This window comes from Leptonotus elevatus, chromosome 5, assembly GCF_054856555.1.
Source record: "Leptonotus elevatus isolate MCC_2025b chromosome 5, RoL_Lele_1.0, whole genome shotgun sequence".
Taxonomy (NCBI): domain Eukaryota; kingdom Metazoa; phylum Chordata; class Actinopteri; order Syngnathiformes; family Syngnathidae; genus Leptonotus; species Leptonotus elevatus.
Genome location: NC_141243.1, coordinates 2,729,118 through 3,251,761, shown reverse-complemented (window position 1 = coordinate 3,251,761; position 522,644 = coordinate 2,729,118). Strand labels below are relative to the sequence as shown.

The window sequence follows — 522,644 nt, the reverse complement described above, 5'->3', positions numbered from 1 at the left end:
GGCTGCTGATTCAATTAGGCTAACAAGGTCTCATTTGCATATTAAAAGACAGGAGGTTGATCAAACTCTACAGTCAAATAAGTTATATTTTTCTTAATATGATTATCATTAACTATACTGTATATTACCAAATTATTGAAATACAGCTAATAACGTTTTAAAAGGTACATTTTTGGCAATGACAAAGTTTGGCAAGAGAAATGTAGTAGCATCCTCAATTACAAGAAATCTGTTATATTAAGGATAGAAAACGGAAAATTATTGGGGGGGAAATTCATCGTCTTAAGAAGGAAATAATTGGTAATTTGGAAATGACAAGAAAGGCGTAATATTGTAATATACAAAAAAAAGATAACGGTCGACGTCAAGGAAAAAAAGAAAAACATTGTTAGAAAATCAAAAACAAAAAAAAGTCCTGTAATCTTAATTTAAAGTATAAAAGACACTTTTAAAAAATTCGACTAAAGTAGCAGGTCATCAGCATATAAAAAAATAAAAATAAAGAACTTTTGAAAAAAAAGTGGTAATGTTACGAGAATAAAGTCAATGATAATATAATTCGGATGTTACAAAATTACTGGAAAAAGTCAACACAAAAACAAATGCAAATCACGTGAGAAAATACTTGATGTTATCAAAATTATATAGAAAAAAAAGTAACTGTTACATGAACAAGTTTTGAGAAGTTGTAAATGACACGAAAAAAAGATGCATTTTCCAAGAAAAGTTACATCAATCATAAATTAGGCCCAAAAAAAGTAGTTACGTTACAAGAATAAAATCATCTACGCGAAAGAAAAGTCACGAACACAAAAGTAATTAAAATTTGAAAAAGTCGTTACATAAATAGTGCTCGTAAGAAAAATGCTGGGTTACGAAAATAAAGTCGTATATTACGAGAAAAGTTACGAGCACTAGTTGACTGCGAGAAAACAAAATTATAATATTGAAAGAATCAAGTTTACGAGAAAAAGTTGCAAAAATTGTCAAGTAAATGACAAAAGCTGCAACGTTGCGAAAACATCGTAACTTCCGATTAACAAATGAATTGGCATGTTACAAGAATTACAATAGTCACAATGTTAAACAAATTCTGAAATGACAATAAAAAAAAGTGGCGACATTAAAAATCATCAATAAGTTGATAAAAAAAAATTCTTACGAAAACAAAATCATAAACGTATAACGTCGCATTAAGATACATTGTACACCCGAATACACTTAAGCCCACTTCAAGCCCACTTCAAAGTCAAATCAAAAATGCCACCGGCTAGTAAAATGCAGCTTCTACTTCTCGTTCAGCTCCCAAATCCATGAAAATGCATTTTATGCCTTGCGCTGATGTTTGCCTCTGAGGCGCTCTAATGGAGGCTCGCCGCCCCGCTGACTTTTTGCCAACCGGTCATTGTCGGCCCAACGCGCAATGTTGAAAAGCAGCAGCGCAGTGGAAAGAGCAATAAAAGCTGTCGGAATTAGTGGCCCCCATGTGGCGCTGTTGCACCGTCAGATCAATTTGGACTCCTTACAAGACAAGAAAAGAAAAATCTCACACTGTGTTGTGTGTTTCTTTAAAAATGTCATAAACGCACAAAAAAAAAAAAAAACTTTATAGTTATGCTTTCAAATGAACGCCTTTTCACACTGCACTTAGCACCGTTGTGTTAACTAGGGCTGGGTTTTAAAAAATCAAATAATTGATATTGAATCCATTTTCGATTTATAAAACCATGAATTTTTTTTTGTATCTTACGGTTTTCTTGAAATTTACCGTTCACATGAATTTAAAAGTATTTTCTTACATTTATGGAAGACATGCACTTTAAGACAATTCAGAATATTTTTAGCTTATTTTTGTAATGATTGAATTAGAATAATAAACTAAATCATTTCACCAGTTACTGCCTAATTGTTATCATGTCCTTCACATTTAAGAAGAATTGATGTTCCATAATTAATCGATAGCGGATTAAACGGAAGTGAATCGAATGGAATCAGGAAAAATCGAAATCGAATCAAACTCTTGTGTGAATGGAAATCGAATCGATACCCAGCACTCGACCAACCTCGCTGTTACTTCGTGGTCGGCTGCTGCACAAGCGCTTCCAAATACGGGCAGGCTAAACCAGGGGGCGCTGTCGTACTTTTGCGCTTCTCCGTGGCCATAAAACCGAGTGCAGTGTGAAAAGGTCTCATGATAAGTCATAAATGAAAGAGGGTCAAGAACATTGTGTGCAAAACGTATTGTCACAAGAAGAAATTGCTTTCAAGTCTCTCGTGCTGGGGAATATTTTTCTGATGGCTGTGAAGACAAAACAGATGACAAATGTAGCAAACTTAAAAGAGGAGCGCATCCATCACACGCTGGAAATGCTGAGCTTCCATGTGCGAATTGGCGGCTGGGGGCTGTAAAGACATCCGCTCCGGTTCCAAACAAGCCGTTAATTGGATCTAACAGCCGAGATGTTGGCGGGGAGCGGTCGCTTTGTCAGCAGTTCTCCGGGGCTTGAATTGGCACATTTTTGGCACACCTGTTGAGATTTGGCGTCATGGCTTCTGCACTTCAGTTAGTTGTAGCATTGACGCTAAAGTTGAAGTATAGAAAGTCCAGTTAGCCGAATGGTTAACGTGATGGGACGTTAAATCCACGGGTTCGAATACTGCGGACAACTTTTCTGCAACGTTGCATTTTTGGCTGATCAGTTTTACTTCTATTACATAAGTGCTAACATTAATGCTAATGTTAGCATCAAAAAGTTCCTCGTGGGTTGTTGTTGCTGAGTGTTAAGGTGATAGACTTGAAATCCCTGCTGGTCGTGCTAGTACTTTGCTAATGCTAATGCTAATGATGTTCCTCACGTCTCCCCAAGAATTTTCTGGCACTTTCGCTAGTACATTGGTTTGTACTACTTTGCTAATGCTAATGTTGGCATGTTTAGGGCAATGAATTTGAATCCCGCCAACAACATAACTGTGTTGTATTTCACTTCCATACGTTTGTGCATTTATGCTAATGTTAGCATTGAGAGAAGTTTTGCTTATTGGCCGTGGATAGGCTAAATGTTTACGGTGACTAAGAGTAAAAATCATTTGGGTTCTCAGTCTGCATGTTTGAATCCTGCTGACAAAATGTTCCTAACTTTGTGTTTGTAAAGTGTTAGCATTGACACAAATGTTAGCATACCAAAAACAAAAAAATCAGGTTGTCCTGGTTCAAGAGATGGACTTTGAATGAGATGGATTCTCCCCGTGTCTCCCCAGGAATTGTCTGGAACTTCGTCTTTTATTTGTCTTTAGAAACTTTAGTGCTAGCATTGATAGCGATGTTACCAATACGGGTTGTCGTGAGACCAAGTGGCAAAAACAACGGACTGGAAGTTGTGAATCTTTCTGACAACAAAGAGAATTCTCCAGAACTTTGCTTAATGCCCATTACTTGTTTAGAGATACTCTTAACGTTAACAAGTTCTATGCACCTCTTATGACTCATTTTCACAGGAGCGTGTGGACTTACTCCAGCCTTGTGTGCGAGTTTTTTTTTTATTATTTTTTTTACGAGACAAGTCATTAATTTAATGAGAGCAAAATATCCAATATAATCCATTTTAATTTGGACTTTCCAACAAACAAAAAAAAGCCCAGCGAGGCAATCAACATTAAAGCAGCCGTGGCGGCAGGGAGCCCTCGTCTCCGTGTCAGCGTTCCGTGGGAGACTGCTGGATCATCATTACCAGATCAAAATGGAGACCCGGTGGGTTTTGAAGAGGCTTTAGCTGGATACCGCACGATCCCCGAAGAGGAACGAGAAGAAGAGCCTCCGCTTGAATTGTAATTAAGGAAGGAAATCCATCTTTTACACCATTTAGCCTCATTGGGCTCGTGAGTAGGCTGGAGCCTATCCCAGCTGACTATGGACGAGCGGTCGCCAGACCATCGCAGGGCGCGGATAGACAAAAGAAACATTCACAAGCAATGGAAAAATGTCATCAAATAGAGTGTAAATATGGTACAGTAAGTAGCATGTTATATGCATGCCTTCAAATATGATGCAAACATTTGTGGTGCGCACACACAATTAAACACGGTCGCAATAAAAACAGTCAGACCGAGCAGACTGTAATTAGTTATTGTCTTTGTCTATTTAACATTTGTTGTTGCTAATGAGACGTGCAAACTTCTCATTTATGACCGATGATTGTCAAATAATGAAAACGTGTTTGGTTTTGATCACAAGTCTGAAGAATGAACACGCTGTGAATTCCATTACATGCGCCGCGTTCCCAAGTGGAAATGTTTCCTCCTGCTTATTTTCCTTTGCCTCTTGGCTTGTTCCTTTTTTGAATTAGTGGCGGTGATGCTAAAATTAGCATTTAGAGACATAGCGCAGGTTGTCATGACCGACGGGAAGAATTTTGATGAAATGTGACCTAATGGATTGTTGCTATAAGCTCCGTCGGTTCGTTAACAATAGTACCCAAAAAGATACAAGCTATAATGTGACGTTGCAGAAAATTCTTACCTTGTTGGCAGGATTCATGTTACGGTGTGTGACTTTGGGCTACTCTTAGCTTTGATGCTAACGTTAGCATTCAATTATGCTATCAGAGGTTGGTTGAGGTGATGGGACTTGAACTCATGTTTATATTTAGCGTTATTAGCACAGATTGTCATCAATGTTAAAGCCAAAGAAAGTTAACCAAAGACATACGTCATAGAAAAAAAAAGTTTTTTATAAAAGTTAATGTCTATGTGAGCAGGCCACAGAATGAACTTGTGTTTGGCTTCACTTCACCTTCTGCTGGGACTTTTGAGGGACATTTTTTTTTATCAGTGGCAATTTGTTGAAAATGTCTCCCGCTGTTACCACCCTGACAAATAATTGGCAATGCGGTAGAAAGGCGCCATCACCCCATTCAAGAAGTAGCACCTCCGCCTTCAATAATTTGTCCTTTTGAAGTCTGGCCTTGTGTAATTGCTTTGAATTTCCACACAAAACGTAATTGAGAAAAATCCTGAAACCAATCGAGCGCAAAATTAGCAAAAGTAAGACACTGACAATGGAGTTTGTTTTAGGAGAAAAGTATGGACTCAATCAAAAATGTAGAAAGTTCCGTTTCCTGCTCTATGGTTTTTCTCACACTAAATCTCCTGTGGTTTTATCACAATCTGCGATGCATGCATTTGGTTGGGGCTAACATTAGCACAAGCTAAAGGTTCCAGGCAGTTCCGATGCTAGCCATGTAACTCGAATTCCGAATGAAGTCGGATTTCAACGTTAAAGTCGATATTCATATCAAAAATACTGTACAGTAATTTTCAAAACATTTGCGCTACCCGGAACCAATATTTCGTGTTTCCGCACGGACATTCATTGCTAGAGGACGGCAGAGCGGAGCTATTTCAAACACGGAAATATGAGACGCCTGATGGCGAGCCGACCTGCTCGATGGACGTCCGTTGCTGGAGGTAACAACAACACATCTTTAAATAACTTGAAAATGGCGTGATTACTGTGGGAAATTAACGAAAAAGAAGGTGCGATGGACGAGGCACGGGCGCCGTAAATTGGAAACAACGTAGGTCGCGTGCGTCGTAACTCGAGTACTTTGATTGTCGGCAGGATACAAACTTGTGCGGGAAGAATCCAATTGATTTGAAGTCCAACACCTTAACGAACCTCTCGGCCACAAATTATGTGGAGAAAGTTCTAAACTAAAAACAGAAAAAAATATATTATTTGTTGTCAGTTTTCCAACCTGCGCAAGGAAAACCCAAGGTGCTCCATCACCTTAACTATTGGGTCACAAAAACCGTTGTCACTTTGCTAAATGCTAAAAAAAAATAATAATAATAATCTTTTATCAAAGCGAGTTTATAAGTATAAACCGGTTGCGTCATAGTATAAAAAAAACATTGATTTTTCAATTTCTATGAACTATTCTGTATCTGTCATGTTGTCGTTTTCAGGGTCGTGTTGACGAATGCGCAGCTGCATCAACGGTGTGATCAGAAGCCGAACAGCGCAAAGCCAACACGGTCCCGTTTGACAATGGCATCACCTGCTTTTTCTAATCCCGCCTCCCTTTCAGCCATGAAATTCCTGCCGAGCACATCAAGGTCAAAAGATGAAGAGCTCACTCCGCGAGTTCGCCCCGCATCCTCGTTCCGACCTCTCCTCAACCTGATAAAGGCTCGCCAAAAACTTCAGTCCCAGAAAGTATTTCCGCTGTTGGCGGGACTCCAACCTGCGCGATGAAACCAAAAGTTCCAAGCTTCTCTGGACGACGGCTCGAACCTTGGGCTCGGGGGACACTAAAAAACGCTTGATGGCCAAATACATAAGAGGACGTACGAACTAGAATTTTGAATTTGCTAAGTCACTGAGAAATGTAGATAATCTGTTGGATGAGGGGGAAAAAAAACATTTCTAAGAACTCAAGAAAATCAACATTCCAAAGAGATGCAAGAATTTCAAAGTCACATTTTTACAGCGCTTGACAGCGTAATCGATGGATGTAATTTGAGATCAAACCAACGTGCGGTCATCCCTTTTCTCGACCATGCGTTAAACTGATAGTGAACCCCGGAATTTTCCCCACGGAGACAAAAGCATTTTCCCGCGCTTGCTTTTAAGTTGTGCAAGACGAGGGTGCCATCGGAGGGGAGGAGGGGGGGCCGTTGCAAAACCGCATCAGGAGCACCTGGCCTCTTTCGGAGAAAATTCCGGCTGCCATGACCTGCCTTTATTTAATTTTTTTTCCTGCAGCTGACATGTCCGGCGGGGTGCTCAGACGAGGATTAACTTCCGATTGGCGGTTGTGCCAACAGAGGGACCGCTGCTTCAAAAGGCTTGGGGAGACCGCGGGAATTATCTTAGCCAAGCTTGGGCAGGAGGGGAGAAGAATGAGAAAAGCCGTTTTGATGTGCCGGCCCTCCGGTGTTGCGACGGCGTGAAATGCGCGCGAGCGATAGATAGCTCGGGGGGAGGGCGGGGGGAAGACGAAGCTCGCGCCAGATGGCGTTCTGATACGGAATAGTGCAGCCACTGTGTTCCCGTCAACATTCAAGTTCGAAGCGAAGACGAGTGTCGGACAGGTGGCATCCTGCCTGTCGTGGCTCGGCAAAGGTAGAAAATTGAAAATATTTAATTTAGCAGCAGTATAAAAAGGTGCTTGATAGAAAACTAAACAAAATGTTATTGTTAATATTTCACAGTGAACTGACAAGTGCCCTGATTCATTATTTATATGAACCGACTCTGACTTTTGTTTCTCTTGTCCCGCCTCAGGGCATTTGAGGGGAATTTCATTTTGTATTAATTCTTAAATGTGTCTTTTGCTCTCTCTTCCCGTGTCTATGTCCAGGTTTCAATGTTGTTGCTTTTTGCGCCCTCTTTTCTCGTTATCGACCGGTTCCAACAGGTGTTGCTTTTTTTTGGTTTTTGTTATTGCTTTTCATGTCCCCCACCCCCGTTTATCCGTGGGTAAACAAAGACATTCCCTGGGGAGTCCCTTAAGTTTCTATGACCTATAACTGGTCCCTCGCTACTTTGAGGTTCACTTATTGCGGATTTGTATTTGGGTCCAAAATACAATACGGGGTTGTACCTCGTTTTATGACGGATTTTTCCAAGTTTGCTACTATTATCATTGCTTTGATTCCCATGTTTCCTGTTCCTGTTACATCTTCAGAATTATTATTATTATTTTTTATTTTTTTTTTTTAAATAATAACAAATAAAAAGGACAAATGTTTTGGTGCTCCAAATTGATATTTAATTGGCTCTGGGCTCGGCAATACAACCACAAAGACGCTGTGCAAAGAAAGCAAACATTTAAGACGACACTTACGAATGATATCTTGCGAGGAAGGATACTGCGAAATGAGGACTCGTGCTAACGTAAAAACATCGAAACATGACTAGTAAGATTTGTGACAAATCAAATCGCCCCTCAAATCAAAAAATACTGATTCCAATACATTGTGTAAAAAGCTGTAATACTGTTTTTAATGTTGTTTCTCCACCTCAAGTTGAAGCATTAAAAGTGGATTATTGACGCTTAACCGTCAAAGATGGGAAAATAAAACGCTTGTGCAGTCCTTAGTCAGGGGTGCCCAAACTTTTCTCATCAAAGATGACTTCAGCCAGGAATATACATAAGTACAAACTATCTGGGGATTTGAAAAATGTTGAATTACTTTATATCGAACGCATCTAAGTCTAAGTTGGTATTATAAAGTTAACCTTCCATTAATGAGGCACTGCTTGTGGCGGGGAAAGGGTTTGAAACGCTGCTGCATGCTTTGAATGGCACACAACTATCGCCATCTGGTGGACAAATATCTAAATATAGTCATGTTAAAATTAAAAACTATATTATAATGGAGATTTTAAATTATTTTTAATGGGACAATTGAAACATTTTTGCTTTGCCTTTTATGCTCATTAAAAAAAAAAATCTTTACAAGATGGTTTTGATGTTCCTACAGAATTTCTTCAGGAGTCAACCGCGTTTAGCATTTGGCGCTAGCTGCCACCTAGCTGGATCCCTTCCTGCTGATGATCGGAAAACAGCTCCATTCTACATTCTTTCGTCTTGGAAGTACCGCGGACTTTGGACACCCCCGCTCCGGATGAACAACATGAAATCTTGACATTTCATGTTCATTTCTTTTTTTTTTCTCAAAAGTGCGAGCGTTAAGCATTGCGTAACAACGGCAAAAGCGAGTACATGTGTGACATAAACCTCTCAAAATATATATAATATAGATGCAGCTCATCTGGTAACTACAAGGTGAAAAAAAGTTGAAGCTAAGTGGGGTGACTGCGTGAACAAACAGGATGAAATGAAAACAAATTAAGAACCTGGACAACAAGAGGGGAGGAGCTTCTTGGCGTTCACGTGTCCCGGCGTCAACGCTTCCTCACTCGTCATCGCTGATGTCAGATTGTTCCTGCGGAGACGCACAAAGAAGCCGCGAGGGTGTTTGAAAAGTGCGTCTGGTCACATTCATGAGCCAACATGTTAGCGCTTCCATTTATTCACCTCCGTTACGATTAGAAGCCATAAATAAGGACTTTATAAGAAAACAAAACTACTGTACCCAAAACAGCATGTTTGAGAGACATGTAGATGTAGACTCATTCTAGTAAAAACAATAGCCATAGATGCTCCTTTTAAGCAAATATATTGTTTTGATGAAAGAAAATCTCCCCTATCTGTGGTTGTCCCAAAGATAGTGAAATGCAATCTGCCTCTCTACGTTCAAATTTAAGACCCACATTTATTCCTTGGCTTTTATAGTTCAGCGTGAATTGTGTGGTCCTCAGGGTCTTTTTGTGTTTTTGTATTTATTTTTATACTATTATGTTTATTTATTTTTAATGTATTTATTTGCTATTTTACTTATTGTATTTTATAACTGTTTTTTTTTTGTTTTTTTTACACTAGATTTTATGTGTATGATAGTGTGCGGGATCTCAATGTGCAGCACTTGGCAAAATGGCCGCCCCCCTGAGATAGATAAAAACGGCTGGATTTGGCTGCTTAACTTTAATGTATTTATTTGCTATTTTACTTATTGTATTTTATAACTTTTTTTTAAAAAAAAATTTATACTAGATTTTATGTGTATGATAGTGTGCGGGATCTCAATGTGCAGCACTTGGCAAAATGGCCGCCCCCCTGAGATGGATAAAAACGGCTGGATTTGGCTGCTTAACTCATCTTCCACTAACATATTAACCAGAAAACCATTTTTAGACTACATAGAACATATTATTGTCAAAAAAAATTTTTTTTTTGAGTTGACTAAAAATGGCTGCGCCTTCATTAAAAAGCATCAGAACTTAAAAAGTGTGGCATCAAATTGATTTTTGCTTGAGATCTTCCAAGTCATTATTTACGAGCGGTGCTTTGAGCTGCAACCAATCAACCCTGAGACACGCACAGACGGTAAGAAGCTGTCAGTGAGGCTTTAAGTCATTCGTCAACATATGCTGCTGCAATTGCCTCACGTTGCGTTCGGCTCTTCCCGACGCACGGCGGCTTGTGTGACAATATTTGTAGGTAATAAACGTAACCAAAACAACAAGCAGATTGCTGGTGGATTTGAAGCCGTAATGAATAGCAAACACCCGATGGCACTCAAGAGGGCTTTGGAAGAGAACCTTCTCAAGTCATTACACACCTCCACTTGCCATCAACACATTTTGAGCCCCGACGCTTGGATGATGAAATGTTGAAATGTGCTTCCTTTCACATGTCTGATTTCATCAGAGATGGATCAGAGCCACAAACCCCAATTTGAAAGCCGAATCCTGGCTTGAAATCCTAACCTTTTTGGACACGAGCAGTCATTTATCCCCTACCACATTGCCATCTGTTTGGGAAGTGAAGGTTTGACTGTGGCCGTTGTTCTTGAAGTTTTGACTTACATTGCCGTCCTGGTCGTCGTCGCTTTCGTCGTCGCTGACGACGGGCTTGGCCTTGGCTCGGCTCTGCCTCTTCTTGCCTCGCTCTGAGCTCCCGCGCGCCTCCTTGTTCAGCTTAATCTTCACCCACACCGGCTTGGCTGCAACCCACAAATGATGTCTTAAATTGGGGTGGAGTGGTTGTGCATGCGTGAATGTAAAAATAATAATAAAAAATTTATTAGATTGAGAAAACCGGACCACGTTGAAAGCATCACTTGTTTGTTGATGTCATAATCTTGTGTTGGAATGAAGGTCTTGCAAATTGTTTGGCCAACCAATCAGAAGCATCAATCCATTTTTTACACTTAACTGAAAAGCTAACCATTGTTGAAAACCCTACCATAGTTTTGAAACCCTAATTTAAAGGAATACTTGACTCATTGAGACATTTTCAGCAGTAAAAGGTTAATATTTTGTCTATAATTAACGTGGTTATGGTAACTTGTCCAATTAATACCTTTAAAAACAATTTTTTTCCTACTTGCTGTCGACTGAAGATGACATCACCTGTGCTGAGGAAGTAGGTAACGACCAATCATAGTTCAGTTTGCTGACCAAACCCAGAAAACACGTGAGCCATGATGAGCCATTACTTCCTAGAAAATTGTGTTTTTATAGGTATTTAATTGGACATGAAAAATAATGACGTTATCAAATTTATTCTGGACAAAATATAAACTTTTCACTGCTGAAAATGGCTCAATGAGTCAAGTATCCCTTTAAAAACACAAATTTTGACTTGAAACCCTGTTTAGGTTTTTGTTTTGATAGCCAAAACTTTGCTTGAAACCCAAATTTTACAACCATACTTTAAAAATGAAACCCTAACTCACATTTCAAACCCTAATGTGAAACTACAAACATTGTTTAAAACACTTCCAAGACTTGAAACCCTAACCATTGATTAAAAGCCTTACCTTTGCTTGAAACAATTTGAACTCTAACTCTTGTTTAAAACCCTAACTCAAATCCAAAATACTACTTTGAAACCCTTGCACTTATTTTAAAAAAACCTTGCCAGACTTGAAACCCTAACAACCTAACACGTATTTGACAGCCCAAAAATTTAGCCTTTGCTGGAAATCCTCAGCATCGAAGTCTCACCCTGGCTTGAAACCTTAACCTTATTAACCTCCCTAGTAGGAGAGCAGACGCGTTGAAAGCAGACAGCCTCATCCAGACTTTTCTTTTGTTTGTTATGTTTTTTTTGTCCTCAGGCAGTGCCACTCTCAGGGGGAGTCAAATGAAACTCGCCTCACAGGGCGACTGTCTGGCTTTGCAGTGCAGAATTACAATGAGAACACATTGTTTGTGTACGTGTGTAAGTGTGTGTGTGTACTCACCCTCAGCCTCTGACTCTTCCTCCTCATCCTCGTCTTCGTCGTCTTCACTGTCGTCCTCGCTGTCCTCGTCCTTGGCGATCTTCTGCCTGGCGCTCTTGAACACCGACTGCAGCACGATGGAGTCCTCGTAGATCTTTGCGGGACATGTCGGCAAAGGTGTGGCTGCTCAGTATTACGTGACCCGTCTTGCAGCCATATTTTATGATCAGAATCTCAACTGGATGCATTCCCTTCACATCACTTTCTTTAGAAACCAGCTCTTTTCTAAACCCTTTTTAAGAACCCGTTGCCAGGCTTGAGACCCAAATTTGTGGTGCAAGGGATCACAAAAGACACTGATCGGATCGTTTTTCGGATCAGCAAAAAAATTTTTAAAAAATTAAAAATGTCTAATATAGCCGTTGAGGATTTAGGAACACAACTTTTAAGTGCAATATGAGGCAGAAACATTCTTATTTTTACACGATTCATGTGTAAAATAACAGTGTATTAATGGCTTTAAGTTGTCTTTCTATAATTTAAACAGCAAAGTTTGACATTTTGAATTGAATGTTTTTCTTTTTTTAATGGTCAAAAGTGTTTTGTAAAATAAATGAAGACAAAAGTTCTATTTATCCTTGGTCCAGAATATTGAAAAATAATTAAAGTATGCCAGGTACCAGCTGTCAAATTTACTTACCAACCAGCAGCCAGACACTCGTTGGTCATGCTAACAGCTAGCCACTAGCCACATACATCGGAGACTTCCGCCATATCATACAATGACAACGTAATTAATAAGCGGTTTTATAGCGTCCTAAATTAGCAATTGAACATGAGTTCGGGATAGCGTTGTGTTGATGTTGGTTCCAACTACAATGTCAATCAGAGAAACCTTTACAAGGGAAGTCAAGCTAGCCATCACGCCACGACGTGGGCGAACTTCAAAGTAAAAGTCTACCAAGGCTATTTGCATAGTCGACTATGTATTACTGTATTTGGTCAACTTTATTTTGAAGTTAGGTTTAGCGTGTTACATTCAATATGTTTCAGCTTCCTTGACATGTCAGAATGGTATTGACCGTGAATGTGCACTTTGTTTTTGTTTTGTATTCCCCCCCCACAAACCAATTCGCAGATCGGGCGCGATCGAACCGACCACAGATCAATGATGATCCGTTGCACCACCACTAATATGAAATCCTAACCCTCGTTTCAAAACCCTGAAAACTTGAACCATTGCTTGAAACCCTTCTTTGAAAACAGCAACTGTAGTTTCTTTGGAAAATGGTGATTCATTCATTTGTTTCATTTATGAGCAAAACAGCAAAAGGTCAGCAGCGATGACGTACACTAAATGTGTTTCTGGGGATTTAACGCAATTGTATTGTATCGACAGCGAGCTCAATTTCCGCTGACCTGAGATCCTTCCAGGTTGAAGGTCTGCGCGTTGTGACAGAGCAGCATTACGTCCTTTTCCAGGTCGCAGACGCTGCGGTATTTATGGCTCCTGACGCGGTCCTGCGGAGCGAGAATGCGGTGATCGCTTGAGCCCGTAAAAACCCGGAGCCTTGCCGTCGACATACCTTGATCTTCTTGAAGTCCACGGGCTTTCGGATCAGCTCGTAATATTCCGGAAGCTCCTTTCTGGACGGCAGCTGGACAAAGACCTCGCTGAGCTGTCTGCCAGCCCTGAAAAAAAACACAACATCAACTTGAAACAAGTTTCTTTGTTGCTGAAAGTTCATTTACGGGCCCGACCGAATGCCTTTTCACAATAGCAATTATCGGCCAAGAGTTTTGCCGATTAAATCTTACTTTTCTGATGAAACAGTAAATGCTGTTCAGTAGGTATGTGCAGGAAGTAACCTCTCATGTGGCCATAGATTTAAATTCATGTTTAGAGAGCAATTGAAACTCCAATTCTTGTCGTTAACTCTAAACATTACATTTGAAAACGCAACTGTTTGGCACCCTAATTATTTCTCATTTTTAGAGCAAGCGGATAAACAAGTCTTGTTGCGGCGCGGCATAAAGATAAAATGTAAAAATGACAGAAGCTGTCCCTGGCATCAATTTTTTTTTTCTTAACCGCAATTTCCCCAAGTTGACAGCAATTTAAGTTCCTGCCGTCAACTTTGTAAACACACACGAAACTTGACAGCATCATTAACTGCTGCCAAAGTGTTCACACCCCTTGAACCTTTTCTCATTTTGTCAAATTACACAGCTCGCACTGCATGAGGTTGCAACCATCTTCACAGGTAGACTTTCTATTTCTGTGGAAATTGCGTGTGAATGCTGAAGAGGTGATGCCGAACTGAACATGTAGGAAAAATAAATTGTAGTACTAATTCCAAGGTATTGCTACAATTGCTAAAAAATACATCACTGCTCTCTTTTTTTTTTAAATAAACAAATAAAATGGGCCGATCAACGGCTTGTATCTAAAAATGTCCAAGTCGGGTCACTCATTCTCAAGGCAACACAACAAATCTGGAAACATTCTTAATAATATGTCTGTTAACAGAAAGCAAAATCTCTGATAGCATACATTTGTTTAATTTAAAAAATGTGGAAAAGTTCCACGGGTGTCAATACTTTTGCAAGACAGTTGGATGATTTGAATTGACCATATGGTATCCTTTTCTCTCAGGAGAAATTAATAAATGCTTCAAGGCTTGAGGTATCCTGTCCGAAATTGTTTTGTTGTTGTTGTTTTTTTTACATCTTCAGCGCTTGAGCGCTTGCTATGATGCACCTCCAGTCTCGGATCCCCTCGTGTAAAAATGGATGAAAACGTGAGCCTGAGGCTGTTTGATCTTTTTGGTAACTTGATCAAACTATTGATTTGACACCAAGCTGGACTGTGAACGTGCGGGTGAAAAATAAAAAAATTCTGCTGCCGTGTTCAACAAATTCAATCAAAGCAGACATATTATGACAAGCTTTTGTCAAAATAACCTAAAAAAATCAACAACTATTAATCACACCATTTGGCCAACGCAGATTACGCCGTTATGATGGGACAGAGCAAATCTTGAAACTTTGAAATCCAAATTCTTACATGAATCTTTCATCTTTGTTTGAAACGCACACCAAGGCTTGAAACCCTACTTAGAACCCAACCTTTGGAACCCCGCTCTGAAACACTAACCCTTATTTAAAATGCTAATCCCTGTTTGAGACCCTAATCTGTACTCAAAACTCTTATTTATGAAACTCTAAAATCCTTGTTTGAAACCATGAATCAGGTTTGAACGGCTTGAAAGTCTACATTATAGCATAACCCTTTATTTGAAGTCAGGCCTGAAACCCTAACCCTTTATCTGTGTTTGAAACCCTGCTATAAACCCTTGAGGGGGTCTCCTCACCCGTCTCTGTAGTTGATAACTGTGTCGATGATGGTGTTCATCTGCTTGGTGAGTTTGGGGTGGTTGGGCGAGAGCTTTTCGGTGGGCGGGCGGCCTCGCCTCTTCTTGGCCTTGGCGCCCCAATCCTCCCTGGCCGACGGCTCCTTGTCCTGACGGCGCTTGCGTTTACGCTTCTTCAGGCGGATCTCCTCCTCCATTTCCTCCAGGTTGCCGTCCTCGACGGCCTGACGTTAACAAACATAGTGGGGGGGGGGGCGGTCTACAGTAGGAGCTCAAAAGTCCTAAACCTAATTTTAACCCTCGTTTGAAACCATGAACACTTTGCTAAGGAACGCTTGCGCCTTTTACCCGCAGCCACTGTTTCTCAGTCAGCGCGTCGCTGTAGTCCACGTCCCGTCGACAGCGGGACCCTCGGCCGAACAGTTTCTCCTCCTCATCCTCGTACGTCAGTCGCTCCACCTCGGCGTCGTCCTTGATGATCCAGGAGGGCAGCTCGTCCTCCTCCATGAGGCGCGGCTTACGTTTCGGATTCCGGGCCTCCTCCCGCCGCCGGTCCATGTCGAAGCGCTGCAACCGCGTGTCCGGGTTAATGGGAATGCGGCGGCGACACGTCGTTAGGAAAAAGCACATGGCGCTGCCTTTACCATGAACAGCTCAAACTCGTCTTCATTGCGGGCGATCATCTGGTTCAGTGTTTCGTCGTCCGGTACCTCGTTTTCTTCCTACATGTGAAGACAACAGCAGAAAATGGTTCAACTGCAAAGTCCAGTTAAAAACAAACATTCACACTGCAGGCAAATGTGACCCAAATCAGTTTGTTTGTTTTTTGGCCATATGCAACCTGTCTGATGGTTTAATTCCGGTTTTGTTCAAATCACTTTCAAATGTGGTCCTAGATTGGACACGCATCAGATTATTTGCAATGCGTACAAACAAACCGGTGGCATATATCTGACCTATACGTCATCAAAAGCCAAATCTGCAAAGTTGTTTTGACCACCTATGTTGACTTCATACCGTATTTGACTTTTCAATTAATCTCACTTGAGACATAATGCATTAAGTGGGCATATGTGGGGATAGTAGTAATCTGAATTGAGGATTAAGCCCTGCAGAATGAACATGGACAAATATGCATTCATTTATTCATTCAAATATTTAAAAACTATAGTAACTTGTCTATTCATTATTAAAATTGTGAAACATGTTTTTGAAGTATTTTGAGAGCCAAAAAACCATAAAGTAAATTGGCTACTTAAAATTTCTAATAATGAATCAAAAAGTGAAAGAAAAAAAACATCACTTGACTTTTTAGTTAAATTGCCAAAATTACTCTGAAATAATTAGATTGATTGATCAATAAAGTGAACAGCCACCAAGGCCAATTGCAATAGGTTAAAAAAAAATGCAATTTTTTTGCATTTTAATTCAATCCCATTCTTGGCTATTTGGCACACACAAAAACAACAAATTAAAAAGGCATTAAAATGTTATCAAATAATTACCACAGGCAGTATAAATATTGAAAATCAAATGCATTGTAATACTAAAACATCACACCTCGTTCTGCTCTTCGTGTTCGAGGATGGCCTAATTAAAAAGGCATTTAAAATGTTATCAAATAATTACCACAGGCAGTATAAATATTGAAAATCAAATGCATTGTAATACTAAAACATCACACCTCGTTCTGCTCTTCGTGTTCGAGGATGGCCTGCAGGAAGACCCGGCGCTCGTGGCCTGATGACTTCTGGTCAAACATGCCGGCCTGGATCACCTTCTGGTCCACGTTGAGCTTGTACTTGGCGGCCGCCAGGATCTTCTCTTCCACGCTGTTGACGCTGCACAGGCGCAGCACGCGCACCTCGTTCTGCTGGCCGATGCGGTGTGCGCGGTCCTGCGCTTGGAGGTCCTGAAATCAGTCGGTGAGATGCGGCTTTTTTATTTGGTGCTGTGGACTATGACCATGATATAACCCTTGCTCACTTTTCAGTGGACACCGACAGTGCTAATTGTTAATTGGATAGTTTTCAGTATACTTTATATGCGTATTCTGAAAGCTACAATACTGTAATAACGTCACAACAGAGATGGCTGCCATTTTAGTCCCATGTTCAGATGCGCAGTGTCTTTGTAAAAGATCACTTGAAGAACCCCACAAACCTGGTGGGGATTCCAGTCGCTGTCAAAGATGACGACGGTGTCGGCGGCCTGCAGATTGAGTCCGAGGCCGCCAGCCCGGGTGCTGAGCAGGAAGATGAAGTACTGCGATCCCGCCTCATTGAATTTCTTCAGCAGCAACGCTCGGTCATCTGACTTGGTGGATCCTGGAAGGATTCAAGAACTGAAGTTGTCTCAGGGTTGCAATGGAAAAGGCAACATTTGATCCAACCACCCATAAACCTATTCAGGTGGCTGTTCAATTCTCCAGGCATACCCCACATAAATATGCAAATGTTTCTTCCATTTCCAAGTTGAAAAGCTGTTTACCGAGACTTTGAATAAAACTGGTTATCATGACAATACACCTTTACATCCATCTGTACTCTGGAATTTATCAGTTGCCTATATTGTTATGTATAAAACATAACAATCTTCTACCTGGATCAGTTAATCCCTGTTCCAAAATGTATTTAAATGTAATTTCTCTGCTCGCTTTACTTTACAGCACCAGTCACCATTATGGTGCATGCGGGTAGCAGGTAGCCATCGAAGACCACATGAGTAGCAGGCGCAGAAGTGATGGGACATTGGTATTTCTTAGGGTTGTTGTAACAGTCATTTGAAAAAGTAAATATTTAAGAGATTTATACAAATAAAGTGCGGTGTAATTGAGATGTATCTGTTTCCCACATTGTTAAATCATTGTTGATAATTATTGTGTGTAATCAATGACATGATCAATGTCATCAATTAACTCTTTAATTCTCAGCCTTTTTCACTGAAGCGACCTCCTTCGCTCCTGGCTGTTTTACTTGATTTTGACTGATTTCGCAAGGCCCACAGAATATTTTGTTCTATTGCTATAAAACATGGAACCGACTAGAGTCTCTTCTTTCATCAGGAAAAAAAAGTATATTTGTATCTGTTCACGTTTTGCAGCAATTAGCATTAGAATATAGCTAAATTTCATCATAATTCATATTCCTGGTGAAAACACTGTCAAAGAGAGCTTGCTGCAACATGGCTCTGTGGCTGATCTCTTATACTCTGCTACCACTTGCTGGACGTTTTTTGTAATAACTACCATTGCTTTAAGCAACCTCTTCACATACAAAACTGCATCTAAACCTTCTGTATGCTCTGGCATAAAAAACAAAAAAAATGCATAATACATTTTTGGGAGTGAAGGACAAAGTATTTAGAAAAAATGTATTTATATGTTTTTTGGGGTTTGAAAGAGTCATTAACACCTCTTGTGCAATCTTACCATCTAGTCGCAAATACTGAAAGTTGCGGTATCCGAAGTAGTCCTCCATGATGGTCATAAGTGTGGTCATCTGGCAGAAGAGCAGCACTCGGTGGTTGGTGGCCTGCAGCTTGGGCAGGACGCGGTCCAGGAGCTCAAACTTCCCGGACGCTCGGTACAAGTCGGGCCTGCGTTGCAAACAGACGGCACAATTACTGATGAACAATATGATTGTCTGCTGCCCAATCACGCTGAAGTGGGGCGTCCTGCCTCAAACTCAAGTGGGATTCATAACGCCTTGACTTCTCTCTTAGCCCAGTGTGGCACTAATATTACAAATATATGAATATGGGTACTGTTATTTTGTGTACAAGTTGCTGCTTTTGTTGTTGCTTAAAGGATTAAAGCAAAGAAAGCTCTGCTTTGGCCTTGCAGGGTGGGGTGAGCTGCGGAAACAGGATCATTTCAGCGAGACTTGATCCTAGCGGCAGTTTTACAAAAGTATGTTACAGACTTGTTGTAGGGCTACTTTAAATTTGTGAAATAAAATCCACGATATGTCTCCTTTGAGGCTAGCCAGTGCAGAGTAATAATTAGAAAACGCTCATAGCAGAACATGTAAGTACCACACACTTATCATTATGTCTGTTCTCACATCACAACACTTTGAAGCTCAAGCATTGGCCACACATGGAGTAGCTGCACGCCAATAACAGCTATTGGGAACAGACGCCGATTATCTGTGACTCCGTCCTTCTGACAAAAACGTCTCTAATTACTGCCACTGTGCTAATAATGAGCTGTAGACAACGCTTGGCAATTACTGGCACACAATGTTGGCTTCACATCAAATCATTAGCTTTTGTCAATAGTGAATAGGAAAAGGGATAATAGGAAGCTTTTTTTTTCGGTCCAACTTACCCACTGATGATGCCGTTGGGGTAGCCCAAATGCTCAGCAAATGACTCCTGCGGTAGAGAATTAAACAATCAAAGAGCGGATTCACTGTGGATAGTTTAGACTTTATGGGATTGCTTTAAATTAGCACACAAATGGAGCTCACCTCGATATGCTGGAACATGTACGGGTGGTTGCAGATCTTCTTCAGCTGCATGATGGTGTTCATAAGGGTCTTCGCTCCCCCTTTGCCCTGACACCAAGAGATAATACAATGTGACGTTCTACAGCAATAGTGATTTGCTAGTTGAGGTCTCGACGTGTTGGTACCTTCTTGTCTTTCTCCGAGCCATCGGTGAGGAGGATTCCCTTTTGCATGTGCCGGTACAAGACTTTCTGTATGGCGGACATGTCGCATTTGACGACATACTCCACCTGTGCAAAGGATGACAAGTCAAAATCGCCAAATTGGAAGCATGGGATGCCACTTTTGGCCAATTGTGGTAAAAAACACAACATGTGAAACCGCATTAAATGTCCCAAGTATAAATCCAGTGAATCCCAACAAGGTGCAAACTGCAAAATGAGAAAAATAATGTTTGTTTTTTTCCAAGATCATTTTAATTGATTATTTTGGTGTCAAAACCCCACTGCGGTGTTTATAAATTCTCAAACTTGAAAGTTCCCCAATGCTTTTAAAGTGTTCAAGGGCAACAGCTGGCAAAAAAAAGTTTTTCTTTGAACCTGCTAAACATGTCTGGGATGCAGAAAACTACAAAATCAGTTTGATGAAGAATTATTTTGGGTGTCACGGGGTGACTGTGATATGCTGAAAAAGTTCTGAGCGTACGCCTTTAATGACGTCACAGGAGGCACAACAGCTTGAGAGAAACAAAAAAAATAATCAACCATACTAACCAGTTGTGGGAATGCAGGAAACTCAAGGAATTTGGTTTTGTCAATTAATCAGAGTAAGTCAAACTGTGATTTAAAAAAAAAAAAGACTTTAAATTTTGCATAAGCCTTCAATGATTGAAAAGGAAGCACAGTAGCCTCAGAACTTTCCCTCTAAAAGTCTGCTAACCAAGTCTGTTAATGTTGATTAATGTTGATCCAGGTTTTTGAATGAATTGTGTCAGAGACTAATGTGATATTAAGAATGATTTCAAGTTTCTCAGTTTCCTTCCTTTCAAAGGAGCATGAGAAAAGGAACATTTTCAGAACTTTTCATTCATGAATTATTTGCTGTCAGACCCCCACTGTGATATGGCGCAAATGAATCAAACTCATGGGGAATTCATAAACAAACTTTTACGTACACTTACTAGTACTTCAAAGCACCGCTGTATAATAAAGTCACTGGACTTGAGAGATCACAAAAAGGCCTTCAATGGCTACCTGAGAATTACTTTTTAATTTGCTAACCAGTCACACATTAGAAAACTCACCACAAAAATTGTTGTCTTAATTATTTTGGTCAGAATGCAAAAAATAAAAAATAAATAAAGAATCACAGACGAAAAGGAGATGGGGAAAACATCAGAAAATAAGATCCAGAAATGTGGTTGCTAATGTATTATTTTTGTGTCAGAAACCCACTGTGATAAGTAAAAAATATATATCTGACTTGAAATTTTGCATACAGCTTCAATGGCTAAAGGTTCAGCATCTCGAGAAAACTACAGATTAATTTTAGTCTGCTAACAAGGTGCTTTCTTTTGGTGTTACACCCCACTGTGATATACTTGTTATTGTTGCTAAAAGTAGATGCCTTTGCGGGTCTATTACTGACACCGTGAAAAGCAGTGTGGTGAAATCATTTACCAAACGTGAACATTCTCACCTTTTCTGGCAGCTGAGACTCCACTTCCTTCTTCAGGCGACGCAGCAGGAAGGGGCGGAGAACTTTGTGCAGACGTCGAATAATCAAGATGGTCTCCTCCTCATTGAGGTCCACCTGGACAAAGGTTTGTAATGATGATCTTATCTATATGAGCAATCAAGAGTGACCTGGCGGAGGACGTACCCTCTCGCCTGTCATCGCGAAGGGAGCGTTGAACCACTGCTCGAAGGTGCTGCAGCTCTTGAAGATGGTGGGCAGGAGGAAGTTGAGCAGCGCCCACAGCTCGGGCAGCTTGTTCTGCAGTGGCGTGCCGGTGAGCAGCAGCCGGCGCGGCGCCACGTAGTGCGTGTTCAGCACCTGTGTCAGCTTACAGTGATGGTTCTTCATACGGTGACCCTCGTCCACGATCATGTACTTCCAACGGATCTGGAAAGGAGATTCCATTCATTCGTATGGAAACAAATTGTAGGAAAATAATGGAAATCAAAAACCTGTGATATTGTTCCTAGATGCTATCATTAGCACCAATGCTAGCCAAAATTGAATGTGATGTGATGGGAAATTTTACATTGTTAGCAGGATTAAAACTTGCGCAGGAGATTACCCCATGGCCTATTAGTCCATCACCTGAAACACTCGGCTACAACAACCAATTTAAACAGTGATGCAAAGTTATGGAAAACCTTTAAATTACTGGCAGAATTCTAACCTGCTTGATGGAGACTCAATTGGTAGATCTTAACAATATTTTGGAAGATAGATGCTAACATTACATTACACCATCGGCCACGGCAAATTAATTTTTTTCTTATAGCACAAACTGAACCTTACAGATACACCATGCAACATTTCGGGAAATTGTTGTTGTTGGGAGGATTTGAACGTTAGCATCAATATTAGCCCAAATTGAAAAACACATATTTCATGCAAAATTCTGAAAATGTTTATGTTGCTGGCAGCATCATGCACGTATGACTACGGGCTTCTCAGCTTTGGTGCCCCACCTTTACTGAATTCAGTGTAAAAGGCAAACGCTGCTATGATGCAGCAATTTTGCAGGATCTTTCAAATGGGACAGGCTTGAACTTTATGATGAAAACTTTTACATTGTTAGCAAGATACACTTTTATATACACTTTTGAAATGGCAAGGACAGCAATAAAGTTTATAACCCTCCAGAAGTGCATTACTAATGTGAAACTTTTTTTTTTTGAGTTATACTGTTTACAGTGGAGCAAGTACGAGATAGAAAGTCAATACAGTGCTGCATCATTTCAAGGTTGGTGTGACGCATTAGTCCTTTGCGATTACGATGCCATTATCAATAATACCCTTCCCCCACCCAAAAAATGACATTTGGGCTCCACATAACATCTGGCATTTAACAAACACGGCACATTCCAGAGGGGAGTATCGACAAAGCTGTCTGGAAAGCGCCGCCGCCGTTAGCTGAGCAATCTCGAAAATCAGAGGCTAAGGGGGCCTGAATTCATTTTTCAGTGCGGTGCGTTGGTCGACAAATCAATGGCGGCACTTACAGTGCCCGTCTTGTTGGCCTCAGATCCCTCTTAGAGTTCGAGAAAGAAATGATAACACCGTCTTATGTACTTTGAGAGACTCACTCCAATAATCTCCCATGTCCTATTTGCTTGCAAGGGAGCAAACATTAGTGCTTCAAACAGGCAAAAGTTTGGTATGAGTGACTTTTTGCAACTATTGTAGTCATCATTCAGGAACCTTTCATGTCCAGTGCTCCATTTTGAGGGAAAATACGCCTCTGAAGTACAAAGGGACGCTGAAAATGATTACTCTTTCCACTATTTTCTATGGGAACACTAACAATAAAGCTTCATGACATAAGTAAGGTGGAGTTCAAAGACAACATCTTGCCTCACCTTGGCCAGAATGTGCTTGTCCTTGATGATGTATTCATATGTGGTCAGCAAAACATTGAACTTGCCACTGCGGAGCTGAGGCACCAGTCCCCGACGCAGGCCGGGGGTACCCTTTTGTAGAAAAAAAGAAAAGGGTTTTGTTTTGGGTTCTTTTGCCATATATAACGCATTCTCAGAGGCTTTGCTTTTGCTTTTTTTTTTTTTTTACCTTGTAAGCAATTTTGACCACGGACGGGCCCCACTTGTCAAGTTCGTAGATCCAGTTGGATAAAGTCCTAAAAGCGAGAAAATTGATGAGAATTAGAGAAGCTAGCAAGTGTCAGGTTACTAAAAGCATTTCTACCATGCACCCAGTCAAAGTATTGCTTGCTATCAGAGACTTTGGTAAGGTGTTCAAAATTGACTGTCAGGTCAGATGCGTTCAACCAAGAGTTCATTTAGTTCAGTGCATATTAAAAGATTAAATCTGAGCTTTAATCTGCCAAAACAGTAATTACGGAAGACAGCATGATTTTCCGCTGTCTGCACCCCCTGGAGGAATACCATCCAATTTAAGTGAGAGCTAAGTTTGAGACACAAAAGCAAGAAAGGTAGTAGAACGTATAACGTTGGCATTTTGGTCAACGTAAGAACAGCATACAAATATTTCACGAATAACACAAGTAAATTGATTACCTCGCAGCAGATAAAAGTTGTGCCTGTTGAATTTTAACCATGTCAAATTTCTATGTGGTCATCACAGTTACACAGTATGCGAGCATAAGTAGGCTCCTGGCTCATATTTGTATGGTAATTAGACTGAGGCGTGCATCCAAATCAGCACGCTGCTTGTGTGCGAGGGCTGGAGTGCCGTCTGAGGATTTGAAGGGATTAATGGTGAGCAAAACCAGCGAGAGATAAATTGCTGGTTTTGTTAAGTAAGACTGAAAGACTGAGGCGCTTGTTTGTTTTATAAAAGTGTGTTTTAAACTCGCATAGTTTTGCACCGCCTCAGCTCTGACATCGAATATTGGTAATCCGGCAGCCGCGTTCGATCGGCGCGGTGAATACCAATTTATAGCGCTTGTTTCTTTCAAAATATAAACTCATTCATCATGCGGCGCAGAGGCTGCCGCTTATCTGTGTTTGTTTAGTCGGCGCAAGACGCGACTTCAAAAAGTAAGGAAGTAATTATTAGCCGCAATCAGATTTCATGCTACTGGAATTTAAAAAAAATTACAATAAAGTTGGGGGGTGGACTAAAATGTGCAAATAAGAGCAAATAGGACAGGGTTTCTGCAGGTATCAGCAAATTTAATGAAGTTTTTAATGCAACTTAAAACTAATTTAAGGCCAACGTCGTGTCGTAATGCCTATGTATATACGCGCACAATCACACACATATACATAGATATAAGCATATAATGTTTATATATTAGGGCTATCAGATGATTATTTTTTTTTATTGGAATTAATGTCATGACTCGATTAATATCAAATTAATTGCATGTTATGTCTGTTCTAATTGTACAATAAAATATTTTCTTTCAAGTTTTTCATTGTTTTTTAATTAACAAAAGTGGACAAATATAGTTACTAAATACAAAAGTGATTATATCTTTTAGTTCACTGATACAGTAATTTTGTGGCAATTTATTCATTCAAGTTACTTAAAGTGGACAGTATGTAGAAACAGTTAAAAATTAAGTGAAAAACATTCATTCATAGATTTGTGTTGAGGTAAGTTTCTGCTACTAGGTGGCATTAGTGTTTCATGTTGGACGTTGGTGAAAGGAACAGTGAGTTTTTCTTTTTAAAAATTGTATTTGGAACATGAAGCAACTTGTGGACTTCTGGCCATTTTGTTCATTGTAAATTACAACTAGTCACCAGTCCCCACAAATACATACATATATTTTTTAATAACATTTTATTATTGGTAAACTGTGTTATAGTGCTTTCCACGACGTTGTATGTGAAATAAAACATGAACAATATTTTTACATCAATTACATTGACATTTTTAACGCCTTTGATTATCGTATTTGATTGCTTTTTAATGACATAAGGCCTTAATTCTAGGAAAAAAATTATTTAATGACTTTTAATTGTTTTTAATGGCCTGCAGAAACCCTATTTGATTATATATAAAAAAAATTGTGATTGGCATGGTTATAAAATAATCATATCTGCCTATTCAAATAATGTGCCTGCCGTAGACGAGAACTCACACTAGTATAAAAAATACACACTATTCATGTTAGCTAAGTGATTTACATTTGAGCTCACACCCCATTTCGTTGCAAGTAGCCTCAATTTTGGCGAAAGACAGTTTAACTCACCTGATTATGACTTCACTTCTGTAAAATGCATTGTTGATTGAGGCTCGCACTGCACTTCTACATGCCGTGCTATTGGAACTGTTGTACTGAGGGACTTTTCATTTGTACCAAGTTAAACGGCACTTTTAATCAGTGCTGTGTGTCCACATGCATGAGTGACATCAACATAAGCGTTTCTTCTAGCAAGATATGCTAAAGGTTGTTACTACTTGTATTTTGTCTGCTGTGTAAGAAACTGCATGGAGGGGATAAGTACTATCACAATCTACATTCTGAATCATCACCTGCTTGACTTCACTTAACACACCAATGCTGTAACGCAAGTGTGAGAAACACCCTGCACATCAGTCACTTGAGAAAAGCCTTTTGGACAAAATCAGGGCGGAGGAGTACTGACGAGAGCGGCACGATGATGAGATAGGGGCCGTTGAGCCTCTTGTGCTCCATCAGGTACGTGATGAGGGCGATTGTTTGGATGGTCTTGCCCAGGCCCATCTCGTCAGCCAGGATGCCATTCAAGTTGTTGTTGTACAAGGACACCATCCACTCCAGGCCTTGAACCTGAACATGAGACAGGAAAGAAGCAAGAGCACTGATTTACTTGTTAATACTCCCAAGCATCCAAACGACAACAACAAAGCGTGTGTGTTTGGAGGACATTCTGAACATGAAAGCGATAACAGCCTTTAAGGGGAGAGATATCAAAAAGCGGGAAAAGCAAAGTGGAGGCGTGGCCATCTGAATAGTAAATTAGAGCAAATCTGCTCTCTTCCCAGATGACTAACTTGTGCATACTGAATACATAAAACGTATTAGCATATAACAAGAAGAGAAAAACAAAACAAAAAGCCCATTTGCTGAATAATCATGAACACGTGAGGCTCAGAGGATGTGCAGGGTTACTGTCAAAGCCTACAAAATTTGACCTCATTTAAGACAGCAAAACAGGATTAATGGTAATTCTCAACAAATGGTTTTCCAGGTTTTGTGTGAAGTCATTGGACTTTGTGTTCTGAGCAGAAACGACTCTGGTGGTTGTCCACAGGGTTAGGGTTCTTTAAAGTAAGGTCATAAGCTAGAGTTAGGACTTCAAATTGTGGTTTTCAGCCCAAATTAAATGTTTCAAGTAGGGACGAGCCCTTACTGATGCTATCGGTGTTGGGTATACTGTACATCTGTACTCATTTGTAAAATCGATACAACTATCTAGCTATGTCAGCTGTGTGTAGATGCATTCAGTTAAATATGGTTGACAACACTCAAACTCTGCTCAGGCAGCGGAGGCGGCCACTCCCATCCACTAAGCATTGTTGTTTGTGAGCCCCGTATCTCCTACTCCACTCCAGCTGAGCCAGACGTGTTCCTTTCAAGTTCAACTCTACTGCCGCCGCCCCTGCCGCCCTCCATCTGCACTCCCCCCTGCAGGGACTGGATTCCAGGTTGGTCTTTCCAGTTAACGTACACACAAGTTATGATTTGGACTTCAACTCTTGGTACTTGTATAAATGTGGAAATTGTAGTGCAACCCCCGAGCATTGCAGAGCAGCTTCTCTCCATAAAAATAACAATAATAATAATAATAATAATGCATTCGATTTATATAGCGCTTTTTTGGACACTCAAAGACGCTTCACAGTGGTTGCATTATTCGTGTACTCACACATTCACACTCTGGTGGCAGTAAGCTAGTTAAGTAGCCACAGGAGCAGGCAAGGATGATCCTACCCCAGTTGTCCTGCAGAAGTGCCAAATACAGGTCTAGAAAGTAAAAATCCTGCCACAGTTTGGCTTTAGCCTCAGGTGCTAGGTAGCTAGCTAGCACCCATGGTGCTCGTTTACCTGCTCGGGAGCTAGCTAGCTAGGAAGCTCTAGGGACAAAAGCCAAACTGTGGAAGGGTTTTTACTTTCTGGACCTGGATTTGCCACCTCTGTTGTCCTGACACAGTTTTTAGAACTGAGATGTTTTTTTTTTTTTTTTCAGGCTACAAATTAAATGTGCAGCAAGACTGTTGTATGTCAGTAAGTATCTAACTACAGCTATTGTACTGCAGATCTCGCAGGTAGGTCAAGGTCTTCTAGTGCAAAATTGGAATCTGGCTCTGGTGGCTATAGCATATAGGGGATTTCTTTGCATAAGAAAGTTGCTAGACAAAGTAAGCACCAATTTTTCAGGTTGTAGTGGTGGCATTTGGCATTTGACTGAAAGTTGACAGATGAGCAGGGCGTGGTTTCAGCGCTTGCAGCACACTGCGTTCAAGAGCTGAGATAAATTTGATTTGTCATGAATTTGAAGCCTCATTTTATTGTATATACAATTATTATTTTTTAAACATGTAAATGTGAAATTTGACAGGGTTGTTAGCGACACTCAAAGAAATTTAGAAGATATCTGCATTTGTTTTTCCTTTACATGGACTTTTAAAAATGAAAAGTGCTTCATCCATTTGCTCCACTGAAGTCATTAATCTTCTCTTTCGGTAACTAAGAATATTACATGAACTTGTCTCCTTGTCCAAAGATTGATAAATGATGGACTGTAATCCATGTGAAAACATAAAAAAACTAACATTTAGAGTTGAGAATGAAACCAATTTTACTCAAATTGTATGAGTCAATCCAGTAAAGAAATCTGTTTTCTCACATGTCACTTATGATTTATGGCAAGTTCGACTTTCACTTAGATACAGTATGGAGAGAGCCACTCGGGGAAATAAAGATTGTTCAACCTCTCGGTAATTGGATGAGTAGTCTGAAATGCACAAAATGTTCACACGGGATCATTGGTGTTGCATTTTATTAATTTTTCTTCTGCAATGATGTTAGCTGTCAGTCGTGAAGCAGCGTGTGCGCTTTAATTGGTCGGAGGTCTCGCTGTGAGCTGACATTGCTATCTGCCCTTTTGATGATCGGAATTCAACACCCCCCCAACACACACACACACACATACCACCTCACCATCTAATATTCCCCACTATCTCCTCATTGTCTCTGAGGGGCCGCACACTATATTGCAGCCTTCCTTATTGGGTCATGCTTGAATTATTTTGAATATAAAATGCCAAAGCAAGAGCGAGATAAAAAGTTCTCAGTTGAAGCGCCGGTAAACCTTAATATTGGTTATGATAAGAACCTCTATTTGCTCACAAAATGCTGGTCAGTTGCAGATTTGGCTCAGAGTCCTATCAAGGCAACAGTAATGGGAATAACTACGGGAAAAAGAAAGCTTGCAAAATACTGACAACGTTTAGAAACATTTCCGCATACATCTGAGCACCAGCCATCCTCTCCAACTTCATTGAAACCGTAACACTGACTTGAAATTGCACGGCTACCGCTTTTATTTTTCTTCTTGACCATGTACAAGTAATTAAGGTAATTTTCCCCCCTTATCAGATAGTTTTGTCATTATAGTCACAGATAGGGGTGTTCCATATCATACCTTCTACGATATTACCGGTGTATTTTTTGGGTGATAAAAATTTGGAATATTGCGAAATTGACGTGATGACATAATGCGTAACATCATACGTCTTCGTGTCTATTTGGACGTACATGCGTCGCTCGCTGCTGCATAAAAACAATGTCGGAGCGTGTGAGGCTGTGAGCTGCAGTTAGTTCTGTCGGCAAAGTGGGAGTGAGCTACCTTCGTCGTGTGGAGGCGGTTTGGTTACAAGAGATCATATATGATGCAGAAAATTGACCAATCAGAGACGTTCAAGGCAAAGTAACGCTCACAGGAGGGTTGCCAGTTACGGAGAAAATAATGGACTTTCTTGACTCGTGCAATTTGCAACTGACTTTTGAAGGTTTGTGTTTTCTTTGTATTTAGTAAATGTGCTTTATGCGCTTTAAGCAGTTATGTTACAATTAGACCTTGCAAGGTAAACACTACCTGGCCTGTTCTTATTTCCATTTCATGCCATTAATGGTTGCTATATTTGCACTTTGTTTACGTTTCTACTATTCCAAAGCACCAATCACAAATCTATTATTCAGTAATTATTACCAAAATAGTCAAAAATACTGTAACCGCAAATTTTTTTGAAATATCGTCGTGTTTTCCTTAAGTTGTTATGAATCGTCCTCAATATTTAGGGGGACAAAAGCTCAGTTTTCAGTTGTAACGTGGTTGTGGGTTCACACAGACACATTGGCACTGCACACTGTATGCATGTACCTGGTAGTGTTTGAGCGAGCCGTTAATCAGCAGAGACGACTGCTTCTCCACCCTCTCGATGACGGCGTGGGCTACGCCGTAGTAGGATTGTAGGCTGGTCTCGTCTGTCGGCACGCTGTACTCATCATCCACGTCCTGCTTGGCTGATCTGAACATGTGTGCCAACATCAAAATCACGTGCTCCATTCCATGATTATATGCTGCTTGTTAAAAAAGGAAGACAAGGAATACAATACTCGATAATGTGCTTGGCCCCCCCGAGGGGATCTTCTATGGTCTTGTCATTTTCGCCCTTGGCCGCCTCTTCTTCCTCCTTGTGACATAAAACACACTTTGAGGACCTTTGAGAGTATACTTATTTCAAGAAGTAGCTCTGATGTGGAGTACAGAATTAAGAGTGAGCAGATGTGAAATGTGTACGGCTACAGCCCCCTAGTGGATTAGAAGTGTGGGGTTGTAGTGTGAGGATGTGAGATTTTTCTGTGCATGTGAAGATTGGGAAACACTAGCACTAAACTAGCGGGCTGGCCTCTGTGTATGTGTGTGTGTGTGTATGCCAAATACCCTTACATAATAATTGTATTCAATTCATGATTTACTGACCTCCTCCTCAAACTCGGAACCACTCTCCTCGCTGTCCGACCTCGGCGCAACTTCGTACCTGTGGTAAGTACAAAAATCTAACACTTAAATGAACCGTTAACACAGTGTATTATTGAGCACAGACATCCAGAAACTAAAGGCAAAAGTACAGTGAGTCTTCTCACCCGGGGTTCATTTCGAGCCAGGCTTCCAGCTGGCTGGATTTGGGCGCATCAGTACCCTGCAAAACTTTGCCCGTTTCCGTCTGGATGACCTTGACGGGCAGCTCGCTCATCTGGCTGCTCTCGTCCATGGGCTGCAAACAAACCACAATTAGAAACACTATGTCATTTATTTCTTATTCCTATTTTCATAGCTACCTTAAGGACACTTCCTGCAGGACAACCTGGCCAAATCAATCCAATATGATGATTAAGTGCTAATTAAGATGAAATACATTAACGCATAAGCAACCATCGATCGCTTTGCTGCTTCCACGGCTGCCCGCAATAAAAACAGATAATCCATATAGGGAGGAGGGAGGTTCATATTAAAAAATGAAAGGTTCCTATGGACAATGACAATAATTATTCAGATAATGGCCAACATTATCATCAGGTCTACATTTTGAATGAAGTAATTTCTTCATCCTCTGCTCACTGACTCGATTTATGCTGTACACAAATAATAAATCCTAGTTTTAAATGTGTTATTGTGTGCCGTTGGGTCTCAGCAGACTTAAGTGTAAGATAAACAGCCACATTAATTTTAAAAAGAGCTGCTTAGAGAAATGGCCCATGAAAAAGACAAAGTTATTCTGAAAGACACACAAGACACACTTAAATCACTTTTCAGTTTTAAGAAGCTTTGCGAGTTGGCTTGTGCGAGGAACAGAAAGATAGTACAGGGAAAACAAATAATGTACAAGAAAGCTTCAAGAAAATTGGACGCTGAAGCTGTTTAGCCAGTCAAAGCGTTGAGTGGAGAAAGTGGGCGTGTACAAGCGGTGAGGAAATGAGTTGAGGATAAACAGATAACGCAATGCTTTAAAGTGAGGGGGAAAAATAGAAAAAAGTATTAGACGAAGTTGGGGACAGATAATGTGTTTTAAACGATGACTGACTTACCTCTCCATCAGGTCCAATGGCACTTGTGCCTTCGCCACTTTCGACGTCAAACTTCTAGAGATGGACAACATTCATGTCATTGTTTACATTTTGGGAGACAATTTGTCATTTTGAACTCTCTCGGCGTACGCACTGCCTTCTTCTTCTTCTTCCTTCGCTTCTTCTCCTTCGCCGCCTGTGCAGCTTTGTGCTCGTACACCAGGGTGGTGAGGTTGGCCACGTACTCGTCTGTCTGCTGCAGCAGGTAAGCCAAGCGCTTGTCCTTCTTCTGGTCGATCAGTTTTCGATAGCCCTCCTCGTCCTCCGCCTGGAATATATCGACGCAGGGTGTGGCATTATCAATTGCAGAAGAAGCTTGCAATATTATTTGCAGCTTTGCTAAATGTATAAATTTACAGACAGATTATGGTCAGATATTTGCTGTGGAGCCGTCAATTTCAGACAGTGTGAGTTACCAAACCTTTTGTTTTTTAAATTCTTTCATATTTTTTGTTGCTGACAAATTTCTGCTCCACCCTTCAGCCCACAAATCAGTTCTAATATCAAATGTAAGTGTAAATGTGAATTTTTAATTTGGAAGTCGATTTATAATGAGCCCTCTTAGATTTTCGACTTGCCTCCTAAAATTCCAGTTTGGCCACTGTGCTCCTCGTAAAAAAACAAAATTAAAATTAAATAAAAAGTAGCATATATTACGGTAAATTGAGGTTGTTACCATAAGTCGCCTCATTCTCTCCTTCTCAATCCTCTCAGTCTCTTTCTTCTGCTCCCGCTCCGTGTTGGTGTGCCAGGTGGCGATAGCTCGGGTGAGCTTCTGCATTTTCCCCGACATGGATCGGTGGTACTCCTTGAAGTCTTTAGCATGTTGGAGAATACTGTTAAGATACTCCTAGAAAAACAAAACAACAAAAATGCTTGACATATTGTCGCTCCTTAGTTTGTTGCCTTAATTTTGCCACAATAGTTTTCTTTTCTTAACCTGGTGCTTCTGCCGGCGCTTCTTCTCCTGCTCCAGCTTCTGCTGCTTCTCCAGCTTCTCGGTCATGCGTGCCTCCCGCAGCGTCTGCCGCTTGCTGCGGCGGTACGCCTTGGAGTTAAGGGCTGTTTCCAGGGTGGTATCACGCCGCATGCACGCCACCACGTCCTGCCTCAGCTGGGTAGAGGGGCATATGGCAGAACCTCCAAAGTCATCAAATGTTTGAGAGTTACAGCAACATTGGCAGGAATAATTCACTTAAATTTTTTGCAAGATCTGGATCTTCACTGATTCGACACAACAGTTAAGCATGTGTTTTATTTTTTCTAACGCACTCATATTTACCATATCTGCCTGAAGGAAGTAAAATGTAAAACTATTTTTAGCCTTACTTTTTAAGCACCTTTGGACCCCTTGGAAATACAAAAACGTTTTAGCCTTACTTTACTTTTTAAGCATCATTGGGTCCTTTAGAAACATAGAAATGAATAAAAGTTATGATTATTAAGACTTTGTTGAAATTATTGTTTTAAGGCCACTAGGATTAAATTTAAAACCCTCCATTAATATATTACTGAGATTTAGATTTGTTCATTATTCTGGCGCCTTTCAGGCACTTCAGCGAACATTGTGTTCCACGTTGGAGGTTCATTTGTATTGTAATACATATATCAAAATAAATATGATTTAAATACAAAAGGGTGCTTTCTGATATAGTAGAGAGAAAAACAAAATGTGCAAACCTGCCGCTGGAAGTTGAGGAGCCGCAGTGCCTTGAGCTCAACCGTGGCCTTGTTCCTCAGGTCTGGCGGAAGGGAGCCCGGCAGACTCTCCAGCTCTTGGATACGATGCGCGACCCGAGCCTGCAGCCTGGTGGACATCATTATGAAAGTGATAAATATAATCAACCAGTTTAAGGCTACAAATCAGTCATTTTACCTGTACTCCCTCTCCTGTAGGATTCCCACCGGGTCCAGGCCCTGTGGTTTCTGAATGGGCGTGACGCGGTTTTGCTTCTGCTGCATTTGTAGCATGGGGGACACCTGTTGGCCTGCTGGCTGAGGGGCCATGTTGGCACCCGGTTGGGGCCCGGCTGGCATGGAGGCGGCCTGGGGAGGCGCGGGTGACGGGCGACCGCCGCTCACAGGCGGGAGGTGCTTGGGGGCACCGGCTTGATTGTCACTGCCTTGGCCTGGAGATAAGGAAGCTTCGTCATTGGTTGCTTCTAGTTTTTGGTCATTAAAAAAGACATTTTGGAACACAGGTATTGTTGTAACAAAGGACTTTGATTTGAGTTTCATCTGTTTGTGCTGTTTGGCAAGAAGGAGACCAGAGTGGAGATGTAGATGGGCCTAGATTTGCGAACTGACCGTCACCCACCATTGGAGGGGAACTCAAGTCAAAGATTTTAATGGCAACAATATATTGTTCAATGCGCCTCCACTAGTATAAACTCAGCGTTCCGACTAATATAAGAGTTAAGAAGATCAATTGAATCATTTTTATGCGTAGCTCCAACAAGTGCTGTCGGCTGAAATTGACGTTGGGTTTGCATTGTGAACATCTGTTTTCTGGGTTTGATCACCTGATTGTGGAAAAAAATCCTCACTACGTCTCCTAACAGACTCCAACAAAATGTGAAGCTAAGGTGTAAACTACAAGATTAGCTGCTCACATAGCCGGCGACTGGCTAGCTGCCATTTCTTCAACAGAATTTTTTTTCTTGAGAAGTCAGTGATGGCATTGTGGTTTAATCGCCTGACTTCAGTACAAGCAGGGTGGGTTCAACTCAGTACTGATGTGAAATGGAGTGAAAATGGTTTTCTGTATCTGCGTGTGGCCTGTGATTGGCTGGTGTACTTTTTCCCAAATGCACGATGAGTTGCATTTTTATGTATAAAAAGTACTATATAAATAAGGTTTGATTTGATTTGAAAGGCAGTAACTTTTAATTGTCTATAACAGATTTTTGGGTTATAACACTGCCTCTTCCATTTGTACTTATTTGACAGCATGTAAATGTACTTTTCTGTGGTCAGAGACTTTTTAAGAACCACAGAGTGAAGATACGGATAAAAAAAAAAAAGCATTATAGGAACCACTTTGATGAAGTAGAACATAGAATATTTTGTTATTGGGTGGATTAACCAAAAATCATGATTCGCTGTCTCCCAAAAGTTTGAAAGATGTTGCTTTGGAGTTACATCAGCTCAATTTAAAAAGTGAGGGCTTTCTTTCTCATCTTTCGGTCAGAAAGCCAGGAAAAGTGAAGAGATGTGTTGGAGTTTTAAGGTAATTCAAATTTGATTATTCTTTATTACGAGAGACAGCCTTGAGCATGCTTTTCATTCGAGCAGGGAAAATGTTTGTGGGTTCAAAAATGTTTTATTCACTTTTGAGTATTGCAGCCATTTTAAATTGCTCAAAAGATGAGTCATGTTACCAGTAGGGTTGTGGAGGTCGGGTAAAAAAAAAAAAATAAAAAAAAAAAGTGGTACATGTGTTATAATTCTTCATCCTTGGCATATACAACTCTATTGAACTGTGGGAAAAATGCAAAACATGTCTCCTTTTAAGGGCAAATGATGAGTTTCTATAGGAGATATTCTGTTAGGCCACTAAAATGGATGTTATGCTGGGTTCTTGAAAATTGGGAAATGAGACATCACAAAGTACCACAGTTTCACCATCACTGCTCATTGTAATCGAATGAAAGTGTTGCGGAAACCTTCAGACTTTTAAAACTTTACCTAAGTTGAAAGATGAGGACATTAATCTAATTGGAAGTTTAGTCCGCTTGTTGACAGGAAAAGAATGAAATGAAAACGTATTTCAAAGTATTCACTTCAGCTCCCTTTCAAAAAGAAGAGCGTGACGCAAGACTAAACATTGAAGTTTCATCAGCTTCAAATTCTGTTAGTTTTTTTTATGATGTGTGGCATGAAAGCGTGTGTTGTATTTCACTGCAATACGTACTTTTGGGTCTTATGTATTATATATTTATTCTTGCTATAGACGGGTGGGTTTGCTCTGCTGTCAAAAGACAAGCTTGTGTAGATACAAGCTTTTTACCTCTGGATCTGATAGTCTCTTTTGTCTGAACCTGGCCATTTTCATGTGAGCAAAAGTATTGGAACATGTGTTAATGTGTGCTTTTTTCCCCCACACAAATGTTTATTTAAAGAGGAACCCCAACTGTAATGACAAGTTAACTCTATATTACTTATTTGGTTGTTATGGTGTATGAGATTAATTTTTCAAAAATAATTTCTAGTTTAATACATTTTGTAGAAACTTTATTTGGACGTACGCCGCCATTGTTATTTACGTCGCAACGCATTCAGTGACGTAGAATGGCGGCTGGCTCTCTGCCAAGCAATGTGAAACGCTTATAAAGAAAGAAAGATAAGTCTACGTTACATTCCTAAAGGGACAATCAAAAATCAAGAATGCGTCTGGTGAATGACGAGAGGGAGAGGGTGACTCTTCCCGATCGCATTTTGTTTCTTTAGGAACAGGAATTGGCCAATACTATTAGAGAGGAAAATACATGCTGTCTACAGATTAATAGTGCCATACCAAATACATACCATCGGGCCAAGGTTTGGGCCCTGTGCTTTGATTGTGACCTTGCATGGCTGGTGTGGGGCAGGGGCTGGACTGGGCTCCACTCAAAGTTGCCATTGGCATGCCTTTGAACCACAACACATTTTCAGATGTTAAAAAAAAAAAGGGTGCAGACTTTCAAGAAACTAAATTTTTAACAATATTGTCAAAAATAAAATAATTGACTTTAACTTATTTTTATTGAAAGAGTTCGTTATTTTCTTAATAACATGCCTGCCTACCTTGAGGTCTATTGTAAGGACTACCGCTCGCCACCTGTTGCTGCTGCTGCTGCTGCATTGTGGGTAAGCTCCTCTTGCCCTGCACAGCCAGCTGGAGATTCTCAGGCAGCGGCTGTCCACGGCCCAAGACCTTGTAGGCCAGGATCTGAGCCCGGAGCTGCTGCAGCTGGGCCTGACTAAACGTTGATGGCCCCCGGCCCTGCTGGCCCATGCCGGACATGTTAGGTACGACGCCGCTGCCCCCGCCTCCCCCTTGCGGGTCCATGGGCATCATGGGGCCCGGCTGGGAGGAGGGCATGTGGGGCGGCGTGGGTCCTCCGCCCCCTGACATGGGGCTGGACGCGTGCTCGTGTGCACCCATCGGAGATGGATGGGGAGACATGTAGCCTAAAGTAGAAATGAGGGTTCAAGATCAGAGACATCTAAATACCTTTTATTACACTCACAGTTTGTTAATTAAAGATTAAATACCATACTTCCTTAATTAGTGTGGCCCTTAATGTAGCAGACACACTTACCAAATTAAGACAATTAGACCATCATTAGAACTAATTTCAAAAAATTCCCCTCAGCCAGTATTTCAGGAAATATGGTTCAAATAAATTAAACAATGTTGATATGTACCCTGGCTATGCTGGTCCATTGGGCTCTGCGGGGGGCCCATGCCACTGTGGAGTGATCTCATGCCCACGCCTTTCATGTGACCAAAGTGCATCGCGTCTGCCATAGCCTTGTCGTTCATTCCCTCCATGGGCTAAAAAATCAGGAGCAATGATATTAAGACTACAATTAAAGTGTCAACAATAATACAGCAGAACCACTTTTTGGGTGATGCCACTACAGTAGGCAACCAGTGTTGACCATAGGAGAAATATTCCCAAAAAAACTTCTTCTTTTTTTTTTACAATTTTACATGTTAAGAATGTTAAAACTTTACAATATTGAATAAAGGTTTCATTAACTGGAACAAATTCACAAATTTTCCACAAATTGTAATGGGTAAAAAAAATAAAATTAAAAAAAGTTCCTCCAGCAATACACAGGAACAGGTTTTATTGCCCACAAATGCAGTTAAAATTGGATGAATTGTCTCGCGTTTACCTTGTGCATAGAATACATCATCTCTTGCGAGAAGTCACTCTGCGCCTGTCCCTGCATGCCATGGGCCGCATTGGGTGTTCCGGGCCCGGGGCTGGGTCCCATCATGCTGTGAACGGAGCCAGGTGACGGGTCCGGTCCGGGACTGGGGCCCAGGATGGGACCGGGTGAAAGGCCCGCACCCGGGGAAGGGCCAGGATGGGACATACCACCTGACAGGTCTGAAGGGGTGGACATGGACTGGAACCCCAGATAGTAAACAGACCACCTTCAGGGAAGAAAATCGGTTTCAGTGCCACTAAACATTAATTGACAAACTTAAGTCATAAGATAAAATTGTAATCAAGTTTAACTGGATTCAAACTTTTCAATGCTAAAAAAAACCTTAATTACAACATAGCAACTTAAAACACTATTATGACAATAATACTAATAGTGATCAAATACTTATTGACACAATAACCAAATATACAGTACAGGCCAAAAGTTTGGACGCACTTTCTTATTCAGTGCATTTGCTTTATTCTCACGGCTGGTTACTCTGTAGATTCTTGCTGAAGGCATCAAAACTATGTATGAACTGATGTGGAGATATTTACATAACAAAAAAACGGTGAAATAACTGAAAACATGTTTCATATTATAGATTCTTCAAAATAGCCATCCTTTGCTCTGGTTACTTTTTTGCATACTCTTGAGCATTCTTACGTCTGGGAACTCCTTAAAAACTGTTGGAAAACCCTTTCAGGTGGCTACCTTTTGTTGCTCATTAAGAGAATGCCAAAAACGTGCAAAAAAATAATCAGAGAAAATGGTGGCTATTTATTTATGTATTTACTTTATTATTTTCACCTTTTTTTGTTAAGTACATAACCCCAAATGTGTTTGATAGTTGTCATAGTTGTCGTCATAGTTTTGATGCCTTCAGTGAGAATCTACAAGTACATAGTCATGAAAATAAAGCATAGTATTGAATGAGAAAGTATGTCCAAATTTTTGGCCTGTACTGTATGTCAATTGTGAGCCATTTTAAACACTTGTAAGCACTTTATTAGGGTAAGTAAAAAGCTTACGAGCCCTCTATTTGTAGTCATTTAAAAGTAAAACACAAATTAATGAATCAATCTCAATATAGCTTGAACTGGTCGATGACCTGATTATAAAAAATAATTGTAAATCGTTTTTATGTTGAAGTTCCTGTGAGTGCCACTAATAGTGTGTGTTTGCTATGATGGGTCAAATGCAGATTTCAAATGTTGAGGAAAAAAATAGGATGATTCTTCTTTGGATAATGATTTGGTGTTTCATTTAATATAATTAAGTTGAACAGTTAGGGCTTTGGAGAGCTTTTACATGTTAAAGTAAATTTTAATAAAAATGACAGTGGCTACAAATACGCTTGTATTGACTTTGATATACAAAATAAAGGGAATGCTACATTTAAAGCAATGACAAGTTTTTTCATATTGTAAAATGTCTACATTGTATCATGCCCTCTCGAACTGAATGTTGAATCTAACTGAAACGTTCCACTTTAAAATGTATGCGCCTATGTAATAACCATTTTGTATAAATTACAATTTATAGTCGTTCTCCGTTTTGTTAAATAGAAAGTACATTTCTCCTCCATTTTGTGTCAATTAAAACGGACGTTACCCCTCCATTGTGTGTCAATTAAAACTTAGACTTTATGAAAACACATGTAAGCCTATGTTTGAAGAGATCACATTACATCTTGCCCAACTATTTTTTTAAAGAAAAAAAGGATGAGTGTCAATGGAAAGTGAAAGTAACTCCTCTAATCAAAGCTTCTTCTTTAAAAAAAAAAATAATAATAATCATGAACTGCATGTTACTATGATTACTGTACTGCAGTCTATTTGGCACAGAGCGCCAAGTGCCCCACATTCTAGCAAGTAGCAACGTTTTTATAAAACATTACACCCAGCGTTAACCACAACATGATGTAATGTACCAAATCAAAAATGTGTCTTAATAAACGCGAGCGCCGTTAGCGTTTTGCTCCCAAGGTAACACTTGAAGCGGACTGTTGATTGGATCATGGCTTCCCCCCTCCAAAAACACGGTGGCCATGATGGCGGAACGTCACTTGTGGGATCAAAGTCAGCACAGTGACCGGGGCTACAGGTAACCACGCACGGCTTAGTCACATCTAACATGTCGAATATGTTAGTGGACGTCCACCAATGTTGCCTTTTGGGGCCATTTTCTGGCTGACACACACACACACACCCCTCCCACCCCTCGCATGTACGTCTAAGCTAACGCTAAGCTAGGTGGCTAACGTGCTAGCTGGTTCTGATTCTGTGGACTCTCTCTCCCTCTCTCTCCCTCTTCCAAAGCGAGCGGTCCGCGTCAGAAAAGTTTTGACAGCTACAAGCAACGCAACGCGGTTAAAAACACGCCACATACGGTGACAAGGCCCCAGCCCCCACGTTGAGATCATTTACCTCTCGGTCCAAGTGAAAGTGGCACACAGCAGCAGATGAAAATAATCTAATGTTTCTCTAAAATATGACTGCAGTCGTCAAGTTCACTCCCCCTCCGTGCTGTTTTGCTGACATATTTAAAGTTGAGTTCGTTGGTGCCGTCGCCCATTGGCCGGATTCACAGGATGTCCCGCCTCTTTCGCTCGTTCCTTTTGTCTATTTGCTACTTGCCTTGTCGATCATGGTGTTTTCTTTCCTGGCTGTATTTTGGACTGTACTGTACAACTACTGCTGTAACTTTGTGGCGTACTGAGGGAGGAAATACGTTTAAAATAAAAGGGACAAAGACCAGTTTATGTGAAAAACGTTAATAGACGTATATGAAAATAGTGAATTGATTTAACAAGCTTTAGAAAAGGGATACATACTGATTATTTTTTGGGGGCCCCCTTGTGTGAAGTCCTTACGTTGACCACAAGGTGACAGCAACGCCCAACAGTTCCCGCCTCACGGTTGCCCATTCATGGCTATTTTACCTATTGAAATTAATTGAGGGGGGGGGGGGGGGGGGGCACCGTTTAAAAAAAAAAGAAGATTTTTTTTTTTAAGTGAATGAATAAGCTGTTTTTCTCATTTGTAGTCAGTGTATGTACTGCAGTTTCCGTTTGTTGGCTGTGCGCATTTAAGGGGCGTAGCATTGTTGTAATCTGATTTACTGATTTATGTTTATGCCACACTTGTTTGGTAGAATTATGTGAAGCTGCTTTCATGTACGCTTAACGGTCAAAGTGATTAGCAAGTTAACAAATGTAAACCGTCTTTCATATTAGTCCTGGTTCATTTGCCTTTGTTTTTGCATGACCCTAACCCAAAAGCCCAAAACATTTATCTCTAATAAATCTAATATTGTTTATTGTGCACACACACACGCACACGCACACACACACACACACACACACACACACACACACACACACACACATATGGGGGAAGAGGACTTGAAAAAAGAATCACATGTTAAATCGCAATATTGGGGGGGGGGGGGGTAGATCTTTGTTTTAATTTTTTTATCCCTCAGCCTTAGAATGATGGTTTGTATCCAAGATTGATGGAGAGCATTACTTGGTACTTGTTATTAGTTATTACCTCAAAAACTGCGGAATTGTCTGGCTGCACTCTGGCCCGCAATCCTTGGGTTGGACAACAGCACATTCAAAATGCCCCATCCTGACACAGGCCCTCATTTGAATATCTCGACTCAATTAACAAAAGCATTTGATCTTTGAGCTTGACTTCCCCTCTTGGGCCCGACTGCCATTTTCTTATTGGGTCATCCACACAGGAAACGGATGTAAATGCTACCCAAATCAACAAAACCAAGTCACCTTGCGGCCTGCGGACCCACTCAGGTCCAGTGAGCCAGAAAAAGGCTCAGCCGCAATCATTTGGCAGTGAAAGGCCGAGCGGTTGCGGCATGGCAGTCACCTTGAAAAAGACTCCGGTAGACCAGTCAGTGGCGTGACATTTTATTTAAATTTCTAACCTCTTCAAAGGCCGCCACGGTCACAATGGCACCGCTTCATCCTTTAATAATAATCCAATTAATGTCCATACTTAAGTTAAAAGAAATGAAGTGCTTTATCTCTAAATCCTGATCAAATTTCAGACGTGAAGATGTCATTTTAACTGGCATTTTTTAATCTAAATGTTAAAATAAACACTTCCTGATTTGCTTTTAGAATTGCATGGAGGTCTGCACCAAATCCTCTTGGGTCCTTATATGGCCCATGGACTCCCCATTCTCACACACACGCACGCACACACACGCAGATAGTGCATGGTCGTCTGCAGGTGTGCGCAAACAAGGGTGCGGCCCTCATTTATTTAGAGATGAGCCACAATTGGTGGCAAGGCTTTTTTTCTGGCATTTGAATGGCCATTACTTACATTGTGGTGCACTTGTTTTTTATGGCCGGTGGCAGACGGCCAAGTGGATGTTTGCACAGGAGATAGAGGAAGACTTGACAAGGCAGTGAAGCCACAGCTGACATCATTGTTTACGTGTCCACAAGTGTGTGTAAATACTTTTTTTTTTTTTTAAAGAGCTCAGTATTGTTCATTCGGAAATGTCATCATCATTGCTCTTTATTTTTATTTTATTTTTTTTATTATTATTATTATTATTTATATATATATATATATATATATATATATATATATATATATATATATATATATATATAAAAATTGTATGAGTATGTGTATGTGCGTGCGTGCGTGCGTGTATTTGTTAGCTCACCAAAAACCTATTAGAAAAAATCTCAAACCGTTCACCTAAACCGAACACCGCCGTCAGGAGACCCGAGGGGACCAAAGAAAACCAAGGAAGGTGAAATCCAGCACCGACCAGACACCACCCACCGGGCCACCCACCAGAATTCTTCCCCAACCCAAGAAACATCTAAATTCCAACAAATCCAAAAAAAAAAAAAAAATCAGGGAAACCTCAAGAGACCGAAGGAGAGACTGAGGAAAGGAAGTGCAAATTTTTACTCATGTGTATCTCGATGAAAATTGTTGTATTTAAGTGTTCCAAAACTTTCTGGGTAGAACATCCTAGAAAGTTTTCAAAAATTAGCCCTCAACGCCAGTTTCACTAATCAACACAAAATTTGGTGGACATATAGACAAATGAGCAATTTCAAAAGAAGATTTTTTTTGCACCATCTAAATTGGGTTTGTTTGATCATGTAATATCATTTTTCATGTATTTGACTATTATTGTGTAAATGCTGAGAGATGGGTCTTTTCACATCTTCATCCGACTTCAACGGCGCTTTTTTTTCCCCATTAGGTCAAAGAACAGGAAAAGCGTTTGACCTGACACAATTGGTCTTAATGCGCCAAAGCGTGGCTGTGACGCATCTGCTCGGATCCATCACGAGCAACTTTTCTTGGGTGATCCGGGGCTGCGGCGTTCAAAGCGCGGAATCCCAGAGTATGGCGGTAAGTGGAAATAAACCATAAGTCACAACATGCATCAGAGGTGGCGATTGTATTCACACTTTCTCCTAGAACTACAAACAGTACTTGTCAGAAAAAAAGACCGGTAAAAGTACTGATTTGACTCATTTTGACTCAAGTAACAATGAATTTTTACTGATAATTGTAATAAATACCCTTTGGGGTAACATGACACAATGAAAAGAACAACAATTTTGTTTTTCAAACCAAGCGCTAGCTAGCATTGGGCTAGCTAGCATTGGGCTATGCTTTTGTGCTATGTACCCATAGCTTTGCTAATGTTGTAAACAAAACAAAAAAAGCTCATTTATCTTATGAAAACAATAACACAATCCTGCTGACATATTGGCGATGAGCTACTTGTGAAGTCAACTATTTTCTTTTGTTTTTGTTTGAGCAGTTCCTATATGATTAATTGAAAAACTCGATGCGTTGGTTTTGTTCTCAGACCAAAGCCCTGTGTAATATTTACTGTTAAGTAGTGCTTTGCCGCCAACTTGTGGCAGTTATAAAACTTTTTGGAGGGTTTCCATTAGTAGCGGATTTTTACTATTTGCAGCAGGAGAATGTTTTTTTTTTATTTATTATTATTATTTTTTTAATGCTGGCACTAAAGAAATGTTTTCGTCACATTGCGTCTGAAGGTCGTCATCACTAATGCCGCATGGTTCACGTTCCTCCATGTCGCTGAGACTTTTTGTTTTTTAAAACGACTCAAAGACCTCAATCAGTCAATAACGATCACAACCACGTTATTTACCTCTCTCAATTTACATTTAATTTGAATCATGCCATCATCCATTGATGTCGAAACATTTCACAAGCCTATTTTGACAAAGTAAGAGAAAGCAGAAGTCGTCAAAAAAAAAAAGAGTCAAGTAAAGTAAAGTACAAAAACTTTTTTTCTCTCAAATGAACAGTAACAAAGCTCAGTGTGTGCGCTTTGTTACTTCTGACCACTTGCATACCATCGCTGAACTAATTCAACAAGGAACGGAAGGCAAAACACATTTAGTCCACATATGACTTGCAGATGGAGCCGTCGTACCTTTCTTTTACGCCCTCGCTGTGCGGACGAGTCGAAGATGAAGCGCTCTTAACGTCTCACAGATGCCGGATGCGCCTATGCGCAGGCAGGTATCCACTGTGACAAGCCCGAACCACATGCGCTTTAAAAAAGTTGGAAACACACGCAGCCTTGAAAAAAAACATTCACCACTTGTGTGTTTTACGCCATTTGGTCCCATTCCAAGCAAAGACACAACTCAATCACAGAGACGGAACGGAGCACTTGTTTGGCGGACATTTTTGCACCAGGGGCAAGAAGTGCACGGCCCCACCGTATCTAGCAGATCAGAAATCTTGTTAGTTGTTTGAGGAATGTGCGAAACCTTTGATCTGCTGTGGGCACAGTTTACCCCATTGGCCAATGGGGCATTTAAGATTAAGCCCTGTGAATTCTGCCTAGCAACAAGAGACCAGGAAAACACAAAGGGCCTGATTTACTGTACTATGATCCCAAATAGCAGGCGCTAAATTGTGTGGACACTCACTCTAACAGATGACGCATGTTGTTGGCAACAGGGGTAAAGAGTGGTGAAGACTTCAGTATTGGAAAGATTTAGGCCGCTCTGTTGGTTTTTACAATAAAAAATTTGGGAGAGCGCCAAAAGCGCAATTTGAAGTTGGAAATGATGGGATGAAAAGTGTCATTGGAAGAGGCAAACAAACATATTTCTACATTGATCACTGATAATTTTGGGGTAGCCAGTAAGCGCGTTGCATCGAGATACACAGGTATCAGTACCACCTCAAAAATATACGTTCTTTTCAAGTAACACCAAAATGATCACCGTTAAAATACAGGTGATTATTAGGCCCAAGTGGTCATGTACAATGTGATCTAATTTCTAAACACTCTTGGATGTATTCATATACTTATTAAAAGTTACGTAAATATTCTTAAATCTACTGGAATACTCTCTAAAAGTTACTTTAATACTAAAATATACAGAAATACCCCCTAAATGTAATCGAAACACTTCTAGATGTACTCAACTAAATACCACAATTTGCATATACTCATTCCGCTACTGTCTAAATAAAGTGCGTGGGAATTTTGCGTGTTTTAGATCAGCTTCCACATCTGTTTTCATACACAGTCAAGTTGCAAACTTTTCGTAAGTTCGGCCCAAAATGTGAAGTGAAGACACATCTGCGAGATAGCAAAAGGTTTGTTTGACTCATTTGCTTCCCAAAACGTATAAAAACCTTCTATTTTAAATATTGCCATGGTCCCAAAAACGCATTTATACGTTTTGTTTTTTTACTCTTTCTCATACTAGAGCATACGGAAGGCTTTGATGCAGCCTCTGACCTGCAAAGGTCGTTTTAAGCAATGGTAATTATTACAAAAAACGGCCAGCAGTGTATAAGAGATCAACCAGGGCCATGTTACAACAAGCTCTTTTCCCCACTGTTTTAAACAGATTTGTGAATAATGATTAAACGTAGCTATATTCTAATGCTAATTGCTGCAAAACGGAAACAGATACAAATATAAGTTTTTTGCTGATGAAAGAAGAGACTCAAATTTTTCTTTTGCATGTTCCATGTTTTCTTAGCAATAGAACACAATATTCTGTGTGCCTTGCAAAATCAGTCAAAATCCAGTAAAACAGCCGGGAGCGAAGGGGGTTGCTTCAGTGAAAATGGCTGTGAGTAAATGAGAAAGTTGAGCAACTGTACTTATTTTTTTCCCCCCAAGATTAGAGTTTAGGATTAGCGTTTTAGGCTGATAATTATGTGTAATCTTGGTGGTTAGGGCCATTGTTATGGTTGCGGTTGAGGTTAGGGCTGGGGTTGCCATATCAATTATTAACTTGTCCACCAACCTCCAAATTATTACTTTGCGTTCGTGTTTAGGCTGATGGTTTGGGGTTAGTGTTAGCGGTGCCACATAAAGCGCTAACTTTAACACATTAATTATGACTTCACATTTGCACCAACGCCGCAAACCTTACAATTAAAACGTCTTTGTAAATTGTCTCTCATCATGTCAATGATGTTGATACAGTATTGTCTCATGTGCGGCGTGTTAAAAACAATGTCGCCTCACGTGCCGGCGATTAGCTCCGAAATTGTTGCAGATTTCCTGTCGAGAGCCTGCAGGATGCTACGCACATGCTACTTTAAATCAACATGTGCGCTCTTGTGTTGTCCCGACAGTCCATATTTCTCTCAGGCGTAGCATCGCGGCGGCCCGGGGCGGTAATATTAAACAGCACGCTTTAACAATGAATGGCAGAACACCTGCAGCACAGGCAACTACAAAGGCGAGTTTCCTCCTGACAGCGCTTTCTCTCTTCCCCCGGCCTCCCGCCTGACCCCTGTTCCATCTTGGAAAAAGATCTCAGGCAGACGAGTCGGAGAGAGTCGCTTCAGCTAGCAGACAGCGCTCCCGCGGGAACGCTCGGCGACGGGAGGCGTGCCGAGGCGCACCTGCCCCGTAAATCTAGCCAGGGCTTCCCTTTCATGAGAAATGACAAATGGCGGTCTTGGAGGGAGAAATCTAAGGTGACCGCGGCAGATGAGCCGTGAAGTGTGTGACCTCATGTACACGTCTGGATCAGCACACATGAATACAGATGCTTAGTAATGCCACGTTTGGTTGCTACTTTTTTGCAAAAACGTGTACAATTTCCAGAAAGTTTAGGTACATTTTCATAGGGATTTAAAAAAAATATCCTGATTGTATACTTTTCATGGGAATTAGGGTAATTTAATTGAAAGAAATCGTATTCAAGCATATATTGAAACATTTTATTTTTTCATAACGGAGAGTCGTAAAGCATCCATCCACCAAATCGGATGCTTTCAGTAGTTAAATTCAGAAACATACCACCTTAAACACAATGCTCATCAACCGTATTAGCTAGCAAACTAACCTGAATTAAATGCTAGCACAATGATATGCCGTCAAACAAATGAATATATGTGCATAGCACTTTACATAAATGCTATTAACTCATTTGCTCCTAAAAATGTATAAATGTGTTCTATTTTAAATGTTTTAAGTGTCCCAAAGATGTATTTATACGGGGTTTAAAAAAAAAAAAAATATGCTAGAGCATACAGAAGGCTTTGATACAGCCTCTGAACTGCACAGGTGAAGCAATGGTAGTGATTACAAAAACGGCCAGCAGGTGGCAGCAGAGTATAAGAGATCAACAAGTAAAAGTAAACAAGCTCATTTACCCACAGTTCTAAACAAATTTGTAAATAATGACGAAACTTAGCTATATTCTAATGCTAATTGATGCAAAACGGAAATGGATAGAAATGTACTTTTTTCCTGATGAAAGGAGAGACTCGAATCTTTCTTTTGGTAGCTTCCATGTTTTTATAGCAATATAACACAATATTCTGTGGGCTTTGCAAAATCAGTCAAAATCCAGTAAAACAGCCAGGGGCGAAGGGAGTTGCTTCAGTGAAAATGGCTGGGTGTGAATGACTTATGTCATTAGATTCATCTTTTGGCATTTGTACACAATCATAAATGGGGAATACAGGCAAATTGTAACGCAAAGTAGACTACACGCAAGTAGAAGTTACAAGTTGAAACATACTGAACTTTCAGGAGCTGCACAAGGCGCATTCAAAAGCTGGCAAAAATAAATCAATAAATCAATAAATAAGTACAGATGAAATAACTCAAACTCATCAACAACAAAAAGATTCTACCAGATGGGCAAGTTGCTTTAGCCTTAGCACAAAAAAAATGCAATAGTCCAGATTTTCAGTGAATAACACAAAATAGTGTTGTTGTGTAATGTTACTAATTTATGGCACTTAAATGTTTTCGAAACATATAATGTATTGAGAGAGCAAGAACATGGATAACACAAAAATATTGTAAAACAGTGTACCAATCCTTCTGTGTTTACAGTAAACAAATCCCATCTTTTCCAAACTAACAAACTTAACTTACCTCATAATATGCATCAATAATAATTGTGAATTATGTACATTATTATATAAACCTACAACCATCGCTTTCTGTAGGTGTAAAAAAAAAAAAAAAAAACAGGGTTGAAGAAGATTGACATGCAATAAATTTCAACAAAAATTACGTTGTGCTGAAATACTTCCTGTTTTCATTCCTCTTTCAAATGTGTACCGTCTCAAAACAACCAGTGTGCCACCATCTAGTGGTGAGCAGTGGAATTACACCCAACGTAAATGAGATTTAGACTACAGTCTGCAAAACAACGGGAGCGCCAGCAGAAACCTGCAATGGAGAAGCGGGGTGGATTGTAGGCCAATTCACCAATGCCGAGCGGCGACTATGCTGGGGTCGACTGCATTTCTACTTACTTCCCAGCACTGCTTTGAACGCTTGACTTTGTTGCCGAAAGGCGATCGCGTCACTCACTGCTAAGCGTCTCCGCAACAAGTCAATCCACGCACAAAGTAACCATTAGACGCCTTGAAACCTACTGTACTGTTTCCCCACTCGCCCCCGCGCACTCCTTTGTGCTCGGATCACTGCAAACCTCAAAGGGCCCCGGAATTTTACAGCCGGCCAATCCCCTCTAAAAGCATGACACCACTTTAAAGAAATGCTCGCTAAACAAACACTACTTAAACACGCTGCGCCAGACGACAATTGCCCCCACTCTCTCGTAGGGATTGGCTAATCCCTGAAACACGGGCCTGTGACTAATGGCGGAATTTAGCAAGAAATCGGCTCCGGTTTCAGCCGGGCGCTTATCGACCCGAACGACGCGGAAACCTCGGGCCCCGTGATGAATGAGCGGCAGGGATCATGTCGTCTTTCACTGTCGCTTTTGTGCGGGTGATAATGAAACGTGTCAGAGAAGCATGTAACGAGGCCTTTTTTTTTTTTCTCGCAACGACAAAGAAGAAAAACGAAATAAGCCATCCTGTCAGAGACGTGGAGTGTGTACGCTGGCTGTTTTTCTAGCAGGGCGAGGTCGAGCGTCCGTATGAAAGTAGCTTGTGTCGGGGCCTGCGTCAACCTGCTGGGCCGCGGTGTGCTTTGCTAGAAAAACAAGGAATCAATCAGGCTCAGTGCGCGCATCAACAACGCGATGGATACGTGAATTGGTGCACGTTGCTCAAGAAAGTAAAACATCTGTCTCTCTGCTCTTGCTGCAATTCAGTGATCATTGTTTTTGGGAAATAACACAGTTTCCAATAGTACTGTTTATAGATACACACATATGCACACACACGTTTACTAATGGGTTTTATTTTTAAACAAATATTTTTGTATTTTTTCTTATTTTACTACTGTGGTGTTTTTTTTTTCATCTGGTAATTTTGGGTTTTAACTGTATTTTCTATATTTGTATATTTTTTAAAATTGTGTTTTTTTTAATTTGATTTTTTTTTGTCTATTCTTTAATATATATTTTTTAATCTATATATATTTTTGAGTCCCCAGTGTAGAATATCCATATGTCTGCCTTAGCTTGATTTATGCTTGACACATTTACTAAATCAGGCTGACACTAAATTAAATTGTAAAATTAAATCCATCTCCCAGACTATAGGGGGCAGCGTAGGACACCTATGACCTATGAACAACACTTTGTTGTTGTTGTTTTTTTTAACTAACTTTATTGACAACAATAATTTACAGGAACAATACAAAATATTAGAGTGAACAGTTTACATACATATAACACAATGAAAACAAAGAAGCAGGAAGTAGAAATCTCTTAATCGTCCACCATGTTTTTCATTTGGTCGCACATATTTTGATGTTTTTGTTTTTGTGGTATGAAAAATTTGGGCCATTTGGTAAGATGGTGGATGGATGTTAGGGGTGTTGTTGCGCAAATGATGTAATTTCACTGGATGGAACCATATTTAATTACATTGAATTGTATTTAATTACCTGTACATTATTACTGCAACCAACAACCCACCGGCCCGTGGGCCATTCGGTACTGGCAGCTACATCCCAATCAAGAATATCTGCCAGCACCTCGCTTCTCTATTTAGAATGAAGCGAGACAATGAGGATGTCATCACTTCCTTTTTTTTTAGCTCAATCTCAACACGTCGGGTCATGCATGTTGAATCGCTTGGCATGCTGAGGGAAATTTCCTTTAAAAAAAAAAAAAAAAAAGGAAAAAGGAAAGAAATCCGCAGAGGATAAGCCATTAGTGGCAACTCTATCCTGCGTCTTGATTTGTCATTGCTAGTGAAAGGAAATAGTGGCCACTGAGCTCTGTGAAACATGCAAAGCATAACATTTGCTCAGGCCGGCTCTCTTGTGGTTTTCAGGGGAAAGCAAACGATCCCCGAGCCGGCCTCGAAGGGCTCGCGCACGACCTCCCCGTGAACCGCTCGTTAATGATTATATCCTTGATATATGCGGCTGCATATGGTAAATGAGGGCACACTTACGGGGAAACCGCAGGGGCCTTGTTATGCTTTTTGGGCTGTTTTCTTACGGCCTTAAGGATGTCCACCTGTTTCGCGTTAGGTCCCAGCGGAGCGTCGCCGTCAAGTGGGAAAATGTGAAAAAGTAGCACAAAGTCGCTTCCAGTCATTTGGGTTCAAAGGCTCCACCGAGCCTCTTGCTGTGTTCGCTTCTTGGCCATGATATGTTGCCTACTGTATGCTTAATCATAAAAAAAACATGCAATGCAAAATCAAATGTATATATTTTTTTTAAAGGTTGTAAAAAAATGTATACCAGATGTTTTCAATTAAAAAAATCCTTCATTTTGACCCGCTACATCACAGCATTAATAGGCAAATTTTAAAAATGCATTCAGCAGAATCAGGTCAATTAGTGGAGCCCGGAGTTGAAAGCAAACATGGTGCATCAGCATTTAGCTGTTATGCTGCACGTAAATAGAATAAGATAACAGAACTGAAGTTGGCCCCAAGTGTAAATGCTTAATCCAAGTTAAAAACTTTGCTCCCCCTCCATATCTTTGATTAAGGTCTTTTAAGCATGTATTGTGCCATACGTTCTTTTAGTAAATTTAGTCAACTACTTTTTATTTCTGTATTTTGCTTAGAAACCTCTTGCCTTTGAATGCTGTTTTGTATAATGTAAAACACAAGGAGTTACCTTATATACGTGTGCTACAAAAATAAAGCTGCCTTGCTTTACAATTAACATATTTAATGCATATATTTAAATACATATCTATATTGTAAATCCTAAAATATTTACAGTGAGATACAAGTGACCCTACTCAAACAAAAGTTACCTAAATAAAAGTTTTAAAACAGTTATTTAAGATTAGATGCACATATTTATATATATATACATTTATTAGCGCCTTTACTCCCAATTTTTCATGGAAAATATACTGGATGTTTACCAGAATTGTTTTAAAGATTTTTAAGTGTTAAGAGTTAAATAAAAATGTAACATTTCTTTTGCAATGCATTTTAGTGGGTGTTTTTAATTATTATTTTCCTACATTTTACCCCAAGAGACTGGCCCACAATTTAGAGGGACCAGTCCATTAATCCATTTCGAATATAGATAGCAAACTGAAACATCAGTGGCAGAACTACATGTTAGTCGGACTGGGACAGCGTGCCTAAGTCAAAATGCCAGGGCCGATTTTTTTTGTGCCAGTCCAGCCCTTTAGATACTCACTGTCATGAGGGAACGTGAGTGAATGAAGGATGGTGGACCCAAATGCAGGGAAACAGGAATCAAGTGCAATGCGAGGTACTTTTATTAACCATAGGGAGAAAGGTGAGCAGACAACCATGACTGGACGTGACGTGACTGGACTGGTCGCCATGACTGGACGGGATGCGAGTAGACTGGTCGCCATGACTGGGCGGGACACAAGTAGACTGGTTGCCATGACTGGATGGGGCGCGAGTAGACTGGTCGCCATGACTGTAGGGGACGTGAGTAGACTGGTCGCCATGACTGGACGGGACGCGAGTAGACTGGTCGCCATGACTGTACGGGACGCGAGTAGACTGGTCGCCATGACTGTAGGGGACGTGAGTAGACTGGTCGCCATGACTGGACGGGACGCGAGTAGACTGGTCGCCATGACTGGGCGGGACGCGAGTATACTGGTCGCCATGACTGGACAGGACGCGAGTAAACTGGTCGTCATGACTGGACGGGACGCGAGTAAACTGGTCGTCATGACTGGACGGGGCGCGAGTAAACTGGTCGCCATGACTGGACAGGGGGCAAGTAAACTCGTCGCCATGACTGGATGGGGCGCGAGTAGACTGGTCGTCATGACTGGATGGGGCGCGAGTAGACTGGTCGTCATGACTGGACAAAACGCAAGTAGACTGGTCGCCATGACTGGACAGGATGCGAGTAGACTGGTCGCCATGATTAGAACGAGCAGGACGTGACAGGACCTGATTTGCCACTGAATCGAAACATGACACTCACCAACATAAAGTCTCATGGCACTTGCTGAGATCTCGCGAGATTTTGACTTTTAAATGACTTTTGATACATCCCGCCCCCCCTGGAGATTTGAATGTGATCTCCATATTGTCTGACTTTGGGGGCAACTCAATGTAGCGCTTCAGCTGTATCGTATCTCCAGTCGGACGTTGCCAAAAAAAAAAAAAATCCGAATGACTTATTTAGTCAGAAATGCGGGGGCTGCTCCACATGTGCGGACCACGAGGTCCACCCACTGGGGTCCCGCGGTGGATGACACCAAAGAGAACCTGTCATCTCTCCCTGACATTTACCAACACAATTAAACCTCAGCGTTCACGAGGTGTCGTCTCCCCCTTGCACTTGATGGCCTCGCCGGTGCTGGCCGGCATCCAGGGGCCTGTCTACATTTCACTGAGGGACTTCTTTGGGCGCCCAGCAATTTGCCTGAACAAACTTATCCCAGCTGTGCTCTGGAAAAGGCATCAGCGCGACAATTCCAGGCATGTCGGCCCCCTTTTCAAAAGCTGGGAGATGTTTCTCGTCTTATTTGAGTAAAAATAGCAACGCCTCCCGAGGACGGCGTGTGAGCGTCAAGATGAATGGCGCGGTAATTCGAGGCTTTGAATGTAATAAAAACAACAAAAAATCCAGGTTGTCGTAAATAACTTGGCCTCCGCCAGATGGAACAAGTATTTTGTCTTTTGAAGGCGCTCCAGGTTATCGGAATTTTCTTTGAAAGAAAAAGAAAGCCAGTCAGAGCCGCCAAAATATGAAGATGACATCAGGAGGAAGCAAAGAGACAAGGAAGGTGGCAAGGAGGTATTTTCCAAGGGGTAAACTGGACATAAGAAAGATAAGTTGAGGTGCAATAAGATGAAATCGCAATGGCATAATTAAAATATATCCAAAAGAACGAACATTTCAAAAGTATAAAAAATATTTGTATTATGATTTCAAACTTTAAAATGGCTTCTTAAACCTGCCATATGAAGGGATAATACATTTCATTTAAAAAGGCAGTATATACAGTATGCTTTTGATATATTTTAATAATAAATGTGTTAAGTTGGATGATATGATGTAACTGTCATTGCTGTTAATTTTAGATTCACTAGAAGATAAGGATGTTATATTTTGAAATTTGAGGGAGGTTAATATACAGTATTTTTTTTCTATTTAAAAAAACCCCCCATAAAATACAATAATATTATGTATTTAAAAAATGTGCAAAAAATAATAATTTATGATTCAGTTGAAAAGTATTGTACATAATATTTCTTTCTAAAGCCAACATTTATTAAAAATTAAATGCAAACATACAAAAAATTCTTTCACATACCACTAGAGGGAGTGCTACTCATATCACACTTAGGATCACAATTAGAAGGTACCTGGTCAAGTTTTGGTGGCGACAATGATTTCTTGTCCATTATTTCCTATATGGGGGAAACAAAGAGTTTCTTAAATTCTTAGTGATTCTTTGTCGTTTTGAACACGCGTTTGTAAGCTTTCAGGACACAGTTGCTGTTTTTGAGCTATTCACTCGGCGCTTTTGAACTTGGTGGTGCAGGGTGGTCTTGTTAAGTAACGGGTAACCCGGCCGTGCCTAATAATGTGGCAAGTGAGCACCTATTTACATCAAACATTCCACCGTCGTTGCTTGTTTGAGGGCAAACTGTGATGAAAAGAAGAAGGCTTGTTGCATAAACAACACGCAAAGAAATTCGTTTTGTTTCATGACTAAAATACACTTCTGACAACTCCGCTTCATTCAAATAGACGCTGTGCCCATTTCAAATCTTTTGCTAACCAAAACAGCAGCAGGTGAGCAGATTTTCGGAACAATTGAAGCGCAGGGTCTTATCCATAAGTGAAAAATGACTAGCAATAAACAATACTCATACAAAAAAAAGCGTAATCATTTATTTGAAAAATTTCAAGTTTCAACAGCTTGGTCACAATTTTGACAATAATATTATGATTGTATTGTTTTGTTGATATATATATTATATATATGTACATATACACACATACATATATTTATATGATATACAGTAAATATACCTTTATATATGAGGTCTTGTATAGTCAGAATAAAAGTGAAAGAATGAGTCGTTGTGAAATCTGACACATTGTGACAGGATGAGGTTATGAGCAGGTGAAATTCTGTCTGCAAGAACGGAGACATTGCTAGTTCCAACATGCTTTTCATGTTATTGGCAAAGAAAGTTCTCTTTCACAAACGAAACGAAAAACAAATTGCCATTCACTGTCACTAAAATGCATTTGAATCTTTTTGTGCATCTGGGCACAAAAAGTGGATCTTAAATGATGAAAAAAAGATTAATCAATCTGACCCTTAATTAGAGCATACAAAAAAAAATAATTTTAGATCTGTAGCAGCTATGGAAAGTAATATTGAAAATGGTTGTTTTATTTATCGAAGTTCTCGTATCAGCTGGCGCGACAACGGCCAACCGGCAGTCTTGAGGCGACGCGCATCAGCGGCAGTAAGTCACGCCAACGATTCAAATCCCTTCGGGGCGTTATTTTGAAAAGTCATGCAAATCAAGACGGGCCAAAGTGATACTTTGTCCACCTTCGTGTTTTGCGCCACGTATCCCGGTGTAACCTCCTGTGGAACACTTTTTGTGACACTGGATGCCTTTATTGGTTTGGTGTTGAAGCACCGGCATGTACTCGGGTTTTGGGAGTGAAAGGGGGGGCACTTACGGCCCCCCAGGGGGAGGAAGCACTTTGGAGATCATAAAGGTCGGTGGGTGAAATTGTTCCAGCAGCTGCCACTCTGATAGGGTTCGTCATTGAAAAGAACCCAATGTTCATTAGAAGCAATTCATTCTCAATTTCAACTGGGTTTATTCTGTGTGCTAAATTGCTAATATGCTAACATCACCGTCACATATGCGGGTGACGATGTCACAACGTTGTTTCGATTGTATCTGTTTTTTTAACTTAACTTTTGTATTCATCTCAATGAATTATTACATTAAAACGCAAAACATATTTTTAACTGTTTCATACGGAAATTTCCATTTTCAATAACATTAACAGGTTTCATAATGTCACAAGCTACGTTTTAGCTGACAGTTTTGATTGAGGTTTTTTTTCATGTTACAGTTAGTCGGGTTTCTCTTTTTCATATCTTGTCCACATGTCTCCGCCTCTTCTCGTCAGCCCTGTCATCCAATCAGCTCCCTCCAGCCACTCGTGCAATCCAGGTGTGCCTCATTGTCTCGTTAAATTGTTTAAAATTTCATTCCCATGGGTTCTTCTTAAATAAAACGGACAATGATTAGAATAGACAAATTCATTTTACAAGTTCAATCATTTCTTTTGACTAAACAAAATGACGGAAGTGTACTTTGTGTTGCAATCACTTAGTCACAACATACGACAATAAAATACTCTCAAATGGATTGTATTGCACTTTGATGAATTACAACTAAATAAATGAATTATAATCACAAAAACCTTTAAATTGATAATATTGAGTGGTAAAAAATTTAAAATAAACACTCATTTGAAGAATACAAAAGTAACAAAAAATAATACAGGTTAACTCAAACTAAATGGATTTTTTTTACCAAAATAAAACAAATAGTACCAAATTTTAATTAATTTATAAATGATAAAAGTTCATTGAAATTTATTATCGCATTCTAAATGTTAATACAATAATTTTACAAACATGTACATTTTATTCACTTGTTTATTTTGATTCAAAATCAGATCATCTCTTGTACGCTCACTTTTTTCTCACGAGCCTGGCTGGTCATTTGTGGCCCGGGACGACCTTGTCGGTAGAATCAAAACAACATGGCTGCTGCAGGTATCTTGATGATGACTCTCTTCCCTGGGTCGCCATCTTCCCGGGACCGCCATCAAAGCGTGCTCATGGCCTGATAAGATCGCGATCATCCATCAAAATGTTAACACGCTCTCGCTTAAATAAAGCCCCCCAGCACAGAAAAAAAAAAAACATTTCTATCTCCATTGTTCCAATGTGTTCTGCTGGTTTATAACAAGTAAAATACCCACATGCCTTTCACAGCAGTACAAAGATGACTCACTTCTCTGTGTTGCTAACTCTACTAGCATTAAGCTAAAACTGAGATTTCTGTTTCAGGTACGAGTATTAGAGAAAGAGACGTTGTATTAAGTCAAATAGCTGTAGTATCAAGTCAAAGATTTGATGTATTAAGACAAAAAGGTCAAGGTCAAAAAGTCCAAACGAACGGAGTGCAGATGAAAAAAATAATAATAATCCAAAAAGTAACTTGAAGACTTGAGAGTTGATTTATAGCTCGCACCATCCTCATTCTATAGGGGGCGTAAATGAGAGAAAGATGGCGGGCGTTTCGGGCGCACATGTTGTGCCTGCGAGATGGAAGCGTGTGGACGTGGCCCCGCCTCCCCGCTGTGTGATTGACAGCCTGGTATTCGGACATATACGAGAGACGGATACGGTTATTCTTGTGTGTGTTTGCATGTGTGCTGTTGCATGTTGAGACAGCTTGATGCCAGGGAACTACGCTGGAGTGATTTGAGGAGCTTCATCTAGACAAAAGTAGTGCTTTGCCGCCACCTTGTGACATTTTCATGCCAGTGAAATATACTGAAGTGAGTTGAAGAGCTTCAGTTGGACAAACATAGTGCTTTGGCACCATCTTCTTGACATCTTGGTGTCAAGGAACTACAGTATGTATTGACAAAAGTAGTACTTTGCCACCAGCTTGTTGAATTGAGTTGAGGATCTTCATTTATACAAAAGTAGTGCTTTCCCGCCATCATGTGGCATCTTGGTGCTAAGGAGCTATGTTGAAGGAGCTTCATTAAGACAAAACCAGTGCTTTGATGCCATCTTATGTCAAGGAACTAAGTAAAGAGCTTGGTCGGTATCTTGTGGCATCTGTAATGAACTATGTTGAGGTTAGTTGAAAAGCTTCATCTAGTTTTTTTTTGGCCAAATATGCTGCCGGGCTGGATGGAGTTGTGAAGCGAAGTGCCTTTTAGTATCAGGTGCATCATCTTGAGAGGACAGGGAACATTCCAGGATGGCCAAACGGTCAAATTCGCCAACGGACGAGCAGGTGGCCGAGCGTGCGGCGTGCACGCTGTGTACAACTTAAAAGGCTTTGCGTGTAGATTTGAGCGCACCTGACATGAGAGACTCCACATCGCAGCCGGGCGCTCGTTCCTCATCTTTATAAGCAACACGAGACGATCCGCTTTCCTTCAAGCTCACCGGCAGAAGCTTCTGGGAAACTCAATGTTTTTTATGTGAGTTTCAACGTTTGAGTTTTGGGTTAAAATCAAAAGCAAACAATTTGGTGGTATGCACAATAGTGATTATGTTAGCTTTCTAATCAAAACATGTATTACGTTTTATGATGTTTTAACACACTTATTCCAAAACACACAGAAAGCATGATTTAAAAAAATTTGAAGATACATGGGAGGTATCATTCTTTTCCATAAGTATCAGTTCAATTGTTGTTTTTTCATTATTTTGAAACAGACAAAAAAACACACACACACACAAACACCATTTTTTTTCTTTTTTTTTATTAAATGGTTTATTTCAATTAAAACATAATTTAAATATTTTCGGAATAAATTCATGATAAACTAGAAAATGCCATTTCTGGAGAAGGCTGAGAGGCTGAATGAATTATTTTGGCATGAAATGATTTGGAATTATATTGAATAACTGAACATGTTGAAGTGGGAACGGTTTGAATTGTTAAAAACATGGAAACTGAAGGTGAATATGTTAAAAAATTATTAATTTTTGGCGTTTGAAAATGTTGTGAATTTAGTGGAGAGGAATAATAAATAAGATGGCTTTAATGATCTAAACATGTTGCAAGTGGAGTTGGGGCACTTCCTGTTGATTTTGAAGAATTTATGGGTCACTTCCTATTCAAATTGGGGCACTGCCTGCTGATTCTGGGGCACCGACAGGTCACTTAATATTCAAATTGGGTTTAATAACTTAAAAAATGTACTCTCTGATAAGACCTTTTTTGTTGTTGTTGTTTTTTGTGTGTTTTCTTTTTCTTGTGTGTTGTTTGACAGCACCGTTCTGGTTTGTGTGCTCAGTTTGAATTGAATGTTGGAGTTTGAATTAATAAAGAAAGCAACAACAACAAAAAGTTCAAATTGGGGCACTCCCTGTTGATTTTGATACACTTCCGGGTCACTTCCTGTTCATTTGGTGGCACTTCCTGTTGATTTTGAGGACCTTTGCGGGTCACTTCCTGTTGTTTTAGGGGCATTTCCAGGTCACTTCCTGTTACATTTGGGGTACTTCCTGTTACATTAAAAAAAGAGCTGCATCTGGAAACAACGCAAAACATCATATTTATTACTAACAAACCAATTTTAAGGTGCAAATGCTGCCGCGTGACGGACGTAAAAGAATGAAGATGTGTTGGATTTTTTCAAAGGTGGCGAGGGAATCGTCATCCCGCCACAAGGAAAATGTCCAAACTTTACAAGCTTTAACATCCAAATGTGAAAAAGGGAAAGTATGCGTCTAAAAAGGCGGCAGATTTTCCGGCCGGGATGGCAGGTTAGCCACGGTCCAAGCGGCAGGTGACTGGAGGGGGTCATAGGGGGGCCAAGGGGGCAAAACGAGTGGGGGGGCTGCGCTGCCAACAACTGGGAGACATCACAAGTGTTTTCCTTCAAGTCAAGGTGTCGTTTCACACTGTGGAATCTTCTGGCTGACAGCGCACGATTGATTTGCAAGAGGCGGACTGCTACAATGATGCCCCGACACCTGTGTCGCGTTTACGCCCTTTTGCCGCTCATTAGCGCAACATTGGAGCTGCTTCATTTCAGTTGCTTCCCACCTACAGAAAACCAGCTGGCTTTTCATTTTGTTTTGTTTTTAAAACTCACCACCACGCTTAGAGATGCAATGCAGAATTTTCATCTGTAAAGAAAAAAAAAATTCGGTTAGTTTTGGATAAAAAAAATAAAATTAAAATACTAATTGTGGTACTATAACACAATTTTACGCATTTTTTTAAAAAACTTTACTGCAATATTTCAAAAAAAAATTAAATTATATTTTAAATTCTAAATAGACTTTAATTTTAAATTGTAGCGCCCCCACTGTGTTGCCCTCCCGATTAATTTTCCAAGTTTTATCATTGTTTTTCTTTTTGAAGATTTTGGTGTGTGTTTTCTAGCGCCAATTAATTTCAATGGGTATCAATTATATGCAATTATACAAATAGCAGGGGTCTACTGCTTAGTTTTAAGCTGTAATATCACCATTCAACACTAGATGGCCTAGTTGCGCTTGCACCTGGTTCTATACTCCAATGTGAGTAGGCCCTAATAATTTGGGGATTTGGAATGACATGCAAGGATTAACATAGTACCCGAATAATATAAAAATTACGAGTGAGTTGGTCTTCGTGAAAAAGGCACAAAAAAGAGTCCTTGCAGTTAATGTTGGTTTGCTGTTCAGCACTTTTGTGCTATCCTTGAATGGCGAAAAATGTCCTAAAAAAAAAAAAAAAACATTATCAATGGCTGAAACCAATGAAGTCAGTCTAAAAGCAACTTTAATCATAATTGTATTTATTTATTATTTTAAAAACGCATTCTACATTTACTGGTTATGTTAATGGCGGCGTTTCAAGGTTCGGGGACTCTTGAGATCGAACATCTGCCGAGGCCTGAGAACTGGCCTTCATCCACGCAAAACATAAATGTCAGTCGGCAAAAGTCATAAATGATGTGAGTACAGATGTCTTGCGCTGCCGCAACGTTTGCTTTGACACTTCTTTTTCCCGTTTGAGCCCAAAAATTAACAACAACAACAACAAGTTTCTAATGCTAAAAGTAAAGTAAAAGTAAATAATAAAAAAAGGTATGAACTCTGAAATGCACGTTAGTAGAAAAGTGAAATTTTCTTTTTACTATGAATTACATACATTTAACACCACAACAATCGAGGCTATTTGTTAGCCTGACTATGGCAATTTGTATTGTTTGTTAGCATTAAGCTAAACAGACTTTTTGAAGGCAAAATGTACAAAACACAATTCAAGACACTATTTGACAGTTACAGTTTTCAAATATAGTAAAAGGAAAGTGTAGTCAAAAACAGTACTTTAAGTGCATTAATGAGGTATTTGTACTCAATTACTTGGCGCGGCTGCGAGCGGGCGGCAAATGTTTCGCATTAGCCGCGTAAAACGCCTCCTGTTCCCCGAGATTCGCTTTTACAAGCGAGAAACTGGATATTTCATATTTCATTCTGCTTTGTGGATGGCAGTGCACATGCGAGTGGTGAACCCACCCAACCCCCACCCCTTTGATCGCCCCCCCACCTCACCGCGACTAATTGTGGGGCGGAGAACAAATGAAAGGAATATCGGGGGCCATTTCATGGGAATTGGCTGCCCGCCGCTAGCGGAATTAGCTCCCTTTCCGCGCAAACGATAACTTCATGCTGCGACGTTCGGGGGAGGTTAACGGTTTACTTTATCGTCACTGTGACAACGTAAGGTCACGGGGTCCCAAATTGTAGGTTCAGGGGCAGAAAGGGGTCACTTTTTATTGCCTCTTGTGTCTTAAGGGTTTTTTATTGTAAGTTTATGTCATTGTCATGGCTATGCCAAATGTTTTTTTTAGCATATTTTGGTAGCGTGAAGAAATCCCATCATGTCAGTATTAAGATCTGTTTTAGTTTTTTTATTACGGCACTTTTGGCATGGAATTCTACCACATTTTTAAGTGTTCCAAAAAGATTAGTAAATTGTGTTGTATGACATCATTTATGTGTTAAAGTAAAAGTATCTTTTCTTATACTTGCAGCACTTTCAGTGTAAAATTATACAACTATATTACAGAAGCAGCTGAAAAGATGTCTTCAATTTGGTGACATAATTTCCGCAAAACTCTTTCAAGACAATCTTCTTTTTTTTTTTAAGTATTAGTTACAGCATTTTTACCACTTCTCTCTCAACAGTAAATATTCTCCAATTTCTGTAGTCCTCCATGAAAGAAACATTTGGGATGGGAATGATTGCTTGGTATTTTTTGTCTGAATCGTAACTCAAGGATTCCTTTTACGAAAAAAAAATGCCGTTTTCTACTCATTACGCATTAGTAAGAATTGCTCCTAAATGATCAATAATCAGGACACTTTTGTTTGTCTTGGCGCGGTGTCGGGTGGTGAGCGTCAACAAACTTGCCGGGTACAAATGCGCAGGAGTAACGTGCTGTTGTCGTTGTCTTTCTTAGTGTTTAGCGAGACAGGTGTCACACGCTCGTTGACCTCTCAAAGCTGTGTACGCAAAAATAAAGGTGAAAAAACAAAACAAAAGTGCTATCTGTTTAGCAGACGTTGACCACTACTTCCACTTTCACTATTCACACTTGGCATGGATTAAAATGCAGTTGTAGGTTGACTTATTTGAAATACCCCCCCCCCCCCCCAAAACTTTGTTTTTGTTTTTTTACCCCCAAAAACAGCACTGTATTGTAATATAACAATAATTATTATTATTAATATTATTACTAACTAATAAAAGATAATGTAAAGAAATAAACTCAGTTATAAAATATAATTACTGTACAACTGTTATGACTGTTTTGGGTTGCATCATTGGGTTATTGTGTTGTGATGTCAATGTTGTCAGTTGCTTATGCAGTTATTATGTCCCTTGTGATAATGTATGATGGTGACGTATTAGCAACTCTTAGTTTGTCGAGTCATATGCGGTTACTATGCCCCTTATAATGATAATATATGATGATGATGTATTAGCCGCTCTTAGTTTGTCTCGTCTTATGCGGTTACTATGCCCCGTATGGTGCTAATGTATGATGCTGTTGTATTAATTTGTCTAGCCACTCTTATTTTGTCTAGTCTTATGTGGTTACTATGCCGATGATGATGATGACGTATTAGCCACTCTTAGTTTGTCTAGTCTTATGTGGTTACTATGCCCCTTATGATGATGATGATGATGATATTTTAGCCACTCTTAGCTTGTCTAGTGTTGTGCAGTTAGTATGTGCCTCATGATAATAATGTGTTAATTTGGTCAGTTGCTATGTGCCTCTATTAGTTAATCTTAGTTTGTCCTGTCACTCTTATTTTGTCATATTGAACTTTATTCTGTCAAGGGCAAAAATTAACATGTAGTAAAGGAAATTACATTTCCAATAAAACGCATCAACCCACAATGTATTGCTTTTTAAATTACCTTTTTTAATCAAATAGATCTCAATTCTACTGTGACTTCTTTCAGGCCAGCAGGTAAAACTAAGGCCAAATGGGTAAATTGGGTTGACGTGATTTCGTTGGTGTGTTGCGCGTGTGTTTGTACTCCACACACGACTCACTCCTCGCGGTTTCAACGTACAGTCGGGCGACAAATGCTGCTGTCGTGGAAACAATTCAAGCAGCCAAACTGTCTCTGCCTGGCACGCCGCCTTGTAGTCTTGCGCCGTCCCGCCGCCAAACTCTACCTGCCTCCTCTTCAGCCGGTAAGAAATGCAAAAAGCTGGACGATGGACAATATCTTTTATTAAATTCAGCGGTACCATTAAATAAAATGCCTTTCATATGAATTCATGCTTCACTTGACTCTTTTTTGAGTGTAAGCCTAACAAATAAGACCAAAACATGTATGTACAATAAATCTGATATTATAATACAGATTAATGTATTGCTTGCTTTTGTTTGTAACAAGAATAAAATAAATGAAATTAAATCAAAAATTATCTCAGCCATACGACTTGAAATCACCCTCTTGCTTCAATTCAATGGACATTGTGCTGCTCTTTTGGGTGTGTGTGTGTTTGCTGCCACAGGGGGGCAGTGTAATACAGACATACGCATATAATTAAGCCAGTCATGACTGGATCTTCGTAGAGGATAAAACATTTTTTTGTTATGAACTCTTCGGTTGTATTATTGAGCTACCTGGGCGGGTGGAAATATAAAAAATACTTTTAGGCGCCTGATGTCGGAGGTCGAACAGCATATTTTTGTGACACCTCTTAAATTAAAGGCGAACGTGTACGCTTCTCATCTCACAGTCCAAATGCATGTGGAAATGTTTCAGTGCAGTGCCAGGCTTGGCAAAGAGCAAAAGTGTCTCGAGATGATTTATTGACAGAAATGATTCTTCTATACAAAACCCGTTTCATCAGCCAGCATTGGCACTTTTAGTTTTTATTGTTTGCCCTCTTGGCTCAGAAAATTGTAAGCTCCTTTTATGAAAAATTCCACTTTTTTATTTGATGGGGGTTTTTCTCTTCTAATAATTTTATCTTAATATTCGATTTATTTTTTATTTTATTAATATGTTTTTCTTTATTTAATAGTTTATGTAATTCTTTGTTTATTCCGTTTTATTGTAGTTTTTATTTTAGTATTTGATTAGTGTATTTTATCCTTATTTTTATTTCATTAATTTTTTCATGATTTGTGTGAACGTTTTATTCGTTTGTTTTACTATTTTTTTTTGTATGCGAGCTGTTAAATTATTTTTTAGAATATTTTGATTTCATTTTTATTTTAATAATTTGTTGTTCAGGTTTTAATTTAGATTTTTTTTAATGCTGGTATTTATTGTTTAGTTTTAGTTCAACTTTAAATGTTACATTTACTAATTAATTTGCATTTGTGTTTTATTTTTGTTTATTTTTCCTTTACATGACTATTTTTCCTGTATTTTCTCTATTTTATGATATGAACATGAATCTATTTAACATGATATCATCTGATCTTACAATATCATGTTTGAACATATCAATCTCTAAAATATTGATTGTAAATATTACCTCTAATATTGTGCTCGTGAAGCTGGAGGTGGTGCAGGCAGCCAATGGCGTCGCTGGCTGGCATCCCCGATGGGAAGCTGGCAGTGGCGACGCCGTCGAGTCCCGTCAGCGGGTTTGTCCCGGCGCTTAATGGCATGTTATCACAACAAATCACAGTTGTAACAAAAAACACTTTTCCACCCCCCCCCCCCCCCCCCCCCCCATACTCCCTCCGAGGCCACACGCCATTTCCAGGAACAAATAAAGGATTTTGTTTGCATGCTTACAACGAAATCCGGATCTTCTCCTCACCTGGACGAAGTCACCTTTGAGTACTGATAATCTTAGAATAGGACATGGGATTCACTAGTGCCACATAGAATACTGTCATTTGTATGCCTAGCTTTTTTTTTAGCCTCTTATGATTGCTGAGAATGCCAAAATGCAAAAGCATAATTTTGCAATCTCTCTATTGGCAAAGGTTGCATACTTTGAAACCCTACTCTCGTTTTGAAACACAATTTTGAAACCCTAACCCTTTTTTGAAACCTTACTTTGAAACCTGCAGAAACTTTCTTTGAAACCCTATTTGAGACCTTAAACCCATTTTGAAACCCTTTATTGAAATCCTAACTGTAGTTTAAAACCCTAATCTATTTTGAAACCCAACTTTTTTTTTTAAATTCTCAAATATTTTTTCTTGCTGACAAATTTCAGCCCAAAGTAGAATATTCACATTTACAAGCCAATTTACAGTGTGAGCCTCCTTCCAGTCTGTAACAAGCTGCTTCCCATTGGTTCTCTTGGGAGAGGGGGAGGGGCCAGGGTGGGAATTTCTCTTGGTAGGATGTTGTGATCTACTGAACTCATCTTGTTCTCGGATACCCCTCAAGTATCCAGCCGCCCCCCATAGCCCTTCATCCTTCCAAAAGCCCACATGTGCCCAATATATCACCCCCCCCCCTTCTTTTGTTTATTATCTCCTTGGATAAGCATGTGGAATCCCCATCTTCCAGTCTTTTACAAGCTCACAGCAGCCGGTCTGGTAGTGCGCGCGCACGCACACACACATGCACACGCACTCACACACATATGATATCTCCAATGTAACAATCAAAGAGGCACGCGAGATTTTGCGCGTTTCCGCTGGCGCGCAGATGTGCAACTTCAAACGGGCCAACATCTTATTGCCATGTGTCAGCATTGAAAAAGAAGAGCAAAACCCTCCGAAGCCAGCTCGTAAATAAGCGCGCTACACAAAATACATTTTGGCTAAATAGAGTCTTTGCATTTTTGTTGTATTCTTGGACCGGGCTTGAAATGCACAAAACGCCCACAGTGGATCCCACGGGGCATCCTCCGATGGCTTTTGGTGCAGCATGTGCACCGGCAAAACAAATCACAGAAACACTTGTCCCTCTTTTGATTTTCATTTGAACTGCTGGTTGTTTTATTACAAAATCTGGATATTTTATTTCTTAATCATTTCATGTAATCTTATTTTGTATTTCATAGTAATCTATAAGGCAATATTTCCATTTTACTGTTTTCATTTTACATATTGCTGCTAATTTTCTTTCATTATATATATATATATATATATATATATATATATATATATATATATATATATATATATATATATATATATAATGTACACCGTTATTATTATTTATATTTTTAGACTTTTGAGCAGCACTGTATATATATACTGTATATTTAAAAAGAGAGAGAATATATTATATTTATTATTATTTATATTATACTGTATATTTATAATTATTTTCACTTCAGTATTTTTTTTACTGTTGTAGATTTTGATGTGATATTTGATTTGATTCGATTCATAAAGTTTGCCTATAAAGTATACATTACTCATATATTGTAAAGTACACATTACATATTACACTAAATACATGAAAAGGAAACTTTATGAATCAAATCAAATCAAATTGTTTACGATTATTTCATATTATTAGATTTGAATATGCAAATTTTAATCCCAAAAGGAAAATTCCGTTTATCGCAAGCAAATGTTTAGTTTTATTGATGTATAAAAAATAAATTAAATAATGTCTTTATTTCACCCTAACTTCTATTCAGTCATAGATGCTCAAAAGACTTCAAGGGTTTGAATGTTCTGTTTTTGTTTTTTTGTTTCATTTTATCCAAAGTAAAACAGATAGAAAGATGGCATGCAAGCGATCGAAGATGAAGAAAATACATAAAAATAAGAGACATAAAAATTAAATCCATACGTGGAAAAGTTTTTGCCGTGCAGGCCCTTCTCCAAGGTCCGAGCCACTGCCAAGGTCTTCTTCTTCTTCCTTTTTTCTTCTGAAAATGACTTCACAGTCCATGATGATGATGATGATGATGATGATGATGATGATGATTGGCATCATATGTGCAATACGCTTCCTCACGAATAACGTCAAGATCAGGACATTGTTAATTATGAGCTTTATTACTTGCAGACAGGAGACGCAACCTGCGAGACAAAAGATGACTTATTAGAATCATCAATGCAGTCATTCAAAAAGCTGCCACACATGGAAAAGACACACATTAACGCACACACACATGCACTCACTCACACACACTATCGGAACGAGGCCGAGGTCGGTGGGAAAAAGCAAACTGTCGGGCCAAAAGGTTGCAGCCCTGGGACGGCGCGTAGCTTAAATCTTGTGTGACATTTATGTGGGCGCGTGTGAATGCGCTTTTTCCAAAAGTCTTTTCACTCCACTTTCTCCTCTGCCTTTGCTTCAATTTTCCATTTTTTAAAAAGGAAACAAAGCAATAAAAACATATCAGCAACTAGATAACGCTCAGTTGTCTCAGTATATATATATATTTTCAAGCCGTTTTGCTTAAAATGTAGTTTTGTGTCAGCTACGCATTGGTATGTAGCTTAGCAAGTGCTGCTACCGGCACAGGTAGATATGACAGGCCCCTTTTGAGCTACGCCTTCAGCGACTCCAAGCTAGGAAGGTCAAAGTCGTCAGCGCATTTCATGTGTCAAACCAACTCAAACGAAAATGTCCTTGTTTTTGTCTTGATGTGGAAGTAATGTGGACAAAATGTTCATCGCTTGATATAATTTTAAAAAAAAGAGAATCATGATATATTGACAATTGATTCATCTTGTTTGAGACCTAGCTATGTAGCGATATCTATCTTTCTATTAATAGTAGTCTAGCTATCGTCAAAATATGCTAACAATCAGCCTGTCTCTACTGTCGCTGGCTAGGTTGTGGCCTAGCTGTGTAGCTAAATGTAGCAATAGCTTCCTTGCTATACTACATGCTAGCTAGCTAGTTTGCGAGCCAAAATTGATTCATTCATTGTATACCCAATAAGCTAGTTGGAGACCTAGGTATTTAGCAATATCTATGTTTCTATCAAATGTAGTCTAGCTATCTTTAAAATATGCTAACAATCAGCCTATCTTGTGGCCTAGCTGTGTAGCTAAATGTAGCGATAGCTTCCTTGCTATACTACATGTTAGCTTCCTAGCTTGCCAGGTACACAGAGTGTCATTAATTGACAATTATCATATATATATATGTTTTTTTACTTGTTAAGACACTCAAATTAGCCAACGCTAACCTGCGCTAACTCCGTAGCAGACACAAACTTTTTAAATGACAAATTGCGGCGCTATCAAACGTTTATGAGTGCAACTTTCCGTGAGCACAATATGGCGGCCGTGGAGCGCAGCTGGACGTGTCATCAACCAGCAAAGGTTGTGTTGGGTCGGACTGAGCCCTCGTCAGAAACTCATGAGGTCCTTTACAAGGTCCTTGGCCCCCCGAAGACCACCCAGACGCGAGGCTATCAGGTCTTAAGGACCTGGTTCACTTCTTTTTTTTTTCTTTTTCTTTTTTTTATACAGGAGGTGACGCTCCTCAAAGTGCTACGTCTATAGCATGCTCAGTCAAAAAAATCTTGGGCAATGGACACATGATATGAATAATGCAATCATTCCTCTCGCCAGTCCTTTATGATATCTGCCATGTTGCACAATAGAAATAAAACGAATGACTACAAATATGGCACAGCGTCGGGGAAAAAAAAGTCTATGGCACACATGGGCACATCCACGGTCCCATTTATGTGTTATAGGATTCATGTGGTCACTCATCTCGCTAGCTATTCATGATATTCACTACTTTACACAGTTGAAATAAACAGAATCCACAGAGTGTTAAGAATCAAGCAAGGACATATGGGGCCATATGAGGAATGCGATCGCTCCTCTTGACAATTATTTATGATAGCCACCACTGGTAAGAACAGTAGAAATAAGCTTAACCTATGGAAACACTTGTGCTCATTTAGCGCGACGCACGCTTTGCTTTCCTCATCACTTGGTCGGAAGCGTCTGGCCACATCATCGTCATTTATGACATTATTCTTGGCCCGCTCCAATTCATACCACAACATATCCTGATGGGATGTAAAAACGGCTCGAATTAGGCCCATTAAAAGCACTAACGCTAAAAGAATGTGCACTTTTCTTAAATGGAGACTTTTACGATTTCCTTTGATTTTTTTTATTTTATTCCGGTTCGCAACGGACCGTGGTTCCCTGCTCGATACCCGCCTTGCTAAATCTTCTTTTTTTTCCTTTTTTTTTTTACGTTCAAATGCGCCAGGGTCCGCTTACACGTGTCAACGCCGCCGGCCGGGAGTAGCTTCCCCGGCTCGTCAAGATTTTTTTTTTCCCGACAGGTTTAAAGAGCACACATGTTTGTCTGGCTTTCCCATCATGCACCCCATTGCCATGGCAACACACGAATGTTAGAACTTGGTGCAAATCATAAAAGTGACACTGTGTTAGGGATTAGCGTTTGACTGCAGTTCCTCGGTTTGAGGATCTCTGTGAATGTTTTGAACGCCTATTTCCATGCCAAATGGTTTTTTTAAGGTTGTCCTGTATTTTTTTAAATAAATCTAATTTAAATAATCGAATTTACATATATATATTTAATACTTTGAAAAAAATTCAAATGTGGTATATTATAGTGAAATTATTGATTTTATTTTTTATTTTTCATAGATGAACAATCAAATGTCTAAATAAAAGCTTAGCCTCAAGTTTTTTTTGTTTTTTTTTAACAAATTATTGCTTTATTAAAATTTTAACAAACTGGTTAGAATATTTTTAGAGATTTATTTGTCATATATATCAGACAAATGTCATACTTCACCAACCCAATACAAATTAAATTAAACCCATAATTCCTTTAATCAATGAAAACAAATATTTAGATTTTGAAAGAATACATTTTAATAAATTATGAAGTATTTTTTCATTATATAATATAATAATATATATAATATATAATAATATAGTATAGTCAAATAGCATGCTTTACCACAGTTTTGTTTAAAGTTAGAATCAAATTTCTCATTAAATATTTTAATGCACAATATGTTCATGTTTTAATAAGTAATACGTTTCAAAGTACATCATTGAAATGTCTTTTTTTATTTGTCATAATATTACAGTCAAATTTGGCCAAGGTTGGCCTGTATTATTATATATTTTTTAATAAACCTAAGTAAATATACAGGTTTTAAAAATTATAATATCTGTTAACTTCATTGCACACGTCGTCTACTGTGTGCCCTTGAGCAGTGTGCAATCCCGGTGATGATGATGATGATGATGAAGATGATGATGATGTATTGAAAGAGTCCATGACTTCAGAGGTGGTATCCTCCTGTGTCGTGCAGTCCCCCCATAAAACACTTTCATGTCTTTATGGTGGGGTTATTCTACAGGTGGAGTCAAATATATTTGACCCCCAAATGCCCCCCCCCCCCTCGTCCTCAGACAGAGGATGGGGGGGGCTGACTCGCATGCTTTGCTGACATCGACACCTGTCCTCAATAGCAGGATTCTTTGGTTGTGACACCCGCAACTAAATTCTTCTTTCTTTCGATTGTTTTCATAGACAGGCGGAGTTAGAAAGATATTTTTGTGCCGTTGTGGGAGTAAACACAGAAAACATAAAATTTGGTAGACATGTCTATCATAAGTTGTCATTCGAAACATGGCTGCCATTTTACTTCTAATTAGCATAAACATTTGATCAGAATTAATTTTTTTGTCCTTGTAAATTCAAAGTAAAACTATTCTTGGATTAGCATTTATTTGAGTTTGCCTCATCTTTTGGAATTAAAATAAAAAAAGTTTATGTGTGAGTGTGCACACTTCAAACAGGCCAAGGGCCAACTGTGTTAAAACACAGTGTGTTGATGTAACAACACACACATTAGCACAGACGTTGTTGCCAAAACAGGCGCAAAGTTGCACAGTGGCAACAGGTTGTTTTTCAGGCAGCACCAAGGTTAAAACCCGCAGGGCTCGCCAGCAAAAAGCCACATGATTGTCACGTTGAAAATAGTTTTGCTTTCCGATTGCCATGCCCGAAAAGAGAACAGGAAGTCTGCCATTTTGGTTTGAAGCCACCATTTTTGGGTCACCATCTTCATGCCGACATTTCAACACAACACTTTCTTCTTCTTTTTTTATTCTGTCTCTGAAGAAAGTTTCACTTAGGAACATGAAATTTGGTAGACGTGTCGATCATGAGTAAAGACACAAAAAAGTCTCAAAAAGTCCAAAAAGGCACAGGAAGTCTACCAATTTGGTTTAAAGTTGCCATTTTAAAGTCATTTTATGCCACATTTCAAAAGGAAAACTCTAGTCTTTGAAAATTCAGCCCCTCAAGCCACTTTCACTTAGCAACATGGAATTTGGTAGATATATATATCATGAGTAAAGCCACAAAAAAGTCTCAAGAAGTCATGCCCGAAAAGGCACAGGAAGTCTACCAATTTGTTTTAAAGTCGCCATTTCAGAGCCATTTTGCGTCCATGTCAACATTTAAACGCAAAACTCCAGTCTGTGAAAATTCAGCCCCTGAAGTCACTTTCACTTAGCAACACGAAACTCGGCAGACATGTCTATTATAAGTAGAGCCACAAAAAAGTCTCAAGAAGCCATGCCGGAAAAGGCACAGTCTGCCATTTTGGTTTGAAGCAGCCATATTAGGCCATTTTCAGCCAATAATTAAAAATTAACCATTATAGAGATGTATTTATGTATTTATTTATTTATTTTTACAATTGCTACTAACATTTTAAGTGCATATAGTAAACAGATGATTAACACAAAATGGCAAGGACTTTGAGCTTTTGTCATTGAATGTGGGTGGAGTACAATGATGAAGTCTAAAGTTCAGAACGAAATTTCAGCTTTGAAGACTGAATATGAAATTTGATAGGCATCTGTATCATAATAAGCAGGCGCACAATTTTTGGGGTAAAACTACATTTTCGCCATTTCAAGGATTCCTTCAAATGTTAAAACCTCCTAGAGATTTTTTTTTCCCGATTACTACCAGATTTAAACCACATATACTAAACAGACGGGCCACACTAAATTGAAAGAAATTTGAGTTTCATTTCCCTCACTCAAAAATATGAGATCAGTCCAATATCAAATTAAAGTAACTTAAACATAGGTCAATTAAATTAAAATATCCAACCGTGTCCTGAGATAGCAAAAAAAAAGAAAAAAGAAGCTAAATTTAGCTGGTATGTTTGTAGACATTTACATAGACTCTTCCAGGCCTATGCAAACGTTGGCCCCTCAAGTTTTAACTTTAGCAGATTGGCTGTTTACTCTAGTTAGCGTCAGCCAGGTGCAGCGGTCATTTATCAGCGCGTTAGTAAAATTACAGCTCACGCTGCGGCGGTCGGTGCGGTTAGGCAGCGGCAGCTGCGACTTGTCACGTCGTGACGGCCTCTAAAAAAAAAAAAAAAACAGTCGTGAATCATGAGCAAAAGACAACAAACCGGGCAAGAATAACACAGAGTGTGACAATGCGTCGACAATGCAAGGCTATTTTCTTTGGGGGTCACAATGTGACACAAAGCCTTTTTTCCATAGCATTTACATGAAGGTTTAGACTGGCAAATTTGCTACAAAATGGCAGGTGGGCGGGCCACTGAAGAAAATCACACAAAAACACACACAGAATGAGGAGTTGGTTGAGCTGTCAACACTGTTTTAACAACAATGTGTTTTTGCGCATTGTCATGACAGGTCACGTTTCCTTACATAGAATGATGCCAAGTAAAATGGACGCCAGTATCAACGATACTCAGACACGTGCGCAGAAATCTTTGGGTAGTAAACAGATCAAAAGTACAACATTAAAAATAATTTGCAAACAAAGTATGCTAATGCTAACATGCTGAGCTTGCACGGTTTTCAAATGGTTAAATCTAAATGTTAGTTTCATGCTACTCTAGCTAGTAGCGTAACAAATAACTTGTCATATTAATGCTAGCAGAAAATGCTACTTGTCAATGCTAAGTACCATTTGGCCTGCAAATGTGATGGCCTTAAGCCATGCTAGCCTAACATACGCTTAGTTAGCTTAGCTTGTGCTCCTGCTATGTGGTAAAGTTGTTTAGTAGTTTACGATAAAGAGGAAGAAAAGATGCCATTTGAGTTTATCACCTACATTCCTGCTGTTGTTGGCTGCAAAACAGTTGAAGACATTTAAAAGCAAAGTAAAGAAATGCTTAATAAAATTACTAAAAAAGAATGGACAGTGCAAGAAGGCAATTTTGGGAAAAACATTTTTTTTAATGCTTTGAAAGACCTTAAACATAAGTATTACTTTATGATAATGCAATCAATAACCCTATTAACAAAAGCTGTTGAGGAATCCTACAATGGATATAAAAAGTCTACACACCCCTCTTCACATGGCTTGTGTGCACTACTGATTAACAAAGGGCAAAATTAAACAAGTTTAGCGGGAATTGAGGATAGTATTTTCCCAATTTTTTGAATTTTGAATAATGTCAGGCAAAGGCCACTTTTCTGCCGGAGCACCACTAGGGCTCGACTAAAAACAGCCAGTAAGATGAACATTTGACCTCCGTTTTCAAGTTTTCATCTCCTAGCTTGTAATCAGTACGCCAAAAATATCCCTTGGTTTTAAGGAAACGGTTCCGTTCACATTGGGTACAGACAGCAACTAAAAGTCAAAACGTAAAAGTACAAAAACAACAAAACAGCGCGTGACGAGCAAAACGTTTACTGTTTAATCAAATCCCAATTTCCCAAAATAGGTTCCTCCAGGTGTCCGAGCAGACATCCGTCCTGCCGTGGTGGTCACGCCAGCAGCTGGCGGCAGTACGCTACAATCCTCGCCACGATGCCCCACACTCACTACACTATTTTGACTGGAGAAGCTAATGGAGCGTGATGTATTTTGCATTCACAACCAACAGGCATGAAGTTCTCGCCGTGCTTTTTAATGACCACCAGTATCACCGCCACCAGTTTTCAAGACATGAGCCGTCGATCGGTGATTTTTTATTTTTTGATTTTTGCAAGCGAAAACTTGATATAAAAATTTAAGATGGCGGCAATGTCGGATAGTAGTTGTCACTACTCTCAGTAAAACAAAGACGTCTATTTACCACAACCGCAAAGCTAACGTAGTATAGCTCATGCTAATGTAGGCAATTAACTGCCATTGACGGATATAGACGTCAAAAATACATTTGAACTATTTCTATTAGTTTAAAAAATTTTCCACTTTTGCTAACAAGAATATGAAAACCTAAAAAAATATTCTAAATTGAGAACAGCTTAATCGTTAGTTAACTAGTGAAGTCATGTGATTAATTACAATAAAAAAATGTAATCGCCTGACGGGCCTAATTAAAAAAATAAAAATAAGGAACATTTAATCGTAATTGATCGCATGATAATTTAATATCTGTTATAAATGTATAAATTTTCATTAAAAAATTAATGAAATGAAAAAAAATGTTAAACTAATAGAAATACTTTACATTTTTGACGTCTATAGTCGTCAATGGCAGTGAATGAGTTAAAAGCAGATATGCTATTATAGTGATAGTGTAAGCCTAAACTATAGGACCAAAACGTTTATGTATAATAAATTTGATATTGATTATTGTAATGCATATTAATTTATTCCTTGTTGATTTAAAAATACCTGCTAAGAAAACCTCGAAAAAATGATCGCTTTTCAAATCTCAATTTTGGCGGAAGAAAATCGTAATTAGATTATTTTTCTAAACTGCTCAGCCGTAGCAGAGAGAACCACAGTATTGCTACTTTCTCCCACCCTTAAATCGATATCGTGGTCGTATCAATGCTGTGCTGTAATGTAATGCATCTTTAGCAATGGCGCATTAGCATGCGGTCAGGTTGTAGCGAGCGCTTCAGTTGGGTGACATTTAACACGACAAAATCAGCCGCGGCGGCAGCGGCGACGATGTGTCAACGACAAGCACACTTGTGACCTTTTGCCTCGTTTTCTCTTGGAAACAAGAGACGCCAAAGACTAAATTCCCAGGCCACTTTTCCTCGCGTGTGTGTTTGTCTGCCCTGCCGCCATCCCAGCATGAAGGAAAAGTCGGTGACGTCTCGAAATGGCAAACGACACCTGTGTGCATACAAACAAAATGCTACTGTGTGAACGGCAAGTGTAGATAAGGTGAAGGTGTGTGTGTTTGTGTGTGTGTGTGTGTCCAACTCGCTCCCTTGCTGACACGCTCAATCTCACACCCTGTGACGACGCGGTTTTAAGGATCTCAGCAGATCGTTATCAGTGGCCGTTTAGTGCACACAAACGCTGTGGCCTTGTGTGACACACACACACCCACATGGTGTGTTTACACAACAACACGCGTGCTAAAACGGGAATGATCTTGTCTTTGAAAACTTCACGTACAAATGTTGTTTAAATGTCCTCCATTCACAAAGGGCTGGTTGCAAAAGATACGATGTAGTATGCATGCCAGGCCACTAGTTGGCGATGTTATGTACTCCTAAATTAGAAAGAAGAGCCATAATAATTGTGCCACATATGTTATTGTGATTCTTATATACTGCTCAATGGCACACTTGGTAATATGCATTGTCCAGTAACCAGGAGGTTGCGGGTTCCACTTTTCCATCTAAATGAATGGAGGGTACTTTCAAATAACACATTTCCATATAAATTTCAAGTTCAAGTGTTCTTTTTATTCATTTATCTTTCAACTACAATCAATACTTTGTCATTTTCACATAATTTATCTTTCAATTTATTGCATAAGCATTCAGCTTAGCATTCAGCTATTAGCATTCAGCTTAGCATTCAGCTATTAGCATTCAGCTATTAGCATTCAGCTTTCAGCATTCCCACGCAATTTCTGCAGAAATTGCACTTAGTCTCGTTGTAATTAAAGATGATACTATTAAACGCAGAATAGCATAGATCATCTGAGCATGACTTAATTTAGTGTTTGTCAAAAAAAAAATTACTCCAGGAATTCTCATTCAAGGCCACTCCCATTTTTTATTTTTTAACTACCCGAGAGGTTGGGCTATTTTTCTTTCAAATATATTGAATTGATTTCCATATACTTTAATGACCAACATGGGTTGGTTTTATCTTTTACAGTTTTCATCAGGTTTTAATAGGGACTGAGTGATGGCGATGCCGATATTTGGCAGAATAAAATTTTCATAACCAATTAATCAATTGAATAATTAAAAGATATTGAATCAATGAAATTGCTTCATTTTTTGTCAATTAATTGCAATAAATAATAATATATGAATCACAGGCAGAACATTTGACCGTTTTACAATACTTTGTGCTTTAGTTTTGTTTAACTTTAAAACAAAGTGAAACATCTGCCAAAAAAAATTTAAAGATTTTTTTGGGAGGGGGGGTGTTGAATGTCATCATCTTTGTTTTATGTTTCAATGTGTTTAATTAATGTGCAAAGAAATCTGCAAAAACTTCCTATTTTTTCCAATTTTTAAATCTAATATTGGCCAATTAAATCAAATAAATTAATCAGGCAGGCACTAGTTTTTACTCTAAAATATTTCTGACACACACTCTTTTTATAAGTCATTAGAGTTATTTTTATTTTATTTTTCTTGGGGATTAAGTCGTCAAACTTTTTCACCATGCTCGCCCACTTTGACAAAGGCAATGAAGAATAATAATAATCCAATTCCTCGCAATCTAGCAAAAGTAAATTTTTGAAGGAAAACTAGAAATGGCCAAAATGACCCTAAAATGGCAGCTCCAAACCAAAATGGCAGACTATCTGTGTCTGAGTATGGCTTCGTGAGACTTTTTTTTTTTGTGGGTCTACTCATGATACATATGTTTACCAATTTCCATGTTGCTAAGTGAAACTAGCTTCAGGGGCAGAATTTTCAAATATCGAAGTTTCTTATTTAAATACGGAAAATGGACACAATGACAAAATGGCTGCTTCAAATCAAAAATGTCAGACATGGGCATGAACTGTGAGACATTTTAGGCAAAATCTTATCAAGTTTATTGACATGAGGAACTTGTTTAAATACTTTTGACAATTGAGTAAATCCGCGTGCACAAGCAGAAACAATATACACTGTACAAAGATATTATGACATAAAATGTTCTTTTTGGACCCAAACACCATATTTACATACAGTGACTCACCTATTCGCAGTTTGCCATTCTCAAATTTACCTACTTGTGTTTTTTGTGCTCTTTCTATAGAATTACCACAAGATGGCGGTAAAGCCTTGGCTAATAGGAAAGTAGTCATTTGTTTCAAGGGCGTATATTGAACTGATGTCTCGATCAAGAGATCAACTAGCGTATCATGGGAAATTTCCGATTTCACTTCCGTCAAAATATTGTATTTATGACAAATAAGTACAATTAAACGCTCTTCCACTAGATGGCAGAATTAAATATGCACTTGTTTCCAGGTTGTAGCCTTAAAAAAAATGCAAAACGTATGAAGTGGCGTACGAGCGTGTTTTAAATATTTGCAGCAACCCGCGAGGTTTGACTGTTTTTCGTTTTCAATGAAACGCTCGACTCATGGCGGGTCTTTTCAAAATGGCCTCCACAGAGAAGGACAGAGACTCGCCGGCGGCCATCTTGGTCCCTCCCGGCTTGGTCAGAAAGTCTTTGGCGCACCTGTCGGCGATTTTTCCCACCTGCGCGTCCTTCCCGGAGTTTTCCCTGAGCTTGCGCGCCGCCTCCTGCAGGAGCTCCTTACAGTACGGCGCCCCCCGGAGTTCCGCCATCGCCCCGCCGCCGCCGCCGCCGCCCTTGTCGCCCAGCGAGTGCTGGATGAGCGAGTGGAAGGTGGAGTTGACTTTGAGCGAGAACTTGGCGGCATCCTTGGCCGGGAAGGCTTGTCCGAAGCTCCTCTTTGCCGGGTAGAAGGCAGAGTTCTCTCTCGTGGTAGATTTTGCCGCCGCCCTCAGCGGGTCTTGGGGGTCCTGCAGCGAGGCGGCTCGCGAGCCCTCGCCGTCGGCCGCGTCCTGCTCCGCCGGCTGTCTCTCGGCAGGCGCGGTCTTGGGCTCCCACGCCGCGCCGCCGGGCTTCATGTTTTGCACCGCCGTGGCGTTGAAGAGGCACTGGCGGTAGAGCAGGGCGTCGCCCAGGTTGGCGGCACCGCGGGGCCACACCACGAAGCCCCCTCGCGGGTAGTGCCGGTACGCGGCGGCCACGCTCACGTTGGACGAGACCAGCTCCGCGTTGTTGGCGGCCGCCGGGTACGGCATGGGCACGTCCAAACAGGCGGGGCCCAGGCACATGTCCTTTGGCGGGGGCTCGGGCGAGTACGCCGACTTGTAGGCGTTGTAGTCGACGGCGTGGTGCGCCATGTTGTTGGGGAAGAGCAGCGGCGAGGCCGGACCGTTCTCCAGAAGCTCGCGCTCCTTGTACTCGCGCTCCAGCATGATGCTCTCCAGCTCCTTGTCGGCAAATGCTCGCCTCTTGCGCATGCGGTCGCTCAGGGGCGGAGGCAGGGACGGGTTCGAGGCCAGGAAGGGATCCGACGACACCGGGCGGAAACCTGACCATTGGGGGGGGGGGGGGGGACAGGAAACTTTATTTGGGATGCGGCAAGTATATTGATATGTTCATGTGTAAGATCATCACAGTTCTATTTTTGCTTTCAGGCATCAATTCTTGAGACTTTTTTTTGATGTTTTACTCATAAAAGACACGTCTACCAAATGTCATGTTGCTCAGTGAAATGAACTTGTGGAATTGAATTATAGAGTAAATAAATAAATCCAAAATGGCAGCTTCTTGCCAAAATGTCTCTTCCGACTTTGCTTCCTGGGACTTTTTTGTGGGTCTACTAATGATAGAAATGTCCACCAAATTTTTAACAAATTGGCTTTTGTGGCTGGATTTATAAAAAAAAGAAATTCCAGATGGTGCCCCAGAGTCCATTTTTGGCCAAAATGGCAGCTTCAAACCAAAATGTATTTTCCGACATTGCTTCCTGAGACTTTTTCGTTGTTCTACTCATAATAGACACGTCTACCAAATGTCATGTTGCTCAGTGAAATTAACTTGTGGAATTTAATTATAGAGTAAATAAATAAATCCAAAATGGCAGCTTTTTGCCAAAATGTCTTTTCAGACTTTTGTGGGTCATCTAATGATACACATGTCCACCAAATTCTCAAGGAATTGGCTTCTGTGGCTGGATTATCGAGATGGTGCCCCAGAGTCCATTTTTTGGCCAAAATGGCAGCTTCAAACCAAAATGTCTCTTCCGATTTTGCTTCCTGGGACTTTTTTGTGGGTCTGCTAATGATAGAAATGTCCACCAAATTTTTAACAAATTGGCTTTTGTGGCTGGATTTAAAAAAAAAAAAGAAATTCCAGATGGTGCCCCAGAGTCCATTTTTGGCCAAAATGGCAGCTTCAAACCAAAATGTATTTTCCGACATTGCTTCCTGAGACTTTTTTTGTTGTTTTACTCATAATAGACACGTCTACCAAATTTCATGTTGCTCAGTGAAATTAACTTGTGGAATTGAATTATAGAATAAATAAATAAATCCAAACGGTGCTACCGAGTTCTTCTTGCCCAAAATGTCTTCGCTTCCTGAGACTTTTTTTGTGGGTCATCTAATGATAGACACGCCTACCAAAAATCATGTTGTGAAGCTCACTTTGGAGCTGAATTTCTTTTTCATTCCAGGAGGCCACAAAAAACATTAAAAATATATTTATTGAATATCGATGTTGCCACAATCTGTTCACCTGTTGCCCATCAAACATACCCTTTTAAAAAAAAAATAATAATAATCTGCCTCTATTGCCAGTTCCACTTTGGAATTTGGTAGACGTGTCTATCACGCAGACTAGAGACAGCAAAAAAGTCTCAAGAAGTGATGTCCAATAGTGATGCTTTGTAGAGGCCATGTTGGCGATTTTTAGGGTTATTTTCAAATACGAATTTAGAGATTTTGTCCAATTGCTATCAAATTTGAACGATTTGACGATTTGATTTTTAATCTGAACATTTTCTTACACTCAAAAAACTAATGGGTTAAAAAAAATGGAACAAATCAGCTTTTTGGGTTATTTACTTCACAAGTTGTTTTGTGGGTAATTTGTTTGACCCAACTTTTTGGGTGAAGTTGGTCTGTCCATTTTTGACCACATTTTGTTACTTTTAACCCAACAGTTTTTCATGTGTCAGAAAATGTTCAATTGAAAAATAAAAAAGGGTCTAAAAGTGGATGTTTTTGGAAAGCTCATCAAATCGTTATTTCTGACCCAACGTTTCTTAGTGTGTTAAAACAGTTGGGTCAAAAATAACCCAATAAGTCAAAAGAGGCCAACAAGTTCGGGTAAAATGTAATGAATAGTAACCCAATTCTTGAGTTGTTTACATTTTGCCTTAAACAAATAAGTCCAAATGTTGAGTCTTTCCTTTTTTAACCCAATTTGACAACATGCTGCCCATAAATACCGCAACAGATGCATCCAAAGCGCGAAATGACCATTTGTTAAATTAGGACAACAGAAAACTCAACACCCTTTAAAACGAATATTAGATTGTAAATAATGATATATATACAACAGCTGCTTTCATATGAACTCTTTTTAAAGCCCAAAAGAGGATTGTTGAAATCATCGCTTTTGTTTTGTCTTTTACCTTCGAGGATGCTTTTGGCCAGCAGAGTTGATGGACGAACATGTCTCTGATAGATGGGCCTCCTCTCGGCTGGAATTTGTTTCCCAGACAGGCCTTTTTTGTCCTGATGGATAAAAAAAAAAAAAAAAAAAACATGAAGTCATCTGTAAATAAAATACATTTGTCTCAGATCACGTCACAGCTGCCATTAGATATCTTTTCGTCTCACAAACGCGCCTCAATTGAAACCACGTTTCATCGCTGATTCTGAATGCAAAAAAATAAAAATAAAATACAAAAAGTACATGTCGATTTAAACATGTATCATATCTGAAATACTGCCGACATGTCACACGTATCACAATCCTGTTGGAAATAGATTGGCCACGTTAAAACCAAAAAAGACAACATTTTGCTATTGATTTTCTCTAAGGCTCTTATTAAATTCTATCTGATTAACGCTTACTAAATCACATTAAACTAAAATTTCATCAAACAACCACATTTTCACTGTGAAATGAATCCGACAATATGTATGATTTAAAAATAACAACACAATAAAAAAAATAAAAAGCTAAAGGGAAATCCTCAAATATTATATCAATCATATAATAATCAGTCTTATTTTTTTAGGACAAAAAACTTTGAGGCCAAATTTTTTTGCAGGGAATATCAGCAAAATAGAAGAACAGAATAAATTATAATGACATTGTTGCAGTCTATGAGTTTGCCAAACTCTTGAAAATACAGCAAATAAATTGACATATTAAAAAAAATATGCAAAATAAATTGCACTAAATCATGGTGCAAATGTATACACTTTATTTTAGAAGTTTGTCATAATAATAACGTCTACATAAATGTTTAAAGTAAACAATTACACCTAAAATGAGAATCACTTTTTATTCCTACTTAATTAAACAAATGTAAATGTATCATTTTTCAAAACATTTGAGCAACATGATGGATGGATGGATAGATTTTCTAATGCTGAATGAACTATACGCCAACAAATCAGTTACACATTTACCAACGTATCTGTACTTCTACTCGAGTATTTTTTGTCCCGCGCCTCTGATTCGAACAAGCACGGCATCAATTCCGGGTCCGAACGACCGCGAAGGAATTCCCTCGCTGCGCTCACCTCGGTGGCTTGCTGCCTCCGTAGCGCCACCTGCGCCGCCATGACCCGCTGCCTCTCCACCACCAGCAGGCAGTTGGCGCACTGGCAGTCCCTCCAGCGGCAGAAGCGCTTGTGGCCCTTCAGGCAGGACACCACGCCGTGGTTGCGGCACCGCGCGCACTTGGGCGTGCGGCTCAACTTGCGCTGCAGCTCGCCGGAGCGCAGGCCTCCGGGGCCCGGCTTGGGGGCCGGCAGGGCGTCCCCGCCGCCGCCGCCGCCGACCGGCTCGTGCCGGTGCGGGTGCGGGTGCGATTGCGGTTGCTGCAGGTTGTCCTCCTCCGTCCGCTCGCTCGCCTCGTCCGCTTCCGGTTCCACGCTCTCCACGTCGATCTCGAACTCGCAACCTTCGGTCATGTTTGCAAGCGCCCTGAGTAAATCGGAGGGACTTTTTTTTAGTACTTGGTTAATGGATAGTCATTTAAGATTAACGTTTAAAGCACTGACTTGGAACTATATGGTCATATTTATCCATTTGAAGTATAGGCTATATATATATTTATTTCGTCTGGAATTCGCACGTTTTGTTTTTCATTTACTGCACTCATATAGTCTGGATTATAATTCAGCACTTTGACAAATATATATAGTTTTTTATATTTTCATTTTGGTTAACGTTTTTTCTTTTTTTTTGCAGAAATGACAGGAAAATACAATACAATTCAGAATATAGCCTATTTTAACTTCTATTGGCCTGTTTATTAGATAGATAGATAGATAGATAGATAGATAGATAGATAGATAGATAGATAGATAGATAGATAGATAGATAGATAGATAGATAGATAGATAGATAGATAGATAGATAGATAGATAGATAGATAGATAGACAAAGTATATGGCATTATTATTATTTTTCAGTCTGTCTTGTTATGATACATAATATGCACTGGCATCAGTAATAGATATTTAGTCAATTCTCATATTTTTCTTCATTTTGAAAAAAAAAAGTTAAGTCACAAATTATGATGCAGACTTCACGAATAAACTTTTTTTTTTTAAGTGATGTCAAACTTTTTAAACCAGACATGTGAATTATTCATACACAATGTTTAAAATGCACATTTTTAATCAAGACATTAGAGTAAAAACAAAAATATGTTTTTAACTATTCATATCTGCAGGATTCTAATCCAGACTATATGGATAAATAATGAAAAAGTTATTTTAAGAGTTTTTACTATAAAGTCCAGAAAATATTCATAAATGGCCTACACGAAAACTAAAAACTGAGCATCCAAGATAGACTAAAATGTCTTAAATTATTCAAAAAATAATTAAAATATAACAACATTCATACATGCACTGATTACTTTTGACATGGATGATTGATTAGTGGCGATACTGACGTAAAGAATGAAAATAAACGTTTACCTCCACGAGTGGACTTTCCCTCCACTCCAAGTGTTTTCCAGCCTGCTGGAAAGCAGCGATCACTTAATTAGCCGTTAATTGGCTGTCTGGTTGTCTGTCCGTGTGTTGTTTTTTTTCTGTCTGTGTCTGTTTGTGTGTGTGCCGACTGAGCCAAGTTTCCTCGTGCGGCGCCAGCTCACCGCAACTCTTCTCACTAGCCACGCCCCCTCTCCTCTGAGTGGCTGCCTCTTGAACCAAATAGGGAAAAAATCTGACCAATAGGGAGTCTCCTTGTTTCCGGAGACGTCAAATCTGCTCGGTGAACCTCAACTAGTGTTTCCAGTAAACATATTTTATAAATAAAGTTCAGTTGAGATTTTTTTAAATATACATTTTATGTTTTAAAATAACATAATCATAGTTTCTCACTTTCATGTATTTTAATGAATGTATAGTTTTTTTTGTGAATAATAATAATAATGATAACATTACTGTAACAACAAGATTTGCCCATGTTGACTCAAATTTAGCGCTAATTCACATTCGTTTCTACAATGCATTTTATATATATAGTGATGTCATCAAAATGTGTAACGACTGTGTAATATCTAAGATGTATATGTCATTGTTATCTGTATTTATGTATTTTATTTTATTTAAAATATTTTATTCATTTGTTATTTTTTCATTTGTTATTTTGTTGTTTTATCATAAAATAATTTTTGGTGCTTTACTCGGTTGTCTTTTATAGTAATTAATTATCATTGATTTTGTTTATTTCCACTTTAAAAAAAGAAGCACGCATATTATTTTGCATTGTTTTAAGTATGTATATACAATATATATTATTAGCAAATATGTATATTAAATAACCCTGAATTAAAAAAAAAAAAAGTATAATAACAATGTAACAACTGCGTAATAACCCTCAATCTATAAAAACGCTGATGATTACAGCCTGGTGTTCTCTGGGGTCCTAACTCTTCCTCCATGTGTGGAGAAAGGGAGGGTTGAGTGTGTTTTTTTGGGTGGCGGGGAGGATGAAGACCTGCAGGTGCAGCTTGACTCTCCACTTGGTCTCTTAATTTACGACGGGGGTTACAAGTGGCCACCCCACGCTGCAGTTTCCAAGCTAGGAATGCTTTGATCCGATGATTCCAGGCCACGGCTCAAGTCGGAGGGATGAGCTCGTCACCAGAGTCCGGACACCTCCAGGTGTAACGTGTTCTCTGTGGTTCATTAAGGACCCCCGGGGATGATACTTTGAAGGAATTCCTGGCATCTTTTTTTTTTTTGGTACAAAAAAAAAGTTACACCGGGAAATGTGGGACAGCCTGTAGACCATGAAGGTCTTCCAGAGGTCCTCGTGCGGGGTCTCAATTTCGTTGAGAGAGGGAGTCCTGGATTCTCAATAAAACTCCGCCTGTGAGTCCCCCGTGAGGGCAAAGCCACGTTTTGACCGTTTTTATTAGAGAACATGCTACTGATGTGAAGGCCTCTGCCAGGGTTTCATGGACTTTTTCCAGCTACAGGCCCATCTTAAAAATAGAGATCTGTCATGTTTTGGTTATGTGGGGGTTAGGGTTTTTGTTTGTTATGGGTGTTCTTGTGTTCTGTGGTTGGTGTTTTTTTTTGTCTTGTGTTCCTGGTTCCTGGTCCCTTATTATGTCTAACCACGTTCACCTGTGTGTGTCTTCCCTTCCCTTCTCATTAGTGTTGGTGTATTTAGTCTGTTGTGTTTGTCCAGTCGGGGTGGGTGCATAGTCTATATTATGTGTGGAAGTTCGTGCGTAAGTCTTTGTCACCGCCAAGTAGCCTTCGCCAACGCCAAGTCATTGTCACGGCTAGCCAAGTCGTCATTGTTACAGCTAACCAAGTCATCATCGTCACAGCCAAGTCAAGGCAAATCAGGTCCTGTCACGTCACGCTCGTTCCAGTCATGGCGACCAGTCTACTCACGTCCTGCCCAGTCATGACGACTAGTCCACTTACGTCCAGTCGTGGCGACCAGTCCACCCACGTCCTGTCCAGTCGTGGCGACCTGTCTACTCACGTCCTGTCCAGTCGTGGCGATTAGTCTACTCACGTCCCATCCATTTGTGGCGACCAGTCTACTCACGTCCCGTCCAGTCGTGGTGACCAGTCTACTCACGTCCCGTCCAGTCGTGGCGACCAGTCTACTCATGTCCTGTCCAGTCGTGGCGACCTGTCCACTCATGTCCTGTCTAGTCGTGGTGACCTGTCTACTCACGTCCCGTCCATTCATGGCGACCAGTCTACTCACATCTCATCCAATCGTGGCGACCAGTCTACTCACGTCCTGTCCAGTCGTGGCGACCAGTCTACCCGCGCCCCGTCCAGTCGTGGCGACCAGTCTACTCGTGTCCTGTCTAGTCGTGGCGACCTGTCTACTCACGTCCCGTCCAGTCGTGGCGACCTGTCCACTCACGTCCTGTCCAGTCGTGGCGACCAGTCGACTCACATCCTGTCCAGTAATGGTGACAGTCCACTCAAGTCTGCATATCTAAGTCTAAGAAATGGTTCATTGGCGCTTGAAGGAGTTCCAGGTCAGGTTAAAGAAGATTTGGGGATTCTCATGGTGGTTCAAATGAGTCTTTGACGGGTTTATTGACTCTTGTGGTGCAGTGTTGTTGAATGGGTCTTGAACCTTTTCTAAGTTCCGGACGTCTCTGAGAATCGGGAACAGGTCTAAGAAACGTGGTATTTTTGACAATATGAAGTCCCACAAAAGTTTCATTTGCATGTCGGACTGCAAATGTTGCAAATGTTCGTAACCTGTGAAGACACACACCGAGGTGAAATGGCACTTAATCACATGTGGCGTTGCTGATTGAAAGAGCAGCATCTCGTTGGAAGTGTCCCGCTGAGAAGGAGGAGGAGGTGCACAGAGGAGCACTGTTATGCTAATTAGCCTGTGATGGACCCACAACACATGCTCTTAAGGACATAAGCAGACGTCTCAAGTACTTTGACACCTCCACCCTGACCTAGCACCAGTTAAAGCACAACATTCAACAAAAATCAGCTTTGAACACTTCAATCTGTTGTTGATTTTATGTTTGTTGTTTGTTTTATTGTTTGTATTTGTTGTTTATTTTGTGTGTTTAAGAAAACAGTATTCATTCCACTGGGCCCTTCAGCGTTACCTGTTTGTGATGTATTTTTAAATATCCATTCTAGGGGTGGGGGGGTGGGGGGATATAAATAAAAGTTGTATCGTTATAAACTCTCAAAAGATTGAAAAAAAGTTTCATGTTCAGCTTTTGTTGTAAGTGAGCTCTTATAATAATAATGAAAAACGTCAAATGTCATGTTAATGTGTAAGCACTAGATGTCAGACTAAAGCAAGTAAACAACTCATATGTACTGGCTATGGAGTCATTGGACACATGCGGTGTAAACATTTCACCAGCAGATGGCAGCATTTGTCATCTTATTTGAATGGAAGAACACCAGCCATGCTCAATGTCGCCTGACCTGTGGAATGCGTTCAAAATATTCAAATATGACAATCATGAAAAATACACTATATATTAACAATAATAATGACGATGATAATGATACGAATGATAACAATGATATAGTCTTGTATTCTATAAGCCTTTTTTGTTTTTTTAAGATGGCGATGCCTTGTCTGAGCTGTAATGGCGCCGCCTTGTGGACAAGAAGACCACGTCGGCTGGAGGTGAGTCACGTGCCAAAACATTTTATAAAATATTTTATACAATTTTTTATTTATCAGCGCAACCAGGGGTGCCACATAGGACCTCGCACTTCCTAATCAGATGTATGACAAAAGTGCCATTTTAAAAAAGGACAAAATATGTGCGTATGATTGTTTTGATATTGAACAAATGTACAGACGAGGATCTTATATATTAAGACACTGTACCGGGGTATATCACTATTAATCATTGTTTTTGAAGGACACAAATTTAGTTATTCCAGATGAACGGTCAACTGTTTAATTTTTTTTATTTTTTATGGCTCTTTGTTTACTTTTGATCGATGTTGTAGTGGCAACTTAGGTTGCAATCTTTCATGGCTGATAAGCAAAGTAAGCAAATGGGTTTGTGTTTAAATTCGATGAATTTATAATCTGCTTCTGAAAGACTTTTTTTTTTTTTAAATTTACGAATTTGGTCCCGCTTCTTCACCACTATGTCTTCTTCTCTGGTGGAGAAGTACAGTCTCGGACTTGGAGGTGTTCTCATCTGCCATCTAGTGGCGAACATAAATTAAAAATGCTTTGCGACAGTAAACATTTTTAGTAGAGCTGTCAAACGACACCATTTTTTAATCAGATTAATCACATTTTATGTGTTTTGTTTTGACATTTTTTTTAATTGTTTTTATTGTTTTTATTTTTTTTTCCTAAAAGAGCTCAGTATTGTTCATTCGGTAATGAATGAAAAAAAAAACTTTTTTTTTTGTTGACATTTTGTGTTTTGTTTTGACATTTAATGTTATGAGGAAGTCTTCAAAAAATTTTGATGCACCGCACACGCTCATCCTCTTCTTTTTCTAATCAATGAATTACTTGCATAATTTAAAATGGGGACAAAATGACCCCAATATTTTGACATGAGCAAATATTCTAAATGTGATATGCAAACATTTATAAAATGCTTTACTTTAATGCATGTTATGATTTTTATTGCTCAAACAAATCTGTGTTGCCTTAAACGTAGCCATCCGCTGCCGTGCTAAAGGATCATCTATGATCAAAATTAATAGTGCGATTAATCTGCATTAGTTCATGATTAATGCGATATTTTTTGTGATTAATTAATCAATTAACGCTTTTGCTTTGACAGCACTCATTTTTAGTTTTAAAAATCAATTGAGGGCCATTTGTTTTTAATTGTGGGTTTTTAGCTTTGAATTTTGATGTTTAAATAGTGTACAAAATGGAGGTCGTGGCTGTACAAAATGGAGGTCGTAGCTGGGCCGTGCGAAAGCAACATTTGACACAGTTTACATTTCCAGTGTTTTGTTTATTATTCACACGCAACACATGCTCACAATCATGACAACATGCTGACAGGAAGTAGACGTCGAGCTTCGTACATTCACAAATGGCGCTCACTTCATTGTTTGTCGGGTCCAGTCCAAACAAAGCAAAAAGCATTCTAGCCGGACGAGTTCACGATCCGCGAGTCGGCAGAATCCGAGCGTTCCTCATAATCCTCGTCGGGCGAGTACAAACCCGCCTTGGCCCCGCAGACCTCGCCCTCCTGGATGCTGACGCGGGGTTCGTCACTGACTCTGGGGTGGTGCTGGTGTAAGAGCGAGGCCCCCCGGAAGACGGAGCCCCCCGAGGCCGGGCCAAAGGGCGACACGTATTGGGCGGCGGCGGCGGAACGGAGCTGGTACTGCTGCTGCAGGGCCATGGTGTTCCACAGGGTCACGTCGTTGGGCATCAAGGCGCCGCCCGGGCCCCGGGTCAGGGAGTTGCGCAGCACTAGCGGGTAGCGCGGATGCTGCAGCGGGACCCCCAAGGCGCCCACTGAGGGCGACTCGGACGTGAAGCGTAGAGAGTCCGGCACCCTGAAGGCGGAGCCCACTGACCACTTGGCGGAGGACGTCACCGGGTGGTAGGAGCCCAGGCCGTGCTCGAAAGGGTGCCCGCCCGGCGGAAGCACCAGGGGGTCCGGGTGGGAGTCCGGGTGCGGGTGCGCGCCGCCGTCCGGGCCCCGGCTGGACAGCAGCACCTCGATTGCGCCCACCAGGTCACCACCGCAGCCCCGGAGGATGAGATCCAGAACAGGCGCCTTGTGGCCCGGAAAGATCTTCTTGAGGACCTCCAGGGGGGGCCGGTTGGCTCTGAGGTTGAAGGGCAGGTTGACGGAGCCGGCCAGACCCTCGATCAGCACCCCCCGGGCCCCGGGACTGGCGGGGCTCTTCTGAGGACTCTCGGCAGCTTTGGCCTCCTTCTCCCCCGGGTGGCCGTCAGGGGGGTCCGGGGTGTAACAGGAGTTTGGTTTGGAACCTTCTGGGGAGCTCACCTGATCTTGGTCCCGTTCACCGGGGCTTCCCCCGGTCTCGGCACCGGACATGTCCCCACCGCCGTCCTCTGGACCTTCTGCAAAGCAGGAAGCAACACTTTTTTTTTTTTAACAACTCGCATTACAAGCTTTTATAGATGTTGTTGTTGTTGTTGTTTTGTGACATGCACATTTTATGATGAACCCTGTGAAGTCTGCCTAGCAACAAGTGACCACACAATCTTTACCAAAATTGGGTGGGGAGGAAGTAGAATTTTAGGTATACTGCTGATATATGTGTTGCGAATAAGAAATCACAAATTATTGGTTTTGGATGAAAGTTTTCTGCATGGTGAAAACAAATTAGAATTGAATTAATAAAATGCGCATTAGACAATAAAAACGTTTTTTGTATACGACAATGCATTTGTTTTTACATGAACTTATTATGTTGATTTTCGTGTAACAATGTATTTTTAGACATTTTTGACATTAGATGTTTCATATATTTTTGACCTAAGAATGCTATTTATTTTATGTGAATAATAATTGTAATATATTTTCCATATAACGTTCCTTTCACAGAATTGTTTCTACACGCCAACAATATGTTTCTGTGCTTATTTGCATTGACTAAATGTTCTTCTTGAATCCTGGCAGATACATAAAAAAACGTTTAAATCACGTGTCTTAATGGCAATTTATGTTGATATAAGTTTGTCCTCTGCTCAACGTGCCGATTGTGTCAAAACATCAACTGTTGCCGAGCAACATTTTATCTCAAGATGCGAGAAATATGAAAACAACTCTATCGGTTTTTCACTATCTGTTGGATTGCAATCGTTTTGAATCCTCTTCGATGCGCAAAACAACAACAACAAAAACGTCAAGCATTTAACAATTAATATGTATTTTTTTCACGGTATCCGGAGCATCCAAGTACTTTTTTTTTTAACGTTTTGTATACATGTTAATAAAAGAAGTGAGCAATAAAATGTGCAATTGAAATCCTGTAGGACTGAGAGATTTTATTTGTATTTGAAAATGAACATTTCGATAGGCCTTGTGCCTTTTAAAGCCGAGTGTGACATAAAAACAATGAATAAATAAAAACAACAACAACATGACATAGACTCATATAATCCAGGTCACCTTTTATTTCATTTATTTATTTATTTTACATTGTTTAACGTAACGAATAAATTAAGTTAACGTATATAGGCCTATTTCACATTTACGTTTATCCCACAATGGCAATTACAGACAATTTTTGCATGTACCTATGTGTTTTTTTTAAGATGATGAAATACACTAAATGTCCATCCTCACCCTCCTAAAATATATTTTACTTTAACTAATGTAAAATATTTGTTTGGTTACGTTTTTTTTTGTGTGTAGAAAATACATTACAACTTACATATTACAATGACAATTAAATATCGTTTTAAATGATGTGCTTTAGACGTGAAATACAGTTTCGTCTTGTTTGTATGTGTTTAGAATAATATGCATGACATCATCAACGTAATTTGTATATGCTTTTTATAACAAGAAATGCAGAATTTAGTCCACGTTTCTTCAACCAATTTTTAAAACTATTTGTTAATTTTAAAAATGTTACAAGAATCCTAAAATCAATCCGTTTTTGTTTTGTTAGAAGAAACACATTGAAACGTGTTCAAATGCACATCCAAAAGCTATATTTTTCTTTCTTTAATCTAAAATGTCTTTTCAGTGCTCATCGGTATGATGAAAGGCGCCTGCACTAAAAAAAATGACTTGTTACTCAAAAGAAGCAAAAGTGACCTGAATAAATCCGAAAGAAGTCTTTCCAAAGTGTTGACATGCAATTGCGTCCTCACCTCGCCCTTCCTCCGCGCTCCTCCACCTGGCTTCGGGTTCGCCGGTGGCCGCCGCCGCCGCCGCCGCCGCCGCCACCGCCGCCGGCGCCGCCCCCCCCTCGGCGGGCACGACCCTGAGGGCCTCCGGGATGAGGCTGTCCAGGCTCTCGTTGGCCTGCTGCCGGCGCAAGGCCACCTGGGCGGCCATGACGCGCTGCCTCTCGATGATGAGGATGCACTTGTCGCACGCGCAGTCCTTGAAGCGGCAGTACCTCTTGTGGCCCTTGAGCCACGACAGCACGCCGTGGTTGCGGCAGCGCGCGCACTTGGGCGTCCGCTGGAGGGGCGCGCGCGGCGGCTGCGACACCGGCGCGCCCACGTACAAGTACGGAGAGCCGTAGCCGTTCATCGCCCCGCCGGTTGCCCGACTGGATTTGGAAGGTGTCGCTTGCTTGTCACGCGCTCAAGGTGAGAGGGACCAGAGTGAGGGGACCGGGTGGCGCGGTCGTGGTGGGGTGGGGTGGGGTGGGGTTCGGGGGGCGACTGATAACGCACGCCCACTCGGCCACCCGACTGTCAATCAAAACGTGCACGTGACCTTTACGTCTTTTTTTTTTTTTTGAAACACCTCAATGAAAATGTGTTGTTTTTGTCTCGTGTAAACCATTTTTTTAGCACTTTTTTTTTTTTTTGCATTCCCAACTATCCAAAACAGCAACAACTTATTCCAGGAAATGTGCAAAAAAAAAATTTTTTTTTATATGACCCCTATTAGTAAAAAACACACACCAAAAAAGGAATTAGGTCACAAGTGAACATAAAAAAAAAATTCCGTCATAATATTTGATTGTTATTATGTTTGGTTATTTTATGTATATTTCAATTAGTGAGAAATTCAAAAAAAATCTAACCAATTCATTAATTACATTAAATCAATTAATCTATTAAAAAATATAAAATACATATGGTAAGGGGTGGATTAGGGCCTGACCAATATTGTTTTTTGTTTTTTCCCTACGCCAATGCAGATTCCATTATTTGGCAGGATACAATTCCAATAACTGATGAATAAAAAATCTAATAATCATAAAATAACATTTTTTGGTCACTTATGATATGAAATACATGCAGAAAGTTTGACTGTTTTAGGATAGATGTTTAAATGTCATTATCTTTGTCTTATGTTGTAATATGTCAATGCATGTTTTTAAGAAAATCAGCAAAAATTTGCAAAGGTATTTTTGTTCTTTTTAATAATTTTGAAATTATTATAGCCGATGAATCTGTCAGGCCCAATTATTAATATTATTATGTACAGCATTATGAGCTGGTGCGGCCTTTTACATTCCAGTCTATATCTGTTTTTTTTGTTTCCCCCCGCAGGTTGGTTAGTTGAGAATCGTTTCTCATTTACAAAGACGACCTGGCCAAGAAGCAGCAGCATCTGATGTTTTATTTGGTTTGAGAATAGCATCAAATTCCCCATAAGGTAAGGACATTATTTATATATCTTATTTCTTTGTCACGTTAAAATATATAACTGGGAGTATATTAAAAAAAAAAAAAAGTGGAGAGCGTTTTATTATTCATAAAAAAAAAAACCTGTATTAAAAAATCCCCAAACTCCTTTTAATGGGGTTTAATGTGGATGACGTCATGCATTATTCACTCGTAAATTAGAAGAGAGGGGTGAAAAGTTTAAAAATCCTCGACCCCTATCTCTATTAGAAATGTACACATTCTCTCTGGCCTTCCACTGCAGGCCGCCATTAAGCAGGTTGGAAACACTTAAGTTGTCATTCACACCATCTTGCTCCCCAGCAAATAATCGGCTATTAAACTCCACCAAATAAACAAGCAATTCAATTGGAAATCATCTGCAACTTTTACAACTTGTCCGTTTTTCATGCATGGCTGTGAATGGAGAAGTGAGTGGGATCTTAATGGAAGCGGGCAGTTTATTCAAGCACAAAATGGGATGATGCATCGTTGCTGGGCAGCCAATCAAGTGGGGCCATTAAGCTTTTAATTGGAAAATGGCCCAGCACCTTTTCAAGGTGACGAGACGGGTCTGGATGCTCACTTCCGGACTTTCTGACCTGTCAGGCAAGGCGGCCACGCTGGCGCTATAGGAAAAATGTACATATGAGAGGAAGGGATGATTTCATTCTGCATTCAGGAAAACAAAAAGTTCATTCTACTGTTTAATAAAAGGGCTAATATTTACCAAAAACGAATACAATTATTTTTAGTATTTTATAATGTGGTTTAGTATTTATTCAATGTGGATGATTTATTGAACAAATAGATGAAATGTGGATTTCAATATATATATATATATATATATATATATATATATATATATATATATATATATATATATATATATATATATATATATATATATATATATATATATATATATATATATATATATATATCAAACCTTCTATCAATCAATTATTTAAAAAATTATGTGGAAAATATTAAATAGATGTCACACTGCAGTATTAAATGTGGTTGATTCGTTGAAAACATATAATTAAATATTTGGAATATTTTTTTTACCACATATTTTTTTTAAATCTCCAAGGAAATAAAATATATAAGGAAAAAAATATGAATACTGTACCTTTTTTTTTTTACCACTACTGTTAAAAGGAGATGAATTGCTGAAAAAATATGAAAAATAATTTAGAATAATAGATATTATTTGGAATATTTTTGATGTATAGTTTATAAACATTCAAATAAGCCAAATTGAAAAATATAAATAATATTTTCAGTAAAATAAAGAATAATAAAACTTTCGATTTAGTTGACATGTTTTTACAATATTACACTTAAGTTTACTGTCAAGAATAAAATAAAAAAAATTAAGACAATTACATGTGCATTTAAAACATCCACATAACTTTACCTCAGGAACATCCACTTAGCCGAATGCTAACAGACAATGCAAAATGCCATAGACAGGCTAGCAAATAGCATCAGTGTGACGGTTTCATAACCCTCATTTATTTGAACATATTTTAAACTTTGCATTACTTAAAAGGTTGCGTTCCTGGTGGTTTGACCCTGAAACGCGTTCGAGGGCTTTGGGGATCCCAACAAAATGGAGGTGGGCCACGGGAAGAAGATGGCCATCATTAGGAGGAGCTGATTGCGGGGCGGGGCTCGCTGTCACATGGCGACTGATTTAAGGGTCCCCGGGGGAGCAATATTATCCACGCGTCTCAATTGAGTTTGATTACATTCACATTCATGTCTGCAGACTCGCACACATGCAATTGTCGTGATAGGGCAAATACAAAAGTAACTGTATTAGTATTTAGATATTTTTATTTTTATAAGTGGCCATGTTTTTTTCCAACATTTTTTTTGTGACATGGCTAATCATCTAAAACAACAATCGTGTCCTTTTCTGTGGCTCACTGAGCTGAAGTCTCGCCAGATTTCGCAAGATCGAGTCACACCTGACTTTTGAAGGTGAGCCAGCAGGGGGCGTCCTGTTGAGGGTGGGTGGGGGTTTGTTTTCAAAAGCACTGGCAAGACACTTTGTTCTCCCTGTGATAAAATGGCCTCCCTTAACTAAAGTCGTAAAAGCGCCGGCCATAAAAGTCAATCTTGTGTAAAATCCAATTAAGTCATTATCTGACTGATTGTATCTTTAATTGAAAACAGAAGTGACAGTAAATTTGTGTGATATATCAGCATCAATCGATACTAGCGCCGCCGCTGATTTATGGCAGCGCGGCGCTTATAGGTAACTCCACATTCTTCTCTCTAAAACCACTCGGGGATGAAATTAAGAGTAAGTGCGTTTCATAAAAAAAAAAAAAAAAGAAAAAGAAGAAGAAGAAGAACAAGACGCCGGCGTTATTGATTCCAGCAGATGGGGCACGACCCGCTGAGTGTTAGCGCAAAGAAAACACTTCCACTTGGTTTTCTGCCGCCCTCCATCATTTCAAGCCGCAAAACAAACTTGTAGCCACATAAACTCAAGAAAACACTTCCAGGAGGCGCCTTCACATTTTTATGTTTGTAATATTCGGACGAATGTTTGCGAGGGGACCACAACTGCGGAGAAAAGGGTTTATGACTCAAGAGAAAATGTAGCCTCGGGGTACATTTGCCATCATCAGCATTTTGCAAACAGTTGATCTCGCAAATGAGATTTACAATAGCCTTTTTATTTGGCCATTTATGACTGTAACATTTATTTAAATTAGTAGATTAACACCTTAGCTGTTCATAATGGGAACTCCTGCAAGCCCCTGGCTAATAGTTTTCAGACAGGATTCGGGTTCGAAAATTCCCGCCCTGTGTCTACGGATGCGACGTCATATGCGCGTTGTGTACGTTAAGAAGGGAAAATGCGGTTTCATTTTCCGGCCACAGGTGGCAGTAGCGATTCACAATTCAATTGTCTGCGTTTAGTAGCTTGAAGAAGAAGTCATTAGCATTTTTCTATTCATTTTGTTGTTTTTATTTTAAAAAGTAGTGATTGATGTTGGATCAAATTTTCTTGACTCGGCAGTTTGATCAATAAGTCTTTATTAGGGTAAAATAAATCAACATTCATTAATGGAACAACATTTTTTTTTAAAACACACAAACTGAAAGTGGAAACAGCATACCAGAAGAAAACAACAATTCTAGAAAACACAACAACTTGAGTAGAAAGTATAAGAAAATGTACTGAGTGAACACATGAGAAAGAAAAAAATTACGGGGGGAAAAACGGAATTGAACACAACTTATGAAAATAAAAGAAGAAAACCAGGAGAAAACATAAGCAAGAAAAAAATGGCACAAAAAAAAAAACGAAAAAATGAAAGGCAAAAACCTGTAGAAAATAACATGAGAAGATAATTTGTGGAAAGAAAACTACAAATGAGAAGAACACAACCAGAGTTCATGAAAAGCAAAACGGCATCAGAATGAAACAAGAACAGCAAAAGAACACGAAAAGGAAAACAGGAAAGGTGAAGAACATGTGATGCAAACAACTTGAAAAGATAACGCACGAAAAAAAGCACAAGATGAGAAGAAAACCCGAACAACTTGAAGATGAAACAATAAAAGAAAAGACAAAAGCATCTGGTCAAAACATCAAATTCAAAATTTCAACAAAAAAAAAAATCACCAATAGATTTGTTAAAAAAGTGCAGTTTGTTGTCGATTAATACAGAAGAACTCCACTTTGCGATCTGTCAACTCTCGTTTAGAATGATTCAATTACAAAACTTTTTTTTTGTGCTTGTTTAAGGCTTGCAGTGCAAAAACCGAACCTCGCTGTTCAATTGGCCGCGTCTTCGTCAATGACGAGGCGGTCGTGTCCGCCGTGTCCGCCGTCCAGCTCCGGCTTGATGTCGGCGATGGAGCGGAAGGTCACGGAGTCCGGCACGCCGACGACGCTGCTGGCCGACATGGCTGCAAACACGCAAACCGCGTCAAAATGAGCAACCGGCCTTTGTTCATCCTCATCGTCAGCCATCATTCATCAACTTGAGATGCAAAAGAACGAGAAGGTAGCGTGCACAAGAAGAAGCAACAAAAGCGACCGTTTGAGAAGAAAACATGAAAGGCTGTTCTTGGAATATTCTTGCTGTCAAAAATGAAGACCTCATCGGGCACAAGAAGACTCTTGATGCAAAAGCATCAAGGAGATGAATTGCGAATTTGCGACGAGTCGGGCGGGAGACAAAAGAGTGACTAACGTTGTTCAATAAGACTGCTTCAAAATAGGATTAGGGTTCAAAGTAGGGTTTCTAAGTAGGGTTTCTAAGAATGGTTGGGGTTTCAAAATAGGTCAGGGTTTTACAGTAGGGTTTCAAAGTGGGGTAGAGTTTCAAAGTAAGGTTTCAAAGTAGGGATAGAATTCAAATTAGGGTTTAAAAGTAGGGTTTTGTTTAAAAGTAGGGTCTGGGTTTTAGGGTTTCAAAGTAGGGTTTCAAAGTAGGGTTTCAAAGTAGCATTATGGTTCAAAGTAGGGTTTTGAAGTAGGGTTTGGATTTCAAAGTAGGGCTAGGGTTTCAAAACAGGGTTTCAAAGTAAGGTTTAGTTTCAAAGTAGGGATAGAGTTCAAAGTAGGGTTTCAAATTAGGGTTTCAAATTAGGGTTTCAAAATAGGGTTATCATTTTAAAGTTGGGTTAACCTTGTAAAGTAGGGTTTCAAAGTAGGACTCGGGTTCAAAGTAGGGTTTTAAAGAAGGGTTTAGGTTTCAAAATAGATCAGGGTTTTGCAGTAGGGTTTCAAAGTAGGGTTTTGTTTAAAAGTAGGGTCTGGGTTTCAAAGTAGGATTAGGGTTTCTAAGTAGGGTTTCAAAGTAGTATTAGGATTCAAAGTAGGGTTTTGAAGTAGGGTTTGGATTTCAAAGTAGGGCTAGGGTTTGCAGTAGGGTTTCAAAACAGGGTTTCAAAGTCAGGTTTGGTTTCAAAGTTGAGTTTCAAATTAGGGTTTCAAAGTAGTGTTATCATTTTAAAGTTGGGTTATCCTTGTAAAGTAGGGTTTCAAAGTAGGATTAGGGTTCAAAGTAGGGTTTGGGTTTCAAAATAGGTCAGGGTTTTACAGTAGGGTTTCAAAGTAGGGTTAGAATTCAAATTAGGGTTTCAAAGTAGGGTTTTGTTTAAAAGTAGAGTCTGCGTTTCAAAGTAGGATTAGGGTTTCCACGTAGGGTTTCAAAGTAGTATTAGGTTCAAAGTAGGGTTTCTAAGTAGGGTTTGGGTTTTAAAATAGGGCTAGGGTTTTTAGAGTAGAGTTTCAAAGCAGGGTTTTAAAATAGGGTTATCATTTTAAAGTTGGGTTATCCTTGTAAAGTAGGGTTTCAAAGTAGGGGTTCAAAGTAGGGTTTAGGTTTCAAAATGGAGTTTGGGTTATGCAGTAGGGTTTCAAAGTGGGGTTAGAGTTTCAAAATAAGGTTTCAAAGTAGGGTTAGAAATAAAATTAGGGTTTAAAATTAGGGTTTCAGTTATCCTTGTAAAGTAGGGTTTCAAAGTAGGTTCTGTGTTGGGGCTAAAGTTTTAATGTAGGATTTCAAAGTATTGCTTAAAAGTAAGATTAGAGTTTCTACGTAGGGTTTCAAAGTAGGTTTAGGGTTTTACAGTAGGGTTTCTAATTAGGGTTTCCACGTAGGGGCAATCATTTATAGTGTCGGGCTACGAAGCCGTTCGTATCATCATCATGTACTTTAAAACCTCAAATTTGCAATGTGCGATGTTTCACAAGTTTCCGTGCATGTTCGGGCTCACAAGAATGCAATTCATTTGTTGTAATATTAATAAGAACGATTTCTATAGATACTACAGTATTGGGACCTTGCAGTGGTCACTGGTCGAACCCTAACAAAAGCCATCATGGAGTATTTTACGCATTCAATTATAATAAAGATGTGTTTTGTTTTTAATACAAAATAAGGCTGTCCGTAAGTAAATTTCCATTTCGCTGTTACAATATTGAAGGCGTCTCAACATTGACAAGAATGTTCAGAGTGTCCTGGATTCCTGCGATGCAATTGGCTGAAACTCCCTCCCTGCCGTCCTCCTCCCAGTCGTGTTGTGAGGTCATTTCTCTCCTCATTAACTTCCTGATTGGTTCGGGACGCTCACTTTTTTTTTTTTTTTTTTGCCCGTCTGCACTTTGTCACCACTTTCAACCGGGCGCCTCCATCATTAAAAGGGATGTTTGTGTTGCAAGGTGCAGCCTGTGTGCTGCGCTTGTATGCTATTAAAGTCACTGTGTGTGTGTGTGTGCCGTTGTGTGAGAGAGAGTGTGTGTGTGTGTGTGTGTTGGTAATTAAAAGGTGCTGGAGGTGTTAAATGAGGACGCGGTCCACATGTTTGCTGTCAAATTCACTTTCCTGTCACATCTGTTTGAAAAAGGCGAGCGCAACATGATTTTCATTGTCGATTAGCCCCGCGTCGTCGCTACGCAATTATTATTAATTAGTGACGGATAATTGACTATGCTTCTGTCATTATACAATGGGGGGGGGGGGGGAATATCAATTAATTTACTTTAATAACAGTTAATAAGATCATGAAACAACATGAGAGTAAAACACATAAGAATGAAAAGCAACAACGTGAATGAAAACAATATGGACAGAAGATAACTAGAAACTGTGAATGCTGAAATTCAAATGAAAAATTTGGAAACATGGAATGATATTGACTGATATGGAAAGGAATAATTTTGAAAGAGATGGAATGATATTGAATAACATGGTATTCATGAAAAATGTGCAAAATGGTGAAAAATGCGGAATGACATGGAATGATAATGTAAGACAAGGAATGATGAGGAATTATATCGAAAGATGTGAAATGAAAATATGTGGAATGATGTGGAATGATATTTAAGAAAAATGTACAATATGTTGGTGGAAAATGCAGAATGATATTGAAAGACGAGGAATGATGTGGAATTATATTGAATGATGTGACATGATAATATATGAAATGATGCGGAGTGACATTGGTGACAAATGTACAATGAAAGGAAATGATATTGAAAGATGTGGAATGATCGTGAATGATTGATCTGGACTGATAAGGAATTAAATCTGTGAAAAATTGGAATTTTCGGAATGAAAATTGTTCCCAAAAACAATTGACTCAGCTGAACTTTTGAATTTCAAATAGGAAAGATGTGAATCTGTTATGTGTATTTAATATGCATAGGAATGGATGGAATTGTGAAATTGTGGGAAAACTACATTTGTGGAACGAGAAAAGCAATGCACTGGATGGCATTATACTTTTGGAATATGTTGAAATTGGAATGATGTGAATGAATTAGTTGGAATATGTGGGAAAAGGTACACGTAAAAAAAAGTGGAAGGAACATTGAGACATCATCCTAACAAAACCCACCAACAGGGTCAACAAACGTCAAACCAACTTGGGCATACTTCACAAGACTTTTATTTAGTGAACATCAACCTGCCTGTTTAGCTTTTTCTTTGGCTTCCCGTGGCTTTCTGGGAGTCATGTAAGAAGCAAAGGGTGTTGAAAACGGTGTCACAAGAGTGTTGCTGGGAATAAGCAAAAAGTGAACTTTTGCCCCGATGGCCGTCACTCAGCGCTCGAACAATAGAAGGCGCTCTCTTTCTTTTTTGTGAGGCGCCCACAAAAGGGAGGCGTTGGGAACCTCCCACTTGTGCTGGCTAAAGAGACTTTGGGAGTGCATCAAAGTGCAATCGTTGCCTGCCGCGCTGACCAACAAAAGCCCGCATGTGACACCGTCATCTCTCCCGCCGGGTATCATAATCGTCAGAGTCGCCCCGCCGGCATGCACATTGTACGAGCGTCGTAGGGGTGAGATAACGCTTAAGCAAACATGCCGCCGCATTATCGCAACTTTTGACAGCGAACTCTTCTCTCGTGTGTGTAACTCTTTGAATTTGGGAGGAGGGACAGACGAGGACAGAAGGGAGGAAGGAGGTAAGGAAGGAGGGAGGAAAGAGGGAGTGAGGGGAGGAAGAAAGGAAGGACAGAAGAGAGGAAGGAAGGACAGAATAGAGGAAGGAAAGACAGAAGAGAAAAAGGAAGGAAGGATGAACAGAAGAGAGGAAGGAGGTAAGGAAGGAGGGAGTGAGGGGAGGAAGGAAGGAAGGAAGGAAGAAAAGAAGGATGGACAGAGATAAGGAAGGACACATAAGAGGAAGGAAATAAGGACAGAGTAGAGGAAGGAAGGAAGGTAGTAAGGAAGGAAGGACAGAAGAGAAAAAGGAAGGAAAGATGGACAGAAGAGAGGAAGGAAGGACAGAATAGAGGAAGGAAGGAAGGTAGTAAGGAAGGAAAGACAGAAGAGAAAAGGGAAGGAAGGATTAACAGAAGAGAGGAAGGAGGTAAGAAAGGAGGGAGTGAGGGGAGGAAGGAAGGAAGGAAGAAAAGAAGGATGGACAGAAGAGAGAAAGGAAGGAAGGACAGATAAGAGGAAGGAAGTAAGGACAGAGTAGAGGAAGGAAGGAAGGTAGTAAGGAAGGAAGGATGGACAGAAGAGAGGAAGGAAGGAAGGACAGAAGAGAGAAAGGAAGGAAGGACAGAAGAGAGGAAGGAAGGAAGGAAGGAAGGAAGAAAATAAGTTCTGAGCTAGAAAGGAGGAGGAAGGAAGGCAGAAAAGCAGGTTAAAGTGACACAAGGAAATATGTAAGCTGCATGAAAAAAATAGGTGCAATAGAGTAGAGGAAAGAAGTCAGAAAGAAAAACATGCCAGGAGAAAAATCAAAAGGAATGAAGGCAGGAAGGAAAGGTGAGACGGGAAGGAGGTCAGGAAGGAAAAGACGGCAAGTGCGCTGGGAAAAGCTCAGCTTTGATGGGCCACGCTCACGAGCGCCAACACTGCAGGTTAAGGTTGCTGCGCTTCCACTCCAGTCCTGTAGGTGTCGCTCTATAACTTTTGACTGTCAAATTAAATCAAACCAAAGTGAAATGCTAATGCTCAAAACAACACTAACAAGACAACAACATACCAAATGCGACGCAGTCAACGCAGCAAAGTCGCCAGAACCTTTTTGGGGAAAATGTGCGCCATTGAAGTCACACAAACTATAGAAGCAAATGTGTGCAAAAGTGTCGCTGCGGTTCGGGGCCACTCTCACACTTAGCACAAGCCATTATCGCGCCAACAGCAATTCAATCTTCAGAATGAAAAGTAGCCTGTCACATGACAAGGTTAGCTTGGGATGAAATGACTCTCATTAAAACGATACGAGCACAAAATGTCCCTGGTGTGTGTGTGTGTGTGTGTGTGTGTGCGTGTGTGTGCGGTTCGCCATCATCAGCCAGCCCAGCGCAACTTAATGATCCGTAAAACTCAGTCAAAGGGCAGCCAGGCAGACGGCCTTTAAACATGGCGGCTCGCGCCACTCCGAATGATGTCCGCACGGCGAACCTTCACCCCGACCGACTTTTTGACCACAACAACAAGATAAAAACAAAAAACAGATGTGAAAATGAAACGTGCCGTAATTGCGCTAAACGTTTTGAGGATTTCGGACTGGATGAGCATCGGGACCGCCGGGCAGAACTGCTGAGTCTGGACCCGGGGTTGTGTTCGCATATGCGGGCGGCCATTACACGCAGACTGACAGAAGGCATCAGTGTCGGGGTCAGAGGCTAATTAAGCAGCGAGGACCCTTTGCCCCCGTATTGTTAACCAATCTGTCCCTGCTGGAAGACGACTGGCGGGGCGGGGGGGGCGTGGCCATGTCCTCTTCCCTCGAAGTTCAATCTCCATCGGGGCCCGTGCGTGCCCCATCAACTCACAAAATGGCCTGTCCGTCTTGTAAAGCGGAAGGATACGCCTTAATGAGCTGAGGTGGCTGATCAATATTTGGCTCCGATGCTTTCCGGGTTGCGTTTTAAACAAAACATTTATCGAAGGCGGACAGACAGGGCAAGAGAAATGGCAAAAGGACACACACGAGAGACGGAATGAATACGGAGGACGCATGTTGGTGTCAAATCATGTCGATGGCTAAAAACAAACAAAATTCATTTTACTGTCATTGACCCCACCCTGACCCCGACCAAGCAAAACGCCTTTAATATTTTTAGCATAGCAAATGACTGTGGTTACATCATCTTCCCAAAACTTTTTCAAAGATCTTGGAGCCACGAGTGATGCAATACGTAAAAAAACAATGAGCTACCCAAGCAAGTCAATTAAATAAATAAATCTCTTCTTTCTGCTCCAAACAGCGATCCCATTTTAATAAAACAGGCTAACTTCAATGTAGCTAACCTATTATTATTATTATTATTATTATTTTCCCCCCAAAACATCCAGTTTCATCTTGAGGTAACATAATGCTGCACGAATATATATATATATTTTTTTTTTAATTATTAGAAAGTATATGCATTTTATTTCGGTCAGACTGTGGACGAGCACATAAAGCACACGGCGGCCATTTAAAGCATTCCCGCGCCCGCAGGCTGCTGTTAATGGCGCTGTCGTACAAGCCATTACAACGCACAATTACGCTTGTACAAATTTAGCACAGCAGGGTGTGGCAAAGACGACCCCGAAGCCCCCCCCCCGAGGGTACGACCGGCCCCAGCGGGAAGCCCGGATATTTTCTCTGACTCTTACTCACAGCTCACAAAGCAAGTCTGTAACACGCAGAATCAGGGGTGTTGGAAGAGGGGCACAGAGAAGACCAACGTTTGGGACTGGAGAAGGCGTGCTGCAGTAAGCGGACGGTCCCGGTTCGATAAACATCTGAAAGCGCGTTTGCCACTGTGGCTCTCCTTGCCCGCATTGCGAGGGCATTACGGCACCGAAATACAGATGCTGTTGTTTGGGAAAGTGCGGCAACAGGCGAGGCGGCGGCGGCGGCGGCGGCGGCGTACAGTGACGGGGGCCGAATCAATTGAAAATCATCTGCGAAAGATCGTTATGGATTTGTAAGGCTTGGCGGGTCTATCGATTAAGCAAGCCTGTAATTTGCATTTAAATGTTCTCGCGCCCGACACCCGTAATAACCGACGCTTATATCGACGCGCACGTCCACGCTTTGGTTTGAATCTTTGCTTTCAAACTGCGATTGATCCGAAAAGTTTAGCCGGCGAACTTTACAAAGTCTCCACAAGGACGGGGGGCAAGAAGGAACATGAAGCAAGGTGGGTGCGTGTATGTGTGGACAAGCATTCTGTGTGTGTGCGTGTGTGTGTGTGCGTGTGCGTGTGTGTGTGTGTGTGTACATGGAGGTGGAGGGGGGGGGGGGGCGGAGGCTTGATGGACTGCGCTGTCACCTCCCCGCTCGGCGATTTACGACGGCGGGGCTGCTGACGAGCGCGGCGCAGTAAACGGGCGGGCCGGGGGGGGCGCGTATTTCACACGGAGCTGGCTTTTATGAAGAACACCGCCACGGCCCCCCCCCGGCAGCGCCGCCCGGCCCGCCGTGACGGATGGAGAAAGACGCATGACAAGCTTCATCATTGTTTGTAAATCTTAACTGTTCCCGCTCACTAACTCCAGAAGGCAATTTTGCGGAGACAGCGGGGACTGCGGAGAGGGGGGGGCTGGTGGGGGGGGGGGGTTGTCGGCGGGTGGGTTGGGTTATTCTGAGGGAGGCGGGGGGGGGGGGAAGGACAGCGTCGGTGCTCCTGAAGGTTATTTGGATCTCTGTATTTGGCCAAGTGATTAGCCCTCGCCTTCGAAGCCCCGATAAATCAGTCGCGGCGCTGTTCGGCAGCTCGCAAGGTGCCTTCGGGCTTGTTCCCGTTTCTGGCTGGTCCCCGGTTCGGACAGCTTTGTTCAGGACCGAGACACCAAACTACGAGCACACTTCATCTGTCGTCTCGCATTCAAGCGATTTACTGTTCAATCCAGAACAGGATGATGTCGACGGCACTATCGCAGACAGACGCGAGTTCTGGCATTTTTCTCCTCTTGCATCCGAAAGTTTGACGTACCAGATATGATCGGGTCAAACCCTTTATTATCGGGTCTGAATTGCGACTTTGCCGAGATGACCCTGGCGTGTTTAATGGTGCATCTGAGATGTTGAGGTTGTCCAGTTTGGTGACCTCTCAGTATTCTGTCTCTGCAATTTGCAGATGATGAGGTTCTGTTGGCACCACCAAAATCTTGAACCTTTGCCGGGGCGGTTCTTGGCCGAGGGTGAAGCGGTCGCCGTGAGATTCTGCACCGAGGGGAGGAATTCAAGTATCTTGGTTGTCTTGTTTTTCGAGTGAGCGAAAAATGGAGCAAGAGGATTGGTCCGTTGCGATGAGGAAGGAACAGAGCCAAAAAAAAAAAAAAACGGCGCCGGTCCAAACATCAGCCCGTCATTGACGGATGCTCGCTTTCCGGCGTACGCGCCGCATTTCCGACGAGTGCTTTATGACGCGAAGCCTCGTAAAAATACACAGACTGAGAAGTACCGTCTGTACTGACCTGGATCAACGGAACGTAAACCTGCTTAGCCCGGCCGGGTCTGTGTATTTTTTCTAGGCTTTTGTGGGCTCATCGAAAGGTGGACATCCGTCAAAGACGCGGGCCACAATGTAGACAGTTTTGCTCAGCTCTGCAAAAAGAAGTTCTGGATTTATCGGCGTAACCGAATTGTATCCTGAAATTACGGGATACAAGAAGCCAAATTCAGCCGCTGCCCCCCGAAGCCCGAACCCAAACAAGCAGGAAAAAAAAATGGATGGAATTTTTTTTAAGGCCACTTTCTTCAAATTTTATGGTGTTTTTTTATGCTAGGGCATACAGAAGGCTTTGATGCAGCCTCTGACCTGAAGAGGATGCTTAAAGCAATGGTAGTTATTACAAAAAAAGACCAACAGGTGGCAGCAGAGTATAAGAGATCAACCAGGGCCACGTTGCAAAAAAAAAAGCTCTTTTTTTTTAACAGGAATGTGAATAATGATGAAACTTAGCTATATTCTAACGCTAATTGCTGCAAAATGGAAACACATACGAACATTCTTTTTTTTTTCCCTGATGAAAGACGAGACTCTAATCTTTCTTTTGGCAGGTTCCATGTTTTCATAGCAATAGGACATCATATTCTGTGGACCTTGCAAAATCCAGAAAAACATAATGGATGGATGGATTTAGCTTCTTGAACAGAATACCTGCTAAATCGCAGCGTCGCGGCCTTAGCGGAACATTCAAAGAAGATAACTCAACTTGAAACCTCTGCGGCGTTACGGCGCTCCAGAGAGGAGGTTTAAAAAAAAAAAAAAAAAAAAAAAAAGTTTAATTATACCAAAATCAGTCCATGTTGATGCATGCTTATTACTCTGCTGAATGACACATTGGCTGGATAAGATTAGCGAGTCCTCTTGGCCTCGGTTCAAGGCCACACAAGTCCAGGACTTGCTGGCATGAAGCTCAGGCGAGCGTAAGGAATGTGCAGACAACGTCACCTCGGACGAGACCCGTGTTCCCCTGGTTGAATACGCCCACGTGCCGGATGGGGAACAACTGTCCGATAAGCTCGGTGAACCCATGCGCGTCTGACTTTCCTCGCTGGACGTGTGAAAATGAATGAATACAGAAGAAATGCGTTTTCCCAGGGGATTATTCTGGCAGTGTGAGAAAATGATGCAAGAGGGAGAGTCCAGATGGGCTATCAAGCACAAAGAGGGTCACGGACAGTAGGTTCGAATTTGCTACGACAGAAAAGTACAAATTGCCAAAATCACACTAAAACCCGAAACCAAAGCAAAAATGCCAGATCTTGTGTCTTTTCAGACATGAGGCGTTTTTTTGTGTGTCCACTCACGATAAACAACACGGCTACCAAATGTCATGTTTGATGCGACATGTGGAGTTAATGGATATTATTAGTTATCGCAGGTGGACCCAATGTTGTGGCAAGCGTTTCCTGTGAGGTTCGGTGGAAGAAAAAGGTGGGAAAAACTGGGGGGCTGCCACCAAATGTGGGACCACCCGCGGGGGAAGTTGGTTGTGATCTTGTAATGGAGCGTAAAGCCATGGGCAGCGGGGGGGGGGGGGGGGGGGGGTTCAGGTGGGGGACCCTCACAGGAAACAGACAGGTGAAAGTCCAAAACAAATACGAAGGAGATGCGGGGGTCTTAAAGCCGCTGATGCTGCTGCTGGCGTTTCACGACTTGAAACGGGTTCAAGGCAAACCGAGCAACTTGCCGCTTTCGGGGGCAGTCGCGGAACTGTAACAATTTGCATTGGCAGTCGAGTCTCACAGCTCAAGTCAAGTTTCAGTTTTTGCACATCGAAGACCTCTCCTTCATTAAATATGACGCCAGAGGGGCTCAAATTTGTGGACAAATTATGTCGCGGTGTAAAACATTTCTTGTGTATGAAATATTTTTGAGACTATTTTAAGACCTCTCCTTCAGTAAATGTGACGCAATAAGCACTTATAAGGTCACGTTAGACGGGAATTTGAACAGTATTTCATTAAATTAAACCCTCAGAGTAACATTTTAGCATGTGTGCCTTCAAATTATATGTTTATTTTAGACCAAATCATTTAAGACTTTTCTTTGTTTGATACAATGGATCAATTCCACCAAATTTAAGACCTCCTTCATTGAATGTGATGCAGTACAAGTTGCAAAATATGACCCAATTTGAGAACACTGTCTTCAATTAAATTTCCCTTTGAGTAAGACTTTTTTTCTGTATAATGTGAGATATTTTGTAAAAAATGTTTTAATGCCAATTCCATCAAATTTAAGACCTCACTTGTGTTCATTTGTGATGCAATGCAGGTTCAAAATAATAACAATGTCGCTAGTTTAACAAAATCTGAGTACATTTTCCTACTGAATGAAATCTTTTTATGGATGATTTTAAAGGCCACTTTCCTCAATTTTATTCCTCTTCTTTAAGAAATGTGATAAAATACAAGATCATTTGAACACAAGTGAAATACGCAAAAAAAAATTTAAGGCCACTTTCATCAAATTGAAGCTCTCGTTATTAACTAATTTGCTCCCAAAAACATATTAAAATGTATACAGTATTTTAAACATTGCCACAGTCCCAAAAACGTATTTATACGTTCTTTTATGGTGTGTGTTTTTATGCTAGGGCATACAGAAGGCTTTTATGCAGCCTCTGACCTGAAGAGGATGCTTAAAGCAATGGTAGTTATTACAAAAAAAGACCAGCAGGTGGCAGCAGAGTATAAGAGATCAACCAGGGCCATGTTGCAAAAAAAGCTCTTTTTTTTTAACAGGAATGTGAATAATGATGAAACTTAGCTATATTCTAATGCTAATTGCTGCAAAATGGAAACACATACGAACATCCTTTTTTTTTCTGATGAAAGACGAGACTCTAATCTTTCTTTTGGCAGGTTCCATGTTTTCATAGCAATAGGACATCATATTCTGTGGACCTTGCAAAATCCAGAAAAACAGCCGGGAGCGAAGGGGGTTGCTTCAGTGAAAACGGCTGGGAGTGAATGAGTTAAACAAGATGCAAGGTGTGTGTGCGCATGTCACGGGTCACTCACAAGCGGCCATCGCCTCGGAGCAGCTGCTGTCCTCCAGAGTGAAGAAGGAGGAGCCCAAGCCCTGGGGGAGGTAAGTGGCCGCAGAGTAGTAGGGGTGCATGCGGTACTGCGGCGACATGTTGTGGCCTGACACGCGGCCACCGTCGCCGTGGGGCGCCTTTAGACACACACACACACACACACACACTTGTCAGAGAGTCTTCCACAGCGCACGGCAAACTTTTGCAACGAGACGTCGACTCGCCAGCGAAGGCCGCTTTTTCAATTTCACTTTTTATGGAATGTGATTTCTGTCAGCGCCAATAGCAATACGTCAGCCGCCTTGTCCACACCATCAGCTCGCTGACAGCTTTATAAACTGTTATTTAAGCGACACTCAGCTCTTGTATTAGGCTCTGAAAAATACAACACAGATTGGAAGGGAGGCGGGGCGGGGGCGGGCGGGGTGCGGAGGTCGCTTGTCTTTGAGGGACAGCAAACCCAGATGGGCCACAGACAACCACATATTATTAATATTATTATTATTATTTGCATTGACAGTCATTCAAAAGTCCATAACGCTGTCTGTCTGCATGAAACATTTGTACAGGTCAAGACTTTACTGGCCATTTTTCACATTTAAGACCTCGGCTTCCAGTGAGTTTAATGCGATACGCCTTCAAAATGTCAAAATATTTTTCTGGGTATGACATTTTGCAATAATGTCATGAGTATAAAATCATAGTGCCGGTCTGCAAAGACAAATCTAAGACCCTTAAAAAAAAAATTATGACATCTCCTGTCATTGAATGTAATGATGCAACACAGGCTGAAAATATCAACGTTTTTGGAATTCTAACCAAGGAATTTTGAGATGCACGTGTACGGGTTTAAAATTTTCAGAAATGTAAGACCTCTGCTGCATTAGTTGTGATAAGGATTCCAAATATCAACAATTTTTAGAACGAGACCACAATTTTTGAGAAAAATATGCCTTGAAGTGGGAAACTTGTGTAACATCGCAGGTCTGTGCATTTACGAAGCCAAATCTAAGACTTGAAAGCAGCTGAAATTAGAGTCAGCTTCAAAATTAAATATGTTTAGTTTTATTATATCATAAATAATACGATTTATTTTATGCATGTGTAATAATTTTGTGGGTTTGTTTATAGTGGAACCAATTTTCGTCATGTGCCTGTTGTATGGGGACGCTAATGATTGACGCATTGCTACATCATTCCTTCTAAGACTATGGAAAGCGAGCCTGAAGAGCTGCTGTTGTAGCGGTTGGAAGACGCTATTTTACTCCTTTCCTAATACATGCTGCCAATGAGGTAACATATCGACAAGTATTTGCACTCTTTTTGTTAGTATTTACCATGCCTTTTGTAATATCGTTAGCCCGCTAGCACGCTAGCGCTAGCCCGTTAGCATGCTACCATCGTTAGCCTGTTAGCAGGCTTATGTAGTGAATGTTAAAATTACTTTTAGTAATCTTTTTTTTAATCACGTCAGGCGATTACATTTTTTTAAATTGTAATTAATCGCATTACTTCAATATTTAACTCACGATTAATCACAAATGTTATATCTGTTATAAATGTACAATAAAAAAAAATCTTGGTTTTTATACTCTTGTTAACAAAAGTGGAAAAAAATGTTAAACTAATTGAAATAGTTCAAATGAATTTTTGACATCTACAGCCGTTAATGGCATGAATGAGTTAAAAAATATATATATATTGGCTTTTTGTGGCTTTTTTTAAAATTACAAATAGAAGCTAATTTAACAAGAGGGTGTTAAGAGAAGAACGTGAATTGTGTTTTTACACGTAAGACAGTCAAAAATGTCAAACTTGACTTAAACATTAACATTATTAAGTTAGTCTGTGTGTGTGTGTGTGTGTGTGCGCAATTTAGTTTTGGGGTCTTGTACCTCCCTGAGAGGTCTTGGCTTTGTTATCAGGCACCATCTCGCGCCTGCACCCTTATTTGATTTCCCACCAGCCGCCTGCATGGCAGCCAAGCACCAGTGAGTGTGCAGCACAGCACAGTTGTGGGGGGGGGGGGGGGGGGGGGGGGGGGTGTAGATGCCTCACACGATAAACCACTAAATGTTTCCTCTCTAATTCTACTTTTTACAGCAAAACTTAAAGTAGGGTCAGTAAAGCTGTATAATAGATGCAGGTCGACTTTTTAAGGCCTCGCCTTCATTGAAAGTGAAAGGAGCTCCATTTTAAATTAGGATATTGGGAGAAATGTTGCCAGTTTTGAAGTTAACAAATTTATGTAACACTTCCCTTCCTTAATGAATAAATATATAAGTTTGCAGTTTTAAATGAATACTTTTTTTATGTCACTTCAAAATTCAACACCTCTCCCCTTCAGTAACAATAAAAGTGTACAATAAAAAAAAATCACAGATTTCAGGTTTAAGGAATCCAAATAAAGATGTCAGAGACATTTTAAGGGCAATTTGATTAAGTTTAGTACCTCTCCTTCATTAAATATGACCTCTACTACATGCTTATTAGTTTAAAAGATTTTGGCATAATATTTTTAATAATATATGTTATGTTTCTTAAGCTAAATGGAAGACTTTGAAGAAATGACATATTTTAATACCTTTTTAAAGCCACTTAAAAATTAAACACCTCCTCTTCATTAAATGTGACCTCTGACATCAGTCCAATTACAACACAACATCATTTGAAGACCTTTTTCTTTATTTTAAATTTATGGTTTGCATGTTTAAAGAAGCCGGAACACAACTTTTAAAAACATTTTAAATATGTTTAGCACTGCTCCTTTATTAAAAATGACCCAAAGTGAGTGGACCACGTGCTCAATAGTTTTGAGATCCTTTTTTTTTTTTGCAGGTTTAAGGAACCTAAATGTAAGACTAAAGAAATCAAAGATGTTAATACTTTTTTTTTTTTATATAAGCCACTTAAAAATTAAACACCTCTACTTTATGAATCTGACCACTAGCAGTTGTTTGCAGAATTAAAAAGGAAGACAAATCTAGAGGCTACTCTGCTCAAATTTAACGCCGCTCCTTCATTAAATATGACCAAAAAGGAATAATTATGATTATTATTATTATTTTTCTACTGCAGTTTGAAACCTTTTTACAGGGTGGCGTGTTTAAGCAGGCCCAATTTAAGACTTGTGAGACTTTTTTTAAAATGTGAGGCCTCTCCTTCATTAAAAATGATGTTGAATAGATTAATTATTGCAAATGTTTTTATATACTAAAATAAAATCATCATGAAATTATTTGACAGTGATTGAAGCTTGCAGGTAGCACCTTAATAATGGACCTTAACAAAATCAAATACTTCAGAATAATTAAAATCGTGATTATTATCATTCTTTAAGAGCTTTAAACTTTAGTTCTTCATTTTGGACAATCTGCTGTTTTGATGAAGAAGTTATTCAATTGCAAATATGGCTGAATTCCAAGCATGAATATGAAAATATACTGTATACAAGTCTCGTGTGTCTGAGGCACCTTCACTTTGACGCAAACACAATAAAGCGAGCGTCTGAATTTGAATAAGCTCGAGATGACAGCTCGACTAAAAATACCATCAATCACCGAGCGGGATGGCTAAATTATGCTAAGGAGTGCTAACTGATTAGCATTAATGCGCTGGCTTTCCCCCCTCTGCTCGCCGGGGCGGAGCGGTTTGTTCCCGCGCCGACAGACAATACCATTAACCTTTGCAATTCGGGCAGCGCCACTAAGCCGCCTGGCGCGCGGTGACCCCGACGCGCCGTGTTGCTACTCGGGAGAGGGGTGGGCGGGGCTGACAAACATTTATCATGAAAACTAAAAACGCCTCGTTCCAGATCACTCGCGAGTTATGGAGCCCATTTGTTCAACTCGCAAAGCTCATTACGCTCGACACTGTACAGATACGTTGAAGCTAAAGCAAGGGGTGAGCAAAGTACGACTTGCCGGCCGTGTACGTTAATATGAGCACTTATATAAGCAAGAGGCTTGTAATATTTTTTCCCCCTTAAAATTGTTTATTTTGTACAGCAGCGTATTAGGGCCACGTATATTTTTTCTTCAGAGGGGGAGTAAAATTTTGAGAAAAAACTCGCAAATTTGCCACTTTATAAAGTGGCAAATTTACGGGGGAAAAAATCAGAAAATTACGAGAATAAAGTGGCAAATTTACGAGAGAAAAAAAATCTGAAAATTACAAGGAAAAAAAATCTGAAAATTACGAGGAAAAAAAATCTGAAAATTACGAGGAAAAAAAAATCTGAAAATTACGTGAATAAAGTGGCAAATTTACGAGAGAGAAAAAATCAGTAAATTATGAGGGAAAAAAATGAGAAAATTACGAGGGAAAAAAATCTGAAAATTACGAGGAAAAAAAATCTGAAAATTACGAGGAAAAAAAATCTGAAAATTACGAGAAATGCACGTAGCGTATTACTGGATGTTTGTGCCAATACTTTTTGATCAGGTTTTCAAATAAAGAATAAAGTGGCAAATTTACGAGAGAAAAAAATCAGTAAATTACGAGGGAAAAAAATGAGAAAATTACGAGGGAAAAAAATGAGAAAATTACGAGGGAAAAAAATCAGAAAATTACGAGGAAAAAAAATCTGAAAATTACGAGGAAAAAAAATCTGAAAATTACGAGAAATGCACGTAGCGTATTACTGGATGTTGGTGCCAATACTTTTTGATCAGGTTTTCAAATAAGGAAATAATAATGGCTTTAACCATATTATGTTAAGAATTTGCACTTTGAAGCGTTGTGTACGGCCAGCGACAAAGATGCCTCACTTTGTGAAGGTCCACACCCTGAGGAGCAAGCATTTAAGTTCATTTGTTAAAATGTATATTTACTTGTACATTTATGTTTCCAGAATTATTATTTACACATTCATAGATTTTTTTTTTTTTGTACAAGTTTGTACTAGCTGCCGTGAATGATGAGTAAAGTTTAAATTAAGAATGATATATGATATATATATATATATATAATTCTGCAATCACTTTTTTGCTTTGAATTGCGACCCAAACAATTTGGTAGTCACCTGGTATTGCTGGTAGTTGTACAGGTTGTTGTAGTAGGCCGAGTAGCAGGCGGGTTGGTACAGGTTGTGGTAGGAGGCCTCCAACTGCAGCTCCGACTGAACGTCGCCGAGAGGCCTGCTACTTCCGGCCACCGGGCTGGAGCGGCTCAGCGCACCTGACGAACATAACAACACGACTCGTTGGCGAGTGCTTGCTCACAGGCTCCCCCTACAGCTGCCACTTAGAATCGACGGCAACAAGAGATCGGCACGTTTGGAAACGTCAAATGATCTGTCATTTTCCTGCCACTTTCTCATGGATGCAGAATGTTTTGATCCATTGATATGTGCCACCATCTGTTTATAAACAATAAGAAAAAAATCAATAATATTTATTATTACTGTATTTTTTAAATACCAAATATTAATTGGACATTAAATATAGAATATAAAGATGTAAAAATAATCAAACTATACAAAATAATTAAATGACAAAATAATGTATTCATACAAAATAATATTGTATAAAATAATATATTTTAAATATACCAAAATAATAATAAAAAATATTCAACAGTAAATATATATATAAAAAAAAAGTATAAAGTTTAAAAAAATCATTTAAATACAATATAACTAATATCAAACAAAAATACAAAATAACAAATAATCATGAAAATGTCATGAAAATACAACACATGAAACTATTATCACAACATAATATATATGCAAATAAAGATTGCTTGTTAAAGACTATTCTCCACTCCAAGTTTACACTAAAGTCCTGAAAGGTGTTTAATGAACAAGATGCTTAATTATAAATCTATGACTAATATGATACACCAAACAAATGCACAAAATAATACACTAACAAACCAAAAATTTTTAATTAAAGTAGCAGATTGTCCTCTCCATTTGTACCAATTTTTTTTTTAAATCATTGTTATTTAAATATTTGGATGACATTTTAACCCCATAATGTGGACTTGATGAAAGGACAACCTTCCACACGACAAAACTCTTTCCTTTACTTTTTGCATTATTGTCTTTACGGCTATCATTATCATTGCTATCTTAAAAAAAAAAAAATTTAAATAAAAAGAGCAATGATGATGACATTACCGAATGAACAATACTGAGCTCTTTAAAATAAATAAATAAATAAATAAAAATAATAATAATAATAATCATTGCTATCTAAATTATATTCACTTTTTGTCCTGCCAACAGATTGCAGCTGTGCCGCCTTACTCAAAGCACTCCAAGTCAACAGCGCCACCTCAAGGCCATGCGCGTGCTAGCAGGTGGAGCGAGTGACTTTTCTGCAAATCCCCATCACACTTTTTTTTTGCCTTATCGCCAAGGCCACATTGTTCTCTCATCCGACATATGACATCATGCGCCAGCGCCGGCACGTCACTCGTCGAGTCCCCGCGTGCTCGCCTCCTTTTTGTTCCCGCTCCAAGACGGTGGCGGCAGCGGCCTTGACCTGTCACGTCGTGCGCCTCCTAAAAATGCTCTCTCAGATACCAGAGTGAACACTGTATCAGCATGTGCGGATCACACCCTTTCCCAGACGCTTGAACGCCACTTACGCGCTGTATTTATCACGCCGCGTGTAGCGATTACCAACGTACCTCTGCCAAGGACAAGCTGTTTGATAAAGTAGCCAAAAATTGGATAAAACGATGTACTTTAAAACTGCTAACTAGTTGTTAGCGAACAGTTTTCTCAAAAGGGGGAGTCACTTCAAAAAAATTCTTCACAGTAGTATGTTGTATGCGCTCCCACGAATCTAAACACTGTATTCTGATTAATATTGTGTTAGTGGAATATGAGTTGAGAAGCAAAATCCAGCCATTTTTATCCATTTCAGGTGGCGGCCATTTTGCCTTGATGACATCATCGTGCCTAACGTGATGACAGAAACGTGATGTTCATGTTATTTCAACGTGAATTCATCTATTAAATGTGAAGACGACCAGATTTCGTGCAAATTCTACTTGAATTAATCTTGGTCATTTTGTAAACATGGAATTATTCATTACCAATTACATGTTATATTTAAATAAATGGAACGGGAAGATCATGTTTTCTTGAGTGTATAGTGACTATAAATTTCTTCAGCAAGCCACCTGTGACTACTTTTTCTGGTGACAGTCATCAGAGTGAGCAAAATTGTGGCTATCGCTAATGCTAATTCTGTTGAACTACACAAATCAGTTTGGACAAGAGGAAGAAACATAGCTAGTAGGCTACGACCAACCAAAATTGTAGACCCCCACCCCCGGGGGGTGTCACTTGCCTGGGAAACCATATCAATGTTTAATTACCTCATATTAATAAATAAACAGTAGACAACAGATTGATGGAAACTAGTTTTGAAACAAAAAATAATAGTTTGTTTCATTATTGTTCAAGTTAATGTCATAAGGCGTTTGGTAACAAGAAAATGCTTCCAATATATCAACGTTATTAATTAATACATCCAGAGGTGGCAAATCCAGGTCCAGAAAGTAAAAACCCTGCCACAGTTTGGCTTTAGTCATTGATGCTAACTAGCTAGCTAGATAGCTCCCTAGCAGATAAATGAGCACCATGGGAGCTAGCTAGCAAGCACCTGGGGCTAAAGCCAAACTGTGGCAGGGTTTTTACTTTCTGGACCTGGATTTGCCACCTCTGATTACATCTGACAAAAAGGAATTTTGGTAAAGATTTTAGCAAGCAGTCATGTTTGAGATCATGTTTAATTTGTTTTTGCGGCCCAGATCTGGGCCCCCAGGCCACAAGTTGCACACCTGTCCTACAAGCAGTTCAAAAACTCACATTTTCAGAAATTGGTTGATTACCAAAAATGTACATGATTGTTTAATTTTATTTCACGTTCGGGTTACTTGTATGCAAAAATTTAATTTTCCTCAACTTTGTTAAAACTAAAACAGTTGGCATCTTTTTACACTTGAGGCACATTAAAGCTTTTATGACGGTTGCCTCACCTGTGACTGACAACATAGAAGAACAATCGCCAGCCGGGGTCAGAGGTCGTCCTTCGGCATCAAACACGCAGTGGGGGCCGTCTTCACTTTTCACCACGTCCGCATCGCTGGGCAGGTTTACCGGGCTGCAAAAGCCCATTTCCTCGTCCTGAGCTTGCTGCCGCCTCAAAGCAACCTGGAAGGCAACAAAGAATTTCTTTCATAACAGTTGAGGCGAACGGGGTAGATGCAGACGCGTGCGTTTACCTGAGCCGCCATGACCCTCTGCCTCTCGGCTATGAGCTTACACTTGTCGCACTGGCAGTCCTTCCACTTGCAGAAGCGCTTGTGGCCCTTCAGGTGCGACACGTAGCCGTGGTTGCGGCAGCGGGAGCACTTGGGCATCCGCGGGCCGCGCTGCCGCGCCGAGGCCGGCGGGGACGAGGATGAGGGCGGAGGCTGCTCGCCGGGCGGAGCTGCCAGCTTGCTCATGGCTCGCAAAAAATGAATAATCATCATTATGGGTGAGGACTCTTATGGTGGAAGATGAGAGGACACTGGTCCTCCCCCATCCTGCAGGAACTTTTTTTTTTTTTTTTGGGAAACTAGTGTGGGAGTTGATGCCACAAGTGGGAGTAAAGTACAGGAGACTGAGCCCATCGGCCTGCCAGGATTCAAAGCAAAGCATGGAGAAGTATTGATTTCCTATATGGAAAAAGGAAAGGACTGTATGGAAAAATACGGATGCGAGACATCTGTTTCCTCACAAATTATATTAATTCCTAGATTACTCTTTTTTTTTTTACCTACATTTGGTAATAATATGGAAGTTTGACATTTCAAGTTTGCTTCTTTGTTTACTTTAAAGCTAAAACATACAGCTGCAAAACGCCATGTGAATGCACTCACTTTTACACAAAGTATCATATTAAGCATCATACTAGTACTAAACATAAACTAAAATCCTTTTTTTTTTTCAAAGTATCAGTTGAATGTTTGCGTTCTCCGAGTGTCCCTGAACGCACCATCGCCTAGCAACCAAGAAGCACGCTTTGCCACCGTCCACGTTTTTTCCCAAGCTAACTTTGAACTGTTGTTTGTTTGTTTTTGTTTTCTCGCCATGCCTAAAAAGAAGGAGAGGAAAGGAATTGAAGACAAAAGCACAAAGAAAACCCCGACTCAGGTCTCTCCTGCTGGAGACAAAGAGAAGGATTTGTATCTCCTTCAAATCCGCTCGTTGAACGAGGAGCTTGAGAGGTGAGTCGAGTCGATCAGACAGACCGACCGACAAACAGACAGACAGTTAAAAAGAGAGGGAGGAAAAAGCAAGCGAGAGAAAGTTAGAAAGCTAGAGACAAGACAGACTGACAGATAGAAAGAGAGGGAAAAAAGTGATAGCCAGAGCAAAAGAAAGAGAAAGTTAGAGCTATAGGGAGGGAGGGAGGGATGGATGGACAGACGTACGGACGGACGTTTTTTTTTAATGACTGTCAATTGTCGCCCACCCGCGGACTTGTCTCGTGAAGACAGCAGCTGAAATGTGAGCGTCTGGAGAAGGAGAAGACGTCGCTGGCGCGTCGTTGCCTGTACGCGGAGACGGAGAAGAAGGACGCGGTGCAGTACCTGAAGATGGAGCTGCTGGACAAGGAGGACGAGGCGGAGCGGCTGGCGGAGCGGCTGGACCAAAGTCAGCGGGAAGCCCGGGCCGAGCGGGACGTCCTGAGGGGACTGCAGGCCGCAGAGCTTCGGGAGCTTCGGGATCGCGTCCGCCGGCTGGAGGAGGACAACGCCGGCCTGGGTTAGAGTCACAATCGATTCGAATATTTGTCCAATGAAATTGGACTTTTGGCTACTTAAATATTTGACACCTACCCTTAAAAGGTTTGCCTGTAAGATGCCACAGCATGGTGGCCAAACAGGCTTGGTTCATTCAAATTTGGCCTCACAGGGCCAGAGTGCTGGCCCTTGATGACATCAGCATTTTCCCATCCACTGATTGGTTGGTTGGTTAGAGCATGCTGAGTACTGTATTGGTGGGTGACGTAACAGTGGTGCTATGGACTATATGCCACGGAGGAGGCGGGACTTCCGGGTTTTCACCCATCAATTTTCTATCCGTTTCCGGTTTGCGACGCGCGGGCCGCGTCCCAGTACTTGCGCTTCTGCCTTTGTGCCCCTCGGTTGCGCGTTCACGTCGACGGATGCGAGGCTGCGAGTGTCTCAGTGTCCGAATCGTTTCAGATAGATCAGAACAGATCCGTGGCATCTACCCTATTAAGTGGTGTGCTCAGTGAAATCCCCCAGCGAAGAAGAAAATCCCCAAATGTGCAGCGCCACTGATTAATTGACTCTTCTTTGGCGCCTCCTAGTGGCTCGGCTGGCGGCGTTGGAGAGCTTCGAGAAGCAGAAGGAGCAGCTGATGTCAAACATGGCGGCTGCAGAGGAGAAGCTGGTCGACCAGGAGGAGGAGCACGCCGCCGCCATGCACGCCGCAGAGATGAAAGCACTGCTGGAAAAAAGCAGGTGAGGACAAAGACGATTCATCGCCGTTATATTGCAAAAAGAGGCGCCAAGTTTGGCCAATCATGAGAACATATTTTTGCATATTATTGAAACTAATTGTGTTTTTTAAATGAACCCTGAAAAATGGGGGGAAAAAAATCTTCAAACTGGCACTTTAAAGTTGTCTTTTTATCATTAAACACAAAACATTTTACAACAAAAAGAAGAAAAAAAAACATTGTTGTCAAAGACGAAAAGACATGGTTGTTGTTGAAAAGAGGACAAGTTGTCAAATTGTCATGTCTTCCCCGCGGACAGGCTGGAGAAGGAACTGGAGGCGGCTGCGAAGGCAGCGGTGGAGGCGGCGGCGGCGGAGGTGGATCGTCTGGTGGAGCAAAAGCTGCCCGAGGCCAGCAGGCGGGCGGCGCTTGAGAACCAGGAGGGGCGGGCGCGATACGCCCGTCTGTCCGAGAAGGCTCACCAGCTGGCCCGCGAGAACCACGCCCTGCGACAGCATCGGGTCCGCATGGCGGCCGACGTGGCCGTCCTGGAGGAAACCATCGACAAAATGGCGCGACAGAGCTGCCGACGCAAGAAGGTTCGAACAAACGTTTGGGTGATTGAAAACTGCCCAACAAGATGCATTTGATCTTTGTTTCCAGAGGTGGCAAAACCTGAGGCTAAAGCCAAACTGTGGCAGGGTTTTTACTTTCTGGACTTGGATTTGCCACTTCTGTTCGTTTCATTTAAACGCAACGTGATTGACTTTTATTTGACTGTACTGACAACCTCCCACCACTAGGTGGCAGAGCAGCTGCAGGCTGACCTGGCGCAGCGCAGTCGTGACCTGGAACAACTTCGGACCCAACGCGACCAATCAGACGCTGAGCTGAAGGCACTCAGGTCCAAATTTCACCTCATCACCATACATAAAATCCAATTTTGTGATTTTGTCATAAATCTCCTTGGGGGAGGTAACTGATTTCCAATTTACAGCCAACAGGAGAGACAACTGACCACAATCAGTTTTTTTTCATTGCAGAAAAAGCCACGCCACCTCGTGTGTTCGACTGGAGGCGGAGTTACAGGAGGAGAGAAGACGGATTGACCAGATGAGGGACGCCATCGCCGCCCTCGGACCGACGCTCACAGTAATATTTCAAGTTTCACAAGTTAATATCGCAAAACAATGTGCAGGTGTCTCAAACATTTAGTAATGATGCCCTAATGTCATACAAAATCAACCCCAAAAATTAAATTTTGAGTAAAAAGGTTTTGGGGGAGATTGCAATTGAGTACCCTTTTTTTGGCAGCATGTACAATAATGTGGCTACATTTTGGATCATTAAAAAACAATTACTGCAATTCAAACTTTCTTATCATTGGTGAAATTTGTACATTTTTAGATATTGCTAGAAATTTACCATGAATGCTAAGATGGGAATTTTACAATATTTTATTTTGGTCAAATTTTGCTTGAATTAATATTGCTCACATTACTGCAGAAATCTAGACGGCTAAATAAAATAAAATAAATGGTCAGCTTTAGTATGCAGTACGTGTAATAGTACTAGAACATCTGTACTTTACTGCCATTTAAGATGATTTTTGTTTGATTGGTTCATTGTGAACACAGCCACATATGCAGAAGCTGCTGTTGCTCCTGGAAGGCCCCCACGTCCTGCCCTTCAGTGACCCCGCGCCGCCGGCTGTCGAGGGCCCGGCCAAACACAGGTTGGAACTTGTCAAAAGTCAAATTTTCCTTTCGACTTCCTGTTTGTTCATTTGTCACATTTCATTAAACAGGACAGGAAGTGGACACGCCTATCGGACAACTCCTAAAGCCAAACATCTTCCCTCACTCAGGTTAGTGACAACTTTTGCAAGCAATGTTTTGTGCGTCCAAAAAAACAAAAAAGTACTTTGCTGCCATCTTGTGGCATCTTCACGCAATTACAAACCCTTTTGGATGGGTGTTTTAAATTTGCAGCGGGACTGGATCTCTCTTTATCTCACTGGAACACATTTGTTATAAAAATAAAATAATCAGATTTATATATTATTATTTTTTACACTTTAAGCTGCATTAAATGTGGCTTGATGTTTTCACCAATCAGTCACCACCCACCAATATCAACAACATGCAGCTACATAAAATGCTATCAAAATAAATAAATTACCCCCCCCCCCCAAATAGTTTTTCATGACAGTTGCAGTTTTTCTCTAATTTATTTAGAATATGAAATAATTTGACTGATTTCACATTTATTTACGCTCACATTTTTTTGAACAATTTCAAATGAAAATATTTGTGTATAACTGGTATTTATGATACTATTTGAATTACGGTTTGTTTTGCTTCATTTTTTGCTGGTATTTAGCAAACATTTAATATTCCTCAAATATTATTTAAAAATGTATATATGGTCAAATGGAATTGAAGCATTTTATGCTTTAATGTATCAAGAATTGTATAAATTTTAAATGAACATAAATGCTCACAAATTTTTGCTAAATATATATATTTTTTCCCAGCTCAAATTTTACCTACACTCATATGGTGATTATGGATAGAGCAAGCAAGCAAAAAAATATAAAAAATTGGATGAATGCATTGAAGCCAAGTGTTAACTAGCTATCACATTGGGTTTATTGATGAAGAACACAATGATCTGTGCAATTTAATGTTTATTGTTACATGACAACATCATCACGCAAAATGACGCCAATGTCAACGACACAGAGAAAGTGGAACCGACGTAACTATGCCAACGTACAGTATGTACAACGAAACACACAGCCGATGTGCTTTAAAAACTATACTTTGATAAATATATATGACTTCATATTATCTTTATACGCGCTCTTTTTGAAAAATACTGTGGTCTTTCTTTTTAAATAGATAGAAAGGATTGGTAGAAAAATTGCTGATGTCGGACCGGAGATCAGCACTATGTACACCGGACCACAATAACAGACAAGTGGGGGGGAGGGGGGGGGGGGGGAGGCGCGATATACATTTATAAAAGAAAAAAAGATGGCCTTGTTTGCATTCATGTGGGACATCAAAAGTTGTGAGGCACCTGTTGGTTCCGGAAAACAAAAAAGTATGGCCCAAAATGTCCACTTGAGTTCCATCCAATAAGGCAGTCAAGAGTCACTACCGCTAGCCCTCAAGTTGCTAACAGTAGCCCCAGAGCCATTAACAGTAGCTTCAGGGCAGCTAACGTTAGCCTCAGAGCCACTAAAAGTTTTTAACCATAGCTTGAGTTGCTAACATTAACCTCGAAAAAGCTAACAGAAGCATGAGAGTTGCTAACAAACGCCTCAAAATGGCTAAAGGTTAGCCACTCCACAACAAAAGTCGCCAGCGGTAGTCAGAGCATCTGATTAGCTAAAGCTAGCTTCTGAGTCGCTAAAATTAGCCTCAAAGTGGCTAATTGAAGCTAAAGCTAGCCTCTGAGTCGCTAACATTAGCCTCCAAATGGCTAATCGAAGCTAAAGTTAGCCTCTGAGTCGCTAACATTAAACTGCAAGTATCTCTAACGTTAGCCTCCAAGTGTCTAATCGAAGCTAAAGCTAGCCTCTGAGTCGCTAACATTAGCCTCCAAGTGGCTAATCGAAGGCGCCCCTGCGAGTGGGGCTCGGTGACATCTTGCGGCCCAGTCGAGGGGTTCCCTGAAAAGGACAAAGACGTCAAAACTAATAAATTGGCGAATGATTTCATAAAAAGACGCGGTACGTACGGGCGACTGCGCTTTGGAGAAGTTGACGTGCGCGTAAAGCAGGACGGCGATGTCCTTGTGTCCGGCGTCCAGAGCGATGGACAGGGCATTGCTCTCATCCTAAATCAAATCAAATATGAATCAATATTTTGGTTCAATACATTTTGTGCCTCATCCAACCAGGATGATTCAATTGTACAATTGGATTTATTTATTTATTTTTTGCCGCTAAAATTGCGCAAAGGAAACTCACGCTGTCGCTGAGCGTGGCGTCGGTGCCGGGCTGCGCCAGGAGGAGCTTGACGATGTCGGCGTGTCCGTGCTCGCTGGCGCACATGAGCGCCGTGGAGCCCTCGTCGTCCTGCACGTTGACGTCGGCGCCGTGGGCCAGCAGCGCTCGCACCATGTCCATGCGGCCGTGACTCACCGCCAGCATCAGGCCCGTCTGGCCCGCCTGAGGGAAAGACGCAAATCAGCAGCTGCTTCAAAAAGATGAGGAGCTATTTCATATTTTGGAAAATTACATTTACATATTGCCATTATCAGATTTTTAATACGATTTTGTATAGAATATATTTGTAACTTTTTTTTTTTAACTCATCTTTCTATTTCTTTTAAATGTTTTACCTCCTTTGATTTGTACCAATTAAATATATATATATTTTTTAATTTAGATATTTTTTTAATTATGTAAAATGTTATACATTTTCAAACAATTAAATCAGATATTTTTAAATAAAAACCTAAATTGTATTATTTAATTTTGTATTTTAAAATGACATTTAGCATCAATATTTTTAAACCTATTAAATTAAATGTATATAAATTTACATTTTCATTTGTATATTGTCTAAAAGTTTGCACCATTATTAAGTTTGTCATTCATTAATCCCATGTATTATTCAATTAAAGTTTTAGGCAAATTTTTAACAAATTTATCAATTTTATATTTTGAACAAACATGTTACATTAATAATAGATTTTTTTTAAAACAACACTTATATTTTTCTATTAAAATATACACAAGCACATAGTAAAAAATTATTTTTAATGTTACACTATACATTTAACACATTTCTAAAATAAAATGTATTATCAATTTTTAAGCTATTAAATCAGATATTTTTCAATAAAAACTTTCTAACTTTAATTTTGTATTTTAAAATTACATTTAGCATAAATTTAATATTTTTAACATATTGAATCAATTTATTCAAATTAAGATTTTCATTTGTATTTTCTCTAAATAAAATTTGCATCATTATTAAATTTGTCATTAAATAATCCCATTTATTATTCAATTAAAGTTTTAGGCTAATGTTTTTATTTTTTAAATAAATCGTATACATTTTTGAAGTAATTTTGTAACAAACTTATTTTAAAATAACACCGATATATTTTTCTAGAAAAACATCCACATGTCCACAGTAAAAATATGTTTTAATGCTACACTGTATACATTTTTAAATTGAATTTGAAAAATAAATAAATATATATATATTTTTTTAAATAAGATTATCACAATACAATCTTTTGCACATCGGAGAATCACACGATACGATATTGATCATTTGTCATATGAAATTTTGCTTCCATACTGACCTGACTTGCGCGTGCGTTGACGTCGCCCTTTCCAAAGAGCTCGTCCACGACGCGCATGTCTGCGGGCGTCTCCACGGCGGCCAGCGCCGCCAACATGATGGGCGTGTAGCCCGCCTTGTTCTGCTGGTTCACGTTGCACACGTCTGCCACGCACACATTCAAGCAGCTTTGCATCGGGTGAAAACTTAGCAACAAACGACGTCAAGAAATAAAAGTGGTTTGAGAAAGTGCGGATGGAAGAAATAAGCAGGCCGAACTCACCGGCGTCCAGCAGCTTCTTGACGACGGGGAAGTTGGAGTGCGACACGCTGTAGTGCAGCGCCGTGTTGCCGTTGCCGTCGGCCATGTTGACCACGTGGCGCAGGACCTCCGGCGAGATGGCGCCGAATGCCGCCAGGTAGTCTGAAACCGCCGATGCCGACGCCGCTTTCTGGCTGGAGGCGCGGAACCACTCGTGCTGCACCGTGTTGATGCTCGTCCTCTGCGGGAGATTATTATTATTATTTATTTTTTTAAAGACTCAACTCATTCAAACCATTTTCAGTGAAGCAACGCCCTTCGCTCCCGGCTGTTTTACGTGATTTTGACTATAATAACTTGAAACCTACCTAAAGAAAGATTAGAGTCTCTTCTTTCATCAGGAAAATATTATATTTGTATCTGTTTCAATTTTGCAACAATTAGCATTAGAATATAGCTAAGTTACATCAATATTCACTCATATAATGAAACATGTTGAACTGACAAGAATTAGTTTTCACCTAAATAAAAAAAAGTCTATACCGTATTTTCCGCGCTAAACCGACAGTGCGCCTTATAGTCCAATGTGCCTTATATGTGGATCAATATTGCTTAAGTAAGCTCTACCTAGTGGATGCTTAACGCAACCCCAGCCACTACAGTAGCTTCTATTCTATGCGCTTTATAATGAGGTGCGCCTTATATATGGGAACAATTTTGAAATAGGCCATTCATTGAAGGTGCACTTTATAATTCAATGCGCCTTATAGTGCGAAAAATACATTAATTGCTTGAGATTAATTTTACAGCTGGACAATGTATGTCAAAATGTTTGAACATTAAATATAGTGCAGTGAACACTTAACAGTTTGAGTGTTTTCTTTTCTCCCACCCGCGTTTCATTCCTTCCGATTGGAATTTTCGTCAGTGTTGTTTTCATTTTAGTTTTAGTCATTGCCGAAATTGTCTGTCAATTTTAGTTATCGCTTTCGTCTGAATAAATGGCTTATATTTTAGTTTTTTAAATTTGTCTTGAGGAAAAAAAATTCGGGACGAAATTATCACTGGTTGCAACATGGCCCTAGCTGATTTCTTATACTCTGCTGCCACCTGCTGGCCGTTTTTACAATAACTACCCTTGCTTTAAGCCACCTCTTCATGGCAAAAGCTGCATCAAAGCCTTCTTCTGTATGCTCTTGCATTAAAAAACAACAACGTATAAAAAAAAATTTGGGGAGTGAAGGACAAAGTATTGAAGTTTGAATGAGTTCATATGCATAATATATTTCCATAACTTGTTGCTGCCGGCATACGCTTGGCAAAAAAGGCACAGTAGGTGCACCAGATCTCACCAGGTCTTTACTGCTCACGTCGTCGGGCTCGCTGAGGTGAACTTTCAGGACGTTGCACGCCGCCAACATCTTCTCACTGAGCTCGTACCTTAAGACATGTAAAAGGAAAATTGATTTTGGGGCCCTTCATTTCTGTCACTCATATTGATTATTGTTCATTCTTTGTTCAATTGTTTACCGTTTTAACATGATTTATTTTTATTAATTGGCCTATTTTTGCCTCATTTTAAAAGCCTGCTCGAATAATTACACAACACGAGCGTACACTCTGTCTAAATGGACCGATCCACTTTGTGTCAATTTGACCCAACTTTCTGGGTTGTTTATACAAAATGACCCAATTTTTTGACCCAAGTAAAGGATCTGGCCAATATTTAAGAGTTGTTTTACACTGAAAGACCGATTTATTTATTTATTTATTTATTTTACTCAAAGTTGAGTCAAGTCAACCCAAGTTGGGTTATTTTTGACCCAACTGTTCTGAGAGTGTAATGACTCGACTTGAAGAAACTCAAACAATCTTCTGACCTTTCTCTCGTCTCCCGCTCATCCAAACTTCCTTCATCCGTCTTTTCCGCCATGTCGTCGTCGTCGTCACCTTCCTTCTCTTCTTGCTCATTTTGCTCATCGTCAGATCCGGAGGAGCTGCTGTCCTCCGAGCTGGACTCGTCGCTGGAAGTCGTCTCATAGCTGCTCCGCAAGGGGGCGACAAAGACGCACGGGAAAAGAAGGTTGAGGAGGAAGAGGCTTGACCTGGAAGCTTCTTCACCTGACACTCCAAATAGTGAAAATGGGAAACGGTCACGTGGCTGTCACGCACCCTCCGTTGACGCCGACAAACTGCAGGTTCTTCTTGGTGCCGTTGGAGTCGGCTCGGCCGTCTTTTTTCTTCATGATGGACTTGAGCGCGTTGGCACTGCAAGGCTGACCTGAAAGCACATCAGGGAAATAAATCACTGTGCCATCATCGTAAAAAAAAAAAAGAAAAGAGGGAAAAAAAAGATCAATAACCAAATAAAAATGTATTTACATTTTTGGTGTTTGTTTTGGGGTTTTTTTGCTCGTACATTCCAAAAATATTACTGGCCAATAACATGGAAAGTCAAATAATTGTTAAGAATAAAAAAGAATAATTTTAGATGCAAGAAACTGTTTGTGTGTGAATGTGTTTTTTTTATAAGCACAATTCAATGCAAAAATAAATTAATATAAATATTCTTCACATTTTATTTATTTTTTCATTATGCCCCACAAAAAATATTGGTTGGTAACAAGGTTAAATTACAAGCAAGATTATAATACAGATTTTTTTATTTGACAAATTTTAAGTTCATGCAGCATTTTTTTTTTTTTTGCAAAACGCTTATTTTTGGGAGTTTTTATTTATACTTTTGCATTATTTTAGGAGACTGTCACTTAACTCTTTGACTGCCATAAACGTTATAAAACGTTTAGCATAAACCTAGGGAAGGGCGCCGAGGACGTTAAAAGACGTCCCCTATGTTTTTTTTTTTTTTTTTCAAAAACGGGTGCAGGAAAGCCTTGGGCAGCTGTGCTGAAAGAATCAGGCTGATCTGATTAGTCAAAGACTCGTTTTGGCCCCTAGAGGGCAGCGATGACTCTCTTTGCACAAGGTTGGATGGGCCGCCCACCGTGGGCGTCAGTAGAAGACGTGAGGCGGAGCTAGAGTGTTGAGGAGACAATGGCTGATCCAAGCCACAATGGCTTGACCAAGCAACCGGTTACAAGCAGCTCACGCTTGAGCATTTTTTTCAAAGACGGAAAGCATCAATCAATACTAAAAAGCGCATTGATGTCAACGATGATGATGACAACGAGCTCTACGCCAAAGTTGGAAGCTTTGGCCTGTTACTATCACGTAGTAAGCCTCACCGGCTACGCGCGGCTAGCGCGGCTAGCGCTGCTAAGGCCGGAAAACGCGCACAATAGCCGGCCGGGTACTTCTACACAATCGGACATTCGATCGGGCGATGGAGAGTTGGCATCGACCAATGCAGATTGATTATGATGATGAAGATGACAACGAGCTCTACGCCAAAGTTGGAAGCTTTGGCGTGACTGTTATGAACAAGTAGTAAGCCTCATCGGCAAAGCGCGGCTAGCGCGGCTAGCGCTGCTAAGGCCGGAAAACGCGGAGCTGCACAAGCGGACATTCGATCGGACAATGAAGAGTACCCCGAGTCCAATGCATATTCATCGGAGGAGCGGGTACAGTCTGATCACGGAGAAGACACTGTTTCTGGACTACGATGCCACCATGAATGGAGTGGATAAAATGGATCAGAATATCTCCTACCAACCCGGTATAGCAACTGAAGGACACGGGGAAGCGAGACGTAACACCACCGTAACGTAACCGTAGCATGATCCTGATATTAGACGTGATGACACACTGCAGTATATACTTGCTATTCCCCGGAAAAAAACGGCCTGCAAGAAAGTGGCGCACGCGAAGAGGCAATCTGTTGTGCAAATGCTGTTACGTCTCTTTGCACGCAGGAGAGTGTTACAAAAAGAAAAACTGTCGTTGAAACATCCACATATTTGTAAATAGCACCACAGTTGCACACATTTGTAAATAGTTTGCCAAATTGTTGTCAAATTGTTACACTGTTGAATGTAAATAAACGTATTTTGCTATCAAAAAACACTTTTTCATTCTTGGTGGTAGTGTTTTATAGAAGTAAAGCACTATTTAGGTGTTTGTGGCATCATTCATGGACAAAAAGAAGTGTCAAATTCACTAGAATGCATGAAATAATATCGTTTCACTAAAAGCTTGATTTCTCCGTATTTTGGTCCAACACGGGCGAAATTGGGTCAAACTAACCATTTTCTATTGTTGATTACTAAAGAACGGAATAAGGTAGAAACAAACTCTTTTTTTCTGATGAAAGATGAAAGTCCAATCTTTCATTTGGTAGTACGTGTGTTTCCATAGTCCAAACAGAACATTTTCTGTGGACCTTGAAAATCAGTCAAAATGCTTAAATCGGCTGGCACTGGCGGCATCCCTTTTCTGAAAACGTCTGGCAGTCAAAGAGTTAAAGTTTACACGTGCCATTTATTTTTTAGGACAGTCACTTTGAATCAACAAATTAAGAGTATTTTAGGACACTCAATTTATTCGTTTTAGACACGCTTAAATTTGACAATATTTTAAGATAGCTTTTTTTTCAAGAAAATATAACTCACTAAAAAAAAAATTTAATCTTGAGAATTTTAATTAATTTTAATTACGTCAAATTTGGATCATTATTTTTTTAAACAATTATTTTCTATTTTGACTATATTTTAGAACAATTACAATATTATTTACTGACATACTGATTTTTAATTGAGAGTATTTTATGATTCTTATTAAAAATATATTCAAGAGTCCCATCACTTGTTGGTTAGGTGTCGTTGTTTAGGAGACTATTGTTTGGTTGGTTTTGAAGAGTGATGTATGGAAGATGAAGTTTGCCACCATGTAGCGCTGTTGACATTTGCAGGTCCATGCGGCTCTTCTGCTCGGCGGCGCTCATCTGCTGATGATTCGGAATCTGCGTCTTGCTCCCGGCTTTTTCTTCATGCGTCTTCGGCGCACCGTCTGAAAGGCAAGACGGTATGATTGCACAAGTTATAAAGAGGACAGTGGCAGCAGTTTTGACTTACACACTGAATTCTGAAACAAATGATTTTTTATTATCGGCTGTGGCTAACAGCAGCTCCTAGCGAATGTGTTTGCATTTTGCATTGTTTGACTTGTCTTGTAAGTCAGGGTCGTTTTGTTTCTGCATTGTTCCTTGGAAGTGCAAAGTCACGGCGCATTCCAGAAAGAGTGACCCGAGGCGAAGGGGGCTGCACCACAGGACAAAGAATGTGTCCGCCGGCGTGAGAGCGGCTTACGTAACGGCCAGGCGGCCATGAATCAGCACGAGGTGTTCAGTGAAGGGGAGGGCGGCGGTAAAAAAACAAAGAGAGGGTGCGTCTGGCTCCCAAAATGAAATTAACTCATTATTGAATGGCGTCCAAAAGGACACGTCCCAATAGTTGCCCTGCCCAGATCACAATGTTCTATCATCACATTAAGACTTTCTAGACACGTTTCATTTCAGAAAGTAAGATAAAAAAAAAAAAATGAAAAAGTTATTTGTCTTTCTTCTTGTCTAATTGTGACTTTAATTCCATAGACTTGACTTAAAAATAATTATGACTATCACAAATTACAACTTTAATCTCATCGAGTTCAGACGGGTAGAATTACAGCTAAGAATTGTTACTTCTTTAAAGTGGACGAAAGGAACCGGGCTGGCCTGCGAATAGTAAAAAAAATTGCATATAATTGACGCCCATTGAAATGCATTGGGAATTTTTTTTCCGCAGCCCCTCCCCCAAAAAATTCTTCCAAAAACTGAAAAAAACAAAAATGGAAAAAAATAGATAAATACAAATAAAATATTTAATTCATTTATTTATTATTTTAACAAATAAATATTGAAAAAAAATCTATTAACATCCAAAACCATGAGTGAGCAGGGGTCTACTGTATTCTCGTAGAATTATTACCGTAATCTGATTGTCATAATACAACTTTATTCTTGTGATGAGTGTTTTTTTTAATTCTATATACTTCTTACTGTAATATGAGGAATCTGCTATATGCAAAACATCACGTGAGTAATTCTGAAAAAGGAGATAGTAAACTAGCCAAGAAGCACGACTCCAGTTTGATGATACGCTGAAGCCAAACTGGCAAAAAAAATAAAAAATCTTTATGGCTCGTGTCTTTAAACAAAGTGAAATAAATGGACAGTATATTGGGATATATAATAGTTTCTTTAAAATGATTGGTCATTGGTTTAATAGAAATTGTATTGGTTTGATATCTTAAGTAGTCAAGACTTGCCCCGGTATTGGTGTGAAAAATCGTTGGTCCGAAGCGCGTACATTCTTGTGTTTGCACTTCAAACTACGCAGCAGCGAGCGGCGTCAGTCAGCAGTGGAGCCGTAGGTCGTGACGCAACATGTAGGTGAAAGTGTCGAACCTGAGCGGGGGTCGGCGGCGGCGGCGGCGGCGGCGGCGGCCTGCAGCTCCAGCAGGTCCTCAGCACTGGCGCTCTTCATGGAGGAGAGCGTTCTGACCAGCTGGCTGTTGATGGATGCGAACTGCGACTGCGGCTGACCGAAGGCCTCGGCCAGCTCGCTGTAGTTCTCCGCCAGCAGCATTTGTTGCTCCTGCAGCAGCTTCTGCACTCTGTCGATGTAGTGGTCCAGGCCGGCGCCCCCTTGCGGTTGCGGCGTCTCGGCGCTCGCCTCAGCCAGCTGCGAGGGTCCGCACGCTATGTTACGAGTTTTTAAACCGAGCAGGAAGTTCTCGTGAACGCTGACCGATCCCACGCCAGATTCTTTGGTTTTGGCGGCGCAGGATTGGCCGAGGAGCGACTCCGTCCCCACGGCGACGGAGCGAATCTTTGCGGCCGAGTGCGCGTCTCTGATGAGCCCCTCGCCGGCGCCGACGGTTCGGGTTTCAGCGGCGGCGGTATTGGTGAAGGCGTCGGTCAGCGCCGGCGTTTTGGTGTTGGTGGAACTGCTAACCACGTCCGTCTCGGTGTTGGTCTCTCGCGTGGTGGACTCCGGGGCCGCCATGACGCAGAAGTCCACTTTGCCGGCGAGGTCCGGGTCGGTTCCTCGGGACACCGTCGTCGTGACCGGGCCCACGCGGACGTCCACGGTGCAGTCGCCGCTGGCGACCGATCGAGACTCCTTGAGCAACTCCGTCATTGGTTTGCAGAAGGCCGAGCAGTCCAGAGACTCCGCCGTGTTGGTTCCAACCTCGCGGTACTCGTTGAGCTCCGAACTCTGATCCGGTCCGACGGCAACGCTGCAAACGCTCGGGTGACACGAGACTCCGACGGACGAGCGCTGAGCCTCAAAGATGAGCTGCTCGCCGACACCCCGGCTGTGCACCGCGACTTTGGCCTCCACGCAGACGTTGTAGGTCTCGGGCCGGATCATGGATCCCTTATCCGCCTTCTTCTTGTTGGACCCGCCGGCCGCCGCCGCCTGCAGCTCCAGCTTCAGCTTGGTCATCTCCATCTGGTGCGTGGTTTCCTTCAGCTGCACCTCCAAGCGGTAGATTTTGTCTTTCAGCGTCTCGATGGTCTGCTGCTGGAGCTCCAGCTCCGCCTCCGTCTCGCCGGACAGGCCCAGCATGGTCTCGTTGACGCCCACCGAAGCGTCGCGGGCGGCCCGGCGGTCCGTGGCGACGGCCGCGTCCCGGTGGCCGCGTTCACCGGCCGCGTCCCTCAGCTGGATTTGGAGGTTGTTCATGTTTTCGTCGGTCACCACGCCAACGGATTTGTGACGGGTTTGGCTCCGACTGCTTTCAAATCCAACGTTGTCGAGGGTGTTCTTCTCCAGAGCTTGGACCTCGGCAGCCAATCGCCGGAACTCCTGCAGCTGCTGAGCGCTCTGCTGCGGGGCCTCGGGCTCAACGATGTGCAGCACCGTCTCCTTGTGGACGGGACCCGGGTTGTCCATTTGGTCGGCGCTGCCCACACTGTAGGAGCGCTTGCGAAAAGCGGCGGGACCTTTCGACTGGGCGGTCAGCTGTCGCTTCTCCTCCTGAAGAACGGCGATCTTCACCTGCAAGAAGTCTCAATTTCGTCAACGAAAACTAAACAAAAATAATTTCGTCAGCACACATTTGTCACTGGACTAAAACGAGACAAGACTAAAACCTTCATTAATAAACAGCAACTGGGACTAAATCGGTATGCATTTTCGTCGACTTATGAAGACGAGACGAAAATGTAATGGACATTTTACATCATGAACAAAAACGAGACGAATATTATAGGATTTTGTCAAAATCTTGTCTCTGCTAATCTGTTCATTCAATGGCATACGAGCAGTATTCAAAGACAGGCATTACACCGGCAGCAAACATGAACAACATGCATAACGACTGCCAATAATAATAAAAAAAAAAGAAAAGATTTAAGTATTTTGTGTCACGTCATGTGACACTGTCATGTGACACACTGTGACAAATCTGCAGCTGGCAAGTGCAACATGCACAAACAGGAAGTGGATTCACGGTGAAAGGTTAAAATAAAAAGTACATTTTAGATTTAACTTAAAATTAATCCAACGGCTATAACGTTCCAACAATAATGTTAATTTCATCGCTAACTGGCTAACTTACTAGCTCATGGTATGGAGCCATAGTCGACAGTAGACACTGTAATTGTTTTGCGAAGTTGTTTTCCATCAAAAAGATGTGAGAACATTTTATGTAAAATAGTTTGAGATCCGAAATGTTCAACATAATCTGTTGAGAAAAAAAAATATAGGGGTAAAAATGATTGTCCTGACTAAAATGTCGACAGTTTTTGTTGAGTAAAACTAGAAGAATAAAATAATGTTTTCTTGGACTAAAATGCTAGATTTATAGTCGACAAAAAAAAAAAAAGACTCAATAAAAACGGGATGAGGTTGACTGTGATAAAAACTAACAGGCGTGACTGAAATTGGACTAAAACTGAGACTAAATTAAAAAATGGCGGATAAAATGAAAAACTACCTGCAAGATGGGGATGGTCTTCACCTGCCCCTCCAACTCCTTCAGCCTCCGGAGGGCGACCACCATCTGCTCGCGGATCTGCTGGAGGTGCAGCGGGCTGACGTTGGTGACCGGCGTGGTCATGCCGGAGCTCAGCGGACTGTGGCGGATGGAGCTGCCCATGGACGGCGGGTAGTAAAGGTTGTACTCTCCGTTGTGGGGGTGACCGTTGAAGGGCAGCGGCTGCAGGGCGCTCGGCGAGATCTGGCTGGCGACCACGGAGCCCGAGTAGGACGAGAGCGAGCTGTTGGAGCCCGTTCCCCCGAAGCTGGCCAGTCGGCGGCGCGGCGGCGCCGGCTCCATGAACAGACGCTCCTGCTCCAGACGAAGCCGAGTCTCCATGAGGGTCTTCTCCACGTGGGGGTTGTGGCGCGGCGTGAATCTGGGCGAGGGCGGCGGAAGGAGCAGCTTGGGTTCTGCGACGCTGGAGAAGGACTGCTGGGGCGCAGGTTCGCAGGCGACCCGTTGGAGGACGGGCGTCAGCTGGACCTTGGCGTTGACGAAGACCGGCGACTGCTTGTCGTCGCTGTTAGAGGACGAGAGCGAGTCGGTGGACGTCCATTCGGCCCCGCCGCTGCTGGAGCGTGGCGCCGCCGGCCCCGGTTTGGCCCCTTTGGGCTTCCTCTGGACGCTCACTTTCTTGATGGTGTTGCCCCTCTCGATGTCGTCGACATATTTGAGAAAATCCAAGTCCAGCTGGAAACCGTACGGAGTTTCCACAAAGTACGGGTCCACAGAGTCCTTGTCGTTATCCGAGCTTGGACATCTTTGGTCTCGCGCTGGAAAAAGAGAGACAAAAGCGGATTTATGTTTTTTATAACTTTGGTACAAACATTTGTGCTAGGGCCACATTTATTGACCAGGTCATTTGTAGATGACATAAAAAAAATTATAGTAAGGGTACCATGGTATATATGTGAAATAATTCATTTAAATAATCTTTAAAATAAGTGTATTTATTTTATTACGATTAAATATTACAATGAACATTACAATTATGAACATTGAAAAAAATTTTTTTGCTAAATATGCAAAAATTCTTTAATTCCTCTTATATTTTGCCATTTACGATAAATCAACTTAACCAACTATTTAATGAGAGAAATAAAAAAATAAAGCATAAACACATTTAAATGAACACATTTTTGCAGAAAAGTCAATCTAACAAATATTACGATATACAAATTTGTATTTATTTATTTATATTTAAAGTGGGCCATACTTTTCCAACACTACATTTTGAAACTGGCTGTTGCTTGAAAGTGGCCCTGGATCGTTGTCCAGTCTAGGGGATCGTGTCATGGGCAGAGAAAATCAGTATGGGTGTGGCTATAACGTTTAGCAGAACGACTTGCTCACAGAAGCAATTTCAAAAATTGGCTCGAACAAAACATGTACTTGTTTCACTGAATACTTGATAGAAAGGTGCGAATGTGTAGTCGTCTCTTCTGACAATCCATATAATTTGACAACACATGTGCAAACTCGTCTTACACACGCACACAACTGAAAGTGAGTGACAAGCACTATTGCGAGCGGAGTCAAGTCAGCCCAAAACTATGACAAACACGTGAAGCAAACCACACATGAAAATATATTTGATGCAGCATGTCATGCCGTAAAAAAAAAAAAAAAAAACCTGGTTAGACAAGAGATGAAATTGAATGAGATTTCGTCTCACTATTACAACTAAGTTTGCTTTTATCGCAACCTTGGAGATGTGCGTATGCAAATTGCACAAATAAAATAAAAATAGGTACACTTACAGAATCAAACAAGAGCTCAAGCACGCAGAATGCAAAATACATTTAAAAATAGGAAGACAAAAAACAAGAAAAAAAATACTAGCCAAAGCTTGTCAAAAAGTATAGGAAAAGAAATACAAAAACATTAGAAAAAAATATAAATACAATCACACAATATTTAATATTTTTTTAAATTAGAAACCAACAAAATTTAGAAAAAAAATCATTTCTATTTAAAAATACAAAAGAAAAGATAAAAATTACAAAATACCAGAAAAAAAAATATTGGACTACAAAATACAAATCGAAAGTACAAAAACATTAGCCGAAAACTTTTTCAAAGACTCAGCTACGACTCTCGGATGTGTTAAATATGGTAGCAACAATAACTGCAACTCGTGCTTTGTCTGTAAACATCCCTAGAATACACAAACATGACCTGATAAGACCGTGTCAGAGAGAGACACACTTGTGCAAAGTCGATAACTTGAAAAAAATAAAATGCATTTTTGACAAATGACTGAGTCCGGACAGCAAACATGTTTTGCGTCAAGTCATCTTGTTGAAGCAAGTGAGCGCAATCTGCTCAAAGTCCAAACTCCACACACTTGCTTGCTCCCTCCAAAAAAAGAGGCACCCCCCCCCCCCCCTCCTCCCCCCCCTGGCCGCCCTAACTCCGGCTGGTCTAAATGCAGGGTCTTGTTGTGCCTGGTATGCCTGGAACTTAAAGACAGGCTGGAAATAAACACGCTTTCCAACAATACCGACAACCTTTCCCTCCTCTCTGTGGCGTCCGTTTCGAAGAGGATTGAAAGTACAAAGAAAAGCAACTTCCCTTCGCTCGTGGCTCACTCACCTTCCTCAACCACTCGAAAGGTCCTGTAGCTTCTCCCTCCGCTTTGGCTTGCTGGTTTAAGACTGTACAAAGATTACACTGTGCTGTTTCTGGACCGAGGAAAAAAAAAATAAAAAAGGCACCATTGGTATAAACTCTGTACCGCGGCACTATTGGACAGTTGCCTCAGCCAATCGTGCGAAACTCTGAGTGTTGCCTTCTCTCCCCAAGAAGAGAGCTGCTATTCAGCCCAGGGGGCGGTGAACTCACTGCAATAACAGCAGCTATTTATTTTTTTTACCCCAAGACAAACAAATGCAGCTACTGTGCGTGTACAAAGTCCACAACATTAGGTACCACTTGCAGTCCTTGAGCTGTCACAGAGGTAGGAATATGCACAATAAGTGGGCACTGTAAGAAAGTGCTAGAGAACACAATGTGAAATGGAAAAACACACCAATATTAGTTGAATAATGTGAAAAATAAAAAAAAACTGTAGCCAAAAATACTAAATATTAGCGTGGTTTTATCAGTCCATACATAAATATACATACAAAATGTTTAGAAACCTTAAATTAGAAAAACCCAAATATAAATAAAAAAAATTTGAGCAAAATCATTAGAAGCAATACAAAAAAATTGGAATTGGCTGAAAAATAAAAGAATGCAAAAATTTGAGGAAATAAATATACAGAAATAGTGGAAATAAAATACCCCAAATATATAAACTACAAAATTATTGAACTTATAAATTAGGAAAAAATGCTTCTTTTTTTTTTTAATACTGTGGTTGAAAAATATCCAAATTAGAAAAAAGATCTTACAAAATACTAGATGAAAATAAATCAGTATTATAAAATAATACAAAATATGAACTGAAAAATAACAAAATATCAGGAAAAAAATGCAAAAAGGGGAAAAACAGATAAAAATAAGGTTTCTAACATAGCAACTTTAGCGAGCCCTCTCATGGCTACTTCTTAACTCCCATTCACTGCTATTGACGGCTATAATTGTCAAATATGTAAAAAAAAAAAACACATTGTCAAATATATTTTAAGTGGAATATATATGTCAGTGACTGAGTTTAAAAAGTGACTGGCAAAAAAAAAAAAAAAATCTAGCCCTTTTATGCGGCACTATTAGATACTTTGAGTCTCAGTTTAGCAAAAGGGAGAATCACCCCTCCGCATCGGGACGGTGACTCTTTAACTCTAAAGTGGATTATTGCCATTATCGGGCTAATCAATTAATCAAGAAAACAGTCCGACTGAAACAGCAGATGACAAAAGCTCGTCATCATAACAATGCTATCATTGATTAGCCGTCTAAACGTTGCGTGTATCTCTGTGACGACCACTGCACTTTTGAGCCATTCAGCCGAGTTGGGACTAATCATCACAATTCGAACAAGTCCTAAACACATTAGCCACTTTGCCTTCTGTTTAAAAAAAAAAAAAAAGTGAGTTACCCACCATTTAAAATGCCCCAAATTAAGTTGCTTTAGTAGTCTTTTCCTGACATTGTCAGATACACGTTACAGCACAAGCCATGGTGTGCAAGGAGCTTCAAAAGCAGAGATTGTGCACACAATCCCGCCCCCAATCGGTTGTCCAGGTTATAGGTCACTGACAAGTCACACGACTCCAGTCCATCACAAACCAATTGGATCCTCCTCCACCAAGTCTCAATCCAAGTCATCCATGAGTCCATTACTGACCAACAACAATCACTGCAGTGTGTCAGCCAGTGCGAAAGCGGCACAGTCATTGTCTTTCTGCACGGGCACGAGCAGACGAGCGAGAACCCAGTCACCGACGGCGCCGACGTGGTACCGCCGAGACGCCCCGCGACAGCTGAGCCGTGACCTCGGCCACGACACGGCAACAAGTGGGAAGGCCGGCGACGGGGCCGGCGCGCTGCGGTAAGCAGCAGCTGCTGTTGTTGCACTTGTTACAACGCAACGGCAGCGACGTCAGGTAGCAAATTGCTAACCTGCCGATAGCCAGATTGATATTGTGATTCGCTCAAGGGAGTTCTCCGCAATATCAATCCGGTACTGCTCCGCGGTGATTTGTTCGGGAAAGGCGGGGCATTCTGTACAATACTTCCAGCCGATTGGACGATGCAGCATTTTGTGCACGTTTGTCTTGGCCAATCGCGGCCGCGTATGTAAATGTCGTCTTCGTTCTCGTCGAAGGGCGGGGAAGCACGGACATCTTTTACCAGCTAAAAATGCGCCTCTCGCTGTTCAACATTCAACAAGAAAACGCTGAGTAATTCTGCAAGAACAGAATTAATTGCAGCGTCCATTCGTCCAAGTTAGATTTGTTTGTTTGTCTGGCATCCTGGTTTCGTAATAGTCACAGTTGCATATCGAGCCCCAAACACAATGTCGCTCTGTGATTGGTCGAAATCAACGGGCTCGGTACAAGATGTATTCCCGGGAGTTTGTGAACTCACAAATATCGAGAGGATTCATCTTGCAAAGCAAGGTCAGCAAATTGCGGGAAAATTATGCATAAAAAAGAAAATACATATGAACAGAAAAAAAATGTGAACTCTGAAAAATGCAAAAAAATTAATAAAATCAAATTGAAAAAATTGAAAAAAATACAAAACAAAAACAATTTAATGTCAAAGCCAAAGGCCAAGCATGATTGATTGGAATTCGCTGTCAATAATGCAGCAAACGCTAGATAAAATATTTACTTGTACATTTATGTTTCCAGAATTATTATTTACACATTCGTACATTTTGGTATTTTTTTTGTACAAGTATCTAAATTGATTGTTTCACTTGCATTGACCTAAAGTATGCTAGCTTCTGATTGGTTAAAGTATGCTATCTTATGATTGGTTAGTGTTTAGTCAGCTGATAGGGGAACAGGAAGTTTTGTCGCTCTCGCTGCCGTGTATGACGTGTTAAATTTAAATTAAGATTTAATTTGTCTCCATCCTGCCTTTTTATTTTATAAACAGCGTCCCACCACCAACGAATCCTCACATTGGGCTATAGCTATACTACGTGTATTTCTCGTAAATGTCAGTTTTTTTCTCGTAAATTTGCGACTTTATAAAGTAGCAAATTTGCGAGTTTTTTTTCTCGGAATATTGCCCCCACCCTCTTAAAACAAAAAAAATCTATACGTGGTTCTAATACGCCGTCGTAAAATTTCAAACGTGTTGTACAGAAATTCCTTTTTTTTTTGGGACAAAATCATGTCAAACATTAAAGAGTTAAAACACATGGGAAAGGTTTTAAATAAAAGTGACGAAAGACGTCAAATCGCAACAAGGCGTTCCTGTAAAGACATGTGGAGCTCAAACATGATGCAAGTGGGTGGGGCGGGACTCCAGAGTCTACACACACCCTTCCACACACTTGCTTGGTATTTCCTGGCCGCGCTCCACGCTTCATACGTCCAATTATTCTCAAGAACAACGATGTTTGAACGGCTCCCGGCGAGCAACGCGACACATCCGTCCCCGTAAAAAGACAGGAAACCCGAAAAAAAAAAAAAAACAATACAAGCACATTCTTGCCCTTTTCTCCAGCAGGCTGGCAACAGACGGAGCAAATCCAACCGCTGGATTCTCCCTCGGGGCCCCAGACGGACGCGGCGCTGCCAAATCCAACAACTGGATCCGAGGATGTCGACGGCGAGGAAGTGCCAGCGACACTTTTCTCATAAATGGTCAAGGAAAACAAATGGAGTGGCAGCTGGGTCATGCCAGAGAGAAGGCTTAACTGTCAGATTGCATTTGAACGCATCGCACAACAGTCGGCTTGTTTTTAAATTGAGTATTTACACGTTACACACGGAACACATAGCAATGTCTATTTTGTAAACAAACAGTGCAGCGGGCAAATCTTTGGCAGTGTATCAAAACTGATTGACGGAAAACAAAAAAACGACTTAAACCCCAACTTGGGTTACTATGTTACATATTATTGGGTAAGGGACAGGAAGTGTCTTGTGCTCGAGCCAAACATGCCTCTGTAAACAAACTGCGCAGCTGAGCCTTTGGCTAGCAGACGTTAGCAATTAAAAAAAAAAATGTTTTACCAGTATATCAAACTAATTTGAAAGGGAATCAATTGAACGTCATCAGTGCAGCTAAAACAAAAGAATGACTTTAAACCACTGGTCTCAAACTTGTAGCCCGGGGGCCATTTGCGGCCTGCAGCATGATATTTTGCAGCCCATTACATGGCATTGAAATTTACTGTTAGCGTGGCCATCATGTTTTCCCCCCAATCACTTATGAGCTACCATAGCTCAAGCTCTTGACAGCTTTCAGCGAAATGAAATTTTGAAGTGTCACCTAATCCCAGTCAAGGTTATTTTAGTTAACGAAAACACTGAAATTAACATTAACATTTAAAACTAGAAAAATTTCCGCGAATGAACTGAAACTACATTTTATGTTTACAACACTAACAACTAACTAGAATTATAGCGAAAATGTCCCTTCGTTTTAATCGTTGGTAATTCATTTAATACATGAGCCTTGGGGGCTGATTTTAAATGTGATTTTAAGCATATTTATTTCGATATTAACCGGAATAAAGACGTTTGAAAGTGTTTCACACAGAAGTGATGTCATCTAACAGCAGCCAATAGAAAAGCACCTTCAGATGACGTCGCTCCGCCTCCTAGGCGACAAATTTGCCTGCTTGACTTTTGGCTCCAACGGCTCGGCTCGCCTGCTTTTTCATTTAACTCAGACGAAATGCATAGCTCGGTAAGAAAGGTGTTACTTTTTTCATTTTCCCATGGTGTTTATTAAATAACCAACTAAAACTAAACTAAAACTTTGTTTTTTTAAACTAACAGAACTACCCTGAAAACTTTTTTAAAAACGAATTACATTTAAAAACTATAATAAACCAGTCATTTCTTTTTGAAAACCTGCCATGAAGAGAAAGAAAACCAGCCTTTTTTTTTTCTTTTTTTTTTAAATGAAGCATTTGATCAAGTCGACTAGAAACGAGCCAAGCAACTGAAATCATCTGCCCAACATGCTGCACATTCCTGCGGGGATTGGCGAGACAGACCGCCCTCTCCTGTTAGTCCGGCCAGGAATGCGGGGCCGTCTGCAGGTGTCTACCCCCACCCCCCCACCCCCCCCCCACCATCCACCCCACCCTGAGCGCTGACCCTTCATTTTGCACCAAAGCGTGGACAAACAGGAACACAAAGAAACCTAAAGAATTCCTGCCAGTTTGCAAGATTGCTCGGGAAGTTTTTACTTTGGCACGTCACTGACCACAACATTCGATATGGCCGATTTAAAGTGCTGTAGCACACATTCGGTTTATATAAAAGATAAATCGAATAGATTTTCCCCATGCATTCCAATCCCACCTAATAGAGGGTTCTAGCTCCGCCTAGTGGTGAAATTGGTCAATTACAGTTGAATTAAGCCAAATGTCAAGAATTAGGCAGAAGATGCCATTTTGAGATTGTCTATATGGTGTATATGTAAGGATAACAAAACAGATCATGCATCCACATGAGAAAGTACAGATTATTATTATTTTTTTTTAATTAATCTTCATAAACAACAAGCCCAAATGTGATGTGGTGAACGTGATTTACCTGGACCGTTGCCATTCACGTGCACCGTTTGAGCCATGGCCGCCCGCAGAGCGCGCTCAGTCCCACACCAGCACCATTAACAACAACATCAACAACAACATGTATCGACGTCGTGCAAAGGCCATGCATCAAGTCCGGAACGCCATGCAACCTGGAGACAACAACAAAACACAAGCACACACACAAATCCAATTAGTGATGTAGATGAAAGATGTGAGGACGTTGGCGATGCGATTAACACATAATATCAAAGAGCACGCTGTAATAAAGCTAACTGACGTATGTCACTTCTTTATGAAAGGGTGGCGGTAACAACATGATCCCAACGAGGCATCCAATCCAGTCGTTAATGCAGTTCATTGTTAAAACGGTCTCATCTCGAAATGAGCAACCCCCCGTCCGTCCCCCATTGCAGCTTACCTGTCGGTCTCATGCTAACGTCCTCCAACTGTGAGCACCCAAAAAGAGCAACAGACACGCAGACCCCAGCCCGCAATGGAGGGAAGGGTAGGGTTCACATGGCTAAATTTAGACAATGTTGTCAAATGACAAACCAAGCAAAGTGCATACTAAAAAGGGAAATGGGCTTGTTATGATGCCAAGGGGTTGCTGGACTCGTGCTAAGAGGCCTCCAGGTAGCGCTCGCGTTACTTCAGGTATTTTGAAGTACTTCATTTACTGTGGAAAAAGTTTTTATTTAACTTTTGAAAACATGCTACTACCACCCCTGAGAGATCCCGGAACTGTTTGTTCGATTTAAAAAAAAACTAAGATTTGTTTGTTTTTTTAAACGCCAATATTTTACAAACCCTAAAAGTTTTTCAATAAATATATGCTTTAAAATTCCCCCCAGAAATTGAGAGCTAAAGTTAGTATTTTTTTTTAATTTTATGCCAATATTTTCCCCTTTAGTAAAAATGAATATCGGCCTCTAAATATCGGTTATCGGCAGTCTTGACTACTAATAATCGGTATCTGTATCGACCATGAAAACCCCATATCGGTCCATCTCTAAAATACACAAACCATAAGCTTGGTTTGTTGAAGACTAATTAACCTAAATAGAAGAAGACCCCATTAAGTTAATTTCAGACTAGATTCAGATTGTCTACAGTGTTCCTGAAAACATATGCACGTTATGTTTGTTGAAGATTCTAAATTGTCTAACATTTACAAAAATGTGACATTCAGTTTTTTTTAAGTCAATAAAAGGTCAATCATAACCTGGGTTCATTGCAGACTAAATTGTCTTGATTGTTCAGAAAAACACAAGGTTGGTTTTAGATGCTAAATTTTCTTGAACGTTCACAAAATCGTGCGCCCTCTTCAGGGTACATTAATATTTACTACTTGACATCCCAGCACGCTTATTAGCATATTAGCCAAACTCACAGCAGTCAATCTAAAGGCTAAAGCTGCAAGGGGACAACAAAAGTGAGCAAAGATGAGAAGAAAAAAAAACACTCACCATAAGAGAAAAAACTAAAACGATTTGTATGTCGGCTGACAAGCACACACAAAACCAGAATGACTCGTTTGGTTCTCAGATATTACGTAAACATATTACGAGGCACATGTGTGTCCAGGAGTCGTTTTCCTCGCTTCAGTGGCAACCTTGTAAAGTCTGGCAAAATTTGCAGAATATTCAAGCAGCGGGGTCCCTTACCCTCACCCTAATAAAAGTTTTATTGGAGGGACCCGGAGTGAGACTTCCATAATGTTACAGAAATAATTTTTACAGGAGGGCAGAGCTACAGCAAATGCTAATGCTAACAGTGGTTTAAGCATTAAATGTTAACTTTGATTATGTTTGGGGCTTCTTCTTTTTTCCATCTATAATGAGAACCATTACTCCCTTAAACAATATATTGTTATATATATTTGCACATACAAAGACATATAACTATGTAACACTATTTCTTGGGAATTGAAACTAAATTAAATGCCCACCCTGTGTTCAGACGACACAGGTGGACTTTCTTTTGTAAACACTGACCCCTGGGGGCAGGAGCAGGATCTTCACTTGGAAAAAAACGGAAAAATACTGGCAAAGTACAAAGAGCCTAATATTTTCATGTTAACAACATGTTAAAAAGTGAGCTAAATAATTGAAATATCCCTGGTTCAAATCTGACCGAGACATGTCTGCACTTGAGAGTGGACATTCCGGTGACACGCATTTGTTTAGCGACAAGCTGGTGAATGTCACTCAACACCCACTGCGGAAGGCTCGAGGAGCGCCATGCAAATCAAGTGTCCAAGTCACACGCGTCAAACTCGAGGACTGAGGGCCAGATGCGGCCCGGCACCTCATTTTGTGTGGCCCCTAAATGCAAATCATGTGTCAACTTGGTCATGTCTTGACCATGATCCTTGCTAAAATGTGGAGTGGACTGAACCTTCAGATTGTCATGTTTAATAAAAAACGTTGAGATTTTGCAAGATTTTTTATTTTATAGTAAGTTGAACAATAATTGAAAAAAAACTATTATCTTTGATTTCTGATTTCAGAAGTAGTAGTCCATCAATTTGTTGTGTGTACAGCATATGTAATAATATGATGAAATTATTAAACATTTATTTGGTTTCACCGTTATAATGGCCATCTAAGTGGCCCATAACAAAATTAGTTTGACACCCCCAGTCTGATTCATTTTAAATGTTTTTAAAAAATGTATCACACCCTTGTTTCTATGCAAACAAATAATTTAAGAAACGGAGTTGTATGAAAATACGAATTGATTTTATGATTTTAACACAAAGATAATGTTGAAACATTTCCACGCCCTATGAACAAAATCTGAAAAATAAATACATAAAATAAAATAATAATCAGCTGATAAAATAGGTTAAAAAAAAATTTTATGTATTTTTTCTTAATCATCCAATTAATGAATCAGCTACCAGAAATGTTCTAAAAAATAAAATTTTAAAAATCCTAATCAGTCGGGCCCAACTGAAAACACCCCTGTGCGGTCAATAGAAGGCGTCAAGCAGCTCCACGGAAACAAAGTCTCGCCATCCTCATGACACAATCTGACGAACTCAACTTTGAACGCTAACATGCTAATCTGGCCATTCACCGCATCGCTAATACCCGGCCCAAAATCAGGCCCATCTGTTGAGCGTCGTCGTCGTCGTCGGGTGGCGCGACGGCGCTTTAATCACGCCGTGGACAGTGGGGACGCCAGCGGCGGGGGCCCGATTAAATGGCTTGGACGCCATTACTCGCCGGGGATATGGAGCTGGCTAATCTGGAAGCCTGGCCGCTATATCTGGGCTCAAACGATTAAGCTTAGGAGTCCATTTGGCCTCCATTAATAAGACACTGCGCGGCATAAGTGTAAAGCGCAAGGCCAAATGATTCTTATTCAGCCTTCAAATCCTCATTTAGCCCTCATTAATTCCATTTTCATGGAGATGAAGCGCTAGAGTGGCCCCAGAAGAGGGGAAGCGCAGGATGGACCCGGGCTTGTGAAAGGAAAGAAAGAGGTGGGAAGAGGGAGGGCACAGTGTGAGAACTAATCCCATTAAAGTGGAAGCCAGAAGATTTGTTCCATGATAGGCGGGAGGGAGAGGATGGTATCGCACGCCGATCTCGGGTTTGACAGCCCTCGCCATTTCACTCGCAAATCTGAAAGTCTAATGGGGAAGAAGAACATCAAGTGGATATGAAAAGGCCTTGGCGTGTTGAGCCGTGCAATAGATTAACTGAATGTTGAAACAAGCAACAGGAAATTGGATCGTCTGTGACGTACAATGTTCACACCAATAAACTGTGATAACATTTCAGACAGTACCACTGTTTGTAAAAGTTATTAGTGTTAATATGAAAATCATTGTTGAGATTGCCCATATTTCACCCCCCCCCCCACGTCGTTTGTTGTATTACTCTGTCTAATTAATATTTAGTCAAATTCTCATATATATCTGTTCTATTTTTGTTTATCTTTTTTATTTCTATCACATTATTCATATTATTAATCTGAACATTTTCTATTCGTGTGTCTCCTATTTTGCATTATTTCCTAATGCTGTATTTTGTCAATTTTTTGTCACGTAGTTCAGTATTTTTACAGACATTTTCTATTGTAAATAATTTAAAATGTTACCTTCAAACATTTGAGTACGTTTTCCTAATGTTTTATTTTTTCATTTAATTTCATTTAGCATTTTTGATGTGATGTCTATATTATTTTGTGCAATATCTGTACATGTTTTCTATTGTTCTTACCATTTGTGCATTTTGTGGAATTTCAGGGGGTTTTTTTGTGCTTATTTTTCCTCCCCCAATAAATATATATATAATTTTATTTTTATTAGTATTTTTATTTTCCTGACATTTCTTTCAAACATTGGTATTGGTATTAATATTTGTATCTATATTTTTCACCCATTGTGTATTTTTTTCCTAATACTTTTGGATTTATTCACCTCACATTTGTGTATCATTTTGTCAGACTCAGTTTATTTATTACCATTTTCAAAATGGTTTTTTTTTTCAGTTATTTTTGTTTTTTCATATTTGTGTAGGTTGCTACGTTTAAATGGCAGACGTGCAGCTAATGATTTGAAGTGTCCCTTTTCCCATCAGCAAATGCGAGCCATTTCTCTCCATCCATATCATGAGACGAGTGATAAGCATGAGAGTGGCAAAAGATAGCGTAGGCGGAGCGTGGTGCAGGAATGACAACAGAGAGGCCTCTCGGTCCACATGGCCAGCCTGATGAAGTGGCTGGACGGAAGCTTCACATAAGCGCGCGACTCAACGACCACTTCCGCGTCACCCTTTCCTTTATCTTGGCCTGGGCATGCGGTCATAAGGTCAGAGGCTAGCAAAACACTAGCCGGCCCGGACATGTACGACACTGCCACTGCTGTATTGTGTCGGCAGTGCAGAGACTGTGTTGGTGTTGGTGGTGAGGGGACTGTGCTGACATTCCTGTGGAAACACTGCAGCATTATGGAGGAGCCAACACCCCCCCCCAACACCCACCCACCCCTCCCCACACCCACACACACCAACTTCCAGCACGACAAAATAAAAACGATGAGCTCTTAAGGGCTTTTCTGGTAAATTGTGGATAACACCTTTTACAGGGCAGCAACAACAAGTCCAGGTTATTTCGGATTGCCAAAACAATTGGAAAGTCAAATTGACACATTTAAAATATTAACTCATTTACTCGCAGCCATTTTCACAGAATCAAACCCCCTTCGCTCCCGGCTGTTTTACTGGATTTTGACTGATTTTAGCAAGGCCCACAGAATATTGTGTTCTATTGCTATAAAAACATGGTGGAACCTACCAAAAGAAAGATTAGAGTCTCTTCTTTTATCAGGAAAAAAAGTATATTTGTATCTGTTCCTGTTGAAAACACAGGCAAAACGAGCTTTTTTGCAACATGGCCCTGGCTGATCTCTTATACTCTGGTGCCACCTGCTGGCCATTTTTTGTAATAACTACCATTGCTTTAAGCGACCTCTTCAGGTCAGAAGCTGCATCAAAGCTTTTTATTTCCTCTGGAATAAAAAAAACAAACATAACCATATAAATACATTTTTGGGGACCATGGCAAGATCTAAAATAAAACGCTTCTAATACGTTATTGGGAACAAATGAGTTTAGAAAAAAAAATACTTCAAATTTAAATGTATTTAACTTAAAATTGGAATACACAGTCTGCTTTTCTTGTTCTGTTTACTATAAATATAGTTTGCATTTTGTTTTTATATTTCTATTGCGTCCAGTTACAATGCAGGCCAAACTGACTGGTTCCAAAAAGTTGTCCTTATTGGAACCGGCTGCATTTATTATTATGTTGTGAATAGTTGGTTGTAAAGACTGAGATTCACCAAACAAAGACAAGGAAGGCAGCACACCTGCTTCGTCCCAAAACAAATATTGACTGGACCCGGGCCTCACGACTGGCTCGCGGGCCTTGCGCGACCGATGCCTGCTGCCCGATTATGCAAAGCAAGCAGCACAAAGAGCTTCTGACGACAGTCGCCGACGCTCGCGTTCAATTCGCAAATGGACTCGTTCTGTCCTGCGTCAGCTGTGCTACGTCGACGGAAGGGGTCAGGTGAGCCGTGGCCGGCGTTGCCTTGGGGATGAGACCTTCCACTCGCTCGGTGGAAACTGAAACCTGAGAAGGTGCATGTCCATTGTCGCCTCGGCTTGCGAAATTAAAGGTAGAATTCGCCCAGTGACGTTTGCAGAGCCTAATTGAACGCAATATGTACCTCGACTGTACCATATTTAACATCGCGTGCACCTTTACGCAGCACACTTTAACACAGAATGCAAGGAGTCAACCAGAGTACAATTTGACTGTATTGCCCTCGTTATAATTCCACGCTTAAGTGTTATTTCCGCCGCGTCGTGGAACAAACGTGCCAGGCCTCATATTAAAAGTTGCCATGTGGGCCATAATGGACAGCAGCAGATAACATCAACGGTGCGACCGGGGGAGCTCATCTGCACTGTAAACAAAGTGCTGCCGACCACAAGAGGAAATCATTTACTGCTGCTGCTGTTAAACGCCCCCACCCCCTCCCCCGCTACCTTTTCGGGAATGAACGCTTTGCCGACGCAGACGGGGTTTTAAGGAGACGCTTCTGATATGAGGAGCAAGAAAATCCTTTAATTAGGACGCGGTCATTGAGGAGTAACGTTGTGCGGGCAAACCTCAGTACCAGCTGCAAATGGTTGCCAACATATTTTTAGGGTTGTGTCGCTGGTGGTCTTAATACTATGTTAGAGGCGAGGAAATGCTTTATGGTTCACCGATAAACCCCTGATGAAAGTAGCTGTCCACTGGCTTTCCACATCTGATACGCACAAGCACACAAACAGAAAAACAAGACGTACTATACAAGAAGATGGCGAAAAAGGCAGAAGATACTAAGGTTGTGCAATTAATCGAAAATCAATTACAATTATTACATGCCCCCCCCCCCAAAAAAATATACTGATTAGAAATAGTCTAAATTCATATATTTGCACCTTTTTTATTTTAAAATGACAAATTTAATCAATCTTGTTTGGTCCAAAAGGAACTTGCATAATTATAGTGCTCCAAAGAAATGTATTCGTCTTAATATTTTTTACATGTTTAAACATTTTCTTGTTTTGTACCAAAAAAAAAAATGGATTGTCCTAATCGAGATTTCATTTATGACCAAATTAATCGTGATTACTATTTTCTTCATAATCGAGCAGCCTTAGACGATACAGAAGTCCGACTAGTGAATTTAAATTCCATTGCATCCTCATTTCAGATTTTTTGTCTAATATTTTTGTCATCTATTTTTGTATTTTTTTCCCAATATTTGTGAATTTTAAACTTAATATTTTTGTTGATGTTCTTATATTTTGTTTAGTATCTGGTGTCCTGACTTTAGAAGTTCCATTAGTTCCATGACCACACTCAAAAATAAGAAAAGAAAATGAACTTCCATTAATACGTTCCACCAGGGGGCAGTATAATTAACACAAAGATGTGCAAAACTGCTCAGTAAACCTCAGTAAGAGTCATTTTTCACAGAGGATAAAGAATATATGACTGAGTATTGTCATATGGGCGCAAGGTGACAGGTCCGTTTGAAGTCAGCAGGCTGCTCGACTTTACGCACCCCCGTGGGACTCTTGTAACATTCACACCTCCACAACACAAAGTGGGGGAAGCTGACAAAGTGTCATTTGGTGCTTTGGCGTAATTAACAGGTCACGACTTACGAGGGCATATTTGCACACTACAACATCATATTTTCAGAGGGACAGGTACGGACGAGCCCCTGCAAGGGTGCGGATCAGCGAGGCTGGACAAATCCCAAAACAAAACTTCTGGGAGGCATTGAGAAAAAGAAAAATATGATAAATTACATTAAAAGTTTGCAATTGTCTTGATAAATTTCAATAAAATACAGATTTTATATATTAAAAAAAAAAGCATTACAACACACAAAAAAAGATTTCTACTCACTTCAATCAAGTGTTCAAGCTACTTTTGTCCACATATTTCCTTCCCTGTTAGCTCGACATACACGGAGGAAAAAACATCCCAGGGATTAACAAGGAGACGTCACCCGGCGCTGTCTCACACGGTCCGAGCGAGGGCCAATCACAATGCAGCAACACACGCACACATGCACACGCACACATGCACACGCACACACGCAGTAACCTGACAATAGCAGCCTGTGCAGGCCACTGAAACACGAGCAGCCTGGTGTGAGTGGCCGGTCGGGGGGCTTTGAGGGTTCTCTCAGCCGTAAAACGGTGGCAACCCCCGGGAAAGGAGACAAGTCAGACAGTGACGTGTGGAGAACGAGAGGGTTTGGGGTAGGGCAGTAAAGCATGACAACAACTATTGACAAAGAAGTTGGAACAAAGATCCGTTTTTATTTAATTGGGACACGTTGGGAGATATTGTTACACTCCGGTCCTGGAGGTGGCAGTAATGAGCATTACACAGTGGCTGGTTCACGTTATTTTCTAATATCACATTTTTCTAACCGTACTGCTTAAATGTGTTTTCTAATACGTTATTTTTTTATCTAATATTTTGTGATATTTAAGTCTAATATTTTGATTTGTGTTAATTTTCTTGGTTCTGTAAAAAATACATAATATTTGTGCAGTTTTCTAATTGTCCATAATATTTTTTCCATTTTTGTATTTTATTCCCCAATATATTTTTTTCTTGTATATTTTTTATGTACAGTGTATATATATATATATTTGTGTAGTTTGTCATCTAATTTTTGTATTTACGTATTCTTTTTATTGCTTTGCCGCTTATTAAATTGTGTACACCGTATTTTTTTTTTTACCATACACTAAGTTGACAAACTGGTAGCCTAATTAAAACTACTATTTAGTGGCGCACAGAAAAAGAAAGAGGACGGCAAATGCTGACTTTCATGATGTTATTACCCCCCCCAAAAAAAAGGAAAAGAAAAAGTCAAATGAATAACATCTTTGGTCTGGAATGCCTCCACTTGACGGGAAATGTCTGTGCACGCCTGCATAGCTGAGGGTTTTATCAAAAATATCAACGGAAGCCTCTGCCTGCCTTCAAACAACATCAATAAACAAAACAGGACAGAGATCTTCCTCCTCCTCATCCTCGTACGCAAGTAGCGCTGAAAGCTCATGTAGTCCGGTCTGGGGATGTCGCCAGAGGACAAAACTGATCTATCACGATGCCCATTGATGATCCCCGACAAAGCGCATGACAAGGGAGCGAAAAGAAAGGGATTAACATACCAGGAAACAAGACATCATTGTGAAACACACTTTAAGGTTTACTTCAGGGTTAATCCAACCACACGGGGGGGTGGGGGGTGGGGGGTCGGGTTGGGGGGCTCAATCACAAGGTTATTTTTTCCCTTCCCATGTAATTAAATCTGCAAGCACCAACGAACAAGCCCTCACTGCAAAGCTTGGGAATGATCATCAAACTTTGATGGCGATGGAGAAAAAGCTCTGACATTTTGGCCATCTTTGCTTATGCACGGAAAAAAATGGACACCGACAGAAACTAAACTTGTATGCATCATGTTGATAAAGCATCAGATCGACACAAAAACACGTGGTGGTGGACACGTCTCATGGAAAAAGCCTCGACAATCCATGTTCAAAACTTGAACAGGAAGTCAGCCATTTTGGTGTGACGCAGCCATTTTAGGCGACTTAAATTCAGGCTCGTGCTTCTGCAAACTCCTACGGAATTCACTCAAATTAAAAAGGTATCCTTGACAGGTGGGCAAAACTCAATTCTGAAGCTTTTTTTAGCCAAGCCAGCCTAGACAGTGGACACCTCGAAGTGCATTCGCACAGTTACCTCTCTAAACCTTGAGTGCAATCTCCAATTTCTCCAATTAGACTGCACATGCTAGCAACATGCTAAGTGTAACAAAGACATTGAAACTACTTAACTCAATTGTAGTAATTGTCCACAAAATGGCCGGCATAAGGGAAGAGAGCAAACACGATACTGACTTGTTAGCACGAGCATGTAGCCTTACTGTATAAGCCTGAAACATGAGGCAAAAACATTCACTGCCAATCCCTGTGATTTTGCTGATCCTCACAATCCACAAATCGCGCCTCGAACCGGATTTGCAGCGCCGCTGCCAGCCCTTTGAAGAGCGCAACAATGAACTTTCGAAGAAAAGTGCAAGCAAGATGCCTGCCGGCAGCCGCGGGCATGAGAATATCACATGGATGACATTTCAACAAGTGTTCCATTTTAAGTTTATTTTCCATCGCCACACCTTTAGGGCTTTTTATGTGATATTAATCATCTCAATCTCATGCTAACATTATGTAAGGTGTGGTTTTCTACACTGCTGTTATTTCGGGGCCAAACAGTCAATTATAATTCCTGATAATCCAAGCTAAACCATTCCCTTTTCAGCACCATTTTGTTTACGTACCATTTGTAGTCATATAGTACTAGTACCTGCTGTTACCATTGGATCGAACCCACAACCTCCGGGTTGGGGGACAACCACTCTACCACTGAGGCAAGCCACACATTAACAACCCGACTGCTCTTAGGCATGCATAACTAAATGTGTATGTCAGAGTCACATTTAACTCATTCACTCCCAGCTAGGGGTGTGAATTGCCTCGCACCTGGCGATTTGATCCGTATCACGATTCGATTCGATACCAATTAATCTCAATACAAATCTATAAGTTGATTATTGCAACAACAAAAAATACTCAAATTTAGAAAATACTCATCAGTAAACTTGTACATGTACACTGTAAGATTTGTAAGAAAATGCATTTATTTATCTGAAACCTCAGGCTCATAACTGTGAGCTGCTGTATTTAATAAACAATCTGTTGCAAGTTTGAACAGCATTGAAATAAAAATATTAAAGTTTAATGTTTCATTAACATAACATTCTTGCATGCTTAACGTGTGAACCCAATAGAAGAAGTTTTGTTGAATATTGCCATAAAAAAAAATCTTTGATGTTTAAACATCGTTTCGGCCGCATACCGAATCGATTCGAGAATTGCACGCTGTAATATCGCCACATCGATTTTTTTAACACCCCTACCCACAGCCATTTTCACTGAAGCAACCCCCCCCCCCTTCACTTCCGGCTGTTTTACTGGATTTTGACTGATTTTGAAAGGGCCACAGAATAGTGTTTCTATCTGTTTCCCATTTTCAGTAATTAGCATTAGAATATAGCTAAGTTTCAACATTCGCAAATCTGTATAGAACTGTGGGTAAATTAGCTTTTTTCAACATGGCCCTGCTCGATCTCTTTTGCGCTGCTGCCACCTGCTCGCCGTTTTTGTAATAACTACCATTTCCACAACTGTTCTCTGCAGTTGAGAGGCTGCATCAAAGCCTTCTGTATGCTATAGCATAAAAAAAACATAACAAATTGTATAAATATACGTCTTTGGGAAATAGAACGTATTTATACGGTTTTTGGGGAGCAAATGAGTTAACTGTAATTTTTGGCAAACTGTTAAAACCTATTCGATCAATCAATCAATTTTGATTTGTATAGCACTTTTCATACAAAAAAAGAAAAAAAAGCAACTCAAAGTGCTTTACATAGTTTAAAAACAAATCCCCAACCCACCGCCCACAAAACAAAAAGCGCGTAAACAAACATTCAAAACAGATCATATAAGGCCCCCAAGGCTCAGCACAGGGCAACCTAGCAACGAAAACGCTATCTCAGGGAGTATTGACACTTTACGTTCCAAAACAGAAAACTGTTTTAACTGCACGGAATGTGAATCCAACCGCGACCTTCAAGACTAAGCTGCATGCCCGAGACCACGATATCTGATGAAAATCATCATGATATGAAAAGAAAAATTTGAAGCTATTTTAACGGTTCTGAATGAGAATATGAACCCAACCGCGACCTTGAAACCAAGCTCCGAACCCAACCGCGACCTCAGACGCACGCTCGGTACTCAACCACGATTTCCAGCATACCGGTTCACCCCGTTCCAAACTGTATTGTGTTGAGAACTGCCCCGCCCTGGATGTCTTTGGCTAATTACAAGCCAGTCATGGAGGTCCTCGTCCCACAACTGGAATAACCTCACACCCGCCGCCGCACTCTACCGCAGAAACCGGCGAGAATTTTCGAGGAGGAGCCGTCAAAAAAAATGAAAGAAACATTCCAGTGCCGAATACATATGTATAAATTCATCACTTTGAGCTAACGCCGAGCCCACGTGGCATTTATTTTTAGCGTCAAACGTAGCCGCAGATGTGCGGCCAAAAGTCAAATTACAAGTGAGCGGCGGCCACGAAATAAATACAGCTGCGTCGAGGCAAGAAAAGATTTCGATGTTCAGCACACTTTGGGAGCGGAAGTCGTTCTCCCAGAGCAAATACCGGGATGGTGAGAGTATCGGGGCTCAGCTTTAATCATGTGGACAGAGGGATCGTGTCGCTACGGTGATAATTGAGGGACCTTTGCCATGAGTACACAGATGCTGATGTGGACCCCCGACGGGCCCGCCGCTAAGCCGAGTGTACCAAGCGACACCAGGCGGGCCCTTGCTTATGCGACGTATGCACAGCTTGGGTGCTAAGCTCGCTTTGAGACGCGCCTGTGAAGTCAACGGGAGCGCTGCAGTATCACTTCCTATGCGCTTAGTTCACAGCCACGACGGGAACACGCATGGTATAAAAAAAATAAAATAAAAATAAAAATAAAAAAACATGGCTATCGTCTTGGGAAGAATCAATTAATCTTCATTAAGAGTTTGGTTAATTGTGTGGTATTGAGTGCAGATTGGTCTTAGTCTTAGTCTTAAATGTTGATTACAGAAATTGATTTATGGATCATTGTTCACGTAATCGGCCAAGGACGTTGTGTCAAATGTGATTAAAAAAATATATAAATAACCTTGCTCTTCCTTTTAGATAAGTTCAAGCAAATCTTTTAAAAATCTAAGGTTACTTGTGCTTCGGATAGCTTTTAAAAAAACAAAACAAGAAAAGTAGCCGCTACTCCTCCACGTTGAGAGGAACCAGTTGAGGTGGCTGGGGCATCTGGTTTGGATGCCTCCTGGGCGCCTCCCTGGGGAGGTGTTCCGGGCATGTCCTACCGGCAGGAGGCCCCGGGGACGACCCAGGACACGCTGGAGAGACTACGTCTCACGGCTGGCTTGGGAACGCCTTGGGATCCCAATCGGAGGAGCTGGCTGAAGTGGCTGGGGAGAGGGAAGTCTGGGCTTCCCTGCTAAAGCTGCTGCCCCCGCGACCCGACCCCGGATAAGCGGAATTGAAGACGGAACGGAACGGAAAACAAGAAAAGTATAAATACAGATATTTTCAAACCCTGAGAAGTGAGAACAAGAAAATTCTGTAAAATATCCCATAGAAATTTCTTAATAATGTCCAAAATTATTAAGGCTGTTTGTGCTTCTGATTAGCCAATAAAATTCCTCATGGAAAAATTCACAGTGACTTACTTTTGGTTATTTTAGACCCCAAAGTGGTAAATAAATATTTTTTTCCCCCCCCAACAAATAATGAATGCTGTCAAATGCCCAATGGAAAAAGTCCAATAACTTCAGCGTGCTTTAGTGCTTTAGATTAACAGTCACGGTTTCCCAGTAAGCTGTAGCAAATCGTTGTGAAGTGAGCTCAGCTAGTATACAGGGCTCATATCTCAAATTTCTGCTCACAAGTTGGAGCAAAAATGTCACTCAAAAAGTTCACTCCATAGACACACAGTGCTGCTCAGCCTGCGGCGAATGTTTTGGTATTTTTTTTGTAGACTGATCAAACTGTCAATACTGAGGTTGCACTTACATAAAAAAGAAAATATTTAAACCATTTCGCTCTTTAATAAACAGTGGCCAACAGTTATTTTTGCCATAACGTTACACCCCCTATCGGAAAACCCCATCGCTAACCAAAGGAAACGCACCAAAAAAAAAACCTGACATGACGAAGAAAGTCAAAGTGTAATTTACTGTACTGTTGGGATGGAAGGATTCTCCTAAGTGTAGAAAACCAATGGAGGGCAAAGAATTTCATTAAACAAGCATCACAATGCTCCACTTGACAGTTCAATTCAGTGCTTAACTCCGGAAGAAGAGCACAGAAGCCTTGGGGTCTGCTTTAAAAAGAAGGAGAAAAAAAGGGCAGTAGAGTCCATCAGACCCCTAGAGGGAGGATTCAAGCTCTTCAAGGACACAATAGGGACCACCGGCCCCACCATTGTGCTCCAAAAACCCTCAAGTTCCTTTTAGCACACCTTATGCCATTAAAAAGGAAAATACGCAGCAGCATGTCAAAAAAAATTCGAAACAACAACACAAGGCCAGAAACTTGTCACTGAAAATGTTGATACGATACTGAGCACGTTTCCAAATAAAACGCCCAACATCTGAGGAACAGTAAAACTTATTCCAATAAACTGTGTTTTATTTTACTGCCTACTTGGAAAGGCCTGTTTCACATGCAGCTCAAAGTCCAAGCTGCAAACACTTAGCACGTAAACGCACCACCAACATTTCCAAACGTGATCCTGTTTAAACCGCAGCGCTTCATTTGGGATTGTCCGGTCTGCTCTCCGCGTGGGGGACACCTGACTAACTTAAAATACACTTAGAAGAAGTACTCCTGTAAATGTAGCTACCAAAAGCGACACAAATGAACTTTAAAAAAAAAAAAAAAAAAACGGCATGAACGTATCCAGTGAGTTGAGGAGAGGGTGTGCGAGGCTTACCCGTTGCAAGGTGTCCTCGATGTAGGCTGCCTGAGAGGACTTCAACGCAACACCGGCGGTTTCCCCCCCTCAAGAGTCTCGTATGGCTTGAATAAGGGCTCCGCCGGTCTGGTAATGCTTTTAAACACCACAAAGTCGACTTTTAAAACTCCCCCGAAGCGCAAGCGGGAACAGTGTGCGACGTTCAAGACTCCTCTTTGTACTGGTCCGTTTGGCTTGTGTGTGTGCATGTGCGTGAGCGGCAACTTGTGGAGGGACAACGCGCATGCGCTCTGCATGTCCCCATTGAGCTCGGCTCTCCACTAAATGCTATAAGAAGGTCAAATCGCAGGCACAGGTGTAATAACTTACCTATGGCTAAACTCACCAATATTTCAGTGTCATAATTCAGCAGTGCTCTAGCTTTTAAATACTTAACTACAGCAAAGAAAACCACGTCGTTAAATGTTGGGTACCCTTCATCAACCACAGAAGAAGAAAATTAGGAAATGCTGTAAAGTGCCGATTACTCTTAATTACCTTAACCGAGCGAACTTTTTTCAGATAACAATGAAACGGAACTCAATATGAAAAAAAACAATACTGAATAAAATGTGTTTACTTTTTACTTCTCCCAAACCACACTGTTCATTGGCCGCATTCGATTTTCTTCCGCCAAACAATGTAGTTCGGTCAATGGCTTGAGATGGATAACCAGGCGCATTGATATATTAACATCGTGTTGTCGCCAAGTTTTCACTAAATGGCATCGACAAAAACGAGTAACCATCTCGCCGCTTCTGTTCAGATAGCTTAACGCAATTTACTTTCTTCTTTTTTTCTTTTTTTCTTTTTTTTACAAAAAAATACTTATTGTCAGTGAAGTTCCGAAGACGGCTTTGCTGAAGCATAGAACAATCAGAGGTCGCCATCTTGTGGCAGAAGCACAGATCACAAGAAAAGACATGTCCGACGTTTTGTAGTCCTTTGTAGTTTTTGGGATTCTGTCAGAAAGCAGTAGTCTTTAAATGTTGATTTGGACTCTTTTCTGGCAACTGTTCACTCAAATAGAATTTGTTATGAAATATTACATAATATTTTCATACTCAAATAGTATTTATTTTCTTGTACTTGTTTGAGGGAACACTTTGCTCCTTTATCTTTTTTCTTTTTTTTTTGCAGTATATAAATACATATAACTGTTAATAATGCTTCCCTTGTTTGGATTAGATTGCGGGGTTTTTTAAATATATAAATAGAGTTGAATTTGTTATACAATGTAAACACAGCCCCCAGTCGCATCATGTGATAGCACATGCAAGTCTGATGACATTGTAGTGGCCAAACACTTTAAAACACAATATAAATGTTTATTTATGACTCTGTTTCTAGCAGCAGCTTCTAATACACAGACCAGAACTGAAAATAAAGTCATAGATTGAGTTTAAGCCTGTAAAAGAGAAGTGGATTTTGCATCACAGTTGATCCAAAGGTTGAACTGAGGTCTGAGTGTGTGTGTGTACGTGTGTGTGCGTGTGTGTGCGTGCTAACCACTGGGCTGTCTTGCTCCACAAGCAGATACAACAATGCCTTGTTTGACATGTGGAAACTGTTAAGCCGTTCAAATAAACACAATGCAAGGAACACAACGTTCTCACTTTGTTGAAAGGTGAATTAAGCCATGTCAAAAATGGCAGTACTTTTGCAAGAAAAAATGTGTGTGTGTGTGGGGGGGGGGGGGGGTTGTATTAGTTTGGTTACCTCACATTTGACAGTTAAAACAAAACAAACAAATACCCTCCAAAAATCTATATGTAAACAAAACAATATAATATATACATTTATATTGCTTTTCTTCTGTTGTTTTGGAGTTGATCGCGCTGGTGTACCTAATGAAGTGTCCGCACAAGAACGTCAACTTGTGCAATATTTCTCAACGCGTCATTATCAAATGTGCTCATTGCCAAATAAAGTGCACAGTCACAATCCATTGTGGAGCTCACACTCCATCGTATCACCTCAAAAGTTGCAACAAAGCGAACCAGTGTGTTGCCATGGAAGCCACGCCCCTCCTCTCCTCTCTTCTCTCTGATTGGTCCGTCGAGTTTAGCGTCAGGGCTGCATTTAAGTCCCGCGGCACTTCCTCCTCTGGACTGAGAGAAAAGTTTTTTGGGGTTGCCAATCATGTCGGACCAAGCCGCCTTCGACACCAACGTGGTGACCGTGACCCGCTTCGTCATGGAGGAGGGCCGGCGGGCCAAAGGTACCGGGGAGCTAACCCGGCTGCTTAACGCGCTTTGCACGGCCGTCAAGGCCATCTCCAGCGCCGTGCGCAAAGCCGGCATCGCTCACCTGTAAGTACACGCCCCTACGAGCCGAAGACTGTATTTTGCTTAATTATCATTCATTACTGATGAATTCTTGGATTGCATGCAGAACATCCACGTTGGCACAAACCAAGCAGGAGATTCTGGTTTGACTCGAACCAATCAGGAAACGCATACCTGAGGCCACGCCCACTCCTCTTTGTCACAGTTTTCATGGTTAAATCTCGTTTCATACTGATCAGTTAACCATTTAACTGCTTCCAGTGTACAATATTAACTTAGGTGTTTTAGTTTAGTGCTCAAAAACGGACAGATTGTGAATGAGAACTGCTTTTGAGAGCAAAACTGTAAGGAATCAATTGTAAAATGATGAGGAAAAGGACGTTACGGTAAAAATAAGGAATATGACGAACAAAACAGGATAGAATTGTTTGTGAGAAAAATATTACTAACAGTGTATCATTTGCACACAGGTAGCCTATAGCGTAGGTTGCCAAAAGGTACTCAAGTAATGTTACTTGAGAATAATAAGATTCAAGTAAAATGGGGGGGGATGACATCTTGAAGCAAACTGTAGGTCGGTTCGTCCCAGTTTGACCACGTGGTCAGAAATCGGGCCCGATCACATCATTTTCAGATGATCGGTAGATTTGCGAGTGAACATTTTGGGCGTCGACACTCCCTCTCATCCTGCGCGCGCATTTGTTCCCAGCTACGGCATCGCAGGCAGCACCAACGTGACGGGAGACCAGGTGAAGAAGCTGGACATCCTGTCCAACGACATGGTCATCAACATGATCAAGTCGTCCTTCACCTCCTGCGTGCTGGTGTCGGAGGAGAACGACAAAGCCATCATCGTGGATCCCGACACGAGGGTACGACACTGGAAAAACGTCGGATTCGAACCCCTGGAATGAGCTCAAATGTCTTCTCCTCAGGGCAAGTACATCGTGTGTTTCGACCCGCTGGATGGCTCCTCCAACATCGACTGCCTGGTCTCCATCGGAACCATCTTTGCCATCTACAAGAAGGTACTCGCACCCTCTCACCTTTTGAAAATTGTGGGAGAAGAAGCCACGATTACGTGTCAATTTGTGACACACGAGCGTCCACCATTTTGTCTGGCAGGACTCGGATGATGGCGAGCCTTGCGAGAAGGACGCCCTGCAGCCCGGCAGGGACCTGGTGGCAGCGGGATACGCCCTCTACGGCAGCGCCACCATGATGGTGCTCTCCACTGGACACGGGGTCAACTGCTTTATGCTCGACCCGGTCAGTACATTCTCGTGACGCGACTTGAACACAGCGATAGGCACAATCTGCTGTGAAATCAGATTGACACCGTTTTTGTAATGTGGACAAATGTGACTCCGGATTGTTTTGGCTTTGTGTACTGTAAACATGGAGATGACTCAAAAAGATGCATGCACAAATGTGGATTTAATTTGGTGTGGATCCAGATTCAACTCGTTTTGTAACATGAATTGTGATTTGGCTTGGACCAATTCTGTTCTGGATTTATATCACTATTACCTGGACATAACGAAGATAGTTGTGAGCCAATTTGGAACAAATTAGCTGCGGGTTCTTACATTTTTGTAACATGGTGTCACTCCATATTATTGCTTTAGATAGACATATGCTAACTAAAATAGTTGAGAACCGAATTGGATTAAATTTGGTGTAGCTCCAACTTTAGGTTACAAGTTACAGAAATTATAATTAATTATAATAAATTATAATTTCACTGCTGATCAGATTTAAATACTTTTATTTAACATGGACATTTAAAAAAAAAAGTATTTGGATCAGATTTGGCGTCAATCCAGATTATTTTTAATGTGTAAAATGGACAATGGTGTGTATCAAGATTGAAATCACTTTGTAACAAAAATTATGTACGGAATTTGATGATATTTAGTGTGAATATAGATCTAGGTCTATTTGTAACATGCTCCTAACTCAAAAAGTTGTGGGCCAAATTGGAACAAATTGAGTGTGGCTCCATATTATCTTTGGCTCTTGTAAAATGGGCCTAATCCAAAAAGGTATGAAACCGTTTTGGTGCAATATGATGTGAAGCTGGATCGAAATCCCTTTTGCAGCTTGAATATTTGGAAGCTGTTTTGCTGTAACTTCAGATCCAATTCATATCATAGACATCAATAAATAGTTTTGTAGATCCAGATCTAGATCCATAATCTGGCTCTGGATTTGTATTTTATTTTTATTTTTTACATTGGCATTGTTTAGTCGTGGACTGCTTTGGATCAAAGTTGACCCTGATTCAGATCCTTCTTGTCTCACACAAATTACTCAAATAGTTGTTTGTCACTTTGGAGCAATATTATTGCATCTGGGACATAACAGACGTGAATTAAATAGTTATAATATGTCAACTGAATTTGATCATATTAGGTGTATATCTGGATCATTTTTGTATTTTGGACAAGCAGCCAACTAAAAAAATTGTTTACATTTGATGTAGCCGAGAGCCAGATCCGGAAACACGGACATGCGCACAACTCCGGCACAAGAATGTGAACTCCGCCAGAATTACTCAGCAAAAATCATTCCGATTGAATGTAAATACATTCTTTTCTCGCTCTCTGCTCGTCAGGCCATCGGCGAATTCATCCTGGTGGACCGGGACGTGAAGATCAAAAAGCGTGGCACGATCTACAGCGTGAACGAAGGCTACTCCAAATACTTTGAGCCGGCTGTCATAGAGTATTTACAGAATAAGAAGTTTCCTCAGGTAATGTTGACATAACCGCTCAGCAAAGCTCCAGGAAGTCATCTTGTGAAATCTCCGTCTAACCTTCTTCCTTTTTGTTAGCGCTCTGTTCATTTAATCTCAGTCAAGATCCATCATTGTTACACTAGTACAGCATTTATGCTGTGGCGTTTTGAACCTTTACGCACGCAATGGTTTGATTTGAACAGTTGATCCATTCGTCTGTCTTATACTGCCCCCAAGTGGCTCAAGCGGGCACACCAGGAAGAGCAGCATTTAATGCATCGTGACTAGACAAAAACTTTTTTTTTTTAAATTAAATTGCATTTAATCATGTCATTACCGTATGTTTTGATAAAGTACAATATTTTTAGTGCTATTTTCCTCATTAAAAAAACACATTAGAACAATTTGGGGGGAGGCTCGAGCATATTTATGGCATTTCCATTTATTTCAATGGGAAAAGATCATTTGAGGTGTTTTGAGTTACGAGCGTGATCCCAGAACAAATTCAACTCTTATCGTAAGGCACCGCTGTAACTCCAAAGTGACACCTTGATTAGCAAGCGGCTAATGCTAACGCATCTGAACTGCCCGCAGGACGGCAGCCAGCCGTACGGCGCCCGCTACATCGGCTCCATGGTGGCCGACGTGCACCGGACACTCATGTACGGCGGGATCTTTTTGTATCCTGGCAACACAAAGAGCCCCCAGGGAAAGGTGAGTGCTCGCAGTGGCTGTAACGCAACAGGTTTGAGGGGTGAAATATGAAGTCGACTGGGCAAATTTCCGTTTTAAGAAGTAGGAGCAGAATCCGCTTTCACACGGAGAGCCTGCAAAGCTGGTATTAATGGAGTTCATCCCTCAAGTTTCGTCAATGATATTTATACAGCAGAGCGACTTGGATAAAAGGTGGGGAAATGCGTTGACAAAACTGATACAGTTTTCCATTTTCAGGGGTAATACCAGAAGCCTTTTTCACACAGAGATCCTGAGAGACTTTTATATCGTTTCCAGTCAAGGCAGGGCAAAACTGTGACTGCGTGTAATTTCACGCAGTGATGTCAACCTGGCAAATTTCCACCTTCAAGGGTAGAGTCTTCTTCACATAAGAATCATGCAAAATTGACACAAAAGAGCCATTAAATAAGCTTTTACACAGAAACCAGCAAAGGCGGGATATTAATAATGTATTTCAGTTTAAAACAGGAAAATCAATCCTGTACATTTCTACCCTGAGACGTATCTGACGCCTCCTGATGACGCATCAGAGCCCCAACTGTACAGTAGACGTGGCATTTATCTACCTTAGCCTTTTACGCAGAACCCAGCAAAGGCAAGATATCTTTGTATCTGGTGTCAGAAGCCACTTTCCCACAGATACACAGCCAATTTGATGAACGAGAGCCATAATTGAAGTTCTGGCCTTGATCTACCTTAGCCTTGTACGCAGAACCCAGCAAAGGCGGGATACTTCCCGCGACTGTGTGCGGTTTCATACAGTTACGTCGACCCTAAAAAATTTCCGGCTTCAAAAGTAATGTATGAAGTTTGTATTTGTTTTGTTTTAACACAGAGACTTGCCAAATTGACGCATCAGAGCCATAGTAGTGGATCCGGCACATTGGCGCAAACCGTATGCACTTTCACGCAAAGATACGGAATCTCACACTCAGATGATTAGATGCTGTTTGTTGTAATCAAATAAAAATATTTAAATATAGCTACATTGCTTTCAACACAATAAGCTGTCACGCATGGATGCGATGAGCGACGCTATTAACGAGTCACCTTGTTCCCGAAAGCTGCGTCTGCTCTACGAGGGCAACCCCATGGCCTTCATCATCGAGCAGGCAGGGGGCGCCGCCTCCACGGGCTTCGAGGACATCCTGGACATCCGGCCGCAGGGCATCCACCAGAGGGCCCCGGTGGCCATGGGCTCCCTCGACGACGTGGCCGACTACGTGGCCGTCTGCCGCAAGCACGCCGCCAAGGCTAAATGAGCTCGGACCCGCTCGCCGTCCGCTGTTCAAGGAAGCGGAAAGTTTGTGAATTCTCTCAAAATATGTCCGTGTTTTCTTGTATGTATTTGAAGGGCTTTATGAAGAAATACATTCCACAAATAAAAAGTGAAAGTGTAATATTGCTATTGCTGGCATATTGATACTGTCTTGTGACAAATGATTTTATACAAAAACATTTGTTGTCGGTGAATTGATCTTGTATTTGAAGAGATAAAGATGAGATATGTTTGTTACTCATGTATCAGCGCTGTTTTATAACAGCGGTAGCTTTACAATTCGATTTGTTTGACGATTCAGTGGGATTACAATTAAATAACATACGGCTCATTTTGAGACAATATGATTCAATAAGCTACTTATTGTCTTTTTACAGTATGAATATATTTGCCAGTGCTGTTAATGTGACATTTCCTCCAAAGAGAATGTATGCCACAGTTTGGCTTTAGCCATTGAAGCTAGCTAGCTCCCAAGGTGCTCGTTTATCTGCTAGAGAGCTAGCTAGCTAGCTAGCTAGCATCAATGGCTAAAGCCAAACTGTGGCAGCATTTTTACTTTGTGGACCTGGATTTGCCACTTCTGGTATACATATATATTAGGAGTGTGCTTCTCTTGAATAAAAGACTATCCGATATGTATCTTAACACATGGGGTGCGATATGATTCATCAACGGTGCATTTAAAAAAAAAAATTATATATATTTTTTATGTTTTGTAAATCAAAACCAAATTTCTGATTCTTAACACCTAATATTCTCTGATTATTCATGAATAAAACTCATCACAACAAAAACAAACATATACAATATCCAATACGGCACATATTACAATAACGATATATGCTATATCATAATAGAAAACACGATATACATCTCAAAATGGATTTTGTCTCGCCGCTACTTGGCACATGAAAACAACATACGCACGAACGATCAAAGCTCTTTGTGATCTTTCATAATGTGAACAACTGTTTAAACTAGACAAAGTGCAATTTCTGCAGAAATTGCGTGAGAATGCTGAAAAGCTGAATGCCAAAATTTGAATGCAATGTGCTTATGAAGTAAATTGAAAGATCATTTATGTGAAAATTACACATTTTTATTTGTAGTTAAATGACAAATGAATAGAGAGAAAACTGCAATCAGTCTAAGGTGGGATTTAATCATTTCAGAGAAATTATAATCCGTCAATTGGTAAAATTTTACGGCCATGGATATATTTTCAATGTACAGTCAGAGATGGGATTCGAACCTGCAACCTCCTGGTTACGGAACAATGCTTCACCGAGCAGTATATGACAGCTGATAATGATGATCAGTTGTATGTATGGGAGTGGGCGTGGTAAGTGGGACTTAGAAAAAGTTCAATGTCAGTCCCATTGAAAAGGGAAGGAAAAAAAAGAAAAGAAAATGGCGTGAATTTTCGAAGCAAGTAAATCGAAAGTATTATTTGGGAAAAGAGTGTGGAGAATAAAAATCACAATATGCATTCCCACAAAAACATACACACACAATAAATGTTGCAAGCCAGAGACGTGTGACCTTCTCTTAGCACATCCTCCAAGGGTCCGCTCGACTCCAGTTACGTTGACATTTAAGCTCAAAAGGTCAGGCGGCCCCTGTGAACTTTCATGCAAACCCTCACCCTTCCTAAGAAGCTTCTCTCTGTGCTACGCCGAGGCTGCAATTTTGCTGGGTCTCTGTGTTAAAAAAGAAACGGACAATGTTGAAACCCGACGACCGCCTCACTGCCTGACAACTATTTGAAACGTCAGATTTCTTCTAATGTGCTGTATTGCTGTTTGAAAACAAACACAGTAAAATCCTGCTATTGCTGGGTGCTGTGTAAAATTTAAATTTGGAGAAATTCAGGCACTTTGTTATGGTGTTCATGGTTCAGTTAGGCAGAATGTCTTAATGGAGCTCTAGGGGAAGTTGGAAAAGTTCGATGTGAAATTTAACACAGAAAAACAGTGTGATGTATTTGCTGTGTTTTGTGTAAAAGTAAAAAATGAATAAATACCAGATCTTCTATTCCTGCAATTTTGCTGGATGACCTCTCGGTGTGAAAGAAGCTAATTTATATGTGGACAGTCTGCCAGGCTTTGCTGGGTTATGTGTACAATTTTGTATATATGCAGGATCTTCGGTTCCGACATTGGTACTGCAATTTTACTGAAAAAAATAATAAGAAAATAAAATCCACTTTTTGCGAGACAACGGATTTACCAGACAAACTGTTTAACAACACAACTAGCAACAAGTCACTGCAGCTGACACTTGACACCACACATACACACACCCAAATAGACCCCCCTTCCCAGTCTCCCCTCACTTTGCTCGTACCCTTCACCCGAGGCAGCGTTCAAACCCGCACCGGGACGGGAGGCAGCATGTCGGACCAGTCGACCTTCGACACGGACGTGTGGACGCTGACCCGCTTCGTTACGGAGACGGGTCGGCAGGCCAAGGGGGCGACGGGCGAGCTGACGCAGCTGCTCAACGCCATGATGACCGCCATCAAGGCCATCTCCTCGGCCGTGCGTAAGGCCGGCCTGGCTCACTTGTGAGTATCTACCTCGTCATCTCAAACCCACGTTTGCGCCCCGGAATGCCACAGGAAATTAAATGCTGTCTGCTTTTCAGAAAAAGGTTCTAATTGTAGGATTTTTTTTAATGTATTTTTTAAGAGGAAAAAAATATAATTTTAAGAGAAGAAGATTTTTTAAAGTTTTTTTTTTTTACGAACAAAATATTTTTTTCAGGCCGAAAGTTAGGGATTTTTTTTTAGGTTGATGCTGATTTCAATACTTTGCAGAGTAAAAATCAAATACCCTATTAATCAACTGATTAATTTAAAAAAATATATAATGAATACAATTCCTAAACCTTACAACAATAAAGATATGAACTACAGGCACAATATTTGATTGTTACATGACTGGGAAAAAAGTCTGTAAAAATCGGCTAATCTTTAAAAAAAAAAAAACGATTTTTTTTTTTTAGGGTGGTGGGGATGGGGATGTATATCAGTATCTGTCTTATGCTGTTATTTGTTAATGTCTATAATAAGAATAAGAATAATAAAAACAATATAAAAACGCAATCTACAAAAATTGACAAAAGAAGAAGAAGAAGAAGAAAATTGGCTATTTTTGGCAGCATAAAATCCCAATAACCAAATTACCTGTGCAAAACTTTTGTCTAAGTCAGTGTTGTCCAAACTCGGTCCTCGAGGGCCGGATTCCTGCAGGTTTTTGATGTTTTCTCTTCTCCAACACAGCTGAAGCTCATCAGCATAAGCCTGATAACGATCCTGTTGATTGGAACAGGTGCGTTGGAGCAAGGAAACGTCCAAAACCTGCAGGACACCGGCTCTCCAGACCGAGCTTGGACACCCGTTGTCCAAGTGAAGCTCAACTCATTTCAACTGCTAGTTCCTTAACACTAAGTGACCACAAGATGGCGGCAATGCAGTACTTTGAAATACTTTCGTGTTAGCCTGAGCGACTGAGCCCGATAACGTAATAGCAAAAATGTGAGCTTTGTCTGCAAATAACGAACTCTGGCTTCAAAGAAAACTGCAAACATTTGAATTTGTGAATGCCAAACAGCCAACGTGAGGGTTCACTGCATATTCTCCAAAAATAGGACTTTGTTCCCGCAATCATACTAATTATGTTATTGCAATTTTAAGAATGTCTCATTTAAGTGACTTTTGATTTCAGACCTTATCCATTGCGGGGATACGATTGTGTTTGTCACCTTTGTATGCTATGCAATTAACTGACTACTATATTTGCGTCACACGCAGACAGGGCATGGCGGGCTGCGTGAACGTGACGGGGGACGACGTGAAGAAGCTGGACGTGCTGTCTAATGACCTGGTGATCAACATGTTGAAGGCCTCCTACAGCACCTGCTGCATGGTCTCCGAGGAGGACAAGGGTCTCATCGTCACGCCCAAAGACAAGAGGGTCGGTCAGCGTGCGCGCGTGGATGCATGCGCACGCAGGAAATTCGCATCTGTGTGATATACACACCTGCAAGGAGTATATGTATAAATACATTGGCACTTCAACTTGTGCGTTGCAGGGTAAGTACGTGGTGTGTTTTGACCCCCTGGACGGCTCCAGTAACATCGACTGCCTGGCGTCCATCGGCACCATCTTTGCAGTCTATAAACGAGTGAGTCTCTCGGTCACTTGCTCACTTTAACATGTCATTTTATCTTTCTATCAGTCCATCATTCACCTTCAGAGTGTCATCACTCGATCACGGGAAGTAAAAAAAACAACTAAAAAAAACTATATATATATATATATATATATTATTTTTTTTTTTCTTCTCAATATTCGTTCCAAAAACCAAAATGAAGAAAACGGAGAACGACTCGTTTTCTGATTTGGTGCTTAAATGGAAAATGGGGGAAAAAACGGACCACAAGCATTTGGACGTTTCATCCAGTTTGGATATTTTTGCTTGACACAAATTGCGTGACCCGGAAGCGATTTAAAAAAAAATAATCTGACTCGTGGTCGTGCACTGATCTGTATATATTGCTGGATAGCTGATAGGCCAAGACATCTAATCTGTACGTATACGTATAGTATATTATACTGTAGATGGGAGTGGTAAAATGGCCGCCCTGTGGCTTCAACGGCTTGCATGGGGTGTGTATATTGTGTGTAATATTGAGAAGTCATTAATTTGTTTTGTTTTTTGTACTTCCCATTTTGTTTGGAAAAACGACTGAACGAATGATACACGGGTTGAAATGATCAATCCATTTATCAAGCCCTCTATTACGAAATATTTATTTTTATTACGAAACTTTTATTTACATTTGCAGTAGCGTCTTGTGGCCTTTAGAGGGCGTCATCTTGTAGCTGGTAAATGCCATGAGTTGGTTGAATTGTTTAAGATGGCAGAAAATGCCAACTTTTGTATCAAAACAACCCTTTTTTATTGTTATTCTATACAAAAAAAAAATAGTTTTGTATAATAATGATGATGACAATAATAATAATAAAAGTAACAGAGAAAGTTTTATTGACCCTCGTAGCGGGTTGGTCCAATTTTTGACCCAAAAAGGTTACAAGGTTAAAAGGTTGCCTAACATTTTTAAGACGGTATAAATGTATACAAACATACATACTGTCTATATACATACTTAGATTCTCTATTGTCCCCTCAGGTGACGGAAGGCGAGCCCACCGAGGAGGACGCCCTCCAGCCAGGCAGCAACATGGTGTGTGCTGGTTACGCCCTCTACGGCAGCGCCACCTTGGTGGCCCTCAGCACCGGCACCGGCCTCAATTTTTTCATGCTGGATCCAGTGAGTTGAAAAAATAAACCCATAATGACAGCCATCTGAAAAATGTACTTAAGTACAGCAACAAAGTATTTGTCAGTCGTTACTTTTTCATATACATGACTTGAAAGTGACTTTTACTCATTTTTAAATACAAGTAGCCTACAGAGTGTGTGTACTTTTGCCACTTCGCGGGAACATATTTGAATAAATAGGTTTTGTCGCCAGGCCATCGGCGAGTTCATCCTGACCGAGAAGAACGTGAGGATCAAGCCCAGGGGGAAGATCTACAGCTTGAACGAGGGCTACGCCAACTACTTCCACCCGTCCGTCAACCATTACATCGACCACAAGAAGAATCCCGAGGTCAGCTGCATGCATCTGACTGGAATGGGGGGGGGGGGGTCACTTGTTCCTCACACAAACCCAACATCCCCTTCCTGTCTGCGATGCGCACGCTCAGCACTTTTTGGCGCAGGCAGGCAACATGTGATGCAAGGTGCAAGGTCATGTGTTGGTACAGTGATGACTTATAGATTCGATTAGGAATAGATTTTGTTGCGAGCGAGATGCCGCAGACGACAAAACGCAAACTGTAACTTTTTTGGGTCACACAAAGTGAGCCCGTTGGCACTATATTGCCATTTCCTTTTTTGTTTTTTTTTGCTGAGAAATTGATGGGAATTATGTCTATTACTCAAGATTTGATTTGGATTGAATGCATTTCTTATGTGTTAAGTGTTTATTTTTTATGGCTCGTGTTAAGTTTCCTTTTTATTAATTTTTTATTTTAGTTTTTTTCTAGTGTAATTTTATTTATCATTTTTTAAAATTAATTTATTTATTTTTAATTATCAATATATCAATCTATTTGTCAATTATTTCATTTCTTGTATTTACATTTTTTATTTTATTTTTGTTAAAAATATTTCTTTAATCATTATTTTGTATTTGTTTTGAAAATATTAAATATTTAATTTTAAATATTTATAATAAATATTTTTTAATTCAGTTTTATTTGATTAGGATATTTTCGTTCTATTATTTTAATTTTTTTAAATTTCAATTGTTTTATTGTTTTATTTGGTTATATCTCTTCCAACTTGATCAATTCTGCCCAGCAACAGTCTGAACAATTCTGCTGAATTGTTGCTTTGCTGTATAGCGTGCAAACTAGAATTTGTGAGCTTCGATAATCAATCAGTTCAATTGTCCTATTGGAAGTGTTAGAGTAGACAATATTAAGTATTGTACTCTTTGCGTGTTCAATTAACTGAATGGTGAGATTCTGTTGAAGGAGTTCCTTTGCAAAGATTTAATTACCAGAAGCTTCTGGTCCACATTGACAAATCATCCAAGCGATCATCTGTTCTGATGTGGCCCCCTCTCTCCAGCTCACATCGTTATTTATTCACAAAAAGGGTTCAGAAAAAGGTCAGCCCACAACACACCTGGTTACAACTGGATACAAGAGAATCCGTTCCCATGGGTATAAATCAGATTAAAAGAATACAATAATAATAAGCCTGTGCCTCCCTTCCGACCGGCAGAGACCGAAACTCCCATAAAGATAGCAAATGTACAAACCCGTTGCCCTTTCTCTCATGAAAGTAACACAGATAAAAATACAATTCTATTCATTGAGCCATACTGAGTTAACATAATTATAAACGGCTAAAATATAATTTAAAACTAAAAAACAATGTTAATAACTCATCAGAAGCAAAATGTGATTCCAAATACCATTATTAGAGTATTGTAAATGCCTGCAAAGCCATCAATGCGGCCTTTTGAAACCATCTTTTCGTTTTCCATGACGCCTTCATCCCAGTCCCTCTGAGTGTGCGTGCATGTGTTTTCAGGAATTAGTCAACACATTTGGCCTTGGCGTGTGTTTCCTGGGCCGTGAGTCAGCAAGCACATGACTGCAATGCGTCACGCATTGCCTGGAAGGCTCCACAAAGTTTGAAGTCAAAAGAGTTCGTTAGAACCGTTAGCACACACCTGAGCGATGTTTGTTTTTTTATCATTGGTCACGTAGCATTAAACGTTCTGTCAGAAACTTTTCTTTCATTTATCCACGGTTTGCCTTCAAATTGGGCATTATATTTGAAAAACGAATTAAATGTTATGTCGCAGCAGATGGACACAAAATAAACAAGACAATCAAAAAACATCAATGTTGATGGCGTTTCTGTCGAGGGGCTTAAAAGTTGTTTAATTGGCCCATTTAGTGGACTTTGAGTTGTTGACATGAGTTGAGCCCATTGGAATGTCAACACACGTCCTCTTTTCCGACTTATATAGACGAGTGCTGAGTCGACGCTTTAGGAAACACACCTGCCAAAAATGTGATAATTGTAAACAGACCTTCAAAAATGAGCTTTGATTGCCAGTCCCAGCTGAAGTTTACATTAAAAGAGAAGGCAAATCCAGGTCCAGAAAGTAAAAAACCCTGCCACAGTTGAGCTTTGGCCCCTCGTGTTAGCTAGCTAGCTCCCTAGCAGGTAAACAAGCAACCGGGGAGCTAGCTAGGGAGCTAGCAAGCTAGCACCTGGAGCTAAAGCCAAACTGTGGCAGGATTTTTACTTTCTGGACTTGCCACATAATATAATATAATTAATATAATATAATATATAATATAATATAATATAATATAAAGCTTATTAGTACTCTTTGCGTCTTGAAAATAATCAAACTATTGCCCCACTTAGCTTAATGATAACAATGCAAAATGCTGCTGACATTCCAACGGGCTTACATGCTAACGGTTAGCATTGACAGTTGCGAGGCTACAGACATTTGAACAGAAACTCCACTGTTTGTGCAACACATATATATTCCTATTTTTTTTGTAAATTTTTCAACTTTCTAAAGACATTTCCCCCCAAAATTTATTTTATATTTTTATTTAAAATGATTGCCTTTTGTGCCATTTATGTGTCGACCCCCCCCAATGTTTAATTATAATTATTATTTTGCCTATTCAGCTCTTGTCTTCTGTTGAGCAGGACGGCGGTACGCCATACGGCGCGCGCTACGTGGGCTCCATGGTGTCGGACGTCCACCGCACCATCGCCTACGGCGGCATCTTCATGTACCCGGCCAACCAAAAAAGCCCAGAAGGGAAGGTAAGCTTCACCTTCAGAGACGACAGCACCTGCTTTCATGACGCCTATTTCAATTCCTCTTAAATACACAGAAAACCCCGCCATTGTGGAATGGTGCAGTTTTACTTTCTTGATTAAAAATAAAAAAATAAAACGTAAAAGTGAAGAACGCTGCAGTGACATAGCAGATAAAAAGAGAAGCAGGAGAAGTGAAAGTCATAGTGAGATGACAGCTGGGCAGGATGTAAAGGCGGGCGGGGAGGAAGCTGATTGGCTGATAAGAAGAGGGGAAAAACATTCAACTTCACTTTGAGATTCACCTGCAGTTGCAGCCATCGCAAAGATAAGCACAGTTTGACTGTTGCTAACCAAAACAGCAGCACAGTTGATGAGAGATGAAACGGGATGAACATTCCACATTGGTAGAGATTTGCCTATTGATTTTTATTTCTTTATTATTATGAATATTTAAAAAAAAAAAAAAAATTACGACTAAAATAAAAAACAGGTGGTACTTGTGTTTTTGTTTTTTTGCCGTGTCTGTGTAGCTGCGTCTGCTGTACGAGTGCAACCCAATCGCGTTCCTGGTGGAGCAGGCGGGGGGCGTGGCCACCACCGGAACCCAGAGGGTCCTGGACGTGCGGCCCCGGGCCCTCCACCAGCGGGTGCCCTTCGTGGTGGGCTCGCCCGACGACGTCAACGAGTATTTGACGTTCGTCAACAAGTACCAGTAGAGCGCGAGTGTGTCTGCGTGTTTTTTATGTCTTCGGGCTTCCTCACGTTGACCAGTAAAATCCTTTCACTTGTCCGCTTTTTAATAGGAACTCATTTTTCCACAGAGACAAAATTTATTTTGAATTTTAAAATTTTAATTCTAAAACAGGACTTTTTGGTAAAATCTTGTGTTTTATTTATTTATTAATTTATTTATTTATTTTTATCTGAAACAAATATCCTTCATATACTCAAAGTAAAATATTTTGTGTTTTGGGGCAATTTTTTTGTGATTTACCTAAAATATTTTTGGTGGTTTGATTACATTTTTATTTGGCTAAAATATTTTATTTTATCATTTTTAGGTCTTTTTTTATTATTATCCCAAACAGATTTCTACATTTCGATTGCTTTGTATGTCTCGTACGTACGTACATGTTAAGGAATTGACAATAAAGTTGACTTTGACATTTAGTGACTTTTATGTTTTATTCCCAAACAAAGTTGTTGTTTTTTTTGTCTTTACTTGCTTGTTCATTTGTTTCCCATAATAAAAGTAAAAGCAACATTTTGTGATTCTCCAACCCCCCCCCCCCACCCTATTAGAAAAAATGGTTGATAAAAGTATTTATTTATTTATCTATTTTTATTGATTTAATTTTGTGAATTTTTTCTTTTAGTTTTTTTTTCCACCAAGAAAATGTCTGCTATTCTCAGATCCTCCACTAAATAATGTTAAAACAAATAATAATACCGTTCCTGCGGTATTGGTTTTCTGCTCAAGTTTTGTGTGTTTTTGTTCTTTTCAGCAAAAATTGTAAATATTTTGTTTTTAGACAAAGTATATTTTAGGGCATATGTTTGAAACTTTGCCTTTTACCAAAAAAAAAAAACACCTAACGCCTAATTGTTTTTCTATTTATCTTATTTTTATATTCAGAAATAAAGATGATCAACTCTGTAATTTTGTGTAAATATATTATGGATATAATTAATTTGGGGAGTTCTTCTTTACCCCCCCCCCCCCCCCCCTATATACATTTTACTATTTTTTTTCTTCGAATTGTGATTTTATGTTAAAAATAATTAGTTTTTCAGCAAAAAATGTTCCTATTTTTGTTTATGGCCTAAGTTTTAAAGAAAACAGTTATACTGTTCTTTGACTCCATAATATTTTTCATTAGCGTAATCTTGGAAATGTTTCTTTTTTGCTCAAATATTTTTTTCAATTACATTTTTAATTTTGCAAAAAATGTGATTAAAAAAAAAAGAATCTGCCATCTTAAAAAGTGGAGTATGTGCATGTGAATGTAGCCCCATCAAGCCACGCCCCTCACTAACATGCACACGACATGCACCTGTACGCAAACTCATGTTAGCCACGGTGGCTACACTGCTAGCATGGCTTATTTTTAATGTTGGAATGTTGTCAAACATGAAATGTTACCGGCTTTGTGTATTATTAGAAATGTACAACCAATTAAAATAGATGACAACTTACCAGACGACAGGGAGAAGAATGACTTGGGCGTTGGTTTTCCAGGCCCTGTGTTGCAGACGTCCCGCATAGAAAATCACAATTTGTTTGTCTCTAGGGCTGTATGATTCCTTCTCTTCAACTTTTGTTGCTAGCTGGACGGGAGTTTAAGAATCCAGCCAAGAAAACGATAACAGTCGTCGGCAAACTGCATGCACACACTAGGAATTGATTGGTCACGCCTTCTTTGTCTACAATCTGATTGGCTATTTTAAGTCGCACCGTGACAAGTTTAGGAGACCAAAAATGGGGCTGGAGAGGGAAGACTTTTTAAAAGATTCATTTCATATTATTCTACTGTCACATCTATTGTTTTTAAACATTGTAAACTATTTTTAGCCAAACTATTTTTTAAATGTTTGAGAATTTGTTTTTAAAGTTATTTTTAAAATAATTTCCTGTTTTGTTAGCAACATTTTATTAAAAATTTTTTTTTTAATTAATTAATTTTCATTAAAAAGATTCTTGAGGATTTTTGCCAAATTTCTGACAATTTTTTGGGGGGGAGCCTTGTTTTGAGTATTTATTTTGAGTATTGAGTATTTTTTTCTGCTTTTTTGAGTAATATGTGACAGTAGAATAATATGAAGTTAATCTTATATAAAAAAATTAAAAAAAATATTCAGACAACACATTACTCAAAAACAAAGCTTTCTTCAAGTGAATGCAAAATGCTTCCGTAGTACGGTAAAAAAAAAAATGTTTTAATTATTTGGAACAAAGGCTAACAAACAAAAATGTAGTGTTTCACACCTTTAATGGTTGACATTAAACATTAGAAAAACAGACATTTACAAGAACAAACCACTCACTGAGCAGCATATGTACAAAGAATAAAAGACTAGAACAATTCGTTCAATGAAAATTGGCTTAAAACCGGCATCGTTTCCCTAAAAACGCTCATGTCGACTTGAAATCAAAACCGTCCGCTTCCACGTGTTGCAATTTGAAAAAAATATGACTAGGTGGCGCTATGGCAGCGGCCCTCATCAGACCAGCGGGTAGCTGGCGGCGGTGGCGATGCCGCAGTGGTTCTTGCGGTCTTTGGCCATGAGGATGTAACCTTTGTCGCCCCAATTCTCGCTCCAGCTGCAGGATTAGCGCAAACGGGTTAGCGGCGGGCTAGCGAAGCGACGCTAGTAACGTTAGCGCTAATGTTTTCAGCACCCACCTGTTCTTGACGATCCAGTACTTCCTGCCGTCCACATCCTGGCTCTCGAAGCCGTAGCCCACCACCAGCACGCCGTGGTCCAGCTCCTCGCTGCTGCACTCCTTCTCAAAGTAGATGCCTAAATGTCATCCAAAAAAATAATAAAGTTTATGTTTGGCTAACACGTGCCTGTGCTTTTTGGGGGGAAACAAATGTATCTAACAAAATTTGTCTATTTTCATCCGTAATATTTTAGTTTTTCAGGAGGGTGTTCTGTTTCGTCAAAAGTTTTTAGATGTATTTTCGAAGCCAAAATATTTTCCTCAAGAAAATTGTGTTTTTCGTATTATTTTCAGAAAAAAACTGTTTAATTTTGATAATTTTTTGCAGCCAAAATATTTCTATTTTCAGAAAAAATGGTTTAATTAAAAAAATAAAAATTAAAAAAATCGCGGCCAATATATTTTTCTCAATTGTGTTTTTTGTTTTATTATCAGGGAAAAAATAAGTTTCATTTCGATAATTTTTTTCCACAGCCAAAATAGTTGTTTTAGTCTCAGAAAAAAAAAAAGTTAGGTTTAAGGTTTTTCAGCTAAATCTTCCTTTTCTTTAAACATCCCAAACTCAAAAGACCCCAAGTGTGTCCAAATGAGTGAGCCGACCTGACTGGTAGAACTGGAAAGACTCGTGTCCGGCATCGATGGCCACAGAGACGGGCCCCACGGAGGCCACGGCCTTCATGAGCGCGTGCTCCTTGCCGCTGGGCACGTCCATGAAGCCCGTGTCGTTGGCCGAGTTGAACGTGGGGTCGTAGTGGCACGGCTGGTCATCCTGCGGGGTGGAGAGAGAGGGACGCTTGGTTACCGTGGCAACAGCAGCATCTTTACAGCCAAAATATGTTTGTTTGTTTTTCCTGAAAGAAAGAAACAAGTCGTGAAGAGACGTACATTTCCCAGGTAGGGGTAGGCGTCCTCCGAGTCCAGGCCGTCGTTGTCCTTGACATACTGGAAGGCCTGATCCATCAGGCCCCCGTTGCAGCCTTCGTTGCCTTCGGGCCGCGAGCAGTCCACCAAGTTCTGTTCGCTCAGAGAGACCAGCGTGCCTGTCTTGCGGAAGTGCTGACCCTCCAGGGCCCCCGTGGTGCTAAAGGCCCAGCATGAGCCGCACTGACCCTGCGCACACACACACCAATAATGCAAGTCAGAACGGGAGACCAAAAACATCCATCGTTAGCCTGTCTATGGTGTTTGCCATTCTATGTTAGCATTAAGCTATTACATTTGGGCATCCGAGTTGGCTCGCAGTTGAAGGTCCAAAGACGTGTTTGTGTCAGCTGTTCGTGTACATGATATGGTTAAAAGGAGGGCGGGAGGGGGTACGAGTGCACAATGTAGATAAACAAGTCCACCGCTGAGGTCTTATCTTTCACGCCGAGCTAAATATTTACTCCATTACACAGCCAAAGGTAGCCAAATGATTAGAAACAGCTTGTTATGTTAAACATTATTTTACCATTTCTGGTGGTCACAAAGTCACCAAAATAATAAATTGCTCCCAGCAGAAACACAATATTTTTTAACTGACGAATTGTTTCGCAGTGTGATCAATAAAGATTCATACACAATAAAAAAAATGATGTATCATCCTGGCACTATTTTTTTTTTCTAACTTTATTTATTAGATGTTAAAAGAAAAATATTAGAAACAGTTGTAGAACCGAATTTCAAACTTTAAAAATATGTTTTCATTAATATCTAGTCAAATATGTGCAATATTTGTTTTTGTAACCTCATAAGAATAATTGCGTACGTAGTCATTATTAACTTAATTAAATAATAATAATGCCAGTGTGTTTGCAGAAAGTAGTGTTTTTTTCTTGTTTTCTAAAAAGGTCAAATGTGCTATTAGGCTAACAATTAGTAATTAAAAAATATACATATCACTTTAATTGATAAACTGTGATTATCTAAGCACTAAAATGATTATTTGATTTGATTTTAAGAAATATTTTTTTGCAATGCAGCTCAGAATTTTTCAAAGAAAGTTGAAAGGATTCAAATAGATTCTCCCGTTCCATTAAGTCGATTAAAGGCAAAAAAAAAAGGGGGGGGGGGGGGACCCAAAAAATATATACTTTAGAACTTATTGCTAATTTCCCCATGGTCGAAATCTAGCCCTGACCCAAATCACGCCACAACTCAGCACTCCCTAAATGAATTGCGGGCAAGGTCACCTGATCCTTGACGGGGGTGACGTAGCCGTGGTCCCTCCAGTCCACCGAGCGCGGCGCCTCAAGGAAGTTGGGCTCCATGAAGAGCGCCCCTTTCACCTTCTTCTGCATCTTGTTGCCGCGCTTGTAGCCGTTCATGATCTGACGGAACTCCTCGTGAGTCTGAAGACAAGCGCCGGGGTTATTAGCAAGGCGTCCGTCCGCGAGAAGACCCACTTTGGACGGCCGTTGCGTCATCAGCGCACCATGTCTCCAAAATGGTTCATGCCCAGGCTGTAGGTGTGTTTGCCCATGGAGTGCTCCAGGTTGTGCAACTCGATCTTCCTCAGGTTCTTCTCCCACACCATCCTCCTCCAGCCTTCTTCCTTCTACAACATCGTCAGACATGTTTCAACAAAAGCAGAGCAGCGTCAAAACGAAAGCGAAGAACGCAGTTTCTCTGATGCAGAGGAATTGATTGGTGGAAGTTGGGATGGTTTGATAGGTTAAGAAATGTTCGTTTGTTCATTTCCACACTGTACCTGGTGGTACTGCTTGGAGTGCCAGCTCTTCCACAGGTCCCAGTGGTCGTCCAGCTGAGGGTCCAGGCTGGGGGCCGAGGCGGCGGCGCTCAGGCACAAAGCCAACACGATGAGAGGAAACATGCTCGCGGCTACCTGCAAGGAGACGGCAACAACAACATAAACATTCAAACATTCTAATACGCAATTACGTCTACATCTTAACACCTTTTCTTTTGGGGGGGGGGGGGGGGGTTTAAAAAAAAGTGACTTATTTTCTATGTTTTGCTCTACAGCTCTTGGTGAAGTAAGTATACTTAATAAAGTGTCTGCTGAGTGTAACGCGAAACCCACTTTTTAAGCTTCCAGTAAATGCACAACACATTGGAACAACAACAACATTCCTTAGGACACTCATTCACGCTCCACTTCGTCCGTCTCCATTACTGGAATTGAGCAGGAACATGCAAGTTCCTTTTAAAATCTGAAAATATAGTGGAAACGAACTAGGCCAATTGTAGTTCCGGAAACTGGTTTAGTTTTGCCTTTAGTTTCCGGTTTATTTTATTTTTTCCCTTTTTTTTGCTCAGTCACGGGATGTACGAAGGCGAGCCAAGAAAACGTGAGGCGTCCAAACTTGCGGCACAAAAAAGTAAAAAATTAAAACAAAATAATGAAAAATCTGAACGTTATTCGGAATATTTACACGCCATGGTGACGCTCTTTAGCACACATTCAAACGTGACAACAAACTGGCAATTGCCTGTTGTTGTCTTTGTTTTAGCCGAGAGATCAAGAAAAGGCAAGCCAAATTCAAGACGATAACTATAACTATCGAACAATTATAAAAACGTCGATGTATTTATTAGGGAAATTCTGATCAGTAATATCCTTAAATACCTTATTCCTAACGTAGAGCGTCGCCCCTTGCTATTATTTCTGTGCGATAAATCCCCACGGTTTACGTTCCATTAAATTCATGCATCAAGCTGAATTACAGTCACAAATAGTAAGTAACTCTTACAATTTGAATTACAAAATAATCACAAATCATACTCACTGGCAGCCCTTTTCAGACGAAACGTTGCGTGGGAAAAGAGGGAAAATGATCCTACAGCGGTGAAGCCACACAAACTTTATAAAGGCCTTGAGTGGCAGTCGAGTTCCCGCCCTCCGAGCACTCTGATTGGAGCGTTTCTTGTTTGTTCCATTTTGAAGGCCCTCCCTTTGTGTGACGTCACATTGGATGCACGTGATTCCTCATTGGAATGACGCTGAGAGGGGGGAAAGCAACGTTTAACAACGTTTTTCCCTTTAAATCACTTAATTTAATACAGTTTCGTAACAACACGAATGAATTATACTACGGTGTATCTCTTTGGACGTTTCCCAGCGTCTTTTTACTTGACGCCAGCTAACCTAAACGGCACTTAAAAAAAAAAGAAAGGAACGTGCGCTCGTTATCCTCACCGGGAATGCCCGCTAATTTGCCCCGCTAGAGTAAACAGAGATAAATAATAGTCGATAATGAAAATAAAACGAGAAAATGGCATTCAAAGTGTTATCATAAAGTATGAGAAAGCAGGTTAAAGTATGTGGACTTTGAACGCCCGTCACAACAACACTGTTGACGTTTTTCTTGATTACCAATACATTTGGGAAGTCACTGTCTTGACTTTTGTTTTTGTAGATTAGCCACGTTATCTTTAGCTGAAGGATGTAAACGTGGAATGACAGCTAAAGTCCCTCAAATATTTATGATCGTTCATGTTTTCAAAACGTTCATTACCTTAGCATAAGAGAACTTTGTTGGTGATCTGTTATTGTTGATTTTAACAACAAACCCCCCTAAAATTATATTCGCTTTGCATTTTTCCCCCTCATTACACGAGGTAGCAGATGGTCGAGAAATTACTCTATGTTGGGAATGATAAGTTTTACTCTTAATTTGAAGGCTTATTTTTTTTATTTTATTTTTACTAATTATTCTCAGGCAATATCACACAAAATCGTTCTTCAAGGCTTTCTTTTTTGACAAAGAAGCCAGCCAGGAGATATCACGAGAACATTTAGGATTGCGATATAACGCAATACTTTGCAATGTAACGCAATACTATTTGATATAACGCAATAGTGTTCCTCACTCTAGAACTCACCATACAATTTTGTAAAAATTCTTGCTGTATCGTACTCAAGTACAGACTTATTTTGGGCAATTTTTGTCACGCTGCTAGAGTAAAGCTAAACCAGCTGGTTTAAAATGAACAAGAGTCCTTCATTAAAACAACTTTGATTGTTTTGTTAAATTTGCTTCTTTACAATATTATTACGCTACAAAATTAACTAAACTGCAAACAGAAGAAACCAATTTTAAATGAAAAAAAAACAACCTCATGCACGTAATTTTGTGCTTTAAAAAAAAATCATCTGTCGTTCAAATTTCTTACAGTATTGACAAAACTAACATTGCATATTGAAATGAAACAAATCCCTATTTGATATTCTTTTGTACGATGTGTGATTGCAGTGGCACACAAGACAGACGATGATGTCACTCTCTTAAATGACATGCTCCAAATTCAAGTCATAAACCTTGAACAGCAAATCTGTTAAAATGATGTCCCATTCAATCAAGATAAGCTCAGGTCCAAGTTAGTGTTTCAATTTATTTAATTTTGGGAAATAATCACTGGTATCTGAAGGCACCATTTTTTTTAAATGAATGGTTCTGTTATTCCCATTTTAATCTTTGAACGTTAACTACAGAAAGAAGAACAAAGCGAAAATCTTGAAACTTTGATGAACTCAAATCATCAAGTGGAACCAGTTGATTTGTTTGTAGCCTTATTTAAAAAAAATAAAAATACAGTTGTATTCTTTATGCTTTGCTTTTTATGCATCACATCTTTAGTTTTTTACATTAGCAACTTTCATATCGATTGTAAACAAACTAAAAGCTAAACTAGCCCCTAAAAAGTGAACAATAATCTGTCGTTAACATAACTTTGTACTTTTTGGGATGCTCATGCCGCATCATTCTTCAAAAAAGAAGAAGCTTTTGCTGCAAATAAAAGTGTTGAAGTATTGATTCGCGTCACTGGCCACCGCTTGCAGATGTCAGCGTTTTAAATCCACAGCGTGACATGACGACTGGATAAGTTAGCGTGATCGTGTGGTGACTGACTGAGCACTTTTTTTTTTTTTTTAAAGACAGCTACAAGTCCGGACAGTGTGCCCGCGTGCAGAAAGCCGACAACAGGAAAGAGCCCCCCCCCCCAAATTAAGTTGACTGGGCATGTTTTTTTTTTTAGTACATTCCTCACATGAATCAGATGAGCAGGTTATCAGGTTAAAGGTCAGAAGACCACGTCTGCGCACACTTGTGGCACTCAGACCACGACAACAATCAATTTAATCAATAATGTGCTGTTAAGGAGTCAAAATAAAGCTAGTCACTGTGTACTGTATCATTTTGGATACATTTTCATAATTGCGGTGATAATCTAATTTCCTTCATATGATGATTAATTAAAACACTTTTTTATTCTACGGATTTTTACTCAGCATTGTTTTAAATCTTTGCATTACTCAATTACTTATTGTATGCATGGTTGTTTTTAAAGTTCTCTATAAAGAAAGTCGAGTTGAGATTTTTTAATCCATCTACCTCGCCATCTGTCGTTCAGATGTGACTGGAGAACACGTGACTATTGTCTTCTTTAAAAAAAAGAAAAGAAAAAAAGTTTGATTTTGATTCAAATTCAATTTAATAATTACTGCAAATAATAGGCATCAAGATGAACATAAAAAACACAGGAAATATCTATAATTTGCTTTAATTTAATGAAATATTTTATTTATTTATCTATCTTTAAATGCAGCTTTGTTTTCTGACGCTTGATACCTGTTGAACAACAGCGCCATCTGGCAGGTATTCCAATGTAAGTAACTAAAATAATAATAATAATAATCTCCATAAAAAGTGGTTCAAGATTGCAACGCTTAAGTTTCCACTTTCTTCATTTATGTCCTTGAAAGTATCTCAGAAATAACACGAAAACCCAAACATGTACAACAAAAAGTTTCTTTTTTTAATTCTTATTAAAAAAAAATATTACACTATAAAGTACTGAGAACATGCTGAAGGAACAGAACATAAATAGAGCAAACGTAGAAAAAAAGACATAAAAAAAGCTGGTAAATTTTTTTCTTCCTGTTTTGGTCAGAGACAATGATATAATTACTTAGAAAAATAGAAATAAAAACAAAACATATAATTCCCTTTCGGTTCATATTGGGTGTGATATTGGACAAGTAAGGTATGTTTAAAGCCACACTACATTGGCAACATTTACACACAAAAACAATTAACCTCTGTGTGTGTGTTTGTTTTGTTGTACATTCAAGTGGCATAAAAAAGTGACACAAAAGGAAGAGGGGGGAAAAAAAGATTAGGACAAAGTGACGAAAGACAGGAAGTAGTCGACTTTTCAAAAACATGGTCAATATGTAACATTTAGCAGCTTTTGGCCCGTTTACATGGCCCAACGAGGAGACAAAATGGAGGACAAACGCAAAATGGAGGACACTTAAGAGACGGGGTATCGAACGCCGATTCAGAAAAACTTTTACTTTTGCTAGAGGCTGTAGAGATAACGGGCTAACAGCTAGCATTAGCTTTACAGTTGCCGTTTTCCTGAGAGGAGGCGGAGGTGGAGGAGCGTCAAATCAAATCAAATCATATTTCAGGGAATTTTTGTGTTGAGGAGGCTGGAAATTATGCGATAAAGCGGATACTATTAACATGCAAATTTCATAGGCTTTAACAAAATTGTGGCTAATTCCAGAGTTGTTCCCCCAAACCCGCCAATATCTCTGTTGCGCCCCCTGGAGAGTTAAAAACAAATTTAGGTGGACGTCAATCATGACAGAATGCATAAAAACAATCTTCTAAAAAAACAAAAACATGTTGCAAATTGTATAGGAATTTGGCTATTTTGGTTTAAAGCAGCCATTTTGGGGAAATCCCAGTGATTGTACTCTAAATCACACTAGACATTTTTTTTAGCATACATACATGCCCCAAATCCCTCTCCCCAACTTTTTTGCGAGTATGTGTATCCTGATGAAAAAGTAAATCTTTTAGGCGTCCCCAACAACCTGAATGGGTACCGGTAACGCCCTCTGGAAAGTCACAAAATCTCAACCCTGCATACCAGTTTCACTGATCAACACAAAATGTCCAATCTGACCAGATGAGCAAAAAAGTCTCAAGGACCCTGAATTTAACACAAAATGTATTATTATCATTATTTTTTGTCTTTATGTGGTTTTCCAGCCATTCAACATAAAAATTCATTTTGAGCAAACCCTGACGACCCAAACAAATACTTGAATTCCTTTATTTTGACATTTTGAGCTTTTTTGTTTTGTTGTTGTAGTAAGTAATTGTAGCGTTTTGTGCGGACAAGGCACGCTTGCTCTTATTTGTGCTTGGGGGAGGTAGTAGGCCACAAAGGCACTGGGATTAAATGCTGTGTCGGGATTGAGGAAAAGGCGGAGATGAACGCGTGGTGATTACGACATCACTTTGGCTGCGTAAACGGTAGACGAGATGTGCGTTAAATTGTGTACATACAAACACTGGACATAAAATAAAGGCCGTGTTCACATTTGTTGTTGGGTTCACTTAAATCTGTCTTTGCCTTTCACACACAACCTAGCGAAGGTGGGTGTGGCATGGGTGCACAATTTCACACAAACTTGGCGTCATACAATTGCTTTCGACAAAAATCTGAGACGAGACGTAACAGCGGATCCAGCATTTGTCTGTCGGTGTCTTTTACACAGAGCACAGCAAAGGTACGATATCGCCGCAACTGTGCACACTTTCACGCAGCAACACCGCATCCCGCAATCAGATCATGACCACCAAATTACAAGTGTGAACACAGCTTCAAAAGCAGCACAAGGAGGTGAATCAAAACGGAATCTCAAAGCCCCTTCTACACTGTTCGAGGCATCGCGGCTTGTTGGCTTGTGCCTTCAACACATGGCCGTTACTGCTTCATGCAACCAGAAGGGGGCGTGGTCAGCGCGTCTCTTGTCTTAACGTTCAGGTTGTGCTCTCATTATCTTCCTGGATATTTTGTCAGACGCTGTTAAATTCACGGGTGGATTTGAATCACACCAAAACGGTGTCCAGTGTGAAAAGGGCTTCTGAAGCACAGATTTGTGCGGACTCTAGCCCCTTTTGCACTTTTTTTCCCGGTAAATTGGCGCACATCATTTTCTGTGCCTTTCACACATCACTCGCCGACACTGCCGTCTCCGCATGGAACTAGATAATTAGATGCGTGGCGACTTGGGCGTCTGCAACTGGAACTGCGACGATTGCTTTCGACACAAAGGGGGCGGGAGAAATGAATGATGGATGCTTCACACCCCTGTCCTGGCGTTGCAGAATTCTCTGTCGTCCTGTCGCTCTTACAACTCAGATTCGAAATACAACAATCAACTTCTGGGACGTGACAATCGCTTTCGACACAAAAGCAAGTATCAGGTGGCAAACTTGACACTGCCTTTGATATTTTGGTGAAAATTAGTTGACTGGATGGGAATTTGGTATTGGTACCTTACACACAAAGGCATGCTTGATTTCTGGGGCAGTGAGAATTGCTTTTAAAACAAAGTGGCCATGTTGTAAATAGGTCCGCTATCGAATTCCATATTGGTACCTTACATGCAAAACGGCAAGGCAGGCGGCTTAGACAGGCTGTGTGAAAGGGGCTTGGACTTCCTCATCAGCCATTTGACAACATCCACCACGGAAGCAAATCAAAATTTCTCTCGCGCTGAAGTCGGACCCACAATTGGGCGGCGTGTGGCGTGGGGTGGGCTTTTAGCGGGAAATGACAGAGCTGATGGAGTTGTAGGACGTGCCCCCGTTGCAAGTGGCGGCGTAACCGTCGGGATAACCATTAGCGTCGGCGCCCAGCCCCCGCGCGGTGACTTTGAAGACGGGCGAGGCCTTGAGAAGGAAGTCGGCGGCGTCCCTTCGGCCCAGCTCCCGCAGCTTGAGCATGAGGACGCCCACCGTGCTGCCGGGACGCCCGCTCCACTCGTGCAGCAGGGCGGCCGTCGGGCTGGGCGTCCCGCTGGGCGGCGTCCCGTTGCCGCTGTGCTTTGCCACCAGCTCGCTGAGGCCGAGGTTCATAGCCAGAAGGCACCAGTCCTTCCCAAGGGCGTCGGGCGGGTCCAGCATGCGGCACAGCTTGCGGCGGGCCAGGGGCGCCACGTCGGCGATGTGCACGTCGGGGCCCAGGACGCCACGCTGGTACACCTACGTACATAGATACAGTTAATGTATAAAAAGTCTACACACCCCCTTTTCAAATGCCAGATTTTGGCGAGAGATCAAGATAACTTATAACGTATACGAACCCGGAGCCCGTGATAGAGGGGTTTACTGTAGATTAATAGCAGATATGACAAATCCAGGTGTAGCTAGCTAGCTCCCAAGCGGGTAAACAAGCACCCGGGGAGCTAGCTAGCTAGGCTAAAGCCAAACTGTGGCAGGGTTTTTCCTTTCTGGACCTGGATTTGCCACCTCTGATTAATAGAGATAAATATGCGCTATAGATATAGAGATGAACGGACAGACAGACAGATTTTGATTGAAAATGTTTTCGTGTCGCCAATACCTCTGCACAGCCAAAGGCAAGGATGGCGCTGAAGCTCTCTCTGTATCCTCCCATGGTGTTGGTGAGCGAGGTTTCCCTCTGCACCTGCGCCCTCAGGAAGTCCTTGGGCTGGTACACCATGACGGGAGCGTGGCGCTCGCGCAGCTGCTGGGGGCTCAGGTAGTACTTGGCGGTCAGCAGGCCCGGCAGCGTGGAGGCCAGCAGGTTCTCGACGATGCCGCACACGGCGTCCAGCAGGGCGTAGCACTTGGTCCTCTGAGTCTCGTGACCCCGCACCTGGATCTCCACGCCCTGGCCGTGGTTGACCAGCAGCACCATGGCCTCCGTGCGCGACCGGCTCACCTTAAGTTTAGGGGACATTATCATGTCGTTAATCCGTTGCGGTCCACACCCATGACCTGATCCGTCCTGCTCACCTTGGCTCCGTCCGTCCACAGGTGAATGTCGTTCTCTCTTTCTTCCTCGTCGTCCTCTTCATCATCGGGCTTCTGCTGCCGACTCCATCGGCACAGGTTGACCTGCAGCTTGTGGAACAAACCGCAGGGGAAAGCGGCCAGGTGCTCGGCGGGCACCAGCCGGACGCCCCCGTAGATGGCGGCGGCGTCCCCCTCGGCATCGTCCTCGGCCCACGAGCGCCGCAGGCCCCCCGCCTTGATGAGGGCGGGCACGTCCACCATGGCGGGCTCGGTGGTGTCGCGGGCGCACACGTCCATGGCGTCCAGGATCTGCAGCAGCTCCTCCACGTCGCTGTCGGGCGCCAGGGCCTGCACCTCCTCCAGCCTGTAGCGCCCCCTGTAGTGGTGGATGGCCTTGGGCGTCTCCACAGACAGCAGGCGGCCCAAAACGCCGCTGCACAGCCAGCGCGGCTCCAGCAGGACCACGTCCTGCACCGTTTCGCTCTGCATGATGTTGATCTGCGCAATACGGGAAAAAAGGACATTCGAGTCAACCGCAGAAAAATTAGCAGATGTGTTTTTGAAGTTAGTAAGTGGTAAGCTTGCTGTACTGTTTCTCCTCAGGTCTCCAATGTTTTTGTTTTTTTTATTAAATACGGTCTAAAAAAAAAGGTTTACCTTATTTACATTTGTTTATAGTTACTATTACTTAAATGTATTTTTTATTTAAGTTTATTGAGTATTATCTGTTTATTTTATTTAGTTTAATATATTTAATTTCGAGGTGATTTCATTTTGCTCTACAACATTTAGGTTTGTTTAATTTTATTTAAATTTATGGTATGTGATTTTTAAAGTTTAGTTCATTTAAAGTCGATTTCATTTACATTTATTTTGTGCGTCTTAGTTTTTGTTATTTATTTTATTTATTTAAAAAAAAAGTTAATTTCATTTAAGTTTATTGTACTTTATATGTATTTTATTTATGTTAATGTTCTTTATTTAATTTTGATTGAATTACATTTCTTTCATAAATAAATTTTGGTTGATGCTTCATGTTTGTTTAAAGGTTTATCATTAAAATAAAATACATACAAAATATAAATCGTAACATCTATGCTAATTTCTGTTAACTTTCTGTTAGCATTAAGCTAGTGGAATTGCATTAGACACAATTATTTAGTTCAGTGAGTTGGCGCTTAAATATACGATGCTTGATTCTATTTTGGTTGATGCGTCAGTTTTACAGCAAACTTCAACTTGGAATGACAAAGAGCTTGAAGCAAGCACGCTTGGCATCTTATTTGGAGAACTGTTCTAAGGAGAGTCATTTTTTCGTGTCTTTAAATTGATATTTAGCGATAGTCTCCTATTTCTTGACAGTGAGTGTGAGAACAAGTACTAAGGACTACTTTAAAAATAATTGTTTAAATCATATGGGAGGGGTAGAACTTTCTATTAAAAAAAAAAATAATCACATGGTCTCTCTCGCACATGGATTTTGACCTATCGTGGGTGGAAAACGGGCGTTCACAGCAGGCTGAGGATGCGACTAACTGACCTCTCCCATGCTGTGCAGCTGCATCGCCAGACCTCTAAGGTGCTGCTGGCTGACCAGCGGGTTGATGTTCTCCTGGACGTCGCTGACAAACTGCTGCCACGACGTCAGCTGGTTGGGTCCGCTCAACTTACGCCAGGCGGGCAGCACCGCCAGCAGCCGCTCCGACAGCAGCGTCATGGCGCCGCAGCTCTGCGTACAAGTACAAATGTTAACTTTGCGCGCGTGTGTGTGTGTATGGAGGACCAGAACTGCAAAAATAATAAATAAATAAATAAATAAATAAATGACTAAAACGGATAAAAATAAAAAATAAAATTGAAAAAATTAAATGCAAAAAATATATATATAAATGGAAATAAAAACAACAAAATATAAATAAATAAATATTGCAACAGCGGAGCCCAACCCAAGACACGCTTAGGACCGGCCCTACAAAAAAAAAAAATAATTATATCCGTTTTTATTTTCACTTTTAGTCATTTATTTATTTATTTTTAATTTTGGCAGTTTTGGTCCTCCACATGTGTGCGTGCGTGACATATGTGCATGCGCTCACAGAGATGATGTGCAAGCGCAGCTCCTGCAGATGATTCCTCAGCAGCTTCACGTCTTTGGAGTTGGAGGCGCCGGCGTCCATCACAAACAGCTTGTCGCTGATCTGTAGGTCGTTTCCAAACCTCAAATGCAACATGGACAAATATTATTATATTTATTTATTTATTTGTTTGTTTGTCTAATAGCCTGTTGAAAAGGTTTCATGATTGAATTTGAATAAAAAATAAATAACTGTAAATAAAATGATATAAAATAATAAAAATCATGTCAAATAAAAGCACTTTGCTGACCTGCTCCTGACTTCCTTGAGGAGGGCTCTCTCCTTGTTGTAGTTGAACTCTCCGGAGAAACATCTGGGAACGTCGGCCAGGTCCGCGTGCGTGCCCACCAAGACCACCACCAGAGGCTGTTGGACCCTTCCGCCGAACACTGCGAGCAGCGACAGCGTCACTCCACTGAGTCCACGCCCCGGCGGCGGCAAAGCTCGAGAGACTCACGCATGTTGGGGTGCGGCGGCGTGAGGGCCTTGAGCATGTTGAGCCAGTAGCTGACGTGGCTCAGCTGGCTCTCGTACGGCTCTTCCACACTGAAGACCACCACGTGGATGGCCGTGGCGTCGTTGGCCGCAAAGTAGTCGTAGGCGCAGTAGTAGACGGGGTTGCCGGAAAACTCCCACACGCTGAAATCGCCCACGCCTGCAAAAATGGAATTTAGTAAGTAAACACTCGGAAATCCGTGATATACAGAAACTATTAAATTTTATTTTTATTTTTATACATCAGTCACTGTACACTTTAAAACAAAATTTTAATTTAGCAAAACACACTTTTTAAATACATTTTGTGTTTATTATGTTTTATATTATTTATTTATATTATTATGTGTTTGTTTTGAGTATACAAAAAAGTTGCAGGCACTAAATGTCGCAAAAATACTGCACAGTCCTTCTGTGGTTTACACTTAATTTTTAAAAATGGACAAGATGGGCCAAGCAGGTTATTCCTCTTTGTGGTTATTTGTTTAATGTACAGTAATTTCTGGATTATTAGCCGCTACTTTTTCACTTGCATTCGACCCTGCAGCTAATACAAAGGTGCATCTTATCTATCAAATCACAAGGGGGCGCACTATAAAGGAAGCGTAAGAGCGTCAGGCAGAGCAAAACAAACCAAGTGAGCCCAAATACAGTAGGAGAGACAGAACGAGAGCGAGACAATTTGCGCCGTCATTATGGAAAAGAAAGTAGCGGGAACCCGGTGCGGTAACATTAAAACACCTTACGGCTTACAGTCGGGTGCGCCTTATATGTGTAACTAACTCGCGTATTCCCCAAATTTAACTAGCGTGGCTTATAGTCAGGTGCGTCTTATAGACCAGAAATTACTGTATATATAAAATAATTATTATTTCACTTCTGTTATTTATGGCCAGCTTCATTTGATTTGAATGAATTTGATAATTTAAAAAAAGCACAAAATTGTGACTATGTTTTTTAACTGTTTACTTTCTTCACTGTTAACAATAAATCAATTGACCAATTATTGAATGCAATAAAAACTATTAAAAATGAATACATACATGTAAAATACACTATGTAAGTTCATATCAATAATAAATAATTCAAGTCATTTTTTTTATTATTTACAAATAATGTAATAATTTATTATAACTCAAAATGCAAAAAAATTAAACTAATAAATAATAATGATAGATACATACAAACATGTCACATGTACCATGTAAGTAAGTTTTTGTATGAATTGTACGTATTATTTAATCAATAAATAAACAGACAAATTTAAAAGTCTTAAATGTTCATTATTTTATATAAATACGGTCTTTTCTGCATTTTAAATCACTTATTAATTTTTCCAAACTGTACGGTAAAGTTTTGAAAGCCATTAAAAACATCGCTATAAAGCGCAGAACTCCACTATATAGTGGGGTCGCAGTTGAAAACGTAAACACAGAGTGCGCAAGATGCATCTCACCATGGATGTTGGCGTGCTGGATGTCGACAGCCCTGGTTGCCTGCTCGTCGGCGGCGGCGGGGGGGGAAAGGCCGCTGTGCGCGGGCGAGAACACCTCCAGGACGCCTTTGGTCAGGCTGGGCTCAAACATCATGCTGCGACTGCGCACGCTCACGTTCTCGCAGCCCGGGTACAAATTGGAGATACTCACCGACACTGTAACAGAACATTTGGTAGGTATGTCTTTCATAGACCCACAAAAAAAAGTCTCAAGATCTCAAACTGGCCTAAACTCTAAAACGTCACCGTACGGGATGTCCGTAACCTACCGGCAGGCTTGGAGTGGACCGGAGAGTTGGGGTGTCTTGTCCCGTTGGTCATGCGGGTGGTGCGACGTCGGCGGAAGAAGCTGCGCAGGATGCCGCACTTGAGCGACTCCAGTAACGTGCTCTTGCCTGCCCCCTGGTGGCCGAAGAGCTTGAGCTTAATGCGTGGCTGCGCCGTCTGCGTGGGCCGCAGCTGCTGGATGAAGGCCAACTTGTGGTTGTCCTGCAGCACAACGCAAAACATTTTTTTGCTATTAATAGCCACTTTCACACAGAGAGCCGGCAAAAATAAACGTATCGGAGATGTAACAGAACAGTGACAAAAGGTGGAAAATGCTGACTTGGCAGAAGACGTGGCGTCACGACTTTTGTGCTACCTCACAGAGTGGAAAATGCCTGGGTGGAATTTGTCCCGCTTGCACGTAAATGATCAATTCAAGAGCTGACATGTTTTCCTTGCGAGTACAGTAGGTGAGTCATGGAACAAAAGGTGGTCCGTGAATGTCAGTGCTGGTGTGGGTGGCTGAGAGCGCTCTGCAATCCCACCTGAGGACTCCCACTGCCGATACCCTTTCAATGGAACGATAAATGTCAATAATACTCGAGCCCTTTCCTCGCTTTGTTTACCTTTTTAAGCTTCCCCAACAAGGCCACGATACTGTCATGCTGCTGAGCTGAAGCCAAATCCTCAGCGCTTTTCCCATCCTGAAAAACAAACACGAGCACTTGATTTGGACAGTGGTGCCTTGACATAAGCGTGACCTGACTAGTTCATATAACCAAATTGCAGTAATAGCAGTTATTTTTTCTTCCAGAGGATAAAGAATAATATGCAAGAGCATTTAATTATTCTGCCAGTTACTGTGTTGTTGGCAAACTTTTTTTGTTTTTAACAATAAATACATCATTTGTATCCACATAAAAATAATTGTAAAGTTCTGGTGGGAACTTTCACTGGTTCTTGTATCTTAATGCTCGCGATATTACACGAACAGTAATGACCAGAAAACTGCATGTTCTCAGTTGAACTATTTACTGGAAGCCAGAAAGATCGAGTCGACTACACAGCAGTGGAGCCCTTTTCTCTTAGTATGCGGAAGAAGGTCTAATCTATTCAAAATGGTTTCTAGTCTTATACTGGTCTTGGCCGCCCACCTGAAAGTGGTGTCACAGGTTGGGAATTACTGCCACTGCCAAATCAATGCTAATTTTGTTAGTCCGTCCATGGCGTTTTGCCTATGTTAGCATTAAGCTAGCGGGCTTTCATAAATTTTGTGGTTTGGTGAAATACATACGTACTATAATTGTCTTTGGTTTTAACTGGTAGTGGCAGTTAAGTGCAGTAAACTGAAATATTTGCTCACTCTAAACCAAAAATTGGTTGAGCAACAGTTTATATCTCGAAAAAGTCACTGTATTATGATTATTTTTTTTTTTTAAGAAAGCTTACGTTGGTGACGGCGTCCGTGTTGGCTCCGGACAGGCAGAGGTGACGCACCACTTCGAGACCACCGTTGCTGGCAGCCAGGTGGAGGGGGGTCCGGCCGTACTAGTCCATCAACACACAACAACAAAAAAACAGGGAGGACATCGTCAAAAAGACTTCCTACCAGTCATTTGTGTGGAATCTGCGGCCCATTAATTACGAGATTAACGGAAAATGTATGCTTTATTGCATTAATGGGACTTAAATAAAAAACAACATTTTGGGTGCGCATCTCTCGATTTTAGTGCCGCCATTTTGGAATTTTGCGTGGCCAGCAGTATTTTTCAAAAGAGTGGGATTTGAAGAGTATAAATTGAATTTCCAATTATGTGTTCCAATACAGTTGCTGGAACTTCTGAGTGAGTGGAAATGCAGATTGAGTAGCAATCTTGGCAGTTTCTAAATGGTGACATTAACAGGTGAATTTGAATGTGTTAAAATGTAGCTGTATTCATTAGCACGAGCTGCTAACATTAGCACGATATACATGAAAAGAAAAGCCATTAAAATCACTAAAAGGAAGTGCTGCTCACTCCTAAAATAGGCGAGTTATTTTTGTTCTTTGATTGTCAAGACGGGAAAACACACACGCAGCCACGCAGGCAGTGTGAAAGTGAAACGCATCAGCATCATCATGAATCTGAAACAATGAAAACACTCCTCATTCAAGTATTACTGGAAAACTCTCATTGGATTTCTTTAATCCTTTCAATGTGTTTGTTCAGCCCACTCTGCTACACTACTCAGGTTAGACATGAAATACAAAATAAAATACAATGAAATGAAAAAAATAAATAAATACATGAATTAAAATACAATTAGACATTGCAAGCATTCCTGGCAGGCTGGTAGAGATTTTGTTTGTTCAGTCTAGCTTGCAAAGCTACCAATAAATTAAAGTATTTGACACATGAAAAACAACAATTCAATAAATGTTAACAAAAAACATGAAATGCACACGAAAATAAATCAAATGAAAAGCTGTTGTGGTTTTAGTATTGGAGAAAGCCAGGAGAGATTTAGACAAATCCATTAAACCAGGCTGGATTATCACGCCTAAAATCTAAAGAGGTGTTAAGGGTTGATACTACAGTTGTTGGATAATGTTATAATCCTTCCATTATGATATATACCAAAACTAGACACACTAAATCTCAGCTTTCAATATGATTTAACGTATCATAATGCAATGAGTGCTAAAGTTAGCTGCTAGCTAGTTTCACAGGCCGTGCAACCAAAACGTGGTCCAAATTGTTACCTTGTTGGGGATGTCAAGGACAGCTCGGGCGCCGCAGAGTGCCACGACGACAGGCAGGTTCCCGTCCTTGCAGGCGATGTGCAGGGGCGTGTTGCCATGGCGATCTTGCCGGTCCAGCTGACAGTCACGCGCCAGCAGGCAGTGGACCACCTCCAGTTGGCAGCGTCGCACGGCTAAGTGGAGGGCCGTGTGGCCGTCCTGGACGAGGACAAAGGCGGCGGCGAGTTAGGCAATAGAAATAACTAGGGTCCGACTGATGTGTCTGATGCCGATTCAGCTAATTCGCTGGAAAAAATTGCGATAACTGATTAATTGGTCAATTAACTCATTCATTCATATTTTTTTTTCAAACATGTGCATAGGTTATATTTTTATGTTTTATATGATTTTTAATATCTTTGAGTAGATATATTTTTTTTCTTTTTCTTAATATATATGTGTGTTTGAGAAATACAATTCATTCATGCCCAAAAACTTATATTTATACATTTTTTTAAATGTTTTTTTGTATGCTACAGCATACAGAAGGCTTTGATACAGCTTCTGCCATGAGGTCACTTAAAGCAATGGTAGTAATTACAAAAAAACGGCCAGCAGGTGGCACCAGAGTGTAAAAGATCAGTTCGAGCCATAGTGCAACAAGCCCCCCCCCGTTTTAAACAGATATGTGAATAATGATGAAACTTAGCTATATTCTGACTGCAAAATGAAAACGGATAAAAATATACTTTTTTTCCTGATGAAAGAAGAGACTTTAATCTTTCTTTTGGTAGGTTCCGTGTTTTTATAGCAGTAGAACTGAATATTCTGTGGGCCTTGCAAAATCTGTCAAAATCCAGTAAAACAGCCATGAGCGAAGGGAGTTGCTTCAGTGAAAATTACTGGGAATGAATGAGTTAAAAAAAATATCATACATTTTTTTGGTCCTGGTAATTTCAGGCAGAACATTTGGATGTTTTTCAATACTTTGTCCTTTAGTAAATATCAGCATTTAATTGACAAAACTCATCTGTTGTTTTTTGTATACTAGAAAGATTCCAACCTTATCGGTGGTCTCCAGGTCAGCGTTGTGCTCCGCCAGGCACTCCACAATATCCACGAAGCCGCGGGCGGAAGCGGTGAGCAGGGCGCTCTCGCCCTCGCGGTTCTTGGTGTCCACGCGGCAGCCGGCCCGGCACAGTGCCCGCGCCACAGCTGAGTAACCGTGCCAGGCGGCGCAGTGCAGAGCCGTTTCTTGCTCCTGGACGTGGGAGTTGGGTTTTCAAAAATAGTCGCTAAAAGTTGGATTTAGATTTTTTTGTTGCATAAATGAGTTCACCCTGTCGCTGAGGTCCGGGTTGGCCCGGATTCTGCACAGGTAGCTGACAACATCCACGTTGCCGTAGCGGGCCGCCACGTGGAGAGCTGTTTCTCCAGACTGCAACACAACAGGGAATTGACACATCACGTCATATCCTTACATGACAAGTTAAAGCTGCAATATGGAACTTTTTAGTTTCCACTTTAACTTTATAGTAAGCTTTTTAGTTGAGTAAAGTTGAAAAAAAAAACAACGTTGAAATATTGAGAAGAATCTTATTTATTAATAATTAGTGACCTTATCTTGTACATCCAGAGGACATTTGTTGGCGTGAAGGAATTTGAGGGTGTCCACGTGGCCGTGTCTCGCAGCATAGTAGACGGCGTTGGCGCCACTCTAGTGGAACACGGAGAGAAATAAACACATAATGTCATAAATAAAGTAACAAAAAATAAAATAAAAATATATTCAATTGTTAACTAGAAATTATGAATAAATAAAAAAACATAAATCATTGAAAATAATAAAGCAATAAAGAATAAAACAATATCAATTTATAGAAATGTGTTTTATTTTAAAACAACAAAGCAATACATTAATAAAAAAATATTATTATTATTTTCATTTTCAATAATTTTTTTGTATTTTATTATAAAATAAAAAAAAATATTGAAAATAATTGCCAATTTCTATTATTATTGTTAGTTGAATAGATGATGAATACAAATAAATGAGTAAATTGTGGGGGAAGTAAAAACACAAATCAAATTAGGAAATTAATAATACAAAGAAAAATGCATTAAAAACAAAATGTTAGATATAAATAAGAGAATGAACACAAATATAAATAAACGTGTTTTAAGTCTGAATTAGCAGTTAAAACAAACATAAATAAATAAAATAATAATAATTTTAAAAAATTACATATTGGTTGAATAGATACAAAAATTAAAATAGAAATAAACGGTTTAAATAACACAAAAAGTCTAAAATTACTTAAATAACACAATACATATAACTATAATACTACCGGTAGTTCTAAAAATAAATAAATACACATGTAAAATAATAAAACAATCATCAGAAAAAAAGATTTTGCCACAGGTCGAGCATGTCACCTTGTCAGGTGCTTGAATGTGGGCTCCTTTCCTGACGAGCAGCTGGATGATGTCGACGTTGCCGCAGCCGGCGGCGATGAGCAGCGGCGGCGTGCCGTGCTTGTTGCCCTGGTTGACGTCGTAGCTGTTCAACGAGCCCAGCAGGTGGCGCAGGCCCGGGACGTTGTCATCGTTGATGGCGTGGATGATGGCCTTCATCACGAACGAGTCTTCTTCATCCTGCACGCACGCGGCGGGAGAAAACTTAACGCGTCATCGCAAGAAGAGAATGTTAGGAGGAAATTAAAATCATCTTACAGTAAGGTCTTCATAAGAGTTGTCATTTTTCAGGACAATTATTTGAATTTACGAGGCCAATTAATTATTCAGGAAGCTGTTAATGGCTGGCGTGTAGTGGAGTGGCGTTGTGAGGGCGCACGGCTAATAATACTCAAACTGTAATTAAGGCAGGAGCAGTTCATTAAGCTGCCATTTTGCCCGTGTGTGCGTGTGTTACCAATGTGTCGTCACTGCGCGCCACGCTCATGTTGCTTCTGGACAGAAATGACCGCGACAGACGGTTGCACAAGGAGATGAGTCGCACAGATTGCTGCCAAAAAAAAACAAAAAAAAAACAGGATTTACACAACTGGAGACGTCATCATTACAATAACCAAAAAACCGAGGTGGGTCCTGCTGGATTGGTTAGCAATAGAGTTGAAATGTGATGTCTGTACTTACTTTCCATTTTCTTCTGGCAGCAAACTTTTTGAACTTTTCCATGTTGACGGCGGACTCTTTTCTACTCAGCGCTTGTTGTGTGTCTTTGGGCTGGTAAAAAAAAAAAAAAGCAAAAGCATTGATGGTTTGTTTCTTCATTCTATCAGTGGATGGATGGATGGATGATGGATGGATGGATGATGGATGGATGTGGATGGTAGTGTTTTAGAGTTGGCGTGAGTTGTAACCTTTATCCACGGGTGCTGAAGGCTGTCCTGAATGGTCATCCTCTTTCTGGCAGCAAAACACACAACAATAACATTAATGATTGTTATACTATGATTTTTTTCCCCCATAAATTTGATTTTCATCAAATTAGCATTTTTCTTTTGGTGCAAACATAGGGTTCTCAGGATTTTTTCCCCCAACAGCTATACAAAAAATAAATAATCTTATTTTATTTTACATCATGTTTTTTTTTTTTTACAGTAATGAACTATATTCAATGTGATTGTTTTTCTTGTAAAGATGATTTTCTTCTATCAAATTCAATAATTTATTTTGCAAAATTTAAATTGTAATTATTTTTTGTATAAATCTATTTATAAATATTTTTGCATAAATGCAAAATTTTTAATTTTAATATAGTACAGTACAACTTTTTAATTTAACATTTTATCAATCATTCTAATTTTAATGTAATTATATTCATACATTGCATCAGTCATTTGTTTGTAAATTTTTAAAATAAAATAGAAAAACTACAGAGTCATTACATTTGGTTACACTTTCTTTCAATTATGGTGTAAAAAAAGAAGAAGGAATAATACAGAAATAAATGTATTACTCTGAAGGAATGTGTGGGTAGGGCCCATCACGAGTACGTACTTGGGGTCTTTGACGAGGAGTTTGGCGATGAAATCTTTGGCCAGGACGCTGGTGCCGCCGAAGAAGTCGTCGTCAAACGTGTAGTCCACTGCCGACACGTTGGCCAGCGTCTCCTGCTTGTTGTCGCCCAGGAAAGGTGAAGCGCCGCTCAGCCTGGTCAAGCAAGTGGAAAGGGACTGCGTCATCATTTTAACTACACTTATGATTTACAACAAGAACAGTAAATATGAATGGAATATTAGGGGGGAAAAAAATCACAATTTACTCCCAAGGCTTAAAAGTCTTAAAAGTAATTTCGCGAGAGAGAAAAACAGCACAATTTGTATGCCAATAAAAGTAATTCAGCAGGAAAACCGTCACAATTTAGAGTGAAAAAATATATATAATTTATCGCAAAATAAAAATAAAAATCACGATTCAGTGAAAAAATAATTCATAATTTAGTGGGATTTTTTTCTGGTAATTTGACAAATTGTTAAAACACTTAATTTTGTGAAAATAAATAAATAAAAACAGTTGATTTAATGAAGAAAAAGTCATAGTTTGGGATTTTAAAAGTCAGAATTTAATGAGGGAAAAATAAGATTTTTTTTTGTCTTGAGAAAGAAAAAAATGTAACGCTAGGTGGCGGCAATGATCTTTACAGTAAACTTTAACAAAAAAAACAAAAACAAAACAGTGACCAAACCTTTCCATAATTGTAATCGTAACCGTAATTGTAATCTAACACACAAAGCAAAACCACATATATGGGCTCACAAAAGGAGCACTTCTGTCCTTTTATACCTTTAAACAACTGATATTTGAACACATACAATACAGCAACACATATAGATTACAATACAATATACACACACACACAAGTAAATGTTTTTTTATCCTCTATGGAAAAAACAAAAAAATTATTGCATATTACTGAGCCAATTAGTTGTGACTGTCTTTGATGATGTAACTGTGCAAGTCACTATATTAGTAAAACAAAGATGCAATTATATGGAGACTGTTTTCTTGTAATTTAATGACATAAAAGATGTCAAAACTCTAAAAGGTGGCAATCAAGCCTAAAGCCAGAAAGTGAGGCAAAAGTGTGCCTGAAGCCTCTCCAATTCGTCAGTAGCAGACGCCGCCTGCTAGCGCGCCAGCTGCAGCAGACATGGAGACACTCACGCACTTACAGTCAAGCCAACCTCAAATGGGACAATTTATGTTGAAAGAACGAAAAGCGTTGTGGCATCTACACGAGACAAAACCATGACAATATCAGTAAATATACGACACTGAGCTGTTATGGAAATCCCGCTATATTGCAAAAGTCTGTGCTTTATAGCCATCGTTTTTTTTTTTTTACATCTTTTTAAAGTGTTAGTAGAATTCTGAAACAACTTTAGAAGAAAAGTCCTAATTCTATGAGAAAAAAATGTAGCTTGATTAAAGCCATCCAATAAGAATAAAGTTTTACTCTGTGAGAATGAAGTCATAATTGCACTACTTACAAAATGTACGTTATCACACCAACGCTCCTGCAGAGGGAAAGAAGAATTACTTGCTGATGATGTCATCAGTGAACTGCAGATGTTCAATGGCATAATGTGTGTGTTTGCTTGCGTACCACATGTCTGCCTCCAAACCCAGGGGTTCATAATTCACCACCTCAGGAGCTGCAAAGACAATATGCCAACATTATTATTTTTGAACTTAGCCTCTGTAGCCAGTTTCACTCAGCCATTTGAAATTTGCTACACATGTCTATTATGAGCAGACTCACAAAAAAAGTCTCAGGAACCAATGTTTAAAAAGAAACAGGAAGTCTGCCATTTTTGGTTTGAAGCATTCATTTAGAGTATTTGTGTCAATTTCCACTTACAAGTTCAGATCTTGAAACATTTTACTTAACATCATGGATGCATGTGTGTGAGACACTGACCAACAAACTCCGGCGTTCCGAAAATGTTTTTAAAATCGTTTCCAAAATCGATCTTGTGCGCCAGGCCGAAGTCAATGAGTTTGATGCGTGGGTGAGGTACCGAGCGGCTCAGCAGCATGATGTTCTCCGGCTGGAAATGCAACACACACGACATGCTCAGCTTTAGTCACCAAAACAAAAATATATAGAAGCAAATCCTAATTATTATTTTTTAAGATTTGAAGAAGTTGTGATTTCATGAGAAGAAAGTTGTATTTTTATAGTGGCAAAAGTGAGGATTTTATTTATTTTTACTCCAGGTAAGTTACAATATGACAAGGCAGCAAACAAGTAATAATATAGTGTTGTATTATTATGAGAGGGAAAAAAAAGTCACAGATTTGAAAAAATAACCTAGTATTACTATGAGAAAAAACATTGGTACTTTTTATGAGACTCAAGTTGTATAATGAAAAACAGTACTATTTTTTATGGAAAAAAAACTAAACAAAACAAAGTTGTAATTTTTCAAGAAATAAGAAATTATTTTATGACAAAAAAATACTAATTTCATTATAATCAAATAGTATTATTACTATTAGTGCTATTAGATTTTTTAAGGAGACAAAATTCCTTTCCAAGAAGAAAAGTTAAGATTTTATGAAAAAAAAACCACAATTGGAATAATATACCAAAAAAAAGTTATTATACGAGAAGAAATATGTTATTTTACTATATAATGTAGTTTTATGATGGGGGGGCCCGACTGTAAATTTGAAAGAATAGAATAGAATGAGACAGAATGATACTTATAAGACTAAAGTCTAAATTTTATGAGAAAAAAGTTGTAATTTTATGTCATTACTTTACTAGATTTTAATTGTAGTGCTACCTGAAAATGTTGGAATTTATAAGGATAAAACTTGCCATTTGATTCGAATACAGTCATAAACCGCCATAATCTTCAACTAACTCAACTAACTTCTTATTACGTATCATTACCTTACAAAGTCATACATCTGACTACAATTAAGTTGTAACACAGTACGACATGAAAACAATCTTATTAGCATAAAATTATAATATTACCAGAAAGAAACCTGCAAGAATGTCCTCGTGAAAAAAGGGGCGCCATAATATTACAATATTTAGGCTGTGATTTGACCAGAAATAGTGTTACTACAAGCACAAGGTGTTTGGAGTGTGGCGGTGTTACCTTGAGGTCAAAGTGTGCGATATGTTTGGAGTGCAGGTAGAAAACTCCGTCCAAAATCTGTTTAAGGAACTGCGTGGCTTCCTCCTCGCTCAGCGACTCTTTCTCCGCCAGGAAGTCAAAGAGTTCTCCGCCGGCCACGCTAAACAGAAAATGACAAAGCCATCAATCTCTTATTAATGGAGCCCAGCGCAGCTAATCTCATCACGCAGTGCAGTCAAAGTTGCTTTTAAGCAAGCTCTGCCAATTGAACGCATTAATCGGAAAACGGTAAACCGGCTCAAGTCTGCAGCATTTGGGATTGATTAAGGCAACGTGGGCCAAAAAAACAACCAAAATATTTGTAACGTGTTTTTTAATAAGTAAAACAGCTACAGTATATTCATTTATAAAAACCTACAGTACTGTGCCATGGGCCAAGTGTTTGACGCATGGTCTCTCTAACACGGCTCTTTTGAGACATGACCACTTAAATGTGGTCATTTTGATATATGGTCTTTTTGACACAATCATTTTGACACATGGTCAACTTACACAAAACAACAGGAGAAAAACTAAATGTGTTCTTCTCCCACTGGTTACTGAATCAGTGGAGGCTGGTGTTTGTGGATCTCACTCTGCTTCCTCTATCATTCCCTTATTTCCTTTATTCTTTCCCCTGGTCTCTTGAGGTCTCCCTAATCTGTTGGAATTTAGATGTTTCTGGGGTTGGTGAAAGATTCTGGTTTTGTAACTCTGTGGGTGGTAGGTGGTGTCTGGTTGGTGCTGGATTTCACTTGGTTTCATCTTTCTTTCCTTCCTTTGATCCTTCCGCTGGTCCCCTGACAACTTTACGACTAAATTAAAGAGCACAAACTCACATGCACGCACACACACACACAGACAAAAACGAGAGCGATGATGAAATGTTGACTCTGGAAGGCTGCCGAATGAATAATACTGAGCTCTCAAAAAAGAAAAAAATGAATAATACTGAGCTCTCAAAAAAGAAAGAAACTAAACGTGTTAACAATTATTGTTTGCTTAGAAGTGTAACTGAGCCATCGTCATTGAGGAATGTTGTCCGACCGGTGCAGCTGGTAACTGCAGGCCTAAAGTCACCTTGTCATTAGCGGGCCTTTGTTTTGGGTTTGATTTGGTTTTGTTTCTGGGATAACATTTCATGTAAACACAAATGTCCTTGTTTGAATTTGCTCCTATTACATCAGCTAACCACAAGCGTTGTCGACGATTACCAGGGGGGAAAATGGCAGTATGGTACTATTTTAGTTTTGGAAAACAAATTGATTGCTTAGAAATAAAATGTTTCCTGTTAATGTTTATCCTTGTAGAAATGCTTTTTCCTGTTTGCTGAAAAATGACAATTTGTTCTTGTGATATGACATAACATCATTTTCAACAAAATGGTCAACTCACAGCTCCAGGATGACGATGACGTCGGCCTTGTTCTCGAAGACCTCGTGCAGCGTGATGATGTTGGGGTGCTGGATCTCCTTCAGGATGTTGACCTCGCGCTCGATGTCCTCCCGCGTCACGCCGCGCCGGCTGGACTTGCTGCGCCGCTTCTTGATGAACTTGGCGGCGTACTCGCCGCCCGTGCTCCGATGACGACACCGCCGGACCACCGCAAACTGGCCGCTGCCCAAATAGGGAGTCGGGATTTATTTAGCATGTAAAACAACAACACTTCCTCAACTTAACACATAGCAATGATAGAAGACACAAGATGGCTGGACCATATATATATATATATATATATATATATATATATATATATATATATATATATATATATATATATATATATATATATTTTTTTTTAATTCTAGGGTTGGGGGGGACTCTTCCAGAATGTAATAATAAATGGCAAGATTTTTTAGAATTTTTATTACAGCAAGATGATTAGACAGTTGGACTATACCATTTAATTTTCTGGGGCAGGCAATTTAACGCCGTATATACTGGCACGCACGCCACCTGTACACGAGATTTGATGAGCTGCAAGCTCCGATGCTTGAAGCCCAAATACACCAAGTACACGCTGTGCACATTTGCTATAGCTGAAAGAGAAATGACTCATGCGGCAAATAAGCAAATGAGAAAATGGAGGCTAGTAAGAACACGGTGTTCTCTTGGCTGTGGAGTTTAAGAATAATTAATAAATAATCAATCCTGGCAACGCTCAGGGTTAACAACACGCATCGTGATGTACCCATGCTAGTCACGATGCTAGTCACCGCTAATGAACCGAGACAACCGCTGCAGGTAAAGACTAGCAAAAAATGTGTTTTCTACTTGTAGACGTGCGTGTAATGTCAATTTTTGCCTGTAGATGCTGCTGTTATTACCAACATCCGAGACGAACATAAATGATTGCGTCAACGCTGGTGTAAATAGCAACTGCGACAGCGTGTGGCTACACTGTGACATTATTGACATGGTATCTTAGCAACTGAGGGACAAGATGTGTGATATTTGACTGTGGTGTATCAATAATTGATATTGACCCATTGATATTTGGTAGTGGAGCAGGCACAGAAAATAGGATTCTAGGTTAGGATGCCATGATATCCATTGCAATGGCTGTAAGGTATAGCTAGATAATGCTGGGATTAAGGACAAAGATTACACGGATAAATACCTTGATGGCCTTTAATTGACGAGATGTGAATCTCGTGCCCCGGCGGGATTATTTGTGTTTAATCAGGCCCGTTTAGTGTGTTAATGGTGGCACGTTAGAGATGTTTATTAATGCCAAGTATAGTATAGCTCATTTTAACTCATTCACTCCCTGAAGCAACCCCCTTCACTCCCGGGTGTTTTTACTGGATTTTGACTGATTTTGCAAGGCCCACAGAATATTGTGTTCTATTGCTATAAAAACATGGAACCTACCAAAAAAAAGATTAGTCTACTCTCTTCTTTCATCAGGGAAAAAAATGATATTTCTGTTTCCGTTTTGCAGCAATTAGTATTAGAATATAGCTAAGTGTCATCATTCTTCACAAATCTGTTTAAAACTGTGGGGAAAACAGCTTGTTTGCAACATGGCCCTGGTTGATCTCTTATACTCTGCTGCCACCTGCTGGCCGTTCTTGTAATTACTACCATTGCTTCACCCATTCTCTGCAGTTCAGAGGCTGCATCAAAGCCTTATGTATGCTCTAGCATTAAAAAACAACAACATAAAAAAAAACTATAAATACATCTTCGGGACACTTAAAACATTTAAAATAGAACATAGTTGTACATTCTTGGGAGCAAATGAGTTAAAAGGTGAGCATGTAATAGGTTGACTATGTTGCTGCTGTTTCGGTTAGTAACGGGGCCTTTAAGGGCTGTAATGCTGGCCATTTCTGTCGTCCTGACGAAGAAAAAAATAAAGATATGGTAGGGGAAATGCAGTGGATATTAGAGTACTGATACAAGCTATAGTATAGGTCAATACCAGCCTCATTTCGAGGTATCGGGTACTCTCGTGAGGGCTGCTGATACCCAGCTACCGAAACCTAAGGCAAAAAAATCTGACCAGTAGTTGGTGTTAAACCAGGACAGTTTGACACTTAAACAAATAATTATGACCATCAGACAGAAAAAAATATATTTATTCAGATGATTTGTCATTGTGTTAATTGAGATTTATATCAAAAGCACTGGCGATATTAGTACTTGCGTCGGTGAATACTTGTACTGGGATTGGCCCAAAAGAAAAAAGAAAGTGGTCTTGAACAACCGTAGCTTAAACTATTGATAAAGGCAATTGTACAAACTCGGTCCTGAATCTTGAAGAGCCAAGATTCACCGCTAAAACATCCAGCACCATCCTGCAGTGTGAAGTCATGCAACACACTCAACACAAGTCAGCCAGCACCCTGTTCCTTTCCCAGCACCCCTCCTCTCCTCTCCTCTCCTCTCTCGTCTCGTCTCGTCTCGTCTCTCCTCCGGCAAGTAGGCCAAAAAGCGTAAAGTCATAACAAAGGCAGCGAGGACATTTGATCTGGCTTTCTGCTATCTGGCCTCTTGAAAAACAGCCTCCCCGCCTCTGTTTGTTCTCTGTCCGCATGCAAGGGCTCTTCCCTCATTATTTCTGCACCCCCCCCCCCCACACACACACACACACACCCTGTCTAGTGCAAGAGTTGTGCGAGTGTAGAAGGATTCCCCTGCTCGTAAGTAAACATTGTGAAGTGACGTAATGAAAAAAAAACACTTGTTATTATCAATCATAAAAAACAACTCACACATAAACACAAATCACTACACTGTAGCATTAGCACATTTCCTAAACCAAATACAGTAGTGGTACCTCAACTAAAATATTTTGCAGCTGCGATATGAGCTGTCTGTCTGCCGACCGATTTTTGTTGTCTTCAATTGTGAATTAAAAAAAAAAAAATAGCATAAAGCAAAGCATCAGCAAGCGACTGTGATCCAGCTACTGGTTAGCTTCTTGCGAAACAAGGAGAAGTCCCAAAAGTGTCAACTAGGATATCAAGGCTGGTTGGCAGCGCTTTTCAAATGTGACGGTGATGCATTGCAAACTGATGCAGGATGATACATTGAGTGCGATGCCGCAAAAATAAACAACAACAACAAATTGTCAGTTGTCAAAGTCATACTTGAACGTTTTTAGAATTTTTTTTTAGCAACCACATTGGTATATTTGATTGATAACAATTAATTATCAAGGACATTTTTATCTTATTGTCATATATTATATCAACCAAAAATACAACTATGCTTGCAAAAAAAAAAAAAAAGGTGTCTTCTTGTCTTCATATCCAACTTCGGCAACTACGCTATTAGGCTAACAACTTTTTTTTTATATATATTGATAAATGCACTAAATGTCGTGAGTGGTTTTTGCTCTTCAACAATAGACATGAATATTTCACAACAAAGATGTCTGCCAGATCGCTCATCACTACACAACGTGTGCATTAAAAGTTCTGACGATGCGGAAATTGTCTGCCCCGCTCCTTCAGTTAACAAAATGCTCAGCACTCGAACCAGACTCTTCCGCAACGTTTTCACCCTCGTCAGCCACAAGACCAGCGACAACATTCCGCTGACCAGCCACGTGAGATGATTATTTCACTGAACATTAACTTTTTCCTACTGTTTTTTCACCGGCACTTCCTTATCATATCATGACTTAAAGCCAATACCACAGCTGTGTCAATACGAGATAATGCGATTAGATTGCGATTGTTGTTTGCTGTGTCCATTAAGAATATTTTATTAGCCTAACAGCATGATTGCCTAAGTTTAGCCATTTATTTTTAACTGACTGTCACATTATAATAAAAAATGCAGAAGTGAAAATATGCTTAAATGGCTTATTCTCCTAATTGCAATTTTTTTTCTGTATAATTAAAACTTTCAATTATCGTAATAATGTTTTGTATTTTCTTATAACATGGCCACCTTAAACTTGTAGAATTGGGACTTCTCCCTAGTAAAATTGCCAGTTCATTCTTGAACAATTATGATGGTCTCATATTATTTTGACTCTTTTGTTGTAAAATAGACGGCAATTTTCTTGTAAACTTGATTGTTGTGGAATTACAACTTTTCCTCATGCAATAGAACCTTTGTTCATGTTTTTTTTCTAGTCCTCTCCTTATTCCACTAGCACAGCACTTCAAACTTTTTGACAAAATAAGCAGACATTTTTCTTACAAAAGTATTTTTTTGTGCATTTTCATGAAGAATTATGCCTCTATTGTTGTATTCTCTGTTTTGCAAGATTATGACTTTCCTATTGAGTTTTTTTTTTGTTTTGTTTAAAGTATAACTTTTGTCCTGCTCAATCACAACTATATCGCACAAAACTCTTACTTTTGACAAATGCGATTACAATTTTTTTCTTCCAAATTCAGCACGTTGTCTTGCAAAACTAGGACATTTTCTACTCATTAAAATACATTTTTGGGGGGATTTTGGCGCGACTCAAAGGCACATTTTCCCGAGTCTGGTCACCGTCAAATTACGAATTTTCTTCAGCCTCCATCATCCATCTTTACAAGTCTTGCATCCATGAACCAGGAAGTAGCCGACAAACTAACAGATGAACAAATACACAGAAGTATTTGTTCTCTTCTCTTTTTGTCTTGGCCTTGGTGGAGGTCAGCGTTACCCTATCCTACTATGTTTGTAAAGGCAGCTTTAAAGATGTAGCTATTTATTTTATTGGAACTGATCGTGTGGTGGAGACGTAGCTAACGTTAATGTTGTGGCCACGGTGTGCAATTAGCAGCTAGTAAGCGGCGTGGGAGGCCGGCTCTCAGTGTTCCCGACCCACTCGGCTGCGCTGTGTGTGTGTGTTGGCGGACGTGTGTGCGTGAGGGCCACAAAACAGTTACGCAACCGCCGCGCCATTGTGTACTGGCGGAAAGGGGTAACCATGGCAACGGGATTGAGAAGTGAGAAGAGGAACCGCCGGCTGCTCGGAGGAAGGAAGAGGCTGATGGATTACCAACAGAGTGTAAATAAAAAACGTACATCTGTCAGATATCTGGAGGATTTTCTCATGAGCTCATTATTGCTACACAGACAGCACCGGGTTGTTATGACAGTTTTGTGTTGCCTGTTTTATGTCCAGTCACGAGGCTTCGCCACCATGCTCTACCCACACGCAATAACGAAATCTAGACAATTTATGTGTATCTGTCTAGTGCATGTCTTTGAAGGATCCCTGGAAATAGGCACTGAACAAAAACAAACACAAAACAAACTAACAATGAAATGGCAGCTTCAATATAAAATGGCAGACTTGCTGTGTCTTATCAGGCATGGCTTCTTGAGACTTTTTTGCAGGTCTACTAAATTCAACCTTAGTGGAATTAAAAAATTTAAAAAAACATAAAACAATTTTTTTTTGTTTTTCCCAAAAATATTTTTGGGTTGATTAATCGATGGAATAATCGATAGGAGACTCGATTTGAAAAAAAGTCGTTTTGTGACAGGGCATTCCTGTCAATAACAAATCTAACCGCAGTGTTAGGTTTGTGATTGGATGAGCATGCTTGTGTTTACTGAAGTGTATCCTTCAATGTTTTTAAAGTGCCGTCGAGGGCATCGGAGGAATGCCAATCATGTGTCCTTCCACCACTGAGCTTCTTTTTTTTTAAAAAGGCATTTCTAACAATGGCGGTCATTATACTCCGGAGAGACTCGCTCGACCAACTTTACTATTATGATACGCCGCCATCAGCATGCAGAGATCTTCAACACGTTCCTGGAAGCAACGCGAGTTGTTACAGTTATGAGCTGGATGCTGCTTTGTTTTCACGACCTTCCAGCTATCTGTGTTACTTCATGCCGAGCACATCACAGCATAATTGGCATCCTCGAGGACTGACTGGAATGCCTTCAGACACATCAGGGACGCATAACACCAGCAAACGTCACGGCGAGGTCAGCGAGTACACTCAAACTGTCACAATTCTTCACATCTCCACAACACGGAGCCACCGGCGACCTCCATTTTGGGCTTGTTGATTCTGAATTGGACAACTTTACAGGTGCCATTTTAGATTTAATGCAGTCTATGCATTTGGTTGACTTAATGTTGTGTGATTATTCTGACAAACTGCAGAAAGTGCAAGATTGACATGTGAAGAGGAGGTGACGATGGTAATGTTGGGAAGTGAGAGGAAGGCGGCAGGGGGGGGGGGGGGGGGGCACCAGCTGCTCCGTTTATCCATCTATCATCTCCTGTCTTATAAAACTGACATTTGGCTGTATTTTTTGGTGCCTTCATGATCTCATAACATAGTCAGGTGGCTCACAGAGACGCACGCACACACACTAAATGTCATCATGTCAGACACTTGTTAATCTGTAAGTGTGTTCTGGTTAAAAAAAATAATAAAATAAATAAAAACAGCTCGACACTGATTTCTCCAAGTCACCATGAAATTGGATGAACATGTCTGTCATAACCAGACACACACAAAAGTCTAGTAAAAGCCCACGTCCAAAATGGTTTTGGTTTGAATCCGACATTTTTCACTTAGCAGCTCCAGCTGAAAGCTAGAAATAAGTCGACGGAAGCCAGCACCCTTAACAGACACTAGATTGTGATTGTCTCATGTCTGCATTGTATAATGTGATGATAATGTTGAGGATTTGCAAATTTGCCATTTTGGTTTGAAGCGGCTAAAATCACAAACTACTACTGAAAACGGGGACGTGGAAGTCTGTTCATTTACTGATATTTTTTACAAATATTTTCATAGTTTAGCCAGTCAAAACTATGACGCAAAGTGTCTTCAAAGTTTGAAGAAAAAAAAAAACTCTCTGAATGTTCTGAACTCCTGCTTCCACAGCAGAGTGATATGGAGCGAACAAGCGTGGCTGTACAGCATCTCGACTTTCAGCTGCAGACATCACATTCGACTGCAAGACAACAACAAAACATTTTTGTAGAGCACTCTACAGCTTCTAGACGCAATTAATCGACAATCCATAATGTAAAGAATTCTTAACGATCAATTAGTGGACCATGATGCACATCAAGTGAGGACTACAAGGTCATACAAGGTGAAAGACCGCAAACAACACTTTACACACTTGAGCAACTGTCCTAATTGACCACAAAGGGATGTATACAGTACACACACACACGCACACACACACACACACACACACAAAATGACACCCGTTGCCCACTAATACAGTTGGCAGGGATCCAGTCACCCTCCAGAACAAGGCAAATTCAGTATGGAATCCCTCGTTACTATTCCAAATGGTAAAAACACAGTGCTCATACAATCAAAAGAATCAGCATTAAAGCACAGGCAAAATGCTGGATACTATCTTCTCGTTTCAATTTTTTTTTTTAGTATGACTGTACTACAACACAATAATTTTCAATGTAAACTATACTGCCGGCTATCATCTGAATTAAAGCACTTCAACATGCTAGGTGTTCTTTTCTGGTGGTCGAAAACATTCATTACGCTAAATGTCGGTACTTGGTTTAGTAAACAAAGAAACAACTTAGATCATCAATGTGTGCGCAAAACAGAAATAATCTACATCAAAGCACTTGACAATGCTGGATTGCTTGTGGTGGGGCTGATATTCATTATCAAATAAAGTAAAAGCAGTAGTTTTTCATCATCAGCGTGTGTGCAAAAGTGAAATCATCTACATTAAAGCACTTCACAATGATTGGTGCTTGTGGTGCTCTTTTACATTAATTATCCTCAATTGCTAACACTTGGTTCAGTTAAAGTAACAACAGTTGGCTTTGATCTTCAGGACAGTGAAATAAGCAGCATCAAAGCACTTCATGATGCCGGATTCTCTCTATATTTAGGTAGTCTAATACAGTCATTTTGCACAATTGTCGACACTTGGTTCCTTAAAACGAATTAACAGTGATCAGTTTTGGTTTTAGGCATATATGCAAAAGTTAAAGCATTCGCAGTAAAGCTCCTCACAATGCTGGATGCTCTCTTCTGGTACTTGTGGTACAATACTGTCATTATCCTAAACTAAGCTAAGCTTTAAACTCTTGGTTCATTAAAATAACATAACATCTTTGGTTGTGAGTGAAAGGATCTGCATCACAGGATTTAGGACTAGTATTTGGGTAGTCTACTACATTATCTTAAAAGGTACAATGAGTTGTAATTTAAGGAAAATAAAGTTGTCTTTTGGCTCGCTGTCTTTTTTGGTTTTATATTGGCAGCAGTTAGCTTTTTCTTTTCTTCATTTTTTTGCTCATGAGATAATCTGACAAAAATAAAGTGGTCATTTGTCAAAAATCAAATCGCAACTCTTATGTTGTCTTTGTAGCTGGTTAATGGCTGCTCTTGGGGTTGTTGAGTCGTAGATAATAGTGGGGGAGGATGAGTGACAGGTCTGCCATGCAGGATCGGCCCCTCCACCCAGTCGTGCCAGCCGGGTAAAAGGGGGTTGAATGTAGGTCAGTGGGTGCATGCGTGGCATTAGCCATCTTTCGCTCCTGACTTATACACATTAATTTGATATCTATCTTAAAGTTTGTGTCCTCAATAGCAAGACAATTCAGCACACTTGCACTGTGTCTTACAAGTATTTATTTATTTTTTTAAACTACTGGTACCAGTTTTGGCCTTGAAATTAAATTAATAATTAACTACTAGTAGCATTACTCGGCCAACTAGTAGCAATATGTTACGTACTAGGAGCTTCCTGGAAGCTACTAGTAGCATCAAAATGCTTACTGGTAAGCAGTAGCCAAAGTTGTCAAACTAGTTTGTAGAAATCTCATGCAATTGTTGAAAAAAACCCACCATTAATAGTCATATATTGATGTGATGAAGTGTACTACGGTAGTTATGGCCCAACCAATTAATCAGCCGACCGATTTAATGGCCTTAGCTTTTTTTAAATCAGCTGTTTTCCTGCCGCTTTTATTTTAATGTGAGTGTTGGTAGTATAAATAAATAGTTGAATAAATACTAAGCTTTGAAATCAATGAATAATTGTGTTTATTAATGGTGATTTAATATCAAACAAATAACCAGGATTATTATTTTCCCCATAATCGCCAGTCCTAATGTATTATACTGCCCCCGGTGGCCAAGGTGTGCATTTTATTTAATTGTGATTTTAGAGCTTCTTTTTAATTCTAACACTATATAGTAATATTTTTTCATATTATAAAATACATTTTTAATTTTTTTTGTGTGGTTTTTTTTTGGGGGGGGGGGTGATTATTGACATTTCAATTCATGCACCAAAACACCACAATATGCATTTTCCCCCCCCACATTGTTCATTGTGCATGGCTGGTGATAAGAGAGAACAGGTGAATTTTCTTTTTTTTATAAGTGGAAGTGCAACTCACCTGCCGAGCTCGTCTCCAATCTCGTAAAAGTCCTCGACATTCTCCTGCTTGAAAACAGTCATGTTGTGTGTGTGCACTTGGAGGAGTGCTGGGTGTTTCCTGGAGGGGAGAGGGGAGGAGGGAGGCTCGTCACAGCGGCATGCCGCTCAAGGCACGCTCGTAGCCGGCTACCCTTCTCTCCATGCTCGGGCCTGGATTGGAGAGACGGATAAGAAAGAGCGTAAATCAAATTGAGCGGACATGTCAAGATGGTCACGACGGATATGTCACCCTCTTTGATTATTTTATTGCTTGTGGAGGGTGGGTCGGAGCCTGGTGACAAAACGTGTCCGAAAAAGGCGACACATGAGCGGCTACGTCTGGCTCACACCCCGCTTCAGCTTGCGGTAGCTATGGGAGACCCGAGCCGCGGTGTTACCTACCTAGTCTACTCTCCTCTCATCTTTTTTTCCCCTCCAGTCCGCCAGTTAAAGTCCTTATCGTGAAATAACGTCCAAAACCGCACTCATAAATCCTCCATTTTCTTCTTAAATTTAACTCCAAAATGGACGAGCGTTGATCTCGGCTGGCCGAACTCGAAGCAATAAGGTGCACTTCGATAAAGGAGACAGCAATAGTGGGAGAAGGAAAGAGGGAGGGGAGGGGAGGGGAGGGGCGGAATGTCTTACCCGGTAACAGAGTCAAGGCGAAGGTTCGTGGGGCTTTCACCGGGAGCGTGAGCAGCCCGCTCGGTCGTCGGCTCGCGGAGGAGTAGGAGGACGACAAAACGTCGCCGTGGGAGGAAATTGACGCTCACAATGCAAAAGGCAGTCGGCGACTGGTGCTGCTTCAAGTACCGTTGGGGAAATTCACTACCCCATACACACGAGCCTTCGCTAAAAAAAAACGCGCATAATTTACGTTTTACCATGACAATAACTATTTGCAGGTACTATTGTGTGTATAAATAGACAAGTTGTATTTTTCAATATCAAACAATGATTTCAATTGTATTTTTCAACATCAAACAATGATTTCAATGGCGAAGTGGCGTGTTAACGACTTTCTGTGTGACACGAAGGCAGCATTGGTCAGTTTCCAGACTCCCGACAACAGGAAGACAATACAACAACCGGACACTTCATTAGCTACCCCTGATACAGATATAATACAGAAGTATTGAATCATTAAAAAAATACTATATGTTGTTATTATATAGCATGGCTATGCGTGATCATTTGTTACTACATTTGCTTCTTCAATAACTTAAATGTACATTAGCTATAGTTTGAAAGGATTATAGCACCATCTGCCCTCCAGAAAGTCTAATTTCACTTTATTAAAATGACAAAATATGATAAAACACATTTTATTCTTATTCATTTATTATCATTATATTGCAATTCCTGGTATAAAAAAACATACAAACATTTTTTTTAATCCCTCAGAGTCCACAGTAATGCACATATAAAATGATCAAACATTAATGATAGTTGAAGGCACAGATAAATAATACAAAAGTGGTATAAAAGCAGTATTTTATGACTATTGCATATTTCATTGTTGGGTATGTCTGTGAAGAATATGTTATAGTTAGTACATGCATTTTGCATTGTTGCTTCATGCTGATTTTTTAGTATAAGCGAGAATAGCAAATTGATGATTAGTATCAATTAATCGATCAATTAATTGTGTCTACGAGCAATGCAAGGAAATGTAGTAGTGTGCTACTTAGAGACAACCAGATGTGGCGCTGCCGAGTCGCTGTTAACTAATTTGTTGATAAAGAAGAAGTTCACATATTACTTTTGTAAAGATGTAATAAAAAAAAAATTGTAAACTCATAATATATTCATGATGATTTTGTCATTGTATGAACTTTAGTTATTATAAAAAAAAAAAAAAGTATGGCTTTTCTTCTCTAAAATTGGGATTTTATCCTCTTGGTTTATTTGCCAATGACTGATTTTTGGGATCTGGAAATATTACAACAAATTTTTTTACAAATGTAAAATGGCAACCTTACAAAGTTAATTTGAATGTATTTCTTGCAAAATTATGACCCCCCCTCCCCCGCGCATAATATTAAATCTTTATTTTTGCACATTTATGGATCTTTTCCACAATATTATTTATGTTTTGGTAAACGTCTGACTTTCTTCACAAAAAATTCAGACATTTTGTTACTGTAAAATCACAATTTCATTACGGTAAAATTTAAACGTAATTCTTGTAAAATTACAACTTTTTTCTTGTAATATTACTACTTAATTTTGGTATATAATACGAAATAAATTGCTTATGCTTTATTTTCAAATGTCCATTCCTAAAGCTGTTTTCAAAGTCATCACTTCAGGTGCAAACCATGAAAGTATTACTAAATAAAATTCCCTTTTTCGTGGTCACAAAAAATACAATAAAAATTTTTGACCATTCATCAACAGATGAGATATGAGCCATAATGACGACGGGTTTCAAAACGTTACGATCTAAAATGGGCAGGTGCCGCGTGGTTTCAAAATTGTGATCACATGACCACAAAGTCCTCCATTTAATTTTGGTGTGTCTTCTTCACCAGTAACGTACGTATGCATAAACAACATATATGTAGAAAAGTACAAAACGCTTTTAAGGCAACATGGCTTTGCTCTTTTTATCCCCCGTAAGCAGACCTGGGGAAACTTTTCAGTTACACTTAGCGACACGAAATTTGGTAGGCCTATCTATCATGGGTAGACCCGCAAAAAAAAGTCTCAATAACTCAGCCATTTGGTTTTGGAGCTTAGCAGGAAAGATTGGTGACTTGCTGCAAAACACCAAACTCTTGAGCAAATGTCTTGTGTGTGTAGGTTCCCCACCCCTGCCATTAACAATTTGCACTCCCAGGGTTCAAAAAGTTTGTAAACATGAAGACACCTTGTCCTCTTCAAATATTCCTGTTTCCTTTCCCACAAACAAGATCCCTTAGTCCTAAATGTCTTATCTTTGGTGCTCACAAGTGGTCAAAGAGCGGCGTCGCTGATGGTCCTGTACATCTGCAGCGAGGTCACCTCCACATCCTGGGCCTTGACGTACTGCGCGCGCCTGGTCGGGCTGTACCCGGCTGAGCGGCCCATGGGGCTGAAGCCTGCGGTGTTGCGCCCCATGTGGGCGAAACCCGAGGAGCGAGGCGGGGCGGGGCGCCGCAGGAAGGGGCCCGACATCACCAGGTCGCCGTAGCCCTGCGCGTGTGAGAAAGCGTAGCCGGAACGGCGGGAGCTGGTGCGGCGGATTCTGGCTCGGTGAGGAAGTGGGGGAGGTGACGCTTTGGCCTGGCGGACCTTGAACATGACCTGGGAAGAATGTTTGACATGTTAATAACTGGCTTCTGGGAAGTTTTCACATTTTTATCAATTAGAATAAGAGTTCCTCTTAGAAGAAAAAGACCGTTACCGGCGTGGGTTCTTGAGAGTTTTTTGTGTCTTATGTTTCATGTTGCTAAGTGAAATGTTTGGTCAAGATCTGACCTTGTAGAGTTCTGCCTAGCAACAAGTAGAAGTACAGTTTCTATAATACAAAAACAATTTTTTTGTTTATACAACAATTTTTTTTTTTTAACTAATTTATTTGACATGATTTTTTTTTGTCAACCAATTCCATACAACTTTATATTTTACGACAGCATATTAGGGCCACGTATGAACATATTTGTTAGAGGGCGTGGGCAATATTCAGAGAAAAAAACTCGCAAATTTGCGAGTTTATAAAGTGGCAAATTTGCGACTTTAAAAAGTGGCAAATTTGCGACTTTAAAAAGTGGCAGATTTGCGAGAAAAAAAAATACACAAGAAATACACGTAGCGTAGCTATAGTCTAATGTGAGGATTCGTTGTTGGTTAATGGGACACTGTTTATAAAAATGAAAAGGCAGGACGGCGACGTATTCATTCTTAATTTAAACTTTACTCATCATACACGGCAGCTAGAGCGACAACACTTCCTGATCCTCTATCAGCTGACTAACACTACCCAATCAGAAGCTACATTTTGTTTTACCTTGTCATTGATTGTGGGGCGGAGCAGGATGAACAAGAAGCGATATGTGACAACAGGAAGGATGCACAAAATGGAGGTGAGCACGATGGTCAACCAGACGTTGGGCTGGCTCAGGGAGTTCCTCGCTGTGCCTGAACAGATTGGACACAACACATTCATTTACACATATTACACAAGGTTCGCCATGTTAAAGTTGAGTCATGATTCAAACAGTATCATGGAATATTATACGATATTTGTATGATATTTTTTTAATTTCACCAAGAAATTTAGAAGTGGCCGTGTCAATAAATTTTGCCGGTCCGTCATTCGTCAGCGGCCGGGCATCATCGGTCCGTCTCATTATTTCAAACTGCAATCGTCAGTCCATCATTGTTATTTTAACCAGGCTTTTGTTGTCGCTAAATTACACTTTGTCCCTCTTAAAATTACAGTTCATCACTGCTATTTTAGGACCGACAGATCTTCTTCTTCTCTTTCTTCACAGACTATTGACTATGTCACAACCTTTTGCAGCACAAGCAGTGTATCTACTCCGATAAAGAACCACCCCACGAATCGTGAAAAATAAAACAAAGATATTACATAATATTTACAATAAGTGTATTTTTTTTTGGTTTCTTGATTTTATTAAAGAGCTAAATAATTTTTTTAAAATACTATAAAATTGTGTGATGTAACATCACACATTATGAAATATTTGTGGGGGCGTTTCTCAACTACCAAATTTGACAAGATTTTGATAAGATAATTTTCCTCCATATATCTAAATATTAAAAATATGTATTTAAATTTGTGCTTATACTGAACATTATATTTGACAGATCATTATTAGATACATATTGTTTTGAAATATATATATATATATTTTTTTTTATTGTTTTAGTTTTTATTTAAAAGTATGAAAAATAAAACAAAGATATTACATAATATTTACAATAAGTGTTTTTTTTTGGTTTCTTGATCTTATTAAAGAGCTAAATAATAATAAAAAAATATGATAAAATTGTGTGATGTAACATTACACATTATGAAATATTTGTATCTTATTTTTATAAACCAAATTTGATGGGATTTTGATAAGATTTTTTTTCCATATCATCTATATATTAAAAATATGCATTTACATTTGTGTTTATATTGAACATTATATTTGACAGATCATTATTAAATACATACATAATTTCTGTTTTAATTTTTGTTGTTACTTTATCTATTTATTTATTTATTTATTTTTAAGTAATATATTTTTTTTAACTTATATGGACGGTAATCGCTCAAAAACAATCCCGATTGACATAACAAACCAAAAAATGTAAACCAAGTTCGACTCCTTGGAGGAGGTAACCATTCTCGGCGTACCTACGAAGGGGAAGGCTGAGGGCAGCACGAGGAATAGACCGTTGCTGTACATGGTGAAGGTGACGACAAAGTACATGACCAGGCTGCCCACAACAAAGATGGTGTTCACTGCTGTCCAGTAGGACATTTCCAAGCCCAGCTATGCACGCACAAGTAGAAGAAGTACAAAGAGTAAGAAGTGCAATTGCCTAAAGAAAGAGTCTCAAAACGGAAAGACGATACCTGGATGGTGACAGCAAACAGCAGGCAGGTCTGCGTGAGGACGGCGAAGGACTGGTAGTCGGCCACATCCCGGCCGTCGGCGCGCGCTGCCTGACTGACGGCGGCGTACGGGATGAAGAAGAGCACCAGGGAGCTGTAGCAGCTGTGCAAGGCGCACTTGAAGAAGGCCGTCTTGCTGAAGTATAGGTTGAGTTGACCCGGTACATACAGCTGAGGGTGCTGGAAGCTCCATGCGTCGTTCACGTCCTTTATTCACCAAGCGGAAGGCAATTTCAGTCAATTTGTGAGTGGTAGCTCGATTTACGGATGCGGCCCAAACGATTAATCTGCCGACCAATTAAATCAGTCAATATTAAGTATTTTACCTGATCAAAGAGGCTCATTCCCAGCACAGGTAACGCTGTGTACACCAGATTATACAGCGTTATGAACAATTCATCATACACCGTCTGGAAGGGAAAAGTCAAATGTCAATAAAATAAAATGGAAGACAATATGAAATTACAAAAAAACAACAATCTAATAATACATTACATTGCATTTTTTTAAATACTCAAAAACCAGGAAAAATAATGAAAGCAAAAGGCACAATCAAATTTAAAAAATGTAAATTACTTATCAAATTATTAATAATTAAAATTAAAGGTAAATGAAAGAATACAGTAAGTAAAAATATATTGAATAAAAAAATACAAAAAAATACATTAACAAAATTAAACCAGCCAAATACTAATGAGAAAAGCACATTAAATAAAAAATGCAATTGAAAAAAAAGGTTAAAAAATACATTATACTAAAATGACTAAAACATTTAAATGATAAAGCATACAAGCAAGAAAAGCAAATTGGTAATAAAAACATACAATTAAAACGACAAAAGTGCATTCAAATTACAACTCAAAGAATATTAAATTTAAAAAGGTAACTAACCAATATATTACATTTTTTAAAATTACAACGAAAAATTATAACTTCATCAAAACTTCAAAATTCACAAAAATTAACAAGTGAAGTGATTAAAGAAAGCAATCCGGTTCCAAGGTAAAGTAGATTAAAAGCTTAGAGTTAAATGAGCCACCACTCTGGTGGATTACGTTTGAAACCAATCCACCGCCCTCGGTCTCACCTGTGCGGAGAAGCCACAGAAGAAGGCGTACCAGAAGTGGACAAAGGTAAAGGTGAAGTTCTTGTAGAAGAAGTAGCGTAGAAACTTGCACATGCGTAAGTAGGACCAGCGGCCGTGCACCAGCAGGAGGCGCTGCAGGAAGCGAAACTGAGCAAAGGAGTAGTCGCTGGACAGCACCGCCTGCATTCCCTCCTGGCCCGAGATGCCCACGCCGATATGCGCCACTGGGAGGCAACACACACAACAAGTTACTCCTACTTTTGTCCAAAATAAAAAAAATTAATCACAAGGCAGATAAAAGAAAACTTTCCAATTCACTTTACCTTTGATCATGCTGACGTCATTGGCGCCGTCGCCGATGGCCAGCGTGACTGCGCGCTTGTACGTCTTGACCAGCTGCACCACCTGTGCTTTCTGCAGGGGCGTGACGCGGCAGCAGATCACCGCCTTGCACATGCAGGCCGTGCGCAGGAAGTCCCGCTCCATGCTACGGTCCAACGCGTATGCCTGCACAACAAAAAACACCGATGTAATTCTCGACTCGGGCCGATGCTAACATTTTAGCGTTGTGGCTAACTGCATTGTTTTTAACTAGTTGAAAGTTGAAACCATGAAACAAGTTGTCAGAAGAATGTGCTCGACATTGGGTACGTTCAGAAAAGCAATTTTTTTTACATTTATCCAATGAGGTTAACTTAGCCGACAACAGGCTTAGCAACATGCTAATAAAAAAAGGCGCAAAAGTGTATAGGGTGTACCAGACTGTGTCCGTTGATGACTAGGCCATACTCGCCGTTCACCGCTTCATCCGCAATGGCCTCCACACTTTTACCCAGAGTCCTCTCCGGCAAAAAAGCACAATCCTCAGTGGCACCCGGTTTCATGGATGTGCGTGCGTTCCTGCCACACAAAAAAATCATACATTGTTTCAAAGAAAGCAACAATAAAAAAATAGTACCAAAAAAATTAATAAAAATCAGCGATAGCTACCTGAGCTCTTGCCTGACGTCCTCCGGCGAATTGCCAGAAATGACAAAGACGTCGTTCATCTCCTCGCGTAGCAAGTTGCATGAGTAGCCAATGTTTTCCGCTGTTTCTGCAATATAAACAATACCAGTATTTGTTGTGATAAAATTAAAATGATTGCTCAAGTATTCAAGGAAGTAATTAAAGTGGTAAATAACTGCAAAACATACTGTCTTTTTACACATGCACGGTAATTTAAAACATGGCAAAACATGCTAAGCTATTAAAGGTTTTAAAGGTTTAATGACCTCAGACTTATGTACTACATATACATGTATCTATAAATATTCGAAAACATTTATCTAAAATCTAAATAATAATTATCAATAAAGCAAAAAATAATAGAAAAAAGTAAAATAAATAATAACACGATATTACAATACAACAAATACAAAACCATAATTGAATGAATCAATCAATACAAATTAAAATATATATATATATATATCAACTAAAGATGTAATGGAAAAAACATAAATATATAATTAAAAAGTTAAAATAAAACAAAATAAATAAAAATAATAATTTGGGGGAGGGTAATTAAATAATAAAATTATTTAAAAAACATAAATAAATCATATAACAAAATCATTTTAAAATACAAAACAAGATATTTTAATAATGAAATGAATCAAAATAAAAAATAATACACTTAATTTAACTTAACAAACAGTATTAAAAACTAAATACCATCCGCAGACTCACGGTGGCCTATAATGACACCTTTAGGCTACTGTTGAGGGTGCGCAGAGGGTACAGTGCAAGCCAGTTGTTTGTCAATGCTCACATTCCTACCTGTGAGGCACTGCAGACATTTGGTATTTAAATTTATGCAGCTGCTGGATGAGTCAAACAACTCAATTATGCAGACTTCGACAAATTCTCAATTGTGCAAATGTAGGTACACATCTGCTTTGAGGAAGCATTGGATGGAGAGACTCTTAATTAAGATGACCTGATTGTTTTAAAATTGTTGTCCCTTTCTATGGACCCTATTTGTGTCTGCAATAAATAAATAATTGAAATAAATAAATAAAATGCTTATCAAAATAAAATCTACGCTCCTTGGACCTTGTACAGTATTTCTTTTTCCTTGTGAGTGTTTGTCTTGTTTTTTTTATCTCACACTCTATATATTATATTTAATATATACTAAATATAAATTAAAAGTTGATACCTTGCTTGTCGCCAGTAAGAACCCAGAATTTGATGTCAGCTTTGGACAGCTGCTCGATAGTCTGCGGTACTCCGTCCTGCAGCTTGTCCTCTATAGCCGTCGCTCCTAGCAACTGGACACACATGGACAACAGATGACTGGATTGCATTCAACGCCACGTTCAAGAATTGCGTCCCGATGGCCTACCAGCATGTCTGTCTCAATCTCCTCGAATAGTTGCTCCAGTTTCCACTCACGCTCGTCCAGTGCCGTGCTGGCCTCGTGGTGGCGCTGTTGCCACCGGAGGAAAAAGTCCTCGTCCAGGTCTTTGTAGGCCAGCGCCAGGGTCCGCAGGCCTTCCCCTGCAAACTCCTGCAAGGGAACACACAAAAGTCATTCAACACTGAACATTACTATGGAGGACCAAAACTGCCAAGATTAAAAATAAATACATGACTAAAAATGAAAATAAAAACGGTTATAAAAATATAATTCAAAAATTTAAATAAAAAAATTAATATAGATGGGAATAGAATCAACAAAATATATATATCCATAAATAAATAAATAAACGTAAAAATAAATATGAAAATAAACAACATGTTTCAAAAAATAAATGTCGAGATAAATACAAAAATAAATATATAAATTGAATGAAATATCAATCAATAAAAAAAAAAGAAGCTCTGCTCTCATATTTATTTATTTCATGCTGCACACGCTGTGTCAGGACAAAATGTTATTCAAAGGAGGGGGCGGGCCTAAGCATGTCTTGGGTTGGATTTTTTATTTTTGAATCTCTTTTTTTGTTTTTGTATTTATTTTTACTTTTATTCATATATATATGAATAAACATATAACAGGTATATATATTGTTGTTTTTATTTCCATTTATATATATTTTTTTTAATTCTATTTTTTATATCTGTTTTTATTTTCACTTTCAGTCATTTATTTTTTAATTTTGGCAGTTTTGGTCCTCCATACTTTACGTTAGGCACTGGGACTGCACTGACGTTGAGATGCTCCATGGTGACGTCCATCAGTTTGGCGCAGGAGTGGTGAAGCCTCTCGTAGATGATGGTATCCGCTCCTTTGCAGTACAGCGACAGCTTACCCTCGGGGTTCCGAACTGGTTGGAATTTCAAGGAGACAACAGTGAATTTAAGTGAGATTGCACAGCAGGGATTCAATAGTAAAATTAATATGTTTATGTAAAAGTGGCTAATAAGTCTTTGAACTACTGCCTTCCCTCACATATTCCTGTATGAAATATAGATATTTATCATATATGGTATTGTTGTTTACGGTAACAGTCTTCCTGAGACATCACAAAAGTGTGTTTTCCTGAACAGTTTGCATTCAGGCCAAAAGGCTGCAAATCATGTACCTGTAAGTAATTTTTTTGTAGCCTATTGAAGTTGTTTACCAATAACAGACATCCTCTTGCGGACATTGTTGAAATCCAGGATGGCCAAGAGTTCGTAAGTGCGCTGTTCCCCCATTTCCACAATGGAGACGCTGTCGGGTGTCCGCGAGCGGAAGACAAAGCCGAAGTTCCTGGCGGCTGTGACCAGAGCGCCCTCATCAGGAGACTGGGCCTGGTACGAGAGCTCGCCTGCAAGAAGTTATTTGATTAGATTTTTTTTAAAGCAGTAAATTAACCACTCCTGTCTCATGAAGTGACATCACCTTCTTTCTTTTCCTCCGCCATGACGGTGTGGCAGAGGGCGAGCAGTCGGAAGAAGGCGTGCACTTCGGGGGTCTCCAGCTTGACGGCTTCCACCAGGGCGTGATCGTGGAAGGTGAAGCGGGGGTCAGCCAGCGGGTTGAAGGAAAAATTCACTGTCTCAGTGTGCTGCTCAGAGATATGGCAAGTATGAGCGAGACAGTGGAGCTTTTTTTCTCTTCATATTACCTATCAATATCTTTTACACACAGTATTTTTAAAAAAAAAGTATTGTAATTATATGAGTGTTTCAAGAAAATAAAAACACTTGAAATATTAAAATTATGATGCAGTTCCATAATATCATTTGAAGGAGGAAAAGATCTTATTTCCAAATTTGTTGAAATTACACATTATTTCGCAAATATATACAATTGGTCAGTCCTCATGTTGGTCTGCTATTTTTTTTTTTACAAGTTACTGACCTATCTAAAGTGTTTAAAATGGTTCGCTTTGTTTGACAAAACCATGTTAATGTCTAAACAAACATGCTGTGGAAATGGAACAGCTTTGGAAATGTGACGATACTGACGCCCATGATATGTTTGTTTTAATTCTTTGTTTTTGTTACTCATATAAATACAGTTGATATAAAAAAAAAACACTCCCACGTTTAAATACCAAGTTTTTCTGATATAAAAAAATTGACCAAAAAAAATCATTTTATATAACGTTTTCCACCATTAATGTGACCAGTCCAACTGTTTAAAAGTTTGACGGGAAATAATCAACTAATATAACAACTATTTTCAGATTTAACCAATCACATTCCAACTCCTGTAAAAGAGTTAGTCAGCACAAAACTTCCACCATTTCAAGGCCCTTTTGTTTAACTCTAAATAATTTTCAGGTGTTCTAGTAGGCTTTCCAGGATATTTTTTTGCTTTCTAGCAAAAGCCTGGAGATTTAAATATAAGTTTATATAAAAATTAGGAGTATCAGCTGATTTTTTTTCTTTAATCGTAATTAATCACATGACTTCAAAAGTTAACACAATTATTCGCAAATTTTGTATCTGTTTTAAATGTACAATAAAAAAAAAATCAAAGTTTTCATACTCTTGTTAACATAAAAGTGGGAAAAAAAGTTAACCTAATATAAATACGGCTGAATCTTTTAGTCATTGATACAGTAATTCAAACTCACCTCATTAATTTCAAGTCTCTGGCCCATGTAGTCAAAAACATCGCCTGAGAAGAGACACCAGCGCACCACTTGTGTGAATGTCACTACTTAACCCACATGGGCTTTATATAATCAACGGATCTATTTTCCTCACCGTACGTCTTGCCGTTGATGGAGCACTTGTTGAAGGTCATGATGTTTTGTGTCAGCGTGCCCGTCTTATCACTGAACACATACTTGATTTGGCCCAGCTCCTCATTAAGTGTGGTGGTGCGTGCCTCGGCGGGGGTGTCGCTGCGAGAGTGGTACATCTTCCGGTCCCAGTCGATGTAGAAGCTGTTTCCCAGGCGGATGAACTCCACACTAGGGAAAACAGATGAAGGGATGATTTGAATGGGCTAAAATGCAAGGAATGCATTTTAGAAGCTACTTTCAAGAGATTGTAATGTAAATGATTGTTCACCCCAAAATATTTTTACCTCTTCATATCTCACTTTTCATTTTTACAGCGTGAATAAGGACATTTTCTTGGAACGAAAAGACATTTTTTGTGTTAGGACGTGTAGTCAAACATGAGATACACAATCTGTAAAGCAGATAACATCAAAGAGGAAGACAAAATTGAAAATATATTTTTTCTTATTTTATTTTTTTATGCTATAGCATACAGAAGGCAGCCTCTAAACTGAAGAGAAAGCACTTTTTTTCCTGATGAAAGAAGAGAGTAGACTACTATTTATTTTGGTAAGTTCCATGTTTTTATAGCAATAGAACACAATATTCCGTAGGCGTTGCAAAATCAGTCAAAATCCAGTAAAACAGCCGGGAGCGAAGGGGGTTGCTTCAATGAAAATGGCTGGGAGTGAATGAATGAGTACTCTTAGGGTAAGGTATTTTCTGCATTTTCTGCTATTCTTATGCCACTTGAATGAGACAGTGATTCTAAAGCTTTTCAAGAATATGTAAATCGGAGGGGGGAGAAAAAAGTTAATTTTTTGTGATGTACTTTCTGCTGGCAATTTCTATGGGACATACTTAACCCATTTTTAACAGTATTTTTTTCAATTAATTAAAAATAACTTCAAGTCAAGTCACATTTATTTATTTATATGTATCTATATAGCCTTTATTCACAAATATATTATTATTATTATTTTTATTATTATTATTATTATTATTATTATCAAAGGGCTTCAACCAGTTATGTAAAAAAAAGAAGAAAAAAAACAACATAAAAAAGATTAAGAGTCCCGTAAACATAGCCGCTTTGTCTTCACCTGACATAGAGCGAAATGGGCACCACTGTGTTGAGGATGATGACATAGGACCAGAAAGTCAGAAAGGAGGAGAAAGCGGCATCGTGGCCATTCTGCCTGGGCAGGAAGGCGGTGAACGCAGAGCCCTCGCCCAGCTCCCAGAAGTAGTTCCCGATGGCAAGGATGGTACACATGAACGCCAGGAAGCCAAAGATCTGCGCACAGGAACATTGAGGAAGGTGTGAAAACTGCTTCTAGGGTGCATTGGGAGGGGTGGTGTTACAACAAAAGATTCTCCAACTGTGGTATATGTGATGCTGGCCTGCTATATCAGGCTGTGTCAACTGTCAGGGAAGTTAAAAGGGTTGAATGTCTCAAAGGGTTTGGAAAAAGCTGATGTAAGACAGAGATTAACCAAACGGTGTTGTGCGCAAATGCCCGAGGGTCAACATTTGCGGATCATTTTGAGGATTTGTCGTAAAATCAGTTCATTGCTGCTGTTGCAGGCTAAAGTTACACAAAAATGCTCACGCAGAGTACAAGGACGTTCATCAGACGATCCACGCTGGTCCTCTTGAAAGTGCTTTTGCCGCAATTCTGCATCAGCTTGGTTTCAGGGCCTGCAATAAAAACAAGCACAAAAAAAAAAAAAGCTGACTTGAAGTGAGATGATGATGTCATTCTTTCCAACAAGAAGCGTCCCGCCACCTCCAAAGAGCACCAGCCCGAAGCACCACTCGGTGTTCCTCAGGGTGCACCCTCGCAACAGGATCTTTTCGTTGTCCAGAGCATACTTCTGCCCTGCATAGGCCAGCGTCCCTGTGAAGCGGTCCAGCCGGTTGTTGGGGGGTTCGCAGAGGACTTCACCTTTGTGACACATGCAAGAGGTTAGAGATGAATTCCAATGATCTTACCATTTTGTTGGTCCTACCATTAAAGTCTGCCAGCTTTCTGACATCATCGCCAAGGTCCCCGGTCACCGGCAGGGCCTGGCGCACCTTCAAGTTGGTCTCACTTTAGGAAGAGGAGAGAAAAGTTCGGCCTTAACGACAATGACGGGTTGTGGACCAGACCACCAGGACCCAGCCTTACCCATCCAGCTCTGCTGTCTCGATATAGACTAAGTTGAGTGGTTCACTGCTGGACAACAAGAGGAGGTCGGCCTGAGAGACAGTTGGAGTGACATTATAACCACTAAAAAAACATTCCTATCCTTGTTAGCTTAGCTGGCTAAAATTGGGTAACAACATAGCTTTATCCAGACCACCCTTAAATGGTGGCATTTTGCTCCTAAAATTTGATTCAGTGCAATTTTTTTATTTTTTTTTATTTACTTAGACATGTAAATCAAAGCCTCACCGTGACAAACTGGTTGTTTTCCAGCTTGATGATGTCTCCCACTTGCACGTCCATCCACTTCTCGTTGCGCAATCTGGTGGGAGGAAACAGGATGTTAGGCTTGATAGCAAAACAAATGCAGTGTTTGTATTTCAGGAAATAAACCCAGCCCAAATATGGGCGTTGAGTAGCGGTATTGCCGACTGGAAGTTTCCGGAGTGTTTCCTGCTGTAACTTGGTTGGACAGATTAATAATCATTGGCTCACTTAGCCAGTGACTTTGCTTGACCTCATTACACATTATGCTAACTGGTACATCTTCTGTAACTAGTAACTAGGACAGTTAATTTAGAAGTATGACAACTAGCTGCCTAAACAGACTGAAGCGCTAACAGTGTTAGCTTAGCTGGCTAAGCTCGCTAGCCGCACCAAGCCTGCGTTCATAGCATAATGTTAGTTAGTATTTTGGTTACCGAACTACTGACTAATCGTCATGTGGGGCAATGGAGCACTCTACACCGAATTCTGCCTAGCAACAAATGGAAATTTGAATAGTCCCGCCCCCTCAAAATATATTAAAAGTCCTACGTGGACGCAGGAATGTCACTGTTGTTATTAAATCCTGTTGAGCTGTAAATAAATGCAAACAATACTTACTTTCCATCGATGAGGACTTGAACCTTTCTGTTGTTGACGTGATTGTCACTTCGATGGCGATTCTAGAAGCAAACGCATGATAAAATGTTAGATAATTTACCCGTCTTTCCGCATTCTAACCTATTAGTCCTTGATTCTCTGTAGACCTCAACTAATGTTTAACATGACATCAGCTAATTTAGAGTTTGGTTCGTTGTTTCTCGTCTTACTTATTAGCGCTTGTGAACCATTTGACAGCAAAAGGTCATGAGTGCGTCTCGCAAGGGAAGCGGTTGAATTTCCTTAACAGCGTGACATATTTGCTCGTCACAAAAAAAGGGAAACGAGCAGTTTTTTGAGAAATCGGGGGTGATGCAACTGGCAGTTTATAGGAAATGTAGTCAGCTCCCACACGGAGCCACTGATATTACAAGTTTCATCCATATCATGCGTCAAATATAGTTTTCTGATCTACTCAGAATTTTTGTATTTATTGTAATGATTATTTTGTCAGTCAATAACAATCAAATTTTTTTATTTTATTATTACCTATTCTTCTTAGTATTATCGATTCTATTACTCCAATATCAATATTTTTTATTTTATTTGTTTTGTTTACTTATTAAAGTCAAGTGAAGAATGTGATGCGACAGGTAAAGGTTGGCGAAGCACTTACGATGTCATCAGTGGCATCCTTGGCGGCCGTTACGGACAACACCAGCACCAGAGGCACCACGGTGGTGAACCAGGACAGCGACGAAATCTCAGGAATCACCTGATGGAAAACAGAGAAAGTTAATTACCACAGCTAAAAACACTGCAAAGTGGCATACGACAAATAAGTGTTAAGAACCTTACAAAAAAATCAACACGTATAATATGATAATTACGATATTGTGGGGGGGTTGGCAATATAAAGTAGTAGACGATACTGTATCAAAACCTACGATATGGTAAAAAAAAAAAAAAAAAAGCTCATATTGGGGGGAAAAACACAATATTGTGTTTTTGTACCAAAAGTAATGTTTTTTAATCGAAATTTTGGAAAATATTTGCTGGTATGACTGATTAACAGGAGTAATAACCGCCGCAGTGGCCAAAACATCCCTAATTAAAATTAAACTGCACTAATAAAATAACCACCAGAAGGTGCTAGAACTGCACAAATGGAATACATCTCAACTTTAACAGATGTGCGACGATATCGTGGCAATTTTAATAACGCTAATATCGTTACATGCCTACAATCAAATATTATCTGCTAAGAAAATAAGTCTACTACAACCTGGAAAAATGGATGTCATCAAGCATGCATACGTTTGAGACGTGAAAAAAATATCCAGTTAAAGGCTCTGGTGGCTGGAATATATCCCACCACGTCTTGGTGGGGCTTTTCCACACCGCCACAACGAGGCGCTCTAAAGCGGTCACGTTAGCCAGAAGCCCCGATCCACACATGTCAAAATGGACTGTTTATGAGAAAGGAGCTCCCGGCATACCTGGAGCACCAGCAGGAACAGAAAGTAGGCATTAGCAATCCTCTGGAACTGCTCAAAGAGGTTGAGAGGTAGGAAGGTGAAGAAGTTGTACTTGGAGGTCTTGATGGCGTTTGTCTGGTGGGGAGAAGGTACACGGATTTATTTTCTATTGAGCACGTTGGCTGTTATCAGGAATAACTGGCGAGAGAGGTTATATACGACAATGTCGCCACACAAACAAGCATGCTGTGGACTATTTCTAGTCATATTTATTTCTAATGCACAAAAACGTATTTCTCCAAGCTGTTTTATGTGTGTAGAAGCCTATAGCAAATGTTTAACTAGCGTGGAGGCTCAGAGGCAGTGGGAGTGAACCCCACAAGGTCCAGGTGGTTGCGATCAGCAGCTGCACTGGACTGCCAACACAAAGTACACAAACTAGGGCTCACACTTCGCTTTGGAGGGGGGGGGGGGGGGGAGAAAGCCAAATAAAAAGCAAAACACACTTGTTGCTGCTTGTTGGAACAGAAAGATTAACACTCACGGCATACTTAAAGGAAAGATTGTATTCCCGGTCGTTGGCCCTGAGCGTCCTCTCCAGTTCTGACAGCAAAGCAAAAAAATCATTAATGACAATGTTTTTTTTTTCTTTCCATCTGTTCATAACAAAGTCTCCTCAAGCTTGCCTCGCTCTTTCTTCCTGGCACAGCTGAGGCCAAAGAACGACATCTTCTCTTCCTCTCTTCGCTATCTGTCCATCATCATCGTCATCGTGCTCATAGTCATTGCCTGTGAAGAAGCGTCAATGTTAACATTAGCAACAGCAGTTCTGAGATGTCCTGAAGTTGCCCAGGAGATCAAACCTGCACACAAAAGAGGCTTCATACATCTTTTATACCATCCACAGTTGGAGTTTAAAGTCAAATTGAACAAAAATCAAAGAGATTTACACATTAATACCCAACTTTGTCTTCCGTTAGCTTAATGCTAATACACATGCAAAAAAAATAATTGACAGGCTTATGGCTTTCGTCTCAACTTTATTTAAAAAGCACTTCAAAAACATTTAGATTCTTTACATTCTAATTGATTATATTACTATACGTTTTAGAATGTGATATGCTGCCTGGTAATCATCAGAGTTTGTGCGCATGTGTGTGCGTGTGCGTAAGACAAGCACACAGGAACATGCTGAGCAAACACGTCCACATGGAATGTAATTAAGAAACCGTTAAGGAGCAAGGAGGAAGTAAAGCCTGCACGTTTGCTTCTTGCGATTTTAAGCTCGCTGTGTGTGCGCTGCGCTGCGTTTCCCATCACACGGTTTAGTAGAATCAAATTTGGGGTCGGAAACATTTGCATCCGGCACTTGTGGCTTAGATTGACACGAAATCCAGCATGCATGGTTATCATGACAGGATGCGCAAAAATCAAAAACCACGCGAAACGCACACATACTCAAGTCATGTTGTGGGATTTTTTTTTTTCATTTTCCGAGGTCATATCGCAACAAACTCTTTAGGACTTTACTCATTCGTCATCAAATTTGAACCAATTGCTCGACAGATGGGCGCCGCTTCATTTATTAGGAAAGTTGTGAGTTATGATCATTGCAGCACGCAGCAAAGTTTGATGATGGTTCGCCACTGGACACAAAGTGAGACAAATTATTTTCATTTGGGCCCAAATGTATCCAATTGACAATGTTTTTTTGTTTTTGTTTTTAATTCATGAAGGTATCATTTTCAGTGCAATGGTTAGGTTACATCACATAATTACGTCAACGTCACAACATGTTCAAAAGCCTGCATAGAAACCTCGTGCTGTGTTCAAGTGCCAAATTATTCTTGTAAAAATGTGATGATGATTCACAAGCCGTTTTTTGGGGGGCTGCCACCCTACGAGCGTTTGGTCATCAGGGCGATGTCAGCGTAGGCGCTATAAATACACGCCACATGTGTTAGTCCAGGAATGTGCCTTTTGACGGGAACTCCACACACATTTGATGACACGTGGCGGGCCTGACGGTGTGTTTGGGTCCTTTAACAGAACACACTCAAATCTGCCCTACAAACTCCCAAGACAAACAGTCCATTGTTCTCTCACTATACTAACCGCCCAGTTTATTTTCCCGAGTGACGCAAGGGTGATCCACGCTGCCCGACAGGAAGAAGACTTATAAACTTTACTCAGTACACCATCATAAAGGCGGGGGACGTACGCGAGCGACACTGACAAATGATGCAGTATTTTTTTTCTCCCGTGGTTTATTTTACATGCTTTTTTTGTTACGTTTAATCAATTACTGCATCAGTTTTGGTCAGTTTGTTCATCGCTTCCTCATTAAGTGGAATGTTAAGTAGGGTCGTTAATTTGTTTGCTAAATTGTTCTTCAGTTAGTTAAACAGACAGACAGACGGACGGACGGACGGTTAGTTAGTTAGTTAGTCTCCTGGTAGCTTTATTGGTCGGTTTGTTCATTTGTTATTTAAATCATTCTTTTGCCAAATTAGCTAGTTAGTCCAATAATCATCCGTTAGATGTCCGTGGGTTAGCTTTTAAATTACTTTGTCGCTCAGTAGGCAGGTTACTAAATTAGTTTATTCAGTCAGTTAGTTAATCCATTCATCATTCAGTATTACTTTTGGCTGGTTAGTTAGTTAGTTAGTCAGTCTTCAGGTAACTCAATTGGTCGGTTAGTTCATTTGTTAATTAAATCATTATTTTGCCGAGTTAGCTAGTTAGACCAATAATCATCCGGCAGATGTTGGTGGGTTAGCTTTTAAGGTACTTTGTTGATCAGTAGGCAGGTTATTAAATGTGTTTATTCAGTCAGTTAGTTCATTCATTCAGCACTCAGTATTAGTTAGTTATTATGTTATTTATGGGTATTGTGTTGAGATATATTAGAATTGTCGGAAGTTAAATGTGTTAATTTGGTTAGTTACAATAGGTAGCTAATTTCTTCAATGTCTGATAGATCAGTCTGTAGTTTAGATCGTTCATTTGGTTCTTTAGTTATTTATAAATGATGTAGTCTTAGTAAAATGTATAGTTTATTTGGTTATTGTTAGTTCGTCCTTTGAAAAATTTGGATATTTGAACATTTAATGAGCAAACAAGAAAGAAAGAAAAGCTGTAAGACAGATGTGATTGGTGATGCCGGTGCAAAGGTAACAATATCCCAGTGTCACATTCACCTGTGACTGGCTGAAGGGTTCAGAGGTCACACGACATGAATGGCTGTCTTGTCCAACGAATTCATCTCTGGTTTCTATGCTCAACATTGCGTCCATTGTCAGCAAATAGTGCTCACTTTACCACCTTGTGTGTGAATGCACGTGTATGCATAAACCGGTACTGTATATGGACTTTTGTGTATTCGGCTTTTAAAATCAAAAGAGACCATTTACGGTGGTCCCAGAAATAATCCAAGCAAAGTCATGTTCAAAGGAACACAAATATTTTTTGAATGTCATTTTTTCAGTTAGCTTGTTCATAGTTGGTTGCGATTTCACACATTTACTTTCAGTTTTGGGACCTATGAGAACAGAGGAAAAAATACATGTAGACAGTATGATGTGTTCAATTTCAAATAATGTTTTGTTTTACTTTTGTTAACAGTTAAGCCTTGATGGAAGTCTGACATTGTATTTATGTTTATCACCTTTTTTTGTGGGGTGGATGGGTTGATGATGTTCTGTATGAAAAATGTTTTTTTTTTGAAAAAGAAACATTTCCTGTTTTGACAAGATTGTTGATGTGAACTGAGCCTTCCTTTGATGACTCATCTTGAATTAAGAGAAAATGACCATGCCTGTAGTATTCTTCCATTAAACAATGGTCTACTGTGAGAGATAAGGCAGCAACTGGATTTCCTCTGTTGTGTCTAACAGCAAACCGTGTGAGAAGGCCTCCATCGGGAGGGGGAAAAAAAAGTTCCTTTTTTGCGCAGGAGAAAGTTTTTGCTTCCAGGAAAAGTCTCTTTCAATTAAACAAACTCCCGCACTGGATTTTGAGGAATGCTCCAGAATCTTCCCAGGGTTACTTTTGTACCGCGCCCTTTATCAGCAGCTCCTTGTTTTATCAAAGCCGCAAGCTAATAATAACAACAAGTCACCAAACATGGCGTCTGTGAATCATTCCACCTGCTTACTACCAGTTCTGCCAAGAAATAAAGATTTCAAGCACGTCTGCTTCAGCTTTGAGCCCGCATCTGGAAAATGCAATTTTGCCATGCTGCATTCTTGTTTGTTGAATTAATCAGCATAAAGCATACAGTTTGGACTCTCCACAAACTGTTTTGTCTCCTTCAAAGAAAATGTAGGGAATTCGACAACCTAATGTCCATTTTTGTAAACAAAAGACGAAGCTAGACGGTCACAGTATAAACTTTGAGGACTATTTAGAGCAGGGAAACCCAAACATGTTCTACTGAGGGACTCATATAGACAAAAGGAAGGAAATTGGTGGCTACTTTACATTGCGTTTATAAAACATACTAAAACACATTCAATCTGCTGAGAGTCAACATACGCCGAGCAATTTAGCAGTTGAAGACAAATTAACAGTTTTAACACATTTAATGTTGATGTAAAATCAAAGTTAGTCTTAGTACACGATATGTATTTTTGCACTTTTTGACTGACGTCAAAACGACAATGGCAACTCTCGTCCGGAAACTCGGGTGCGCTGATAAGGAAACACGGACAAATGAGCTCTGAATAATTCACCTGACCCCTCGGGCCTCCTCTCATCTTACCCGATTAAACCCCCTGACCTTTTAATTGACCTCCGTGGATGAATAATCACATTCATTGATTGATTGGATATCAAATGAACAAGCTTTATAAAGCTTTTAAAGTCCACGGCTGGCATTTAAGATAAGGCTACGTTAAACAGTATCACGTTATTTAGGACGGAATTATTGACAACTTTTTTCCAAAAATGAAGTTTAATGACTTCTACCACGGATTGTGTCTTTTAATTGCTTCAGTGAGATAGCAGACTTATACCAAAACTATTTAACCCATTTCCTAACCAATTTTAAGTCCATATTTTTTCTGTCTTTCCTGTTTTTTTTTTTGCTTCTGGTAGCTAGCCAAACTACATTAAATCTACCTAGTCAATTTATAATTTAATTTGTTATAGCAATGAAGATAATGTTGAGGCTTGAATTAACCGAATGTACATATTCTTGTAAAAATCGAAGACAAATTATGTTTTTTGAAAAATCAAAGACAATTTTAAGTCTTCAATGAATTTTGAATACATTTGATCAACATTTCAGATAATTTGACAAGCATAATGTACATGCTTTTGTAACACTGAACACTTTTTATGTCTTCTATGAACCCAACATTCAAGTTTTTTTCATCACTGAAGGAAATTTAAGATTCTTCAACGAATATTACATCCTGTACATGTTCTCAAACCCAACAAAGTAAACACAATTTAGAGTATTCAACTCACTGTCAACAACACATATTTTGGTAAAGATTAATGGCAGATTTGAGTCGTTGATGAGTTCCCGTTGACGCTCGGCTAGCTCGTAAACATATAGTCATGTTTCCTGTAAAGGGCAACCTCAGTTTCCTCAAAACGATTATTTGACAACACGTTATCACAAATTCAAGCACTTCCAATGTCCCAACTTAACACGAGCACCGTACAAATGTGTTAAAAACACATTAATACTGTACAAAACTGTACAATTGCCACTGGAATTCTCATTTTGCCAACCATATTAGTCACTAATAGTAAAGCAAATCTTATTTTCGACAAAATTGTCAATCTATATTGAATGTACAGTAACCCTAATTAGCTTATCTTTTTGTCCCACAATTTGGCTGTTTTTAATGCTGGCTTCAGCAACTTTTGTACAGTATTGTACACTGTCAAGATTTTGATTCTCTTTTTTTTTCTGTTAAAATGTGGACTCCGTTTCCTCAAAAAGATCAGTTTACAATATGTTGACACACATTCCAGTACTTTTACCACAATTTTCTTTCTTTCTTTTCTCTCATACAGATGTTGTCAATTGCATTAATCATGTGCAGCACTGAACTACCCAAATGACAACCACACACACACACACCAAACAATTAGGTTTGTGTGTGTAGTGTATGCATAAATGTAATCATGTTTATATACTCTACATGTAGAGTATAGTTATTTGGGGGAATACGTGTAGAAGATTATGCACATCATGCATATTATACTGTACAGTATATTAGCATGCATGTATTAATTCGGACTGCACTTCTTGATGGATATCTGAGGTTAATGATTATAGAGCATAAATTAAGTTTGAACTTCTTACTCCTTCTCGAACAGTGTTTCAGTATAGGATATTCGTATAGCGAATCCTCCATTTGTTTGGTTTTTAATACGTCATGTTCAAAAAAGTTCAATTTAAAACACTTATTTTGAGAAAAATAAAATTGAATAGAAGCCTAATTAGCTTAGCTTTTAGCCTACAACTAGAACATATTGTTACTCCAGTGGCCACCGAGACTGTGGTTTAATACTGTACCCTATCAAAATGGTGACTTTACTGTAAGTCAAATAAAACTAAATACGTTAAAAAAAAAAAAAAAACACCCCAGCACTTTAAACTGTGGCTAAAAATGTTACCGTTTTTACCGTTAAAAGAAAAGAGAAGCTCAGTGAGGCCATGCAACTTCTTTCTTTCTCACAACTTCACTAACTAAACAAGAGTCCAAAAATAAACCTCCGCTCACCGGGAACGAGGGGCGACCTCGAGTCCAGAGCCGAGGAGGCAGCGCTGTTCCTGGGGATGAAAGAACCTCCTCACGTTCGGAGGTAGCACAACGACAGAATAATGTCTTCCTTACTGATACACTCCTTCGTCCACCAGACCACATCCCTCCCTCTTCTCCACAAGTTAAGACCTCCTCTGTTTCCTCTCTGAATCCCCCCCTCTCCGAAACGGTCCAATTCAGTGAAGTCTCGCGAGGTTTCCTCTCGGTGATGATTAATTAGAATGATTAGCCCAACAGTTGTTTTCTTTTATAGATTAAAAAAGCAATTCCTAATTGATTTAAAAAATATATTTTTTTTTTATCAAACATGCAGTCTAATGAGATCAAATATGCAGTATACAAAAGAAATATGCTTAAGCAAACTATCTGGTGGGTAGTTAAATCAGACAGGACTACAATACAGTACAACTTTGTTTTTATTTTGAAATAAAAATGAAAATCCTGTGGTGGAGCACCTTGCTCTTCAACTGAAACAAAAATGTGACATACACATATATATATGATTATTGTTTTTATTTTTTCCTAATTTCATAATAATAGGCCTATGAGAAATCACATTTGTAAAGATTTGTTTAAAATTCCAACTCTTGTCTTATTTACAACCATTTGACCGTGTATGTATGTATGTATGTATGTATGTATGTATGTATGTATGTATGTATGTATGTATGTATGTATGTATGTATGTATGGTGGATGTATGTATGTATGGATGGATGGATGGATGGATGGATGGATGGAAACAGGTGACAGACACAAGCTTAGTGCTGTCAGCTAAGTATTTTTTATTTTTTAATTGGTAATAATTATTTCCGTTGATTATGATTAGCAAATAGGTTGAATTAACAAATGAATCACACCCGCAATAATTTCATGTTAATTTTTAAAGCAAGTTTTTACAGTATACATATCCTTTATAGAACACACACACACACAGCGGCTTGTTTTGTAATGTCAAAATATTATATAAACTTACCTAAAAATCGTGTTATTTGGATTGTAAAACGATTTCAATTCCCCCAAAAAAAGTATAACAAGGCCCTTATGGTGTGACATGATACAGGGGCTGTTAAAACTAAGATTACATTTGGCTCCATCTAGTGGTCAGAAGGGGAATTAAGGACGAGGTGTAAACACAGCATGAAAGACGCGCTCGGCGCATATTGTGCTGGTAGTATTTCCTCTGGTGTCCAAGTGCAAGGCGCCACAATGTTCAGAAAATACTTGTGCGCCCGCACACATTTACTTGCCTCATATTAACTGTACATGGTTGTCTGCTGCACTCTGTTAGTTTCCTTTTTGCGGCATCGCTCTGCAGAACAGTTTTGACACACATAATAATAAGCAAGATGGAATGTGAATTTCGATAAGATGCAAATAATGAAGATCACAGTAAACAATGCACCATGATTTAAAAGTGAGTATGTAACATGACCACAAGAGGGAACTGTGACCTAGTTTAAAATATTTGGCCATCACTGAACCTGCACTCAACTGCCCTTCCGCTTTCTGCAATTTCTGCTATTGTGTTTCGGGTTTGTTAAATTGAATACAAACTATCAATCAAAACTGTGAAGTCATTTAGCGCTTTCAAACAGCCGCAGCTGTCACAAAGCACTTACAGAACACATTACAAAACATTTAACCCTTCAATAACAATAACATATAATAAAATCATAACTCACCAACCAAACTTTTTTTCCGTTCCTACAAACGCCTTGATGTTGGAAGTGGGTAGAGACGAAAGAGGAAAAAAGTTTGTTGATAATGGCCTAAAATTACTTTTAATATGGCGATTTAATGAATATATTTTTTTTTTAAATACATAAAAAATGCAGTTGACAATTGAATTTCCAAAGGAAGTGCGACATTTATGGGAAAAAATGGATATCTTAAAAAATAAAATATCTTAAATGCACTAAAAGTTTGTTGAAGGTGCTGGGCCGTTTAACATGGTGATGTAACGTCATGTGTACGAACTTACAAATGCAATGAATAAAGATTTATTTCATTCAGGCAGTTAAATAATTCTGTCATTCAAATACCTGAAACGCAACGATTGTATATATATATATTTTCCCTTTCATCCAGCAAACTTTGCATTGTGAGGGCGAGCGTGCCTAATACTATTATTCGGAAAAAAACCTGTATTATTGTGATTTTTTTTATAGCAGTGACGTTTATGGGAAATATGGAAATAGTAAAATCACAAAACGATCTTTAATATATAAGCACTAAAAGTTTGTAGATAATGGCGCAGGGGCTGAAATGACATTTAATACGGTCATTTTAGAAAAATCATGAATACAATTTTTTTATGTAGTTTATAATGGTTTTATTTTACAAGGAAGTAAAATGTCGCGATTTACATGAAGGCACGAAGTCAAATCGGTTTGAAAACAAAAACTTCACCAGGAGGGCGGCTGCCGCGGCTCGGTCAAGGTTGTCGTGATGACGTCGAGGCAGCCTATTGGCCGGCTTCAAGATATTTAAATGAGCAAACGATCAGGATGACGTCAGTTCCCCCGCTCCCCCTCCCTCCCCTGACACGGATGACAGTGAGCGAAACAAACATGGCGACGGCGTCGAGCGGACGCGGGTTTCTGAGAACTTTACTGCTCTTTGCCCACCTTGCGGCGAGCGTCCCGGTCGAGGCGGCGCTGGCCGAGCCGCCGGCCGCCACGCGGATCCTCGGCATGCGGCTAGAGCGCAGCGACATGCCGGCCGGGACCACCGAGCGCGGCGTGATCCAGGTAACCGAGGGCAGCGACATCCTGGTCCGGTTCTACGGGCTCCACTTGTTCCCCAACAGCTCGGCGCTTGTCCGCTTCACGGAGCTGTACTCCAGCGAGGAGAAGGACGATGCCCACGGCGCCGTGGCGGTGGCGGTGGCTCTCAACCGGACGTGCCCGGAGGACAGCAAGGACCTGGTAGTGAAGGGCACCATGAACGTGAGTAACCACAACACCGCCGGACTGGCCAGCGTCACCGTCAAGCAGCTCCGCAAGAGCGAAGTGGTCAAGGTGTTCGCCCTGTGCGTGCGAGATCCCGTGGACCCCCCGGACACGTGGTCCCTGCTGGACGAGCGGGACGGCCGGGTGCGGGTGGTGGAGGTCAAGAAGTCCCTGCTCCCCGTGTGGCTTGAGGTGAATCAGAGGTGGTAAAAGTACAGTACAGATACATGTCCAAAAACGAAAACACAAAAGACTGGTAAAAGTACTAATTCAATTATGTAAAAGTTAAAAAGCACCAATTCTGAAATGTACTTGAGTACAAAATCAAGAAGTGCAAATGTGTGTGTGTGTGTGTGTGTGTGTGTGTGTATATACTATATATATATGTATATATATATTTGTTTGCCGTACTTGGCACAATGAAAAAACTTAAAGTGCTCACAATGTCAAGTTTATTTGCGTACATAGTCTTTTTTCACAAAGATCTTACAAAAATAGGTGACATCCCCTGGTCCAGGAAAACTCAGAGAAAACCCATTTAGAAGAAAAAAAACTAAAAAAATCTTGAAAGTTTCACAGAAGAGGGTCCTCTTTGAGGATAACCATAAAATGAATACAGAGTAGACAATATTTATGACATGACAGGATACTGTACAATGTTGGAATTTAATTAACTGAAGCGATGCATGTGGACTTCTCCAGTGAAGAGGTTCTCCTCAGAACCTGATCGGGTCGGGTCGGGTCGATGCAGAATCCTCCACAGTAACGGCTGTGTGGAAGTGGTCCTCTGCAGGTCCTTAGTCGGTCGATGCAGAATCCTTATAGCATCATACAAAAACAAACAATTCTCTTAAATAAGGCCATCTATCTTGTTTCTGTTGCGCCCTCGTTTCACATTGTTCCATGTCGCTATTGTTACTGCTTTTATTTACATCTTTTTTGGGTCGTTTGTGGCGGTTGAAAAAACAACAACAAGCCAACTATGACAAAGAAAGAAGTAGAAAGTATTATTACTCACAAGTTGTGAATATTCAGCTTTTTAGCTCAAATTGACAGGATGAACCTAAAATGCAGTAAAACCTCGACAGCTAAACTTCATTGAGAGCTTCTCTTAACTTTTTGAATGCACTTTCCAACTGATGACGCTTTTAGTTCTTTAGCAAAGTTTGCTGTTCTCCAACAACAACAAATGGTCTTAATTTCCAAGGACGTTCATTTTTATGCCTTTCTGTGAGTCTTCGGTGTATCTGTTGCAACCTGCTGATAACACTCTGTAATGCTCGAAGTCCCGGTGCACACATCAAGACAATCCTGCTCTTTTTGCCGTAGTTTTGCCCCTTCCTGACCAAGGACATCAAATCTTATGTCTTGCATGGTTGTCCTATAAGATTAATTCATCCTTATGTCATGTTAATTGCGGATTAGTCTTGATAATAGGATCCAAAACGAGTCGAGAAATAAATGGAGGTGACTTCAAAAGTTTACAGAAGGTCAAAGTTCAGTTCACCTGTAAATGTTAGTGCAGTTTAAGTTCATTCTGAAATGTCACCCCGGTGTACTTGCTTTCAAAAGTAAGGAGTAAAAGTAAAAAGTCGTCAGAAAATCGAATACTCTTGTAATGTCACTATCAAATATTTTTAGAATCGATTAATCTATCCATTATTCAATCGATTATTCGACTAATTGGATTCATTTTAATTTTGCATGAGAGTGTATTTCAAAAGCATTTTTCCCCCGATTTCTTTGTATTAACCAGTGATTGGTGTTTATTTCGTAATTCTTATTTTTATAGTGATTAAAAAAAACAGGGATTGATGTTTTACTATGTTAGCGGTTCTGTCATTGTTTTCCAAAGTAAAAACAGATGTTTGCAAATGTTTTATTTTAATTAAACACAGTCTTCTTTCATGAAGGACTACAGAAATCACTTTATCAATTACTGTTGATATGCTGAAATCAGAAAATTTAGACAATTTTAAATTAAAAAAATGGCTCCAAATGATTACTTGATTAGTAAAATAGTTGTCAATAAATATGATAATTGATTACTTGTCGATGAATCCTCAAGATAGCTGAAAATGTACTTGACTCATTCAAAGATTAAGATGAAGCAACTCCCTTCGCTCCTGGCTGTTTTACTGGATTTTGACAGATTTTGCAAGGCCCACAGACTATTCAGTTCTACTGCTATAAAAACATGGAACCTACCAAAAGAAAGATTAGAGTCTCTTCTTTCATCAGAAAAAATATATTTCTATCCGTTTCTGTTTGGCAGCAATTAGAATATAGCTAAGTTTCATCATTATTCACAAATCTGTTTAAAACAATGGGAAAAAGAACTTTTTGCAACATGGCCCTGGGTGATCTCTTATGCTCTGCTGCCACCTGCTGGCCGTTTTTTGTAATAATTACCATTGTTGCATGCGTTCTCTTCAGTTCAGAGGCTGCATCAAAGCCTTCTGTATGCTCTAGCATAAAAAAAAAAAAAAGTATAAATAAGTTTTTTTGGGACCACGGTAATATTTAAAATCAAACGTATTTATATTTATAAGTAGAGTAACCGAGTACTTGTTTCCATGCCACCATTGCAGGTGATCCTCATCTCCTTCCTCCTGGTCCTGTCGGGTATGTTCAGCGGTCTGAACCTGGGCCTGATGGCTCTCGACCCCATGGAGCTGCGCATCGTGCAGAGTTGCGGCACGGAAAAGGAGAAGAAGTACGCCCGCAAGATCGAGCCCATCCGCCGCAAGGGCAACTACCTCCTGTGCTCGCTCCTCCTGGGCAACGTTCTGGTCAACACCACGGTCACCATCCTGCTGGACGACCTGACCAATTCGGGCGTGGGCGCGGTGGTGGCCTCCACGGTGGGCATCGTGATCTTCGGCGAGATCGTGCCCCAGGCGCTTTGCTCGCGCCACGGCCTGGCGGTGGGCGCCAACACCATCCTGGTCACCAAGCTGTTCATGCTGCTCACCTTCCCGCTGTCGTGGCCCATTAGCAAGCTGCTGGACTGCGTGCTAGGCCAGGAGATCGGCACGGTGTACAACCGCGAGAAGCTGGTGGAGATGCTGAAGGTGACGGAGCCCTACAACGATTTGGTGAAGGAGGAGCTCAACATGATCCAGGGGGCGCTGGAGCTGCGCACCAAGACGGTGGAGGACGTGATGACGCCGTTGAGCAACTGCTTCATGATCCTCAGCGACGCCGTGCTGGACTTCAACACCATGTCGGAGATCATGGAGAGCGGCTACACGCGCATCCCCGTCTACGAGGGCGAGCGCTCCAACATCGTGGACGTGCTCTTCGTCAAGGACTTGGCCTTCGTCGACCCGGACGACAGCACCACGCTCAAGACCATCACCAAGTTCTACAACCACCCCGTGCACTTTGTCTTCCATGACACCAAGCTGGACTCCATGCTGGAGGAGTTCAAAAAAGGTTGGTGGCAGGAAAATGTCTTACACGGTCAAATGCTGTCTGTGCTCGAGCTAGTGGATAGCGTTAGCCGTCTTTGTGGGTGTTTGGAAACTTGAACTTGCGCGGCCTTTCCAGGTTTTCATAAAATTGCCGACGTGAACCTTGAAGCGCGTGTGATCTCACAAGACGGCCACGTGGATTAAAACACAAGATTACTCCTGCAAAACAGGCCTTGCGACAATGCGCTGTTTCTTTACAAGAGCATGAGAAACAGAGCTTCTTTAGAATTTTATTATTTTCACTGCACACATTAGTCAGAGACGGATGTGGCAAAAGTACTCGCACTAGTGCTGTCACTATCGAATAGTTTTAGAATTGCTTAATCTATCGATTATTTCATCGACTAATCCGATTCATTTTAATTTGGCATTAAAGTGCATTACAAAAGCATTCTTTTCCCTGATTACTGTTTATTAACCGGTGATGTGGTGTTTATTTCGTACTTCCTATTTGTGTAATGATAAAACAAAAAAGGGGGATTGATGTTGTACTATGTTACCGGTTCAGTTGTTGTTTTCCAACGTAAAAACAGATGTTTATAATTGTCTTATTTTGATTAAACACAGAAGATAATCAGTCAACAATTGCTGTTGACATGCTGAAATCAGAGGATTTGGACAATTTTAAATTAAAAAAAATGGCTCCAAACGATTACTTGATAATAAAAATAGTTGTCAATTGACTTGATAATCGATGACTTGTTGATTAAACGATTCATTTTGGCAGCTCTAACTCACACTGTACTTGAAGTACCAATATTTTTGGGAAAAGTAGTGTTGATTCAATTTATGTACATGACATAAGTAAAGGTTAAAAAAAATGATACAGATCGAGGTTTACTTAAAACTGCCTTTTGTAACACTTTGGCCAAAAAGTGATGCTACTAGCTAGCTCCCTAAATGGTGAACAAGTACCATGGGAGCTAGCTAGCTAGCTAGAACCTGGGGCTTTTACTTTCTGGACCTGGATTTGCCACCTCTGAAAATAGATCTCACCTGTAATTTTTTTTTTTTTTTTTTAAACTCCACAACATGGCAACATCAATCAAAATATCAAATGTTGAACTTGTTACCTTAACCTGTCTAATTTTATTTATCAAGTTGTGCCATCATCCACACGAGACTATTTTTACAAAAAAGTTCAGATACATGTTTACAAGTGTAGGGAGTAAAAAGTAGTCACAAAAATACTCAAGTACCGACACCTGAAAAATCTACTAATACACGCACGCACGCACGCACACAAACAAATCGAGGCTTGTTCTCCACTTGTAACGAGGCTTACTCCTTTGACTTCTCTGCTCAGACATGCTCTTCCTCTTTGCCCTCCCTGTCGGACATCTTGTCTCGGGTCTCCGTTAAAAGTGGGGGCTGTGGCGACGTTGGTGGTTCAGAGGAGTCTCTTCCTGTCGTGTGTCACTGTGATTGCTGCTGCTGCTGCTGCTGCTGCTGCTGCTGCTGCTGCTGCTGTTGTTGTTGAGTGTGAAGTGGCGGCGGGCCAACAAAAAGCTCTGCGGTGCATCTCGGGCTGGCGTGGCGGGAGGGATTGTGTATGGACACATGAAATACAAAAAGAAGTCAGAGTGGTGTTGCCGCCCTGAGTTGTGAGTTTCATTCATTGCGCGACCATGCTTTGTAGTCAAAACACTTGTTTGTCAAATCAATTTTCCCCGTTGAAATGGTTGAATTACCATTGATGTATTCTAGCCGCCCAAACTCAAAGTAGTTGAACAGGGGTGTGTAGACTTTTTCTATCCATGCATATGCTCATACATACAGGCATGTGTTCCATCTGATCTATAGGAACAATGAGATTAAAAAAAAAAGCAAAATGTAGTTTTGTATTACATCGAAGGTATGGAGGACCAAAACTAAAAATAATTAAATGACAAAATAAATTTTAAAAAATGACTAAAAGTGAAAATAAAAGCGGATCTAAAAAAATTTGTTAGAAAATATACATACATGGAAATAAAAACAACAAAATATAAAAATGTCCCTAAATTTAATAAAAGTAAAAATAAAAAAGCGAGATTATAAAAATAAATACAAAAATAAACATATAAAAACGCTGTGCTCTCACATTTATTTATCTCATGCTGCATACGCTCTGTCAGGTCGAAATTTTATTCAAATGAGGAGGTGGGCCTAAGCACGTCACAACTTGCGACTTGAGTTGCTAGACAACAAGTCGAGGTGACAGTGGACAAGATAGTCGTCCATTGCTGGAGCTCTCCAATGCAATCCGGCGAGACTTCCTTGTTTGCCGAGTCGCTCAGTCGACTACTGACAGGAAATTATCAAACATGGAGTCAAACCCAAGACAATACTTAGGACCGCCCCCTCATTAGAATAACATTTCGACCTGTCAGAGCATCTGCAGCATGAAATAAATAAATGTGAGAGCAGAGCATTTTTATTTATGGATTTCTATTCTATATATATATATATATATATATATATATATTCTTGTATTTATTTCAACATTCATTTTTATATTTTGAATCTCTTTTTTTTTTTTAAATGTTGTTTTTATTTCCATTTATATTTAATTTTTTGGGGTTTAATTTTTGAATTATATTTTTTATATCAGTTTTCATTTATTTATTTTTTATTTGGTCAGTTTTGGTCCTCTGAAAATTCTTACTTGCCTGTCAAAACGGTCAGTCCGCTCATCCGCTGCGTGATTGACAGGTAGCCCTGCCAGAGTCCCAAGTTCCATGCTCTGTTGCTCGGCATCCGTTACCGCGGTGACTGCGTCCAACGCAAAGGCATCTGCTTAGGAGTTCAGAACTGCCAGGTGACCTTTTTGAGATGGCGACGTCCCGCTATTAGTCGTTATGAAAACTTAATGGCGCCGGTAGGAAGTAGCAGCGGGAGACGCGGAAGCCCAAGCGATGCAACCGCCGAATGGAAGGTCATCCAGTAACGATATGGATGCCAAAAGTGAGCAATCAAATTGATGCCATTCGAGTCTTGAGTTCAATGAGTATCAAAACGTCAGCGTCGCTGATCTGCTTGACGCGTTTCACAAAAAGGTCATTTTCTCCGCTTTTTGGTCAGTAGCCGGTGTTTTTGCAGAAATCAATCAATGTTCAACTGATCATTACTAGATAATTGGGGGGGGGGGAGCTAGGAAAAGAGGAGAGAAAAAACTATTAGTCAAGGTTATTTTGAATAACATCCATGTTTGCTTATTTTCATGCGAAGAGCGTAAAATAAGAAATCGGAATTTCATGAAATAAATTGGCAATTTTATTTTAAGGCCATGTTTCCCAGGACAAAATAAAGTTATTATAAATATGAGTCAGTTTGACCTCAGAGTAGATTAATTTAATTGTATTTCCATTACTTCCCATGGGGGCAAAATTTTGCTGACATGATCACTTTTGGTGGTCTCCAAGCAGATGGTGGTCACCCTTTGCGGCTACGTTGTTTCGATCCCACGGGTCTTTATGGAAAAAGGTTTAAAGGTGTAATTTAAGTCCAGAAACAGCTTGTGGTGGTTATTAAAGCGCCTCAAAGTCAGCGGGTGTCATTGTGAAAACACACACAAAGGCGAGTGAAGCCTTTTGAGGCGAGAGTCAACAGGCTGTCACATGATCTCTCTCAGCCCCGTGACTCGGAAAGTTGAGGCGTATTTGAGCGTTAGGAAACTAAAACATCATTACCAATGCGATAAATGCCATTACGTTTATATAAATGAAATTTTATTGAATCATTATTCCATGACTAACTAAAATGGTCTTTAAAAAATGCAACAAAATTTTAATTATAAAAAATTAACTTACGTTAAATAAATACAATTTTATTATCAAATTAATTGTCTTTAAATATAATAATGAGTCATTAAATACTTTAAATTCCATTAAAAAATTATTCACACTAAATAAATGAAAATACTAATAATAATAATAATAAGTACAAAAAAATTACATCATAAATTAATTACTTGAAGTATTGAAAATTAGTCAATACATTAAATGAATGCATATAATGGCATAAAAATTTATAATTCAATTGAGTTAATTTTTGAAAAAATATATAATAAAAATGATTATGAAAAATTACACAAATTAACAATTAACATGAAATTATATGATATTAATGGACAATTCAACATAATTTTCACATTTTAATTCATTAATTAACTAATTGATTCAGTTATGTAATAGTAATATTCAAAAGGCTTTATTAGCCCTCCAAATAATATTGCCATATATATTTTGTGTGCCTGCGTTATTCAAATAACTCAAGTCGAATGTTTGTCTTTGGCGGGGCTTTTTTTTTGTTCTTTTCTTCAATCATTTCCCAACCGCTCACTTTGTCAAGAGTCCTGACAGCTTGTCCTCTGTCACCTTTGTACCTTGACACCAACACGCACGTGCACGCTGACATCTAATCTCTTAGCAACTTGATGCTAATCGTAGCCAGTGACCTCTGCGGCAGTCTTAAAAAAATAAATAAATAAGTAAACGCTTTTAAAGGGTCTTTTTTTTTTTTCCTTTTTCCTTTTTCTACATGCTGTGAGCCAACTCTGAACTGATGACCTCATACAGGAACACCTGAAACTCAACTCTAGCTTTTTTGTAAAGCAGGCGTGTCGCCTTTTGTGTGCGCTAACTATCAGGGGAGAGAATGTATCCACACGCTAAACCGCTAATTAGCCTTATGTGAAGGAGGAAAAGACGGGAACGCCACGAAGAGTGTGATTTTATGTTTCCCTGTCTTCAAAGGAACATTGCAGAAAGTCATATACAGCTTTCTCTGTGCTGGTTGCTCAGTACAACATGGCTAACGGATGATAAAATGATCATAGAGCAATAAATGTGCAATAATAAACAGGAAATGGAACCTATGGTGATGTAGGAAAGGGTGATCGGTACAAGCATGAGCAGTTCAATTCAATACTACTATAAGATAACCAAGCGGTTGCTAATGTGACTAGCATGATGCTAAAAAGCATAGGCCTATTAGCATTAGCTGAACTACATTGCCCCCCCCCCCCACTTTCACATAACAACATAAACCAGTATACACTGTCTGCGTTAGCTTCTGCCACCTAGCATGACCACAGCGCAGCACACCATTTACATTAGCATTAGCCAGATAGCCACAGCACATATCCAGTTAGTTTGCGTGTGTAATAAATAAGAATGACTACAGAGGCTGTGTCATGTCAGGTGGGCTGTATGTTAGCATCATGCTACGCTAATGCTTGAGCGTGTGGGTGGGTGTCGTCTACGACACACTATATCTGTGCCAGTTGGCCTCTGGTTAGGTGGTGGAAAACACATGGCAATTAAAGTAAGACTGCGACTAGTTTATACATGTTAACTCATGTAAGGGAGGAGAAACGAATATGAAGTTAAAGCATAATGTAATTATAAACCTTTTTCAGGGCTGTCAATGAATCACAAATGTTCGCTTTTTTTGCAACTGTGTGTACACATTCCTAGAACTTGATTACATTTGGAGTTGAGCTTGTGAAATTTGTAGGTATGAATGCATCCACCTGTGTCGTATCATTAGAGGTTCTTGCTTAAGAACAACTTTGCTTGAATACGGAACTGCCGTGTGTGTGTGTGTGTGTGGAATGTCAGAGCCGTGCTGCGGCTCTTGTTTGGCGACAAACCTTGTAGCTTCCTGCCAGAAAGTGAGCCGGCGCAAACGGTGGCTGCATCAGCAGCAGGAGGGTGACTTTGACTTTGTGTACTCAGCTGACACATGCTCACAACGCCAGGCCTGTTCTTGGAGAGCATCTTTGTCTGTGTGCGTGTGTGTGTGTGTGTGTGTGTGTGTGTGTGTGTGTGTGTGTGTGTGTGTGTGTGTGTGTGTGTGTGTGTGTGTGTGTGTGTGTGTGTGTGTGTGTGTGTGTGTGTGTGTGTGTGTGTGTGTGTGTGTGTGTGTGTGTGTGTGTGTGTGTGTGTGTGTGTGTGTGTGTGTGTGTGTGTGTGTGTGTGTGTGTGTGTGTGTGTGTGTGTGTGTGTGTGTGTGTGTGTGTGTGTGTGTGTGTGTGTGTGTGTGTGTGTGTCTCCGTATATGCGTGTAACTGTGTTAATTTGTACATTTGTGTGTATACGTAAGCTCAAGTGACTCTCCAGTCATCTGGGGTAAGAGTTTGTTCCCCGGGGCTCTGCCATTTTTGAAATATTGACTCAACAAATACACCCACACACAGCGAGTTCCTTTTGGATTACACGTTGCCTCTATTTCCGTCTGGACGGCGATCCACAAGGGCTTTTGATCACAAGTGGCAGGCCTATGGCGGAAGGCTAGCACCAGAAGCTAACCTAGTCAGTGGTCCCCAACCTTTTTTTTCTTTTTTTTCACCATTGAACGGTTCATACAAGTCCACAACTTGCGCGGACCGGCAACCCAGTGGGTTTGCGGAGGGGGGGATGCGTGGGATGCGTGGGATGCGTGGAATGCGTGGCTGTACGGCGGCTGATTAATAAAAGGCTACAACAACAAACGTAAATCCACCATGTATTTGTATGTACCTGTACTAGCAGCACAAACACCATAACAAAGGTAACAACAACGCTTTTCATATGGTGAGGTCACTATGGTAATGCTTATTTATGAATGATACGAGCAACACAAAAACTAGAGTATTTTGTAGATATAATGATAAATGTGAAGCCACATTTTTATGTAACTATATTAGCAACATGAAAAAGCTGCCCTGCCAATGGTTCACAGCATTCAAGGTCCAATAGGATATCTTGGCTTTCCATGCAGTGAACATGTCACACATCGGGGAATGTTGTGCACAAGCAAGACACAAGATGCTGCAGCCAAAGTCCTATAATGTGTTGGAAATAATGTACTTGCCGATGCCACTGTTTAAATGCGGTATCTGGGTATCTATTTGAAGGAAAAAAACACTCCTGAAGTCTGCTAACTTCCTGTTAGCATTTGAATGGGATCTTCCCTTCACCTTTAGCATTAGCACTAGGCTAGAGATGTTTTAAAAACGAAGCATGTTTTGTAATCAAATATACATTGGATGTAATTCTTACTGTCGTGTGTTTAGTTTTACTGTTACCTCCAACTGGGGTGTCATTAAACCGCTTAAAGGATGTTTAGGGACAACAGAATAACCAGAATAACATACGCTACACACTTGCTAATTGCTAATGCGACGCAAACACAATGGTGCAGTCAGGGTACTTTCTCTACGTCGGCAACTTCTGTTTTATTCTATGATAACATTTTAAGGGGAAAATAATCAGCCATTTGGCCCCATTGGTTGATTGTTTTGGCCGATGTTTGAAGGGCAATAATCGTCCGATTATAATCGGGGGAGATTTAATCGGTCGGTCCCTAGCCAGAAGAGCATTGCAAGTACCGCTACATTGAAATGAAGCCAGGTATCGGCCCAAAACGATATGGTATCGGTACTCGCACATCCCTACATAAAATCATCGTATTTAAAAAAAATATCTGAATTGTATGTGTAATTTGAGTTATACCCTGCTGTGTGAACGTTGCCTAATTGTGTGTGTAAAATGTGTGCATAAGTAAATAATTGTTCAGTTGTGTGCGTCGGTCAAAGTCTGTATGTAAAGATGGCTTGTACACATTAACCTTGCCTGATGGCTTATTATTAGACATTAGTCACGTGGTAGGAACCCCTATCGATTGTCGATTGATGGATGCCCAGTTTGTGCGTTTTACAGGAAAGCTTCTTTGATGAGTTCTTTATTTTGCATGAATAATTCATTTGAAGAGTAAACGCCGCTGCCAAGGCTTCTATCGAGGCCTGGATCAGGTGGTAAAATGTTTTTTTTGTGTGTGTGTGTGTGTTGCAAATAAAAACATGGATGAATGTAAACATTTAACACGGATAGCGCACTACCTTTTCATATCAAATGACAAGTGCGTCGCAGCCAGCTAGCGTGCTAAGCTAACACAGCCGGCTCATCCTTTTGATCGTTCTTTTGAAGAAAAAAAAAAAAAAAGTCGCAGAAAATCCAAAGTATTTCCGTTCACAAAAAGTTACTTTTTGTATGCCTGCATTAGGCAAGTCCCACCTGGCCATCGTGCAGAAGGTGAACAACGAGGGCGAGGGTGACCCCTTCTATGAGGTTCTGGGCCTGGTCACGCTGGAGGACGTGATTGAGGAGATCATCAAGTCGGAGATTCTGGACGAATCGGACCAGTACAGTGAGTCACCATTCATGTTATCAACATCGTAGCATTTAACCAGTGGCTAATTTTGTGGTCTCGTTTGTTGCCTCAGCTGACAACCGAAACAGGAAGAAGGTGGCGCCCAACAAGAACAAGAGGGACTTCTCAGCCTTCAAGCATGAGGGCGAGTCCAAGGTGAAGATCTCTCCTCAGTTGCTGCTGGCAGCGCACCGCTTCCTGGCTACAGGTGAGAAATATTGAAATAGTCATTTTGGTGCTATGATAAGGATGAACAAAAAAGTATCACTGTATTAAATTTACAGCTCCTCAGTGTCCTTTTTTGAAAAATAGGACGATGTTTATTATTATTATTATATTTAATATATTTATTTTGGGGGCAGGGGGTGGAGTTAAGACAATCCTCAAATAGGGAGGCATGTGTGGCCCCAGGGAATGCTTTTTGTCTTCTTTTTTTCCCCTCCTACTTGAATAAAGTTTCATTGCACTTCCGCTACAGTAGGTGGCAGCGGCGATCTCATTGTCAAGAGTATTCACTCCTCTGCAGAGATATACGGAAGTCGATTAGGGCCAGTGAAGAGAAAAAAAAGGTTGGCAGAATTCTGACTTTAATCTCAGAATTATGACTTTAAAGTGAAAATGCTGATTTAAATCAGAATTCTGAGATTAAAGTGAAAATTCCGAGAATAAAGTCAGAATTGTCACTTGAGATTAAAGTGAGAATTCCGCAGAGCAAAAAGGCATCTGTGTAAATATGCTGGAGTAAACTGAGTTGCTCTCACTCGTATGCCACCTCCTTCTGTTCAGTGCTGTGTGTAACTGCTGTCGACTTCTCATATCCGCTCATGTTGCATCATAGCTGCGCTTTCCAGAGTGCTATTTTGTGTCTCCACTTGTAAAGCCGTTACGACAAACGCATGTTTGCCTTACGTGGTGATGGATTCCTTCACAATTGTGTTTGCAGGGCCGGCCGTTTCTTTGTTTGTGGCTTGGGTGCGGTCCGAGATGCCCTTGTCGCAATCTCATTCCGCTCCCCTCAGTTGTGTTTGCATTGCATGTGATAAGTTAACCATTATGTAATATGACGGTATCATATCGCCTGTGTGGCAGACCAATCACAGTCCGTGTAAGAAAGTCTTACGTTTCCAAAAGTAGACAACTAATGTACAGACACTGAGGAATTGGAGTCAACTCTGTTGCTAACCAAAACAGCAGTACCTGGAATTGTTCAGTGGCTAATTATTCAGCGTTGTCCACTTAAAACAAATGAACGTCTCCATCGAATAGACACCTCATAGTCGAAAATGTAATGATCTTTGTCGCTAACCAAAACAGCAGCTAACCCCACTTTCACGCTGCGTGTGTGCGCAGAGGTGGCCCTGTTCAACCCGACTCAGATATCTGACAAGGTGCTGCTGCGAATCCTGCGCCACCCCGACGTCATCCAGGAGATCAAGTTCAACGAGAGCGACAAGCGCTCACCGCATCACTACGTCTACCAGAGGGGGAAATCTGTCGACTTCTTCATACTCATACTGCAGGTACAACATGCCTACTTCATGTCTTAAGGGTCCGTGTGCCTCGTATGTGCCAAGTTGACATATTTAGTGGTCTGTGGGCCTTCAATGTAACATTTTCATATTTGCCTGCACATTTAATGTGCTAAAGGAGGGTTGCAATCTCGTGACTCAAATCAACTGGGGGTCAGGAAGTAGGGAACTATAAGCGTTGGGTAAGCCTGGACGTAGCCGATACGCTCTAAAAATAGTAAAATATGTCGGGTATAATCCTTACACTCTGAGGAAAAGAGATTTTTCCGAACTTCGTGTGTGGTTGGGTCAATGAACTCGGATCGAAAGAAGCAGTAAATGACTGCCGTCTTGTTTTTGCTCGGGTGAGTAAATGTGATTCAGAATCATTCTCTTTTCAACTCAAATGTACACAAACGTACCACTGCTATCAGGCTACAAGCTAGCTGGCTAACTGTTACGACTGGTCTTAAACGACTTAAACGGTCAAACGGAGACTCATCAGTCATGTATCTACGTCCTGTACTTATGGAGACGTCTTGTGAAGGAACCAATGCTTAAGTATAAGTATATTTTTCCATCGGTATGCTGTGGCCATCTTGGAAGGAGGACCTCAATTTAAGCTAATGTAGCTAGCATTGCTAAAAACAAAGACACAGCCACCTAGCATGGACACACGAGCTATAGAACAAATTCCAGATAGTAATATCACGGTGAGCTATGTTTCCAGTAATATCCCACCGGCCTGTTGAGAGTTTTATTCAGCTCTATAAGTAGTTTAATTACTGTAACCTTACCTTTTACAAAGTGATCACTGCATATACGACCGGCGTCCGATTTCAGACGAAGGTTTGTAATCCAAGTCTACCGTCTTTTTTTTGGTCATTTTTTTATTTTTATTCTCGCTTTTATGGGTTACTACTTTCGGGACGCGAAAGTAGCTTTTATTATTTTTCTCGATTAGACCGGTTGGTACAGCCATAAACGGCACAAAACTCAGGCACTTTCTCAGCTTTTTCATATGGGCAAATTACTTCTTGCCCCCCATCTGGGGTTGGGCCGCTTGTGGTGACGTCACATGAAACCCACCTATATGTACACCATATCTAATGGTCCATGTGCCTCTAAATAACTATTTTAATCATATTTCATGGTTTGTGCCCTATTACTATACCATTTATAACCATATTTAATGACTTTGTGCTCCTCTGATGTGCCATATTTACACCATATTTGATGGTTTGTGTGCCTCTATTATACATACAGAAATGTCTGTATGCCACATGTAATGGTTTGTGCTATGACCCGACCAATATGGATTTTTTTAGGCTGATGTCAAATTTGGATATTTGGCAGAATAAAATTGTGATAATGGATTATATAACTAACTATAAAGTAGTACGGCTGGGTTTTAATTTTTTATTTTTTTATTTTCTGTTCACATGAATTTAAAAGTATTTTCTTACTTTTATGAAAGACCTGACTTATTGCACTTAAAGACCATTCAGAATCTTTTTAATTTACATTTACAATTATTGAATTAGAATTATGAGAATATTTTCATATCATCCTTGCTGAGGTCAATGTTTGTAACACTTAAGTGAGTCTCACACTTTCATTAATAAACAAAATCATTTAACGAGTTACTGCCTCTGCTAAATTTAATTTGGAATTTAATGTTTGCATAGTTTTTATCATGTCCTTGGTATTTAAGAAAAATTGATGTTCCAAAATTAATCACTATAAAATTGAATTGAAATCGTGGAGAAAAACGTTGGGTGTACTGTCCTAAATTGCGAATCTTCACTTTTCTGTTGCATCGACAAAAGAGACAACCTTACTTTGCTTATTGGGAAACATCTGTGGGAATGTTTTCTGTTTGTGTGCATTTTTCCTGTAGTGAGTGATGTGTCCAGTGTGATTCATATAAGACGTTCACTGCTTGCACCATATTTTCCCAGTCATTAGTCTTGTCAGAATTGTCAACATTAAGCAAAGTCTTATATGTCTTATGCTGTGTAAAGTTAAAGCTGTCATATTCTGTTTCTACTGTTTTTGTTGACCTGATAGGAGAGGATTAGGGCCAGTGAAGAGGGGAAAAAAAGTCTGGCAGGATTCTGACTTTATTCTCAGAATTCTGACTTTGAAGTGAGAATTCTCACTTTAATCTCAGAATTGTGACTATTAAGTGAAAATTCTCACTTTAAAGTCAGAATCCTCTTCCGTAGATTCTCATCAGGAGTCGCTATTGACCAACATTTTTTTCAACAGAAGACTTTAGCTTGCCGTTTAGCTGCCATATGCTTGTCACTTGAGACCTAAAGATCCAGTTTTTAAATATGTTTGAGTTTGAGTCTGTTGTTGGTGATGATATAGACTGCTACTGCTAAATGCTTAGCTGCCGTTTTCTTGTCACATGTGAACAAATGGTAGAGTACGTGAGTGAGCTAGTCACAAAGCACAGGTTAGCAACTCCCACACACACACACACACACACACACACACACACACACACACACACACACACACACACACACACACACACACAAATTGTAGTCCGTGATGGATGGTCACTTGACTCACTTTTCTGGTGAGTCATTAAACACTGCTTTTGAACTTTGGCCACCCACAGAAAAAAAGTTGCGGCCCTGCGTGCCGTTTTGAGGCTCGGGTAGGGGGTGATGCGAGAGCTTATGGGACACACCCCCAGGCCAAATATTCCACCTTGTCACATGGTTCATACATTCCCTGGTGGATGGAATGATAATGATTGTCAGTTCAAATTGGGAATGGTACAATGATGAGCACGCCAGGCAACAAGTGGGCGAGCCATATAAAGACCCAGATGCGCAAGGAATGTTACGATCCGCTTGCATTGGGGTCAGGTGGGGCAGTCGCCCAGCAGTGTGTGGCGGGTGTGCCGTTAATGTACTATGTTTACAATACATCATATTTGAAGGTCTGTGCACCTCTAATGCATGTGTACATTATATTTGATAGTATGTGCATCTTAAATGACACCCTGTTGAACCAGGTTTGTGCGCTTCTGCTAATGTACCATATTTACACCATATGTAATGTGCACCTCTAAGGTCCCACGTGTACAAGTGTCCTGTTGTTGTTGCTGCATTTCACACATTCTTCACTGGACTGTGCAGACAAACAAGCCAGAGGCCTCCTTAGCTTCCATCATCAACAACCGATCAGCCACCGACCCCCCCCCCCCCCCCACACACACACACCCACCCCTCACCCCTCAAATAGAATTTGGTCATGTGACTCAGATGTTGCGCGTCAACTTGTGTAGTTTTGACTGCACTGACTCCTGTTGGTCAAACTCTGTCACTACAACACCTGTCACTTTTTTCCTTTGACCCACTTGAATGTTATATATTTTTATGCTGACCCCTGCTGGCCAAACTCTGTAACTACACGAACTCACTTCTTTTTTTTATCCATTCCATCAAAAACTTGAACGCTAGTATATATACAGTGTTCCCTCACATTTCACGGGTGATAAATTCCAAAATTGAAATCAAATAATCAGCCAAGACCATTTTATGTAATAAACAATCTGTTTTTCTGTCTTTATCAGGGCCGAGTGGAGGTGGAGGCGGGTAACGAGAACATGAAATTTGAAACGGGACCCTTCTCCTACTATGGCATCATGGCGCTGAGCGCTCCCATGCTGGGTGAGTAGCGCCAGACACAAACCCCCATCCCGACCCATCCCTCTCTTTCCCCATTTGTACCAGTTCCCTAGTAGGAGCTTGTCCAAGTAACCACCCTGGAATTCGCCATAAAAATGGCTGCTTCAAATCCAATTGGTCAACTTCTTGCTCAGATTCGGGCAGAGGTCAAAACATCTTTATCCACCTTCTTTAACCTTTTTTATTTATTTATGTGTTTATGTTTTTTTTGTTCCATTTATATTACTTTTTGTATTTCATTTTTGAATTATATTGTTTATATTTATTTTTATTTTCATTTATTTATTTATCTATGGCAGTTTTGTTTGTCCATAGCAAAATCTTTTATATTATGTTTTAGTCTGTTATTTGCAATGAATAAATTAACCAATTATTTCTTGAGATAAATAAACAAAATATAATTAACACATTTTGGTATAAAAAAAAAAGACTGATTAATGTAATAAATAAAATACTTTATTTTAAAATAATTTCTTTAGTGATTTGATCTTTGGCTCGGCCTTTAGTGTTACCTCGCTTTAACTTTATTGAATGCCCTCTCCGCCCCTTCTCTCTCTCTTTCTCTCTCTCTCTCTCTCTCTCCGTCTACATTTTCTCTTCCTCCCTCATCATTCCTTCCTGCAGGGTCATCAGGTTTCAAAGTATGAGACATTCTTCCATATCCTAACCACACACAATATGCTCACAGACCCTCAGAGGAGACCCAACCCCACCTTACTTTTTTTTGCATGTGCTCACCTTGTTTGTCTGTTGATGTAATGGCGTCCCCCACACACACCCCGGTCACCCTTTGTACTTTCTCCTCTCAGTGGCCGCCCCCCGTCCTCGCCTCCTCTCCTTTAAGAGGTTTTCTCTGTTTGCTCGGTTGCCAGGTAACCTTCGGCATGTCGGGGTCTCTTTAACACCGAGGGGAGGGGGGATTTATGATAGTATGGTCCTTACATTAGTAGACTGGCTCCTGATTGGGCTGGACGTGTACCCTAGAAAGTACTTGATATCTAGTCAAAGTAGCATTAGCAGCTAATGTAACAGTCTACATTGTTACTCACTGCTTTTTTTTGTCTAACAAGATCCAAATCAAAGTCCTATGTTCACAAAAAAGGCTGGTAGAAAATGGTGATGAGTTATATCAAGCTGATGGCAATAGGAACAAAAACAGGAAGTAGAAAGTAAAGAGAATAAATCCCACATTGCTGAAGCAAGTTTTAGCTATTGTCGGCTAGCTTTTGTCGCTAACGTAGCAGTCTGCCTTCACACACCACTCCTTCCTGACAAAACAAGAAGTAGAAAGCAACTACAAATAACACTAACATTGTTGAGCAAAGTTTCAGCAAAGCCTTCATTTAAAAGCATGTAGCTAGGAGCTACCGTAGCAGTGTTACAGTAACAATCATTGCGCCTAAAGCCCACAACAGCAGCCACAATACAGCCAATTCAAAGTTTTTTGTTTACAAAAAGTCGCTCAATACACGAAAACAGAAAGTGGATACTTGTGTACAGCATTGAAACAAAAACAGGAAATGGAAACCTACCAAAATAAAACCAACATTGCCAAACAAAGAATGAGGAAATGCTACTTTGAAAAAATGGTAACTTAACATCCTGTCAAGGTAATAGTAATGGAACAAATCAAAATCTTTTTTTACAAAAAAGATTTTTGATAACAAACACAAATAACAGGAAACTAGCAATGTCACCCGTGTTCTTAAGAAGGCTAACATGAGGAGCTAACGTAGCAGTTTACATCTTCAAATTCCTAACATCAGTCCTTACTTCACAAAAAGACAACATTGATGTTTTTTTGGGGGGTGGGTTTTAGCCCCTGTGATTCTAGTTTGTAGTACATTATAATACAAAGAGTATTCAACAATGCAGAATTTAACCCACTAACTCACTCAATATTCACTTGATGAACACTTGACATCCAGTAGGAAGCTTTACATGATGATTTTCCCTTTCCGGGACACTGGCCACTATAGTGGACAGCTATTCAAAAGTTCTCCTACATGAGAGAATCTTTAAAAATAAAATAACATTAAAAAAGTCCTGATGTAGATTATCATAATTTGCATGTAAGTGTTACAAAAAGTTCAAAATTAAAAAAAATTGGGGGGGGGGGGGTAAATTTAGATGTTCTATTTTTGTAACTTTTATTCAAAATATTATTTTATGTAAATGTAAAGCAATTCATTCATTTTTTAGGGGAACAATAATATGCAATGCTAAATGTATGATTTCGTTTTTTATTAGGTTTTGTGTTAAATTAATACCTGTTTTTTATTTGTTTATATATTCAATGTAATATTTTATTAATATTTGATTTAAATGTTAAGCAGGTCAAGATGATTTTTTTTTTTATAATAATAAAAAATATGTTATTTTAAATGTATAATTTAGTTATTTGAATAACACAAGTATTTCTTAATATTTCTATATTATAATTTGTTTGTGAATTTCAATAGAAGCAGTACAAGAGGGATTTTTTTTTAATTGTGATTCACCTATTTGCAGATTATTATTTTTTTACAATATTTTGGGGAAACGCTTATTGGTGGTACTTTATATCCAAGCTTATTCAATAATTTTGAGGGTTTCAAAGAATTTTTTTTTTAATTTATTTATTCACTGTAATTATAATGGGCCCTTGGTTTTTCATGGGTTTTGCTATTCATAGGCCGCGTCAGTCCTAAAAAAATTATTACAACATACGTTATTTAGTTAGATTAAAGAAAATAAAAATTGTGTGCTAAATTCCAAATAATTCTGAATAAATCCTTTGACAGCATTTTGACTTTTCCCTTAAGTTCCCTACTGGATGCGAGTAGGTTAACATAAGTCGTAAACAGCTAAGCGCTAACCACTAACTCACAAATGCTAACAGTCTAGGCTTAGTTTAGTTCATCTTATCTTAGCTTCACTGCCCGTAAAGAACCAAACTACAACATGCTAACGTTGAGGTTGCCGTGTGTAGGTAAAACGGTGTCCTATGACTCACTGAGGCCTCCTGCTGGACGACTCACGCTGACTGGTAATAGCTTGCGTGTTTGTGTGAGCCCGTTTGTGCATGACACAGTTTTGGTGTGACCCACTGGATGGTTAGTCATGAAACTGTGTGGGTGCGTGGGGGTGTGGGGGTGTGTGTGTGTGTGTGTGCGTGCTTGTGTTTTGAGGCGAGGTAGAAAATGAGCAAAGGAATTTTTGGGGAGGCCTCCAGGCCATTGTTGTATATGAATTAAAAGGTGGCTACATGGATGTTTGTTTGTGACTAATTGCGTGATTAAACGTCTGCTGGAAAGTTTTTCTTTTGGCTTCATGTCCGCGCGATAAAATGTTTGAAATGTGAAAAAGACTTTTAGACAATATAACCGCAGCGTGAACGGTGTTGCTCAACCTTTGTCGTGTGGCTGAAGTAATCGTCAAAATACATTAAATTAATTATTTAATTAGTAGTTTTCTGTGCATCTTTGGCAATTTTTGTTGTTATATATTTGTGTATTCATGTGTGATTTAAAAAAATATATATATACTTTAGTTATATAAGGAAATATATTTATATTTTTTAAACGACTCTTTTATCCATCTGACTTTTAGAAATTGATATAAAACAAAAATTGATTCACCATTAAGTGGAGGAAAACGGATAGATAATCAATAGAATATGAATCAAAAAGCCTAATGAATAAAAGTACAAATGATCGCATATGAGTTGAAATATGTTAAATAAAAACCGTTTCCAATGGAACGTGTGTGTTGACGTGTGCGTCAGTCAGCCGCTGTTGAGTCGCATGAGCACCGTTGGCATCGTTTGCGTCACAAACGGCCCTTTTTGTGTTTTGCACTTCTTTTTGTCATCATGCGCTTTTTGCACTTTCTTGTCCGTGTGTCAGAAGAGGGGGGGGACTCGAGTCCTCACCTGACCTTAGGCAGGCTTAAGTGGCCCGTTTTAGGATTTGGGACTTGTTTGACTGAAAGCTTATCTCAAGTTTAAGTTTAAACCCCAACTTGAAAGTCTTACCTGATGAAATGTGGTTTGAAACCATCGTCGTGGCTTCAAACGTGTATCGAACCCCCCTTAACTCGGACTCCAAATCCTTGTTTAAAATCCTGAACTGTTTCTTGATGCCTTAACTGTTGTTTGAAACACGGCCTTGGCTTTGAACCCCAATTTAACCTTAAGTCCGGCTTTGTAAACCTTACTTGAAATGTTGTTTAAACCCGTAGCCTGAACTTGAAACTATAATCTTTTCAATCCGCCATTAATAACACAACCCTAAGCCACACTTGAGTTCCTGAATTGAAACCCTATTTACCTTAACCCAAGGTTGAAACGGCGGTTTAAAATATTAACTTCAAACCGTAACCTTGTTTTTAAACCCCACTTTGAAACCCTAATCTCGGCTTGAACGCCTTACTTGAAACCTTAATCGTTGTTTGAAACCCTAACCAGGACTTGAACATTCAACTTCAAACCTTGGCTTGAAATAATAAGTTTAAAAATATTTTAATTAATAATTTGGTAAACGTTCAGTGGTGAGGGAGGGGGGTGGGTGGGTGGGGTTGTGGTGGTGGGGGGGGGGGGGGGACATGCTTTCCAAGTACGGGGCAGTCATTAATCACGCGTAAAAAAAAAAAATTGTGGCATTAAAGGAACTTTAAATTAACTCAAATTGAATGCACTAATTTTGACACCCCTATTAGTTGTTGTTTTTTTTCCCCTCTTTTTTTCTGGGACTTGCTTGGAACTTGACTCAAAATTAATTTGTCCTTATTTAGCCGCTTCGTACATGATCTGTATTTAACGCATTGGCGACCTGTCGCATTGGCAGAGTTCCGCTCACCGTCGCACATCAGCGGCCTGAACCGCACGTCGTCGCTGAGCGGCACCGACCGGGCCGAGTCGCTGTCGGTGAGCGGCAGCAACACTCAGCTCAGCAGCCAGCTCAACTGCTGCACCATCTACACGCCCGATTTCTACGTGCGGGCCCTCACCGACCTGCAGTTCGTCAAGGTGCGTCAGACCCCGTCGAAAAAGTCATTCGAAGGAAATCAAAACAAAAAGCGATCATGAAAACTCCCCAACTCTTCCAGATCACACGCTCGCAGTACCAGAACGGACTGATGGCGTCGCGTCTGGACAGCACGCCGCAGTCGCCCGAGAGCGTCCACCAGTCGCCCGCGGGTCCCGGGATCGACGCCTCCGACGTCACCCTGGCCGAGCTGGACTCCGCGGGCCCCACGGAGAACGGGCCCGACGAGACCACCCTGCTGCTCCTCAACCAGCGGAACTCGCCTCACGACGCCAACCACAATGGGCAGCTGGACAACAGTATCTGATGCCGCCTCCTCCTTTTTCCTTCCCTGCACGCTTGCACGCCGCCGCCGAAGAGACTCAGGGAGACTCACACCGCCACCCTGCAAAAAAAAAAAAAAAATCCAAATCGACCCTTATTCCATAGAGAGATTCAATGTTTGAGTGGTGGACGCGCGACTGCGCGTCACCATGGCGACAATCAGCGCGATGATGAATGTAGCGTTTCAATGGGTGGGTGTGTGTGGGTGTGTCACAGGAACCAAAAATAGGGACATGTCGCTTTAAGAGAACTTAATTTATTTTGTACTGAGAAAGATTGGGGCCACACTGGGGGGGGGGGAGGAAGAAACTTTGGATACGGTGTGAAAGAGACCGAGCTTAATTGCCACTAATAACGAAAATCTACATGTAGTTGATGGTAAATGCTTGTTGATGCCACAAGATGGCGACCAAGTGCTACTGTTCCATTAGACAGGAAGTTAATCTGCCTCTATGCGCGTGGGGGGGCGCATTAGTGTCACATCCCAAAAAGTAATAAGGAAAACTTTTTATTGCAATATGTATAAAATGAGAATATTACGCTTAAAAAAAGTCTTAGGTTGTTCTTTTACTGGAAATGAAATTGCATGATTTTACAAATATTCATATTAAAAAATGTCGTTTACGGAACATGCGCAAAAAGTTATCTACAGAAAATTTGAATATAATGAGAATAAAGTTAGATTTTTTTTTTTTTTTGTGGGAAAAAAATTAGGAGTAGTGAGTACAATACAAATAAAAAGTTTGGAATCCTTCAACCAAAAGTCATGAAAAATAGTATTTCATGCAGCTGCAAGTGGAAAAATCCATATAAAACATTTGTAATGCGTTGAGGATAAAGTTGCAAAAAAAATCTAATTGCACGCAAATATTTTTGGGGGCCAGATATAATTAAAGATTTTTCTTCCAAGATTTTTGTCATAGTATATATATATTTTTAATTCTTGCGATAATACGACCTTTTTCTCACAAGTTCCCAGCTTTGTTCTTGTAATATTTCAAATTAATATTTTTTTTACGAGGATAAAGTTGTTGTTTTTTTTGCCTTAAAATGGCATCTTTTTGGTATAACGCTACAATTTGTTTCCCGTAACGTTATGGCTGCTTTATTCTCACAATATTTCAAAAATAATATTAGAGTTTAATCCTCAGAAGGGAATTTACAAACAATTAGATTTTTTTCCCACCAGGTGTGTGACTATACTAAATTTTGACTTTATTTTTTTTTCTCTCATGCCTCAAGACTTTTTAGTGTCGGTTATTTATACAATTTCGTTGAATTTTTTTTGTCGCCATGTTACCGCTTCATTCTTACAAAATGTCAACTTAATATTAGAACTTAATTTGCGGAATAAGTCAAGTCTTGTAAAATTACAACTTTTTCATTAAACCTTTGTTCCTCTTTTTTTTCTGAAAAAAAAAAAAGTTAAATTGTCAGCAAATAATTAATCACAATCTTCAGACTTTATTCTTGTAGAAGTCCAACTTTTTCTGTCACAATGTTAGAATTCTATATAAATAAACTATTCTCTTTGTTTAAAAAAATAATAATCATACTCTATTCTCATAAAATAAAATTTTTGTCAAATTATTATGATGCCCTAATTAAAGGAAAAAGAAGAAGAAGGATGTTTTGGCTTAATATAACTCATCCTGTAAAATGCCCACTTTTTTTCTTTTTTTTTTAACTCCAAATTTTCCAGTGTGGCCTTAATCATCCTCTGTACTTTTGAAACAGTTCCGTGTATATTTGTTCTTACATGTACTGGGGAAAGGGGGATGTATTTTGTTGGTTTTGCCTCGATGATTGTTGTTGTTGTTGTTGTTTTTTGCGCTTTGTATTGGGTTTAATCATACGTGGGGAAACGTGTAGCACCGTTCAAAGCATGACACACTCCGACGTTGTTTATTTTACTGTAAATTACCATGTGAGCCTCTTAAAGGAACACACACTATTTTTTTTAATGCAGCATTTGTGCTTGTTTTTGTTATTTTTCAACTGTAATTTGTAAAAAGGATACTAATCTGAATAATAGCTTTCCTCGTTGAGACACTGACGGCAGAAGAATGCTGCTGGTCTACTTTACTTTTTTTTCTTTCTTTTTTTTTCACAGGTGAACATAACATGGTTGTGTATGCTCGCACGGCATTGTGGGAGTTTACTGTGAAAGTTTTTGTTGTTTTTAAACGTGACTAATGGTACGTTAAATTCCGGAGGGGGGGGGGGGGGTTAGTGGGAAGAGCAATTCTATTGGTTCCAAAACAGAAGGAAAATGGCTCGAACATTTTTGGAATATAGTCGTAATATTACAATATGTCAAGAAGAAGAAAAACATTGCCAAAAGTTGTGACTTTTTTTCTTGGGCATTTTTTTTTCTCTTTAGTCTTCTAATATTCTAAATTAAGTCTGGTAACTCTTATAAAATTACACTTTTTGGTGTAATATTAAATAATTTTCTTAAACTGTAATTGTGAATTAAAAAAAATAATTCATGTAAAATTAGCAATTTTATTTATGTAAAATTTTAAAATGTTATGTATATAAAATCAAATTACAAATTGTATTCTCATAAAATGATAAATTTTATTCTCTTAAAATGACAAATTTAGTTTTCATAAAATGCTTGCAATATTACGACTTTATTCTCCCAGGCCAAGTCAGAGTCTGTTCAATGTTGGTGAGGATCTGCATAAAAGTGTGCAAATACGTATTTTTTGGGGGTTGCCTCCCAAAATGACGACGGTACCACCTGCCTGTTGCGGACCGCTTGTGTTCATTCACCTTGGTGGTTCTTATGTGAATAGTATATGCCAAAGATTTTGGCGAGTCGCCCCAACGTCCCCCACTGCCGCCTGACATCCCCCACTTGGGGTTACTATGGAAACATTTTACATTTACTAAAACATCCCAATTAATGTATGACCTTGACATGTAATCCCTCCTCAAGTGTCACTTGACACAATTTTTGGGCTTCAGGGGAGCATTTTAAGGCGGCCCGCCATGTAATTCCAAACACATAAAGCTCTTTATGTATAATAAAAAAAAAAAAAGTTTTTAAAAAAGTTTGGTTGCGTCACAATTGTATCATACTTTTTTTTTTCTTTTCATTTTTGTTCCTCATTCGTTTTGGGAACATGAAATTATAGCTTTTTTGTGTTTATTCATGGATGCACTTTAATAAGGAAAGCAGTATTTCCCCAACCACCCAAAAAGATGCCAACAGTTTTAGATTTTTTTCTTTTTTATGTCGCAAAAAGGACTGTTCAAAATGAAACCGCTTTCAGTGACACTGGTCATTTTGTTGCCTTCAGCCTCTCGGGAACTCTGATTTTATTTTGTATTTTGTTGGACGCATGCATGCAATCGATCATTCAATCAGACTGGGCTTTAAGTTTATTCCGCGTGCCTGTCAATCAGTTCACTTTCTTGTTTTTTGTACCTCAAAACACTGTTAATGATCGCTGTTTTGTGCGCGTGCGTGTGTGTGTGTGCGCGCGTCGTTTTCCACACATCTAGGAGCGAGCGACGGAGGGAATGAACCTAAAAAAAGAAAAAAAATCGGTTCTTGCCGCTAACATAAAAACAAATCCCAAATGACAAAAAGGTTGTAAATAGTGTTTTATAATTTCTGTTCTAATGAGTTTTCATGATGAATGTTGTTCTTAATAAACCTGAGATCTATTTCTCTATTCGTGAGTGACCTTTGCTGTCTTATTGTGTGGTTTCAGTTTGTGATTCTCAAAGTGTGGCACTTTTCAATGTTCAAATACGGCATAATTGTACAGTGGATTAAATCGGGGGGGGGGGGGGGGGTTAAGTTTTTCACTGCAGTTTTTGTCATACATATAGTTATCGTATTTTATTCTGTGCATTTAATCCTACTGAATTGCCACTCAAATAAGGCACGTGTCAGCCAAAGTCTATTTGGGAGGCACCATTGGTGACGTCGTCATCCTAACTGATTTTTTGTAATCGGTGTGCGTGGGTTTGAACCAATTATAAAGCTCTTTCATCATCAGCCTTTTTATTATTTACTGCAAGACCGGTTTGACTCCAAAAAATCCCAACTCGTGTAAGAATTTGCAATGTATCCAAAAAGTAAAAACAAAAAGTCCTTTCACTTCCTGGTCCTGGCTCCGCCCCCGCGTGTACGTGCTCTTGCTGCAACACGCCCGACATGGAACGCCAAACAAATTCTCTCGTCAACTTTTATGGCTGAAAGGAAAATTGACTTATTACTTCACTTATTACTCGTACAAACAATACAAGTAAATGTTAAAAATGAGGCCACATTCACACACATGATAAACTGTGATTTGTTGTCTTCTTTATTTAAAAAAAATAATAAAATCTCAGATTGTCCTAAATTTAATCCTATTGAATTGTTTCATGGGTACTTGTGGGGTAAAAATATATAAAGATAATAGTAATAAATGATATATATTGCAATATACCTTGGTTATATATAAGGTAATATAAGGTTGTTTCTTTTTTTCATGATTATATTGCTTTTCCTGAATATTCATACCCAAAAAGATTATAACTATTAATCTTGAAACTTTATATACAAAAACTAAATATTTCTATATAAAAAAAGAATTTACCTGTAAAAGGACTGTGGCTTTTTTTTTTTTTGCTCAAAGAAATAACTTTTATTTTCGAGACAAAATAAAATGTATTCCTGCTACTTTTTATCACAAAATATTAGTGCTGTCAAAGTTGAAGCTTTAAAGCTTTAACTCAGGAATTCAAGCTTTAAAGCTTGAACTTTTGACAGCACTACAAAATAATGAAAACAATTATTTGCATAAAGCAACACTAAGGAGTTTTCAGTTTACGTTGATTATAGCGGCGCCATATGGACAAAAGCGGTATTGTTATGCCTGAAGGAAGACCCCATTTCCCATGAGGACAAGCGCATTGCGTTGTTTTTGAGCTCACGCCAGCGAGTGAAATCCAGGCCAATGTTGATCCTTGACTGTCCTTTTATCCGGGTAGCTTCCATCTTTGTAACGTATGGGAAAAAGGGTGAAGTTGTAGTTTTTTGTGTGGCAGTGTTCCTACCATCCTCCACAAAGTTGCTTAGTGCCAGTAAAAATGATACAGACCCGCTCAGGCCATGGCAAAGGTACCATTCAACTAGTTTTAAGTTGATGTTTCATCTGGAGAATTATGAAAATATTTAGGTTGAAAAGTTCCTTAGTGCTACTATTTTAAGATATATGAGCTGACTATTCTGCAGGTCTCCTTTTTTTGTACTTTTTAAAAAAAAATTTTTTTTTAAGTATACTGTTTCTTAAAATTGTTGTCAAAGATACCATTTAGCATAACCAATCTCTGAGATCGCATCCAGGTAACAGCAGGAAAAAGATCAAATACGTTTTGAAAGAATGTGCAGCGTCACTGTGGCGAAATCATAAACACGGCCGCGCTTAAGCAACGCCAAACAATTGGAATTTTACTTGCATCAAAACAACCTCAACTCTCACGATGAGGAAGTGTGAGAAAACAGTCTGAAAAGTCCTGCTTATTTTTATCACCAACAGAAGAAAAGAAAAGTCAAAATGTTCAAGGGGGAAAATTGTTCTTTTTTTTAAGTCACATTTTTCAAGGGAAAAAGTCAGAAAACGGTTGTGTGTGTTTTTTTAAGGGTAATGTCATAAATATATATATATATATGAAGGTTAAATATTTTTATATCAATTAGAAACTCCAACTTTTCCGGGGGAACAAAATCTACTAATACAATAATAATTTTGTACTCTTCAGAGGAAAAAAATCCAAATATTGGCAAACTTTCCGGGAAAAAAAAAAAGGAAAGAAAACAAACAAAACATAAATAAATAAATCTATATGCAAACAAGTAAATAAATGATATATGCCGTAAACTGTACATACTGTATCATACTGAAATGAAAATTAATTTTGGCTTTGATTTAACCGGTTACATTTTAAAAATGTACCATTCTTGAATCCTATCGAACCCCGTGTATCGATTTAAGAATCAAAACTTAAGTTTAATTCACTTAAAAAATTTTTTTAACTGTCTCTTGTTTTCGTTTTAATGTTAATGTATATCTTACTGCTATTTCCCCTTCCTGAAATTCACTCTTTAAAGTAGTAGTGACAAGTAGTCTCAGGTTTCACCATCCCACACATTTACCTCAACATTACAGCCTTGCGTCACGCCGTTGTCTTGGCATCACGGTCGTCATTATCATGATCATAGACCGTCCCACTTCCTGTGTATCCACGGGGAAATTCCTCAACTTTGTGCTTGAAGGTGCATAAAAGCGCTCAGGTCTCGACAAGCAAGCATAATCACAGCGACAACGCAGCTGAGAGCTCTCCGAAATCAGAGAACTATTACGACGACACACCAAAAGAAGGTAGGTAAAGCACTTTGATTATTTATGAATTTTTTCAATTATGCAGACGCAAGACAAGTCAGCGACATTGAATGTATTGTATCTAACAACATGTCACATCTCTGTGAAAAGATGGCCGCACAGACGAGATGCCCACTGAGCCCGACGCTGCCGGCCGGATTGTGCCTGGAGGTCTCCCGGCACCCGCTGACCATGAGGCAGGTGGTCAACCTGGTGGTCGCCATAGAGAGGTTAAAGGGCAGCCGCAAGGAGATGGCCCTCGGCTGCCAAGTCAGCGGGGAACGTTTCCTCGACATCATGATGGACGACATCATTGAAGGTACGTCTCACATTGAGTGCCTTCGGCGTCTTACTAAAAGTCTGCTAGCTTGATGCTAGCACACGATGCAAAAATAGCATAGGCGGGCTAATGGAACGAGCGTTGACATTGCAGTGGTTAGTGGTTATAAACCTTTAAAAGGGAAATCAAGTCAAAACTGTTCTTTGTAATAATGACTTGTATGCGCCCCCACTCGTCGAAACGAGGTATTCTGATTAATCATGTAGAGTAAAATAAGAGTAGAGTCAAAAGCTTTTCTTGACAATATGTTCTATTGCGCCCGCACGAGGCTAAAATTGGCATTGTGTTTAATATCACGCTTGAGGAACATGAAAAAATCCACCCGTTTTTATCCAACACGGGGCGGCCATTTTGCCTTGGGGTCGACTAAAAATGGCGGATTTTTCTGCTTAATTCATGTTCCACAAGCACGGTGTCGTGTTTAGTTCGGCTTGTGCCGGCGCATGGAACATATTATTGTCAAGAAAAGTTTTTCATTCTACTTCCCCAGATCATATTCCTTAAAATATAAAGTGTGAAAAAAAAAATATGTTGCTTGAAAAAATTCTTTAAAAAATTACTTAAACAACTTGTTTATATAACACTTCATTTTTTAAATATAAATTTGTATTTATTCTTTTTTTTTAAATGCATTACCAATGTTATTATAGTTAACAAAATGTAAGGAAATAACTCAAAGGAAAATAACTGTTTGTTAACGACATGCAACAAAAATTAAAATGCTTGTAAAAAAATAAATAAATAACTGAAACTACAAAAGTAACTCGGCTTTCAATAATTATAGTGAAAATGTCATTTTTCTCAATAGTTACTAAAGAAGGAAGGTCTATCTATATCTATATCAATAAAATCTTGCACCAAAAAAAAATAAAAAATACTAAAGCGAACACGTACAAATTGAACCTGACTGGATTTTTTTTTTAAAGCCAAAAACAAATAAAACTATCAAAATAAATGACTATGATGAAGTCAAACTTTATAGAAAGTTTCCCAGGCTTACAGTACGTGTATTTTGGTTTCAGTGATCAACCTGCCGGAGGGGCGAGCTCCGAGGAATCAGTTCACCCGGACGGGCCAGTACGAGGTTTGCATGACCGACAGCCAGAAGAAAAGTCTGGTGCTGCTCAGGGACAGCATGGAGCTGCACGCCCTCACTCTGCAGGGAGGAAACAGCCATCGCAAAGGTGTGGACGGACGCACGCGCACGCACGCACACGCACACGCACGCGCACGCACGCACACTGTGTCTCCTTTACTCAACGGAATGACAGTTCAGTGACCTTTGCCCGATACTAAATATAACAAACACTAACGTGCGTTGAGGTGGCGCATGATTATGATGCTCTCTAAAAAAAAAAATTTTTTTTCGAAAGAGTAGGTGCGGTAGGAAGATTAACTGATAAATGGAGAGTAATGTCTACTTGGGGAAAAAAAACTAGTAAAGTTTTTTTTTTTTTACTCTTCTTGTAAAATTTACTTAGAAGTAATTAAAACATTGAGGTTTTTTTTTTTCAGGTAAATATCCCTCCCCATTTTTCAGTTATTAAGTTATTTATCCAGGTAGACAGTAGAGTAAAATAAAGAAAAAGAAAAACAAATAAAATGCAATAAATTCAAATAAATACCTAATATGTGATATAGTTACATATTTATATAATATCATAGCATATGATGAGCCTTTTAATTTTTTTCCTGAACTGGATTAATTAACAACAATTAATAAATAAACATTACATTTAAATAATACCTAACTAATCAATTAGTCTTTTTGACTTTAGACTTTTAGACTTAAGACTTTTTTTTACATTAAAAAAAATCTAATTATATAGGTAATTTTATTTTTAATTTATTAATTATTCAGTTTTTTTGGGGCCTTTATTATTTTATAAATTTTTTCAGTTAGTTATATTATTGATTTTTTTTTGGGGGGGGAGGTGCCAGTCATTTTATAGTATACCAAAAAGGATTACAAATAGCGTATGTAATCAAACCACATAAAAGTCTGCTAGCTTAATGTTAACAAACAATATAAAAGTCCATTGAGGGGCTAAAGAAACTAGCATTGAGGTTGCCGTTGTTATAATCCGTAAGGCACCAGATATTTGAACACAGACAGAGCAGCAACATATGTGGAGAGACAATATAACATTCATTGGTGTATATTCTTTATCCTCTGCAAAAAAAACGATCAGTATTACTAATATGCTCTGTTATGCGTTGCAGTGCACCTCAATATGTCCACCTACGTGCACCCGTCCCCCGTCACGGAAGCCCAGCCGGTGGCTCTGGGCATCAAGGGCACCAACCTGTACCTGTCGGTCCACCAGGAGGGCGGCAAGCCCACCTTGCACCTGGAGGAGGTGCAGGACAGGCAGACTCTGATGGGCGTGGCCTCGGAGAGCGACATGACACGCTTCCTCTTCTACAAGAGCGACTCGGGCGTCAGCCTCAGCACCCTGGCGTCGGCGCGCTTCCCCAGTTGGTTCATCAGTACGGCCGAGGACAACGACATGCCCGTGGAGATGTGCCAGCGCACCGCCAACCGACACATCACCTTCCATATGCCGAGGCGAAGCTAGATTCTCGAAAATGGGGAACAAACAGCGAAAGGAAAACGACAGCATCTGTCAGCAGACATGTGCAAAAACATTTTGGGGGGCAGGTAAAGGAAAAACAAAATGTACAGCTAAATAAATAGTCAATTTTTTTCATCCTGCACAAAAGAATAGGTGCTTGAGCAGCATATTTATGTATTTATCTACGTATTTATTTATTTATATATATATATTTAAAATGCATGTGTATTTATGTTATCGCAATTGTTTTGTGGCGTAATAAAATGTGACAGTGAGGATCTTGGTTTTATCTTTTTTTCTTCTTCTTAAAAAGTAGAACTCCAAAAACGTATGTTGTACAATCACTGTTAAAATGGAAATAAATGTCTTGTACATTTGACACACCACAGAAGAGTGGAGACAAACCTGCGTCAACTGATTCGTTTCATTCCCATTTCTTGTTCACTATAAATTGTATTTGATAAATAATATAAACATTGGTTTACTTTAAATAAATGGATAATTTAAAAACTAAATTGTATTTACTATGTATCAGTTAGGGGTTGTTTGTCTCTGTTGGATAAATGGAATTTGTTTCTTTTTTTTGATATGTTCTCGTCAATACCGCCCCAAGATGGCGGCCGTGTGTATGCGTAATCTGTTGTCAAAAAAGACCACAGAAGAAGACAAAGGCGGAAGCGGGCTTCGCTAAAGCGCGAGGCGAAGCTAGTGAAGTCTCCCTGAAAAGCAACATTAAAATGCCCCAAAATGATTTCTTTCGAGCAAGAGAGGAGAACGAACGACAAGGAGAAACCTCTTCCTCCTCTCAAATTGTCCGAGGTTCGTTCACGCGTCGTTTACTGGCATATTTTACAAAGCGCACAGAAAAACGCGTGGACAAATTTCTCATCATTTGACCCTTACGTTAAAGATAATATATCCAAGAAAATAGTTCATATGATATCGTATGTAGACGTGAACATTAGATTTAATATTATCTGTTGGCATCGTGATTTGCAAGATAGACTGAAACTATCAAATGGATTTTAACGGGTAGCATGTGCCTAATTCCATTAAATGTGAGTTTGAATGTGATTGGTCAATTCTGAACACAGCCACAATTCTTGTGCAACCACACGATCTCTTGAAAAGATTTACATTTTTTATTGAGTTGTACGGGTTGCAGACAGGTAAGACTAATGCGCCACATTGTAATTGTTGTGCTAAATTGTACTTGTCAGAGTAATGCGAAATGCCACAATACTTTTACTTTGTTACATTTAGTTACATTTTGCTCTCTACTTTTGTATTTATTCATCTATCATTTCTCGCTCGTTGCTGGTTTGTCAGAGAGACTTGAAAGTTAATCACGCAATGCCGCAAGGTGAACTCCATTATTATTATTATTTACTTGTCTCAGTCAAACTGTTGCTCGTGTCCTGCAGACGTCCAGCAGCTGGTTCGTGAGCCCACCCACATTAAAGAAGAAGAAGAAGAGGAGGAGGATCCACAGCCTTGCCGCGTTAAGGAGGAAGATGAGGATCCAGAGTCGCAGCACGTTAAAAAGGAGCAGACAGACCATGTTAAGGAGGAAGACAAGGGTCCTCAACCATTCTACATTAAAGAGGAAGAGAAGGAGTCTGACATCAGCAAGATGCCAGCGAGCGGTGTCTCTATGGAGAGCGGAGACGAGTGGTCACATCTTCATCCTGGTGGTGGACCCCCACCTCACAACCTCTTAGCTCCACTGTCAGAAAGTGAGGACACAGAAGAAGCTTTGAGGAGCGACACCGACCCTGAAAGTGACGACAAGCGGTCAAAAAGCTCTGAAAAGGAGCTAACTCTGGAGACGTCACAAACGCCTCAAAAACTTTGTACCTGCTCAATTTGTGGTAAAAGCTTTGCCAAAAAGCAACATATGATGACGCACATGAGAACGCACACAGGAGAAAAACCTTTTACCTGCTCAACTTGCGGTAAAACCTTCTCTCAAAAGCCACATCTGGAATCCCACATGCGAACGCACACAGGAGAGAAACCCTTCACTTGCTCCTTTTGTGGTAAAGCATTCTCGCAAAAAGAAAATATGGAATCACACATGAGAATACACACAGGAGAAAAACCTTATAGTTGCTCAACTTGTGATAAAACCTTCTCACAAAAGCCATATTTGGCATCACACATGAGAACACACACGGGAGAGAAACCCTACCCCTGCCCATTTTGTGGCAAAACGTTCTCTCGAAAGGAACATGTGAAATCGCACCTGAAAATGCACACGGGAGAAAAACCCTTTAGTTGCTCACTGTGTGCTAAAATATTCTCTCACAAGTCAAATCTGGTGGCACACATGAGACGGCACACGGGGGAGAAACCCTTGAGTTGCTCAGTTTGTCGTCAAACCTTCTCCCAAAAAGAACATGTGGAAACACACATGAGATCGCACACAGGAGAGAAACCTTTTAGTTGCCTCGAGTGTGGCGAACGCTACACACTGAGGGCCAATTTGAATGTACACATGCAAACACACAACATATAACTACTTACTACTTACTTACGATTTGGATTTTGAGCTATGACTTTATCTGTGACTCTCATTATTATGGCTAAATTTTACACACATTTTTCACGAGTTAATATTAATTTTAAAAAATCATTGTTTTCCGCTGTGAAGTCACATTGAATACATAAAAACAAATCTTAACCAAAAGGCTCTCAAACCTTTAATATCTGTAAACTTCTTTTTTTTATACACTTATTCACCCCAGGTGTGTTTTTGTGTTTTTCGTTTGGTTTTAAGAATTGGTATTGTTATAAAATGTACAAATGTCAAATTAAAAAACAACAACAATTGCAGTTTTCTGACAGCAAATGGTTGCCCCTTTTTTTTGTGGGCAGTTGGACGAGTAACATCACATTTCTCATAATCAATGGAAGGAATGGTACAAATCTCGTCAATATATTCTGACAATGCATTTTTGACAAAAAATTAAGCAAATGGCTGGAAATTACAGAGAAATAAAAGTTACTGTAACAGACTGCTGACTCAGTGTGCAGAAGTCACTCACATTCTTGTAGTAATATGACTTTTCCTCAGTAAAATATTCATTTTTTTAACAGTTTTTTTTTTGCAAGAGATTACATTGTAGTGATAACAGTTTGTTCCTTGTTAAATATAACAATTATGTTCTCTAAAAGGATTGTTTTTCCTCATTCGTTGATTTTGTTGTTGTTGAAAAATAACATTTTCGCATTAAATATTACTTTCCGCATAACGCTTACACCATATGCTTGTTTTGTTACAACCGTTAATTAATTACCGCCACAAGTAGGCGGCCGTACGTCATGGATGCGTCAGCAGCTGTCAAACCACCACCGAAGAAGAAAAAGGCGGAAGTTGTTGACGCCACAGTCAGCAAGGGTGAAGGGACGAAATCACTCCAACGCAAAACATGAATGTGCCTCAAAATGAACTTTGTCGAACAAGGGAGGATATCGAGCAACATCAGACAACACTATTCTCTTCTCAAACTTTGCAAGGTGCGTTCACTCGTCTTCTATTTGCTCATTTATTACATTTTTGCTCGATTATACAGCATACAAATGTTTGTGTTATTGCCAATAAATATAGATTTGATCAGAATTTACCATGTACGTGCTTTTATTTTTTTTATTCACTCTTCGTAGTGAATACCTACCACCGTGTTTTATCCTGATTTTGTAACTTGACCATGGGAATACTACTCATGATTCGTTTCTAAATAATGTTAATAACAGTAAAATAATAATTTGCATATGTGCAGTGAATCCTCACTATACGTGGGGTTGGTTACCGATCAAACCGTGGATAGCAAGCATTTGCAAACACTAGACTCCCCATAATGTTTCTATTTGCTCATAAAAAAAAATCAAAAGTACCCCAAATTATGACCCACAAAGGCCTTTATCATTTCAAACATTACCACTAAAAAGGAATGCCTTACAGGTTAGTCGATTTTGAAATAAAAATATCAAATTCATCAATGACCTCATGAATTGCTTCTGGTTCCTGTTCCAAAATGATGGAATGAACTATGATGTCATTGTCAACTATGTTTTTAAAAATCCCTATGGCGTAAGTGAATGATTCCCATCACGGCAACAGTTTTGGATACAGATCATGGTAGAACTCAGAGGTCAACTGTTTGTGTCGCTTATGTCCCGCAGATCTCCAGCAGCTGATTGGTTGCCGAGAAGAACCCCAACCCCCTCATGTTAAAAATCACACCCACGTTACGGAGGCCGACGATGAAAAGAAACCGCCCGAGTTGTCACAGCTTCGTTTTTGCACACCAAGTGGAGACCGCCTTGGAGGACCCCCAGACAACATCGTAGCTGCACGGTCACATACAGAAGAACATTTGAAGGGCGACACAGACTGCAAAGGTGACGATGGTAAGGAAGGAATTGTTATCTTCATCTGTGCACCACACTGCCTCTTAGAGGCCAAAGCATGTACAGCAGGAATGTATTTTTATGTTGTTGTTTTTTCTTATTCTATTATTATCATCTACAGTGGGGCACACTGATTCACATATATATTTGATTTTTTAATGGAATTTTTTTTTGGGGGGGGGGGGTTGGTTTGATTTTTTTTTAAATAATATTTTTTTTTCTAATGAATTTCAATGGGTGTCAGCCTGTCCGCCACGAATAGTATTATTATGTTCCTTGTTGCTAATTTATTTCCTGCTTGTTCTAAAAGTTTTCGTAGATGCTCCATATACTGTAGTAGAATCATGACAACTTTATCGTGAAAAGCCAACTGCGTGTGCGTTGCTCATGTCTTACAGGCATCCAGCAGCACGGCGGGAACTCCAGTTTGGAACAGGTGGGCTCACACCCACTCAACATTAAAGAGGAAGAGCAGGAGGCCCACATCAGCACGTTTCCGCTGACTGTCGTCGTCGTGAAGAGTGAAGATGATGATGATGATGATGATGATGATGATGATGATGATGAACCACCCGAGTGGTCCCAGCTTTGCTATGCCAGTCCGACACACGACCTCTTAGCCCCACTGTCAGACAGTGACGACACGGAAGAGCCTTTGAGGAGCGACACAGACTGCGAAGGTGACGACAAACCGTCGAAATGCTCTGAAAAGGAAACGACTCTTGGCAACAAGGAAACTTCACACACATGTAAGAAACGCGCCACCTGCTCAGTGTGCGGTAAAGGTTTTGCGAAACAATATTTGATTCGACACATGAGAACGCACACAGGGGAAAAACCATACAGTTGCTCAACTTGTGGCAAAGCCTTCTCTCAAAAGCCGCATCTGGACTCGCACGTGAGAACGCACACAGGAGAAAAACCATTCCCTTGCTCGGTTTGTGGTACGACATTCTCCCGTAAGGAACATCTGGAGTCACACATGAAAATACCAGAGAAAAACCATTTGCTTGTGCAACCTGCGGTAAAAACTTCTCTCAAAAGCCGTATCTGATATCGCATATGAAAACACACACAGGAGAAAAACCTTTCAGTTGCTCGTTGTGTGGCAAAACGTTCTCTCACAAGTCACACGTGGTATCGCACATGAGGACGCACACTGGAGAAAAACCGTTTCAGTGTTCATTGTGCGGTAAACGATTCGCTCACAAGTCGCACGAGATGAAACACGTGAGAACGCACACTGGGGAAAAACCCTTTCGGTGCTCAGTTTGTGGTAAAACATTCTCTCGAAAGGATTACATGAGCTCACACATGAGAGTGCACACAGGAGAGAAACCTTACGGCTGCTCGCTGTGTAATAAAACGTTCTCTCTGAAGTCACACTTGGTAACACACGGGAGAATCCATACAGGAGAAAAACCCTACAGTTGCTCAATTTGTGGTGAAAGCTATGCTCATAAGAACAGTTTGACTGTACACATGCGGACACACAAGAAGGGACAGTAAATATTTTACAAATTTACAGTCTTCCCTCAAGCAGAACATATGTTGCTTTCACTGAATTGTTTACATTTGACATTGTCGTTTTTTTATTTTTTCTTGAATATAAACACAATTTGGATTCTCACCTCTTTGCGGCTTTTTTTCTTGAGTCATTGATCTGAACTAGCTAGTTGCTTAGCTAACTTTTCTCAGACCACGTATGTTTTCCCAAGATCAAGGACTAAGAAACTTGCCAAAATGGAATCCGCAGGTTTCTTGTATCTTTCTTAATGAAACAGCATTTAATTGTTCTTTGGTCAGGGTTACTATACATTGCTGGCTTAGATGGAGGAAAAATATATATTCCTAAGTAAACAAATTTGAAATAATAATTATGCGGTACACTTATGTGTTTGTGTACTGTATCAAAAAAAAACACTACAAATGTACCGGTGGCCTAAACTTGTGAAATCTGTATACAACGCTAAAAAGCAACTTAGCACTTATTTGGTTAGCTGTTTATGAAATTTGTGCTCGTCTGCTAGTTTCGCTCATGTGTACGTTGGCAGATACGACACGCCCCTTTTGCTAAGATAGGATAACAAAAAAAGAGGAAACTCAACCTTTACTTTTTAAACTAAAAGCTATTTTAAAAATAAGTTATCTCATAACAGCACTTGTTTTTTTTTTTGCATTTACAAAAAAAATAAACTTGTGGTTTGTTTTTCACTCAAGTGTTCATTAAAAATGATGCAGTTTAATTTGGTGCTTCTCCCAGAATCGTAAATAATGTGACAACACCGCGGAAAAATCAATATATTAAACTCAAACGAGGTTAATTAGCGAGTGGCAAGTAAACGGTATTAATTATGCTGAATTCATGAATTCAACGAAGGTGGGTTATTGGAATTTTCCATCCACTCAATTTTGTCGAGTCCGACGTCAAAGCGTTCGAGGCCAATGTAAACAAAAAATGGCTGATACCATTAAGTTGTTTGTTGTTCTGGGTAACACAGTCAGTACAAATCACGTTGTGTTACGTGAAGTTACTTATTTACATTAACTAAACTAATGTAACTAAAATAAAATAAAACTCATAATCGTGTAAATTACGTTTTGCTATTCACGGGCGGTGTCTCCATGAGTCACCATTGTCGAGTATGATGATTTCGCAACCTCGCGACTTCCCACTCCCAGCAAAAAAAAAATGCGCTAGAGTAAACTTTTTCCTCTCACTCTCCACCTTCTTTGAATGCAACAATAGAAACAGCCACACCTCGGACTCTATAACTAAAAGGGAGCCGTGAAACGAACATTTTGAAAAAAATAAACATCTTACATGCAGATAAAACGGAAACGGAATCAAAATCGTGTTAAAAGATAGCCTAAATGCACGACGTAGACGGTAGAAGTTGAATCTGTAGGCTGAATAAAGTAACGCTTTTCTGTCAAGGTTTAACTAACGACCCCCTCGCCCACATGCGAATGGTACGGTCCATTAGTCATCGTCACATGACAAGCCGGTAGTGTTCTTATAAGGCGCAATCGTCGAGACATATTGTAGTGTATCTTTTCTGGCTCCTTGTCTTTCTGCAGTCCTTGATAAACGCCAAGATGATGTGCGGAGGGCTTGCAAATGCGATAAATGCCGACGCAGATATTCAGAAAATCTGCGACCAAGTAAGTTACGATTTTTATTGTACATAAAATATGAAAAAGTAACTAAACCAAAGCTGACAAATGACTTTTAGGTGAAGCCTGAAGCGGAGCAAAAAACTGGGAAAACTTACGTCGTTTTCACTGCCAAGAATTACAAATCACAGGTTGTGGCTGGGACCAACTACTTCATCAAGGTAAGCGCATGATAATCAGTCACGTGATTTCGGATTGTTTTGTCATCATTTTTATTATGTCAAAAATAATAATATAGTACTTAACCACCACGATAGAGAAGCATCTTCTACCTGGATTTTTTTTTTTTGTGTGTGCCCTGAATGATTGGTTTACTTGATTTTATTGTAATATTGTAAAACAAGTCTGTCGTATGAGCAAGATTTTCAATTCCAGGTAATTAGAGCTCCGAATGTGGGGGTTCCTGATATTGATACGTCATCATTGCAGTGTCAAAAGCAGAAGCTTTGACATTTGGTATGGGCGTTGATGGCGCCATGGCCAGTCGCAATCTGAGTGTCATTTGGAGAAAGCCGTACCAGAATGTGCAGTTGTTCACAATTGTTAGCGTATCAAGTAGCAGCTGACGTTGGTGTTGTTCTACTTTTGTTGTAGGTGCACGTGGGAGGGGACGACCACGTCCATATTCGCGTCCACCAAAGTCTGCCTCACGCTGGGTCGAAGGTGAAGTTGGCCGACATCAAAGAATCCAAGACTCATGCCGACGCCATTGAGTTCTTCTGAATGAAGACTCCATTGTTAGTCTATACGGCAACTAGTGCATTGCAATTAAATATGAAATCATAATGTGCTTTGTACTGGAGTATATGAACATTTTTTTTTTAAATGAGTTCATTTATTAAAAGAAATGATTGATGTTCTGGTGTTTGATTTGAGAAGCTTGACTCGTACTCTGAAGCAGAGATGGGTGAGTGGTGGGTTACATGCGCCGAGACCACACGCAGAGTCATTGATTTTGGTGTATCATGGTGAAATTCTATGGAATGCTTGTCTTGTTGTCATCTGGAGAGGGTCAACCCAAGTTGCCGGAGGTTTTTATAATATTTTACACAAGTCACAGTCACTCTTTCTGAACAATGAGTCACACAAATGTAATCCACAAGTGAGTTAAGACACACGTTCAGTGAACTACGGGTAACACAAACACACTTAAACGATAATGATTGAAAAAAAAAAACAAGGCACACAAAACGACTATCTCGCGCATCGACTGAGCTAGACTCCATCCGGTAGGTGGCGGTAATGCACCCACATGCTGTTCGCCGATGGCCATACAAAAAAAAAGAAGACAAAACCGGAAGTAGTTTAGAATAATCTAGTTAGCATTGTCGAACGCTGAAACGCCGGCGAGAAACAAAGGGTGACGTTCAAAAGTGTTTTCCGCCGTTGGCTTTTGAACCGTTAACATCAAAATGTTGAAAGAGTTCGTGAGGGAGCGATTGATTGCGGCCGCCGACGAAATCTTCGAGTTGTTTGAAAGAACGATCGCGTCGTACGAGGAGCAACTTTTTCGAGCCAGAGAGGAGAGCGAGCGACAACGACGACAACTGGAAGATGTTTGCAACGCTCAAATTGCGATACGCGGTGAAGGTCAGTTTGCGGTTTACTGAACAAAATGAGACTGAGGTTTTCTTCTGAAAATCGATGTTTAATATTATTGTAAACCAGTTAATCGTTGATGCAGTTATATCATTAACGCCGCTCAAATATGGACATTTCCGAATATTCAATGTGTATACAACTAACATTAAAAAAAAATCACAATGGTACGTTTTATAGTATTGCATGAAAAACGCCATTTCACCATACCAAATTATTTTGGAGTCGAGCTGTTATAACAACAGAGATTCATTACACAGAACCACACGGTTGGAGCATATGAAAGAATCACAATATAATTAACGCAAGCCAAATTATGTTTGTGTTGTTGATGTACTGCAGATGCCGAGAAGGACGATCCACAGTCCACACACTTGAAAGATGTAGACGAACATCCACAGCCCTTCTGTGTTAAGGAGGAAGCGGAGGAGGCTGACGTTAGCAAGTTTCCACTAACTGGCCTCTATGCGGAGAGTGAAAGTAACGAAGACAAACCACCCGAGTTGTCATGGCTTCATCATCGCAGTCCAAGTGGAGACCACTGTGGAGGACCACCTCGAGACGAAGTTGACGACAAACAGCAGAAATGTTCCAGAATGAGAAAAACTCGTGGCGACAAGGAAACTTCAAAAACGCGCGAACAATATTTTATCTGCTCAGTTTGTGGTAAAGGTTTTGCTAAAAAATCGATATTGAATCGACACTTGATAACACACACTGGAGAAAAACCTTTTCCTTGCTCAGTTTGTGGTAAAAGGTTCACTCAAAAGCCAAGCATGATTTCGCACATGAGGATGCACACCGGAGAAAAACCCTTCCGTTGCTCATTTTGCGGTAAAGGGTTTACGCAAAAGCCAAGCATGGTGTCACACTTGAGAATACACACAGGTGAAAAACCCTTCAGTTGTTCAATTTGCGGTGGCAGCTACTCCCGTCGCTCCAGTTTGACTGCACACGTGCGCACACACAACACGGAAAGAGTCAATGTTTTATAATTTGCCAGCCATTTTAGATGATTTTTGACATTCTCAAAACCCAGACGATCCTGTGTTCTGTGATTTTACTGTATATATATACTGACTCACTCAACCAAATGAAAGAATAAACTCTCATTTCGTCCTGATTTCTGTGATATTTTTTCCCCCACTGACTAATTAATGAATTACGAGTGAAATGACGAACGCTATTGTGAACGTAGGATTCTTGGTAAATGCGGCCTGTCAAAATGGATGACCGCATGGGATTGTGGGATATTTTACTATTTTTAACGCAACGGTCATTTACTTATTCACTTACCCCCTACTTATGATATGTATTAATTTATGTCGTGTTATTTTGTTTTTGTCTGTACTGCGCGACTGATTTTGTATTCCAGATAGATAGATCGATAAGATAGCCCATAACGTGTGTATGTTAAACTATTCTTTTTTCCTTGCTACTGGTCACACGTTCATTACAGAACCTCTCTCTCGCGTTCTCCCCCTCAACGAGAGAATAGAACTTGACAGTGTTGCATTACATTCACAGATATGCTTTTTTACGCTCCTCAGCTTGTTCAGGCAAGTGTTTTGTCCTATCGTGGATGCCGTAGTTTAGCAATCAAGCTGCGCATGCGCGGGCAGAAGAACGCGCAATGGGGACCAGTGTTGTCCTACTTTTGTAACTTGTACTGTTTGTTAGGATGGGGAGAAAGTGCAGCGTAGTGGGTTGCTGTAGCAATGTGGGTTTGCATCAATTTCCACTGGATTTAGAGATGAGGCGCCGGTGGCTGCGCGTCGTTGGCCGCGAGGAAAACACTGAACTCCCGCATAGAGCCGGAGTTTGCAAACAACATTTTACGCGTGATTGCTACGCCAACTTCATGGAGTTTGAAATGGGCTATTCTAAGATACTTCATTTGAAGAGCGAAGCAGTCCCCAACCTTGCTCTTCCACGACTGAGCCAAAGCTCACCGATACTGTTGCCTCGCCTTCACCGCGGAGGTTTCGAGCGCCAAATCCAATCTGTAGTGAGTGTTTACTTTTTACAATGGTGTGAAAAAATTAAAATTATATGTACTATCTTTGATGGTTAGTAGCAGGGTATGCAGCGACTACACTTTTCTGTCGTTATGCTACTTGTTTTCGTAAAGAATTTGCAAGCACACTGAATTTTCAATAGTGATTTTTTTTCTTTTGTAACTGACAAATTGACCATTCTGAACATCCGGGTGTTTATGATATTTCCGCAATGCAACCGCTTCGTCTACACGGTGAAAACTAACTACGTATTGTATTGCTTTTGCCTGTGCTGGCTATCACACAAAGAAGTCAGATTGTTATAGTTGTCAAACGACATCACATCACATTTTGAAATAAAAAATAATCCTGACAAATCAAATTACAACCATTCAAAATCCAACTATTTTCAATGAGTGAAGAGCTTCCTTTCACCGAGTTGGCCGCCATTTTGACTTGTGACGTGTTCTCGTCATATAAGGCTGTAGGTATTGTTATGCCACATTTAGGGATGGATGATTAACAAAAAAAAAGAAGTCATTCTGTCCTTAGTAGCACAGTGTAATTTTATAAACATTATTTATTCTTTATATGTTTTCAGCCAAAATCAACCCGAGAAATTGGCTGTCAGACTGAGCGTGTCATCAATAAGCATGCATTTGTCCAGGCTAACCTGAAGCCTTACAGGCGTAGCAAAGGTGATTTCTCTCACTGCAGTCTACAATACACTAGTATTTTATTGCAGATTTGTTCTTTTAAAACAACGTATGTATTTGTATATTATGAACCCTGTTATAAACATTTTTGTCTCGTTACAGCCATCCAGGCCCGAGCCCCGAGCCGAAGTGTGTCTTGTGACACTGGGACTTTGACGGAAAGCCCTCTTCCTGAAAGTCCCAGGGCAAGTTGTACAACACTGAAACGGAAATGGTGCGAAGCGTCTCCTTTGGACCCCAGCTGTCATTTGGATGCCAGCTCTGTGAACTCTACTAGGTAAGAAGTAAACATAGCTTACATTCTTACATTAGTTTTGTCGTAAATGTTTAATGTAAATACAATTTAATTGAACCTTGTGATCGCTCAGATGTGTTTTACTTGTCCAAGTTAGCTGTAACAAGCTTTGCTCTGACCAACTAATCAGAGGATGAAAAAAATATATAACTTAAATCTCGAGCCAGCCAGTGAATATGAAATGTTATTGGTAAAAAAACAAACATGCATTGCTACTTTAGTTTATTCATTTATTTTATAAAAAAATCGGGGGGGGGGGGGGGGGAAATGGTACACGCAGTTGAATTCCTTCTTGGACGAACATAACAGCCTTGTTATGAGTTTTTAATAACAAAACAATTTAGGTTAGCGATAATAATTTTGGTCTGCCATCTCTATTGTTTTGTATTGTGTCGCGCAGATGTCCATCAGCGCAGGGGGAGCTCCAATTTGAACTAGAAGCAACCGCAGATCCCCACATTAAGGAGGAAGACGAGGAAGCTGACGTCGGCAAGATCCCGCTGGCTGTTGTCGAGGCGAAGCATAACGACGACAAAGACGGACCGCGCGAGTCATCGCGGCGTTATCATCACAATCCAAGTGAAGGATTGCCACCAGACAGCCTCTTCGCTCCACTGTCAGACAGTGATGACATGGAAGAACCTTTGGAGTGTGACACATACAGCGGAGATGATGAAAAACAGTAAAAATTATACAACCAAAGTTTAAAGAAAACCAACACAAAAAACACTTCACCAACATGTATAAAACGTGCGGCTTTCTCAGTTTGTCATTAAGATTTTGCTGAACAGCACATGAGGATACACATAAGAATGCACTCGGAAGAAAAACGACCCCCTTGCTCAGTTTGTGCTAAAATGTTCTCCAGTATGGCACTTTGACGACACGTGCACACACAACAATGAAAGAATAGATACATTTAAATGTTTCTATAATAATAGTGGATTGTCCAAACGTGAACATCATCTGTGAAGAGTATAACAACAGGCTAAAACATTGCTGGAAGTTATTTTAGATGGGTGCGCACCTTCGCACTTCCTGTACAGTAGGTGGCGGTATGCACCAAAGAGTTGTAATCCGTTATTAATTAAAAGAAGAAAAAGAATGCCAGCCAATCAGAAAGAGTTGGACCAGTCTCGTACAGCTAATCGCAAATGATTTCCTGAATTTGCTTGACTAATCTTTTCTTACGTGCGCCTTGAACTACCAACAAAAATCAAGATGTTAAAAGAGTTGATAAGGCAGCGACTAATTGCGGCCGCCGACGAAATCTACGGACTATTTGAAAAAACGATCGCCTCGTACAAAGAGCAACTTTGTCGAGCCAGAGAAGAGACGGAGCGACACAGACGACAACTGGAAGCTGCTGGCATCGCTCAAGTTGGGTTTCAAGTCCAAGGTGAATGAGATATACTGTATTATGATCACTTTTGTTAACATGATCTAGTGTAATCTTGATTACTTTGCCACAAAACGTCTTGGTTTTCCTGGTCAGCTAATCGGAAAGTTAGTGAATATTTGGCCGTGATCCCATCCTGTATTGTGTATTATTACAGTATATCGTAACTGTGTTATATCTTCAAATTTGTTTGCAATTACATTTTCATTTTAAGTTCAGTTAAGTTCTATCTATATTTATTTTTGCCATAAATCTAATGTGTGTATCCATCTAAATACAAAGTTAGTTAGTAGTTATGTTATTCATATCATTTATGAGTTATTCATGAATTTTAAAATTCTTGCATTTGCAGGAGCAGGATTTGCCACAGATCTGCAAAGATGTTCAATGCCATGTCGAGCCTCTGGGCATTATCACTGCCCGTGCTGTTCACGCACAGTTATACGGAAGATAGATATGGCGAGGCATTTGGCCATATGTCAATGTCAAAATAAACTCGATGCCCTGGAAGCACCATCCACTGCTCCCACTGACCCACCAGCACTACCTGCTTCTCAGGTGGATGAAGACCACGCCTATGCATGCCCATCAGCGCCAGGTGCAGCAGAAGTATTTTTGAATGACATTTTCATGTATCCGTAAATTCGGTTAATTTTAAATCTACATTTATTTTGCCGTGCATTTTGCAGGAGCAGCTGAATTTGAAATGGAAACGCCTGTGCCGGTTAATGCCACAGATCTACAAAGATGCTCAATGCCATGTCGAGCCCTTGGGCATTACCACTGTCCGTACTGTTCACGCACAGTTATTCGAAGGATCGATATGGCAAGACATTTGGCCTTGTGCTTTTGTCAAAATACACAAGAAGCTGCCTGTCAGCCATCAAGTGGAGTACAAGAGGATGTATTTCTTCAGCGCCTGCCAACACCTCAGCTGTCGAATTTTTTTTAAAGACACTGATTTGCTGTAATGTTCTAATTCTAAATACTCTACATGCACTATGCTTTATTTGCAGGGATACAAACATTACATGTTAAAATTAAAATGTAATTTAAAACAATTTAGATGGGAAATAACTTAGCTTTTGTAGCTACACTCACAATACCTTATGCAGCATGGGCACCTATAGAAAGACTTAAACGTTTGCTGGAAAGAAGCGAAGGATTTATAGATTGAACATGACTGTCAAGTGAGCAACAGACAACACACCATGATTTTTTTTTAAACATTCTAACTTCAAAATTCAATGACTGCTTTTATTTAATGTTGTCAAGTCATCACTATAGAAATCAGGTTTCATCCACTTTATTTCATTGTTCAGACAAACCAACGTTCAGGATTATTATATTTTCAAAGAATAACACTAACGACTTGGAAGATGACAATCTGAAAAGGACACAACTCCTATAAGCAAGAAAATTCAATCTAATGCTTACACGTTATACTTGCTTAGTTTGAGGCAAATGTTTATCTAAATGTTTCACACATAAGAACACATACAGGAGAAAAACATTTAGTTTTTCGGGTTTGTGGTAGAAAATTCTCCCATGGTGGAAAACCGCCGCAAGATGGCGGCCGCCAGATGCAGTGTTGCCGTAAAAGCATTGTCGAAGAAGAAAAAAAGAAAAGAACAACGCATAACAGTCCACATTGGACCACACGGGTCAGTTCTTATTCCTGTGCTCGTTGAACTGCGTACAACGTCAAAAATGTTGAAACGTTTAGTAAGGGAGCGACTGATTGCGGCCGCCGACGAAATCTTCGATTTGTTTGAAAGAACGGTCGCGGCGTATGAGGAGCAACTTTGCCGAGCGAGGCAGGAGACTGAGCGACACCGACTACAAATGGAAGCTGTTTGCAACACTCAAATTGTGCTGCGTATTGATGGTCTGTCCAGACGTTTATTATATTCAATATACCTATTAATGGCATCTTATGGCACTAAAACAGCGAGACAAAAAATGATAGAAGCTTTGGTTGATTTAACTTAAGCATTTTCCCCTTCTAAGAGAGGCGATTTGCGGTCAAACGACAACACATTCGTAACGCTTGAATTCGTAAATATTGTTTAATAGCACTTGAGCTAGAACATTTATTTCAACTCACCGACGGCAGCCAGCCATCTTGATTTTCACAATCGCCAATCAAAACGCTGCCTTGGCGTCACGTGACGTGTCCACTGCGTGTGAAGCAGAAGACAGAAACCTCACAGTTTAGAAATGTACCAGTACCCTAACTCACTTCTCCAATAAATAATTAAAATTACTTTCAAGTACAGTATATGAAGGCAGTGAAAATATTATATATATATATATAAAAAAAATACTGAAGCAGTCTAATAATAATAATAAAAATGTGTATATATATATATATATATATATATATATATATATATATATATATATATATATATATATATATAATTTATACCAAGTATTACCAGCTCAAAAACAACCATAAAAACCGAAGTAGAGGTTGGTTTTATTACATAAAATATTTTTACATTAACAATGCATTTAAATATAAAAAAAAAAAAACCTGTGTTTAAATAATTGAATTCAACAACACAGAAAAGTTTTAAAACATTTCTAAAAAACTCAATTCCATGCAATAAATATAGTCATTAAATAAATAAATGGCTTCAAACTGGCAGAATCACAATATGTGTATAATATATGTGTGAGCCGAACTGTGTTTTGTTGCATGTGTCTTGCAGACATCCAGCAGAATGGGGGGAGCTCCAATTTGGAGCATGCACAGCCCACCCATATTAAGGAGGAAGAGGAAAAGGCTGACGTCAGCGAGTTGCCCCTCGCTGCTCCCTACGCGGAGAGCGAAGATTACGGGAAAGAAACGTCTAAGTCGCTACAGTTTCATCATCACACTCCAAGTGGAGGACCCCCACCGGACGGGCACTTAGCTCCGTTGTCAGACTGTGATGTCACTGAGGAACCTTTGAGGAGCGACGCAGACCGCGAAGGAGACGACAAGCAGTCGAATTGCTCTGAAAAGAAGACAACTTTTGGCAACGAGGAAACTTCAAAAACGTGGAAACAGGGTTTTTCCTGCTCAGTTTGCGGTAGACGTTTGTCAAACATGTCAGTATTGATAAATCACTTGAGAACTCACACTGGAGAAAAACCATTCCGCTGCTCAATTTGTGGAAACAAATTTTCTCAAAAGGCAACCATGGTAGCACACATGAGAACACACACTGGCGAAAAACCTTTTGGTTGTAAAACTTGTGGTAAAGCATTTACTCAAAAGCAACATCTTGTATCACACATGAGAACACACACGGGAGAAAAACCCTTTAGTTGTTCGATCTGTGGTGGAAGATTCAGTCGTAGGACGACTTTGAATTTGCACATGCGCAATCAACACAGAGACAAGAAATGAATGAAAATACTTAATCTGTAAATGGCAGGATAGAACTGGTACAGAGGTAAATCGTGTGGAAAATAAGGAACACACGGGCAAAGAGTTTGATCTACAGTTAAGCCCTTTACAGTTCCGGTATTTTGTGGATTTATTGTGCGGGGTTCAAAATGTTTTGTTCTGGCTCCTGTTTATTTATGGTGTAATTCCACCCCCTGCCACTAGATGGTGGCACACTTAATTTTGACACTAACTTTGACCAAAGAAGACAACAGGAAGTAGTTCAAGCACAGCCTACTTTTTGCTGAAGGTTATTAAATATCAATTCCTCTGTATGCCTGCTTTTTATGCCAACATAAAGTAATTGATTTATAATGTACATCTTTGGGCACGATTCATGATGTGTATTTTATAGTAATTAAGCGGGATTTGTTTACTCTTAGTAGGCTACATAGAGGAATCAGTAAACTGCAATATATTTGTGTTATCCATTGCCCTTACTCTCTCAATAAGTTGAAATGTGTTTGTATCGTAAAAATTTAAAGATTTTTTTTTAAATAAGGTGCCATAAATGCTATAAAAACATGCTTAGTGAGTATTTTTTTATATCATGGATTTCTCATATTATGGAGTAAGTGAAATGGAACAAAGGGCTGAGAATGAGTTATACAAAGGTAAATGGATGAGAGAGTAGTTAAAATGCTGATGAAATCAAATGGGTTTGATCATATAAAGACAGGACATATGACATTATCAAAATATGTAAGTCAGAGTAACGATAAAAGCACAAGCATTACTGATGGAAATTTGTTAGGATTAATACAACATGCAATTAGTGTGTAAAAATATGCCACAAGAGCAAATTATAGAAAAGTATGAGTACATGAATATTGAAAAATAAGATATACCATTGGGGAAAAAATAAGATAAAACATTTATTCATATAGCTATTTTATCTATGAAGGGGAGTGGGCCAAATCTAGCAATAAAGAAGAAACATTTGATAGGATTTTAGTTCCGACGTCTGCATTTTTTCCCCACAGTACTCGTCTTGAGCCGTCGTCAATATCGCCGCAAGATGGCGGCCGTGTAACATACGGGCAGTGTCGCTGTAAATCACCGTCGAAGAAGACAAAGCCGGAAGTTAACATAACTGTCCTAATTTCGCCTGGAGCGGATGACGAGGAACAAAACGCTAGGTTAAACTTGGTTTTCTGTGCTCGTTCAACTGTCCAGAATAGATTAAAACACCAAACATGTTGAAGGAGTTGGTGAGGGAGCGACTCATTGCGGCCGCCGACGAAATCTTCGGAATTTTTGAGAAAACGATCGCGTCGTACGAGGAGCAACTTCGTCGAGCGAGAGAGGAGACCGAACGACATCGACGACAACTGGAACATGTTTGCAACGCTCAAATTGTGATACGGGTCAAAGGTTTGTTCATGAACATTTATTTTTGCAACCATTTATTAATACCAAAAATTGTTTTGGAACACCACTAATTCTATCTGTTTAAAGATCAAAGGTCGAGACCAAATTACGTGTTCATTTTTTTAATACTAGTTATTTTTTTACTTGTCTAAAAGAGGCGATTTAGTGTAAAAGGCCCAATAAAATCGTGGCATAACTATGTTTGTTTTCTTTTTGTTTTAAAGGAAACAATACAAGCAAAACATATTTCAGAATTGTGTTGACTGAAATGGACGTCAAATAATCTCTCACGCGAAAAAACCGTACACCAAAATGTATGCTTTGAAATGTATGCTTTGAAGTGCCACACCATTAACGAAAATAAATACGGACGTCACGTGATCCTCACTTTACTGGTGTATTCAATGTGTCACGTATTAGCCCTCAAAAAATAAGTGTTGGCCAGCAAAGAAAATGGAAATTGTACAGGTGCTAGTCATATAATTAGAATATCGATAATTTATTTCAGTCATTTGTTTCTAAAAGTGAAACTTGCGTGTTACATTAGTTCACCACACAAAAAGTAAAATGTCAACCCTTTGACACAAAAATATTATTCATTTAAAAAAAGTCTGTTTCACAAAATAAGAATTCAAGAATATCGTGACAATTTAGCTCAACGTTGTAGGCTGCCTGTGTCCCAATTCTGCAAACTAGGTCATGCAAAACAACTGCAGAGGTTTTCCTCTGACTTTAAATGGCCTCAGTCTGGTTCAGTAGGCTTCAGAATCATGGAAGACGGCTGGTTTCATTTTTGTGCAGAGAACCATAATTGACATCCTCCGTAAGGAGCAAAGGTCTCAAAAAGAAATTCCAAAATATGCTGGATGCTCACAGAGCACAGACATTAAGAGGAAGGGAAAAAAACGTGTCCAGAAAAGTTGCACAAGGGATGAAGAGGATGTCAAGCAAATTTCAACAAATCTGGAGGCGCTTCCTAAAAGGAGTGGACTGAAGCTGGTGTCAGTGTATCAAGCACAACCACATACAGATGTCTACATGACATCTGTGCTGGGCTAATGATTACAAACACTGTTGTGAAACCTGACCCAACAGTGTTAAAGGTGCTATTTAACGAGAACTTACATGCAAGGAAACAATTCATATACAACCTGATGCTTCTCCTCAGACTCCCCACCCCACTCTTTGAAACAGCTGGGTTAAAAATAACCCCATGTGGTTTATTTTTGAACAGCAGTTTTAAGGGCGCCCCAACTGAAAGATATCTTGGCAAAGTCAGGGAGGAGGACGTGACCCGCTTTCCTTCATCTTTGCTCTAAATCAAAAGATGATATCCGGTTGTACTATTTAAATACAAATGCTTATATTTTTGTAACTGATTGTTCAGCTGGGATGAGCAGGCAGGGATTTGCAAAATGTTAAACCAGCATAAAATGACAAATTGAAAAACGACTGGTCCCAGATATTTAGAAATGAAAATATAGTATTGCACTTTAAAGTTCAATCTATTTGTAAAGATCAGTTTGTGCATTAAATTATAATGCACAAACAGGATTTGTTGTCTAAAGTGCATTTAAAAGGATTTCAATAGACTTTTGTCATCAGCAGACAATAATAATAATAACAATGAATCGGCTTTATAACACACATTTCACAATGGATGCACTCACTATTCATGCACTCTCACGTTCATACAGTTGCTTGTCACCAGCGTAACGACGGAAATTCACTCTGTTCCTCCTGGCAACACCACCGAGAAGCAACATAATTGAACAAAAAAGGGCCTAAAATTGAGCCTTGAGGAACACCACATGGAACGATTCTTTAAAATGCAAAAAAAAAAAAAAAGTATTTGGAGATGACATAATAGAATCGGAATACATGCGGGTGAGCCTCATTGTGTTTGTGTTGCTCGTGTCTCGCAGATATTCAGCAACAATGGGGGAGCTCCAGTTCGGGCTCGGAGCATCCACAGCCCCACGACTTTAGCAGGGAAGAGGAGGATCCACAGCCCATCTACATTCAAGAGGACGCAAAGGATCTACAGCCCCCCCACATTAAGGAGGAAGACATCATCGAGTTTCCACTGACTGGCATCTCAGGGGACGACGAAGACGAACCGCCCAAGTGGTTGCAGCTTCATCACGGTCCAAGTGGAGACCAGCGGGGAGGACCACCATCGGACAACTTTTTCACTCCACTGTTTGACAGTGGAAACGTGGAAGAATCTTTAAGGAGCGACGCATACGGCGAAGGTGACAACAAACGGTCAGAGACAACTCTTGGCAACAAGGAAACGTCACAAACGCCCGAACAACGTTTCGCCTGCTCTTTTTGTAATAAAAGCTTTTCTGCCAATTCAATATTGAATATACACTTGAGGACACACACAGGAGAGAAACCTTTTGCATGTCCAGTTTGTGGCAAAAGATTTGCGCAAAAGCCAAGCATTGCAACACACATGAAAACACACACTGGGGAAAGACCCTTTAGTTGTTTAGTTTGTCATAAAACGTTTTCTCGGAGGTATCATTTGGAAATACATATGAGAACACACACGGGAGAAAAACCCTATAATTGTTCAGTTTGTGGTGTAAACTTTCGTCATAGGTCCAGTTTGAAAGTGCACATGCGTGTACATAACACAGAGAAAATGAAAAAAGTTTCACAGTAGTTGATTTTTTTTTCTTTCTGAAGAGCTGTAAATGTTCTGTTTTTCTGTCCTGTACACTACAAACAATTATCTTCTACGTCTGACTCAGCTGTTTAATTATCACTTTATCTGCTTTACCCAATTTTGGCATCTTCACAAATGATTTACCTTTGTGTTTGTTATTGTACAAATAGAATAAAACTGTGAACTTCACCTGTAAATAATGCAAAATCTGTATATATTTATAGCATCAAGTTTATGTCAGTTAATTTTTTTACAAATAGAATAAAACTGTGAACTTCACCTGTAAATAATGCAAAATCTGTATATATTTATAGCATTAAGTTTATGTCAGTTAATTTCTTTGCTTTTTAGTCTTAATTTTGATTCCGTTGTCGTCAATACCGCTGCAAGATGGCGGCCGTTTGACGTCCGGCTGCGTTTCCGCCGTGAGAGCACCATCGAAGAAGAAGGCTGGGGACATTAGCGGATCCACGCTTTATTTGGGCCGCCAGGGACAAAGAGCTAGGTGTGCTTACTACACGACAACGTGAAAATGTTGAAAGAGTTAATAAGGGAGCGACTGATTACGGCCGCTGATGAAATTTTCGGACTATTTGCAAGAACAATTTCATCGTACGAAGAGCAACTTCGTCGAGCGAAAGAAGAGACCGAGCGACACCGTCGGCAATTAAAAGCCGTTTACGACTCTCAAACTGTGCGACGCGTCGAAGGTATATTCACGAAAGTTATACGTAGTATCTACAACATTTTAATCATCTCGTTGGATATTTAAGAGTGTATAAATGGTAGTAGTTTTAAAAATAAAGACCAAAATGTTATGAATTAGTAGTACGGTTTATTTAAGCACTCCTGTCCGAGATAAATTGTTTTCAAACGACTATACAATCGGAACGCCCAAAATGCAAAATTATGAAATACTATCGCTTTTTGTTCAAATGATTGCATGACAGGTGATTACTTTAGCTACACGCAGGACACAATAACGTCACTTTAACATATAAAAGGACTCGGAGGCAAAACAAAGCCATGGAAGCCATTTTGATTTTTCTAATCAGCCAATCGTAACACCGCCTTGGCGTCATGTGACATGTAAAAGGCGTTTTGAAACTATTGCAGTAGAACATCTTTTTTTTTATACCCCTTATAAAAAATGTTTTTGCCTTTTTAATTATAGCAACTACAAATACTAGTATCTGTTAAATTATGTAATTTATTTGGTTTATCTTTACAATTCTTGATTAAATCCTATGAAAAGACTTCTATTTATTTGTGTGCAAAAAATGACTGAATCAAATGTTCAAGTGCAAACCACCAAAAATCGAAGCTGTGTGTCCATTTGGTGTATAAACAAACTTAACTTGCATTAACTACATTTAGTATACAGTACAAAAAAAAAATATATATATATATATCAGCCTGTTCATTCACTATTCTGCATTGTCAACTTGATATAATGTCCTGTTTATTTAATAAAGTGACTGCAATTTAATTTTTCAATCTGATTCATCAATTTAAAAAATAATCATAATTATTGAAATAATCATTAGTTGCAGCCGAAGTTGAAGCGCTGCATAATGCTAAAGGGTCTGCTCTTGGACTACAGGCGTCGAACAGCATGGAGGGAGCTCCGGTTTGAAGCAGGATGATCCACAGCCCTCACACTCTCAAGAGGAAGTGGAGCATCCGCATCCCCCTGACATTAAGGAGGAAGAAGAGGAGGTTGATGTCAACAAGTTTCACCTGACCGGTGTCTTTGAGGAACATGAAGATGATAAAGACAAACCACCTGAGTGGTCGCGGCTTCATTATTACAGTCCAGATGGAGATCTCTATGGAGGACCATCACCACAGAACTTCTTAGCGCCGCTATCAGACAGTGACTGTGACAGCGCAGACAAACTTTTGACATATTTTCAAAATGAGTCAACCCTTGGCAATAAGGACACGTCACAAACACGTAAAAAAAGTTTTATCTGCTCAGTTTGTGGTAAAGTTTTGGCCAACAATTCAGTATTGATTATACACATGAGAAAACACACTGGAGAAAAACCGTTTCTCTGCTTAGTTTGTGGGAAAGCCTTCATTCAAAAGTCACATCTTGCATCACACATGATAACACACACAGGAGAAAAACCCTTTAGTTGTTCAGTTTGTGGTATGAGATTTAGTTATAAGTGCAATTTGAATACACACATGCGAAAACACAAAACAGAATAGAAGTCTTTATGTAGTCCCAAATTATTCTGAAGTTAAATCTTATCAACATATCTCAGTTTTGTTGTCGCTAAAATTGCGTTAAAAAATGGTGGCCAGGTTGTCTTAAATTTTATTTTCTAAAATGAAGGCCATAATAATTCCTAAAAATGACACTTGAAAGATCTTAGGAATGACACAGTCTAAATTTGGTATTTACTAATGTGTACAGAGGTTTTCGGTAGCCACAAAAATATGCATAGAAAAAATTTGATCACTTAAATTTCTTAAAAATGTAGAATGTTGTATTAATGTGTTATCTGGTTATTTTCCCTTGTGGGATTATATGTGTAAAACAAAAAGATGTACTTCCGAACGTAATGCTTTATTCTCAAAATGTAAACATCATGCGTAAAGGGTACAAAAGTGATATACATTGTACATGTTCCACAATCATTAAAGAAGACACATTCTGTTTGCTATAATGACAATTTGAATTCTGACCATAAATGTTCCAGTATTTCCTCTGCTATAATCATTCGCTAACAATTGCAAAGGGTCATACATTATGAACAGCACAGATTATGTATATATTGGGTTTATTACGAAAGCAGAACAGTTAGTTTTTGTCCATGTTTAAAATTAATTCAAGAATACATCCCGTCGCAGGGTGGCGGCAATTTAACATCACGTTTACATCGCCGCTGCAATAAGGCACCACCGAAGAAGAAAAAAGGCGGAAGGTAGCAAAATAGGCGAAAAGTCGCCCGAGCTGCTAAACAAACTGTTGTTGTGGCAGATAAAAAAAAACACATTCAAAATGTTGAAAGAATTGGTGAGGGAGCGACTAATTGCGGCCGCCGAAGAAATCTACGTGCTTTTTGAAACAACAATTGCGTCGTATGAGAAGCAACTTTGTCGAGCGAGAGAAGAAAACGAGCGACAACGACGACAACTGGAGGCTACGAAGACGGTGGTGCACATCCAAGGTCTTTTTGTTCACATTTCAAAAGTCTTATTTAACACGCCTACTTTCTCTATTTATCACTTTCACGTCTATTACGCTCACCTCCACAGTTAATACATTTTCGCTGTCTTTCAAATGTATCCACATAGTGGATAATAAGCAAACTGACGTCATATTGTGGACATTTCATCACTTCCGGTGACAATTAAAAGCGATAAATTACATTGTATGCATTATTTTGTATCATGAATACATTTAAACAACGTTTACAAAATAGTTTGTGTCCCACAGACGGTCCGCAGCTGACTGGTTGTCAAGTACAACAACAAGTTCCACAGTTCGGGATTTCCAGTGTGGTGCGGCCATCTTACGTCAAAGAGGAAGAGGAGCGACCGCAGCGTCGCCACATTAAGGATGAAGAAGGGGAGGCCAACGTCAGCCATTTGCCTCTGACCGTCATCTCCGTAAAGAGCGAAGATGATGAACCACCCGAGTCCAATCACAGTAGTGGCGACGAGGCCGACAACCACGCGGAAGAACCGTTGACAACCCAGTCGGACCGCGAAGGTGATGGCACACACACCAGCGTCAGCCCCTTCACTTGTGCCGTTTGCGGTCAAATCTTCTCTTGTCAGAATAGTTTGGACGTCCACGTGCGTACCCACACGGTCGGGAAACCCTTTCGCTGCACCGTTTGCGGTAAAAGCTTCACCAAAAAATCCAACATGGTGTCGCACGTGAGGATCCATACAGGGGAGAAGCCCTTCAGCTGCTCGGCGTGCGGCAAAGGCTTCGCCCAGAAGATCTCCCTGGTGGCACATGAGAGGACGCACACGGGGGAGAAGCCCTTCGCCTGCTCCGTTTGCGGTAAGTCGTTCTTCCACAAGCCCAACATGGTGGCGCACAGGAAGACGCACACGGGCGAAAAGCCCTACGGCTGCTCGGTGTGCGGCGCCACCTTCTTCCGCAAGGAGAGCATGGCGTCGCACGCCCGGACACACACGGGCGAAAAACCCTTCGCCTGCTCGCTGTGCGGGAAGGCCTTCTCGCACAAGCCCAACATGGTGGCGCACAGGAAGACGCACACGGGGGAGAAACCCTTCGCTTGCGGCGTTTGCGCCAAGACGTTCACGCACAAGGCCAATATGGTGCTTCACATGAGGACGCATAGTGGGGAGAAGCCTTTTGCTTGCTCGGTGTGCGAGAAACGCTTCACGCAAAAGGCGCACATGGAGTCACACTTGAAGACGCACGCGGGGGGAAACAAATTTACGTGCCCAGCAGTTTAAGCGCACACTTTAAAGGCGCACGGCGGGGAGTAAACCTTCTTTTCGTCCCTTCATGCCATCAACTTTCGACTGAGAACTATTTAGAGCTCTCGCATTGTATCGGGCTACACAGTTAAAATTGTAATTGTAATTTATTTTTATAATTTTTCCAATGTCCTCTTCCCATGTATTTTTGAACAAAAATAAGTAATAACAGATTTGCTAAACATTAATGTTTTTGTCTTTGATTAGGCGTACGCCAAAATAAAGGCATGCATCAGTATGAAAGGCAGTTTATCCACTTCAAATAAGAGTTGTTAGTCACAAATTGACTTGCAGTCTTGTATGTAATAGTGACTTGACAAGAAACTTAAAATGACAATTGTAAGAGTTTCATCAATAAAATTGCAACAATACGAGGGGCCAGTTATCGTTTCATGGAAAAGAAATTGGCAATATTATGGGGACTTTTTTTTTTTTTCAGACAGACTGACGGCTGACAGCTGCTTGACTGTCAGTACCAACAAAATAAAATGACAGCTGGCTCACTTTCAGTACCTCCAAAATAAAACGTGCTCTGTCAAGACTTTCAACACCCTGTAGACCTCCATGCGTATTTTTAGGGGTACGCACGGGCCCCTTAAAGGCCTGTGTTAGATGATATTAGGTACGGTGCCTTGCAAAAGTATTAGCCCCCGTTGAACTTTTGGACCTTTTACCACGTTTAAGGCTTCAAATATAAAGATTGGAGAATCAACATTATTATTATTTTTTATTTTACTGTCTTTTTCTAAATTATGACAATAGAATAAATTCATTGTTAAATAGCGTAAAACTACATTTAGTCATGTTTAAGTAATGTAAAAGTGTAAGATTAAATTAGGAGAATAAAATAAAATTACTAGAAATCGAAGAATAATATAAAATTATGGGAGATGAGAGAAAAGTTTTAAAGTTAGATTAAAGTCATAGGAGAAAGAAATATTAAAATTACAAGAATATAAGATTTCAGTCATAGGAATCCAATATACGACAGTTTAAATCTGGCTGTAAATGTACAGAAATAAAGTTGTATTATGAGGTAATCATTATTATTATTTTTTTATTGTGGCAATGCTATGCAATTTTTTAAGTATAATGCGAAAAAGGCATAATTGTATGAGACAAAGTTGTATTTGCTCCAAGAAAATTTACATACATAGCTGTGATATTGACGTTTTGCATGTTACGAGAAAACAAAAGTTGCATTTTACGAAAACTGTTTTACTTGACTTAGTGTTTTTGAAGTCATAGTAATGAGAATGTCAAATTATTAGAAGAAGCAATTCATACTCTAACAATCAAAAAGTTCTTAAAAGTTACAATATGTATGAAAATAGTATTTCAACGGTTATTTTTTTTTTTTAAAGCAAAATTAACAGTAGAATAATCATAGCACAAGAAAAAACACATTCTAAGCTCACATATAAAGTTAGGCCAGCCTACAGTTGCCTTGCCGGGATGTTTGCACTGGAGTAAAAGATCACACGTCCTGAGCAAAACCCTTTTTTTTTTTTTAATCACCACCACTTGTCGTTGAAAATAACTTTTACAGCAGAGCACACATGACGGAAAACAGCTGCCATTTCATCAAACACAGTACTGGAAGAAGGATGTAATTCAATTCTGTGTGTTATCTCTCTTTTTCTTTCTCTCTATATATATATAATATATGTATATGAATATATATTTATACATATATATATTTATTCATTTATTTATAAATCTGTGTAAAAGAACAAAACTATTACTCCCAGATGTTATTTTGTGTCTTGTCATTTAGCATTTTTCTGCTGTGGTTAAAAAAAAAAAAAGTTTGGAGAGGAAGCAGGACGACTTGAGTGACAGTTAAGTGATGCTTGTTCTTGGTTTTTTTTTTTTTTAATATCAACAAATCAAAACTTATCGCTCTCAAAGGATACATATCGTACAGCACTCAAAAAAAACAAAACAAGGCAGCAAGAGAGCAGGCATGCAAAAATAAAAGGGGATAAAAATATTATGTTTTTTTTTTTTTTTTGAGAAGCCAATCAAGGACAATAAGGTGACAAACGAGGCCTGACGCGCTGTAAAGTGACCTGGAGTGCTGCTGGAAAACAAACATACTCTTTTAGGAGCAATTTGTTCAACTCGAAGGCAGGGTTTCCCAAACAAAAATGTTGTCAAAAAAACAAAAAAGTCAAATTGATATAGAAATTCATGATAAACAACACGTCAGACATGACTCGCATTACAAATAAGCGTCAATACACACAAAACTCTTCCAGGATACAAAATGCCACCCGTAATCTTAAGAGGATGGTCATACTATATTAGAGGAAACAAAGCAAAACAAAAAAGTTTTTTTTGTAAAAATGACTTTCACCAAATATTAAAAAAATAATAATTTATGAAAATAAAGTCAACGTTTTGGTAGTGTTGTGAGAATGAAGTAATATTACAACAAAATAAGTCACATTTTAAAAGTGCAAGAATTAAGTTGTCTGTTTATTTAGCATAATACAGGAAAAAAAATTATAACCTTGTGGTAATAAAGTCATATTACTACAAGGAAAAACGTAAAGTTGCATCTTCAAAAAAAAAAAAAAAAAAGATTTTCATTTTGCGCGTGGTAGCAGTTGTACTGTATTAAAAAATATATATATTTAATGTTATGAGAAAAAAAATCTGAACGAAATATTGCTAGAAAACAACGAATGCCAGAAAGTCTAAATATTTTTTTTTAACTGAAAAGACAATTGCGGAAGAAAAAAAAAGTAGCTGTAATGCTTCAATAAAGCTGTACTATAGGAAAGATGCAGCTTTTTCTTTATTTTTTTAATAAGTAATACATATTATTTATTATAGTTGTCCTATATTTTTTAATAAATCTTTTTTTCTTTAATACAAGAATAGTGTTGAGAATATAGCCCTATGATATTGCGGGTCGAAAAATGTTACGATAATAGTCATAAAAGGACAAAAAATGCTGTTACTTGCTGAAAAGCAAACTCAATACACACAATGGGCTTATAATTCTGTAAAATAATAACCAACATACAAGACTGTACCACAACATAGAAACCAGCCCTGACCCAAAATGACCTACTGAGCATCAGTTTGGGAAACCCTGCTCTGTGGGAATCAAAATAAAAATAAAAAGCAGGTATGATCAAATCTCATCCATAGTGTTTTCTTTTTTCTTTTTTTTTTAAATAAGCCACTTTGATAAGAAAAGTCTCACATTTCTGAGACATAATTCAATAAATCTCTTTTGAAAAATAATTCTATCTATACTTTTTTTTTTGTTCTTATACTTTAGTACAGCACCCTTGTTTTGTTTCCCCCAAAAAAGCACCTAATTTGACTCAAGAGAGATCCAAAATTCCTTTCGATAAGCCTGAACATTGGGAAGCCAATCGGGGGGGTTGAATTGTGTGGTATTCAGCTGCCATGGATGTTTCACACACGCACACGCACACGCACACACACACACAAATGCAGGCCTGGAAACCCCCGGAAAATTTTGATTGTGCCAATGTAACTCCAACGTGTTTTCACCTCCTAAGTCATAATGGCTTCCCCCACGGTTGGGGGGGGGGGGGGCGAAAGGAGGTTGTGTTTTCTCCAAAGAATGTGCTTGTAACGCCGTCTCCCCAGAATTGAGGCCTTCCTTGCAGCCAGGGGTTGGAAACTGGCAAGTCAGGTGAGCTCTTTGATTGGCTCTGAACCAGGAAGTGGTACCTTTCCCGTTGAGCTGAAATAGACGCCTTCCCGCCAGTTTGATGCCACAAACTACAAGTCAGGTGAGCCTTTCTGATTGGCTCTTGAGTAGGGGTCTCTTCTGACTGGTCCTCGGGGTGCGCTGTTCTGATTGGCTCTCAACCTCAATGCGGTATCTTGGTGATCTGTCTGTCTTGAGCTGAACTGCTATCAAATGTACAATCAATATATATGCATTTATATAGATATATTTTCAATCAATGGGGGTGTCTCATACAGGCCCGGACTACTTGCCATATCTATAACTTCCACCTAAAGCTCCCCACCACCACATGTGTATATATATATATATATATATATACTTTATATAGTATTAGACACTAAATTCTCAGTTATATATACTGTATCTCGTTTTACTTCCGCGTTTGAAAATAGTTCGATTTGTCATGCACGTAAGGGTCGCTCCTCTCATTCTAAATCTTGTCTATCCCCGACTTGGTAGCTTTAGCATCAAAACAAAACCAGTAATCCGTGGGTCGTCCGTCCGTCCGTCCGTCAGTCGTCATCCACGTCTTCGCCTTCGGATTCCTCCGCGGCCCGGCGTTCGAATCCCTTGTCCCGGTGGCGCTCTTGGATCTCATTCATTTCCTCGGCGTAGCGGCTGAATGCGCCGCCGAACTTGGCCCAGGCCTTGAAGGGTATCGTGATAGAGTTCCTGTAGCTGGGCTTCACCTCGCTCACCCGCAGGAATACGCCGTACTTGTTGGAGCCCACGTCGAAGAAAAAGCGCTTCGAGTCCACCATGATGGAAGTGCACTCCGGGAGCTCACCGTAGCCCATCGGCCCTCCTGCACCGCCGCCGGCCACCTCTTCGTCATCGCCGCCGTAGTCGTCGACCAACTTGGCCAAGGCGTCGCGGAACTCTATCAAGCCCTGGGCCGGCAGCGCGATGGTCTGTCCGGCCTGCATGCCGGCTACGGGCATTCCCCCCGCGCCGACACCGAAGCCCGGGCCTCGGTTGACCGTCTGACGGATGCGGAGGAAGCGACCCCGCTGGTTCTCCTTCAGGTCGAGGTAGTATTTGCGGTTCTCTCGCACCAGGAACTCGCTCTTCAAGGCCCGTCGAGGCCCGCTGTCATCGCCGCCCGCCGACTGGGCGATCTGCTCCGGAGTACTAGGCCCCAGCTGGGCGTAGTGCTCGATGAAATCTCCGAGATAGTCACGGAACTCGGCCGCCACCGACATTGAAAGCGTCAGCCGGCTCTTCGAGCCCCCGGCGCCGACTTCGGCGATTTTGATGAACCGGCCTTTGGCGTTCTGCTTCACGTCAAGGTAGAAGCGTTTGTTCTGGATGTCTAGCCGCTTCGAGGCCAGCTCTTGCGTCTCTGACTCCCGCTGGTAATGCTGGAAGCCACCGCTGCCTCCCCCTCCGCCTCCGCTGCCGCCGCCGCCGCCGCCGCCGCCGCCACCGCTGCCGCCGCCGCCACCGCTGCTGCTACCTCCACGCTCACTTCCACTGTCCCCATCCGCCATCTTCGCCACCAGCAGCCCGTCTCTGCGTATCTTTATGACCCCCACCCGCTTTGCTAGTATGCTCACGGAGGAAAGAAACCGGACGCCAGACACAGTTTGCTGATTGGTCTCCATGGTTGCCAATCCTCAAATTTGCGGAAGTTCCGCGTTTCTATTCGGTGAGTCCCTTGTCCGTCAAGCAGAATATCAACGCCCCCTTGGTGACGTGCTACCTCATGTTGTATTTACAGTTGAAAAAGTCGTGTGATTCTGCAAGGTGGTATTTTGACAGTTTACCAGTGTTTGTAGCTGACAGCTAAACCTGCACACTTCGAAAGGTATAATATTGATACCTGATATTCAAAACGTCTTTGCCATGTATTGTGTATTTTGTACAATTTTGGGAAAGGATATTTCAGGAAGGACAGTCTCCACTGTAAGGCCCGCCTACTTGGAAAAAGTAACAGGATAATGGATGCTGATTGGTTGCCAATTCAAACATAGCCTAAATTCTGCATGGCTATTCGTCAATCCCTTTATCCATCAATTGAAATGTTTATTTACGGTTGAAAACTGCAAAGTATTCAAGGCCTGGAAGAAGGGTTTTTGAACGTTTAGCGACCTTTGTAGGTGACGCCTTGACGTGCTCACATGAAGAGTTTTACTACAAATATGTGATATTCACAGCTAGGACGTCCTATATTGTGCATTTTGTACGTATTTTTTATTAACTATTTATTTTTATTTTTAGCAATGACTCGCGGCCGCTTATTTGAACCAAAGAAATCAGATACTGGATGTTGATTGGGCTTTACGGTTGCCAATCCTAAATCGCTGAATTTCAGGGTTTTCATTCGCCTATCTGGTTGCCCATCAAGTGGAATTGGTAACGCCCCGGAAGTACTCATCTCTTTCCTACAAACCAAAACAAAAGTGCCGCCTACTCGGCGGTTCCGTGCGCAAAAGGAAGACGCGCGATAATCGCGGGTTGGGGGATGGGTGAATACTCTGCAAGCCGTGTGCTGATTGGTCAGAGCGAAGATTCGAAGGAACAACGCACAAAATGATTGGACACTGAGGCTCCCTTCACGGCTTTCACAAAAAGACTTGCGAAAAGGGGCTTTATTGTTTCTTTAGCCTCGGAAGCCAAAATTATTTGCTATCTACTCAGTCCTTCAATCAAATCAAGAGGTGGAAAATGGTATGTACGCGTCTATTTGTGCAACAAGCGTGCGGCGAGGCAGGGGACGGGTGTGTATTCATAAAAAAAGATTTATCATAACTAGCAAGAAACTGCCGCTTTGAAACACAAGGTGTTTTGCTAACTGTCACAGCTAAAAGGGTTAGCATTAACGAAGGCGCCAGAAGTCGAGTACATTTTCAAAGTTTTATTTTCAAGTGGCTTTCCACCGAGGAAGTAGGCACACTTATATCTTCAAACAAACAACTGTTTGGGTTAGCAAGCTAAACTATGCTGTCATTATTAAATTACGTTCAATGTAGCATTTCCGTACTTTTGATACGAGATACGGAATTTTCCCGGTTTTTCCCCCTAGTGGTTACATTTGGCATGACCAGCAGCTGCTCACCTAGCGCTATTTTGCCGTGAATCGCGCGAAAACTACAAGTACAAATTCTGCGCAGTTAAGTCTGTATACGCTTGTGGTCGGGTAGGTAGCGCTCTCGCTCCAAACATTCTATACCTTCGCGTCACGGGTTCAAATATATCTGTACGTTTTTAGTATTTTTGTATTTCATCATCATCAATAATTTTGTCGAATATTTTTGCCTTTTTTGTTGGTAATGTATTAGTATTTTTCGTCTAATTTGTGGTAATTATTTGCGGCTTTTTTATTTTATTTCTCGTTTTATTTATTTATTAGATTTTTTTATTTATTTTTTATATTAGATTTCTTGCCAAATTATAGTTTTTAGTTTTGGCCCCAATATTATTTGGTTTCATTTTTCTAATATTTATGTGTTACTTATTGATATTGTTTTATTTATTCATTTTATTTGTCTAATATTTATGTATTTGGGTTATATATATATTTATTTTTCCTTTTTTTTATATGCTTTTAATAAGTTGGTCCGGAGGTGCTGCAGTGGAATATCAACTGGTATTATTTGCTTAATTTAATGAAAATCTGTAAGAAGTCAAGTGCTCTGTATGACATTTTTTCAGTGCTAGAATATGGAGATAAATGTTAAGTCAATGCAACTTCAAGCTTTTAAAATATGTTTTTTGTACATGTTGATGATATTGTGAGTGTGTATTTCCTGCAGGCTGGCGGTAAGGCAGGAAAAGACAGCGGCAAGGCCAAAGCCAAAGCGGTGTCTCGCTCACAGAGGGCCGGCCTACAGGTAAGTGAGAGAGTCAACTTCTCACCTAAAAACAAGACCGGGACCATAGAGAACCACTGATATTTTTCATTTAGTATTTTTTGTGTGTATTGTTTTTTTTTTATTAAATTTTTTTATTTTGCAAATTTGTATGTATGGAATTGTCTCCCACTTGTTCGAGTCCTATTAGCAAATTTAGCTATAAAGTGATAATATTGAATAGCAGAGACATGGATCACTATGTGTACACACCATTTAAAGGCCTGCTGATATACTTTTTTTTTTTTTCTCTCGCCTCATCAGTTTCCAGTGGGACGTATTCACAGACACTTGAAGACTCGCACCACCAGCCACGGTCGCGTCGGAGCCACCGCCGCCGTGTACAGCGCCGCCATTCTAGAGTACCTCACCGCTGAAGTGAGTGCTACGTATGTCTCTGTGTGGGTGTGACAGTTGTCCATGTGTGTGTTTTTTTTTTTTTTTTTGTGTGTCTGTTCTTGTGTTCCTGTCTTCTTGTGTGGGTGTTCTTGTGGGTTTGTTCTTGTGGGTATCTGTGTTTGCGTGCTCTTTTGTTTTGTTCTTTATGTTGAAGTTGAGTGTATTCCTCAGGTCCTGGAGTTGGCAGGCAACGCGTCCAAAGACTTGAAGGTGAAGCGTATCACTCCTCGCCACTTGCAGCTGGCCATCCGTGGAGACGAGGAGTTGGACTCGCTCATCAAAGCCACAATTGCCGGCGGAGGTCAGTCATGCTTGCACCCCCCCCCCCCCCCCAATAATTATCATTTCCCATAACGGTGGCCTTGATTATCCTTTAAAAATGAGACCCGTCAGAAGTACTGTTGATTCTGCAACTTTGTACTCTGTTGTATTGTTAATATACGGGGCGTCCTCAAGTTCTTAAAATATGACGTATTTTTCAAAATCTTTGTCTACCATGATTCTGCTTTTAGATATATATTTGTAAGCATTATTGCTTTGCCTCATTAGTTTGTTCTAAATATGTATATTTTCTGACCTATGCTTATAAAATATATGATTGGAAATTGTCAGTTTGACTTAACATTGTGTCAAAATGTGCAGTTTGATCATTTGTATTTGTGGTGGTCCAGGTGTCATCCCGCACATCCACAAATCCCTCATCGGGAAGAAGGGCCAGCAGAAGACCGTGTAGACGCCCCACCTCCATCGACAGTTTTCTGACCTTCGATCATCAGACCAGAGTTTTTTTGTTTTGTTTTTTATTATGATGGTGATAATGATGATGATGAATAGCAAACCAAGAGCGATTGTTTAGCATTTGTGTTGTTATACCTCCCCCACTTAACTAGGATCACTTAATGATTTGAGAAAAAAAACACACTTTTGTATGCCTCGTGTGAGTGCTTGACGATATCAAAACGGCAACAGTGAATTTGTTTGATTGGCCTGTTCTATGTTTTATACTAAAATTGTTAAAAGCATTTTTTATATGATACAAATTTGTTTTGTGGTTATTTGAATATAGCGCATGCGTGATATTTTTGAACGTCAACAAAAAAAAATGTGCAGTGGTGCTTTGAACTGCATATATGACAAGTATTAGCTTCTTTTTTTTTTTAAACATTGAAAATAAAAATATACACATATGATTACGTTTTTTAAACTTGAACAATTTGAGTGTGATCTGTTGCCACATGCAGCCCCCACTCCCCTGGGTGACATATCACTACATGTATACACATTAGAAGTTGCTACATTTACTTAACCTCAGCAGGGCTTTGACACTCAAATGTACTGTCTGTGCGCGTGTGTGCACAACTTGAATTGAACGCCATGACATTCTTGTAATGAACATCAGAACCTTTTTTTTTCTTACAGTTGTGTGTGACAACTTTTTTTTTTTGTCTTTGAATAAAACACCCTTTGTATGCTATCTCGACTCAATATGGCTGTCCCTGTATGGAAATGCAGGGTTTGGAAATGGTTAGTATTGACAATAAAGAGCTTACAGTAGTCAAAATGGCGGTCAACTCGGTGAAAGGAAGCTCTCCGCTCATTGAAAAGCATTGGACTTTGGATCGTTGTAATTTGATTTGTGAGAATTATTTCGATTTCTAAATGTGATGAAATGACAAAATTACTACTATATCAATCTGCTTGTGTTGTATGATAGTCACAGGCAAACGCATTACAATACGCCGTTTGTTTACGCCGTGGAAAGGGAGCATTTGTATTGTGTAAATATTAGAAAGGCCCGGATGTTTGGAATTGTCAATTACAGTTTTTAATCCTGCTTCTGAGAGTCGTAGACAAATAAACATGCAAACCTACAACAAGGATGGTACATACTATCGTACACACGACCTTATTCAGTGTCTTAGGGTTTATTAAAACCGTTACCACTGCCGTATTTGTCTGACGGCAAAGAAGTATATTGCGCATGCGCTATGAGTACACCGTAACAACAACAAAAAGACGACTACGATGATTTACCCCCATCAACGTTCACGGCCAACCACTTTCTTTTAACTATAATATACTTCATGTATATGTATCATGTAACCAATGAAAAATAACATCGAAAAAAATACTCATAAGGCCCTGGATGTGAACGTTTGAAACCCGGAAGCAGTACCGCGCGCATGCGCTTTTTCCCCATTCATAAGTGAAACAAACATGGACGCGCTCGGCGACGGCACAAAGGAGAAGAAGACAACTCTGATCAGAAAACGCGACGAGAGCGATGAACTCCCCTCGAGGAAGCAGCCGAAGTTGGAAGTCGACCACAACACTAACGTGGCAAACCACTACAACCGGCTCCAGGAGGTCGGACTGGCCGCACGTAGCCAAAGCCGCATCTTCTTCATGCGAAATTTCAACAACTGGCTGAAAAGGTGTGCAACATTCTTTAAACAGTCCACTAGTCATCCCTTAATTAATAAAAACTCTCCACTGTGTGTGAGCAGGGGGGTAGCCAATAGCCAATAGCCATTAGCCAATAGCCAATAGCCAATAGCCAATAGCCAATAGCCAATAGCCAATAGCCATTAGCCAATAGCCAATAGCCAATAGCCATTAGCCATTAGCCATTAGCCAATAGCCAATAGCCAATAGCCAATAGCCATTAGCCATTAGCCATTAGCCATTAGCCAATAGCCAAACATTGCATTCAAGTAAGACTACTGTTACTTTTGAATCATGTGAATAAGTAATAAATTGTCCACTAAATAAGTAATTGGGAGGGGGGAGGAAACTACTTAAACTACTAATCTTGTAACTTATTTGTTTACACTCGACAAACCAAAAGGCGCACTCGGAAGAGAAAACAAGGTGTTTTCTAAAGTTTGACATGGCATTCTTGTAGGCTTAAATTGGGCCGATTTTAGGAAGGTACTGATGACAGTGCATACATGGCATTGCGGTTGTTTTTGTACTTGTTCACAAACCGTGATGAAAACCAAAAATTCGCTTACTAAGCGTTTGAAGCCCAGTGAGGTAGCATCTTAAAGAACCCCAAAAAAAAATAAGTTTTTTCTCTCTCGAAATGATTGGCTGATTAATCGCTTATCAGAATTCTGCCAAATATCAAAATCAACATTGGACTCAAAAATGATCAGTCGAGCCTTCGTTATTACCCACCATATTGCTGCTGTTACAATCGATCTACTTCGATTCATCCTCAGCGTCCTCATCGGCGAGACAGTGGACAAGCTGCGTGACGCCGGCCAGCGGCGCCTCTCTGTTCTCGACCTGGGCTGCGGCAAGGGCGGCGACCTGCTCAAGTGGCGCAAGGGCGGCATCGGCCACCTGGTGTGCGCCGACATCGCCGGCGTTTCGGTGGAGCAGTGCCGCACTCGCTACGAGCAAATGCGGCGGAAGGGCCGCGGGGACGAGGGCATGTTCAGCGCCCAATTCATCACGGCCGACTGCACCAAGGAGCTCCTCGCCGACAAGTTGGACCGGCCCGACCTGACGTTCGACATCTGCAGCTGCCAGTTCGTGTACCACTACTCGTTTGAGAGCGAGGCCAAGGCCGACATGATGCTGAGGAACGCCTGCGAGCGCCTCAAGCCCGGCGGGTACTTCATCGGGACGACGCCCGACGCCTACGAGCTGGTCAAGCGGACGGAGGCGTCCGACTCGCTGTCCTTCGGCAACGACGTGTTCCGGGTGACCTTCCAGTCCAAGGACGACTACCCGCTCTTCGGATGCCAGTACCATTTCAACCTGGAGCAGGTATGTATGTAGTGTTTTACCTGCGATTCCCTTATTTTTTGTTTTGCGCTTTGGCACCATCTTGAGGCATTTTACTGCTTCGGCACTCCCACATATGTTATTATGATTTTTTTTTTTTTATTCTCCACACTTTTTTGCCGTGTAACAACTCCTACATAATCATTCCGATTTACACTGTTCAAATTTCAACCTACTTAAAAAATTCACGCCTCCCGGGTTATATATCATCTGATTTTACATTACTTGCAGTATTTGCACAATTTAACGTTAAGTCCCACTTCCCGCGCCCACTTCCGTACATACAACTTATCATCATCACCACCTGTCTAATACTGCTCAGTGTTGGTAAAGTGCATCCCCCAGTAACCAGGAGGTTGCAGGTTCGAATCCCACCTCTATCATATCAGGAAATAGATGATAATTTCACTAGTTTTCAGCATCAGACGACACTTTTTTCAAAATAAATACACCATTAGCCATGATTTCGAACAAGTCAAGTTAGCTCAGTGGTTAGAGCAATTCCCTTCAACCTGGGTTCAAACCCCGCTTGAAACACATTTTAGTAGTTTATCTTTCAATTTACTTCATAAGCACATGCATTCAAATCTTTTAGCATTCAGCTTTTCAGCATTCCCATGCAATTTCTGCAGAAATTGAACTGTGTCTAATTTATTATTAGTATTATTATTATTAACATTATTAATATATATATATATTTTAATTATTTGCGTATAATTGCCGGCCATTGAAATGCATTGGGGGGAAAACAATAGTTAAACCCTATAAATTCTCAGACCGAATAAACATTCAATACACGGAAAATATTGGAAACAATTAAAAAAAACTATCCAAATATATGATGAGAAATGTTGGATTATTAATGATGGTAGCACACAATGTCCCTGGAGTGATTGTAATTTAATGTCACAATTGTCATTCATCGATCGGCAAATTATGACATTACAAACAATCACGGATTTTGCATAAAATGCAAATATCTGCTGATGCCATCCTGCCATTCAGATCCCTGTGAAATCGATTTTTAATTGCTGTATTCCTGTCTTAATGTGTAAAAAATAAATGTATTTATTTATTTTAAACGGCAAAAAAATTGCCTATTTTATAAGGCGCTGCTATCAGCCAATTTACATTGGACGGTCAATTAATCGGACAGGCCCTAGTCTGTACTTTTTTTACATTGATTTATGGATTTGAAACTCTACGTTTAGCAGTGTCTCTCTTTTCGCATGTGAAGTAGAGTGAATCATTTTAACACCTGTGCATAATAGGTAGTGGACGTCCCGGAGTTCCTGGTCTACTTCCCGCTATTTGAACATATGGCGTCACGTTACGGCATGCGCCTGGTGACCAAGCAGCGCTTCCCCGAGTTCTACGACGAGAAGATCAAGCTGAGCCACCACCGCAATCTCATAATGAAGATGGCGTCGCTGGAGGAGTTCCCGGGCGAGCATGGCGAGCGTCCGGCGTCCGAGGTCGAGGACGAGTACCGGCACGCCCGGCAGCACTGCGACCGGGCGGGTAACGCCGGGACCTGCGTGGGTACGCTCAGCAGGTCTGAGTGGGAAGCGGCCAGCATCTACCTGGTGTTCGTTTTCCAGAAGATGTCCTGATGGAGGTACTGCAACTCCCAGAATGCATTGTGAGGAAGTCACCCAGACATGAAATGAGTTGGTAGGGGGGTAAATTATGCACGTGATTTTCATATAACATGCGCACTAAATACAAATGAACAACATTCATATTATTTCTGGATAGCCGGTAAGCAAATTAAGCGTGTTGCAGTTTCTAGCGAGGGTGCGCTCCATTTACCTACCCAGACGTCCATGTTGTTCATGGGAGTGATATTAAACCTACAAATGTGTATTTTGTGCGCATGTTATATCTATAATGTGGCCACAATTATTATTATTTTTGCTCCATGTGATCTCTGGGGCTCTGTAGATTCAAGCTCGCGTATTAATAGTCTTCATTTTCCTCATCACTGCTGCTTTGAGAAACCTCCTGTATTCTTGAGGTTAAAAGAAATGTCGTCATGTGATAAATGGACAATCTATGAGTGGACATATTATGGAAGAGTGACTTTGTAATGTTTTGTATACAAACAAGTAAATGTTTTGTTCCTCAAAATCTGTCTTTAAGCCAGACCATCAAAATTTTGTTTCACTGTGGCGTCACAATTGGACTAATTTACATAATCCCGCCTTCATACGCAGTTTTGAAGAACACGGAAAGCTCAAGCAACATTACTGTAATTAAATAAAACTCTTTTTGTTATTACAATTGTTAAAATAAATACATTATCAATGGTATCCTTTTTTTTATTTAACATTTTTATGGGGTTTATTAATCAAGCGTCGACAACAGTAAAATCGCCTCCAGGCATCGAAGGCTAATCCATGGAAATGTATTCGATTTATTAAAAACAACACACAAAACTAGTCGCAGTACATTAATCGTGAATCTAAAAATAGATATTTCTACTTGACATTCATCTAAACTAAATGTTTTACTAACTCACAAAATGCAAATGCTGCAAAGGTTCAATGTGTAACCTTCATTTATGTTCATAGTGCAACACTCATTAAAAAAAAAATATCACAAAAAGTTGTCATTTAAAAAAAAATATGTAAGTTATGTTACGATTTTGTTTCCAGTTTTCTTTTTTTTAATGCATCATAAGGTTTTTAAACAAAGCTAGCTACCTTGTTGCATTAAAATTCTTGCATCTTTTTTTTAAATTAAATGTTACACTGTCACATTTTGTTGAACTCCACCTCCGTTGGCATGATTTTAAACAAACACCAGATGCGTTTTAATATTTTAAACTAACACCAGCTGTCTTTTTGTTGTTGTTTTTTTGTTTACGTTTTTACAAATGCTAGCTCTTGTTGCATTTTCTTAAAAAAAAGAAGCTGTGTTTAGCTTAGCTGCATTGTTGTTTTTTCAACAAATTCCATCGCCGTTGTCGTTTTAATGTCAGCTGCCTTTTTGAAACAAATGCTCGTCGCTTTGTCAAGTTTTTAAAACAAGCGCCAGCTGCATTTTTTAAAACAAATTCCAGCTAAATTTTTTCATTTTTTTTTTAAACAAATGTTTGTCGTGTTCTTAAATGCTATTTGCAGTGTCATATTTTCTCCTTTTTTTTTATACAACAAACGCTAGCTGCATTGTAATTTTTTCTATCTCCAGCTGCATTTTTGCATTTTTTTATTTTTTATTTTAACAAATTTACAAACCAAAGCTAGCTTCCTTGTCGCGTTAAAAAAAAGAGTATATATATATTTTTTTAACAATTTGTAGCCTTCAGAAGGTTTTTAAACAAATGCTACAAATGCTCCCCGCGGCATGTGTTTTAAAAAGATGCTAGCTGCCTTGTCACATTTAAAAAAAAAAAAAAAGTGTTTTGTAGTTGCCTTATGAGTTTTAATTGTTTTGTTTTTGCAAAATCATGTTTTTTAATTTTTTTAGTCCAGCTGCTTGGTCATTTGCATATGGCACAGTTTTATCCACGGAGGCACCGGCATGGTTGTAAAGTCACTGCATCCTGTTGCGTTTGCGTCTGTGGTTGGCCGTTGGTGTCCTCAGCACCAGGCGAAGGTTCTGCCCACCATGTTGAAGAACAAACGGTTGGGCTCGGCCAAGAATCGGCAAAGCTTCCTGAAGGCGAGTCCGCCGAGGGGTGCGTGAGGCCGCCCTTTGGACTGGTCCAGGCACTTCTCCCTTCCGGCCTCCAGGAGGCAGTAGAACCCTTTGGTGCTGTTGTAGTGGAAGTTCTCCGGGCTGATGCGGGCGTGTAGCTCCAGGAAGTTCTCGGCCCGTCTCAGCTCGGGGTAAGGGTCACGGACCAAGGCGTCGCCGTCCACTACGTGGATCTGCTCCCTGGGGAAGACCTCCAGCCAGCGGGCCAGGTGCCGGTGGTAGAGGCTCCTCTGGAGGGCCTTGTAGTCCGGGTCCACGTGGCCCTCGTGGAGAAGAAGGTCCTCCAGAGGCCGGTAGGGTTTTTTTCGGGCCCGGCGGTTGTGCAGGACCTGGGTGTAGTCGGACACCAGCCTCTCGGCCGGGTCGCGCACGATCAGCAGCAGGCGGGCTCGTGGGTTCATGGCCCAGACCCGAGCCGGAACCTGGGGCGAGGCGAAGTAGCCGGGGGTTTTCTCCAATGTCAGCTGGCCGGGCCTGGTGAAGGGCATCTGGGAGCGGTACCAGGACAGGCCTCGCTTGTAGTGATCCTCCACGTTGAAGTAGTGCACCTGACAGCAGGAAGGGGGCGGGGCTTATTTACATAAACGATGCCAAACTTTGTGGCGGTTTGTTGTGTTGTCAGTTTTTTAAACAACGCTAGCTGCTCATTACATTTTCAGCAAATGCTAGCTGCCTTGTGACATTTATTAACAAAATTCTAGCTGCGCCAATTGCGTTATCATGTTTTTAAATAAAACATGTGTGGCTACATTTTCAACAAATGCTAGCTGCGTTGTGACATCTCCATGCAAATGTTATTTGTATGTTTACACTTAAAAAAAAACTAGCTGTGTTGTCATGCTAGCTACTGTACATTTTCACAATTTTGAACCAACAGATGGATTATCCTGTTTTTAAAATTATGCTAGTTACATTTTCACATTTATAAAACAAATGCTAGCAGCAATGTCACGTTTATAAACAAAATGTTATTAGTGTCATTCTGTTTTTTTTTAAAGAAATGCTAGTTACGTTATCACCTTTTTAAACAAATGCTAGCTTTGTTATAAATTATTATTTTTGAAACATTCCAGATGAGTCTTGACATATTTAGATAACTGATAGCTTCCTCTTCCTATTTTTAAACATACTGTATGCTAGTCGCGTTATTGCGGTTTGAAGCGAATATGATAATTTATGCAGATTCAACTTTTTATTCGTTTTTCTTTAACCCTAACCTGTTCAGTTGTAGTCTGAGCTTGTCCTACTGGACTGCTTTACACATGGGGTGATGGGAAGGCCAACCACATAGCTAAGATTATAATGAGTGATTTAGAAGCTGTTGAGGTGAACCAGAAGTCTGAGGCACATGAAAGAAACTTACTATTTAGCCTAAGGTAAAGATTTGCTAGCTAGTGATGGCGGGAATGTTTAATTCCTGGGGGTTGAAACCGCAAAGGGAAGATATTGCCATGTAAGCGCATACGTTTACATATTATTCTCCATGATGGAATTGTCGGAATGGATACGACATCAAAGAATTCACTTCACGTGCTTTTCCGTTGTACCTCTGCCTTTGCTACTTCCACATCGGGGTGCAGGTTGAGCATCTCCAGCAGGGCCCGGGTTCCTCCCTTACGCACGCCGATGATGATGGCGTCGGGCAGCCTCTGCACGCCGCCACTGTTGTTGTTGTTGTTGTTGTTGTTGTTGTTGTTGTTGTAGTTGTAGTTGTAGGACGGCGATCCGACGTCACCGGGGGAGCTCGAACCCACGACCCAGCTCACAGACAGCAGAAGTACCGGCAGCGTCCACCGCATGGCGACACACACATCGGTCAGCGGGGATGCTCGGCGTTCAGGTGAGCTGAAAGAAAAACTAAAGACGCACAAAGGCAAAGAAAAAAAAAAACGAAGTCATTTTTTGCTTACTTTGCTGAACTCCGTTTGAGAGACGTATGCTAGTTATTGGGGGGGGGGGGGGTTAAAACACATTTGATCAGTGTTTTTAGACAAATGCTAGTTAGGTTGACAAGTTGTTTTTTTAAACAAATGCTTTCAAATGTAATAAACTGCGGGCAAATCCTAGCTAGCTGTGCCATCATATTTTTCAAACATGCTCGTTGCGGTATCACATTTTTCTCAACAAACACACGTCACCTTTTTTTTTTTCCAACTTCCTGTTGTTATTGTTTTATTAATTATCACACAAGCGTAGTGTTGATATTCTCAGAAGAGGAACCTTGTCTGGTTCCACAGCAGCTAATTGCGTCTGCGGGGAGCACGGCACCCCCCCATGAAAGCTTCTCGCCCATCCCCGATGAGGCGCCGTTGGCGTCATTCATGTTGCAATATTTGCCCACTCTTGTGTTTGTGCGTGTTCTGTTTTGCCCTAGTGGAAATTGAGTTAGGACAATTGTGTGTCAATGTCCCATGTATCTGAGTATCCTATTCAGTGTAATACTTGACATACTAAGTGTACTTAATGTCCTTGTGTTCTAATAGATTTAAGTCCTTGTCTGTTTGAGTCTTAGTGTACTTGTCTCCTCGTATTTTTGTGTCCTATTGGACTAGAGTCCTTGTTTATTGTGTGCTGGTGTACTAGTGTCCTAGAGTACTTAGGTCCTAGCATTCTTGAGTGATATTAGACCTATAGCCTTGTCTTCTTTTGTCCTATCCAGGGGTGCTCAAGTTCGGTCCTCGAGAGCCCCTATCCAGCCTGTTTTCCATGTTTCCCTCCTGCAGCACAGCTGAATCTAATGCTCAGCTAATCGGCAAGCTTTGCAGAAGCCTGATAACGATCCTGATCGTGAATCAGGTGTGTTAGTGGAGAGAAACACGGAAAACAGGCTGGATAGGGGCTCTCGAGGACCGAACTTGAGCACCCCTGTCCTATACCATGTAATTTTCCGCCTTCATAAGGTAGTATCAGCCAGGGCAGTCTTTTTATTTTTATTTTTTTAAATGCATTTGTCCACTTTCCCACTTTTTTTCCCCGATGTCGCTAAATCAACAGCACCAACCCAGGAAGACAACCCAGCGATTTTTTTTTTTTTTTTGTAGTGATACCCACCTTTTCTCGTTTCATCTTTTCGCCCCCAATGAAAACACATTTTTCCTCTCTCAGCGGGGAGTCCTCGAAAGCACCGCCGCTCTTCCCTCCCACCCAAACAGACGAACCCCCTTTTAGCACAACGCCCCCACCCTCCTCCTTCCTTGTGCTAGCAGAGCAAGCTAAGATCTGGGTCAACCGTATCAAAAGCCAAACAACGGCAATTCTTAGTCGCTTTCATCTTCACTCACACACACACACAAACACACTCAGCACTTTGTCGAGTGTCAACGTTAAACGGCTCATAATGTCGACACAAGTGGAACAGTCATCTGGAACAAAATGTAGTTTTGAGGCAAGCCCCAGAAATAATCATGCAAATTAATCATGCTTTTTTTTTTTTTTTGCTAGCTAAGAATGCTAATTAGCCATTAGCAACATGTCATCTCTGTTACTATGTGCATGGAAAACACTTCTCCCTATGTTGTAGAGTTCAAATCCTTGCTATTCATGGCGGTTAGCGACAAAGCCTCGATGCAAGTATTTGCAAAAAAAAGACCAAAAACAGAACTATAAAGTACTCAAAAAAATTTTTTTTCCGGGTATGGCTAAAATGGCGCACTTGGCCATCCAGCACGAGTTGCCCCCTCCCTCGAGTCACTCTGTAAGAATTTGAGGGCCTTCGTTCGCATCAGTGAGTATCCGACGCATTCGCGACATGCATTTTCTTTTTGGCTAGTCCGTTGGTATGGTCAATTTAGAGTGCCTCGTTGTCCGCCAAGAGAAGGGTTATTTGAGCGAGTCGCAATACTAGGAATGCAACGATATCCAAACGTCAAAATACGATAAATATCACGATATGAACCTCACTATATATACGACAATATTGTGGGGAGGTTGGCGATATAAAACATTGTAAAAAAACAAGAAGAGACAAATATTGACAATAGCAGTGACAAAGAAATAGGCTTGGCCATGTCGGGCAGGTTTTTAGACATGTTGAGATGTTGAAAATATATACTGGTATGACTAAGGATTAGGGTGCGAGTGATAACCGCCGCAGTGGCCAAAATATTCCTAATTAAAATTAAACTGCACTTATAAACTAACCAGCAGAGGGTGCTAGAGCTGCACAAATGGGATACAACCGCTTCTTTTAATATCATGACATGACAACGATGATATTGTGGCAATTTTAATATTGCCGTTACTGTTACATCCCTACTAAATACTACATTGTGAATTTGTGACGACGCTAAAGAAAACGTTTTTGTGGGGTATGTAGGCAATTAATTGCCAGCGTTTGCCAAATGGTGGGCCCGCCCTTGATCATCTCACAAGCTCTCTTTGCCGTCAGCCTTTCGCATGCTTATTGACTAAAACGTCAAATTAGCACACGAGCACGTGTGTGTTTTCTCACAGTGATTACCAGGGTCCTGCACTACATTTTTAGGGGGGCTCTTTTTGGAAGGGGATAGACGACATTGATTCAGTGGTTGCGTGCTGGCTTGCGTTTCGGGGGGGGGGGGGGGGGTTCTGGAAGCACGGCCAGCTGACAGATGGAAGGGAGGAGGGGTTAAGTGTGTGTGTGGGGGGGCGGTGTTGTGTCTGGTCAATATCATCATGGACCAGCGAGCTCAATATTGTCAGGGTCAGGCCTGGATGTTTTTCTGGGTTAAATACTGCACACGTGCGAGGGTGGGGGGAACGTGACGGGAGTGCTGAAGGTTTGCCTCCCTCCTCAGGTGTGTTTTGGACTCGTGCTGGTAAAGTTTCCATGGAAACGGCTTCACAAGTGCCTCACCCCCCCCCCCCCCCCCCCCCAGGGGAGGAAGCTTGGGAAGATGAAATGAATACAAATAAAAAAGAGGAAGCCCGGCTTGACTTTCATTTCATTGGTTTGGCGGTAAGCAAGATTACGAAAAATATTATACAGAATTAATTTCAATTAAACAAGTGCAACATGTCCAACAGTTGGAGAGCAGAAAACAATAAATATAGTGACTTTTTCACTCTGAAAAAAATACAACTTTATTGCCAAAAAAATGTTGACATGTTATTCTGGTAGCCATCCAAAATCATGCAATTTGATTCTGGTAACATTTTGGTTAAGATCATGCTATGAGTCATAAGATTATATGACTTTTGACCCCCCCCCCCCCCAAACTAAACTTGCATCTTTAAAAGTAAGATTTACTGTATTTTTGAAAAATGTCCATGTGATACTTCAGATTAATATATTTTTCTTAAGGCATTTGTTTTTTAAAATATGAAATTACTTCTTTTTTTTCAAACTAACTATTCTCATGACTTTACATCTTAATTCTCATAAGATTTCTTTGTTTTTTGTCTTAAAAAATGGCTTTATTCTCATAATTGTTCAAATATTTTCCACGAAATTATCACTTTTGGTGACTTTAAATACATCTGACCGTATTCTTCAGCTTGTAAAAAAGTCTTACATTTTTAATTTTTGGGGTGTAAAAACAAAAAGTTGACTTTATTCTGACAAGATTACATTTAACAATTCTTTATTGTAAAATGAAAAATGAGTTTGTTGTCAAAATTGTAACTTTTTCAGAAAAAAATCTGACTTCTCATAAGATTTTCAACAAAACACGCTTTAAAGTCATAAGGTTATGACTTCTTAAACAAAAACAAAACAATTTTTTTTACTTCTATTCTCTTAAAAGTACAACTTTTTCTTGATAAATTCCGACTTTTTGTAAAATCACAATAAAAAAGAGTCGTCAAAAATTCTTATTTTGAAAAATCTGAGACTCTCAGACTATTTTTTGTAAGAAAAAGTACGCTTTAATGATTTGGTTATGACTTATTTTTTGTAAAAATTTCACACTCTTATTAATTTTTTTAAGATTCAATTTAAAAAAAAAATCATTGTGAGTCGTAAGATTCCATCTAAGTGACTTTTTTTTCCTCATACAAGCTCAACTTTATTGTCATCTCATCTTTTGTCCACGCATGCGAATATGAACATGTGCAATAACCACCTTGCCTTGGTGGAGGTCCGCTCTCGACACTTCTACTGTAAGCGTCATCTGTAAAATCACCCTTGGAATGAACCTTGAACTGCGGCCAGATGCTGACACAAATACTATTCTGCTCTTGTGTCCTTGAACTAAACACCATAATCCTGAGTGCCCTCGCTGTGTGCGCGCGTGTGTTGTCTGTGTGTGCGTGTGAGTTCGTATGAGCTCCACAGGGTTTGACGCGTATGCACTCTCATAAATAAAGAGCATTTATTATTCAGGCATGCTCCTCCAACTAATGTGCCTTAATGCGCCCCCAAACGGATGTAATGTACTTTTTTTGCTAGTAAGGTGGCAATGATGTGCACGCGCCCCCGCACACGCGACAAAGGTGCTTTCATGAAAATTCTAATCCAGTCTTGTTTGTAGTGATTTGCTTACATGGATGGTTCGAATCAGGGATTCTGAGCCTTAAAAGAAGTCCACAATCAAGTTGTTTTTATCAAGAAAAGAAAGTTGTAATATTTGCAGCACAATTCAGGAGAATTTTGTTTGTAGAGTAAGAAACAAGGGTGCTTTGTTGAAATGAAAAAGACGACAATTAGGTTGTATTTTCTCCCACAAGGTTATAGTCGTATTATTACGAGGAAATAGTCATTTTTAAAGGAGGAAAATTTGAAATTTTTGTCTTTTGTTAAAGCTAGGGATGTTCGACACCCTCGATACCGATACAAAGTGACGATACCATTAGTACTTATGATACATAAAATGTCCACCCCAAAAATAACAAAAATAAAATGTAATGACATGTATCCCAACTACAGCAAATTTCCTTAAAATTGAATTAAATTAATGGCAATTAAAAAAAAATACTCATAAAAGTCGCTGGCGTCCATGTCGCACATCCACAGCCATGTGTCACCCGCCTCGCTCTACCCCAGGGTGCTTTTGTCTACACGTTTGTGTTATCACACAAAATAAAAACCTCCCTCAAATAGAGGTCCCTTTTTCCCAATTAGTAAAATAAAAATGTAAATGTATTTTGCGGGTTTGACACTGTTGCCTATTCATGATCATTCAAACGTCAGCTGCTCAGCCAATTGAACTCTGTTGCTAACCAAAACAGCAGCAGCATCAGAGGCGCAGAAACAAAATGGCATCGTTTTCGACAGTTGGCAGAGGCAGCTTCCATTTGTTGAATTTTGAGTTGCATCATTCATTAAAAGTCTCTTTATTGCATTAAATTGCTCCATTATAAAAAAGGATAATAGTATCAACTTCTTTTTTTTTTTTAAGTAAAAATGTTCTGGTTGTAGAATTAAATCCAAGTTACCCAAATTGTAAGGAATTAATAAATGTAGTTTTCATGGGTTTTGATTGGCTATAATGGCTGCCACAATAGTGCAAATTTTTTTTTATTACTATGACTAAATTTACAAAATAAAGGGTGGGGGGGGGGCGATGCACCATAACTGTATTTACTGTACATGAACACAACAAACGGAATGGAAGTGAGCGCAAAATATTAGGAACAGCTCCCACTAAACCAGTAGCAAACATTACACGATTGTATTTTCATGCACACACACAAAAAAAATAAAAAGTCAGCTTGAAGGTCTTACCTGACGCTTCTTCTCCTCTGCTCTCTGCTCGTTTTTGCTTTTGCTTCGCCTCTCGTCACTGGAGCAAGTGTGTGCGTGTGTGCGTGCGCGTGCGGCAAATGGAGCGACTTCGCTTTGTGCCGCCACTGACACCGACTTGCTGAGCGTGCGATGCTGCCGCTGACTGGGAGGCAGGGAAAGTGTGTGTGTGATCTCACGCGCGCGCACACACTCTCACGCGCACGCCTCGGGGAAACACCCCCTCTCTTTTCCTCCGTTCTACCTCTTGTCTTTCATTTCCGTCACATCAGCTCTGTTTTTTCCCCCCCTTTTCACCACCAATTTGCTTCCCAGTTTTTAATGTTTTTTTTTTCTTTTTGTTTATCATCATGCGCACGCACGCACGTATACACCCTCCTCTTCCTCCTCTAGTATGCTGGGGCGAGTCCCCACCGTCATAAATAAGTTAGAGAGCGTTAGAACAAAACAACACAAAGGCACCAATTTTTTTTTAAAAAAAGCATTTTTGACTGCCTGTCACTTTTTTTTTTTGTATTGTCCTCATAAAGTATCTCGGGGAAAAAAACGGAGTCCTCCCTAATGTACACCCAATTTCCAGTTTTGTTTTTAATGGAACTGATTTTGATCCGCGTACACAAAAACGTGACATCAAATGGATATAAACAAATACTCTGGGGTTCACTGTACAGTGAAAACTCGATTTAACGGAATAATAGTGGGTTGGGGTGTTTCCTTAAATTGAAATGTGCTTTTTTTTTCTTCCCGTAACCTAAAAATGTGACAAAAGGATTATAAATGAATATAAATAAAAGATGTAAACTGTGAAAAGTTTTCAAATCTATCCAAACATAGATATGAATGGGTAGCCATGTTCCACACACATTAGATGACAAGCAAAAAAATATAAAAAGAGTGTGAGAACTGAATTTATGTCTTTATATTTGAAGCCAATTTCAAAGTAAAACTCAATTAATCTCTATCTTCCAGCTTTGTTGTGTTTCCTTACCCAGAAGGTGAATGTGGGGGGAAAAAAATATGTGAATTGGAACAATATTAGCACAAAACCTTCAGTCTTCAAAACATTTTAGAAAAAGCCTACTGGAGCATCTAAAGTTTATATGGGGTTCATCAGAGACGATGTAAAATGTCCCAGATGTGTGACACTAGCTCCCAGTTTGAATGGGATAATTTCTGAACACAGCTACATCCCCAGTTATAAGAGGGTGTGCACACTTATGCAACATAATCTCTGTTGTTTTACAGTACTTCCTTCCTTGAATTTTTTTTGTAATTGAGTTGCAGAGGTTATAGGTCACATTAACTGTCGATTAAAAACAAAAAGATTTTCTTGGTTTTATTGTTCTTAACTCATTTACTGCCATAAATTCATTAAAATAAAGATGATTAAAAATTAAGGGTGACAGGCGATTCCATTTTTTAATCGTAATTAATCGCATGACTTCACTAGTTAACTCACGATTAATCACACATTTTATGTTTGTTCTAAATGTAAAATAACAAATTCTAGGTTTTCATACTCTTGTTAACAAAAGTGGAAACAATTTTGAACTAATAGAAATAGTTCAAATGAAATGTTCACGTTTTAGCCGTCAATGGCAGAGAATTAATAATAATAATTTTTATTCGGAGCGTCAGGCAATTACATTTTTTAATCCTAATTAATTGCATGACTTCACTAGTTAACTCACGATTAATCAAACATTTTATATCTTTTCTAAATGTACAATAAAAAAAAAATCTAGGTTTTCATACTCTTGTTAACAAAAGTGAAGAAAAAAAAAAGCTTAACTAATAGAAATAGTTCAAATGAATTTTTTACGTTTTAGCCGTCAATGGCAGAGAATTAATAATAATAATTTTTATTCGGAGCGTCAGGCAATTACATTTTTTAATCCTAATTAATTGCATGACTTCACTAGTTAACTCACGATTAATCAAACATTTTATATCTTTTCTAAATGTACAATAAAAAAAAAATCTAGGTTTTCATACTCTTGTTAACAAAAGTGAAGAAAAAAAAAAGCTTAACTAATAGAAATAGTTCAAATGAATTTTTTACGTTTTAGCCGTCAATGGCAGAGAATTAATAATAATAATTTTTATTCGGAGCGTCAGGCAATTACATTTTTTAATCCTAATTAATTGCATGACTTCACTAGTTAACTCACGATTAATCAAACATTTTATATATTTTCTAAATTTACAATAAAAAAAAATCTAGGTTTTCATACTCTTGTTAACAAAAGTGAAGAAAAAAAAAAAGCTAAACTAATAGAAACAGTTCAAATGAATTTTTGACGTCTATAGCCGTCAATGGCAGTGAATGAGTTAATAACAAAAACCTGGCACTTGCACAGGGGTGTGTAGACTTTTTCTACCCACCGTAATGATATTGACCAATGAATGAGTAGCATTTGCTGGAAGTGATTATGCTAAATATCTATGTTTTGCCCCCCAAGAAAGCACAAAAGCTCTCCACCAGCTGAAACGCGCCGTTGTGCGACGTTTCTATACGGGCCGCTGGGAAGATTTTCTTCCCAAAATAAAAAGCGCACCCCCCCCCCCCCAAACCCCCCAAGGAGGAGGGGGTACGCTCGCCCCGGGACCCCCGAGAGACGTTCCAGCGCCCCCCCCCCCGCCCCCTTTCTTCCCGTTTCTCGCTGGAGTGGCAAAATGTCTTCTCCCGCTTCCTGCTTCTCAGCCTTTGACGACGACATGTTGGCACACCTCGTGTGTCCTTGCTCGACAAAACAATTTGGTGCTGGCTCGGCCCCCCCGTCGGGCGAGCAAGGGGGGTGTTGCTGCGAAATAAGCGTGCGTAATTTGCTCCAAACCGGCAGCCCGTTATACTTCTTCTGCTTTTTTTTTATACCATGGGCAGCTGAGCGAGAGGAGATAAAGACACAATGAAACGGTGCGAGATGCTCACGCAGGCCTCATTACACGCTTGTCAGAAGGGTTTTCTCGCAGGCGTTGCTGACGCTGGCTTGATTTGCTGTCTGTTGATGTTTGCTTCTCATGGCAACTCTTTGAATATGATATTTTGGACTTTCTTCTATTTTTGTTTTCGAATTTTCAAACCTTCTGACATTGTATTCAAAATGTCAGCCCCCCCCCCCCCAAAAAAAGCCACTTTCACTTAGCAACACGAAAGTGGGTCGGCATGTCGACTATGAGGAGACCTGCAAACATGTTCCGAGAACAAATTCCCCAAAACGCACAAAAAAAAGATGCCATTTTGATTTAAAGAGACCAACTTTGCTCAGTTTGACGCATTGAAATTATATTTGAAAATCTAAAAAGCCAGTTTCCTTTAGCAACATAGAATTATCTATTTTGAGTAGACCCACAAAAAAGTCTTAAGAAGACACAGGATGGTTGTCATTTTTATTTGAAGCACACGTTTTTACTCCTTAGCACTCGCTGGAATTATTTAAAAAGTCTGCCCCCAGAGCCAGTTTCCCTTAGAACATGAACTTAAGAATTGCAAAAAGTCACAAGAGGTCATGTCTGAAAAAACGGATTCTCAGTGGATAACGAGGCATCTCTTTTAAATGACATAGCTTGACCCTTTCATTTATACTGGTTGTAAATTGTATAAATGTAAACAAATCCAATTGACGAGCCTTAAGTTCTAGACGGGGCATTTGTGAGTGATGTCTGTGCTGGGGTTTCCATTTAAGTGGTGCCACGAGGCCAGAGTGTGAGCAGCAGGTCAAGTGTGAACATTGGTTTAATAATTTAGTGTATGATGGGCAAGCACTCGTCAGTAGGAGCGCATGAAGAATGAATGGCCCTCCCCAATGGAATACTGGATGTACTTTTTTGTTTGTTTTTGCCTTTGTTTCACGCACAAACAGACATTTATCCACATTTATCCTGTCTTAAAACCCCAATTTCAAACTCAAACATGAAAACCGTAAAACTGACTTGAAGTCCTCATTTGAAACCCTAACATTGGCCCGAAAACCCAACCCAAATTTGAAACCAGGCTTGAAATGCTGATTTAAAGCCCCAATTTGGGTTTGAAAACCCTAAATTGAAACCATAACAGTAACCCTTGTTGAAATTCCTAAATGTGGCTTTAAGTTCTAATTTAAAGATACAAGTACAGCTCCATACGTAAAAATGATCAAATAAAAAAATAAAATAAAGAGCAAATCCAGGTTTTCGACTGCTAACCGGAAGTATTCTTATTCATTTCCGGGTTACTCAGCGACAAACATTGGATGTTGCTAGCAGTGAAACTTCCTGTGCATTTTACAGGTATGTTGCTTCTCTTTTAAATGTATTTGTCATTAACTACAAATGTGTTAGTCTACCAGTACGTTTATTAATTGCCAAGTTGTTCGGCGTGTTCCGCCGGACCACGAAAGCCCGGCCAAGCTAATATGCTAACCAGCATAAAAAACCAGCCCACGAAACAGGGTCTCTTTGTTTCCTCACCCCAAATAAACTCGTTTTTTATTTTAATTGATTCCCACTTAACTTTATTGATCATAAAGGCTCGCACTACAAGTTAAATTTTTTATAACAAATAACAGCACTAATGATGGTATTCCTGCATGTTTTCAATTCAAATCCAACTTTATTGATAACCAGGTTGCTTGGTTTCATGAGGCTATAAAAAAAAATAGATGATTATTTTTGAACGATAGATTTATTTTTAAGCAATGATCATCTGTGTATTTGGTTTAATATAATTTAATGGAATAGAGTTAACCGCTTCTGACACTGACTTTGCTTTTTGTTCTTTATCATATATTTTTGGAATGAACTTTCCTCCACTGTCATAAAAGTGCGTTCTGGTGATTATATTTAATTGATTTGTTGGTCTTTTAGGTAACAGGAGTCAGATGGTTATGGAAGACAATGGACCACATGACAGCGAATAAGAGTCAGGCATGGGCAAGCCAGATGGACTGGTCTGCAGTCTCCATGCAAAGCCCCCTCCTCAACACACAGTCCAGCCGGGACCCTTTGCCGCCCTACAGCCACCCACAGGTGCCCAGTGACAGCTTCCTGCGCACGCTGGCGTCCATGTCGCACATCCACAGCCATGTGTCACCCGCCTCGCTCTTCGCCAGTGCGCCCTTTGCCCCGCCGCAGCCTATGGATGCCCGAGAAAAGCTCGGATCACTGCAAACCGGCCACCGAGCCCAAATGGCGACCAGCTGTGCGCCGCCATCCGGCATGCCCTCCTCCTCCACGCCCTCCTCCTCCACACAGCCGTCTTTTCAGTCACCCTCCTCTTCAGGCTCTTTTCAGCGCAGCGAGGCGTCTGCTGCTCAAAGCCAAACCTCAACGGCTCCCCCTGTGGCAACTCAGCAGATAGACTCGGTGCACTGTCGAGGTAATTCTATATATATATATTTTAGGTCACTTCTTTATAAATGTACTCTTAAGAACATATTGATGTAGAAAAACTTACATTTTGTCTCCTTGCAGCCTTGAATGACTCTGATCATCCTGATAAAGATGCATCAGTTCCAACACCGGTGAGGAAAATGGCGGCGCTTTTATTTTACATCGTAACACTATTATTGCTGCAGCTCTCGTGTTGGAGCTCATTTTTGATTGCATAATGAATTCATAAAAAATGCTTCTCCCTTTTTCCTAGTGGGTAACAAAACGTTCTATGGTTTTGCGTCAGCGTTCGCTTTTACTCAAACAGCTGTCGGAGTTGGACAAACTGGTGAGTGTTTTGTGTGTGCGTGTGCGCGCGCGGTGGCTGGGTTTTTCTGACTTCTGCCCCTCCCATTTAGCTGGAATCATTGCCTCCAGAAGACGACGCCTCCGAGAAGTCGCCTCACGTGGCCGCCCAGGCAATTAAACCTGATTTTATTGCTCATTGTCGTCACATGAACATGTTGATGTAGTCAAACTCTTGTCGCTTCAGTCGCCTCCGCACATGGACGAGTCGCCACCGCGCCAAAGCGAGACGGCACACAAAGTCGAGGTAGGTGGTTCATCAAATGCACTTCCGGATTTCACGCCAGCGTTCAAACGCATGCTGTCTTTTTTTCTTTTTTTTTCTTTTCTTTCTTTCCCCCCCTTTTTTTTTTGTTTTTTTTTCTTTTCTTTCTTTTTTTTCCTTTTTTTTTCTTTTTTTTCTGGATGCGTGCTGTCTTTTTGTTAGCCGGAGTGGTACACGTCGTCAGAGGGCCCAACGCCACCGCCACCGCCACCGCCACCGTTGGACGACGAGCATCCCGAAGAAGATGACGACGACGACTTGACAGAAGACTGGCCGTGTGCGGAGGATGCAACTCGGCTTGTAGGATGACATGTTGCATGTGTTTCTCAATTGTTTTATAACTTGTCTGCTCAAATGGACACATTTCTAGTATTTTGGTTAACTCGTTTAGTTAGGCTGGAAACGTCAGATGCGATTTCTACTAACTTGCCACAGTATTATTATTATTTTAATTATTTATTAATTTTTACAGCCGGACAGCTTGATTTCTTGTATATGGAGAAGGAAAGATCATTTCAGTGATTATCATGAACAAAATTATCACAATACAAACATTTTTTTTATGCAGATAACACTTTCCGGAAATATAAAATTTTGATTTATTAAACCCTACAGTCCAAGGCATGACTGTACAAATCAGCAACCCTTTGTAGTTTTTGACCATTTTTGGAGCCGTTCACTGCGATGATGTTCTCTTTCTCCAGGAAAAACGCTCCGCCGAATCTACGGACAATAGCTCTGTTTTCGACGACAGTGACGTGTCTGACGCGCTGTCGGACTTCGGAGAAGAAATCAAGCCCCCCTCGAGCGGATCCCCTCGCAGCCCCAGCGTGTCCGCGTGCAGCACGAAAAGGCCACGCCGAGTTTCGCTCGGCGCCGAGCCGCGAGAAGCCAAGACGGAGTGGAGCCTGTTGAAGAACGTGAAGGTGTGCTCAATTTCAAATGACTTAATATCCAGGGAGACTTTGATAAGTTTACAGGGGAAGTCGACCTGAAACATTTCTTGACAATAATATGTTATATGTGACCTCGCTAGTCTAAACATAACATTTTGATGAATTTTGCATTTGTGGAATGTGAGTTATGTTTCAAAATCCAGCCGTTTTTTATGCATCTCAGGGGGTGGCCATTTTGCCATTTGTTGTCGACTGAAGATGACATCACAGTTGCTCAGGCAACGGCCAATCACAGCTCAGCGGTTTTCTGAAGCTGAGCTGTGATTGGTTGTTACTTAGGCCTGAGCAACTGCGACGTCATTTTCAGTCGACAGAAAGTGGCAAAATGGCGGCCTTCTGAAATTGATAAAAACTGCTGGATTTTGCTGCTTGACTCGTATTGAATGACAATCACATTTATTGTTTACATTATAAACAGCAAACGCATACCTGCAAGTGTGAAAGAAAAAACTAAAATTGGGCAACAAGCCGCGTGATCCCACCTTTATCACATGCCTAACAGCAGTTAGCGACGACAAATTAACACGCACACACATATAGGAAGAGCCACTCGAACAAAAAAGCTTACTCTCCCACCGCCCAAAATCCCTCAATCACACTATACAGTTCAGCAGTTGTCTAACATTTTTTCAAATAACATCATATAACATTACACATTTTTTTTTATACTTAAACATTAGAATTTTTTTTTTTTTTTATCAAACCCGTTCTCCCCACGCACGCACCTCTTTGTAGGCAGACGCCATCTGAAACCGCAGGGGAACAACGACAGTATAGCCCCCATTCTTTCAAAATAAAAGCTCTAACTGACTAAAACACGGGAAGTAACCAAAATAAAACCACGACTGTTCAATAATAATCCAATTGAAATATCAAATGAAACGATGCAATAATTTTGGAGAGACATTTTCAAAAATCTTTTTTCTATCTGTTATACATGAACACAATATTAATCAGAATACCATATTTAGACCAGTGGGGCTGCATAGAACATATTCCTGTTTTGTCAAAACAATTGTTTGGGTTGACTTCCCCTTTGCCTCATTCACTCTGTTTTCGTTTTATCAATAATCACATTCCTGGTGAAAACATGACAAGAAGAGCTTGTTCCATCCATCATGGCCCTGATTGATCTCTTATACTCTGTTGCTGTTGTTTATTGAAATAACTGCCATTGCATTAAGCGACCTCTTCAGGTCAGAGGCTGCATCAAAAGCCTTCTCTATGCTCTCGCATAAAACAAACAAAAACATCTAAATACGTTTTTGGGACCATGGCAATATTTAAAAAATGTCTCTGTTTTTTGGGAGCAAATGAGTTAAAGCAAGTCACATATGAGAGACTTTCGATTTATCGGCTTCTCTGTCAAGGTGTGCGCAATGAAGCAAAGCCAGAAGAGCCGCAAGCGAGTTTACCGGCGGAACTACTGCTTATTTTGCTCCAAGCCTGTCCTCAAGATGTCCAGGCACCTGGAACACAAACACAGTCACAAGGAGGAAGTGTCGGCCGCCTTGCGCTTCCCCAAAGGCTCCCGAGAGAGACAGAAAGTGTGGAACCAGCTCATCAACGAGGGGAACTACGTGCACAACAAGCAAGTGCTGAGGACCGGCGTGGGGCAGCTGGCGGCGCGGAAAAGACCCAAGAAGACGGGCCAGGCGCAGGACTTCCTGCACTGTTTGCACTGTCGAGGCCTGTACATGAAGAGGAACCTGGCGTGCCACATGAAGCGTTGCCCGGAACGGCAGGAGAAGGAGGACGACGAGGCACGCGTCGCAGGGCAGGTACGCGTGGAGACTCGCTGCGCCCTGGAGACCATGGGCGACCTCGGCATCAGCGCCGGCTTCCGCGCCATCCTGTCGCAGATGATCTACGACGACGTGACGCGCCTCATCATCAGGGAGCCCGTCCTGCTGGACTACGGCGAGGACATGTTGGCGCAGTACGGCGCCGACGGCAAGCGGCAGGAGTACATGCGGCAGAACCTGCGACAGATGGCTCGGCTGGTCCTGGAGGCCTGGAAAAGGACGCCGCTGAGGAGGCTGGAGGATTTCTTCGTCCCCGAGAGCTTCCCGCACGTGGTGGCCGCCGTCAACGTCCTGGCCGGCTACGACGCCGCCGGCCGCACGTACAGCGCGCCTTCGCTGGCCATCAAGCTGGGTTACTCCCTCCAGAAGGTGTGCCGCATCGTCCAGGAGAGGGCGCTGGAGCGCAGAGACTTCCACCTGGCTGAATCGGCGAAGAACTTCCTGGTTGTCCACAGGAAGCAGTGGGCTAAGATGATCTCCTCGGGCGCTTTGTCGGTTCTGCGGAAAAACAAAAGGAGATCCAGGGAGAAAGTGCCGGACGCCCAAGACGTGAAGAGGCTGAGCTTCCACGTCGAGAAAGTTTACCTTCTCGCCGAGGAGAAGTTCCGAGCAGAGCCCTCAGCGGAAACGTACGACGCTCTGGCCAGGGTGATCGTGGCTCGGATTGTTCTCTTCAACAGGAGGCAAACCAGCGAGGTGTCCTCTTTACCGCTTGCCGCGTTGAAGTCCGTCAAGAAGCCTCACCCGCAGCAGAACTTGGACTTATTGGTGGGCGAGCTGGAGAGGAGCATGTGTAGCGTCTTCAGCAGACTGGAGATCCGCTCCAAGTGCGGCCGCATGGTCCCAATCCTGCTCAAACCGCACTTCCTGTCCACGCTGGAGCTGCTGGCGGGGGCCCGCGAGGCCTGCGGCGTCCCCGCCAAGAACACCTTCCTGTTCGGACGGCCGCACACGCTCGCCGCCTATCGCGGCTCCATTTGCGTGCGGATGTTCATCAAAGACGGCGGCGTCAGGAAGCCCGGCGCGCTGACGACGGCCGGCATTCGCAAGCACCACGCCGCCATGCTGCAGCTCATCAGTCTGGACCCCGCCGAGGCGCAGCTCATCCTGGGGTGCAACAATCGGGTGAAGAGCCTTCGAGATAACATCCAGGTGGAGCTTAAAGACATCGGCCTGGACCCTGAAGGTGAGGACCAGTCTGACTGGATTCTGTTTGATGCCAAACTACTCAGCGATTTATATATTCTATGATTAAAATAAAATAAAAAATTGGGGGGGGGGGTGATAACCAACCAATCCATCCATTCTGAAACGCTCATGTTGGTATTCATATTAGATGTTTTTGTGCTCAATCAAGAGTATTGCTTTGGCGCCATCTCGTGGCATCTTGGTGCCAAGGAATTATAATGCAGAAGTAAGTTGAGGCGGGTCATTACACAAAGTAGAGCTTTGCTGCTATTTTGTGGCTTGCTAGTACCAAGAAAGTATTTTTGAAGTGAGCCAAGTATGTTATTATTTTTTTCTATTTATTTTTACTGTGAAACCCTTGATGTGTATACAGTAGTTGTATTTTTTAAAGTTTTTATTCTAAATGTAATTTATTTGATTTGATCTTTCTTTGTAAATGCTTTAATATATACAAATACATTTTTACCATTTCATTTTTAATCAGAGTAAAATATTACTTTTTAATTTATTTGTGTAGAATTTAGCACATACAAATGCATATTTATCATTTTAATTCTGATTAGTATTGAAATAAAATTAATGTCAGAATGCTTTTATATCATTTATTGCAGAGGCCTTAATATGTAATGTAATTCATTATTTTACGTATTTAATTTAGTTTGATAGGAGGCTTTTATGTGTATTGTCCCCCTTTTTAACTCATTCACTGTCGTAAATTAATTTTTAAAAAACATAAAAAATTTGGGGCAAGATGCGCTTAATTTTTTTAAATTGTAATTAATCGCATGACTTCACTAGTTAACTCGCGATTAATCACATATTTCATATCTGTTCTAAATGTTCAATAAAAAAAATCTAGGTTTTTAATACTCTTGTTAACAAAAGTGGATTTTTTTAAAAATAGAAATAGTTCAAATTAATTTTTGACGTTTATAGCCGTCAATGGCAGTGAATGAGTTCATTCGATTTATATTTTCTTTTATTAATGTGATTTCGTAATGATCTTTTAGGCCTAAACGCAGCACCATCACTGTGTGGAGAAGTGCCGCCATTTGCATCATGGGAGCACACCGAGTCCTTCAGTGGATTGTCTGGCACACAAGCGACCAATTCAACAGCGTCCCAGTGGCCGGCAAAAGGTAAGAAAGTTGCCGTGTGATCATTTGGCCTGGTCCTGACCAATCTTAGAATAGTTTGGGAGTAGTCATTTGTATTAGTTTTGATTTTATGTTTTGACTTTGTTTTTTTTTTTTACATTCAGCTGGTTCACCAATCAGCAAGCATAAGTGGAGCGACAGAGAGGTCGCCGCCGTGGAGAGGCACATGATGTGCCTCATCCGAGACCACAAGGTGCCTCAGAAGCTCGACTGTCTGCGCTGTCTGGAGGCCGAGCCGCAAGCCCTGGCACGGCGCTCCTGGAAGGTCATCAAGGACTACGTGAGGAACCGGATCACTGCCCTTAAAAGACAAGCCAAGCCCTCGGAGTGCAGATGACGCTGCAGTATTTTTCACACCCGTAACCTTTGTTTCTATCTGTAATTATTGATTTTTTTTTTCAATAAATATTTACAGGTGTTGATTAGTGTCTCCTATTTTTATTCTTCCTGTTAGTAATTCAGAAGAGATTGGGTACGAAATCTGTCTATTGGGGAAAAGCCATGAATAATTGGAATGAGTTACCCGAAAGGTGGTTCAAATTGCGTATAGCCACAAGATGGCAGCAAAGTACTTGAAACAAAAGATAAGTATACAGTAGTTAATTCAACACAAATCAAATTAACGCGAGGTTCACCGATTGTGCAGTTTTCACTATTATATTAGTTAAAATTGGTAAAACAAATACGAGTAGTATTACAAGTAAGTATAAAAGTTTTGGGTACACTTCAGAAAGGATGGCGTTACATAGCCGTTGAATTGGGAATGCTTTATTTTCAATTCCTTCAACAGACGATATGGATATGCAAGAAGAACATTAGGCAATATTGCCATCTAGGGGTAGATATGGAGGTAAATTTGGTGCAAAACTAACTTGTGCAAAAAATGTGTACCTGTAGAAAAAAGTCTAAATTTGTATCTGTAAAAGTCGTGATTTGTATCTGTAAAAAAAATGTGTGCCTGTAAAAAAAAAAATTGTGTCTGTAAAAGAAATGTGTACCTGTAAAAAAAAAAATTGTGTCTGTAAAATAAATTTGTACCTGTAAAAAAAAAAATGTGTATGTGTAAAACAAATTTGTATCTGTAAAAACAAATTTGTACCTGTAAAAGTCATGATTTGTATCTGTACAAAAAATTTTTTGTACCTGTACAAAAACTATAAATTTGTATCTGTAAAAGTTGTGATTTGTACCTGTAGAAATGACAACTTGTAGTCAAAGAAGTCGCCACTAGGAGTCACAAGTGGGTTTTCTGCTGCTGTCCAGTGACGTGAGTTTTGCCCCATTTATCTCGCTACAAAAGGTGCAAAACTGATTCGTACTTGTAGAGCGCCGTGATTTGTACTTGTAAAGAAGGGGGCGGGCTCTGGTGTAATGAAGGGTTGTTTTGACCAATCAAGTGAGAAGGATTTGAGCGGATTGGAGCGCAACCTCATTGGTTTAGCGAACGACGGTGGCGGGACTCGCGGAAGGATACAAGCAGGACACATCGTCGCCAACCAACATACATATTAAGAATACTTCAGTCGACTGAAGTATTCTTCCTCAACATACATATTAAGAATACTGAAGTATTCTTCCTCAACATATATATTAAGAAGTATTCTTAAGAAGTATACAAAATTTTTTTTGTACAGATACAAATCATGACTTTTACAGGTACAAATTTGTTTTTACAGATACAAATTTGTTTTACACATACACATTTTTTTTTTTACAGGTACAAATTTATTTTACAGACACAATTTTTTTTTTTACAGGTACACATTTCTTTTACAGACACAATTTTTTTTTTTACAGGCACACATTTTTTTTACAGATACAAATCACGACTTTTACAGATACAAATTTAGACTTTTTTCTACAGGTACACATTTTTTGCACAAGTTAGTTTTGCACCAAATTTACCTCCATAGGTAGACACTGTCACTTATGTGCAGTATTTAATACAATTTATGTTTGTAATTGTTGCATGTATTTTCTGTTTAAACCTAGGCGGAGTGGTAAAACAGTAGCTGGGCCTGCAACAGTCACTGTGATTCTTATATTTGATTTAAATAATGCATAGTTAAAAACAGCGGCATGGAAAAAAAATGCCAATAAATATCCGGGTAACTGTGGTACTGACTGTTTAGTATGACTACCGTGGCCTGGCATTTTCGACCTTTTTTCTGACTGTTGCAGTACTGTACATCTATTCTGTATGATAACAGCCTAATCGAAGATTTAAAAAAAGACTAAATAAATTAAATGAGCAGTTTTTAATTCAAATATTGACTGTAACTGCCACAACTCGTACAAAAATATTTTATTTTGCTTGGATTGTCAAGTTAACGATTTCTATTAATAATAATAATATTCGTTTTACTGCTAAGGGAATCCCGGAAACGCTTCTCCGTCATGTTAGCTAGCTTGGATGCTGGCGTTGGCAGGCGCACCGTGGTTGCACTTGTTGTATTTACTCGCCGTGAGCGTGTGGCACGCTTTGCGTCTCTTCGCCAATATTTATCGATTTTGAACGTAGAATTGACCGAATTCCCCTTCTGTGGTAGCTTGCTTCGCCGCTGAAGGTGAAAGGAATCCCCGCAACGTAATAGCTGGTACTTCCGCCCCTAGCAAAAGGTACGCTGTCTTCTATTCGCCTGTAAAATTCAAGTGTTCCTTTAGTATTTCTCAGTTTTGTTCCCTTCAATTATAATTTGTTCCTCGTGTGATGTTATCGTTAAAAACAATCGTTTTAAACATATATTAAGGACTGTGTTCGGCGAATCACAGACAGGTATGGTGGTCGATGGACGTCCCTGCAGCCAATCAGAGCCCGCTGTGGGCGGGCCCCTGTAGTTCCCACACAGCTTTCGAGCAGAGCCCTCTCTGCGGTCCTCTACCCGGCTACCCACGTCTCAACCTGGGCTCGCCATCTGAGCAGACACCGCAGTGTTCTCCACCCGGACGGTCGTCACTATGGACCCCTTACGGCGGTCATCCGGCAGGATCTGGCCCCGTCATCACGCCCCCCTACGAAGATGGACCCCATCAGGTTTAGAGAGAAGTTATATATGGTCATTTTACTAAAATAAAGGCTGAAGTGTTCTTCTTTTTATTTTTATTTGTATTTTTCTTCTTCTTCTGCTTATTATTATTATTATTATTATTATTAATTATTTGATTTATTGGAACCGGAAAAGGTTAGTAAAGTTACAAAAAATTTTTTTTTATATATATATATATATTAATTTGATGAATTGTTTTTCCTTTATTTTTTTTTAATTTTTTTTTATTGTAAAGGAAACATTTTCATATCTTGTGAATGTGGAAAATTGGTTTAAAATAATGTCCTAAATTAGTTGAATGGTTTGAAGTTGGAATGTGAAAAATGAGAAATGATCTTATTGAAATGCTTTGAATGTATTGATTGATCTTGTTTTGTGTGTGTGTGGAAAATGTGGAAGAATGGGAAAACTAGGACATTTTATTAAAGTGGAAGAAATTGTACTTAACTATTTCATTTATGAATATTTGGAAATTTGAATGGTGTTTCTCTAAAATGTCATGCCAATAGCTATTGCAGTTCCAAAATGATAACGAAGTAATTAAAATAAAAAAAAGACAGAAGGTTAAAAATATTATTGGAAAATATTTGTACTATTAAATAATTGTGTTTACACTTTACAGATATCTCCAAACTCAGAGTCTCGTTATGGGCTGGACCCAGGGCTTCTTCCCAGCGCAGTAAGTGTTTTTTTTTAATGGACTTTTTAAAAACTGATGCTAGCATGCTAACTCTTCCATAACTGGGTTTAGGTCAAAGTGATGGCGGACGACAGGGCGGAGTGGGAAGGGAAAGTTTTTGTCTCTGAGTCTTTCGGTCCTCCGCCTCCCCTCCCGACCACTTCCTGCATCATGGAGGATGGAGGTAATAATGTGAACCATGACCATGCTATTTCGAAGTATTCCGTCGAAAGACTCTGATCCTGTGTCAAATCGTTTGCCTCGTTTACAAAGGTACACTGCAGCGTTTATGCTAGTTATTTGTCACCCTCGGTTCGTTAACTGTAAAACTGACACATGAAACAAAAGTGATTCGTATGTGAAAATAATCAAACAAACCAGATAATTTGATCTAATGAGTCCATGAAATGATAACGTATAATGTAACGCAAAACGCCGCACACCTACTGTCAAAACCCATTAAAATTATCACTTTAAAAAAATAGTGGGGGTACGAACGATAAACCGAGATGAAGCGTTGGTTCGCCATCATGAGAAAGAGTTAAGCGATGTGTGTGATGATGTCACGATCCATTCAGGGAGCGCCAGTCCCCGTGCCATCCGTTCCACCACGTACTGCTTCCCCCAGGATGGTCCCACCGCCCTGCTGGCCCGTCTGCCCCTGGCCACGCTCGTTACGCCCTTGGCCAGACAGAACTCACTGGAGGTGAGTTTTTCGATCTTCATATTCTGTGAAGTTAGTATAAAAAATATAAATAAATAAATAGCTGGGTTTCAGGTTAAAGTTAATATTTTTTATTTAACTCATTCACTCCCAGCCATTTTCACTGAAGCAACCCACTTCGCTCCCGGCTGTTTTACTGGATTTTGACTGATTTTGCAAGGCCCACGGAATATTGTGTTCTGTTGCTATAAAAAAAGTGGAACCTACCAAAAGAAAGATTAGAGTCTCTTCTTTCATCAGGAAAAAAAAGTATATTTGTATCTGTTTCTGTTTTGCAGCAATTAGCATTAGAATATAGCTAAGTTCCATAATTATTCACAAATGTGTTTAAAACAGTGGGGAAAAGAGCTTTTTTGCAACATGGCCCTGGTTGATCTCTTATACTCTATACCTGCTAGCCATTTTCTGTAATAACTACCATTGCTTTAAACGACCTCTGCAGGTCAGAGGCTGCATCAAAGCCTTCTTGTATGCTCTAGCATTAAAAAAAAAAATTTTAAAAAATGTATAAGAACATTTTTGGGGACTATGGCAATATTTAAAATAGAACATTTTTATATGTTTTTGGGAGCAAATGATTTCAGATGGATTTAACGGCTTTCCATACATGCAGCTTCATTGACGTCTCGCTTCCAGAAGCGTCTGCCGGTGGTCATGGAGGACACATGCGTGTCAGGATGCCGCTGGTGCGGCGCGTCCATGTGCGTCGCCATGAGCTGGCAGGACTGCGGCCAGAGGTTCCGCTGCCCTTTTTGTGACAAGCTGACCGAAGGTAAAACTGAACCAAAAAAAGTGCTACCTTGACTTACAAGTGTCCCAAAACACTTTTGAGTGAAGGGACCACTGTTTTGGCGGCATCAGTGTCCTTTTGTCCTCTGCAGTGCTGTGGCAACAATACCAGCCCATAGATGGGGTGGACGGGGTCCGGCTTGATCGGGATCAGAGACCCGAACTCATAATGGGGTCCTATGAAGTCCTGCACGCCCTCAAGGTTCCTTTTGCGCCCGCTTTACTTGACACTTATCTATCTATCTTGTATCGAACCACAAAAAGTTATACCTGAAAACACTGGAAATCCACCATTTTGGTTTAAAGTTGTCATTTTATAGTCCTTTTGGCCACAAAATTGTTCTACTGGAATTTTTAAAACCTTCAGCATCACAGTTTTGATTTTATGGTATGGAGAACCAAAACTGCCAAAATTAAAAACAAATTAATGACTAAATAAACAAATAAATGACTAAAAGTGAAAAAAAAAATATATATATATAATTAAAAAATTTAATCCAAGAAAAAAAATATAAATGAAAAAAAAAAAAATATATATATATATATAAAATTAAGAATAAATACAAAAATTTAAAACGAGATTTAAAATAATATAAAAATAAATGTCGCAATAATGCAAAAATAAATATATATATCTAATTAAATATCATTTGATGAATAAAAACGCTCTGCTCTCACATTTATTTATTTCATATCTAACATAACGGTCTGCTAGGACAAAATGTTATTAAAATAAAAGGGCGTGTCTTGGGTTGGATCCGCCGTTGCAAACTGCCTTTCATTGGTCGAGTGAGCGGCCCGGCGAGCAAGGACGTCTCGCCGGCTTGCATGGAGAGCTCCAGCAATGGACGACTATCTTGTCCACTGTCACCACGACTTGCAACTTGAGTTGCTCGACAACAAGTTGATTTATTGATTGATATTTAATTCTATTTATATATATTTATTTTAGTATTTATTTCAACATTTATTTTTATATTTATTTTTTGAATCTCCTTTTTTTCTTTTATATATTTATGGTTTTAAAACTATATATATATATATATATATATATATATATATATATATATATATATATATATATATATAGTTTTTATTTACATTTATATATTTTTTAATTCAATTTTTTGATTACATTTTTTAATTCAATTTTTTACATCTGTTTTTATTTTCACTTTTAGTCATTTATTTATTTTAAATTTTTGCAGTTTTGGTCCTCCACAATATGGAAGTTGGTAGACCAGTCCAAGCCATGTCTGAAAAGGCAAAGGAGGTCCGCCATTTTGGTTTGAAGCAGCCATTTTAGGTTCATCCATAACCATTGCACCCTCTGGAATTGTATTTAAAATGTCAGCCACCAAAGACAGTTTCACACAGCAACATGAAAATTGGTAGACATGTCTGTCATGAGTAGACTCACAAAAAAAGTCCTAAATAGTCATAGCCATGTCTGCCATGTTGATTTGAAGCGGCCCTTTTAGGGCCGTTATGTAACTTCCATTCCAGGGGTTCTCCAAAGACAAACTCGTCCTACCGGAATATTGAAAGAATTCCGCCTTTGGTGACGGTTTCACGCAGCAACATTTTCCTCTTGTTTAACATGACGAGATCCACAAAAAGCCACAAAAACGCATGCCTGAAACGATTTTGGCCTTAAGTGACATTTTTCGACCATTGTCCTCCATTTCTCATGTCGGATAGCTGCCAAATTGAAACCACATATTTATGGGTGACATCAAATTATAAATACAATGTAATGAGTTTTGGTCATTGCATGTGGGCGGAGCATAGCGCCAATACCACAAGGTCAGATCTTGATGATGATGATGATAATTTTGTTGTTGTTGTTGTTGTAAAATTGCAGCAAATATCGTGTGTTTATTTTGTGTGCACGCAACAGGGCGAAGCGGCAGCGCTGCTTCTCGCCATCGACACATCTGCGGCGGCGCTGAGAGGCGGCCATTTGGAGTTTGTGACGCAAGAAATACACACTCTGCTCGCCTCGCTCATCGGGTATGACACACACATGAACACCATCATGCAAAAAGCACACGTTAACCGGCAATTTGGCGCAGGGACGTCCGCGTGGGCCTGCTGACGTACGACAGCAGAATCCAGCTGTACGACCTTAGCCCCGCCTTGTCCCGCCCGCACATGCTGGTCATGGCGGAGACGTCGGACGAACTGCAGCTTCCTGTCAGGGAGGGGCTTGTGCTCGCGTTAAGGGACTGCATGGACAGCATCACCAGGTAAAAAAAAGAAATGAAAAGAAAGTTAGTTATGTAAAAAAAATACGATTAATTTTTACTGAAAGTGTCAAAATTAGTGCGATATTTTTGAGTTAATTTAAAGTTCCTTTAACGCCACTATTCTTTTTTAACGCATGATTAATGACCCTTACTTGAAAAGTCTGTAATGGGGGAATTCCACGCAGCAGACATGTCCACGCCAAAGTTTAGCGGTCATAAATTTAATAATAATGTATATATTTGTGAATACTGGGGTGAAGTTGTATTTTACAGTTTTATAAAAGTGCAGAATTTCACAAGTTACTTCATGTTAAAGATTAGATAGCTCTTAATATGAAAATAAAAATGCACTGAGCTGTCACCATCTTACAACTGTAACTATGCCATCTAGTGGCAGAAAAATGACCAACACAAATCAATATCACACTCTTTTTTTTTTTTTACAGTACAGCACATCTTTTTCATTTAAACTCAATTTCATGAATTATTATGAAATTATTGTTTCAATGACTAAAAGATGCAGCCATATTTCTATTATTAGTTTTTTTTCCACTTTTATGTTAACAAGAGTATGAATTTTTTTATTGTATATTTAGAACTGATTTTTAAGATTAATTGTGAGTTAACTATTGAAGTCATGCAATTAATTACGATAAAAAAATGTAATCGCCTGACACCTCTACTTTTTACTAAAACTAGTAATAGCACTATTTATAGAGATAGACCGATATGTTTTTTTCAGGGTCGATACGATACCAATTATTAGTACTATTTCCAATGCTAATGTGCTAACAGTTGGTAGGCTAACATTTAGCAAGATAGCAACTTGAGTACAGAAAGTGCTGAGGCTGTACAATGTCAATTTTACGTCTTTCCCTCTATTGCAGTACAATCTGTAATTAGAACTGATTGAATGCTAACATGCTAACATTCGTGTGGTGTTGTGTAGCGTGTTGCAGCACATTCCCCAGATGAGTCCGGAGGGTGATGAGTCGGCAGGCGTCCCAGTGGACCTTCCAGTCAAAGCGGGACTGGCCGTCCTCAAGATGTTGGCCTGTCCCGGAAAACTGCTCGTCTTCCACTCGGCTCCGTTAGTAGAGACGGAACAAACCTCCACCGGCTTCTTCGGGACCAGCAAGCCAAAAGTAAGGCAAGAACCGTATTGATTTTTGGAATGGACTCAAGATGGCCTATCAGTCTGTGCTCACCATTCTTGACTGTTGTTAAAGTAACCAAAATGTTTTATTCAAAATGGTGTCATGACTTCCCCTCTCAGTCCATCTTCCAGCCACCTGAGGGCGCCACCTCATTGGCTGAGGCGTGCGTCCATCAGGGTTGCGGCGTTCACCTGTTTATCCTCTCCCCGCAAGATGTGGGCGGGGCTTGGCCGGGCCACATTCCCTATCTGACGGGCGGTGCGTTGTACACCTACGACCACTTGCAGGTATCGCAGAAGCTACTAATCAAACGCTAACATGCTAATGAGAATCAGAATCATCTTTATTAGCCAACTGTGTGGAAACACTAGAAATGTGTCTTTCCATGTTATTCAAGTACTATTATTGATAATTTGCTATCATATTGGGTGTTACTAGGCTAACGTGTATTTAATCACAGGGGGATTTGGACCGGGAGCGTTTTAGCCGTAACCTAAAGTGCGTCGTGGCGGCAGATGTCGGCTACAAGGCGGAACTTAGCTTGTTTGTTAGCAAAGGTGAGACTTTGAAACCCACACGATCCCTTACAAAATACCCACAATGCAATGCTGTTGGCAGGGATGCGCGTTTCCGGCTGCTACGGACTGTTCGCGCCCAGGCCGAGGCCTGACAGGGTCGCTATGGCGACGCTAGACTGCTGGACGACGCTGGCAGTGGCGCTAGCGCATGACGGTAGCGCTCTGGATGAGACGCGAGGCATCGCTATACAGGTACTATAAGTTATTTTGTTATATTTATTAGCTAGTTGGACTTTTTCTTTAGATTTTTTGATTTTGCCCGATTTAAGGAGTGGCTGCCAAGAAAGTTGTTAAGTACATTCAGAGTTCACTTGCAATCAAAGTTAAGTTAGATTATGTTGTTTTATTGACTTTTTTTTTTGTCATGAAAATTGATCAGATGCTAACAGTCGGCATGCGAACATTTAGCAAGATGACAACCTGAGTCTAAAAGTTGCTAATTAAGGCAGCTTGAGAGGATCTTGATCAGAGGTGCCAAATCCAGGTCCAGACTGTAAAAATCCTGCCACAGTTTGGCTTTAGCCTCAGGTGCTAGTTAACTAGCTCCCTAGCTAGCTCCCAAGGTGCTCATTTACCTGCTAGGGAGCTAGCTAGCTAGCTAGCTAGCACCATGGGGTGCTCGTTTAACTGCTAGGGAGCGAGCTAGCTAGCTAACTAGTTAGCTCTCCGAGTGTTCGGTTACCTGCTAGGGAACTAGCTAGCTAGCACAAGGGGCTAAAGCCAAACCGTGGCAGGGTTTTTACTTTCTGGACCTGAATTTGCCACCTCTGATCTTGATCTAAAATGAGAATTTATCTAATGCCAACATGTTAACAGTTGGGGTTATTTAATAACCTTTTTCTTTCGCGTCAACTGCGCGTTGCTAGGCAGTCCTGGCGTACAACAAACCATCAGGAGAGCGGAGATCCAGGGTGCACACGCTGACGCTGCGATGCTCACGCCACCTGCAGGACACTTTCCGCCAGTACCAGGCACAGACGCTGCTGGCCTTCTACTGCAAAAAGAGTAAGAAGGAAATCCTAAAAAAAAGGGATAAACAATTACACATCGCATTGTTATATGTCCTCCATTTGTTTTCAGTGTATTGCGAGGCTTTGGAGCGCCCCCTGCAGGATCTGCGTGAGGAGCTCCAGAGGGACCTGACGGAGGCGTTAGCATCCTACCGCCGCCACGGCTGCTCCGCTTCGGCATGGGCGTCGTCCGGTCAGCTGGTTCTGCCTGGGGGCCTGCGAGCGCTGCCCGTCTACGTCAACAGTCTGAGGAAGAGTGACGTGCTGCTGCCTGGCCTGCGCACTTCCGTCCACTGCCGGCTGGGGCAGCGCTGCCAGGTGCTCGGTTTGGACGCCGCAGCCTGCGCCATGCACTTTTACCCCACGCTGGTGCCTCTGGTATGTACACATGCGAAAAAAGTGAGAGAAAAAATAAAACATTTTTATGACGTTGATCTTTGCTGAAATGACCATTCGAACCTCCTGTGTCCCACTAAAGGTCCATTTATTTTTATTTGTTATGATAATTTTTTTATTTGAGTACTGTATTATTTTATAAAAACTTTACTAACTTTACTATAAAATTCGAATAATTTTATTAAACTATGTTACATTAAATATAAGGATATTAGTAAAACGGTTTTATTTTGTAAAATATTTTTTTAATATTGAATTAAATAATTATATATAAAATTATCTATAAATAATTATATGAGTACTTTATTTATTTTATAACTGTAATTTGTTGACTTATTGTAAGTAATATGATATTGTAAATAATATGATACTAAAATATTAGTAAAATAAATAATGTTGCTTTTAATAAGATTAATAAAATAAACCTTATTCATCCAATAATTTGTCGATGAATCGTGAAATTAATTACTATAAAATTTGAATAATTGTATCAAACTATTTTATATAAAATATAATGGTATTAGTAAAATAGTTGTATTTAATCAAATATTTGTTTAATATTGAATTAAATAATATATAAATAATTATATATGACATAAAAAAATATTTTACTCTCTGACACAAAATAGCCTACGCAAAAACAAAGAGCAGACACAGTCATCTGAAGCCTCGCGTGATTTGCTGCTTTGTGCGTGATGACCATTTTAACAGGATCCCTCTGTTGGAACTTGTGTGGGAAAAAAAATCCTGAAAAAGAAAATTATCAATTTTATCGCCTTCAGCCGCTGTCGCACGCCGTAGACGTGAAGGAGGGGGCTGAGGGCGCTCTACGTTGTTCCGCTGCAAGCCTGCGTCCAGGCGGGATGTATTTGTTGCACGCCCCGCACACCCTCCTGCTATGGGTGGGCGCCCACGTCCTGCCATGCACTTTAGTTGAACTCTTCAACGTGGGTTGCTTGGCATCCCTGCCCTCTGGAGAGGTAACCTGTTTTGTCTGTTCATTACAACGTATACCACTTTATGTAGAACAATAATCTATTTCCAGTGTCATGTTGTTCGTCCAGACAAAGCTGCCGGTTCTTGACACTCCCCTGTCGGTCGCCGTTCGATCCCTCCTCGACGCGCTGGCCTCGGAGGTCCCGTGCTTGCGCCAGGTGGGCCCGCAACTAAACACTCTACCTCGTCACGCAAAAATTGTTGTAACGTTTGCATGTGACTTCGCAGCTGCTCTTGGTGAAGCAGGGCGATGCCGGCGAGGAGCTCCTGCAGCGCCACCTGGTGGAGGACAAGAGTCCCAACGGCGGCGCGTCTTACGCTGATTTCCTTTACCACCTGCACGTCAACTCTGTCCGCCTGCTGCACTGACCCCACATACACATTCATGACCATTGTCGTTATTTATTTACTATTTATTCATGGGTTTGTGTTAATAAACACTCCGAGAAGACTCTGGTTGAACAGGTCTGACTGGAATTTTTTTTGATGTAATTATGGTTCACAATTAAACCTTTGGCACATAAACAGTTACTGTAAGTATTGGGGGGGGGGGGGGGGGGTAGCTGTCATTCTAAGCTTGAACCCAAGAGGCTGCTAGAGAGCTACACTGCAAAGCCAGGAAATGGTTGAAATTGCTTTTCAAAATCACGCCCACATGATGTAAGGATGATAAAATATCAAAAGTGGGTTAGGGTTTGTAGTAATGGCTTCAAATCCTGGGTCCTGGGTTAAGGATTTTAACAAAAGGGTTTTAATCACCCGCCCTACCTTCCATCTTTAAATATTAGTTCTAGTTTCATCCTCTCCTATCTTTTTATACATCCAAGGTTCATTTCATTCATACCTTTCTTGCTTCCCATGCATCTTTTCATCAATACATCCTCCCTCCCCTCCCTCCATACGTGAGTTTTTCCAGTTTCTTCCTTTCTTCTTTCATCCTACCAAACTACTTTCCATGCCATCCTTGTTGCCTTTTTTGTCTCCATTTTTTACCTCCAGCTTTTCTTCATTCTGTCATTTCTTCCTTTTCTCAAATAAGTTAATTTATAAAGCGTATACAGTGGACCCTCTGCTATTGCGGAGGATAGGGACCAGTCCGAGAAAAAAAAGTGAACATGTTATTTTTAAAACCCCCAAATTCTTCACAAATGCTGATTAACATTCTATTTGCATTTATTAAATCTGATACATTAGATTAATTACATATTGGGGGAAAACTACCTACTTTTGGCCTATCCTGCATACAATAAATTACAATCAATCATTCCAGGGTTGGAAGCTTATCATATCCTTGTTTATTGAAACATACATTTGTTAAGTTCAAAAAAGTAATAAAAAACGAGAAAAAGTGACTTTGTTAAATGAACACAAAATAAACTCTTATTTTGACGTCTCTGAAAGTCGGAACCGGAAGTTTGCTTCAACTTGACTAAGGGGAGCTGGTCGAGCGAGCGAGCTGTCAAACCGAGAGAGAGAGAGAGAGGGAGGGAGGGAGGAAGAGACTTTCCGTGCTCCGCTCGGTGTTTCCCGATTAAACGTCGCCCTCACTCGGCCTCGCCTCTTCCCCAAGTGCCGGACGACTTTACTTTTCCGTGGCTACTGGGCGGACCTGTTGCGTTTCCCCTTACTTCACCGGCCGAAAAAGGACATTTTACCGGAGGCGGGGAGGCAAACAAGAAGAAGACGGAGAAGAAGGAGAAGCGGGAAACATGGCTACGACAACCTGTACAAGATTCACGGACGAGTATCAGTTGTACGAGGAGCTTGGCAAGTGAGTAAGAACCGGACACAGCCTTCGGAGCTCGGCGACCGTCGTCCACGCTGCCCAAACGCCGCCCCTCGGCTGCATGTGGGCTGCGGGGACGAGTCGGACTAATAGTCGACTCGCGGAGCTCCAGAGCCAGCGTATGCGTGGGCGTGCGTGTGACAACGCGCGCGCGGTTGTTTTGCGTGCACGCGCATATGGATGCGTTTCGTGAATGACTCTCAAAACACATTTGAAGAATGTAAACAAAAGACGAATGTGCTGCGCCACTTTTGCTGCATGAAATGTTACTCTTGATAATTTGTAAGTCGTAATCGAGTCGTGAGTAGATGATCAGGTTTTTAGGATTTTATTTAAAAATGTTTATTTGGCAAACAAGCAGCTTTTCTTCCCTCACATATGCGACTTATTTAGATATTAATATATATATATATATATTATTTTTTTTGTCCAATACTGCCTATGTTTTTAAATTGATATTTTCAAATGATACTTTGTATAGAACATATTTTCCCATACAAATACAATATCTTTTAATTGAAAAATTTCTACTTCTGGGAAATTCACAACATATTTATATATGCAGTGTATATAAAAATATACGTATTTCATGAAAATGAAAATATTCTACACCCTCATATTATTGTCATAGAAAATATTGTAGTTTTTTTCTTTCAAAAGTAGAGCATGTTTTGATAGAAATTATTTTTCCGCAAAATTATATTTGTAGAAATTATGTTCTACGTTTTCTCAAAAATATACCAATATATTTTCATAGATATAATGATAAAAAAAAATCTGGACAATATAACACTTTATCCCCTCCAAAAAGTGTGATGCTGTTTATAGAAAATATCACACTTTTTTTTTTTCCTTTTAGAAAGTATTACACTTTTGATTTTGTTTTGTTTTTTAAAAACCAAAATATACTTTTTTCCTTGAAAATATACAACCTTTGCATGAACAGTATGGGATGTTTTTTTCTCCAGAAAATGTACTCTTTGTTGAATTTCATTATTCAACTCTTTTCTGAAGAATATATGACATAATCACAGTTTTTTCTTGAGATATTTTCACTTCTGTAAACCTCTCAAATATTTTTTTCCTAATAGAAAATACAGTAGTGGAAATAGAAATAAGCTTTTTTTTCTGAGTAAATATGTAGTATAATGTTTTGTTTTGTTTTGTTTCCAGGGGCGCCTTTTCAGTGGTGCGTCGATGCATGAAGCTGTGCACGGGACAGGAATATGCGGCCAAAATCATCAACACCAAAAAATTATCCGCCAGAGGTAAGAATTACCTGTCATGTGTCATGTGTCAGCTTTTCTATGTTCAACATGAAACGTATTAAATGTTTGTTATGGAGTGACAATTTTAGCTACTCGGTCTGACACGTAGTGTGTATACTGTATTGCTTCTTTCTCCAGATTTTTGATCTAGTTTGTGAAGCGAATATCGAGCCATTCAGAACAATAATAGAGTGGGAAAACTATTTTTTTTCCTTTATGCAGGAAAGTGATTTATATAGCTGTGATTACTTCTTCCAGGCACTTGTTTTTACCGAAATTGTGTTTTTCCTCAAATGTTGGTAATTTTCCAAATGTACTGATTTTGGACTTAGCCCATGTTGTTGCCCTTTTATCAGCAACAGGAGTTCCAGTTATCCAAACAGCAGCTCTTGGAGGCTATTCTGACATCCTGAAAGGAAATTCAAGCAGAAAAACTAAAAACTCACAAGTTCCTTCGATGCAAGAATTTCCAAACTGCTGTCAAATAAGAGTTGACCTGTTAAGATGTTTTTGATTGAAATAGCTTTTGACAATAGTAAGGTTTTGGAACTGTGCATTTGAACAAAAATTAAATTTTTATCTTTGGGAAAAAATACTGTTGTCATTGGGAGTTTTGTTTAAAAACATTCAAATTATTCTCTAATATTTGATGAAAAGTACAACATACTGTATAAAAGCAGTAATGAGTTAAAAGCAAAGTAAAGAAATACAAAATAACGTGCTAAAAATACTAAAAGAGCGTACAGTGCAAGAACAAGATATTCTTGTGCTTGTTTATCTTCTAAAGCGACTGCGTTGATGTTGTGTTGCGATGCCCCGTGTGAGTTATCCCCTCTGATTAGTCAATACGGACTTTAATCAAGTGCATTTTTCCAACTGCCAATACAGATCCTTTGCTAGCGATGGCCGCTAATGTTAGCAAACACCAGTAACCAACAAATGGCGTAAACGAAACCAACTCCACTGAATCTGCGCGGATGCCAATTAAGTCCTAATTGACTGACCGTCTTTTGTTCTCTTCGGACTGAAATGGCCCTGACGCTCGCCGCTCATTTTTGGGCTGTCACGGGTGGTGGCGTAGCGAGGCCCGGAGGTTGGTTGGGAGTGTGCCATCACCGCTGTGATATCAACCCCACCCCCCTCGCCCCCCTCCCCCATGTCAGTGCAGCGAGCGTCTTTTAATGAGATTAAATCCATGCCAGATTATCCTGCCGCTATTAGCGGGAGGCTAACCGGCTAATCTGCCGTGATTGGCTCCTTGAGGCCCCACGCGAGGTTACGCCATCATGATTGAGATGTGACAAAAAAAACTCCATGATCGAGAATCTCTCCACGTCGTTTATGTGACATGGCTTTGTGATTTTGTATATGTTAGATGCGTGGTGCAGAGCTGCCAACCTATAGAAATTCACTTCCTGAACAATTCAGTAGAATTTTTCTACCTTTAAGTTCGCTTAATTTACAGCTACATCCAACTACACAATGTAAAAAAAAAAAAAAAAAAAAAAAAAAAAAAAAAAAAAAGTTTAAAGTGGCAGGACTTGTATTTGATTGACAGTCACGGCGGCCATTATGTTAAAAACATGGCATGAATTCAAATTGCCTCAATTACAAGATGTCTTTTTTTAAAATTATTTTGTTTATTTTGTCAGATCACCAGAAGCTGGAACGAGAGGCTCGCATCTGTCGCCTGCTCAAACATGCCAACATCGGTGAGGAGTGAGGACGCACGCACACGCGTTCACACGCGCGCGTTATGATATTGATTGTTGTTGCGACCAATGAACAAATGGCGTATTTGTGTTTTGTTGCAGTTCGTCTTCATGACAGCATATCAGAGGAGGGCTTCCATTATCTGCTCTTTGACTTGTAAGTCGCAACGTTCCTTTTTATGGGAGGAAAGGTTAAAGGTCAAGGTTCTTGTCTCTCTTCCATTCCTTCTGCTTCATCCCCATTTTCTTCTCATTCGTTCTTCTCTCTTCTTTTCCTTCCCTTTCTTCTACTCTTGCCTCCTTTTCTTTTTTTGCTCACTCCAGTTTCCTTTTTCTCATTTATGTCCTCTTATTCACTCCCTCTTCTCATTTCCTTTCTATTTCCCGCTTTTGCTGCTTCAACTTTCAATTATTTTTGTCTCATCATTTCCTTTCCTGTCTCCTTCTTCTCATTTCTTCCCCTCATGTTTCCTCTGCTCGATTTTTTTGCCTCCTTTCCTAACATTTTGCCTCCTCTTCACATTTCCCTGTTTCTTGTTTCCTCTTCCCATTTCTTCTCTTTTTCTTTGTTCTTCTCATTTTCTTCTCAACTTCTTTTCTGCTCCTTTTTCCTCTTTTCATGTTTCCCCAACTTGTTTCCTTGTCTCTTTTCGTCTACTCCTGTTTTCTCTTTTCATTTTTCTCATCTCTTTTCCCCGTTTCTCTTTGCCATTTTCTAATTTTGTTTCCTCTTTTCATTTGTTCCTCTTGTTTTGTCTTCTCTAGTTTTTTGTTCTCGTTTCAAGCGAGAACATGGATGGATGGATGGATCTTCTCATCATCTTCTATTTTCTGCTGTCCTCTTCTCATTTCCTCTCCTCTTATTCCATCATCTCATTTCTTCCAACTGTTCCTTCTTTTTTCTCCTTTTCTTGTTTTCTCATTTTTTTACTTTTGTCCCTCACCTCCCGTTTTCCTCTTTTGTTTCTCTCATTTCATCTCCACTCGTTTTTTTCTCATTGTCTCCTCATTCCCTCGCCGCTGTCCTCTGCTCTTGTTTCTTCTCCTCCATCCCGTTTCTCCTCTCCTCCTTCCTCCCCCTCTTTTCCCTTCATAAACAATTACATAACTCTTTCCCACGTCCCCCCCCAATACTCGTACCCACTCCCACGCAGTCCGCATCCATCTCTCTGTGTGATCCCCTTCTAGTTTCCATGGTTACCGTGTGGGTTGGGGAAGGGGATGAAGCAAGAAATCAGACACACTGTTCTTGTGTGTGTGTGTTATAAGTGTGTATAAAAATGTGTATGTGTTGTGTGTGTGTCGCCATGCAGGGTGACCGGAGGTGAATTATTTGAGGACATCGTAGCTCGAGAGTACTACAGTGAAGCTGACGCCAGGTAGGAAGGACACCTTCAATACAACCCCCCCCCCCCGCTTCTTTAGCCAGCAAACTCGTTGAGAGTGGATTATGCACCTGTGCCGCATGCACTAATCCCATTTTGCCTCAATTGATGCAATATATTTATTTTTTTCTTCTTCATGTGAACGTTTTGAAATGGAACGAAACAAAAGTCATTTAACTGTTACAAACTGTCAAAGAGAAGAAAAAAAAACAATAACCAAAAGTGGGAGACAAAACAGGAAGCCAGAAAGAACACTCTAAAATCAGATGGGTCAAAAGTAACACAATTATGGATAAAAAATGGGCCGATTCACTTCATGGGTCAATTTGACCCAACTTCCTGTGTTGTTTTATACAAAATGACCCAATTTTTATACTAAAAGACCAATTTTTTGACTTGAAGAGGATCAGTCCAAAAGTTGGGTTATTTTTGACCCAACTGTTTTCAGAGTGAAAGAGCACAAAATGTGCAAATAAGTGAGATTTTCAGCGAATAGCTGAGGTGAGTTCCACAACAAAAAAAAGGTGGGTGCTCTCTACATTTGTATACAAGCTATTAATAAGTCAGGTTTACGTTACATATTGTTAATATCAGGAGCTTTTACTACCAACATCTTATTTTTTCATTGGGAATAGTTTAAATTAGCTTCCTCTTCTTTTTTCTCTCCACCCATGCTGCTTTATATATTTCCCTCCCACCATTTAGGTGCTGTCTCACAGGCAGACTCGACCCACTTGACAGATAGTCGGCGGAGGTTCAAGCGCGCGCGAATTTGACACTTCACCATTCGAAGCCGGTGAAAGTGAAGAAGGAAAAAAAAAAAAAAGTCCCAACGTTGCAGAAAAAGATAGCCGCTAATTGCCAATTAATGAACGACTCGCTTTGCGCTATGGCAGCAAATATTGAAATTTTGCATTTTCGGTTCTGATAAGTTAAATCATGGCAGCGGAAGAGAGAGCACGAGTGAAGGCGAACAGTTGATTAGTGCGCAGTCGACTTATTAAAGCTCACTTAGTGCCATTAGTTTGCTCCATTAAATTTAATGAAGACAGACCACTCTTTCCAGTAAACGTCTTTGTTTTATTGAGGATTGTCCCGCACTGAAGGCAGACAAGCGCTGCCGATACTGTTTCTTCGGATTTCTTATTGTAGCACAAGCGTCAACCTGACAAAACTTTCACAAATGCAGCAATTTGAAAACTCAAACATTTCAAAACATATTCCTTTGGAAACATACACAACATAACCAAACATTTAAGAATTCCCAACAATCGCAAATGAAAACATACATAAATGCAAATTTTTTTTTAAAGGCAAACAAACATTTTGAATATAAAAATACTAATATTTGGAAATTCAAACATTCGGAAATGCTCACTTTAAAAAACACATTTGTTTGAAAATTACCAACATTTAGAAACATAAACATTCGAAAATGCAAAAAAAAAATGAAAATGCTAACATAAAAAAAAATCAATGTATTTAAATATGCAAACATTATGAGTGCATGACAACGTTAGCATCCGAAACACAAACATCTGAACATGCAAATAATCCCAGACGGCTAATATCTGAATACTCACACATGGGAAAACAATTGGATTTATAGCAACATTTGCAAACAACAACTATACATAACTATAACAACAACAACTATAACCAGCTTCAACAGCTACTTGTTACTTAACATTCTATTTTTTTAAAGCTTTTTGAATCAAATGTCATCTTTTAGTGTAGCAGCTGAGGTACTGAACGTCCCCCTCCTACGCCCAAACCTCCACCTCACATCTTCTTAATGTCAGTCATCAAGGCCAGTTCCCTTCCCGCCACCCACCCGCTCCCTTGGAGACCAGCGGGAAGTGGGACTTTAATTAGCGGTGATAATTAGTCTAAATCACACACGCACGCACGCACGCACACACACATACACACATGCAGTGAAACCTGCAACTGTTCTCCATCACATCTTGTCAGAATCACTTGCTCCTCAATGTTTGACACACTTACTATAAATCTGCTAGTTTTTTTTCTCCACTAGGGGGCACATGGTTGATTATTTTTGGTTTGGCTCTTTTTAAGCCATTTTGGCTGTATTACATGAATATATCTCAAATCTGCTTGCCTCCCATTCAAAGCATGCAGCAACATTTCACACATTTTACCGTTTCCCTCAAGAGTGTCTTGCTACTAAAATAATTCTGTCGCTATCCATGTTTGATAATGGTGTGCTTATATTCATCCGACAGATGGCGCTACTTCCCCCATTCAAAGCATGCAGCAACATTTCACATCTTTTATTCTCTTGCAAGTGACAACAACTAATGGTTTGGTGTGTGTTTTTATTTGCTTCCGCCAACGCAAACAGTTCCATAAAACCGTAGTGTTAGCCGTGGAGTTAGCTAGCTGTTAGCTTTTACATATTTACTAACAAAAGCCTCAGAATCAACACTGAAGAGAAAAAAAGAAACAACGGAAGTTTGTTTTTGGGAAGGTGGCAATTTTTGTGGTTAGGGTTCAATTTATCAATGGTGCTATTTTAAAGACCTCTTATGGGTTCAACTTGTTATAAAGGTATATTTTTAGGAGCTTTTGGTGCAATTGAAATGTCAAAATTATGTCACTGTGTCACCCAACACCGGTGGTTGTGATGGTGTGAAATGACATGAATGGTATGGAATGGAATGACACACCTCTTTTAATGAATCTGTCATCATTTGGATGAGAGCCCTGCCTCATTTTTTTTTAATGGCTGTTTGCTTCTGATTTGTGAGGAACAGTTTTGGGGGAAGACCCTTGTGTCATTAAACAGAGTTGGAAGGAAATTGGTGTGTCAAGATTGTCACTATTGCATCTTTCTAGTAAACTTGGTTAAAATTTGGTAGCATTTGGACAAAATGTGTTGGACATTTTCATTTACAAAAGACTCCTGGCAATTCAAAACTTTAGTAATACAAAATGAGGCTAAAATAGCCACTTACAACCAAAATGGAAGACGTACTGTGTCGTCCCTGGCATGACTTCTTGAGACATTTTTTTTAAAGTTTACTAATCTGTCACCACAGTTTGCTGATCTGTCCCCACAGTTTGCTAATCTGTCCCCACAGTTTACTAATCTGTACCCACAGTTTGCTAATCTGTACCCACAGTTTGCTAATATGTACCCACAATTTGCTAATATGTACCCACAGTTTGCTAATCTGTACCCACAGTTCGCTAATCTGTACCCACAGTTCACTAATCTGTGCTCACAGTTCGCTAATCTGTACCCACAGTTCGCTAATCTGTACCCACAGTTCGCTAATCTGTACCCACAGTTCGCTAATCTGTACCCACAGTTCGCTAATCTGTACCCACAGTTCGCTAATCTGTACCCACAGTTCGCTAATCTGTACCCACAGTTTGCTAATATGTACCCACAGTTTGCTAATCTCTACCCACAGTTTGCTAATATGTAACCACAGTTTGCTAATATGTAACCACAGTTCGCTAATCTGTACCCACAGTTCGCCAATCTGTACCCACAGTTCGCTAATCTGTCCCCACAGTTTGCTAATCTGTACCCAATTTTTTTTTCATACATTGGCACCAGAGGGGCTCCGTAGGTCGTTAAGGACACCTGGGAAAATTGCTAAATTGACCCAAAGATTGCCACTTCAAGACAAAATGGCAGACTTTTTATGTTTTTTTGGAAATGGGATCTTGAGGCTTTTTGTGGCCGACTGCCCGATAGACACGGCGACCAAATTTTATGTTGCTAGGTGAAAACTGTCTTCGGGGTTGGATTGTTCAGAAATACTCTCTGGTAGGATGAGTTAGTCGCTGAAATGACCCTAAAATTACCACAACTGCGGACTTTCACTTTCTTCTAAGGCAAATTTCATGCTCAAAATGGCGATTTATTTGCACTAAAAAATAGTCCAAATAGTGTATGTTGTTTATTATGTTATGCCTTATAGATAGATAGCAGGACGTAAAATGATGAGGATGTGCAGGAAGATTTCAGGGTTGGTCCTCGTTAAAAAATGGAGATTGGTGCATGTTGACACACACACACGTACGCACGCGCACACACACTCTCACATACACGCACAGCTCTCTCTCTCAGTCCTCCCACTCACTAGACACTCTGTGGGTGTGAATCTGCAGGCTGTGTGTCTCTGAGCGCCCGCTATTAGTCACATATTCTGCACATTACACTCGCTCAGTGCACCTTGTGCGCACATACACACACACACACACACACACACACACACAGCACATATCTCTTTCCGTGTAGCGCTGGAAAAATAGCCTGGCACCAGTTCTCCGCATCCTCCGTGAATCACTTTCATCCGATACATAAGCGTTCCATTTAGCTTGCGCCCTCAAATAGCTTCCTCCGCCCTAATAGATGCCGTGCCTCAATGAATCACAGCGTGTTGCCCACTTGAACAACTAAGCAACCCACTACCAAATGTAACACTGCACTTTGTACCACTAAGTGGTACAGTTTGGTTCAATATGCTACACACTGATGAAAGAAACAAGCCACTTCTAATCATAATGATTTAAGACTTTTTTTTTTTTTTTTAAATTTCCATGTTAAGTGAAACTGGCTTTGAGGGCTGAATTTCAAAATAAAATTCTAGAGGGCGCTGCTGAACAAGTATCAAACAAAAATTGTGGACTTTCTGTGTCTTTTTTGTCTTGTTTTTTTCATATATATATTTTTTAGACTTTTTTTTGTGGGTCTACTCATAATAGACACGCCAATAAAGTTTCATGGCATTCTGTGAAACTGGCTACGGGGGCTGAATTTTCCAACAACTCACTCTCGTGTTAATGTTTCTGCACTCGGTGTCATCAATTTGTCGGCAGACCTTCCGAAAAGGACACAAGGGATTGGAATTTATGGCCCTCACCTTTGCAATAATGTCAGTTCTTCCTCGAAAACACTATCTGTGGTAGTTAGACAGACAGATATAGATAGATAGAAAGACGAGATTCCATCTTAGGTCTCAGTGTGCAGCAATCACATGCATGGCCTAGCTTTAGTTTACACCCAGTGTCACATCCACAACAGTGTGTGTTGGCCTGTGTGTGCGCGTGTGCATGCGTGTGTATATCAGTCAGCGTCTCCCACAGCTGGATTCGTCCAGGCAATTTACAGACCTATATAGTATATACATTTAGAGCACTATATCTTTTGTAACAATATGTATTGTTGGAGATGTTTTTGTTGTTTTCCATAAATCATGTTCTCTGTTTGTTATACACAATGTTAATGACAAATGTCAAAGTCATGTTTTTGTTGTTTTTGCTTCCAGCCACTGCATCCAGCAGATCCTGGAGGCCGTGCTTCATTGCCATCAAATGGGCGTTGTGCACCGAGACCTGAAGGTGAGTAACGGGGGAGTCCCTGTTTTTGCGGGGAACATTCAGTTTTTGCAACGCAAAATTACTAAAGCCACAAGTTCCTCTGGCCCCTTCTTGTTGTGTTGGGCATCGGAACTTGTAGAGCAGGGTTGGGCAAACATTTGTGCTCAAGGGCCAGTAACATGTGGGAATGATGCCGTTTTATTTATTTTATGAATAAAATAGTAATTTACTCATTTAAAAATAGTTTAATAATGAAATGATTATTTACTCATTTAAAAAAAGAAACTAAGCAATAATTACATTATTTGTAATTAAGTATTTGTGTATGTTTAATAATTTACTTTAATCACAACATAATTCACAAATTAATGATAAAATAATTCAGTTTTAATTTTTAATGAATGAATACATTTCATTATAATAATTACCCAATTTGTTAAACAAATAAAATAAACTATTAAAATATGCATGTATAATAGTTTAATAATGCATTAATTAACCATTTACATTTACTTAGTTTAGTTTAATTATAATTGTATCAAGTATTTCATAAAATAAAGGTCTATGGCTAAAATGTATTTTTGAATAGCTTACTAATGGCAGTTCACTCTTTTTCTAATATACATTTAAAAATATTAAATAAATTAAATTAAATTATATTAGACAATTATTTTATGAAAAACCTATTGGTTAATGTGTATGTGTAATAGTTTACTTAAATAATAAAGCTGTGCTTTACTAATTTTTAAATTTTATTAATAACATGCCATTATTAATTACCCAAGTATGTAATGGAAACAAATAATTAGTTAAAATATATATTTGTAATAGTTAGGTAGTAAAATAATTATGAACTAATTTGTCAATTTTGATGAACTAATTAAATCTTAGTCTAATTAATTACCATAATATTGCATTATGCATTGCTAACATTAGGTGACTACTAACCAAAACAGCGGCACTTACGTAGGTAGGTAAATGGTCTTTCTGCATTGTTGCTAAAGTAGTACCACCCACTGAATAGATACACCCCTACCCCTTTCTTCCCATCTGGAGTAAATAAACACCCCCAGTGACGATTTGTGGTAAATTAGTCAAACAGAGCTAAAATGTGACTTTTGAGAGTGCCTGATTTGAGATGGTCCTATTCTTGTTGAGGGGAAAAAAAGGACAGTGATGTCAAGAGAGAGAGACAATAGTGGGGCCAAGTGGGGATAGAGGCCCATTATTAGAGTCTCTTCTGACAGGGAATAATGAGACCCGCTACATTATCTGGGCCACCGAGATTGAAGGCGTAGGGGAAGGTGGGGGGACGAAGAGAAATGTGTCATGTCTTTAAATAGCATCCATCTTTGTGTTTTGTGTCTGATGTGTTCATGTGCAAACCCTGCAGCCAGAGAACCTGCTCCTGGCCAGCAAATGCAAGAACGCGGCGGTGAAGCTGGCCGACTTTGGCCTGGCCATCGAGGTGCAAGGGGACCAGCAGGCTTGGTTTGGTAGGTACACAAAATGGAAAAGATACCAACGACACATAAACACCATTACACAGCAGCAATAATGACACTTCATCATTTCAGTAGTGAGGCACACTAATGAGACAGTATAAACAATATGAATTGTTGCTGCATGCTTTGAATGGAGCGAAAATAGCTCCATCTGGTGGACACCTTTAAACACACCATCGTCCAATATCAATAGTAAAACAGACTAAGTAGCAATGCACCCATGTAGGAGACAGTAAATGGGGTTAAATGTTGCTGCATGCTTTGATTGGTGAATAAATTGCGCAATCTGATGTACAAATATAAACACACCATTGTCTAACATCAATAGTGACACACCATTTTTATTTAGGCAGCAAAACACCCGTGAGGTAGATTGTATTGTGTGCAAAATATTGCTGAATGCTTTGATTGGAAAATAAATAGCGCTAACTACGAGACAAATATAAAAACACCATTGGCTAACATCAATAGCGACACATTTTAAGAGGCAAGGCATCGTTGACAAAGCGCAAAAATTTTGCAAAATGTTGCTACATGCTTTGAATAGAGAAAAAACTGTGCCATCTGGTAAACACAACTTACATTAATAGCGTCACTTGCTTATCATTTCAGTTGCAATGCACCCTTGTGGGGACACAAACGGTGTGAAATGTTGCTGCATGCTTTGAATGTGGAAATAATAGCGCCATCTGGTGGACACATTTTAACAGTATTAACTAATCTGAAAAACAACATACTTTTTGTTGTTGTTGCAAGGCACCATTTTAGGTACAGTTAAGTGTATGGAATGTTGCATGCTTTGAATGGATGATAAGTTTAACATTACAAAAAAACTGTAAATGTCGTTTCTGCAATTATTTCCTTTATGTTTTTCTCTGTAGGCTTTGCTGGCACACCAGGGTACCTATCCCCTGAGGTCCTAAGGAAGGAGGCATATGGCAAACCTGTGGACATCTGGGCCTGTGGTGAGCTAACATTAATAACACACTCTGCTTTACATACAAGACACAACATCTTTTCACTTACAAGGTAGTGTGTATTTGTGTGCTTGCGTGCCAGGAGTGATTCTGTACATCCTGCTGGTGGGTTACCCTCCTTTCTGGGATGAAGACCAACACAAGCTGTACCAGCAGATCAAGGCCGGGGCCTACGACGTGAGAGCCCAACCTCGTCTCCTCTCTCAAATGCTTCTTCTTCTCTTACTTCCTTTGCCGTTCATTTTCTCATTTCCTCTCTCCTTGCTTCCTTAATGTTTCCTCATCTTATCTTTCTAGCTTTTGCTTTTATCTCCTCTCCTTCTTCTCTTGCCTCCTGTCGTAGGTTATAGTAGGCAAAGATCGAGGTTGGTAGGTAGATCCTATAGGTAGGTGGGTAAATAATAGGTGTGGGAATCTTTGACTGTCTCATGATTTGATTCGATTCCGATTTTTGGGTCTGCGATTCGATTCAGAATCAATTTTTGATTCCGAATCGATTTCTGCTTCAATTTATAGATGTGCAAAGAATCGTCATGATCTACTCCAGTCTGACTCGCTAATGCTATCGGCGTTATTTGCGGCAATTTTATCACTGAAAAGAACATACAGAACGCTTCAGGAATGTATACAGAGAAGCATCTTAACATTGCTCATCGGCGTATGCTCTTCTTACGCTGTAAAAAACAACAACTTTTATTAGAATAACTTGATTGTGACTTTTTCGTGTACAACATGAACAGCGCTCCCAATAAAGGCACACACAAACAAGGGCAAGACAGCATAAAAATAATTTTAATAAAATCGATATTGGGGCATTTAAAATTGTGCTAAATGAGAATCGCGATTCTTATGAGATTTTTTTTCTTTGACACACCCCTAGTAAATAAGTATGCCGGTAGGTGAGTTGGTAGGTAGGAAAGTAGGTAGCTTTGAAAGTGGATGTATAGATAGGACAGTAGATGGGTAAGTAGGGAGGTTGTATGTATGTAGGAAAGTAAGTGGGTTGGTAGGTCGGAAATCGGGTGGATGGGTAAATACTGTAGGTAATTTAATAGGTGGGTTGGTAGGACGCTCAATGAAATATCATCCCTCCCGCAAGCTTGTTGTATTTTCCAAAATGTTCTCTCCTCTGTTTCCTCCACTTTGATGTTCTCATGTTTCCACTCACTTCCTTTGGTCTGGCTTCCTCTCCCTTCTCACTTCCCAGCTGTGCCGCTGTTTCTTTTTTTGGCCGCCGTTTACGTAACTCGGCGCTCTCATTCATATTTTAGGGGGTGGAAGCCTCCCCTCGGGCCACTTTTTTTTTCTTCTTCTTTTTTTATAACTGCGTGCCAACTACTTGAGTAACATTACGTACTGACTTCTAACCTGAACCCAGACACATTGCTTGACATGAGATCACTTCCTCTGTTGCTAAAAAAAAAAAAAGGATGTAAAATGACTCACATTGTTTATTTTGATCACATTCTATAGTGACATGATTTCTGTGGCCTTTTAGTTCCCTTCTCCAGAGTGGGATACAGTAACCCCGGAGGCCAAAAACCTGATCAATCAGATGCTGACCATCAACCCGGCCAAGAGGATCACCGCCCAGGAGGCCCTCAAGCACCCGTGGGTCTGCGTAAGTGTCACATACAGCGCGTCATCTTGAAGTATACTGTAAATCAATCCTTGCCTGGTTGTAATTGTGCACTTGTTTTTATAGCAACGCTCCACGGTGGCTTCCATGATGCACAGACAGGAGACGGTGGAGTGCCTGAAGAAGTTCAATGCCAGGAGGAAACTCAAGGTTCGGCGCACACTTAATTATTCCTCTTCGCACCATGCCACAAACAAAAGTGAACTGAATGAGTTGGTGCATCTTGTCATTTTGAGTTTGAGTTCAATTCATTTATTTAAAAAAAAAACATTTTATTTTGTTATATTTGTTTTGTTTTGTTTTTCTTAAGAGCTCAGTATTGTTCATTCGGAAATGTCATCATCATTGCTCTTTTTATTTTTTTTTAATTTTTTTTTTAATATATATATATATATATATATATATATTTTTTTTTTTGTGTGTGTGGGTGAGGATGTGTATGTGCGTGCGTGCGTGCGTGCGTGTGTGTATTTGTTAGCTCACCAGAAAACCTATTAGAAAAAAAAAATCTCATACCGTTCACCTAAACCGAACACCAGGAGACCCGATGATATTTTGTTATATTTGTATGTCACCTGTTTTTTATTTTTATTTTTTTATTTTTACTGTTTTTTTAAACTATTTTTTTTATTTCAATTTTTATATATTTTATTTTTATTCATATCAGTTTTTAACAATGATCATTTATCAAGTATAAAGCAGCTCTCCCTGAATCTTTTTTTATTTAAATGTTGTTCTCCTATCCAGGGAGCCATCCTCACCACCATGCTGGTCTCTCGGAATTTCTCTGGTAAGTCTCGTCCTCGCGCGAGCGAGTCACCACTTGCAGAGCTGTGCATGAGCTCGACTTGTACTAAGAAAGAGCAGATTACACTTTGGCTTTGAGAGGATCATGTCACCATTTTGGAGGACAATCCCACCGCTTGCCTCAATATTGTCACTCAGAACGGACGATGGCAAAATGTCGGCATGCTCCTCGGCAAACACCCAATCACGCACGTGTGCTGTGTTTTTTTTTCATGTGAGCTGATATGTTTGTGCCAAACAGTTTCCGGTGACTCTTTCCCACACAGATGGGAAAAAAAATGTCGTTATTGATACGCTTTATCGCTGTTAAATTGTGAATGAATATCACATTGACTGGGATTTTTTTCCTCCTGTAACCTTCGTTTTCATTTTCGCAGCTTGCTTGAATGGCTCTGACTTCTGTCTCATATTTGTGTGGATATACAGTATCTCACAAAAAGTTTAATGGGACAAATACTGAAGAAATGCCACTTCAATTTAAATTGCAGTATAAGTTTTTGTGATTCATCTGTCCCAGAAAGTGTGACGAAAACCAAACCATACGAGAAGCAATTTAGTATTTCCCTTAGGAAATAATATAAATCCAATGAATCCGTTCCAAACGCTCAAAATGATTAACAAAACAGGCATTCTATAGAAAACAACAGTTTTTCCATACAGAAAAAAATGTTATTTAAGTCTCTTGATGTGATCTGAACAAGTCGATATGTGTCAGTATATTGCGAGCTTTCATTTGGAAGGTCTGACTTTTGATAGGTTGTGTTACACTGAAGGTTCCACTGTAGTCACTGTACAGCTTGTGTAACTGTCAATTTAATGTCCAGACAAAATAACTAAACACAAAGCCAATTAAGTCTAAACCACTGGAAACAAAAGTGAGTTGACCCTTCAATGAAAATGTCCAAATTGGGCCCAATTAGTATTTTTTTTATGACAGGGTCTCTGGTGTGAATGGGGTAAATACATCTGTGTTAAATTTGTCGTTATTGCTGTCACACTTTCTCATACTGATTGTAGGAAGTTTAATACGACACCTCATAGCGAATATAAGAAAACTGTGAGATACTGTATCTGTGATAGAAGACAAAATGGAGTTATAACATTGTTTTTTTTTTGTAAAATGAGGATTATGGTCAACTGCTATGGTTTATAACAGCCAAGTATTCCCAAAATAAGACCCCCAGTAGTTGTACGGGTTTGGGTTGTTTGTGTGCTACTTCTGCCTCTCTGCCCGTCTTCTACTTTTTCTTCTTCTTCCCTCTTGACCACATTTCTCTTTGCCTTCCTCAGGAAGTGTCTCTACATCATAATTGTCAGGTGGCTCAGATTCAGAGAGAGAATGAACAATGCATTTAAATGGTGACATATGCATTTTTTTTTATTCCACAAAACAGTTGCAAGCTGTCGTAATAATGTCTGATCGTTCACCCCGGCCAATGGCGAGTATGGTTTTGTTACCATGACGACATGGCGAAGCTAGGGTCTTGCAACTAGTTGGGCAAAAGATGGAAAGATAACTTTTTTCATAACATTAAAGCTTTTATTTTTCCTCTAAAAATAGGAATCTGTTATCATCACCTCATGACTTTTAGCCACTATGGCATTTTTAGTGCACAATACACCTGTTAGTTAGGTTTTATTGGTCTAGAATTATGAGAGGGTCCTTGAAAATAATTTTCTCCCCTGGACTCAAAAGTTTCGAGAACTATTTTCATACAAGCCATTAAAAAGTCACTTTTCCATAAAATGTCTCCTTGAAACATCCTTTCTGGAAAATATGACACATTTATGCAACGGCTTCCCTGAGCTCATGTTATTTTATGAGTCACGCTTCACACAAACCTCAATTTTGAGACACAAATTCCAGTTCCTTCCATGTTTCTATTAAGCGTGCCTAATATATTGGCAAGTCTCCTGACTTCACAGAGCGAGCAGTCTTATTGCTTTTAGATTCAATAAGATCATTTCCACGCGGATGCCATGACTTATTTATTTACATGCAAAAAAAACTTGACTACACAGAAATAATATCTGTCTTAATAAAAAAAAAAAATGAAGATGCTAAATATGAAATAATGAAATTGTCGTATTATATCAATGGCCAGCATATGTTAGAGCTGCAACTAAATCATTATTTTAATAATGGACTATTCTGTTAATAAATCAATCACAATTCCATCCCTTTATTGATTGATTTCAAATTGACAAATTGTGTGAAAAATGTAAAGTACTAGATTATGTTACTGGTTTGATCCGTAACATGTCAGAAATGTCTATCTCTCTCTCTCTCTCTCTCTCTCTCTCTCTCTCTCTGACCGTTTTGACCTGACAGATGTTGTTGTCTTGCGTGTCACTCAAACGTTGTCGCCCGCTTTGTGATTGGACGTTCAACTCTCTTTGCCCTCCCACTTCCTGTCACGTTCATTTCCTTCCTCGCCACGTAATTTTCTCTTTCCCACCTGTGTGCGTTCGTGGTCGGGTGTGGACAGTGGGCAGCAGGCAGACCACCGCTCCGGCCTCTGTGGTTCCGGTCTCGGTCACCGCGGGTACCACAGCGGGTACCGCCGCGGGGCTGGTGGAACAAGGTAGCGCACGGCGGCACGACCCGTGGGCATGCCGCCTCCTTGCCCCCGTCCCCTTTAACTCTTTTGTCTTTGTAATTCTTTTCCCCCGCTCTATCTCAGCATGGGAGCTCAGAGCATGTTGGCTGACCATGTCGATCTCTGCATTTGCATCTTTAGCAGGCCTTCCATCTCGTTTACAATTTTTATACATCCATACAAAATAATGGCATACCTTTTATTAACATATGAAGACGTTTCAAGTCAAAATTCCTAGCCATCACACAACTGTTAAATGCAGTATAAAAATTTTAATGTTTTATGTATTTATAATTTAATTAGCATTTAATTTAATTTTAGCTGTATTCAAGGTAATTAAAAATACATACTCATTTTATTTTTTCTATTAATATAAATTTAAATGATTATTTGATCAATTTGCTGTAATTTGAGATAATTTATAATGTATATTTAATTTAGTTTTGTTTTTGAAAGCATTTAGATTTAGAATGGGGGGGGTAAATTTATTTTAATTTATATATTATTTAATTTATATTCTTATTTTGTTTTTACTTAAACAAATGTTTTTTCATTGTCTAATTATTTTATTTTTATATATTCTATATGCATTTATTTTATTGAAGAGTAATTTTATTTGTTATGTATTTTAAAGTATATATACAGTATACTCTAATGTAATTTTTTGTATACATTATTTAAAAAAATTCTGTCTCAAATACATTTATTTATATTTATCTTACTCTGCATTTAAAAAAAATAATTTAGGTTAATGATGAGCAGTAGTACATTTTCACCAATAGATACGTGTTGAAATTACGTGAAATTCATGCTAATCCGGTTGAATTGATATAGTTTAGCCCAAATCTGCCACTTGGCTCTTAAAGTTTCAGATAACGAAAATGCGATTTCATGTGTACCGCACTGAACTGCTTTGGATGGAAGGCCAAGCTACGTATCATCACTTGACTTCATGTGTGCTAAAACCCTCACCTTCATTATCATCATCATCATTATTACACTTGCCTCACAGCATGGCTTGCACCCATGCAGAGCGCCTCCTCTTCCTCTCCTCTATTTTCTCCTCCCTCCATCCTTTTCTAATTTATATTCTATCACCAACATCAATTTCCCTCCTTCCTCTCTTCTCTCCTTCCATCATTATTCCTTCTCTCCTTTCTCTCTCTCTCGCCTTCCTCCGGCTTACAAAAGGATGCTGGTTTTAAGGATGGAACTTCCTGGGAGCTGTGGGGTGAATGCTGCATGGAGTGGGGTGGTGGGGGCATGATGATGATGGTGGGGGGGAGGGGGAGGGGGCTGTAAGGGGATTTGTGGTGCATGTCAGCACTGTTGAAGATGCGAGGCTGGGCTGGTTCTTACTCAGATGACAAATAAATGATACACTACACTACTTTGTACGCTACATCGTACGTCTTGACTTCCTTTCTGTGACAACACAGTTAACTTTTGTCTAAATGCTCCTACGTCGTCTCCTACGTTGACGTATCTGTTTTGAAGTCCAAAAGGGGCCGCCGGTGTAAACAAGATGCTTGCATATGACAGTCCAGCGCACCAAAGTGGTGACTGTGTCCTTGTTTAAACGAATCCCCGTCGGGACCCTCTACATAGACGCCCCCCCCCCTCGCCCCACCTCTCCTCTTTGAGCTCCAATCAAACATTTATAGCGGGCTGCCTCCCCCTATCAGGCTCACCGGGAGCCACCGTCTTGCATATTCACACTCGCAAATAGAATCGGCGTCGACTCAGACGTGTGGCCTAGAAAATATTTCCCCCCTCACCCCTGCGCTTTTATACACATGTGGATCCCCCCCTGATCCACGCCCACCCTCGCCTCTAGTGGTGCGTATGCTGAACTGATGAGATTTTTTTGATTTTTTTGTTTTGTTTTAATCTCTTCCTCCTGTCTTTTTTTCTTGCTTCATGTGTAATTTGTGCAAAGGTAAGGAGAAATCCCCCCAGCTCCCACCTGGGCTGCCTTTTTTTATTTTTGTTTTTTTTTCCTCCAGCTTGTGTCTTAGAAGCAGCGTTGGACTACAAGACGACACTCACAATATTCTTCTTTCCTCTTAGGTTAAGGCAGTGATTACCAAACACTGTGGCGTGATAATTGATCAAATTTCATTTCATTGGTCCGAAAATGGTTTTATTTACTACAAATGATGTCTCGTCGTTCATCTATCATTGCAAAATTGCCGGAGATGTATCAACAAGTCTCTTTTTTTAGAGTGTATAGTGACAGGTAGAACAATTACATGCTCTTCCACTAGATGGCAGATGATCCAATTATCCACCTCTGCTCTACCTCATAAGTCAAAGCTAAAAATTGGCCGGACTTCATCTTTCATAATTGGGTCACCCAATCACAAGGCACCACTGTACAGTATGTAAAAACACTACGAAATCACATTTCTGTCTGAAAATGAGAACGGGAAGTACGGTACTCTGAAACCGTTAAATTTAGAGGTTTGTAATAATTAATAAGATAACTTTTTGGGGAAAATTAAAAACTTATTTTTCCAACTTCATTTGAATGGGATGGTAGAATCTGTCTCTGTCTCTTTCCCCCTTTCTACTCATAGATGGGAACTTCATGCAGAATTGAAGCCACTTCTTTTTTTTTTTTTTTTAAGAAAAAAAAAAAGAAGAAAGATTTGAATAGCTTCTAGGTTGTAAATGAATATATGTAAGAAGCAAAGAGAGAGAAAAATAGAGTGTTACAAATAGCAGGTTTTTATGTAACATGTTTGATTGGACTTGAAAATGCACTCAGAACCTTCAAAAAAAAAGAAAAAGTAAAAAGGACACAGCAAATGAGCTCATTGAAAAATGACGACCAGAGAGAGAGTTTAAGAGATAATTTTAGTTATCACTTAACAGAATGAAATCTGGTAGGCACATCTGTCATGTGTAGACTCACAAAAAGGCCCCAAGAAGCCATGCTTGGAAATGCACAAGGCGGCCTTGCCATCTTGGTCTGAAGCGGGCATTTTATGCAAATTTTCTCCATTTCCAGGGTTCTGGACAAAAATTAAGTTTCTCAACTATAATGTTGTTAAAAAATTCAACCCCCGAAGCAAGTTCCGCTTGGCATTGTGGCAACATGAAATTTGGATACATGGCTAACATGAGTAGACCCACAAAAAAGTCTCATGAACCTACGTCTGAAAAGACGCAGGAAGTCTGCCATTTTGGTTTGATGCCTTATTTGGGTCATTTCTGGGGCCCTTCAATTATTTGGAAAATTCAGCCCCATAAGCCATTTCCACTTGGCAACTTGAAATTTGGTAGACATACCTACCATGAGTAGACCCACCAAAAAGTCCAAAAAGACACATTAAGTCTGCCAAGAGTGGCTATTTTAGGGTCCTTCTATACATTTTCCAGGGATCCTTCAAAGACAAACTCGTCTTTTTGCTACCAAATTTGAACCATGTGCACCGGCTACTCTGTGCTACAAAGTTATCGCATGGTGTCTGTTTTGTTGGCGTTTGCCTGTTTGCTCACAGTCTCTGCGTTGTTTGTCCTTGCAGCAGCCAAGACTTTGCTGAACAAGAAGGCTGACGTGAAGGTAAGCGGTCTCCACTCGCTTCGACTTTTTTCCTCTCCTTTTACTGCTTTCGACTCCTTCCTCTTGTGTTGTTTTGTCCTTTTTATAGTAATCCCCCGCTATTTGACAGGGACTGGGACAAAGCCATGTCGCGAATAATGTTTCACTTCAAGATACTTCCTGGATACTACTACTATACTACTGTACTACTTTCCGAATTACATAGGGCTCTTGGGCGGTATCTTAGGGTGTTTAAGAGGGTACAACCCCCCCTCCACCCCCCCAATACTGTTGTGGAGTTGTGTGTGTATTTGGGGGGGCATATGCATGTGAATAAGAATATGTGGGGGATTACTTTTATTAAAATGTCACCTTCTAAAGGGCAAAGAGCTGGGGAGGGTTTACACATAAATGTAATGCGAAAAGTTAAATTCATGAATGACAAATATGCTGGGGATTACATCACATGCATTATGTGACTGTGTGTGTGTGTGTGTGTGTGTGTGAACGTGTGCGTTGATGTCAGCGCCTCCATTACGTTTGATCGCCAGCATTATGAAAACGTCGCGTCGCCATCTGTCAACTTCCTCGTCTTCATCCTCTTCCTGCTCACCCCATCTGCTCTTGAACCCCCAAATTCTCCCACCAAGACCCCCACGTGTGTGTGTGTGTGTGTCGAATGCGACCAGGCTTCCAGGAATAGCTGCCAGTCTGGACCCTGGAAACTCAGACACCAAAAATAGATGCAATGGTCGCCTAGCAACAGGCTCCTTTTCATGCTCCCATCCTTTTTTCTTTTCTTTTCTTCCTTCATTCTTCCAAACTTCCAGCATGAATGTTTCATGGAACTTCCCAAATTTGCTTTTCCCTTACTCCGCCTCTTCATGACTTAAACACTTTGGCTTCCATTTTGTATTGACACGTCAACATGTTTTTTCTTCGGAGGCGGCTCAAGCTTCATTTTGTCTCCTTCTTTTGGGTTGAGAAGTGCTCTCTTTTGTTCTTGCTGCCATCTCATGGGTTACTTTATATTTCCTTCCCTCCCCTGCTTTTTTTCTCACTACCATCCATCCATCCATCGGTCAAAAAAAATCCATCCATCCATCCATCCATCATTCCATCCATCGTTTGGGCCGAGGACAGAAACGCAAGTCCAGCTCGACTGTGCAGTATATGGTGAGCATGCTATTTATGCTCCATTTTTCCTCCCCTCGTCTTTGCTTTTGTAGCGGAAATCAAGTCTCCTTCACAAGTCATAAAAAATGATCAACTATACTGATAAGATGACATATGTCACACTGTCCTCCCTCACAGCATACAAACAGGAATATAAAACCAGAGTATACGCTGATTGCATTATGTAAATAATTAAAAAAAAAAAACATAAAATAAAAGCTACAAATAAACACTGATATGACCAAAATGGACGGCGTAAACCAAAATGGTCGACTTCCTCCTCAATTCCGGGCATGATGTCTTGAGATAAACATGCTCACCCAATTTCATGTTGGTTGGCAAAACTGGTGTCATGGGCTTTGTTCATTTAAAATGCAAGCTCTGGAATATGCCCAAAATGGACGCCTCAAAACCAAAATGACTGATTGACTTTTAAATTTTGAGCGCAAGCTCGTTGAGACTTTCTTGTGTGTTCCGTTGTGACCCGTTACAACCATTTTCTTGTCGATTGGTGAAACTTATTATCGATGGATGACTTTTTAACTAACTTTCGAGGCGGCGCTACTCAGGGGTCGTGTTGCAAACCATTTAAATGAATCCATTTTTGGTGTTTTCAAGCTGGTCGAGGCCCCAAAAAAGGTGATATAAATGTAATAAACATGACTACGTGACTTCAGTGAGAGTGAAGGCGATTTGATGCCAGCTTGCTTGTCTTTTGCCACAACATGCTGCTTTAATTCTTACCATCTTTTCCTGCCGTTCATCTGACGATGCTTTGCTTGCCGCTCCCACCGCAACATCTACCGTCATTAAAATTGTTCATATTTCCTCCATGACCACTTAAGCGTGACGACTGTTATTTCGACAAATATGTTTGTTGTATGTGTTGTGTCTGTCTCCTTTTTTGTCTGTGCGTGTTGTGATATGAATCGATGAGGGGCCATCAGGGAACGTGAAAGGTGCTAACACGCTGCCGTAAAAAACGTACACTTTGCACTTAAGTTACTTAGATTGCTTAGGCTATCCTCTCACACATCATACTGAAGTGCAGTCATATGATATACTCGCAGATTTAAAATGCTCTCATTTAATATACTGAAATATCTATTTTATTACGCTGTTTTGTGCGTAGGAGGTAATCCTGAATTATGTCCCTGAGGGCCTCTCGTCTATGCACGTCAGTTCTACTCGTTCGTTGTTTCCTCTCCTCACACACACACACACACACACACACACACACACACACACACACACACACACACACACACACACACACACACACACACACACACACACACACACACACACACACACACACACACACACACACACACACACACACACACACACACACACACACACACACACACACACACACACAGTTTTCCTATCCTTTTGTTTTTAACAATGCTCCTCTTTTACAAGAAGGCATCAGCTTTTTTTTTTTAAAGCGTTCATATGCTGATGTGATTGTGATCAAGTGACCGGGCCACGGCTTTCAAGGCTTCAAAGCTGCGTTTGATGGAGGAATATTTAAGATGCATCATTGTGTGCGTGTGAAGTGGGCAAAATCGAAGAAAACGACAGTGCAGTGATGTCACATGGCAACAGCAAGCAGATGCTAACTTTTTAATAGCATGTAGCAGACAGCTTCATAGCCACTTTACAACATGCAGAGTATTGCTCTAAGTCTATGTTGTCTGTAACGTGTCCTGGCTTGGGCTTCGCTATTTCATTTGTTTTTACGGTTAGGTTTATATTTTGTAGTTTCTCTTTTTATTTAGCTAAGAGGAAAGCTTATGCTTGATAATGTTTTCCAACATACGGTCACATTATTCATTTTGACTGGCTACATGTATGTATCCTTATGTCTGTATTATACTGCCCCCAGGTGGCCAAGGCATGCACACCATAAGGAACAGCACAACATCCATTGAATTTAAGCAAAAAAATGTTGAATTATCTACATACTATTTTTCATTATTGTATGTGCTTTAAATATATAATATAATATTCTAGAATATTTTTTTGTAAAAAAAACCCACTACATCTTTTTTGTGATGATTGCTATCAAATCATGAGATGCAAAGTTTAACTTCCAGCGAGGTTAGCTGAGCACGTGAAAGTCTCGCCCCCACACGGGCACACACACACACACACACATGCTGACGCACACACTTTCCTTGTTAACTCTTGGTGTTGTATCTCCTCCCTCTGTTCTCCTTGCACAGCCTCAAACAAACAGCAAAAACAGCATAGTCACCAGCCCCAAAGGAAACATCCCGTCACCTGCTCTGGTATTTAACCTCCTAACCAACACCTCCCTCCCGCACCTCCTTTCGGACCCCCGACGCCTTTGTGTGTGTGTGTGTGTGTGTGTGTGTGTGTGTGTGTGTGCCCACCCGCCGCCTCTCTCGCCCGCTCTCTTGACATAGTGTTTGTGTGTTGTTTTTTCGCCCTTTGTCCCACTGTTTGTGCGTTATATTATTTGTCTGGCCCACACTCAGCAGGTGTCGTTGTTTACCACACACACTCACAAATGCGCAAACACGCAACACGGCAAGGGTGAATTTGTGAGTTGTTAGAGATGTCGCCCTGTTACATTTTTTGAGTATTTTACGGGTCCCCAACACGGCAACCCAAAATGTCGCACTTACATTGTATGAAACTTTAACACTAAACGACTGTAATAAATCAATCAAATCCAATTCTATTAAAATACAAAACAGTATTTTGACTTTGTTTATTTTCATAGCAATTGCTTTCAACACAAGTATGGAACACACTATGTACTTTGGAAAAGTTTGCAAAAATTAGCAACCATGACACCAGTTAGACAGATTGACACGAAATTGGCTGTATGCGTAACATGACACACCAACAAGTCTCAGGGACCTATGAATGAAATTGAAAAGGCCCAAAACTGGCCCATTTGCACAAATTCTAGGGCTCATACTTTGGTGAACGCCAACCAGGGGCTTCACTCCCGAACGAGGAAGCAGGTATCCGAGATTTTTTGGCTACTTCATGTTATGTGCGCAAAGGTTGGGGTCAATCACTTTTTGTTGTTGTTGTCGAAAAAAGGGTGTTCAAGGAACCTGGGAAAGTTTGTAAATAAAAATCGCCCCAACACTATTTTTCTCAATTGACATGAAATTGTGTGGACATGTCTATCATAAATGGATGGACTAAAAAGTCACAAAGACCCTCGCCTGAAGCCAAACAGGAAGTCAGCCATTTTAATTTGAAGTGGATATTTTCACTGTATTCCAGGGCTCATACATTTGGCAAAATCGAATTTCCAGATTCCTGGGCACTTTTTTTTTTACCCATGTTTACGGAAAAGCGGATTCCAGGCTGGAAGCGAGCAGCATGGTCAAGTTACTTCCGGTATTAGATGCATTTCTCTGTTCATATATGCAGGTCAAGAGCCAGGCTTGGTCTGTAAACAGTAACAGCTGAGAGTTAGCTTCCTTGCTTATGATGTCAGCAGTCATGTGACCTATCCCAGATTCCTGCAGACTAAACATAGCGATCCGCTCTGACGATTGTATGATTGTATTACGCCTCTTGTCATATGAGCGTGCACATACCTGGACATGTATGTAGCGTGTTGTGCTAGTGAAGTCAGTATGACATTAGACTATCATTGTTGTGGGAGGTCAATCAAGATCCTTTCTGGAAAAGTCCTGTAATATTTGTTGCATTAATTTTGCCATTTTTTTCCCCACAATTGGTTAATTAAAGCTTGTGAGTGTGTGTGCGTGCAGTTTTCCGCCGATCACTGACAGATTCTTCTTCTCCACTAACATCATTTTCTCTTTTCTACTTCCTGGTTCCCTTGTTTATTTACTCCACACCTTTTTTCATTTTTCTCACATCTTCCATTTTCTTCTATCTCCCCCACTCCCTCCCTCACCTTCCTCCTTGCCTCCTCTCTCCCCCCCGCCAGGAGCCTCAGACCACAGTCATCCATAACCCAGTGGACGGCACTAAGGTACACCCCACATGAACCCCTCACGCCCCCACCCCCCTCCCCCAGACAGATTCCTGACCACACCTTGTCTTCTTGTTAGTTTTCTTCTGTTTCCTCTCTGTTCCTTTCTTTCCAAACTGCAATCATCTGTGGACTGTGCTTTACTCATTTGTGTGTGTGTGTGTGCGTGTGTGATTAAGTCAATATAATATTTGTCCAGCTGTATAAGTTTTCAGTGCGCGCGCACAAAAAAAAAGAATGAACAGACTGAGTTCTCATATTTCTCCAACGCTGACTTCTTCCCTGGCGACAATTTGAGAAGTGACAAAAACTCTGTGTGGCAAGCTTAGTCGTGTGTTAATTAAGGTGGAAAGTCAACAGCGCTGTAGGATGACCCTACCCGCCCCCGCGCTTATATGTGTTGCCATTACACCGCGTGTGTGCGTGTATGCATATTCATGTCCCGCATGTGAATTGTTCCATCCTAATTGTTGTGTATTTATTTATGTGTTTTGCGCGTATGATCTCCAGGAGTCATCGGACAGCAGCAACACCACCGTGGAGGATGACGATGTGAAAGGTAAGGCCGCACACACACGCGCTCTTCTTAATGTTTTGTCCCTGTAGGGTAGCTAAATAAACAAAACACATGTAAGACCGAGTGGCAATGCAAATATACGACAAGTGCAGACAACAACACAGACGGTAAGTGAATGAATTTGAATTGTTTACCCAGGGGCAAGTTTGCCATTGGATTTGTTGACTTAAGCGCTCTAATGGTCTAATAACCACCTTAACAGGCTTGACAGGTACCAAAAATGGAGTCCAACTGACCCCTAGTGGTGCTCGGAGGTACTGTGCTACACAATTAAGTGTATGTGTGCAACAGTGTTAAAAAAAAATAGTAACTAGTTACAGTTACTTTATTTTAAAAGTAACTCAATTACTCTGATGATTACTTAAACAGAAAAGTAAGTTTAGTTACTTAAAAAAAAAAAAGAACATACACTGCTCCTTTATGCTCAACTAAAGTAAAGTAATGAGTGTATTTCCATGTGAAAAACTCGTCTTGCACTTACTTGCCTTGACTCTCCATGACTGCCGAATCCGATACCTGCCCACAATGCGTCTCCTTCGTTAGTACGGTAGCGGCAAACCATTGTAAACAGGAAGTAGTACAGTACACATGAGCCATCTATTCATTATTTGATTCTGAACCGCTTATTCTCACGAGTGTGGTATTGTAGCTGTAACTGAGTTACTGTATTTTTAAAAAGTCATGCGTTCGAGTGTGAGTTATTGGAAAAAGTGACTAAGTTACAGTAATGCGTTACTAGTAACTAGTTACTGCCCAACACTAATGTGCAAAAGCAAGATTGTTTACAGAAACAATTATGACCACTACATTTAATTGAAAACAAATGTTTCTATGCAGTAAATCTCGATGACTCATCACCATTTCGATAACCAACACAAATATTTTGTGCCGTACCACTTTTGGGGCCCTTCTGTTGCGCTACTATCACAGCGGTTCGGTACCAAAAAGGCGGAGCTATACAGAGTGCACTGTGTTGATTAATGGACAGGGAATTTCCAGAAGCTATCCCCAGCTGCCCAATTAGCTGGATTTCCTCTCCCCCAAAGTAGACCACGACAAACGTAAGCACTTGCATTTGCAGCGCATGCACGTGCCGTTATTGTTTTTCTAAACCAGCACACACCTCCACCGCATCTGAGCTGACGATACTGCGTCGAAAAAGAGGTCACAGATGTATCATTTGGGTGCCAAGCGTACAGAACAGAATGTGCGCTTCCTCCTCCTCCTCCTCCTTCATCCTACTTCCTTTTCAAGGCTTTGCAGCTATGTCACCAATTCCCTAGCAACCTTGGCCAAAGCCATCATGCCGCGTATCGTCTCCTCAGCGTCATCACAAGGAGTGTTAATCCTTCTTAACATCCTTCCGGTAGAATCCTACCAAGGGGGTGATGTTCTGATTGATTCCACAGTCTCGGGGGAGGTTTCACAATGCGTGATGGCATTTCCTGTTTTCAACGGATTCAAACGCAGAACAAAAATGTTTGTCACATTTAGAACAGGTGTGTGTTATTACTTTCCTCAGTCCAAACACTATGCAGGTTGGAAATGTGTGACTTGCAGCGCTAAAGACCTCAAGAGTACTTTTCTCACCGGAAATTTGTTTTGACAATTATTAGCGTTGACTGTTGTGGTTTCTCTCGAACTACATCAAGAGCAAAATGTTTGTTTCATTGGACACAGGTGTGCTATAACTTTTCGCAGCACAAACACTATTTGGCTGGGAAATTAACTTTTTCAGGATGAACGGGTTAGTACTTTTCTCACTCAATAACAAACAGCGTTGCCTGTTGTCAATTATTCGGGAAAAAATAAAGAACAAAATGTCTATCTCATTTGAGACAGGTGTGCTATTACTTTACTCAGCCATAACGCGTTGCAGTTTGGAGATAATGCGACTTTAACTCATTCACTGCCATAAATTCATTTTTAAAAAGATTATAAAAAATTAGGGGTGACATGCGATTAAAATGTTTAATCGTAATTAATCGCATGACTTCACTAGTTAACTCACGATTAATCACAAATTTTATGTCTGTTCTAAATTCTAGGTTTTCATACTCTTGTTAACAAAATTGGAAAAAAATGTTCAACTAATAGAAATAGTTCAAATGAATTTTTTTACGTTTATAACTGTCAATGGCAGTGAATGAAAAAAAAAAGAAGAAAAGATTATTAAAAATTTGGGGCGTAAGGTGATTAAAAATTGTAATCGTAATTAATCGCATGACTTCACTAGTTAACTCACGATTAATCACAAATTTTATGTCTGTTCTAAATTCTAGGTTTTCATACTCTTGTTAACAAAAGTGGAAAAAAATGTTCAACTAATAGAAATAGTTCAAATTATTTTTTTTATGTTTATAACTGTCAATGGCAGTGAATGAAAAAAAAAAGAAGAAGAAAAGATTAAAAATTTGGGGCGTAAGGTGATTAAAAATTGTAATCGTAATTTATCACATGACTTCACTAGTTAACTCACGATTAATCACAAATTGTATATCTGTTCTAAATGTACTATAAAAAAAATTAGGTTTTCATACTCTTGTTAACAAAGGTGGGAAAAAAAGCTAAACTAATAGAAATAGTGCAAATTAATTTTTGACGTTTATAGCTGTCAATGGCAGTGAAAGAGCTAATCCGCAAGAAAGAGTTGGTACTTTCCTCCCCCCCCCATATTTATTACGACAACCAATAGTGTTGTCTGTCGTCAATCATTCAAACAAAATCCAAAAGCAAAATGCTCATTTGGTTCAGGTGTGCTATTACTTTGCTCAGCCCAAACAATTTGCAGATTTGGAGATAGGTTTCCTTTTCAGTACTTTACTAACTCCAAATTTATTATGACAACAACCAGTGTTGCCGATTGTCATTTATTCGAACAACGTCAAAGAACCAAATGTTTGTCTAATTTGGGACAGGTGTCCTATTACTTTGCTCAGCCCAAACACCTATCAGGTGAGAAATGCTTGATTATTTCTGCATGAACAATCTAAGAGTACTGAGCTCACCCTCAAAATTTGTTACAACGACTAACAGCATTACCAGAGATACAAACTGGGTACTTTAAACTTATTTATTATTATTTTTTTTTTTTTTAAAGAACCCCCTACCCTAGCTACCAACTTGGTTCACTCCCCAGAGCACCTTGGGAGGAGGGGGGTTTAAGGGTCAGAGGGTGTGTGTGTGTGTGTGTGTGTTCTTAATTTAGCCTCAGTGGCAGGAAAACGGCAGCCAGGGAGGTGTCAAAGGCATGCCGCCCAGAGATTTTGCCGCTCGTCTGGCATACACTTTCAAAAAGCGGAGGTCGGCGCGCCCGATACAGGACCGCACTCCACACCCAGGTGCTCTCGAGTGAGTGGATCGCAGGGAACAGTAGTGGCGCGGGCGGTGTTGGTCGGATCTTGTCTAGTCAGTAAGGGCTGGACAGCTGCTTTGTAATCCAACACGTACGTGGGATTTTGGAGCCGCTCTGGTTATTCCTAGGCCAGAGAACACATGTAAGTCTGTTTTAGCGTTGTCGCATAGCAAACGTCTGGATGAAAAATGTCTTGTTTTAATCCCTGGGCTCGATGCTGGACATTTGTGTCTTCCTTTTTGTGTCAGCAAACTCTTATTGGTTGTGAAATATTGGACTTTTTCCCACACTTCTTAACCCAAGACTTTTTGTTATAGGCCTATAGTAGGCTCATTTGAATTGTGCTTGAAAATTGTGATTTATTTTTATTTTTATTTGCAAGCAAACAGATGATGCACAAGTGCCATATGGTATCAGTGGACTCGGCTCAACTCACTTCACAACAAGCAAGTTTGTCAGAGATAGTAAACAATTCTTTTTTTTTTTCTTTTTTTTTAAGGAGGCTTCAAACATTAGCCACTCCCAATGGATGTTTGTCAAACAAAATAAAAATTTAAAACAGCCACCTAGCTTAATGCTAACTATCAATAAAAACATTACAAATGGGCTAAAATAATATTATAAAGTGCTATTTTCCTTAGGGAAAAACACATAACAATTTTTTAATTTTTTAATTTATTTTTTTTGGTGGGGGTGCACCTACATATTGTACAAATTTTACATGTCAACAAGTTGTCATTTAATCCCGCAGTATTCCCACCCAATTCGTGTTGGCCGCTTTCTACTACTTGTGCGTCTTGTCATCTTTTTCCCTGTGTATTTTCGCGTGTGCGCTTTGTGAGTCCGCCAACGCAGCCTTGACACAAGAGCAGCCCTCAAATCCCTTTAACTGCCTGCCATGTTTATCATTAGGTAAACATCTATCCATCATAATGGTATTTCCAAGGTTAAAAAAAGAGGGTATTTCTTCTCATCCGTGTTCTAATCCTCCTCCTCCTCCTCACACCCACGCAGATTTCGGTCCTAACTCAGCGGCTCCCTCTCAAGGCCGTTTGTGAAATAGGCCAGCGTTACGGCACGTTTGCATTGATTTGCGTCCTTCCTCCACCCAGCCGCCGCAAAGTTCGCCGAGCTGCTGGGCTCCGTGCGCAGGGGCTCAGGTCTCGCTTCGGACGCAGAAGGCCTGCCCGCGTCGCCGCCCCCCCAACCCAAGCCTTGGTCCGCCCCTGCCGCCAACCCCTCGGCACCCTCGCCCACACACACGCCCGTTGTCCCCATGCAGAGTAAGTGGGCGAGAGCACAGTCAGTACATTTGCAGATTAATTATAACATGGCGATAAATTACTGCTCCTTCCCAAGATGTTTAATATTGAAACATTTTTATATTCCAATTGTTTGTTTCCTACAATTTGACTTAGAATGCATGTAAATGTACTGACTGTCACTTGAACAGGGGTGTGTAGACTTTTTCTCGTGCAATTGCATACTGTATGTCCCTCATGGCATCTTGCCCAGTGTCCCGGCTAACAGACCTGGTGAGCAGCGTTCGTAGGGCGCAACCGGCCCCGGCGCCGGCTCCCGCTCCCGAACCCGACGCCGTCCCGGCTCCGGTTCCGGTTGCCAGGCCGGCGCAAGCCACTTCCCCGCCTCCCTCTCTCCCCCCTTCCAGCCCCTCCTCCTCATCCTCATCCTCCCAGAGTAAGTACGGACTGAGGTTTTGGCGTGCAGGCATGTCACTGGTTGCGCTTGGCCAGGACGGCATTGTGGGTAGAATTGCATCGGGTTCTTCTTGTGGGGTTGATGCATCGCTCGGTTGTTTGGGACTGAGCGCTTTGAGATGTTGACATAAGGAAATAACTGCGTGTGTGTTTGTTGTCATGACGATGAGCAAGTGGCCTGTTTTTGGGTTGACTCCGCCACCAGTGCATCCTCTTCCTGTTTACTCCTCGGAAACAACGCAGTACGTTCACTGTGGGAATCAACTTACAGTGTGAAAACTAACTGCAATGCATACCAGTATTTTAGATTATTAATACGGCCCGACCGATTAATCGGTTGATATTAGCTTTTAAAAGTTTCATTGTTGAAATTGTGCGAGATGACTTCACGTAATAATTTCAACCTTAGAAGAGCAAGCAGGACAATCCCAGCATTTTTTTTTTTTTTTTAAATGGCGTTCCCTTCACTTTTCAGCCCGCAAACAGGAAATCATCAAGATCACCGAGCAGCTGATCGAGGCCATCAATAACGGAGATTTCGAGGCTTACGCGTGAGTCAGCCTGCTCGTGACGTTCAACCTTTTCACATTTTATGACCTCATGTGATTGTTTTTTGTTTTTTTCTTTCTCTCTGCAGCAAAATCTGCGACCCGGGCTTGACTTCCTTTGAACCCGAGGCACTGGGCAACCTGGTGGAAGGGATGGACTTCCACAGGTTCTACTTTGACAACCGTAAGACTCTTTTGTCAACATCACTTCTTTGAAAAGTAATCATGTATGACAACATACAGTCGGTTTGTTCGGTCGGTCTTAACTCATTGGTTAGTTGATCATTTTGTTACTTCGTTAGGCAGGAAGTCTGTTGTTGAGTTAGTCAATCTGTTAGTTAGGAAGTCTATTAGTTTTGTTAGTTAGACAGTCAGTTTGTTAATTAGAAAGACAGTCATTCTTTTAGTCCATTTGTCAGTTAGACAGTCTTCTAGTTTGTTAGTTGCTGTTTTACACTGCTAGTTAGATGGACAGTTTACTTGTTTATTTGTTAAACTGTAAGTCTGTTAGTCACTGTTTGGTTAGTTAGTATGTTAGTAAGTTTGACAGACTGTTAGTCTTATTGTCAGCTCATTCATTAAACTGTCAGTCTGTTTGTTGGACACAGTTTTTATGGGCTGGTTAGCTAGTTAGTAAGTCAGTTTAGTTAGACAGGCAGTCTAGTTAAGAAGTCTGTCTGTTTGTTTGTCCATTTGTTCTGCAGTTTTTGGTGAGTTAGTAAGTAAATCAGTTTGTTCATTCATAAGGTACTTCGACAGTCAGTTGATTGGTTAGCAAGTTAGTCTAGTTAGTTCATTAGAGGTCAATTTGTTTGGTAGTTCATTCATTAGTTAGTCATTCTGTTTGTTAGTTAGTCAGGCAGTTAGTCTGAACATTAGTTAGACAGTCTTTTAGTTTGACAGAATCTTAGTTTGACAGAATCTTAGTTTGACAGAATCTTAGTTTGACAGAATCTTAGTTTGACAGAATCTTAGTTTGATCATTAGTTAGTCATTCTGTTAGTAAGTAAGTTTGTCAGACAGTCATTCTTTTGGTTCCTTTGTTATTGAGGTATTATTAAGTGATACTGATTGTACTAAATGTGCGGTCCAGTGCTGTCAAAAAACAAGAAGCCGATCCATACCACCATCCTGAACCCTCACGTGCACCTGATTGGCGAAGACGCCGCCTGCATCGCGTACATCCGCCTCACGCAGTTTGTGGACGGACAGGGTCAGCCGCAATCCAGCCAGTCTGAGGAGACCCGAGTGTGGCACCGCAGGGACGCCAAGTGGCAGAACATACACTTCCACTGCTCCGGAGCTCCTGCCGCACCGCTGCAGTAGTCGGGTACAGTACCGCTGTGTCCTCATCACGACTAAAGCATGTCACGCGGTCGAGCGCAGGCCTCCACCAAGGCACAAACTATCTTTCCGTCCTTTTAACTAGCCAGCTAGCCATGAGTTGAGGAAGGTTGTTTTTGAATAATCAAATCACAAACTGTTTGTAGCTAGAGGACAACTGGACTGACTGACCGACCAGCTACTAGTTAGAGGATGGACTTAACCCACTAACGAGGTTGGAATAACTGACTGATTCATTAACTTCTTAGGGAGATAATGATCAGACTGACCGACCAACCCTTTAACTAGTCAATAAGTCAGTCAGTCATCCTTGTTAGTCAGTTTTTTTTAGCTATTGTGCTGGTTATTTAATCAGTTACTAACTCCCCAGTCAGCCAGTCTGTTTTCTAGCTAGCTAACTAGTTAGTCAACCAATCAGTCTGATTGTCCTCGAGCTAGCTAGTTAGTCACTCCGTCTTGGAGTTACCTAGTCAGTCTGGCAGTCAGTCATATCTAGGCTGCAAGCTAGTTTATCAGTTAACTTACTAGTCCGTCCGTCTGTCTGTCCTCCAGATAGTTGGTTAGTCAGCCTGTCAGTCAGTCTGGTCTTCATGTAGCCAGACAGCAAAGTTTGTCAGTCAGTCAGTCAGTTCTCTAGCTACCAATTGTCAGTCCAGTCATTCTCAAGCTAACTAGCTACTTAAACAGACCATTAGTCCATCTGTCTGTCCACACCCTTGCTAATCTGATTGTCCTCTAGCTAGATAGATAGCCAGCCAGTCCGACAATTTTCAAGTCACACGCAATTAGTTGGTTAGCTAGTTAGTAGGATTATTCAAAATGACTTTCATGGGCCACAATAGCGTGAATTCATTTTTGGCTCGGGACCCGATACAATTATTTTCACTTTTCCGTCTTTGAGTCACTATAATGTGAAATGATTGGATTAGTCCAGCCCAGAATCAAAATGGCGTTGTCTGTCATCCTCTCTTAAGCAAACGGATGACATTTGGGCCTTGGTGGAGGTACTGTGCTTTAGCCTGTTTAGTTAGCTTAGCAATGATGATTTTTTTTTCTAAGAAAATTATTTTGTTTGTTCAGGTGTGCAGCAGAGAGAGAGAGTCTCTGTTTATTTTGTCAGAAGGGAGGAAGAGGATGACGAGGAACGTCACAAGTCGGAACTTTAACAGGATCTTCCACACACACACACACACACACACGCACACCATGCACACACGCACACACGCACACACGTTTGTGAAGCCTCACTTGTGTCACTGCACTGGAAACACTATGTAAAGTTTCAAGTCCTTATTCTAATGAATTCTACTCTTACACATTTGTATACAGTTTGTCATTTGTACCATGAAAATGATTGATGCCAGTGGTTTCTAGTGTAAGGACTTGTTTTGTTTTTATTCAGGAAGCATGCACCCCAGTGGCTATTCAGTGGAACATTAGACGTTGATACACAGTTGGTTTATTTTTTTGTAATTTGCTTATTATGCTGTTCGTTAGCTTTTGGGTGCTTTATATTTGAATGGTTTTTTTTATTTATTTAAATTTCCTTTTTTTTTTTTGTGAGGGTTAGGGTGTCATTTTAGGCCAGTGTCTTCCCATGAAAAATGATGAATATTTCTAACGTGTAATAGGTGAATGAGTCATGTGCCAAAAATGAAAAACTGCCCCAAAAAAAAAATTATGCATAAGAGTGTCATTAATATATTTGAACAAATAATCAAAAATGTATAATTTGTGTTTTTGTTGTCTTTGATCCTTACGTAAAAGTATTCAGTCAGTTTATTGGAAGAGGGCCGCTTTTGTTTGTTTTGTTTTTTTCTCCTCAGGTTGTATTCATTTTTGCATATTTATATTTTGACTAAGTGTCATTTAAAGGGACATTGCACCATTTTCAAAGGGAGCACTTCATCCTTTTGTCTCATTAGCATGTTAGCTGTTTCTACAGTGAAGCGATATCCAATCTAAAATGCTTCTTTTCCCCTGCGTCACCTTTCCTATCGCAACCGTCTGAATTTTCAACCGTGTCCAAAAACAGAGCAGGTTGAGGTAGGCGAGGTCGAATCGGTGAAGGTTCGCCGTCAACCTCTCCAAATGATCAATTCGTCTTGAATGTAAGACTTTCAGGGATTATTGGTCTTTGTCAGGGCAAGATTCTGACTCTGGACTTCCGTAGTCCCCCCTAATCGCGTTGCAACCCCTGACCCCCACAAAAAAAAAAGAGAAAAAAAAATTACTATCAGCATATACAATCCAAGTGAGTTGTTCTTTCTTAGTGTGTTTACAGTATAAGACGCACATTGGCTATGTTGGGAATCACTCATTCCCTACCAAGAATTTTAAGAGGAACTATCTCGATCACTGAAAAGTCCACTATACTGTACTGTATATAAATCCCTACAATGATTAGGGACTTTTTCGATGACCATCTTGGACCACTCGATGCCCAAAACGTTATCCAAAAATCTGAAATTGACCACATTTTGGCCTGACCGCTATATTCGCAATACCACCACCTCCTTTTTGGCTTACTTGCATTTTCTCGGCATTTTAAGCGCTAATTATATATATAAATAAATAGCTATTTTTGTCTCCAGATGATCTAACGCAGATGAATATATAAAAAGTGACGATTTTGTACAGAGAGATGACGGTCACCAGTGAAGCACAAAAACCACAAGCAACTTCCCATTCTTACCACTTGATGGTGGTGCGTTCGCTTGCCATCAGTTTTTTTTTTCTTTCTTTCTCGTGTTTTCTACCTTGCAGCTTGTGTGTTTTTTTCCCCCTCCTGTTTTTCTTCTGTGCAATACAATGGCGCTTTTGTGCTCTCTTGTTGTATTCTGCCGTGCTACTTTTTCTGCTCTTGCTTGGACAACTTGTGCTAAAAAAAGTGTTCTCAATAAAATGACAACGTTGACAATAGAAAGTGGCAACTGCTCGCTTTTGTCAATGGTTCATTTACTCGACTCTCAAAAGCAGACATTACTTTTGTATGAAAGCATTTTTTTTACATGAATTTATTAAATATTTCCACCCAAAATGACTTATACTTAATGCAAATATATATATATTGTTTATAATAAAAAAAATGTTTGTGTACGTATAAGCATAATTTTTTGCCATTTGTTATATTGCTATACTTTTATTTTACTATCACATATTTATTACTATAATTATTGTTTTTGTTATAACAATACTGTGTTTTTTTATACATATTTTAATTTTAGTTATTGAAATTGTAATATACTGTATTTTTATGCTACGTTGTAATATTTACTAATGTATGTAAAATTGAAATACATGTTTTTTGCTTTTTATGTGGTACATAATATACCTTTTTATCTGTAGCATAGTAACTGAAATTGAGATTTTGTTTTAATTATATCATCGTAAACACACATGAAAATGAGATAATTGCAGCCCGTTTAAATGTCAATACGTAATAAATACAAAAGAAAAAAAAACACATGCAAATAAACTCAAAATAATACAAAATCAAACATTTTCTATAATACAACCAAGTATTTAAAAAGTTTATTTGCTCAAGTAGATGCCACTTAGCTTAACATTATGGTTAAAAATGCGATAACCAATCATATGAATTTTTCAATTAAACTATAAATACTGTTACTTATTACAAAATGTTTCTCGCACATCAAAGGAAACTTGTGGTTGGCTGACTCAATTGAAGAATTCATAATAACTTACATTCATGAAAATCATGCGCAAAATGTAAAAAAAAGAGTAAAAGAACAAAAAAGCATCACGCCAGTTTGACGAGCCTTTCGCTGGCCTCCCACAGCTTCTTGGCCACGCCGGGGTCGCGGGCGAACGGTCGCAGGGTGGCAGCCCGGCAGTCCACAAAGTATCCGCCGCCCTGATTGGCCGCCTCGTCCGACGCGGCGCAATAGACCACGGTCTGAGCGCCCGCCTCGCAGGACACCGAGAACATCCACATGATGACCCGCATCAGAGCTCGGAACAAAAACGAAAAGTGGCACGTCCACTCGCTCTGCACGAAGCCTGCGGACAAAATAACAAGGAGGCGCCGTTAGCACGGCGTTAGCACACTTGCCTCATTTCTTTTTTTTTTTTTTTTTTTTTCCTTTTAAGAGCTCAGTATTGTTCATTCGGAAATGTCATCATCATTGCTTTTTTTTTTTTTTTTTTTTTTTTTAAATATATATATATATATATATATATACACATATATACATACATATATACATATATACATACATGCATACATACATACATTTTTTTTTTTTGTGTGTGTGGGTGAGTATGTGTATGTGCGTGCGTGCGTGCGTGCGTGCGTGTGTGTATTTGTTAGCTCACCAGAAAACCTATTAGAAAAAAAATCTCATACCGTTCACCTAAATCGAACACCAGGAGACCCGAGGGGACCGAAGAAAACCAAGGAAGGTGAAATCCAGCACCGACCAGACACCACCCACCAGAACTCCTCCCCAGCCCAAGAAACATCCAGACCCCAACAAATCCAAAAAACATAAAATCAGGGAGGCCTCAAGAGACCAACGGAGAGACCGAGAAAAGGAAGGAAGGACAGACGAAGCCGCGTGAGATCCGAGACACCAGCCTCCACCGATTCAATAACCTGAGGAGGAAACAGATTGTGTCTGAGTTTCGGTAGATGCTGGTGTGGTGGATCTGGCATGCATGAAAATCTCCACCAAAGAGGGGAGCCGTCGACCCCCGCCGGAACAGAGCAAGCGCAACACCTCAGGGCCCCCCAGGCCGCGGCAGCGCCAAAGGACGACCCCCGGGCCCCACCAGGGCCACCGGCCGGAGAGCAAACCCAGGAGCAGGAGCGCCCCCCGCCCCAACACGGCCCGCGCCCCTGGCCCAACGCAGCAGGACGGGGCACTGCAGGCCCACCAGGCACCCCACCGGCCCCCAACCCCCGCCCCCCCCCCACAACCCCCCGCCCCCCATCCACCCACCCCAACCCAGCCCCAGCCGCCCCCAATCCCCCAGACACCCCCCACCCCCAGCACCCCCCACCCCGCAACCCCCACCACCGCCCCCCCCAACAAAGCCGCCCCCCCCCCCAACCCCACCCCGACCAACCGGCAGCCCCCCACTTGCCTCATTTCAATAACATGACCGCGTACGAAGCGCGTCTCACCGGGATGCACGGCGTACGAGGTGACGCCCTTTCCCTGCGTGAGGCGGCCCAGCTCGTGGCTGAAGTAGACGTTGGCCAGCTTGCTGCGGCAGTAGGTGAAGAAGGGCAGTAGGTTGTAGTTGAGGTCCTGGAAGTCCAGCTTCTGGTACTTGTAGCTGGAGCAGGTGAGCGTGACCACGCGGCTGGGGGCGCACTCCTTCAAGCGGCCCAGCAGCAAGTTGGTGAGCAGGAAGTGGCCCAGGTGGTTGACGCCCAGGCACATGCTGAAGCCGTCGTCCGTCCAGTCCAGGACACCCGGCATGGCTGGATACAAGGATTTGGACAGTTGCCTTCCATACCGTATTTGCCTTCAGTAATCAGAAAGCACGCTCTATTGGCCACTAACTTGAATATTCATTTTTCCATTTTTGCCTTCAGAAAGTCACATGGTCAGTTGGTGCTCCTTAGCCATGAACCCACCTGCGTTATTGATCAAGATGTCAAGCCTCTTCTCCCGCTGCAGGAAGCTCTTGCAGAAGTCGCGGACAGAGCGCAGGTTGGCCAGGTCCAGATCCATGCGGACCACTGCCAGGTTATGACTGCGGAACTTGATCTCCCGCACCGCTTTCTCCGCCCTGTCCGCGTCCCGGCAGGCGACCACCACGCGGGCGCCCCTCATGGCCAACGCTATGGCCGTCTCCTTGCCGATGCCGGAACTCCCCCCTGCCATGGACACAATAAAAGAAGGACATTCCATTAAATCAATTTCACGCATATTAAATTGCGCCCCAAAAATTGTTTGACAACAAACAGGTCTAAAAAGTGAAATACAACTGAACTGTACTACTTTAAAGTTAAATATGTGGGAACTACGGGTATACTTAACAAAAGTAGTTAATATGGTGTAAATCAACATAATTATACAAAAAACGGTCAACTTATTTACAGTGAATAAATAGTCAAAATATTTGCTAAATGTTTTCAGTGACAAACCAAAAAATTATTAATATTAGTGTGAAAAATGTGTGATATGTTGAACATTCCATTTTAGCAACATAAAAAGTTCAATATGTTGTAACATTCGTTATAAAAATCGTGACACCTTTTCAAATTATCAATGGAAAAATGCAATAATCTTAAGAAAAGGTGCGTTGTTGAGTTTAGAAAATTTAAATAGTACAAGAAGTAGGTTCAAAGTGCTGTAATTTACCAGTAATAAGAACCGTTTTGCCGTCCAGTCGTTTGAAGTCGGTGCAGTGGCGTCTCTTTTTGATCCATTTCAAGAGAAAAAAGAAGGCCAAAGAGGCGATCACGGTGTAAAGAAGGTACATTTGGACGGAAATCAAGTCAAGTAAGCTAATTACAAGGCTAGGCTGTTAGCATGATAGCTCACGAGCCCGTAAAAATCTCCTTCTTATTTCCCCGCGGCGTTGCCCTTCAGCTGGGAATCTGCCAAATGTAATATCATCCTAATTAAACTGCTCGAAATATTTGTAATTATTATTTCTTAATTCATTCTCATCGGACATCGGCTGATGGCGAGTAGCTACAAGTGCGCATGCGTCACTGCTGTGCCGCAATGCATCATGGGAGATGGCGCCGGATCCAATCGTGACTCAGCGTCACTGTCAGGTCTACGATATAACTTTAACCCACATTTTCTGCTACTAAAAGCTTCACTTTTTATTTCAAATATACATTAAATACGTTTAGATGTTTAAAGAAGGTTATGTGTCGGTGGGAAAAAAAAGACGAAGAAACGAACTCTTGAACGTCATTTGACACAAAACCATGACGCAGCATTTCTCACGACAACTTGGAGAGCAAGGTAAGGACGTCATGAATTTTAAGAAAGCAATGTTGTCCTTTTCACTCAGAACAACAACTCAGATTGTGTCGATTAAATGTAATCACTTTTGTACACGGATGGTACTTAGACCAGAGTGCTTTTGTTTAAAAAACAACATGATTTTACACAATAATCTTCATTTTACAAGAATAACGTATGTGTGCTTGTGAGAATGAAGTCAGGGTTTTCTGAAACAGTTTGTATTGACATAGGGAGTCCAATGTATTTTTTTCTCCCACGAAAATAACAATCTTATTAGAGCAAAGTAAATGTTCTGTTTTGTTTTTTTCAGGGAGAAAAACCTAACTTCACGAAAATAAAAGCAGATACTCCCAAACAGTTTTCTTGTAATAAATTAATAATGATAATATCGGATGGATCTATGTATACATTTGAATAATAATGAAATATGCACAAAATGTGTTTTTGTATGTGTATTTATTCGAACGTACATAAATTCAAGGGATCAAGAAGCTTCAGCCTTCCTCCATTGATGATGATGGTCAAAATAGTGTAGCACAATGACGTCACTGTGAGCCCACGTCGTCTTTCAATGTCATGATCACAACTTACTGTTTGCCATGTTTTGGCTCTTGACGTCAATTTGTTAAATAAAGCAATTAAAAAAATACGTCATGATCACAAATATAATTGAAGCTGCCAGCCACTAGATGGCAGCATTTCCACACACGTTTTTTTAATTTTATTTTTTCTACTTCGGCCACTTCATCATAGTTACAAAAGTGTCAATGAAATTCCTTGACTGAAAATGTGTTTGTATCTGCAATTTATATATATATATATATATATATATGGGGAACCCAAATCTCACAAAAAAGTAAAGAAATACATACCTGTGTGTATATATATATATATATATATTTGCATTGCAAGAATAATTTTTTTTTTAACGTAGCAGTTTTAAAGGAGTCACATTTTTGAATAATAGAGTCATAGGGGAGAAATAAACTCTACAAGGATAAAGAATTATAGTCTAATGTGGATAAAATAAAATTTGGGGTAGTATGGAATGAGATCAAAATGTATGAGAAATGTTTACAGTAAGAGCGAAAACATGGTGAAAATATAGTGATTCGTTTCTTTTTATTTGAAAACTTACTTGAATTCTTTTTAAATCACAAAACTAATCAAGTCATTTGGGAGGATTTTTTTTTGAAAGACAAATTGTTATTTTAGGTGAACAAATTCTAATTATGCTTCTGGAAAAAACTAATCTTATAGTGTGAATCAATTTGACTAAAGACTAAACAATTTAACATTCCCTGTCATTGAAATGATTGAACGTGATCAATTTAATGTGCAAATTTTAAAACTCACTAAAAATGTGTACTAGAGTAAGAATCCCCCCCCCCCCCCCCCGCCCCTACTCTTCCCTCGTAATCATATTCCATGTCCTGCTCTCCATATGTCAGCACGAAGTCGAATGCGACAGCCAGAATTTAGTCAAATGAAATGTGGCGACATCTGCATCCGCCCACTCGGCCTGCCGGCTCCGGGGACCCGCAGCACCAGCGCCGCAGACTCCCAGTGCGGAGGAAGCTGAGACTAATCTCGGGCGACGTCCTCATCTCGCGTCTTCTGCATATTCATAAAGTTGCCGCCACAGCGCCTGCATGCCAAATGAGCCCGCGTCAATGTGCCACCCAACCAGTTTGACTTGGTTTGCAGAAAGAATATCTGCAGGAAAAAAATAATAATAATGCAAAATGTCTCCAAACCAAGACGAAACTCACAAGAACAAAGTCCGATTTTTCAAGGGGGAAAAAAAGTGATTGCTTTACTTTTGTTTTCGATGGAAATTTCCAATGTGACGTTTGAAATTCCGACTCACAGTAGCCGGCCGGGTTGCGGTGTTGCCATGGAGGGAATGCAAATATTGGAGATGATATCAAATGTTTTTGTGTGATAAGAGTGAAGCTGAGGGCGCGCGGGGGGGGGGATGGGGTTTCAGCCAAACACTTTTTTTGGATTTGCGATAGTGATGTCAGCTCGCAGACGTTTTCAGAAGGTAAACATCGGACGAGGACGTGATCATTTTCACTTTTCGCGTGTTGCTGTTTCGCAACCAAGCAGTTCACTTTGCAAAAGGTGTCGGGGAACTGAAATCACCCAAAATGGCCGGTTTTGATGACCTTAAAAGTTCAGTCAGATTCTATACTGGCGTGTTCATTCCAGTGGAAATTGACATTTGATAGAAGTTCTAGAAAAAAAAATGGCCTTCAAAGCCAGTTTCACTTAGCAACATGTGATTTGGTAGGCATGTCTATCATGAGTCGAGCCACAAACGTCGGACATTTTGTTTTGAAGAAGCCATTTTGGTCATTTCTTTGAATCCTTAGTTTTCTTTTTTGTTGTTGTTGTTTAATTTAGCCCAAAAAGCTACTTTCATTTAGCAACATGAAATAAAAGTAGACCCACCCAAAAAAATTCAACAAACCATGCCCGAAAAGACAAGTAACATCAGCCATTTTGTTTTGAAGCAGCCATTTTGTCTCAATTTTGGCCATTTCCGTCAGTATTTAGTTTTATTTAGAAAATTCAGCCCACAAAGCCAGTTTCATTTAACAATATGAACTTTGGTAGACCCACAAAAAGGTCTCCTTGCCTGAAAAGACACAGGAAGTCCCCCATGTTACAGTAAAGTTGACATTTCTAGAGGTCCTTCAGATAATCTTATACTGTTGCTGTTTTGAAAATTCTGCCACCAAAACCAGTTCCATTTCACTCAGTATGAAATTCAGTAGGCATGTCAAAAAAAATGTGTCAACAAGTCATGCCTGAAAAGACATAGTCAACTATTTTTGTTTAAAGCAGCCATTTTGGCCACTTGTTAGAGTCTATAGTGTGTGCGTGGTTGTGTGTTTTCTTTCATTCATCCCTCAAAGCCGGTCTCACTTAGCAACATGAAATTTGGTAACCGTTTTCTTGAGCCCCAAAAAGTTTCAAGAAGGCAAGCCCAAAAAGACAACCGACATCTGCCATTTTGCTTTGAAGCAGCCATTTTGAGTCATTTTTCTGACAATCTTTTTTTTTTATTCTAAATTCATCCCTCAAAGCCAGTTTCTTTTAGCAACATGAAATTTGGCAAGGATCTCCATCATGAGTAGACCCACAAAAAGTCTCAGAAGACCAAGCCTCAGGTTACACAAGTTTGATGATGACTCCATAAAAGTCAAATAACTGAACTCCACAAAGTCAGATCTTGATCAAACGTGACCCGAAGATAAAACCAAATGGTCCGTATTGCTTTTCTGCCTTTCCAGAGTGATAGATTGCCTGCTGGAAAGGTGATCTGGCTGTTATCTGGTGCCTCGCTCCAGGTCTTTTCCCGCCCATTTCCTTTCCCGCTGGCGGCCTTCATGTTGTGCCAACAAAGAGCGAGGCGTTCCGCCCGCATATTTGATACCCGCGGCACGGCCCGGGCCTGTAAGTCACACTCGTAAATTCCCTTTTGTGAGCGCATCGCACAACACGGTGGCATCGGCGCACTTGCTTGACGCGTCGCTCCCGGCCGTTAGCTGGCTAATTAAAGGCTTGTTTTCACATGGAGCGGGCCCGGGTTCCGAGAGGCGGTGAGGCGCACCTGTACCCCGCTCGCGGCCCAGGGCGGCCCCACATCATAGGCAGAGACGAGTGCACGCGCGGTGGGAAAAAGCTGAAACATTCCTTAAGAGTGAGCGGTCCCGCCCAGAAGCCCCTCAAACAAGTGCAGACACATTGATTGATCCGACACATCAGACGAACAGTACAGTACAAAAGTGTCGAAGGGGGTCTTACTGGATTTCACATCGTGTTTCGACTCGGCCTCTGGAGGGAAGAAGAAGGAAGGCATGCTGCGTTGCAGTAGTTTAAGAAATGTGTGTTTTTAAGGGAGGAAAGTTGCTAGATTCGGAGAAATCATGTCATATTTATGTTAACAAGTTTCACATCCTGAGGAAAATTGAAAAATATTTTGTGGAGGGAAAACAATTTTTTTTTTTTTTTTTTTTAAATAATTTGAAATATTTTAACAAAAAAAGGGTTGCATTTTAAGAAAAACGATTCCTGACCTCTGAGGAAAATTTGTTTCCCATTTTTTCAATTTTGGTTATAGTTAGAAAAAAAAAAAGTACATTCAAAGATTAACTCATTCACTGCCATTGACGGCTATAAACGTCCAAAATTCATTTGAACTATTTCTATTCGTTTAACATTTTTTCCCACTTTTGTTAACAAGAGTATGAAAACCTAGATTTTTTTTATTGTACATTTAGAACAGATATCAAATTTGTGATTAATCGTGAGTTAACTAGTGAAGTCATGCGATTAATTACAATTAAAATAATGTAACCACCTGACGAGATGATTATTAAAAATTAGGGGCGTTAGGCAATCTTTTTTTTTTTTAATGGTAATTAATCGCATGACTTCAATAGTTAACTCACGATTAATCACAAATTTTATATCTGTTCCAAATGTACACAAAAAAAATTCTAGGTTTTCATACTCTTAACAAAAGTAGATTTTTTTTAAACTAATATAAATAGTTAAAATTATTTTTTTGACGTTTATAACCGTCAATGGCAGTGAATGAGTTAAAAGGTGTAATTTTTAAGGAAAAAAAGTCATAATTTTGAGGAAAATGGTTAATTAATGGTTAATATTCAAAGAAATGAAGTAACATTTTGTTCAAGAAAAATGTTGCAATTTTCTGAGCAAAAAGGTTGTTTTTAAGAAAATACATTTAAAAATATTTAAAAAAAAAAAAAAAAGGCTGCAACATTCAGAGTAATAAAAAAAAAAGTTTGTTAAGAAGTTGCTATTTTCAAGTGAAAGGGTCAGATTTTTAGAGACATTTACATTTTCTAGAGATATGAGAAAGGAAAAAAGTTGCTATATTCATTAAAAAAAATCAATTTTGAAGCAAAATAAGTGCAATTGTCATGGAAGAAAAGTAAAACATTTTTTTTTTTTTAGACAGAAAAAAGTTGTATTGGGGACAAAAAAGTTATAACCTTTTTTTTGGGGGGGGGTTCAAGCTCCCCCCAAAAATGTTGTAATGGTAGGAGAATAAAGATATATATTCAAGATCAAATTGACAGATACTCTGAGAATAAAGTCATTTTAACAAAAAAAAGTTAAATTTTATTGCATACAAATGTGCCCTTGTGGGGACATTTTGGCCCCACACAATAAAAATGAGACTCAATATTCCAATTAAAAGTGTTATATTTTGGGGGGGAAAAAGGACTTGAAATGAAACAAGTAAGTTTCAATGTCTTGACATTTTTTTCATGGAAGATAGATTTATAGTGTGCTCAATTGTCCTCGTGATAAGATGAGGGCGAGCGAGTTGTGCGCGTGCGCGTGCACGTGCGCGTGCGCGTGCGCTGCAGGTCTTTCCTGACGACGTGCCGCATCGCAAGTGGTACTTTCCTCATGCAGGTTTCCTCTGCAGGTTTGGACAAGTCTGCCTGGCGGATCACCACAGAAATGTCAAGACGGCACCAGTTTGTGTGAGAGTGTAGAAAATAATTCCAAGTTTTCTGAAAGGGATTCCGAGAGGATTGAAAGAGGAAACTCGTTTAGCAAATGAGCTTGTGAAGGGAAATTAGTCAGGACTTTTCAGGATCAATGTCACTTTTCATGACCAGTTTTGACAAATTATTCATGTCACGATATCTCCGATTAGTTTGGATTTGGAACGCGTACAAACTGTCGCCATCCTAAAAGCATCATTAACCATACAAGGCCGCGTTTGATTTAAAGTCCGCTAGCTTGACGCTAACACATAATGGGAAACCCCATAGACGGCGAACAAAACTAGCATTGATGGCCTGGAATTTAGAAAAACCTTTTAAGTCAAAGCCAAATTGGGTCTCAGTAGCTTCAGCCAAGAAAGTCGTCAACTTGGCCATGCGAGTCATGCCATGGGTAAAGCAACAATGTTCCCCCCTTTGACCCCGGGTCCCTTTGCTGCTGTTGTTTTTTTCTTCTTCCAAAAGCCGCAAATCTTCTTTGGCAGGAGGCTGGTATAAATATCATCCCGGCCGTCAACACTCACTTTGCATTTGGAGCACATGTGTGCTGTGCAGCGAGTAGAAAGTTTCATGTTGAACGGCTGCCCTTTTCTTCAACTCATCTTTGAAGGCCGCCTCGCAGGCCAGATTAGGAATTATTTTTATTTTTTTTTGGGTGGCTGACGCAAAACCACAACCAAATCAACAATCTTCAGCAAAAACTAGGCTGAGCTTGAAATACTTCCTGTTATCACTCTTCGTCTTTCAAATTTACACATTCAAGAGCAAAGTAAGTCGACTTCGTAGAAAATGCAGTTATAACTTTGCACTATGACGAATAGAGCACACTAGTGTTCATTTTTTACCCACCATTTTAAAGTTTAGTCTGAGTTTTAGTCCAGTTTCAATCACGCTTGTTAGTTTTTATCAACCACATTCCGTTTTTTATTTAGTCAATTTTTAGTCGACTATAAATCGAGTCTTAATTTTAGTCCAAGAAAACATAATTTAATTTAATTTTTGTCTAGACTAAACTAAAATTTAACTTTTTAGTCTAGTTTTAATCATGACAACCATTTAATTAACCACTGTACTTTTTTTGGTCTACAGATGATGTTGAACATTTCAGATACAAAATTATTTTAAATAAAAATGTTCTCATATTTTTGATAAAACAATTTCACATACAATTATAGTATATCAACAAGTGGCTACTATGGTACCATGCTATGAGCTAGTAAATTAGCCAGCATTAGTTAGCGGTCGGATTAACATTATTGTCAGAACATTATAGCTGTTAGATTAATGTTACATTATAACTATTATTGACAATTTTTTTTTTTTTTACCTTTTACAGTGAATCCACCTTCTGTCCGTTGCATGTGTTTGTGCATGTTGCACTCGCTCGCTGCAGATTTGAAAGGGGGCGTGTCACCGTGTGTCACATGACAGTGTCACCGTGACAGATTAGCAGAGACAAGATTTTACAAAATTTGTTCACAAACTAAAATCTGCATATATTTTAGTCCAGTTTTTATCAAGTGAAGTACATTTTCGTCTCGTCTTCATTAGTCGACGAAAAATGAATACTGATTTAGTAACTGCTATTGCTTAATAATGAGGGTTTTAGTCGAGTCTCGTCTAGTTTTAGTCCGGTGAAAAATGGGTGTTGACGAAATAATTTTTTGTTTAGTTTTCGTTTCGTTTTTGTTTCTGGGTTTTCCACACACTTTGATGTTCTCTGACCACAAAGTCAAATTGTGCCTCGTCCCTGGGACTTTTTTTTTTTTTTTTTTTTTTTTGGTCTGCTGAGATTTGACTAATCTCTCGAAAACAGAGGTGCAAAATTCTCGGCTTTCATGTCGCAGTCGCGGTTTACTCCTGAGGCAGCCGCAGCATCTTTTGCTGCTGATTAATGGCTTTAGAGATTAAAATTAATCTAATAATAATAAAGAAGCCACTTGCAGATGTCAAATGTGATCTGTCCGTGCCTGTCTGCTGCTTTTGATTATTATTATTTTTTTTTTTTTGAAACCATGTCCCTCTGATGTCAAGAAGGACCTGTCAAGTGGTTTGGATCGGGTCCCTTTTTATTTTTTTTATGTCTTCTGTAGTTTTGCAGGTGCGCTTAGTCGGCAACTTTCCCATCAGTCATTTTTCGAAAGCAGCGATTAAAGTAAAAGACCTCCACCAAGGACCCTCAATCCCCCTACGCAGCCGTGATGTGCCAAATGAATGAAGGCTTACTGCCCAAGCCACCAGGGGGCGGTAGTAAGCATCTGGTTCAGTGATCCACGGCAGAATTCAAATTGATGTCAGCGGCGTGTCCCAAAGTTGACCCTCGGCTTCTGTGCCGTATTTTTCCCGGCCCTTCCAACTAAATGGCTCCAGACGTAAACAATCGGTCCCACTTTAGCCCCCCCCCCCCTCCACTAACCCTCTTTTAACCCCCTTTGAGGCTGGTCTTCATCCCCTGAGGCACTCCGTCCATGCACCGTGCAGTCTGATTTTACACGCCGCGTCATCGTGGGCTTTTTACCGCAGAGTACTCTTGCTCCGACCGCACAGATGTTTCTCGCAGAGCGGCACAGGAAGCCATTAAAGAGCCAATCAGTCACGCTCCGCAAGAAGGACAAATATAAATTCACTGCAGCTTCACGGAAACGTATGTTCCATTTGTAGATAAAAAAAAGAAAAAAGAAAAATAAATAGATGTGTGTGTGACAGGTACTGACATGGAATGTGGAGGGGCAGGGGATCGAAGTCCACTCATGAATCCGAGGTAGTATGCATCTCTTTTTCCATGTCAATACCCTTCACACAGACCGGGTTACATAGCAACCTCCTGACACTACCTCTAAAACGGAGTAATTCAGAGGTTAACTTTTAAGATGGATACGGTATCACAATATGAAAAAGCCTCAGCGCTAATTGGGCGTATCAGGTGATTTATTATATCACCTGTGTGTTCAAGAGCAGGTGTGGGAATTCCCAATGTCCGCCGACCCCCAGAATGCACCGAGAGAGAGAGAAATGTTGTGGCACATTCCTCATTCCTGCTAGTTTTTTTTTTTTTTTTTTTACACAGACTTTTTCCTGTCTTTTCTCTGCGTGAAAGGTTCTGACACGGAATTAGAGTCTGAAGCCAACCCACGAATTTGACAGATTCTAGATTTAGTAGTATGCAAGTGTAATAGAGACATGGTTGTTTTAGCCCCTTTCACACTGCCTCTTAATCAGATTTTTCCTGTGTCACTGTTCTGTGTGAAAGGTACAGAGACTGAATGGAGTGTTGAGGTTACACCACAAATGTCCTAATTTCTGAGGTAGTATCAAAGTTGTGACCTAGGCTGGAAATTCGCTTTATAGCCCCTTTCCCACAGCTTCTCATAGCTGTCTTTGCGTCTGTATTTACTTTGTTGCTGCTCTGTGAGAAAGGTACAAAAAAAGGAACGGGGATGAAGGAACAGATGTTCACCAGCAAATCTATCATTCTTTGAGGTAATATCAGAGGTGTATTAAGGGATTGCAGCTCCGTAGACCCTTTCACACTCCATGTCAAAGCAGTCTTTCGTCCCGTGTGAAAGGTACAGAAATCAGAGTTATCAGAAAATTTAGACTTCAGTGAGCATGAGAATGGACTGGCGGTGGTATTACAGCGTGTGTATATCAATCACCCTCCACAAGGAGAAGATTATGACCAAAAAAGGGGGGCGTTGAGTGAAGGGTCTTAATGGTAGTGCCTGTGAAAGCTGAGAGTCAGGCCAGTCTGAACAACTCATGTGGTTTCTTTGAACGATCCTAAAGCTACCGTACACGCGGTTCCACGCCAAACGATATATAGTGATGAAAATTCTGCCTTTGACAGATAGTGTGAAAGGGGTTTAAAAAGCCGCCGGGAGATTTTTCGGTTGACTTCACCATACCCCCAACACACACGCACACACATTCAGTGTCTGTACCTTTCACACAGAGCAGCAGGTGTGCCTCACATTGCCGAAACTCCGTGTCAGAATGCCGTTTTGAGTTTTACGCATCCTCCAGAGCTTCCAGCCGAGCGCAAACCCCGCTCATGATGTTTATTGATGTTCTCCACGCGCTTCGGGCCAAGTGGGCTCGCAGCCCGACAGCCTTGTTGGCCGCCTTCCATTTTGCGCACAACCGTGACTCTGTTGCTCCCATCCACACACAGATTTGTTTCAAACTGCTACTACTTCGACTATACTATAAAACTAGGGATGCTCAATACCAATTTTTCACGACCGATACCAGTACAAGTATTCAACCTTGGGTACTCCCAAATACAGAGTACTGATACAACGAGTATCCACTAAGTGGTGTTGGCAGCCTTCCTGAGTACCCGATACCTCGAAATAGACCTAACTCCGCAAAGCACTCGATTCCGTTTCTCTCGGTGGCTTTGAACCTCACACAGGGAGTCTTAATTAGAGACCCAAGATGGATGACGACTGCGCGTGTCATTTCTGTGTCGGGCGGGTGGGCGTTTTGCGCACTCGGGAGATTTGGGATGGGGGTCATGCCGTTTTCCTCACAGGTGGCGTGACGGTAACTGCCGCTTTCATCTTAAAGCTTTGAATGTGCCACAGGTGTGCGTCGGCGGGGGGAGGGGGGCGTCGGGGGGGGGGGGGGGGTGCGTCAGCAAGGGGCCACCATTTGTCAAGGATTCCTCGCAGCCCACCTCCTTCCTAGGTGGGTGGTGACGGGTTTTGAATGTTTGTGTTTGTTTGGATATATTATGGAAAAGCGATTTTTGAAAATGCTTGTATGGATTTTGTTAGCGGAGTTTCAAGAGCAGGGGCGGGCTAACTTTGATGTTTAGGGCCCGCATTTGATTTTTGAGAATGACAGCTGGGCCACATTCTTCAGAGATAACATCAAAACAATTGTTTTGTTAAGCGATGTAAAATTGTTCATTTAAATAATGAAATAATTATTTGATTAATTGAGTTACAATTAACCAATTTAGGAAAGAAACGTTTTTCAAAAAATATTGAATCAAATACAATATGTGTTAAAAAATAAATACAATTAATTGTAATGATGTTGATTTGTTGACTTCATTCAAATATGTTCATTGTATATGTGTTTTTTATTTTAGTAATACTTATTTCATTATTGTTATTTATAATTAATATAATAACCTCTTATGAAGTCAATGTTTTTTTTTTTAATGTATATGTATTTTTTAAACACATTTACAATAAAGCAATTAGCAAGCTAGTTAACAGGATAAATGAATAATAGACTAATAAAAATCAATTAAAACATCAAAATTTTTAGATGAAATGCTAAATTAATGAATAAAATATGCATGTATAGTTTAATTTAATTATCAAATAAATATATATGCTCATTTCTAACCAACTTTAAATGAATTTTAATAATCAATTATAATGGTCATTATTTAATAAAATATTTTCTATATTGTTTATTTTAGTAAGACTTGTTTTTACCGTACCTGTTTTTGTACATATTTTACAATTCACAAGAAATTCATCAACCAGGTTCACAAATTTTAGGAAGAAATTTATATATATATATAAAAATGTTTTAAAAATGTGTAAAATAAATACTTTCAAATATACATTTAATTTGTTTTTATTTTAATTTGTTTTTATTTATGTGACATTAATTTTATATCGTGACATTTTTCAAATTTCAAGTGTTTGGGTGCAAATTCTTCTTCCCGGGGGCATAACAGCAAATAATTGAGAAGCACTGACCTCAACGACATCACAAACATGATGAAAACACCTGAGAACCGTTTTAAATTGTGAAACAATTGCATAATGTCTCCATACGTGCGACCAATTTGGGTTTGCGCGCACGACAAAAAGAGGCTCGCACCCAGAGACGAGAGAGCGTCCTGCCAAAACAGGAAATGGAAAACACATTGAGACAGTTGAGATTTCAAGGGTTTCGTTTGAAGGCGTATCGACTGCCTCGCACCCTTGTGAGTAATGGCTGTCAACATGTGTTTCCACTAACCTGCTCAGCCACAAGATGCTGGACGGACCCTCAAAGAAGACGCGTCCTCCAATGTCCCTCCAGGGGAGCATTGACTTTTACACTCCATTTTACAAACATTTGGACAATTGCACTTTATGTTTGACACGCACTAATGTAGAGATGTCAGCCCTCAAGCCAACTAGTATAAATGGAACCAACGATAACAATTGATAGGTGGAACCGACCCTCGTTGAATTTGGGCCGAGAGTTGAGGTACGCTGATATTGTCACACGCCGTCACACTCTTAACTATTTGAATTGAAAATATGTCATAGTAGACCATTTTAATTGGTGAGATGTTTCATAGCAAAAAAACAACAACAACAAAAACGACTAATTTGTAGTTCTTCAACATTAACATGGGTTAGTTTGACCACTGGTTAAGCTCAGTGCTCTAAAAGCATCCTGCATGCTTCAGCTCATTATTAACGGTTGTCATTGCAAATATGTCAAAATGAACCATTTCTTTGTCTGGTGCCAAGTTGCATAGTGAAAAAAAATCATATTTGCTATTCTGTAACTCAGACTGGGTCATTTTGACCCACAATATAACAGGAGCTATAAGTTACAAGCGTGGAACATGAAACAAATTAAAACTTGTATCTCGTTGAATTCTGAACATTTTTGAAAGCTCCTTTGTGTCTTTTCTAAGTGCTCAATACACAAAATAAGCAGCAGAGTGCGCTGTTTCTCACTTAAATGCGACACACGCAGGACCTGTTTGTATGACACTATCACATTCATTCACATAATTATAAAAACAATGATGCCAGCTTTCATTAAAGCTAATTAGTGCCATTTAATTGTTTGATTTAATGACATGTGCCTTGAAGGACTTTCTTGTCTGCTGCCCTTTTCACAGAGTTCGTTTACTTCCAATTAAAATTCCTTTTAATAGTTCAGATTGCAACATTAAATGTTCACAGCTGCCACCATTTTAGGTACATCTGAATTTATCGTTATACAAGTAATATTAGGTACAACTGCACTTACCTTTTTTTAATGATATGATGGGATTATGTGATCTAGAAACTTTTCAAGGAGAACATAACTGAGGCTAATATTTGTTTGCTTTTGTGACACCTCAAACTATCAAATAACGAAAACAAGACTAAGAAAGGGCTTTTGAACAATCATTCAAATAGACCGACTAAAGGCTGAGAACGGTTTAAACAAGCACTTTGCGTTTTTACACTTGACTAACCTGCAGCGCCGTTCTAACCTCCTCCTCTTCCTCCTCTTCCTCCTCCTCCTCCTCCATCGAGCAGGTTGAAAGAGTTTGGCTCAGTTTCCTGTCACATGTCCTGGAAATCGGATCCCTCCGCGCTGCTATCTAGTCCCCCGCCCCAACACCCCCCTCCATCCCTCCCCGCTCCGCTAGAAGTCTGCCGGGTCGTTTCGCGGACTTCCAGAGTAGAACGCGAGAGTCGAGACGAGAGCTGAGCCGAGCCGAGCCCGCCTCAACCTCAACCTCACCTGGGACCATGGACCCGTGGACCGCCGCCTCCTCGCTGCTCCTGGCCGGCTTCTTCTTCCTGTCCTCCGCTTCGATCTCTCACTTCGACACCGGTGAGTCCGCAACCTGTTGCCTTTATTTTAGTTGTACCCCCCCCCCCCTTCCGCTTTTATCATCTTCGTCTCCTCCGTCCCTTCTTTTTATCTTCTTTCTCGATTTTCCCAAACTTTACTGCGTCTCGGTGCCCCATAACAAAGATCCGCTCCGGTGCCCGGAGAAGGCTTCTTCTCTCCGGCGAACATGCAGCGATGTTTCCCCCCCACATCAGCAACCGCTCCAAGCGGCACCATAACGACGATTGTACTTGATATGCCATAACAATAAGAATATTTTTTGTCTTATTGTTGGATGTTGTGTGGAAAACGCGCATTTTTGGTTGGGGTTCTGTCCAAAATTGCTCCATTCCAAAACAGCATCCGATGTGCACTGAGCCTTCTGTTGAGTTGGAATTCTTGAACATGAGCACATTTTTGGGATCTTTAAATGTGATTCTCAGTTGATTTATGACTGCGTATTGATGATGGGACAAATACTGTCAATTTGCAGCCATAACATCCAATGAGTATGTACTCTCTTGTTTTAAATGTGAATTATTAAACTGTAATTGCTGGCAATGCCCTCATTTTGAGATGAATGCTTCAATCTTCCATTCGGTAATTTCTGCACACAGAGAGGCGACACCTCGGATAATACACTAGCATGTCACAAAGCTACAATTTAAGGAATTTTTTTTTAATGTAAAATCCTTTACTTTTTATGTGATACAATCACCAACAGTGTTGAATGAAATGTGATTTTTATTTTTACCGCTTTTATGAATATGGAGTTCTTGAAAATGTTGGTATAAATCTTGGAATTAGGGCCAGAAATGACAGGTGGGACAGTTAATAATACACCTGCAACTTGCGTTTACCTCTATGTTGCTAAAACATAAGTTGAGGTGTTTCTCGTGTAACATCGTGTTTTTGTTTTTTTTGCGATACCGTTAAAAAGTTGGTGTTAAATGTGACATTCAACTGATTCATTTCTTTGGAGTTTTTAGAAAGGCTGAAATTGACACGTGACGGCTTTAGTTGTGCTCATAAAACTCAGATTTCTATCTAATTGTGTTAGCAAATAATGCTAAAGTGAGCTGGCTACTTTTTTTTGTTTTTATAGTGACGTTGTCGACTTTCTATGGGGTTGCAACAGTTCTAGATGTGCTGAACGTGCGGATTTAAATGTGACTTTTAACTACGACTGAACATTTGGGGTGAATCTTGTAAATGCGAGCAGTAGCACGACGCGCCAATGATTTATTAATGCACGCAAATCGCATTGGTTTCTTGATTTATCTTTTAAACTGATTTTTTACTCTCATTCGCAAAAGTGTGAGAGGACTTGTTGGTCTCTTGCATCATATCATTTTTTTGTGTGTGCGTTACAGCCAACTATAAATATAACATCTGTTCTCAGCGAGCCTCGCTGCATGAATCGAACGAAGCCTTCTCAGATGAGAGGCAAAATGTCTTCGAAGATAAAACAGAGCAGTCCGGCTGCCACATAAACACTCACATTCGCTGACACACACGTCACTCACCGGGCCAGGCCACGCCCTTTAAAGCCACACACATTCAAAGTCACGTATATTATAGTGTCGAACGGCAAGTGGACAAAAATAGTAGCGCGCATATCTTGATGTTGAATAATGCAAAATCATTTTTCATCTGATGATTTGAAAATCTGAAAACATTTGATAGCAGAAGTCATAATAATGTTACAAAAAACATCCTTTTTATTGTCTCAGGCTCTTTTCAAGCCACCAGACGACCTCCACTGACCTTGAATTGGAGCCAGCGCACACGCGCCCCCTGTCCTGCTTTGCGATGCAAACAAGTTATTATTTTTTTGATCCGTCTGCCTCCAGTTTTTTTGCGTCACACTCTAAAAGCATGCGTGCACACAATATTGGGTCACAACCTCCTCGCAGATATCTAATAATGCCGACCGCACAAACCGAGCCCTGCCCGCCTTTTGCTGTAATTTGCGCCGCCTGTCATGTCAGAAGCGGCAAAAAATCCGCAGGCTTTCCTTTTTAATTTTTTTGTCTTCTTAATGACACCCTTTGGGCTTCAAATTAGAGGGTCGGCCATCTGGGCTGGTGCGTAACTGCTCCCATGTGTACCTATGTATTAACACAAAGTATTTAAAGCCACGGTAATCCCCCTCATAACACCGAGGGAAGAAAGAGGAGGAGGGGGAGTCGGCTGCGTATTCAACAATCATTTCATGCGTTTACAAGTCGTCTTACGAGGTAATGACCGTTTTTCATTTGGTCTATTTTGGCCTTGAAAAAAAAAAAAAAAAAAGGCCCAAAAAAAAAGCTTAAAAACACCCTGTGGAGCGTCGGCCCAAATTGGGCAGTGCATGTGGCGACCACATTTGCATATAAAATCACATTTGTTGTCGAAATGTGCCTGACGACTGGTGTTTGTTTGGATTCCTTTGCTTGACTGATGTAGTGGTGATAAGTGTTGCAATAACATGTCGCGATGCTATCAGTGATACTGTTTCCTTTGGGGATTCCCCCTCGCATGACGCCGAACGTGGATAGCTCGTTTGAAATCACATGCTCAGATATGACTTTTTGAAGATTGTGCCAGTTTTTTTGATTTTTTTTTTTTTTTTTTTTTCATTGGGAATCTTAAACATAGAAATGCAGTGAACTCCCATTCATCACGTGTTAAACCGCGATATAAGGTATATATCTTTAAACACTAAAAATGTGTAACTCACACCTAATGTGCTAACATTTAATGTCAAATGGTAAACAGAAAAACTTTAAAAAAAAATAATGTTAAATTAATGTAAATCTGAAAATACAGGCAAACTACACAATCATATCATTTTTTTTTTAATTTTTTTTTTTTTAAATAATTTTAACCATTCATAGCAGGGTAGTGATAAGAAAACCATTGTTATTAAAATGTGAAAACATTGCCATAAACAGGAAATAACATCACGTGTGGCAGAAAAAGTTTCACATGTCAACACAATGGGGAAAAATGCTTATAATTGATATCTACCCCAAAAAGTTGACTGTATTAATTAATTGAAATCGTAAATACATCACAAACTATTATCTCAAAACACTATTATTTTCTGTTTTCCCACATCTTACCTCAAAAAATATACAGCTTACAGAGGCTTTAGATCATAGGTGTCAAACTCCGGTCCTGGTTTTTGGATGTTTCCGTTCTTCAACACAGCTGTTATAGGATCAGCTCATCAGCAAGCCTGATAACGATCCTGCTGATTGGAATCAGCTTGTGTTGGAAGAGGGAAACCTCCAAAACCTGCAGGACTACGGCCCTCCCGGACCGGAATTTGACACCTATGCTTTAGACTGTAACAATTTAGGCTGAACTTAAGCTCCAACCGTACATACAAAGCTAGTCATGGGCTACTCATGTTGTCCTTGGCTAACTAGTACCAATTGGCAGTTTGGCAATTTGTAAAAAAATTTAAGGACAATGCACATGGATCAACCGAGTTGATCCATGTTTGTGGTGTCTTTTTCATCGGGCTGCCTCCCTCCTGCGCTGTGGGTGACTGCTCGCCCTTCCCCTCTCTGCTCCCACAAAAAGCCACTAGCCCCAAATAACTTAAAAGAGGGCGCAGCTCTTTTACTCAACTCTGCAAGCAGTCAACCATATTGTGCCCTGCTTAGATCTCATTACCAGTGACAGACCGCATCAGTGGGTAGAAAAAAACGTTTTTTTGTTTTTTTTAAACCAGTAATCGACCCAGGTGAGCCAACGTTGCAAAGATTGGGCCTGGACCGATTCAACGTTTGTAACATTTTGTAAGAATTGTCTGTCTTTGGAAGACTAAACTTGGGTTTGATTTTATATATATATATATATATATATATATATATATATATATAGGATTCCTCTCATTCTTCCAGGGATAACTCCGGCGTGGAGCGCGTCACATCCTGCCTTTCCCCTCCGAGGCTAACACGGTTAGCTCGGGCCCCGTCAAGCAGAGGCCTGCTGAGGAATGTTGTCCAGCTCTTTGACAGACGGCCTAATTGCTTTGATTGAGATGATATCAACTTTTCAAAAGTTGACTGCGGGGTCTTCTCGGATAGTTCAAGCGAGTGATGCGCATACCGACGTTCGGATCAAATTGGAATATTTTCTCCCGCTTCCGATCAAAGTCAGCAAGGACTTGATCGTCAGATGTTTCTAAAGCTTATCCTGGGTGATCATAATGTGTGTTAAAAGCCATTTTTCTTCCACAATCTCAATGGAAAATCACAGCACATAACATGATTATTATTATTTTTTTTACTCATGTATGGTGTCACGTTTTGAAAATCCGCGACGTTAAAAATCGGTATGTGTGGATTGTCGGTAACTGAATGGCTGATTATTCAGGAACCTGATTTTGAATTATGGCATTGGGTGAGGAATTGATCACTTAGTTTTGAGTAATGGACCAAACCAGTAACTGAATCATAAATCATTGATGTATTTTCTGCACTGACAATTTGAAATAATGTCCTGTTTTTTCGAATAAAGTTATGGAACTAAAAAAAAATCCCATTCATCAATTGATCAACAAAATAATTTCCATTTTAATCGATTAGTAAAAACGAATCGTTAGTTGCAGCCATAGTTTTGAGTGCACTACTTGGCTACAACCAGCAGAGGTGCTATTGATTCACGCAACAACATTTGAACGCGTTAAATAAAAACAATATTTGAAGACGTGATGCTTAACTGATTGTTAATATCGCATGTAGTTCTTCAAAGACATTTAGTCAAATGATGTTCATAGTTTAATGAGGAAAAAAACAACAAAGCTTATTTGGCCATGTTGGATTTTAACTGAGCAAAAAAATGATTATCAGTCACCTTCCTTATCCTTCATCCTTATTTTCAATCCACTTTTAATTGCACCCAAGCATGACAATCACATTTCCCGTCAATACTTAATGGAAAATGAAACAGAAAGTGACAAGTTTTTTTTTTCTCTTTTTTTTTTTCTCTTTTTTTTTTGTCATGACGGATGAGCTTAGATACAAAAGCTGGTGAAAACAAAAACATTGGCTTCACAGCCAAATGTTGGGTGTGCGCGCGTTAGCGCTCTTGTGTGAAAAACATGAACTCTTCTTCAACCGAACAGGGCGTGTCCGTTAAAGGTTGCTAAGTCGACGTCTGGCTGCAGTTGTCAGTTTGTGCAGGTGTTTGTGTGTGTGCGCGCGTGTGTTTGCACTTGCACGCACGGCGAGACGAGGAAAACACATTTGACTGTCGGATATGTACACGGACACACATGGCGGAGGGAGAGAGGCCGCGTCCCGCTCGGGAACCTTCAATGTCGTGAAATGCTACTTTTATTTTCGTGACAGGATGTGGTCGGTGTCCCATAGTTTTTTTTTGAACGAGCTGTGCGCTGCCAACTTCCTGTTTACAGGTTAAAGCTCCGCAGCAGTAGCCGCCATGCATATTTTAAAGTGTATTTCAATTCAGCTATCGTTGAGTACATGTCAAGATTTATCCAGCTAAGGAGAGAAAAGTAAAAAAAAAAAAATAATAATAATTCAAGGTGAACTATTATGCAGACTTGAATGTGAATTCAGGAAGAGACTCGGGATGATTACAATTTGAAGATTATTCAAGATAGGATTTTATCTAGTGTGTGTATTGTTTGTTGTCTTATCAACTTTATGTCTGAATCTGATAAGCTAACCGGAAACGCAGCAAAACAAACTGATACCACTCGCGTACATGCTCAGATGTTGATTTCCAGTCATTGGAAAGCACTTCGGGCCTTCATCCCCAATGAAGGTGTTAGCAGCAGGAACGTTGTGAGAAATTACCAAGGTTCTTTTAGTGAACTAAAATTAGCTAAATTATGGAAGAGGATTAGGGCCAGTGAAGAGAGAAAAAAAGTTTGGCAGGATTCTCACTTTATTCTCAGAATAGTCAGAATTCTGACTTTGAAGTGAGAATTCTGACTTTATTCTCAAAATTCTCACTTTAAAGTCTGAATTCTAACTTTAATCTCAGAATTCTGACTGAGAATAAAGTCAGAATCCTGCCAAACTTTTTTCATAATTTTTATTTTTTTTTAATCTTCATTGGCCCCAATCCTCTTCCGTACTTAATAACTAAAACAAAAATTCCAAAAACATTTTCGTTAACGAAAAACAAAAAAATAAAAAAACAAAAATGCTTTTTAAAAAACGAAAACTAACTGAAACTACATTTTACATTTACAAAACGAAACTAGAATTATAGTGAAAAGGCCGTTGGTTTTCGTCTTTGGTAATTAATTTAATACATGAGCCTTTGGGTTGATCTTAAATGTGATTTAAGTATAGTAATTTCATTAATGACCGCAATAAGGACGTTTGACTGTGTCGCACAGAAGTGACAGCAGCCAATAGAAAAGCACCTTCCGATGATGTCGCTCTTTGCTGCCAGTTTTGCGTGTTTGACTTTTGGCTCCAATGGCGGCTTGCCTTGCCAGTTTTTTTCATTTAGTAAAAAGGGTGTTTCTTTTTTCACTTAACCATGGTATTTATTGCATATTGCACACAAGTATTACACTTTTTACTTTTTAAAATAAAACAAAAACTAATACTAAAACTAAACTAAAACTACAGATTTTGGAAATAACTACAACTAATGAAAATAACAGAGCTGCCCTGAAAACTAATTAAAACTAACTATATTAAAAAACAACACCCTCAAAACGAAATAAAAACTAACTATCATGAAAATTCCACAACTATAATAACCCTGTAAGTTCCTCAAAGAAAAGAAGTCTGTTTCAAAAGTCTTTTCTTGCACTTGTTGACAGAATTGACGAGTGACAAAAGGTCAGCAATGCGAGCGCCTCCCGTGCCCGTTCTACTTCCTGTCGACCTCCGGGCGGACATGCCCTCGCCGAGGTCACGTTTTTTGCAGGCGACGCCCTCGCTCCGCCGCCCGTGCCAACGGGTCGGACCGCCTCCCTCTCAAAAAAAACGCCCGTGGAAACGTACCCGGTTATTACAAGCGCACTGGTGCTTATTATCGTGCCGCCGTGACTGCGGGCCTGTCACGTTCAAAGGCCTGCTTTCCTTTGATCGCAGTACCGCCCTGCGCCAGGCACTTGTTTTTTTTTTTTTTTTCCTTTCTTCTGTTTTACATGTCAGGCAAATCGCCACCTGCCCACGCTGCTGTGCAGGCTACCCAGCATGCAAAGCAGCGCAGTTGAAGCTCCAATGGCCCCAAAACCGCCATTGGCAAGGGCCAGTTGGTCCCGATGGTGGGATGGATGTGTCTGTTCCTAGTGAGACGGTTTAGGGCAAGGCCGGTTTTGATTGAAAGTCCCGGGGGGGGGTCATAAAGCAACAAGACGCCGCAAGAAACCGCTACAAACAGGTAGAAGGAAGTCAAAATGGAGTAGGAAGACACAGGAAGTAATATAGCAGGGGCTACTAACGTGGTGCCTGCGGGCTCTAAAAACAGTCGGGTCAAAAAATAAACCAACTGTGGGTCAAAAATGGACCGATCCTCTACTTGGGTCAATGTGACCCAACTTTGAGTCAAGAAATTGCTCCTTTAGCGTAAAACAACTCATAAATGTTGTTCAGATCCTTTCGTCGGGTCCAAAAATGCGGTCATTTTGTATACAAGAAAATGGATCGGTCCATATTTGATTCATAATTGGGTTACTTTTGACTCAAATGTTTTTAGCCTGTTCTAAAAATGGCTCACCAGTAATAGGATATTAATATATCTTTAGAGAAGAAAAAAAAAAGAGAAGAAAGAAAAAAAAAAAGGATATTGTGATTTTCTAGGAATGTTGTAGAAGTGATCATTTTTAGTATGTTATAATAAATGTCATAAATAATGTTAATGTTAAAAATATATTTCGTTTTCTAATTATTGTTAGAAAACGTTAACATAATCAGTGCCTTCATCAATATCATTAATTATTAATTCGGGATCTGCGAATACCAATACCAAATGTCGGTATTGGGCAGGCCTAATTTTAAAGTGTTGGATAGTTATGGAGGCTTCCGATACCAGCCATCGATACTTGAGGCAACAAGTAAAAGGCATTGAGTAAGTCCTCATCGGCACGAGTTGGCGCTATACTGCGGCAGTTTGACACTTAAGTAAATCATCATCTGTGCCAGAAAGTAAAGTCTGTTCACAATTTTTTATTGCGTTCAATAAAATTGTATATACTAGTACTAGTGTTATCGGTGCTCTGTATCAATGAGTACTCAAAAAATGAATACACATAGTCGTATCAGCCTTTAAAAAAAATACGTATCAAACATCAGAAATATTAATATTAATAACATTACAACATTATCAAAAATTATTTGAGCACATTTGTTATTTCAGAAGTGTGTATGAAACGTGTGGCCCGACACATTAATCAGTCCCCAAGAACTAGCTCTTGGTTTCAAAAAGATTGGCCGTATCTTGTACTAAGTCCTTCCTGTTTTTGCCCGACGTAAAAGCATCAAGTCGGAGTCGAACCTGCTGGTCACCGCAAGTCAATGCGAGATTAAAGCGGCCACCAACTCAAGTGGCAGTGAAGACTCGCCAAGTGTTTGTCGGAAGGATCAATACTCAAGTAAAGTAAGCTTACTTACTTAGTGATCATCTCTGGCAAAGTATTTGTACTTAGTTACTTTCCACTACTGACAAAGACAGACCCGTAAGACAAGCCTTGTAAATCCTTCAACAAGCTAACTGGACCCCCCCCCCCCCCCGACACTTTTGGTCGTGTTCCTTTTTTGCATCTGAAATTTGCATCCTGTGGAATCCCAAATGACATTCTCACCCCAGCCCAACATGACGTAACCCTCCGCAGGCGAAGGGGCTAAATCGAATAGTCGCAGAACACTGATGAAAAGGCTTATGTTCTTCTGTAAATTCCATTAAGTCTCGCGCAAACAATTGTTTTCATGAGCAAAAATCAATTTGAAATGAAATTGGAGACGAGGCCTCCTCCTGGGGGCGACAAGATGGTTATGTAAAATGTTTTTTTTCTAATTATAGAATAATTCAGTGTATTTTTAATTTTATTCAATTTAATTGTAATTAATTAAGTATTAATGTAATTAACTCATTCACTCTGTTTTACTGGATTTTGACTGATTTTGCAAGTCCCGCAGAATATTGTGTTCTATTGCTATAAAAACATGGAACCTACCGAAAGAAAGATTAGAGTCTCTTCTTTCTTCAGGAAAAAAAAGGTATATTTCTATCTGTTTCCGTTTTGCAGCAATTAGCATTAGAATATAGCTGCGTTTCATCATTATTCACAAATGTGTTTAAAACAGTGGGGAAAGAGCTTTTTTGCAACATGGCCCTGGTTGATCTCTCATTCTCGCATTCTCTTCAGTTCAGAGTCTGCATCAAAGTCTTCTGTATGTTCTAGCATAAAAAACACACACATAAAAACTTATAAATACGTCTTTGGGAGCATGGTGATGTTTAAAATGGGTAGCAAATAAGTTATAATGTAACCTATAATTGGCTATTTTACTCGGATTTGTATATTATTTAATAGAATAAACTATATTTAAAGTGTTTTTTGAAACACTTTTTTAAAAATTTAATGTAAAATAATTTTATCAATAAAATTAGGGATAAAATTATGTCTTCTTTCAAGGTATCAAATACTAGAGGCAAAAGAAAAAAAAAAAACTCTTGCCACTGTAAATGTTAGCTGGGCCAGATTACGGAACGGACGCTGTATTTTGCCCACCCTCAACATCTCCACGGTTTGTTTTCAATAAGTGAAATAAAAAAAATCCGCTCTGGGCGCGTCTCTGTTGCAGCGGTTTGCGCACTTTTGATTTCTTTTTATATCCTAAGCCTAAAAATCCTTATGACATTTGGGCTTTGTAATTTTTTTTTTCACAGCATGCTTTTAATAAAGCTCGTGACATTTCAAACATCTTCCACACTTCTTGCCAATCATTGGTCCAACTTTGGTTATGAGCAGAAAAAAAAGCATGTGTTTTGTGGTGTCACGCGGAATTCGGACTTGTGAGCGTAAGCAGCAACACATGATGGCGGGATATTATTAAATTGCTGGTGTGTCAGACGTGACCTGTCCGGCGAACTTGACTTTCTTTTTATACGCCCGTTATGTTTGGGCCCGGGCCACCGAGGTCTGCTCTGCGCTGCGGCCGAGTAATAGGCAGCCACTTAACTGCAAATAGTAAATACGCGGCCCAGTCATTTCGCTGCTTTTCGTCCATCTGCTTCAGCTTGCGGGCCAAAGACGCACATTTCCTCCGCGCGCGGGAAACGCCCACGGACGTGGATGCGTGCGACAAACGAGCGGATGCGGGTCAACGGCCGGAGCAAATGTTGGAACAAAAGGACTGGAGTGAGGCTAAGTGGACTGCAAACATGCCAACAAAGACGATAGCCAAGACGGCGCGTGGAGGATCACAAGCCTCGGACGTCGCTTAACGGGCTCTCATCCACGCCCCATTTCCAAAATATGGGTTGTTTGGTCACAGGAGAGGTTGAATGACTAAAGATTTTTAGGAGTAGTGACCATATTTGGGTTTCCCAAAAAGAGGACTTACGTCCCGCTCTCAAAGTTTACTCAAAGATGCCAATACGTTATATCAATTTTATCATATACTTCGTTTGTATGGGAAGAAAATAAAGAAACTACGATTAAAAATTGTAATCGTAATTAATCGCATGATTTCAATAGTTTTTTTTCTTTTTTTTTCCCTTCTTTTCTCTGGAGAAAAAATGACTTCAATAGTTAACTCACGATTAATTGCAAATTTTATATCTGTTCCAAATGTACAATAAAATAAATTTTCCAAGTTTTCATACTCTTGTTAACATAAAAGTGGAAAAAAATATATGGCTGCATCTTTTAGTCATTGATACAATAATTTATTAATAATTCATAACATTGAGTTAAAATTAAAAAGATGTACTGTACTGTCAAAAACGAGTGCGAATTGGACTATATGCCACAGAGGAGGCGGGACTTCCGACGTCCAGGTTTTCGGTTTGCGACGTGTGGGCCGTGTCCCGGTACTTGCGCTTCTGCCTTTGTGCCCCTCGGTCGTGCGTTCCCGTCGACGGGAGCGCATGGTTGGAGGGGCGCAGGGGTGGGGGTGCGAGTGTTGGAACGCGGCCGGTGTGTAAAACTCGGAAGTCGGAAAAGTCTGTGGCATCTACCCCATAGATTTGTGTTGAGATTCTTTTTCTGCCACTAGATGGCATAATTGCATTTGTAAGACGTTGGTGACAGCTCAGTGCATTTTTCTTTTCATATGAAGAGCAAAATAATCTCTGACATGAAGTCACTTTTCTTTTCTGCACATTTTTTAAAATTGTAAAATATATCTTAATCCCAGTCTCCACAAATATGTGCATTATTATTATTAGATTTATTACTGCTAAATTTTGACGTGGACGTGTCTGCTGCGTTGCGACTGGAATTTCACCCAGTACAGGCTTTCTAAGTAAGGGGCGGTCATTAATAAAAAATAGTGGCATTAAAGGAACTTTAAATGAACTCGCACTCATTTTGACACCCCTAAAAAAAAAAAAACATAATTCTCTTTTGAAGTCTTACTTGACAAATCAGTGATAGCATCATGTTGTAAACCCAATGTTTTTTTAATTATTTTTTTGCCCCAAGAGATACTTTTCAAGCAGCCATTCTCCCGCGATCGAATTTGATCGAACACCGACTACGATTTGTGAGTGCAGAGCACTACCAGTGAGCTAAAATTCTGGGTTGGGACTGGAACGTTTAGGAAGTGAGCTAGGTTTGCTCGTTTGGAGGCCAAGAGCGAACCTACAAAGTCTAAATCAGGAAATACAGCCATTGGCCGTAACACCTTGTTGACGCCATAATCTGTACTTTGCCAGCTCGGGCCAATGGTGACACCTGCAGGTGTCATCTCGATCTTTCAACAAGTCAGCCTTTGTCCTTTTGTGTTGATGAGCCAGTGACAAGCGGCGCAAAGGCTGTGCGCTCAAGAGGGCTGAAATCCAAGTCTTCAGGTGACCTCCCGTATTGAAGGTCATGATCAAAACAGGTCCAGCTTGCAGCCGCAGACCCCCCCACCCCCCCCCCAAAAAAAAAGAAAAACAGCGGGGTGGTCACACTCCACGGATGCCATGAAACCGAATCTGCCGGCCCTCAATGGATCCTCCGTAACTGAGGCCGATGGGATCCCCCGGCCCCGCCCCCACCCACCGCCCTTGTCCTTTAACCGAACCATCTGCTCGCCGGTACCGCAGCTCTTCCCACAGTCACACAAACCGCAGTGAAAGGGGATCACTTTCACAGGCCAGATCAGGAATCGGAGACGCCGACGTTTTAAAAAGGGGTCTGAAAGATTGCCGAGGCCTCTTTAGCGGCCCATTGTGGTCGCTCTTATTGTGACTCTGGACACAATAAAAACTCTTTTAGCTGACGTCCACCGGAGATCGGATACGCCGCGAACGGAATCGGGGATGTCTTCATGTTGTGACCTGGCTGCTCGAAATAAGACCAAAGCAATCATTTGGATGGAGACTCATTGGATTCAGATAGTCGAGCCCAAGCAACACATGGAATACAACTTTTTTTTTTCTTTTTTAAACTACATTGTATCCCACGACTGACACAATGAATTGTCTAAATCAACTCAGCCTGTTCAGTTGAGTTCACCAATTAACACGTGGCTTCAAGCATTGACATTGAGTGAGTTACGCCCAATTTCCAGGAACCCATATTGTCGTTAAAGTACCTCAAAGATCAGGAATGATATTGACATTTAAAATTCAACATCAACAACTTCAATCTTTTCTATTTAGGAAACAGTTGCCGCGACCCATATTGGACTCGTGCCATGCTGGACCAGAAATCCTTTGTCACTTGAGCCGTGTAGTGTAATGAGGATAATCATAGTCATCTTTGGAATAAAGTACAAACAGTACCTGTGATGTAACTGAAACGGCAATGAAAAAGGCGATACCCGAAAACACGGCAGGACGTTGCCTTTTGCTTACAAAAATAAAACTTTTCTCTCATACGCACAGAGAGGACTGTTGACAGGAAGTGGCCACAACAGGAAATAACTAATGCGAAGAGCAGCGAGTGTCCTGCAGCCAGGATGAGAAGTGGAGCTGCAAAGGTTGGAAAACGTTTTGCCCACTACGGTCATGTTGGATTTTTAAAACTGAAAGGCCAGGTCATTTGTAGGTCAGATAAAAAATAATAATAATAACAAATTGAATTCTAAAAATTAACACATTTATTTAATCAAATATTTTTATTTAAATTTTATTATTTACAATAATGACCTGGGTCATTAGTTTTTTACTAAAATCAGATTTTTTTTTTAAATAATGTAATTATAATAAATTAACAATTGCTTAATCCAATTAATTCACTTTTTTTTTCAAGTATAAAGTTTGATTATATAAAGTTTGATTGTTTACAAGAACAAAAACGTTGTGTTTTTTGTTTGTTTGTTTTTGAAAGAAAAAAGTAGTAATCTGACAGAAATAAAGTCAACATTTTTCACGAGAACATCACAATGTTGTGATGGTAAAATCAAACTTTAATGAGGAAAGGCACTTGTAGTTTGTCATTTCAAAATAAAATTACAGCCATAGCTTGCAGATGCCCCCGGAGTCCCGAGACCCCAGTTTGAGAACCGCTGGCTGGAACGATATCCGTCAGCACCCACAGCATCAGCCAAACGCCACCATGCAAAAACATGAGGGGTGGCCAGTTTACTGTTCAAGTCGTCCTGTTTAACTTTGAAACAATGGCTTCAGTGTCTCCCCCCCCCCCCCTCGCCTTTGAGCCGACAAGACGAGGCAACGTGATAATGATGCCTGTCAGGCATAAACAAGAAAGATAAGCGATGCATTTGATCTGCGGCCGCAGATTGCGTTTTTCCCGCACCCGCACCCGCACCCGCTCTCCACCAGATCCCCTTTGATTTCTCCCTCCTCCTCCTCCTCGTCCGCGGACCCTGTAATCAAGTCGGACCTCTGAGAGAGACGCAAGGATAGTGGCGGTAGTTTGCGGAGGGGGCCCGAACACCCTGACCCACTGCGACAGAACCAAAGCACATGTAATTTACATTCCTCGCATGCCAGCGAAGCGGCGCGCAAACAGCGGGATGGAAAACAGGTGTGTTTTGCATCGTCTGGCTTGGCTCCCTCGAACGTGCTACCTGCTTTTGACGCGAGATGTGAGCTCATGAAGTATGAACGGCTCACGGTCTGTGTTCGTGCCGTGCTGTGAGATGCACGACGAAATATTGACCTATATTAGGTCATTTTCAAGCTTTAGGTAGGTGTTGCGGTCAGATCAAATAAACCTGGTTTGGACTTCCGCGCTAATGGTCCGTGCCATGGCCTTTGATCTGGTCTCGCTCGTACTGAAAGGTATGACTTTGTTGAGCGACGATGGGTGTTTTTCTCACGGTGGCACTTTTTTTTTTCTCGGTCAGGTTCAGGCAACCTAGAACATTTAATAAACAACAAATCAGAAAGGAAGACAAGAGGTTTGAATTATTTTCTCTTATCGTGCTCTAAACACACTTTGCCGTTTCCTCTCTTTTTATTGGATTTTCACTAGTTGCATAGCGATTGCTGTTCTAAAGGGCAGGGTGCACACACAACAGCAACCTTAAAGCAGTCACGGATACAAATCATCATGCAGATAATAATGTTCATCAGCACTGAAAGTTTCAAAGTCAAAGCTTCAAAAGTTCAATAGCAAAATATTCCAGTTGTCATCTTGCGATAAGGCCGCAGTTTTTGTTTTTGAAGATGAAGGTGCATGAGTCATACTTCCTTTTACTTTCGTCATAGAATAAATGCTTAAAAGAGAAAATATGGTGTAAATGTATGTACATTAACATTCACATTCTCCAATGGCCAAAATCGTGCAATGTGGAAACAGGGTTTGGGTACGTTATTGGTTGGTCGTGTCCTGGTGTAGTCAAGATCGGATCAACCGATACCAAGACCTAGTTCTTCCTGGTCAAGATCAAATGATCTGATTGAAGCAGCGGCCCCCATATCCGAGTCTGAGACGAGAACTAGAGCTGTCAAAAGTGGATAGTATTAAAACAATCCTATACATCAATGGTTGCCATTGATACAGTTCTTAAGAACTTTTGGCTTCGCTCGAAGCAACTCATTATATGCAAGTTATGCCGAATGGCTCAAGTCCAGACTACCCAACTAAGACAACAGGATGTCACACAGACATGCATCAGCCCCAAAAACAGAACTAATGATTACAACACTTTAAGGATTCGCCATATTGAGGACATAGGAAAGTTTCTCTATATAGCGCAGTGTGGCGTGTGCGAGAATGGCATCACCGCGGCAACGCCGGTCCCGGACGTACAAAAGACGCTTCTGTTCGTACCGTTCTGTAAGCGTCTGCGTTGGATTCTTCCTAAAATGAAGCAAAGAATGTCACAATCAAGGCAGACTTGAACTCTGGCTGAGTCTCCTTAGCACATTAGACGAGTCATTGAACCAACATAGCTCTTGCATCCACTGCTAAAATACCCTTGAGCACGGCATCTATTTTGATATTTCGTACGCGAATTTGCAAATAAAATTAAAATAAAATAAAACCTGTGAATTGGCAGACGATCTCTGTAGGCTGCCTCTTAACCAGCCTTTCTTCAGTGGAAGCCATCAATAAAATATCCAATCATTTAAAAAAAAAAAAAACATTTCCCAGTGATGACTGTGATGATCGTTTCTGGCACTAAATCAGTTCAATAATTGCGGCATGTCCCGAGGTGAAAAGCGATCACGCTGTCGGCATGTTTGTCTGAGGTGCCTGGGAGCAGACGGATTCCTCTTCCCTTGACTTTAAACGCCCGCATCGCAGGCCGTTAGCAACATGTCTTGTGTGACAAGTGCGAGATGGCGTTGATATGAAAGCGAGTACGTGATGAGGAGCCCGTATGTTATTTTTCCTGGATGGGAATACGCCTTTGCCACATCTGTTTCCTTCAAGTTTAGGCTTTTGTTGTTTGTTCACTTTGCAGCTCAACTGGGGCTTTGTTTTGGGGAGGTGGCAAAAGTACTGATTCAACTCCTGTGCACAAGTAAAAGTGGGGAAAAAAAAGAACAATTTCTAAAATATAAAAAATGAATTTTTGGCATCGGGTACATGCAATGCATATTTTGATAACTTGGTACAACAACAACAAAAATTGCACACAAAGTAGTACGTGGCACAAGTTGTTGTTTTAAGCGCTAGCTTGCATTGGCTGGATTTCAGCGCTATCAAAACATGAATCACGTTGAATATGAATCACACAAAAAAAAAACCGGCACTCCAGTCCTAAAAACGTTACACTGGCTCCCAGTCAGCTGTAGAAAAGATTAGAAAATGATGCTACTGGTCTATACGTCCTGATTACATTGAAGAAATACGCACGCAATACAATGCCATTAGGATTCTGAGATCAGCAGGCTCACGTCAATGAGTGGAGCCTACAGTTTAAAGCAAACATGGTGCATCGGCATTTAGCTGTTGTGCTGCACGCAAATGCAAGTGTAAATGCATTTAAATCATGCTTAAAACAGCTTCTTTCCATAGTCAATGTTCTTTTAGTACTTTTTTGTTTCTCTACTTCTTCTGTTTTTTTAAACATCTACCTCTTTAGTTGCGACCTTTTTTTATTTTATTTATTTTTATTATTTTATTTATTTTATTTTTATTTATTTATTTATTTATTTATTTATTTATTTATTTATTTTTTATTTTTTTATTTTATTATTTTATTTTATTTATTTTTAGTTGCGACTTTTTACGTCCTGCCATCATCGACGAAAGTTGGAAAAAGTAACAATCTTATTTCGACCAAGTGAGGTGTAGAAAGTGTATCTAAAGTATCTACCATCTAGAAAGTATCTATCTGTGTTGAAATGCAGGGAGTTCAAGTCAAAAGTTTTCAGAAAAGTATCAAATAGATATATGAAAGTGAGAAAGTCTTTTTTTTCTTGGTCACGTCCCACCGCTGCTCGCAGTTAACTTTACTGTTCTGGCTTGAGTCTATAACTTGGCACAGTGCGAAGTGAAGCGCTTGCTGCATTGGAGACGGCCATTTATAACCCGGCTTAACAATGCGCGGCATCATAAAAGCGCTCATTGTCTTCTTTTTTGAAGTCTTCCCTCGCTGTCACTTTGTCTTTCATGGTTCCCTCGCCAGCCCCCGCTCGCGCTTTTAATCTCTTATGGATCCGTCCCAAGAATGGGAAGTGCGCACGCTGGACCTTGAAGCAAACGCCCTCAGGCCGCGTTCTCGTTTTGCGAACCCGGCTTTCTTTCTACACTGGAACCTCGAAGGTCCAACATAAGATGTTCCAGAAGGTGGTTCGACCTGTGATTTGTTGGGATTTCCACACAACATGTTCTGGTAATGCGAGCAGAAATAATCAGTTACAGATTAATTTTGTTTTTAAGTAACTTAAAAACGTAACTGAGGTTATTTTTCTTCGTAAACTCATCCTACATTTTTCTTCAATGTTTATTTTCTTCTCACGTTCTTAAGTTTTTCCTTTGTTCTTCCTTTGTTCATTTTTTCTTACATTCTCCTAACGATTATTCTTATGTTCTTTTGTGTCATGTTTTTCTCACGTCATTCTTAAATTATTTTTTTTGTACGTTCATTTTACATTTTACTTTATTTTTCTGCTTACATTCCCATCTGTTCTTAGGTCTTCTTACAATCTCCTTGTGTTGTTCTGAAGTTCTTTTGCTGATGGTTTTCTTTAGGGATCGGCCGGCCGATTTATCGGCCCCCGGATTTTCCTTAATTTTGGAAGATCGCTGATCAGCCGATCCCTTAAAAATAAACCGATCTTTTCCACCAATCTCATTTCCCTCAAAGGTCTGAAAAAGTCAGCCACTGTAAGCTCTTCTGCTGAGATGACCAATAGGATTGTCATTTTTATTTGAGAGAACTACTTAATGTGCAGTTAAAACAACCTATTTGTATTATTTCACCGATATTGTTCAATGTTTTCGAATAAAACAAGATTGGAACACTGAAGGTATATACTGCTTTTAATGAAAAAAATTGGCATTGGCAAAAATCGGGTTAGGTCAGACTTTTTAAAAGATCAGGGATCGGTGCACCCCTAGTTTTTTTATTCTCTTGCAAATAATTTTCCTTTTTATCCTCTTGTGTCCTGCACAGGTTCGTTTTTTTTTTTGTACCTTTCCATCTTCTTGCCAACACCTCGAAACAAAACAAAGTGAGTTGCATTCCAAATTGTTGGGAGTTTGACTTAAGTGTATGTGAGACATTGGCTCCCACAAAGACATCTCTAGAAGATGACGTCTTTTCCGATATTTGGAAAATAATTGCCTCCTCTTGGCCCACGTTGAAACTGGGCTGTAAGAGATGCTTCGGCAGGACGCAATTGGACGTGACGCGCATCAAGTTAAATGGTCCTTACTGTCAATATTTGGACGGCCTCCTCAGGGTTACCGTTTGATTGTCCCGTACGTCTCTTGTCGGGCTCTGCGGCCTATCAGTCAGTCAGTGCCTGAACTTTCGCCAATTGAAAAGCCGCAAATGGTCCCGGCTCATTCCATTCCTGTCCTGCCACAAAAAGGTGCTTCCATATGTTTTTTTTTTTTTTTTTAAGAGCTCAGTATTGTTCATTCGGAAATGTCATCATCATTGCTCCTTTTTTTTTTTTTTTTTTTTTTTTTTAAATATATATATATATATATATTTTTTTTTTTTTGTGTGTGTGGGTGAGTATGTGTATGTGCGTGCGTGCGTGCGTGCGTGCGTGTATTTGTTAGCTCACCAGAAAACCTATTAGAAAAAAATCTCATATCGTTCACCTAAACCGAACACCAGGAGACCCGAGGGGACCGAAGAAAACCAAGGAAGGTGAAATCCAGCACCGACCAGTGGTGCTTCCATATGTTGATATCCTGCTGATTGCACAGTCCCGCACGTAATATGGGCAAAAATAATCTTTGACAAGGAACTTCAAACGCGCGGCTTATTGGCGGAGCGTTTAGATTTAGTCTCGGCAGATTCGATTATTTCCATTACTCGGCTAAATAACAGGGGCTCCGTTTTTATAGGTGCTGCCGTGCGACTGTTGGCGAGGAGTCCTGCGGCTTAAGCGGGGAGGTTTTTGCGGTGAGGAATCAGTGCAGGAAGTGCCGCTCTGGCCCAGGCTATTTCGGTCTTGAATGATGAGGTCCTGGTTTATGGTCCAGTTATCTGGGTTGGGGGAAGGTGGGCTGCAACCTTATGACAAAGGCATTAAAAGCAACGAGGGACTGTAAAATCCCTTTGAGGAGTCATTGACCGAAAAATTAGCCGGTCAGCGGCATCTGTTCTCCCCCCCGTCTTTGATTTGCACTCTCACTGACCCCTCTCGCTCCAGGGTTTGGCGGATAAAATACGAGAGAGGGAAGCGGTGAGAGGCAAGCAAGGTGAGGACCACCGTCACCCCCCCCTCCTCCCTCGTCCACTCGGACATATTAATGCTGACAAGGAACCTCCGTGCAACGTTTGGTCAAGCTCTGACCTTGTGGGCTTGGACTTATTAGCGTGTTATGTTTTATTGCATGTAATCAAACTTTGCTGTCATACTCCACCCCCCCCCCTTACAGAATACGGAAAATGTAAATTCCTGGCAGTTTAGCAAAGTCCATCTGTCTTGTATACATAATTAAAGATTGGTAGCAATCAGACAAAACCTCTAGAGACAAGTTCGTCTTTGAAGGACCGCTGGAATCGGACAAAATGATAGAACACGTTTGATGTCTTTTTCAGGCATTTGTTCTTAAGGTTTTGCGCGTGTGTGTGCCGTCGACTCATGACATGTCCACAAGATTTCATATGACTTTGGGCCTGGATTTATATATATATATTTTTTTAGAGGCTCAGCTAATAATACAAAATGTCCATTTCCTACCAAACTCTGTTACAAAGTGAAACATTTGGTCGGGATGTGAGGAGTCTGTTTTTGACGGACAACCGAAATTGGCATAAAATCACACTAAAAAGTCTACTTCAAACCAAAATGGCAGACTTCCTGTATCTTTTCGGGCATGAGTCTCACACAAAAAACGGAACTAGGTTTGCTAGGCAGCTGTGCCCCCGCCCATCCCCCATCTTGGGACTGCCGCAAACCGCCACATCTGGCCTGACCCTGATCTCTGTTCCTGGGCGCTGACATTTAATGAGTGTCACAACTGTAATGGCTACCAGGATGGCGCAGAGGGAAATGGTACAGATGCGTATAATAATAATCCGGGGGAGGGGGGTGTAATCACAGTAAATTATTTTTGTCTGCTTGTAAGTATTTCCCGCATGGTTGGAAAGCTTGGGAGTCATCATTGTTTTCCAGAAAATGTTGGGAAAGCAGTTTTTGGCGCCTGTTCGGAAAACCGTCACGGAAGGCAATTTTCTACTTCAGGGGTAGTATTCAGATCTGTAACAAAGGCGGGACAACCCCTGTTGCGTTGAAAGCAATTGTCGCGCCTCCGCTTCGCACTATGCAGGCTCTTCTGTTAGGGTTCTGAATTCGGGAAAAAGTTAAAAATAGGTCAACCAAAATTTTCTGCCCCGAAGCCCCACTGGAACCATGTTTGGGACGACCATGTTTTATACACTGACTTTTTTTTTTGCAGACGCACACAATATTGGAATAGAGATCCTGATGTTGACGTCACGCATCCCAAAATGGCCGTTAGTGCAACCGTTTTGGTAGCACCGAAAATGCTAAACAGCAAACGCCACACTTTAACAACGATTGTACATGGTGGCTAAATCAGCAGATGCTAACTGTTAGCACACGCAAAATGTGGGGGAAATAATCAGTTTTGTTCATTTGTGCTGCTACGGTTTAATAGCTATTACACAGTTGAATTTAATCACTGACCAACACCATAAAGAAGACTTTTTACCGCATAAACGACAGCGACGGCGGCCGACTTAGCAGCTGCTAAGTTGCTAACGTAGCAGCATCGGCAAGTTGAAAAAAACCAACAACTTCCTGACACTTCATCGGCAATCCAACATATTCATCTCGCGCATGTGTATCAAGTCCTTTTCATCAAAGTGACTGTCAATGCTCTTGGGCGGAAAGTTGACGGATCAACGCTAGTTTTTCGCTCTCCACGCCATTGTAGCCCATTAACGCTGCGCAAAACAATACTTTCCCGCCACAGGGGGGCGTGTTCAGAGAAAGTCACGTGACGTCAGGATCTCTATGGCAGCCCTGATCTGATCTTTATTTCTTCTGTCAGAAGAAGAAGAAGAAGACAAGAACAGGAAGTTATTGACCTAATGTAGCTAACAGCTAGCTTTACCCATGAAATAATGTTGAAGCATCGTCTGTAAGTGACTTTTAAGACAATATTGCATGTGTAACATAGATATATTGATGTATGTGTGAACGAAATGGTTTGCTAGCGCGCTAATGCTAATTGCTATTGCTAACCGTTTATCGATCTATATAAAGGAGGCTAACGCTAATAATTATGCGTGGGTTGCGAAGTCTAAATGTGACAACGTCTCTTGCCCTGTTGTGTCGAAAGGAATTGTCGCTTTCCCAAGTTCCCGGTGCTCTTCCGTTTAAACGGCTCCGGCAGATAAATGCCTAATCTTGTGTTACTTTTGAACTAAATTTGTGTTTTTTTTTTTATTCGAGTCCACTGAAGCTGCAAGCATATAATAAAGTTAGAAGGAAGCTCTTAATGCCAGCGAGGAAGCCATTGCCTGTAATTAGCTGCGCTTTTCATCCCTGCTCACTAACATGACAAATCGCTACTCTCTGGTTTATGTGTGACCAGGCAACTGTGTTTGTGCGCGTTTTTTTTTATTATTTTTTTTTATTTGTGTTTCTGTGATCATGTGACGCACAAGCCTAACAGGTTCTTTTTTTGCTTAGATCTTATTTCAAGTGGCTATGTGGAAGTCACGAGCCACAAATCCCAACCGATGTAATAACAGGGCCTTTGACTGGGCTTGCTCGTTTTCTGTCGCTTCAGAAGAGGGTTCGGCTAAGGCTGTGACCCAGCGTGATGTGGATTATTTTGACGAGTTGTGTTTATTTCTGTTGCGCAAAAGAGGGCTGTTATCTTGAGGAGTGACCATATTTTATGTTTATTTATATTTTAATTTTTTTTTTTATTGTACATGTTTGGCATTTTGAGTGCACGTTAGCCTCTCTGCATCGACAATTAACGGTTAAAGGTGACTCGTCGCTAACCACTTGTTTTCAGCGTCCTGTTTTACAATTTACTACTGAAGGCTGTCAGATTTATGTGACGATACATTGCAATCATATCAGAGATTTTAATTGGCCGAAACTATAATTGGTTTCGTACGTTTGTTACGGCTGTTCCATAACCACTTTTTCGAATCCCCTGGTAACCAAACCGGTCCGATTGATGCTCGGTCAGTCCAGCCGTCCATTCGTCTTCACCCTCGCTTACGCATCTCCGACCTAGCCCTTGCACATCTTGCCACTTCCCGCTTGCCCGCCCACAAGCAAACGGTGCATGTAAAACCTCACGGTGTGACACCCCGCCGTCTCCCCGCCGCCGGTGGCCGAAGCATGACATATTCGCCCGGGTGTGTGTCCAGGGCGGTGGACTCAGCCAGGAAGTTTTACGCAGAGACATCCGCAAAGTCGTTCAGCGCGCCTTCTGCCAACTTGCGTCGTTTCCAAACAGGCTCATTTTGAAAGACGTGAGCTCATTGAGGATGCAGTCTTACCGCCCAATGTTATCCCGAGGCACTCGCTAACCCGGCGTGATTGCTTCTGGCTGCTGGTGACTCACCATCGGGGTTTTTGCGCCGCTGCCAAACACTCAATAGCAGTGCTGGCTTCTTTGATGGGGCTGTGGCTTCCGTCATCTTGAAATGTAAGGAACACGCCCCTTGTAACATACAATAATACTGGAGTGTACAACTATGCCATTCATGTTAAGGGTATGACAAATGATCTTAAACAATCCTATTCTGCGTGTTTTCATAGACGGCAACCTAACAAGTGTTTTTTTTTTTAGAGCCTTTAGATGCCCTTAATGAACCGGAGGTACATTTTTGTTATCATTAAAGACAGTTTAGACTCCTTAATGTGTCTTGAGGGAACGTGTGTGGATGAGGGATGGTGGACCCAAATGCAGGGAAACAGGAATCGAGTGCAATGCGTGGTACTTTTATTAACCATAGTGAGAAAGGTGAGCAGACAATCATGACTGGACAGGACATGAGTGGACTGGTCACCATGACAGGACCTGATTTGCCTTGACTTGACTTGCTGTGGAGTGACTTCACTTGGCTGTGACGATGACAACTCGGTTAGATGTGACGACTCGGTTAGCTGTGACGATGACAACTCGGTTAGCTGTGACGACTCGGTTAGCTGTGACGACTCGGTTAGCTGTGACGACTCGGTTAGCTGTGACGATGACAACTCGGCTAGCTGTGACGATGACAACTCTCGGTTAGCTGTGACGACTCGGTTAGCTGTGACGATGACAACTCTGCTAGCTGTGACGATGACAACTCGGTTAGCTGTGACGACTCGGTTAGCTATGACGATGACAACTCTGTTAGCTGTGACGACTCGGTTAGCTGTGACGATGACAACTCTGTTAGCTGTGACGATGACAACTCTGTTAGCTGTGACGACTCGGTTAGCTGTGACGACTCGGTTAGCTGTGACGATGACAACTCGGCTAGCTGTGACGATGACAACTCTCGGTTAGCTGTGACGACTCGGTTAGCTGTGACGATGACAACTCTGCTAGCTGTGAGGATGACAACTCGGTTAGCTGTGACGACTCGGTTAGCTATGACGATGACAACTCTGTTAGCTGTGACGACTCGGTTAGCTGTGACGATGACAACTCTGTTAGCTGTGACGATGACAACTCTGTTAGCTGTGACGACTCGGTTAGCTGTGACGACTCGGTTATCTGTGACAATGACAACTCGGCTAGCTGTGACGATGACAACTCGGTTAGCTGTGACGACTCGGTTAGCTGTGACGACTCGGTTAGCTGTGACGATGACGACTCGGTTAGCTGTGACGATGACGACTCGGTTAGATGTGACGATGATGACTAGGCTAGCTGTGACGATGACTTGGCAGTGACAATGGCTACTTCGCTGTGACGAAGACGAACGCACCCACCTCGACTGGACAAACACAACTGACTAAATACACCATCGGTGTCAAACTCCGGTCCTGGAGGGCTGCAGTCCTGCAGGTTTTAGATGTTTCAGCTCATCAGCAAGCTCTGCATAAGCCTGATAATTGGAATCAGCTTGTGTTGGAAGAGGGAAACCTCCAAAACCTGCAGGACTGCGGCCCTCGAGGACCGAAGTTTGACACCTATGAACGACACCAACATTAAATAGGAGACACACCTGGGGAAGGGAAGACACACACAGGTGGACGTGGTTAGACATAACGAGACAAGGGAAAAAAACAAGACAAAAACCACCAACCACAGACAAAAACAACAAGCACATGGGCCATAACAAAGTAAAACCCAACCCCCACAGAACCAAAACATGACATAATGAACCTAAGATATGTGTTTTTGTAATATCAAATGCAATTTTAGGAAAAGCTGTTGTGTCAAAAGACTATTTCGTTACGCAGTAACTGGCGGAATCCTTCCAATTGTCCCGCGAGGACTCTCCTGAGGCTGCTGTGCTGCTTTTTTGTTTGTTTGAACTCCCTCTTGTTTTTCCTGGGAAATAAACGCATCCCTCAGCCCATATGGTTGTCATACACTTCCTGGAAACTGGAGCCATGCCTTGATGTTAATTGAAACAATACTGCGCTCAGCTTTTCCCCCCCCCCCCTTCTTTTTGCTTTAACACATTTGGCAAGCGCGGCAAAGAAAGCAGCCGGCGGCGAAGACTAGCGTTATTATTCCAAGTGTGTTTTCTGCCATCATTCCCGATGCGTACCAACATTTTAATGGTCCCAGATTGTCCTCAAAAAAGAAAAGAAAACACGCCGTCGCCGCATGTGTTTTACATACTGTACATGGCTCCTCCCAGCAGCCTCACTTTAAGCCAGGGGTGGGCAAACCTGTGTGCTCAAGGGCCACATTTTTTTTTTAAAGGGCCACATGGCCAGATTATTCCAGATGAGGTAAAACATTTTTTTAAAAATATGTACTTTTTAGTAATAAAATGATGATTCATCATTCAAACTCATATTTAATTGCTTTACTGTATAGATATTTAGTCAAAATGTATTCATTAAAATCAAATGAAATACATACACAATTGTTTATAATACTTGAGTAAAATAGTTAGCTTTATTATTAAAAAATATGTATTTTTTTATTGTTTATTTTACCCATATTTTGTATTTTGTATAAAAGTGTTTATGTGAATGTTAAAGTTTTCATGATCATTTTTATTGTATTTGAATACTTATAATGAATTTAATGTAAGTAAATAAGCAATAATTTAATTAAATTTTTAATGTGGAAAAAACATGCCAAATTTAATTTTACTTAATTATTTCTATTTCATTAACACATTATTTAATAAAAAATTAAATAAAATGTTGAATAATAATAATTAACAATTGCCTCACTTATAATTACATTAAAATTAATTACTCATTATTTATCATCATCATTCAGAAATTAAATTTTCAATGTTGCCATTCACAATAAATCAATCAAAACAATCCATTTAATGAGATAAATGACTACATTTGAATTAACCAATTTTAGGGTAAAATAATGATGCAAAAATATTACTCTTAGAACTCTTGATCATGTAACTGCTCGGTGCACTGGATTATAAAAAAAGCCATATTTAAACACCTGCCCTACAAGTTTTGAAGGTTTTGATTGCACCCGTCGTCGTGGCTGTCTAATCACTTGGGTTTAATTCCTCTCTTTAAATTATTATTTTTTTTTCTTTTCAGAGTGTTACACGGCCAACGGGGAGGACTACAGGGGCTTCCAGAAGCAGACCAGTTTGCACGGGGGGAAGCCCTGCCTCTTCTGGAACGAGACCTTCCAGCATCCCTACAACACGCTCAAGTACCCAAATGGCGAGGGCGGCCTGGGGAGCCATAACTACTGCAGGTCGGCGTTTACTAGATTTTATTTGGGGTACGGCGCCTTAGTGGTGAGCACGTCTGCCTTTTTGGGGTTCGAATTCTGGACTTGGAAGATTCTACATTGTCCATTGGTGTGGTGTAAATGCCAGTTTAAAAACAACAACAATATTTAAAAAAAATCGCCGTGCTAACTGAGGTCGGACGGAAAAAAATGAATCATCAAAAGCGCACTTTGTCAAATACAAAAACAATGTGGGCAGAAAGCTCAGAGCGCTCTCACATATCAAAGTTGACCCGAGCGTCAACTTCCTTGTTTTTTGTCTTTTTTTCCTCAGAGGAGAACATTTGAGCGGGGGGACGCGATTGAGAATGTTGCTGGACGTCACCACAGACTTTAATTCGCGATTCATTTGCAATAGACACGAACTGACAAGATTCGTTTTTTTTGCTGATCCAATCTTTGTGTCTGCTAGTAGTTCGTGTCATTGTGTTCTCCTACTGTTCTCCTTACTCACCAGAAGCCTTACTTGAAAACCATAACGCTGCTTTGAAATCCAATCTCCCAAGTTTGAAATCCTCATTTGGAACCCTAACGAGAAGCTCTGAGCCTGGCTTGAAACCCTACTTTAAATTCTAACACTAGTTTGAAACCCCAATCATAATTTGAAACCCTAACTGAGGCTTAAAACCCTGCTTTAAAACCCCATCTCGAGTTTGAAATCCTAATCCAGGCTTGAAACCTACATTTTAAACCCTACCTAGTAACTGGAAGCACTGACTTTGACTTGAACCCCTGCTTTGAATTCCTCGCATAATTTGAAGGCTTGAAACCCTACTTTGAGTCCATCCATCATTGCAATGCAATACAAAATGATCCAGATGAGTACGAGATGGCGAGTAGCGTTATGCAATTTAGTCCTCGGCCCTCCTTTTTCCTCCGGAACGGTGGCTTGGCCCGCATGCCCAGTAAGGAAACAAAATATCCTTCCCCAAAAGCCTCCAAAAGCTTTTTCCAAGTCCCACTTGTAAAGTCAGAAGGCAGCGATGCTTTGAAGTGGTGCCCGGCGCAAGGGAAGATTTACGAGGAGGACACTGACGCGGCGCATCGCGGCTACATTCGCGCTCACGTTAACCAGCGTTTTACATTTGATGTCTTGAGTCAGCCCCGCTCGCAAAACAGACATCTTCATTCTTCCCCGCAAAATGGCAGCTCGCCGCGGATCCCACAATTTCCTCAATGATTTTTTTTTTTGTTTTTGCAATTTTCATTTTGTACCTTTGTGAAAACCCAGATGACACCCTGATCACTTGAACAAAGTTATGACACATTATGGTGAATTTTAGAATACTTTTTTTTCCTTTTTTTTTCCCCTGTCAGTATTTTTCATCTAAAACTAAAAACTTTTTTTCAAATAAGTGTGTTATTTTCATCCAATATTTTTATGTCACTGATATAATATTTGTGGTTTTTTTCCAATACAATATGTATATATTTTTTGATTCAATATTTTTGCATTTCTATTCAAATATTTGTGTGTTTTTAATTACACATTCCTTTTGAAACCAAACCCTGTTGACATCCAAATGAGTCCAAATGAGATGACCCCATTTGACTGCGTGCACGTGTTTGTGTGCGTGTCTCTGAGCAGTATGAGTCAAACCAATTCAGCATAATTGCGGCAATTAAGAGTCCTAAGTATGATCGGCCATCTTCTCTTTAGGTAAGGGAAGGTTGAATGCAATTTTCACATCCAAAACCTCCTAACGCGCGTTTTCAGGGTTTAAGAATGATTTTCCCCAAAAGGGACAAATAGAAATTTAAATAAGTAATAAATATATATAAGACTATACAAGCTGTTGAACCCTAACCCTGGCTTAAAACCCTACTTTACTCTACTTGAAAATTTTGCCCAGGTTTGAAACCCTAATATCAATCACTGCCTTGAAACTATAATTAGACAACCTATTGCTCGAAATGCTCCTTTAAAACCCCGAAGCTGGTCTTATACCGTAAACCACGGAACTGAAGCTCTGCTTCAAACCTTAACCCTTCTTTGAAACCCTAACCACTTGTTGAATCCCTCATTTGAAAGCGCGTCCCCTCGCTTGAAACCCTAGCACGAGCTTGAACCCACGTTTGAAACTTTAGCCCTTACTCGAAAACCCTAACCCTAAACCTGGCTTGTTTTCAGACAAGAAAATGAGCATTTTTACTTCTGAATGTTTGTAATTCACATTTGGAAGCTGACAAGAAAACAAGTCGAAAGGGTGAGAAAGTGAATATTACGCGTTTTCCTTCTTACCTGATCTCGCCTGCCGATAAGTCCCGGGGAGGCTTTCTGCTCCCGTTGGCACGTTTCCCTTTTTTGGTCATCACCCAAGCTTTTTTGCCACTTCAACTTGGAAGTTCAGTTGAAAATGGAAACAAAGTGTGGATGCTGCCTGCTGCTGGAGTCAACGAAGGGAACGGCAACACACCCGTATGACAAGTGTGTTGACAAAGACTGAAAGGGGATCCCGTCTGTAAGCCCCCCCCCCCCCCCCCCGAGATGCTGCCAGGAGCTTTTACAGAAAAGAGGACAAAAAGCTCTTTGGCAATGACGGTCAAAGCAGAACAAGAATGACAAGTGGCCGTGTCATGTTGGAAGCTTCTTTTCATCTTCTGTATTTAATACCCAGCATGCCGGTTGACTTTCCATTTGTTTGTATTTCAACCCCCCCTTTTTGGAAACCCTGACTTGAAATTCGAATCGAGGCTGGAAACGAGGGCTGAACGATTCAAATCGACGTTGCAGTGCAGTACAATGCAATTTATACGTATTTGTCAAACGGAATGCGTTGCAACGTAAAGTAACAATGGCGGCGTACGTCCCCCAAAAAGTTTCTACAAAACGTATTCAACTGGAAATGATTTTTAAAAAAATCATAGTTATGTTAGTAACAACCAAATAAATAATAGACAGCAAACTTGCCTTTACAGTTGGGGTTCCTTTCACGGTTTTTGTTGGTTTGTGTTGTTCAAGCTCTGATAAGGTTTTAACAAAATGCCATTTTGTCCACAGGAACCCGGACGGGGACGTCCAGCCATGGTGCTACATTGCAGACCACGAAGACGGAATCTACTGGCGATACTGCGACATCCCGACATGCCGGAGTGAGTGACCCTAATTTGCTTTCCAGGACAGTGACTGAGTACAAGTGGAGTTCTACACGGCTCATTCTTCAGGCCACTCTTTTTCTGCCAGTTTCATGAAAAACAGATTCAATTAACCAGAATCGGCTTCCATGTGAAGACTTTTTGTTTGGCCTCTTCCTTGCTGTCAATCACGTGGAAAATGTCATTTTTGGGGGGGAACTTTGGGGTCAAATAATTGAACCCGAATTTACTCCCTAATATACTCTTGTGATTTTAAGCACCCTAGCAAGCTAGGGTTTCTTTCTTTCTTTCTGTCAGTCTCCTTGAATTTGTACCATATTGGAGCAAGCATTACAAACAGTTTGAGTCTGATAATCAGCCTGAATGTAATCCCGGAGTTCCACAAGTCTCATTTCGAAGGCATCTTTGAAATCCTCTTTTTTTTTTGGATTGAAGAATAGTATGAGCAGTTACATTATCATTGAATTCTCTAAACCGTCCACGCTCTGGAACCGCCTTTTACTGCAAGGCAACCGTGTCGCTGGCCTCTTTGATCCATTTGTGGATTTATGTTTGTTGATGAAGGCGAACGCTAGGCTACGCAGTTGAAAACACCGCTGGATGTTGTTGTTTTTTTGTTTTTGTTTTTTTTACAAACCACCAACCATCCTCTCCATGAATTAGTTTTACTGTCGTGACCTTTTGCACATTTTGCTTGATTAGCCTAAACTTGAAGTCATTCACGGTACTGTTTGTTTTTCTTGAGGCTCTCAACATAGTTTTCAACATAGAATGAGATGTTATGTTTTTTTTTTTGTGCGCTTCACTGAAAAGTGTCAATTTGAAGTGAAGCAAAAATGACTTCTTGGTGGAATTGATTGTACATATCACATTCGTAGTTTTCGTGTGTTTGTCTGTCTGTCTTTTGACTTGGCTGTCTCGTGGCATCCCCTGTTTTAAAACGGTTGCCTTTCCTCCTGGCTGTTGTATTTTGCATTCTCATTAATAATAACAATTATTCCTATTTCATGTTGTTATCTAATCCTTGCAGACGAGCTCGGCTAAACGCATTAAAAGCATAAAACAGCAGACTGACAAGTGAACTCGGGGGCCACCAGCTCCGTGTTATCCTGTCTTGAGTAGCACGCTCGGCTAAATCCCGCGGTTTGAATACCGGCGGCGCACATTAGCCCCGTAAATCGTGTCTGCTGGCAGGAGTCACTCGCGTACGTGTATGTCGCTTCGCGTCTTTTTTATTTTATTTTTTATTTTTATTTTATTATTATTATTTTTTTTTATTATTATTATTTTTTATTTATTTATTTTTTATTTTTTTCTATCGTCGGCTTTCGGCTGACCTATTTTCACCTAGTGTCCTTTTAGCTGAGGCGCACGGGGGGGGGGCCAGGCTTGTCCTTATCTGCGATCGAATCAGGCCCGGCCTTTGTCCGGGAAAATGTGTTTCGGGCTTTCTTTTTTGAACTGTTTTACGACAACAACACTGCATGGGAAATTTTTGATTCTGTTTAGCTGTGAGGCATCATCAGGGTGTCATGAAAACAAGCCTGTTCACGAACAACGTTGGCAGGTATCGACATACTTTAATGGGAAACCACAATCACAATATTACGCCTCCCTCACCCTTTTGTGGCAAGGAAGGCCTCGCCCTCCGGCGAGTCTAACCATCTTGGCAAGTCTACGCATTCTGCCGGCGAACGTCTCACTTTCTGACAACTCACTGCCTTTTCCGGAAAGGTATGTCTCATCTTTTTAGGCAGGGAAAGTACCATCTGCTCAGGAAAATCTCACCCACTGACAAGGTTCCTTTTTCTGGCAAGGTCTCTTTCTCGTAAAGAGGTTTCTGGCAAGTAAGGGCTCACTTTCTGGCAGGAGATCACTTTTTAGAAACAAGAATTCTGGCAAGGGAGGTTTCAACTTTTTGGGGCGTGGCAAGGTTTTACATTGGAAATCAAGCTTTCGGTTTCTGTCAAGGTTTCTGGCATTTTGACTAAAACCCGCCGGCCCGGCCCGACTCCCCGAGGATCGCTGCCTAACACGTAGTTTTGCAACTGATGTTGACTGATGTTCAGTTTGTTGTCTATATTTGAAATGGATCAATGGACTAGTCTCTCTCAATTGTGAGCCAGTTGGGGTAAAATGGAGGAAAATAATAAGGAAAAAACATGGCATCAGCCCCAAAAGACACCGACCCACCGGGCATCTGCCCTGAATGCCAGATGGGACAGTCCAGCCCTGGACTTTGGTTCCCACTTTCTGGCAGTCGCCCTCTGGCAAAGCCCTGCCCCCCAGACTGGGTTCCACTTTCTGGAAAGCCCTTCATGTTTCATGACAGCTTCATTTTACAGTGCCACTTTTATTTACACAAATGTCCAAAACCGCACTGTTTTAATCCGTTTTCGCTGTTGCGTAAACAGCGGCTCACTTTTTGGCAAAGCCAAATGCCTGAAGAAGGTCAGGTATGCCTCGCATTGTCTCGTGAATCACTCCACTGTTGAGACACATGCCCAAAAATGTGTCACTTGGTGTACCTTTCTCCAAGGACAGGTGCGGTCACATTGCAGCTACACCCCAAGATCACAAAGTGTGAACCAGGAAGCGTTTCACGCGGTTACGGATCAAGAGAGTAACAGCTGTCTTTTGTTTGTTTTCTTTGTCCTTCGCGCTTGACGTTGTGTGTCGGAGGACGCCATATTTTCACCTCGGGTATTTGGCAGACAAATGGGCGGGTCAAAAAAGAGGTTTGGAAACACAGGGTGACAGTGTGGATTACGGTTTAGGTCACTGGATTATCCAACAACTCTAATCCCCCCCCCCCCCCCCCGCGGCGGCGGCATTATCTGAGCATCAAAAAGGTGCTGCTGTCAAAGCTTGTCAGCTAGTTTGAGGTGCTTCCGTATTTGCACAGCGCCAGACCGTTTAAAGTCAAACTCCTTGCAAAATATGTTTTCACATCGGAACGAAAGTCGCTCCTGAGTCTGAGCACCTCAATGAAATTGTACGGCCCCGGGTTTTTACCCCGCCTCGCCCCAAAGTCAGCTGAGGTGGGCTTTTCAGCTCTTCCACGATACGAATGACGATATGCAGTTAGTCGCTTTTTATTCAACAACCCAACAATGCACAGAAGATCCAAAACATTTGTTACAGTAATCCCGAGACTACTATACTATATTCAAAACCATGAAATCTTATGTACGGATGTGAACGCTGGACGTTGACTAAAGAGTTGGAAAGAAGACTCGAAGCAGCAGAAATCGGAAGGATTAGGAAAGTATCATGGACTGAAAAGAAGATAAACGAAGATGTGATTGGAGATGGCGGCGTACAAACGATCTCTACTGAAAACCATCAGAGAAAGGCGGAGCAAATTCTTTGGACACATAAATAGAGCAAAGCGACTGGAAAAACAAATTCTACGTGGCAAGATTTGTGGAGTTAAAAGCAGAGGATGCAAACGGCTTCAATAACTTCCCATCAATGAATTTATTAGAAAAACTGACGCCAGAGAGGTATGGCGAGCCACGATTGCGGACGTCTGCAGCAGACCTGGCACGTCCTGGGACTCAGCTCAGTCATGTAACAAATTAAATTCCCAAGTCAAGATATCACTATACGCAGTTAAAAGGCTGTGGGGCGTGCGGCTGTCAAAAGCGTATACTGTTGACGTTGGTTCAATCGGACCGGCACCGAGAGTCAAACAGCCTCTCTGTCAACAGCACCAAAGCAGGAAAAACCAGTTGTCCTGACAAAAATGCCGACGATCACGTGAGGCAGAAGACCTGCGTCGACGCCTGACGTGACCTTTTCTTAGGGAGCCGTCAACTTTTGCCCTCGTTGAAGATTTACGACACAATTATGGCTTTACGAGTCTCCCTGAATTGGGCTTTTGTAGCGCAGCTGGTCATTATCTCATTGTAACTATCATTGTAATTTGTGAGCGTTGTTGTAATGAGCTCATGAAAAGAAAATTCCAACGACATTGGATCGGACAATTGATTTTGGGTTCTTGTCAACATGAAGTCGATTTTAGGCAAAGAATGACGACTGCGGAAAAAACGGGACAGTGAAAATGACAATAATGGAGGACAACAATAAGGATCTCTTGTATCGGGAAGTTAATTTACGTTTGCCGCATTCGGATCGGCACCCTTGGTACCCTAACAGACAAGGTGCGAGAAGCAGTACCTTGCTTGTAGTACCTGCTCTTTTCCACTTGCATATTGGAATGCATGAAAGAAACCGTAAGAAGTCTGTTGTGTGTACGTTGCGTGGCCGACTACTGCAATGACTTCCATCCAGTTGCATTCATTTTGCACCCTCCGCACCTTGAAGCCATAAAGTTAGGTGTTAGGAGTCATATTTTACGAGCCGAACTAAAGAAAGTATGCGGTGCTGAGCTATTGCTTTCATTACGTCTGATTTACAAAGCGGTTAAATGTCACTTTGAAATTGCGCAACATCGCGGCGAGTGATAAATGAATCCAGACATTAAAGCCCTACGAGATGGGCTTGATTATATTATACTAAGTGTCTATTAATTTTTTCCAGATAGTAGTACAATTACAGGGCGTCTTCTGTTTATGACACATTTCTGCAGTAGTAAGGTTATAATTACGGTAAATATTTGATTGAAAAACAGTTGTAAACTGTAAATATGCAACAAAACAATGAAAAGCAGCAAGTATTACGTATACATATTGTACTGCATGGCCACATAATTATTACACTACAATAAATTAATTCATTGCAAACAATGTTGTGTTGACGACCATCTCTGATATAATTCAATATTTTTGCCTAATTTCTTTGGATTTGAGTGCTTTTTCTGTGATATTTGTGCATTTTTTGTGTAATATTTTTCAAATTTATCTTTTTTCATATAATAGTTTGCATTTATTTCCTAATATTTAAATTTTGTCTAATATTAGTGTATTTTTTATCGAATATTATTATTTTTTTCCCTAATATATATATTTTTGCTTCTAATGGTATTGTCATTATTTTTTGCTAATATTTCTTAAATATTTTCCTATTTATTCTGTCCTAATTGCATTTTTTTTCATCTAATATTATCTTCTTCTTTTTTTGGTAATAATTTGGTATTTTTTCCCGTAATGGATTTTTTTATAAATTTTTTATTTTCCCCCCATTTTGGTAAATTGCCAAAATGTGTGTAATTTCATCTAACATTTATCTACTATTTATTTGTTCCTGTAATTTTTCCAAATCGCGTATTTTTAAAAAAATAATATTTTTCTACTTTTCCTCTATAATGTTTTGCTGTTTATTGTAACATTAGTGTATTTTTTTGTCATGCATGTTTTTCTGTATATATATTTTTTTTTTACTTTTGTGCTTTTTTTCGGCAAATATATTTTAAAATATTTTTTCCGTATTATTTTGTTAGTTTTAATACTGTATTATTTATCTATTATGTGTATATGTTTTTGTATTATTTTGTATATGTCTTAATTTTTTAATCTAATATTTCTCTAATATTCATCCATTTTTTTGAGACATGCAACAAAAAATTTGGGTTTTTTTGTGGGGTTTGGAATACATGAATAGTATTTCGATTCAATGGCGAAAGCTCTATGCTTTCATAAACTGCTGTATAAAGTGTTATTTTTCTTAATATAACACATTACAAAATGGATGGGATTCATGGCATTTTCATTCATTTCAATGAGGAAAGAGCAGAGTCAGAAAGCTGTATCTTAAATTTTTCATACAATATTTTTCTCTAATATATGTTTGTATATATATATATATTTTTTTTTTTACCCTTGGCTTACATTTGTGTGGCAGTGAATGAGTGAAAATGTGACTGAAAACATTGAACAGTTCATAAAGCCTTGACGTTATTTCCTATGGGGATTTCCCCCCCCCCCCCCCAAAAAAAATATGTTTTCTAATATTTTGAGCGCTGTATTTTGGCTCATGTTTGCAACTACACTGAGTCACGATCGAGCAGGTGCAATAAAACGTTGTGCTCCTTCCAGACCAGCCCGGCTCATAACAAGTTGAAATCCACTCTGACTAAAATTAGCAATAATATAGCATGTAAAAATAAATAACATGGGCTGTGTATGTGTGTGAGGGGAAAAAACAGTGGGGATTTTTACGACGGGAATGACAGAAAGGGAACCCGCGGCCATGAAGGAGAAAACAAGCGTGGGTCCAAATAAGCCAGTGGAACATGTTGGACATGTGGTCTGGCTGCGGAAAACCAGACGGGAGCACCGCAGCCTCGCCTCATGTGGTTCCCCCCCCCGGGCCCCCTCGGCCCCCTCCGACCTCGAGGTGCTTTCAAGTTGTGTTATTGCTGCATTTATTTCTCGTTGTTTTCCGAGGTTGGACGCTCTCCCGGCCTTGCGGTCAGGAGCCGCGCTTTGGCCATCCCGATAGTTTGTTCCTGTAATTTGGCGCCGTAAAAAAATACAAAAATACTTTTTTGAGAGCGCACTGTGAGTCACGTATGAAGCTAATTTCAGTCTAATTACTATAGCTGGTGTAAAAATGTTCTGCAAATTTGACTAAATCTGGAAAAATATGACAGTGAAGTCCACAAATTTGACAATGATTTAACGTGATTGCGCCATTTCTTTTTTTGTCTGAAGCTTGCTTATAACGGAAATTTTGGAATGCGATACGAAGCAAAAAATTTGGGGTTTCAAAATGAGTGTGCTAATTTTTAGTTAATTCAAAGTTCCTTTAAAATCACTAGTTTTTTTTTTTACGCGCGATACATTTCTGCTCTTTACTTGGAAAGTCTGTTCTGGGGGAATTCCCAACGCAGCATCCACCAATTTTGCAGTAATAAATTTAGTAATATGGCGTATATTTTTGGACACTGGGGTCAAGCTGTATTTTACAATTTAAAAAATGTGCAGAAAGTTACTTAATGTTAAAGATTACATAGCACTTAATATGGAAAAAAATGCACTGAGCTTTCACCAATGTCTTACAAGTGCAATTATGCCATCTAGTGACAGAAAAAATGACCAACACAAATCAATACCACACATTTTTACAGCACAGTACATCTTTTTACTTTTAACTCAATTTTATGAATTATTATGAAATGACTGTATCTCCGACTAAAAGATGTAGCCATATTTCTATTAATTAACATTTTTTCCTACGAGTATGAAAACTAAAAAAAAAAAATTGGATTGTACATTTAGAACAAATATAAAATTTCCAATTAATCGTGAGTTAACTATTCAAGTCATGCAATTAATTACGATAAAAAAATTTTTTAACGCCTGATACCCCTAACAAAGCAGCTCATAACTGGAAAAACAACAGAAGTTGAGGCACTTGTAAGTCAAGGTTCCCTAATGCTGTACTACAATTAACTATTTTGCCAATAGTTTTTTTTATTTTACACAATAAATACATTGATTTGCTATTAAAAAATAAATATAAATGTAAATTTTATGATTTTGCTTATTGACAAAAATGAATTCTTCAGTTTTTTTTTTTTTTTAATAAGTATTAAATCTGGAAACATGTCAAGTGCCCTGCTTTTGTCTACTGGTGGCGCGCAGCTGCCAACCATGAATGAAAATTCTCATACAAACCTGACAGTCCGCAGAGCCCAGACAAACCGATCCAGCTCGGTTAGCATGCTCCAGGCCCCTCCTCAAGTAAAAAGGTGAGTGAGGGTGTGGTGGTGTGGGGGCTTGTCATTGTTATCTGACCTCCGAACCCCTCTCCTCAAAGCTCCGCCCACACTCCCTTGGGGCGGAAATACCTGCCCATAGAGGCAGAGAGTGTTTTGAACTCCGGAGACGAAAAGTCGAGCTTGTCACAGAAAAGAGCCCGAGGACATGGACTAGATTGAATCTCCCCGCCCGGGCCGCCTTCTCGAAGATGGCTGCGGTTAATTTAGCCGGCGCCATTAGGGAATTAAAGGTATTGATTACAGGGTCGACCGGAATGCCTGCCAATGAGAACGAGTGGATGGGCTTTTGTTTAGGACCTTGTCTTTGGGATGAATGAGTGAAGCCTCAAAGCGAAATATAGATCCGCTGCTTGGTGGATGGAATCGGGGAAGTTAACTTTGCGCCAGCGTCTTTTTTGGCTGAGAGCAACATCAGCAGATTCGTAGCAGATCAGCTCAAGTTTGTGTTGATTATGTGAAGGAAACGGTGTTACGTTTACAACCACAATTGTAATATTTGTTCCATGCAGGTGTACTAATTCCTTCCCAGCAGTCCATTCTCTTCATTTTGGCGCATTTCCCTTGGCGGCAATGCTTACCATGTATAATGGATATTTTGTTTTGTCCAATCAGATTTCATCCTCTATGTGTTGCCATGTCAATTGAACCCATTCATTGCCAACACAATTCAAATGGATCTTTTTTATTTTATTTTTTTATTATTATTTTTTATTTTATTTTTTTTTCTTAAGAGCTCAGTATTGTTAATTCGGTAATGTCATCATCATTGCTCCTTTTTTTTTTTTTTTTTTTTTTGTATGTGCGTGTATTTGTTAGCTCACCAAAAACCTATTAGAAAAAAATCCCATACCGTTCACCTAAACCGAACAAATGGATCTTTGACGTCTATAGCCGTCAATGGCAGTAAATGCCCTGGGCCTTCAGGGCAAATTTGGGCTGAGGGCTCATGACTGAAGTTAAAAAAATTTTTTTAAAAATCACACGATATAGCAAACAACTTTGTCTACATAGTAAGTGGACTTTGGAGCTGTTTAAAACTAGAGAGTTTCTTCTTTCTTTACTACTTTACTTTGTCCTCCTAGGACCTCACACGGGGGCTCCTTTGGGTTCGGTTTGTCAGGTTTGCGAGGCCGAGGTCATTCTCATCTGGCTTTCCCTTGCATTGTCTCCTAATTACTCATTTAAAGCTCCCATTCTTTCTTTTAATTAGACGCTTGGTCACGCTCTCGGGGCCCGCCGGCTGGCTCATTGATCTGCTCGCTGTTCATCTTCTTAATAGTACGTACACACACGCGCGCGCACACACGAGACTTGACTCGAGTCAGACTTAAGTTGCCAGTTTTGGGACTTGGGACTCACTTGGCTAAAACTCTTGATTCTGGATTTGGTATTCATGAACTAGCTGAGGTGTGTCAGAAAAGTAAAAAAAAAAGAAAAAAAGATACATTTAGAACTTAAAATACAAAATATGAGTTTTCCCCTTCAATGTGGGCCACACAATCAACCAGCACATTTAAGTAACGCAACTGGACAATCGCAAGTACAGTCGCTGACTTTGACCATCACACGTGCTGGAATGGGTAAAAATGCGCCCCCTAGTGTTCTTATCAGCGAACAACAGTTTTAGACATCACATACTGTACTGTTGTTTTTTTTAACCACTAAAACATCGAAGAAGCGGATATATCATGCTGACTAGCCTAATTGCCTACTTGACTTACTCCCATATGTTTTACCTTCATTTTTTCGAGACAAATAACTTTTCTCCAGTGTTGCCATGACAGATTTATAGCCCTCATATATTTTCAGCATCGTAACTTCCCAAGCGAACACTCAGTTCTTTCTACACACCGATAATAACACCCTCATTGTCCCGGCTAAGCGATGCTCCCTTTTACAGAACCGAGTTGGGGGGGGGGGGGGGCATTTGATTGTGGGTAATTTACGAGCATAAACGCGTCAAATGTGGTCAGCCAGCCAGAGCCATGATTTTTTTTTTGCTATCTTCAAATGCATGGTATGTCTTTGGTTGATATAAATCACTGACATAAAATGACTTCCTGCAAAAGCACTTTTAATGGATCAGTGTTACAAGATGCAGTTTGCTTTCGTTTTTACGACTGACTCACAGAAGTCAAACGGTCTCCATTATAAAAATCGTGAGCTCAACATGCGATTTTCGAAGCCATATTTCAACGTTCTTAATGGGGATAGATTGCATACTTGGTGGGAAATGTCAGCATCATTTTAAACATCCAGTCAGTTCTTGATTATAGTTCATTCTCACTTTCTTGAAATACTTTTTGTTTGAAATCCTCCGAAATTTTGTAAGGACGCTTGCTTGCTCCTGTTGAGGTATTTAGTCTAACGACGTGCGCGCCATTCTTCGGGCCGTTTGTTGAGTCTGTGTCGTCTGGCCCCAGATGAGATGTGTTGACATGGCCGCTGCGTGATGACGACACAGCTCCACTTCCAGTAAAAGGCTCACTTGCGCCTCCAGGGCTTCTTTACGTCTTTGCGCGCTCTGAGGCAGTCGGAGTGTTTGCATGAAAAATCCCCGCCTTGTGCTTTTGGCCTCTTTATCTCTTGGCACTTCTTTTCAAAAGTGTTAGTCACAGCATTGCCCCTTTTTTCATGGCGTCTGATGTTTTTGCAGCAGAACAAAGCAGATGTGGCATCTGTAAATCTGATGTTTGCATTTGAGCTGCCGTGTAAAGTAAAAGCTGACTAATATCTTAACACTGACCAGAAAAAAAAAAATCAACAAAAAAAAAGCATTTTGCGCTGAACAACCTTCCCGCCAATGGACTTACTCCTAATTTAACCCTGGTGCCCTCTGCATTTGAGTAAATACTGTAGTATGAATCACTAACGACTAATTGACTTAGTAACTAGCTGATACCTGACTAACTAACTGGCTGGCTTCACTGACTGACTGACTGACTCAGGTTGACTGGCTGAGTCACTCACTAACTTACTAGTTGTCTGACTGAGTAACTCACAAACTAACTGAACATACCTAACTAAAGTGACTTACTGACAAACTAGTTGACTGACCACTCCATTCACTTACTCACTCACTCATAGATTGACTGACTGACCCGCTTACAGACTTTCTAATTGTCTGACTAACTCATGAATGTGACTAACTAATCCGACAAATTGATTTAGTAATATGATAACTGCGATTAACTTAAGTGACTGATTCACTGATTGACATACAAATTGTCTCACTGACTAACACACAAACTGACTAAACTAACCAAACTCTGAACGTAGTGACAGAAATATCCTTTAAACAGACTCAACTAACCTATTGATTCATTCAGTGCTGAACTGATTTTCTCACTCCCTCACTCACTCTCTGAATAGCTGACTGACTGACTTACTAGTTGTCTGACTGACTAACTCACAAACTAACTGAACAAACCTAACTAAAATGACTTACTGACAAACGGACTTAACTAGTTGACTGACTACTCCACTCACTCACTCACTCATAGGTTGACTGACTGACCCATTTTCAGACTTACTAACTCATGAACTGACTTACTAAACTGACAAACTGATTTAGTAATATGATAACTGTGATTAACTAAGTGACTGATTCTAGTGCTGAACTGACTTACTCCCTCACCCACTCTCTGAATAGCTGACTGACTGACTGATTTTGTAACTAGCTGAATAACTGACTAACTCATTGACTAACTGGCTGACTCATTCACTAACTAACTAACTAACTCTCTTGCTACCTACCCAACTCTAAACTTACTGACCAATTTACTGGCTGACTGACTAACTGGCTTACAGTCTGACTAAGTAATTGACTGACCGACTGACTGACTGTCTGAGTAAACAAACCAGCCAACTGCAAAAAAGAAAAGAAAAAGAAAATCTCTCTGCCGCCTGTTTAATCTGTGTGAGCATTTTGTGCACGAGGGAGTCTGCACGCGTCCCATCCAGGTGTTTATCTTCCGTTTTTTTCTGTGTCGTAATCCCTTGGCGGATAAAGAAACTGCAAAAGCGCTGCTTTAGCTCTCTGCTATCTCAATGTACACACACACACACACAAACACGCACGCACGCGCGCACGCACACACGCACACTCACTCACACATTCTGATTAGTGTCATCGTAATTCACAGTCGCATGAATGGGCTGGGAAAAGCCGGGCCGGCATTGTGGTATGGATCTAAAACATTTGACGTGCTTTATGACTCGGAGGAGCGAGTGATGAATGAAGATGTAAATAAGGACGACTCAAGTGTCACATGGCAAATTCCAGACACAATGTGTGATCTTGTTTCCCTGAACGCCCCGCCATTCTCTTTTTGCGGGTGCAATGGCTTCCATTGGAATCCAAAGTCGCCTTTTGCCCCTGCTTCTTGCGTAAACAACATCAAATGTGTGGCATGTGGGAAAAGCTTTTATTGTGGCGGGACGGCTCCAGTGCTGACTTGTTTTTCTGCTTGCCGTTGTGTGCTGGGGAAGCTGCAATCACATGACCATATGATAATTATTGTACTTACAGCTGTTCCTAATATTATGGCTACCTTTAGAGCCTTGATACCCTAACCCTGGCTCTGAAACCCTCATTTGGAATCTTAGTCCTATATTAAAAATCCTTATTTATTTTTCCTTATTTATCCTAATTTATTTAGATTGGCTTAACTCAGGATGGAAACGCATATTTGAAACTCTAACCCTGGCTCAAAATTCCCAATTTTAAACCCTAACCTTGATTTGCTTGCTGGAAATTCTAATTGAAAACCTGGATTTGAAACCCCAATTTAAAACCCTTATTTTAACCTGAAACCCCAACCCTGGCTTTGCATTCCTATTTGAAACCCTAACAAAGGCTTAAAACCATCATTTGAAAACCCCACCCGGGCTCAAATCTCTGATACAAAATCATTATTTAAAACTCATAGTTTATTGATCTTCTTTTCTTCTTTTTTTCCCCAGTGCCAGGAAATCTGGGCTGCTTCCGAGACAGCGGGGACCCCCCCACCCTGCCAGGGCCCACCGAGACCTCCAACAAGCTGACCATCCAGACCTGCATCAGCTTCTGCAGAAAGCAGAGATACAAGGTCAGCCCTCACAGATCCGCTGCACAAACACTACACTTGAAACCCTCACACAGACGGCGGCGACGCCTTCGTTTTAGAAATGAGCTTGAAACTTTGAGGCTTTAAACAAAATCCTAACTTGAAACCCCAACCAAATATTGACCCACTATCGTAAGTTCTTAACTGTGTCAAGACCCTAATACGAAACTCTAAATCAGGCTCCAAATCCCTTATCAAACCCTAACCCCCCTTGTCTCAAGACCCTGACCCAGGCTTGAAGACCCAATTTAAAACCTTAATCTTGGTTTAAAGCCTAACTTGGGAACCCTAAAGCAATCTTGGAAAATAAAAAGCCTAATAAGAAGAATTAGAAAGCGCAGGATGTCTTCAAATGTAGGGAGTCATAAAAATAAAAACATAAATAGTAAAGTAACCGATGCCTGACAAGTCAACTAAATACAGCAAGAAATGATTTTGCGGCGGCACCGCTTTTTGTGATGGCTGCCGTTCCGCGTTGCAGCCGTTTCTGTTCTGTCGAGCTTCCTGTTGAAAAGGGCGGGCGACGTGTGACGGATGGCAGCGGCAATCAGGCTTGACAGCTGGAAAGGAGCAGGAATTAGCCCGTCGGCATCTTCCTCCTCTTCCTCCTCTTCCTCCTCCTCCTCCTCCTCCTCCATGCGACGTGCTCGTCTCCCACTCTGGCTCTTATTTGTGCAAACCTGTGCCAGGTGTTCATTTCATGTCTCAATAGATTTGCATCTGCGAGGGCTGTATTGATAAACTCTGACAGCACCAAACTTTTTTTTTTTTTGGAATAATATTGATCCCCCATTTATAGCGACATCATCTAAAAAAATATATTTCCACACACGTTTGAAACACTTTTTTTTTAAAAAACACTTCAATTGATTAAAACCTTATTCCTTTGCACCTCGTGCTTGCTTCAAGTTCTTTATTTGTCATTCCCAGTTGATGCTTATTTCAACACCAAAATAGTCAGCTAACTATATAATAACAAACGTCCGTTAGCTTAATATGAACTTAATCATGCAGAATTGCACCTTCGAGTCTGCAAGCGCCAGCGCCTCCATTTCATAGCCAACAAAGCAAATGCACCCCGAACAATCAGCAGGCCATAAATTCCTGATCTGTGAGCGGAGGCGGCGGCGGCCGAGTGAGTGGGAAAGCGCGGCGTGCGTGCGTGCGTGCGTGCGTGCGTGCGTGCGTACCTTCACTGGTGGGACTTCAACCGCAACACAATGGCTTCCCTTTGATGGCGGCACAATAGCACTTTTGAGCGCGATGACTTGTGACGTTTTCACATTCCTCCGGTCCCATTTTATTCCCCACACTAATGTGAGTTACGACATCTGGTCATAACGAGGCGGGAAGAAAAGGCTTTCATTTCACGCCACTTGATATGCAAAAAGTGAGAGGGGGGGGGGGGGCAACAATTGCACTTCAACTGACAACGCTGAGAACTTTATGACTTAATTTATGTCGGATTAAATCATACAGTGCCAATAACTCTCAGGGTTCCCACCAGTCCTTTTATGTCGATGGCCTTTTTTCACACAACAATTAACTATCTTATGGGATAGTTTGTTTGTTTGTTTTTTAGATGGAGAAATGAAACAATATGTCCATAAAGATATCTCAATGTTTACGAAAACTTGTACCTTAGGTTAATTGATGACTCCAAATTGTTTGGTTTGGTTTTGTGACGACTGGAACTCATGCTGGTTGATTACAAATACGTCTACAGTATGTTATGTTTCGTAAAGAAAAGCGTTGTATCGCGAAAGAGAGCAAGCCGTTGTAAAAAAAAATAAAATAAAAAAAATAAAAATAAAACACGTGGCAACTAAACAATAGTATTGGTTTGTTACAATTATGGAAACTTCTATAGTACTTTTTCTCGAAGTCTGTAAATCTTTAGGTTAGGTTTGTTTCACGTCTGAAAATTATTTCTTGTATTTACAGAACCTGTACTTTAGGTTTAGTAACGATTAAATCAAAGTGGATGTTTATGCAAACACATACGCTCGGTTCATTGAAAGATTAAAAAAAAACAAAAAAAAAACTCTTCCAGTGTTTACATAAATATGCGCAGTTTGTTAGTCCGAAAATCTTACTTATCTGTACTTTAGTTTGAGAGTTTGTAAATTGCTTACAAAAACACAGATTTCAGATTCGTTGAAGACTTGAAATGGTCTCGGATGCTCAAGTTTTCCTTGATTTTTTATTTTTTTTTAAATGGCATTACAGCATTTGTTTCAGCCAAATCTTCCGACCCTGAAATTGATCTCCAAAAGTCCTTGAATGGCGAGTAAATGAAAGCGCGTTCTGTGTTTGCGCAGCTGGCCGGCATGGAGTCGGGGTACGCTTGTTTCTGCGGCAACGAAGTGGACCTCGCGGATCACGGCGAGGCCCCCAGCATGGAGTGTAACCACGTTTGTTTCGGCGATCACAGGCAGCCGTGCGGCGGAGACGGCTGGGTCATCGTCTTTGACAGTGAGTGCCGTGAAATGGTCGAAAACGGTGTATCGTTCCTTCTTGCCGTTTTCAATTGGCAATTGAAAATGTAAAAAAAAAAAATACAAATAAATAGGAGACTATTTAAAAAGAAATTAAAATTGAATGTTTTTTTGTTTTTAATCCAGATTTTTCATATATTAATTTTAGAATGTGAAATGGAAAAACAGGCCATAGGAATAAATTAAAATTGAATGTTTTTTGTTTTTAATCCAGATTTTTCATATATTAATTTTAGAATGTGAAATGGAAAAACAGGCCATAGGAATAAATTAAAATTGAATGTTTTTTGTTTTTAATCCAGATTTTTCATATATTAATTTTAGAATGTGAAATGGAAAAACAGGCCATAGGAATAAATTAAAATTGAATGTTTTTTGTTTTTAATCCAGATTTTTCATATATTAATTTTAGAATGTGAAATGGAAAAACAGGCCATAGGAATAAATTAAAATTGAATGTTTTTTGTTTTTAATCCAGATTTTTCATATATTAATTTTAGAATGTGAAATGGAAAAACAGGCCATAGGAATAATTAGTACTTTATTTTGTGCAATTTTATTATAAAAAAGCAATTTTTGTGTGTGCTAATTAAAAAAAAATAATTTGAAATTGTAATCAGTCACTTTCTCCCCCCGTAGCTCGGGTGGGTTCCTGTGGCGGAAATTACTCATCCCCATCCGGGGTCATCTACTCCCCGGACTTTCCGGACAAATATGGATCCGGCCGCGTTTGCTACTGGACGGTGCAGGTTCCGGGATCCTCCGGCATCCTCTTCAACTTCACCTTCTTCGACATCACGGACCAGACGGACATGGTGGAGCTGCTGAACGGCTACACCAACGAGGTGGTGGCGCGTTTCGACTGGCGCAGCCCGCCCCGCCAGCTGGTCAACGTCACGGGAGACTTCATCATACTCTATTTCTATTCGGACCGTACCAACCAGGCGCAGGGGTTTGCGCTGCTCTACCAAGGTAGGAGTTTCACGTTCTTTTTTTGTTTCTTTTTCGATAATGTTTAGGATACAGTCCAGTGTATGAGAATGTATTTTTGAAATATGTACGTTATGTTCATTAATGTGGTACATTTCGAACCATTTAATCTTAAACACATTTCATGACTTCACACCATCAAGGGTATTGTTGACAGTTTTCCCAGAATTTCACATTTTTACCCCAAAATACTCGATTTATTATCAGTGACGCAAAAAAAAAAAAAACATCCACATCTTTCAAATTCAAAATTCTTAACATTCATCTCATGCGAATCACCTGAGAAACATTCAATAGCATTTGAAGAATTCCCATATTGCCCAAATCCCACATTTTTCTTATTAAACTACACATTTTGCCATGTTAAAATTCTCACCTTGAGATATTCTACTTTATTACTTCCTCCTTCAACATTTTTTTGACTGGTTCAAAACCATTCCGAGAGCACATTTTATGCATTGCAAAAATTCATGCTCTCCATTATTCCCTCCTTCAACATTCCTTGACAGATTCAAACCATTCCATATATTTTCCATATTCCCAAAAGTTCCCACACTCCCAAAATTCATTATCATTCCCAGTATAATTTATTGTTTTTCCTATATTCGCATTTCAATTCATCTTCAGCTTTTCAGCATTCACACAAAAATTTCTGTCGAAAATGGCATCATCTCCTAATGGATGTTTTGCAAAAAAAAATGTGACCTTTCATTGACTGCAAATGAAAACGCGTACATTAGGTCGACGTCTCTAAATTGTCGTCAGTGTTACAAAAATGCGCGTTCGGTTAATTGAAGACTAAAACAACGTACGTTGGGTTCTGTGAAGACTCTTAATCGTCTTGAAGACTTCATTGTTTGCGGTTGTGAACGATTACGTTTGCGGTTGATTGACAGCTAATCAGCCGAGGCATCGGCGTGTCGGCCTCCGAACGCCACATTTGCATGATGACATTTTGCATGGCAGACAATACAAATGTTTCGCTTTTCCATTCGTCCCCGGGGCCAAGGCAGTATTGGTAAGTCATATTTGGCTTCACTCCTCTCAGAACTTTCTTATCAAGCGGCGGCAGCAGCTCCCGGGCTTGCGAGACTTTTTTTTTTATGAATGCCGCCCACGTTCGGGAACACTGCGACTCTCTGATTGCGTGGCCGCGCTGCGCGGAGAACAAAAAAGCCTGCGGAAAAGTCAATGACCTCACCACAAATCTGCCGCTCGAGTTCCACATTCACGCGGACGCTTGTAGAAAGGCTAATGGACGAGGGTGGGGGGGGGCGTGTCAGGGGGGGGGCGTCAGCAAGACATCGGTCTAGACAGACATTAGATTTGAATTGAAAGTGGCATAGCATTAGCAATGAGTATCATTCAAATGCAGCAAAAAAAAAAAAAAATTATTGATGTAAATCCCAAAATATTATCAAAGCCAGTGAGGAAGAAAGTCTATATTTGTTGCCCATGTACAGTAATCAGTGAAGGAAAGACGATCACGTTATTTAGGATCTTAATGGCTAAAATGTGGTGAGTTTATCCATGTTGCGTTTACATTGCGTCAATCTGGATCTAACGTGGTTTAGCAAAGTTGACATTTACATTTGTCGCCTGTGTATTTATTCAGTGAGAGAAAGATGACCATTAGCTCGATAGCTAAAATGTGTTGAACGGGTTTTCCATGTTGCGTTTACATTGCGTCAATCTGGATCTAACCTGGTTTAGCAAAGTTGACATTTACATTTGTCGCCTGTGTAGTCAGTGATGACCGTGTGGGATCTCAATTGCTAAAACGTGCTGAATGTGTTTTTCCATATTGTGTTTACATTCCAACAATCTGGATCATAACTGAATCGAAATTCGTTTCGCATAATTAGCTTAAACATTGATTGCCAATGTATTCAATGACGTAAAGATAACCATGTAGCACTTAAAAAGCTTAAAGGTGTCAAATGGGTTTTTGTATGTTGTGTTCATACTGCAAATATCTGGATCCGATCGGAATCAAACTTGGCTTAGAATAATTCTCCTAAATATTTGTTGCTTGTGTATTTCATGAGAGAAAGATGACCAAAGTGGGATGTTGGAATCAAAATGTTCCGATTTTTAGAGGAATGAATGCAAGATTTTGAATTCTGGGCTTGTGTGATTTAAGTGAGGCGCAACCCGGCCCGGCGGGTGACTTTGACTTATCAGGACACTGAAGTGGAGCTTTATTAATGTCATCATTTCTCGCCCTAAAGCAATCACTGCAAGTTTGAACTTGAACGCCGGTGCTGATGGATGACACCTGCGTGTGTGTGTGCGTGCGCGCGCGTGCGTGCGTGTGTGTGTGCGTGCGCGCGCGTGCGTGCGTGCGTGCGTGTTAGCAGTAAATATTTGTCAATCCGGCGTTCCTGTGGGAGCACACCAATAACTTAAGCTGGTGTTTTCTTTTCTTTTCTTTTGTTCTCCGCAGCGCTGAGGAGCCGCGAGGACGAGGAGACCGCAGAGGACGAGGACGAGGGCTTCTCCAGCACGGCGGAACCTCAGGCGGCCCCCGGCGTCACCGACGGCGCCAACGCGACCGCCAAAGGACGCTCATCCTCGTCCTCTCAGATCCTCTACGTGATCACGTCCAGCCCCGGCAAACCGGAGCACAACATGCCAGGTCAGTGGGCTGGACCCGGACAGACCAGCGGACACGGCGCCAGTATGTCCAGCACCCAGCCTCCTCGCTATCTCCCCTTTCACACTCTGCAGACTCCAAATTGTCTTTGACGTATGTCAACAAATGCGTTCATTTTGGCGAAGATTTGAAAAATTGTTTTGATGTTCACAAAAATGATTAGGGCTGTCAAAAGTCATGTTTCCATCTACTTGTTTTGAATTCTTGAAACAAATTTACTGACAACGCACAAAACGGACATGCGACTTATTCCCGTTTTCATCTGTTCTCCTTATATTAGTATTTCGCATTGAAAGGGGACTCCGCCGCTGTAGGTGGCGCTATACGCCATAGAGATGTGATCCACCAGTAATTGAAAAGAAGAAGAAGACAAGAAAGCGACCGCGCCGTGCGACGACGTTGTTATGACTTTTGTCATTCTTGATCAACCGTAGCATTGCTTGCTGTTTTAAACCTAAAACATTAATGTTGGCTTCTTTCATTCATTCCAAAAAAGATTTCTGTTTTCCCCAAACGTACTTTACTTTATCGTCCGACATTGCTTTGGGACTACAAACGTACGTGTGGCTTAATTCCCGGTCTTGCCAGCGGTTATTCGCAAAATCTGTTTCCAAAGCCAAAAATTCATATTTTCCTTTTTTTGATACGCTTCAAAATCCAACTAAGTGTAAAAAACGTTTTTGCGAATTTTAGACCCTTCTTCGGATTTTCGTTGCTCATGAAAAGTTGCATGCTCGGTTTGTCAAAAACTAAATTGTCTTTGGTGTTTATTACTACTATTACTAAGTTTTTACAATTTTGTGAATGTTGTTGTTCAGCTTGAGAAGGTCAAATTAAGTTGACCTCTCATTTTAGGTTCATCCTGAAATTTCACTCCGATTCACGGAGGACTTGATTGTTTTTGGACGTTTATGAAACGTGTACGCTAACGTCGTCGTCGAAGATTCTGTCTCACCAAACTTTCCACCTTAAGTTTGTCGAAGGCTCCAAATTGTCCCAAGTGCCCGACAAGTGTGTTCCCGTCACGGTTGTGAAGCGAGCAATTAGTGCGACATTGATGTTTTGTTATGCGCCGCCGCCGCGCGCGCGCGCGACTCCCAGATGTCAAACGGGTTATCATCAATGACGACACATCCGCGCTATGCAAGGCGTGTCGTTGCCGGGAAAAAGAAAGGAAGGTTCAGTAAAGCCCAAACTCCGCCTTTGTGGTGAAAAAATGCGATTGATTACAAATGTAATCTTTGGACTGAATTTTAGATTCCGTGGCCTTTTTATTTAAATTCTTTGCAACACCAGTCGGGTTTTCGCGCTTCAGAACTTTGCGACAATCATTCCAACAGCTGCGCGCGGATAATGCATCAACATTTCTCGACATTTTGCTGGCTCAGCTTTTGCCAGCAGGTGTTTCCTCGCATGCTCGTCTTTCCGGCCCGCTGCACGTTTTTTGTTTTTCTGGCCGGCCGACACCACTGACACCGTGTTACCGTGCCCCCCCCCCCCCCCCCCCCACCCACCCCCTCCCTCGTTTTGTCTTTTGGCAGTGTGGAGCATCTACGCCCTGGCCGGCCTCCTCATCCTCACCGTGGTCGCCATGCTGGCCAAGTTGCTGCTGCACGTCGCCGTCAAGTATGTTTCGCCGCAATTCGTTTCATATGTACGTGGGGTGGGCGTGGCTAACATGTAAATATATCCGTTGCGACTGACGAAGATTACGCGACTTGACTTGGCTTGAGATTTAGTGAGATGTAGTCATTTTTTTGTAGTGTATTGCTGCTAGAGCAGGAAAAAAAAAAGGTTCATATGTTTTAATATGATCCTTTTTTACGTTTTAACGTTTCACATTTTAATCGAGCTCCTTCACTACTAATTATGGGTATCGGCGTCAGCCTTGTGAAAAAAACATCAATCTATCGCTAATTGATGTTACATTTCGCTCGTCTTTTTGCATGCAGGTCTCCCCGAATCCCGACAGTGAGCGGCTCGGACAGCTGCAGCCAGAGCGCCTCGGCGTCGTCGGAACCGTGGATCATCCTGTACCGACCGTCCACCATCTCGCTCTTCAAGCAGAAGCTCAAGAACCACCACCACCATCACCACGGCGACCTCAGCCCCCTGGTGGGCAACTAGCGCTACCCGCCCCCACACGCTTCCTCTGAACTCCTTGCTTAGCGAGGGCGCTAAGCTAACTAGCGGCGAATGCGGGTATGGCGCCGCTCTGGCGAGGACGGACGGCAGCTTTTGCCGCTGGCGTCGCTTCCCCCGTCAAGGTGGCGCCGCTTCTTCGGAACTTGCGGAAGTTTTCGGGGGCGATTCGTGACGAGTCGGAGACGGACGCGCCGAGGGTGGGGGGCGGAAGTCTTAGCGTTGTGTGGCATTCAAGTGCCTTGCGGCATATCCCCCCCCCCCCCCCCCTTCCTCTACTAACACGTATCGAGGATTTATTTTTGTAAGACTTTGTAAATAGTCGCGATGAGGCATTTAATGACCAGTTCATTTGTGTTCTTTGTCTTTACTGAACATATTGTTCACATTAGCTTTGAAATGCGGGTCGGGGGGGGGGGGTGTAATGTTGTATGAAATTCTGTATGGAGGACAAAAGTATTGGGACACCCAAGATTCACAAGGAATGGGAATTAACTGAAAAACACCCGATCATCAACTATCAACATCTCGTAAAATCGCGCTTTAAAAACATTTTACAGTATGTTTAATCAAATCAATAATGAACATTGGCACGGTCACGCAGCCCTGAAGCAAGTAACAAATTAAGTCAGGGCAAAATAAATGCCTTGCCACTAATAAATGCTTCCTTTTGTTCCCCCGGTGAAAAAATTATTTTTATTGGTTAATAATTCCTGATCAAACTTAAAACGAAGCACGATCTCGCTACAGCAAACTTGACTTAACGTTGCCATAGTGCAAGCACTTAAACGCCTCTCCTCAAATAAACACTGTCAACGTTATGTTTAGTAAAACATACAAGCCGTAATACACATCAAGTGACAAACTTGACTGACATGAACCTGAGCTCAATACGAATTTGCAAGCCTTGTCCCACTACTTTTGTCCAAAAATGTACGTCCACTCTTTTAAATATCATCAAAGCCATGGAGCCACCAATCAATGAGTACTTTGCAGTAAGAGTACTTTTAACTCGATGCACTTACACACAAACACCATTTTTAGGTCCGGTACACGCGTAAGGATTTTGTGACCAAACCCAGAAAACGGGTCAAATCTGACGTTCCGCAATTTCAGTCGACAGCAGTCAAAAATGGCGAGACTGATGAAAACGGATGGATTCGTCTGCGTAATGCTTGTTCCACAAATGCAAAGTGTTGTGGGACATAAAAGAAAAGGAAAAAAAGTATATATGTTTGCCTTGAGTTTCCCTTTGACACGCCTTAAAAGATAATCTTTTCAAACATAGCCTGATTATCTTTATGAGTGTACCGGGTCCTCGAGAAATAGTCAAATGCAAAACATAAATGTACTTACCGACACCTGAGCACTTGCACACAAAAAAAGCAGCACCAGAGTGACGGATTTAAGCCCAAATCGAAATAAAAAGATAAATAATACTGCCTCACTCTAAACCAACGGCACCACAAACTAGGAAAAAAAAATATTGGCTGCAAAAAAACTTACATTTAACATAATAGACAACAATCCACTAAAGTCTTCAGCACGGTCTTACTTGATTTAACAGATCATTAACTTTTAAGCACCTCCCCTCAAATAGGTGCCATCTTTTTTTTCCACTCACTTTTTCGTTTTTTCAGGAAAAACATACAGTTTAATAAAACACATGACAAATAACTAAATCAAGTAAATGCAAACTTAATGTAGCACTAAAAAATGTAATGTCTCACCCCAAACATCGACAGTACGTGAACTAAAAGCAATCCACAAATGATGATGCACGTCAGCGTGAGCCGTGAAGCCAGTGCAAACTTGACTTAAATTAGCCAGAGCACTCGCACTTAAATGCCTTGCCTCAAATAAATGTATCCCAAAATAAAAATAAATGCAACTATTATTTTTTTATTGGTTACTATAAATACACTGTATGATTTTTAACTAAACGTACGTCAAACATTACTATGGTCTTACATATGGTCTAAGTGCAAAAAGCCACTTATCCAGAGCACTCGCAATTAAATGCCTCTCCTCAAATAAACACTAACATCAACTGTGCTGATGTTTAGTTCCCGCCTCCAATTTTGATAGGAGCCTAAGTTAGTTTGTGAGCAATCAATGTAACAAGTCAACATATTTATTTTGCACCAAATTATGCAAATAAAGATTTGTGGTCGTGTGTGAATGTGCCACAACCAGAACCAACAACTTTTTTTTTCCTTCTTCTTCATGAAACAAATGTGTATATAGCATAAATAGTGAGATTTATAATTTATACAGTAAATTATTGTTTATTTTCTATGTGAACGGGAAGTACCTTTTGTATAAAAAAAAAGTGAAGTAACTGCTTGGTTTTATTTAATGTGTCCTGGTTGCAAAAATAAAATCTGCATGTTTCCTAATTAATGTTTTTCTTTGCTTTTCTCTTGCTTTCTTTTCCACGTGGGAAAATCTGAAACATTTTGCAACAAATCCAGCGTGACGTGTATTGTTGTGATACTAAAATGCTGATCAGATATGGCAAATGGCTCACAGATCCACACACACACACACACACACACACAAGTCGGACCCTAGCGCCTCACTCCCACCATCATCATTATGCTGGGCCAGGCCAACCAGAGGACAAAATACCCCCCCCCCTCATTTGGAAATCCAATTCCAACAAGCCACAGGAATCTATTTAAAACACATGACATACTTTTATGATTAGCTATTTCCAGCACACATGCAACAAAACGACAAAAGAAAAATAATTTTGTTTAGCTCAGCAAAAAAAAAGCTAAATGATGACAAAACAATGATGAAGTGGATTCATATTTTTTTAAGAAGCTAAAAGAGTTGTTTTTCCAATGTAAAATACAGTTTTGCAAAAAAAAATAAAAAGGCAATAATTTGGATTATTTCTGTAATAGGCTTCTGTTCAACTTTGTATTTCTGTTATACTCTGGCGCCCTCTGTTGGAACCCAGCTGCATACAAGCTATAGTTTGTTTTGGTTGCCATCTTTATTTTTATTTGATTATTTGAAGTAGTATACATTTTTAGTTTGGACAAAATAAATAAATATTCGTAATTGTAATTAATGTTATTAAATTTTTGAATTTCTCTTTTAGGGATTATAAGTATGGGGGAATACAAATATTAATTCTCACTCAAATGGGACGTTCCTTTAGTGAAGACAGGTCTTAATAATGCCTTTTTAAAATGAAGAAAAATGCTTCATTAATATAACAGCTCTTTGTGATGAGCTGACATTGTTTATTTATTTATTTATGTATTTATTTATTTATGTATTGATGTTGGTTAGCAACTAGCACTTATAAAATTCATAAACTAAAAATCTGACCTATCCATTATTTTTAATAATAATAATAATAACAAATTAAAAAATATATATTCTTCGTGCTCTTTGCTATTGTCTGACAATTGCGTACCTTAACATAAGAGTGCAAACAAATGAAAGCTACCCTAACTATTTTAAAGATCAATTAAAAGCAAATTACAAAGTTCGTTCTCTTTGTGATTAGTTGCCTTAATTAGCCATTTTAGCTTAGCAAAAAGATTGTAAACAAGTGAAAAGCTAAATTTACAATGAGCAAAACAAAACGAATTCGAGACTTTGTGCTCTTCGTGATCATTGTTTTATTTGCAAGTTCCGTCATTTGATCGTAATGTAAGTTTTAAATGTTATTTTGTCTTTTACTATTCGTGTATTTTTAACAATCTCACCGGAAAACATAACTTTTCTTCAGGGATTCAATAAGTCTTTTTTTTTTAATCGGTATATGTCGCCTTTTGATTACGTCACGTGACGCACAATGAAGACGCATCGGTCAAGATGGCGGCCTCCATCCGGCTGCTGGTCCGGAGGGTTCTTCGTCGATCTTCCGCGGCCGTGTCCTCTGCAGCGGCCGATTGGCGGCTGTCAGCCCGCTGCTGTGCGCCGCCGTCCTGCCGAAGTTTTAGTCATGAAGCGGCGGAGAAAAGCACTCATTTCGGCTTCGAAACTGTCCCGGAGGGCGAGAAGGCGAAGAAAGGTGAGTCGACGGCGAACTTCGTTGATAGTCTTGTCTGTTTTATCAATTCATCGCCTCTTAAATTGTGTATGTTCCCTTAGGAATAATAAAATATATAGATTTTTTTTTTTACATAGGAAAATTCTTTGACACTTTTGCTCAAAGATTCCTCGTTAAGAAAAACGTAAACAAAATAGAAATATCGAAATAGTAATAATAATCGCCGTGTTTGGTGCTATATATCACGCCGAATTCTGCGGTATGGTTAATTGTTTTTAGATTAAAGAAATAAAACAGATTCATACGGTATTGTTAACTTTGTATAGTAAGGGAAATCTGATTTGGCAGTTTTTCGAATGGAGTCTGGTCGGATACATTAATTAGAACGTGGCAAAATACCGATTTTTTTAGATACTTTCTTGAACATTTGTGACATAAAAGGTCTAACGCTCACCGTTTCGAACATTTTTGTAGTGTGATTTCTGTTCATTAAACCTTGTAAAGAAGGAGTATGGATGTTCCAAATATGCTGTGATTGGTGCAGTAGTGGGTTTGAAACGTTTGCTCATCTGCCGCCCCTATTCGTTTTGTTTTGTACCTTATCACCAGCAATCGAAAGCTCAAAACAAAAAGAAATCTCTCCAAATGTGTACCATTAATACCGTTGAGCCAATTTTTGAGATTAGCAAAGTAAAACATGTCCATACTTGATTTTTGTCATGATATCCAGAAAACGTGATTTGGCAGTTTATCCAAACGGAGTCTAAGAACGAAATATGCGTTGGACAAAAGTCTCGTCGTGGAACATTTGTGACGTTTTCTCAATGTTTTTAAGTGTACAAGGTGTTTGAGAACGTGGCTCAGAAGTACGACGTGATGAACGACGCCATGAGTCTGGGCATCCATCGTCTGTGGAAAGACGCGCTGCTGCACGCCATGCGGCCCCAGCCCGGGGTTCGCCTCCTGGACGTGGCCGGTGGAACAGGTGTGCGCCAGATGTTCAAAAGCAGGCTTCTTGCTGGTCTCAATTGAGCCACAGCTGGTACCAGTATGAGCACAAGCACAAAAATCGACTTTAATAATGGTTGAATTAAGTTGGGTTTGAAAAAAAGGAGCGAAATGTTTCAAAACAATCAGTTCTGAAGATGAAATGGAAAAGCTTGAACGTTAGATACAACTGAATTTAGGTAGTTGTTCTTTCATGTACCACAAGAGGGAGCCGGTGTACTACTAGTCATTGGGGATCACTGGTGTAAGGTGATCGATCGTGTGTTGTTGCTTTGTTTTGGGGGAAATCTGAGATGTTAAGGAAAAAAGTCACATTAATATTGCTGTTACTTTTTCACAAAAGTTACATTTTTGGAAAAATATGACTTTTTGTCTTTCGCAGAAAAAAATAATAATTTCCCTAAAATATTAACTTAATTTTTTTTTTTTACGAAAAATAATTGTCTCAGAAAATTGACTATACTTGAGAATTGTTTTTAATCCCAAAATGTTACCTCCTTAAAAAAAATTGTTTTTTTCTAAAATAATATTTTCGCTCAAAAACATTAAGTGTATTTTTCTCTACAATGTGATTTTATTTTTGGGGAAAAAAATTATATATACATTTATATACACCTTTTCCCCCAAAATATCCATTAAAAAACACTCTCTAAAAATATTACTTCCTGATAATATTACACTTTGTTTTGTAAATTAAATTATTTGCCCTCAAAATAAATATTTAATTTCTTCAAAAACACACACACACACACACACACAACTTTCTTCTAGCAAAATGTATTTGTTTAATTAAAGAAAATGGGGGAAAATAGTGGAGGGAAAAAAGTGCCTTCTTTTTAATTATTATTATTATTATTATTATTATTAGCTCTGCTGATGGCCTGAAATTAAATTAAAGAAAATGCGGGAAAAATAGTGGCAGGAAAAAAGTGCAGTTTTTTCCATTGTTATTATTATTATTATTGTTAATAGCTCTGCTGATGGCCTGAAATTAAATTAAAGAAAATGGGGGGGAAATATTGGAGGGGAAAAATGCCTTTTTCATTGTTATTGTTATTATTAATAATAATAATAGCTCCGCTGAAGGCCTGAAGTTAGGCTGAGGTGGCCATATTTTATAAGCAGTAAAAAAAAAAAAATACTCCTCCGCCAGGCGTACCTAATCTTGTGTCCTCTTGTCGCAGGCGACATCGCTTTTCGTTTCTTGGAATACGTCGCCTACCAAAAAGAGCGTCAGTCCAGGCGGACGGCGAAGTCGGCGCAGACGCCGTCGTGGCAGGACGTCTCTGACAACGACCCGGGCAACCGTGAGGGGGAAGACGAGGGTGAGGAATTCGGACCCCGCGAATCCAGGGTGGTGGTCTGTGACATAAACAAGGAGATGCTGAAAGTGGGCAAGCAGAAAGCTCAGCACGTGGGCCTTGCTGACGGTGAGGACGCACACATTTGTTTTATTTCTGGCAACAAGAAACTAAAACATACACACAAAATTGCAATAATTCGGCCACAAAGTACAAATGAATGAAACCGATTTCCTTCCTGGACAGTTGGGTAAGCAAATGAAGCGCACCTTCTCCACCAAGTTACACTGAGGACAATCAGGCACTTTCTAGTGAGGGTGCGCTTCATTTGCTTGCCCACGCGTCCAAGTTGTTCATCTTCACAATCGTGTGTGTGTGTGTGTGTGTGTGTGTGTGTGTGTGTGTGTGTGTGTGTGTGTGTGTGTGTGTGTGTGTGTGTGTGTGTGTGTCAGGGGTTTCGTGGGTGGTGGGAGACGCGGAGGAGCTGCCATTCGACGATAACCAGTTTGACATTTACACGATTGCGTTTGGCCTTCGCAACGTCACGCACGTGGAGCTGGTAAATCACTTACTTCCATCATTTTGTTGTCATTCTCGGAATGTGCTGAACTCCCATTTCCAGAAAAACAGTCGTAGCCTGGAGTGTGACTTTCTTCATGAGGAATTTACAATTGTCTTGATAATACAAACACACACATAAAAGTTTTTGTAAACGTTATGACTGACTTTTTTAATAACCTTTTAATTGTTTTTAAATTACTTTTGAATTTCTTTTGACTTTTTGGACCATTTTTAAACTTTGACTTTAAAATTTCGGGCGATTCTCTCTTCATTCCTTTTAGAGAAACACCCCAAAATTTTAATTATATTATTAAGTATGGATTTTTATTTACTTGTTTATTTATTCATGTTTGTAATTTTTATTTTATTTTTTAAAACGTTTTTTTTAACTGTTACATTTTTCAATTAACTTACATTTTTCAATGTACAACAATTTTCTCAAGATTCCATTTAACACTTAAAACACAAAAATATGACTGTTGTCATATTATATTCTTTTGTGCAAAAAAAACAAACATAATCAAAACAAAATAATATTGTATTATTATCAAGATTATTAAGTAAAAAATATTGGAAAAAAATACTTTTTTATACATAACTGTTCTCTTGAAAAAATAGTTAAAAATAATATGAAATCTGACTTTATTGTCATATTAACATTTAAAGATGTTGAAAAAATGCAACTTTTTTTCTTTCCCTCCTGTGGATGTTTTTTGTTGTTGTTTATTTGTTTAGGCCCTGCAGGAGGCCGTGCGTGTCCTGAAGCCCGGAGGCAGGTTCATGTGTTTGGAGTTCAGCAAGGTGACCAATCCCATCTTGGCCAGGTGAAGCAAAAACGCACGCAAAAATCCCTTTGAACTTGACAAAGATGATATTCGACGCCGTCGTATAACAATCTGCTGATGTTTTTCTTTTCTTTTCATTGGTAGGCTTTACGACGCTTATAGCTTCCAGGTGATCCCGGTTTTGGGGGAGGTGATCGCCGGTGACTGGAAGTCGTACCAGTATTTGGTGGAAAGCATCCGCAAGTTTCCTGCTCAGGTTAACACAAAAAATACTGAAAAAAGCTGAAAAAAGAAAAAAATATTAACGTTAAGACTTGGAGAAAAAAAAAAGAGAAAATATGTCTTTTCAGAAGAATGCCAATTTTTAGAATATGATAATACATTTCTTTCAAGGAAAAAATATAGATACCTGCTTTGAGAAAACGTTATTATTTCTTCTAATATTATGCTAATTCTCATAAGACTATATTTCCTCCTGAAAATTGCATTTTTTTGCTCAAAAGTATCCCCCCAAAAAATCCTGAGGAAAAATACCACTTAATATTTCACTTTATTTCTACAAAATGTCGGATTTTTTTTTTTCAAAAGTTTTCAAAATCAGAAAGAATGAAACACTTTGATTTAAATCTAACTTCTTCTCAAAACACAATATTTACTCAAATAATACAAAATAAAAACAATGTTAATGTTTGCTTTAACTTTTTCAACTTTATTATTCTCCCAAATGACAAATTTCAAATCAAAACAAAACATAGCCACTTTTTCAAAACTCAGAAAAATAAACCACTGCCTCTAAAATCCGACTTCCCGAAAGATTGACTTTTTCATCAAGAAAACACAGTAGCCTCCCTGTTTTTTTTTTCAGAATTTTTTTGACCTTATTATTCTCATAAATGGCTTGTCTTGAAAAATCACTTTTGTTAACCACAATTTAAATACACACAACTTTTTGAAACTGGAAAACATTTTTAAAATTCACTCATTTTTATCAGGTCTTTTTTTCCCCACAGAATTTATTTTCATGTTTTTTCTATAAATAAATAAAATGTGTATTTTTTAGGGTATTTTTCCCCCCATAGAAAAATGATTCTTTTTTTCTTGTGAATACACAAAATCAGGATTTTTTTTTAAATCATTTCTCCCGTAAATGCACTTCTTGAATAATGAATAAAAATACAATGGAAAAATAATTAAAACTATATAAAGTAGTAAACAAAAACAAAAAAATCGATTCATATAAAAGTCATAGAAAAAAAAGATTTTTTTCCTCCTCTCTTGGAAATTTTTTACAATTTTTCTGGCAAATACACTTTTATTTGCAACTTTTTGTAAATGAGTTTTTGTCTGCACTGTTTTTGCGCAGGAGGAGTTGAAGGAACTGCTGGAGGATGCGGGTTTTTGCTGCGTGCGCTACCACAACTTGACAGGCGGCGTGGTCTCTCTTCACTCGGGCTTCAAGCTGTGACGTTGCAACGTCACGCCGACGCCAATCTTCGGCTTCTGCCGAAAGTCATGTTTTTTTTACGCTGTGCAATCCAGATTTTACCGGACTCAACATTTGAGAGTGAATCCAAAAACAAAAACATCATCTCTGATCCTGAAACAAACCCGGGTCAGGAATGGACTGTGAGAATGACGTTCTGATTTTCACACTTGATTATCTGTTGGAGTCATTTTCTGTTGTAATAAATTCATGTCTGTCTTATCTTATCTTTTGTTTTTCCTCCAAAATAAGCTTTTATAACTGAAGAAAAATGGCCGACAAGAATAGAAAACTTTGTTCTTGTAGAATATGACAATAGTTGACAAGTCTGTAGAAAATGTTTTTTTTTTAGTAGATAAAAAAAGCAATGTTTCTTAAAATTAGCAGTCCCAAAAATTATACAGACTTGATTTAAATTTTCTTGTGAATTGACTTACTAAACTTTTTTTCCCCTCTAAAAATATTCTTTGTCACAAAAATAAAAGTAGTTAAGATTTCAAATTAGGGTATAAATTAGGGTTTCAAACTAAGATTTTAAACTAGGGTTAGGGTCAATTTAGGGTTCTTTATTATGGTTTAAAACTGATTAGGGTTTCAAATGAGGGTTAACAAAAGCAGTTTTTTTTTCAAAAATATGAAAATTTATTTGAAAAATTTGCACTACAAATTTTTCTTGAAAAGATTTTTTCAGATATTAAAATGTTCTGAAATAAAAAAAAATCCAAAAAGAATGACTTTCTTTCTCTACTAAAATAAAAATAAAAAAATAAAATAAAAGCATCTTCATACAATAAAAAAATAAAATAAATAAATATATATATATATATTAGATTTAGATATATATATATATTATATTAAATTATTATAAATTATTTATATTTCACCTTCAAAATGTTTTATTTGAAAAGTTAATAGATTTTCTCCCAAATGAAACTTCCTGACGAGATGCGATGTTCCCATTCGCAGCAGCAAAAAAAAAGAAGACAGGACAAGTTGTGGCTTCGTTGAATAAAAGTGTATATTTGACACATCTTTGTACACCGGTAATTACAAAACGGTACGGTACGCTTCCAAAAGTTTTCAAACGTTTTTTTTTTTTTTTTTGGTCAGAAGATTGAATCGTCTCGTCTGGTGTGCAATTCTGAATGAGCACGTAAAGTAGCTATTTACAAAGTCTCACGTACGTACGTACGGACGGACGTGATTCCCGTCGTCTCGCTCGCCCATAAACTCTGAACATAAGACATGGCTTCAAGATAAATATATTAGTCAATAAATATTCAGAGAACATATTTCCATTCATGAAATGCCGTTTGCTGTACACGTACACAAATATACACAAGATTGATGTCGAGCCGTAAAACATTTGTAAATGTTACTGACTGATGGACAAATAATTATACTCTCTCTTTCTTTCTTAAAAAAAACAAAATTACAAAATATTCATTTGTACACATTTTCATCTCTTCTTAAGTGCTACAAACATTAAATAGTGACTCGCGTACCCCAAAAAAACAACAACAGCGACAAAAGTTCTGCTTGCAAACTGATCGCGATGCAAAAAGGCAACATTTTGGGAAGCTTGCGTGCGCGTGTGTGTATTTCATAGAAACAGTATTGAAAACCGTCTGCAGGACAAACAGAAAGGCATGAATGTGTCTCGTGTTGCAACTGCATTCTTTTTTTTTCTTGTTGAAAAAATAGTCACAGTACAATAAGGAAAAAGCTCGTGACGGGAAAATCAAACTCCTTGAACCACTTGCAATATTTTTAAGTCCTCTAGATGGTGCTATTGGTTTAAAAAAATGCAGTGGGGATTGAATCCATTTCCATTGCGCTGGTCTTTTATCTTTGAGAAAAGAGCACCATCTAGAGGAGTAAAGAAAAAATGTCACGTGGTTCATGAAGCTTCATTTTGGCATCACGAGAAGAAGCCTTTTGACGTGGACTTTGCTTTGGCCTTTTGGTGCAACCCCGTTCACAGAAATAAAAAAATAAAAAATAAAACTACCTTATAGCATTAAGCTACGAGTACGACGCTCGTCTTTGTCCTCACTAGTAAGAAAATGATTTTTTTTGCGCACTAGTAAGATAGTGTGCCAAAGTCGTTTTCAGCCTTTCTTCACTATCGTATTACAAAAATAAAAGTAAATGAAATTATGTATTCAATATCCTACGTTAGATTATATTTTTGGAAACAGCATTTTGTCCCAATCAAGTCATTAATTTTGAGAAAATAATTTTTGAAAGAAAAAATATTTTTGGGAAGGAGTAAAATGTATTTTTTAATAAAAAAAAATACATCTTAGTGCTCTCAGAAATGTGTTGAGTACGTTTTTTTCCTCAAAGAAACTTTTTTTTTGGAGGGGGGTGAAAGCTTGGGTTTTTTTGGAAGACAAATGTCATTTTTTTGTTTAGAAAAAAATTTGGGGTGGGTGGCAAAAGTTTTTATTTCTTTTTATTCCTTTTCTTTTTTTTATCTCTAAAGGAAAGTATTTCCCCATCACAATATGAGTTTTTAAATTGAAAATAGTCTTTTTGAGGAAAAAGACAACCTTTTTGTATTTTTTTTAATAAAAACAACAAAAAAGTTTTCTTTCTTTCTTTCCTTTCGGACTTCTTTCTCAAAGTGCTTGTCCTGTCTATGTGTATGACCATATTTTTCCCGTGACACTTACTAGTGCGGACAAAGAGCATACAAGTACATGGAGCTTATGCTGAATGTCAAGAAAATTGAATAAATGCTTGAACGGATTCCCATCAGAGTTATCACGTCTCCTGGAGGAATTCTGGTCGGAACTTGCTCAGGTTTTAAGTCTCCTAAATTTGTGAAAAAATAAAATAAATAAATGTTCACAGGGTAAGATACGATGAGCATTTGCGGGTTTGGGTGTCATTCCGTAATGTTTTAAAAAATTCAAGCTGGTTTCACATGAAATTTAGTGGGCGTGTCCCAACCACTCACAGAATAAAATGATCAAATTTCAAATGCTCCCAAAATTCTCATGTGTTTATCACAAATTATTTTTATCCTTGTTCATCTATCTATGCCAACCACATTTAGTGACAGGCAGGTCAGCGTCCAACTTAAGAGGCCGAGGCCACTTGCGACTGAATTGAATCGAGATCGTTATTATTTCAGCGTTATTGTCACTGCCAGGCAGAAACCTCACATGCCCAAATATGGTCAACTCAATTTTTCTGTCACGTCCCTCCAGAGAGACGTGATTCCCCGCTCTGGTGACAACACAATCACGTCTTGCTCGTTTTGGTATAGCTACGACCGTACAAACTATATTGAAACTCTGAAGGCAGTGTAAGATGCAGCTGTCGAACCCTGGATGGCGCAGGAGCCACTTGGACACATTCGTTGCCCACCGGAATGAACGTGAGAACATTTGGACAGGAAGCCCCACGTTCCGACACGACCACATTCACCAGAAATGAGCATTTCGGTAGACACCCCCCGGTTTCAGAAAGCAAGGCAACTGACGGTTTCGAACCACCGACCGACCGCTGCGGTACCGAACGCAATTCCGTTTTTCGGAAGTTCACACGCCCAAACGGCCCTCAGTACTTGGAGACAAAGAATTTTCGGAGAGCTGCGGCAAAAACAAAGCCCTGGTCTCCTCGCTGGGCGGGTACGAGCGACCTCGGGTGAAGAAGTCGTCGCCGTTTTGCGCTTCCGACTCCGCCGTGACCGAGTCGGGCAAAAGGCTGCTTTCGCAATCGGTGTCCTCGGGGATGATGGGGATTCTCTGGTTGAGTTCGAAGCAGCCTTGCGTCGGGCAGACCTCCGAGTCGGCGTACTGCACGTTGACGGCGTAGTCCTCCGCGTAGTGTCCCCTGTGGACCTTCACCTCCTTGTAGAAACAGCAAGGTAGTCCCTCGTAGGGGTCCGAGGACGGGCACGAGTAGTTCTTGGAGCCCCGAGGACAACGTCCGGACGCCTGCTCCGAGTCCTGCGCCTTGCAGTCGCCATTCGGGGGCAGCGCCTCGAAGCAGCAGGTGCACGCCGCAGCCGTTCCCGCCCCCAGCTCGCCCGCCTCGGCCCTGGCGTCCGCTACGGGGGCGGCGTTCTCCCTGGGTTCCAGTGACGAGCGACTGCTGTAGTTGGGCTCCAAGCTGCAGTTGGACAGATGGTCCCCGGAGTTGTAGGGAAGCTGGAGACAGTCGCGCGCCGAGGGTCCCGAGGGTCCGGCGGACGACGACTCCTCGGGGGCCGAGGGGCACGCGGCCGTCCCGGCTTCTCCCGCCGAACCCCGGCACGGGCTCTTGCTCCGGTACACGTAGGGATCGTAGTCACTGCTCAAGGAGCTCCGGAAGGTGGAGCAACTCCCGTACACGCCCTGGTTGCTGACTTCGGTGCAGTCCAACATGGAGTCGCTGGAGGAGCAGTGGCACGGGCCCGAGCTGCTGCTGCTGCTGTCGCTCCCGGGGCAGTCGGCCAGGTAGCCGCTGCACGCCGAGCGGTGGCCGTGGTAGCAGCTCAGGCCCGAAGCGCTGCCCCCGTCGCCCACCCTGGAGGAGGACGCCGGCGCCATGTGCACCACGGTGGGGAACAGGAGTCCCTGCTGGAAGGCCCTGCCGTGGTGCGCCTTGTGACCTTGGCCCGCGGGGCCCTGGCCCCCCTCGGGGGGCTGCTGGGGGAAAGTCAAACCCTGGAAGAAGTAGTGCTGGTACATGGTTTCGTACTGGGAGAAACACGGCGGCCGCGAGAAGTTGCGGCCGTGGAATTTGGGCCGTTTGAACGCGGGGTGGTGCGGAGGCGGCTGCGCTTGGTAGGCAGGGGGGCCGCGGTGCTCCAGTCCGCAGTGGGAGTGGTCCAGGTGCAGGGCGGGGTGGTAGCTCCGCAGGAAGGAAGACGCGGCCTGGGGCGGGTACAGGCCCGCAGGGTCGGGGTGCTGGTCCACCGTCAGCACCGTGATGGCGTTGCCGTGGGGGTCCATGCTGGTCCGGGTCGGGTAGGCCGTCATCTGGCCGGCGCGGTGCACCCTGCCGGGGTAGTGGACTGGCAGGACCACCCTCTGCTGCCGCCCGTGAAGCGGGTTGCCAGGGTCCATGCATGCGGAGCCCGGGTTGCCCTTCTTTTGCTCTGTAGGAAACAAACAAACGACACTTTTGTAAAACTGTGGCGGGTGGAGCCGTTCAAAATTTATTTCATCAAATCTCGGCTGTTTTACTGGATTTTGATTGATTTTGCCAGGCCCACAGAATATTGTGTTTTATTGCTATAAAAACATGGAACCTACCAGAAGGAAGATTAGAGTTTCTTCTTTCATCAGGAAAAAAAAGTATGTTTCTATCTGTTTCCGTTTTGCAGCAATTAGTATTAGAATATAGCTAAGTTTCATCATTCTTCACAAATCTGTTTCAAACATTTTGCAACATGGCCTTGGTTGATCTCTTATACTCTGCTGCCACCTGCTGACCGTTTTGGCTGCATCAAAGCCTTCTGTAATGCTCTAGCATTAAAAAAAAAAACGTGAAAAAAACGTATAAATACGTCTTTGGAATATTTTATTTTAATATGGTAATATTTAAAATAGAACGTATTTATACGTTTTTGGGAGCAACCAAGTTTTAAATTATGATTTAAAAAATGCATACTACAAGACTTTCAATTGCTAATAAATTCTGGTAAATATGAAGCAAAATAAAAGCATTGAAGAGCTTACCGATGATGTTGTGTCTGCAGTGGGGGCAAGTGTGATGTTGGAGCAGCCAAGGGTCCACACATTTCTTATGGAAGCGGTGCGCACAAGGGATGACCCGCAATTCCTGCAGGGAGCGAGAAAAAAAGGAAAGTTTTCATAGGGAGAAGAAAAGAAAACAAATGCAATATCTGGAAAAAAAATCGGATAAAAAGAAAATCTAGAAATATTTGTGCTGTTACTGATTTCACTTCATTCACATGTTTTTATTTTTATTTTTTTAACCCATTTGTCTACTCTAATTAGAAAATTGGTTCATTCAGCATTTCTATAATAATAATAAAAAAATTAAAATAATAAAAAATTTATTAAAGTTTAATGAATATCATACCTAAGTAAATGTTCAGAAACAAACTATTTTTAAGATAACCTCGAAAAGTACAAAATGTATTGTACTGGATTAAAATTAAAATTAAACATTAACACTGAGGGAACATTTTTTACTTAATTTATTGATTTAAATCAAATATAATATATTGGGCATCAAAGTTTAAAAAAAATAAATACCTCAGTGAATGTCTGAAAGCAAGCAGTTGTAAAATATTAAATGCAAATATATTGTAATTTAAAATGAAATAAAACGGAAGTGTAGTTTAAAAAAATGTACGTAACTGGACTGAAAAAAAAAGTTGAAGTCAGTCAACATTTGATTCTGTAATTCTTCACGTCCCACTAGAGGGCGCCTGCGTCCCACTTGGACTCGTCTGAGAAGTTTGCGTCTCCCTTGACGACTAAAAGATGTCGCAGAACATCATAAACAAGTATCTCTTTGATGCCAAGATGAAAAAACAAACAACCGCAGAGTCTTGAGAGGACGCAGAGGCTATGACAAGAATTCATCACGACACGCTGGGGATCGACACACACACGCGCGCGCACACACATGAAAGCGCCGTGTCCCTGGGAAGGTCCAAATAATCGACATTCTTCACGCCAATAAATCCTCGTGACTCATCTTTGGAGTTTTGCCTTTGATGCCTTTCAGCCTTTTTTACGGCTCCACTTCCTGCACGCAGGCCTTGGCGCCGCCGCCACACTTTGTTGTGCTGGCGACCATTCAGGGACACTTGATGACTTACAGTAAAAGCCTCCAGAGGAAGATTAGGACACACAATAAGTCCTTTTTTTTTCTCTTTTCCTTTTTTTTTTTTGGAAGCACGCGCGGGAAAACAGGAAGTGTGATCACATCCCCAAAACACGCTGGCTTGTTATCTTGCAGCAGGTGCGGCGAAAAAAGTTCACAAAAAAAATAAAGAAAATCATGGAATGCGGTTCCAGGAGCTATTGTCACTGCATGTGTGCTCTTTTCATATATTTATTTTGTAGGTGTCACGGCGACATACTGTCAGTGACAAAAAAAAGAAAAAGCATGACAACACCAACCACAGAAAGCTGCGGTTTCTGTACCTCATTAATGTTTTGTCTATTTTTACTACAAGCTTGGCAAGGTTCAGGAAATAAAGTGAATAAACTAAATTGCAGAAATACAACAAAAGTCATAAAAACAAAAAGAATTAGGGGTGGGAATCTTTGAAGATTTCACGATTGGATTCCGATTTTTGGGTCTGCCATTCGATTCAGAATCGATTTCCGATTAAGAATGATTTTTGATTCAAAAATGATTTGACTGATATTGATTTTTGTTTCAATCTATAGATGTGCAAGCAATTGTAACGATCTACTCCAGTCTGACTCGCTAATGCTAATTAGCGCGCTACTCGCGGCACTTTTATCACTCAAAACAACGGCTCCACGCTGGAAAAAAACAACCTTTTAGTGGAATAACTTGATCGTGACTTTTTCCTTCTACTCTGTAATGTGGCTAACAACCTAACAGTGTATTAGACCGCAAGGAACCACGCTGCCCCTCAGTGGCCAAACCGGGTACAACATGAACAGCGCTCCAAATAAAAGGCACACACAGACAAAGGCAAGACAGTATAAAATAATTTAAATAAAATCGATTTTGGGATATTTAAAATCGATTCTGAATCGTACTTAATGAGAATCGCGATTCTTATGAGAATCGATTTTTTGGCACATCTTTAAAAATGTTGTGTAGAAATGACCCGTAATAAATATAACACAGAACTCAATTCACTTCATGCATTTTTTTTTAATTAAAACAAATATGATCAAGATCGATAAATAATTAATTATAATAGAGCTGTCAGTCGATATAAATTTTTTTTTTTATGGTAATTAATCACATGATTTCCATAGTTAACCCGCGATTACTCGCTAAACTAATATTTATTTAATACATATATGGTTATTTATACAGTAATTTTACAGTAGTCTGCAAATTTATTTGAAGTTAAAAAGATACTATGCAATGTAAAACATTGATTTGGCATTAGCGTTTGGTGACACAGACGGTATTTTTTTTCCCGTTCAAATTAAGAGGAAATTAACTTAAACATGAAGCAACTTATGGACTCCCGCCCATTTTTGTTCATTGTAAATGACAAATATAACAGTATACATCTGAATTATAATTAGGCAATGAACGTTATTTGTTTGTTTGTCTTATGCTGTGCTGAAAACAAAAGTGTCCAAATGCGTACGTACCTCGCCGTCGATGTACTTCTCCAGGCAGATGGCGCAGTCGGACGTGGAGCTGCTGCTCAGCGAGTCGGACGCCCCGCAGCCGCTCTCGCGTGCCACTTTGCCGCCTTTGGCCTTGAACTTGCGCGTCTCCATCTTGTCCAGCGCCTGGCTGGCCATCCTGTTCATCGAGCTCTGCGCACAAAAAAAAACGACACCAAAACCCCCGTCAAAGTTCTGTATGCTTAACTCATTCGCTGCCATTGACGGCTATAGACGTCAAAAATTCATTTGAACTATTTCTATTAGTTTAACATTTTTCCCCACTTTTGTTTACAAGAGTATGAAAACCTAGATTTTTTTATTGTATTAGAACAGATATTCCTAATTTTTAATAATCTTAAAAAAAAAAAAAAGATTATAAAAAATTGGAAAAAAATAATTATATATTATATATATATATATATAATATTATTTTATTTATTTAAAAATAAAGACAAGACTATTAAAAATTAGGAGTGTCAAGTGATTTGTGTTTTTAAAACATAATTATATATACACAATATTTAATTTTCTACAATAAATGTCAGTGACAACTAATTAGATGACTTTAACGACGTTTTTTACGAGGTAAGAATTTGTTCACTTTCATCGCATTGCTTTTTAATGTCTACAAATTAAAAAAAACCCTGAGAACTGATAATTAAATTGATCATTAAGAAGCAAGAAGTTGTAAAGCTGCTTGGAGACGTTGACGCTCCTTAAAATCAAACACGCACACACACGCAATTAAATGATGATGAAATGAATGAAAATATGACATGAATGAAAATGAATGAGTGACTGAAGCAGCTGCCTTTGGAAATGGATAATGAGTTAAGCGCCGCCGCCCAAAACACAAAAGTGCGTGCGTGCGTGTGCGTGCGCGTGCGTGCGCGTGCGCACGTACCTGACTCCTCCTCTGCTTGAGCTTGATCTTGACGAGCAGGATGAGGCAGACGAGTGACACGACCACAAAGAAGGCTAAAAAGATGCCCATGTCGAAGTACTCGGTGGGCTGCTGCGCAACCGCAAAAACAACAACAAACATGCAAACGTTAACATCAAGATGGAAATATAACAGCAAGAATTCAGTGGGCGTGGGATGAAGTGAGAAGAGAGTCAAACTGCTGGCTTATTCCTCATTACCGTGACGTTAAGCTCATATGGCTTCTTGAGATTCATTAGAATTTTTTTATGCTTACGTTTTTTAGTTTTTTTCCCCCTTACTAAATAGTGTATGTTGATTTATTTTTGATTAAAAGGAAATGAGTATTTTTTTTTTAATGATTTCTTTTTTTTTTTAAATAATTTTTTTAAACTAAGCTTGGATTTTTCTAATTAATTTTTCGTGCTATTTATTTTCCATATTAATTATTTTTTTCAATCTTGATTTTTTTGTGTGACAGATTTCTTTAAAATTTTATTTTTTAATCTATGTTTTGAACTTTTTTATAAATTTTTGGTGCTATTTATTTTCCATATTGATTTTGCTTTGACTGATTTTTTTTTAGATTATAATTTTTTATTATGTTTGGATTTTTTTTATTGAATTTTTGGTGCTATTTATTTCCCACATGGAGTTTTTCACCCCAATATTTTCACTGAACTTTTGATGAAGTTTAGTTGAAGTTTTTTGACTGAATGTTTAATTTGTCACGTGAATTTTGTTTGAGTTTTTTTTTTTTTAACTCAGTTTATTTATTTAACAATTTAAAATATTTTACACTTAATATCTGGACATATTTTTGTACACTGAATGTTCTATTTTTTTCCACACACGTTTTTTAATGCTTCTTTAAAAAAAAAGTATTTTAATGTATTTTAAAAATGTGTTTTAAAAAAATATGTTTTAAAGATTTATTTTGAAACAGAATGTTTGTATATGTTGATTTATTTCCACTTTTTTTTTTAAATCATAATATTAACCACAAAATAAATTCAACAAATTCCGATTTATTTGACCAATAATTAATCATTCATCTATCATCAACGATTATTACTTAGGACTCACGTAACCACAAACAAGCCTTTCATATTTGGGGGCCGAGGGTCAAACTCACCCTGGGAGGTCTGTGTTGTATCCTGGCTCGCGCCACTTTCTGCTTGTTGACGATGTTCATCAACTTGACGGCGTCGTTGCCTTTCACGTAGACGACGGGACGTTTGAGCGGGTCGTCCGCCACCTGGTTGAGCTGAGACACAACAAGAGCGCCACCGCGAGCACATTAGGTACCGGATCTGCTCAAAAGACGAACGTTGTGGTTACGCGTTGCTTCAGATGCTCGAGCAGCTCATTTGACCAAAAAGGAAGTCTTGGGCTCACCGAAAGCCCACAAAAACATGACACGTGCACAAACCTGGTCGATGGCATCCGGGTTTTCCGACACATCAAAGATGACGGCGGTTGCTCCTCGCTGCACTGCTCGCTTGGCCTGAAAACACGCACACACACACACACAATGTTTACATTACAGAACACTCACAAACACGACCTAACTGACACATTTTTGATTTGGCATGACTTTTACAAAATGTACACTAGGGGGAGTTCTCCGTCAGAAGCAGAACACACGTGGTGAGACAAGCAACAGGTAGAAAGTAAATACACACACAAGCCATAACATTAGGTACACTGCGCAATTGTGAACGTCAAAAAAAAAAAAAAAAAAAAGAAGCTCATTTTCTAGTTTGTTGGCGAGAGAAATAATAATACGTTAAAGAAAGTCAGACTATAATGAGAGGGGGGGGGGGCATGTTTTCAACAGTTAACTAACAATATCAGGAGTAATAATAAAGCCGTAATATTACAAGAATAAAGTCAAAATGTTATATGAGGAAAAAAAAGAAAGACAAAGTCTCAAAACTAAAGTCATAGGCTTAAGAGAAAAAAAGTGTTATGTGAAAATAAGCCATCATAATTTCACCAAATAAATGCATAACATTACAAGAAAAAATAAGTATAAAAGTCACAATATTGTGAGGAAAATAATTGGAATACGACATGAAACAACATCAAGAAAAAGTGGAATAGGAATAACAATTTTAAAGAGGCTGACATCGGAGCTGCAAGGATGTTTTGAAGTCTGAAGAAAGTCACTTGCGGAAAATGTAATTGAACAGCGCCAATGTTTTGATGGGACGGAGATGACATTATTTTTTATCATAATAAAGTTGTGATATTACCCCAAAAGTCTTGAATATACACGAATAAGGTTGTAATACTACAAGCAAAAGTCTTCATTTTTTATAAAAAATTAAATCACAAAATTAAAATGTTTTTTTTTTAAGTAAAAAGTCAGAACACAAAAAGCAAAAAAGTCAACATCTTACAACAATAAAATACACAATACAAGCCTTAATTTGATAAGATGTAATATTACATTTTTATTAAGTCTTCACATTTTCATCATATGCTAATTTAGTGACATGCAACGGTCTAAATATCAGTTGCACTTGTTGCCCACTTTCTTGCTACTACTTAATAGCACTTTCTCGTTTCTCTTCCTGCTTGCCTTCTTCTTGCACTTGGAAAGTTCAAAAGCGCTCCTCCGCTTGCTTCTTTTGCCTCTCACCCAGTTTACACGTACACACGCACGCACGCACGCACACACCCACACACACACACACTTTATTCAGCACTAGTCTGCCGCTTTGATGTCAGCTCTCCCAGTTAATAATTAATAGCTGTGGCTGAGACGCTTTAAAAAAAAAAAGAAAGAAAGAAAGAAGAAGAAAAAGACGAAGACAAAGAAGACGAGCTCCCTCCTCAAGAATCTGCAGTGCAGCGACTTGCCTGACGACAACAAAAATGGCCCCGCAGGCAAACTGGCTTGACTTTATTTAAAAAAAAAAAAAAAAAAAAAAAAAAAAAAAAGGAATTAATAAATAAGACACACAAAAAAGACACGTCAGTCCGAAAAGAAATGAAACACTCTCTTTTTAAAATGAGGACTTGTCGGTTATGACGAGGACGTGGCAATATTGTCACCAATAATTTCCGATAATTTGGTGGGGGGGAAAAAGTTCATAGTTAGTAAGAAAAAACTGAAATAAATGGTAATATGAAGGAAAAACACTAAAATTCTATTAGGGAAAGAAAACTAAAATCAAACTATGGAAACATGTGGAAAAGTCATTTTACAAGAACAAATATATATTCTGCACATTACATTGCACATTTTTTTAATGGCCATTAGCCTAAAAAATTTTTTCTTTACAAACTTTTTGTTGTAATTTTTATCCCCCCCAAAAATCCTAACTTTACAAAAAAAATTAAAGATGAAATTTATGAGCTGTTGTGACAGCACAATAAAAAAAAATTGTTTGCAGGAAAGCTTTTATACACTTTCAGGAAAAAAGCAACAACAACTAAATGAGAATGAGGCAAAACCAAAACCAAAAATCACAATTTGTTAAAAAAAAACAATCATAACATAAGAGCGGGAAACATTATTTTACGAGCAAAATCCTTTCACGTGAAAGCGGACATTTGTAAATTATTGTAAATTACAAGAAAAAAAGTATAAATTCCAGCAATGCCTATAAACCACCACTAGGAGCCTGCTGGGCATCTTTCTGGTCGCATGATGATTTGTTAGCTTTACTTCATACTTGAATGATGGTTGGGAATGAGCTAACAGACAATCAGACGGTACACATAAAAAAAAAAAAAGCTTTGCAAAACACAAGAGCGAGTTCCTGTTGACGTCTACATTAAGGGACATCAATTACATGCAGATTTTTGCTCTTCGTAGGCCGGCCCAGTCCCTAATCCCTTGCTAATAGGTCGGGGTTCACACTGTACTGGTGTTCCCTTGGTCACTTGTTGCTAGGCAGAGTTTTGAAGGTCTCCATCCTGGGAACATTTTTCATCAAAGCTTTGAAGTTGGAGCAAATTCATCCCCAACGCGTGACAACAGCTATGGTATGCTTGGGGGGGGGGGGGGGGGGGGGTTGAGAACCACTAACCCATACAACCCAATTGCATGAAAAATAACTATATTTTTGAGGTAATATAACATGGTTGCATAAGTGTGCACACCCTATTCTAAATGGTTGTGACTGTGTTCAGAATAAACCAATTACATTAAAACTCATGGGAAACTTCAGTCAGCACATACCTACTGCCATTAACCCCTGATAAAGTTCACATGTTCAAGTAGGCTTTTCCTGACCCTTTTTTTCTTTTTCTTTTTGCTTTCAATATATAGGTTACGGAAGCGTATTGCATTCACTTGAGAAAAAAAAGTCCTGTTTTTCTGACTTATTTTTGGGGGGAGCTTTGTTTTTTTTTGTTTTTTTTTCCTGTTTAATTGAATATTTTTTTCCCTGTTTTTTTTTTTGTAATTTTTTTTCTGTTTTAAAAAATATATATATTTTCCTCTGTTCTTCTGAATAATTTGTTTCAGTTTTTTCTGAGTAATTTTTTCCTGTTTTATAAAATAAATATTTTTCTGTTTTTCGGAGTAATTTTTCCCTGTTTTATAAAATAATTATTTTTCAGTTTTTCTGAATTTTTTTTTTCTGTTTTTCTGAATACTTTTAAAATGTTTTTTCCCCTCAGATGTCAATTTCCTGCTGGTACGGTGGCCCGAGCGCGCAATCTTCCCCCGGCTGAGAGGCGAAAACCGCAGCCGCAAAAAGAGCAGCTGGCTGTGGAGTCTAGACGGCGAGGAAAATGGAAGCTATCTTTAGCGTACCACGCCGGGCTGCCAGCTTGGGATGCTTTCGCTTAGACCCCCCCCCCCCCCTTCTTCTTCCCCCCAAATCTACATACACTTAAGCGTGCAAAAGTATGCACGACACGCTCACATTTGCACACCTGGCTTGCACCCGCTTCCGATCTCAGCGGCTGACTTTTGCTCCTACTTTGGTCTTGTTCTTCTTCCGCCACCCGCCGCTGCCGCTATAATTAGGGCAATTAAGTCTTCAGAGGCCTGCGCACTGCTATTATGCCGTAATTCCATGTTGCCTGCTGGCTTTATTAAAAGATAAAGGCATACTTTTCTCCCATGGATCTTCTCATATGTGGTCGCCCCTCTCTCTCTCTCTCTTGTTCGGCCGCAGATCCCCCAAAATAAAAAGCAAACATAGCGATGTGTCGTGCCATCCATTTGCCGCTTGAACTCCACCGGCGTGTTCGGCTTTTGGTTTGGTTTGCAGGAAAACAAGGTAAATATGGTCTTTGCGGTAACATGAGCCCCCCACGAGACGAAACGCGGTATTATGAAGTGTTTATTTAATATTGCGTTGGTTGAATAAGAAATAAGCGCGCTGGCGTTTTTGTCCTGTAGCGCCCTCTGCTGTCGACTGAAATTAAATTTCTAAAAACAATCAAATCAGACTCGCTGAATTCGTTCGGGCATCTTGAGGAATGCTGTGAACTGGAAATCAAAATCGGATTCTTTTACTGTTTTTTTTTGTTTGTTTTTTAACTCAAATGTGTTTAGCTTTTTTTTTCTCCTCGCCTCTTTTTTGTGTTTTCTGTGCTTGATGGCAACAGTGCAAAACAAACGCAATCATTAATTTGCAACTACATACACAAATCTATTTGACCAAGCAGATGATACTCTAAAGCAGGGGTGTCAAACATACGGCCCGCGGGCCGGATCAGGCCCGCAAAGGGGTTTAATCCGGCTTCGCGAGACCATTTTGTAAAGTACAGTAAAAAATAAAATGTCGGACCAATTAATCAGCCGGCAACAAATAAAGCATATAAATTCATAATTTCACGAGCAATCCTCAAATGAGCAATGCAATTTCTGTACAGAATTTCTCTGGATGTCATTATTTTACACGCAAGTTAACGTTACAGTTTGTTTTAAAAAAGCACACACACAAACATAGAGCGACATTAATCAAAAGCAAAGAGGTGCTGCGTTCCATTTGCATTCATGTTATTTTTTGGGACAATATAATTTACAGTTGCAAATGTGAAAATCTGTGTATAATTGATGGCAATAGTTTTGAAATTATATACCATCATTTTTACGATGAGCTAATACGACTTTGACACGCCTGCACTAAAGCATCATTTTAACTTAATCAAATTTAAATATGTGGTAATAAAAAATTTTGAACTCAGACAAACAACAATGCATAATAGTAACAGACATAAACATCTAAAGCCGCATGAGCTCGGTATTTCCATCCATCAATTGTCGCTGCCTAACGATCTGAATACGTGAAGCCGCAGCAGCTCTGCCATTGCACAATAAGTCGGCTCCATTTGAAGTCAACTGACATCCCGTAAATTCATGAACAACTTGTTCCCGTCAGTGTCCAACTTCCTACCAGTCACCTTTATTATCTCTTCCATTTGCCGCACCGCAAATGTCACACGTCAAAGTGGTTCAGACACGGAAGACAAGAGCGACATTGCCAAGTCTTCGACACTTCAGGCCGAAGTGAACACATCAGAAAAAGTATTGAAACAAGTCGGGCCAGGTAGAAAAAATATGAGCTAACTTGGCTAAGTCGACCACAAAAATTGGTCGACATGAACTTTTCTGCCTCAAAACTACCATTAATAATTTTAAAACCATATTTGTGATATCCGGAACCGTTTAACCTGTCCCATGTTTTACCACACGGAAATGTTAGGCTCATTTTTGGTCATTTAGTCCTTCGAAGACAAACTTGCGGCAGAGATTTGGTCTGAATGCTTCCAAATTTGAACCACGTATACTTCGATATACAGATCTTGATGAAAAATGTCACTTTGCAACATGAAATTTGGTAGGCATGACTATCATGAGTAAAAACCACAAAATAGAAGACGAACAGAATAACAAAACAGGTCCGTCATTTTGAAGCGGCCACTTTTTGTTTTCGTTTTCGCCGTTTCTGAAGGCACGATACCAGACAGATGGACGACACTACATTTGTGAGTAATTGTAAAGTTTTGATCACTGCAGGAAGGAGGCGGTACGGCGGCGAAAGCGTTCACACTTGGCGCATTAAATATGAAAAGCTCGGTTAGGCCAACATAAACACGCTTGGAGAAGGACACTCCAAAAAATAAAATAAAGATTTAGCGCAGACTTCTAATGGAGTCAACACAAGCTGCCGGACTGGCAGGATCAGTGGCTTCCTGGACGCGGGTACGGGGCAGCAGCTCACAAAAAATAAAAAATAAAAAACGTCATCACATGTTCCATTAAAGCGCTTTCTGTCTGAAGTTACTCCAAAAACACAACGCGTATTTCCGCGTCATTTCCTCTTCTTCCCGACCAGCAAGCACCCGCTTTCCCTCCCTCCCTCCCTCCCTCCCTCCCTCCTTCCATCAGTCTATCTATCCGTCCCTGCACTTCCCTGCCTGCAACAGCACACAATGCGGGGCGGCCATTCACCAGCCATTGCGTAACCACAATTATCCTTGTGCTATCAAACACGGTGTGCGACTGTGTGTGTGTGCGTGTCGAGAGGCTTCCATGTCGCACTCTGCAAAGAATGTTGTGAAAGATGCGAAGCAGCAGAATCCGAATCTATGCTTGCATTTACCCCAAAATTGCGCAATATATTTTCTTCAATTTTATTTATCCCACAATAAATCACCCAAACAGCTATTTAATGATATTAGTTAATAAAAAATATAAACATTTTCAATTAGCTATTTTATGAGGGGGGGAAATAATGCAAACAAAAGGAGTCAGAGAAGGTCCCCAAGTCCAGCTGAGCTTAAGTTAATACTCGTCGATGCCACAGAGCCGAGACAATAAATGATTGTGAGTATTGTTGTATGCAATGCTTGTGTGTGTTGCTGCTCCAAGTGTGTTAAGCGAGCAGTTGTTTGAAAGTTCTCAAGCAATATCATAATGCTAATTTCTGTTAGCCAGTCAATAGCGTTTCCCATTACATATTAGCATTAAGCTAACATACTTTCATTCGACGAAATGATTTGGTTTAGTTCATATCACAATTTTACACAACAGGTGCTAACGAATACTTTAAATATGTTTTAATAAGTTGAAATGAGACTTTTTTTTCTTTTTTAAAGTCTCAGATTTTCACCTTCCACAGAGTCTGGAAGGTGCGACGGTGCCACTCGACTCGAGTGTCTATCTTGATTTTAAGAGGCAGCGGCCCGACTCGGGCTGCCCGCCACAGGAGCAGGACGAGCCGCTAATTAAATTTCCTTTACTTTTCCTCGGCGTGCCTCCCATGCTGTTTTCTTACCGCTTTAGGACTGCAGCCCTTTGTGATTTGCAGGAAAACAAACAAACTTTTCCGTGGACCGAGACAAGAATACCACTTTTTAAGCACAGAGGATGTTTGGACGAGAGCGACTCAAATCTCTCGTCCGCAACTGCGGGCTAAAACTAGTCACTAGTTTATTGTGTGTACACAAAACACATCAGTGATGTCATGGCGAGCCAGTTATCAAATAACGACAGTTTCTGCCAGCATGATCTCATAAAAAAAAAAAATACTACAGTTACTGAGTGACTCTACGGCCTTGACACAAATAAATGAGGACGCTTACATTTGGAGGTAGTGTGTGTGGGGGGGGGGGGGGGGCATGCGAGGCCTTAACAGTTGTGTTAGGAGGTCACAGGGCAAAACGAGCTGCGGGCCCCAATTAAGACCGCCCACCCACACACCGAATTCCCAAACCCGTTTAGCGCACTCCGTAGCCCAGACAACCGGCATGGAAAATTACACCAATGTGCAGCACCCCATCATTGTAACAAGTTTGCACCTTGAGCACAACTACTTGACTGAAAATGGAGGGATTTTAATCCTTGAAACAGGCACTCAAAAAAGGAGCACACTTTTAGCAGCAGTTTAGCAACGTGGCAACTTCACAGGTAAAAGTATCAAATTTGCTGCATGCTTTGAATGGGGTTAAAGTGTCTCCATTTGGTGGACAAATATAAACACACCACCATCCAACATAGACAGATATTCATGCGAATCACTTCAATTGTGAGCCACCCTTGCACAAAAAAAATGGTCTCTTTTTTTTGCTGCATGCTTTGAATGTGGAAACAGAGCGCAAACACAAGGACAACTATAAACAATTCAACATCAATAGCAATATGCTATTCATTACTGTAACAAGGCAACATTGCCGGAAATGGTAAAAAAGGTCAAATGCTGCTGCATGCTTTGACTGCTAATATGCCGTCATTTGGTGGACAAATATTAACAATTATTCAACATCAATAGCCACACGTGCATTATTTCAGTAGCATAGTAACCTTGCAGAATTCAGTAAAAGTGTAGAACGTTGCTGAATGCTTTTAATTCAAGTCGCATAAATTATAAAAAAATAAAATAAAAAAATGAATGGGACAAAATGTCCCTTGAACTTTTTTCGGGTGTTCAAAGTTGCCATTTTTTCTTGAAGTGCTCACAGTGAGAACAAAGCGATCAAACGATCTTATCAGCAAACACTGAAGAAAGCACTTCTTTCATTTATTTATTTTTGTTCTGGTCCCAATAAAGATAACCTCAGCACGACTGTAAACCGGCCTTGAGCAGCGCGCAAAAAGTGAGATGGCGCAACATTTACTTCAACACAACCCTCCATTGTTGTCTTATCTGGCAGCGTCAGTCAACAATTAAACCGATGACGTGCATTGGCAAGAGTAGAAAATTCGTCTTTTACAAAGATAATAACACTGGACAAATATAAACACACCATTATCCAACATCAAAAGCAACTCTTGCATATCATTTCAGGAGTGAGGCAGGTAATGGGTGTGAAATACTGCGGCATGCTTTTAATGCGGGAAAACGTGCCATCTGGTAGACAGATATAAACACAATTAGCCAATGGCAATAGCGACATACACATTTCGATAGCAAGGCATCCCCAGAGGAAACAGACGGTGTGAAATGTTGCTGCATGCTTTGAATGGGGGGGAAATTGGTGCCATTTGGTGGACAAATATAAACTAACCATTATCCAACATCAATATCATCAAAACACTTTCACAGGAAAGAGGAAAAGATTTCAAATGTCACTGCAAGCTTTGAATGGTGGAAAAAATATAAACACGCCATTATCCAACATCAAGATTAGCACACATTTAACATTTAAAATAATGGCACACATTGGAAGAAACAAAGGCATTCAATGTTGCTGCATGCTTGAATGGGGAAAACAAGCTGCAACTCGTCGACACGCCATTAACTCGCACCGGAATCAGTAAATGATGTGGAAATGTTGCTGCATGCTTTGAATGAGCAAAAACATAGGGTTGTCTGGTCAACAACTATGAACAAATAATTGCAGACGGACGCTCATAATTTCAGTACCAAAGCACCCTTGTAGGAGACACAAGGTGTAAAATGTTGCTGCATGCTTTAAATGGGGGGGAAATAGCGCCTTCTGGTGGAGAATTAGAAACACACCATTATCCAACATCAATATCGATACTTGCTTATGACTCCAGGAGCGAGGCCGAAAACAGTAAAACATGTCATGTTGCTGGATGCTTTGAATGGGGCGATACGACGGGGGTGTTCATAGCGCTGTTTGATGGACAAATCGAAAAAGTAGCGAGACCTCCTTGTAGTATAAAGTCAACGGTGTGGATTTTTTTTTGGGACCTGCGAGTCAATTGGCGAGGCCTGGACTCAATGAAGCAAGCGGGCCTTCCACCTCCCCCTTCCCCCTTCCTCCTCCTCCTCATCACATGTTGCCGGACAATCGTGGGCTCGCTGGCCGAGCATAAAAGCGGCCCGAGAGCACAGGATGCCATTCTCGCCCCCGCTAATCCTCAAGCTCTGGAAGCATCTCCAGATAGGAGGAGGCCTCAGATTAGCAGCACGGGGGGCCCCCCTCTCGGAGATTCCACGCCCAGGCCGGACGCAGCGGGGCGCGCGGGCCACGAGGATTCTCACGCACGCATTCCCCGACAAAAGCTTCGGCGGAGATCTAAGGGGAGGGGGAGGGGCGAGGCTTCAGTGAGGCCGGCTGGGTGTCCGCCCCTCGTTTTTGATCAGAGTGCTGCTCAGATTGAACTCGCATGAAACAAACAATATTTCACGTTCAAATTATTCGGCAGATCCTCTTCGATTTTCCTTTGAACTCTTCTACTGTTAAACGCTATCCAAAAAACAACCCCAATTTTGAGCATTTTCACTCATCTTTCAAGGCAACCGGAATATTGTGTGCTATGACTTCATAAACATGGTGGATACCATATAAAAGATTAGATTCCATTCCTTCATTAGAAAAAAAAGTATATTTCTACCTTATTCCGTTCTTTAGTAATCTCCATTTGAAAATCATTAAAAAAAAAAATTGAAAAATAAAAAAATTTGAAAAAATTAAAATCGGTAATTTGAATGACCAAGCGAAAAAAATAAGGAGAAAAGGAGCTTTTTGTGAAAAGATACATTTTCTGCACAACAGTGACTTTGACACTAATATTTTTTTTTTCGTGACGGTCTGTGACTTAGATTTCATGTGACAAAGGCTTTGATCCTTCACGTCATCCTTGAAAACGTTCTCTTTCCTAAAGATCCGCCATGTTTTCATGTAATTTGATACTCTGGGAGCCCATTGAAAAGAAATACGAGCTGCCATCTGCTGGCCATAGTTAGTGGCTGTTTTGGGATTTTTTTCCAGCCCATTCACAAAGCAGTGCTGCACAAAACGTTGCACCGCCCATTGCGAAAAAAAAAAACTGGAGTTGACGTCATTTGACGTTATCGGCGGTATACAGTGGGCGTGTCCTTAACGTCAACTGACGTTTTTGACGGTAAAAGAGTTGAGGATGATTCTTAATTGGGTTAAGGTCAGGGGATGATGGTGGCTGCACCATGAATTTTTCCCCCTTCACGTGAGGGCACTTTGAATTCTTTCAATTTCAGTCGACAGCAGGGAACGGTGCCAGAAAAAATGTCAGCCCGCTGATACGGGTGGATTAAGCTGCGTAATTATTTTCCCACAAACGCAATATTAAACAGAATACCGTTCAGACTCGGGGTGGCACAAAGAACATATAATTGACTTAAGTGATAGTTGAGTAGAGTTATAACAAAGCGGCACTGCAGCTATTTGTTAGCCTGTCTAGGTCAAAACTATCTTCTCGAGACTTTAACTCATTTAAAAGGTGTCGAAAGGGACTTTTTTTTTTTTATCATCTTTCCTTCCTCATAAGGTTAAATAGAGCCTGAGCCACGACAGCTAATCGTGCTCATTTGGCCTCCCATTGAATGCCGGCTAATTCTTGCCGGGATGGCTCACTCGGAGCCACATGACACAACAAGCTTCCCAGTGACCATGGAAACGGGCGCGGCGGGATCCTCCGCAAAAAGCGGTGATTTAGGAGCGGGATCGACAAAGAGGAAGGGGCGGGGGGGGCTCCTCCTCCGACACCCCGCCAGGAAGAGCCGTGGCGGGATAACCGACGCACACCGACATGAAAAGAGCCGCCCGGGGGAGAACCGAGCTCCGTAAGCCGTTCACCAGCCTCTGGACCTCCTGCCGTTCCTCTTCATCAATTCGCTAGCCCTCCCGCCAGCACCCAGGGGTGGGGAAGGGGGAGGGGCATGAGTGGCGCGCACAAAGTTTGTTTGCGTTGGTACATGACAAACCATGAGGACATACGGTCTCAAGTAAGGTTGTGAAAACAACAGTAGAGTGGACCACCGGACCTCCATTGCAGCGTCCCGCAAAAGTCAACAAAACATTTTGTAATGTGTTTGTAGTAAGAAAAATAGCACTCTATAATATTTTACTTTAAAAAAATACAGTAATAGCATAATTAAACAGTTCGTGAATCAGAGGTGGCAAATCCAGGTCCAAAAAGTAAAAACCCTGCCACAGTTTGGCTTTAGCCCTAGGTACTAGCTAGCTAGCTCCCTAGCTAGCTCCCATGGTGCTTGTTTACCTTTTAGGGAGCTAGCTAGCTAGCATCAGGGGCTAAACTGTGGCAGGGTTTTTACTTTCTGGACTTGTATTTGCCACCTCGATTGTGATTGATTAATTCATCGGGACGACTTCTGGCATGCACGGCTTGGCCACTAGGGGCAGTATAATACAGTCACGGAGACGCAAACAATTAAGAGTTTCACAACTACTCTAAGTGAAAATGTATTATTGGTTGTCGTTTTTTTGCAGAGGATAAAGAAAAGTCTTTTGAGTATGGTTTTATTGTTTGTCTACATGTGTTGATGCGTTTTGTTACACAGAGGTCTTTTAAGTACCACGCATATACCAATAGAGTGAAGTAGGGGTGTCTCGATATAAAACTTTTTCACTTACAATACCAATAGTGAGCAAATGACCTATTGAATCCAAACATTTGGATTACATTAATTTAACCTCAAACGTGAGAATGTACTGCATCCGAATAAATGAAATAAAAAAATCAATTAACGGACCTTCAGATTGATAAATGATGATGAAGCGCATTTTTGCATACTGCCCGCGACCCTCGTGAGGATAAGCGCTTTTTGAAAATGGATGTTCTTTTGCTTGAGCGCAGCGCGCGAGGACAACGAGACACGGTGACTCACGCCGCCGTCTGCATCCCAAACAAACCCATCTGCCAGGCTCCGAGCCGGCCTCGCGCAGGCTGACAAACAGCAGACGAACTGATGCGTGCGCACATGCACAAAAATACGCCCACCGACCAGACAGCCCCCCCCCCCCCCCGCCCACCGCCTGCCCACCGCCGCCACCGAAAGCGCGAACAAACAAGGCGCAATGGAACGGCGTCTTGAGAACAAGGTCAGAACGAGGCCGGCGCGAGCGTCTTGAGGAGGAGCGCCGCCGCATGACACTCTCGTGGCGCTGCCGTGCCCTCCAGGCGACCTCCAACGCAACACCTGAGTGTGCAGGACATCATTTTGCCACAGGCTGGGAGCCAGTCGCCCTCCATATCACACTCGGCTGTCTGCTGCCCTTCACTTTTTTTCAGTCCATTTTCAGAAATTCATGTAACATTTTTAAAATAGCAATCAAAAATCAGAAAAGGCATGTTCGATACCACTTTTTTTCAGACCGATACCAGTACCAGTACTCATCTCTTGAGGAGTTCCCAATAACTACTACTTTGGTATGTAAAATTTCCCTAAAAAACAATGACAGCTAAATTTTAAATTTAAATGCTTATCCCAGTATAACATTTTGCCTTTAAATTACATAAAATTAAAGGCCAATTTATCTTCTTTTAATTTCGAATTCATGTTTGTAAAATAGCCACAAGAGGGCAGCCGATTGGTATTGGCCCCGATCATCAGTACTGAAACCTTGCCCGATGCCGATACCGATACCTGGTATCGGTACTTGCCCATCCCGAAAAAAGGAAAACTGACTAGTTATTTTGTTAAATGCTGTTGTAATCTAACATGAAAAATGTAATTGAAAAAAAAAAAAAAAAGCCAGATTTTTCACATTTCAATTTTAGGCTGTGATCATAAGTCTCGGTGACTTAATTTAATTGTAATATTTGTTTGTTTGTGTTTACGAAAGTTTGGTAAGTAGCATAAGTGAAGATACGTTAGCTCGTTAGCCACACCCATCAAATGATCCCTCAACTCTCACATAAATTTTGTCGTCATGGCGATCAGCTTTTTATCTAATTATGTGCGACGTATATGGCTAAACGCTACGGCTTGACAAAAATCAGTCGATTTAGTTTGTTTGTTTGGTTTTACACATTAACACATTACAACATATGATAATGACATTCAAACCACTATAAATAAATAAATCAGCCAATTTTCGCCCATTTTTCCTGTACATTTAAACAAATACAAAAACAAATATAAAAGACAAAGGGGCAAAAAAAAAATATTTTATTCATTTGGCCAATTATCGGTTATCAAAATTTTAATCTGCCAAATATTGGAATCTACACCTGCCTAAAAAACAAATCCGCATTGATCGTACCCTAGTACGTATTATACTGCCCTCTGCTGCTGATAACAGACACTAACCCTAACCCCTCGTTCAGCATTAATATAGTGGCCTAATATGCAGTGCCCTCATTCTGTTTGGCTATTATTTCCATAGTATATATTAATGCATCGCGCCATGTTTTTTTTTCATACTCATACTCTTTTTCCTTGTGGTCTCGATGAACCCGATTGAGTGAACATCGATGATCACTACTTTTCTTTTCAGAGTGCATTGTGGGTAATTTTGAGTGCCCTACATTTTCGCTCTCTGGATATTCGGACGCCATTACAAAATGGCCGGACTCCTCGGTAGGGAGCACATTCGGACACAGCCAATGTTTGCATAATGGGGAGGAGCTAAATGTAGCCTGGATTGTTAGCAAAAGTAGTCACGGAAGAAAGAGGGAGTTTTTGTCGCACTTTTTTTTTTTTGCCAGTCAGTCCTGAATTGTTTCTTTAATGTGTTTTAACAGTTAATTACTGGAAGGATAATTGCAACATTACACCCCCAACATGCTAGTTCAAAAGGTACTTTTTTAAATTCCTCTTGTTGACTCTTTTTGTCAAGTCAGCCGCGCAAATAATTAAAACACCCCCGCGAAATGCTTTGCGAGATGAATGGCAGAGGCAATTGTTCCGCCGTGGAAGGTCTTGCCAAACGTTTGTCCGGAACACCGCACCGGGTCGGTGCCAGTTCCTTCTGGCTGACAAGCCCTACCTGTCGCCAGACGCATTCCACACGCGTCTAACAGATGCATGATGCAGGACACGGGTGCGGGGTCACGCAAGCCGGGAAGTTGATCAGAAAATTTGGGGAATTGTAGGTAACTCGTAATTGGACTTGACACTCGAGGTGAACAGTTCATCAAATTAAACATCACAATGGAGTCGAATGCAAATTTTCAAAAATTGCAAAGGCTGCAACTGTCCGCTATTTGCTGAAAAACTCGCTTGTTCACTGTTTTTTGTGCTTTGTCTTCAATAGTCTAATATTTGAGACCTTAATGCATCTATGGACAATTAGAAAACGTTTTGCGTCGGCTGCAACTATTAAAATTTTTTTGCTCGCTCTTTGCAGACATTCCGACGTAAGACCAAAGCACAAGTTTGAAGGTTGAGCAAAAAAGATTTCAAGTGGGAATTTTTTTTACGAGGGTGAGGGTTCGAAGGTTTTGTAGTCCCAAAAGCAAGTCGAGTCGAGTCAGGAGGACGGCATGAAATGGCGGAAAGAGACCCCCTCGCTTCGGCCACACACATTGTTCCACGGGCAACCGCGGTTTTTTTAGGACTCTTCCCACACAGGATACACATTTTACGCTTGCCTGCCGCTTCTGGCCAAAACTTGAAAGCGGCTCGCTTTATTTCAGGGAGGGGATGACACAAGGATCTTTTTTTTTTTTTTTTTTTCTTCCACTGTTCTCCTCGCCGCTCTCTGGGGTTATTTTTAAGCGCTTTGTAGTGGGCCCCGGCCGCGCTCTGAAATGTTGTCTTGGCACGCGTTTAAGGTGGAACTGATGGTGCTTGACGCAGGAGCTGCTGAGGGGCAGCGCCGGGCCACACACGGCAAGCGCAGACCAGCTGTGCAGGACGACTTTTTCGACAAGACGGCCGCTCCCGTCTGCGCCGCCGACTTGCCAAAGCGGACACGCTTTGCTTTGATCATTACGTCGGGGCGTTGAGAATTGATTGGTGACGGAGCACGTCGGCAGCACGGCGCTCTACTGGTTGCAAATTTTCATATCTATTCTAAAAGATGTAATGTAATAGAAACATGGCTGCATCTTTTGGTCATTTATATAGTAATTTCATAATAATTCATAAAATTGAGTTCAAATTGAAAAGATCTACTGTACTGTAAAAAAAACGAGTGTGATATTGATTTTGTGTCGAGGTCATTTTTCTGCCACTAGATGGCATAATCGCATTTGTAAGACGTTGGTGACGGATCAGTGAATTTTTCTTTTCATATTAAGAGTTAAGATCTCATCTTTAACATGAAATTCTGCACATTTTTAAAATACAACTTAACCCCACAGTCTCCACGAATATATGCATTATTATTAAATTTATGAGTTAAAGGGGTGGTCATTAATCATGCATTTAAAAGAATAAGGGGCGTTATAGGAACTTTAAATTAACTCAAAATTAAGGCGCTCATTTTGACACCTCGAGTAGACCCAAAGTCAAACCAGCCATTGGATGCTGCACCTTTTTCTGTCCACCAAAGTCAACCTAAAGCCAATGTAGGAAAATCTGCTTCTGCTGCTACTACAGCAGACGGGAGGGTCAGGGTTCCCGAACCCGGAGCTGCTCACACAAAGCAGACAGGAAAGGCAGGAAAGAACTGTGTACAGATATGTGACACGCCAGCACTTTTGTCAGCTTGGCCGGCCGACTTCACAGAGCGGAGCCCCCCCCCCCCTTCTCCAAGCCCCTCATCCTTTCCTCCACTTCCTCCTCCTGCTCATCTGTCTGCCATTGGCACACAGACGTGGGGGGACTCCAGTCATCTTCCAGTCCAGTTAGACTTAAGTGGCGAAATGAAGGATCTGGGACTCGCTTGGCTAAACGTTCTGAAAGGCTCGATTTTAACAACATGACTTGGCAAATTTCAGTTTTCAAACTTAAAATAAATCAACGGCAATTGCACATTCAAAGCGCATCACTGAGGAAGGTTCGCTAGCTTAACGCTAACACACAATGCAAATGCTATAGACGGGCTAACAAAAATAGCATCGATGTGGTAATAATAACCTTTCAAGAAAACGGATATTTGAACCCAAGCAGCAATGCATGTAACCAGACAACGTAACAATACTCACAGGCATATGTTTGTCAAAACTGCATCTTGTTGAGTCACTTAACGTGTAACGCTTCTTTGTGAATGATGTGCGTCTGTATGCCCCCTTGTAACCTCATCTACGAGCCCTTGAACACAAAAAAGTTTGCCCACCCCTGCCCTAGATACCCCATAGTGCGAGCTGAAGTGGGGGGGGGGGGGGGGGCAAATATTGGGGAGCATTAACTTCCCATTGAGACCACCCTCCTATTAAGAATCCAACAAAACAAAGCGCCTTGCTTGATGTGAGCTCTCGTCAGTTTCCAACAGAAGCGCTTTGACCATCCGCATCGGCCACTTCAAATAAAAGCCGAGCCAACTTTAAATAGAGGGCAACGTGCCCGTTTGCCATGCCAAGCACAGCTGGGGAGCCTTGTGTTCTCAGACACGTTTTATTTTTAGACACGGCTTCGTGTAAACAGCATCCCCCCCCCCCCCCCGCACCGTCCCGTCCCGTCAATTACGTTGTGCGCTTTCACAAGAATTTGGTAATTGAATTGACTCTAAATTGAGAAGAAAAGAGTCCAGCTTTGTTGATAGCAAAACGGTCCAGTCGGAGGCGGCCGGGTGGGCGGGCGGGCGGTAGGGATGGGAAGGGGGCCGATGTGAGCGCGTGGGAGCCGGCCCGGCATCCGAAACCGGGGTCGGGCAAGGTGGAGACCGGCAGGGGGTACGCGCCGACTGCCAACTCCCATTCACACAAATCCCTCATGTTTTGTCTTTTAGCGATACAGCAATAACGCTTTCTCAATATTCCATCATATTAAGAGTGACAGTGAATTAAAAGCTTGATAACGCAAAACTTGGAAGGGAGGTAGTGAAGCGCTATTGGGTCAACCTTAAAAGCAACAAGCCCCCCCTCCCCTCACGAACATGGCACATTCACGGCCATTTCATATTTGGGGACGCCTCAGCTTCCCACGCGGCAACATGCGTTACGCGGCTGCTCTTGTTTACCTTTCCCAGCACGGTGAGACAACTCGGGTCCAGCTCTGGTTGTTCCAGCTTGACCACGCCCACCCAGCCGTACTCGTACAGGTCCTCCTCGTCGTTATTGTTACACAAGCCCAAAGGATGCATCTGGAAGAGGGGAAAAAAAAGATTCGTTAGTGCTGATGAAGCCAAAAAGTATGAAAGAAACAACAATGTTAGAAAACTCTTGGACTCTTCCTGACTTGCGCATTTCACAAAAACACAAGATTTACATTCAGATGCCACCGACTCAATTAAGGTGAGTGGAAGAGAATGCAGCAGATGGTACAAGATAGATGTGGAATTTTGTTTCCTCCCAAATTGGACAATTTTGTAATTTTCCTCCACTACTTCAAATATTTGCATTGTATTGCAGTCACTGTAGTCGAACACACTTTTGTCCTCGGAAGTTCATTTCATACCCGGTCCGACGTCCGAGATTTGTGATATCCACAACCGTCTAAGACAAACCTTGGTTATGATTGCTGGCCACCAAAAACCAGAACCCAGGATCCATTTGCCTCCCTGGCAACAGTGTAAAGACAAAAGTGCGCTATTAGCATCAGAAGCGCTCCTGACTGACTCGCAGGGCCACTTATCCTATTAACCCGACGACCGCAGCCCCCCCCCCCCCCCCCCACCCCAATCAGTCAGCATTGTGGAGCCGTGCCCCCCCTCGAGGTCCGCTCGGGCCTCAGGACCATTTGCTGATGACCCCAGATACCCTTACTCCCGGTGTTGACCCCTAACCTTTGAACCGGGTTGCAGGTTAGTGACCCAATCGAAGCCAAGTCTGAAGGATCAAGAACCTGACCTGAAGGGTTTTGGGGTTATTATCGTTGAGTTCTTTTGGGGAAGGGTCGCATGTAAATCAGGTTGGAGTCAAAGAGAAAAGAATGGGTTGCGGAGTTCTACAGCGTAGCATCTTCTGCCGCCTTTGGTGATGAAAGCTGACGGGAATTTCTCACACCGTCGCTTGTGATTATGAAGACACGGCATTGCGGTGAGCGGAACAAAAGTTGAAGGCCGCGGTGCCTTCACTTGCCGACAAACTCGTCACATCGTACTCGGGCCTCCCACGCGCGGACAAATGTTAGTTGTGAGGAAGATCGGTAGATTTAAAAAAAATTGTCAAGGAATCGTTTTTACACAAACGTTCTCCCTGCAAATGATATTATATATTTGGTAGAGTGGAAGAGAATCCGGCAGACAGAACATGCCATGAAAAAGAAGGGAAATTGTATTGTCGACTTCTCAAAAACAACATTCAGAAGGACCCTTTCACACAAATCCTCTCTTGGAAATGATCTATTATCTATTTAGTGGAGTGGAAACGAATACAGGAAATGGAACTTGCAACACACGCTGCCTCACCACATACACAAAAGCTAGCATGAAAGAAGATGGTTCGAAAATGATCACAAAATAGTCGAGAGGAAGAGAATCCAAGATACAGGACATGGCACAAAAAGGATGGGATTTTGCTTTTGTCACTTCCTACTCAGGCCTTGAACAAGGTCAGGTTGTAAAATTCTCATAAAGAATTCAGGACAAATAACATGTCACATCCTACTCAGGCCTCGCGTGCGGGAAAATGCTAAGATGGACGAAATGAACAAATTGACATCAGGAAACGATTTAGTTCGATGAGTGGAAGCAAATCCAGGAGACAGGATATGTAATGTTCGCTTTGAAAAGAATTTGAGATAAAAATGATTTGGGGGGAAGAACAGTTTCACACAAATTCACACCTGGAAATGAGCCATTACCAATTTAGTTGAGTGGTCGAGAATCCAGGAGACGATAAGCGATAATAAAGGCAGTCAAATTCTCAAAAGAATTATTTGGAAGACCACTTTCATGTGTACATTCCTTTCTGGAAATTAGATCCAGTAAATGATATATCGCTCGAGACATGAGACGTCCTACTATATTCAGATGTTAGCGTATGAGAGAAGATAAGGTTGTACAATTCTCCAAAACACAACTTAGAAACATCCTTTCAGAAGAAAATACACCTGGAAATTATTCATTGTAGGGCTGAGAATTTAGTAGACAGGACATGGCACAAAAATGTTTCTTGCAACTCAGGCAAAACCTTGCTTTTTTGTTTTTAAATCCAGGTTTAAAAACAAATTTCACTGTCAGTCATTTTAGAAAGCTACTTTTTATTTTCTTGACTTTGCTTTTAAATGTCTTAAAATTCTGAAGCAGTTTTTCACAAGAATATGTGGGAGGATGTTATGTGAGACTTTTTTTTGGGGGGGGGGGGGTGGAGATATTCATCATGGGGGAAGGAAGTTAGCGAGTTAGCGAGTTAGCGAGAGCGCAACTATACATTTGCGATGGTCATTTCAGAGCGCACACTCCTTTGGAGGATGACAAAATTGAAGGGAAAAAAGAAGCACTTCAAAAGCTCAAATCTCAGTCAACAAAAGTAACTCTTGGACGCCAAGCGCTGCTCTCCGGAGCTTCCCGAGCCTGCCGGCGCCCCCGCATCCTGAACACTAGAGCATTGTGCGCGGCCTTGGGAGGCTTTTTGCGCTCCAAAATGGGCCAGTGTTGTTGTTTGGGAACCTTGTTGTTATTTTAGAGGCTGACCATTATCTCCACAAGCGGGGGGGGCCCTTTCGGTGCCGTCCGACGGCTCCAGCTGAGATGGTCGCCGGCGCTTCTCAGTGTTAGCTGTAGTTACTCGGGTGTTTTTTTGTTGTTGTTGTTGTTGTTGTTACTACGCCAACCTTGCACCCAATCGGAGGAAGCCGAAGGATGCTAACAGGCCTGGTGGTAGCCGTAAATACCACAAGGGGGCAGCTTTTGTCCTGCCCTGCCTGTTGCAGTGCCCCGGGGGGGGGGGGGGGGCAGATAGAGAAGGGGGGCGGGGGCAGCCTTTCACATGAGTATCCCGTTACGCAGGCCACACTCTCAATGAAATCCTGGCGGGGGATTTCAACTCCACCTGTAGCGCGTCGGCCGGCAATTTGGGAGGTTGTAGGTTCGTTCACAACAACTTTCCCTGCATGGCTAAATCATTTGTAAGGGGGTCCTAGTTGCAATCCCCTCCCCCTTTTTATTGGGGATGGGGAACATGAAAATGCAAGTCACACCATTATTCTGTCCGCCTGTGACACAATTCATCGAGCCTTTGATCTGGCGGCGACCCCTCGCTACTTCTTCCGAACCCCCGCCCACCCTCACCCTCACCCTGCCTCCTTCAGCTGGAACCCTTCATCACATCATCATTAGCGTACGAACAATCCACCTGTCACATTAAGGCAACCGTATGGATTAATTTCAGTCAGACACGTCATAACTGACACCTTGCGCTATAGCAATAACATTGAACACTAGAAATAATCCAGTTTTGAAAAATTAGCCACCATGTGTGAAATCTATGTGTTGCATAACCAATGAGACGGCTCATCTAATATTTGAATAACCAACACTTTGCATAATAGAAATGAGAGTAGAATAGCAAAGAATGATTCCATGATTAAGCCCATTCCTTGTTAACATAATGAGAATAAAGGTGTTTTTTTTTTTTTATGAAAGTCATCATCATCACAGAATAAAGACATTTTGCCAAGATGCATTTTGAAGTCTTATGAGAATAAAGTAGTATTATTACAATCAGGGTTTTGCGATTTGAACAAAGTACATTTTTAAAATAATAATTTAAAATATAAATTTTTGACCATTATTAATATTCTGCAAATAAAGTTTCTTAATGATTATATCTTTAGTTGGATTTGGAAAGTTATGTATTTTTATTTTACTTGAGTACATTTCAGATTTGACTTTATTTTCAGAGCTGTACAGTATATAAATATACATTAAAAAAAATATATTTGAAAAATAAGGGCATTTCTAAGTGACCCCAAACTTCTTAACGGTAATGTATAGCAAAAAATAAATTCCACTTCTTTCGCTAGCATGAGGGCCTTTGAACTTGGGGTGTTGGGGGGGGGGGGGGTGCGTAGGATGCTTGCGGGCTACAAAAGCCGAAATATTCAGAGAAAGAACCTGCTGAATAGCGCGTCTATTTCAAGCGCGGCTCCTGCCGAAGCATGTCACGAAATGTTCGAACACGGCAGCACACAGCATCGAAGGCAAGAGGAAGAAAAAAAAAAAAGAGAGAGAGAGAAAGAGAGCGAGGCGGCAGATTGCTTCTTCTCTTTTACCGCCTCGCCTCCAAAGCAGGTTCTGCAAGATGTCTTGGCAGACAAAGTCAACTGAAGCAAAGTGTTGTTGATCACATGCACACAAGAACCTCGAGGAAGACAAACCTGGGCCCGGCGCCAGTCCTCGCACCCACCTGCCTTCCCGGCGCCGTGTTGGAGCGCGGGTGCGTGCACGCGGCGTGCCCGTCTGCAAACGCCCCGCGGCTGACCCGCAGGTGACCGGGCGGCTTGCTAAGAAGTCCCCCGGCTGAACCCTTTCTGAGCTACCTCGAAAAACACGGAGGCTCGCTTCGGTTTCTGGGGCCGCTTTGCTACATCCGGGATGGGGTGTCTTCAGTCCGTCGAGTGGACAATTAACATTTCAAAACGCTCAAGGCATTCTGGAGCCAAAAATGTGATGCCCAATGTCAAAAACCTTGAAACCTTCGCTACAACTGACTGTTAGCATGATAGCACAACGGCCTAAAATGTTTTTAAATTATTGACATAATAGCAATGAAAATGTCAATGTGCTTGAAACATGCTGGGCTCGTTTATGTTTTTGGGGCTGCTTTGCTACAGCCAGCGCTAAGTTTCTTGAATCTGTACACGGCACAATGAAATCTCAAGACTATCGAGGCATTCTGGAGTCAAATGAGAAATGAGTCTCAAGTGTTAGCGGAAAAAAGCGTGAGACTGACGTCCAGGGGTTGTCTAAAGTCAGACAAGTGGCTTTTGACACAAAACTGGCAAGAATTAGGTGTCAGGTGTTATAAACTTTCCAGCGCCAAGCTCGCCTGCCTCGCCTTATACGCAGGCACCATCATACCCCCCCCCCCCCCCCAAAAAAAAGGCCGGACCAATTAGAACCAAAGGCCAAACTCATTTGAACCTCCTCCCTTGTTAGTGAATGTTCACAAGGCAAATGTGAACATTTCACGCATGTGCCACGCCATCCATCCGCTGAATTAAGGATCACAGAGATGCCGAACAATCGAAAGCACTCACAGGTGCCAGGTATCGAGGCTTATTAATTTAATTGAACTTCCAATTAACCTTCATATCAAAGGAGATGAACGACTCGCCGCCCGGCAGCAAATTTTCAGCTTAAGGGAGCGGCGACGCGACCCATTCAAGTGCATACGTAAAGGACATACATACGGACACAAGTTGACATGATGTGAAGGGACTACAGCGCAAACAAGAATCTGAAAATGAGAACCTAAGGGGGGGGGGGGGGGGAACTTTTACACCGACATGTAAAAATGCCAACCCGTCTGACCCTTCCAACGCCAAAAAGATGACGGACGAGTATTTACTGAATGGAAAATTGCGAAAATGAACACTCGAGGGTCCGAGAGGGTCCGAGAGGGTGTCATTTACAATTTTTACATTCGTGCTGGCAGCGAAAACTCGATCAAAAGGGGATCTTTACTTCTCGTCCGTCATCTGCGAGCCTGGAATTCATTGGGTTTCCGTCCGTCACCATCATCATGAAAAAAAAAATCTGCCCTCAAAGCCTGTTTCACTTAGCAACATGAAATTTAGTAGACATGTCTATCAAGAGTAGGACCACAAAAAAGTCTCAAGGGGCCAGGCCCAAAAAGACACAGGAAGTCTGCTATTTTGGTCTAAGGCAGACAATTTTACACAATAATTGGTTTGGTAGCATACTCTACAATTTCTTAGAAAATTCAGCCCTTCAAACTTGTGTTACTGGGAAAATGCGATTTAGTGGCCATGTCTATCACGAGTAGACAAAAATAGTAGACAAAATCCCAAGAAGCCATGGCTGAAAAGACACCGGAAGTCGGCCATCTTGGTTCGAACTTTGAAGCAGTCATTTACCCAACATTATGAACACTTCTTGGGGTCTTTCGAAAGTGAACTCCGCCATTTTGTCTGCTTGCTACTAAATTTGGACCACGTCTACCAGACATTAGCAACACTAAACGGCAACCATTTTGAATTTTTGCCATTGCGTGTGGGTGGCGGTCATGGTGGTGAAGTTTTGTAACAGCATAAAACAAACAAAACACTACAATATAATTCAATTCTTGAACAAACGTTTCACTTAGTTGACAACATGAAATTTGGTAGGCATGTAAATCGTGAGTTGACCCACAAAAAAAGTTTCATGAAACCATGCCTGTAAAGACACGGGAAGTCAGCCATTTTGGTTTGAAGATAAACTACTCATAGAGATTTTCATTTTTTTTTACGATTCTAACCAAATGTAAATTATATATGTTAGACAAGACTGGCAACACAAAATTGCAAATATATTGTAGTTTTTATCATTTCGTTTGGGCGGAGAACGGTGAAGTTTGGCAAAAGAAAAACTAAACTCCGGTAAGAAAAAAAAAAGAACATTTAATAAATGTTAATAATCACGGTCATCATCTCTAATCAGCCATGTTGGATCAAGCTCTATTGAGTTTGTGGTCCATTAATTGAGATTAGCGTGATGAGCGAACACACCCTGCACACATTACAATGTCACATGTCTTGTTTTGTTAATTGAAACAGATTCAGGGGATTTTCAGAACGGGGCGGGAAAAAAAAAAAAAAAAGAAGGTACTTTGGCAGCTCAAAGTTTGTTTGTCTCGCTTACTGTGACCACGCACACACTTAAAAATATGTGTATACTTTTTAGAGCATAATCTATTTAAGGAAGTGTATTTTTATGTACAGGGGGATTTGGTAGCCTTGTGTGTTGTGTTACTTGTTCAATCTTCATGGGTCAAAAAAGGATTAAGGAAAAAGAAAATGTCAGTAAGCTCGGTGGAAAGAAAGGTGACGCATGGGACATGGAAAATTGGGGATTTGGGAAGATTTCTGTGGTAAAATTGACTTTTTTTTCCCCCCCATTGGATGCTCTGATGACCAGTGACTCCCGACCATTGCGTTTTTGAGAGATCATCGGGTGCGGGAGTCGAAAAAGTGGGGTGGTCACAACACCCGCATCCCCCCCATGGCGACGAGGACTCGCGAACAATAAATACCAGCTAGTTTTTATATTGAGTTTTTCCAGCTATGCAAAGAAAAAAATCATGTATTTACTGTGCAAGTAATTCATTTTCATAACATCCTGTGAAACACAAATAATTCAGAATAACCTCTTACGATCAAATATGGTCAGCAAAATTATTCACCAAAGTGTTAAAAACCTTGACAGACTCTTGTGAACGCGACCATATATTAACAACAACATGAAATAGCTTCGAGCATGTTTAACAAATAAATAAATGCAAAGTTTGGAAACCCCTTGCTAGAATTGCCTAGAAATGATCCCTGTTTACGGAACCAAAAGGAAGTTGGTGATGATTCCCTTCCTGGATGTCACGTGCAAAAAACCCAAGCTTGATACGCAACATACAACATACGCACAACACGCTCCCCCTCTCTGCCACCGCTCGCTTTTTCCCAGCACTGGAAATAACTTCAAAGTGCGAGCTGGAAGCCTTGGAGGAGCGCGGCCAGGGGGATCGAGTTTCACGGGAGCAGCTGGGAGGGCCCTACAGGTGGGGCCCTGGCTCCTCCCCCTCCTGTAACACAAGCGTTGGAAAGGGATCCCTGAGCTTCTGGTGAAGAATGAGCACTTCCTCTCTTTTGTCTTCTCCCCCCCCGGGCGACCGAGGGGCCAATTAGCAACGCTAGCACCATGTCCGCTGTTTATTTTGGCAGTCCATATGTTCAAAGGGGTGGGCATGGAGGGGTAGGCTCATTAAGGACATGTAGTTGAGGAAGTACACTTTTTCATTTGCGGAGGGTGGGCTTGTAGGTCCTCTTTTATTTTTAAGACAAAAATGATCATCTTTGTTGTCCTTTTTTTCAGTCTTGCAAGATCATTTGGGTTGAAAATGAGCAAGGTGACCTATAACTGATTTTTCTCATTAACATTCAATTGTTTATTTATTTATTTATTCCAAGTAATTGGTAAAAAAAAAAAAAAAAAAATCATATCAACCGGGCCTTTAAAACAAGGACAAAACAAAGAAAATGGTTAAAACTCCTCAGTAAGCTGCAGAGGATAACGAATGACCGCCAAATAATTTGATCAAGGGCTTGGATATCAAAAAAATGCCTACATCAGCTCGCTCATATCTCAAGACATAACTGCAGGCGGCTATATGCTTTTTATGAGATTTTTGTTTGTGGGCGACGAGCTTAATAAAAAGGTGAAGAAACACTGCCCTGCCCCTCGATAGCAGAATACTTTTGAATCTTTTTCAGTTCATGTCCCAAAGGTGAACCCTCGCCATCGTCTGCAAAAAAAAACAAAAAAAAAAACACTTCGGCTGCACGGTCGTCGTGGCGACGCACAAAGCAAACAAGTGAGGACATCTAATATCATGTCAATGTCCTGATATGTGGCACAAGGCTGCAGGCTTGACAGCTTCAACACTGAGCACGACGCCCTGGCTTGTGACTCTATTAACTGTACGCCAGGGCATCCCGAAACCGTCAATGGCGCTTGTGTGTGCGTGTGTGCGTGCATGTATGTGCGCGCTTGTTAGCATGCACGTACGCACACTCTCTAAAGTCTCTCCGGTGTCACTTTCAGCTCTTCAGGCTTTCAAATCCGGAGTGACACGAACAAAGGACAGGCCGACAAAGTTCAAAGGTCAACATTGGGCGGGATGCCAAAATTTTTGGGAAGGGGAGGAGGAGGAGGAGGAAAGCAAGGGCACTCCCCACCCTCCTTCTCCAGCAGAGATGGCAAAAGTAATCACACTTGATAGTAATGTAAAAGTACAGATATTTGTGTAAAAAAAAAAGAAAAAAAAAAGGAGGAAACACTCGTAAAAGTTGTACTGATTCAACTCCTGTATCTAAGTAAAAGTAAGTAAAAGTAAAAACCTTACGCTGAGTGGCAGTTTCTGGCATGTGCAAAATGTGTGTGTGGGGGGGGGGGGGCACAGGGCAATGTACTCTCACCATGTACTGTAGTAAAAGTGCAGGTACTTTGTGTTAAAAAAACAAAAAGGTAGAAATACTGACAGAAAGTTTAAAAAGTAAATTTAGTTAAATATTGTATGTTTTTGTTTCAGAGCAACGTTTTTGCACATCAGTGCTACAATGTGAACAAAGAAAAAAAATGCAAAATTAATGATAAACTGTGAAAATGCTTGTTTTAACAAATTAAGACAAAACTAGATCTGTTACGGATCTGCTTTTAAAGTTTTCGACAAAAAAGAACTCAAAGTACAGTATATAATAAATACAGTATATTAAAGTACAGTAAGCAAGTATTTTTTTATCATGTCACTTCCCACCACTGGCCCCCAGTCACACCCCCCCCAGTCACCCCCCCCCCACCACCACCCACACCGGTGGTCCCAGCTTTGCGTCGAACATGCACGAGGACAATTAGGAAAGTAGGTGAGCGCACGCATACATTTGTCAGCATCGAGGAACCACAGTGCATTCATTAGCATGACTAACAATGCGACAAGCATTCGGGGGAGCCGCCTCATTAATAAACAACGACTTGGCACAAAACTATCAAGATTCGCCAGCATGTGACTTTTTTTGTCCTCCTCAACAAAGTTCTTGGAAAAGCCAACTCAATCTGACTCCCCTCCCCAAAACAAAAAAAAATGCCTTTCAACCTTACAAGCTAGCCTGTGCTAACGTAACATTCACTCACTCAAATATACTACAAACGAAGTCTACAAAACCTGATGTAATATACAGCAGCGTCATTCGTCAACAGTTCAAAGAGCGACAAGCTTAAGCAAATGGGATGCAAAAATTGAAATTGACATAGAAGTTTCAACAAGCGGGAATCATTTTGTGCCAAACATACTGGTTGCAACTGACTTGGCAGTTAATCAATAGTACTATTTGTGGTTGAGCCGAGTGGAGCACTAAGCAACCAACTTCCCAGCTGCATTGCGTCATGCACTGCATTTAATTAGGACGTGTGCGTCTGAAGAAATCAAATGCGCTCAACTCAAATCTTAATTCACTGCCGAGGTGTCGATTCGACTATGATGCAAAAACATTTTTTTTTTAAGTGATCAAGACATCCCAACCATCTTTAAGACATCCGTGGGGGTCTTGAGGCTAGTTATGTTTATTTAGTTTGTTCTATTGGTAAATAATTTATCTTAAAATAAGCAATGCATATTCCTAATTTCCATGTTATTTGTAAGCCCAGTTTTTGCAGCGCAGCATCTCAGTTCAGCTCTTCTTCATTCCTGTCCTTAAAAAAAAAAATGTCAGAGTCACTTGTTAATGAGCTATGATTAATGGCAGCATTGAGCCCCCGCCCCCCCCCAGCAGGAGGCCGGCGGCACATACCTGGCTCGGCCTGTACGTGCGTTGGAGGGCTGAGCTAAAAGTAGACACTGGGGGGGGGGGGGGGGGGGGGGGGGATTGCAGTCATCAACACCTAGGCTCTGACAGGCCTTTGAAGCGCCGCTGCTTCTTTGATGGCACCGGCCGAGGAGGAATGCCGCTCGCTCGCTCACTCACCCCCCCCCTCCCCTCCGAAAAGCCCCCACAGTTGTGGAATGTGGCGCAAGCTGCTGCTACTCGGCCCGCTGGAGTGGAATTAGAGGACAGGCTCGGACTGCCCTTCCTTCGCCCCCTCCTCCTTGCACCCTCTGAGCCGGACAACATGGCGGCAAGTTCGCCTTTAAAGTCCACGCCAACGCTAATTGATATTTTCCACGGAAGGTTCAAAAGTCACAAAGTTGTCATACTTTTTGTACTGTGGATAAGGGGGGGGGGAAAACTTGGCTCGGTTCTTTCACTTCACTCGTTTGCTGTCCATAGAAGAAGGGCAACATGACATCAGCTTTTGGGCTCCAGACACACAGGCAGGCTTAAGTAATGTCAATAGAAATAGAAGTTCAGAACATTCAGGACGAAAAAATATAAATATGTTTTTGTTGGTCACTACTTTCCGCTTAATCAAGCATGGGAAATTTAGCCTTACTTTCCGAGACTCCTAAAAAAAACGATCCTCCAAATTTGTCGCCAAGCGCTGCCGACATCATATGCTGGAGTTAAAAAAGCTTCGGAATTTAGCTTCCCATCCGGTATAAAAGCCCCTACCTGGGATTCACCTAAAATGGCCGCTTCAAACATTTCAGGCATGTGTCCTTGAGACATTTTTGTGCGTCCCATTATGATAGGTACGGCTACTCAGTTTCATGTCAATACAGCTATTAACAGGTGCCTGAAAGGGGGGCGGGTGTCCTAGAGTAACCGACGGAATAATCAATAGGATAATCAATTCCAAAAAGATTAAGTTTGTGACAGCATTAGTGGCCATGGCACAATAATAGAACAAGCCACAACTTAAAGCCCGGTGCTAAACGGGCAGGGTTCACCTCAGGTCGTTCCGACTAGGTGTGCCTAATAAAGTGGAGGGTGTTTATAGGAAAGCAGATGAACAAATTTGCAGTGCACACGCACGCACGCACGCACGCTCTCTTGTGCATGAGTTGGAACACCACTGACCATCTAGACCCCCCCCCCCCCCCAAAAAACAGGTCTCAGTGTTTAGGCAAGGAGGGAAGCCGATGTGGAGCTAGCCAGCATTAGCGCCGGGTTCAGGTTTCACTCGCTTCTGCCTTTATTTTCTTTCAGGAACACCAACTGGGGTTCCAAACCGCACTGCAGGAAGTGTTCACCTACACTGTTTCCGGGTCAGAGCGCTTGGGGGGGGGGGGGTGAATGACAGGGGTTTAAGGGAATAAGACCAGGAGCTGAATCGACGTGAAATGTTTTACGACTGACACAATTGAGCACTTGGCAAATTGATCTGCCAGGTATGGAGGACATTCGCACAGAGAGACTAATAAATATTGGAAATATGGTAATAATAAGGTAAATAATTAAGTTGACATTTTGAAAATCAGGCGCATCTGCACGTGTCTCTGAGAGCTCGTATGGGCCAAGTGATAGGCTAGTAAAAAAGTAAGCCCACAAGGCGAGCAAAAAGGACTAAAAAAAACAGCATTGGAGAACGACTTCAGAAATGTGAGATGGTAAAATGATGAGACGGGGAAAAGAAGAGCTGCGACTTAAAATACGAGCTCATTGCTACAGGTGTTTCTCACGCTCTTAACGAACATGTGGCGACAGGTTTTGCAAATGAGGCAATGAAGCCTTCACCCCCCCCCCCCACCCCCACCCACCCCAAAACATCTCCAAAGTCTTTGTGAAGTTAAATGATCTCTAATGACAACCAAAACTAAATCATGGAATCGGTTGGTCAAGTAACGCAATTCAGTTGGCATTGCCTACCATTAAACCCAAGATGGCCTCATTGAAGCAAAAGAAGCGCAGTTAAAACAACGACATTTAGCGTAATGGTAAAGTTGGACTACACATTTGTTTTTGTTTGCATGCCAGGCCGCCAATAAATGCTTTACATGAAAACCGGTGCTTGCCACAAAAAAAAAAAAAAAAAATCATGTTGAGGGCTGATGCTTTATGGAAAAACAAAAATTGCGGATGGATTGATTCCTTGTCATGGATGTGAAGATTTGACTCCCTTGTTGCCCTCCTTCCTCCCTTTCTTTCTTTGCCCGTGAATAGCGGCGCGATCACCTTTCAGAACAACCTGGAGGGGAGAAACGGCAGGAACTCTCCACTGAGAAGCTCCGGGCCCTCCGAGAAGATAATGATATTCGAGAGGAAATGACAAAGACGGTTGCCTTTTCCAGCACTAATGCCAGGACTTGATGGGATGGGGGGGATGGGGGGGGGGGGGGGCAAGATCCTGAACTCCATAAAAGGAGAAAAAAAAAAACTCAGTGGCAAGGAACAGGAGTCAACGGAAGCGATTTGGATGCGCTCCAAACCCGCCAATTGTCCCGACTTGTCTTTGTTGTGTCGCCTTAAGGGTGAGAGGGTAATTAATACAAGAGGTCCAACTGTAGAAGATGTGCAGTATTAGACCAAATGTAGAACCAAATACGTGGGACGTTTTCTGGACACAATGCAGATGACAACTTGAAGACTAACAGAGCGGACAGGTTCATAGCAAGGGCAAAAGTAGGACCAAAAAGTTGGGGGCCTAAGAACTGAAAAAAATGATGCAAAAAAAAAAAAAAATACAGTCTACGTAGCATTGGCCTCGAGCAAAAACCAAATTAGTTTGACACTTATAAGGACTCTAATCTCGGACATGCTTGGCCAAGGTAGAACCAAATATTTGTGACATTTTGGACATAATATTGATGAAGAAACAAACTAGGACTATCAATTACAAGTGATCTTGAGATAAGAAGCGTGAGCCGAGGAAGAACCAAATGATTTGAATTAAGGAAGTGGGCTGGGGGTGTCCATAGAAGATGTCCAACTGGAGGAGATGTGTCGTAGACGACCAAGGTAGAACCAAAGATTTTGTACACGTTTGAACTCCAAAGTGGATAAGGACAACTAAGGCAACTCGGACCCATTTCCCCTAAAGGATGTAAGAATGGAAAGGATGTAAGATGCTGGGACAAAATAGAAACAAATATTTAGGAATTTATTTGGATTGAATATTGATTAAGACGAGCAGAACTACCAATTTCTGGTAAACCCAAGGCCAAGAAAGAACCAAATTATTTGGACATTCTTAAGAATGAGTCATACAGGAAGTTTACTCGGCAGACTAGACAAAAGGTAGAACCAAATATTTGGGCTTTCTATTTCGGACTAAAAGTGGTTGACTACCAATGCAGACCAGTAACATGGGTCAAAGAAGAACCAAATCATTTGGATACAGATGAGGCGAAGAATACCTTGCAACGATTTCCAGTAAAAACTTGGTAGAATGGGGGTCCAGGCAGAATCTAAACTCTGGGGCATTTCCTGAATTAAAAGTGGATCCCAGACTAAGACTACCTGTACCACAGATTCTGACCAGACTTGGATAAGATGAACTGGAGGAAGAACTAAATCGTGTGTCTACAGATGATGACAAAGAACACCTTGGATCAATTTCCATTCAACTTGGTAGGATGTGGATGACTAGAATACCAGAGCCAATTTTGCCAGAACAAAATGTGAGCCAAAAGCTAGAACTAATTATGAGGACTGAGGATCTTATTTTTTGCCTGCAAATTGATCACTCGAATACCAGCAGAGTTGAGATTTTGACCAGTCTTGCGGAAATAGTCCGAGGACAAACATCGATCAGATTTTTCGGTGGCCTGGTCTCAGGTCCACAGCAAGACTTGAGACCAGCACGAAGCTATACCAGCTAAAACAAAAGCACCTTCTCCTTCATTGTGCAACCAAGTTCCATCCCTGCGTGTTTGGGGTGCCTCTCCCTGTGCTCACTCTGACAAGTGATCAGGTTAGACAAGTCCCTCCATTCAGGGCCTTGCTGGTAATAGCGATATCCCCACCGAGGGAGAGAAAAGAGAGGGAGGAGGAGAAGAAGAGGAAGAAGGGAGGGAGGGGGGGTAAAATCCTATCTGAGAGATTAACTGGCAGCACCAAGCCGGGCCCTCGCTGAGTTCACTGGCTTGCTCGGTGCTATCTTACCCACTAGTCTCTTGTTCTAAAGCAAAGCAGGTCTTTGATACCCGACGAGAAGGAATCTGGAGGCGTTACAGGTTTCTTTTGTGCTCTGCACTCTGTGTGTGTGTGTGTGTGTGTATGTGTGAGTGTGTGTGTGTAGCCAGGCTGGGATTTCTTTTCTCTAAAAAAGCGCCCTCCCCTCTTTCTCTGCTGCCTTCATCTCCGGCTCCCCTTCCCCCAGCCAAAACAATAAATCAGTAAATTATAAACCTTTTGTCCTTTGTTTTTGTTTTTTTTTCAGGGCCGCCATTGCATTTGAGTCTCAAAGCTCGCCAAAAACTCTTCCTGCAAACTCAACTTCAACTCAGACTGGCTGTAGGGGGGAGATCTGAGTCACCATATTTTGGGGGGCCAAGTTGGAGAAGGGCAAGGGGGTGTCATTGGAGTTGGGGGAGTTGAGGTTTGACTCCCCCAAGGAGATTTACTTAAACCCATTACATCAGCTTTTTTCTGCTTCAGGGGCTCTAAATCCGTGGCTTTTGTGAGGGCATAAAATGACCTAAATTGACACTCGGGGTGATCGTGGTTGGTTAAATTGTTGTCAGGCATTTTTTTCCCTCTTTTTTTGCCATACACAAAACACGATACCTGGGGGTCTTTGGCAGATTTGGAACCCCCCAGTGAATCTAAAGCGGCCCATGGTCAGAAGTAAGTCAGAACTGCTTTTGCAGGTGGGGCTTGGCCTTTTAGGCAATCTTAGGGCACACGAACGCGGGCACCTCTGCCAGCTGTAGTGCCCATTTTTGGCATGTGAAAGTGGACAATTATGGCAGACATCTGGAGGCATGCTAAGGCTAACATCTTAAAGCATGTTTCGATTCTTCTCTTACACGTAAACAGTGAGTGGGCGGGAATGTCAAAGCACTGAGCTCCTCCCCCCGATCCCTTAATGTGATCAAACAGGATTGCGTTCCCCAGCGGAGGTCAAAGGAAGCGACGGAGTGGGGCTCAAAGAAGTGAATGGCGCCGGCTTTGGTGCGCCGTAGGAAGCCGGCCACCAGCGGCACAAGCGAGCACAAAACAACACGTCTCTCGAAGCTCCAGTCCCACGGTGAAGGGGGGGGGGGGAGGGTAGGATAACGGAGGAATGGGCTTAGGACGGGGTAAAGAGCGAGCTGGGCAAACAGCGAGGGGTAAGGGCTGAAAAGGGGCCTGGTTGCCCGGGTGAGGGGGACCCGCTGCTCCAACAATGTCCACATCAAGCGTCCGGCCGCGGGCCAGGACCCGCTGAGGTGCGGGGCTTGGGAGGTTAGCCGTGCGGACAAAAGGGGAAAGGAAAAGCCCAGAGCTGGCAAAGAACAAGATTTTGCATGGATGAGGACATTCAAGAGGAGACACATGAGCTCCAAAGTTGCGAGAAAACGAACCCGACAGTGACCAACCCGGAGTGAATATCTCAAAATTAAGACAAAATATGTTTGTTAAATCTTGCCAAGTCAAGATCAGATTTTTGCAATGCAGCTGCCGCATAAAACAAAAACCACTTATACGCTCCTGATCCAAACGCGGACCACCTCTCCTTGTGTCCCTTTGAAACTTTTTGAAACTACAATCCAGCCGCATCACTGTCCCCCCCACAGATGCCCAGTCAGGGAAAAAAAAATGGGGGCCGAGGCAAGGGAGGCCGATGTGCGGCGGCCATCGGACAAACACTGTTCTTTTGGAACTCCGCCGAGGGAAGCCATTGTGCCACAGAGAAAGGTTGGGGAGGGGCGAGGGCGCATTGGAGGCTCCATCGGCAGGCGGAGAGAAAAGGCAAATCAAGGTGGCGGGCCAAGTTGAGGCCTCGCCAGGGGGTGCCAGGAAGCGCTCGGGAGGATGCTTTTACAGTAGTGGGCGTCCAGACTAGGATTCAGGCCAGGTTCGCAAACTAAAGGCTTGAAAAAAGTCAGACGCAATTTGTGGCTAACAGAGTGGACGAGGAACATTTGACTATGACAACAAAATTTACAGGGATTACCAAATTGTGGTCCGATTAAAATGGTAGTCCCGAACCATCAGCCAACTTCGGCGTCATGTTCTTCCAAAATGTGTCGTGTAGGCAGAAAAAAAAAAAGCTTGGCTAGCTTCGAAATTGGAGTGTTTTGGGGTGAATCCCAAAGTAAGAGTAGCCTAAAATACCAGTTCCTGATTTTTTTTTAGTTAACACAAACCTCAACGTCAATAAAACACCTATTAACAAAGAGCGTGAAGAGATAAAAAGTCTACACACCCATGTTGAAATAGCTGCTTTTTATGGTATACAGCAGGGTTTACCAATTCCGGTCCTCAAGGTCCGGAGTCCTGCAGGTTTTAGATGTTTCCGCCCACTAGCGCACCTGATTCATATAATCAGCTCATCAGCATGCCTGATAACGATCCTGGTCTTAAGTATCAGGTGTGTTGGTAGGCGGAAACATCTCAAACTTGCAGGACTCCGGACCACAAGGCCCGGAATTGGTGAACCCTGGTATACAGTAATGGGACCAAGACAATCCATTAAAACGTATTTCCCCACTATCAAATAAAAAAAAAAAGAGGGGAGGTAAAAACAAACTGGTTTGATAACGTGTTGCACAAGTGCACACACCCTCTTATAAATGAAGACGTGGCTGGCTATGTTCAGAATTTAGCATCACATTGAAACTTGTTAAATGGGAGTCAGTAAACACCTGCCGCCATTTACAACGCCTCTCCCTAAATAAATTACGGTGGGAGCACTTGACAGAGAGGGTAATTTTTCTTTCTTTTTTAAAAATATATTAATGAAGAAGAAGAATAAAGGGTTACAGCAAAAAGGGCATTTTTTTCTTTCCAGGGAAAAAGGTCAGGTGCTTGAGTGCCACTTGGGGCATGTGTGCACGTGAGGGACGCCAGGTGCCCCGAGGCCCGGGTTTGGATCCGTGCCACGCAGCCATTCAATCCCTCCGTCGACTCTGTCAAGCCACACCAGAGCCTGCGGACACGAGTTTGGGATTTTTCGACATTCCGCTCACAAGGGCGGACGACCTTCCAATTCATCAAATTCCAAATTCAGTGTCATCAATGCGTCAGCGCCACAAAAAGCACACTTGTAAAACAACCAGTCGGCGTGAAATTCGTCCCCCGATTGCATACAGTGGCGCTCTGTTCTTGGGGTCGCCCCTCCGCTGACGACTGTTTATGAAGTCATTGTGGTCCTGAGGGCAAGGCCCGCCACCGGGATTCTTCGGAACATTTGTTTAGCGGCGGGCCCAGTGCGCTGCGCTGCACAAATGTCGCATTGTTCCTCCCCCAGTTCTCTCTGCGGCCATGGAGAATGAGGGGAAACTGGGGGGGAATAAGCCCCCGAGGAGTTAAACATCAAACCCGCTTTACACGCCAGCACTTCCTGCAGACGGCGATACAAAAGGTAATGGACAACTTTGTACAGATTACAACAAGGGTGCGCGCAAAGTATGGCCCCTGATACGGCCCGCTCCGCCGATCTACATAATCAAGAGTCCTGGAACATTTCTTGCAAAAATATTGACTTTTTGGGGGGAGGGGGTTAACCACAATATTAATCACAAGATTTACTTTCATGTATTTTGGTTGTCATTTTTCATTAAATATTGAATAATAATAAGTGAATCTTTTAAAAAAGGTGAAAAAAATCTGTAACATTTTAAAACATTTGTATATTTTATCCCCTAATTAAATATAGGTTAGTTACTTCTAACTAAAGTAAACATAATTAAAAAATAAAAATAATCAACACTGCATGTATACAACATCATATCGATTGTTAATTAATGAAAACATAATTCAATTAAAAAATGACAATACATTTAAAAAATAACTTTTTTATTAAAATCATGTATTAGTCTTATATATAACAAATATTAAATACAGTTTAGTATTTAAAATAATTTGCATATTTTACATACATAATTTAAAAAAATATTTAGAATTTTTTTTATTGGTTAATTAAAAATGAGAATGATTTATTCATCAATATATTAAAAAAAAAAGTTTCATCAATTCATAATCGAAAAGGATCTATTTCACATATAATAATATTTTAAGGTTGTTGTTTTTTTTGTTTTGTTTTTACTTTGCCCATCTGTCCATTTCAAAAATTCAAAAGTGGCCCTGGAGCACCAAAGTCCCCCCCCCCAACTCCACTAGATGAGATCAATGTGCAGTGGATGGGGGGGGGTGGAAGGTCCAAACTAATTATCCAAGCCAAAGCAAAGCAGCTCTTCTTGCCGCGTCACGACTTTGCCGTTTTGAAACGGCCCCGAGGGATCCGCGTTATTTGATTTGTTTTTATGAGACAAGCAAAGCACTTAGCTGCTCCTAACCTCCGGGGGCATTTGGCTCCACTTCTGAGGGGGCCGCAGGTTGCGAGCGCTCTTCTGAGGAGGGACAGACACGGCAAACACACACACACACACACACACACACACACACACACACACACCACGCCCGCCCGCCCCCACCCCTCCGGAGATGCAAAAACAAGCTGGGACAACTATGCAAAGCGGGCCGATTGGAGAGAGGACAGATTTCGGCTGAGCTTTTCGAGCTCTGTGTGCCGACCTTGGGGGCTCTTCGTGTACACGCCTACATCTTTGAAAGTCAGTTTTTGAGCTTATATAGACAAATGCATGCATAGTATTGTCTATATATTGAAACACGATTCTTGTTGCTGCTCACAATTATGCTCATACTGTTTATACTATTGATATATTGTATGTATAGTTTTTCTGCATCATATATAGTCTGCATAATATAGTGCAGGGCAGTGACGTGAGGTGAGCTCTATGTTTGGGTCGGCAGGACACACACCAATTACAAATGTGTGTATCGGCAGGCGAGTGTACAACGTATCCTTGGGTGACCATATTTTCATTTCCAAAAAAAGAGGACACTCAGCCCGACCCCGAGATCCTTGATACTCAGATACAACTATTTGAACATATTATTCATTTATTTTTGTTGCCAATATAATTGTGCAGATCTCAGACCGATTGGCACTTCAAGTAGTCCATGTGTCCTACTTCTGCACGAGGAATTCCAATGTAATGAAGGGTCGGACTCGGTACCTCCCCAGGGGAACCCGTGCGCGACTTGAAAATGGAATCTGCGCTCACATCCCGCGGCCTCTCTGGTGGGAGGACAGGGTGCGGATCAAAGAGGGTCTGTGAAACTTTTTGAAAAAAGGAAGCGATCGGGGATAGCACTCCAGTGTGTGTGTGCGTGCGTGTTTATGTGTGAAGAGTACACGCTCTCATCATGCATCGCGTGTGCAAGTCCCATCGCCTTCTTGGACCATTTACAGCTTCTCCAGCTTCTTTTGGTTAATAATTAAAAAAAATAAAAAATAACATGAAAGCCCAAAAGCTACTCGCTCAGGCCATTAGGGTCCCCTGGGGTTGTGCCGCTAACATGTTAGCGAGTGACTCACACAGTCCAGTGAGCAGTTGCTATTTTCCTTGGCCAGCTTCGAGGGAGTGATGGAACGTTTTGTAGCGGCCACGGCGGTTCCTTCGCTACCTTAACCTTCCTGTTATGTTGTGGGTGGGATTGGCCCGTTTGAAAGACGTTTTATAGCGAGACCTTGTCGCACAAGTGCCGCAAAACTTTGTTGATTTAATGCTTTGTGATGCAGGCCAAATTTTGAGGGAATGAGTCAGCGTCAGGTACAGCGACGCTCGAACGAAGTGGAAAGAATATACTGCGAATGCAGTCAATGACCTTTCAGTGTTTTTGTAGCCACTTTTTGTTCGAACGTGGTGGGTTTGTATTCTGTATCATATTAAGAATAAAATAATAAGATAAAACAACAACAATGTATGCAATGGAACGGGTTGGCGCTCGTATCCGCAGCTACGTGTCTGACGACGACAACAGAGTCCCTTTTGTCAAGATGGCCAGAGCGCCAAAAAGAGAGGGACGGCCTGTCATCACCGCCACAGAGTTCTCTATTCATACTCCTCCAAGACAAAGACCAAAAGCACGCAGCGACCAATCCGAGGCATTCCAAGAATCCGCTTATCAAGCATGCCATATCATTTTTAGGCTTTTTTTGCACACCTGTGCCTTCTCTTCCCCGTCGTCGGCGCTCTCTGATGCCGCCGCTGAGGTTGCGTCAGGCTGTGTGAGGTGCAAAGTCAGTATGTCGGACCAAATATGATCACCACCACAGTGCACAAGAGAAATAAATAGAAATAATCCAGAGTCCTAATTCTTGGAGGGGGTGGCTAAATCGGTGTCCGATGATTCACGCAAGTGAGTCTCCCCTTCCCCATAATATAAAAAGGTGAGCATCTTCGTTCCCATTGGTGGATAATAGTAGTGTTTCTCCACCTTTTTGGAGCCACGACAAAATTTCGAGGCACACCAAGAAAGAAAAAAAAAAAAACCTGACTACCTTAAACGCTAAAGCCGTTTTAGTTTTTAACGCTTATATTATATCTATTGAACAACAAGTTCACATAACTTGGAAAAGCGCAAATATTCTTACAGGCGCATTATGCACATTATAATCAAACTATATAAAAGATATTGCCAATGCTAAGAAATATGCAGTGCTTAATTCTATCATGGCCGACGTTGCTAGAACTACTACTCCATTTTCCTCCTCAAAATCATCAGCTTGCACATACTTTTGTACACTTTCAATGAAGAGAGTATGGAGATATATCTTCCGTTGATAATTCTACACATTAAAAGACATGTTTAATGCTTGCATCATTCACGTACAAATGTTAAACAACTGCACACCGTTTCTCACTTGGTGCTCCCGACAGACCTCGACTCCATCCCTTCCGGTCAGTGTGATTTGCCGAGACTGCATATTTTTTTCAACACTTTTCACATGTTTAGCATTCGTGAAATCAGAGAAATAGAATTGCTGCCGCTATTAATCACACTCGGCGAAGTAGGCGAGTGTGTCGCTAAGACTTACCGGTCGGTATCTTTTCTTTCTCGCTCGTTATGGTGCTTGTGGAGTCGGGATGTTAATGGTGCTTGGTGGAACAGAATTGTCACCAAATTGCCCTTTTTGGGCAAATCGCTACTCTTATTTTGATTAATGTCACTCTTGTCCAAATTGTCAAACCCGCACTCGAAGGCGAGGTCACCACACACTTTTATTGTGACGAGGTCAGACAACAACAGTGCCGCTAACATGACATTTTTCAGAGCCAGTCACCGCCCAACGTCTTGTAAGCTTACTTCAAACCTTGAAACTAATAAATGAATTGTAACGCAACGCATTTCACATACAATAACAACGTTTCAAATATTGGGAGAATAATTCGTTAGATTATTCCGTTTATGAAAAAAAGAACAGAGTTAGTTTACCCCTCGTTATTTCCAACACTGGTTATTGCCAATTAGTTGGAATTGGACAATTTCCCACGGCACACAGTGGTTGAGAAACACTGCACTATAGAACCAAAAAATAGAAATAATGCCAAGTGGGGACAGTTGCAGTAATCCAGCGTGATATAGCGAAGCCTTTGATAAAACGAAGCCTTGGGACGAGCAACAGAGGTTACCGCAGTGCAACACTTTTGTCCTTTTCTGCCAGCTGTGAAAATTCCAGGTCTTTTGAAAAGCTTGGGTGTGTACGCTAATGGGTTCAAAATGAGCGTCCCTGGGCCCACGCGGCTGTTTATGGCCAAGCGTTTGAAAACAGTCGGCGCAAGTCCACGTGCTGCTAACGAAAACCGCGCGCCTAGAAGGGTATGCTAGCACGGCGTTTCTGAACCTTTATTGAGCTGAGGCCCACATTTTACATGGGGGAGAAGCTCCAAGGCATGAATATGTGCTCCTCACATAATGCTAAGGATGTTGGGGTTTGGAGCTTAATGACAAAAACTAACACGGATGTCTACTTATATGCATCTGAATGATGGATTTTCTTTCAATTTTGTGAATTTTGAAACGGGTTAGGATAACTTAGACACAATACTGTCCTTGTATATTCATGATATAATCTGTTAAATTTGACTATCTCATAGTTAACGTCTTTACACTGTACAATTGAATTCATGGTTATGACTATGTGATAATCTCATTAAAATAAAAGCAATATAAAACTAAATACCAATAAAAACGATTAAAATCTCATTCACGATTAGCTACACTTCAATGAGCCTGGTTGTATGTTGTATTCCCACAGTGTGACGTTCTAAAGCATGTATAATGAAAAAAGTCATTGTTAGTACACAGACAGTTGTTGTCCACGTATTATTGGATAAAATAATCTGGCAACGAAGCAGCTGGCCTCGTTGCTCTATCCTGCGGTCCTGTTGCCGTTTGTATGAATATATTAAGGCTAGCGGCGATCAGATTAGCCGAAGCTAGCAGTATGACGCCAACGTCACGGCATCTTGTTTTTTGTTAGGTTGTATCGCTAATGAAAGTAATTCGGTTCAAAACAAAAACAAAAATAAACACTTTTGGGCCATTTTCGGTTTAGAAATTTAGACTAGTTCAGCCAGGGCAGCGTCAGGCCACCATTAATATCAAACCTACTGTATCAGCATTAGATTTCTTTTGTAACCAAACATGTCTGATTTTAGAGAGATGAACGAGTATCATTAACCGCACCATAACCTAAAATCTGAATTGTAACAAGGACACGCACACTTTTGGGGTGACTTAAAATAAAACAAAACGTATTTTGGGGTACAAAACAAGCATAGGTTGCAAAAAACTAGGAAATAATCTCTTTTCTGGAAATACGCGAACTTGAAGGTGAACTTTTCCACCGGCTGATAGCATTGGATGCACAACCCCCTCAACCTCCCCCCCTCCCAGCTCATCTCGGTGGCCCGGCGCGGTGTCCGCTGATAACAGCAGCGCCGATAAGAGGAAACACAAGCTGCCATGAGGAACACATTGACGCCAGGAGAAGAAGAAGCAGCAAATGAGAACATCAGCCCGGCGGCAATGAGAAGACGGAGGAGGGACTTTTGGGGGGGAAGAGTCTGAGAATGATTACAAGGGTGCATGTGAAAGTTTGCCGAGAAGCTCGGACAAAAGAAACCTACACAAGTGGAAAAGCTGACCTGAAGGCGAATACTGCTAAAATACTGCATATCCTCGTCCTACTAATATACGCAATCAGTCATCCACTTAACGCCTCCCTTTATAACCATGAGTTATTAAGGGTAGTTAACTGTATTGACCTCGGTTCATAGCTGCATATTAAATACATTGCCCATTTAAACTCAGTTGGCAACCAAAACAGCAGCACCTACTCAAGCACGTAAACTGGCTTTTAGGTAAATTAAAGCCAAATTGCCTTTTTGGCAAGTATTAAAGTTGAGGTTACTGTAACGCTAAGGAATTTGCCCCAAAATGGCTGACTTCATATTCAATTTTGACCATGGGTTCTAGACTTCTATGTTTCCTATTATGCTTGACATGTCATGTCATGGCAAAAAAGCTCGTCAAATTAACCTCGTCCATCTGGTCGAGTAAACCTGCTTCCGATTGGAGCTCGTTTGGGCGAATTTCTTAGTACGAGTTGGCCAAAGTATAAGCCTTGGAATTGGTCCCACAATTGGTTGCGTTGAAACCAAAATGGCTGACTTCCTGTTCAATTTCAGACATGGGTCAAGAGACGTTTTTGTGCATCCTGTTAATGATAGCCAGGCCCACCCACCTTCGTGTCGAACAGTCCAAGTGGTTTACTTTCCAGTGGCCACTACAAAACGTGTTTTTAGGGAGTCAAATCACCAATGGAAGTATTTTGTGACTTTGTTGCCACCCTGAAAAATAAAAGGGGGGGGTGGAGGGTGAAAGCATGAATGTAAATAAATGGGAGCTGTTGACGTGGGCCCGGAGTGGAGAGGACAGGTGCCGCCACGACCTCCCCTTTCTCGGGACGTATGCATCCCATAGCGGTGTCCCATTTCAAGATGGGGACAAACCAGTTGGTCCGGCCTGGGTGCAGTGGGAGCGCAACACCCCTCAGCCCCCGATTTTCCCCACCCTCCGATATGCTCTTCTCGAACCAAACGTTATGTTTACTTAACAGGAGTGTAATCAAAAATACATTTAAATCGGATCTATAAGGGCGGAGCCTTTCGCCGTGGGTGATCCCTCCCGCTGGCCGGCGGTCAAAGCCGAGTGAGCGAGTGTCCCCGTCTAATCCAACAGTTGTCTGGCTCGCCTGAAAGTCACCTTTGAGGCGAGCCACTCGTGTCAGGAATCCGCAGGCTCTTTGCATACCGCAGCGGCCCGGATATCCTCTCGTTAAAAGAGGACCCTCTAAGCCGGGGCCATGTGTTGGGCTGGCTGGGGTGGGCACGGCGTGAAGAAATTTGCAAAGGGGTAGCGGGGGTGGGCTATTGGAGAAGATGCGCAGAATCCTAATCGACCTTTGGCCTCACAGATCTGGCTCTGCGGTGTGGGAGGTATTGATTCTCAAAGTGGGGTCAGTGAACTCCCGGGGTCAGGGGTCAAATTAACAAAAAAATAAATAATGTACATATAAATACTGTACTTTTTTTTTTTTTTTTAAGTCAGCGACACATAGTGATGGGCGAAACAATTAAATGCTCTTCCCCTAGATTTGTACCCTTTATACACATTTCACTTTGTGCTCACCTTGACCACCAGGGGGCAGCACAAAACAGACAGAGACTCACATGAAGAAGAGTTTCACAACTGACGGAGGATGTACAATGCACGTCTGTGTTACGACACTGTTTGAGTTCAAACATCCGTTGTTTATTTATAAGTTTATAACTACCGCAACTTTGATGCTAGCTTGGTTAGCCTGCCTTTAGTGTTTTTGCCTTGTAGCATTAAGCTAGAGGACATTCCAAAGGTCGAGTACTGTGTTTTGTTTTAGATACAAAACTTGCAATTGTCTTTATTTGGCATTTAGTTTGACTCTTTCTAAATTTAAACAGCTTGAATCCACATTTTTTTAAGACTTGCTCGCCCAGCCGTCAAACTGCTGCTCGTTGTGAAGTTTGTGAAGTTGACTACCACGATACAATGCCGAAATCTCAATTTCTCGATAAGGTACAGAGAATTTACTGTACAGTAGCACAGTATTAGTATTTTATTACTTCCCACACCACAGTCCACTTCCACAGTTTTAGCAAAGCTAAGAAGACAACCATCCTAAGAACAAAAGGACTATTTCTAAAAAAAATTCCTTCACATGCGCTGAGAGAAGAGCTATATTTGAGCCTCATGGCCAGCGTTTAATCAGGCGACGTGCAAATGAAAGATTCCCGCCGCACTCCTTTGATCTTTTGTGCGCTTCAAAAGCCAGGCCGCAGTCCAAATGTCGCATTCCGCCGCGTGTTTACTTCCAGATGCTTTTGCGGGATGCAAAGCGTCGCCCTCGGCGTGACAACTTGGCCGTGTCACATGCCTGTGGGATGCAGCAAAGGGCTGCATTGGCCCCCGGCTTTTTCCGTCCTTCCCGTAGTCTTCCCAGCACGCTCTTCTTTGACAAGTCGTCGTTAGCGCGTTTCCATTACACTGCACCCGACAAAAAAATATTTTCAAAGTGGAACAGGCAACCTGTAATAAACCTCAGAGGGGAACAATCACGCAAAGACCTTTCCAACTCGTTGACAAAAAACTGACAGAAACTGGAACAAATGAAATCAATATGCCAGAAAACTGTGAAAGTGAATCAGTACAGGAAATATAGGATTTTAACACCACTAACATAAGAAATTCATAAATGAAACAAAAGAATGGTAGCTATAGTTCAGATGGAGGGTTTCGGGAGGAATTGTACGATAGGGAAACATCAGATTCTGAAGCTAACGTTAGCATTTCTGGTTAATTTAAAAGTTGATTTTATTGTTCAAAATATTAACATCACCGAGTTAAGAGCTTCATCAATTAAACAATGGAATTGTTTACCATGATCCAGACAAAGGCTTTCAGAATAAGTTGTAAGACATGGAATCTTTCATTCTCAAGCTGTTAGCTGTTAGCATTTCTGGTCGTTATCGTAGTTGAGGGTGAGAATGTGTTTAATTGTTTTTACGAACAAAACCTTCCAATTGTGAAGCTAACGTTGGCATTTCTGGTTGTCATCATAGTTAGCCAATGTTAGCTAAGCTAATGTTAGCATTTCTGTATGAACGAAACATTAAAAAAATAAAGAAATCGAGGCTATATCACCACTGAGTTAAGAAACTGTCAAAATATGGCATCCTGACCATCTTGCAGTCCAGGCTTTCAAGATGAATCATAAATATTTTCCAAACCCCCAAGCTATGCCTCGCGGACCGCAGTTTGAGAACCCCTGTGCTAACTGCTTAGGCAACCCAAGACCCAATAAAAACAAAGCAAGGACTCATTCCGGATGGAGATGTTTGCGCTTTTAGCAGTGGAGCGTTTAAGCAAGCAATCGGATTCCCCCCAGGTTTGAACCGCACATATTTCACAGCTCGAGACGACAAAGAGAGATGAATCGCTGCTAAAAATAAGCGCAGTGTATTCCTTATGCAGAGCAAGCTAAATGGCACTATGAATTGTGTTCTGTCTGCGTTCACACGCCAGGAGCGGTTCTGAGACCAACAAAGACTTCGCGATGCAGCACCCCCGCCCCCCCACACACACAAACTTCCCGGCCCCGAATGGCAACGCCGGAGCTAAAAAGGCCGACCTCGGTGTGAACCCTGAATAAATATGAGCGCAGCTGTTGACGCTTATTTAGCGCCCGGGACGGACGGTGATCACAAAGCGGCGAGCGGGCGAGGCGGCTGACAGCTTCAAATAACCTTTGGTAGAGCGAATCCGTCATGAGAGCTGTCAATGAGTTACGAGACGCATCATCCTGGGTGAATTTTTGAAAGCATTTGTACTCGATTTGACATGAACCGGTTTACTAACAAAGCGCGATCACATTTCAGAATGTTACTTTTCAGCGTAATAATCGTTGTTGCTGTTTTTAGCGCCCATGAGAGTTGAAGTTGAAGTTTTTGGCTCGTCCCATCCATCGCAAACCTCAACAACACAGGTGTTTCAAACGATCAGCTAATTAGCAAGGTCTTCATGAAGCCTGGTAACGATCCTCAGCTGCATTGGCTAAGGGAGACATGGAAAACAAGCTGGATAGGACCGGGGTTGAGAACCAGTGCTGTAGGCGACGAATAAGAAGAGGAGCCAGTCAAGTCGCAAGGTAAAGATTTCAGATAGCAGTGCAATCATTCTAATTTCATTAGGTATTCTATAATAATATAGATTTTCTTTTTTGGTCTTGTAATTGTGGATTTTGAGTCCAATATTTTGTTTTTGTTTTTCATCATACTTTTGTACTATTTTGAATATTTTCATTAATGATTGTGTTTTCTATGAATACCTTTTTAAATAAAATGTATGTATATTTCATCCAATATATTTTTTTTTTTCTAACATTTTAGTATTTTTTTTCTACTTTTACCAACATACTTTTTTTTCCAGTTAATATTTTGAAGTATTTTCTAATTTTATGGTCCTGTTTTAGCACGTTTCCATCAGATTATTTCTAATGTTTAGATGTGTTTTCAAAAGTAAAATGACTAATTATACTTATTTAAGTGTAAAGTAAAGAAATAAGACGAAAAAGACTATAAATAATGAAAACAAAAAAAGGGAAAACATGATTTAAAAGACCTTAATCAAAGGTATAGGGGGAAAAAAGCAAAAGTTTTTAACCTGGATTTAAAAGCATTTACACTTGACTTGTGTTGTCAGTTTATTCCATTTGTGTATAGCATAAGAGCTAAATGCAGCTTCACCATGTTTACTTTGAACTCTGAGTTCCACTAATTGGCAATATGACTGAATTATGACTTGGATGTGGACGGCATGATGACATCACGGGCCACTTCGGCGTCGTCGCGTATCACCATCACCTACAACTTTGAAGACTTGGACACCGCCCTCAAGCAACACCCGCCCCCGCGGCGGCACCCGCTTTCAAGTCAGCGCGTGGAGCAATGACGAGTGCGTCACGGCCGCGTGGGGCCTTTCCTCTTCTGCCCCGCCTCCACTCCGGCCTCGCCTCGCCTGATCCTGCTCAGGCGGCACACATTCATGTGCTTTAGACCCCGCAGCATGACTCCCCCATCCAGCAACTATTCGCCCCTGCGTGCCCACCCGGTTCAGGGTTCAGAGGCTGAGTGGGAGGAAGACCGGAACCTCCAGCAAGGGGAGGGTGAAGAGGGGATTGGGGGACACCGGGAAGTTAGCCGCACGCTGTTTGGCAGTCCATTCTTTGAATACAACTCCAAATATTTACAAATATTGGTATTTTTCAACTAATACGTGAATATTTTTCCTGAACATTTGTGACGTTTTCAACTAATCTTTTTGTTTCTTAATACTTGTGTATTTTGCAGCTAATATTTCTGTATTTGTTTTTCCTTAATATTTGGATATTTTTCATCTCTTATTTTGTTTTTCATTATTTGCATATTTTTCATCCCATTTTATTTGTTTTTCCTTAACATTTGCATATTTTTCCTTAATATTTGTGTATTGTTAACTGATATTTTCCTCTTAATATTTTTGTATTTTTCAGCTAATATTTTTGTATTTTTCAGCTAATATTTTTGTATTTTTCAGCCAATACTTTAGTAGGAAGGCTAACCAGGTGGCGTATTTATTCCCTGCTGTCTGAACACACCCGATCCATCAACTTCGTTGGGTTCCAGCCCGAAAGGCTCCGGAAGCACCTCCAAGGTCGGACAGATATAAGAGTACATGAATACGATCAACTACGGTCCCGTTAAAACACACAAACTAGGCCATGGGGAGCATGTATGACTTTCAAGGTGGTGGTCGTGATTGGTATCCACAAAAGACGCACTTCTAAGACACACGAGGCTGATGATGCAACGACGTACACAAAAGAAAAGAACTTTGCCCCTCATGTTCTTGAACTTGAGGAGCGAGCGGACATGCGATAACACAGGACTCTCCGTCAGCCTGTCCATTGGCCCAAAAAAAAAAGAAAAAAAAAAAAAGCACAACAATAGAGGAGGCCGGCATCGTGGTTAGTCAGCACATTCCCGGCCTACAACAAAGCGCCGAGCCGCTAGCAGGCATTGTGGTGGCGTGACCGTCCACTCCCACACCACTTTGTTTTTGGACCCCCCTCCCTCACGAAAATGTGGCGATGAAACAACCTTTTGACTATGTTTCATTAAACACAGAGAGAGACACTAAAAGTCAAATGGATCCCAAACAAGCGGGGCCAAAGACGGCCGATGTTCAAAACAACTACAGTGTTTAGAGGACACAATGTATAATTAATAATGAATCGGATATTGTTTATTGTAACAGATTAATGTATTGCTTGCGTTTGTGAAAAATACATGGGAAGAGGACCTTGAAAAAAAATAATCGCATGTTAAATCACTCAATATTGAAGGAAAAAAAAAAACTAAATATTTATCTTTCTCTAGATTTGTATATTTTTGTTGTGTTTTTCGTATCTCATCATAGGACAAAATACTACCACAAAAATCAATATTACCTGCGAAATACACAGATTTGACCCAGAAACAAAAAAATCATTACAGTGACAATACAAACATTAGTTGAAAAACAGAAAAATACCAAATAAAAAAATATGCTGAAAAACTATAATATTAGACCCAAATAAATAAAACAAAAAAGATTAGGGAAACATAAATAAATGACACACAAATGTCTGATGATAAAAAAAAAATATGCTAGAACCAAAATTACAAATATACGTGGAAAAAGTCCACAAATATTGGATAGAAAATATTTGCAAAAAATATTATGTGAAAAATAAACAAATATTAGCAAGAATACAATAAATATTAAAAACATTCGCAGAAAACTACACGAGACTGAAAATAGAAAGCAATTAGCTCAAAAATACAAAAAAATATTAGAAATTTGGATACAAACATTAGGCAAAATAATAATTTACAAAAAAATTGACAAGGAATCAAAAAAATCATGACTCTAAAAAAAATATAAAAATGTTACTTGAAAATATAAAAGACAAAAAACACAAATGTAAGATGCAAATTTCTCCGAAAATATTTGATCCGAATAACACAATTAATGAGAGAGTGTCAGTTACTAAACAAATGAAAAGTTTCTCTGACGTTCGTAAGTCCCGTTTCTGTTCCATCGTCATATTGAGCCAAGCAATTCCCAACCAGCCGACGTCATGTTGTCTCCGTCACACAGCAAATTAGTTGAGTCACATTTTGAATCAACAAGAAGGCGTTTATTTGCATTCCAGTACATAGCCAGGCCCCGACTCCACCTCTTTGCTGGGCACCCTAACGTTTTGGTGTCAAGTCATCACTGCGAGCAAGTAATAAAGTAGTGGAAAGCATCAGCTGAGGTCATGCGCTGACAAATTTGCGGCGGCATCAAAAGGAGTGGGGGCATGGGAGAGGGGGGGGGGGGGGGGTGGGGGGGGCGATGTCTGGGATTGACTTTGGCCCGGACATTAAAGTCAAATCCAGCTGCGAAACGGAGAGCGCAGTCAGCTAGCTCCAGACTTTCGCTCGCGTACCGCCGCCGCCGCTACTGGGAGTTGTCCCGCTCCCTGGCACCTCCCGTCTGGGACGGGCCCATTACGACCCAGCTTTTGGGCTTTCCAGCGTGCGGCGAGCGGGAGAAAGAGCGCTGGATGCCTTCTCAAACCGCCAGAGCTGTCATTATAGTCTAAAAGCGGCGCCACACAAGTCCTGCCAGCTCCAAAAGGTATAGCGGCGACGGCCACGAAGCTTAACCTCATCAGCCTCATTGCTTACGCGTCAAAAGCAAGAACTGCAGCCCGGACCATATGGATTTTTTTGACGCCGATTCCGATAATTGGCTGACTTAATTTCCGATAACCGATTAATCGGCAGACTAATTTAAAAATATATATAATGATTCAAATAATTTCTATTAGTGTCCCTGAAAATGGTAAAATGGTGAAAATGAATTAGGCAGAACATTTGACTGTTGTAAAATACTTTGTCCTTTAGTATTTAACTTTACAACAGAGAGAAAAATTTGCTAAAATTTGGCATTTTTGCCAATTTTGTCCTCCGTTTTAGGGATGGACGAGTAGCGATTGGATGGGCTGATATTCGATTGCTGATGGTAGGATTACCACAAGCAAAAAATATTGCGGTATACAGCTCTAAAATGACCTTTTGCTTTTTTTCAATATTTTTGATAAATACAAACTGCATTTTTTCCATTAAAAAAAATATTTTGCACTTTTAAACAAAAAATATAGAATTATTTAGTACAGAAGAAACATGTATCATGTCAACTTACATTGACATTCTTTTTCTGTTTCAACTTTTCTTAGTAAGTCACAGTGTATCATCAGTGGTCAACTATTTTTAGAACAGACCCACAGACTACTCATGTTGTCCTTGGGACCAACTATAACCCATTGGCACCATTTTTATTTATTTTAGGACAATGCACATTAATCAGAGCAAAAGGGCATTCTTACTACCTACTTGCACAACAGAAATAAACAAAAAACAGCTAAAAATGATCTACAGTGTTAAAAAAAAAAAGTCATTGGCACACCCACATACTTGTGTATGCATCTTTCGATTATAAAATTGCGCTTCTCGCCAGTTATTAATGACACCCACCACTTAGCAAAATAGAAATAACCACAAATACAAATTGTCCACAGAGTCAAAAAAATATCCAAGATATGTACACTACTAGTCATGTGTGTATGCAATCTAAGTGTCATGTTACAAATGTGACTGCTCCTCTCACTAGTTATGAATGATAACAGCCGCCTTGCATAATAGAAATAACCCCAAAAAATACAAATAATCCACAGAGTCAAAAAAACAGTCCAAGGCATGTGCATTCATGTGCGCAGAAAATGTATGATTAATACCACCAAAATCATCTCGGCAATTACTCATGTTAACTAACCACCACTTTGCAGAATACAAATAAACAGCAATCCACACATTCAAAAAATAGTCTATTGCATGTGCAGAATTCAACTAGAAATAATCCACACAGTCAAAAAACAGTCCACGGTGTGTGCAGTCATAACCAGTGCAAGTGTCATATGATTAATGTGATGGCTCCTCTCACTTGTTACACCTTGCAAAATAGGAATAACTCAAAGCAATCCACAGGGTAAAAAAAAAAAAAAAAACAGTATGAAATTAACAGAACAAGGGAACCATCCCATTGAAAAGCCTGCCAAGGGCTCCTCAGTCTCCACTTTGCTGCACATTGCCCTGAGTGGCTGGAATCTGTGGTGCGTTCAAGGCCGCGTGTTTTCCCGCAGGTTACCCACGCCGACGTGTGCATAAACATCCCGAGAGGTCACTCCGGACAACCCAAAGATTTTCTCTCCAGCCGCGTTCTACAACAACAGCGTCGCTAACTATACTCTTCAGGTCATCACATGCATCAATCATACGCATGCAAAAAAAAAAAAAAAAAAAAACTGAAAGAAAAAACTGTGTCATTATAAGCGGAGAGCAAACACGGGCCGCCTCCGAGCGGTCGCCGGCTACGCTAGGGCAAACCTAAATAGACTGCGTGCGGTTTTCCAACGTAAAGCCGACGTCCGGCACTCGCGCGTGGTCGCCGGGCGGCGCCAAAACGGCCACGAAGGAGGAGAATCACGAGCGGCGGACATTTTTTTTATCCCGCCGTGTGTCACTCACGCGATGATGATTAATTTTGTGGATGCAGAGGCTTTGAAATTACGCACACATGCTGCATTAGTGGCGTACACATTACATATGATGTCAATGTGGTACATAACCATGAAATCTTTTGTAAATTTCAGGCATATAGACCGTAAATAAATATGTAAATATGCCACATTGACAGTGAATGTGATCTAAATATAGTACATTTAATATGTACATTAGAGACATATTACTATTAAATATGGCGAATTGTTCTTGTTGCCTATTTGGATTGTCTATGTAGATTTATGATGATTAGAACACTTGAAGTATTTAGTGTTTTATATTATCACTATGTAGTGGTTCATTACCATTATTAAGTTTAGTATGAATATGGACGAATATAAATTACAAAAATATTGAGAACAACACTTATGAGCATGATGAGAATGGCATTAGGCGCTCATTGGCTTTTTTTTTTTTTTTTTGCTTCTTGTTGTTATTGTTCAAATACAATATATTAAATATGACATCGATATGATGCGTCAGACAAGGTGAATATAATAAGAATATTGTGGAATATGGTGTCAAAATGTTACATTCTGGTAGTGTTGTTCCGAAACCGTTTTTTGGGGCCCCGATACCGATTCCAATAGTACCGGCCGATACCGTATCGATACCTAGGTTGTTGTTTTTTTTTCAACATGAAAAAGCTGCCTTGCCATTGGTTGAAAGCATATCTTGGCTCGGCATGCAGTGAACACGTCACACATCAGGGAATGTCGTGCACAAGCAAGACACAAGATGCTGCCTCCAAAGTCCTATATTAGTGTCGGAAATAATGATATCGGCTTGTTAGTACTTGCCGATGCCACTGTTTTAATGCAGTATCGGGGTTAGGATTATGATGTAAATATGCTAACGCATATGTGTATTGTCCTTAAACACAATTTAAATATGGTACAGAGACATTAAATGTGGTGTAAATATGCCACAGGCAACAAGAAACTAGTTTCACGTGACGGTTTACATCTGATCTGTGCAGAGATGTAAACAGACCAAATTGTTCCTACATGGGCACGTAATTGGGCACCTGCAGTGAAGCTGCTAAACTATGCTAAGCTAAGCTAAGCTAAGCAGAGCAAAGCACTCGAAAAAATGCTCTACACGCTCACAAAAAAAAACGTCATTCCTTTACATTGTTGTTGTTTGCACTTGCTGGTGTGTTCAATGCGGTGTTTTCTACAGTTTCCAGGCCTTTTCCTCCTGTTTCTTAGCATACCCTGACCTACATTTCAAAACTGTGCAGGTATGTTCTCCATACATGCACCCAAGTCAAACATCAAAGCATTACGACAAACATTACAACCATTTCAAAGCCTTATCTGCCCTGCAATCGAGCTTCCGATCAAATATTTGTAAAGCAACATCCGAGATTTACGAGGCACTTTCAACGCAATGGTGGCCAAGTCCATGAGGCAAGAAAAAAAAAAAAATAGAAAGTTACTGCAACAAAAAGTCAAGCATGGTGCGTTCAATGCAAATATGGTCAATTATTTGAGGTAGATATGTTAAGAAAATAATTATGATACATTAGATGTTTATAATAATAATAGTAGACATTGAATAATTAAATGTGGATAGACATCACGTGATGTCAATATGCTACCTTCTAGGCGCATTATTGTTAAATAGAATGGTACATTTGAGGTGTATTGACAGTAAAGATAAGATAAATATGTAAATTAAGAGGTGTAGTCTCGCCTGGCAGTCAAGTCATTAAATATGATGCACTACATTACAAGCATTGCAACGATGATCAACTCCACAATCCGGCCTCTAATCAAATATTTGAAGAAATAAGAATACAGTTCTAACATCCGAGGTTTACGAGGCACTATCAACGCAACGACAGCAGCAAAAAAGCGTTTCTTTGAACAAGCTCAAATTAAAACTAAACCTTGCGCACCTGAACGCACCATGATGTTTTCTGTGTGCAACGCCGGAAGTAGACCCCCCTAAAAAAAACTTCAAAACAACAAACTTTTTCTTTCTTTCTTTTTTTTTGCACCACGCAAAACACCCCGTGCGTGCACCCAAAGTGCACAAACCACAAAAATAAACTTGACAAACTATTCGTGGGATAACAAACGAAAAAAAAGTTGCCAGCGTGAATGAATTCCACCAGATAGGAGCCATCTTGTGACCGCATTGGGGCTGCAAAGTAGTACCATCCTCACACATACACACACAAACAAGCATGGATGGGCACGCACGCGCGAGCGCACGCGCTCCTGTCAACCTCCGCCAAGGTAAAGTTAGAAAGCAGCGTGTTTCGAGACACTTGACACGTACTTGGACGATCTCCCCCTCGGCGCTGATGGTGGCTCCAGCCTTGGAGAAGCGTCCCTGCAAGCCCGTCGTGTACGTGGTGTAATCCCCGTTGGCACTGGACTCGAACAGGACCACCTCCACATAGGCCGTATCCTTGGCGAGGGCGACTCGGGGCTCGGCGGCCAGCACGGCGGCGAGGAAGAGCAGCGCCGCCGCCGCCGACGAGCCGGGATGGTGGTGATGGTACTGGTGAGGGTGGTCCCGCTCCGAACCGCCCCGCCACGGTGCCACCACCGTCGGCATCAGCAGCAGCATCGTCCTGGTAGTCGTCCGGGTAGTCGCGGTAGTCGTCGTTATCATCTCGCCGGCTGGATCAGCGGCGCCGAGCGGAACGGCATGTCCGACGCGAGGCGAGCCAGTGGTGCGATGCGCCGATATATGATTTTTTTTTTCCTTTTTTTTTAGGGGAGGGGGGGGATAAGGAGCGAAAATGTGCGGAAACACACCGGGGGAGCGTGTTTAGTTCACCACTGAGAGTCTGTCAATGACACTGGCTGCTGCTCAAGCCTCCTCCCCCTCCGTTCCTCGCTTACCCCCCTCCTCCTCCCCCTTTATTTCTCACCCCTCCCTCCTCCCCCCGCCCTCCTCTACAAAGCGGATCTCCTTTGATCTCAAACACGTGATTTTTTTTCTAACTTTTTTCTTCTCTCCCTCCCAAAAGGCTTCTGGCCCCGCCCCCTTTCACGCTCAAGTGCCAGCACTCGGTTTGTTAAGGAGGCACTCGTCAGCCGGGACGTCACTGGGATAAAGTTTGACTTCGTGAGATGCGCCTTTTGTAATAACAGGAATAGTTTACACATAATATATAATATTTTAAAATAAAATAAAAATATTCATAGTATAATCTTAATTCTAGCTCGATTGTGACCCTTACCTGTCATTCCACCTTAAAAGAAAACTCAACCAAAACGAGACTTATTTCAATCAAATTAACTATTGCCAATTCCAAACATCCGGGTATTTCGAATATTTTCGCACCTTACACGGTGAAAACAAACGGTATGTTGTATTGTTTTAGCCTGACTACAATACAAACCAGGCAGATTGTTATAGTAGTCAAACAACATTTCATCACATTTTGAAATCAAAATAATCCTCACAAATCAAATTAAAACAATCCAAAATTTAATGCTTTTCAATGAGCGGAGAGCGTCCTTTCATCGAGTTAATGCTTCATTCGAGGAAGGCAGGAAGTCTGATTTATCCCACTCTGATTGTCCTCCTAACGATATTAAAACATTTGAGGCTAATCAAACAACAACAAAGATGGCTGATTCCAATCAATTGCCTGTTGTTCTGGTTAACGCAGTCAGTCCAAATCACGTTGGGATTGTGAAGTTACTTCCTTCGAATAAATAATTAATGTAATAAAAAAAGAGATACTTTTGTTTATAATTGTGTAAATTATATTTGCCATTCATGGTTTGTGTCTCTATTGTCGAGTGATGGCCGGTTGGTAATGCCCCCCCCCCCCCCCCCCGACTTCGCAACATGGATCTCCAAGTTTAAAGGGGCATTCCTGTGCACACTTCCTGGTTTGAAGTTGCAAAAGTCTGACTCTATTTTACTTAATTCAGTTTATCATAACAGGAATAGTTCACATATAGACTTCATATTTTGTAAATAGTTGAGCATATAAGCCTTATCACCTTTACCTGCCGTTCTACCTTTAAAAAAAACACTTAACAGAGTTCATTTGCAATTACATTGCTATTAGTGAAGGAGGTCCTCCCTAATTGGGACTCAAAGTTTGACCTAATTCACCTTTTTTTCGTATTGATAATAATGTTTTCCACATAAACTACAATTTGTGTAAAAATGTCAAGAAAAAATTGCTCTTTTTTCTTCCCATTCCACCTATAAAAAAAACCCCATCTACACAGGACAAATTTTCAATCACATTGCTATAGTGAAGAGTTAAGGAGGCTCATTGTGCCACTACTACTACTACAACAACACACTTACTTTACCGCTTTTCATAATTGTTTCAATTATTTTATAAATAAACAATAATAAATATAAATTGGCTTTTTGTGTGGGCGTGTGCGTGTGTGTGTGTGTGTGATTGAGCTTTACCTGTCATTCCACTTCAAAACAAATCACCAGGTCTGGTTTTCAGTCACATTTGCAGGAGGCAGATATTAGTTAAAAAGGCACTCCTTGGTTAGGGAGGCTTACACCGTGCCAAACCTTTGACTTAATTCAGGTCTTTTTCAAAATATTTTTTTCTGAATAATCATCAATCATCATAAGTACAGACAGTTGAAAAGTTCACTCAGGCACAGATGATTCCACTTTTGGGATAACGCTGCCCTCTGTTGCATGACTGAATAAGACACACTTGTTGCAAGGCCACACTGTTGTGCTCTGAGTTTTGAATCTATTTTGGGTAACGGTGCCAACCTTGGCTCTCCTTTCCCACATGTGAGGGAATTACAGTAAGGATACAGTACAAACCCATAAAAAGGATAATTGAAAAAACGTGATTATGCGGGGGAACATTGTATTTGGTATCTGTAGCAATGCTACAAATATGCTAACCGTCACTTCCTGTTTGTGGTATCAACGTTAAACTTATCTCACTTTATCTAAACTTTCTGGAACTTGGTGACATTTTAACATTCAAGATAAACTTAACAAATTGTCATTACCTGTTTTCTAATCAATGCTAAGCTAACTGCTAAATGCATCCATCCATTTACTATCCCGCAGTCACTATTTGCTTATTTTTATTTGTAGCCTATTATCAATGTTAAATTATCACCTACCTTTTTTACGAAGAGGAAAATAATTGGGTAATAATCTCGGTCTGTTTGACGTATAAACGTTAAACTAATATTATCTGTTTCCATCAGTGTTAATTGGAAAAATATATATTTAATGTCCAAAAGCCGCCTCATGCCAAAAAGACCAAGTGCGTAACTTGGCTTGATGAAAAGAGTTTAACAGTATATCTCAACAATTCAGTACGTACATTGTTTTTTTGTTTTTTGTTCAGTCTTTGCACGATTTCAGCAATTATCTTTAGAAACAAATCCCCAAATTTACCTTACATGATCTTTGAGGTGAACTCACGTCTACGCTCGAGTTTCCAGATAAAATGCTGAACTCTAAACCCTTGACTCGTGGTATCAATGCTAAGATGCGCTAAGCTAACTGTCACAGTCACTGCCCGTCTTGTTCTACTCATTATTGATGTCATGACACGTTCCCAGTAGAGTTGGAGTGGTGACATCACGGTAAACATGCAACACGCCACATTGTCATCATGAGAAAATCCTCTCACATCATCATCCCAGGGGCCCCAATAGTGTATCCCACATCCTCCCACCATCCATCCTCCCCTAATTGCTTTATGCAATGACATGCGGCCTTATGGGAGGCCCCTTCTTCATCATCATCATCATCATCATTCTGGCTTCAAGCAATAACGTCAGTTGCAACAAAGGGTCAATTGAGTACTGTTTGAATAGTTACTGTCACTAAGAATAGTGGGCAACAATACAGTGTGTTTAATAAATGTGCAGTTTAAAATCAGTAAGATTTTCACGAGGACAAAATAAATCAATAGGATTCTTGTTATGAGAATGTGAGAATCCTCCAATGTTTGGTTTGAATTTTTGATGAGGACAGTGACAGTTATTACTATCGCTACATATGTACAAAAAGCGATTGGATTATTGTCATGACATCATTAATCCTTTAAAGTTAACAGTGTCAATGCTAAGGTAATTTAAACTAATCTATTTCCAGCAACAATGCTAAGATGGGCTAATTAGCTAAAAGTCAGTCACATCTCTTGGTATTATCAATGCTAAAATAAGATTACTGTCATAGGTAAAGTAGAATACTACCGTAACAATGCTGACTATTACTGGTCCTAGTATCAACACTAAGCTGACAGCAACTGCCACCGGCTATTTATTTATTTTTAAACAATGCTAAAATAATTCGCTTTTAGTATCAATATTAAGCTAAGCTAAATGTGACACGTTCCGACGTCAAATTATTTTATACCCATTGCTAATCTAACACTCAATGTCTGTTTACTGTTGTATACAAAGATAAACTGCTTCAATAAGTTGCATTTTAGCATATTTATTTGGATTTATTTTTGTTTTTGGCACACCAACGCTATAGTTAGCGCTCCACTAAATGTTGTAATTGCTCGCTCTAAGCACCAGAGGGCAACATAGCCGCATGACATATAACTTGCCATTAGGCCGGGAGCCTGCAAGGAAGGAAGGAAGGAAGGAAAAACAATGACAGTATGAAAGTGAGAAGGGATAGATGGATGGGAAAAGGAAGTAGAGAAGCAAGCAAGGACAAAGAAAATAAATGGATGGATGGAATGAAGGACACAAGGATGCATGAATGCAGGAACAGAAGGAAAAAGACAAACAAGGGCAAAGGAAATAAGACATGGAGAGAGGGTCATGGATAGGAACACCAGAAGGAATGGCACACTCACAACCTGCTTTTGAAACCCTAACTCAGTTTAGACCGCCAGTTTCCTTTGAAAGCCATTTGTTTCACCATGGTCGTGTTACTGAGACCCAATAAAGTGTAGGGACAGAGTTGCTGTACTGTACTGTCCATACAGAGGCTGTGGGAAACCCGCAGGCCCAGCAAACAACATCCCAGTGCATTGTGGGTCGGGAGCAGAATGTGAAAAGAAGTAAGGTAAACAAAATGAGCCCCCCCTTATTTCT

At 40.4% G+C, this 522,644-nt stretch overlaps 31 protein-coding genes, 3 long non-coding RNA genes and 1 pseudogene across 61 annotated transcripts; 22 read left to right on the top strand and 13 right to left on the bottom strand.

Moving 5' to 3' along the window:
- Window positions 1-8,456: 8,456 nt before the first annotated feature.
- Window positions 8,457-39,947, bottom strand: smarca2 (SWI/SNF related BAF chromatin remodeling complex subunit ATPase 2). 2 transcript variants are annotated; one of them, XM_086075010.1, is made up of 35 exons: window positions 39,815-39,947; window positions 37,347-37,611; window positions 36,870-36,999; window positions 36,246-36,632; window positions 35,988-36,089; window positions 33,337-33,589; window positions 33,141-33,267; window positions 32,401-32,574; window positions 32,137-32,310; window positions 31,555-31,728; window positions 31,422-31,475; window positions 30,480-30,610; window positions 30,316-30,373; window positions 29,949-30,025; window positions 29,713-29,860; window positions 25,933-26,096; window positions 23,423-23,489; window positions 23,215-23,325; window positions 21,503-21,745; window positions 21,320-21,433; window positions 19,807-19,911; window positions 19,643-19,729; window positions 19,501-19,547; window positions 18,601-18,767; window positions 17,334-17,497; window positions 16,855-17,082; window positions 16,731-16,760; window positions 15,815-15,892; window positions 15,519-15,737; window positions 15,171-15,394; window positions 13,383-13,488; window positions 13,216-13,317; window positions 11,818-11,950; window positions 10,436-10,572; window positions 8,457-8,952 (listed from the first exon to the last, which is right to left on the bottom strand). In XM_086075010.1, exons 2-35 carry the CDS (start codon window positions 37,578-37,580, stop codon window positions 8,923-8,925), a joined length of 4,779 nt encoding a protein of 1,592 aa, XP_085931136.1. In that variant the 5' UTR covers window positions 37,581-37,611; window positions 39,815-39,947; the 3' UTR covers window positions 8,457-8,922. The 2 variants fall into 2 exon arrangements, with proteins under 2 accessions (XP_085931136.1, XP_085931137.1); XM_086075011.1 differs by lacking the exon at window positions 16,731-16,760.
- Window positions 39,430-91,965, top strand: LOC147173347 (uncharacterized). The gene is made up of 4 exons (XR_015094763.1): window positions 39,430-39,491; window positions 42,648-42,799; window positions 86,267-86,332; window positions 91,859-91,965. It is a non-coding gene; the product is annotated as an uncharacterized LOC147173347 (long non-coding RNA).
- Window positions 57,929-64,208, bottom strand: LOC147173350 (uncharacterized). The gene is made up of 3 exons (XR_015094894.1): window positions 64,089-64,208; window positions 62,663-62,803; window positions 57,929-59,208 (listed from the first exon to the last, which is right to left on the bottom strand). It is a non-coding gene; the product is annotated as an uncharacterized LOC147173350 (long non-coding RNA).
- Window positions 76,382-82,792, bottom strand: dmrt2a (doublesex and mab-3 related transcription factor 2a). The gene is made up of 4 exons (XM_086075017.1): window positions 82,648-82,792; window positions 81,238-81,643; window positions 80,115-80,217; window positions 76,382-78,005 (listed from the first exon to the last, which is right to left on the bottom strand). The coding sequence occupies exons 2-4, from the start codon at window positions 81,628-81,630 to the stop codon at window positions 77,002-77,004; spliced, it is 1,500 nt and encodes a 499-aa protein (XP_085931143.1). The 5' UTR covers window positions 81,631-81,643; window positions 82,648-82,792; the 3' UTR covers window positions 76,382-77,001.
- Window positions 87,737-90,884, bottom strand: dmrt3a (doublesex and mab-3 related transcription factor 3a). Its single transcript, XM_086075018.1, has 2 exons — window positions 90,497-90,884; window positions 87,737-88,732 (listed from the first exon to the last, which is right to left on the bottom strand). The coding sequence occupies exons 1-2, from the start codon at window positions 90,882-90,884 to the stop codon at window positions 87,780-87,782; spliced, it is 1,341 nt and encodes a 446-aa protein (XP_085931144.1). The 3' UTR covers window positions 87,737-87,779.
- A 3,050-nt stretch (window positions 91,966-95,015) lies between the features above and the next one.
- dmrt1 (doublesex and mab-3 related transcription factor 1) lies at window positions 95,016-116,460 on the bottom strand. Its single transcript, XM_086075021.1, has 5 exons — window positions 115,710-116,460; window positions 115,464-115,638; window positions 112,489-112,643; window positions 107,446-107,602; window positions 95,016-95,911 (listed from the first exon to the last, which is right to left on the bottom strand). The coding sequence occupies exons 1-5, from the start codon at window positions 115,959-115,961 to the stop codon at window positions 95,778-95,780; spliced, it is 873 nt and encodes a 290-aa protein (XP_085931147.1). The 5' UTR covers window positions 115,962-116,460; the 3' UTR covers window positions 95,016-95,777.
- Window positions 108,624-114,556, top strand: LOC147173346 (uncharacterized). The gene is made up of 2 exons (XR_015094762.1): window positions 108,624-108,758; window positions 113,698-114,556. It is a non-coding gene; the product is annotated as an uncharacterized LOC147173346 (long non-coding RNA).
- A 102-nt stretch (window positions 116,461-116,562) lies between the features above and the next one.
- LOC147173344 (cilia- and flagella-associated protein 157-like) lies at window positions 116,563-119,815 on the top strand. The gene is made up of 8 exons (XM_086075727.1): window positions 116,563-116,699; window positions 116,969-117,240; window positions 117,812-117,965; window positions 118,263-118,542; window positions 118,747-118,847; window positions 118,987-119,095; window positions 119,581-119,695; window positions 119,811-119,815. Exons 1-8 carry the CDS (start codon window positions 116,563-116,565, stop codon window positions 119,813-119,815), a joined length of 1,173 nt encoding a protein of 390 aa, XP_085931853.1.
- Window positions 119,816-120,615: 800 nt separating this feature from the next.
- Window positions 120,616-156,044, bottom strand: kank1a (KN motif and ankyrin repeat domains 1a). Of its 4 annotated transcripts, XM_086075013.1 has the most exons (14): window positions 155,947-156,044; window positions 155,428-155,544; window positions 140,680-140,830; window positions 132,455-133,272; window positions 129,915-131,514; window positions 128,351-128,476; window positions 125,684-125,792; window positions 125,392-125,553; window positions 124,864-124,951; window positions 123,533-123,752; window positions 123,272-123,414; window positions 121,923-122,123; window positions 121,691-121,789; window positions 120,616-121,622 (listed from the first exon to the last, which is right to left on the bottom strand). In XM_086075013.1, exons 3-14 carry the CDS (start codon window positions 140,714-140,716, stop codon window positions 121,560-121,562), a joined length of 3,666 nt encoding a protein of 1,221 aa, XP_085931139.1. In that variant the 5' UTR covers window positions 140,717-140,830; window positions 155,428-155,544; window positions 155,947-156,044; the 3' UTR covers window positions 120,616-121,559. The 4 variants fall into 4 exon arrangements, with proteins under 4 accessions (XP_085931139.1, XP_085931141.1, XP_085931140.1 ...); XM_086075015.1 differs by lacking the exon at window positions 155,947-156,044 and having other exon boundaries at window positions 128,354-128,476; window positions 155,428-155,878; XM_086075014.1 differs by lacking the exons at window positions 155,428-155,544; window positions 155,947-156,044 and adding an exon at window positions 148,668-148,795.
- A 1,475-nt stretch (window positions 156,045-157,519) lies between these two features.
- On the top strand, window positions 157,520-162,619 carry LOC147173342 (fructose-1,6-bisphosphatase 1-like). The gene is made up of 7 exons (XM_086075019.1): window positions 157,520-157,760; window positions 158,446-158,608; window positions 158,672-158,764; window positions 158,862-159,005; window positions 160,354-160,491; window positions 161,071-161,190; window positions 162,276-162,619. Exons 1-7 carry the CDS (start codon window positions 157,591-157,593, stop codon window positions 162,471-162,473), a joined length of 1,026 nt encoding a protein of 341 aa, XP_085931145.1. The 5' UTR covers window positions 157,520-157,590; the 3' UTR covers window positions 162,474-162,619.
- Window positions 162,620-164,843: 2,224 nt separating this feature from the next.
- On the top strand, window positions 164,844-172,003 carry fbp2 (fructose-1,6-bisphosphatase 2). The gene is made up of 7 exons (XM_086075092.1): window positions 164,844-165,056; window positions 166,305-166,467; window positions 166,586-166,678; window positions 167,688-167,828; window positions 168,033-168,170; window positions 170,816-170,935; window positions 171,463-172,003. The coding sequence occupies exons 1-7, from the start codon at window positions 164,884-164,886 to the stop codon at window positions 171,646-171,648; spliced, it is 1,014 nt and encodes a 337-aa protein (XP_085931218.1). The 5' UTR covers window positions 164,844-164,883; the 3' UTR covers window positions 171,649-172,003.
- Window positions 172,004-173,905: 1,902 nt separating this feature from the next.
- ctsla (cathepsin La) lies at window positions 173,906-178,234 on the bottom strand. The gene is made up of 8 exons (XM_086075091.1): window positions 178,106-178,234; window positions 177,067-177,201; window positions 176,791-176,913; window positions 176,549-176,707; window positions 175,263-175,487; window positions 174,978-175,146; window positions 174,337-174,454; window positions 173,906-174,254 (listed from the first exon to the last, which is right to left on the bottom strand). Exons 2-8 carry the CDS (start codon window positions 177,187-177,189, stop codon window positions 174,155-174,157), a joined length of 1,017 nt encoding a protein of 338 aa, XP_085931217.1. The 5' UTR covers window positions 177,190-177,201; window positions 178,106-178,234; the 3' UTR covers window positions 173,906-174,154.
- A 2,881-nt stretch (window positions 178,235-181,115) lies between these two features.
- Window positions 181,116-211,076, bottom strand: dapk1 (death-associated protein kinase 1). Of its 2 annotated transcripts, none has more exons than XM_086076064.1 (27): window positions 210,935-211,076; window positions 210,267-210,457; window positions 200,837-201,058; window positions 199,424-199,562; window positions 198,229-198,358; window positions 197,914-197,962; window positions 197,798-197,824; window positions 196,305-196,457; window positions 195,665-195,710; window positions 195,438-195,527; window positions 195,214-195,306; window positions 194,718-194,936; window positions 193,897-193,995; window positions 193,618-193,716; window positions 193,342-193,539; window positions 192,300-192,497; window positions 191,006-191,104; window positions 190,183-190,260; window positions 189,559-189,778; window positions 189,251-189,445; window positions 187,757-187,954; window positions 187,550-187,688; window positions 187,261-187,381; window positions 186,705-186,893; window positions 185,165-185,662; window positions 184,749-185,090; window positions 181,116-184,387 (listed from the first exon to the last, which is right to left on the bottom strand). In XM_086076064.1, exons 2-27 carry the CDS (start codon window positions 210,326-210,328, stop codon window positions 183,947-183,949), a joined length of 4,344 nt encoding a protein of 1,447 aa, XP_085932190.1. In that variant the 5' UTR covers window positions 210,329-210,457; window positions 210,935-211,076; the 3' UTR covers window positions 181,116-183,946. The 2 variants fall into 2 exon arrangements, with proteins under 2 accessions (XP_085932190.1, XP_085932191.1); XM_086076065.1 differs by lacking the exon at window positions 210,935-211,076 and adding an exon at window positions 210,689-210,880.
- Window positions 211,077-211,564: 488 nt separating this feature from the next.
- On the bottom strand, window positions 211,565-233,657 carry LOC147173338 (phospholipid-transporting ATPase ID-like). 2 transcript variants are annotated; one of them, XM_086075101.1, is made up of 28 exons: window positions 233,478-233,657; window positions 227,421-227,523; window positions 227,279-227,337; window positions 226,756-226,869; window positions 225,933-226,031; window positions 225,278-225,339; window positions 224,642-224,714; window positions 224,375-224,445; window positions 224,214-224,296; window positions 223,991-224,149; window positions 223,814-223,902; window positions 223,304-223,497; window positions 222,181-222,389; window positions 222,048-222,091; window positions 220,865-221,030; window positions 220,602-220,790; window positions 220,189-220,304; window positions 219,380-219,544; window positions 219,194-219,305; window positions 217,981-218,086; window positions 217,749-217,890; window positions 217,314-217,497; window positions 216,991-217,214; window positions 216,230-216,313; window positions 215,865-216,110; window positions 215,643-215,781; window positions 214,281-214,411; window positions 211,565-213,577 (listed from the first exon to the last, which is right to left on the bottom strand). In XM_086075101.1, the coding sequence occupies exons 2-28, from the start codon at window positions 227,461-227,463 to the stop codon at window positions 213,248-213,250; spliced, it is 3,633 nt and encodes a 1,210-aa protein (XP_085931227.1). In that variant the 5' UTR covers window positions 227,464-227,523; window positions 233,478-233,657; the 3' UTR covers window positions 211,565-213,247. The 2 variants fall into 2 exon arrangements, with proteins under 2 accessions (XP_085931227.1, XP_085931228.1); XM_086075102.1 differs by lacking the exon at window positions 233,478-233,657 and having other exon boundaries at window positions 224,375-224,422; window positions 227,286-227,337; window positions 227,421-227,515.
- A 2,399-nt stretch (window positions 233,658-236,056) lies between these two features.
- Window positions 236,057-262,381, top strand: LOC147173337 (metal transporter CNNM4-like). Of its 2 annotated transcripts, XM_086075104.1 has the most exons (10): window positions 236,057-236,664; window positions 239,064-239,910; window positions 247,977-248,120; window positions 248,197-248,331; window positions 249,474-249,643; window positions 253,227-253,323; window positions 254,151-254,213; window positions 256,313-256,369; window positions 258,168-258,349; window positions 258,430-262,381. In XM_086075104.1, exons 1-10 carry the CDS (start codon window positions 236,071-236,073, stop codon window positions 258,673-258,675), a joined length of 2,535 nt encoding a protein of 844 aa, XP_085931230.1. In that variant the 5' UTR covers window positions 236,057-236,070; the 3' UTR covers window positions 258,676-262,381. The 2 variants fall into 2 exon arrangements, with proteins under 2 accessions (XP_085931230.1, XP_085931229.1); XM_086075103.1 differs by lacking the exons at window positions 254,151-254,213; window positions 256,313-256,369.
- Window positions 262,382-264,903: 2,522 nt separating this feature from the next.
- On the top strand, window positions 264,904-268,412 carry il1b (interleukin 1, beta). Its single transcript, XM_086075477.1, has 4 exons — window positions 264,904-265,081; window positions 265,193-265,400; window positions 266,444-266,605; window positions 267,645-268,412. Exons 2-4 carry the CDS (start codon window positions 265,193-265,195, stop codon window positions 267,998-268,000), a joined length of 726 nt encoding a protein of 241 aa, XP_085931603.1. The 5' UTR covers window positions 264,904-265,081; the 3' UTR covers window positions 268,001-268,412.
- Window positions 268,413-268,673: 261 nt separating this feature from the next.
- On the top strand, window positions 268,674-270,474 carry LOC147173335 (uncharacterized; annotated as a pseudogene). The gene is made up of 2 exons (XR_015094820.1): window positions 268,674-268,816; window positions 269,422-270,474. The product of XR_015094820.1 is annotated as an uncharacterized LOC147173335 (transcript).
- A 47-nt stretch (window positions 270,475-270,521) lies between these two features.
- Window positions 270,522-273,613, top strand: LOC147173334 (uncharacterized). Its single transcript, XM_086075342.1, has 3 exons — window positions 270,522-271,516; window positions 272,183-272,410; window positions 272,809-273,613. The coding sequence occupies exons 1-3, from the start codon at window positions 271,429-271,431 to the stop codon at window positions 273,462-273,464; spliced, it is 972 nt and encodes a 323-aa protein (XP_085931468.1). The 5' UTR covers window positions 270,522-271,428; the 3' UTR covers window positions 273,465-273,613.
- Window positions 273,614-275,417: 1,804 nt separating this feature from the next.
- LOC147173333 (cystatin-B-like) lies at window positions 275,418-276,443 on the top strand. Its single transcript, XM_086075385.1, has 3 exons — window positions 275,418-275,575; window positions 275,647-275,748; window positions 276,182-276,443. Exons 1-3 carry the CDS (start codon window positions 275,510-275,512, stop codon window positions 276,308-276,310), a joined length of 297 nt encoding a protein of 98 aa, XP_085931511.1. The 5' UTR covers window positions 275,418-275,509; the 3' UTR covers window positions 276,311-276,443.
- A 450-nt stretch (window positions 276,444-276,893) lies between these two features.
- LOC147173330 (uncharacterized) lies at window positions 276,894-289,359 on the top strand. Its single transcript, XM_086075725.1, has 5 exons — window positions 276,894-277,177; window positions 277,529-278,166; window positions 281,504-281,593; window positions 286,214-286,406; window positions 288,329-289,359. Exons 1-5 carry the CDS (start codon window positions 277,000-277,002, stop codon window positions 289,075-289,077), a joined length of 1,848 nt encoding a protein of 615 aa, XP_085931851.1. The 5' UTR covers window positions 276,894-276,999; the 3' UTR covers window positions 289,078-289,359.
- LOC147173332 (uncharacterized) lies at window positions 278,799-281,327 on the top strand. Its single transcript, XM_086075357.1, has 4 exons — window positions 278,799-279,194; window positions 279,785-279,881; window positions 280,002-280,176; window positions 280,595-281,327. The coding sequence occupies exons 1-4, from the start codon at window positions 278,868-278,870 to the stop codon at window positions 280,878-280,880; spliced, it is 885 nt and encodes a 294-aa protein (XP_085931483.1). The 5' UTR covers window positions 278,799-278,867; the 3' UTR covers window positions 280,881-281,327.
- LOC147173331 (uncharacterized) lies at window positions 283,082-285,557 on the top strand. The gene is made up of 2 exons (XM_086075335.1): window positions 283,082-283,481; window positions 284,311-285,557. The coding sequence occupies exons 1-2, from the start codon at window positions 283,142-283,144 to the stop codon at window positions 284,991-284,993; spliced, it is 1,023 nt and encodes a 340-aa protein (XP_085931461.1). The 5' UTR covers window positions 283,082-283,141; the 3' UTR covers window positions 284,994-285,557.
- Window positions 289,360-289,467: 108 nt separating the features above from the next.
- On the top strand, window positions 289,468-291,764 carry LOC147173329 (uncharacterized). Its single transcript, XM_086075366.1, has 2 exons — window positions 289,468-289,790; window positions 290,684-291,764. The coding sequence occupies exons 1-2, from the start codon at window positions 289,613-289,615 to the stop codon at window positions 291,295-291,297; spliced, it is 792 nt and encodes a 263-aa protein (XP_085931492.1). The 5' UTR covers window positions 289,468-289,612; the 3' UTR covers window positions 291,298-291,764.
- A 199-nt stretch (window positions 291,765-291,963) lies between these two features.
- LOC147173328 (uncharacterized) lies at window positions 291,964-293,930 on the top strand. Its single transcript, XM_086075323.1, has 2 exons — window positions 291,964-292,262; window positions 292,532-293,930. Exons 1-2 carry the CDS (start codon window positions 292,094-292,096, stop codon window positions 293,527-293,529), a joined length of 1,167 nt encoding a protein of 388 aa, XP_085931449.1. The 5' UTR covers window positions 291,964-292,093; the 3' UTR covers window positions 293,530-293,930.
- A 1,110-nt stretch (window positions 293,931-295,040) lies between these two features.
- LOC147173327 (transcriptional regulator protein Pur-beta-like) lies at window positions 295,041-298,868 on the bottom strand. Its single transcript, XM_086075341.1, has one exon. The coding sequence runs from the start codon at window positions 298,780-298,782 to the stop codon at window positions 297,805-297,807; it is 978 nt and encodes a 325-aa protein (XP_085931467.1). The 5' UTR covers window positions 298,783-298,868; the 3' UTR covers window positions 295,041-297,804.
- An 884-nt stretch (window positions 298,869-299,752) lies between these two features.
- On the top strand, window positions 299,753-303,016 carry LOC147173326 (histone H2A.V). Its single transcript, XM_086075383.1, has 5 exons — window positions 299,753-299,962; window positions 301,048-301,125; window positions 301,408-301,521; window positions 301,714-301,843; window positions 302,214-303,016. Exons 1-5 carry the CDS (start codon window positions 299,960-299,962, stop codon window positions 302,273-302,275), a joined length of 387 nt encoding a protein of 128 aa, XP_085931509.1. The 5' UTR covers window positions 299,753-299,959; the 3' UTR covers window positions 302,276-303,016.
- A 730-nt stretch (window positions 303,017-303,746) lies between these two features.
- Window positions 303,747-307,649, top strand: rnmt (RNA (guanine-7-) methyltransferase). The gene is made up of 3 exons (XM_086075329.1): window positions 303,747-303,977; window positions 304,767-305,319; window positions 306,609-307,649. The coding sequence occupies exons 1-3, from the start codon at window positions 303,760-303,762 to the stop codon at window positions 306,948-306,950; spliced, it is 1,113 nt and encodes a 370-aa protein (XP_085931455.1). The 5' UTR covers window positions 303,747-303,759; the 3' UTR covers window positions 306,951-307,649.
- Window positions 307,650-307,652: 3 nt separating this feature from the next.
- On the bottom strand, window positions 307,653-316,860 carry hs3st1l2 (heparan sulfate (glucosamine) 3-O-sulfotransferase 1-like 2). Of its 2 annotated transcripts, XM_086075352.1 has the most exons (4): window positions 316,682-316,860; window positions 310,748-310,896; window positions 310,587-310,717; window positions 307,653-309,587 (listed from the first exon to the last, which is right to left on the bottom strand). In XM_086075352.1, the coding sequence occupies exons 2-4, from the start codon at window positions 310,836-310,838 to the stop codon at window positions 308,922-308,924; spliced, it is 888 nt and encodes a 295-aa protein (XP_085931478.1). In that variant the 5' UTR covers window positions 310,839-310,896; window positions 316,682-316,860; the 3' UTR covers window positions 307,653-308,921. The 2 variants fall into 2 exon arrangements, with proteins under 2 accessions (XP_085931478.1, XP_085931477.1); XM_086075351.1 differs by having other exon boundaries at window positions 310,587-310,896; window positions 316,682-316,859.
- Window positions 310,734-328,207, top strand: LOC147173323 (uncharacterized). 2 transcript variants are annotated; one of them, XM_086075216.1, is made up of 11 exons: window positions 310,734-310,879; window positions 321,545-322,055; window positions 322,151-322,200; window positions 322,323-322,397; window positions 322,468-322,527; window positions 322,602-322,661; window positions 322,842-322,979; window positions 323,384-323,605; window positions 325,006-326,626; window positions 327,639-327,767; window positions 327,890-328,207. In XM_086075216.1, the coding sequence occupies exons 1-11, from the start codon at window positions 310,865-310,867 to the stop codon at window positions 328,120-328,122; spliced, it is 3,114 nt and encodes a 1,037-aa protein (XP_085931342.1). In that variant the 5' UTR covers window positions 310,734-310,864; the 3' UTR covers window positions 328,123-328,207. The 2 variants fall into 2 exon arrangements, with proteins under 2 accessions (XP_085931342.1, XP_085931341.1); XM_086075215.1 differs by lacking the exon at window positions 310,734-310,879 and adding an exon at window positions 320,909-320,968.
- Window positions 328,208-330,184: 1,977 nt separating this feature from the next.
- Window positions 330,185-339,935, top strand: LOC147173322 (protein transport protein Sec24C). The gene is made up of 18 exons (XM_086075231.1): window positions 330,185-330,404; window positions 330,558-330,819; window positions 331,455-331,511; window positions 331,584-331,695; window positions 332,090-332,217; window positions 332,872-333,007; window positions 333,117-333,226; window positions 334,925-335,037; window positions 335,100-335,273; window positions 336,223-336,418; window positions 336,550-336,717; window positions 336,891-336,987; window positions 337,049-337,200; window positions 337,875-338,013; window positions 338,089-338,396; window positions 339,197-339,394; window positions 339,479-339,568; window positions 339,639-339,935. The coding sequence occupies exons 2-18, from the start codon at window positions 330,574-330,576 to the stop codon at window positions 339,777-339,779; spliced, it is 2,565 nt and encodes an 854-aa protein (XP_085931357.1). The 5' UTR covers window positions 330,185-330,404; window positions 330,558-330,573; the 3' UTR covers window positions 339,780-339,935.
- A 929-nt stretch (window positions 339,936-340,864) lies between these two features.
- Window positions 340,865-377,642, top strand: camk2b1 (calcium/calmodulin-dependent protein kinase (CaM kinase) II beta 1). 16 transcript variants are annotated; one of them, XM_086075278.1, is made up of 24 exons: window positions 340,865-341,181; window positions 342,370-342,464; window positions 344,117-344,176; window positions 344,279-344,333; window positions 345,490-345,555; window positions 350,868-350,940; window positions 352,313-352,415; window positions 353,306-353,389; window positions 353,484-353,578; window positions 354,900-355,022; window positions 355,107-355,190; window positions 355,788-355,830; window positions 358,337-358,432; window positions 361,978-362,015; window positions 363,138-363,170; window positions 365,402-365,467; window positions 367,123-367,167; window positions 367,678-367,726; window positions 372,212-372,382; window positions 372,615-372,797; window positions 373,293-373,368; window positions 373,455-373,549; window positions 374,459-374,695; window positions 375,790-377,642. In XM_086075278.1, the coding sequence occupies exons 1-23, from the start codon at window positions 341,120-341,122 to the stop codon at window positions 374,689-374,691; spliced, it is 2,028 nt and encodes a 675-aa protein (XP_085931404.1). In that variant the 5' UTR covers window positions 340,865-341,119; the 3' UTR covers window positions 374,692-374,695; window positions 375,790-377,642. The 16 variants fall into 16 exon arrangements, with proteins under 16 accessions (XP_085931404.1, XP_085931388.1, XP_085931389.1 ...); XM_086075262.1 differs by lacking the exons at window positions 372,212-372,382; window positions 372,615-372,797 and having other exon boundaries at window positions 340,866-341,181; XM_086075263.1 differs by lacking the exons at window positions 372,212-372,382; window positions 372,615-372,797 and having other exon boundaries at window positions 340,867-341,181; window positions 361,981-362,015.
- Window positions 377,643-378,228: 586 nt separating this feature from the next.
- On the bottom strand, window positions 378,229-381,435 carry LOC147173320 (retinol dehydrogenase 14). The gene is made up of 4 exons (XM_086075350.1): window positions 381,048-381,435; window positions 380,318-380,560; window positions 379,859-380,161; window positions 378,229-378,732 (listed from the first exon to the last, which is right to left on the bottom strand). Exons 1-4 carry the CDS (start codon window positions 381,166-381,168, stop codon window positions 378,473-378,475), a joined length of 927 nt encoding a protein of 308 aa, XP_085931476.1. The 5' UTR covers window positions 381,169-381,435; the 3' UTR covers window positions 378,229-378,472.
- A 4-nt stretch (window positions 381,436-381,439) lies between these two features.
- On the top strand, window positions 381,440-447,514 carry kremen1 (kringle containing transmembrane protein 1). Of its 2 annotated transcripts, none has more exons than XM_086075297.1 (10): window positions 381,440-381,665; window positions 394,504-394,804; window positions 420,740-420,902; window positions 423,940-424,031; window positions 436,687-436,811; window positions 439,151-439,304; window positions 439,967-440,299; window positions 442,764-442,955; window positions 444,515-444,599; window positions 444,926-447,514. In XM_086075297.1, exons 2-10 carry the CDS (start codon window positions 394,720-394,722, stop codon window positions 445,098-445,100), a joined length of 1,404 nt encoding a protein of 467 aa, XP_085931423.1. In that variant the 5' UTR covers window positions 381,440-381,665; window positions 394,504-394,719; the 3' UTR covers window positions 445,101-447,514. The 2 variants fall into 2 exon arrangements, with proteins under 2 accessions (XP_085931423.1, XP_085931422.1); XM_086075296.1 differs by having other exon boundaries at window positions 442,764-442,997.
- Window positions 447,515-448,939: 1,425 nt separating this feature from the next.
- coq5 (coenzyme Q5, methyltransferase) lies at window positions 448,940-454,490 on the top strand. Its single transcript, XM_086075337.1, has 7 exons — window positions 448,940-449,151; window positions 449,966-450,115; window positions 451,323-451,568; window positions 451,892-451,998; window positions 452,736-452,824; window positions 452,930-453,041; window positions 454,149-454,490. Exons 1-7 carry the CDS (start codon window positions 448,953-448,955, stop codon window positions 454,248-454,250), a joined length of 1,005 nt encoding a protein of 334 aa, XP_085931463.1. The 5' UTR covers window positions 448,940-448,952; the 3' UTR covers window positions 454,251-454,490.
- A 2,070-nt stretch (window positions 454,491-456,560) lies between these two features.
- On the bottom strand, window positions 456,561-518,420 carry znrf3 (zinc and ring finger 3). 2 transcript variants are annotated; one of them, XM_086075225.1, is made up of 8 exons: window positions 517,894-518,420; window positions 482,232-482,354; window positions 464,929-465,003; window positions 464,632-464,763; window positions 463,479-463,589; window positions 462,554-462,724; window positions 459,947-460,049; window positions 456,561-459,363 (listed from the first exon to the last, which is right to left on the bottom strand). In XM_086075225.1, the coding sequence occupies exons 1-8, from the start codon at window positions 518,230-518,232 to the stop codon at window positions 457,820-457,822; spliced, it is 2,598 nt and encodes an 865-aa protein (XP_085931351.1). In that variant the 5' UTR covers window positions 518,233-518,420; the 3' UTR covers window positions 456,561-457,819. The 2 variants fall into 2 exon arrangements, with proteins under 2 accessions (XP_085931351.1, XP_085931352.1); XM_086075226.1 differs by having other exon boundaries at window positions 463,479-463,586.
- Between the last annotated feature and the right edge of the window lie 4,224 nt (window positions 518,421-522,644).

Excerpts from the sequence above, each read along its gene's own strand:
- smarca2 (XM_086075010.1), bottom strand. The coding sequence starts at position 37,580 with ATGTCCACCCCTTCAGACCTGTCAGGTGGTATGTCCCATCCTGGCCCT. Across the intron at positions 23,326-23,422 it reads TGGTCAAAATTGCTTACAAG|GGTACCCCCGGCCTGCGTCG; the intron begins GTAAAAAAAAAA and ends TTTCTACAAAAG. Across the intron at positions 16,761-16,854 it reads AACACGAAGAGCAGAACGAG|GCCATCCTCGAACACGAAGA; the intron begins GTGTGATGTTTT and ends CTTTTTAATTAG.
- dmrt2a (XM_086075017.1), bottom strand. The coding sequence starts at position 81,630 with ATGACCGAAGGTTGCGAGTTCGAGATCGACGTGGAGAGCGTGGAACCG. Across the intron at positions 80,218-81,237 it reads GGAGGCAGCAAGCCACCGAG|GACAAAAAAGGCCTGTCTGG; the intron begins GTGAGCGCAGCG and ends TTTATCCATCAG. Across the intron at positions 78,006-80,114 it reads GGCCAAAAGCATCCTCGAAG|GTTTCCGCCCGGTGTCGTCG; the intron begins GTAAAAGACAAA and ends CCCAATGGTCAG.
- dmrt3a (XM_086075018.1), bottom strand. The coding sequence starts at position 90,884 with ATGAACGGCTACGGCTCTCCGTACTTGTACGTGGGCGCGCCGGTGTCG. Across the intron at positions 88,733-90,496 it reads GAGCGCGGAGGAAGGGCGAG|AAGGTCCAGAGGACGGCGGT; the intron begins GTGAGGACGCAA and ends CCTGCTTTGCAG.
- dmrt1 (XM_086075021.1), bottom strand. The coding sequence starts at position 115,961 with ATGATGATTATTCATTTTTTGCGAGCCATGAGCAAGCTGGCAGCTCCG. Across the intron at positions 115,639-115,709 it reads AGAGGGTCATGGCGGCTCAG|GTTGCTTTGAGGCGGCAGCA; the intron begins GTAAACGCACGC and ends GTTGCCTTCCAG. Across the intron at positions 112,644-115,463 it reads TTCTATGTTGTCAGTCACAG|GTGCGCTGAGCCGCTCCAGC; the intron begins GTGAGGCAACCG and ends TATGTTCGTCAG.
- LOC147173344 (XM_086075727.1), top strand. The coding sequence starts at position 116,563 with ATGCCTAAAAAGAAGGAGAGGAAAGGAATTGAAGACAAAAGCACAAAG. Across the intron at positions 118,848-118,986 it reads GCTGAGCTGAAGGCACTCAG|AAAAAGCCACGCCACCTCGT; the intron begins GTCCAAATTTCA and ends TTTTCATTGCAG. Across the intron at positions 119,096-119,580 it reads CCCTCGGACCGACGCTCACA|CCACATATGCAGAAGCTGCT; the intron begins GTAATATTTCAA and ends TTGTGAACACAG.
- kank1a (XM_086075013.1), bottom strand. The coding sequence starts at position 140,716 with ATGGCTCAAACGGTGCACGTGAATGGCAACGGTCCAG. Across the intron at positions 131,515-132,454 it reads AGACCATCCCCATCTTGCAG|GTGAAGATCGCCGTTCTTCA; the intron begins GTAGTTTTTCAT and ends GACTTCTTGCAG. Across the intron at positions 128,477-129,914 it reads CGCCGCCGACCCCCGCTCAG|ACGGTGCGCCGAAGACGCAT; the intron begins GTTCGACACTTT and ends CTTGCCTTTCAG.
- LOC147173342 (XM_086075019.1), top strand. The coding sequence starts at position 157,591 with ATGTCGGACCAAGCCGCCTTCGACACCAACGTGGTGACCGTGACCCGC. Across the intron at positions 157,761-158,445 it reads AAAGCCGGCATCGCTCACCT|CTACGGCATCGCAGGCAGCA; the intron begins GTAAGTACACGC and ends ATTTGTTCCCAG. Across the intron at positions 161,191-162,275 it reads CAAAGAGCCCCCAGGGAAAG|CTGCGTCTGCTCTACGAGGG; the intron begins GTGAGTGCTCGC and ends TGTTCCCGAAAG.
- fbp2 (XM_086075092.1), top strand. The coding sequence starts at position 164,884 with ATGTCGGACCAGTCGACCTTCGACACGGACGTGTGGACGCTGACCCGC. Across the intron at positions 168,171-170,815 it reads ACCACAAGAAGAATCCCGAG|GACGGCGGTACGCCATACGG; the intron begins GTCAGCTGCATG and ends TCTGTTGAGCAG. Across the intron at positions 170,936-171,462 it reads AAAAAAGCCCAGAAGGGAAG|CTGCGTCTGCTGTACGAGTG; the intron begins GTAAGCTTCACC and ends GTGTCTGTGTAG.
- ctsla (XM_086075091.1), bottom strand. The coding sequence starts at position 177,189 with ATGTTTCCTCTCATCGTGTTGGCTTTGTGCCTGAGCGCCGCCGCCTCG. Across the intron at positions 175,147-175,262 it reads CCTACCCCTACCTGGGAAAT|GATGACCAGCCGTGCCACTA; the intron begins GTACGTCTCTTC and ends TCCACCCCGCAG. Across the intron at positions 174,255-174,336 it reads TACTGGATCGTCAAGAACAG|CTGGAGCGAGAATTGGGGCG; the intron begins GTGGGTGCTGAA and ends CTAATCCTGCAG.
- dapk1 (XM_086076064.1), bottom strand. The coding sequence starts at position 210,328 with ATGACTGTTTTCAAGCAGGAGAATGTCGAGGACTTTTACGAGATTGGA. Across the intron at positions 198,359-199,423 it reads TCGCACACTTTGACCTCAAG|CCGGAGAACATCATGCTGCT; the intron begins GTAACACCGCCA and ends TTGCATTTCCAG. Across the intron at positions 193,540-193,617 it reads ACCCGGACCTCAGCGACAGG|GAGCAAGAAACGGCTCTGCA; the intron begins GTGAACTCATTT and ends TCCCACGTCCAG.
- LOC147173338 (XM_086075101.1), bottom strand. The coding sequence starts at position 227,463 with ATGTCGTTCTTTGGCCTCAGCTGTGCCAGGAAGAAAGAGCGAG. Across the intron at positions 222,092-222,180 it reads CATCAACGGCAAGACGTACG|GCGATGTTTTTGACTACATG; the intron begins GTGAGGAAAATA and ends GTCTCTTCTCAG. Across the intron at positions 219,545-220,188 it reads TCACCATGGAGCATCTCAAC|GAGTTTGCAGGGGAAGGCCT; the intron begins GTCAGTGCAGTC and ends GTTCCCTTGCAG.
- LOC147173337 (XM_086075104.1), top strand. The coding sequence starts at position 236,071 with ATGACAGTGAGCGAAACAAACATGGCGACGGCGTCGAGCGGACGCGGG. Across the intron at positions 239,911-247,976 it reads GCTGGAGGAGTTCAAAAAAG|GCAAGTCCCACCTGGCCATC; the intron begins GTTGGTGGCAGG and ends TGCCTGCATTAG. Across the intron at positions 253,324-254,150 it reads GCTGAGCGCTCCCATGCTGG|TGGCCGCCCCCCGTCCTCGC; the intron begins GTGAGTAGCGCC and ends TTCTCCTCTCAG.
- il1b (XM_086075477.1), top strand. The coding sequence starts at position 265,193 with ATGGCCGCACAGACGAGATGCCCACTGAGCCCGACGCTGCCGGCCGGA. Across the intron at positions 265,401-266,443 it reads GATGGACGACATCATTGAAG|TGATCAACCTGCCGGAGGGG; the intron begins GTACGTCTCACA and ends TTTTGGTTTCAG. Across the intron at positions 266,606-267,644 it reads AGGAAACAGCCATCGCAAAG|TGCACCTCAATATGTCCACC; the intron begins GTGTGGACGGAC and ends TATGCGTTGCAG.
- LOC147173334 (XM_086075342.1), top strand. The coding sequence starts at position 271,429 with ATGAATGTGCCTCAAAATGAACTTTGTCGAACAAGGGAGGATATCGAG. Across the intron at positions 271,517-272,182 it reads CTCTTCTCAAACTTTGCAAG|ATCTCCAGCAGCTGATTGGT; the intron begins GTGCGTTCACTC and ends TATGTCCCGCAG. Across the intron at positions 272,411-272,808 it reads AGACTGCAAAGGTGACGATG|GCATCCAGCAGCACGGCGGG; the intron begins GTAAGGAAGGAA and ends CATGTCTTACAG.
- LOC147173333 (XM_086075385.1), top strand. The coding sequence starts at position 275,510 with ATGATGTGCGGAGGGCTTGCAAATGCGATAAATGCCGACGCAGATATT. Across the intron at positions 275,576-275,646 it reads TTCAGAAAATCTGCGACCAA|GTGAAGCCTGAAGCGGAGCA; the intron begins GTAAGTTACGAT and ends AATGACTTTTAG. Across the intron at positions 275,749-276,181 it reads GGACCAACTACTTCATCAAG|GTGCACGTGGGAGGGGACGA; the intron begins GTAAGCGCATGA and ends CTTTTGTTGTAG.
- LOC147173330 (XM_086075725.1), top strand. The coding sequence starts at position 277,000 with ATGTTGAAAGAGTTCGTGAGGGAGCGATTGATTGCGGCCGCCGACGAA. Across the intron at positions 277,178-277,528 it reads AATTGCGATACGCGGTGAAG|ATGCCGAGAAGGACGATCCA; the intron begins GTCAGTTTGCGG and ends GATGTACTGCAG. Across the intron at positions 281,594-286,213 it reads AGTTGGGTTTCAAGTCCAAG|ATTAAAACACCAAACATGTT; the intron begins GTGAATGAGATA and ends TGTCCAGAATAG.
- LOC147173332 (XM_086075357.1), top strand. The coding sequence starts at position 278,868 with ATGGGGAGAAAGTGCAGCGTAGTGGGTTGCTGTAGCAATGTGGGTTTG. Across the intron at positions 279,882-280,001 it reads GCCTTACAGGCGTAGCAAAG|CCATCCAGGCCCGAGCCCCG; the intron begins GTGATTTCTCTC and ends GTCTCGTTACAG. Across the intron at positions 280,177-280,594 it reads AGCTCTGTGAACTCTACTAG|ATGTCCATCAGCGCAGGGGG; the intron begins GTAAGAAGTAAA and ends TGTGTCGCGCAG.
- LOC147173331 (XM_086075335.1), top strand. The coding sequence starts at position 283,142 with ATGGTGGAAAACCGCCGCAAGATGGCGGCCGCCAGATGCAGTGTTGCC. Across the intron at positions 283,482-284,310 it reads AATTGTGCTGCGTATTGATG|ACATCCAGCAGAATGGGGGG; the intron begins GTCTGTCCAGAC and ends TGTGTCTTGCAG.
- LOC147173329 (XM_086075366.1), top strand. The coding sequence starts at position 289,613 with ATGTTGAAAGAGTTAATAAGGGAGCGACTGATTACGGCCGCTGATGAA. Across the intron at positions 289,791-290,683 it reads AACTGTGCGACGCGTCGAAG|GCGTCGAACAGCATGGAGGG; the intron begins GTATATTCACGA and ends CTTGGACTACAG.
- LOC147173328 (XM_086075323.1), top strand. The coding sequence starts at position 292,094 with ATGTTGAAAGAATTGGTGAGGGAGCGACTAATTGCGGCCGCCGAAGAA. Across the intron at positions 292,263-292,531 it reads GACGGTGGTGCACATCCAAG|ACGGTCCGCAGCTGACTGGT; the intron begins GTCTTTTTGTTC and ends TGTGTCCCACAG.
- LOC147173327 (XM_086075341.1), bottom strand. The coding sequence starts at position 298,782 with ATGGCGGATGGGGACAGTGGAAGTGAGCGTGGAGGTAGCAGCAGCGGT.
- LOC147173326 (XM_086075383.1), top strand. Across the intron at positions 301,126-301,407 it reads CACAGAGGGCCGGCCTACAG|TTTCCAGTGGGACGTATTCA; the intron begins GTAAGTGAGAGA and ends TCGCCTCATCAG. Across the intron at positions 301,522-301,713 it reads TAGAGTACCTCACCGCTGAA|GTCCTGGAGTTGGCAGGCAA; the intron begins GTGAGTGCTACG and ends TGTATTCCTCAG.
- rnmt (XM_086075329.1), top strand. The coding sequence starts at position 303,760 with ATGGACGCGCTCGGCGACGGCACAAAGGAGAAGAAGACAACTCTGATC. Across the intron at positions 303,978-304,766 it reads TTCAACAACTGGCTGAAAAG|CGTCCTCATCGGCGAGACAG; the intron begins GTGTGCAACATT and ends ATTCATCCTCAG. Across the intron at positions 305,320-306,608 it reads ACCATTTCAACCTGGAGCAG|GTAGTGGACGTCCCGGAGTT; the intron begins GTATGTATGTAG and ends TGTGCATAATAG.
- hs3st1l2 (XM_086075351.1), bottom strand. The coding sequence starts at position 310,838 with ATGCGGTGGACGCTGCCGGTACTTCTGCTGTCTGTGAGCTGGGTCGTG. Across the intron at positions 309,588-310,586 it reads TGGAAGTAGCAAAGGCAGAG|GTGCACTACTTCAACGTGGA; the intron begins GTACAACGGAAA and ends TCCTGCTGTCAG.
- LOC147173323 (XM_086075216.1), top strand. Across the intron at positions 322,528-322,601 it reads CGCCTCACGTGGCCGCCCAG|TCGCCTCCGCACATGGACGA; the intron begins GCAATTAAACCT and ends TTGTCGCTTCAG. Across the intron at positions 322,980-323,383 it reads CGGAGGATGCAACTCGGCTT|GAAAAACGCTCCGCCGAATC; the intron begins GTAGGATGACAT and ends CTCTTTCTCCAG.
- LOC147173322 (XM_086075231.1), top strand. The coding sequence starts at position 330,574 with ATGGACGTCCCTGCAGCCAATCAGAGCCCGCTGTGGGCGGGCCCCTGT. Across the intron at positions 336,988-337,048 it reads TAGCTTGTTTGTTAGCAAAG|GGATGCGCGTTTCCGGCTGC; the intron begins GTGAGACTTTGA and ends TGCTGTTGGCAG. Across the intron at positions 339,569-339,638 it reads AGGTCCCGTGCTTGCGCCAG|CTGCTCTTGGTGAAGCAGGG; the intron begins GTGGGCCCGCAA and ends GTGACTTCGCAG.
- camk2b1 (XM_086075278.1), top strand. The coding sequence starts at position 341,120 with ATGGCTACGACAACCTGTACAAGATTCACGGACGAGTATCAGTTGTAC. Across the intron at positions 355,191-355,787 it reads ATGCCAGGAGGAAACTCAAG|GGAGCCATCCTCACCACCAT; the intron begins GTTCGGCGCACA and ends TCTCCTATCCAG. Across the intron at positions 362,016-363,137 it reads ACAAGAAGGCTGACGTGAAG|AAACGCAAGTCCAGCTCGAC; the intron begins GTAAGCGGTCTC and ends GGCCGAGGACAG.
- LOC147173320 (XM_086075350.1), bottom strand. The coding sequence starts at position 381,168 with ATGTACCTTCTTTACACCGTGATCGCCTCTTTGGCCTTCTTTTTTCTC. Across the intron at positions 380,162-380,317 it reads CATCTTGATCAATAACGCAG|CCATGCCGGGTGTCCTGGAC; the intron begins GTGGGTTCATGG and ends CCTTGTATCCAG. Across the intron at positions 378,733-379,858 it reads CTCGTACGCCGTGCATCCCG|GCTTCGTGCAGAGCGAGTGG; the intron begins GTGAGACGCGCT and ends TTTTGTCCGCAG.
- kremen1 (XM_086075296.1), top strand. The coding sequence starts at position 394,720 with ATGGACCCGTGGACCGCCGCCTCCTCGCTGCTCCTGGCCGGCTTCTTC. Across the intron at positions 439,305-439,966 it reads CTGGGTCATCGTCTTTGACA|CTCGGGTGGGTTCCTGTGGC; the intron begins GTGAGTGCCGTG and ends CTCCCCCCGTAG. Across the intron at positions 440,300-442,763 it reads GTTTGCGCTGCTCTACCAAG|CGCTGAGGAGCCGCGAGGAC; the intron begins GTAGGAGTTTCA and ends TGTTCTCCGCAG.
- coq5 (XM_086075337.1), top strand. The coding sequence starts at position 448,953 with ATGGCGGCCTCCATCCGGCTGCTGGTCCGGAGGGTTCTTCGTCGATCT. Across the intron at positions 451,569-451,891 it reads GCACGTGGGCCTTGCTGACG|GGGTTTCGTGGGTGGTGGGA; the intron begins GTGAGGACGCAC and ends TGTGTGTGTCAG. Across the intron at positions 451,999-452,735 it reads ACGTCACGCACGTGGAGCTG|GCCCTGCAGGAGGCCGTGCG; the intron begins GTAAATCACTTA and ends TTATTTGTTTAG.
- znrf3 (XM_086075225.1), bottom strand. The coding sequence starts at position 518,232 with ATGATAACGACGACTACCGCGACTACCCGGACGACTACCAGGACGATG. Across the intron at positions 464,764-464,928 it reads ACCCGGATGCCATCGACCAG|CTCAACCAGGTGGCGGACGA; the intron begins GTTTGTGCACGT and ends GTTGTGTCTCAG. Across the intron at positions 460,050-462,553 it reads AGAAGTACATCGACGGCGAG|GAATTGCGGGTCATCCCTTG; the intron begins GTACGTACGCAT and ends CGCTCCCTGCAG.